This window comes from Pseudorasbora parva, chromosome 21 (genome assembly GCF_024679245.1).
Source record: "Pseudorasbora parva isolate DD20220531a chromosome 21, ASM2467924v1, whole genome shotgun sequence".
Lineage (NCBI taxonomy): Eukaryota > Metazoa > Chordata > Actinopteri > Cypriniformes > Gobionidae > Pseudorasbora > Pseudorasbora parva.
In genome coordinates this window covers 29,113,234-29,608,162 of record NC_090192.1, presented here as the reverse complement: position 1 = coordinate 29,608,162, position 494,929 = coordinate 29,113,234, and the positions used below count along the sequence as shown (strand labels likewise).

Sequence of the window (494,929 nt, the reverse complement as noted above, 5' to 3'; positions counted from 1 at the left end):
GGTTGGTGATATCATAAACCCTTTCTAGTCACTGCAGACTTCTGCCCATAATGGTAAGGGCCGTGGTGTTTCCGGACAACCTGTGCTTGGCACTTCAGCCAATAAAAATACAGGAAACTACATTTGGCCAGCTAACCAATCTAAGAGCATTGCGTTTTTCGGAAGGATGAGCTTAAGTATTAAGACATGTTATACTGCGCCCCATAAACACAACCAAGCCTAGAAAAAAACCACGGAACCACCCCTTTAAGAGAGTAAAATATCAACCTAGGAAGTGGTTAGGACGGTGCAAGCCTAGCCATGGTCACAAATATTTAGTGACTAAATATTTATATAGGTTAATATATAACAAATATTAATACACTTAATATGTAAAAAAATAAAATAATAATCTACTTGACTTTACTGCAAAAACATTGTTCCTTTAATTCAGCCAAGAGGACGCCATGACATATCGATCTTCTACTGGTCACACACAAGGGGGGGTAATCTAGCACTCGGAAAGCGGTCCACCCATAGGAGCGGCCATTGCTAACCAAGCCATCACATTGACTCCCATTCATTTTTGAGTCACTTTGACAGTGAATAACTTTACATCTGAGGCGTTTAAAGACTCCATTTGTCCATTGTTTATTTATGAAGAAACACGACAATGCATAAAAGGCTCCATTACCTTGTATCTTACACTATCGCCCCGCAGAAACTGTTTTTGTAAAAATAGGCTAACGATTGCCTCATAACCAACGCGACTCTGTCGCACAGTTGAGAAATTATAGACAGGAGGAGGCGCTTAGAAACAATCTTTTACTGTCTGTGAGGCAGTCGGGGGGAAGTGGAAACATAAAGTCCGATAAAGTCAAGGGAGAAGAATGGGGAGAAGCCGATAGTGAACCAAAAGCAACAGGAGAAAATATTTAAACAACGTGATTCAGATTTCACTTTCCACAACTATTAGAAGACCTACAGCTGTCAGACAGGTTGCTCACGTCACATCTACGTCGTCAAGCTCAGTCTGAGCCTGCGCAGTTCGCTCAGCCATCAGGAAGTGAGTGCCTCTGATTGGCCTCATTTTTCCGCCGTTGAAGTCAATGGGATAGCTCTGTCCATTTCTTTTACTGTCTATGGTCACACATTACGTTCACCAAGCTTGAACTTTGGAACACAGTGGAATGCAAAACTTTTCTCTTGAGCTTGCGATTCCGGTCTGATGCATTCACTTGCGTTTGAATGAAGTCAATGGAACGAAAAATGCAGTACAACTGCCCCTTTAAGGTGTTGATGGACTCGGTCTACTTCATCTGTGTTTCTCATCCTACTGAATCTGATCCAGTTTGACAAAAATTAGATTTTCTCAGCTTTTTGCTTAAAATGTTGCTTTTTATGAAACGTACCATCATCTTGATAAAAAAAAAGAATGCATTAAGCTAAAATAAAAATGTTTTAGTGGCTCAGTGGTTCATAGGTTGTCTACAAACCAGAAGTTTGGTGGTGCTATCAAGTGTCGAGGTGTCCATGAGCAAGACACCTAACCCCAGCTGCTCCAGACAAGCTGGATGGTGCCTTGCATGGCTGGCATCGCCGTCGGTGTATGAATGGATGAAAGTGAGGCAATATGTAAAGCGCTTTGGATGGCCATAGGTCTGTTGAAATACAATCCATTTATCATAATATATCTTATGTTAATATATATATATATATATATATATATATATATATATATATATATATATATATATATATATATATATATATATATATATATATATATATATATATATATATATATATATATTCATACAGCAAAATATTCTGGGGGCCATGGCATTTTTGTAAAAATTACCAAAATGTTTGAAGAAAAAAAAACATTGGCGGTGAAAGAATTAATAATAATGTTTTCATTACAAATAATCAGCATAAAAACAGAGTAAAGAAATAAATAATAATAAATTAAATTAAAATTTAAAAAAGTGTACTTTTTTAAGACCCCCAAAACACTGTTGTAGTGTAAATGAACGGCCAAAACATAAAAAGTTTTCAGTTTTTAGTGTAAACGGCCACTCAGGAACTGAGAAACCCAATATCAACTCACAGTCAGCTTATTTAAGATGGTGCAAATCAGGTTTCATCTTCACAATGTAGGCCTAGTACATCAGGGTTAATGTGGTATTTCTGTAAGGTTAATGAAAAGATTTGTCCTGTAGCACCGGCCCATGTGTTTCAAGTTGTCTCGATCTATGTTTCTGTTTTAATTACTACCCATTCGCTTGCTCTTTGTGTTGACGTGGACTACAGAGGCCTCTATTCATCTTGGCCGGCTATTGATAGACTTCCTTTGATTAGCGTTCAGCTGAGAGATGGAAAGGGGAGGAGGCGAACAGAAAATACACACAGAGCAGCCGTTTTTCAATCCAGCACTTTCTCTTTCTAACTCACTCACCCACTTTCATTCACTATTTCACTCTGTTACTTATTCATATCTGCTCAATTAATCATTCTCTCCCTCTCTCTCTCTTTTAATGTCCCATTTTTCTTCTTCAGTTTTGTAAAAATCAGTCTGTGCAAACAATTCAACTTTATGAATGTAGTCATCTATTGGCTTAAGAACTGTTACATTACTGTGTCGGGTTGCTCCAGTCTTAGACTTTTCTTTTACAATAGTTACATTAATTATGATGTTATCAATGAATTTGATTTATTTTGTGATTCCACAACTGCTCTACTTCTTATTAAAATTGTAAAAAGAGCAATTATGGAGATGTGATGAATGCTGTGCAATTCTCTCTAATTAAATCACTTTTTGCAACAGTACAACTCTGTCTGAAATGAAAAAGGCCATTTCAGGATGATATTTTCTTTGCCAATAAAATATCCACATTTTCAGGTCCAAGTCCAAATGCACAGATGTCTGTGTCTTAAAAACACACAAGTACACTGTTTTCCTGAATGGACTGAATAATTATGTATATGGCCACAGAGACAGCCCAACCTGCACTGTTTGCCTGCAGCAGTCATAAATAATAATATAGAGTGCAGGAACAATTTTGATCCAGTCATGCTCCACAAATCTGACCCATTTTTCAGCGCTGTAAAACCCCGAGGAACTAAATGTAGATGAACAATCCCAGGTCATGAGAGAGAAAAAAAAAAATCACCTGATCACTGACAGAAATGCATGTAGGGATAGGTGGATTAAAGGTTCATACAATACAAATAGTTTGGAAGCAAAATTCAGGAACAGTTTACCCAAAAATGAAAAATGTATCATCATTTACTCACCATCATGTTGTTCCAAATCTGTATGAGTTTCTATATTCTGAGTTTAAAATATTTTATAGAATACCAATACCAGACAGTTGATTGACCCCACTGACTTCCGTAATTTTTTCCAACTATGGAAGTCAATGGGTGCTGCAACTGTCTGGATATTGACATTATTTAAAATCTCTTTTGTGTTCAACAGAAGAAAGAAAATCACACAGGCTTGAAACAACTATGACAACATTTTCATTTTTGGGTGACCTATCCCTTTAACACTTTAGCACAGGGATTATGGGCCCTATCATACATTAGGCGCAAAGCACATGTTTTTTTTTTATTTATTTTTTTGCTAGTTTCAGCCCGACGCAGTTATAATTTACACATCCATTGCCCACGTTGTTTAAATAGCAAGTGCACTCATGCCCATCTGTTCACCCATGGGCATGCTGGTCTAAAAACGAGGTGTGTTCAGGCACATTGTTGGCAACGCGTGTTGCTATTTTGAGGCAACTGAAAACGATTGCACTATGCATGTATCAGAATTACCTATTTGGAGTAACGACAAATTAAATTGGCTAATCATTTGACCAATCATGGCAACACACATGTATTTAACTCAGGTCAGGTTGAGGGTGTCTATATTCTGCCATGTAAACAGCAATGGTGCCATGGGGCAAGTGCAACTGTCATTTAAAGGGAATGGGAGATAACACTCTGATTGGATTATTGCACATTATGCCCAAAACACACCATGACTCATTAAGGGAACACTCCACCGGTTTTAGAAATAGGCTTCTTTCCTACATTAAGATATGTGGGCAAATGCATTTATTGTTTAAGTTTGGCAGGGTCGCCGCTAGCTTAGCTTAGCATAATGAATGGAATTCCTATTACTACCAGGTACCAAGTAAAGTGATTAAAAAACAAAAAAAACAAAAAAAACCCCACCTAATTACTTCTTGTGGCCTGCTTTTGCACGACAAGTAAAAATAGCGATGCTGATTAAGACTAGGCGATTTCCTAGGCAGATATTGACTTGGGACTATATTATGGGGAAACACAGGCGAAGCACTGCTACTTGGGCGCAGAGATATCACGCAACACATTGTGATTGCTCAACAGCAGGAGGACGAGAGGATGAGAGCCGTGATTGCGCCCAAGTAGCAGTGCTTCTCCTGTGCTTTTTTCATGCTGGCAACATAGGATTCCATTCATTATGCTAAGATAAGATAGCGGCGACCCTGCCAAACTAAAACAATACATGCACTGAGACAAAAATGCATGTGCCCACATTTCTAAATTTAGGAAAGTTGAATAAGCCCTATTTCTAAAAACGGTGGAGTGTTCCTTTAAGAGTCTAGGTACAACCCTTTTTTCTAACCATTTTTTCATTGTTAAACTAGCAAAAGCGGATTCGGACATGCACCTGTGTTCGCCTAGATCATTCAAATTCGGCCCTGCAGAAGTGTAACCGACAAAAAGTTACATCCTAATGTCCATTTATGGATTTTATCTAAAGGTAAAGAACTTTTATCTATACATTTTATCAGTCCTTCATGCATTCCCTGAAAATCAAATCCATGGCCGCGGCTTTACTAGCATCACAAAATGATGCTCTGGTTGAGCTACATGACAAATTTATAAGAGCATGCAATTAATATTCCCTTGCTCTCTGGATATTTTAAAGAATAGTGTCTGGGTTGGTATCATAAAATAACAGTGTTATGCCTCATAATCATTAGAGAGCAGTATTTCCAACTGTATCTTAAATGCAAGAACAGCTTGACTCTGCAGCCCAGTCCTGAATACAAGTGTGTACACACGCAGCCTAAGGCAGGTCCATTTAATAGTATTTAAATTCATTTCAGCACTCTAAAAAGGCACAAAGGGCTATTAACACTTGTCTCCCAAGTTTTTAAAGATATGCATTAATGGAATTTTTATTATCCTGAAGGAAATACATCAGGAGAAATAAAGGAACATGAGCTGCAATATCTCAGCAAGTTCAACAAGCATGTTAACTGATGCAAATACCTGTTTTTGCACAGAAAAATAGAGGCTTTCAACAAATCAAATTCAACAAATGCATTGTTTACTTAAGCCTATCTCTGATAAGGCATACTATAAAATACAAGACATTAGCAAGCTATATATATATATTATATATTAACAACAATAGGAAAATTCTGTTTGTCATTTAAGGGCTACTGTAAACATGACGGCACAAAATGGCGATTTCACTGTAAAGGGACCCGTGGTGTGTGAAGATTGAAATGGCTCATTCTAAGGTAATAAAAACTTAACAGGTTCATTGTGTAAGGTCTTTACACACCACTGATTGTACTTCTGTCAATAGATCCTCATGTACCACACACTGCACCTTTAAATAAAGATTGTTTTACTGCACACTTATGCACCTGGCTCTGCACGCAGGCTGTCCTGGCTGGGCCATGTGCTATCCCATTCTGGGAAATTCAGGAGATGTGCAAAAAGCAAGGTGCGGTCCAAAGCCTCTCAGCAAATTTTTCATTATAGTGATAAAGTGCACAAGGCTCTGATGGCCTGAGCTCTTGCCAGGCCTAATACACTATGTAATAGACTGTGCAGCTTAAGATCCATTCACTCCTGCCATTCGGATATATATCCCAGGGAAAATTGCAGCAGCCCCAACACAATATTAGATTGCATTTGAGGCATGGAGGCATTCCCAAAGAGGACCTGGGTAATGTATATCTGGGGGCCCAATCAACAATACTGTCCCCAAATAGAGCAAGGTGGTCAGGTGAGACTGGACCAGAGATATAAAGTTATAAGGCAAAGGAAATTAAGAGTAGTCTATGGGCCAGATTTATTAAACAGGGCAAATTAGCGTGAAAGTGCAATTCCATGAAAGTGCAGATGCGAGTGGACAGCTCTGCACATGATCTACTGATGCAAATTAAAGAACACAGATGCAACCAGATAATTGAATAATGAACAATGCAATCTATCAGTTAGCATCTGGTTTAGGACGTGCTTTTTTTGGGCGGTAAATATTGGCGCAAACACCAGTAAACTGACGAGCGCAAACCGTTGTAAATCCCCTTGCGTGATACATTTAAATACTCTCCTCCCATATATTTTGTGCCTGAAAGTTAAACTCCTACAGATATGTATGCAATAAAGCAAGCTTCAAAAATAACAGTGTCCATGCCTTTTCAGCACTAATTTATCACTCCGCGTCTTTAGTAAATCTGGCCATAAATGCGAGGGAAATGATGCCTACTACTACTGTTGCTTATTTGCACGATACCAAAAGGAATTGCACCCAATTTACTTAATGAATTATGCAAATCGTTCAGCGTTCAGCCACGCCCATTTAGCGAAAATTGTAAATACCAAACCTTTTTACATTAAAGGGTTAGTTCTCACTACAGTGGCTGTACAATAATTTTACGAAGCGATGAGAATAGTTTTTGTGTGCAAAAAAATAAAAATAATGACTTTATCTGCCAAGTTATTGTCTTCCTTGTAGGTCTCTGACGTACACTCATCTGGAACTCACGCGATAGCGGCGCTCCTCCTCTTCTGGGTCATGTATCTGAACGGTGGAGCTGCGTCACATATTCTCGCGCATGCGTCAAGTTCACGTCAATAACTAGGTGGATAAAGTCGTTATTTACATTTTTGTGGGCACAATAACTATTTTCGTCATATTGTAACATTATTGTACAGCCACTGTAGTGAGATGGGCTTTGTATCGACGTCTTTAGTGCCTTTATGGGTCTTGTGAGTGGGAATGTACTGAATGCCAATGGAGGCCTTTCTGAAGCCATCAGCTTTTAACAAAAATATCTTCATTTGTGTTCCGAAGATGAACGAAGGTCTTACGGGTGTCCAATGACATGAGGGTGAGTAATTAATTCAATAATTTTCATTTTCATAATTTTCACCCTTTAAGGCCTTAGCATTGCCCATTCTCATATTATACACTGCTGACTGTAATATAAAGTGTTTCCTGTATGGACTTTTTATAAGGTAAGAAAGTAATCTTCACTGAAATTAATGTGTCTTTCGTCATTGTTCCCCTCGAGCATTTAAACTAGCCTGACGTGGTCATACTCAATTCTAGTCAGAATATGAGTCTGAAACTGCTCCATTGGGCTGTGATTATTGGGCGTGTTTCAACCAAACCAGGAAAGACATCAATTGGATAGACGAACAACCAATCAGAGCAGCGAAGCGACGCATTGTCAAATGTCAACAGAGTTCAACTGCACTGTGTTGCCAAGTCCACGTTTTGAAGGGTTCGGGTCCGCGGGTTGAAGTGAGTATTATCTGATATATAGACCCATGAGTGCGAATTTTAGCACCCCCCTCCACCCCCAATTTTAATTTCAATGAACTCTTAAATTTGAAATTTTTAGGCAACCAGGAAACTTTTTTTCTAAATAATTTTTTACAGTGTACAAACAAGTTCTCCATTTAGGATTCGAACAAATATAATCCAAGCCCCTTTGATGACGTGCATGATTACGTTACTGTTTATCATCTGTCCATCATCGTCTAAAGCCTACCCTGATGATTTCATTGGTCCGAACAATTTCTGTTTGGAGATAATTACTCCTCTATGGATTGAGGCCAGACCGAACTGCCGGACCTAAAATGTTTGTGGGCGGGGCTAAGTTCGGCTGGCATCCAGGCTACATTTAAACTACTGTTTATACAACACATAACATTGTATGACTGTCCAAAGCACATGAATATGAGGCATGCTATTGGTTGTCTGTTACTAAGCGACACTTAACATTGTACAAGTTAGGGTTTCATAACCTCAGATAAAAAGTGGTGCTGACCCCACTGAGGCAAGCCCTGAGCCTTTAATTTAACATTGTTACACCAGCTTTTAAATATCTCTACCTGGGGTTAAAGCAAGGTTTAGAATGATCATAACCCTTATGTGTGTAATCGGAAAGATAACTTTTAATTGATGACAACTGCATGTAATCAGTTATTTCTGGCAGCTTTATGCACTTTGTAGTCTGAAACAGTGAAGCATGACTGATATAAGCAGTTTAGTAAATAGCCACTAGAAATGAACTAAGGAGAAGTCAATCGTCCTCTTATAAATGGATAGTGTATTATGCCTAATTGTGCTGGAGGACCAAGAGCGTCTTGCTTGATATTCATTTATTCAGTAAAATAATGAGCCATTGCATTATGAACAGAATAGATTTATTACTTAAACGTGTAGCTGAGACCGGAGGATTAGTGTGGGCTTTCAATTAACGCAATGCAATGCGAAGTATCAGTTTTTGTCGATGTGAAAATCTCACTTGCTCTTACCCTGACAGACAAAAGATTAGACTGCGATAAATTAGTGTTTTACCCGACTTATGGTGGGTTAAACTATATGTTCTAAGCCTTCGGCAAAAAAAATAGTTAAAAAAAATCTGTATTGTTGAGCTTGCCAAAGGAAGGCTGGATTCTGACTGAGCTCATTTTGCATTTTTGGCTTTAAACTCTGACATCTCTCTTTTTAAAAGGAACTTGCTTTACTCATGTGTCTTTGAACACCAAGACAAATCATGCTGAGCCTTTTCCCAGCCACCAAGGGAGATAGCCACATAGTGAGTACTAATGGTGTAGCAATAAATGTATTTGATCTGTACTGTCAAAAGGGCTGAAATGCTGAGATTGAAACGGTAACCATTAAGAACAATAGCTGGGTGTTTCTTCAAGCATGGGCACTTTTGGCCTTGTGGACTCACTTAAGCTCACTTAAAGGGATAGTTCACCTCAAAATAAAAATTCTAGCATCATTTATTCGCCATCAAGTTAAACCTGTGTGGATTATTTCTTTCTTCTGCTAAAGACAAAAGAAGATATTTTGACGAATATGGGTAACCAAACAGTTGATGGACCTAATTGAAAAATCCATAAAGTTTCTTCAAAATATCTTCTACTGTGTCCAGAAGGGGGAAATAATGTTGTTGTTGCTGTTGTTTTTAAACAGAAGAAAAATGCATAAAGGTTTGAACAACTTGATGGTGAGTAGGCCTATACGACGAATTTAAATTTTGGGCTGAACTCCCTTTAACTTTTCACACTATAGCTGATATTAAATTGTCCAACACTGGTTGACTCTATTTCCATTTTTATGTGTTTATTATGTGGTGGAAATTGAATAATTAAATAATTATATACATGATAGAAAATGTAATAAAATGTGTCTCACTAATGCTAATTTCAGCCACCACGGTTTTTGCACTTTTTTTTACATTTCCATGAACAGATTAATTGGGGGGGGGGGGATACTTTACAATAAGCTTTCATTTGTTAACATTAGTTACGCCATTATTAACATGCATTTACAATTAACAATAATTCAACAGCATTTATTATCCTCTTAATCTCTCTAATCTGTTATAAATGTTAATCTGTGTCTGTTTAAATTATTTAATGCACTGTGATCTAACATGAACTTGAACGTTTTTACACCATTAACAAAGATTAATAAATGCTGCAAAAATGTATTGCTCACTGTAATGCATTAACAAAAGTAGACCTTATTTACCAAAATATTGTAAAACAAAAACAAAAAAATCTCAAGCTCGTTGCTGCACTGTTGTCACCTTGGCAATACACTAACATTAAAAACTTTATTATGTGTATGTGGGGGGAAAACGTCCGGGAAAATATGGGATTGTCATAATTTATGAAAAAATTATATAATTAATTTTCACTCAGCAATATCTTATATTTATTTTACACTTTGCTCAAATAATCTTTTTTTTTTTTAATATACATTTTGAAGTATGTTTTGCAATAATAAAGAATATTTTATTTTTATATTTAAACATGAAAAGTATCTAAAAGACATAAAAAAATTCCAAATGACGTAACCTTCATAAGAAAATAATCCAGAGACAAAACACCTATTATTTGAATAAATCCAGCTCCACTGAGACAAAATGGACCACACAACAACAAAAAAAGGAAAAATGTTTTATGGTGAGGTACATCATAAACAATTGCCATTTCAGGATGAAAGGCAAAATTAGTTTTAGCACCTGAACATCCCTCTAACCCAGTTACTCAGAAGGTGGAAATGAACTGTGTTGTTTGTGCTGGACCTCTGAACTACTATGCCAGTCACACACACAGACTGTCTAAACAGGCTGAAATGACCGTGTCACCTGACAGACAGACAGCAGACTGTAGATGTAGGGGACTATTATAATATTTATGAAGAATTTGAGGTGCCTGTCCTGCTTTAGCTCTGTGTCTCCTCTTGGCCATCTTTGTGCGGAGGACAATGTGTGGTGGACATGGCTGTGTCACACAGGAACTAATTAAATGTGAAAACATCAGTCGGCAATCAATTTTCGAATTTGACATAAGAGGACAGAGAACAAGACGGTGAAAGCACTGTGAATGACAGAGACAGACAAGAACTTAGAGTCCACTAGACTGCTAACCTCTAGCCTAACCTGAAGGAGACTGCAGTGAAAGAGATTAAAGTAAATGATGCCACATCAGTTTAGATGAACGAATGCCCCTCTGAGGCGAATTTATCTTAAAGGAATGTTCGCTCACAAATGATTTACCCATGTCCTTCAAATCCCATATGACTTTCCATCCTCCATGGACGACAAAAGGAGTTATTCATACTTGTTATCAAAGCTTTTGTTTTCTATACAATGAAAGTTTCCTCACACAAAACTTTCATATATCTTCAAATTCAGAGTACAAGTCATACATTGAAAACTATTTGGTGTAGGATTTACAATTTCTGAGTGAGAAAGTAAAAAAAAAAAAAAAAAAAACGGCAATGTGCATTGAATTAAACATAATTTTGTGGAATATGGTCACGTTAAAACATTTTATTATTTTAAAATGTATTATTGCAAATATATTCCAAATACGTTAATTTGAAAAAAGAGTAAAATAAATATTATTTAAATATAAGCTATTTACATATTGGCTTATATTGACCCTCTTTTTAAGCTTTTATGCTGCATTTTGAAACTTGATAGCACTTGGCCCCTTTTTATTTTCATTGCATAGTAGCTCAGACTACATTTGAAAGACATTTTATAATGACATGAGGGTGAGTACATTTTTTTTTTTTTTTTTTTTTTGTAAACTATCAATTTAAAAGAGAGTCTGTTGTAAGGTAGATGCATAAGACTGCCCATCGCAGAAGGTTTTGTCCACTGAGCTGAGATCATCCAGGCGGATTTGACATATGAAGTGCCAGCGTATGCAGACAGTATGAGTCCCTAAAGCACAGGCAAAAAATAGACCTGCTGTCTCTGTCAGTGATGTGATTGAGACTGCACAGATCAATGAGTGTGACATCAGCCAAGTGCCCAGTGCACCAATGAGAGAAAAGAAGGCCTGTCATATGTGGGACATGAGAAATCAATGAATCTCTGAACAGCCTTGTCATTCAGTGACAAGTTCAACTGCATCACGTGTCACAGTGGTTGATGTTCTGAGCAGCATCTGCAACCGGAACATGTGCTTTTTGTGAAGCGTACAAGAACATGGACATTAGAACAATACACTTAAGTAAGATATAATTACAAGTAAATATATAAATTTTTAAAAAATACAGTACCATTCAAAAGTTTGGGGGTGGCAATAATTTTTTTTTAACATTTGAAAGAAGTCTCTTATGCTCACCGCTTATTTGATCAAAAATACATAAAGCTGCAGTATGTCAATTTTTTGCAGCAATAAAAAAATTGTCAAAAAATGTTTGTGTTTTGGGCGTAATGTGCAATAAACCAAACAGAGTGTCATCTACCATTCCCTTTAAAGGTGCACTATGTAGGATTTTTGCTGTAAAATATCCAAAACCACCAGTTGGTATATATTTTGAGTTTGATTCTTAAAATATTCCAAATATTTCCAGCTATTTGTAACTTTTGAGAAAATTGCTATTTTAACTAAGGAGGACCTCTGAGGGAGTCGCCTGTCAATTGCGTCATTTCTGCGTTACCCTCGATTTCTGGTTTTATTTTGCCGAAACTTGGCAGCCGCCAAGTGAAAACATAGAGTAACGTCATAACATCATTTTAAACACACTGAAATGTATCTAATATGATAAACAGAGTTGCATTACCTCATACTCATACTCTTCCAGTCACGAGTATGAGTTGCATTACCTCATACTCGTGACTGGAAGAGCAGAAATGGCGTGGGCGATTGTGGCATAATAAAAGTCTCACTGCTCGCGAGCCGTGTGTTACATTCATCTTATTAACAATCTCTCCAGCGGCCTTGCTTAGCTCCACAACACTCTGTCCTACTTTGCTTCATACTAACGTTAATAACCGCATTCATGAACATGAGTTCTGCCCAAGTTTTATTCCCATTCTTTTCCACCGGCTGTGAGATGAAGACCATATGTCTCAAAAATCTGCACTCAAACTTGCCATCATCATATTATTTTACAGCGGTTGTCATTCAGCTTATTGGTGCATTACCACCACCTTCTGCTCCGAAGTTTGGATCAGATAATAGATATACAATCTACTTTTCCTTACCATAGTTCCCCATTAATATATTCCATTTACCCATTCTCTCACACCCATGCCCACATACCAAAAGTATGTGACTTGCTGTCATCAAGCTACGCCTTTGTTTTAAATAGGCAACCTCGGATGGAAAAGTTACATATTACACCTTTAAAATAACTTTTCACTTTAATATAAATTTTAATGTAATTTATTTCTGTGATGCAAAAGCTGAATTTTCAGCATTATTACTCCAGTTTTAGCATCACGTGACACTGCTGATCAAGAATACTTTGATGATTCTTTTTCAGTAAAAAAAAAAACAGTTCAAAAGAACCACATTTAAAATATTTAATAAAATATAAAACTTGTGTAACAATGTAAAAGTCTTTGCTTTCACTTTTGAAGAATTCAAAAGACTTTATTTTTATTAAAAAAAATTATTTAAAAGACGTTAAAAAAATATTTTACAATCACTATAATAATATTTACTTTAATGAAACGGCTTAATGACTTAGTCACACAATGTCTAGGGAAGTAGAGACTGGATCCAATTGCAGCAGATTTCAGGGCTTATTGCAACCTCAGGATACAAGGACACAGGCAGAACAACCACTTACGCAACAATAACGGACAACAAGACTGGACAAAACACAGAGCTTAAATACACATAGAACTAATCAAAGGAATGTGGCACAGCTGAGTCTGACACACACCTGAACAGAATTATCAATCAATTAACAGTTCAAAAACAAACCCTAAACAAGACAAAAGTTCAAACCGTGGTAATTTTATAATTTTTTAATACTTTAAAGGAAGTGTATGTAAGATTGTGGCCAAAACTGGTACTGCAATCACTTTCAAATGACTGTAGAGCTGTGTATCCCCTCTCCCCCTCCCTCTGACTCGAGGTTGCCCGATAGGCTTCAGGATCCATAGGAACGTTTGTAGCTACAGCTGTGGTAACTAGAGCAGATCTGGCCACCTAGATGCTGAAACACTACTGACTTCATGATTGGTCGATAGGGGGAGGGAGGAGCTTCAGGCCAAAACACATGTCAACATCAACATCAGTTGAGGACTGCAACAACAACTTTAAATGACAATATCCTGGCCGGACTACTGTTGTCGGTAATATAAGTATTTGAAATTAACATGATTTCTTAATGTCTAGTGACATTTCAGGGCCATTATATGATTCATTGAAATACATTTCTTACATACAGTTCCTTTAAAACTTTTTTGTCATTTAGGACGTTGCAGCTTTTGCCCTTATTTGTATGGAACAACATGAGGGTGAGTAAATGTTAACATTTACATTTTGTATTTACATTTTCCATAGTAAATGTCAACATATTATGAAGCATGTGAGCAGTCAGCGAGCACAAATTATTTAAATAAATTCATCAACAACCCGTAAAGCTTAATTTTCCCTAAGATCCCCATTCATACCCACTCATTGTATCTGTCTCCATCACTCATATGCCATCCCTGTCATTTAATATCATCATCAAGTCAAGTGGCACTCTGTATTCAGAACACGAGTGGCAAAAGCTCCACAGTGCCGTGAGCTGTCCGACCCCCCACTATTCCCCGTATCCATCTAAAGACTCTCAGTTCATTTTGCTCTACCATATCGAGCAACTCACTCTGGAGCTTCACCAGATGGGAGCCCAAGGGGGAGACAGTCCAAAAACACATCCCCTAATTCGCCCAACGTTGTTCCTTGGACATTTTATGATGTGTCATTAAAACAGATGAGCAGTCCACAGGGAACCTGATAGCAAACTGAATTAAAGAGCTTATGAAGAAGTGTGCTGCAAACATATCCTGTTTTTCATGTCCGATAGGGCCACTTACAGAACAGCCGCAGGTGCGAAATTAGCCATTTTTACAGATATTCATAAGACAGGCCTCACTTTGGCCCTTGCATAAATGCAGAATATACAGAAGACAACAGATGCAACACGGCTTCCAATCCAAGGTCATATGCAATCTATGATGAAGCTTGCATTTGTGATATCAGGGACATTACTATCAATTTGAACTAGTGAGAGGAGATCTTATACTGACTAAAGTCTTCACTATATTTCTAATGTATATAGAAATATATTGAAATTTCTCTTTCATATTTCATGTCTTTTCAACATCTGATGTTTTGATTTAGTGGTTTTTTTACATGTTACCAGACATCCATATTTTATGAGTTGCTCAGGATTGTTTTGCCTAGAGTCCCTTCGGATCAGGCCAGTGAACAGGGAACAGACTGTAATGGATAGGCAGGTGCAAATCTTCACCAGGAAGAAGGTTATTAAAGCTTATTTAATTTTGTGCACAGTCTCTTTAGTGCCACAGGATTGCATTTTCATATGTTAAATATTAATGCAGAAGTAAATGACAGTGTACTCTTTGATTGATATTGCTAACAGACCTGGATAGATGGATGGATGGATAGATGAATGGGTATGGGTATGGGCATCAAATGCCAATGCTGAATGTTATCTATGTTAGATATCTGCTTTATTAAATAATTAAGAAGCCCAATTAGAGAGGAATGTATTACTGTGAAAGTGGTTCAGTACATCCAGAAAGAAGAGCCAGGCTTTGGTTTGGTGGACTTCTCATCTGCCCTGATTGTGATTTTCAGTTTCTCCCTGTAAAGGGGTGTAAAAAGAGGGATAGAGAGAGTATTGGATTATAAAAAGGAAGAAAAGGCCAAAGAGAATGTCCTATTTAAAGTAAATGGAAATGAAGGAGGAGATGGGCAGAGCAGAGTGAGACTGATGAGAGAGAGAGAGAAAGCCCTGGACTCTGGAGAGTGTAAAGGAAAATGTTAGGTAAAACTGCATAAATCAGAAGATTTGCATGACTGGAAAAACTGTTTAAAACTGGTAGAAATGTTTACTATTAAATAAGCAACTCTTATTTAATATGGGGGGGGGGGTTAAAATCATAAAAGTGTCAAATTCATTATAAAAATTATAATACAACACATTATCATAGAATATAACAGCAATCCAACAATAGCCTATGCATCAGTGGGTCCCTGTTTCTATCTATACATTCTCAGAAAAAAACTGTACCTTTAGGGGTTACAACAGCTTGCCACTGGGGCAGTACCCCTAAAAAGAACATATTTGTACCTTTTTCACCCATAAAATGTGCATATTAATATCTTAGAGTAACAATATGTAGCTTAAGGTACTACTGTGAACCTTTTAGGGGTAAAAAATGTAAAAAGAAAAGTAAGAAGCCGTTATATCCCTGTACATTGGGTCCTTGGCCTTGGCCTGAAAACCAAGTATATGTATGTGCACTTTCTTCTTGTTTTTTACTTCTTCTTTTTTTAATATAAAGGGTTTAACTTCCACAAGTGGTACATAGGGACTGCTAACAGTGATAATAAAACTGACCATTTAAAGATCCAGTTTCACAAACATTGTGTCATGTATGATCGGGACTACAACCCCAAAATACTGCTTTTTAGGGTACCCGGGCACATATACCGAAAAGCGCAAGCTATCCATAGAAAAATAACTGCCTGCCTCATCACATCACAAATGAGGTTGTTCAAAGAAAAGATGTGAAACGTAGCCTGAGGTGTAGACAGTTGAAAATAATCCTGCCCCAGGCAGAGAGGCCCACTGACTGCGGGTGAGTCAGGAAAGCTGTGGTAGGTAGGCAGGCCTCTCGCACCTCTAATAAGGACAGGTGACAACCTGATAATCACCCTCCAATTAGGACGTTTCCATCCACCCGCCTGCGGGGGCCCAGGCATGGCTGTGTTTAGTGTTGTGACAGGCGAAAATGATAACTAATTGAGTCCCCTTCAGCCCTTGTGGTTATTAAACCTTGACGTTTTTTTTTTTTTTTTTACAGAAGTTATCTTGTCGCTTTGGGTTAATTTTGTGTTTGCTCTTTTCTTCCCCAAAATGAAAAGATAAATCTGAACCACTGAACTATACCATTTAAAACCACTCACACTGTTTAAAAAGAAAGTAAAGAAGTGTCCTTCTCTGGGAAAAAAAAGAAGCAAACCCTGGGAGTTCAGCGGAGCTGAAAATAGATAAAACCCAGAGATTCATTCAGCCATGCATCAAGCACATGACCTAATCTCTCCAAAGTCTCCCAAAAAAGGGAAAATATAATCATTCCTCAAAGGGGAAAGAAAGAGAGATGGGAGGGGAGGGGGGCATCTCAGACAGGACTCTGCCAAATGCTGGTCCCGGCCTGGACGCCTGTCTGGCAGATGGGACACACTGTTTGGGTGTCATGTGAAAGATGGCTTGCCAAATGCCGCTCCTCTCTTTTGCGCTCTGCCCTGCTGCTGACAGATTGAAAGCAAATAGGTGGGCGCAATAAACACTGCCACCTGAGAAACTGTGAGAGGTCTGCACTGCCCCAAGCCGGCCACGTCTGCTGGCTATGCCTCAGAACCAAATTAAAGACCAATTAAAGTAACATTACAGCGTAATGAGGCAACTTCCACAGGTTGGTGATGCACACTAAATATATGGAGGAATGAGACAGCATAATACACTGTAAAAAATGTCCGTAAAAATACAGTATAATATACTGTATTATCTTGAAGGAATTTTCCGTATTTGTGTTTTACAGGTGTTTTTCCGTATTTTTAATTGCGCATTGCATTGTGGGAGCAAGAACCTCAGTCGGCGGGAAACGCATGAGAAACAAATTTTTTTACATACACTAATCGCCATTACATGCACGGATCACCATCAAGTTTCAGTCAGATTTTGGAGTAGGATAAACCTCCCGCTTCTGTGGTAAACATTAAGAATTGTATTTTGTTTCTGTTCTTTTTCATACATTTGTCACAACCTGTTTTAAAGCGTTATTTTTGTATTTTAGGTGCTATCTGACTCGTCTGTCGGACCCTTCGTGTTAACCGACTTGTTCATTCTCAAATTTAGCTGATATTTGTGAAGATGCTCTCAATGTACTGTTTTATTTATTGAATTATCAACTTATATTTGTTGTTGGTGTCGTTTAAACGTTATGTAGTGTATTGAAATGTATTTCACCGGAGTGAGCATGTGGTTTACAGTTGTTAGCTTTACTAACATTACATTTTAAACGAAGTTAGGTGCTACAATATGAAGATGTAAAAGGGCGTGTGTCTCTCTTGAGTAGTTCAAAACTTGTTTACACATTAAATAGATATAAAACTATTCCAATGCTAAAAGAGGATTAATTCAGTAACGTTAGGCTATCACACGCCCCACTGTTATTTGTGCGCACAGACTCACATACAAAACGTTAACGTTACATACAGGGCTCGCGCGCGCACACCGAGGGAGAGGGGTGCGTTTCCGACAGCTCGCGTCCTCAGTGCACTTGAATGGACACATAAGTTATACGGTATGCATTATGTAAGTCAAAATACCCCTCTCGGCAAGTATTCTTGTAAACACATTTGGTTTTGCTCTCATCTGAAAGCGCGCACAGTTAGCAAATATTGAGTTATCTTTCAAGTCTTACGCCAACGGACAAACTCACACAAAAAGTATGTCAACATGTCCATCTTGATGAGTAGGCTATCCAAGCAGACATCTGTATGCTTTTTCAGAACTTTATACAGTCGAGAGACGACGCGTCCCTGTATTAGGTCTTAAAGGGTCTGTTAAATGTCTGGTCTATTGGATGTGTGTGCATGTAACGTTATAATACTTTTCTTGTTGTTATACCTGTATGCTGTTTGTGTAAGGTGATGGACAATTCAAGATTGCTGTGGATCAGGAAATTATTAATGATCACATCACCTCCCCCATCATGGCCCTGAGCTTCACTTTCTCTTTGTTTTATGTTTACATCAAATACCCAAAAGAGATGGCACACTCCCTGGAATTCATCCAAAGGTAAGCAACACATTGCATGTGAAATTACTTAAGATCATGTTGACAATAAGAGCATGTTGTTTTATTGCTATTTTTATAAACTGAAAATTATTATTTAATCTTGCTGTTTAATTTAATTTTTAAATGTTTAATTTTGTTAATATTATTATTTTATTGAGTGATGGGGAGTGGGTTTAAACAGTGACAAGTACATTTGCTATATGGCGTCTTCCTGTCACCTCCTATATTCTTATCAGTGTTTTGTTAGTTTAAACTTACGTCTTCATTAGGGCTGTAGCTATCGATTCTTTTAGTAATCGAGTATTCTACCGATTATTCCATCGGTTAATCGAGTAATCAGATAATAATTACTTTTTTTTTTTTAAATAAAGAGCAATACTAAATATAAGAAAATAAGACTTATATATTTAGGACCCAAAAATGAAATTGATGTTATTGACTCCTCACCCTAATGTCGTTCCACACCTGTAAGACCTCCATTCATCTTCAGACACAGTTTAAGATATTTTATATTTAGTACGAGAGCGTATGCAAGTGTATGCACACTATACTGTCCATGTCCAGAAATGTTTTTTTGGTCCAAAAATAACAAAAACTAAAATTTTATTCAGCATCAGTCTTCTCTTCTGCATTTGTTGGATCACGTGCCAAACTGCTGAAATCACGTGACATTGGCGATCCAAATCATTGATCGATTCACTGATTCATGGCCGTTTGAATCTTTATTTGAGGTTTAAAAAACAAATGCAGAAGAGAAGACTGATACTGAATAAAATCTTAGTTTTTGTTATTTTTTGACCAAAATGTATTTTCGATGCTTCAAGAGATTCTAATTAACCCACTGATGTCTCATATGGACTACTTTGATGATGTTTTTATTACCTTTTTGGACATGGACAGTATAGTGTGCATAGACTGCATTATGCTCTGGGACTAAATATAAAATATCTTAAACTGTGTTCCGAAGATGAACGGAGGTTTTACGGGTGTGGAGCGACATTAGGGTGAGTCATTAATGACATCAATTTCATTTTTGATTAACTAAGCCTATAAAATAAACAAATTAGTTGTTTTCTTTTTAGAAAAAAATACATTTTATTCCTGAAATTGCATACATTACTGTGAAACTAAAAAAATTTAATCCATTCAATTGCCGTATTATATTATATAAAAATCTTTTTCAAATTACTTTAAAAAGGTAAAAATAGTTCAATCTAAAACTAAACCTACAACGATAAACCAAAATAATAGTAATATAAATAACAATAATGCCTAAACAATGCATTTATGTATTTAGCTTCAGTTTAGGCATGACATAAGCCTTTACTGTCTTCTGAAGGATTTGTGGCTTTTGTAAGATGCAAAAAATATTGGACACTGGACAGGAAGAAAACTTGAAATAAGAACAAGTGTATAGATGCTCGGATCAGCTCTAATGTCACTGGATCAGCTGTTAAAAACAAACCATAGCCTAAACCCGCACCCGATCGTCACAACTTCAAATCCTCAGTTTAAGCGCAATGTTATCGTCATATAAGCTGCACTGAAGTAGGTTGCTTTAAAAAAAGTCTTCTTCAGTGAAATTACGTTTCTTAAATAACCTAAAATAGGGTTGACAATACATCACAGAGGAGTAACCACTGCAATGTGAGCAAAAGCGAGAGATGTGTTTGTATTTAATTCGGATAAAATACATCACACACAGGCCTACATATCCACATTTTGTGCTAATCATTCATAATTGTTACACAGCTTGTTTTATTACGTTAGTAGTAATAGAAATATGATTAAAGTGTGAAATTTAAATGACCAAATCAATGAAAGCAAGCAGCTTTGAGAGCATGAGCGCTACGCGTCTCACACGCACACGTAGCTGCAGTGCTCGTGCTTTCATTGATTTGTGTAATTTAAATATCACACTTTAATCATATTTATAGCTACTAACTTGATAAAACAAGCTGTGTTACAATGATGAATGATTAGCTCAAAATGTAGGTTTGTAGCCTGTGTGATGTACTTTATCTAAAATTAATACAAACACATCTCTCGCGTTTGCTTGCGCTCCAGCAGTTAGCCTACTCCTCCCATTATTGTCAACCCTGGCTTAGGTTAAGAAATGTAATTTCACCAAATAAGTTTTTTTTTATTATTTTTTTTTAAAGCAAACTACTTCAGTGTAGTTAATATGTGGCGATAACATCACGCTTATCATGGAGGATTTGAAGTTGAGACGATCGGTTGCAGGTGTAGGCTATGGTTTGTTTTTAACAGCTGATTCGGTGATGTTAGAGCTGATATGCGCATCACTTGTTCATTTCAAGTTAGCCTGTCCAATATTTTTTACTTCTTACAAAAGCCACAAAGCTTTCAAAAGACAGTAAAGGGTTATGTCAAGCCTGAGCTGAAGCTGAAACATGAAAGTTAAGTTGCACAATATAATGTTTAGGAATTATTGTTATTTATATTATTATTATGGTTTGGTTTATTGGTTGTAGGTTTAGTTTTAGATTGATGTTTACTTTTTTTAAGTGATTTGAAACCGATTTTTATATAATATAATACGGCAATTGTACGCATTAAAATTTAGTTTCACAGTTATTATGCAACTTTAGCAATAAAACTTACAAATTTGATGTTAATTTTAATATATCTGTCTTATTTTCTCTTATATTTAGCATTGCTCTTTAAAAAAGAAAAAGTAATTATCCGATTAATCGATCGATTAAGTGCTAGATTAATTGATTACAAAAAGAATCGATAACCGCAGCCCTACTAACATCATTAAATTTATGCATAATTTTTCATGTCAAATTTTATTAAATAATTTTGGTTATATGACACTATAGGGCTGATGCAAATTAAATTAAATTTACACTGCAAAATTAGAACCGCACAATTTTTGCTGTTAACACTGTATGTAATAATCTAAATAATTTGCGTGCTTTATTTATATCGGTATTGAAGTTAAACAGGAAACTTGTCCTTCAATAGTCCTTCACATTTTTTTTACTTATCCCAGATCTCTGTCAAGCCATGATTAAATAAGTATTTTCAACATAGTCTGCATGTTACTCAGTTTCAGTTTCATTTATTTCATTACTTGTGTAGCTAAAAAAAAAATGTGTGTTCCTTTCTTTAAGAGTTTTCCTGGGAATAAACCCTGAACAAGGATCAGAGGCTGAGATGAAGGGATCGAAACAACATCAACACATTCCTCCAAGATTTCTGAGGTTCCTGTATAAATCGAAAAACTTGAAAATCCATGGACAATTTTAGCTTTTTTTCCAAGCTCAATATGGAACTTAAACTGAGTAGTAATTCCTTGAAATAGGCACATGGAAAGAGGTAATGATCACACACAGATACATGGAGCCCTGCGTACCACTTAATTCCTTTTAAGGAAAATTGCCACAAACACTAGAACATTTTAAAGACGTCTAGCAGTTGTTAATGATATTGATGGGTTGGTGCTATGGTGGTGTAGTTGTTTTTTTATTTATTTTTTAATGGTTGTAAATCTCTAAATTTCGCTTGTTTTGAATTTTTACTTTCTTACCAATCTTTGGTGTCAGTATCCTACATTGTTATATTTGTCTTTTGCTCTTAAAGGGTTAGTTGACCCAAAAATGAAAATTCTGTCATTAATTACTTGCCCTAATATCGTTCGACACCAGTAAGACCTTCAGTAAGATCTTCAGAACACAGATGAAGGTATTCGCGTTGAAATCCGATGGCTCAGAAAGGCCTTCATTGACACCAATGTCATTTCCTCTCTCAAGACCCATAAAGGCACTAAAGACGTCATTACAAAGCCCATCTCACTACAGCGGCTCTACAATCATTTTATGATGCGATGAGTAGTTTTTGTGAACAAAAAAACAACAACTAAATAACGACTTGTATGGTGATGGGCCGATTTCAAAAGAAAGTTTCAAACGTTATGAATCAGCGTATCGAATCATGAATCGATTCACTGATTCATAACTGTTCGAATCTTTTTGTTTTGAAATCTGCCCATCACCATGCAAGTTGTTACTTAATTTTTGCCCACAAACTATTCTGGTCTCTTCATAAAATGATTGTAGAGCCACTGTAGTGAGATGGGCTTTGTAACGACGTCTTTAGTGCCTTTATGGGTCTTGAGAGAGGAAATGACATTGGTGTCAATGAAGGCCTGTCTGAGCCATCGGACTTCAACACAAATATCTTCATCTGTGTGTAAAGAGGAACAAAGGTCTTGCGGTGTTGAACGACATGAGGATAAGTAATTATTGACATAATTTTTGGGTGAACTAAAGCAAAAAAATAAAAAAAAATAAAACGTATTCTACAATATAAGCACTTTTTAAATGCTTATTAGTGTTTTTCTACATTGTTAAATGAATTGTATAGATTAAAAAGCTGCCTCTATTTTTGTATTCCAGGTTTTTTTTTTTTTTTTTTTAATTCATTTAAAATAAGTTTTGAGTAATGGGTAATGACAATATCCTTATAAAGTAAAGTTTCGCTTTTTTACAGTGCAAATCTGCTATATACATGTTCTTTTTTTAAATTGTATTTTGCTGTTTAAAGCAAAACAACTTCAAGCACTGAATTTAAAAGCTGCATCCATGTTTTTGCTTTTTTTTATGTTTAAATTTGTTTTTGACTTTGTCCGTTGGTCCTCAAATATTTTACTTTTTTTCTGTTTTGACAGTGCAGCACCACACTTAAAAGCTGCTGGGCTGCTTTTTTATTTTTTTTATTTTTAATTTTTTTGACTTTGTTTGATCCTCCACTAGTTTACTTATGGACTACAGCACTACTATTGAGTCTCGCTTTTACAGTTTTTCTCAATTGTTTACACACATTTTCTGAAAGCATGCCTCATCCCTAACGAAACAAAAATATATTGCAGTATATTGGAAAGTATCATGTAATACATTTAACAATATATTCACGTATATGGGATTTAATATTTATATTCTCTAACATATAGCAATATATGAAAGCGGCAATCATTTGTATATTTTGCAATATATTACAGGAATATATAATATATTGTATAATACCATCAATACATTATTCCATGTATTTACAATATATAATATATTTCAAGTAATATATTGGTAAATATATTTTCCTTTCGTAAGGGATATTCTCAAAACTCTACACACAAATCCAAAAAAACACAATGGGCAAAACCCATCAATTCTCCTGCAAAATGAAACTTTACATTCAAAACAATGTTATTTCTTCTCAAAATGGGATTTTGTTTTCAAATGACACACACAAACCATCATATGTATAGACATTTATAAGAACCAGCTGAACACTGATCTGCCCAATGTAAAACACTATGATGAATGTAAAACACTTCTCCATTCATCATAATGACTTAGGCCTTTTTTTGGTTCAGTGTTACACTTACTACAGACAGTACAAACATAAGTGTGTTGTAAAATATGTGAGAATATTGTTTTTATACTCAGAACACACAAATAAACGGTACAATTGTATTTGATTTTTCCTTTAAAAACAATGTACACAGTTTACATCCCATTCCCAACCAACACAAAGTTGCACATACACTACATACAAAACAACAGAAGAATTAGTTACAGTAAATAAATAAATAATAATAATTAAAATACCTATGCTGCATCCCCCTTTTGCAATTTGAGTGTAATGCAGGAACTGTGCTTGTAGTTTAGCAGAATTGGTTCAGGGGGTTGGTGAATGAGTTACATGTTGTGGTCATTGTGTCTCAAGTACCAGAATTTGTGTGTAAACAATTGAGAAAAACTGAAAGTGCAAAACAAATCTTCCTCCCCACCCACCCATTTGTTTAAAATGTATCAAATCTTTGAAGTGTTATTAAGTGTAACATTTTGACAGTGCAACACTTGTACACATTTGCATGTTTATGGTTGTCTTGCTGTCAAGTGTATTTTTTATTTCAGGTTAAGATTCATATCATTTGTACAACTAAATATATTCAATGCATTTAATAATGTTTAACAAAGATAAAAATAAACCATGTTTGGTGTCTGTATTTAGGTTTGTGCGGCATTTATTTGACCATGTTTAATGAATCAAAAAACTGCATTGCTAATAATGGATGCCATTTTAAAGTATTTTGGCCAATTTATAGTGATTTTATATACAAAACCAGTACAAAATTTCAGTTTTCAAAATTTTAATTATTAACGGAAGTGTATGTAAATGTTATGGAGATTGTCCTGTAAATCTACAGAATTTTCCGTTTTTTTAACTGACAGAAATGTCTGTAAAAGTACAGTAGCTGTACTGTAAATCTACGGAAATTTTCCGTTTTAGAGTTGAAGGAAATGTCCGTAACTATTACGGAAAATGTACCGGTAATTTTCTGCCAGTACATTCTCCGTTTTTTGACGGAATTTTTTTTTACAGTGTACATTTTGGTTAGAGTTTTTTCAACATATACATTATTCTTATATTTGATCACAAGCCTATTGTGAAGCATTATTAATATCTTATCAGTATTGAAGCCATTTTCCATCCTGACGGTACTGTTGTGGTGGAACACTATTAAAGTAATAGTCCATTTTGGTTATTTAATGAACACAAACAGATATTTTGAAGAATGTTGGTAAGCAAACAGTTTCAGTTCCCATTAAACATTGTATTTTATTCATACAATGGAGGTGAAGGGGAACCAAAACATTTAGGCTACCAACATTCTTCATAATATATTTCTTCTGTTCCACAAAAGAAAGAAAGACATACAGGTTTAGAGTGAAATGAGGGTGAGTAAACGCTGACAGGACTTTAAGTGGAGTGATTATACATGTACTGTCCCAAATGGCACACTTGATGTCTGGAACTGTAGTCTCACGGCTTTCATTTACACACATGGGTGAAGTCCACAAGACTGCAAGGTGACTCATTTTTCATTTCAGGTTTCAAATAGGAAATTGAGAGCCCACCCTTTTAGCCTGCAATTGTGAGACGCACAATTACCCAATATTCCATATTCCATTTTACATGCCGATCATCAGGCATAACATTATGACAGGTGAAGTAAATAACACTGATTATCTCTTCATCACGACACATGGCACCAAAGCAAGTGAATTTTTTTCCCTTTAAAGTTGATGTATTAGAAGCAGGACATATGAGGTCTGCATTAGTCAGTATCTATGAAAAATTGGTCTAAGGAAGGAACAGTGGTGAACCACGATAGGGTCATGGGCAGCAAAGGCTCACTGATGCACGTGAGGATCGAAGACTGGCCCGTTTGAGCCCTTTGGGCAAAGTTATGCTGGGAAACCTTGGGTCCTGCCATCCATGTGTTTTTTAAAGCCTCAGGTACTTTTGTAGGTGTTTAGAGTTAATTAGTTGATTCAGATGATTAGGTTAATAGCTCGTTTAGAGAACTTTTTCATGATATGCTAATTTTTTGAGATAGGAATTATGGGTTTTCATGAGCTGTATGCCAAAATTATCAGTATTAAAACAATAAAAGACCTGAAATATTTCATTTGGTGTGAAATGAATCATTTAGGGTTTAATTTTTATCATTACATTCAGGGTGGGAAATTTACTTTTTTGGCTACTAGCCACAGTGGCTGGTGGATGTCCAATTTTACCAGCCACTTATATTTTTTACCCAGCCACTTTTTACAGAATTCAAATTTAAAAGAAAGTGCATTAGCATAGTATGGGGTGAATTTGGGTTGATTGGGACATTTTTCCACAGTCATTTCAAATGGCAGAAACGGTCAGAATCATGAAATGAGTTACTCGACAAAGGTGCATTATTGTTACTAGCAACATCATTCTTTGACAAAAGCTGTCCAATCTGTTACAATGAATGTTTTAAGTAGTAACCAGTAAAAATATGTTTTACAATTCACCCGCCACTGTGGCTGGTCTACACAGCAAAGTCACCCGCCACTTTGAAAAAGTACCCGCCATTGGCTAGTGGCGGGTGCTAATTTCCCACCCTGATTACATTATGGAAAATAATGAACTTTTATCACAATATGCTAATATTTTGAGAAGGACCTGTATATATATATATATATATATATATATATATATATATATATATATATATATATATATATATATATATATATATATATATATATAAATAAGCATCAAATCAAGCTGTGGAACAATCATGATTTCATAGCCTCAAGTAACAAATAGATTTTCATAACTTGTACTTTTTTACTAAAATATAAATGCACTTTTGTTTGATACACAAATTTGGTGATGCATTGGGTTGCAAATTCATGTCCAATATAAAATCTGGGTCTTAAAGCAAAACCTGTTGAGAATCCCTATGTTAATTGAAGATCACAGAGTATATTGGAACTCAGTATATTAAACATTGTGTCAATTTTGTCAGTCTTAGGCTGTAAAACAATCATTAATGGCCAGATTTGCCCCATGGGCCACTACTTACAGTATATGCAGACAGGGTCACCTTCAGGGCAGATGGACAACAAGGAATGTTGTTAGCAGCACCAAATGTCCCAGTCCATTGCTCATTTTTACCAAAATGTTTAAAATGAAAAAGCTAGCAGCAGAAAACTGTTTGGGCAGAGGTCCAGACAGCCAAAACATATTGTACGTCTGGCATAAGGAACAGCCAGACAGACAGAGTGTGCATGTCTAGAATGAAGCCAGTTTTAACACCACAAAAGTGAAGTACTGCACTGAAGAACAGATACTCACTGATGAGAGAGAGGGATAAAGAGCAGACTACTTTCTCTGTGTCTCATCCTCTCCTCTCACACATAGGTGAGATTGAGCCTTTAACTCAAAAAAAAGCAGAGGAGATAAAAGTTTAAGCATCACACCAAAGTCACACTGTGCCGGTCGATATCACGCTTGCAGACCTAAGCCACCAGCTGACAATGGAGTGCATTTTATGCTGATAATCATAAGACCCAGGGATTTGAAATAAGCAGTCTGTCTCATTGCTCATATTCTCTCTGTGGTCCCACTAGGCACATGGTATACTGTCCTGACTAGAGAGAACATAGCAGCCACACTGTCAGAGAAGAACAAGTTTGACCCATATACCGATATTCAGCTGCCACATTACATCCTATGTAGAACTGTGCTATTTTCAAATGAACTTTTATAGTATGTATTGTTATTTTGAATTATCTTTTATTTTTCATTTTGTAATTTTTTTTTAATACTTCTGTTTAACTTTAATTGATTTTACTTCAGGATTTAGCCATTTTAGTTCAACTTCAACTTATTTTATTTCAGTTAGTAGCCAAAGCTAACATTTCACATTTTCAAACAAATTTTAACAGTTTAATCGCTTAAGGCCCAATATACTCACAGATAAATTATTTTTTGTTTTTTGTAAAGAGGTAAAAACAAAGTTTGAAGTTTGAATGATATAGACTGCTTTTGAGAGTGACGGTAAAATGCTGATCATAATGTGCTGCATGCTTTTTCTTCTCAATAACAAAATAAACACAAAAAAACTGAGAAAACAACAGCATTCCAGTAAAGTCACGTCACATTTATTTATATATCACTTTTTTACAGTAGATTGCTTAAAATGAATCAGCTTTACCATATTAATTAAACATGAAAAACACACTAACGACATATTACAATTATGACAAGATTAGAGTTATAACGATCACAAAAACACAAACCGTTCTCATAAACAACTATACTACACGAGCCAGCAGTCCAACTAACAACATATTACAATTATGACAAGATTAGAGTTATATGACCAGATTAGAGTTATAGTGATCACAAAACACAAGCAGTTCTCATGAACAACTCGATAGTACCCAAGCGCGATAGTCCAGCTAACCACATATTACAATTATGACCGGATTAGGATTGTATAAATCATGAAAAGAGGAAACAAACATATATTAGGAGTATAGTATCTTACTTGTCAGACACATTTTGTGAGCTGACGCTTGAAACAAACAGTGAGGAGATTTAGATGGTCCATACGGTGTGGAAATGAGCGGGTCTTTATCATCGCTGAAGTGAGCCACAATACGATCGCAAATGGACAAACAAGTGAACATGACACACAAGCACAATCAAGCAAAAGCCAGCATATATTAGTTCTCGGCTAATGTCCGTTATGTGTGTCTTCTTGTGTCTTGAATAATGACGTGCACTGAGCTTCTCTTCTCACCATCAATAGTATAGCCTGCATGCCCCTTACCTGCTGATTGGTAAGGGGCATGTATACCACCAGTTTGTTATTCCGCTACAAGTTTGTTATTCGCTTGGCCCGAGTCCTTTTTCTAAAACGGTTTTGAAATAACACTTACCCAACCATTAACTATAAAGTATTTTGACGTGAAAAAGGCGGAGCCTCTCCGCACACCTATTACGTAATCGCCACGGACCAATAGTAGTACGAAGGTGTTTAGCAGCCAGAGCAAACTTTTATGGAAAGTTTGATTTGGCAAGCTGTTTCGAACTTCAAAAATTGACTCCAAGCAAACTTTGTTTCACCTGATTTAATTCGGAATGACGTTACATCACTTCATTCTTCAATTTTGCTTGATATCAGGCCTTTACTTTAATGACCAAACACAAAACAAACAAATTTGATTTTAACTATTGCGATAAGCAGTGGGAAACTTTAGATCAGATTTCAACCGGATACATAAATAATCAGATGACTGTAACCATAGTTACACAAGTATGTTGATGATAACTGTCTAGCTTTATGACTGAGCCGTTCAAAATCACTGATTAATTCAGGAATGAAACAAGTGACTCAGTCAGTGAATCATTCACTCAACCAATTTATTAAAATATGCTGATTTATTTAGGAACATAACTAATATGCAACTGTTGATTCTGCTTTGAATTAGTTTGTTACCAGGTTTGTTGGCAGACCTAGGGTTGATAAGTAACTTATATGTAATATGTAAATTATTCAATAGCATCTTGTTCATTAAACTCTTGTGAAGAGTGGGTCATTTCAGAGGCAGAAATAAATGATTACTAAGGCATGTTTTCTTTAAAATAATGTCAATTGTTTGTAATAGGAACCAGGAACATAAAAATGTCTGGTTTTGATTTTATGATTTGATTTGATTTTTTTTTTTTTTTTTTTTTTGATTTGATTCTGTTTCTAATATGGCTGCATTGATATATTGAAATATGTTATAGTATGTAGCAGAAGCATTATATAGTTTAAGCTGGAAAAAAGACAAAGGCTTTGTTTTGAAGTCATAAATCTTTCAAGTTTACCACCAGACAAAAGAAGCATGTCACTAAGGTTAGACAAGCTCAACCTTAAATCCAGGGAGAAAGTAAAGCATCCTCAGACATCAAGCTATTTGCTAAAAAAAAAGAGAACAACCACAAAGGGACACTTAGGGACAAAAGGGACGCTATCTTCTCATTTCGGAAAGAGAAGGAAAGAAAACAACTCAGAATCCTGACCAAATATCTCTAAATTACACAGAAAGACCCTTCTGTGCTTATAACCCCTATGTGGGCTGATTGTCAAAACATAATTATCTATGCAGCTGTTTTGTCATTCCTCTGTTATTTTATTAAGGATTCTGTCCTCTGGTCCTGGTCATTGAGTTAATTAAAGAGAGACCTCACTGTATGGTCCTTCATAAGCCAGAGGCTGCTTATCAACCATGACGGACACACCAAGGACTTTAATCACAGAGCTGTTGGATCAACTCATCCTTGGAAGAAAAGACTTTAAAACAGCAAACTGGAACTTCTCTGTGGACATTCACTATTGCCCACCAAAGCAAGATTAAGAAACTTATTTTCAAAAAAAACCTGTTAACTTGCTTAAGTGATTTTGAGGCCATAACATGTTCATTTCTGCGAGACCTTGTTTTGACACAGATTTTTGAAAACTAAGCAAATTCCTTTAGTAAGAAAAGAAATCTGGCAGATATGTTTGCTTGCTATGTTCTCATTTGGTCAGCCCCTGACATGGATGAAGACAAATGTGACTGAAGCAAAGCACACCTCAGGAAACATGAGTTTGGCTTTCCAGCTAAGAATCAATATGCCAAAAGATAAGTGTAATACATTGCCTCTCAAATATTGGACACCTTTACTTTGATCCCAAAGGCCGACATGAAATGATTGATACTTTATAGTGTATCAGAGTGCTACATTTCACTCACACTCCCCAGTGTTTTGATGTGATTCTCGCACCCAAAGAAAACTATGCTTATGTTCTTATGTATGCTTTTAGACAACTGACTAAGTGAATGCAATGCCTTGCTTACTTCTTTACTAGACCAAAGCATATACATTAGTTAATTTTCAAAAAGCTGAAAGTCTGTTTATCATGTCACAATGTAACTGCATATCCTGCCACTATTGTTCACATAATTGTGATTTGCACCAAAGTATTTGACTATATCTCACGATGCCCCTTTATTTATTGCAATTGCAAATGTATGCTAATTGCTATAAATAATTTAAAACTATAAAAATGAAATTATTTTTTTTTCAACAAAGGTTGCATTAAAATGTAAAACACTGTTACATCATTTCAAGAGTTTTAAAATACATGAATATTTAAAATAATGCATATTTTGTTACCTTTTGGAGGTTGGGAGGGTTCAGTTTGACCAGGTGTTCACTATCCTGGTCAGAGATCATTTCACAGTGCATTAAGCATTTGGCTCATATTCGCAGTCTCAAACATACTCTCAACATCTTCAAAATCAAAATTTTGATTGCTGACATCTTCACCATATTCACATCAAGTGACTGTGACACTAATTTGGATGCGTTCAGGTTCAGTTCTAGCCTGACAAACCAGACCCACATCAAGATGTTTGGTCTGGAAACTCACTATTGACAGGGCTCAATCCGAGGGGCGGAATAAACGGTTGTCTTTCAAACTCCCTCTGCACGGCGTGCACGCAATTGGATAGCTATAACCAACCAGGGCTAGTAGAAAGATTGAACTTTCCGCGTATCCGGTAGGCAAAACTCAGAACCATCTTCCCTTCTTAAGAATGACTTCAGTGCCATTTTTTGTTCTTTTCTCAGAGAAAAGCTTAACTCCAAGTCTTCCAGATTCGCGGTCAAAGCTGATTCGAAAGACCAGCGTTAGCCAGTTTCTGTGTTTACTAGAAGAAGCGCAAGCGCAACTCGGCCGTCATTATGGTAAGCACCGCCCACCGACTCTATACACGATGTGATTGGCTCACCTCAGAAGTGATTTACAGCTCAGAAGTGTATTGAGAGATTAGATTTGGCGTCATCATTGTGTATCAGACATTGCCACCTTGTGGAATAAAGGTGAATTGCCATTATTCAGTCATCAAAGATTTAATTATTGTTGTGCAGAAAAAATATAGGCCTACTTATACTATGCAACACTATACAAAAAATAAATGAGAAACAGGCATTCTTTTATAATTGTATAATTTTTTTCTTGTTATGTTGTTTATAATTAATTGATTGAGGAATACTAGTTTGATGATGTCTAACTTCAAATAAATGAGGAGAAGGGTGGTAAATGATGTCCCGGGTCACCCGAGGTATGTGTTGATGGGTTAAAAACATTCTATTCATCAAACAATCCCAAAAAGTAGTATCATGGTTCTACAAAAATATTAAGTTGCACAATTGTTTATTTCACAACATTACTGTTTTACTGTATTTTTATTAAATAAATGAAGAATTGGTGAATCTTACTGAACCGGATCACTCACCAGAAGAGATCACGCAGTGAAGGCTGTTGGACATAGTGCCGTACTAGAGGTAAAAAATTAGATGAATACTGTTCGGTTTCTCACACAAACTGATCGTTTTGTGTCTTAAGACATCAATGTGTCGTCACGAGCCACAGGGTTTAATATGGATTTGTATATTCATGTTATGTTTATTCTCATAGTTCTCATACTCTCATTTGTTACTATTCACATACATTATATAACGGGCAGACTGCAACGGTTGAAGTTAAAAATCTTCATTTGTGTTCTACTGAAGAAACAAAGTTACCTATATCTTGGATGCCCTTGGGGTAAGCAGATAAACATCAAATTAATTTTTTTGGTTGAACTATCCCTTTAAAGAATCTCACTAAGTCCCAACCACAAACTTTTGAATGACATATACAGTTAGTTATTAGTATTTTTTCACAGTCAGCCATGATTTTTTTTTTATCCGCAAGCAAAAGTATCTAATAACAGGGGCCCTACCAAGACAAAATGAGCAATATTTAGCAGGTTATTGGATCTCATGTGAGTGTACATGATTCTAATCATTTTTAAAAGTACAATTGTAAAACAATTTAAGAAGGGTAAGGAGAGTTTACATGTAAAGTAACTTATGCAAGTTTACTTATTGTTATATAAAATTTGTTGTAACTTTTGTTAAAAATGAAAAGGGTGATAAAACATCATGTAAATGTAACAGAATTTGCCTGTTACAAATAATGTATTCCTTTCTACCCTCAGTAAAACTCCAGAGTTTACCTTTGTTTAAATGTTCATATCACTTGTGACGTAAAACAACATTTATAAGGCCTGTCACTAGTCATATTTTTCCACAAGCTGCTCTGTCATGCTCTGCTCTGTCAAGTAGCAGACATTTATATTATGATGTTGTGACAAGAGAACGTTGACATCCTTGGCATGTCTCATGACTACAGGGTTCAAGTAAAGCATTAACTTAATTTCCCAGCTCTGCCACAGGATCTAATTATCATCAGCATTGCTTTAGGCCATTGCTACAGTTTCTGGGGGCTTTCATAAAACTCCATCTCATTTCAGTCGACCCTCAATAAGCTGGCGCGGTGGGTAGATTGCACCCAAGTAAGAGCTGTTGTCAATGAGTCTATAATTAACGTGGGCTGAGGCAATGCAGCTGAATTAGCAGAGCTTATGATAGCCCAGAGTGTGAAAGGAGCACAGCAGAGCACAAAATCCATTTCACACATCGCTCATCCGCCCCTATAAGCAAAGGCATCACTTCTCCCCACCGCAGCCTCATGATTGCTCGTATGATGCTTTAGACCTCATGATATGAAGACAAATGGCATTGAACGTTCATGGATTCTTACACACATTAGTATTACAGGTTCATATGGAGGTTTCAATTGTTCAAAGATAGGTGATGATCTTGTTGAAAGTGCATTTGGTTAACAAAGGTCATTACGACTGGTGACACCCCCGACACTATGAATGGGCCTCCTTACAGCTTTATGAGCCATGCTATATTAGATTATGATTAAATTTGCATGTCTAGAGCAATTTTATTCTGCACAAAAGCCACATTTGAACTGAGTAACTTTCTAGAAGCCCTAAGAGGTCAAACATGATTTTTCTTTATTGTTTCATCGTGATTTCAACATAGTAAAACTGTTTTGAAAATTGTGACTTTTCACACAAGTGGGTGTCTATGACAATAAAATTATAGCCAGCTTTTCTAGTTTGGACATTTGGAAGTGGTCTGTCACTGACAGACATGGAGCCATTTCAGCGTGAGTGAGTCCCTGATCAAAATAAAAAACGAATTCACTCATCCATGATGCAGTAGTACATGCATTGCCCTTAGAAATGCTTTTTGTTACCTCCAGACCCAGACAACAGGGTTATGATCACTACAAAAAAGGCAAACTACAAAAAAACAGACACACAAGGCCCCTGTATAATTTTTTTAAAGGGGTCATGAACTTACTTTTATTATTATTATTATATGGTTGTCTGAGGTCAACTTAAGACATTTGCATTGTTTTTACATTCAAAACATCATAATGAATAAGTAATAAGCTATTTTCTACCCTGGTTTTGCCACTCTGAAGAATTGGAAGTAAATGAACACTGCCCACTGCCACAATGAGTTTCGGCTCCCCCATGAGTACACTTGAGGAATTGCTTTGAAAGTATGTGGGAAAGCCAGAATAATTCGCCAACAGGGAACGCGAAATGTCTTTATCAAACAAACACAATGATTTATCTCTTATTCACTCTCAATTAGTTGGAATGTTATTTTTTATTACTTTGCCCCCCAATTCTGTGGATATAACTGCAAACCGTGCATCACTAACACACACGCACACAAGCTTCACTGCAGATTCAGACAAATCGGCATGAACAAAACTTCCGCGATTGTATTTTTCAAATATCAAGTCAAGAGAGTGAACAACGCACATCAAGAAAGGAATGTTATTTCACTGTTTTAAATAGCCCATCGGAGCAGGCTGGTGATATACATTTTGGTAGCCCATCTGAAAAACACATACCCCAAGATGTTGGGTCCATAATCCCTGGTCCATACATGTCGGAGACTGATCCCGAATTGCAGCACAATGAACCAACATCCTCTCAAATAAAGGATTCTACAGACTGCGACAACGTGCTAAGTTATGTTTGGTTAGACAAATACACATAATCAATAGATAGATATCAAGTGATCTGTAACAATGCTATACTATCACAGTTTTTTTTTTTTTTTATGGACTCGCATAAGTGTGTTTCTTCATTCCTTCATGTAATTTCATACTGTCTGTAAATCCAGTCTCTTGTTTTCAAACAAATCTGTGGTGAAATAAAGGAACAAATGCATAATGTCTTCCCTACATGAGCTGGCTATTTATTAAAAATAAAGTTCATCCATGCATTTATAATACTGGAATCTAAATTAAGCTTATGTGAAGCCGGTTTAGCTCCAGGTAGGTTATTTATGTCAGGCACGAGTCAGTGGGCGGGCTACAGAATCAGGCATTGTTCTTATTTTGTTGATGCTGTTTTTCACCACAATCTGACGTCACAGCGTGGCACATTCTGAGATTGAACGTTTGTTGGGCCTGGTGTCAATAAAGCTTTTCTTTGACTTACAAGGAAGTTTTCAGCTCCGAAACTTTCAGGATATTCTTATATCATTCTTATATCAACTTTTATATATCAAAGGCTGAATGAAAAGTTGATTTTTCAATTTATGACCCCTTTAAGAAATGTATATTTTTATTCCGCAAGGATGCATTCAATTACTTAAATGTGACAGTGCTGTGTAAATGTAAAAGAATCAAGAGAGGGCTAAGTTACAAACACCTGATATAAATACTTGTGTATAATATCATCGTTTGTGGACAGAGCCCCACCTCATGGGAGCCCTGAAGATTTGCTATATACAACTTGTCATTTTTTTCTCAACTTGTCATTGCAACCTCCAGGGCATTTTATTTCACTGGAATCTTCCTACAGGCTTCCTTTTGGCAGCTGTGAATTCAATGATTTTTAAATGAGCCTTATTATAATTTTTAATGAATGCATAGATTCATTTTTAAATGAGTTCATGGGCATACATCAGAAAAATATCCCCAAAAGCATTGTAAGTGAGGTACCTTGCAAGCATCACTAATACTAATATGGGCAGTCCGCAGTATTACCAGCATCAACGTCAAACTCCTGAATGGAGGCTGCACTTCTGTTAAGGGAAAAGATGTGACAAGGCATATTTGTCAAAAGGAGTTTCTTCTTGTCTCTGATGATTAAGAGACACTAAGGATATACTTTTGTTTGAATCACACACAGCTCAGGCTGACAGGCCAGCACTCAGGTACCCATCACCTCCCATCACAGCAACTCTCACTGTCACGCATGGACAAAGTACACTGACAAATATAACAGAGCTACACAATGCAAATTCTGTGCTTTGACAAAACTTATAACTTAAAAACAGATGTTATACATGTCTATGAATGCGTTTAGAATGTAAAATTCATATATACTACTATATATACAGGTCTTAACTGTCATTGTCAGCATATGCACTCATGCCTATTTGTTCGCCCATTGTCTTGCTGGTCTGAAAACGAGGTGTGTGAATTGTTGCCGTGTTGTTATTTTAGGGCAACTGAAATCGACTGCACGACTGACCAACAGAAACCTGGTCTAAAGTCAATAGCACAGTCTTTTTGCACCTATATAGGCGGGTCCACAACGTGTGTAGACTGCTTGTTACACACACAGGGATACGCAGCAGCACACAAACAATTTCAAATATTACAAATAAAAAGATTCCTCTCTGGAGTGCATTCAGTCTTTCCACTCCACCATGTAAATAGAGAATCTGCCAGCACAACTGCCTTTTAAAGGGAGATTCTGATTGGTCAAGGCACCAATCCCCGAACCCGATGGTGGACACTGGAATTAAAGGAGGTCGACAAGCTGAAGAAGGAGTTCTATCGGGCCTGGCTGGTTTGTGGGACTCCTGAGGCAGCTGACGGCTACCGGCAGGCCAAGCGGGCTGTAGCCCGGGTAGTTGTGGAGGCAAAAAATCAGGCCTGGGAGGAGTTTGGTGAGGCCATGGAGAAAGACTATTGATTGGCCTCGAAGATATTCTGGTAAACCGTTCGACATCTAAGGAGGGGGAAGCAGTGCCCTACCAACAATGTTTACAAGTGGGGATGGGCAGCTGTTGACCTCAACTGGGGATATCGTCGGACGGTGGAAGGAATGCTTTGAGGATCTTCTCAATCCCACCGACATGTCTTCTATTGAGGAAGCAGTGGCTGAGGGCTTGGAGGTGGACTCTTCCATCACCCAAGCTGAAGTCATCCAGGCAGTTAAATAGCTCCTCGGTGGCAAGGCATCAGTGATGTATGAGATCTGCCCAGAGTACCTAAAGTCTCTGGAAGTTGTGGGGCTGTCTTGGCTGATGCCTCTGCAGCATTGCATGGCAATTGGGGACAGTACCTCTAGACTGGCAGACCGGGGTGGTGGTCCCTCTTTTCAAGAAATGGGACCACAGAATGTTTTCCGACTACAGGGGGAATCACACTTCTCAGCCTTCCCGGGGAAGTCTATGCCAGGGTACTGGAGAGGAGAATTTGGCCGATAGCGGAACCTCAGATTCAGGAGGAACAGTGTGATTTTCGTCCCGGTCGTGGAACACTGGAGCAGCTCTATACCCTCTCCAAGGTGCTGGAGGGTTCATGGGAGTTTCCCCAACAAACCCACCTGTGCTTTTGGGATTTGGAAAAGGCATTCAACTGTGTTTCTCGTGGCGTCCTGAGGAGGGTGCATTGGGAGTAGGAAGTGTCTAGGGAGAGGGAGGTCTAGGCATCTCTTCTTAGACTGTTGCTCCTACGACCCGGCCCTGGATAAGTAGAAGATGATGGATGGATGGACTCTGATTGGTGGCACATTATGACCAAAACACAACCATGACTCATTAAGAGACTAGGTACAATACTTTTAGACCATGCATCTGTGCTGGCCATTTTTTCCATTGTTAAACTAGCAAAAGTGCGTGTGCTTCAGACCATGATGTGCTTCAGATCATTGATATATATATATATATATATATAGTGTGTGTGTGGGTGTGGGTGTGGGTGTGGGTGTGGGTGTGGGTGTGTGTGTGTGTGTGTGTGTGTGTGTGTGTGACATATTCAAGATTTGACTCTTATGATGTTCTTCCATTGAGGAAAAATATGCTCTTTGGGTCATATTCATTTTTGTCACATGATAAGCAGGTTTTACTCAAACTAGTGGAGTTCATTCAGCTGTCATTTTTAGTTTTTCAATTCAAACTTTTCACCCAAATCGTAAAGCTGATCGTTTAATTTGTAATGAAATATGCTGTGTGTATTTCACTAATGGTCTCAGATAATTTGGACATCCATGTGTATAGCAAAAGCTGATTTTAATTATAATGTCCTCTCAAAAATCTGTTCTGGAGGGTTCTGAAAGCAGCAGTGAGGGCTTCAGGCAGTCATCCTCAGGCTGTCCAGCCTATACTAGAAATCCACTGACCTGGCAAGCGACAGGTATCAGCTGGACCTGATGATTTAATCAGGGATTAATCCAGAGATAATCTGTCTTCACATTTGTGTGAGGTTAAAGGTTGCATCCTGCTTGTAAACTATTTCTCAGGAGACCCAAACCCAAACATACTGACTTATATGCAATTATCGCGCTTTTATGGTTAACATATGCATACATGTGATGCTTTTTTACATTGATGATGTCGTCTTTTAAATAATTGATGTACAAGGTCATGAATGAACCACTAAACCCAAACGGTGTTCACTCTGAGCTTGTCATTAGTTCTGCTTGATATTCAGTCACTGTGCCACAGGTAGCAAACCCATCGAGGTCCTTTAATCCCCCAAGTTGCTGTGTTTAATTAGACTTTCTCTCATCATCTAGGGAATATCACAGTAAATCTCGACACTTTTTAGAGTCAACAGCAAAGCTCACAGTGGGATCATAATTACGGCTGTTGACTCACTACTGGGCCCCAGATGATGTGCATCATTAACAATCTGTGTTATGATGACACTACTCTGGCCTGTTTCTGAAGCTGATTTGATAATTGATTTTCTCTTTCTTCTTGCGATCAATCTCGTATCGCTGGGTAAAATGGTGTGTTGTCCATTAACAAATGATTATAAGCAAATGCAATTTCAATCCAATTTAATTTTTTAGCAGATGCTAAAAGCTGGGAGACAAAAGTGATAGCAGCATATTCCAGTTCAAAGGTCTCTTTGTAATGATACAGATCGTTTAACCTTCATCTGCTTTTTACCTTGTGATTAAAGCAGCCACAATCATTGTCACACCATCAAACAAATACACAGAAAGAGTTTACTTTTCGTTGCACTACTCTCCAGCTAACAGCAGAGACAGCAAGGTGACATCTGGTATCTTTGCACGCAGTCATGTTGACTGTGCTGGATGTCGACCAGTTCGGGGGGCTTTTGGCCACAACACTGAACAATTTTCTATTTTCAGCCCAGAATCACATTCATCAAAATCCCAAAAGCAGAACATCTTAGGGTTTCCAAACTTTTGATATCCATGATACAAGGGTCTGCTTTCCAGGTTGAGAGTCATCATTTTTTAATATTTTTGTGATGTTAATTAATATGTGACATAAAATATACATAATTATAATTATAAATGTATTAATAAATGTGTATATAATATCCATTATATTATTTTATTATATTGTATTATTATTTGGTTTACAGTATATCATGATATTCAACACTACATAGTTATAATAAAGCATATATATTATAATATAATAAATATATACATTTATATAATTTTTCTGAAATACTGATTTACTGAAAATACTGAAATATAATAATATATATATATATATATATATATATATATATATATATATATATAAAAGTTCATTCAAAATCTTTTTTGTAGATTCTTTTTTTAATAGAAAAGAAAATTACTTTGTAAAAATTTTCATTTTAAAAAGTTTCAGGGCGTCTGTGAGGTAAATATGTTTCTTCTTAAATAACTTTTATAAAGAAGAGGATTGTTCTTCTGACCATCCTAAATAAATCACCACACATTTGAAGGTTAAAGTGCACATGTCTTCACCGGGACAGGGGAAACATTTTGCAAAATTGCATATCTTTCGTTTGATGTTGCTTTGACTTTTTGATACGGATGTGTGTCTCTCTGTCTGTCCAGCAGGTTTTGAAGGTGGCATGGGTGTCTTGATTTACAGATAGTGTGTCTTAGCCCTAGAGAGGGTGATGGTCTCCATTCGTCTGTTTCCTTTTGAGTGTCAGCCCAATCAAGAATGGGATTGGCTGTCATGGCTGTCAGGCTGAAGGATGAGGTGAGATTGGGATGGGAGATCAAGTCAGACATGTGACTGATGGACTGACTGACTAAATGAGTGAAAGCCAGGTTAGATATATGAAACACAAGCGTCTGTGTCTTGAAAGGAGCCTCCAATCTTCAAAAACGCTCCTCTCTGGAGCTTTTGATACAGACGTCTATCGAAACACACACGGCGACAAGAGCTGTTTGTTTTATAGTGGAATTAAACCAGGTTCATTGTGCTTTCCAGAGGCATCTCATACATTCGGGTTTGAGCTTGACCTGAAGCAAATCCTCAGAAGAGAGCAGATGGTTCCTTTTCTGATGTGTGTGAGCGACTGCCCAGGGACCGCAGTCTGAGGTATCAACAACAACACACACACACACACAGTACTCATCTCATCCATATACCCACGCTCACAACCCTCCGCTCGAGTGGCTGACTGATGGATGCGAGATTCAGAACGACAGAAAGTCTCCGTGGGTTTTTCTTAAGCAAAACCAGTAGAGGACAAGGAGAAACAAAAATACAGAGGGAAAGAGAGAGACAGAGACTGCACTACCAGTGTGAGCAAAATTAGATTGGGTCTCAATAGTTGACAGATCCTGGGAGAGAAGCTAATCTAAGAAAACTGAGATGGTGTGGAAGCCCTGGAGATAACATGTCAGGTTTACGCAGAAAAACTCCTGCTGCACCTCACCTAAGGGTCACATTCAACACTCTGCGGCCCAGTCAGTCTAAGGTAAACAGCGCTTTAGAGCACTATAGAGATTGTTCGAATCATTAAAAGTAATCAAACACCCTTGTTTCCGACACAAAGTCAGCATTAAATGTATATTATGCTGTTAAATTTGAGACCGTGCTATGGATCACACAGATACTGTCTGTTTCAGAAACAACTTTCAGATGCAATGTAGAACACTGGGAAAAATTCATCCAAAAGTGTATAATACTTACTCACCCTCATGTCGTTCCAAACCCGTATGCTTATGGTTATACTGTGATTGAAGAATTTGTATGCAGTTAATTTCCATGCAATGACAGTTCATGGCGATCTGTCAAGCTCCTGAATGGACAAAAACACCATAAAAACACCATAAAAGTAGACTCGTGAGCGATATTTCAAGTCTACTGATGCCAAATGATAGCTTTGTGTGAGGAACAGCATGAAATCCAAGTCGTTATTTACTGAAAATCACAACATTGGCTCATTGGAGAAACCTACATAAATTCTATATGCATTTTTGCACAACTTCAAAAACATACCTATGGGTACAATTCACTGCAGTTTCCAGGTGAAATGAACTCTTACAACTTGTATTATTTTTTACACAAATTATGATAACGGGTAGATTATTGATTAATAGGCTTGACATTTTGGTTCCTTGCACAACACTGTGTTATGATTTTACCATAATGCATATGTATGGATTTTCTGATGTAGTAAATGTGCTATAAATAGCTAATTTGCTATAGTATTGCACTTGCAAATAAAGCTCAAATACCTGTAGAAGGCCCTAGCTTTAGTGTAGCTGGTAAGTCATTTTCAAATGTTTTTTTTCCAAACTGCCATGACATGTACAACAACCAATGCAATAACACTGCCAGATTTACCAAACATGATTTTAGTGCCAAGATTTTGAAGAACATATTTTTTCAAGGCCAAAAAATGGACAAATGGGGTCACTATTAACTGTTATTTTATGGTAAGAAGCTACAAAAAATATTAAACATTTTTTTAATGAGTATTTTGAGTATTTTTTGGCATTTATGAGTGTTGGGCCTTGTTCTTGGTTTGGCTGTTATATTACTGATTTCTTTTGTGTTTGTACCCTTTTGTCAATCGATTTGAATTTGGATTTTGAGCTACACATTTACATATTTTCAATAAACTTGTTATAAAAATGTATTCTTTGCCCCCAAGTCCAGCGTCCACCTTACAATAGTGCAAATACAAACAAACTTTAGTTAGCATGAATAAATGAAGCTAGCATCCACATTATATCCAACACTCTGACGTTTGAGAATAATGGCCACCTCTCGTCCTTTCGGCCCATTTTCATAAATGCACACAGCTCCAAGCCTCTTTTCCCCCAACGGCATGGCCATCAATCTTCACTGACATCCTATTAACTCACAACAGACACCAATACCCACAGATAGGTTTCGTTGGCTATGTCTATCCCATTTATTTATTTATTTTCCCATCGATCTGTCACAATGTGTAGGATGAAACGTTTAAATGTGGCTCAAAAATTGCCACAGCTGTGGAGGAATTAATACATCTGCTAACATGTTATTTCTTTTTTTCTCCCTCCTTCTGAAACCGAGTATATATTTTCACTTACGAATAGCACCTCTGCATGCGTCTGACATATGCTGTTGTTCGTGTCACTCGCAATTTTAAACCAAACCATGAAGTTGAAACTTAAAAACATGGATCGAACAGATACCATTGATCTCGGATATTATGATCGGACTTTGGAGTTTCCTCAGAGGGTAAACCATACATCAGAGATGGTAAACCATACATCAAAATGACAAATCAACTAAATAATAACACTGATCAAAGAGCTGTTCCATCGACATCAATGCTCAGATGAAAGACTCCTGCGATCCCTCCAGGGGAGCTGTAAAGCTGAAAAGCTCTGGATGTCAGTGTGCCCTGATGTCTGGTCGATGGGGAGCCAGGATGGCAGGAACAGGTATCAGACATGGATGTGGCGTTATCAGTTCAGCAGGCGCTGCTTCCTCAGATTGATCCATCTTAATGAGCTCATCACGCCCCTGCGGAGAGACGCCCTGATTACATCTGCACGCCACAAGGAAGGAGTGAGCCTGCAGAGTTACACACTGCCCATCAGGCATACATGCCCACGATTCACGTAACAGTTTCTTAAACCACACTGTTGCAACACAGATATGATGTCATTTTTAGAGAAGCAACATGATGAAAATAATACCCCAAAAATAAAATTTCTGTCCCCTTATGTCATTCTAAACACATTATTTTCCCCCCATTACACACACAAAATTATTATTTTTTTGTCCATAAAAAGTCCAGATGACTTGTCCGCTATATTAAGTCTTTTGAATTTTGCACAATTGTTTTGTAAAAGTCACTCCCCATATATATATGCTTTGTCTGCATATATATATGGGAAAAACCCTGTATTTTGGGTTAGTTCACCCAAAAATGAAATTTATGTCATTAATGTCGTTCCACACCCCTAAGACCTTCTTCGGAACACAGTTTAAGATATTTTATATTTAGTCCGAGAGCGTATGCAAGTGTATGCACACTGTACTGTCCAGAAAGGGAATAAAAACATCAAAGTAGTCCATATGTGACATCAGTTAGTTAGTTAGAATCTCTTGAAGCATCGAAAAGACATTTTGGTCCAAAAATAACAAAAACTATGACTTTATTCATCATTGTCTTCTCTTCCACCTTTGTTTTCAAACCTCAAATAAAGACTTAAACGGTTGTGAATCAGTGAATCGATCAATGATTCGGATCGCCAGTGTCACATGATTTCAGCGATCCAAATCATGAATCAATATGCTGATTCATAACAATTCGAATCTTTATTTGAGGTTTGAAAACAAACTTGGAAGAGAAGACAATGCTGAATAAAGCATTAGTTTAAAAACTAAAGCATATAAAGTGTTGTTTTTGTTATTTTTGGACCAAAATGTATTTTTGATGCTTCAAGAGATTCTAATGAACTAACTGATGTTAATAGTTTTGTTAACCCTTAAGTTAATACTTTGTAGCGCCACCTTTTGCTGCAATTACAGCTGTAAGTCGCTTGGGGTATGTCTCTATCAGTTTTGCACATCGAGAGACTGAAATTTTTGCCCATTCCTCCTTGCAGAACAGCTCGAGCTCAGTGAGGTTGGCTGGAGAGCGTTTGTGAACAGCAGTTTTCAGTTCTTTCCACAGATTCTCGTTTGGATTGAGGTCTGGACTTTGACTTGGCCATTCTAACACCTGGATATGTTTATTTTTGAACCATTCCATTGTAGATTTTGCTTTATGTTTTGGATCATTGTCTTGTTGGAAGACAAATCTCCAGCCAAGTCTCAGGTCTTTTGCAGACTCCATCAGGTTTTCTTCCATCTTCCCATCAATTTTAACCATCTTCCCTGTCCCTGCTGAAGAAAAGCAGGCCCAAACCATGATGCTGCCACCCCCATGTTTGACAGTGGGGATGGTGTGTTCAGGGTGATGAGCTGTGTTGCTTTTACGCCAAACATAACGTTTTGCATTGGTACCAAAAAGTTCAATTTTGGTTTCATCTGACCAGAGCACCTTTCTCCACATGTTTGGTGTGTCTCCCAGGTGGCTTGTGGCAAACTTTAAACAACACTTTTTAAGGATATCTTTAAGAAATTGCTTTCTTCTTGCCACTCTTCCATAAAGGCCAGATTTGTGCAGTATACGACTGATTGTTGTCCTATGGACAGAGTCTCCCACTTCAGCTGTAGATCTCTGCACTTCATCCAGAGTGATCATGGGCCTCTTGGCTGCATCTCTGATCAGTCTTCTCCTTGTATGAGCTGAAAGTTTAGAGGGACGGCCGGGTCTTGGTAGAATTGCAGTGGTCTGATACTCCTTCCATTTCAATATTATCGCTTGCACAGTGCTCCTTGGGATGTTTAAAGCTTGGGAAATATTTTTGTATCCAAATCCGGCTTTAAACTTCTTCACAACAGTATCTCGGACCAGCTTGGTGTGTTCCTTGTTCTTCATGATGCTCTCTGCGCTTTAAACGGACCTCTGAGACTATCACAGTGCAGGTGCATTTATACGGAGACTTGATTACACACAGGTGGATTCTATTTATCATCATTAGTCATTTAGGTCAACATTGGATCATTCAGAGATCCTCACTGAACTTCTGGAGAGAGTTTGCTGCACTGAAAGTAAAGGGGCCGAATAATTTTGCACGCCCAATTTGTTTCAGTTTTTGATTTGTTAAAAAAGTTTGAAATATCCAATATATTTCATTCCACTTCATGATTGTGTCCCACTTGTTGTTGATTCTTCACAAAAAATTACAGTTTTATATCTTTATGTTTGAAGCCTGAAATGTGGCAAAAGGTCGCAAAGTTCAAGGGGGCCGAATACTTTCGCAAGGCACTGTATATATATATATATATATATATATATATATATATATATATATATTAGAGTGCGGATCGGGCTGCATTTTTCTGTCCGAGCCCGACCCGCGTTGAAAAGCTGCAATTTCAACGTGTAAAAGCATCCAGAGTTATAGCCATGTTAATAACGTTTGTAAGAAACCAAACCATTTGTAAATCCGTCAAGATTTAAGCGAGATAAGAGTATTTATGTTCGTACCGATCACTCACCTTACATCAGATTCCACAGAGCCTGACAGAAAGCTTGACTGTGACAAGATGGCCGCCGGTGATGACGATGGTGACTCTGCCGTAAGACATCTAGCCTTTATTATGTATATCTTGGGTGGCTCTATCTGAAGCTGGGGGAGCTGGTGCTGACGCGACTGTGACAGCGACAACAGCCAATCACATTACTTTTCCGGTGTTGCATGAGCGCAGTTGGCTAGTGTCTGTGCTGGTATTTGCATAGGCGATCTGATTGCCACGACCAAGTCAGTGATGTGACGCAACAAAACCCACAATTAAATTCAGCAATGCATGATGTCACCCATTTAATAAATGAGAAGCGTTAATGCAGATGCCCGTTGTGAATGCAGTATTACAGCCAGAAGCCGCTTCATTGTTTCCTTCGCTCTCACTACCCTTGATAGTGGAGCAGCCAAGGGTTACATGGAGATTCCTCAGGTGGAGCATGCTATTGCAGTGCATTTATGCCCGCAAACTGCTGCCACCTGGTGGAATCGCCCATGCCTCACATCCAAGGCTTGGGCTCAGGGCGATGAAAGTCAATGCGTGAGCCCCAGCCAGACAATGTCCACCTTGGTTATCTATGGCTGAAACTGGCTGAGAAGAAGGAAGCTAGCAAAGTCTGCTTTCTTGACTCCCCCATTTACCAGGCCAACATTTTCATTGACACTGTTGAGGACTTTGCCCAGCAGTGCTTGACAGTAAAGAAGCAGATGGAGGCGATCAAACACATCATACCCTGGCGGGATGTTGCTGCCACCAGACCAGACCATCTGAGCCACCACTATACCATCTAAATGGTCAGCAAAAAACCATCCCTGAGACAGGTAACCAACCCAGAGATGGAGGGAGCTGCTCTTCAGAAGACGGTGAATGCATCGCTTCATCCCCCAGAGCAGGGCTGGGAGGAGAATCCTGTTGTGATAAAAGAGTTTATTTCTGTTCCCCCACTTTTTCAACAAAAGAGCAGCTTCCTCAATCCCCGGGTAATGCTATGCTTCCTCACACTCGTCCTCCTCTTCTTTCTCCACAGCACTGGAGTTTGCAGTTCGGGGATACAGTGCCTCCTCATGCATCTCCAGCCACTCCCTCACAGGAACCATGGAGCCTGGTAAGAGTTACATCACATCACTGCTTCTTCAGGATGCTACACCTGTTGGGCCCCAGCGCTCCAACTCGCTGCACCTCCGTGGGTGCGTCTATAGTTCTGCTAGTGCCGCTTGCAGTGTCTAAGGGCCTGACTAGGGCTTCCCACCCCATCTCGTTGGCTTATTTGTTCAATTAGACTCGCATATCGATTCAGTTCGCCCAGCGTACGGAGACCGTTCTGTGTACCCACCGTTCGGCATCCAGAGATTGCAGACAATAGAGCAGGCCCTTCCAGCTGAGATGAGGTCAGGGTTTAATGTTCAAGATGCTAATGCAGAAGCGGACCCTTACATACTTTTTGCATACTAGTGAGGGTTACAAGCAGGGATGTAGTGGAGGCTAAACGGACATAAACACTGTTTACGCACCTCCCAAAATTCGGAAATAGCGTTTACCCACCTCCAAAGTGCATTTATCCACCTCTAAATTGAGTTTATCCACCTCTAAATAGCCTACAGTTCCTAAGCCATTTTAAATTAAGCTAATGTCATTTTAGTTTCATATTGTTCATTTTCATTGGTTGTTTGTTGTACAGTTAGACAAAGTCTTCCATATTGCGCTGCAACTGTCAGTGAGAGTAGTGGGAAGTTCGGATCATTTTACTGCCTCGGATCTTTGAGTCTCGTTCAGCAAAATGAACCAATCTTTTCTCTTTCCGTCTCTATGGGACTGACAGGAAGAACAAAAGACTCGGATCTCACCTGTCGATTCAGAATCTGAACGTTTAGAACGCATATGTTGCATAATGCACATGCGTGGTCAACACAAAATGAACGAATCACTTCAAGACAACTCGGTAGTCCCGAGTCATATTAAAGATACGTTCAAAATGAACAAATCATTCATGAACGACACGCAACCAAGATTCAAAAATGGATATCCGGCAATTTTCAAAATGACATAATTATCCATTTGTAGTACATTTAATCAGCTTGTGACACTTTTCAATCACTTTTCAAGTGGACAACGAGGCACTCTGGACATTGTTGTGATATTAATTAATCACAGGCATCTGGTTTAATGTAGAGAGCATGTCGAAACCCTGTAAAAAAAAGCTGTAATGATGCAGTGTATTTTGTGTTCAAATAGAAAATGTAGTTGTTTTTTTGTTGTTTTTTTTAGTTTAGCAAAATTGTCTGTTAATGTCGGCAGCCATTAGGCTACACTTGTGGAAACTACAGTGCAACTTATATTGTCTTTCTTCTGTTAATTACAGAAACTGAGTTTTCTTTAAATTAAAATATGTGGCACCAAATTCATCCTTCTGTTGTTATTCTGCACCTGCCTCATTAGCAATTGGCAAAAACTGTAATCGACAACTATTTTGATAATCGATTAGTCGGCTTGAATAATTTTTTAAGACAAAGAGCTTGTTTTTTAAGACCAGCTTGTTTGATGTGAATATGTTCTAGTGTGTTCTCTCATATGTGCTCATATTAGCCACCTTGTAAAATTAGTACGAATTGCCGTGAGATCGGGCTGCATACACCGGTAGGCAGTGGCCCACTTTACCGTGACCACGATGCGGTCAAACAGAATTTATAGTTTACCCACCTCTTTTTTTACCATTACACCTCTGGTTACAAGTGAGATCCCACTATCAGTCTGTTGGCTTAACATATCTGTTCCATCCTTCAGGGAACAAGGGTTAGCCTACATCAGTAACCAAGTCGCTTAACAGCTTAAAAGATTTATGACATTTCTCACTAGCAAAGTAATAATGGTGCTGTTCTTGAAGCTGATAGACTTACAGTTTCACTATTAGTAGAAACACAGCTGCCAAACACCAGTGAGACACACACAGATTCAGCTAATTCACACATGCTTAATCTCTCTCACACACACACTCTATTTACTGAATTAATAACTGCATTAGTAGCTGTTTTTGCATTAGAAAAAAAATTCCATTCTATTCCATTCTACTTTTGCATTGTTTTTTTAAATGTAACACAAACAAGATGGTCGTCTTTAACTGCTGCGCTCCCTTTTGCAGCATCTTTTTGCAGCATTGTTGAAAATCTCAGAAGCAAAGAAGGAGACTTGGCTGTATCTTCTGCAGGATTTTTTATTGAGAACACGTGTTGTCGTTAGCTGCAGTCCATCAAGTCTACTAAGGCAGTGTACATTATACATTTTAGGGGGCAGGGGTGACAAAGCAAATGGGTGATGACATTAAACAAAGCCCGGAGTGTCACCAGGAAAGCGGAATAATTGACTCTGGGCTGTTGAATTATTGGACCTTCGTCAATTATACCTTACTTAAATTAAGTACATTTACATATTAAGTATATATATTTTTTAAAAATGTTTTATTAATAACATATATTGTATCAATGTAAAAGTCTTTACTGTCACATTCGATCTCCTGTAGCTGTCAATACAAAAAACAAATGTGAAAAATTGTTTGTATACAGGTTTGAAACATGAAAGTATTGCCACATAATTACATATTCCAACAGAGTCTGGCTGTCTTTAGTTGCTGTCACTTGTTGTTGTTCAGTGGATTGAAGGGTGTTTGAAGAGCGAGTGTGTCAGCACACAATAGAAAAATATTGAAAATATCTCTTTCATCGTGTTTGCTCTTTCATCCCATATAAATTTATATTTCTGTAAACTGCCCAGACAAACAATCACCCTCAATTCAGCATGTAGACAAAACAACCATAAATAAATGGAGAATGATATTTGTTAATAACAAAGTACAAGACTACTTACAAGTTACTTAGATTTTTATTTCTACCGGGTTTCAAATTAACTGTAAAAGCACTTCACAAATAAAGACTCAAGAGAGGATAACATTCACTGCTGGTGACTGAGTGGATCAAGTACATCATTATTAGTTAAACATTTTAAAGTCTACATCCTGCAATCTGACGAGTTCAGTTTAGAGCTTGACAGGTGCAATAGAGCTTGGGTGCACTGATAATTGCTCTCCAGTTGAGAGTGAAACTTTCCTTTAGCATCATTAATCAACTGAATACATTACAATCAAACCAGCATAATTAAGAAGCTAAATTAATTAGAGCAGAAATTGATGCACAAGTGCAAAATATTCCTTTTCCGCTTCCAGGGCCCCCCGTTTCAAAATTGTGCCGCCATTAATGAAGAAATGAGAGTCGTTAAACTTCATGACTATATTTGCCTCTGACCTGGTTTTAATGAACATGTTTATGAGGCTGTCATGGTGCTTGAACACTTTGTGGAGTGGCAGATATGGTTGGGACTATAATCTCATCCAGTCAAGTAAGGATATACAGAGCAGCATCTACTGAATTATTAAATCATGAGACAGGTTTTACAATCTGAATCCTGAGTCCGTCTCTTTCAAAACTGACACAAAAACTATATATATATATATATATATATATATATATATATATATATATATATATATATATATATACATATAAAACTATATGTAACTATATTATTATTTTTTATTTATAACTATATTTATATATTTAGTTTTTGTTTTTTGTGTAAAGCTTTGTACTATTTATGTATAAAATGGTAATTGTCAATGAAAAAATCCTTTGTCAAGGATTTACAGAACTTATATAATTTTTCTTACTTTATCTGCCCTAGACTTATTAGCATATTTTAAGATTTCATACCCTATATTGTCAAAAGTATTAGGACACTCTTCCAAATGTTACAATCACTTCAATGGCCACAGTTGTATAACCTCAAGCACCGAGGTATGCAGACTGCTTCTACAAACATTTGAGAAAAAATGGGTCGCTTTCAAGAGCTCAGTGAATTCAAGCGTGGTACTACTGTGATAGGTTGCCAAATTCCATTTATTTAATTTCTACACTACTCCACATATATAAATATTCCACAGTCAACTGTTAGTGGTATTATAATAAAGTGGAAGCAATTGGGAACAACAGTAACTCAGCCACGAAGTGGTAGGCAACGTAAAATCACAGAGCAGGGTCAGCACATGCTGTGGCGCATAGTGCGTTGTCACCAAATTTCTGCAGAGTGAATAACTACAGACTTCCAAACTTCATGTGGCTGCCAAGAGAATGGCACTTGCCTGACTGCATTGTGCCAATAAAGTTTGGTTAAGGGGGGATTATGGTGTGGGGTTGTTTTTCAGGGGTTGGGTTTGGCCCCTTATTTCTAGTGAAAGGAACTCTAAATGCTTCAGCATACCAAGACATTTTGGACAATTTCATGCTCCCAACTTTGTGGGAACAGTTTGGTGATGGCCCCTTCCTGTTCTGTGCACCAGTGCACAAAGCAAGGTCCACGAAGACATGCATGAGTGACTTTGGTGTGGAGAAACTTGACTGGCCTGCACAGAGTCCTGACCTCAACCCGATATAACACCTAATTCTAATAATTAGAGCGGATACTGCGAGCCAGGCCTTCTCGTCCAACATCAGTGCCTGACTTTACAAATGCGCTTCTAGAAGAATGGTCCAAAATTCCCATAGACACACTCCTAAACATTGTGGAAAGCCTTCCTAGAAGAGTTAAAGCTGTTATAGCTGCAAAGGGCCAACTTCATATTAAAGCCAGATTAAGATTGGGATGTCCTCAAAGTTCATGTGCATGTAAAGGCAGGTGCCCCAAAACTTTTGGCAATGTAGTGTTAGTTTCTTCATGATGCTTCAACAACAACAATGCCTAAATATGCCTCTTTAACAGGCAGCGCACTGCAATCATAAAAAATAAAAAAAGGTTCGAAAAGGGGTTTTCTGCAACAGTGGCATTAAAGAACCATTTTGGTTGCCTTTCAAGACAACAGTTCTTAAAATAACCCATTTTAAAAATCTAAAGAACTATTTTCCATCATAAGAACCTTTTGTGGAATGGAAAAGTTCCATGGATGTTAAAGTTTTTTCATGGATTCTAATTTTTAAGAGTATAGCTTTAAGAACACACTCACACCTATACTGCATAAATAAATTATTCAGTCAGTCCATCAAATGAGGAACAAAAGGGATTGGCATTGTCAAAAAGAATCAGCCTTACATCCTATGACCGTAAATGGCCTGCATACACTGTCCTCTGCCTCCCCTTTGATGTCCATCAGATGGCACTCATCAGGAGAAAAGGTTGCACCTCATATTCAGAAGCTGGTCCGTGTCAGGTTGTAGGTAATTGTTGTCCAAGACATGGACTGTCAGTTTTGTCAGTACTGCTCAGCTTCCTGGCGGAAAAGGGAAAAGGACTTACAACTTTCTTTTGGTTTGATTAAAGGGATAGTTCACCAAAATGTTAATTATGTCATTACTCTCTCACCCCATGCAGTTTAAAACATTGCCTCTCTTCCTTGGAACTGAAAAGGATATCTCAAGAAATAAGGATACACTAAAAACCAGATCTTTTTCACAAATGGATCATTTGACCAATTTATGTAAATTCCGATTCACTAAAAGGATCTGACTCAAAAGAAAAACTTGTTCACACTCGGCTAATTACAATGAACTGATTGATCCAGTTCACAAAAAGATAAAACTGATTCAAGGACCGGCAAAGATCATTTATACTAATCTTCTTCTTCTACTTCTTCCAGTGTGCGTGCAGTTGAGTTCTGTTGCCAACTGTGATTAGTCATTCATGAATGATTTGTTCTTTTTTAACTAATCTTAAAGGAAGTGTATGTAAGATTGTGGCCAAAACTGGTACTGCAATCACTATCCCTTCTCCCCCTCCCACTGACTCGAGGTTGCCAATTAGGCTGCAGTATCCACAAGAACATTTTTAGATCTGCAGCTGTGGTAACTAGAGCAGATCTGGCAACCCGGGTGCCAAAACACTACTGACTTTGTGATTGGTCGATAGGTGGAGGGTGGCGCTTCAGGCCAAAACACAACAGGTCAACATCAACATCAATTGAGGGCTGCAACAACAACTTTAAAATGACAATATCCTGGCCGGACTACTGTTGTCAGTGATATAAGTATTTGAAATGAACATGATTTCTTAAAGGGGTACTTCAGCGCTATAGGAGATGAATCTGTATTTAAACTGGGTCATCAATGTAGTAGAAATGTGAAATTATTTTTCAATTTAGTGCCTTCTAGACTGAGAAAAGACAAAAAAAATATTTTTGTCTCATGGGGATGAAAGACTACAATTCCCAGAATGCTTCGCTGCCCTGTGAGGCCATTCCCAAAGGCACCACTACTGGATTACAGAGAGAACAGACACTACAATTAAAAACTGAACGTGTCTGTTCAATATAATGAGTGAGTCACCGCGCGGGTGTCACAGCACTGAGCACTAACTGCAGGAGTCAGATAAATGATCTGAATGAGATCTCATGATGAGAGCTGAGGTAATCGCGACTACATTCGCGGCATACACTCACAACACGAGTTCAGTCTGGCGTGTTTCAGTTCATGCCTTTGCAAGCTTAACTTTCATAGAAATTAATTTGAGAAGTTAAAAGACTTACATTGCTCACCATAGCTCCATTTAAATGAGTGCCTGTAGCTGCCAGCTGAGCTCTGAGTGTGATCTCCCATCCCCCATGCGCGGGTTCAAAACATGTGGAAATAGCTCCCTCTGCTGGCTGTAGTCTTCAGCCTTTGGCCAAACATTCCTCCTATGATGCAAATATCGTCAATTTGCATCATAGGAGCAATTTTTCCAGAAATAAAATGCATAAATCGCTTGTCTCAGGGGGATATGAGGGGGGAAAGCACAATTATTTGAATATACTCCGGGGTTTCTATTGATACAAAGCCATATGATAATCGCTGAAGTAACCCTTTAATGTCTAGTGACATATCAGGGCCATTTTATGATTAATTGAAATATATTTCTTACATACAGTTCCTTTAATTATGACTCTTGTCTCATAGAGTGATTCTTTCATTTTGTGTTGACCTTGCTTGCATGCGCTACATATATAGATGATACATGCCATCGGTCTGTACAGGATCTTCTGCAATAATCTATTCAATTAAACTAATCAATTCTGTTTTCTGGACTGCATGCATTGCATAGGGAGCTGTCACGGCCAGGATGACGGAACTAACGTTCGAACCCGAAGACAGGTGTGGTGTAATCTTTCCGGGGAACAGACGTGATTAATGCTGCCTTCCGAATGTGCTCTCGGAATTACCTAGAGTTTTCTAGGTAAAAATTGCACATGAACGTCCTCACATTTTGAAACTTGAATGCAATGAGTTCGTAATCACGACATCAGAAATTATCAAATTTCTTATAGCACATGAAGGCAGCATAAATGTGAAGTGGCAAAAGAAAGAACAACTCGAATTCGGAGGTGAGTTTAACTAACAGACTGCAGCCTGAAGACCCAGCTCTAAGCAATTAATGAATAATTTCTTTCTTTAAGTTTGGCCTTGGCTGAATTAGCCTATCATTTATTTTTTATTCCAAATATGATCAATGTTTGAATGTGTAGGCCTATCTATATATGTGTTTGGGAATTTAACATATGCAAATTTTAATTATATTCTGCTGAAATTAACAAAATGACTGAAGGAGATTCAAAGATCTGTAAAATGATCCGTAAAATGATCTGAACTTCCCACTATTATGCGTCACTCAACATACGTCACTTACTCCGTTGCTCTGATTGGTTGTAGTAGGTCTATCCAATTGAGTGCAGAGGCATTTTCGCCCCATAATCACAGCCCGATGCACTGGTGTACACTGTAAACCCTAATGTTGTCTTTACTTAAACAAATCAAGTAAACTTGACTAAATATTACTAGTTTAGTCTAAAAACTCAGTCATATAAGTTAGTATAACTTATTAACCTACAAAATGCATAAACTTAAGATTTCAAGTTGTATGAACTCAAAATCATAAGTAATTAAAATAGCTCACTCTGGTCTTGCTTTGATGTGATTGGCCATGCAAGGAGTTCTGTCTAGCAACAAGAGAACGAATTCACTGATTGGAGGACATTTCCAAAAGGCGGTCCTTTTCGCCTCACCTGTTGCTTGTTGCTGATTCAAATTAAGATGGAGACTTTTTCATTGTGTGCAATCTTAAATTCGGTAAGTAAAAATTTGTAAGTTACTAAACCTAACAATAATACGTGAACTAACTTATAACCAGATTGACTGTATTTCTGTTTTAATGAAAATAATAGTTTTATTGGAAGTCACCATGATGGAGTTAAGTGTTTGCTTTAGTTGGGCTCTTGACAAATGATAATGTAATTTTAGTGTTTCTCTGGCTGCTTTGTGTTTGTGAGACACATATGTTAAGTAACAAAAAGTCAAGAGAAAATATCATCAAGTGGTGTTGTTTATTCATTGAGGATGATAATAACATCATCAAGCATAGGCAGAATTCCTGATCTTGTGCAGAGTCCAATGCTTTGGATGTCAAAGCAGTTATTAATAGTTTTGAAATATGAATAATACTAGAATCTTCACTATTGTGCTAATATAATTTTTTTTTTTTTTATGTGCACAAAATGTTTAAATCTATGGCATTAGTTAGACACATACACACATCACTAATCTGCGTATGAATCTCTACAATGGTGACAAAAATCTTTTTACAATGGTGAAAAAATCTGATAAACAGATCAACTCTGAACATAAAACAAGCTACAAAAACATCAGAACAAAACAGCAAAAGTAACAGCAAATAGTAAGAATTCAAAGAAAATTTGTCACAATTCAGACGCATAATTTATTCATGCTGCAATGCATGTTGGGACCAATGGGGAAGTTTTGATTGGTTGTACCCAGCATGCTGTACTGAACTGGTGTAGCAAGTTTGGTGAACTTAACAATTTAAGTACAGTGAATGTGAGCACCAAGTTAAGTAAACTTAAATATTCAAGTTTTAGGAGACTCCATTACTCAATTGAATTGAGGGAATCACTTTCCTCAAATCATTTGAGTATTCTCAACTTATTAGGGTTTACAGTGTAGCCAGTTTGGTGAACTTAACAATTTAAGTACAGTGAATGTGAGTAAAGTACAGTGAACAGTGACTGTAAACCCTAATAAGTTGAGAATACTCAAATGATTTGAGGAAAGTGATTCCCTCAATTCAATTGAGTAATGGAGTCTCCTAAAACTTGAATATTTAAGTTTACTTAACTTGGTGCTCACATTCACTGTACTTAAATTGTTAAGTTCACCAAACTGGCTACACCAGTTCAGTACAGCATGCTGGGTACAACCAATCAAAACTCCCCCATTGGTCCCAACATGCATTGCGGCATGAATAAATTATGCGTCTGAATTGTGACAAATTTTCTTTGAATTCTTACTATTTGCTGTTACTTTTGCTGTTTTGTTCTGATGTTTTTGTTGCTTGTTTTATGTTCAGAGTTGATCTGTTTATCAGAATTTTTTCACCATTGTAAAAAGATTTTTGTCACCATTGTAGATTCATACACAGATTAGTGATGTGTGTGTTTGTCTAACTAATGCCATAGTTTTAAACATTTTGTGCTCATAAAAAAAAAATTTATATTAGCACAATAGTGAAGATTCTAGTATTATTAATATTTCAAAACTATAAATTACTGCTTTGACATCCAAAGCATTGGATGTCAAGTTATCAGGGATTTTCAGCCTCAATTTCTGCCCAAACTTGAAAAAGGCTTCAATCAACTTCAGAGTGTGCATGGATTAACTCAAAACAGCAGAATCTTCATCACTGAAGCAATTTATTGAAGATAAAACAGCAATATCTTGATCTTCTTTTGCTTGTTTTCAGTGCTTATTTCAGACGTTTAGCTTAATAACCTACACAGAGAAACAAACCATATACAAATATGAGTTAAAATACACAGCAATGAGATACCTTAAGGATATTTAACTCATTTAAGCTACAAACAATGTCACGAGACCACTCACAAGGTATTTTACACAGATGTTCATCAAAACTAAATCAAATGAACTAAGTAGCACATGACATGTTAACATATTAAATGCTAAAACGCTAGCATTAGCAAACAAATTGTAAGACATACACAACCTTCTTTTTAAATAGTCTCTGTAGTCACTACAAAATGAGTGTTTATCCTACCAGTAATCTCTCAAAGTTGATGAACACATTGTGGCTTTTCCCAGCAGTCCTTGAATAAACTCTGTTTGTTGTTTACTCCAAACTTCCTTACCAACTTGGGTAAGAGAGGCACATCCACCTTGCAAACAAAGATCCCTCTACATGCTGGTAATCACAGACACACCTGGTTCTATGTGACATCACTGTTTCAAAGGCCAATCAGCTTCCTTGTTTCTTCCAGGTTGCACTGTGCTCACAACCAATAGCATCCATTTATTCTGATCTCACATTCAAACTCATTGTATCTGATAGACTTTCTTCATTTGACAATGATGATCATTTTGAAATTTCAAGTTTAACTTAACACCTCCCACTTGAGCTCCTGGTCAACTGACCCAAGGAGGTCACACACACTTTACTGTTCCTCAATGGGAATCAAAACCACCAAGCGTCTCACATCCCTATGAAGAATCGTAGCTGGGATCTTGTCAGAAAGCTTTTTTACTGGTTTGATATAATTGGTTGTTCCTGCTTGGTTTGGTTTAACAATCAAGGCAGCATAACTGGGAAATGCTCTGACCATTACATCTCTCACCGTTCCTTTCTTGTCTGCATTTACACTGATGACTCTGGCCAACTTGTACTGACCTCTTAGAGCATTCTGATCAGCCAACCATACAACATCTCCCACAGCAACATTCCGCTCTTTAGTATGCCACTTGTTTCGTACAAATAGATTAGGACCTGCCAGCTGACACCATCTTCTCCAGAACTTGTTGACTTCTTCCTGAATGATCCTTAGTCTTTTGTAGGGGTAACCTTCAAACTCAAAACTTCCTTGACGCCCTCTTTTTCCAGTATGTCCCAGAAGAAGAGAGTTTGGACTTACATATTCCACGCAGTCTTCCCGACTTTGTGTCCTTGCATCAATAGGTCTTTCATTGACCAAATTAGCTGCAGTATAAAGAAACGTTTGAAATTCCCCCCATGACATAATTCCCTTACACCCCAGATTCTGGAGGGCACGCTTAACCAGACGGACAGCTGCTTCTGCTGCTCCATTTCTGTGAGGGGAATCTGCAGGATGAATTTTCCAAGACCATTCAGTGCCGTACTTGCCGCCTTCAGTTTCTAACTTAACCCTGTCTTGTCGTTCTAAGAATTTGTGAAGATCTTCAAGAACAGATTTGCCTCCAATGAAATTTGATCCGGAGTCTGACCACAATTTCCTCGGATATCCCCTCAAAGCTGTAAACCTTTGGTATGCCAACAGAAATCCTTCAGTTGATTGGTCGCTGACAATATCAGTATGGATTGCTCTTGATGCCATGCAACAGAAGACGATTCCCCAAACTTTGAGTCCCACCCTCTTCTTTACCTCATCCTTCACTACATAAGGTCCAAACAAATCTAGGGTTGTGAACTCAAATGGGGCAGCTGGTTCAGTCCGCTCTGGTGGAAGGTCTCCCATAATCTGTTGGCATTGCTTCGCTCTTGCCTTTCTGCAGGTCACACAGCAGTCTACAGACCTCTTGGCTAGTCTGCGGCCTTTAACTACCCAAGCTTTTCTCCTCATTCTCAACAAAGTCCCAGCCACTCCTTCATGATTTACTTGATGAGCTTCCTGAGCCAGCAGCGTAGACACATATGCATTATACGGCAAGATTGGAACTGCAGTTTTGTCCTCACCGAAGCTTTGAATTCTACCTCCACAAAACAACAGTCCAGAATTTTTATCCTTGTACACTGCCAACCTACTGAGGGTAGTATCAGGAAAGACCACATTTTCTTGGGCTGCTAAAAAGAGATCTTCAAGAGCATCCTCCTGTTCACTTACGGTCAAGATGGCTTCCTTGAACCTTCTCTCCAGAGATTTTACCTCCCACTTTAATGAACCCCAGGTCTCAGTTCCTATCTTCAGCCATTTCTTGACAACTCGACGCACCCAAGCAGTAATTCTGACCAGTCTGGACAAGCTGCTGAATTTCTCAACATCAAGTAACTTACTTGCTACCAAGCCGTCAGATATCCTTCCTGATGAAACATCATGAAATGTCATCTGCCTTCCCTTCTGGTTAGGAGAGGTGCCTGAATCTCCAAGGAGGTCTTTTAACTTAATTGTCCCTCCATCCTCATTCACTCTTACTTGAAGTTTCTCAAGAAGGACTGTGTCTTGTTTTTTCTTAGCCAGACTTCTGGTCAGTACTGTGGAAAATGCTTTTCTTTGGAGTTTGTTAACACTTTCCCTTGCAGCGGTTGCAACCTCAGCAGCTGATTTTATTGGCCAATCTTCCACTGGACACTTCAAGAATACTGGCCCTTTCTGCCATGCAGAATCTTCTTTTAGGTCTTTGGGACTACCTCCCCTTGTGATAATATCAGCAATGTTTAAGTTACCTGGGATCCACCACCAGTCTTTAACAGGCGTAGTTCTCTGGATCTCTCCAATCCTATTTGCAAAGAAGGACTGGTAGCCATAGCTAGCCCGCTGAATAGCTCCTAACACTGTTTGGCTGTCCACCAGATGGAACCATTGGTCAATCTCCACTTGACAATATTTCTCAATGTATTTTCTAAGCCTGGCTGCAAAAACTGCACCACACACTTCAGCCTTGACTGCTTCCCCTTTTTGATCCAAAGGAGTTAATTTGGCCTTGGATTCAACTAGCCTCACCTCAATCCCTTGATCTGTTTCCCATCTGAAATATATAACAGCTCCATAGGTCTTATCGCTCCCATCTGAGAATGTTATTCCTAATGGCTTTTCTTTCCAGCCTACAGGTGTTAAGCCTCTGAGAAACTTTACCTTACCAAGCTGAACATATTCTTCAAACACTTTAATGGCTTCTTCTCTGAGGTTTTCTGACAGTGGTCTGTCCCATGTATCTTTGGTCAAATTTCCACGTCCCGCCTCCTGAAATGCCTTTCGAACAAGGATAGCCCCTTTTTGCTTAAGAGGTGTGACTAGCCCAATCGGATCATACAATCCAGCCACTTGACTCAGCAGCTCTCTTCTAGTCAGCGGATTAGGAGTATTGGCCCTGACTTCCTCTTCAAGAAGGTTTTGACCTACTCTCATTTTCTTTTTCCGCCTGGAAAAATTAATTGATGTCATGAGGTAAAGTTTATCCTCTTCTGCCAGATACCCAACTCCAAGGGCCTTGTTGTCTGTATCCTGCAGCTGGTTTGGAAGCTTCAGGATTTGGTTTTCTACTGTCGATTTTCCAGACTCACCGTCACCACGCTGCCACCTTTGTTTTGACCGAACCCAGCACTTCAAGAAAAACCCTCCAGATCTCAGGATCTCTTCAATACCTTTGGTTATTTCATCAAGCCTTTTCTGATCATTGTGGGAAGTTAGAATATCATCCACATAGCTATCCTCTTCGATAACTTTGCGCTCTTCATGCAGATGAGAGAACTTTGCCAGTTTTGCAGTTTCGCGCATGGCTAACTGGGCAATGCACCCTGCTGGTCGATCACCGATGTTAACTCTGGTGATTGCATACTCATCCACTTCCTCACTCTGATCATCTCTCCAAAGAAACCTGTGTAGATGCACTTCTCTTTCCTCCAGCCATACAGAGTTATACATCTTCCTAATATCACCCAGGGCAGCATAAACTCCTCTCCTAAACCTTAGAAGGACAGCTCTGATCGGATTAAGAACATCTGGGCCTTTTAAAAGAAGATCATTCATACTAACTCCTTTAAATTTCTGACTGCTGTTCCATACCAAGCGTACTGGAGTAGTAACTGAGTGAGGATTTGGTGCTATCAGGTGACTCACATACCACACAGGTCCATCCCAGCAATTAATTACATCCTCTGTGAGTTTAATCGCTGCTCCTCGCTCTACCATTTCATGAATTTGAGCTTCATAAGCGACCTGCCACTCTAGTTCCCTCTTGAGCTGCTTTTCTGTTCTCAGAAATGTTGCCACTACACCACTTCTATTGTTAGGAAGGGAAGCTGGATCTTCAGTCCAGGGATATTTTGCATGCCAATGAGGAGATTTGCTGTGAACATCATCTTCTACATAGGTAAGACATTCTTTTATAATCTCAAGTTCTCTTTCCTCTGCCAATGTCATCTCCTTACCACCGGGCTGGCAGTTTCCACAGCGACAGGCCCCACACATCGGTTCACAAGCTGCCCCAATGCTATCCCATTTCCACCATTCCAAGAAGTCATGGTTGCTAGTAGCTGCAATGTTTGTCTCAGCTCTGGTCTCTTGAAGCAGTTGGACTGACTTGGACATCACTTGCATTTCAAGTTCTCCCACCTTCTCTTCGTATTTTGCTGCGGCTGTTCTCATTGAGCGAGCAAAATGCGTTTTGGACTCATATGCAGCTACGTTTATTTCTTCAAATAAGTCTGGATGAGCTCCACCTACTGACTTTCCTAAAGGACTGTCCCATAAGACAAGATCCCCCACAACCTTCACTCTTTGTGGGGCTAATCGCCCTTCGCGGTGGCTAATAAGCAGTTCAATCTCCTTAGGTCTTACCAGCTCTTCAAGCTTGACTTCTGGGAAGAATCTCTGCAATTGCTTAGGTTTAATGACTTTGTGCACTTTCGCAATTTCATCCAAGCCATAACAGAGTAGCTCATGTGCCCTTTCTTTATCCTCATCGGTCTTAACTCTGACTCTAAGAAGGTATCGCTTGGTTTTCACCTTGATGGCCATTCCAGCAACTCCATGCACTATCAGAGTGACATCTTCGCTCCTTAACCTCAGCCTTTCTGCAGCCCTGTGGGTTATATAGTTGGTATCTGATGCAAGGTCTACTAAAGTTCCAATCTTCTGCCCCGCATTTGCTGTAACTTCCATGAGCATCATGATAACCGGTAGTTCTTGTACTCCGCTTTTCTTTAAAAGTCCGACCTGGGTTTTTCCAGTGCAAGACACTGTTGCGGCTTTGTTGGTGAAGGCACTCCTGCATCGCTCAGCCAGCTCTGGGGAAAGTTCCGCCAAAAACTCCTCTTGCTCTGCTGTTAGCACATTCACCTTCCTATAGTCATTTAGAGACCTTTTCTCACTGCCACTCGTGGATTCTCTTTTTGGACAGAGGAAATAATGATGATCAGGGGCATTTTCTTTTCTACAGTCTCTATTTTTACACAAAAATGTCTCTCTGCAGTCAGCATTACGCTCATGATGTCCAAGGCACTTCCTGCATGCTCCAATCTTTCTCAGAGCAGCTTTCTTTTCAGCTAACTTTAACTCCTTAAACTTTTTACAGAAGAAGATCTTGTCTTTATGACTTTCAGCTCCACACACAGAACACCCACCTTCAGAATCTTTCTTTGTGGTTTTTGTAGATGCATACCTTCTTTCAAACCTATTTTCAGATTTATCTTGCCTTTCTACCTTATCTGTGATTCTGAGCTGTTCGAGTTTCTCAAGGACTTCTTCCTGTTTCCTTAAAAACTTCAACAGGAGGTCAAAGTGATTCTCTGGAGTTACACCATTATCAGGGTCAATCATGAAGATAAGCCAGTCTCTTTTTACAAATTCAGGCAGCTTACTCTCAATAGACTTGGTTACAAGAGGGTTCTTGATTGCACCAGTGTTCCCAAGATCTGTCAGGTCAGATAGAGCTTTTTCAACAGTCTGGATCAGGTCTATCACTTTTCTGGGTTGATTGCCCTTTACAGCAGGAATTCGTTCAAGTTCTTCAATAATTTCCATGGCGATTGTTACTTTGTTGCCAAATCGATTTTCCAGCACTCTAAACACATCCTCAGCACTGCTATAACTTGACAGCCTCAGGTCCTTAGCCATTCTATCATCCAAGCTGTCCAGGAGCTGGATTTTCTTGACCTCTACTGATCCAGTTGGTTCTCCTTGTTTCTGCAAACTTTCCCAATCCTTCTTCCAACGGAAGAAATCTCTCTTGAAACCACTAAATTTAGGCAAACAAGTTGGTTTTATTCTCACAACTGGCATTATTGGCATAGTTTGGAGAGCTGTGCTTGAGCCTATAGGACTTGCAAATTGAGACCTTCTTTCAGCATTACGTGCAGTAATAAACTCACTGTTTCTTGAAATAAGTCTATTATGTTGTACTTTTAACTGCTTTACTCTGCTCTCAAAATCCTTTTTCTCTGATGTAGGAATCCATCGCTCCCAGCTGGATAGAGTTTTGACTGCTTTACTCACAAGCTTTTCCAAGTGAATTAGATGAACTTCATATCCTTCACAATTGACCCCAGCGACCGGTATTGAATCAGAATGGTCACAAGCTCTCTCAGCTTCATGGACTGCACCAGTTAATTCTTCTTGGCCATACCTCTGCCACAGGTTGATTTGGACAATTTTCCGCACCTCTTCAAGCTTTGTTTCACAATCACTAACAGTCTTCTCAATATCTGCTACCTGGTGCATTTCAAGCTCCACTTTCTCATCACTCTTTGCTTTAGCTTCCAGCTCTACCAGCAATCCCATCTTGTAGTCATCATTAGCATCATAAAGTGCTCTTGCAAAAGAAGAGAATTTCTGGAATTCCTTTCTGAGTTCTGATTCAATCATTTGGCTTGAGTCTCGACTGAGGAAATTGGCTTGCTTTGTAAGACACATCTTTGCAGTGGTTCTCTCTTTCTTAAGTTGGTCCACTGTTTTCCCCAAAGTCTCTTCTGCCATCTTACTTTCAAGTCAAATGATAGCTCTTAAACAGGTCAGTTAATTTACTGATTACTTGTGTTGACAAAGTTGATTCTTGTCCTTTGCACCATAAGAAGCCTTTTATCTTCAGTGGTTATTAAGTGTCAAGTTATCAGGGATTTTCAGCCTCAATTTCTACCCAAACTTGAAAAAGGCTTCAATCAACTTCAGAGTGTGCATGGATTAACTCAAAACAGCTGAATCTTCATCACTGAAGCAATTTATTGAAGATAAAACAGCAATATCTTGATCTTCTTTTGCTTGTTTTCAGTGCTTATTTCAGACGTTTAGCTTAATAACCTACACAGAGAAACAAACCATATACAAATATGAGTTAAAATACACAGCAATGAGATACCTTAAGGATATTTAACTCATTTAAGCTACAAACAATGTCACGAGACCACTCACAAGGTATTTTACACAGATGTTCATCAAAACTAAATCAAATGAACTAAGTAGCACATGACATGTTAACATATTAAATGCTTAAACGCTAGCATTAGCAAACAAATTGTAAGACATACACAACCTTCTTTTTAAATAGTCTCTGTAGTCACTACAAAATGAGTGTTTATCCTACCAGTAATCTCTCAAAGTTGATGAACACATTGTGGCTTTTCCCAGCAGTCCTTGAATAAACTCTGTTTGTTGTTTACTCCAAACTTCCTTACCAACTTGGGTAAGAGAGGCACATCCACCTTGCAAACAAAGATCCCTCTACATGCTGGTAATCACAGACACACCTGGTTCTATGTGACATCACTGTTTCAAAGGCCAATCAGCTTCCTTGTTTCTTCCAGGTTGCACTGTGCTCACAACCAATAGCATCCATTTATTCTGATCTCACATTCAAACTCATTGTATCTGATAGACTTTCTTCATTTGACAATGATGATCATTTTGAAATTTCAAGTTTAACTTAACATTGGACTCTGCACAAGATCAGGAATTCTGCCTATATATGATGATGTTATTATCGTCATCAATGAATAAACAACACCACTTGATGATATTTTCTCTTGGCTTTTTGTTACTTAACATATGTGTCTCACAAACACAAAGCAGGCAGAGAAACACTAATATTTCATTATTAAGGGTCAAGAGCCCAACTAAAGCAAACACTTATCTCCATCATGGTGACTTCCAACAAAACTATTATTTTCATTAAAACAGAAATAAAGTCAATCTGGTTATAAGTTAGTTGACATATTATTGTTAGGTTTAGTAACTTACAAATTTTTACTTACCGAATTTAAGATTGCACACAATGAAAAAGTCTCCATCTAAATTTGAATCAGCAACAACCAACAGATGAGGCGAAAAGGACCACCTTTTGGAAATGTCCTCCAATCAGTGAATTAGTTCTCTTGTTGCTAGACAGAACTCCTTGCATGGCCAATCACATCAAAGCAACACCAGAGTGAGCTATTTTAATTACTTATGATTTTGAGTTCATACAACTTGAAATCTTAAGTTTATGTATTTTGTTGGTTAATAAGTTATACTAACTTATATGTCTGAGTTTTTAGACTAAACTAGTAATATTTTGTCAAGTTTACTTGATTTGTTTAAGTAAACACAACATAGGGTTTACAGTGTGGAGCATTATCAGACTCATATTCTGGCTAGAATTAGGACGACGCCAGGCTACATAAACATATTTCAGTAACACTTTACAATAACGGTTGTATTAGCTAACATAATGCATTAGTTAACAATAACTAATGAACAATACCTCTGTTCAACATTAGTTAATCTTTGTTAACGTTAGTTGATATATATACAGCTGTTCATAGTTTGTTAATGTTAGTTCACAGTGCACTATCTAATGTTAACAAGATTTTAATAACGCATTAGTAAATGTTGAAATTAACATTAACAAAGATAACTAAAAGTGCAGTTCATTATTTGTTCAAGTTAACTAATGTTAAATAATGAACCTTATTGTAAAATGTTACCCATATTTCTTAAAAATAACAATTCATTCGCAAATGCTTCTTCAAAATACATTTACATGCCTCCATGCCTAATTTGAAATCTTTGCTGGGTTTCTCAGGACTGTATGGTTACGGCGATTATATTAAGCTTTATGACATTATCCTTTCACATTCATCAGAATCGGATTAATCTGATATGATTTTTAATAGACTGCATGCAAAAACCACTGATGCTCCACTGTGCGCATTCTCTCTCAAAAAAAAAGAAAAGAAAGAAGGAAGAGGCAAAAAAAAGGTAAGTTGTATTTAAGTCATGTTTAGATAGATATTTCATAATTTTATTGCATTCTTCTTAACTTATATACATATATAACGCATTTCTCTAAGACCCACTGAGCATAATTATTAAATAATTCAACAGCATTAACTGTGAAAAAAATGAAACTTTGGGGAGTTTAATCCTTGAAAAATGCAGAGTCACTGTTCTGTAACCACCCATCTAATAAGCTGTTCTCCTCATTGGTCTTTTGTTGTCTAGCCTCTGGGCTACAACGTCTCCTCCTGCAATTTTATCTTCAATTATGCAGAGAATTCAGCATCTCGGGGTCAAAATCATAATTATCTTTTACATATCTCATTAAATGGACTTCATTTCCCCGTAACTAAGCCTCAGTTAGAGATTAGTCCTCTATTGACAATCCCTTATGATGAACCATGCATGAATAATTCACAATTTTAGTCGGTTCACAAAAAGTTTTTTTCTTTAGTGTCAATATCGTATGCTTTTGGCTTTGTACATGAAATGCCGTATCATTACGAGAACGATACCTAAAAACCCCACTGTGTAAAAACATTGTCATCATTGTTTCTATCCAACTTGCCACAAATATTTCTGTTGTTCAGCTTGATTTTTCTTGATAAAATTCTTTTATTTCAGTTTTCCTCATCCTTAATTAAATAATCAGTCACCTCTGACTCAGTGAGAATTGTCATATGATATCCCTCCCAGTGAGAATGGCTGTGAATAACATGTCAAGGATGGAGCTGCATATGTTAAAGTTAAAACAACTCTGAAGTATTTTCACTGCACAGGTATGATGTATGATTAACTGGAATGCTTTGGAAGTGTAGGTGGAATATGACTCATTTCAGTTGGTATACATGAATTAAACTACAGCATGGATATATGAATAAACAGTTGTGGTCAGATTGTCCGCTCCACCTGCCCTTGGTGACAGAGACAGCTTTTTCTCATGAACTGCAATATTGTACACAGCGTGAGGCCATTTTCACAAGTGTGTTTTTCTCCCTGATGTGTGAGTCTTTATTACCTCTAATTACCTGTGTTTGTGGAGTGTGTCCTCTAAAAGACACGTCAAACAACCCAAAGACAAACTACGCCTGCCATATCATCCTGAGTGAGGCTATGGCCCACCATTGATATGGTGATCCTAGGTGAACAGTGTGATCACTAAGACCCCTCTCCCTCACCACCATCTGTCCTTTCTCTCAGAGGTCACCCAATCACACTCACTGTAAGTGGTTGGCATTGGAGACCATGTATAACGCAATCAGTGGCTAATCTCTTATGGTTATAGACTTAAAGCTGAAGTGTCTAATTTCTGTGCCAATAGTTTAACTAAAGAAACAGCTAAAATAATAATTCAAACAGGTTTCCTAAACATTCCCCTCATCCTCCATTGGTTGAACAAGCATATAGTCCCACCCACACACAGCATTGGTTGTTCCAAACAAACTGAGTCACAATGTAACACATTTTTTGAGGGGAATCGACAAATGGTTTACTTATATTTATATTACCATTTAAAATTTTGGGCCAGTATATATTTAAAAAAAACTTTTATGCAGCAAAGATGCATTAAATTGATCTAACGTAACATTTATAATTGAAAGAAATACAGCTCTGGGAAAAAATAAGAGCCCACTTAACACTGATTTTTTTTTTCCTCTTTGTCGCCATCTCTGTTCGAAAATTGCAATTGCAGTTATTCACGGAATTATCAACTTTACGTGAGTTGTGCAAGGGGGTAATCTAGCGCTCGGAAAGCGTTCCACCCCTAGGGGCTGCCATTGCTAACCAAGCCATCACCTGCTGTTAGCATCCCATTGACTCCCATTCATTTTTGAGTCACTTTGACAGTGAATAACTTTACATCTGAGACGTTTAAAGACTCCATTTGTCCATTGTTTATTTCTAAAGAAACACAACAATGCATAAAAGGCTCCATTACCTTGTATCTTACACTATCGCCCCGCAGAAGCTGTTTTTGTAAAAATAGGCTAACGATTGCGTCATAACCAACGCGACCCTGTCGCACAGTTGAGAAATTACCGTATAGACAGGAGGAGACGCTCGCAGGCAATCTTTTACTGTCTATGAGACAGTCGGGGGGACGTGGAGACATAAAGTCTGATAAAGTCAAGGGGGAAGAATGGGGAGAAGCCCATAGTGAGCCAAAAGCAACGGGAGAAAATATTTAAACAACGTGATTCAGATTTCACTTTCCACAACTATTAGAAGACCTACAGCTGTCCGACAGGAGGCTCACCTCACATCTACGTCGTCAAGCTCAGTCTGAGCCTGCGCAGTTCGCTCAGCCATCAGGAAGTGAGTGCCCCTAGGTTGACTTCATTATTTAGCCGTTGACGTCAATGGGGTCGCTGTGTCCATTTCTTTTACTGTCTATGGAGTTGTGCCTTAGCACAGCACGGAGGAATCCAATGTTTTGAGAAGAATGTGCAGCTGTCAGTCATCGCACCGGTGTGGATCATATACTGTCATGCAGAATCAGAGATTCGACTGTTTGACAGTATGAACGACATAATAATGCCATCTGATCTGAACATTAAGTATGTAGCTAACATCCACTTTTGTTCTGACCAACTAAGGGGAAAATAAGCATTGCAATAACTTTGAATATGCTTGAATTTCTGGCGGAAATCCACCAGTACCACTGGAATTAAAAACATTCAAGCAAATCGAGATACGGTAAGCAGACTGGTTATGGTACTGGCTCAAACATGTATTTGGTATCATTTTTAAACCAAAAACGTTATGGACAGCAGCTTTAAAATAAGTGCCTTTTCTTTTGAACTCTCAACAGCATTCTGGGGGGGGGGGGGGGTGTATGTTGATTTCCACACAAATATTAAGCAGTACAACAACATATGATAATAAGAAGTATAGGTAACACTTTATTTTAGGGTTCAGTTCTGGTTTTTAACTTGCTTATTACCATGTATATTAGGATATTGGCTGTTTATTACTTAGTATAAAGCATATTGATGCATTCTGCATGACCTTATTCTACATCCCTTAATCCTACCCAATACCTGAACTTAAATGCTACAAAAACTACCTTACTTATTTATTGAGGCAAAAGTCAGTATTAGTGAATAGTTAATGCGTGTTTCCCATGCTAAAGTGTTCCTGAAATCTTTCTTGACATCAAATAGCATATTAGAATTATTTATGAAGGATCATGTGACATTGAAGACAGACATAAATTACATTTTTAAAATATATTTTAAAAAGTTACTGTCAATTATAATAATATTTCACAATATTACTGTTTATATTTGATTAAATACATGCAGCTTTTTGAACATAAGAGACTTATTGAAAACATTTTTTAAAAAATCTACCCCAAACTGCTGAACGCTATAGTTCATATTTAGTGAAACATAGTGTAAATTTGGAGATAAAAGGTAAAACTATAACTTTGCCAATATTCACCTTTGCTGGTGAATGTTCCATAACTTTTCGTGAATGGACAGTGGTTATCATATTTGTGCTTGATGAATATGTGTCCAGCATATGTGGTCATTGAGATCACTGTGTGATCTGGGAACGCTCTATGGGATCAATGAGTGGCCAAGTTATGTCCACTATGTGTGTGTGTGTGTGTGTGTGTGTGTGTGTGTGTGTGTGTGTGTGTGTGTGTGTGTGTGTGTGTGTGTGTGTGTGTGTGTGTGTGTGCGTGTGTCTCGCAACAGGCTGTGAGAGTGTCACAGTCCCCTCAGTAATTCAGGGCTTCCAGCTGAGATCAGCTCTAATAAACCATCTGCCACGTCATCCTGCTGCATTCCCACTACGCCATCACAATGCCTCAATTCCTAAAAAAAAAATCTCCTAAATGCAGGATACTCAGCGATGCTAAAACATGTATCTCATCAGAGGTAACATGAGTGACGATATGAAAAATATCAGAAAATAAACATGCGGAGGTGGATCATTAAAGTTTAAAGAAGGACAGATACTCCTATAGTAAAATAAAGTGACCATGCAATCAAACGTCATGCTCAGTAATTAATATTTAAATAAGTAGCCTACATTCATATATCAAGGACAAATGCAGAGCAAAAGTGAATACTGTCTTTTTGAACTAACAATTCAAGCCCCATGTCCTCTATTTTAACACTCTGAACTGAATTAAAAACAGAAGTCAAGAGTGTGCATCAAATTCTGCTCCTGACATTCCACAGAAGCTGTTACTGGGCGGTACCTTTTTAAAGGGTACACTTTTGTTCCAATGCACTTTACTAGTATGTACCTTTATAAAGGGACAGTTTACCCAAAAATGAAAATTCTGTCATAATCATAAATCAAATCTGTCATTTACTCACCCTCAAGTTGTTCCAAACCTGTATGAGTTCCTTTCTTGGAACTAGAGGCTAGACAACAAAAGAAGATATTTTGAAGAATATAAGTAACCAAATAGTTGACAAGGCTCCATTAAACTCCCATATAATATGGGAAAAAAAATACAATGGAAGTCAATGAGGACATCATTTTTGGGTGACCTATCCCTTTACAGCCATCATTAAATAAAAATTGATCCTATTTAGATTGTTAGCACATATTAAAGGTCTTAGAGTGGACAATTATTCAGTGTAAGTTAATACACAGAAGAAAAAAAAAATTGTCACAGTAATTTTTAATCAAAATCTGAAAAGTAACTTCCGGTCTGGAAATGGCGTTCCTACTCCGATGAGCGGCTTAGGTCAGAAAATGCTTAACCACGCCCCTCCAACTGTTAGTCTGCTATGAGCGAGAGATGGAGAGGAGGAGCGCTGAGGTAAAACCCCGCCCTCTATTCAATATTCCGTTTCACTTGGAAATACGTTAGAGCACTGAGCTTTTGTACCTTTTTTCTGCATGGCTCAAAACCTTTTTGTACTGTATTTCCTAAAGTTGATGAAATTAAATTAAATAAACATGAACCACGATCTGATGTTGTAACAGCAGGGTCAGTAGAAATGTTTAATATATTAAGATTGCTAATATATTGTAAAGTGTTCTTAATTTATCTCAAAATGTATTATCTATTTCTGATGAACACCTTCCCCAGAAATTTAATTAAGTTCATAATAGCATACTGTATTAATGGAATAACACTGTTAATAAAATCTGACAGAAATCTAAGATTTAATGGCTTTTTTAATTACACAAAGAAACTAAAACTTTGTTTTGTCTGTTATTTTAATTGTGATGACAAACAGTTGAATGTGGAACATATTTAAATAAATGCACTATTTATGGAGCATTCAAAGCTTAGAAAATGTATAACACGTATCACAAATGTTGTACTCTAATGCGTTGAGCTTAATTTTATGTAGGGAAATAAACAAACTCATGCCATCGGAGTTATGGAAATTATTGCGACAAACATCAGATATGCAATAATAAAACACAAGTGTAATTATGCTCAGTTGTTCTCTGAGAAGGTTTGGAATAGTTCTAGGCTATTAAACTTTAATGGATTCATTTGCATTTGTATCAACACTGACAAAAAAATATTACATATTTCTCAAAGTTTAATTTGGCTTTTAAATTAATGTTGTGATATAAAATAACATTTTACAGCTTAAATGAATCTTAATAGGGGAACATATCAGCAGAGAAATCCTATAAATACTAGAAGCATTATATTTCCCTTGTAAATCATGCCTGATTTCTTTCTGTAGTTTTGCTATAGTGAAGCTCACACACTCAGTTCTGGTTTGTGACTGTCAGAGTATTTCCCATATGTATCTCATTAGAGGTAACATAAATGATGATATGAAACATCAGAGCATAAACTTGTGGCGGTGGATCAGCAGAGTTTAAAGAATGACAGATACTCCAATAGTAAAACTGACACAGCAATTCCTCAATTAAAGTGACCATGCAATCAAACGTCATGCTCAGTAAATAATATTTAAATAAGTACCTTCATATCTAAAGGAAAAATGCAGAGCAACTGTCTGTTTGAAACAACAAGTCAAGCCCCATGTCCTCTATTTTAAAGGGGTGATGAATTGAGAAATCAACTTTCCCTTGCGCTTTTGATATATAAAATGTCATGGTAATGTAAGAATATCCTCTAATTTTCAGAGCTGAAAACTTCCTTGTTAGTCAAAGAAAAGCTTTTATAGACACCAGGCCCAGAAATTGATCTTGTGCTTAATACTTACTTCATTGCGCGATGAAACACTGCCTCTACAGCACGTCTAATCCAGTGGCCTGATGTGCTAGCTGGTTAACAACAATAAACATGCTGAGGAAGATAGCAAGATATTGTGCTATTCCTGGTTGTGGAAGAACACAGCCGCTGCATAGGCTTCCTTCGGATCCTAATATTAGGAATGTGTGGGTGAACTTTATTTTTAATGAAGTTCCAGCTCACGTGGAGAAGACATGTTCACTTCATTTCACTGCGGAATCGTTTGGAAACAAATCTCGATGCTGGATTTAGATCCGACAGGAATGGTGCAACACACTAATGTGAGTAAAACGTGTTTTTATATATAATAGTACTGCATTGTTATAGATCATTTTTCTTATGTGTACGTGTCTAACAGAAACATACATTTAGCACGCTGGACTCAGACACGTATGGGCCATCGCTCGCAAACCCCGCCAGGCCGATGAATCTCATAATATTCCGTTTTTGATCTGTGTTGTCTCTCGAATTACTTCACATTTGAAGGGTGGCGGGCGCGCACATGTGTGTGTTTCCGCGAGGTTTCACACTTATATCGACCGATCTTTTAATATAAAAATAGTAGTCCAATCAATCGCGGGTTGATGAGAAATAAAACATTGTGTTTGTTTGATAAATACGTTTACGAGCCCTGTGATGGAGAGAATCATTCCGGTTGCCGCTTCTCCCTCACTCTCTCCTCCCTCATGTAAACTGACAGTGGAGCTGAAGCTCATTAATTATGCAAATATTATCCAATCCTAGCCGTGGGCGTTTACTTCCAAGTCTCCAGTGCGTCACGCCCATCAGAACCCAGCGTTTTGGAGAGAGCCTCAAAACAGTGTAAATAGCCTATTACTTATTAGTTATGATGTTTTTAAATGTAAAAACCACACGAACATCATTAGTTGACCTCAGACAACAGTATAAAAAAATTTAAAAGCCAGTTCATGACCCCTTTAACACTCTGAACTGACTAAAAAACAGAAGCCAAGAGCGTGCATCATATTATGCTGCTGAACATATTAGAAGAGAGATCAATTAACAGTAAAGCATTATATGATCACTTGTAAATCTTGCCTTATTTCTTGCTGTAGTTTTGTGAATGTTCTGGATTGTGACTGCCATAGAGTATTTCCCACAAAGAATAGAGTGGGCTGCTTTTGTAGAAGTGATAGATGTCACAAAAGCGCTGAACTGTCTCTAGTCCTTGCAATGGTTTTGCTTCCACCTTTGGACAGGATTTATACACACAAAGTTCAAAGCAGCCAATGGAACAGTGGTCCACGCCTGAAACTCAACCATGCTAAAGCAGGATGTGTTGAATGTATGCATCAGAATTGCATAAAAAGTCCAGAAATTACAACAGCAGCTTTTCATAAACATAATAACTTCCAAAAGGTAGCGGACCACATTTCACACCAATTTACCTTACATTTATTCCTTTATACGGTTTCAGGGCAAAAAATGAGTACTGCATTTTTTGCATGATGCAAATAGGAACAACAAGAAATGAGAAAATTACAATTCACATCAGAGTCTGAGAATGTTAACATTTGCATTCATCTCCTGATGGAGTAAACTGAGGGGATATTTCAAGTCAAGATTTTGCATACGGCAGCAACGAGGCTCATGAAGGACAGATGTGATAAATAGTAATTGTCGTATTATTAAGTGTAGGTCTTATTTTCTTATATGGTTAAGAAGTGTCTTGAAGTTCTCAAAGGCTAGTTGTCAGACTTTTTAATGCATATTTCTCGAGGAAATTTGAAAATTCAAGATTCAGAAATTCACTTTATGGACAGGGATAACTTTAAGGCTTAATTACAAAAAAAGTTTCTGAACATTTTACCTATGAAAAAACACTGAAAACACATTCACATTTGTAACACCGGAGCATAGTGTGGGGTAAGTTGTCACAACACAAGGTGTTACTTTTGCTGATTTGTCAGCTGAAATTAAATAGAAAACCAATTAAGAGAGAATTTAAAAAGCAATGTCTCATATCAAATTGTGTAAACATGAAATGTTTCATTAAACTGTTCTGGAAATAGTTTTGAGATCATTATGATTTAAAAATAAATTACTAATAATTTTATTGAGCAAAGATGTAATCATTTGATCAAGAGTGACAGTAAAGACATTTAATGTTATAATAATGTCCTTTAAAATGTTTCTTGGGCACCAAATCAGCATATTAAAATGATTTCTGAAGCATTATGTGACTGGAGGCTGGAAAGCAATTATTTTAAATGGGAATATTTCACAATATTATTTCATAATATTACCGTTTTTATTTTATCATATAAATGCAGTTGTGGTGAGAACGAGACTTCTTTCTCAAACATAATTTTTTTTTTTTACTATTTCAACAGTGTATCTATTGGTGAAACGATTTTCTGTCCTCCATACGCATGGCAGAATCACTCACTTCATTCAAAAGACAGGTAAAAAAAAACTAATCTCTTCTATGAGCACTTAATCTTATCATTAAAATAAAATCTATCTCTATCTCCTCTATCTTTCTCTTTTCCCTCCCTATTCTTGTTTTTGCTACTCTGAGTAATATCTAAATCTTTGTATTTAGGGCACTTTTTGGGTTTCTTTGCCTCTTCATGACAGATTGCTTCCTGTACTCCTCAGTTGTAAATCGCTTTGGATAAATGCATCTGCTAAATGCATACATGTAAATATATCTTAAATAAATAGTCAACTCTTGCCATAATGTAGGCTATGCATCATGATTCTGTTCATTACATCAGAAATGTATTGCAATTTTAATAGTCCGTATTTTGAGAGAGGTTTGAATTAGGAGGTTGAAACCAATATACAATACATTGAAAACAGACTTTTACTAAGATATGGCCCTTTCATGTATGACAACTGGCCCTGTTCTATGTGACAGCAATACAATAATACCTCCTGTATGTATGTTTCACCATATTTTTAGTTGACGTGACACCCTCCTTAGCAGGTAATGATAGAGTCTGTGGGAATCTGACATCTTTTGCCTGCTGTTATTGCCTATCACAGATGCTCCATGTATTATTGCTTATAAAGCCGTCACAATAAATGACACACCGTCAGCACATTTATGAAATTACAAGAGAGGACAGTCATCAATCATCACTCTCCATTTAAATATTCTGTTGATTTCTCCTGTGTATTTCCTGCAGGGTAACAGGGCACATCAGGAAGGATCATTAAGTTGGGAAATATTAATTACAAAAACAATCTCCTCTAGTTTGCTAGTTTTTTTTTTTTTTAAAGGAAAAAAGTATGTCAATAAAATAAATCTTTCCCATAGCTCTCCCTACTAAACCCGTCTGTCTACCTGTCAACTTGCTCTGTGTTTATTTGTATCTACAGGCACATCAACAGGATGGAGAGCGATGAGAGAGAGAGAGACCGCCTTGTCCGCTTGAGCGTCTATCTCCCAGGTGGCTCCCGCAGGACCCCACATACTTATGGCCTCTTCACTGTCACTTAATTCATTACCGCAGAGGAAGGCAGACTGAGGGGACTCTATTAGACTAATTTTAGAGAAGAGGAAAGATAGATGCTTTCCCAGTGAGCGAGCTGAATGAATCCCTTTTATTAGTATTGAGTGATGGCTCGTCACCGTCACGCCGTGGATGACTGGCATGAGGGCGATGACAGAAACACAGCGGCGAATGTGCCATTCGTCCTTAAAGAGTGTCACTTAAGACAGGGGTGAAGGGAAAAACACATGATGAGCTGGTCACTTTAAGAACAGACCTGCCCTGCTCACTCGGATACATGACAAACTGCCCTTTTCAAAATGAAGTTAGCCTCTAACACTACTCACCTTGGTGCCTTATTTGAGTACCATAAAAAGATCCAAATGGAAAAATTATAAATAAGCAGAATAAATAATTTTGTGAGTAGGACGAGGGTAAATATGTCAAGTCTGATTACACCAGGAGAGTTTGACACCTACTACCAGACCACTATAATGGTCTTTTTTTGAGCTGCCATAAAAGTACCACATAAAGTACATTATATTTCATACAAAGTCATAGGGTCTTGCTATACGCAAGAACAAATGATGTTTATAATATGGTAAAAACTTCTTCAGCTCACAATAATCACAAGTGCTGATTGCAAAAAAAAAAAAAAAAAAAAATTGTGCACAAACTTAATTGGGTCTCATTTGAATATGAGATCTAAAAACAATCATCTTCAATAATCAGCTTCAGAGAATGTGGAAAATAACACACTTTGTAAAAAAAAAAAAAAAAAGGCAGCAGAAAAATAACTCATCAAATAACTCTGTTTCATGGAAGAACAAAAGGCATAAGAGCAACATCAGGTAGGGAAAACAATGACAGAACTTTCTTTTTTTTGTGTATAGAGTCACAATTTGGTCAAAAAACTCAAAAGAGAGTCCAGAGAGCATGTATGATAAGCCGGAACTGTGGGATATACAGATATACATCTGTAATTTGAACAACATGAATAATTATTGCAATAATCACATTTAAATTCGAATGTCCCTGTGTCAAAATAAAATATGTATTTATTTCCCATGTTTGTTGATTGTTGTTTGTTGATTTCCCATGTTTTTTGATTATTTCCCATTTTGTTGACCAATTAAAAATGTAATAAAAAATCTGAAAATTTGATATCCTATCTCTGTGATTTTCTCAGGATGAGATGTTCGACAAACCAGAGAAAATCACAAAACAGAACAAAATGCCTTAAATAAGCTATATTTACTAATGCTACTTTTTTACCTCCAAAATAATGTCATTCATGGATAATAATGTCGTTAGGAACTGCATCTTTACAAGGACATCAAAATCAACATCAAAACATCAAAATCATTACAATTTCTGTGCACATGAATAATTTGTCCATTGACTTTTTTATATAAAAGCCTACTTTGTGGGGAACGCTATGTGGTCATTACTATATGAACGAACCCTATGACAGTTTCTATCATAAACACTATCGTTTCCATTGTTTCCCCAAACATATTTTAAATTTGTTTTTTTTAATTATAACGTATATTTATTTAATTACACATTACACGTAACTCTTCAGCGAAAAGCTGTGATCTTGCGCCCTCTCGTGTTTCAGAATAAAACTGTGCAACAGTTTCTGCGCACCCTGATGACGTTGCTCATATGCGCCGCTGTTTATGTGAGTTGACTTCATTGAAACTCGTAAGATTGTGATACGATTTTTATGATACGTCTATTATGGCTCGTTGAATATGTACGTAAATTAAGCAGATGGACATTATTTGAGCGACCATTCTGTATTCAAGTTTGAATCTGAGGTATGGCGGTGACAAAAATGCTAAACTGCTATATAGAATACTAAGTTATGTGCCTTAAAACACTTTATGTTACAGGCTGCTTATAATGAGGATAAATGAAGATACATTACTGGAGGGGGAGAAGGTTGTATTGGTACCTTACAATGCAGATCATGTTCCCAGGTATTAATGAGTGGATCCAGGATGTTATCCCATGTCTCAGTTCATTCTAACCTAATCTTACCCGTATTTTCAGGTATCATCAATGGATGTGCTCTCCAGAACTGCAGAAGCTGACCGCATCAGAGCCTCTGACACTGGAGCAGGAATATGACATGCAAAGTAGCTGGAGAGAAGATGATGACAGTGAGCTTCCACCTTACACATGCACATTTTTCCCGTTAGTGTCCTGTTGACATTCAAGTACATGGCCATTGTCCAGTATTACCGCTGATCTGTTTCCGTTTTTCGTTCATATGCGATTTTCCCCTCTCACAGAGTGCACCTTCATCATCTTGGATAAGCTGAAATGGGCAGATCCGAGTATACCGGAGCAGGAGTGCATGGTGGGAGATGTCAACATTTTCCTCACTGACCCCAGCGATCCTTCCCTGGCTGAACTGGAGATTATGATTGCAGGTAATATAGGTTGAAGTGATGTTAATGCATTCAGATTGACTGTGGTCTGTCAGTAACATTAAGCCGGTTTTAGTGCCCTGCTACAGAGGAAAAGGACTTGGCAAAGAAGTGACACGCATGATGATGTGCTATGGTAAGATGAAGCTGATGAAGATCTATTAGTAGTAGTAGTTGTCCTTAGTTACTACTCTAATTATGTACATTCTTTTTTGTTGATTTTCCTCAACAGGCATCCATAAACTTGGAATTCGAAAGTTTGAAGTCAAGATTGGTTTGGATAACAAAATTAGCATTGCCATGTTCAAGAAATTCCACTTTCGAGAGGTGAGAATGAATAGACTAGTTGTTTTAACTCCCAACTGATTTTTCTCTGTCTCTCACTGAAGAAATTCAGCTTTGCCATCACAGAAATAAATAACATTTTAAAATGTATTAATATATGTATATAGTGTTTAGGAAAAGGAAATGCACTGTTTAAGATTTTTGGACCTTAAAGGAATAATTCACCCAAAAATAAAAAAATTCTGTCATCTAGTCAGAAAATACATTTCTTTGTTCTGCTAAACACAACGGAAGATATTCAGAAGAATGTTTGTAACCAAGCAGATCTCATTTCCATTTCCATTTCCAGATCTCGGCAGCCATTGACGACAATACAATGGTAGTCAAAGCTGCCGAGATCTGCTTAGTTACAAACATTCTTCCAAATATCTTCCGTTGTGTTCAGCAGATCAAAGTTTTGGATGTGAGTAAATGACAGAATTTTCATTTTGGGGTGAACAATCCATTTAACTAATTCTCTAAAGTGTATATATGTTTTCTCTCTCTGCAGCTCTCCATCAGTGAAGTCTTTCAGGAGGTCACTCTTGGGGTCACTGTGAACGAGGCTTTACAGAAGCATGTGTTTGGAAACATGGACTTCATGCTGCAGAGGGAGTATGGGAAGGCCCGGGACAGTAGACAGGCAACATTCACACCATTATCTCTGTGAATAAACAGCCTTGAAATAGAAATACGGTTAAAGATTTGTAGAAGGCTCTATGTAAAGAAAAAAGCCCTATGGTGGATCTCAATATGAAATATTAATCACTCATTGTGTCAAAGAAAGCTGAAGTACCACTAGTAGGTGACATCTTTTAATGTTTATCGCATTCTTATACTGTGTGTGGCAAAATATTTCTGAATTTTTTAAATTCAGAATTACATGTGAAGACTCAAGTCAACACAACCAGACATTCAATACTGTATCATTGTAATTGTTATTATTGTATTGTGATTTTAACCTCTTATGGCATGGAAATCAAGAAACCATACTGTAAACAATCTCAAATCGAAACCTTTAAACTTGCATATTATTTGCATATGCATGTTGTTTAAAAAAATAATTGATGTAGAAAAAAAAGACAAATTATATTTATATTTTTGTTGCTTATAATATTATTGTAGTTTGTGAGTATATACAGGATACTCACAAAACCGTGTCTTGTCAGTTATTTGTGTTGTAGTAAATTTATGGCATTTATTATCCTTGCAACAAAATATACACTCATGAAAACAAGTTTGTGGTCCATTAATGTAAACAATAAATAATGATGCTGGTTATATGACCTAAATGATATGTTTTCATTAAAAGCTGATTCCAAAAGTATTCTTATGTCCTGGCAAGCTAGCACATTTAGTCTGTTTTAGATAAAAACTTGCCTAAGAGAGCTGGGTTTGATTTTGCTTTCACTACCTGTAGCACAGGCTGCAAACGGGTACGCTAATCAAAATTGATCTAATCTTTTATTATCAGATGTTGTGAAACAGTATTACATAAGACTCCAAATGTTGCACATTATTCATCAACTGTTTCTTGAAGTCCATCCTTAACTCCATTTATTCCTTTGCTGTTTGGCAGTTTAAAGACATACAAGCAGGATTTCCATTCACAGACTGGTCCATAGTTCTCACATGGATTATTACAGTTTTTAAAAAGATGCAGTAATGAAAAGGAAAAAAAAACAATTCCATAGGAATTTCTGCAGACAGGTCTGTGACTTAGTCCCATTGCGTTGCCTGAACGGCTCAGATCCGCAGCAAGATAGATCGTTATCAGAGACGTTCTTATGTTCTGAGATCAGACATTTTCTGAATGACCTGCTGCACAACCTCCAGGCCCTGTGCCCACCTCACAGTCTCCTCAAAATGAACATTGAGTGGAACACAGAACGCCTCCTTCCTCAGGTCAGTCAACTGGCAAACTGCTAATACACTTGATACTCCCACAGTTAGCAGGAGAATGAGTTTTAGGAGCAGAGAGAAGAACAGGGAGCAGATGGAGCGCTTGACTTTGGGCACAGACTCTGACGTTGTCTTTTTACCTGTAGTGAAGGTAGTGTAGAGCTTACAATCAAAGCATCAAACAAACATTATAACTTTTCTGTACATACACTACCATTCAAATAAATAACAATTTTTTTTTGAAATTATTATTGTTCAAATTGACAGTATATTGTTCATACTGTATTGACAGTAACAAAAAAAATCTATTTAAAACCAATTCTGACAAAATATTTTTCTATTTAAAGTCATTCATTCTGACAAATGTATTATGGTTTCCACAAAAATATTAAGATGCAACAGTTTGCAACATTAATAATAATAATAAGCATGTTTTCCACATTAATAACACATTTCCTGAGCACCAAATCAGCATATTAGAATGATTTCTGAAGGATCATGTGACTGAAGACCGGAGTAGCGATGCTGAAAATTCTGCTTTATTAATATATATTAATATAACTTGTAATTGTAATACTATTTACTGTTTACCAGCAGCCCTGGTGAGCATAAAATACTTGTTTTAAAAATCTTACTTTAAACTTTAGAAAAGTAGTGTATATTAAAAAAACAATAATAATGTGAACATACATTTTATGAACATGGAAGTGAGTATGTGATGTAAATTAATGGAGTTTCAGGTAATATAAGAAAAATTGTACCTTGATTTTGAGCAGCTTTCTTTTTCTTCTCTTCCTTCTTCTTTTTCTGTTGTTCTTGTGCAGCAAGAGCAGCCATCTGAGCTTGATACTCCTTTCTCTTCCTCTCTTTCTCTTCAGCTTTTTTCTTTTTCTGTGCTTCTCTTTCCCTGGCCTCCTTTTCCCTCTGCTTAGCTTCTTTTTTCTTTTCTTGTTCTGTAAGGGAACAAAACTAATTATAAACTTAATAGATCATTTTAATATATTATTAATCAAATGTATACAGATAAAATGTTTTGAACAAAAAAAGGGGGGAGGGAGAGGATAGGAGAGGTTATTGGTAACACTACAATAATGTTTCATTAGTTAACATTAACTAATAATGAACTGCACTTAAAACACATTTATTTAACTTTGTTAATGTTAATTTTAACATTTACTAATGCATTATTAGAATCTTATTAACATTAGTTAACTGTGAACTAACATGAACAAACCTTAACAGTTGTATTTTTTTAAGTAATGTTAAAGATTAACAAATACAGTAACAAATGTACTGCTCATGGTTATTTCATGTTAGTTAATACATTAATATTAGCTAATGAAATGCTTAATTGTAAAGTGTTACAAAGTTATTTTGATTAAAGATTATGAGCACATTCATTTAAAAAAAAATTATGTGCACGGATAAATCATTTATAAAAAAAAAAATGCTGTAATATTCCATTTAAAAAAAAAGAACAGTCAATTTTGATTTCATGGCAACTAATAGTATGCTCAAATTAGAATGATCATAAATAATTTGTAATGGAGGAACATATTAAAACTGAGAAGAAAAAAAACAGACATTTAAATTAGTGCTGTCAAATCGATTAATCGTATCTAAAATAAACATTTGTGTTTACATAATGTATTTGTTTGTGTACTGTGTATAATTATGTATGAATAAATACACATGCATGTATATATTTAAGAATGTTATATTTATATATAAAATCCACTGTGTGTGTGTGTGTGTGTGTGTGTGTGTGTGTGTGTGTGTGTGTGTGTGTGTGTGTGTGTGTGTGTGTGTGTGTTTCTCCATATATTTCTTATATATACATGAATGAGTGAATTATTCACAGTACACACACATATATTACACAAACACAAACTTTTATTTTGGATGTGATTAATCGATTTGACAGCACAATTTAAATATATAGAAGTACTATGTACCCTACCTCTCTCTTTTAACAATCGACGTTCTCGTTCCTTTTCTGCTTCTTCCTGCAGTACCTTCATGTGCTGGAGAACCTGGATATAGACAAAAATACAAACTTTGTGAATATAGTAGTAATGCATAATAATTTGTTAATTTGGAATTGTTGCAAATCTTTACAAGCTTATTTTATATTGTAAAACACTCATCTCTAACATTTTCACATCTGAGCACTTTACTCACCCTGGATGCACACTGTTTGCATTGCTTCTCATCCAAGCAATCGCCTGCAGCCTTGGCCAGTGTCAACTCCAAGGGGTTATCCTTTAGATCCAGCCATTTCAGACTCTACAACAACCAAATTCCCTCCATTACCAAATGATACTGATAAGTATAATATAAGACCTCAAAAGGCATTATCTATTACAGAAGTTTACGTTTGCAGCCATGACAGCCCAAACACACCTTGAGTTGTGAGAAGCCAACGGGAAGCTGTTTCAGTTTATTGTTGTATAAATCCAGGTGCTGGAGATTAATGAGTTGTCCAATTTCTTCTGGTAAGCAGACGAGCTGATTCTTGCTCAGATCAATTTTGATAAGGTGAGTCAAGCTACAGAATTCAGGCTGGTGAAGTAACAAAAACAGCACACATCATAAAACAAAAATAAAACCTTACAGAAAATCCAGTTGTTGTTGTTTTTATATTACTTTTTTACAGTTGTTACTTACAGTCAGGGTCGTTAGATTATTACAGGACAGATCCAAAAACGTTGCCTTCGGAAAGGCAGCCTGCACAGAAACCAATGATTTCAGTTTTCAATGTTTCCACACACTTTGCACACGGGTAGGCTAAATTAATACAATGAAGCTAAAGAGGGGGATTAAACCTTTCTAAAAAAATAATAATAATAATAAAAGATAAAGTTAGTACACTCAAGATAATTGTAAATTTAACTACTTACCAGCTCCTTGACTGGCACTTCTGTAAGGTTACTAAGACTCAAATCAAGCTCATTGCCATCAATTTTGTCCTTAATGTTTTCAACTTTGGCTTTAATCATGTTGATGTGCTGCTCCTTGCTGGACACTGAATAAAAATATATATGTATGATCAGTAACTTAATCAATGCCACTAACGCACTCACATGAAAGCAAGTTTTGACAGCTACATGGTAAGGGCAAAATAAGAGTTTTCATTGTTAAAGTTGAAGTAAAACAGCAGCGTTCTGATATTATGTCTTCTTGTAATGAATGAAAGTTGTTACCTTGTTACAGACGGTGAGAAACAGTCCAGACTCACTGCAGTTGTGTAGTTGAATTCAGTGAGTTCGCAAAGATTTCTCACTGCAATGGATGAAATTAAAATCCACGTCATTGCTCGCGCGTGCCAGGAGGCGCAGCCCAGCTGACTGCGTGTCTCTTTGGAGGAGCGCCCGCTGTGAGCGCCATCTAGCGTCTGGAGGTCATTGACTCGCGCGCTTGTTTGTAAACCCATTGACATATGATGTCTTATGTGTAAACCTACTTGGATTTTTAGAGAACGGAAAAGGATAGAGGAAAATAGCGGTCAAAATTTAGGAATAATGAAATGTTTTAATGTTTTTGAAATAAGTCTCTCGTGCTCACAAAGGCTACGCTTATCTTTTTTTAAAATAGCCTACAGTAAAAACAGTGGGCCAATATTGTGAAATATAATTATAATTTAAAATGTGTTTTTTTTATTGGACACTGGGCAATGACCTCAAGATGTTGTCAAAATGTATGTTATCTAAAGGATATCGATTTTAATATATCATTCATATTTTAATTCATTTTATTATATATATATATATATATATATATATATATATATATATATATATATATATATATATATATATATATATATATATATATATATATATATATATATATATATATATATTTTTTTTTTTTTTTTTTTTTTTTTTTTTTTTTTTTTTTTTTTCTAGTGTCTAGTCTGTTGCATTTACGTTTGCATTTTTATTATGACTTGACATCTTTTTGTCCTGTGACTGTATGTCAACTGCAAAATAATCAACTCAAATTTTGTTTTTGTTATGAACATTTACCATGTTAAACATAATTTTGGTTCTCTGTCAGAGAGAATGCATTCATTGATTTTGTGTCCGGTTTTGTTAAAATATTCTGGGGGTTCTGCAGGCTTTATTTCACATAATAAACACAGTTTACAAAGCCAAGCATATTGCAAGGTAGGCTACGGGAGATAAAAAAAAGTACCACAAGATAATTTGAAGTATATGCTGCAGCTAGAATAACAGTAGGCTACTTTTAACAGGAAGACAATATGTATGTAATATTATATGCCCAAGCTTAGAGTCTGAAATTACTCAACTTTCCACTCTCGAAATATGAAACCAAGAAAGAGAGAAATGGAGATGAGATAAACCACAAAGAAAAGCTTGTTAATGCATTTGACCACTCCTAACCAGTATTTCTGACCACTTTGGGCTTTTAAAATATGGGGAACAAAAGTCTGTTTGATAGTCTGAAGTTCTTCCAGGATCTGCTGCAATAAGTGCATGTCATTATTTTTTTCTCTGCTGTATATTTCCTTCAAAATCAGAGACTCTAGAGGCGCCTCCACTCCAGAATAACAGATGTGATCACTGCTGCCTCCTTTGCATTTATCTGAAAGAAAAACGCAATCCTATGGCTATGACAGTAACGTCAATACAGTATCCTGTGAAAAATTTGCATACCTGTTCGAGAGTTGAGATCTTCCGTTCTTTGAACCCACTTAGTGTCTTGTTCAGAGCTCATATTTATTAAGTATATCACCAAAATTGTCTCCAGAAGACTCAACAACATGAAGGAAAAGATAACAATGACATACGTAGCTGCACAAAACAAAAGAGGGAGTTATATGAAACTACAAAGACCATCAAAACGTAGCTCTGATATATGAAAAGACACTTCTGTATTAAGGAAGGTTTCCGAGAATTTCATTACCAATCAGAGGACATCTGTGAGACTTGGATGGCAGGATGTCATTTAGGATGAGCAAAAGTACAGAGATCCCCAGTAGCACAGTTACTTTGAAGCATAGTTTCTCCCCTCTATCTGGTATGAAAAAAGAAGCTAGGTCCAAAATGAGGAAAAACAATACAGGTAGCTGAAAATTGATCAAATGCATCAGGGGCATCCTTCTGACTGAAATCTAAAGCGGGAAGAGATGACATGAGGTGAAACATCTGAGGCTATAATCTCTGGAATGGAAGAAGAAATATGCTGAACTGTAGAAATTAGTATTGTACCGTGTACTTTATAAGATCAAATGTTTGTCCCTCATAACTCTCTTTATCCATCGAGACAGATATGTTCAAGAATTCCCATTCTCCTTGGGTTAATAAGCTTTCCCGAGCTACCTGTGTCGTCTTAGATGAATTGGAGGCAGGGACCAGCTTTATTTCTTGATCTGTTTCACATAAGAGTGACAAAGAATACTTGTAGGGATTTTTTGAAGATGGATTTGGGATACATTAGTTGGGACACTTTTTGCTATTGATATGACTGGAAAAATGTGTCCCAATCAACCCAACCTGAACTAACCCTATAAAGACCTGATTCACAGAAGCGTCATCTTTGATTTTTAATTGGAGTGAAAGCGAGGCTGTGAGGGATGAACATGGACACCTCTTCAGTGGGTTGTTCTGTAATTTAATTAATTTTTGTTATTTTTCTGCTGTCGAAAAACTGCAAAAATATCTTTCCAATAAATGTCAGTGACAAACTCCAGACAACATGAGCTGTGGAAAATTATAAATGCTCTAGGGGTTTTACACAGCTTTTTATAGTTGTTGCATTCCATGTGTGTTTTGGATTTTCTGTTTTCCCTTTATCTTGTGTTTTTCTTTCTGGTTTTGTAAAGCACTCTTAGGTTGTGATCACTGGACATCATGACTAGCATTTGACCAATCCGCTGACGTGCGGGCAGGTTAAATGCCCCCTTTTGCAATAAATGCGAGCATATCAGTGCTAAACCTCACTCAATTCCCACACTGATAAACAGAGACAAATGCGGTGTGTTGTAGCTAACGATTTTGTCTTTTGCATTTAGGATATATTAGCATTCAAAACTTACTGAAAAATGGATCATTTTGACCCATACGTTTTGATGGCTATTGCCATAAATATACCTGTGTGACTAATGACTGGTTTTGTGGTCCAGCATCACAATTTTCATTTTTGGGTGAAATATCCATTTAAATGTTGCACTATCATCCCTTTTACATCTTTAAGCACGTAACAATGCCATTGAAAACACGGAGAGTCTATCCCTCACAGCCCCACTATAATACCTGTCATGGCGCTGCTCTGAAAAAGGTCTACAGGAATGCACAAAAACTGCCAATAAGAAAGATTAATATAAAAACAGGGGAATTATGCACAATTAAATAGTAATACCAGTACGTATTGGTATTACTATTTAATTGTGCATGCTTATTTCCCCTGTTTTTATATTTAGAAGTTACTTTAAAACACTTATAGTTGGAACCTGTTAAATGTAATCTTCAGAAAATCTCCAAATTAATATCCATTTTTCATACTGTACATTATGTGTTGCCTAAATTAACATGTAACATTTAAGATTTTATTTATTAATGTTTTATTTTTATTTAGACAAGATCATATAGATTTTAATATTACTCATTTATCGATTATCTGCCAACAGGTAAATAATTATCAACTTATATGCCAGATTTTAATATTGTACATATTGTACATCCATATTTGTATTACTTTTTAAGTGTGCACTTACCTGAGTGATTAATTGAAGACACTGTTATGTGGCATGTTTGAGTATCGAAAGGAAATTTGTGCACATTCATTGTGCAGGTGCTGACAATTTTATGGTCGTCCTCCATTGTCACATTTCCATCATGAGTAATGTACAAAAATGGGTTCAGTGGTCCATCTTCCTTTTCTGCACTGAAACATGTCGATAAATTACATTTTCTTCATGGTAAGTAAAATGAGTTTGTCAAAGCAAATCTACCTGTATACATTATTCAGTTTAGATTTTCCAACACATATGTAAATAATACCTCTCAATGTTATATGATTAATAAACAAGGTACTTTAGTTGTATATACTCACGTCTCAAGAACATAGAGGTCTGGTTTCCAAAGCATCTCTTTTGGTAAAATCACTTTCTTAATGCCACAGAAATCATTAGGATCCCAAGATATTCGGTCATTGTTCCATCTCTAAGTCAGGAAAATATAATTAAATAAATATAGATAATGAATATCCTTTAAGCAGCTAAATTATTTTAACCAGTATATTTCCTCTTTTTCAACTATGCAATATAATCAAGGAATTAGAAGATATGCTTGACACTTGTTTAACACTTACCACAGACATCCATAAAAGGGGTACAAAGATTTGAGATTTTTCAATCTGCAAAAAAAATACTTAATAATAAAACACATAATAAATAAAATGTAAAAACTAAAAACTTGACATTTTACACAGAACATGTGTAGGTTCTTTGCAGTCATACCATTGAAAGGATGCCGTAGAGGTAAATATCAACATAGATTATGGTGGGGTATGTCCAGTCCAGTGCAGGACGGCAAGTTGTGAATTTCTCATTGCCTTTGGTAAGATTTAAATATTCCAGCACATCTTGCTTACTGCATACTCGTTTAAGGGACACACCATCTGCAAGCCAGTAAATATATCTGTTTTAGATGTAAATAAACCAACGTAGAAGCCCCATTAGTGGTGCTTATATTTAAAACTGGCCGCTGTGCACTAAAAAAAGAATTGAAGCTTTACTCACCTATTAGAAAAAGCATACAGGTAACACAGACAAGGAAAGAACTCATATCCAAAATTCAGTGTAAGACGATGGGTCCCAGTAACGGGTTCCAGTCACAGTCTGCGTTTATATAACAGTGCAAGATGAAAATGGATGGGATATTAAATATAATAATGGAGAACACCATTCCCCTGAGCACCATAAAACGTTTTGATGGGATAATGAAGGCAATTTTTCCTCACAAATGTGACATTTATTCTGCTGTTATTGGTTTGTGGTGGAGGAAATCTTTGATTGATTTTGTGCTGAGTGGATGATGGACACATACTAAGGATACCATCCAGGATACTATCCTGGAAGATGTGCTTTTATTTGACAATTTTGATCACAGAGTAATGTCAAAGAATTACTTGTTGGATGCATTGAATATTAGATTACACTAAGGACTCCATACATGTTTTTATTACATTAAATACATACATAGTGGCTGGAAATGGCTGAGATTTACTGGAATGCCTCTACTTCTAGAATATTTTTTTTACTTTAAATGGCCTTTCAGATGCATTTAAATATAAAGATTATATCTCTATAATCTATGATAATAACATAAAAACATATTTCATGTTTCCTCCAAACAATGTTTTCAAGGGATCAATGCAGGGACATGAATGGTCGGAGAACATTTATGCAAAAATGTGTTCATTCAACAGAATATCTGCTTAGAGATAATTCATCTGTGCAATTTAGGAAAAATTAATTGTTTAGCTGTTGCAAATTTATAGTGGTTTTGATGCACAATATTGTTTTTAATCATGTCTTATAAGAAATATTTAAACCTTTGAAAATGCAGATCCTGTTGTAAATAATAGTGCAAAAAATCACTTAATAATACAATCTTTTTTTTTTTTAAACAATAAAGTAAAAAATAATTGTATGCATATATAGTAGCCACGAACTAAGAATTGGTTTCCTCGTTTTACTAAATGGTGGCCATGGGATCCACATGTCATGCTCTGTAACCACACTTGAACAGTAAATTGCAAAAAAGAAAAAAGGAAAGGTATTTTCTTTTACAATGCTCCAAACAAAACTTTTATTCAAGAAAAAAGTTTATTTAGTTTTCAACATTTTGTAATCTTCATTCTACAAAAGTGAATTGATGCAACCCATTCCTCATGTAGGTTACTCCTCCTGGTGCAAAAAGAGGACAGAACAGAATCACAAAAGCAATACAGATAGCGAAACTGGAGAAAACTTCTTGAATACCTCCATGCTCGGAGCATGTTACACGACAGTGGTTTCTCTCTGCATGTAAATGTGACATTCTGCTGTAAAACATTCAATGCATGGTTATGTTTATCTCTATTGCCTCCAGACAACAACGTGCTATCATGCGGCTGTATTGCTTGGCTTGTGACTCAGTACCTGTTGCTTACACGTGTAAGCTCAGTGTGGAAGGGCTAAACGTATAGTGCAAATGTAAAGGTGGAGGATTTCTATTTTCTGACTGCAACTACCATGCGTTTACCACATGCACCGTATATCTGCTTTCAAGGGAGTATCTAATAGTGCATGTGTAATGTTTACAATCCCATTTTAAGAAATTTCACACCGTTCATATACTACAGTAAACAACACATTGAACAGACTCTTACGACAACAACGAGAACTAGGCTAACATAAAAAAAATACAAAATAAACATTTTCCACACAAAGGAAAAGCATTGTTGGTTCTCAAAGTACATTAGACATTTTGAGAGAGAGATAATCACTATTTGATTGTACTGTGAATCCTTTTTTCATTTCAGATAGTCCAGACAAGTGCTAATGAATCAAAGAAACTAGATTAGATTAAGGAATTGTAGGAACGATTGTAAAGGGATAGTTCACCTAAAAATATAAAAATCTTTTCATTTACTTACCCTCATGTCGTTTCAAACCTGTGACCTTTTTCTTCTGTGAAACATAAAAGAAGATCATTTGAAAATGATTTAATTGTCCATGAAAATGTACATCAGTAGGCCAATGTCGTTTTGAGAACATTAACTTCAGGAATTTTCACTTTTAGGTAAACTATCCCTTTAAGGATCTGAAAAGAGAGCCCAAAGGTTTCCATTAAGTAAAATAACCACTAACGTACCACTGGTGCAAGAAAGAGCAAGTTTAAACACTGAATTCGGTTTGGCAGAACTGTCAAAAAACTGAAAGTTGTTGATTGTTTTTCATGTTAGTGGCACACTTTTCAAAGTCTTTTCTTCATTCTCACTGTATAATGACTGCTAAGAAAACACTTTCAAGAATCTCTATAGGAAAGTGCAACACTTTTCAAAAAGAATACATAACAAAAATTACTTTTAAAGGAACTTCTATACTAAAGTACCTGAAATAGTAATCCATATGAGTCCAATGACACACATCTTAAGAGCTACTTCAGCTTTGCTTCAAGTCAAATTGACTAACTGTAGCATATGCTAGATTGTACCTTAGACATAAAACGAACATATTTGGTTAAACAAAACACAAAAAGCTTGAAAGTAGCTTTGTGACATTTAACATACCCTCAACAGTAGCAATCTGAGGACGTCACAGGCAAGTTTTCCCATGTGTAACGCAGGTTAGGCAGCTCAGTAGCTTTATGTCTTTGTAACATGCAGGGCTGTTCATAGAGCTCAAAGTGAGCTGCAGCAAACTGACAAGGGCAGAAACATGAGCAAATATGTGTTATTGCTCTGAAGTAAATCTTGTGAAGGACTGATTGAACTTATAATTGCAATTGGATGTAAATTCTAAAAATACATCTCTGGTTTCCATCGTTTTCTATATCTATCTTGGGTATTGTGGGCAGATCTCCAGGAGTACAAGTTGAAATATTCATACAAATGTTCAGTGACATTACTGAGGAAAATCCCAAGGGATGTTTATTCAAATCAGCAGGATTTGATTGTGTATTCAGGGGTGATAAAAGTGATTGCTGAAATTATAACAGTTTAAAAAGTACAGTCGCACAGCCTTGACATGAAATATGACTGCTCTCTAAGAGAAAAACATTGGTTGGATCAAAGGTTTGGTGTCTTTATCATGTCCTCATTTTCCAGTATTTCATCAGGAGAGCTTACTTGAGTCATCCATTCATTTGTACACATGAGTGGGTGGAGCGTTGGTGTAAACATGGTGCTTTACACAAGTATCAACACCAAAAAAGTGCTAAAAACATGACATCTATCACAAATGAGAAGGGAAACCACACAGTCAATCCTCCCTGGTTTGCATTTAGGATTTGATCCATGAGTAATTTGTGTGGGCATGAGTTTAGGCAGAGGTTGGAGGAAGAAAGAGGCAAATATCCCTCTCTGGATTGGAGTAGGTCTGTGCCTGGGTGGATTAAGGATTTCACACAGCCAGGGGTCCACGATGAGATTTGTTCTTGGTGTTCGCTGCCTCATTAGTGACTCCTTGCTCGTCCAGGTTGATGTTGCTGGTGGACGCATTGTGAGTCAAGGGATCCCACCCTTGACGATAGACATCAAGGTATAACAGACCTACATACAGGACAGAGAAAGTCCACATGAGAAGAAACAGATGAGAACAGGTTCAAATAAAGTAGACAAATAAAGAGGGCATGGAGGAAGTTGTGAAGGGTAAAATAATAATGGGATTGTGAAAAAGTGGTTTAGAAAGAAATGAAATATAGATAGAGGTACTAAAAGAACATCACTAGACCTTTTCCCCCAAATTGGAGCATCTCTTGGAGATCAATGTTAAAGTTTCTCCAGGAACAGACTACTTATGTTTCAAACTTTTTGCTATTTTCACAAGACGGTTGGTCAAAATGTCCATCATGCAAACCAAGACACTTTTATCCATTGTTCTCCAAGATTTCTATGAACTGAAATGTCTTGCATTGAATATTCACCATGCATCCTGTTTAAATGATGAAAAGGCTCTTTTAACCTAAAGAGGTCAAAAGGCAAATCCATAAAAAATCTCACTGATGATAAAAGTGAATGGCAAAAAGGCAGAAACTTCTTTGTGAATCCATGACCTCTGTGCATTGCCTTTTAACTTGCTCCATACCTATTCCTCAATGTGAACAGGACACGAGTCCTCATCTGTCCATTCCACAGACATCCAGGAAGATAGAGAGAAAGAGAGATGGGAGATGATGGAAGGAAAAACAGAGACAGAAAAGAGAGAGAACATAGCACATTTACAGCACATCAAAAGAATCAACCAGCCATTCACAGAAAATGAGAGTTGGATTGAGAGAGAATGCTTAGATCGATGCTTAGAGAAAATGAGAGAAACTGATGGTATCCAAGGTCTTTTTGAGGGAAAAAAACCTGCACTTTCACCGGAAACTTTTATGTTTAATCAGGAGGTTCAAGCCAAAAGTGATTTTTGTTTCAAGTCCTATAAGCAGGACTTTATTATGCCCACAAACAGTATATGGACACTTAAGTAGCACTTAAAAATGTATAGATTTCATTGCAATATATAAACTATCAAACCACATGACATTAGGGAGAGGGGAGTGAAATTCAAATGAGTAAATGTGTAAAAAGATAAAGAAATGTATACATTATATATTATATTATTACAAATAGATAAAATATAAATAAACTAACAAATAAAAGTTTCACTTTAATGAAAATCATAAAATAAATCCCAATTTATTCTATTGAAAAATTTGTCAACTTAATAGAAAATACCAGTAAATATCTTACTTACAAAATATTTTCCAGATAACGTTTACACACATTGATAAAATGATGTACAATATAAATGCCTCTTTTTACACAAAAATACACAGCTGCATATATATATATTTTATAAAGATGGTCATTTGCAAGGGATCATTATATAAATGCAATTAAGTGTGGCTTACGTGTCCTAATACTTTTCGGGCCAATTTTATATTTTGGACTATGTAGTAGTCACAGCAACTAAAAATATGATGGCGATGCTGATGATTAATAGTGTGTAAGAATCACATTTTACTATCACACATTTCATGTGAAAAGCTTTATTGGTGTCCTTCCAGAGAGAGTGCTTTCTCTGGATGACAGTAACCAAGAGTTGGGGATTCATATATGCTGGCAAAAGAGGGAGGATGAGCAGAAAAATGAAGTGATGAACATACAAATGAAAGGAGACGCAAAGCTACTTTGAGCTGGCAGACACTGAACATGAACTTGGCAATTAGTATGACCCAGAGAGATAGAAACAAGTCATACATGATATAAACGCACACATACACATAAACACACACGAAAGAAGGGGAATAAAGGGCATGGCCACCATACCAATTAATGCTACACAAAATTACAGCAGGGTCGAAGAAAGGGCGTGCATGAGCAAAGAAAGCCAATAGTGTTTTAGAGCCAGTTGCTGTTTTAAAAGGGACACCTTGAAACCGCCTCACCCAATCCCTTCCAATCAGAAAGTCCATGTTCGAGAGGTTGCCACTCACCAGTGAATCGGCCATCAGGAGGCTGCTCATTGTCCAGGCCTGTCATACAGTGGGTGTCAGACTGCCCCTGATTGTTATTGTCAAACTCTGGACAAGGCACCTTGCTCCTCCTGCGCCCACCTGCAAGCGAGGTCAGAGGTCAAACAAGAGCAGCCGAGGCAGGGCAGAGCAGCCGAGTGAGGAACAGAGGTGAGGGGTCAGAGCAATGGGGTGCAGGATGCTATTTGGCAGCCATTTAGAGATGGCCGTGGTTGATGGATGCACACATACTCATGTGGAAGCAGAGCGGATGCGATCGGCGCGTGCACGAGAACACAACTGACGAACACTGTGACACTTATTTCCTCAAATTAGTAAGCATTCAACACATTAAATAAGAAACAGATGAAAAATGTATATGCAAAAAGGGAATTAGTTACAATAAAAAGAAAACTCTAAAAGCAAAACCTCAATCCCTTATATGAATCTGTTTGAAATAATTTATAGCATTAGTACAAATGCACTCATAAACATTAAAATAAATAAAATAATATGTAGAATGCTGGATTCTAGATATGTCTTTAAAATTCAGATGGCAAATGTGCTTGTATGTGGGCTGATTAAACAAAACATAAAACTGAACTCCATTCGCCTTAAATGAGTCATGTGATATTTATATTTGTAGTGAGTGATCTTTGGCCCACCTGCAAACACAAGTTCATCAAGCAGGTGTGTGGGCAGAATTAAAGCTCTTGACTTGTGGTAGAAGTACCACCTACATTGCAGTGTTTTTTTCTGCTGTGTCATGATAAGTATAGCCAATAGCTGAGGTTACAATTACCATGTTCTTTGGTGGGAGATGCACAATCTTCCTCAGTCACATCATTTCCCTGAAGAAGAAAATTAGCGGTTGAAAAAATAACGAATATAAAACAAATAGTTGGGTTTTTAGATGTTTGGCTGTTTGAATGTTTCACCTCTGAATCCTGTTCTTCAAGAATGGCAGCCACAAAGTTATGCCCTTTTGCCTCATTGGGGATTTCCTGCGGACACATGTAAATATGGTCTCTGTAAGACACACAAAATTATTTGCACAAACATCTCTTGGCATAAAATGTGTACATTTTTGCATTTGTTTGTAATTTTAAAAAAAACGTTTAATAGAGTGTGGCAAGCAGGACGAACAAGAGGGACTGTGAGAACAACCCAGCCCCTCTCGGACAACTGCCGCAGATACGAGACCGGTGTGGCGCACAGCTCATTATCAATCACGCCACCGGCCTCGTGCCATTCTTACGGTCCCTCTGCCTTGTTTATTTATATAGCACATTTCATCCAAAATAGTGTTTTACATAAAAGGGGTTTAAAACAATCATTAAATAATAAATAGAAATTAATGCCTTTGTACTTTTAATTTTGAACCATTGAAATGCAGGTGCTCAACAAACTATAGAGGAGGTTCAAGAAAAAAACAAATCCAACTCTAGAGTGCAATGATTTTTTTTGAAAACATCATTGATTTTAAAGAAACAGTTAAATTTATGTTTGTAGAGTGAGTTTTGCACTACTTTCTATAGCTGTCCTTTTTCATTTGATTAATTTCCACCATTTTTCCAGGCCTGGAAATACCAATTTTAAAATTATCAGATATATTTAGATTTTTCATTAGCCTGGAAACCTGGATATTAACCACTAGGCCAGTGGTTTTCAAACCTCTTATGGAGGCACCCCAGCCCTGCACATTTTGTGTGTCTCCCTCATTTATCATACCTGATTCAACTCATCAGCTCATTAGTAGAGACTACAATAACTAAATTGGGTGTGTCTGATAATGGAGACATACAAAATGTGCAGGACTGGGGTGTATCCAGGACAGGTTTGAAAACTACTGCTTGGGTGGTAAAAACTATAATATCAGCATCAACTTAACATTTTTTATTTTTATCTAAAAAATAAAAATATAAAAGATTTGTCCTGCTTCCATGCCTTCTAACTGACTTACCTCACCCTCATGTTGGGAAGGGGCTCGGCTCTCTGCTGGGGTCTCAGCTGCCTCCTCTCCCTCGGCCCCAGCCATGTAGGATCCAGACATTGAAGAAAGTGTGTCGGTGCTAATCTGAGAGTGCTGGCTATGAGAGGACGCCATTGACATCACAGACTGGGCCAGGCTGCTGCTTACTGGGTCTAAAGAGGAAAGGAAGAGGAAGACAAACAAATGTAAATGAGTGAGCTCTGATCTCGTGTGTTTCAGTGAGTTACATTTAGTTCTCTAAAAAGCTGTACCCTCTGGGGAGGTGATTGTGGAGGAGAGAGGGGTGCCATTGCAGGAGGACTGATCTATGGCCCCCGAGGATGACAGAGTGAGGTTGTCGCTTTCAGGAGTCACTCCAGACTGCAGGACAATACAAATATAATAATAATCAGATTGATGTGATGACACTGTGTCATAAATATGGAGGTAAATGCTATAATACAGCAAGTTTTATATAATCTTTCATAACGATAGTTGTCAAATCGTGTCATAACTGAAAACTGGAGTAATGATGCTGAAATTTCAGCTTTGCCATCACAGGAATAATTTAAAATCTTTTAAAATAGTAAACCATTATTTAAAATCATATTCAAATAAGATATCAATATATCAAAAAAAATGTTTTACTGTATTATTGATTAAATAAATATAGCCCTGATGAGCATAAAAGACCTATACAAATATAAATATATAATATAAATATAACCATACAAATATAACAATTAAACAAAAGATGCATAAAATAATATGTATTAATTTTTTTTATATAAAGGTTTGAGATGCTTGTACCTCTTGCTGTTCTACATGCAGTTTTCTCCTGCATGTTTGCACTTCAGACTCACTGCATGACTTCTCATCCTCCTCCTCAGGCAGTACTGAAGAATTCTGGGAGAGGGATCTAGAGAGTTCCCAGAATACATGATTAGCAAGGACATACTTCTCTGCCTGGTTCTACAGCCCATAATTTAACCTTCAAGAAAATATGTATGTACCCAGCAACTGTTTTCTAGACATTAATTAAAGTTTTTACAGTAATACCAAAATGCTACTCAGTTCAACATTCACTTAGGGCTCACTCACTTAGAGCCACTCTTCTTGTGTTTCCCATTCTGTCCGGAGTTGACAGAGTGTTCTAGTGGAGAGAGGGAGCGCACGGGTGTGTGGTGGCTATCACTGCCATATGTGGGAGCAGATCCAGAAACATGGCCCCTGGTGAGGCCCTGAAGTGGAGGAGCAGATGGTGACGGGTTCAGGGGCCCATTTAAGGCCTCTAACAGGGACACAGCTTCATAGCCTGGTGGGATGTGCTCTGATGCCTGTAGTAAATATGCATGTGGCCATGAACAGCAGTACATTTGGCAGCATAACAACCTTTAGTATGAATAGACGGTGCATACAGATGTCTTGTATGTTTTTGCATTAAAGTGCCCAAATTATGCTTTTTTTAAATATTACCTTTCATGCAGTATGTAATATAGTTGCTTCTGGTTGCAACATGTCTGCAAAGTTTTAAAGATCACAGTGCACAAAAAATAAATTTATTGTCTCCTAATAGAAAGGATCAACAAATTTGCATATTGCTATGGTCCTCATTGGTTCCCAGTGAATGACATCTACTTTGTCAACATGTAGTTATAATGTAGACAAGATAAGGCTGCTTAAAGACTAAACTGGTAATAGTTTTCAGTCATACATCCTTGTGTATAGATACTTTTACCACACAATATAGATAGTCATCTTGCTCACTATTCTAGAATGATGGTCAACTACATGCGATTTTCGATGTGTTTAAAATACATATGCTTCAAATGATTATTATTTTATGTAAATATGTACTACTTTAACAACAAGACAAGACAATGCAACTATTGCGGGGAAAAACTAATAAAACACCTGCCACAGCAGAAATTCATCTCCCATCCACCATTTTTAATGGTTATGCCACACCCATCTCAGGAACTTGGGACATCAGAGGGCGTTCATGTGCAATTTTTACCTCGGAAACTCGTATTTACGATAATTCTGAGGAATTCTGAGGATTCTTGAGGAAGCCTCCAATCACAACAGACTGGGCCGTCTGACCGTATCAGAGCAGGCTGCTTGAAAGGAGGGGTTTAGAGAGATTGACTCCACAAGCAAACCGTTTTCAGAATATTTGAGAAATGAGGGGACGTGCAATGTATATTATGAGAAAATGTAAGTGTTTTTTGACCTTGGGTGCATGTAAAAATTCAAAACAAAATCAAATCCTTTAAAATAGCATAATAGAGGCACTTTAAAACGTGCACCTAATTTACATCAGAGATAGTCTGACTACTTAAACCACTGAGGTTAATACTCGTAAACAAAGTTTTATGTACTCGCCACAGCCATCTGTACTCGCATTTAGCTCTAGGAATTCTTTTTTTTGGACCCTTGATCGGCTATTTTCAGTTTTTGACATAATTGATTAGTCTAAAGAAAGCCAATTCAAATCCCTGGCTGCATTTATTCAGCTATAAATATATTTGAATATATGAATGTGTATGAACACTGTGAACCAAATGTAGTGTTACCGAGTGCTCCTCTGAATCTGACGTCTGTGAGGTGATGACAGGGTTGAATCCAGTGGGTGTGAGCGGGCTCAGTTTTTTCCTCATCGCTCGTATTTGAAGCAGGGCACGAAATGCTACAATTTTAAATAAATCAAATATTTTATCAGAACAACACAACACATAGACAAACATTTTAAATAAATGTATTTTGTAAAAATAGCATCAATTTGTATGATCACTGGCCTGTTTACACCAAGAATTACTATAATGTTAATAATACAGATAGTTTAAAAAACGTTCACTCCACAACTATAGCTGATCAATGATTAAAACATTGACAGCCTATTAGAATGCATCCTGCTTTAATGAGAGAATTTAAAGCAGGAGACAACATAACTGCAGTGCATGCTTATAATAAACAGATTGTTATCATGCATTGGTATGGATGCTGATATAGTTATCTTTATAGCTATTGTTCTTAGTGAAAACGGACCTCAAGTCCAGTATTTCATTTAATGAAATATCAACAAAAACATTCATGTATGAGACACTATAAACACAAATACCATCTAAGGAATATTATATTTTCATAAACAAAATAATTTGAATCAGAGAGTCCTTTTGAATGAGTCCGGTACAGGGGTTGGTGCTTACGTAGTCGACAGATGGGGCAACAGTTGGCCTGGTAACGCAGTGTGTCTGCACAGGCGTTGCACAGGCACAGGTGTCTGCAGGGCAGGATAAGTGTGTCCCGCACGTCTGACAAACACACCACACATTCAGCGCTGTTGTCGCTAATCTCATCTTCCGCCACCTGTAAATGTGAGTTCGTCATTTTTCACATTTTGATACTATTTAAAGGAACAGTCCTCTGTTTTTAGAAATAGGGATTATTCAACTACTTTACTACATTTAGATATGTGGGCAAATACAATTTTGCATCAGTGCATGCATTGTTTTAGTTCGTTGCTATCTTAGTTTAGCATAATGAATAGAATCATATGTTGCCAGCTAGCATGTCCCGAGTAAAAGTGATCACAAAAAAACCCCACCTTATTACTTATATTATATTACTATATTATGGGGAAGCACATGCGAAGCACTACTACTTGGGCGCAGAGATATCACGGCTCTCATCCTCACGTCCTCCGGCTGTTGAGCGATCGTAATGTGTTGCGTGTTTTATCTCTGAGCCCAGTTAGCAGTGCTTTGCCTGTGCTTCCCCATAATATAGTCCCAATTCAATATCTGCCAAGGAAATCGCCTAGTCTTAATCAGCATCTCTATTTGTACACATTGTGAATACGCAGGCCACAAAAGTATGTTTTGTTTTTTGTTTTGTTTTTCAGATCACTTTTACTCGGGACATGCTAGCTGGCAACATAGGATTCCATTCATTATGCTAAGCTAAGCTAGCGGAGAACCAAACAAAAAAAAAAGATTAAAAAATATCTAAATGTAGGAAAGAGGTAGAATAAGCCCTATTGCTAAAAACGGTGGAGTGTTCATTTAATGAAAGAAAGATGTTGTCAGTTTATATTGATGTGAATAATTTTATAAGAGTGGTAACAACATCACAGGGAAGAAAAACTACTGGAAAAAAATAAATAATTCCACTGTCCTTGAGTCTGTTTTTTGTGAAGAGGATGATAATGTACCTTTGATTCTTGACTGTTGTATTTGTTCTCTATGCCATAGATTTCCTGCAGCAGGTAACTAACACCATCCACCTAAGATAAAAGTGTGATAAGCTTAAGAGTTCTATTGAAAATTTGCCAATTAGCAACACCAAAAAAGGGTGTGTTGACCCGGATTTCATGGTTCTTTTTATTCTTCTAAGCTATAAAATGTCTAAAATTTTTACATAAATAGTAAGGGGGTCCTTACCACTTGTTTCTGTTTCAGAGGTTTCACACAATAACTTCCATCCATATGCTAGGAGAAAAAGACAGCAATATTATATAATCACTAGTCCTCACAGTACATTTATTTTTGTCAGACAAACTAAACTGGTTTTAATCACGTTTAAGTTATCTAATATGACCTGATTACTTTGATGATCATTTAAAGGGTTCGATCAGGTAAAAATAGTACAACTGCATGCTTTAACTGTGTTAAGTTAATTCAGCAAGGATGCATTATATTAAGTGACAATAAAGACTTATCAAACATTTCAAATCAATGCTGTTCTTTGGAACTTTTTTCATTCATCAAAAAATGCTGAAAAATGTATCATGGTTTCTACAAAAAATATTAAGCAGTTCAACTGTTAAAATAAAGCACCAAATCAGCATATTAAAATGATTTCTAAATAATCATGTGACACTGAAGACTGGAATAATAGCTATAAAAATTCACAGGAATAAATTACAGTTTATGTATTCAAATATAAAGCAGTTATTTTAAATTGTAATAATATCAAATACAAGCAGACTTGTTGATCTTTCCAACACATTAAACAATCTTAACCACCCCAAACTTTTTAATGGTAGTGTAAAATATACAACACTTTTAAAATAAAACATCTATAAAAACACAAAAAACATACCTTCTCAAAGGATGCAAGAAGAACATGGGAGTGTCCTAAGTGTTCTGCACAACAACAAACATGGTCCAATATATTTACATATATCTACATGATATGATTCATATATTATATTCAATTACATCCAACTCACCATCACCCTCATCCACTACTGCTTGTACAACCATGGGGTAGATGTCTTTATCCATGTCAAACAAAAGCTGTGTAATAATAAACCACAATACCAAAGTGCTGTAAGGGCATGCATTATGAATTGCTCAATGATTTCTTTCATTCTTTAATAAGATGGATTAGGACTAATTCAATCTGACCTATTTTACCGTTATCCAGAAAATGCACAAACACATAAGGACACAAAAGGACATAGCTAGCAGATGTGTTACCTCCTCATCTGCCCATTCTGATAAGTTGACGTAATGAGAGGGCAGACAGAACTGTTGGCATACTCCGCGTTTGAAATGCACTGTCTCTGACTGCAGAGAGCTGTCCTGCGGCAAGTATCTGTCGACAACACACAATGAACAGAGCAATAAAACCCAAGCTTTGATGTCATTTCCCAACTTGCTGCTCTTCGATCAACTGGTAAAGGCTGACCTTGTTTTATTAATAAATAAAAACAAAGTAATATTCAGAGTGTGTCTACTGCTTAACTTACATTGGCACACCGTTGTGAAACTCTTCAATGGCTTGATAGTATATAGTGATGGCAACTTGCGTGTCAGCGTCAAAGGTAAACTCAATGTTGTAGCAGCTGTGGCTTTTCCCAACTTCCTGTCCAGGAAGCTTCATGTCTTCACTACATCTGCAGTAAAAATACATACATAGTAGTTTAGTTTAGTTTAGTTTATTGTTTTATATAGCACATTTAAAACAACCAAGGTTGTCACCAAAGTGCTGTACAAGAGCATTAAAACAAAATCAAAACAGAATTACACATTAGATATAAACATTAAGGGTACATTGGAAAGCATAACACCATCAGTTAAAACATAAAGAATATAAATTAGTTTTCAAGGATGCTCTAAAAGTAGCAACAGAGGGGGAAGATCTGATACTAAGAGGAAGACAGTTCCAAAGTCGAAGAGCCGCTACAGAGAAAGCCCAGTCACCTTTAGTCTAACAACGAGAGCGAGGAATAGAAAGTAGAAGTTGATTCTAAGAGTGTAGGGATCTTGAGGCATTGTGCATAACAAGAAGATCACTAATGTACTGAGGTGCAAGCCCATGCAGGGCTTTAAAAACAAAAAAGCTAAATTTTAAAATCAATCCATGACCTAACCAGTAGCCAATGAAGAGAGGCTAGCACAGGAGTGATGTGCTGATGCTTTTTAGTGCCAGTTAGTAGTCTGGCTGCTGCTTTCTGAACCATTTGCAAACGATTTACAGCTGAATTAGGCAAACCCAGGTACAATGGGATGTCCTGTACTAGATGTCCAGTTAAAATTTTAGCAAAAATATTTCACAACAGTAATACACAGAAAGAAATAATATTTAATAAATGTAACATCAATTGTGTTTACAACTTACTATAAAATGTGTTAATATCTAAACTGTATCCTAAAGGCCAATCATCCTGCAACCAAAAAAGCACTCTGCGAATGAAGGTTCATGGCTGTAAACATAACTAATTAAAGCCTGCTTTCAATTTAAAAAAGGGGCAATCCCTTCAACATGTCCAATCCAAATGTTCTGTTTCAACAAATACGTAAATACAGGAAAGAAAACTGCACACATCACGTGATCGATGAAAATCTCACCGGACAAGTCGCAGAGTGTCTTTACGGATGTTGATGAGACTGCGGAGGGTCTTGACCGGCTCTTGAGGAGGGGGAGCATTGTAAGGGAACTACAATCACAATAACACAATAAACAATAAGCATTTGCCCAATTTGATTAACTCACATATATAAACATATGATCTCTTACAAAATTGAAAAATAACTTAACAAATCAAGATGAAGTAAACTGAACTACAAACAAGCTATTGTGTCAATGCATGTGTGTGTGCATTTCATCTGGAAAAATGTTTTGCACAGGCATGCCCACGTGGTATAGAGGTATCGCGCATGTGTACGTGTGTGGGTCAACACTGGGTGAGTCTGTTGCCTTCCCCCCTCCTGGGAATTCAGACTGAATGTGGCTCTCTGTATTACTTGCGGTAAGCCGTTGCTTAAATCCACAGCATCGCTAGCCTGTCTGCTTAGAGACGGGCCCAGCAGCTAATGCATATAGTGTAAATAAAAGACCCACAGCATACAGAAATACGTGTATGCATTCATGAAGCAAGCCAAAATAGAGCACACATACATATCAGGATAATGCTCTGGATAAAGCAAAGCAATATGAGTCATGAGGCAATCTGTTTTTGCTCATTACTGGAAATGAAATCACACAAGGTAAGATCAATGAATAGAACAGAGTCAGTGGTTACATGGACTCCTATTATCTGTCAAAAATAACTGCCTCTAATCTATATGTTACCAGGAATTGAAATGTAATCTTACCACTACTGGTCTGTTGCCTAGGAAGTTGAGGTCAGTGTTTTCTCCAAAGAGGTAGCCTTCAGGATGTGTTGAATCAAACTTCTCTCCTCCCATAATAAAATGGCTAGCAAAATAATTCCCTGCATGACAACAAACTAAATGTTACAGATATTGATAACTGAAATCATGTACATTTTCCACACACAATAACACATATAGTTAAATGTAGAGTGTTCCAAAGAGTAAATCATTTAATTTCAACTTGATGTGCCTCACCAATCCAGTCTCAGCACTGTAAAAATGTTTTATTTAAAACATAAAAGTGTTATTTATGGTAACATCGCATGGTAAAAAATTAACTGGTTTTACAAAAATCATTATTTGACTGAACTAACCTGACTACATTGTATTACACTAACACCAAGTCATTTTAGCTTTCAAATGAGGTAGAAAAAATTTGAAAGGAATTAAAGGAATGGCTCTTTAAGGTAACAGGTGCACATTCATTTTTTATAACAAAATGTAGACTACTAAATGATGTAGAAAATGATAAACAGATGCTAAAACCTCCATTCCCCCAGAGTGATGTCTGGACACACAAGACAACTGAAAGGTTTATAAATGAAGACAGATATAGTAGACTGGAGATCCAATAGATTAAAGAAAGGCAAGCTCAAGGGCAGACAGAGGATATAGGCAACCGCCTTGGGAAGAATACAAGGGTAGATAGATGAACAAGCTTGAAACTGGAGCAGAAGGTAATAAGAATCAAGCACAAGTCCCAGGCTGCTTGTATATTGTATCTGGTTACTTGGTTAACACGCCGACATTCATCTTCTCAAATATCTAAAGATTTGTAAAACAATCATTATAAAAATAGCTTGAGAAGTGCTGCATTTTTTAAGCATACAGGAAAAACATCTTAACTAAAAATGAACATAGTAAGTTAATGTATTAGGTTAGCAGAAACTATGTAAACCACATCACAATAAATTCCTTTTCCTTCAGTGCTGTGTTTCAGATTTGAGTCTAAAGCTGAGAATCATTAAGACATTTGCTCTAATTGTGGTGTATTTCAGTAGACACAGCACCACTGGGAATGACGAGCCTCATATCAATATAAAGGCAAGCATCTATGGGCCTAATGTGCTACTCAGATACAGACTTGCTGACCAACAGTGGGTGGTGGCCCTGTCCTCTTAGAGTTAAAATGGGCTCTCACATTTCTATTGCAAGAAAAATATTTAACTAAATTAAACAAGCAAATGTTATCTTAGCTGCTATTTTTATTATATGGGCCTATAATGTTCCAATATTTAGCCCATGAAAGAGTAGGCCTATAAATCTGAACAAGCTTGGGGTTCTCTATTGGGCTTGTAACAGTATACACACACACACACGCACGCACACACACACGCACGCACGCACGCACGCACACACGCACACAATTGTAATAAGAACCGTATTCCATTATAAGAATACGATATATTGATACAATACAGTCTAATATAATATGTGTTTAATATATAAAATGTATTCTTTTCTCACCGGATTTGGGTGGGTATCTGTAAACAGAACTGGATGGTATATCGACCTCCTCCACTCCGGCATTCTGACGGCTTGTCAAAGCTCCCATTTCAAATAGCCAAAATTAAAATAACGCTGAATGATTGCAATCCTACTTCTGCAGCGTCTTCAGTAGTCCGAACATCTCCTTCTTCACGCAAAAGCCCGTGATTTTGCCCTTCGTTTTTATATTTTTGGCCATGGACAGGATTAGTTGGTGCTCTTAATGCCCTGTAAGCTCCGTACAGAGTGCCTCGTTGTTTTGTCTGCAGACACAAGCTGCTTTTTGCGTACTGCAGACTGAAGCCCTACTATAAGGCTGTCTCTTTCTCCTTGGTCGGCATCCTTGGCCAAGTCAAAAAAAAACTGAGTGAGATGCTCTCTATATGATACAGTTTCTCGGTATGTTTATCACCACCATCCCTGTATCCTCTGTTCACCGAGCGCTTGAGAGATGGGATGCAGCAGATGCGTGTCAGTGATGTAGAAACAGAACAAGAGAGTAGAACGGCAGTGGGCACGAGCCAAACGTCTAAATGGGCGGGGCTTGAGGACCGGATGTTGAATATTTGCATATTAACAAATAAAAACATAACAAGAGAAATGTTCTTTCACCATAGCCAAGCATAGCTGGCATAACGTACGTTTCATTTAATATAAAACATAGCCTACATATTAATGACATTAATTTGTAGAAATGTAAATATGTATCTGCTATTTTAATAAATATCCCTCAGCATTTATCACTTGTGAAAGCATTAGAATATATTTTTAACCCAATTGTCGTATAAGATTCTTAGGCTATATTTTTATATATAGGCCTATATTTTTTTATTTTTATTATTCCATATATTAGGCTAACGCCTAATATATGGAATAATAAGAAGCCAACATAAAAGAGCCTGTAAAAGAGCCCATTCGAGCCTATTCGATAACTGAATGGGGAGTTTCTTACTATCAAAGTCGCGAAGTCTTGAATTTATTTACAGTGTCTCAAGTAGACACAAACCGTCTTGAGTTTGCAGCTCAATAGAGCCGACATGCGCCCCCTGTTGGAAGAACTCATTCAGTCTCAACAGAAAACCGTCACGGCTAGTAAGAATTGCTGCTCGATTATCAGTGCTGTATTACTGTCCTCAGAACCGCTATTGGCCTCCCCTGACGTCAGGCTTAAATCCAGACTTGAGTTTTGCGCAGTACAAACACATCCTTCCTGCCTCGCCAAACGTGACCTTCCTCGAATTTTGTAAGTGATACGCTGCAGTGCAGTAAGGGCAATATAGGGTAATTGGAGTTCAATTAATAGACCGTGTGTCACCGAGTCCTGTTTTACTTTAAATGTATTGTTTTCTATTGTTCACTGTAGCGTATAAAATACATTTTAGAGACAAGTCACGAAAAGCAAGATATTATCCTCCAAGGGAATTAAATATGACAAATACCAGATAATAGAGTGCCAAAAGCATGTAAAACACATATAATATTTAAAGGCACAATATGTAAGCCATTTGGATTAAGCCTATCCCAAAACCACTATAACAATGTTATATATTTTGTTGAGTGGTGTACTTACGTTAGGCCTACCCCAAATGTTTCCAATAATGTTTAAATCCAGAGAAATAAGCAATTTTAACCAGGATTTTTGCCTATCAGTGACATCATATCTCTCTCTATGGCTCTGGTCAATGCGTCACTTAAGCTCCGCCCACATCCCGCCTCTTTGCCCATTTTCTGTTTTCTGGAAGTACAATGACGCGCTAGCAATATGGCAATAACCAGCTCGCCCTGGTTATTTATCGGAATTCTATGGGTGATGTCACGTACACTACGTCCATATTATTTTTACAGTCTATGGTTTCCGTTTTACCATACATAATAACTTACTGCAGTGTTCAACAAGTGGCTCATAGTAGCCCCTGAGCGAACATTATATTATTATAACATAACCTTCAACACAACACAAAAATCGGATGATAAAAATGATTAAAAAATCATCTGGGGCATTAGCACTATCAAATCAAGGCGTCATCAAGCTTGACCTTTGTTTTGAATAAGTGACCTTATTGCCAAAAAAATGACATATTGTGGCTTTAATGTATAAAAATATAAAATGTAAAGTGTTTATTGTAAATGTATTGTTAAGATTTCTTTGTCTCATATAAATAATGATAATAATAAAAAACAAAGTCAGTATAATCAAAGACTTGGTAAAATCACATCTGTGACCAGAGAACAAAGCCCCATCTATCTATCTATCTATCTATCTATCTATCTATCTATCTATCTATCTATCTATCTATCTATCTATCTATCTATCTATCTATCTATCTATCTATCTATCTATATATATATATATATATATATATATATATAGATGGTAGACGTGCGCGCCATATTACCTTATATTTCTAATATTACTATTACGCCGTATATATTTTATACCTGTTTATTACTGTATATTACTGTCTATGTGTATATTACGGTCTATGATCACGTCACAGAAGGACGTAGGCCTACACAGTAAACGGATCAGGTCGTTTACATGGTAAAATATTTTGTTTGTTCAGTTCATGGAAAGGTTTATCCCACCGGACCCCTCTCATAGAAAATCTGTGTGTAACCAACTGAGCAATTCCCTTGGTAAATGGATCGCAATGTCCTGCAGAACAGTTTCCTGTATGTAGTACAGTGAAAAAACTGTAAATACATACATACATGCATACAACTGACTGTAGCTACATACATACATCATCTTCCTGAAGCAATTTTGAAGTTATTTCCTCAGCACCATTTGAACAGTGAAAATAATAATAAAAGTGTTTTTGAACTTTAATGCCACTAATACTAATAATTCATTGATTCATTTGAATTTAAATAGGCCTAATGAATATACTTTCACAGCAAAAATTATGTATGTGGTTAATGTAGATTAATTAATCACAGAGTAATTAATTATTGCCCTCACTACTTGTTAAGTATTTTTTAGAAAACCATGCCGTTTGTTTAATTTGGGCTTTGTTGTGGATTGAATAAGGTAAATGCACGTTTATGTCACACAAATTATCTTGTTTGTTACGTTTTGTGCCCATACATGCTAAATGTGCCCTGTTCCCAGACAAGATGCTTTTACGAGCAGGTAACGTGTAGTGTCACTCAGATGCCAGAAGTGGCAGTATTGTCTCGCTTTGTGAAGAAAATAAAAAGCCCAACTCTACCAAACACGGAAATCCGGTTACCGCCATTTTAGAGTGACATTATCCGAGCGGCGTGTTTCTTTCGACTCTCCCGAATGGTTCGTTATTTTTCCTCTAAATCTCGCTAGAAAACGAATATTTTTCGCATAACACTGCAGTAGAGTTAGTGATTCAAGATGAGCTACGGCAGACCTCCGCCCGACGTCGAGGGCATGACATCTTTAAAAGTCGACAACCTGACTTACCGCACGTCGCCTGAAACGCTGCGGCGGGTTTTCGAGAAGTACGGCCGGGTCGGGGACGTCTACATCCCGAGAGACCGGTACACGAAAGAAAGCCGTGGGTTCGCCTTCGTCCGTTTCCATGATAAGCGGGACGCGGAGGACGCAATGGACGCCATGGACGGCGCGCTTCTGGATGGGCGCGAGCTGCGCGTGCAAATGGCGCGATACGGGCGCCCGCCAGATTCGCACTACAGCCGCCGTGGAGCCCCGCCGAGGAGGTACGGTGGACATGGACGGAGAAGCCGCAGGTAACGTTAGGTCCTTCTTGTTTCGGTCTCATTTGAATACCCCTATTTGAACTATTTTAAGCTATAAATATGTTACTAACGTTATAAATTCGAAGTTTACATTTGAGGCCTTTAGGCCTCAAGGTACTAAAAAACAACACGTGGTATAATCCTTATTACTTATAAGTATTTGTTTTTAATGTTTTTTATTTTTCTTTAGTTTGAAGTGGTTCTCAATTTTAAACAAGTTATCTTGCTTTGTAACTATGGCGTAGTGGTAAACAATTGATTGACTCAATTGTGAACGAATGGTTCTTTTGTGCTGGGTCTTTTTTAGTAAATCGATTGTAGTCTTTAAAAGGCATTACTACTTTATTACAACACGCTGGTCCCTAAATACTCGACATAAATGGCCAGGGACCACGTGAATAACTCTTTTTATTATTATTTGTAACGGCCTTTTTTTTTAAACAACGATTCGAAAGAACCGATTCGTCGAAATAATGCGAACTCCCTAATAACATGGTAACTTACGCGTTTTCCCGTGTGGTAATTATCCTTCGCATTTTTTTAAGGCTGTACATACAAAAATATTTTTTTTTTAAAGTTGATTTAAATGTTTGTGCTAATGTTTCAGATTCGTTACTTTGGAGGGTTTTTGTTTTTTGTTGTTGCAGTGAATAAGCTCATAATACTTCTGTACTAACTTGTATATATGTTGTTGTTGTTGTTTTTAAAGCCGTAGTCCTCGGCGCAGGAGGCACAGCAGATCCAGGAGCAGGAGCCGGTCTCGTTCCCGTAGCAGATCTCGCTACAGCCGATCCAGGTCAAGGTCCTACTCCCGGTCCCGTTCCCGCTCCAAAACTCGCACACCACGCAGAAGCAAGTCCAAATCGGCTTCCAGATCCCGCTCAAGGTCCAAGTCCAAGTCTCACTCTAGGAGTCCTACTCCGAGATCGAATAAAGGATCCAAATCAAGATCCAGATCGAGAAGCAGACCCAAGTCTCCAGAGGATACTGGCGCCACCGTGGAATCTTGAAATGTAGGTGAGTCTAATCCTTTGTAATGGAAGTAGATTACTAATTTTATGGCTGGCAAGAGCTTTATTATATACATATAGTTTGTTCCTTTTTGTAAATATCCTAAATAGTTTTATTTTTATATATATATAATCCTAAATAGAAAAGCTTATGACCCTCTGTAACTCATGCCTGAAGTGGGGAAAGTAAAGGCATGCATTAATAATTTAAGATGGCTGCTTTAAAACATGAGATACAGTGTTTCGTCTCTCTATTTTCCTCTTTCTTCAAGTCCTTCAAGACATCAGCAGATGTAGTTGAATGGTAGATACATTATCTTAATGGAGGTATTGGGTTTTACCCAAGTTCAGTCTGATTGGTAGCTGTTTTTCACAGCTACTGTCTGGAATCTCAGAATCTGCATGACCTTTTAAGGGTTAATTTTTAACACCCTAAACCTCACATGGATATTTGATTTGGAGCTGTCGTGGGTACAGTACCGTAAGTATTTGTTTGTTTTGAAACGTGTACCAGCCAAAATCCATTGATTTTCATCTAAATGTGGAATTCTTTCCTCCAAGCTGCTGATTCCTGTTTGCAAAAGGAGTTTGGGGCAGTTTGAGAGCAGTTAGTGTGTGATCCGACCATTGGCTGCCTGCTGCTGATTGGCGGTTGCTATGGAGCAGGTCGGTCTCATTGAGTGTTGAGGTGGTGTTGAGGTACGTCTGCAGGACAATGGACTGAGACCTTTCCATCATCCTTGTCACAAACTCATGTCTATCGTGGCATAGGCAAAAGTGGGATGGATACGGGTGTGTTCTCGGAGCCAGTTTAAGCTGTCAGGCTGTTGGGAGGCTAATATTGGCCTAAGTAACTTATTTTGCCATCATTAATACTATTCTAACTGGAAGTAAATGATAGACCTCAGCTTGCCAACGCTTAAAGTGGCTTTGAGAAGTTCATATTTCACCCCCAGGTTTGTTGGCTCTTTTCCCTTGAGGTTTCTCGCAGAACAAATATCAGGTAAACAAGGTTTCTTGCAGAACAAAAAACAGGTCCATAGATTCATGTAAATATGGTTAGTTATTTGTGTGGAAAGAGTGCCTGTTTGTTCTGTGTAACTGACCAAAGTCGAGCATTGCGTAATATGCAATGGTTCGTTTTACGGTCGATTTTATTGTAGAACCTCCTCTGCTTTAATGCTATTTGAAACTAACTTGATTCTTCTTTTCTTCTAGATGATGTCAACTGGTTGACTCTTCGAGGATCGCATCAAACAGATGTCCGTCTGAGGATACTCAAATTATCCATATATCAGACCGAAAGGTTATTGTAATTTGGTCTAAATTTTTTAAAATGACTTGTTTCTTTTGCCCACAATTTTGTATCATACATTTGAATTCCATGTGATTTATTAAATGGTCTGTCTATATGCCTAAATGGGGCTACTAGTTGAAATCCTTTCTCTTTATTTTTGGTAGTTTTGTTTTTTCTTTTTACTTCATGTTATTGAAACTCCCAGGCTACAAAGTAAGTTCATTTTAATCTGGTTTTGTTCTTAATAAACATTCATGGACAATTTTGGATGTTGTGCATAATTCTTTGACCTTGAAGAACTGGGTACTGCTGACTGTAATTTGGCCCCATATGAAATCCTACTATGTACAACCATGACAATTGTTAACCAAGCAGATGTTATGGTTTAAATGGGAAATTTCACAACATGATTCTAATATTCTCTCTTGTGTATTTTCTATGCACTAGGCGCAGTTGCGTAGCAGTTGAGTTTTGCTGGTTAGCTGTTAAGGTGGCGTGTTGCGGTGCAGAGTGCTTGGCTGTTTCCAGTATTCTCCTGATTGCTCCTGTGTAACACCTTGATTTGATTGATTTTTCTTTAAATTTGGCTGCAGCGTTTTTCTTTTTGCAGAAAGATCCTGTGCTAGTCCTTTTGTGAGAGCCCATTTTAAGGCAGATTTCTAAGCTTATTTCACATCTCCGGAATAGTTCTATAATTTGTGACATGCTCAATTGGTCATATCTATGTGAATGGTAATAAAGGTTTTCTTTCTTTGAGCATGACTGCATTTTTGTGCATAGCTTATTCTTTTCTGATCTGTTAGTCTGTTTGGTGTAAATGAGCAACTGAAACCCTCCATAAATAAAAATAAATTGCGCTGATACAAGTATTGGTACTCCTGTGATCTTATTCCTGGATTCCGGTAAATTACATTCGGTAACTTAAAATCAGAAGTTTTATTCTACAGGGTAAATGGCAATGCCTCAATGTTTACTTGGATATGCTGTATAAACCAACTCTTTGGTTAAACAAGTCAAAATGAAATCCCTAATAAGTTCAAGCCATTTGACAATGTAAGCTTGAAGCAGAGGTGAGAAGTAGATCTTGTAAATATGACCTGGAAGAATGGGAGTATGTTATGGAAAGTGCAGAATATTTTAATATCCACCAAACAGACAAATCCAATAATTTGCATCGAACATATACAATACTGATATATCTAAAGTGTGAAACATTCAGGAAATTTACTTAATATGCTTTGGAATTTCCTGTATTGAAATACTTTTAGGACTATATAATTGGTACCACTTCAAAGATTATAGGTAACCAAATTGATAAAGATCCTAGAATTTGGATATTAGGGAATATTTGTTCATCTCATCATAAAGTATTTTCTACTGTTACCAGGAGCGGCTGAGGAAAGTGAACTGGAAGATGGTTTACTCCCCATTCAGATGACAATGGATCAATGAACTCATTTTGTACTGCACCCCTCAGAATATTATTTTTAATGTTAAGACTTTTGAAAACAATATGGGGGCCCATTTTGGAACATTTACCTTCTCACTGTAAATTAAATGCAGTTATCTGTTGCCTTTTTTGTATAAGAAAAATGAAGGTTATACTGTTATGTGTTCATGCATTATAAATCAATTTCTTATTTTTATTTTAATTAGCTAATAAAGTGAAATGAAAATTAACCCTTTTTAAATCTATATAGATTTTATAGACAGTTCATCTGTGTATATCTTTATTTCATTAAATAATTTGACCTACATTTTTAGTCCTATTATAATTAGAACAGACGCTTCCCCAATAATTTAGGCCCAGTCCCAAACGGCACCCTAAACCTGCAGTTTTTTCGCTTAATGGTGCTTCAGTGACGCTCACACCCTCTTGTAACCTAAAATGAACCTAAAATCTTGCAGATTAAAGACGTGCACACAGCAGCCACTGTAAGACTGCAAAATGCACATTGTGTGCCATTTGGAACATGGCTTAAACTCCACCCCTGGTCCCCTGCACATTCACACTCATCTTCCACTACTTTTGAGGGCAATGCCCACATTATAAAATCCAATAAACAACCGTTAAATGTATATATTTTAAAATATTTTACACAAATGCACGGCACAATGCAAGAGAGATCTGTCACTACTGTTTTAATCGGCAATTTAATATCAATATGTACATGAATCACAAAAGTGGCCTCATTGAATGGCTAATTGCCCCCAAAATCTTGTGACCGGAGGTCTGTTCTTCGTACCTCGCTCAATATATCTTAGATGATTTGACAGATCCCAGAATGTGATAACTGATCTCTGGCTAATTTGGTTCTTCAAAAGAATTTGCAGATAGGATTAAAATATCTGGATTAAGCTGCGTAAGATTACTGCGTGTTCCTCTTTCAGCTATTGGACCACTGCATGTCTCTTGAGTATCCATCCTAAGCTGATTGCATCTTTTGATTGATCCAGTCAATGAATTTGGTGACACGGGCATAGACACCTGGCTTGTTCTTCTTGCCACAGCTGTCACCCCAACTCACCACACCATAGACGTAATGAGTCCCATTCTTTTGACAAACTAGGGGTCCACCAGAATCACCCTATTAAAAAGTACAACAACAAAAGAGTTACTACACTCAAAAAAAACGACTTGTTGAAGTTACTTAAAAATTATGCATCAAGTGGTTGCACACAACTATATTGAGCAATTTTTACAAATAACAATTTAGTTATACGAACAAAAGAAATTCAAGTAAAGCTGACATTTCTTTGAGTAAATACAAACTATTTGAATTTGTCACTGTTACATAATATTTATGTGCCGTTTACTTAATAATGTTGTTAAATTTATAAAAGTTTATTACGTAAGGTGAACACATTTATCAATTTAATTTGCCTTTAAAACCTTTAAATAACAAAAAGCATATTTTAGAAATAAAATGCAAAAAATAATTCATTAGACAAAAATTAAAAAAAAAAAAAAAAAAAATGTAATTGAAAGCAGGAATTCCATCAAATTAATTTGTATAAAAGTGCCCAGAGTCTAAACACAGGCACCACTCTTCTGTAATGGTAACCACACAATTACAGAAACTTCTCAATGTCCAACATAACGGAACATTAAACATTAACATAAACTAATAACATCTTTCCCTTTACTGAAAAACACATAAAATAACACTTTAATCCACATTTTCTCTCCTAGCGCAGTCCCTTGCAAAGCATGCTGGGACCTACAGATCAGTTATGTCAGCACAAATATTTCATGTAGGTTTAACACAAATTAATTAAGTAAACTTCAGTTTTAAATATATTAGGCTGATTGAACACAAACTTAGCTCATTTCGACACCTTAATTAAAGGGTTAGTTCACCCAAAAATGAAATTGATGTCATTAATGACTCACCCCAATGTCGTTCCACACCCATAAGACCTCCGTTCATCCTCAGAACACAGTTTAAGATATTTTAGATTTAGTCCGAGGCCTTTCTGTCCTTTGAATGTAAGTATATGCCCACTCGCTGTCCACATCCAAAAAGTAATGAAAACATCATCAAAGTAGTCTATATGTGACATCAGTCGGTTAGTTAGACTCTTTTAAAGCGTCGACAATACATTTTGGTCCAAAAATAACAAAAAATACGACTTTATTCAGCATTGTCTTCTCTTCCGCGTTTGTTTTCAAACCTCAAATAAAGAATCAAACGGTCACGAATCAGCAGATTTGTGATTCATATCGTCAATGTCACGATTTCAGCAGTTTGACACGCGATCCGAATCTTGAATCATGACCGTTTGATTCTTTTTGAAGGAACACGGAAGAGAAGACAATGCTGAATAAAGTCGTATTTTTTGTTATTTTTGGACCAAATTGTATTGTCGACGCTTTAAAAGAGTCTAACTAACCGACTGATGTCACATATGGACTACTTTGATAATGTTTTCATTACCTTCTGGATGTGGACAGCAAGTGTGCATACACTTACATTCAAAGGACAGAAAGGCCTCGGACTAAATCTAAAATATCTCAAACTGTGTTCCGAGGATGAACGGATGTCTTACGGGTGTGGAACGACATTGGGGTGAGTCATTAATGAAAGAAATATCATTTTTGGGTGAACTAACCCTTTAATTAAAGTAAACATAATTTAAATGTGTCTTATCTGTGAAGGGCCTGAATCATTTTTTTGAGTGAACATATTGTGCCATGAGTTTTGCATTAATTTAAAATGATCAGACTTTGTGTTTGATTTCACTAAAAGACTAGAAACAAACTTGGGGCTGGAACACACCTGGCAAGTGTCAATCTTTCCTTGTAAATATCCAGCACAAATCATGGAATCATCCAATATGTTATTAAAGACATTACGAGACATACAACGTTTCTGAGAGATCAGGAGAACTTTGGCATCTAGCAGGTGAGGAGAGACAGTTTCCCCTAGAAGAAAGGGTAATAGGTGAGAGACATTGTAATAGTCTCAGTAGTCTTGCTATAGTGAATGTTGACACACCTTTCTCAGTGGTTCCATAGCCTGATATGGTGCACTGTGTTTCATCAGGGAACGATTCAGTGGGGAGACATGCTGCCTTAACAGTCCTGGTCTCATTGGCGCACCGCCCATTTATTGCTTTTAGTTTCAGCAGGGCTGACAGATAAACAAAAACACTGTCAAGTGGACATAATTGGTAAGAAAAAAAGATTCAGTTAGTAGCTTACTATAGTAATTTCTCACTAGAAATGACAGCTAAATGTATACACCGATCAGGCATAACCTTATGACTGTTGTGTTATGTTGGTCCAACTTTTGCAGCCAAAACAACCCTGACCCATTGAGGCATGGACTCCACTAGACCCCTGAAGGCGTGCTGTGGTGCACCATGATGTTAGCAGCAGATCTTTAAGTCCTGTAAGTTGCGAAGTGGAGCCTCAAAATCATCATTTGGGAAAGCAACATGCAGCAAACATCTTCGCAAATTCGTAATAAGAATAATTTATAAACCTGTTGTTGAAATCATCATTTGGGAAAGCAACATGTAGCAAACATCTTCGCAAATTCGTAATAAGAATAATTTATAAACCTGTTGTTGAAACACTAAAGTCTTGCATGTTTCCGCCAAAATAAAAGCTCTGTTTAATATTTTTAAAGAAGACTCTTTTGCTCACCAATGCTGCATTTTGTTGATCAGAAATACAGTAAAAATAGGTAACATTATATTGTGAAATATTATTGCAATTTAAAATATCTGTTTTCTATAAGAATATTGAGTAAATTTTAATGTATTCCTGTGATCAAAGCTTATTTTTTTTTGCATCATTACTCTAGTCTTCAGTGTCACATGATCCTTCAGAAATCATTCTAATAAGCTGATTTGATATTCAACAAACATGTCTGATTATTATCAATGTTGAAAATTGATTATTTTAAAGCTTTCTATTCAAGATTATTTTTCTATTAAACAACACAGCTACAACGAATACAATTTATAACGAGTGTGCAAATTAACTGAAGAATTGATGGCACCGAGCGTCAATCGTATTGGTGGCCCCGATGCGCCCCCAAATAAAATTCTCCTTAGGGCCCCATAAAAGGCTTGAGACGGCACTGCAGCAGAACATTGCCCAAAGCATCACACTGCCTCCGCCAGCTTGCCTTTTTCCAATAGTGCATCCTGGTGCCATGTGTTCCCCAGGTAAGCGACGCACAGGCATCCGTGCAGCCACATGATGACGTGTCCACTGTTTGTGCTTTCGGCAGTGAACAGAGGTCAGCATGGGCACCCTAACGGGTCTGTGGCTACGCACTGTATTCTGACACCTTTCTATCAGGAAATTTGAGCTACAGTAGCTTGTCTGATTGATAAGTCAGACCAGCCTTCATTCCCCACGTGCATCATTGAGCCTTGGCCGCCATGACCCTGTCGCCGGTTCACCACTGTTCCTTCCTTGGACCACTGCAGACCCGGAACACCCCACAAGAGCTGCAGTGTTGGAGATGCACTGACCCAGTCATCTAGCCATTACAATTTGACCCTTGTCAAACTTGCTCAAATTGCCAATTTTTCCTGTTTCTAACACACATATCCCACCCAAACAGGTGCCATGATGAAGAGATAATCAGTGTTTTTCACTTTACCTGTTATGCTTGATCGGTGTATGAAACAAACTCGAATACACAGGATTTTTCGAATGAAAGGTGGTTGGTTTTCTTTTATCATAACTGGTAAAGATAGTTATACAGATAGATAGAGAGACATATTTACTTAAAGAGTGAATCACTGACCTATATCATTATACAGGACTCCACCAGTATCTGTATAGTTCTCATGAACAATGATTTTCTCCACTTCCAGAAACTGTTTTGCAGGGTCATTTTTCTTCAGGTTCACACCACCAATCTCCAACCTTACCTCATTGCTCTCATCACTACCACCATCATGCAAACCATGCAAACACAGTTTATCAAAGTGATATTTGTTGCATATGAACTTTAAAAGACTAAAATAATGTGAAAAATTATCCTTAACAGTCACTATAAATAATATTCAAGGAATATACTTTACCATATCTATAATTAGTAACTTAAAGACACCATAAAAGCAAAATTAGGGGGATTGTTATTTGTGACTGAACATTGCATAGAACTAATGCAACAACAACAACAACATAAGATGCCAAACTTACATACAATGAGCAGCCGTTAGGACCCAGCAAGTGTCAATAAGGGTTCCTCCACAGTCGTGGCTGAAGGGTATATTAGAGTCCTTGGGCCGGACCTGAAATGAGACCTGCCATGGATGTGCATCAGGCAAGGACTTACTCCCACCAAATATCCTTGGGGATATCATACTAGTCTGAATCTTGCCACAGTCAGAAAATTCTAGTTTTGCAGCGGTTGTGGAGGGTTTTACTGGTTCTGTGAGAGTTTGATAAATGGTTAGCAGGTAGAATAATTAATCTGTTTGCATTTATATAAGAGAGAGAACATAGAAAGAAAATCTGTGCCTGGTTCAGAACACGGCTTGACGTTACAGTAATCCCACACAAGTTTCCCCTTCTCTTTCACAAAGCACCAGGGTTCCCGTTCTCCATCCGGATTTCTTAAGTGACAAAGATAATGCTTAAGACAATATGATATCAAAATTCATTTGGAGATTTTCTAGGTAAGAATTTGGACCTGCAGTAATTGTGGTCTCCAATGCCATCATTGCCTTCAAAGTACTCTGAGGAAATACTATAGTAGTTCCAGGGTAAACATTCTATTCCTTCCACTGTCTCACTGACAAAACCTCTGTATGATGCCCCATTCCCTTCATAGCAATCATCTGGACCTAAATACACAATGACATATAACATCTGGCATTACTACACCTACACTGAATAAATCTAAGGGAAAAAAATAAGGGAAAATCAGTAACATCATATTAAGAAATTTGACATTTAAGTAAGCAGAACTGTATACTGTATACACAGTGAGCTAATTCATACATTAAACTTCAAATTCTCATGTAATCTCAATTTATATATTTTTAGCGGAAACTTGGCTAGCTTTAACCAGAGCAGGACAGTACATTTACTTAAGTACAGTACTTAAGTACAATTTTGAGGGATCTTTACTTTACCCGATTATCATTTTTGGAGAGTACTCATGACTTTACTCAAGTACATTTGAGAGGCAAATATTGTACTCTTTACTCTGCTACATTTCTATCCATAACCGTAAGTACCCGTTACTACTTCTAAAAAAGAAACCCTCAATTAGTTGTTTCCTCCTCAAACGTGATTGGATCGTGAAAAGGTTTGTCAGGGTGTTGCCATTGTGCTATTGCCTTTTGGCAATATTGCCTATTAGCAAGTGAGAAATGTTAAATAAAGCAACATGGTAAAAAGATGAAACTGACTTGATTTTACTTTCAATTCCTTTTACATTCTCCAAGGTATTAACATTAACATTTTTCATAACTCCAAGGTATTGTGAGTGGGAATGTACTGAATGCCAATGGAGGCCTTTCTGAAGCCTTTCTCAGCCATCAGCTTTCAACAAAAATATCTTCATGTGTGTTCCGAAGATGAACGAAGGTGTTACGGGTGTATACCCGTACGACATGAGGGTGAGTAATTAATGAAATAATTTTCATTTTTGGGTGAACTAACTTATGTAGACATCTGACTGTAGTACTTTTACTTAACTTTTACTTGTACTTGAGTAAAATTTAGCAAGGGGTATCTGTACTTTTACTCAAGTAATGAAGCTGTGTACCCTGCCTGCCTCTGGCTTTAACTATCTAATTCAGAAAATGCTTACTTGCAAATTGGCAACACAATGCTTTGATAGCATTTTTATAGCCATTGTTGAAACAGTATGGCAATATAGAACATTTATGTAGATTTGGCATAAAATATCCACCTTATTTTTCAATGCAGAAGTAAGCTATTTTCTGTGAATTTGCGAGACTTGCACAAATAAGCAAATCATTAGAAGGACAACAAAGTCCAGTGACCGTTAAAACGGTTTGTGCTACACACCAGTGTGTTTATGATTATGATAATACCAGTTTGTATTATCCAATATCCAATATACCAATATAAAACCGTGTAATGAACAGTTTTGTCAAATTACTTGTAGCGAATGACACTGGGATCGAGACACATTCAGGTTACAAATGGCCACACCTGCTTTTGCTTTAAAAAGTAAGGTGAATAAAATCAAATAAAAATATATTGCAACAGTCTTACCAACTTGGCAGAAGCGGCCACTGTAACCTTCAGGACATCTGCATTTAAAACTGGCTCTCGTGCGGCCTTTAAAGCACTCTCCTCCATTCAGGCATGGACTTGGGTTACACGCAGAGGCTAATATTGCAAACATAAGCAATTCATTAAAAAAAGACAGAAAAATTGTTTATAATTTCAGGAGGACAAGTAGCAATTCATTACATTCAGACTTCATAAAACTAGGTTAGGGAATTCATTCATAAAAAAGTGCAAAACTTTTATTTTTACTGCTGAAAGAAACACTTTGAAAATAATTTGTTTTATTTCAAAAATTGAAGACACCTTTCAAAAAACTCTCACCTTTCTTGCAGTTAGCGCCCAGATAGGGCGGCCGGCACTTGCATTCATAAAACGGGGCTTCTCGAGTTCTGACACAATCACCATTACCACAATTCACTCTCTTACACACGCTCCTCACTGGAAGATCCCAACATAAAGACTCAAGAATAATACACATTCTACTGTTTATTATTATTATTATTATTATTATTATTATTATTATTATTATTATTATCGAGTACAGTATATGAAGAGCTCACCATTCTGACAATGCTTGCCAAAGAAAGGCTTTGGACAGATGCATTTGAAACTATCCTTCTCTAGCTCACATACTCCATTGTTCTGGCAAGGATTTGGATCACAGACTTCTAGAGAACATGGACATGATCAGCGTACATGTTTGTGAGAACCAAATTGAACCCCTTTTAATACTTTTACATTGTCAATGTATGCATGTTTCTTGCCTGGTTCATCAAAGAAGGAATAAATCCAATCATTGTCATTCATTTCAGCTGATAGTTCCTTTAGGTCAGGTAAAGAGTAATATGTTTCTGTCACAGGGGCGAGAGAGAAATAATAATGATGTGATTATGCTAACCTTGGGAAATACATAAATGGAGACATTATATTTCTCACCATCAAGTTCAGAAGTTATCCTGTAATCGTCACCCATAAGACACTGAAACAGTTTACGTGTATTCAGTCAGATAGCAGTGTAATATCACCAACATTAAACACAAGTTTAAATATTTCAAAGCATTTTCATATGATTACATACCGGTGCTGCTTGAACTGGTAAAGCGAGGCCAGACAGGCCAATCAGAAGCAGAATCACTGGAAACATGATTCCAGGAGTAGATGCAAAATCCATTAACGCAAAGTCACAGGTCTTTTATATGGGCAGTAAATATGTTTACCCGTGTGTGGGATCCCTGGGTCCCTTTGAGTCTAGCAATCATTACCTAAAAGATTGATTTCCTGTGGTATGGCCAGTGAACCACAAATATATGTTTCATTTAAACTGATGCCAAAGCTATATGCCAAAGCCCCCTCCTCCCCCCCCCCCACACACACACATACACACACACCCCACACACGCATTTTATCTGCTGATTTTGGTGGTAAATTTGCAGTCTAACAGAATACAATCAAAGGAAATTCATTAAAAATCAAACTGTATTGTTCAGCCAGCAATTCAATAAAATAATAATAATGTTACACTTTAATTTAACTACATGTACTTTATGGTTTATGGTTAGTTGCATGTAATTATGCATAATTATAGCTATTACTATACAGTAACTACATATAACAATGACACTGTAAAATAAAGTGTTACCAATCATTAATACAGCCTACCAATATCAAAAAATTACTTCACTTCATTCATGGCTTAATTAATTCTCCAGTCTTTGCCTCAAAACCATTAAAACATCTTGGAAAGATTTGTATGTAGTATTTGTACATTGAACATAAACATTTATTGAGTACACATATCATGCAAACAAGATATGCTTCTATTTGTTGGAACTATATGAAGCATAGTTCTTGTTTGCATGACATGTGGACTCAATAAATGTTTATCTTGAGCAAAATAAACAAGCTGACATTCGGTGCTCTCTGTATCTTTCATTTAGAATACGTATGTCATTTACGTCTTTTAGTTTGTCAAGAGATTTAAAGCACCGTTTTGAAGAGTGCACATGTGTGTACGGGCTCTATGGCCAAACAAAGATTCGAACGGTTATGAATCAGCGTATTGATTCATGATTCGGATCGCCAATGTCACATGATTTCAGCAGTTTGAGCAATCCGAATCATGAATCAATACGCTGATTCATGACCATCTGAATCTTTGTTTAAGGATTGAAAACAAACCCAGAAGAGAAGACAATGTTGAATAAAGTCGTAGTATTTTTTTAAATTTTTGAACCAAAATGTATTTTCGATGCTTCAAGAGATTCTACTAACCCACAGAAGTCACTTTGATGATGCTTTTATTACCTTTCTGGGCCTTCTGGACATGGACAGTATAGTGTGCATTCGTTTTCTATGGAGAGACAGAAAGCTCTCGGACTAAATATAAAATATCTTAAAGTGTGTTCCGAAGATGAACGGAGGTCTTACTTGTCTTGGAACGACATTAGGGCGAGTCATTAATGACATAAATTTCATTTTTTGGGTGAATTAACTCTCTTGATGCCTTTGGGAAACGCACCCCAGGTCAGTTTCCCGGCAGAGTTTAAAGACTGACGGACAATGTCTTTGTGTAGACAACAACTGACTGCAGTGAAAGAAGAATTTCAATTGTGATATTGAATTATAGGATCTATAATTAGCTTTTAAAAGATGTAATCAATGAATATACAAACCCAAAATAAATGTGATCTGGAAAATGTAAATCATGTAGAATACGTCTTTTACACCTGTATCATTGCTTCTATATTTAATCACACGCGTTGGGTTGTTTTATGTGGAATTATACATAAATGGTGACGTACGGGGCACTACACTTTTTGACATTCTCAGTTTGTGTAAATCCACTCGGTTCTGAATATTTACAGGATTTCCCCCACATTCATTTCACACGTCTAGTACAATAATGTGGTTTGTTTGTGGTTTTGCTTTATTAATACAGCGTATACCTTTTTCTTTATTTAACCCGAAAGAATGGAAGTGAAATGTGACAACATGCCCCATAGATCGGGTACATTGTAACGTGAGGGGCACGATGTAACATGACCAAATGTAAGCTTAAAATGTTGATATAATGATCTGATATAATCAAAAATATCCAAGACAAACGAAAATATTTTTGCAATAAAATACAATTATTACATTTTTCAACTGAAATAAGGAATTCTTTTAAAATAATTTTTTTAATAATTTTTTGAGTTTGACAACACACTGCAAAATAGCTATAGCTATTACATAATAATAATTAATAATTTCTGAGCATTGACTGTCAGTCTTTATTCAGCTTTTTTTCATGGTTTCTAAATAGAATTCATAAAAGTATAAAATATAATTGCATATTTCTAATAGCAGTCACATGCAGTTACAATTCAACCCACCTGCTCAGCTGGGATTTACACCCCGGCTCGTGTCTTCATTTTCTATTATCTATTATCCTTGTTTCTATTTTTAATTTGTACACATGGTATTCTAATTTCTTATGCATATGTTATAACTATTTTAATTCATTTCAGTTGTGTATTGCTATTATGTATGAAATCTGCCTTCTACTGTTAGATCAGCATTAAAGAACGATCTCAACTGTTAAATAACAGATATTAGATTAAAATAATCTCAGATTTGTCAAATTTTAAATAAACAAAATAGATGAAAAATTAACTTAAATGAATTTTTACATTTTCAAATAACATCACTAGTATAATTTGAGGCTCCTTACACACGCACGCGCGCACATGTCGTGTTTCCATGTTTTATGGGGACTTTCCATAGGCGTAATGGATTTCATACTGTACATTCCTATCCCCTTACACTGCCCCTAAACCTACCCATCACAGGAAACATTCTGCATTTTTACTTTCTCAAAAAAACTCCTTCTGTATGATTTATAAGATGCTTTCCTCATGGGGACCAAAAAATGTCCCCACAAGGACAAGGATTTTGGATATTGCCATCTTTGTGGGGACATTTTGTCCCCATAACGTAGGGATTACTAAGACCCTCAAACCGTTGTTTTTCAACTGATTTTTATTTAAAAGAGGAGAAATGGATCCGTTGATACTGGAGTGCAGAAGTTTATTCTCAGTATATACAGCATGAGAGATGATAAATATTCAGAGATCATCTGCTGGTGCATCACATCAAATGAGCTCACTCACAACTGCTCAAAACATGTCAGTATTAACTTCTAAATGCATTCAAGTGCAAGTGGCAAAGTTAATGCTATCAAAAAGTAAAAAGGTAAATAAAAAAACACTGTACCATAAAAAAAGTGTCTCTTGCATTTCATTCATATTTTATGGTCACCAGTGGTAATATTGTTATCATCTGGGAGCCACAATAGGGAGTAAATCAAAACACTTCACATAAATGGTTTTGTTTGCATTCATTAATATCAAACAGAATCGTTTCTCTCTCTTCTAGGTGCACTATGATTGTCAGATGAAGGGAGGCAACTTCTCATAACACACCATACACTCAAACAAATCTATTTCTTACTGGCACACACGCACTCACTTGCTCGTTTTTTGTTGAATACTATCATCAATATCATGCCAGTCCAGAAATATAAATCCATCATTCTCCTTCCAGTGTGAATCACATCACACATGCCACATACAAATCCTCCACTCCACTCCACTCCTACACATCAAATGAGATCTGTGCTCTCTACGGAGCAATTAAGCGCTAACACTATAATGGAATAGTGTTCTGAGAGCATGCCAGGCCACTGAATCCGACATCAATCTGCTTCTCAGAAGAAAAAAATTAACTCCATTATTTTAAATTCCACATGCACCATGCTCTATGAGCACTAGGAGGTGCTAAGGAGTTACATTCATTTGTGGATCACATTGACTGAAATCAATACGGAGGGTATTTTTCCCCATCAGTAGCAATGGCCAGTTCACCACGTCAGTGCATCTCCTCTATAGTTAAGGCACAATAATGTCCTTTTGTAGTGATTTCCCCTTTAATGCGGTGGCCTGTAGCGGCCTGGGGCAGTTGGGAGATTTCCCTTGTACAAACAAGCAACTCATGTGTACTCAGATTTGCGAATGTAGTTGGATGGGACGTAACCCCTGCGTCCTCCTGCCTCCCCCAGCCACCACTCCTGGTTGCCATTCATGTCCTGGAACTCCAGGATTCGGACCCGCTGATTGGCTGAAATGCTGAGCTCATTTGCACACCGTGCACTGAAGGAGTAAAGAGCGTAATATATCTGGGGGGGAAATGAAGTAGGAAAATAAATATGATGGAAAAGACATGTAAAAACCTGTTTAATCATTTTACTATAAATTCATTTTTTTATTTCACTTTGGTATTTTTATATTTGTATGATTAGTTAATTATTTTTTATAATGCATATACAAAACAGCCATCAAATATATCTTTAGAAGTCAACATGAAATCCAAATTGAACCTCTTAATATGAGGAACCACAGATGTAAAGTAATGCAGTTTAATTATACATTTAATTATATTAATTACATTTAATAATTTAAAATCATTATTTAAAATATTACTATAGAGTAAAATTATTAATTTGCACACAACATTTTGGAAGATCAAATGGTGTAATGAAGTAGTAATTATTTTCAATGAACAATTTAACGAAGATTACATTTATATTATATATATATATATATATATATATATATATATATATATATATATATATATATATATATATATATATATATATATATATATATATATATATATATAAAATTAAAGATTTAAGTAATAGTTTTTGTGGGTAATGCAGTTTAATACTGTAAACATTACATTATAAACACATTTTATTTTGTAATTATTTAATATTTACAAAATGTAAAGATGAAAATGAAATAACTAACTATTAACTACAACTTTTGTCTGGCTAATCCAAGCATGATGGCAATGAATGGCAGCCCAAAAATTTGAAGCCCAAAAAAGTTCATCCATTCATTAAAGAAATAATACACACAGCTCCGGGGGGTTAATAAAGGCCTTCTGAAGCGAATCGACTGGGTTTTGTAAGAAAAGCTTCCATATTTAACACATTATAAAGTAAAATATCTAGCTTCTGGCTGACCACCTTCCGTATTCAACTAAAACGGAAAAAACTTAACTGCCGTGACAATGTAGAATACCCGGTATGGTGATGCAGAATAAGGCATTAATATGTGCTTCATAAGCATAAATAAATAGCCAGTATCCTAGTAATATGCACACTAATAAGCAACTAGTTAATAGTGAGAAATGGACCCTAAAATAAAGTGTCACCATAATTTAATTTATTCAACTTGTATATTGTCGATCAACAAGTTATATTCTCATTTAATATCTTGTTTTTTCACTCTGAAATATTTTATGGAAGTAAAATGAATTGTTGTAAATGTAATTTTATGTTTACTTGAAAGTAATTCTGGTGTGATTAAGTTAAGACATACCTGGTGTCCATCAATCTCAGGTTCAGGCTCTGGATCAACATACTCCTCAGGAGGGTACTGTGGCCTTTTCTGCTGTACCGATGAGTCTCCATTTTGTCGTTGCTGTGAGCCGCGCGAGTCGTGATACCTCGAAGATGATTCATACCTGGAGTTCTTAATGGAGGAACAATCTGTCTCAGGGAAGTCTGGAGGGTCTCTGTTATTGGTGGGAGTGGTTTGATCGGAGTCTAAAGAATCTCTGTGATTGGTGGGATTTCGGTATGAAGGTTCTGAGTGATCCCTGTTATTTCGACAGGCTGTCTCTGACGGTTCTTTGAGATTGGGCGAGTTTCTGAAGGTGGGGTCAAGGGAATCCCTCTGATTGGCAGGGGAGTAGTTGGTTGAAGAAGCCTCTCTGTTTTTCCTTGGGGTGGTCTCCAGATTAGGGCGAGTGTATGCTGATGAGAAGCTGACAGTCGATGTCTCCTGGTTGAAAGTCAGAGTGCTGTTACTATTCTGCCGTGAGAACATGGGAGAAGAGCCACCGTAGCCCGACTCGTTTGATGATTGGCTCTCAATGGAAACATCCGAGTGACTCCTGCGTGGATTGTAGGGCTTTAAGAAGGAGCTATATACAAAGCCCTTCGTAACTAAAGAAAAACAGAAAAAGAGGGTGTTCAAGCCAACTGCCTTTTAGGAAATGCAGACATGTGAATCATACACTGATAATTCAATACAAACCTCCATTGTCTATTAGCCAGCGGTTCTGGCTGCCCATTGGGTCTTGCTGCTTGATGACACCCACCATGTCTCCCTCCAGTACGGACACATCCAGGTCCTGTGCCGCATTAAAATTTCTTTCAGCCTGGTAGAGTTTCTCTGGCCCGTATCTTGCCAGAAGTGCTGCTCGGTGCTCATCCGTCTGTATTACACAATTTGGCTGCAATTTCAGACAGAAAAAGAGGAAAAAATAAAAAGAGTGGAGAGTGAATAGACAGAATACTGCCTGAATATTGTCTTTCTTCATGACGTTTGGCTGTGATGCTGAAAAATGTTTTTAAGTTAAACAATATGTTTAAACCAGCTTAAGTTGTTTTTTTTGTCTGATTTTTTTTGTGTATTAGACTGCGAAGCGTCGAAAACACCTCAAAAACGGGCCAACCAGTCAAGTCTGATCAGCTTACCACTGTGGTTAAAGCTGTTTTTAATCATGAATTTTTAAGATGAACTCTTTCCCATCTTCTGAAAGAGTAGAGAATCTCTGGATCAAACTGCACAAAAAAAAGGAGCAGAAATAAGACGAGAAAAAAATCTTTTTTTTAAATTAAATTGACCCACATTCAAGTGTTTATAAAAAAGAATGCATGAAGCAGGAAATGTGTTTTCTGTTTTAAAAGCAGAGGCTCGGTTCTTACTTCAGATATATTGCATGTTCAGATACTCATGCAACAGAATATTCTGGAGCCCAGAATTTTGTGAAAATTATCAAAAATGCTGGAGGTGGCTGCATGGCAACATTTTTATAAAAACTAAAAGGAGAAAGAGTTAAAGGAAGATATTTAAAAAAGTTATTGGAACAGTTATTGTAGTATTATATATATTTTATTATGATGTTTTATAATTAATATTATTAAAATAATTCTGAATTATTTTGTAATTATATATATATATTATATTTTATATTATAGTTTTCAATTTCATGTTAAGTTGTAGTAATTGTTTGCTTTTTTGGTTTTTATAATGTTTTATTATTATTGTAGTAAATGTATATATATATATATATATATATATATATATATATATATATATATATATATATATATATATATATATATATATATATATATTTATATATATATATATAATTCTATTATTTACTATTTCAGTTTATGAAATGTAGTACTTCAACAGTTTTTTTTAATCAACTAATTATTTCAAGTTTAATTTACATCTAAGTAGTGTTAAGTTTAAATGTTCCATTTAATATTATTAATATGATTCTATTTTAGCTTTATTTTAATTACTGACATTTTTTAATTTTATATAAAACAACCCGTCTTTTTTAATAGGGAAAACTTACAGGGCCTTGCTTCTTGGAGCTCTGCTTCTCCAGAGTCTTCTTCTCAAAAGGTTTGCGTATAGTAGTGGGAAGATTATCGGGAAAGAAACTGAAGCTCTGAAGTAAATCCAACACTCGTGTGTGCTCTTCTTGGAACAAGGATACCAGATTTCCTTCTGTACCACCCAAACCAGATAGCTGCAAGGATGTAAACACATAATAATAGGTTTAAAAAAATGAAAAAAGGACGAATACATCACAGGACCATCAAATATGAATGATGTAGATTATGTAGATATTGATGAAACAATGTCCTCACCTGCAGCAGTGGTGTGAGTTCCCCTAGCGTGAGTGAAACGAAATCTCTCTGGGCTTGAGCGAAGCCCCTCACACAGCTGGTGAACAGATCTTCGGCTGCACGGTGAAACTTGGGCAGCTCATCCAGCAGCTGGGCGTTCAGAGCTTCATAGTTATTCCTCGCTGCCTGTAGCTCCTCCTGCACACGTTTGTCCTTCAGCCTCTCTGCACGCTCCTTACAGTTGTCGTAGTCCAGCAGCTTGTCTCTACGTTTCTGGATCAGCTTGTGGGGACCGGCGAACATATTGAGCAGCTGGGTGAGGGGAGTGATGACTAGGACTTCTGTCCTCTCCTTCTGCTCAACGACAGACAGACATACATGCATTCAATTTAGAAAGAGTCAAGATGTGGTTCATAACAATATCATGACATATGTGCTTCATTCAAATCAGTGATTATGGGGGGAAACAAATATTTGAACTAAAAGAAATTTAGATCACAAAAAATAGTTTTTTTTAAATAGTGTTTCACAATTAAAGGTAACCGTTACTCACAAACTCTGTAAACTGTGTGTCGCTGATGCATCGATGCGCTCTTTGGAAACGTTCAGGATCCATTTGCTGTTGCCGCTCTGTGTAGACGTCACAGAAACTGATGGCTGCCAGCACCTTTACTGAGGCTGACTCCTATTGGATTTTAAAATTGTGAAGTGATCAATCACCACACAAAACAAACACTGACTAAGTGAATGGAAACATAAGGGCAGTTTTAAGTTTATACCCTTATATGCTGCAGATAAAGGGAGATATTCCTGATGAAGGATTTGATGAGTCTCTCCTGAAGTCTGAATCTTTTCTCTGCATCATCAAAAGCTTCATCTTTGATCTAAGAAATGCAGTTTTGTTAGCACCAATTATCAACTGAATCTCTCAGTCCAGTAATGGAGTCATAATAACAATGCCAATGTACCTGAGATGAGATCCCAGTCAAGTGCTTTAAATGGCTGCTCACTCTGTTTGACTTCTTGATGATGGAGTGCATACTCAGCTTTGAGATCTTGTCAATGAGCCTGTCTTCATCGACTTTGCGGTACTTCACCACTATAAACAACAGATGGTGCTGTTGAGTTATGGATCCCACTCAGAGCGCACACACAGCCAGATAACAGATATTCTGTCCCATAGACAGAATGATAGAGTGATGAACAAATAGAACAATAGATAGATAGAATGATAGACCTAGTTAGAATAGATAGAATGAGAGAGAAAATGATAGACAGACAGACAGACAGACAGACAGACAGACAGACAGACAGACAGACAGACAGACAGACAGACAGACAGACAGACAGACAGACAGACAGACAGACAGATAGATAGATAGATAGATAGATAGATAGATAGATAGATAGATAGATAGATAGATAGATAGATAGATAGATAGATAGATAGATAGATAGATAGATAGATAGATAGATAGATAGATAGATAGATAGATAGATAGATAGATAGATAGATAGATAGATAGATAGATAGATAGATAGATAGATAGATAGATAGATAGATATACCAAGATCTTTTCTTCTTTTGTATTCATTGATATTGACATTGATCTCTTTAATGGACATCACTGCCTCGGCGAGCTGCTTCCTGTCGTGATGTGACTCAGGAGTGGTGTTGAGCAGCTCCATCAGGAGCAGCGGGTAGCGCATCACTCTCTGCACTGGCTTTATCAAGAAGGAACCCAAATTAATGTAGTTTGTCTTTCCCCTGTGACAGAACAAAAGGGTGAGAGAGGGAGATAAAGTGAAAAAGAGTGATTTATATGCTCATCTAGGTAACAATCTTTATCCTCCTCTGACAAACACTGGGGTCACTGAACACACACATTGTTTTCATCCATCAATGATCCATGGCTCACTGTCAACCACTTTAAAAAGGGTTACAGTAGACACAGTAGGCTACTAAGACATTCTAACAAAGAGCACACTTTCTGACTGATGGGATGAAAACAGAGGAGATCCAAATCCAGAGACGAAGCATGATTTGGATCTTAGGAAAAATCATTTGGAGTTAACATCATGAAGCAATTACAATAAATGACACCACTGTAAGGTTGGTTTATTATTTAAAGTACCACACCATAAGCTCATAGGTTGTTAATAACCGTTTCACATGCCACCAAAAAGCATTAAATCAATTGCAAGAGAGAAAAAAAAAAAAAAAGCTTTAAAATATATATATTTTAAAATATTTTCCCACTGGGGTCATATTCTGACTCAAGAGTATTTTTTTGCACAACTTGCATCTAATTTGTAAAGCTAAATAAAGTGAAAAACAAATTCAGATTAATCGCAACCATCTTCTGAACTATTCCAATTTTTTAAATATACAACCAATCAGTGTAGTCAGATTTAAATATTCATGACTAAAATAAAAGAGCCGGTTCTTGAATCAAAAGCATACCACATGATCAGTGTAGTCTGATTCACTGACTCTTATAGGGTTAGTTCACCCAAAAATGAAAATTCTGCTATTAATTACTCACCCTCATGTCGTTCCAAGTTTGAACCACTGTCATCACATGGAATATTTTAACAATATTTTTACTACCTTTCTGGCCCCTGAAAGTGGTAATTAAACTGCTGTCTATGGAGGGGTCAGAGAACTTGCTGATTTCATCAAAAATATCTCCCAAAATATGTTCAGAAAATGAAGGTCTTACGGATTTGGAACGACAATGAGCTCGAGTATGACAATTTTCATTTTTGGCTGAACTAACCCTTTAAGAACTGGCTATTTTAATAGTTTTAATTAAAAATAGTTTTAATTTTTTAAAAAGATCAGTCAGGAAACACTCCCCTGCACAATTTACAGCCTAAGCAGAGGCAGCTTTCTATATGTAAGAATATGTAAGCACAATGGGTATTATATACTCAAAGGAATCGGAATCAAGCCCTAATCATTTGTGCACATTTAAGTCAGAATGTGACTCAGAATTGACAAGGAAATGACCACAAAGCACACACACAGAGCATACAAGGCACCCTGGTCACGCAAGAGCACAAGGAGAAAAGGGTTATGCAGGTTAATAAATGTTCAGCATGCAGTCAGGCACTTCACATGCAGTTTGCATTAAACTTACCACTCACGGTATATCCCTCTGTCAGGGGAGAGGAAGAAGGAGAGAGAGGAGAGAAAGGGAACAAAACACAGTGTTTTAAACCACCTCTATCTCTTATTAGAAATAAGCTAATGAGCTTAACACAATGATCTTGTTTCACACAGCGTATTTCTATAATTAAAGTAATTTTTGCCATTATGCTGCAATGAACATGAATACAGCGGGCACAAGGGCAAAACGAACAAGACGGAAAAACTATTTTTGCACTCGATTAATAAGCTGCCTGTTGCCTGGGCAACTCATGCCATGGGTGACCCGCTTCAGGCGAACAGTAACCCTGTGTGGGGCCTCCACTGGCCCCTTTCTGATCTCCCACTGAGAACCAAAATCAAATGTCAGTCAGAGTCTAGTGCACTCAAGTGTGGAAGCTAAAAGTAATAAGGCTCCAGACATTTTTAAGGACCTTTTTAGAGGATTTCTTTATCTTTTTTATGGCTAGGTTCATTACAGTAACATCCTGCCACAGAATCAAAATGCTAGCAATTTCTCCAGTGGATTCAGATTAAATTTGGAATAAAGCTAAGCTGTAGTCTTGGCAAAGTGCACACACATTTCGCAAATGCCTTGATACTTGGGAAAAACAACTCAATGTTCCCACTCCCTTCTACAACATTTCTGGGACTGAATCTGGTGAATATTTCCTTGTATTCTCTGTTTGATCTGGGCAAATAGCAAGAGGAAACTTAACGCTGTACTAACAGGAAGTGACCTAGCTTAAAAAACTCAGAGGCAAGACACATTGTGTTTAAGTTTAAATAAAGCCTTTTAAATATATAAAGCTAAAGAAACAGGCTGGTAGCGATTGATGAAACAGTGAAACCTACAAAGTGGTGAAACTAGGTGAGGCGCATTCCTCTCCCGCCATGCATTACTAATCCACAATAACAAAGATCTGAAAACTGAGAGACATAAAGCTTATGTGTCATGCAAAATAGACTACCATTCAAAAGTGTGGGGTCGGTCTCTTATGCACACCAAGCCTGCATTTATTCGATCAAAAATACAATAAAAAGAGTAATATTATGTAATATTATCACCATTTATCTATTTCAATATATTTTAAATTGAAATGTATTCCTATGATAGCAAAGCTGAATTTTCATGTCAATTTAATACATCTTTGCTGAAAATGTAAAGATCCAAAACTTTTGAAAAATAGTGTACTTGCACCAAGTACTCATGCAGCATCTGAATTCAAAGAACTTGGAGAATGTTTCCTGTCGTGGAATTCCACAGATACTTCTAGTCATCCTATGTCTAACCAGATGAGTGCATTCCAAGTAGAAGTGAATAAAAATGGACTGGTTCCACAAGATCCTAAGACACTGAGACGTATCTCGATGACAGTAACCCAGCACACCTTGAAGCATTGTCTTGATGCTGTATTACTATGCAATTCTGTCAACACCACATGGCCGACAATCCCAGATACCATTAAAAATGACAGATCACGTGTAACGTTAATAACACACGATTAGTGTCCTACACAACTTTTTATCATACAGCTACACACTGTTAAAAATCTTGACTAGCATTAACATGCTCAACCGGATCTTGACATGCGTTGGTAGCGGTAACCACACCATGCAATGAGCTGAAGGTATCCGATTCATGAAGAACAATGACTATCCTTTGGTTAAAAATTACCTGAGCTTCTCTAGACATTCCAAAACATGCTTCTGGATGTTCTCGTCCTTCTCATAGGTCTCCAGTAAAGAGATGGCGTCGTCATGATTTTGGCAATAGATCTTGTAAACCTCCTCCAATTCCCCTTTGTAGTCCAGGAACACTTGACCTTAAAGAACAAACATGAATATGGTAAATAGCAATATGGAGACTGATCGCAAACTATAATGTGAGTTCAGGGATTTTTTTTTTGCTCTAACCTGTTGAGTCAGTGTCATGGAGGGTCTTGTAGAGTCGACGGGAAAGGTCAATAACAGAGTTGATGTTTCCAAAGAGACCATCAAAGTCAATATTCTGGACCTACAAGACGTGGACATTTAAATTTGAATGGTTCTCATTACAAAAAAATACACCATTCATGCTCGTTGAGTGCTGTCATTTTTACAGACCTGCTTCTTCTGCAAAGGCTGAATGATCTCCTTCACACACATCTGAAGATCCTTGATATAGTCATGTTCTGTCTGCAGAAGCTCCTCTATGACCTTTAATCTTTTCTCCAGCATCCTTTGTTCGGGGTCTTCTGCCGTGGCCGCTGATCCCGGCGATGATTCCAGAGACTTTGGCTGGGAGGCAAGCAGTGTCATCTCTGATAAGAGAGAGAGAGAAAGACAGAGAGAGAAAGAGAAAGAGAGAGAGAGCCCTTGTCAACCACAAATCAATTCTGGTCAAAAACTATGAATTTTTTAAAGCTTTGTTTTGATAGAACAGTGTGAAACAACTGTAGCAGAATGTATAAAACAACTTTATGGCTGCTGAAATCAAAATTATGACTACTGGGCAAAAATTATGTCAAATTATTATTATTAATTATTATTTAGCCTTTCAGTTTTAAAATGTCCACTACACTACAGTATGATAGATTGAACAACTGAATGATAGACTGAACGACAGAAGGTTAAGTAGAACGACAGAACAACAAATAGAACAACAGAACGAAAGAAAGATACATAGAATGATAGAACAATAGATATTGATAGAGTAAAGAAAGAAAGAAAGACAAACAGATAGTTAGTTTTGCCAGTACAGACACAATAAAAGATTTCTCACCGCTCTGAATGAATTACACTCATTTATAAAACAGGAGGGAAGAAAATGGGACACATTAATTGAGCTGAAAAATAGGAAAGAGAAGGCAGTTTGCCCTGCGTGTTGCCGCTGGCCGTCCAGAGGATGTCATGGCTTGGAGTAAAGTTTGACTGCTCTTTGATCTTTTCGGTCAGATCTGGCGGTCAAATGGGACTGGGGCATGAGAGTGTGGGAGGGAAATCTGTCTCATGCATCAGTGCCTTCCCACAATGCTGCCCGAGATGTTGCTTTATGGGGATACAAAGGACTGTCAAATCACGCAGTGAGACATGAACCCTCTCAGGAGGCGGCGGGGGGGGTCTGAGGTGGGGCATGGGACTATGCATAAAAATGGGACAGCTAAGATGACATCAAGTTTCAAACGGAGGGATGAAAAAGATTATGTATGAATACGATAGTGTATATAATCATGATACCCGCATGTGTGAGAGAGAGTTTATGTCTCGCTTTACAGTCAAAATGTTACTAGAGAGATTCATTTAGCTTGTCTTTGGCTTAGGACTTCTTAGCCATCCGATGTGGTGACTCATTCTGACATCACCCTACAATAAATCTTTAATGTTGCTGATTTGGTAAAGGCTGATAAGAGATTTGAGCGGAACCCAAATGGTCCTGTAATTCCATTACACATTTGATCTCTGAAATGTCACAGCATAATAACTGTCCATAAATTTAATCTTTAAAGCCTATATTCTGACCACATACCCCAATAATCATATTAGTAGTTGACACAATATGCACATTCAGTGATTGGTTTTTACATTTGGTCCCTACAATAATTAACAGAATTGACATTAGTTAGCAAGCAGCAGGTATCCTTGGATGCAACCTGTTGTTTTTGCTAAACTACAAAACTATGATGAGACAACCAAATTTGACTGAATGAGTCAAAGTGTCTATGATGCTACTGAAAAATAAACTATAAAAATACTTTAAATTATTATAATATTAAAGTATAATGTTATTAATGTTAATTTCTGCCCTGAGTTTTTATTCCCTTCAGCTGACAGGACAAAAACTGCAGCCTTAATTAAAGCGCATGATGGGTCATCCACGATACAACCAGGGGCTAATTTTTTAATTAAATAAACTATTAATAACTACTTCTAATAATGGTATCTATCTATAGAACTAGGCCTCTGTATGGTCAAACTTGTTGACAACAAGCATGCACTGTTCTATCCCTACAACATCGTACAACTAAATGAACAATAAATGAGGTCATTTACAATTATTTTCCAAGTCTTTGTACAAGAAAGAGTTTGTCTATACAGCATCATTCATCCATGTACTAATTGTTCTACTTTACATATACACACATATTACCGCTACAATGCAACATGTTCACATCTACTTAATAGGCTTATTCATTGTTCTGAACAAAATAATCTTCAAAGAGCAAATTCTCTCACAATATGTTCATTCAGATGGAGCTTAAAAATGTGAGCTCAGACAGTCTAAAACAACACATATTGATCAAGGACTTATTTTTCAATTTGTGGATACATGGCAGTTATTTCACTACAAGAGCAGGCAAGAAAAAGTATTCATGTGAAAATCATTCTGAAACAAAAATATCTTTTCTGAAACTAAACCTCAGAAAACCGTTTATGAAATGTTAAGTTGCGGTACAGTAGTTACTCAATTTATGCAGAAACCTTTTCATCTTCGTGATTCATGGTTTCCTATAAATTCAGTTCAGTACAGCACGTGTGATGAGGTGAGCTAGAACTATTGTTTAATTTCAAGACTGTGAGCCAGAGCTCATAGACTTCTGTATGTGTGCCATGGTCTGCTGAATGGCAGAGGGTAATCTCGATCCAGCACACACATACACAATGGCTTCTCTTTCTGTTTCTGTGAAGATAATTGATCGTGACATTATGTTTGGTTTGCTTCCAGGGTCGTGCTACAGCCAGTGCAATCCATGTGTTGCTCACACAGTTCCCACAAATGCAGACCCAGTGATGGCAAAAAAAAAAAAGGGAGGCTTGTTTAAAATTGAACTCTGAATAAAAATACTGTATCCTAAACAATTCTCAACATAAATTGCAAAGGAAATTTACTTATGACAAAAATGTGACAAAATTATTATTGATATAAATTAGTGCTGGGGAACCCATCCACAAGACAAAATCCACAAGAACTGCGACAACATCTCCAATACGCTTGAAGAAACCCTCCTGCAAAGCTACAGTACTGCAAACAGTTTTAGATACTTGTGAGAATGCTTTCAAAAATAATGTCCAAGAGATTTTGTTTATCAATTAACTCCTAATATAACTAAATCAAATTAGTGTTTGGTGTTATCACCCGTTGCGTTTTAAAGAGCTTTTGTTCTGGTACACTTGCTCAGTTTTTCAGGGAGCTTTGCAGGAGGATTTCTTCAAGCGTCTTGGAGATGTTGTAGCAGTTCTTGTGGATTTTGTCTCAGTTTTTTCAGGTTCTTCATGTAATCACAGACGGACTCGATGATGGTGAGATTAGATCTCCGTGTGGATCAAACAGACTCCTTCTGCATACGAAAATCTCACTGGAATGGATTATTACAATTAATGGCAAAATACATGTTTGAAAATGTAAACTGATAGTACCTACTGACACACTGTTGCAAAATATATAAATGACAGGCAGAATTTTTTTGTGTGGGGTGAAAATAATGTGACTTAGACTTTTGCACAGTACTGTATTTATAAAATAAAAGAAATTTGCAAAGCAAAAGCTGAATCTTCACATAATATATTATTTTAAATCATCAATGTTCACGCTCCATAAACAACTAGTGTTGAATCTTAAAACGGCCTCAGTACAATCATGGAAAACCAAACTAAACATGATACACACGCACAAAGCCAAGATGCATAAACTAGTTTACAAAGCCACACAACACTTACTCTTACAAACACCTTTGCCCCATGAACCTGACAGTGATTTGCCAATCATACTGAACATTTAAATCTATAAAGCGAAGACTTTTTTATCATCATGCGTTTCTGTGCCAACAACACAGCAGCATTCAAAGAAAGGACAGGCCCTCTACGACGTCACCCACCTGTTCCCGCAAACTCCTCATCTTCAATGCCACACACAAACACACACCAGAGGTCACAGGCGGTGAATTCCTCTAAAGCGGAGTGGAATTGCTCCGTCCCACTGTATCAACAGGGACAACTCTCTCTGGAAGACACAAACTCCATTCTGTCCCTGCATTACCATCTGAATGCATGGGAACCTGCACCATTACACACAACTGAGCGAGCACAGAGACAGTTACTCGCACACCAAAGCCTGGAGCTGGATTTTGATGCTGTTAAAAAAAAAACTGCACTGACACTTCATTTAGGGAGGTCTACTCCACATTTTTGGAGTGACCGGCTATTTGGGGCATGGCCCCACCTCACTGAGCCTGAATTCCATCAAGATCTTGAGGATCTCTCAATGCCAAGGCCTCTTTGCCTTTCAGCACTCTTAATCTGTTTCTGTTTAAAGTGGGAGTCTTTGTTCAGGTGTAGCAGGGAAGCAGGTGGGCACCCTTTTATTTGATCTGTATCGAGCTGAACTTCAAAAATGATCAGTCGATATTTATTTACTTGTTTATAGACTTATTAATTTATAATTAATTATACAAATACTGTATATTATATAGAATTATGTACCATGTAGATATTTTATCCATACATATGATATTTATAATATTGTTGGTACAGACTTCCAAATGGGAGAGCAAACATATTGTGGATATATGTCAAAAATCTGAAAATATATGCATATAAAGTGGCCTGTCAGATATATTATTCTACAAGGTCAAACAATTAGGTCATTTTCAGGAACAAATGTGGTACAGAGAAAGCAAACTGTTTTATTACTCTAAAAATGAATTGATAACATTTTTATTTGTGTGAAACTCAAGGGTGTTTTATGGTCTGAATGTGCAGAGATGTTTTTGTCCCTTTCTAGTCTAAGGTCACATTATCAGGACTGTGTGTTCAACATAAAGTTCACATAAGACCGCCCAGTTACCATGGACACCTTTCACAACTGACATGAGAGTAAGTGTGGGAGCGAGACGCATAGTATGTGAGTGAAAGCTGCATGTTGTCGCAAGCCACAAATATCCGGTCCCTTTGACAGATTTACGGCACTAGTCAGAATTGAGGACGAAGTAAACATGTTTTGGAAAATTAAAGTATGTCGTCCTCAAATCTTACAAGGCTTACAAGTACTGGTAAAATTCTGCATATGTGATATTAATGAAAATTATTTTGAATATATTGCATAAGAACAAACAGTATTTGAGTTACACCACAGCAATCTGCGTCACTGAACACGCTTTTTGTTTTGTTGTTCAAAAGGCTGCAGGTTCACATTCCAGTTCTCTGTGTCGTTGTCAGCGTCTGATTTGTGTGGGATGTGACACACCCGTAATAAACGTGAGTAAGCATTCCATTAACCCCTCCACATCCTCTCAGACTTATGCTTGTGTCAAAACATCCTAACCTTACTTGGAAAAGTAAATAAAGACTGGCATTGTTTGATAATAAGAGCAAATGAAATTTCGTGGCCTTGCTAGTATCATATCTAATGTCTCTACAAAATAATGAACAGGAATGTAAAGTGGCATTCTACTGAAGAGATTTAGACTCCTTCTGAAGCAATCCTTTATTGCAGTGAAATCGATACTCGAGTTCAATAAAACCATGTTCTCCACTGGTGGCTTTAAATGCTTCTATACTACCATTTTATTTCTGTCGATTATTAAAGCTACACTGTGTGATATTTTCCCCCATCTAGCGGTGAAAAAGTATATGATAATAGCTTCTGTTCCTCTCAATTCTGATTTCGTTTTAACTCCTACGGTGGTTGATTTAGTCCAAGATTAACATGGCAATCCCCCTCTTCACATTCGGCACGGTGCCATCGAGCGTTAAAACGCGAAAGGCGAAGCTTGAATTTAAGGGTTTGTCCCTCTTTGGTTAATGTACTTTCAAGATGGAGGGGCAACATGGCGACCAGCATTCAAACCCCTCACCCGTATGTATTTTCAATGGCATATTATAAACTTACCAGAATACTTTATAACTTGAAAGAAGTATATACATTAATGAGCACATATATTTTTGAAAGAACTAAGTGTTTTTAGCTAAGAATAAACTAAAAAAGTTACACATTGTAGCTTTAAATAAATCTGATCAAAGCACTTCTCTAAGGGGGTGGAGATTGTGCATGTCTATGCGGTGCCATTAGTAAATGAACATTGTCATGATGCCAATGCCATGTAATGAATCACTCTTGAGTCACAGAAAATGTATGGCTTAGGTGACAGGCTCAAAAACTGAGCACACATGAGCAAAGATGGGGTTGGAATCACATACTTCTGGGTGTTCTTGTGCTAGACGAACAACTGCCATTGAGATGAACTAGAGCATTAATGAACCCCTTCTTGAGTGAGCCTAACAGCTGAAACTGGACGTATTTTCATCTTGTGAAACCATTGCACCTGGCAGTTCGGCTACTCTAAAGTATTGTCTTCTCTTTCACAGTTCAATTAAAAACACCTGCACAACGTGTCTAGACCTATAACTTCATCAATATCTCACCATATTAACCAATGTAATATTGGTGTTATGCTTGAAAAACAGGTTCACTATACCACCTCTTTTCCAAAGAACTCCTTACTCGCAGAATGTGTTAAAATCACGATCATGTCTCAATGTGCATATTGGCATAGTCCAAGTCATTAAGTCGTATATAATCCCCTTAACAGGCTGAGATTAGCATTACAGAGATATTGCGTAATTGAATGCATCCTAACACTCCGGGTCTTTTATCAGGGGGCCTACTGGGACAAAGCTCAATGTTTATGCCCAAAATGAAGACGTGATATCTGACTCCACCCGAGAGGATTTCCCTCTTCACAAAGAAGAGCTTTGCTACTATCATAGATCCTCATGCCCACTGTCACTGACACATCTGTGCTGTTCCAGATAAGAAGAGTCTGTGTCTTAAGGCGTAGCCTCTATTTTCATTTATACTTTTGCGTCGACATACAGTTACACATGTAGAGGGAGCATGGGAGGGGTTCTGGCTGACCAATCACAGTGCTTGTGGTCCGCGTAGAATTGACGCATTGTTACATTTTTGGAGAGGTGCACGTCAGGGTATGTTGTAGGCTACGCGTGCAACACAGCCTACGATGTAGCTTCGCCGTACACTCGACGCAGAAGTATAAATTAAGCTTTATTTCTGATAAACTAATAAAATAAGCACTTTCAATACTTTTACAGTACTTAGAAAAATTACTATAAACACATGGGTAAATATTCAGTCTTGATTATACATTTCAGTAAGTCAAGGGCAAAGGCAGCAGTGTGGTAATGAGCAGTAATGTAGCATCTGTTTTTCAGGATATGTGTGAGAGCTCCTGACCTATATTAACTAGCTAATTCCCTCCTCAGTCTGTGACTTGAGGCTTTTGTCTGCCAAGCTGGCCCTTGACTTAATGTTGTACAAACGTTGTGTGAGGGTTGGTTGAAGGTTTCCACCTAATCCCCTTCCAGCCCACTGGCATGGGCAACTGCACTGGGATTACAAAGGCCAGCAACAGGCGACTCAAAAAATAAAGGCATACCAACATACACTGCTGATAATGTACAAATAACTTTGTTTGTTTGTGTATTAGATCCTTATACTGGTAAAATGTTAATACCAAATGACCTCTAAAATTCATAGTAAGTTTTTGTAACAGTAAGTAAGTATTTTTTTTTTAATGAATAACTGTAATAATGATAAATGATTATTAAAGATATTAAAGATAATATTATAATTATACTTTTTAGAGAAATAATTAGTAAGTGAAGTGTAGTACATTTTGTAACTTTCCAAACTCTGCTAATAAGAATGACGCTTTCTAGGAATAGCTGTTGGACAGCAACATTTACAAAATAAGAAAAAAAAGTGAATATGAGCCAAGTAGGAGTAGGAGTACAATTCAGTCAAGTTGGAAAAAGATAACCTCATATTATGAGTCAGGCAGGGTCAGCCTGGGCCTCTTTCTCATAGTGGCCCAAACTCAATAGAAAGAGGCGTTTGAAGGCTATATGTATTGGGGGAGGGATCTGGTACCAAGCACATCCTAGTCCCAGAGATTTCCCCTGGAGTCTCTTTTCCTCCTCCTCCTCCTCCTCCCCATCGAGGTGCTCACTGGTGAACTAGGTTATAGAGGATTACCCTGGGCTGAACTGACCACCTGCTCTGTGTCAGACATGAAACAAACCAGACGAATCTCCCACTGAGACACCCACTGCAAGCACCCATCACCAACAACTGACAACAATAACAAACAATGGCACCTCAAGCTAAAAATCTAATTACACTGATAAGGCTGCTATAACTGAGCAACATATATTCATGACTATCAGTGAAACCTGAAGGAGTAGACACATTTAAACCCCATGTGCCCCATGAATATCAGTGCATTAATTCCATGAACAAGTTATTTTGCCTTGTTACCTGTTTATAATGTAATACTTTCAAGTCAGTAGTTAAAGAAACGTTTAACATCATCTGTTTGTGGATACCACTTGGTTTGTGATTTAGTTTTTTTTAAACTATGGACATGCTAAACTGAACATGACTAGCAAAAAAGGTAATTATTAACAATTCTTTCGGAAAAAATGATGCTTGAAAAGTTAAATATGAAAAATAAACATAAATAATACAGATAAATGGAGCGAAACTGTCCAAATGTGTTTTGTTTTGAGGCCAATGTAAAGCTCATGGCAAAAGGGAATGTAAAATCTGATGCTTACATTTTGGTGCTTTATTTTATCTTTGTCTGAAGTCACAGTGTCAATAAACACTAGTGGTTGTCAAACAAAAGAAAAGAAGTCTGGAGAGAGGAGGGAGGGTGAGAGAGCTAGAGAGACGGAGAGAACGAGCGGGTGAAGAGACTGACAACAAAAACTCTGAAAAGTAATCAAACCCGTTGGACAAGTTCCCCCCTCCCTTTAAGTTTCCAAGTTCACCTCTGAGAGAAAAAAAAACGTGAAACTCTGCTCCACACTGACAGCTTCAATAGGCAGTCTCATAGACTTGCATACCTATGCATTAAGATGGTGACAACACAGTCAGCACTTTTGGCATTTCCTGAATCGATTTGGAAATGTCCTAAAGCAGAGCTCTAGGACAAGGTCAAAAGATAGATAGATATAAACATGGGCTCCATGTGGACACCCACAGCCACCTAAAGGTGTGGTTTACCCCAACTCTGACCTCACAGATTTATTGTCGTGTTACTGATGTACTTTACCTTGTTTCTTTTTCCTGTTGGTGGCAAATTCTGACTTCCTGAGAGAGCTGGGTGCTGTCTTTCTATAGAAGCTGTTCCTGTCCAGAGAACCCACATAAATGGGTTTCCGTGTCTGGCCATGACCTTCCACATTCAGTTTTTCTGAGCCCCGGTGATCGCTGTACCGGTCTTTGTGGTCGTAAGTGAGTTGAACAGGATCTTCATATGACTTTCTCTCCTTCAATGTCTGCTTGTGATAAACATCCTTTTCCCATTCCTTGCAGCGCCGTCCACTGCTGTGGTCAGTACTGTAACCGTCTTGTTTCTGTTCTACTGAATTTGACCTTATATCTCTGTAACGCTCCCTGCTTTTCTGGTCATTCTGATCGCTCTCACAACCCTTGTCTTCATAGCAGTCTTTAACACCACTATCATAACGTTCATCTTTCCAGAAGATTCGATCTTCCTTTACTCTGCAATCATGTTGATCTCCCTCTCTGTATTGATAAGAGTCTCTTTCCCTAGGTTCATAGCGATCTCTCTGCTCCGACTTGCAATTTTCTCTGTAATCATACCGGTCTCTTGGTTTGAGGTCATAGTGGTTATCTTTTTTATGTTCGTACAACTCCTTGTTATTTAGTTTAGGGAGTTCTCTTTCTACTGTCCTTTCTCTACGGTCACAGTAGTCATCTTTCCTAAAGTCACTGTGGATCTTCTCTTTTTCTTTGTAGTCACAGTAATCTCCTTTCCTTTGCGCATACCCTTCATAGTCTCTTCGATCAAGTGAACCCCTTTCTCTATGCTGGTAGCTTCTACGGCCTTCCTCACGGTGACTACGGTCATAGCGGTCCCCCTTTCTGTCATCACCCTGGTCTTTCTCTCTACGATCATAGCGCTCATAATGGTAATTGTCTCTGGAGTCATAGTGGTCTGCTTCTCTATATCTGTACCGGTCATTTTCCCTGGTGTTGTAGTGTTCTTTATTATTACTGTCATAGTGCTTGTCTCTGCGGTTATAACGGTCATACTTATCCAGCTCTTTATGGTCATAGTAATCCCGGCCTCTGCGGTCCCCATCTCTGTATTTATCTAGCTCCTTATCATAGTAGTCCCGGTTTTCGCGGTCTAAACTGTACGCATACCGATCTCTGCGACTATAAGGCTCTCGACCCTCATAGTACTCATCTGATTCCCAAGAGTGGTACCGAGTCACATGATCAGGACGTTCCTTACTCCTTGGGCTCTGTGCAAAGTCTCTGTGTTCAGTGTAATCCAGTTCTTCTTGATGCTGATAGAAACAGTGATTGCCGGCCCATTCCTGTGGCATCCTTGGCTCCTGGTACACTGCTTCTGGTGACTGATAGAAGAATTGTTGGGGAGGTACTTCTTGGTAGGGAATCTTGTCCGAGTCCTCGTATTCCCAGCATTGATGACGGTACCCATTGGCTTGTCCGAGGTAGGCCTGCTGCTCCCAGTGTCCCGGTACAGGTCTGAAGTCCTGTGGGCACATAATTGGCTGCTGCTGAAGTTGTTGCTGCTGCTGTTGAAAATGCAGCATTTGCATGCATCTCTCCTTCTCCCAACCTTCACTCACCAACTCTTCCACGCTCTTACCTCTCTTGGGAGGAGTCCTGTTGAAGTCCCAGGGCACTGGGGCAAATGGCACAAGGTGTCCTAGGGCCACTTGTCCCTTCATAATGGCTGTGAGAGTCCACAAAAAGGGTAAGCTCTATTAGCTTCCCCAGATTTCACATTCCAGGTCCAGATGTAGAGTAATCCACCTGTCCGGCATGCTCAAACTCTCGTTCTAACTCTCTTTCTCTGACGGCTGACTGAACAGGACTGTCTGGTTCAGACCTGAGAAACTCAGTCTCTCTCTCACTCTGATTCTCTCTCCGCCTACCCAGCCAATAGGAGGAAGAGAGGGAAGGAGGTGGGGGAGGGAAGAAGCAACAACATAGACTAGGAAAAGGGGAGGCATTAAGGGTTAATCATTGAACGTAGTCACATGAATGGATTAGAGGGAGGCTGTGATTGGCTGGAGTCTCTGTTTGCATGAAAACACAGGCTGGACTTCACAAAAGAGGAGGGAGCATTATCCTCTTTCATTCCACAAACTTCTTTGAGATGTTTTTAAACTTGGCATTACTCACGAACAAAGCTGTATCTGCCTCTTGAAGACTATTTTATGGTGTTGTTAAACTAAAGTTTTATTGAAGCTGTACTATTTCACAATTCTGCTTTTTTCAAAGTCTAGTAGGTACATAAGCATACTAAAACAACATGACACACTGAATGCTCTTTCAAAAGTAGAATCAAAACGTTATCTGTTCTAACTTGCTCATCATTCATGTCTCAGAGGAGCAAGGTTCCCATGAATTTCATAATCATCTACTTTCATGTTTCAACAAGATGAAAGATGGACACAGGCTGATTATTCCAGAGAGCACTGTGCGCTGCAGTGCCTGCATACCTCACAATGAGCCATTGTTAAAGGCTGCCCCTGGTTTCACAGGCTAGGGCATCTTTTCATGTGAAGAAAAAAAAATGCTATTCATGCGCATCAGTATAGTATATCACTCCCCCTCTACAAAAAAAAGACAAAACAGTACACAGTACTCTAATTTCCTAATGCACACAGAACTGAGAATGTGCCACTGAACACAAACCCTAGTAATGTGAAAACATGGTAAATGAAGAACAAGAAAGTGGCTTTGGACTAAGGTGTTTTGCTTTTGCTACAAGTATTTATTGGATTAAAATACACAAGCTAAAACTGAAAAGAAAGTGAGAATACGAGATTTTGCAGGCTTGATTGCTTGTTCTCTCTGTTCTTTATTAACCTTGGTATTTTCATAATCAGTGGTTAAGATCTCACATTTCTTTACATGGGGCAGACCGAAACTGTGTGAATGTTTTTTTCACTCTAGGGACATCTGAAGCGACATTCCTCTTGTTTAATGGAGTTGTTATACTTTGTTTACACAAGTACAACCCTTTGAAACAGCACTGAACTTACTTTCAAACATGGTGCACCTGGTGTCTTACGTCAAAAAAAAACAGCTTTAAATACATTTATATCTCAAATCTGCCTAGCAAACTGTTAAATATTGTGGGTTAATTTATTAAATAAAAAAGAACCAATCAGAAGACACAAAGTGTGGTCCTTAGGGACCTTAGGCTCATAATGACCTGGGACAGAGGGGGATATTAATAAAAAAACATGGACAAGTTTGTGGCTTGTTTCATACATTTTGATTGGTCCAAATCTATCAGAGAATACAACAGGACCCAAAAAAGTAATTACAGCAGCGAAGCATTCAGATGGATCCTTGTGACAGAGGTGAGGACACAGGTCTTGCATGCCACTCCTTTCATCTCTGTTATAGCCCTCCATCCAATCTCTCACAGCCTTTCCAGCAGGCGATGGGATCATGCAGCTCCTTAAAGAGCCTTCTGTAAACCTGAATAGGCTTTCATGCATGAGACAGGGACAGAAAAGCTGGGAGCTGGAGATTAGATCCAGTACACAAATGAGCTCTTGATGCTTTTTATGAGCACCCAAACAGATCCCAATTAGAACAAGGGCTGTGGACGGGGAAAAAGAGCTAGGACATTCACTTACAGATACACATATAAATGGGCCTGCCAGAACCAAAATCGCAACTCTGTCTCCCTTTCAACAACGTGACTATGGAAAGAACTGTTCCCAGAAAGACAATGATACATGAGAAATATGAGAACCTGTGGGTCTGATAAGAAAAAAAGTTTGATCCAAAACAGTCTTTGATCCAAAACTTACTTACTTTCTCTCTTTCTTTCTCTCTCTCTCTCTCTCTCTCTCTCTCTCTCTTTCTTTCTTTCTCTCTTTCTTTCTTAATAACTTCTAATCAAATCTCACTCCAAATTTTTAGGCTGGTGTTTTGTTCCATTCCAGAAGAGATGGTGAAATAAAATCTCCTTCCTCCTGTAAAAACTGCTTTTCAGTAAGCAAGGCTCCATAGCTGATCGGCTCTTGACTGACTCCCTGCACTGTAACAATAAATAACCATTGTTTCTACCCTCCCTTTTGAGAAACACACCCTGTTATGATAAATGTGGATACGCACACGCACAACTACTTAAATGGAGAAAGAAAAACTTGTAAGGAAATGAAGCTACCAATTATTACAACACACAATGACTCAATGCTATACTCATAAGAATTATACACCAAAATAATTACATTGGGATAAACTAATTATCAAACTAAATAGTACAGTAAACACACACAAACACACTATTTAAATAGACAAACAATTATTTTGATTAGTTAGGGAAAATATTCAAACCAGCAAAGAGAAAGAGGCAAGAAGAAGAATTCTCAGATCAACCGCAGTTTTTCCAAGACATATAGGCGTTACAGAAAACAAGTGGTATTCACCAAGACTTGGGCAGTGCTCCAAACCAAAGGCATGCTTCACTCACTGTGCCTGATAATCACTTCTGCAGAGCCATGAAGCTCAAGTTGCTTTAAAATTGACCATCAAATCCAAAACCTGATCCAATTTTTTAAAGGAATTCCTTAAACTTGAAAATAAATGGCTGTGCCTAGCAAGCAGGTCACACTTATCAAACAAGATGTTTACACACAGCTGTGTGCAAACAGAATATGTGACACACATAATTGTGTCACGTGCTGTTAACACAAATACACAAAGAAAATGCAATGCTTTGGCTATGATACAGAGACTAATTACTAAAGCTTCCGCCATCATATGAAAAGGAACATTAATTCCTTTTAAAACTTTTTAATACCACACACTAAGATATACACACAACCACCACCATCTCAGCTCAAGTCTTACCTGGTGCATGTGTGGTTCTGGTTCTAAAAACATGGCCAAAAATGGTTGTGAGACGCAGCACAGGCTGTACCAGAGAGCTCCAGAGCCTGGCTCTGAAACTACTGGTGCCCATTATCTCCAAAGCACCCTAACCACTATAATATGTCCACTACTTCACCAAAAAAACAGGAGCAGAACCGAGATGGTGATTGTGAGGGTAAATGGACATGTACAGAGATATGTAGAGATAGAGAGCAAGAGAAAGAGAGAGAAACAAGGGTGCAAAGAGCTCAGCACTCTCTGTATTTCATATGTATGTGGGAAAAATGTAGCCAACAGGACCAGCATTCCACACATAGGTAATATATTGGTGTTAATGCAATTATAAGGTGATACATTTAAATTATAACTACATACAAGATCTGGCTCATAGAGCTCACAAATTGTTCTACTGTACGGGGTATCATGTCCACAATTTCTCACATCAGACTTGGGCATTTTTTGTAAAATACATAATAGTCCCAGTGCCACTGTCTATGGATTTCCTCAAAATTTTGAGAGTTTCTATCCTATACGAAAATGAGGTCTGCCTATCATTGGCTCAGCCCTATTGCCTGGCCGTGTTGAACTCCCTCGTTATGTGTTAAGGTCAAGCAGAGAGAGACCATCTATGAAAAATGGCTGAATATAACATAACAGTGTTGAGAGAGGGTTAGAAAGACAGAGGCTTAAAAATTCCTTTTTCAGATCGTAATATAGTTGACAACAAGATGTTGGCAAACCAGCCAATGCTTATTGATATAGATGGATTTCGTAGGAAATAAATTATGTTGACACAGTGTGGGGAATTTTAACATAAATGAACATAAGTTGTGTGTATGAACACACCCAGTATGGTGAACTTTGTCTCACATGATGGTTTCAAAAGGCAAATCGAAAGCTTTTATCAGGAACACCTTTAACATGTAAGATGTAACTTGACCTTAAAAGTAGATAGTGGATGATTATTGTGGATACGGATATTTTAAATATGATTCTGAGTACTGGCATAAGCAAGAATGCTGCTAGGGAAATCTACATATTGAAATCAATCTAATGCATAGCTGAACACACTGATCAGCTGACAGGTTGTTTTCAAGAATTGTTATGAGCTGCTTTTCTCTTTTGTCAGAGTGTGTAACCAGCATAAAACAAATAAGAGTGGCTTATGTGGATTGTGGAAACACTAATTGTCAAAGAAGTCTAAGAACTCACTGACACGGTCTTACTACATGCCAGGGCCGTAACCATCATAGGCATTGAGGGAGACAAGTCCCCACCAATAATAGGAAATAGCCAATTTGACCTCCTCATTTTTTATTTTATTCATTACGCACCAGTCTGTTTGTTGTTAGGATGGTAGACAGTTTAAAAATTAACATTCTACAGTACTCAGTCAGTTTCAAAATGATAGCCAATCAGATCAAAGAAGGTGGGGCTTAATTTTCACTGAAGACGCTTTCAGTTTTTCCCAGTAAAAGTGTGTGTGTGGTAAGCCATAAGTAGCTAAACATTTAATATTTAACAACAGTTTTACGATAGATATGTTAAACGACCCACAGTAACATACAGTGATGCAAAATACTAACTTTGAATTGAAAATATAATTTAAATGATGTAATTCATAACTGTATGCGACGAGACAAAAAAAAAAGAACTTTTTGACCTATTAGACATACAAACAAGAGAGACTGCATTCATATATTTAAATAACATATTATTTGCAATGGTTAAAATGGATTACTTCATAGTTAAATATATAGGCTATAATTTGACCTATAACTTATTTAACTGTTGTTATTTCTTTGTTATTCCTATAAATATTTTAATATTTTATTAGCTATTTAAATTTAATTTAATAAAAAGACCCGCCCACCCCATGCCTCCCTTAAAAATAAATAAATAAAACTTTGGTCCCACCAATGTTCAAGACATGTTTACGGCCTTGTTTCATGCTACTACATACATTTTAGGGTTTTACAGAAATAGCCTAATAATCAGTCCAGCCTATTTCTTTTTCTAGTAATAAATGCCAGCACTTGGTGCATCATTGTGCCATAGTGTCAACAGGAAACAATAATGTACACAGGTACAATGTACATAACAGTCATTCATTCACAAGAGAAAAACATAGCATTTTCATAATAAAAAATATATAATTATGATTGTTATTAGTACTATTATTATTTTACTGTATGTTTCTCATTTGTTTGTCACTAACTAATAATTGTTTTAGTTCCTATTATTATTATTATTGTCAAGAAGCAGCAAAAAACCGTATAAGTTAGTGAGAAACATGCAGCACTATGGACTGCATTTATATAGCGCTTTCAACAGACCCTATGGCCATCCGAAGCGCTTTACATTTTTGCCTCACATTCACCCAATTATACACCGACGGCGATGTCAGCCATGTAAGGCACCATCCAGCTCGTCGGGAGCAGCTGGTGTTGGGTGTCTTGCTCATGGACATGATTTGTAGACAATATAATAATATATATTATATAATATATAATTAATATAATAATAATAATATTACACTTCAACAACTATTATTAAATCCTGCAAGTGTCCTACTTTTTTTTTAATGAATTAATGTTTTGAATGAATATCATAATATCTGTATTGGTTTTAAAAACACAATGTACTGATGTAAGAGTAAAGAGAGAAATTAAAGACTACCTTGCAGCTGCTGCTGTTCCAGGGTCAGTGTCTCCATGGTGTAGGTGCAGAATTCCAGATTCTCCAAAGCCTGCTGTCTTGAAGTCTCATCCTGCTCATCTTCAAGCATGGCCTGCAGCTCCTGGGCTGTGTGAGAATACATATCAATTTCTCTTTCCACCTCCTCCAACCTCAGGAGTAACCTGTATTTCTCCTGCTCCCTCTCTCTTTCTCTCTCCATCTCTTTCTCTGTCTCCAGAGCATCCTCTGCCTCTTCCACTTCTTCAACAGTCTCTTCTTCTTCTGGCGAGTTATAGAATTGATTGGAAGTGGATGGAGGAGGGCAGGGTGTCACAGCATTGGTGCGTGGGCACGGAGGAGGTGGGCGTGGTGCCGGACGTGCGGGTTTGTAAGGCTGTGGAGCAATACGACCATTAATCTGAGGACAATGCGAGTTTGTAGGTGCTGGTGGCCTAAGGATCCGTGGTCGTGGAGGAGGTGGGCGTAGTGATTTCCGTCTCTCCAAAGAGGAGGAGGCGGAGCCAGAGGGAGAGGTAGAGGCAGGCAACAGACGTTCCATCGAAGAGTGGGAGGAGCCACGGATTATGTCATTCTCATTGCTGTAGTCCATAATGGAGAAGTGACGGGAAACTTTGTTGCCCCATCCTCCACTAACTTCCTCCCATCGGCTTTGTTCCGTGGCTCCGTTGTCATGACCCGGCAAGCTCCTTTCGAACTCTATAAGTTGCTGAGAAAGCTTGGCTTCAAGATCCCCAGCTGACACAGCCAAAATTCCCATCGTCTGAGATGTCGGTAACCCATTTGAACCATGTCCTTGAGACCATGTCCTTTGATCATTGCGGTCACTGGACATTAAGTCTGCATCATTGACACTTGCGTGTCGTGTTAGCTTTTTCTGCCTGTTCTTCTCACCAGAGGTTTTACTGCTGAATGGGTTTCTGCTGTCATGAGAGGCATAGCTACCATTGTTTCTTGTCCAGGTGGAACAAGGTGAGGTTCTGGAAGGAGGATTAAGACTCTGGTTTCTTGTAATGGGTGCTGGGGGAGGTTCTCGTAAGCTGGTGTGAGAACCGTTGCTGTATTGCCGGTTGTTAAGAGCGTGAAGACTTGGCCTGGGAGGCAGCTGGGGTCTACCCAGATTGGGGCTGCCCATTCTGGTGCTTTGAACTCCTCTATGAGCTGAGCTACTCGATCTGGGGGGTTGTGTGTGAGGGGGTGGGGGTCTTTCTTGATTTTTTACTTGTGAATGCACGTGTGATTGACTTTGAGTCATTCCTCTCTCTTGAGAACTTCGATCGGAGTGCATGTAGCCCACATGGTCGTCCTTTCTTTCCTCCTCCCGTCGCTCAAAGTAATCCAGGTCCCACACTGTGTGGTCTTCCTGGGTAGTCCAATCTTGCCCATATTCTGGAACCGAGCGATCTTGTTGAACTGAGGTATAATCAGGAGTGTAACATTCTTCTTCTCTTTCAGGTACACTAATCTCACTAATTAAAGTCTCAGTTTGAGGGACAATTTGCAGTTGCCCTTCCATCTTTACAAATCGATGGGGAAAAACTCCTCTTCTGCCACGTATTTGCCCCTCCAACCATCCATCCTCCAGTGTGGCGAGGATACGAATTCTATCACCAACATCAAAGTCCAGCTCGCCTGGCTCAAGGGCCCGGAATTCATAAAGCGCGATACCATATACAGCTCCCTCTTCTTCTTCTTCCTCCTCTTCTTCTTCATCTTGCTGTATCTCCATTTCTGGATTTTCCTCATCATGCTCTTCCTCCTCTCTCTTCTCTTCTTCTTCCATGCTGTAAGCTGGATGCTGTTCCAGGGTCTGAGGTTCAGGCTCCTCCAGAGGTGAGCGCAAGTGTCCAAGCACCTCCACAAAGCCCTCAGGGAAAACTCCTGTCCTGCCGGCCAGCTCTCCCTGGAACCATCCAGGTTCTGGCAGGCCTATGATGGTGATGACATCACCCTCGCGAAAGTCTAGCTCCTCGTCCAGCTGGGCGTGAAGGCTCATGAGGGCACGGGCCTGGCCTAGCGCATGTGGAGGGAGCTCAGAGGCCTGGGCGGCTGCACTGCGCTCTGACAGCTGCCTGGAACGACCAGAAAGCTCCAGCTCTTCAACGCAAGACATGGGGAAGAGCCCACGTGAGCCCCATGCATTATGCCCTCGCATCCACACAGGATCCACACCGCCTTCAGAAGCAACAACATCACCTACAGCAGGAGGGAGCGAGAATAGAATATTAAGCATCTAAATAAATAAATAACAGAGATATCAAAGTGATTACCTGAACAAGAATAATGTATATAAATAAAATTCCCATTATATCTGAAACCTCCATCTTGATGAGAATGCAGCATTTCTGCTGATACTTAGGGATGTACTGTAATATTTCTTGCATGGATTCTAAATGAATCTTTCATTTATTTTTTCAGTAAACACAAAAACAAAAAAAACAAGGCAAATTCCCTTGATGAGATAAGTCTATTTCATTTTGAACAGCGAGAGGATTACACTTTCTTCCTAAGCGGTCTGCCGGAAGCTAGATATTTTACTTTATAAAGTTTTGAAAATGGATATTTTTCATACAGAAACTTCAGAACGCCTTTATTACTTTTATAATGGATGGATGCGCTTTTTTAATCTTCAAATTTTGAGCTGCCATTCACTGCAATGTCAAAGTTGGGAAGAGCAAGGATATTTTTTAATTCCGATTGTATTCGTGCAAAAGAAAAATGTCATGTACACCTAGGATGGCTTGAGGGTGAGGGTAATTTTCATTTTTGGGTGAACTATCCCTTTAATAGTAAATGAAAATGTAACTTTAGCTGTCTTATTGTATTTAGATTTAGATTTGCAGTCAAGGCAAAAGACAAACTTTATTTCCTTAAGCTGTCCTTAATAGCATGAGGTCAGAGGTGAGTTTCACTCAGTTCTAAAGTCAGTTTGCATGTCAGTAAAGTCACTGGTGTGGTCAGTTTCAGTTTGCAAATACACACACAGACATCAGCAGGAGCCAGAATGTCCATTGGAGTCACAGGGGTCACATTCCACACAGACAGGCTCCGCCTCCCATTGTGTTTAGCTCATAAATTAGAACAGCGTATATATATGATCCCCACTGACATGATAGGGGGAAACTAAATTCATTCAGTTGTGTTTTTCAAATCAAAATAAAGGAAGTGTGCACTAGACGCATCACAGTTTCCAAATTAGATCAGTGAAAACTACTACAAACATCTAAAGCAATATACATTAACAGTGTATTATGAAAAACACCACACAAAAATTGTCCAAAGCAAGTGATAAAAAGAAGAACAAAACATTAGAGAACTGATTGAAATAACAGAGGTACATAAATATTTTTTTTATACAAGTATCTTTTTCTCTACACACAACTATAAACACACAACTAGTGACATCTAGTGTTGAACTCAGACCAGCACTTTTTGAAAATGGCATTTTCAATTGAACGAATAGTGCTCAAAATATGGAAACTCTGATGATATAAGCTTAAAAATAGATACATCAGGAATAAAGAAGATTTATGATTCAGAGCCTCCATTTTCTATTCACAATAGCTAAAACAGCAAACAGAGCAAATAAACCTCTAAATCTCCAACGGCTGGTATGTTCAGTGGCTACTCTAGAGGTGAAGCACAATCTAGGGCTCTGCTATCTACTATAAAAAAGAAAATGTACCTCTCATATATGACATTATGCCACTGAGTAAGCAGGACTTATGCTGAAGGAAAGAGAACATATAAGCACAAAGGGATTTAACTGAGACAGCTACCTAAAATTTGAATGGCAATAAATCCATGTATGGAGTAAAGCAATATTTGGTTCCAAGATGACAATGATGTCTAAAAAATTAAAATAAAAATCACCCTCAAGTTATTCTAAACCTGTCTGCTTATCTTTCTTCTGTAAACCAAATGAGAGCTTTTTGTGAGAGAATGCTATAGTGTTTTGTTTGAAGATTCATCATTGTGACTCCATTATGTCTTTGAATTTTTTTTATGATTAAAGAAAGTCATACAGGTTAGGAACGACATGAGGGGGAGAAAACGATGCCTTAAAATGTGCATTATGGGACAACTCCGGTGAAAAATGAACCATGGGATAATTAAAACATGATTTACTGAGCTTTTGCGTAAACGATGAATGATTCGGATCGCCAATGTCACGTGATTTCAGCAGTTTGGATCTCGTGTCAAACTGCCAAACTACTGAAATCTGAAAACTGAAAGCTGAAAACTGAAAAGCTGAAAACTGAAAACTTCCAGCTCAGCTGGAAGACGCATTATTTACCTCAGACGTGCGGTGTGCATGTAGTGACATAATGTCAGAATCACATGTAATAAAACATCTAACTTTATCAGAATGGATATAAACAAATAAGATGTCTTTTAGTACTCACTATCAAGCTAGAATACCGATACTGGTAAAGTTTCAAATATATTTTTGTTTGATTCGGTAACGAGCTAGTTATATTTATAAAGCAAAGAAAACGGGTAGCATGATATTTTTTTTCCCAATAACATCAGTTATACTGTGATGAAGATGAATTTCATGTAAGATTCATACCATATACTGTGTTTTGCATGTAACAGTTTCCATGATGAAAGCATTATTGATTAGTAATAGCTAAAGCAAACTTAGTTATAAAAAAAGTTCCTGGATGTGGTGTACTAGCTTTTACACATGCATTTTGTTATCTAAAGTTAAATTTTGCAAAAATCAACACGACAGCGATTAACTTGAGCTAAGCATATTGAGTATTTATCATCACTACTAATGGCTAAGTGTATAACATTGTAACTTTATGCTAAGTAATGTTATGTTATGCTATATTAGGCAGCTTCAAGTGCTAGTGATACATTCTTTACAAAAACATAAACCAAAAAAATGTATAATCAAAATGAAAGATTACCTGTCCAGCAGAAATACGTTACAGCTGCAAGGAGTCGTTTTTCAGCCCCTTGAGGTCCCTCAGTTCTCACCATCGTTGAAAAGCCACGGCGATTTACTCACGTTTGATTTCTTTGTTTATCCAAAAACTTTTTGTGCATTGCCTTTTCTTGTAGGCTACTGTCTTCCCTTTTTTGCATTGTTTGCCTTCGCTGACTGCAAAACCCTGCACTGTGAATTTTGAATGCTCTTTCTCTGCCATTATTTTGCCTAGGTTTCTTGCCTCTTGAACTGCTCAAATCAAACGATTGCGCGCATCCTGTAGCGAAAGTGGTGGTAGCCATGGTAGCGAGAGAGAGTGACAGTCGCCCAAGCCAATCACTTGTTTCGTCCCGAACGAAGATAATGAGCGGTGTTTATTGCAGATTAAAAAGTCTAGTCACTCGATTTTTATACTCTCCTTTTCAGAGTACTTACATTTTAATTATGTATTGATATTGAAGTATTGATGTCATACACATGTATTATGTCATACATGTATTGACATAACAAGTTTAAACAAATTTGGACAAAACTGTTTTAGATCATTCCTACCTACCCTACCTTTGCTTACCCCTAGGTTAATTTTTCACCGGAGTTGTCCTTTAAGCAACAGCATAATTTGTAATTTTTTAACGTTTTCACTTCGTAGTGATATATTACACACATTCCTTATATTCAGAATGGCATCAAATGAAATCTATTTGAATATTACCCTCTTTGAACTGTTAACTTCATTAAACTTGAATCAAATGCATGTTTAATAACTAGGAGAAAAATGTATGTACCTCTCTTTAGTGGTAAGTTTCCAGCTTCCCCAGAGTTGAAGTCATTGATGCACACATACAGATTCTCTCCTGTCTTGGTGCTTGGGATTATAACAGGTTCCACAAAAGTGCTTGGAAACTGGCCTGAGGGCAGAGAGAATAAAAATATATCAACACTGATGTAAAAGGCAGACTACATGCATGTGGATTTCTTTAACGTGATTTTACCTGTGACTCCATCTTTGATTCCGAGCAGCCAAAATTCATCAACAACACTGAGCACTTCAATGACATCTCCAGTAAAAAGAGGGAGTTCTTCAGAGACGCTGGGGAGGAACTCAAACACAGCACGCACCACCGATCCAGCCTCCATGATCACTCATCACCTGACCATCACAAACAGAGAACAGAGAAGAATCAAACTAAAGTGTGAGCTAAGTTACATTTTAAAATATATTAAAATAGAAAAAATATATTTTCAATTGTCAGAATATTTTACAATGATACGGTTTTTAACCGTTTTTTTTTTTTTTAAATCAAATAAATGCACCCTTAGGTGACTTAGGGGACTTTTCTTAAAAAACAAGGAGTACATCGTGGATAATGCGCCCTGTTCCTTTACAATCCCTAACTCTTTTGCACATCTGCTCATTTTATAGCATCTCCATGCACACACAAACAGAACTAACCGACAACAAAAATTTGGCAAAAGTAATAGTTCTGATAAATGGCTCAAACCTCTTTCACATTGGCACTGAGCTATTCTTATTGTTAAAAGGTTAGTTCACCCAAAAATGAAAATTCTGTCATTAATTACTTACCCTCATGTTGTTCGACACCCTTGAGACCTCCGTTCATCTTCGGAACACAAATGAAGATATTTTTGTTGAAATCCGATGGCTCAGACAGGCCTTCATTGACACCAAAGTAATTTCCTCTCAAGACTCATAAAAGGCACTAAAGACGTTGTTAAAAGCCCATCTCACTACAGTGGTTCTACAATAATTTTATGAAGCTACAAGAATAGTTTTTGTTCGCAAAAAAAACTAAACAACGACTTATATAGTGATGGGCCAATTTCAAAACAAAGCTTCAAACTGTTATGAATTAGCGTATTGATTCATGATTCGGATCGCGTGTCAAACTGAATCATGAATCGATACACTGATTCATAATGGTTCAAATCTTTGTTTTGAAATCGTCCCATCACTATAAAAGTCATTAATTAGTTATTTTTCCGCAAAAAAACGATTAAATAAAATTATTCATAAAATTATTGTACAGCCACGGTAGTAAGATGGACTTTTAATGACGTCTTTAGTGCCTTTTATGGGTCTTGAGAGAAGAAATTACATTAGTGTCAATGAAAGCCTTTTTGAGCCATCGGATTTCAACGAAAATCTTTTGTGTTCTGAAGATGAACGGAGATCTTATAGGTGTCGAACGACATGAGGGTAAGTAATTAATGACAGAATTTTTGGATGAACTAACCCTTTAAGCCCTGATGAGATTGACTAAATAAATGTATAATTTAGCCGCTGAAGAAACAGAGAGACTGATTTCACCTCTCTGGACGACATCTATTCAACAAGCTCAAATGTGTTTATACGCCCTCTAAATCACATTAAGTCCTCCACATGAGAGCAATAATGGGGTGGAGGCCTTGAGCTGAAGACTGTGCAGTCCAAAGTTAATAGACAATGATGAGTCATGCATGAACTTAAGTATACACGTTTGTGACTATAAAACAATATGAACTTGCCTGAGCATTTGACATTTATTTAAAAGATTGCATGGTTCTGCCGGAATGGGAAACTAGTGACAGTCCTCCTCCACAACAAACAAACAGAGATTGATCTAGCCCACTAATGAAGCCAATCCCAACTGAATGGAGAATTAAGTACCACTGTGAGAGTGTGAATAAGAGAGAAACAGAATGATAAATAGAGGAAATGAGAGCTGAAACGCACATGTTTAAGAAGCTCAAAGAGCTCTCTGTCTGCGGTGTGTGTGAGAGAGAGTGTCTCTCTCTCGGGACCTCTCGAGTGTCGGGTTCAGGGGCAACAGGTGACCCAACCGGGAGGTGACAAGGGTCACACCAAGAGTTGTGTACTTGCCAGGTGAAAGACCATGCCTGAAAGTGACATTTTGTCCTTATGTTTCACATAGATGTGTTTGATTTAGGCTGGTGTGACGAAAAATAGAAGGGCTTTAGGTCTATTAGTTTAATCTGTTTACTTTAGCCATCTTTGTTGCATTATATATCTGCCAACGGTGGTTCAAAAATGGGAAAAATTTGCATGCAACTCAAGAAGTATTAAAGATAACTTAATATCCTTTTATATGTTGGTTTTTAACAAACATTTATTTTGGTATTATCATTTTAAAGGTCCCATATGGTAGATATGAGATATGGAAACCTTAATGCGGATTACATGAGTTAATTGGTCAGCTAAGTGTACAAATTTTCAGGGGCCAAAAACCAAATGTGAGTCTCTTTACATCGAGCAGATGTATTTTCTTCTTTCATAGAGTATCTGAAGAACAACTAAAATGAATAAAACGAGAAATGTATTTTTTCTGTCAACACAGAGCTTCCTTGCCTTTCACTCAAAAAGTATTAAAGATCTGGTTCTTCATTTTCAATGTCCTTTATGGTTCAATCCCAGATATATGGGGATCTCAGTGCGGCTCCATGTTCAATTGGTTGAATTTTACCAATTTTCAATGGTCAAAAACCAAATGTGGTTTGCTTTACACACAGCTGAGCTGATACTTATTCTTCATTTAAGCATTTCTTTCAAGAGAAAAAAAAGAAAAAGATTTTTAGCTGTGGACCTCTGGTCGAGTTTGACACGGAATGAGTAACCCTAGTGGACCTCTGGTCGAGTTTGACACGGAATGACCCTAGTGTTAACCCACACCACTCCTCATCCCATGTGGTGGAGAAGAGTATTTGTGATGTTTTGAGTCATACAAGTTAGTACAAATCCACTCAGAAACATCTGCAAGGAATTTTGGGTGTTTAAAAAAAACAAAAACAAAAAAACCTTTTTATACAGGCAGCAACACAGACACCTTTTGCTCCTGCACTCTGTCAGGTCCACAGTAATGTGCCAATTGCTGAGCCAGTGAAGACAGCATGCAACAAGTAGTGATGCAATATAATATATATATATATATATATAGCAGATATTACAGAATTACAGATTTTTTAAAAATATTTTAATTGATTGACATTGGAGATGAATCATCTGATATTGGATATTTAATTGCGCAATTGCTCAGTTCCTCTATTGAGGCTAACTAGTGCAAAATTTTAAGTTATTTCAAAAACATGTTAAAGTCATGTGATCCTAATACAATTCTATATTATTTATAGTTCTACACGTTACATATATTAAAAAAATCGGACGATACTATGGATATATTGTTCATCATCCCTAGATAATAGTAGTAAATTAAAAAATGTTAAACAAATTCTTAGTTCTCTAAAGCTCATGAAACTTTAAAAGGTGCCTTCATACTATAATACTGCCTGTTAAGACACTGATGGAATGGAAGAGTGGCAGCTGCTTTTGATTTTGGACACAGCCAATGTGCGTGTCAGTTACTGAAAGAATGCACTGAAGTAATTCATGAATCTGAGGAAGAATCAAAGCTTTAAACCTCACGAGAGAAAAAAAAAAAACTTAAATAGACCCTTAACATCACTGAGTGTGTACAAATAACCATATAAAATCACCCAAGACCTGTTGGATCACACATACATGCATTCTTTCTCTAGAAGATTCAAATTACTTGTTGCTTTCACAAGAGAAAATAAGTGAAACCAGAACAGTAATAGGGCGAAATGATTTTAGGCATTTTGCGCTTCAGAGTCAACGCTCTGCAATTCCGATCAGCAAATGGGGAAACCCTCTGAAACAATGGAAAATTAGAGACTGGTTGACTAAGATATGGAGTCCAGTCATTACCACATTCTTTGTACACTACTTCAATAAGCGGACTAAATAAGTTGCAATCAATGAAAGAAAAACCAGCATGAACATGTTCAGACACGAGAGCCAAGCCACTGGAAACCGTTTGTGAGGGTGGGGGGTAATCGGGAGATCCCAGTGCAAGATTTTATTTTTTTCCAGCTGATGAGTCAGTTGAGATGAAAAATGCGATCAGATGGAGGCAGGAAGTGAAGCTAACATGTGTCCTATGAAGTCAATATTTTCCAGGTTTCGGACACAACCATTATGTTTGAACACCAGGCAGAGAACTGGCAGGCCCTAAACTATTATGAACAATTTTTCCTGCATATTTTTACTTTTTTAATACAGTATACATATTTTGATCAAATATAATTTCAAATATTACAATTGCAGAATAAAATTGGGTATTTGTATATTAAGGCATTCATTCTAGTAAATTACTTACTTGGAAGAGCAGTGTAAATATAGAAGGAATGTGTTGCTTCTTGTTTTATTTCAGTTTGTCTGACTCAGTTCCTCTGTACCATAAGGGTGATGTCTGTACAGATGAGTGGACATGTGATAAGCATCAATGACCCTTTATTTAACACACTTAGTAAATTGTAAACTTGACATGTTACGCCGCTTGCTCAACTAACAGGCAGACAAGAATGCTCCCAAATATCTAAAGAAAATAGGCAGAAATGAGGGAGATTGCCTGTGTTTTTTTAAATAACTAAATTTTTAAGATCTTATGTGGCGATAACTAGTGATAACCCAGGCAGGTTGAAGCAGAACTTAGGAACCCAAAATCATCTTCAAACGTATCTGTAGCTTAACAGGCAAATTCTGTATACAAAGACATTATGCTAACAGAGCATTTAAAGGAATAATTTGTAAGATTTTTGGATTAAAAAAAAACAAAAACCACTAGAATAATGTTATATGTTTTGTTTATTTGTGTACGTGCATTATCCCAAATTTTTCCAAGAATGTTTAAATCCACAGAGAAATAAGCAATTTTAACACGGACACAGTCGCCTATCACTGACATCATACCCATGTTACCCTTGATTTCCGAAACAATGGAAACATCAAAGTGCCTAATATCGATTTAGCTCACTGTAGTGTGCTACAAGTGTCTCAAAGTAGCTGCCAAGCGAATGCACAGAGTAGCATTATAACAACTTTCAACACACTCAAATGTATCTTCTATGTAATATGATAAAACAGCACCGTTTTCACCCCACACACGCATACCCGAAAAAGTGGAAGTTCTCATCTGCAGCATAATAAAATCTCTGTGAATTCAAGGCGTCATCAAGGCGCCTTTGTTTTGAATAAGCGACCTCTAGTGGCGAAAAATTACATTGTGGCTTTAAAGGTGCACTATGTAGTATTTTTGCAGTAAAATATCCAAAAACCACTAGGCCAGTGTTATATATTTTGTTCAGTTGAGTACTTACAATATCCCAAATGTTTCCAACTATTTGTAAATTGTGAGAAAATTAATATTTTAACTAAGGACCGGGACGTTTCAGCATAGCGTTTGAGGGAGTCGGCTGTCAATCGCATCATATCTGCGTTTCCCTCGGTTTTATTCTGCAGAAGTGCTTTACTCTTAGCAGTGTGAACATGTCACAGCAGCGCCGAGCGAACACACAGAGTAACGTCATAACATCATTTTAAACACACTTAAATTTATGTAATATGATAAACAGAGCTGCTTTACCTTATAATCATGACCAGAAAAAGCAGAAGTACGCGCGCCCGGAGACTGTGTCCCGTCCCGTCATAATAAAAGTCCCGGTACTCGCGAGCCGTGTGTTTGTATAACAATCGCTCCAGCGGCCATGCTCAGCTCCACAACACTTGGTCCTGCTCTGCTTTACACTACAGTAACGTTAATAACCGCATACATGAACATGATTTCTGCCCGAGTCCTATTTTCCACCAGCTTTGAGGTGAAGATCACATGTCCCAAGATACTGCGCTCACACTTGGCATCATCAAACTACGCCTTTGTTTAGAATAGGCTCCCTCCAGTGGACGGAAAGTTGCATAGTGCACCTTTAATGAAAAAGAGAACATCTATAACTTGTAGGGATGAAACGGTATGGAAATTTTACATCACGATAATAGTGACCCAAATGATCACGGTTATCAATATTATCCAGGTGGATCTTACGAAAATGCTTATTAACAGTATGAGTGTTCAATGTCGTGGAATGTATACGCCAAAACTCATTTTGGCATGCATATGCTACGCTGTTTTTCGCGTGCATATGATACGCACTTTATGGCGTATTATACATACGGACCACTCATCCCACCACCCTAATCCTACCCAAGAGCGTATCATATATACGCCATAAAGTGCGTATCACACCTCAGATTTGGTTCTTTCAGAAGACTGGAAAATCTCCCGGTGCTGTTACTGCCTTCTGTCATTTCTTCTCATTCAGAAAACAGTATGTGCTGCTCGTGCCTGCACCAGACTGGACAGGATTTACCACCAGTTTTCAAAATCGTGATAATCACAGACGGTAATTGATAATTAAATTTTAAACTATATTCTGGTACATTCTGGAGTGTTCTGGAGTGATGGCGCCGCTGTGTATGGCTTGCCGTCCTCTTCTGTTGAGTTTATCGTTGTTTATTTTATCCATATTATTTGCAATTCAAAATGTGTCGTCGCTGCTGGTTTATGATCGCCTGACACTGTTAAAGATCCGGGACTCCGTGAACAATTTGCCCGTTCACGGCGTCAATGAATCAAAGTCGCCGCCACCTCTCCTAGCATCTATCCCGGCCTATCTACGGTGGTCTATCTTTCCGTTACCACGGAATAAACGCTACAAGAGACGCGGAAAGAGAGGAGGAGTCCTCGTTTACTTCAAAGCTTACCTGGCTTCCTCCGGTGAACATGATCCTCGCCGTTCACGGAACAGATTACCATCGAATCACGGCATGTTTTACTACTGCCGCTCTCTGGATTACTCCCACCGCTGGCTCACGCCTGCTATCCCCGATGTCAGCGGCTCGCTTCCGCGTTGCCGGCCTGTCAGGCTTCAGAGACGGGGCTGTGTGCTGGAGCACCTCCGCCCGCTCAACCGCGCTGCGCTGCAGTCTGAGAGCTGCACAGCAGTACGTTTGGCTCTCCTAAACACCCGATCACTCACAAATAAGACTTTTATTCTGAACGACTTCATCTCCACAAACGATCTGGATTTTCTTCTGCTGACTGAGACCTGGCTGAAACCAGGTGACAACAGTGCTTTCACTGAGCTCCTCCCTCCTGGCTATTTCTTCCTCAGCACACCGCGAGCATCTGGCCGCGGTGGTGGTCTGGCCTCTGTATTCAAGCACACATATAACTGTCGCATAATTCCATCAAATAACTTCAGTAGTTTTGAGCTGCAACTATTTCTTATTGAGTTAGGGTCTCCTGTTCTATGTGCAGTTGTCTATCGTCCACCACAATTTAATAAGGCTTTTATTCAAGAATTTTCTGAGCTCCTAGCTGAGCTCATGCCGAATTATGACGATCTATTGATTTGTGGTGATTTTAACATTCATGTCTGCTGCCCATCTAACCCAATGGCAAGGGAGTTTCTAAGCCTTCTTGACTCTATTAATTTAATACAATCAGTTAATGGTCCCACACATCACTTAGGACACACTCTTGACCTCATTATCTCCCATGGTCTCCCTGTGTCCCTCAGTAGGATATGCCATACTTCCATCTCAGACCACTTTCCTATTTTATTTGATTTTGTAACCCCTCTCAGAACCAGGTCTATTACTCCTGCCTGTCGCCGCCGTGTCATTACTCCATCCACGGCTGGGCAATTTACAGCTGCTTTCATGAACACTAGCTTATATACCCAGGTTGATCTGGCCTCTCCGCTATGTCCGGATGACCTGATTTCCATTTTTTATTCTTCCTGTTCAGAGATTTTGGATTCTATTGCACCTTTTAGGCGTAAACCCGCCAGCACTGCACCGGAACCCTGGCTAAATGACACCACCCGCACCTTTAGGCGCTGCTGCAGACAGGCCGAACGCAGGTGGAGGAAAGATAGATTGCATGTGTCACTGGATATACTAAAAGACAGTTTGGCAAGCTACCAAAAGGCTGTTAAAGAGGCCAAACGCCAATATCTGTCGAACATTATTTCCACCAGCTGCAATCGTCCAAGGACTTTATTTAACACAATACAGTCTGTTATTAATCCACCTTGCAATGTCTTGAGCAAGGTGTCAGAATCCATCTGTGAAAACTTTTTGAATTATTTTGTTGAGAAAGTATCCTCTGTTAGGCAGAATATGAACAGTACTTTTTACACCAATGCTGTCCCTCCTGTTGTCTCACCTGCAGTGTTTGAACGATTTGAACCGGTGTCTTTATCACGCCTTTCTGGGGTGGTACAGGGGTTGTCGCCCACCAACTGCCCCCTCGATATTGTTCCAACCAAGGTGCTCAAACAGGTCTTTGATACTGTTGGACCGTGCGTCCTCTCGCTCATTAACAGCTGCCTCAGCTCAGGGACTGTCCCAACTGTCTTCAAGCACGCAGTGGTCAGACCACTTTTAAAAAAACCCAACCTGGATCCCGACATTTTGTCTAATTTTAGACCTGTCTCACATTTACCATTTTTATCAAAGGTCCTAGAAAAAGTTGTGCTATCACAGTTACAGCCTTTTTTAGAAAATAACTCAATTTTAGAAAAGTTTCAGTCTGGTTTTAGGTCACGACATAGCACTGAGTCTGCGCTGCTGAAAGTCCACAACGACATCCTTCTATCCCTTGATGCTAAAAGATCTGTGCTGTTGGTGATGCTGGATCTAACAGCAGCTTTCGACACTGTGGACCATTCAGTACTTATCGCCCGCCTTGCTCAACAGGTCGGCCTCACGGGTTCAGTCCTGCAGTGGTTTCGCTCCTACTTGAACAACAGGAGCTTTTCAGTTATGATCAATGAATTTTCGTCATCCACTGCTCCTCTGTCCTCTGGAGTGCCACAAGGATCCATTCTTGGCCCTGTTCTATTTTCACTGTACATGTTGCCTCTTGGTTCCATTATTGCCAAGCACAATCTGTCTTTCCACCTATATGCAGACGACCTCCAGGTCTATATGCCTGTGCTTCCAAATGATGGTTCAGCTCTAGACTCCTTGCATAGTTGCCTATCTGAGATTAAACTATGGCTTTCACGAAACTTTCTTCATCTGAATGAGAGTAAAACGGAATACATTATTTTTGGTTCCCCTATTTTACACCACGATTTATCATCAAGCACAACCCCTCAAGTTAGTGAGGCAATAAAGAATCTGGGGGTGATCTTTGACAGAGATCTGAATTTTAACAAACAAATTAACTCTGTAGTAAAAGCAAGCTTTTTCCAGCTGCGACTTTTAGCCAAAGTAAAGCCTTTTCTGTGCCGCAGTGATCTGGAAAAGGCAATTCATGCTTTTATCAGCTCACGCATTGATTACTGTAACGCACTCTACATTGGCATCACACAGTCTTCACTCCATCGTCTCCAACTGGTACAGAATGCAGCTGCTCGTCTTCTAACCGGTACATCTAGACACAGCCATATTAGTCCAGTTCTCTGTTCTCTCCACTGGCTCCCGGTTAGGTACCGTGTTGATTTTAAAATTTTAATGTTTGCCTTTAAAGCTCTTAATGGCCTTGCGCCACCTTATTTATCAGAGATTTTAAGTGTCCACCGTCCAAACAGAGCCCTCCGGTCGGCTGACCAGATGAGGCTAGTTGTTCCGAGGTCCCGGTGCAAGCAGTGGGGCGATCGTTCATTTGCTTTTGCTGCTCCTAAACTTTGGAACACTCTACCAGTAGACCTGCGTGTTCTTACAGACCTGGCCCTATTCAAGTCCAGGTTAAAAACGCATTTATTTAAACTGGCTTTTAACACACAGTAGCACTGTGGCACTTTGAATTTTATTTTTGAATTTTATTTTTGTATTTTGTGTAACTGTTCCTTTGGTTATTGCTTCATGTATTAATATATTATTTATTGTAGATATTTTTCTGTTCTAAATGTAAAGCACCTTGGTCCTCCTTTTGGTTGTTGGAAGGTGCTATACAAATAAAGTTTGATTGATTGATTGATTGATATTACTAACCGTCAGTACATTTTATTGCGGTTATCATTTCATCCCTAGTAACTTGCATTTAACAGTTACAATTTGAGTAACTTAAATTATGAAATATTTTCACTTACAGTTCCTTATGCTCAGGACAACAGCAAAAAAATTCTTACAGATGTATCTGTAGTGATATGCATTTTCCTGTGATCAAAAGACAAGATTGAAAGACACTCTCCTTCATGTCCAAATGTCACACAAATCATTCAGCAATACAGAAACAAGCAGACATATGGTCCTGCTGGGAGTTGAGCAGGTGACTAAGACAGATTAGTACTCTAGCAAAGATCACACGTTGACCTGGCAGGAGAAGGAAGAAGACTTGCTGGTACTCTCCTTAAAAACAGGTGCAAAACACAGGCTTACATTGAAACACAAAGACTGTTCAAACTTTAAATGGACCCTTTAAATTGTACAATAAAAAAAAATGCATTTGTTGTTTGTAACGTCCAACAAAGATCTGTTCAACAGAAATCAGCTGAATCCAATAATGCTTACTCAATGATTGCATGTTTAACTTAGCAACAGGCTGAACACTTTAAATGCGTTATTTTCTAAAATACTAAAATAACAACCAGTCAGTCAGACAAAAATGATCTGTTATTATGTGCATGCTCTTCCTACCTCACCTTAGATCTTTCAGGCCTGATTTATTCAAATTCTATTTTGTCTTATAAAATAAAACATACAAAATAAAAATAAATAGTTTTAAATGCTACAAGTGGATTAATGCATCACAACATAATGTACAGCATACAAATGGACATTCATTATTATTATTATTAATTTATTATTATTATTATTATATTTAAGAGTGTTATTACATTATTAGTTTTTTATATTCATTTTAAATGTTAGATGACAGCAAATGTCTAAATTTAAAATCTAAATGTAAAATTGGGGGAAATTAGCATGCACAACTAAATATACAACACTGACTCTCTGATGCAATAAATAAATAACTGATACCGTACCAATAAATAGTCCAACAGCAATCTAAACGCCCTGGTGAATTAAATTGTTTCCATGGCACAATCAAATGTACTCAGCTGTTTCCATCCAACTTGAGTGTAAAATTTGGAATATCACATAAAATATTTGCAGATAAAGCACCGTTTCCAAAACACGGATTTTCCAGAATGACCCAAACATTTCAGATGCTGTGCAACAAGATCGGTCCGCTGGTTAGTCCAGTTATGCCGTCCCATCGCGCAGTCCCATTACTTTTTTGATGTGCATCAAGGAATTTGCTCTGTAAATGTTTTCATCGTAATTTATGCGCATGTTCTTTTATCGGATAAAATCTTTCCTCTTCAATTAAGCCCATTCATTTTTAGCCACATCTTTAGCACATTCATTTATGCACATCTTGCAGTTTACATCTAGCCTTTTTATTTAATGTGATATCCCAAAATGTGCATAGGTGGATGGAAGCATAGATAGTGCTAGAGAAAGTTCACTTTAATTTTAAGGTCATTGAGAGCATGAAAAAAAAAAATATATATGAGCAAATCTCAAGCTAATAAATAAGGATGAATGAACAAAGCAAACTAGTGAAAAAGAGAGGCTCTCTCTCTTTGTCTGTATTTGTGTGTGAATAAGACTTGGCACTGGAGTGATAGTGGTGGTAAATTGACAGACAGCTTTGTAAACACTCACTCTACAGTCTTTCAAAGGGGTCACACACACACACACGCAAACAGCTGGCATTTAGACAAAGCAGCAACTGTGCATCAGACGAAAGAGCATTGAGAATGAATGTGATACAACATCACTAGCTGCGTTTATGGTCCCTTATAATCTGATTGTAATCGCACAGTCGGAATAAAAAAAGTCACATGTAAGCACGTCAATAAGAATGAATTTGCCAAATCTGATTAAAATTGTATTAAAATTTCATTCGGATTGGGTGTTTAAAAAAGCGTGGTTCAAACTTTTTCAAATCGAATCATGTACACACTTAATCGGATAAAAACCCGAAAGTAAAGATTACTGTGCATATGCAATGACGCAGAAATGGTTGTTCTTGAGTAAAGTGTCACAAATGGCTGACGTGTCATTCTAAAATTATCCTTCCACTCATTGTCTTTGAGTGGAGCCAGACAACATCCCACCGGTCCTCGTTTCAGACTCTCATCCACAGATGCCTGGTTGTAGGCACGGGAAAATAGATAGACCTATAAAGCAGCAGGGCATAGGGCTTTACAGTTCATGTGCTCGTCTTTCAATTAGGACCCAAAATAAATCAGGAAATATTAAGTCTGGGTATTGTCCAAAATATTTCGATCCGGTGGCAATTTCGATACCATATGCAACCGACAAGCTACTGAAGAGCACAAGCTAACATAAAGTGGTAGTCAACGTTATGGGAATTGCATTCAGTTTAAGTAGTGAAATGACACTTATCTGTCAAGTATTTCCAAGAGAATTTGATTGTCCCATCTCCTTTCACCCTCGCTGGCCTGCACTCACACTTGCACATAATGTACCGAGCCGCACACTTGCGTCATTCATGATGCAATTTTTTGTTTTGAAGAAGAACAGAAGAAAAACGCTTTTACTAATAGACCGCCTAATAGATTTATCATTTATGCCGCTCAGCGATTTTCACTTGACTGCACAGCACGTATCAGAAGATTATTATTACGGAGGCAACTGACATTGATGGAGGAATTTACAGCTTTACTCGCAAACTACAATTCATGTTAATCAATAAGGTGAGGACCAGGACCGTTATAAACCTAAATATATACTTGATTTCATCGAAAAGTGTATCCAAGTAGTAATAATTTGGTGTTTGCTGTCATAACGATGAAAGTAGCGCACAGTTCCGTGCTCTGGCGCGGTTAGCGCTCGCACTCGAGCCCAGCCGAACCTCGCTCTGGCCCACCTCTTCCAAGCAGGCCAGGGCCGGCCGTTCCAGGGCATGGAACGGAGTGCTCACACTTATCAAACGAACCGGGCTTTGCACAGTTCAGACCGCCTAGTGTGAGTACACCGCCGCCTTTGGTTGCAATATTCTAATCGCATATGTTGCAATTTGCTGACTCTGCATCCACTTTTATAAAGTGTAGCCACACTTTAGACCTCTTTGGCATTGTAAAACGATGCAGTAGAACACATGAGAAAAAACAAACACCTTACATGCAAGTACGCTAGAGGCTCACAAAAACACAGCCGCTTGGCTTTTTGAACCAAAATTTGTCACAATAACAAATTTAGCTGGACGATAAATTGGCCAAGAAATAATTGCAATAAACCATAATAGTCGTTCTGAGACCATTTTCATCTAAAATAATGATAATGGCATAAAAATGCAGGTAAATTTTTTCAAAGATCAATAAACTTTTATTTCTAAAGACTATTTAAAGGGTTAGTTCACCCAAAAATGTAATTGATGTAATTAATGACTCACCCTAATGTCGTTCCACACCCGTAAGATTCATCATCGGAACACAGTTTAAGATATTTTATATTTAGTCCGAGAGCATAATGCAGTCAATGCCCACTTTACTGTCCATTTCCAGAAAGGGAATAAAAACATCTTTAAAGTAGTCCATATGTGACATCAGTTAGTTCATTAGAATCTCTGGAAGCATTGAAAATACATCTTGGTCCAAAAATAACAAAAACTACGATTCAGCATTGTCTTCTCCTACATGTGCCTCCGAAAAGAATCAAACGGTTCATGAATCAGTGACTCGATCAATGATTCGGGTCGCCAATGTCACGTGATTTCATGAAATCACGTGACATTGGCAACCCGAATCATTGATCGATTTCAATATCGTGATAACACCGTATACCGTGATAAAAGCTCCAGCAATTAATCGCAACATGACAAATTGTTATCGCCACATGCCTACTTAAGAACCACTTTTCCTGGCCCGGAATCCCAAACTTTTGTCAGTCGAACTACTTTTAACTAAAATATTTACAATAAACTACTAATAATTTAAGAAGACATTCGTTCACGGTTCTCTGATAATGGTCACATGACATGCAGTTGAATCTATTTTTGTGTTTTATTTTTATTATTTTTATTTCATGTACTTATTTTAATGTTACATTTTTATAATTTAATTAATTATTAGCTTTCAATGGACTCTTAAACTCCCTGCAGTTCCCTCCTGAACCCAGTCCTGGAAATCAAGCATTAGAATAACATGAATAACAGTGAATAATCCCATGGAAACTAGAAAAGTGTCTTATGGTAAATTAGGGAAGAACTTTAATTTCATTTTGCCACACAGAATTTCCACTTTCCAAATGATGTACTGGAAACCTGTGACACAAAGACAGGGTAACTCCAGTTAAAACCCACCCACACATCTGGCTTCGCCCTGCCGTACAGGAATAAACATTTTAAGTGTATATAAATCAACCTGATAAAGCACTTACATCGCCTCTCTGTCTTTATGCTTTCTATAGCATTTGCTGTTATAAGTAGCTGTGATCCAACCCTGGAGGGAGTCTAAGTGAAAACATCCTTCCCCTGGCTACACGTCAACAGTCTTCCTCATCCTTTTTAGATCCAAGACACTCCCCTAAAAACTATAACAATTCCTTTCCTCTTTTTAGATTCTCTTGCAGTGCCGCCTCTCTGGAACCCGATCTGCTGACCGTCTGCTTTTATTTATTGAACAGGTCAGATTTCATGCCAACAATGGGGTGTGTGTGTGTGTGTGGGGGGGGGGGGGGGGGGGTTGCGGAAGGTGGGTCGCTCACTACCCCTCTCTACTATTGCACACAACACATGCAGCCCTGGAAGCTTCTATATTGTGGCATTCTTTTTATCAAACTGTTGGGTGTTTACGGCACTGGCATTGTAAGCCCCCAGGCACGTGAGAACTGCGGCCATTTAAATGCATTCATTTTAAAACAGCCATTGCATGAGGATCATTCTAGATGAGCTTAAATTAATGTGGCTCACTCTCATCACAGGAGCGGAGAAAATACAGTATATTTGAAACTGATCATGGTTCTGGGTAGACATGTGCCGATTTTCGATAATGCGATTTATCACGATAATGAATATGCACGATATTGTTATCGTGGGCACTTTAAAATATCGTAAATAATAATTTATTAACATTTTATAATTTTTTTATAATGCACTCAATAATACTTTGCCCATAAACAGTAATAAATGCTCAACAACGCTGTATTCTGCCTCAAAGGGACACGCGCTCAGATATGGACTGGACTGCATTTATATAGCGCTTTTATCCAAAGCGCTTTATATTTTGCCTCACATTCACCCATTCATACACCGACGGCGGTGTCAGCCATGTAAGGCACCATCCAGCTCGTCGGGAGCAGCTGGGGTTAGGTGTCTTGCTCATGGACACTTCGACACTTGGTCAGGTGGAACCGGGGATTGAACCACCAACCTTCTGGTTTGTAGACAACCTACATGAACCACTGAGCCACTGCCGCCCCAGTTATATTATAGTAATGTTTTATTTTACAGAGAAAAGAATTTGATTTTGACATTTCAAATGTGAATAATGTATAGCCCACTCAGACATAAGACAGTTCTTCAGTGATGATGCTTCTGCTTAAACTGCAGCCCACAGTATCCACAAGTGCCAACTTTGGTATCCTTGTCCAAGTTGATGTAAACTTTGGGGTGTCCGAGAGCCCCTCCGCCTCCATCACAGGACACCACTCTTGACTCTATGTTTGACACTGGTTCTTCTGCAACCAAGTTGATTGCAAAGTTCTCATTCACCTCTTTTTTCCTACCAATGAATCTAGCTCTTCTCACATCATTTTCGTCATAGACCTGTCCTGTGTGAGTAACTTTTTCACCATAATTAGAAACCGGTACACTGTATTGCTGGACTGGAACTACAGATAACCTAATTCCATTGAGCAAAGCCTTTGCATTTTTACCGAAGGACAAGATCCTTGGAAGGGTGGCTGCCATGTTTGCCTGTAATCACTACTATATATATTTTTGGTGCTTTGTATTATTGTATTTAAACATTCAGTTATTTTTGTTATTACAAAAATAGTTCTTAAAGCTGTTATGCTATGGCAACACTTTTTTTTTGCAACTTATTTGAATACCGCGATAATATCGTATACCGTGATAAAACTTCATCAATTAATCGCAACATGAAAAATTGATATCGGCACATGCCTAGTTCTGGGTATTAATAATCTCGCTCAATGACAACAAGAAGCAATAAGGCTCGTTCAGCTCCAATAAAAAAGGACATCTATTACAGGATGTGGGCTGTGGTCAAACTGCCAGTCAGTCCATTTCTAAGAAATTAATTAAATTAAAAAGAAAGCTAAAAATGCTTTCAAGACAACATTACATGATCAAGAACCACTTCAAGCGGGCCTTCAAGAGAGATAACGATGCAAATATTTTAATGAATCTTAAAATGCCTTCTCAGTAGAATTGCAATCATTAGTTGATAAAAAATTAAAGGTGCACTATGTAGTATTTTTGCATTCAAATATCCAAAACCACTAGGCCAGTGTTATATATTTTGTTATTTTGTTCAGTTGAGTACTTACAATATCCCAAATGTTTCCAACTATTTGTAAATTGTGAGAAAATTGCTATTTTAACCAAGGAGCCGCGATGTCTGTCAATTGCGTCATATCTGCGTTACCCTTGGTTTTTGGTTTTATTTGGCAGAAGCGCTTTACTCTTAGCAGTGTGAACAAGTGTCCAGAGGTGGACAGTAACTAAGTACTCTTTACCTGAGTACTGTACTTAGGTACACTTTTTGAGTATCTGTACTTGAGTATAATTTTTTCTGGAAACTTATGACTTTAACTTCACTACATTTAAAAAGACAACTATCGTATTTTTTACTCCACTACATTTCTATCTAGGTCCTCAAAGTTGAAAGTCGTTTCTGTAGCAGCTTTGAAAGTCAGTGGATGATTTTTTTTCTTCTTTAAAAGGTGTTTGGGTTTTTGCAGACAGCCTATCAGGAATCACTCTTGTAGGGTCACGTGAAGTTCAACGATTTCCCACCATTTAACACTGATCAGTTTATAGCAAAATGGAAGATAACATGTCAAAATGTTAATTTTGGCATGTATTCACATAAACAAAGTTGATTATGTCTTAAGTGAAACAGAGCTACGTTACCTCCTACTCGTGACCGGAAAAGCGGAAATAGCACCGGTGCCCCGCGACTGTGTACAATCATAATAAAAGTCCTGCTGCTCGCGAGGCATGTGTTGTTCATCTCATTAAAGGATAACTCCGGTGAAAAATTAACCTAGGGGTAATTAACACATGGTTACCGAGTAGATCGTTCTCTGGGATGTGTTTTCATGAAAATCGAAATAGCAAGAGTTTTATCTCTAAAAACAGTTTAGCTTATAACACTTGTCTATGGGGCACAGAGTAAGTGAAATTAAATCGCTAGTTAGGCTAATACCACTAACAAGGCTCAAAATAACCCCACACCAACACGGTAGTATAATGAAGGTACCTATATGCAAACCGAAGCATTGAGAACTTTGTAAGTGTACAAACAGTTTAATAAGAAGACACTTTCTAAAGACAGTCACATGTATACAGACAGCAGCCATCCTGAAAAACGTGATGAGTCGAGCCACGAACGCTGTGCTAAGTGAACTGATTGATAGGAATTAAGTTTGTGAAATCGAATTACATTTCATTACATTACATCATCTTATTAAACTGTACACTTACTAAGTTCTCAATGCTTCAGTTTGCATATAGGGACACTCATTATACTACAGTGTTAGTATGAGGCAATTCTGAGCATTTTTTGTGAATTTAACTAGCGATTTATTTTTTACTTATTCTGTGCCCCATATACAAGTGTTATAAGCTAATCTGTTTTTAGAGATAAAACTCTTTACATTCGATTTTCATGAAAACGCATCCCAGAGAACGATCTATTCTGTAACTATCTGTTAATTACCCCAGGTTCATTTTTCACCGCAGTTTTCACCCCAACTCCACAACACTCGATCCTGCTCTGCTTCATACTAAAGTAATGTTAATAACCACATCCATGAACATGATTTCTGCCCAAGTTTTCCACTGGCTGTGAGGTGAAGACCACATGCCCCAAGAATGCTTTGCTCAAACTTGTCGTCATCAAACTACGCCTTTATTTTGAATAACGGATCTAGCGGATGGAAATGTTGCATAGTGCACCTTTAAAGCTACACTATGTAGTTTTCGCAGATAGAGGTCACCTATTGAAAACAAAGGTGTAGCTTGATGACATCAAGATTGAGCACGGAATCTTGGGAGTTGTAGTCCTCACACTTACAGCCGGTGGAAAAAAATCAGGATTGGACGCGGGCTGAAATCATGTTCATGGATGAAATTATACATTACTGTAGTGAGATAACTTACAATAACTTAAAATGTATTTTAATATTAGGGCTGCACGTTTTCAAGTCTTTCATTAACCGTTAACCGAGGCCCTTAGCGGTTAATACTCGGTTACGTGTGCGTCAGGGTTATTATTTTTAGTTTATTAATTTGATGACTGCTATCTCCATAGTGAACGCGCCTATAGAGAGAAATGCACATCATGGATTACACAATCAGAGAGTAGCCTATTTCTTTTCGTTTTAAATTGTTAAAAGACATTTCAAGCTTTCTTAAGATATATTTAATGTCTGTGAGGCCTACGCTGAGTTTCGTTAAATTAGGATGAGATGCGCTCCAGTTCACGAGCAACGCAAGTGGCCGCGAGGGCGCCTGCATGATTAGGGCATGTAGTAAAATATGCAGCCGAGAATGATTCACACAGACTCAGCGTTTGGCTCGCACGGCTGAGCCTCTCCCGGCAGAGAGTTCAAGCATCTGTGGACTCGTTCCTTCAGCTCTGGCCATCTTGCTTTCAGTCCGCGATTAGCTTTTTTTGTTTTCTTCATTACAGTTAAAGTAACGTCTGCTTCTCTCTAGTCGCTCACAAGTTTCTCACTTCAAACCTTCTTTCTTCTGCTCCGTTATGCCCAGTGCGTGCGGCTCCCGCTCTGTTTCTGCCCTAATGCGACTTAGAGAAGTCCAGTACGACTTATGTTATTTTCCTCTTCATGACGCATTTTTTGACTGATGCGACTTATACTCCGGAGCAACTTATAGCCTGAAAAATGCGGTAAACACTGCATTGCAATACTTGCATTTTGCCCCGTCACTCTCAGTTTTAAAGTGCTCCCACGCTGTACTTTTCTTTACCCGCTTCATGTTAGAAAGCTGCTCATGACTTCTTCTTGTGGATATTACAAATGTCTGGGAGAGCTCTGGCGGTCTCTAGTGGTGCAAAAATATATTACAACTAAATTCAAAGCACGTCATTGACGCCACTTAACCAAGCATAATGTTTCATTCGGTTATGCAATTTTTAACGGTTAATCGGTTAACCATGGACACCCCTATTTAATATATCAATATAACTCATTAATTTTATTATTGATATGTTAAATAATAAAAGATAAATTACATAAATTAAAAAAATTACAACAAAGAACCACATTTTTTATACGTATTATGTGATTATTTTGGATTTGGAGCAACCCAAAGCATTTCCAAACGCTCTGTGTGAAATACAGACTGAACGGTGGCTCAAAACAGCCAACCACTTCATGAACACAGGATATGCAAACTACACATTTCAGTAGGATAAAGAAAATCAGTGTCACTAAAAAGTTGGATGATGTTTGTAATGAAGGTAAAGACGATTGCAGTGACATACTAGGCACACGCAGCAAACACAAGCAAACAAACACTGTACGTGCGCTTTCGGCTCACTGAGTAAAGTTTTCTTTGGATGACGATTGTAACGAAGGTAAAGACAATTACAGTGTATGTGCGCTCTCGGCTCACTGATCACTATGAAATAATGACGCAGCTCCGCCGTGCGAATGCATGACCCGGAAGGGGAGGAGCGCCGCTATCACGTGAGTTCCAGGTGAGTTCACGGAAGACAATAACTTGGCGGATAAAGTCATTATTTTCATTTTTTTACGCACAAAAACTATTCTCGTTGCTTCTTAAAACTATTGCACAGCCACTGTAGTGAGATGGACTTTGTATCGACATCTTTAGTGCCTTTATGGGTCTTGTGAGTGGGATTGTACTGAATGCCAATGGAGGCCTTTCTGAAGCCTTTCTCAGCCATCAGCTTTCAACAAAAATATCTTCGTTTGTGTTACGAAGATGAACGAAGATGTTACGGGTGTCCAACAACATAAGGGTGAGTAATTAATGAAATAATTTTCATTTTTGGGTGAACAACCCTGTAAACTGTCTTTGGAGCTTCCATGGTCGAGAAATCGTGGGTAACATGGGTATGATGTCATTGCAACACAGTCCTGGTTTTAAAATGTGTATGGATTTAAATATTCTTGGAAACATTTGGAATAATGTAAGTACACAAGTCAACAAAATATATAACCTTGTTCTAGTGGTTTTTGGATATTTGAATCCAAAAAATCTTACATATTATACCTTTAAGCAAAAAGTTAAGATTGATGCCTCTCTATTGCCATACTAGAAAGAAGAAAACTTTTTTCCATTATACAGACAGCACCATGATCTGATCCAAAAAATATGCAGCAAACAAAGTGATGGTGAAATCAGACGGTATCCTGTGCTACCCTCCTATATTAAATCTTGGCAAGATTACCCCTGTTTTGCGAACTACACAAAATTCATCCATTTGTTCGGCTTGACATGCTTTCAGCAGGTATTAATTATAAGACACAATACAAGATAAGAGCTTGTTTCAAGGCAAAGATGAAAGAAAATGATTTCAACTTCTCGGTTCTTTATGATTTGGTTTCCTTTATAAAGTATAATAACTACATGTAACATATCAATGACACTGTTACCGTTCTTTTCCATTAAATTACAATGAACAGGGCCTGAAGCTTTCTAGCTTCAAAAAGGACATAAAAGCACCATGATGAAAGTATTCCTACAATCACTTTGTGTAAGAAACAGACTGAAATTGAAATCATGAAAAGTGTACAATTTATAAAGTCAGTTGAACTCGATAGCTGCTTTAATATAATCAGGCTAAACCGTTCAAAGAACGTTAAGGAGCGTTAAGCGTTCCGTTTGGGCCGATAGACTACACCATTGTCCATCGCCGATGGCCGACAGACGTCACAATGTTGAGCCGGCATCATGATCCCCCCAAAAAATACTGAAGTTGATCCCGATCACAATACAAATTACATGCAAAACAGTTCAATGAACACAATTTAAACACTAAAGATTTTATTTTGCAAAAAAGGCAAAGGAATTATAGGCTAAAAGATGCATTTGTTGATGCAATGGAAAAGTTTTCATTTGGACTGCAGGACAGAATGGTAGCACTATTTTACTGTTTCTAGGTGAAGTGAACCGAGTGTCAAAACAGCAATGCAGATTACAGGGTCATTTGTTTTTTCAGCGCTATCATCCAGTAGTTTTATCTAAAGCCAAACATGTTTCATTCAAGCCCTTTTTCAGCTCAGTGCACATTCTCTCTTTCTCCAGACGTGTGCCACATTAAAGAAGCTTAACACTCAAAACGGAACCCCCCGATGTCATCGTCCATCACGATGTTTCACTGCAGACATCGTCTGATGCCAATTTGGTAGACATCACCCAACCCTAATTTATAGTTCCATTTCCATATTTATAGTCCTTCGAAGCTTGAAAATGCATGTTTCCATTCAAAGTAACTGCATGGAAAGAGCAACCGACAGACTTAATTCTCACTTTTCTAGAAGAAAGTCATACAGGACTGAAATTACATAACGGTGAACAAATAATGACAGCAGATTCATTTTTGGGAGGACTATCACTTTAAAGCAGTTGTTTTCATATCTCTACTGTATTCTTTTTCTAACTATTTATTTGTGTTTCTTATTATTTGATTCTCCGTAATTTAGGACAGCTGAGCTAAAGCGGTCTTATAGTTACATTTTCAGCACTTCCTCATTCCATTGCCTTCTATGGGTGCCGTGTTTCTAGGCTGACTTCATAAAATTACAAGGGTGAGAGCAGGGAGCAGGGAGGTGTGTCTTTGGCAGGTCCAAGTGGAGTTTTATGGGGAATCCAGGGCTCACAAGAGAGCTTGCATGGGGAACTTTTCCTGTACAAACATAGTGTCTTGAGGAGCACAACCCAGCTGGACTAGGTTGTCATGGAGATCAAGAGGTTTGCAGGCCTGTGTGAGAGCACTTTCTGAAATGTCACATTTTCCCAGACACTTCCCCCCACAAACACAACCTTGAGAAGCTGTTCTTTCTTTACGGGCTATCCAGAAAACAATCTCCAACAGAGCATCTAATGAGGCTCCTGGACTACAGCCCACCACTGAGGCTTAAAGTAGCTCAATGATTTCCAAAGAAGATTTTTTCTCTCTCCACAGAACATTCAAGAAATCCAAGAGAAAACAATCAAACAATTATCACTGAGTCTTTTGAGAAAATGTGAAACACCTCAAATGCCAGCAGGTCGGAAGTCCTTTTTGACAGCAATAGTTCCTGTTAATGTTTTAAAGTTCAGAGAAACATGTCTGCATTAGTAAAATAAGGATTTGAAAAACGTTATTTTTAAATTGCACAGTCATTAAATTATTCACTTTAAAATGGAAATTACTCCATGATTTACTCACCCTTAAGCTGTATATGACTTTCTTCTTTCTGATGAACACAATCGGGAGTTATATTAATAAATATCCTGATGTTCCAAGCTTTATAATAATGTCAGTGAATGGGGTCCATTGAGATTGAAGCTAAAAAAAGTGCATCTATCCCTCATAAAACGTAATCCACATGGCTCCGGGGGGTTAATAAAGGCCTTCTAAGGCGAATCAGTGGGTTTTTGTAAGAAAAATATCCATATTTAAAACGTTATAAAATAAAATATCTCGCTTCCGGCAGACCGCCTTCCAAGAAACTTTGAACTGCGAGAGGAGTTACACTTTCTGCGCAAGTTGAACCAACAGCCGTATCACCCTGTAGCCCAAGACTGGTTTCCCACTGAAGCTAAGCAGGGCTGAGCCTGGTCAGTACCTGGATGGGAGACCAACTGGGAAAAGCAGGTAGCTGCTGGTAGAGGTGTTAGTGAGGCCAGCAGGGGGCGCTCACCTTGTGGTTTGTGTGGGTCCTAACACCCCAGTATAGTGATGGGGACACTGTACTGTCAAAGAGCACCGTCCTTTGGATGAGATGTTAAACTGAGGTCCTGACTCTCTGTGGTCGTTAAAAATCCCAGGATGTCCTTCGATAAAGAGTAGGGGTGTAACCCCGGCATCCTGGCCAAATTTGCCCATTGGCCCCTGTCCATCATGGCCTCCTAATCATCCCCCTCTCCTGATTGGCTTCCTCACTCGGTCTCCTCTCCACCAATCAGCTGGTGTGTGGTGGGCGTTCTGGCGCAATATGGCTGCCGTCGCATCATCCAGGTGGATGCTGCACATTGGTGAAAAGCGCTATATAAATGTAACAAATTATTATTAATGAGGAAGGTGGTATGAGCTCCAAACTCAATGGACCCGCCACAGCCATTGTACCCGCCACACTACAAAAGAGCGATTACAATTTTTAAACTCATTGTCTTGAAATCCAAATAGAGAGGAGAGGACTGAAATACTTTCCAATGGACAGAGACTATCCAAATGTCAAATCCATCTCAGATTCATTTAAATTGTTCTTTGCTTGTATCACCTCTGTTGGGGCATTGCAAGTAGCACCTATGTAGCAGAGTCACATGACTTGGCTCTAACATTACCTCCTTTGTGTACCCTCCCGACAAGCTCAATCCTTCTTTGAGTCAAAGAGAGGAGGCCACTTGCAATACGAGCAACACAATGTCCCAAGAAAACAGTTGGTGTTCTAGACAAATGGCAGCCATCAGTTGTTGCGCGATTAGTATCAACTGAATCTTAATGGTGCACATGACATAAAACAAACTGATATCTGATATCACTGACAGTACATGGGCAGAGAAATGCATAGTAAGCTTACTGTTGAGTCAGAATCTGAGGAGACCACAATGCTCACTCACACAGACAATGCTAAAACGCTATTTCCAGATGATTTAAGACGTAATTTTTCCAAAGCTGTGTGAATGTCAGTTGTGGCTGGAAAAGAATGCCAGGAATGTTCCCAACTTTCTTCTCTCTGGCAGTGGTGTGGAGTTAAGTTTCTACACGTTATGAACATAGCTCGGACTCTACAACAAATGGAGGCAGGTCAATAGCCTGTGAAATATCACAAACACAATGCTGAAAGGCAGGTAATATTTTGCAGGACAGCTTTAGAAGATACAAACATGGCTATCATGCTGCCAGCACGTTTAATACCAACATATGGCTCAAATGACAGGTATGGACAGGGAATACTACATTAATAATTTAAAAAACCTTCCGAGTGTAACAAGGAACCTAGTTCTATGTTGGCTTTCTACAAGAAGACCCGCTAATGCTAGCGTGGTCTTACCAGACTCTTGTACATTTAATTTGTACATAAAGTCTGGCCACTCTCCATTGACAAGGGTTTATTTCCGCGAAGGTGGGCACTCTGTTGAAGTTTAAAACTATTGGATCTGCCCTGAGCCACTCTGGATCTGCCATAACCAATTGCTAACATTTGGTCGTGTCATGCCTGTTTCACACATGGAAATCCGAAAACATAAATGTGCACTTGTGCAGGCCACTTCAGTGAAAAAACCATAGGATAAAACTTAAAACTCGTACATTCAGATTGTGATTTATTCACGGCACGTACGGTGGAGGGGAGAGTTTTGTGATCGGGAACGCTCCGCTCACGTGGTCCGTAACATGATTGTATGCTGTAAGTAAAATGTCATATGCTTGGTATGATAATAAATGCTGCTATAAATAACAGACCAATTCAAATGTTTTATTTTAATTTGTTTGAGCGGTGATGAAATATAATGCTCTTGTAATACTTGCCAGCATTATAAAGAAATACAAGTCTAGAAATGCATCCAAATAACAGCAAAGCAACCGTATGGTGTTCTGCAGTGGTCAGAAATGATTATAAACAGTACATTTTGAAGTGATATACTCTTAAAAACTCAGAGATGTGGATTCAGACAGCTATTACATCACCTTGCGTTTGTCAAAAGCAGTAGGTAACTCAGCCAGGTTTTTACATGGGTGGTGAGAGACAGACGGCAATAAAACAACTGACCAGTCCCTGTAACTTAAATGATGGCAATACCTTCCGACCCCACGAGAAACAGTTACCGTCCGAATAGCTTCAGCAACTCCTTCATCACTAACGGAGTGAGCTGGAAAAATCGAACTTTTCCCAAATTCATCCTGTTGGGGAGGATGGCCACAACATCATGGCCACCAACAAACCCCAGCAAATATTGTTATTGCTCCGGCTTTAACTGGATTTTCTGGATATTCGGCAGCGGTGCCACAATGGAATGAATGGTTTCGTTCACATCTTTCTCCGCCGCCATTACTGAACTACAACTCAAACTTGCGCATGACATCAACATCATCATTCACACTCCATCAGCCACTCACTCTCTTTGCTGATTGGACCGGTAAAAATTTGTTCAGAGAAAACCTAAGAATACGCCGCAGTCCCAGACGTAGTACTGAAGGAAAATGAAAATTAAGCGGAAGTACGTAGGAAGGCAGAGCCAGGCTACGCTAATGCAGCAATTCAAGAATGTATTCAAATGAGCACTGAAGAAAAACAATTGCGATAAGAACAGCTTTGTAGTTGACTGGGATTAAAACTGATATATTCATACATTGATTCTTAAAATACGGGACCACACATGATCAGCAGCTTTCAATAGCAACATTTGCACTTTAAAGTTTATATAATATATATTAAATTATTTTAAAAAAGTTTAAACAATTTACACTTAATTTTAAGTCATAAATAACTAGCAATATTTGAAAAATGGCTACTGTATTGGATGCCTGTGCAATATGAAAAATATGTTTGCTGTGTCAACCCTCGTGATTCGTGATGATGAACACTTATTTGTCAGTGCAATAAATAATTTGTACTATTTTTGTATCTGATGGCGTTGACCCATACTGAAATATAAATAAATAATAGATAGATAAATGGAGGAAGCAGAAAAGATTAACTCAAAATAATTACTTTGTCAATACATACATTTTTTCATTAGTTTATAGTCAGTACAAAACAGTCAGTGCATATTTTTCATCAGAATATCAGCATCTAGGCCTAATACTGAGAGCTCCACAGAAAGGAAGGCCTAAACCGGTTTCACAGAAAACAGCGCTGTGTCTGTGAGGTCTGAACGACAAACAACTCAACAATGTTTGATTACATATGATTACAAAACAGACAAGAGCATAACCTTTGGGTAAATACAGCACCGTTATATGAGCGAACACCTATACGTTTATCCTGCGCTAATGACTAACACACATAGTTTGTTTTGGGTGAATGAATAGTGTCCCAAAGCCTGCTATTGCTCCCTCAGCAAGAGAGACAACTGACCACAGTTGCCATCTGACAGGTGACAAGAATCAAACCTATGCAGCAGACATTTGGTTTAATAAAATCAATGCTGTTTTTGTTCAGTCTGATTGATATAACGGATATTAATGGTTTACCATAGTTGCCACCACATTTGAATGAATGATTCATGATTCAAAGGTAGCACACTTAACGCTGCTTTTAAAAACCCATTCTTGCCTAAGCTGGTTAGCTGGTCTCTCAGTCAACAGATTGGTGTTTACTGATTTCAGCATTTTTAAGATGGTCAGGAAAATGGTTTTCAACCAAAGAAACCAGTTTAACTCCAGCATGGCCAGGCTGTGAGACCATCTTACATCAGCAAAACAGCCTAAAGGCAGGGTCGTTTCAGGGAGGCCCTTCAGAGCGTCTCCAAAGCCTTCGAAACACATGAACAGCAGAGAGCAAACAAAAGCGTCATGAGAGACGGCTTTAAACTACTTCATGTCTCAAAGAACATAACATTACAATAATAATGAACATAAACAACTTAAAGAGCATTGACCTGTCCTGTACCACCTGACTGCTGTGGATTAATTTCAGCGTTGATAGTATTGCCATTGAAATGCATAAATTCGGTCACAAACCGGTCAGGTTTTTCATACCGGTCAATATTTTTCATATTACACAATATAAGGCGTACACACAGCTATTCGCTGATGACGTGTCATGTCTGCGAAACAGGAAGCGCAGAGGTACGAAAAAAATACGTTGACAGATATATAGGACATTGTTAGCCTGGATGCCAGCCGAACTTAGCCACGCCCACAAAATTTTTAGGTCGGGCAGTTCGGTCTGGCATTGCTCCATAGAGGAGTAATTATCCCCGAACAGAAACTGTTCGGACCAATGAAATCATCAGGGCGGGCTTTAGACAATGATGGACAGATGATCAACAGTAACATAATCATGCACGTCATCAAAGGGGCTTGGGTTATATTTTTTCAAATCCTGAACGGAGAGCTTGTTTGTATCTGCATTCACCTTCACAATTTCTCTCAGAAATGATGATCATGTTGGGTAAGTACTCTGTGTATCATTAAATTCTTTTATTTTTTTTACAACACTGGCAAAGATCGTGTATTCCAGCCTGATACCAGCACACATGCAGACAGGGTTGCCAAGTTTTTACCTCAAAACCCATCAACTACTAGCCCTAAACAATAGCTTCTAGGGGGATTCTCTGGGGGAAAAATGGCGTTTGGGGGGTAAAATGTGTGTTATTTTGGCAAGGATGCCTGCTAAAATTCACACTCATGGGTCTATATATCACATAATAGTCGCTTCAACCCGCGGACATTGAAAACAACCCGCGGGGGAAAAAACGCGGACTTGGCAACACAGTTGAAGTTGAACTGTGTTCTTAAACACACAAAAATGTTGACATTTGACAATGCCGCGCTTCGCTGCTCTGATTGGTTGTAGGTCTGTCCAACTGTTGTCTTTCCTGGTTCGGTTGAAACACGCCCCATAATCACAGCCCAATTCAGCAGTTTCAGACTCATATTCTGACTAGAATTGAGTATGACCACGTCCGGCTAGGACATTGTATCATTGCATTCGGACCTTATGCAATTATTGGACGATACAGGCCAAAAGTTTGGAAACATTACTATTTGTAATGTTTTTGAAAGAAGTTTTTTCTGCTCACCAAGCCTGCATTTATTGGATCAAAAATACAGCAAAAAATATAATATTGTGATATATTTTTACAATTTAAAATCATTGGTTTTCAATTTTTTATACTTTAAATGCTCATTTATTGCTGTGATGCAAAGCTGAATTCTCAGGATCTTTTCAGGAAACTTCTTTCAAAAACATTACAAACAGTAATGTGTCCAAACTTTTGGCCTGTACTGTATGTATGTATGCATGCATATATATATATATATATATATATATATATATATATATATATATATATATATATATATATATATATATATATATATATATATATATATGCATACACACACTTAGACCAATTAACTTAGTGATTGCTATCAGGATGTATAGACTTTCAAGCAGCAAAACAAAAAACAAAGATCACCTACCCTGCCTTTAAGCAGCTCAAACTTGTTTTGGTCAGTGAACGACTCTTAACGAATCAGTTGAGTGAAGATTCAATAAGTGATTCGTTTATAAAGACATACAAAGAGTCTCATTGACAACTTAACGGTGTAACTTGTTGAAAGAGCCAAAGAACAGATCATTTTCAAAAGATTCAAAGTCACTAAAAGTAATCAAAATCCCAAACACTAGCGGCTAGTCGTGTTTTCTAACGAAACTTAACGTTACATGTTAGTCGAGGCTAGGCAAATATAACACCGAATTATCAGAGGACTATGCAAATGTAACCAAAAAAATACCGGTTTAACAGATTCAAAAATAAGACTCAATGATTCAGTCACTCGCAGTTTAACTTCAGTTCTAGGGATCTGGATGTAACCGGTGCTACTATTAAAATAGTAAAATAATGTAAAAATGAAGATCCCACTCACCTTGGTTATCTCAAGTGCCCTCAGTGCGGTTAAACAGCTTTACTGAAAAGACTAAACTAAAAACCGAGAGCAAGGGAACTTTCACTATCCAATGGATGCTCCTGTGGGTTTTCCTTCTGCCATTAATGTTGTATCGTTCAACGTTGTTAAGAAAACAAACATCGGATGAGGGCAACAGGCTTTTCTCCCGCCTGTCATTAACGTTACTCGGCTAACACGGTGCAGTTGATCCGATCTCGATGGTCATCTACGCCACCACGGGATCAGCTGTCATCCCAATAGAAGACCCAGCGGGCTGATCCTCAACTCCCTCCATGCTGACATCAACATCAACACACCACCCTCTGCTGACACAAACCTCGGCGCGAGCGCAGGGCTGCCTTCAACATGCCTGAAGAAAATTCCTACTAAATCTGTACAACAAGGCATTACGTGTCAGTTGCCTTTTTAATATAAGTAATATAATTTAGACAATTAGATTAGTATCTAATTTGAAACAAATGGATAGCATTAAAGACGTTTTATTTAACTTGTTTGTAGTGACGCTAAAGCGGTCTGTTATCTTAGCTTAGTTACTATCGATTTTATATATATATATATATATATATGTGCACTTTAACAGGCCTATTTAAATTATGTAGGTTACAAATAATAATAATAATAATAATAATAATAATAATAATAATAATAATAATAATAATGTATGTAGGTATGGGGGTTTCTTCAAGGGCACCTTTGGCCTTGTAGACTTTTATAAAATAAATATAGGCTATATATATTCTTTTTTCCCTTTTCTCTCATGATTAGTCAAACATTTTAAATAATAATTATACAAATTAAAAAAGTAAATCCTTTGTTATGCAAAGTCTAGTTTAATTACTATAGCAATGTATGTCCTAAATACACAGTTAAATAATGTTTTCACACTTTTTGCATAGTTTACAGCTGACACACTTTAAAAATGAAAGCAGGCATTATGTAAGAAATTAAATTGGGGGGGGGGTGCTAATATCTGGGGATATGGGTACAATATTAAAATTATAATCAAAAAGCATTTAAAAAATAAGTAGGCCTAATGTTAAATCGGATAACAAAGGGATTTTTAATGAAAATAAAATCAACACTTGCGTGGAACATAAACGTGGTAAAACTACTCTAATATTGTATAATGTTCAGATGTGAAGGTACAACAGTCTGGTTTTGGTTTCAGGACTCTCTAATAATAACACTGCATTTGCTGATATTAGTGGAAATGACAGAGCTATATTGCTTTATGTAGACTCATCTGTGTCAATATTATTGCCACAAAGGGAACATAATGTTTTAAGCATTGTCAGAGGTAAGATTATTTTTGCTGTGTCTGCATTAACCACAACTTCCTGATTTAAGGAAACAATGACAGGAAGCTGCCTGTTAGGCCCCTGTATGTAAGTACAGAAATGTTACGTCAAATCTTAACCTCTTTACACGTATTATTCTGTGCATGTTCCTGTCATCTCCATGGACTCTGATCACTTGACTTGGGTTCCCTTTAAGCTGAAGCCAAGTGTGTGCTGAATAACCTCAGTAGTTGTGTGTGGATTTCATTGTCACAATCAGCTCTGTTGTAAGCTGCTCTGATACAACATGCCCACGGCATTTATGAGAAAATGCCAGATCTGTCATATCCTGGAAGCATGAAAAAGCATGAAAAGCTTCTGTTGTCCTCTCCAACTGTGACATTTTCATTGAGAATGACCATGTGAGCTTGATGCTCTTTGTTGCTATTCATTCTTGTTGATCTATTCATGATCTTTGTGTCATTGAAGCACTCTCCTACAATGAAATCCTGTCACTTCATTTTGCGGCCATTCGGACAGTTTATTCATGTATTGTAAATGCTAGACTGTGGATCTTCTGATTGGAAGCAGATCCTTAATAGTTGGTATGAATCATCATTTTTTCATGGCACATTTTTTACACAAAATGTCCTTCATTTTCATTCTCATTGATGGCACAGCTCTCCAAACATTATTCTTTTTGTTTATGAGAAATGAAGTATTGCTCATATTTTCCAGCTGCATAGCCTTCTCGTTCTTTCCTGGACAACACAACATCCACAACATTACTGGAGTACATTTTCCTTTTTCCTGTTATTCAGAGGGCATTGTTATTCTTTTTGTGTATGGTAACCAAGAATATCAAAGGAATGCATACAAATCTTTAAATGTTGTTGTTAAACATTCTTTTTATTCTTTTTATTCTTTTGTTCTCACAAATCTTTTTATTGGAACATTCGCCTTGGAATTACAAACATGGAATTATAATTTACAATAAATATTCAGTCAATTTGTCTTTTAATGTTTTTGTACCATTCAAGAATAATACATTTCCTGGCATTAAAATACTAAATGATAGTTTATGTACTTTTTAAGCTTTTTAAATTTTTTGAAGAGCCCAACAAATAGTTTAACAAGCACGTTTCTTTGATTTGTTGATGACGGAAGTTGGAGTTGGACATGTCAAATGGAATTTTAGTCTCACCTAATGTATGTAAAGGTATGCTGCTCTTACATTTTTGTTATTTTAATTGCTTTCTTAGAGAAATAGCAGTCGTCTGACCATACCACTACAGCACTGACCCCTAGTGTTACTTTCGGTTCGATAAACATGAGTGTGCTGCCATCTAAGCTTAATACCAAAGATAGACAGTTCACTTATACTTGAGTGGAGGTGGATGTATTAATTACAAACACAAATGATAGCTGATTTGAAAATGCTGCAAGCTTCTCAACAAGAGCTTGCATGATCAAGAGGAGTGTAGACTTGCTTTTTTTTAATTTTTTTAATTTAATTTTTAATAGACATAAATAATAAGATTTCATTGCATTGAGAATATGATTTTTAGAGGTTTGGGCAATGCAGTCAGGACTGCTCCAGGGGGGAAAAGGAATTCAAACATACACTATATTGCCAAAAGTATTGCGACAGTCCTCCAAATCATTGAATTAAGGTGTTCCAATCACTTCCATGGCCACAGGTGTACAAAATCAAGCACCTAGGCATGCAGACTGCATATAGAAAAATTTGTGAAAGAATGGGTCACTCTCAGGAGCTCAATGAATTCAAGTGTGGTATTGTGATACAGGTTGGCACCTGTGCAATGAGTCCATTCATAAAATGTCATCACTACTAAATATTCCAAGGTCAACTGTTAGTGGTATTATAACAAAGTGGAACAATTGGAACAGTAACTCAGCCACAAATTGGTAGGCCATGTCAAATCACAGAGCGGGGTCAGCACATGCTGAGATGTACAGTGCACAGTTGCAAAGTGCAATGCAATGTGTCAGGCTCTATAAGTGGAGACTTGTTCTTTGGAGTGACGACTTATCTGTCTGCCAATCTGATAGACGAGTTTGGGTTTGGCGGCTGCCAGGAAAATAATACTTGCCATACGGCATTGTGCCAAGTGTAAGGTTTGGTGGAAGGGGGATTGTGGTGTGATGTTTTTCAGGGGTTGGGCTTGGCCCCTTAGTTCCAGTAAAAGGAACTCTTAATACTTCAGCATATATGTATCTGAACCACTTTACATGATATTCAGTTTAAATTAGAGTTTAGGATGTCCACAGATCATCTCAGTAAATCTTTGCATTTGTAGTTTGCATACAAATGCCAAACTAACATATGCCTGGCTGGTTTAATCAAACAGCACATATTTACATGTAAAGATCATTATAAGAAAATGTTTATCCATAAAATAGTTGAAGTGTGTATACAGTACCTTTATGAAAATTTCAATACATTTTTACAAATATTCACACAAGATGGTATTTTAAACATGTTATTCTTAAATACAACAATAATTGCCCAAAGAATAGATAATTTTAAATGATAACATTTTATTTAATTATTATTATCCACATAGGAGATAATTCATCTTAAACTGATTGACCTCATCATATTCAGGCAAAATTTCCAGTAACATTCCATCTAAATATCTTCATTAATCTATGACTAATTTCTCATAAAAAGAGAAATATTTGTTTGCATTACCTACTTCTTCTTGTTCTTTTAATCAAAGCCATTATATAACATACATATATATTTAAAGGAACACGCCGACTTTTGGGGACTTTAGCTTATTCACTGTATCCCCCAGAGATAAGATCCATACATAAGATCTTAGATAAGTCCATACATACCATAACTCTGTCTGACGCACACACCTCTAGCCTAGCTTAGCACAAAGACTGGAGGTAAATGGCTCCATCTAGTCAACTGCTCAATAAGTGAAAAAAATAATGGCAACATTTTCCTATTTACATGTTGTGATGTGTATAGTTACATTGTATACTAAGACCGACGGATCATGAAAAGTTGCAATTTTCTAGACTAATATGGCAAGGGATTATACTGTCATTCCTACATAATAATCAAGAAACTTTTCTGCCGTATCATGGATGCAGCAGTTGCAATGATATTATGCAGCGCTTGAAATTAGGCTAACTTGCGTTAACATACCCAACGTGACAACCTGCTTGTACAGAGAGCGTGAGGGGACTATTTCAGGCACCGAGAAATATCATTACGCCTGCTGCCCATGGTACCCAAAGTTATTATTATGCAGGAATGAGAGTATAGTTTCTAGCCATATCGGTGTAGAAAATAGCAACTTTTAATTTTCAGTCGGTCTCAATACACAGTGTAACTATACACATCACAACATGTAAATAGGTAAATATTGGCATTATTTTGTCACTTATTGAGCAGTTTGCCTCCATTCTTGTGCTAAGCTACACTCTAAAAAATGCTGGGTTAAAAACAACCCATGTTGGGTTGGAAATGGACAAACCCAGAAATTGGGTTGTTTGAACCCTAGTAAATGGACCCATTTAAACAACCCAATTTCTGGGTTTGTCCATTTTCAAACCAACTTGGGTTGTTTTTAACCCAGCAATTTTTAGAGTGTAGGGAAGCAGTGGGTGCATTAGACAGAGTTATGGCACGCACAGAGATGAGAATTGTATGTATGGACTTATCTAACTCTGGGAGATACGGTGAATAAGCTAGAGTCCCAAAAAGCGTGTTTCTTTAAGCTCCGCAAGACCATGAGAGCAAAAAATGGATTTCTCACACTTTTATGCATCTATACAAACAACAAATTATGATGTAGGAATGTGAGATTTGTCACAGTGAGAGTCCATGTTTCCCTTTATTGTTCTTCAGTTTTAAAAGTCAAGACAAATGTTTTGTCTGTGTTGAGAGAAGAGTCCTTGCTCTTTATCTTGGGCCAAGGTTGGTGGGAGGAATCTTAGCCGTCGATGGGCCCTTCTTGTTGGGATAAGCTTTCGCGTTCAAGTTTGTCCCTTTTGGTTGAACTTTCAAATAGAAATGCAACTAGGAAGAAGAACAAATAAAATAGGCTATGTTAGTTTGTTATTGTAAAAAGAATAGAGTACTAATTGTGCATTTCTGATGTGTTTTTTTTATCACCTGTACAGCTTCAGCCGGTCCCACTGTCACCGTGCTGGTAAAGGGTTGGTAACCTAATGCAGAAGCCGTCACTGTGTAGGTACCCGGCATGAGCAGACGGAAGTAGTCTCCACTCGTCCCTGAGACAGCATCAGACACATGAATGAAGTATTAAAGCATGTACGTACTACAAAATCGGCTTTTAATGTAGAACAACACTCACCGCTGGTTATATCGTGGTTTACGCCTGCCACCGAGATCACCGCATTACTAATTGGGTTGTTGTTCTCATCATAAACCATGCCTTTTATCCCATGGTGCACCTGGAAGACAGAAGAGCCATGATACACCAACCCTCGTGTTGTATTCCGGTCAATTTGACCCAGAGAGGACTTTTTTTTCCCTGAATGCGGATTTGACTAAAACTTGCTGACTTTGCTTACACAGGGTAACTTGACAATTTTCCCCAAATTCTTGGATTTTGGGGGAGAGGGTGTACCTATGGTGTTCCCAGACAAAAATGTCTGGCCTAGAATAAATTAGCTTGTTATGCTAATGTTATTTCCAAATATTGGATTCAATCTATTTTCATCAGCTTGCTTTATTAGCACAGGTTTTTTTCTTTTTCTTTTTGGAACTGATTGGTTGTAGGCCTCATCGATCTGAGCTTATGCACCTCAGTTTTATTTTTTAGGTGAATAAGCTTGAGTGCATGCCTATGAAAGTGCATATGCTCAGATCAGTGAAGCCTATGATCAATCAGTTTAAAAAAGAAAGAAATTCAAAACTATTTAATTCAATATTTGGTGAAAAAAAATTCATAATGAGAGAATTATAAACAAGTTAAAAGGCTGGTCATTTTTAACTGGGAACCCCAAATTAGGTCAAGATTTTCAGAACAGCACAAGGGTTAAGCTTTCGTTACGGTCAGGCACTGCACTCAAAGTGGTAAAGCGATACCATCCATTACTTTAAATGCGCTAGCAAGCAGTGTAGTGTTACTTGAACTCACAACGAGACCCCTGAAGGTTCATATCAATTTCCCATTATAAGTATCTGGGGACAGGTGCATTACCTGCTAGTGCCATGGTGAACCAATTTGTCTTTCTTACCTGTCCGCTAGAATACTGGCCCCCTTTTTACTGGTTTAATTTTAAATACAGCACTATCCAATTTCAGTTATACATGTTCTGACTGCAGAGTTGAAGTTTGAACTTCTACTTGTTTCATTACAAGCAGACAGAGCTGAAACTAAACCAGTAAAACAATCAAATGCGAGTAGGGGAGTTCCTCACCTGCTCGATGTAGGACACCAGAGCCTCTCTGTTGGCCATCCACTCACTGGCGAGAGCCATAGCCGGAGGAAACTTATCACAGCTGAGCTCCAGAGTGATCTCAAAGCAGTTTGTGTGGAGGTAGTTGAAATCCTGCATCCCTTCAGAGATATTGAGAAATAATTCTTCTTAATCACACATAAAAATGTAGTACGTACAGCAAAGTGTTAGCCAGATGCCCCACATATTCAAAATGTTCAACCTTTTTGTTCAACCATTTTGTTAGAAAAAAATAAATGCATGGAGCTCCTAAATGAATTTGCAAGAAAAAGGAAAAATATAAGAAACACTTCCATGTGTAGACAAAATTAAATCAAATAAAAAATAGGAATGTGTGAATTGTTTTCCTTATGCACACTTTTTTGGGGGGCAAAATATTTTTAGAGAAATATATGACCAAAACATTACATTATAATTATAACTAAACAACAAAAACAGCCTATAAATCTATTTGAAAATCAATTTTGCCCCTTAAAGTAGTTAATCTCACTGGTGAAATTACACTGCTGCTGGCACTAGTGAAAAGCTCTAAACTATAACTCAATCAGTGTTCTAGTTTAGTTCCCTTAAAGATAAAAGAGCTTGTAATTCCCAAATTTCAGCTAAATTACAAGACATTTAAATGAGACAAAACCACAAGCCTTGTTGAAGTAAGTGAATGAGAACCATGGTATGTAAGATATAACCCACCCTTAGAAAGAGAGTACCAGCTGGCACCATTTGTGATTCCTTCATCAAAGTAATCGCCGCAGTTCCAGCCCTTATGCATCCAGCTGTGGGCATAGGAGTATGTCTTTGCCAACTACACACACACACACATACACACATCTGTAAATACTCACAGGGAATTGGGAAAAACAACAGCCAACTCTTCAATAGGTGAAGTATGTGATTTCTGAGCAACTATTCTACTAAACAAAATAACACTTGGTTTGCTAGACTGATTTCCAAGACTGGTCAGGCTGATCTTGTGGCTGGTTTTGGGCTCTTGCCCAAGGCTGAGAGACCATCTTCCAGGGTTGCTAGTTGCGTAAACAAAGCCACCATGCTAAGACTGTGTCAAGTCCCCCTGTAGTCAATAATTGTATCCCTTAAAACTCATCTTTGGAGGGTATTTTTATAGACAGAATTGCAAATATATTGATGGATTTCAGAAAGGGTTCTCAAACACTCCATCTGCCATTAGTCAAACTAACAGATATTCCGGCCCCCAAACGCACACCACTGGTTGAGTTGGTGTTGCCTCTGTAATGGTTTGATAGTGGGGAAATAAACTTAAAAATGGCTTACTTACAATTATTTGTGGACATTAAGCTTTCTCTAAAGTAGAAAATCACACAAATCACTTTAAAATTAAAAAAACAACAACATACCTTTCGGAATATTTTATCATCAGGGGTGGCCGAGTATGTTGTTTTGCCTCTTATCCGGGGCTCACGAGACTTATCGAAGGGGTAATTGGCGACTACAGCTCCACCGTGGAGGTTAGCCGACAGAATAAAGTTATAATTCTGCATCCATTTTATCACTGCTAAAGTCTCCGGCTCAACCTGCAAGAACCGAGAAAAAAAAAAACATTCGGATTTGAAAACTTGCATGCTGTGTGCATTATTTCAGCCTTTGTTTGAGGTTTTTGTGCCATGACACTCCAGCAGCGGTCTTGCAGCCTTTTTGAAATATTTCTTTAGTGCTGTTATCTGAGAGATCTGACATGTGGTACTAGAGGTGAAGGGATAATAAACCTCCACCTGACCCTTTTGCATTAAGTAAAATCAGTCTGGCCGGCTCCTTAGAGATGAGCTATTGATCCCGTCCGTGCTCTGTTTTGAGGAGGCTGTATTTATTATGCATGGATCTGTATATATAAACAGCCAAGTGTCCCTTTGGCCCCAGCTGTCATTGAAGAGTCAGGTTTCGTGCTGTGAACTCACACAGATGTTTTTCACCCTACTTAGGACTGTGTAGTGCGAAACCCACACTAGGGTCAGAAGGTCACCAGCGGGGTTTGATGTGAGAGTGACAGCTTTTGACTCACAGAGAAAAGATCAGAACGTGTCATACGCCTCCGACTCTAATTCTTCTCTTGTGATCCTGAGGGACGTCTGGCTGCCAGTGAACATACTCACTTCTCCAAAGCTGGAGTTCTCATTTTAGACTGAGGAAAATACAAAGTTGTTCCTGGAAAGAGCTGTTTAAATGGGTTGTATTATTCTAGGGAAGTCTTCCAAAAGTCTTCCAAAGTTCTTTTATTTTATTACAATCAAGAAGAAACGTATACTATTTCGGTCAGTTTGTGACACTGTAAACTGCTAAAGGTCAGATGTTCCTTCTTCCATTGAAGCACAAGATGTTCTTTGTAACATTCTCAAATCATGATGGATAGCATGGATCCTCCCAGATGAGATCGACTTTATGATACTCCAGCAGGTTGTGAAAGACTAACCAAAATATCCAGAGCTCATGATGAAGACTAACAGCAGTACAAACTAAAAAAGTCCATTTACACATGCCAAGGCTTTCTATTTTGTGAAAGGTGGGCCTGTTGGCGGTTGATAGAGAGCAGACCGGCAGAACGAGAGCTGGGTGGGTTACTGACAGACTAATGGAGAGCTTAAGTGTGCTGTCCAACTGTAAAAACAAAAGCGTTTTTCTTTGCAATGCAGGAAACTGGCACTATCCTGTATTTTACTTGAGATTGGAACAGGGATTTACCTATGTGATGTCTATGTATATTGTTAGTACATTAAAAAGATCACCCTATGAAAACACATACACCTAGAGATAGATAATGTTTTATGCCCATGACAGACCAGCAGAACAGATCCACAGATACCTGAATGTGGGATTCATTTCAAGGCATTCACAGAGTAATTCACCACTTATAAAATGTTTGTATAATTGTTAAATATTTGGATAATTTGAGATTTTGTTTTTACAGTGTATTCAACAGATTCCTCCAAAATCAGTCAATCATATGTTAATTTTACAACACCAGTGCCGGCTCCTCTTAATGATTCAAGCTCCTTAACGACTCTATTAATGATTGTTTTAGTACCTTTAAGGAAAAAAAAGCAATTCCATTGACAAATGATGCAATGATTTCCATAATAAATACATTTAAAAGTTCTGTTTAAACTGACCTTTTGATCATTTGGTTAATTAGACTAAACTGGTCATACTGCGTGTTTTTGCTTCACTAAGAAGTACTGGCTCATAAGAGTCATGCGATTTCAAAATGGTTGCACACTATGTTTTTGACTCACTGAAAATGTATCATCTCTTCTGGTATTTTATTAAAATGGAACCAGTTTTGAATTAGAACCTTGAGTTGCTAAATGTGTAAAAAGTGTCTAAATGAATAAATCTCAAAATATACACACTACCGTTCAAAGGTTTGGATAATTGTTTTAATAATTGTTCTATAATGCTCACCAAGGCTGCATTTATTTGATAAAATATACAGTCAAAAAGTAATATTGTGTAATATTATTGCAATTTAAAATAACTATTTTTATTTTTATATATTTTAAAATGTTGTTTATTCATGTGATGGCAAATCTCAATTTTCAGCGTCATTACTCCAGTCTTCAGTGTCACATGATCCTTCAGAAATCATTCTAATATTCTGATTTGGAGCTCAAGCAATACTTCTTATTATTATCAATCAGGGCTTGATATTATCAGTTGTATATAATGCAGTCACTTCTACTAGCTATTTTGGTATGTTGAATTTTATATACATTTTACTTTTTTAGTTGTAGTCTTTAAAAAAAATCATCTGATAATAATAAACAAAGTGCATGTAGTGTTGTCAAAAAATTACATTTTTTTAATAACCTAATTACTGAAATTTCTGAAATGCTTCCAATACTCATTTTACTCATTCACGCAGAGCAGATACACAATACCTATGAGCTCACTCTCATATCTTTTTGACAGCGAGTTGACACACAAACCCGCCTCACACGTTTCATTTGCTCCGGATGAATATTGTTGCTGTTACAGGGCTGGAATTTCGGAGTGGGATTGCAAGTATTGTGCATCATTTTACTCATTCACCTAAAGTGTGTGCACAAAAAGCTGCCTCTCAGTACTACATTTAGTTATTTTTCGCTGCTTATTGCACTTAATTAAATAGTCTAAAGCCGTGTTTTCACTGCAGGAATTTTCCATAGGAACTAGGGACTTTGGGGTGGTATTTGGTGCGTTTCGACAGCAGGATTCCTTTAGACCCACTCTGAAAGTCCCTGCTCGCAAGGTAGTACTTTTGCAAAGATTTGGTGGGTGGGACTTGAGCGATGACCATGCTGATTGGTTGAGTTCACGCAGCATTTTGATTGGTTGACTCCACGCATCATATTACTTTAACCACCATTTTCTCCATTTTTAAGTCTGTTGGATAAAGTTTTTCCCTAAGGCATGGATGTCAAAATTGTGGCCAGTGAAGATGCTGAGTGGCTAGTAACTTTGGAAAACCACTTTTCACAGTGGCTGGTGAGCAAAACGTTAATGTCAAGCCCTGTTATAAATGTTGAAAACAGCTGTGATGCTCAACATTTTTGTGGAAACCGGGATACATTTTTTTCAGGATTCTTTGATAAAAAATAAAGTTCAAAAGAACAGCATACATAGGAAAATCGTTTGTAACATTACAAATGTCTTTACTGTCACTTTAACACATCCTTCTTATATTGTCTATCTCAACATCTTTCAGCACATCCAAACGGCTACACAAACTAATTGCTTGACTGGTCTCTCCCTCTCATTTCATTTTGAACAGGCACTGTCTGCTCTCATATAGCAGTGTGTGTGACACTGATTGATGATCACCTGTAATTCCCAGTTGTCTGGCAGTGGTAGGTGGTGGTTTTGACCGTTGTGTTTCTCGTAGTAGTACATAAGAGCATTCAGGTCCGGGAAATTGCGGTTCAGGTCTACCTCCTTTGCGTTTCCACGTCCCACTAAGTAGCCGTTGAATTCTGGACCCTGTACATCAGAAAAAGAGCACATTATTTTTATATCCTTTAAGTAACGTTTCGGGAAGGATATCACCTTTTAACTTTCTCAGTATGTCAGTTGTGAAATGTATACCTCAAGTAGTTTATTGTGCTTGTGCGTGTTGTGTAAGCGAGTTAGAGCATGTAAATAGATCCCGTCTGATGCGGAGTTCTTGTCTGGTCCAAGGAGACGCTTGATAACTGGGTGTGTGTGGCCACATTCAGCCACCATTTACTGCTGGACATATAATTAGTCTCAAAGATCAAGAACGAGTCTATATTACTGTAATTTTGCATTCTAGATGCGTGAATATTGTAGGTGTATGGATGCTCTGTTCCAGAAAAAAATACTGTGCATTTTGTTATTTTTTTGTGAGTTCTGGTGTAATTAGTCTCAAAAGAAAGCCGCCAATGCACTCTGGGATATGGCTGATTCCTTCATAACAAACTAGGGGCCACTAGAGACTTACAACACTCCCACACCACAGCTGCCACACTGAATAAATAAGTGTGCACATATGCATGCTCACATTCACACCACGAGCTGTTGGTCATGGATTTTTCAAGCTGTGGTGTTTTAGTATTCTTATTTTACAATGTGGATTAGCTTCTCAGGGCTGTATACCTGCCTGGCAGCCACCTCATATCCATCCGGGTTCATCGAAGGAAGGATATGGATCCGTGTGTCGTGGATGAGGTGCGTGATTCGCTCGTTTCCTGCCCGGTATTCCTCGCACAGGAACTGGGCTAAGTAGATGAGCAGCTCCCTGCCGAGCACTTCGTTCCCGTGCATGTTCCCAACGTACTTGAACTCCGGCTCCACTGAAAAACACAAGTCAGGTGACCGCCAGTCAGGAAGTCATGAGGTCATAGGGTCACATCCGTGAATAGCATGCAAGCAGCTCTATGCATGCATATGTAGCAATTCAGAAGAAGCAACTGCATGAATTAAGATCTAAAGGTACTGCAAGGATTGCCTACAAAATGTTTAAAGAGATTTTGTGATCATTTACTCACCCTCATGTTGATCCTTTCTTTTGTGGAACACAACAGGAGAAATTTTGTTTTTTAATACAATGAAAGTGAATGGAGATATGGGCTCCAAAAAGCACCATAAAAGAAGTTCATACGTAACTCTTCTGAAGCCATATAATATCTTTTTAAGAAGAACACACCATATTTATTCACAGAAAATGATGGGTGAGTAAATGACAACATGAACATGAACTATCTCTTTAAATCAAATTATACAATGCTGTCAAATAAGCGGACACTGTAAATGCTCATATCAAATATGAATGAATTAAAATTCATAATTTTCCTCCTACAAAAGCTTTTTGAGCGTTTAACAGCGCAGCGGGCCACTCTCATCGAAATTCCTGTCTCACAGCCAGTTGTCAGCTCATTATTCACAATTATCTCCTCTAACAAGTACCAGCAGATTTCCGTTTGTTCTTTTTTGATGCGGAAGTGAGTGACAGCAAGATTGCAAATCTAATTAGCCACTGTGTACAGGCAGACTCATCAGGCACAGTCTTCCTATTAATCACCAAATAATTAAATTAACTCTGCTGTGCCACTGCTCAAAGAATCACTAAATGGGTGGCCTTGACATTAATGCATGAAGCACAGACATTGTTTGAAATCTAAAGGGTCAGGTCACAACAAATTTGCCCACTCTGCTGGACCGGTTCCTGTTTTTGTACTCCGTGTGGAACATGTATAGGCTACATCCTGCAATTCTCTCAGAGGTTTTACCTTTGTATGCATATTGCAAAGAGTAGCAGATTTTTATACTGTAAAAAAATCTTACTCAGTATTTTCTTGAAAAGAAAAATTACTTAAGATGTCTTTGTCAAAAAAAAACATAACTTCATGCTTTAAATGAGAATAAATATCTGCAATGGGGTCAGAATATTATATATTTTTTGCTTTGAATTAAGTACATTTTTCTGACCTCATTGGCAGATTTGTTTCTTGTTTTAAGTATAAACTCACTTCTTAAGAAACCCTAGTGCAAGTTATTTTGCTTCTCAAGCAAATGCATCTTGATCTAAGAATTAAAAGTTTATATATTTGTACTGAAAAACAATAAAAAATACTAATCAAGAAAATAATTTTGACAGTGTACATCTGATGGCAAAGATTCATTTGTTTTTCTAAGCTGATTTATTAACTTCTTTCGTTGACAGATCTTAACTACTTCTAGTAGCGGATCTGAAAGCATTTTTGAATTTGAGTGAACAAAAGGAACAAGGTCTACAGACTGAAACAAAGAGGAACATTTTACTGCTCAGCAGCTGCTCTTTCATATTTCATAAGATACATTGGAGTTCTGCAATATATTTTACTGAAGTGTCAGATCTTCCTCCTGAAATTCCTTGCAAATTGAGACAACTGTTGGCGTACAAAGCATAGACTAGTTAATTTGTTTCTTTCTTTGATAAGTAACGGGATTTCTGACTTTTGATACCAAACTTTGGTTATCTTGGCCAATCAGTTTATAAGATGGTTCTCTAGAGGAGACATGAAAGATTAATAAGGTCTTGTTCTCAATAGAATCATCTGAGAAGCGAAAGTGTCCATTTGCTCTCCCGTTTATAGGAGAAACAAATGACCTATAAAAGATTCTGATTTTTCTTTCCAATGGGAATGTTCTTGTTTTAGATCAGTAGGACCGGTTTTCTACATAGCATGCCATATCTCCAGGCACACACTCCCCCTTTAAACCCAATACTGTCCATTCTTAAATGCAATTTACTGAGTGTTTGAGGAGCCATAAGATAAATCAAGTTGACAGTCAACATTGGCTGGCCAGATAAACTCATGAATAGCCAGCCAAAGCTTCATTTCGACTGTTAAGTGCTCTTCTCAGAAAACAGCCCAAATTATGCAATCAAACCCAAATTATTGCTTTACCAATCAGCTCTGGCAGCCCTAGAGCGTCAGTAGGAACAACGTGCAAGAGTTTGCTTGAGCTATATGGGTGAGGAATTTAATGCCTTGGTACAAGAGTAAAGAAAAGACTCACATGCTTCATGGATGCCAGCATTATCACTGAACTCCAGGACATATAGGTGCCGTCCCTCCACGCTGCGACCAATGCTGTAGACGCGAGTGATGTAGGGGCATTGGCTTTGGACAGCAAAAAGAGCCCTCACCATCTCCTCATAACCGTGGTGCTGGAAGTCAGACGCCTCGGTCAGCGAAGCCTCGAGCCCCAGAAGCAGCGCCCCAATCCAGATCAGAGAGCCGCCTGACAGCATGGTCCCAGACTGCTCCGCAAACAGAGCGCCACTTCTTTTCCTCACTCTTTCTCAATCCTGCTCTCCCCGTTTGCCTCCTCCCTCTGGACCTCCTCTCACTCCTGCTTAGAAGAGCAAGCAAGGACGGCCCCTCTTCTCTCTCTCTCTCTCTCTCTCTCCTGATTCCCTCACCCATACCATTTGTGTGTGTTTATTCAATTGGCATTGTTGGAGAAGTGAGAGTTGACATCACATATGACACCTCAACTTTGGCTTTACGCTCCTCACACACTAAACCTCCCCCCTCTTGTGTTTTTCTGGCAGTGCGAGTCAAACATTTCATTCCTGACCTGCAGTTAGTCTCTGACTAGCTTTTAAAAGCATGATTGCTGATGATTTAACTAAAGGGGAATAAAAGCAACAGGAAAGGGGCGAAAATGGAGGCTTTATGTTGGGGGAAAGGGATGCGATTAGCATTTACTCACCCAGTTTCGCACCAACACTAGCTCATTCATTAACTCAGAGCAAACACACCCGGACCCTGAGAGGTTAGAGCTTCTAGGCATTCTGGGAAAACAGACCATGGGAGACCAAAGGTTTCAAATGAGTGCTGTGGAACTGGCCCCCTGAGGCCCTCCTCCCATCACCTCTACTATAAACCCAAGGAACTGCTGTCCGTCACACTCACCTCACTATAACCTGAAAGAGTAGGCTACAGCAGTTGTTGTTTTGTTACTGAATTTATATTCATTTTCAATGTAACACCTTTTGCTTTTACCGAACAAGCAGGCTGTTTACTCAATTGTCCATGTGTTTGTGTCATTATCGACTAGTACCTGTTGCTAGACTTGCCATTTGGCTTTAAGTCTGCATGAAATTTTAGTTCTGATAGTCCCCCCAAAAAATAAATGTATATCCAATTTAAACAGCTTCTAGAGAAAAAACACACAAAAAAAGTATGATGGGACTTGATTTTGTTCATCAGGAATTGATTGGATTGTTTTTGATTTGCTATTGTTGTGATCTCATGTGAGTGACACATTGTCCCACCTTCAACATGAAGAGATGTTGCTCCGAGAGGAAGGGTAAGTTAAAGGGTTCGTTCAAAAGGAAAATTCTGTCATTAGTTACTCAGCTACATGTTGTTCAAAACCTGCAAGACCTTTGTTCGTTTTCGGAACACTAATTTTTGATGAAATCCGAGAGATTTCTGAACCACCCATAGGCAGCAATGTCATTGGAACTTTCAAGGCCCAGAAAGGTAGTAAAGAAATCGGTAAAATAGTCCATGTGACTCCAGTGGTGGTTCAAACTTAATTTTATGAAGCGACGAGAATACTTTTGTAAAAAGGTATACGGGTTTGGAATGACATGAGAGTAATTAAAGCTACACTGTGTAACTTTTTTTGTTTATTCTTAGCTAAAAACACTTAGTTCTTTCAAAAATATATGTGCTCATTAATGTATATTTACTTATTTCAAGTAATAAAGTATTCTCGTAAGTTTATAATATGCCATTGAAAATACATACGGGTGAGGGGTTCGAATGCCGGTCGCCATGTTGCCTCTCCATCTTGAAAGTACATTAGCCAAAGAGGGACATACCCATGAATTCAAGCTTCACCTTTTGCGTTTTAACACTCGATGGCACCGTGCCGAATGTGAAAAGGGGGATTGCCATGTTAATCTTGGACTAAATCGGCCACCTTAGGAGTTAAAATGAAATCGGAATTGAGAGGAACAGAAACTATTATTCACTGCATGGTCGTATACCTTTACACCGCTAGATGGGGGAAAATATCACACAGTAGCTTTAATGACAGACTTTTTATTTTTGGGGGGCCTAACCCTTTAAAAGTCACCATTAAAGTTTAGAACAGTGCATTAGAAACTATTTGTCATATAATTATTTTTTAAATGCATTTCCCCTGCATCTCGACGACATCCCTTCTTTTCTCTTTCACTGATAAAAACAACTTGTAGGATTTACTTGATAAAATCATTGTAACAATTTGCACTCAATTTTAATTTTCTTAGTAAATTTTACTGCTGCGATATCAAGTACAACTTACTTGCCAGTATCAAGTAACACATACTTAACTATAAATGTAACATTTGCAAATGTTACTTAATTATATTTAACTTAGCAGGTTGTATTTATTAAAAGTAGTTAAGTAAATAATTTTAAAAGGAACACCACTTTTGTGAAAATATCAAGTAAATTTTATAAATCTGTAATATTTACTGTTATGAAGTAAAATTAGATTTTATAATGTCTGTCCATTTCACATTACTTAGTTTAATGAATTTATATTACTAACTATTATTATGTAAATGTTGCTTTTTAAAGTGTTACCAAATAAATGTAATAATTTTCTCTGCATCAAATACTTTTATCACAAATAAATATAAATTTGAACAGTTTATGTCAACATAATCAGTAATCTTCACATCAACTGATTAGTAGTTTAGGTACAGTCAGTATAATTTACAATAACTGTAGAATTAACCATGTATGGTTCAACTAAATGACAAGCACATGCATAGTCCAGCTGAAACAGAATGGTCACTTTTCCTTCATGCTCATTCACACATCGACCGGATACTCTCGATGTGTTCAGCGGCATCACCGCGACTGTCCTCCTGCATACAGTTTATAATAAAGAAAGAAAGAACAATTCTATTGAGAAACAAATACAAAATAGATTCATTATCAGCGCAGAACGAACATGCGTGCTAAAAATTACTAAACCTAACTCACAAACTTAAATCCAAACATAAACAAAAGGCTTGGCTTGGCATGAATCTAAACATAAACCTTTAACCTTCACCAACAAACAGGTACACTGTAAAAAAAAATATTTAGAAAAAAAAGTTACCTGGTTGCCTTAAAATGTTGAGTTCATTGAAATTAGAATTTTGAGTTAATACAATGAACATTTTTTGAGATTCAACAACCTTTATTCAAATATTATTAAAAGATTTTGTAAGCATATCGGGTAATTGTGTGTTTTATTTCTGATGACGCAGTGAAACATGCCAAATTCTGCTATTTTCATGATATCATATTTTTTATGTGGTTCAGATACAAAAATATTTTGAGTTTCTATTTATTAAACAAATTTCCTTCATTATATCAACTCAAATTTTAAATTTCAATAAACTCAAAATTTTAAGGCAACCAGGTTACTTACTTTTTTAAGTTAAACAAAAAAAACGACCAAACTTTTTTACAGTGTATATATATTAATTCACAATAACAGAAAAAGATACATGGCAAACATGAGGGCATAAATACACAAAGATTGAGGACTAGACAAGACACACCTGTGAACAATGATCAACCAATAAACCAATACATCAGAACACAAGACAAGGGAGCGCATGGCAGGATCACATGACAAACCAGGAAGTGCATGACAGGACATGACAGTGAACATGAAAACCTAAAAAATGAAACATAAACCAATACCAAAACACCCTTTGACATTCTTTGGTGATTAGCTATGATAAATTAATTACTGTGAAATTTTCAGTGGATATAAAACGACTAGACACTTTAAAATAAGACTAACAACACACAGGCAGCCAGCACTTAATCAGTGCCAGCTATCATTCAATTATTTTGAAGTTAACCAGACTGGTGGACAAAGTACACAACTCTATTACTTGAGTAAAAGTACTACTGGTCAAATATTACTCCGTTACAAGTGAAAGTTGTAAAAACAGATTTTTACTCAAGTAAAAGTACACAAGTATTTGTTTTAAAAAGTACTTAAGTATAAAAGTAAATTTCCTTTTTTATGCCAATGCATTATTTTATTATTGTTGTATAAATGCACACTGTCATGATGGTCTAAGCCATTCAGTGATGCTCCATCTGACATACTACCATACGACTAACTAAAAACTAATTTAAATACTTGTGTATAAGTTACAAAGCTCTTTACAAAGCTGCTGTCACTTTAAAGCCGAATGCACGAATCCAATAGACTGATACACATCTGATATTCTCTCAACTTTACTCTTCTCTTTCTCCCAGACGTTTATATTTTTATAAGACGTGCACCAAGTGTATGCCAGCTAAACTAATCATGACTTTGTTTTTTTTAAAGTGAAACATACTTTCAAAGTATGGCTATGGGGGCAGACACTTGTGCCTAAGAACAGTTTTCTTCCATTTTGCTATGAACTGATCAGTGTTCAAAAAAAGTTGAGGAAATGTATATGACTATAAGAGTGATTCCTGATAGACTGTTACAGAAACGACTTTTGACCTAGATAGAAATGTAGTGGAGTAAAAAGTACGATATTTGTCTTTCAAATGTAGTGAAGTAAAAGTCATAAGTTTCCAGAAAAAAATAATACTCCAGTAAAGTACAGATACTCAAAAAGTGTACTTAAGTACAGTACTCACATTTAATCCCCTCTATTTTTGACTAACCACCTGTCTCAACTACATAGAAGTGGATAATGCCGGCGCTTTAGCTAACGTTGTTGTGATTAAAACTCACATTCAGCTAATTTTGAACCGTAACATGCAATAATCAAACCATCAGAATGAACACATAGTTGTTTTCACAAATCTAAAATAGAAATGTCAAAACTTACAGAGAATAAGCCAGCATGTAAAAGCGACATCCCAAACCGACTGTCTCTACCACCACAGAACAAGCGGGATCTTTTTGAAAAAAACAAACGCACTTTGCTTTTCAGATTAAAATGTACTTAGTATTTTTAGGTGAATGTGCTGTGACTATAAAACAAATAGTTTTTGTAAATATATTGTAAAATTTTCACTATTCTTATCTAATTTATTACATTAATAAATTTTATATAAGATATATAGTTCCAATTTAATCTTGAATTTACAATGTATAAATTACATTAATTAATGTAATAGATTTTTACAATACCACAAAGTAATTTCTTTCAGTGTACACAATCGTAAGATTTCACAACAATAGCAAGCATTGCAAAAGCACGGAAATAAGTCATATAAAATATAAAAACAAGAAATGAAATGCATGAATAATAACAATAAAAAGATGAAATAAAATCAATCAAAATCTTCAAATTATGTAAATCCAGTAATATGAATAAATGATAAATCAACTATATAAATGAATAATGATGATTATAAATTATTATGAAGTAAAATATTTAAAAAATATATTTAAAATAATGAAGAAAATAAAACACCAATGAACAGTTTGTTTGCTTTCTTTAGTAAAACATGTTGTTATTGAAAACTCTTAGATCCATAGTCTCATAGTGACATCCAGAGGATAATAGTCATAATAGCACATGACATAGTTAAAGAAATGCCTGCAAATGAACAAAAGAAGCAACAATTTAGGTACATGGACGTGGGGAATTATTTTATGATAAATGCAAACAAGAAGTAAGTGTTAAGTATTGCACACTTACTTATAGACAGGGTTAAGACTGAATCTCTGGGTTCTAAAAGAAAAACGAACAATCATTATATTTTAGTGTGTACTCATGAAATTTTTTTCTATAAACATGACCATAGAAACTTAGATTAAACAAACTTACCAGATGTGTACTCTCCATTACAACTGATAGCTAAAAACAAAACAAAATAGTGATTAAGTAATCCATCCCAAAATATAACTACTTCACGATAAAGTATACCATAATTAAATTAACAATGACTTTTTTGAACTCACATCCCTGGTCGCGGGCACAGTTTTTTTCTTCTTCTGTTGTTAAAAAATAAAAAAAGATTAAAGAAACAAGATAGTCAGATCACATGTAAATGAAAAATGTATAATTTGTATTTTCAGTGCTGAAAAAGGTGCATTTTATTACCAACTGTATAAAGTGAATCGTTCACACAGGTCAGTTCAACGTCTGCTTGCCATTTTAAGCACGTGATCCCACTACGTCTGTAGTCAATATGACATAAAGGTGACGATCGATCGGATGTACAAACTGGGTCACGTTCGCCCATCTTCCTGAAGCAGGATAACTTTTCTGCTGTCGGCATCATTACAACAAAAAAGTTGCACTTTTCTAAAAAAAAGAAAGAAAAAAAACAGATTTGGAAAGTAATGTACAATTTGAAAGCAAATTAAAAAGGTATAATTTAAAATCATAGTCACACTATAAAATGTTGGCCATTTCATAAGACTTAATTTGCTGTAACTCACTGTTTATTACCCACAATGCACTGTGATGTCCATAATGTAATGCAGAGATGGCTTTCAAGTGGGAAACAATCAGCTACTCGTTAAACTTTTTTTGTCATAGTCAGAAATTTGGGTCCCACCCAGTGTCTTTAAGTACAATTTAATGACATTGAAATTAATTATTTGATACAGAGCATTTAATAAGCACATCATTTTTTTTTTTTTACATTGCACTTTATTTATAAAATAAAAACATTGACAACCAATCAGAATCCATCCTGCTGTAACAAACTTGAACATTTAAAGTGACAAAAAGCACCCGTTTAGAATAAACAGAAGGACAGTCCGCTGGGGAGCCTGCCTAGAAATTAAAGAGTACGTAAAATAAATTTACCGTTTTGAAGTGCATTACAGCAAAGATAAAGACAAAAAATCAGCTTCTGCAAACAGATATAAAACACAATTTATATTCATACACCACTCAAATCATTGTGATATTATAAAAACACTAAACTAAACTCCTCAGTGCTATCAGTCTGCTTGTATGTTGGATGCTGTATCTGTGAAAGTAATTTATGAGGCATTTGGAAAGAAATTAAACTTTTATTCGTCAAAAAAAAAAAAAAAGCATTCAATGGATCAAAAGTGAATATAAAGACTTGAGCATAAGAGACTTCTTTAAAAAAAAACAATAAAAAAACGTACATATATTTTAACGATACATGGGGTAAAATTGTTGGTCAAATTGGGAATGAAGCCTCTTGTATGTTTTCAGAAATAAATGTAAAAAAAAAAATGTTTACACATTAAATATTTAAAATGGTACATGAATATTTCACTTGGATTAATTAGCCAAATACTATCCTGAGTATGTTTTACTAGGGGAGAGTGGGGTAAAGTGAGACATTTCTTTACATTTTGCTCCCATCCAAGTGAGCTAAAATTATATATAAGTAAAATTGACACATTTTTTATTAATTCAGGATGTTTCTTAGTTATGGGAAGTATCAGAATGTATTCAGGAAGGTCAATGAAAATATGATTGTAAAAAAAAAAAAAAAAAAAAGCAATCTTGTGTCTCACTTTACCCCAGCTTAGTGGTAACAACACATTATGTAAAACTTTGAATCCTGAAAGCTACCTTGATGACAACCACACATGCCAGAACTAATGTTGGACTAGTAACAGAATCATGGAGATTGGTCAATTAAGCTTTTTTTTTTAAAAAAACACTTGAAAGTAACTCTGAACAATGTCAAATACAACATAATATAATTAAAAATGTTGTATTTAACATTCAAATGACAGGTAGAACCAGTTAGATCAGAACTCATGTAGTCTGGGGGTCAGAACACAAGACCCTTAGAGCCAGCTAGTGTCTGGGGGTCTAAACTTAACTAAACTTAACCCCACAGCCTTTGTCTAACTTTGTAACCCATACATCAACATTACCCCACTCTCCCCTAAATATACTACGAACAGACTACTTAAATTTAAAGTGCATTTACATTTAATAGTATCTTTTACACCCAATATGATATTAATGTGAATGGAGAAATATTTCCTATAGAATTCCTATATTCTCCTACTCATCTTTTATTTATAATTTCACTTTAGAGCATCCATTATTTGGTTTCTAGAAAAATATGCTAATGTGTTTAGCATTATTAACATCAAAGAACTGCATGGTGGGCAAGTCAGGGCATGCCACATGGCTGCGAAACGATGTCTAATGCAATTCATTCCAATTAATTTAAGCTGTATATATATATATTTATTTTATACAGTATATATTTCAAAACAACAATCAAAGACTCAGCACTCCCAAAACCCAAATATTTCTTCTGAAATTACTTTATGGCCAAGAACACATTGTATTGTCAAAAAATGTTTATATATATATATATATATATATATATATATATATATATATATATATATATATATATATATATATATATATATATATATATATATATATATGAAAGATCGTAAATAAAGGCTACCATATTTAATCAAACAAACCACAGGATTTCGATTAATCAAATCAGGTGCAAAGCAGGTGAATCAACATCAGTCAATGATGTTGATAACTTTAAAAATGCATATGACCACAATTTCCATGTTTAAATGTGTTAAAGCTTCACTCACAAGAACTACCTTCAACCTAAGGTTAAGCCTATAATATGACAACTCAACTCAATTATAAGCTGTAATTAACTTAATCAAATAATAAGTGGTAATAAACAAAGCATGAAAAAGAAAGAAAGATCTAGGCAACACTTACCATCCCGAAGGAGAACATTTTAGAAATGATTGAAACTATCATCATTAAAGGAAAGTATACGCCCATATTTGTGTGTGTGTGTGTGTGTGTGTGTGTGTGTGTGTGTGTGTGTGTGTGTGTGTGTGTGTGTGTGTGTGTGTGTGTGTGTGTGTGTGTGTGTGTGTGTGTGTGTGTGTGTGTCAGTCAGGGTTGCTCTCACGTATCTGGCGTATTACGATGGAATTGCCTTTGTCTCAATAAAACTGAACTTTATAAAACTGAACGAAACTTTATAAAACTGAACGAAACCTTTTCCGAAACTATGAATTATTTTGAATTATTTTATGGGGGTGAATTATTTTATAACTCATTCGTTTACGCTATATAAAGCCGTAAAGTTCTGCATAATTACGAGCGTGGTTGAAAATCTGTTTTATATTTTTAGGTTCAAGGGGAGAAAGTGGATTAACGGGTGGAATATTCGAATTCCACGCGTGGGCGGAAATGCACTTTCCTTTCCGCTGATTGGTCAAAGATGCACAGTAAATATTTTGTCGACCAATCAGCGGGGGCGTTTCATTTTCACCCACACGTGGAAATCAAATATTAAAGCCATTTATTAAGCTAAAGCCTCTGAAGCTAAAAATATAAAAAGCTAGCCGAATTCTTGTTTTTTTTTTCTTTTTATAATTTTTTTTTATCAAAACGAAGAACTAATAAATGAGCCGTTTTCTAATTTTTGTACTTTCAATATTAGGCGAAATCGAAAAATAAACGGAACAGCCCATCATCTCCAAAGCGGTCTTCCTTTCCGTTGCTCTTAGGTTGTCACTTCCTTGTTGATGCTCATCAAAAAGCTTAAATGTGATCTGCAGATAGGAAATAAATGACATTTTAATCAGTGCCCTTATTCTTTCACTGAGCTGTGGAACATAACAGATGCATCAGAACGGAAAGACCTTATTGAAAAATCAACTTAAATAAATTTAAGCTGGTCTCCCCAGCCTGTTTAAACCAAGGGGGTAATCTAGCGCTCGGAAAGCGTTCCACCCATAGGGGCTGCCATTGCTAACCAAGCCATCACCTGCTGTTAGCATCCCATTGACTCCCATTCATTTTTGAGTCACTTTGACAGTGAATAACTTTACATCTGAGACGTTTAAAGACTCCATTTGTCCATTGTTTATTTCTAAAGAAACACGACAATGTATAAAAGGCTCCATTACCTTGTATCTTACACTATCGCCCCGCAGAAGCTGTTTTTGTAAAAATAGGCTAACGATTGCGTCATAACCAACGCGACCCTGTCGCACAGTTGAGAAATTACCGTATAGACCTGAGGAGACACTCCCAGGCAATCTTTTACTGTCTATGAGGCAGTCGGGGGGACGTGGAGACATGTCCTGGAGACTAGTCTGATAAAGTCAAGGGGGAAGAATGGGGAGAAGCCCATAGTGAGCCAAAAGCAACGGGAGAAAATATTTAAACAACGTGATTCAGATTTCGCTTTCCACATCTACTAGAAGACTCACAGCTGTCAGACAGGAGGCTCACGTCACATCTACGTCCTCAAGCTCAGTCTGAGCCTGCGCAGTTCGCTCAGCCATCAGGAAGTGAGTGCCCCTAGGTTGACTTCATTATTTCGCCGTAGACGTCAATGGGGTCGCTGTGTCCATTTCTTTTACTGTCTATGGTTTAAACAGGCCTATTGGCTGGTTTAGGACACTTTCAGCTAGTCATGAGAACCAATTGTGAGCAGTTAGAGTTCAAGTAGGTTTATTTCAGCAGGGTAGGCTAGTTTGTTGTTTACTGATTTTATTCATTTGACCATTTTATGGAAATTATTTGTGTACACTACCATCAAAAAAGGTAAACAGCAGTGTCACATGATCCTGCAGAAATCATTATATGCTGATTTGCTTTTCAGAAACATTTCTTATTATTATCAAATTTAAAACAGCTGTCTAGCTTGACATTTTTAGTGTAAACTGTGATAACTTTTTCAGTAGAAAATTAAAAAAAGAACCGCATTATTTGAAATAAAAATATTTTATTATAAATGTATACTGTCACGTTCAATCATTTCAATGCATCATTGCTAAAAGTATTAATTTCTTTTTTTTTAAAATCTTACTGACCCTACTGAACTATATTGTATGTAATGATACAACATCCTGGTCTTGCCTTTCCAGTGAGAAATTGGCAGAAGTAAAGGACCATCCACAGATACACCCTCCACCAGCTCAGTTAAATGCAGGATGTCTTCAGGGTCATCTACAAACATTTCTTCTGGCTCATCAACACTCATCTCTAAGCCAAAAGGGCCCTTGGAAACATCACTATCTGCACATGCTGCACAAATAAAGACATGAATAAATGCTCCTTTAAATCTGTTAGACATTCATCTTGAAGTCACAAACAGAATCAGCTTTTACTTAAAGGTTAAAAGATGAATGATTTGAGAAGCAAAATTGCATTAGAAACTTGAATTGTATTGCTCCGTTACTTTAAGATTTAAATATAATTTGGGATTAAGATAAAAGGCCACTGTGATGACCTGATCTGACACTGTGAGTTTCCGGCTGACTTTCAAACGTGATAGAAGGCTTTGTTTTGGCAGGAGAGGTATATAAGTGCATCTGGAAAGTCTTCACAGTACTTCACTTTTTCCACATTTTGTTGTTACAGCCTTATTCCAAAATGGATTTAATTCATTATTTTCCTCAAAATTCTACAAACAATGCCCCATAATGATAACATAAAATAATTTTGTAAGTTTTAAATCTTTGCAAATGTATTTTCTGAAAATGACATACCGAAAGAAAAAAACCCTCTGCAGCTCTCAAAGGTGCACTTTGTAGTATTTTTGCAGTAAAATATCCAACAACCACTAGGCCATGTTATATACGCATTTTGTTCAGTTGAGTTCTTACAATATCCCAAAAGTTTCCAACTATTTGTACATTTTGAGTAAATTGCTATTTTAACCAAGGAGCCGGGACATCTGAGGTAGTCAATTTGGTCATATCTGCTTTACCCTCAGTTTCCGGATTTATTCTGCAGAAGTGCTTTACTCTTAGCAGTGTCTCAGCAGCCGCCGAGCGAATGCACAGAGTAACGTCATAACATCATTTTCAACACAAATGTATCTAATATGATAAACAGAGCTACGTTACCTCATACTCATGACCGGAAAAGCGGATATAACGTCGGAGCCTGGCGACATATGTCCCGTTAACAATCGCTCCAGCAGCCTTGCTCAGCTCCACCACACTCCTTCATGCTCTGCTTCATACAACAGTTAGTTAATAACCGCATACATAAACATGATTTTTGCCAGAGTCCTATTCTGATTCTTTTCCACCGGCTGTGAGGTGAAAACCTTATGTCCCAAGATGCTGCACTCAAACTTGGCGTCATCGAACTATCCCTTTGTTTTGAAAAGGAAATGAAGGTGAGACCAAAAAGCTGTCAAAGGACACCAGAAACAAAACTGAATGTGCAATAGGCAAGCAGCTTGGTATGAAGAAATCAACCGCGGGAGCAATTATTAGAAAATGGAAGACATTCAAGACCGTGACAATCACCCTCAATCTGGGGGTCTACGTAAAATCTCACCCTGTGGAGTCAAAAATCCCAGAACCACATGGGGGACCTAGTGAATGACCTGCAGAGAGCTGGGACCAAAGTAACAAAGGCTACCATTAGTAACACATTAGACCATTATTCCTGAGTGCCAGACATGTCCCCCTGCTTAAGCCAGTACATGTCCGGGCCTGTCTGAAGTTTGCTAGAGAACATTTGGATGATCCAGAAGAGGATTGTGAGAATGTCATATGGTCAGATGAAACCACCAGATTAAACCCACCTGAACCAGCTAATCAAGGTCTTACTCATACTAGATACCTCCAACAGGTGTGTTTAGGCAAGCAAGAGCTAAACTCTGCAGGACAGCGGCCCTCCAGGACCAAGTTTGGAGAGCCCTGATGTAAAGTAAAGAATGAATGGGGTCATGTGTCATGAAATTTTGAGTAAAAACCTCTTTCCATCAGCAAGGGCATTGAAGATGAAACATGGCTGGGTCTTTCAGCATGACAATGATCCCAAACACAACGCCCTGGCAACGAAGGAGTGGCTTCATAAGAAGCATTTCAAGGTCCTGGAGTGGCCTAGATCTCAACCCCATAGAAAATATTTGGAGGGAGTTCTGAAAATCTGTTTTGCCCAGCGACAGCCCCAAAACATCACTGCTCTAGAGGAGATCTGCATGGAGGAATGAGTCAAACTACCAGCAACAGTGTGTAAAAACCTTGTGGCGAAAACATTTGACCTTTGTCATTGCCAACAAAGGGTATATAACAAAGTATTGAGATTCATTTTTGTTATTGACCAAATACTTATTTTCCACCATAATTTGCAAATAAATTCTTTAAAAATCAGACAATGTGATTTTCTGGATTTTTTTTCTCATTCCGTCTCTCATAGTTGAAGTGTACCTATGATGAAAATGACAGGCCTCGCTCTTATCTTTTTAAGTGGGAGAACTTGCACAATTGCTGGCTGACTAAATACTTTTTTGCCCCACTGTACATGCAACATTTCAGTTTTAAATGTTAGCTAGATTATGTTCATTACATGTCTACCGATTAGTGTTTATGCTAAAATATAATAAAATAATGGTTTCTGTTTTTAAAAACATATATCGCATGTTGTTATTATGTGCAGTGAGTTGGTAATGTGATTTGAGTTCTGCACTTCAGAACTTCCATTAAGGGAGCATAGTGACCATCGATGCACCCTGGGTTTTGCGGTGCATTGTGGGACTTTTTAGGAAGTAAACGTTTCAGTGCACTGGAAGGATTCTGTGATTTAGACATCCCTTAAAATGGCCGACTTCCTGATCAGTGCCCTGACTACTGAACTAGGGAGCTGATTGAGACGCACCCACAGATTTTGACTTGTTGCGTCAGAACCAAAACCAGCAATAAACATTTTTACAGACTTTTGATTGGCCAACATGACTTTACGGGTTATATTGCCACCGGTTTGGCATGCTCTTGACAGTGCTTCATAGTGTGTTTTGCGTTTTCATGGGGAGACAATTTTTTTTTTTTTTAACAGAGAAGCTAAAAACTCTGTTTATAAAAATACAGTGTACATGTGGACTAAGCCTAAAATGCATGGGAGATCGTCAGATTACTGATTACCGATATGTCATTGAAAATGCATGGGTCTGATTGATTAACTCAAAACGGTCAAATAAACAAAGAAGAATTATTATTTTTTTACCATATTTTTTTAGTTGTTTTGGATTAAAAAGTGGGATGCTAAGAGTGGACTCTTACATTAAAATGTATGCTGGTGTTTCTTGGCTTTGTCTGATCTGATCTGCATGATAGGAGATGAAAGATGAGTACTGCATTTTTTTGTTCATGTTTACATTGTCGGTCCTTCAGCATTTAATTTAACCCTTTTCTCTCTGGTGTAATTATTGCAAGAACCAGTTCAGAAAAAGAATCGTGTGTTTTAGCTTTTACATGATGCATAGTTTGTGATAGTTGATTGAATATTTTTAATAAAATGTTTGTCATGCCCAAAAGTAGGTGTGCCAAGCTTGTAGCATCATACTCACAAAGAGGCTGTAATTTGTGCCAAAGGTGCTTCAACAAAGTATTGAGCAAAGGCTGTGAATACTTATGCACAAAAAATTTTTTTCAAACAAATGTATTTTACATTGTCATTACAGGGTAGAATTTGAGAAAAAGAATGATTTTAATCCATTTTGAAATAAGGCTGTAAGATAACATGTGGAAAAAGTGAAGTGCTGTGAATACTTTTCGGATGCACTCTACAGCAGTGGTTACTGTGGAAGACAGTTACTGTGCTCCTCCTGAGGTTAGGCGATTCTTATCATATTTATATTCTCCCATGTAACTCAATTAGTTGATGAAAACAAATTTCTAGAAACAAATTTCCATGGTAAATTAAATATTAAGCTAATATTAATATTTGGATTTAACATGTAGACTATTGTACAAAATAAGCATATCATAATTTTGCTTCTCACATCAGATATACAAATGGCTCTGCCCCCAAACCACTTCCATATTATTTAGTCCGGCCCCTGAAACAAACTCTAATTCCTAGTGGTGTTGCTAATAATGGGGAAGTTATCAGCTCATTCTTTACCTTTGACATTTGTACATTCAGTGGTGCCAGTGGTTCGCCTGTGGTCTAAGGGGAATTTCATGGGTGGAAGCTCATCATCACTGTCCTCCATGTCCAGATCAGCTCCATCTGTGATGTACATCTCTCTGTGTGTCCCTCCATCTAAACAGAGACAGGACTCACATTAAAAACCAGTAAAAACATTGTCTAGTTATGTATGATATTCAAATAAAGAAAGGAATAATAATAAAGTCAACAATTGAAAGTACTATTTACATGCATTCACAATAATCATTACTTTTTCAGCATTTATTAATATTGTTTAATGTTAATTTTTACATATACTATTTTGAACATTAAAAGTGACATTAGGGTGATTAAAACACCCTCCGTGTCAGAGTCTTGATTACCCTGTCAGAGTTTATTTCGCGATAGACAGGCTGAATTATCTAGTTTATTACAGCTGTCCAATTAAATATGTGGAAATTAAATATTGATGTTACAATAATAAGAACAACAATAATAGGAACAAATAATATTATTTTAAAATTTACATTTACACAAAAAGTTAAATATTGTTATTTCCTGATATCTAATGCATTACATTTCATAGCAGAAGAAGGTGCAAGTAGTGAGCCAAAGGGATTCTGGGAAGTGTAGTGTTGAGGGTGACTGAGCTGGTGACTGTGACAGTGATACACTACCATTCAAAGGTTTGAATTAAGTTTATATATATATATATATATATATATATATATATATATATATATATATATATATATATATATATATATATATATATATATATATATATACATACGTGAGTGTGTGTGTGTGTGTGTGTGTGTGTGTGTGTGTGTGTGTGTGTGTGTTCAGCAAGGAGGCATTACATTGATCAAAAGTGTGGGTAAAAACATTTATAATGTTACAAAAAAATAAAATTTCTAATAAATGCTTTTCTTTTAAACTTTTAATTCATCTAAGCAGCTAAAATTGTTTTCAACTTTTATAATAATAAGAACCATTATTAATAATTGATAATAATTGAGCACCAAACCAGCATATTAGAAAGTAATGCATTAGAGCATAAACGTAAGCATAATGCATTGGAGAAAAACATTGATAAAAACAAAAACAAAAAAGCACATGGTTTCTTGCACACCAAATCAGCATATTAGAATGATTACTCAAGGATCATGTGACTAGAGTAATTATGCTGAAATCAGCGTTGCCATCACAAGAATACTTTCATGTCAAGTGTTTGTTTGTTTTTGTTTTTACAATATTACTGTATTTACTGCATAAGAGACTTTCAAAATTATTAAAACTACCTTCTTACACAGCTCTGTGTTTCTTTTAAACTGACCTTTTTTCCCCTTGAGCCGCATGACCAAGGGCTTTGTGTTCAGATGCAGCCGGTGGCTGTTGCTTATGTGCTGGAGCAGGTTTATGGCATGGAGGACAGAAGAACTATAGAACACAATCTTTTTCTGACGTAAGCCATCAGCGCGAATGTCAAACTTTCTACCCTGTAGTGCAACCAAAACCACTCATTTAACTGCAAAACAGAGGTACATACTGAAAGCATAAACAGAACAACAAGTGGTTTCTCAAAGGATGTTGTATGTTACAAGTGATTTTTGACTGGTTGAATTTGTTAACAGCATAACAACGGAAACCTAAGGACCACCTGAAAGGTAATGGAATGAATGTTTGACCATGCCAAGTCAAATAGAAACTGTTGCTTTCCATTCAGCATCTGGAGAGTAAAAACAAGACACACCACTGGCAAGTGCATTACATTTTTAATTCATAGGTATTCAATTCATACCTTTCAAAGTAACTTTCAGTAATTGAAATGAATTTTAAAAAAATGCAATACTTTAGTTCCATTCTAAACTAGATAATATAATTACAAACAAGATACACATCTGTAAGGGGGACGTGCATGCTATAAGGAATCGTTAACCCTACAGAAAATACTAGATTAGACATTGCATTTCTATCATGTTCTATAATTGCAGGTTTGTATAATATTCTGAGTTTGAAAATATTCTATTTTTTTTAAAGTAATGCATTACTTTACTTACTGTAACCCGTGTTACTTATAATGCAATATCACCAACACTGAATGTAACTGGCTTTGACTTCATAGTTACCTCAGAGATCTGCAGTCCTCTGGAAGCCAAGCCTATGAGGACAGAACCTTGTGCTTTGTTCTTTTCCTGTGACAGCACGGACAGAAAGGAGGAAAGAAAAAGTGAGTGTGTCTGAAACTCACAGATACAGAGAATCTTTAGTGAAACATGCTACAATTCGGTCAGACATGTTTGAATCGGGGTTGAACAAATTCAGAACTGAAGAACTGGCTGCTTTTCAGTAGTGATGAAGTAGCACAAGTATTGTGCGCACAAAAATCAAAATAACGGCTTTAACCACCAAGTTATTGACGTGAACTCGACGAATGCGCGAGAATATGACGCAGATTCGCCATTCAGATACGGAGCGAGAGGAGCGAAGAGGAGGAGCGCAGCTATCGCGTGAGTTCCAGGTGAGTTCACGTCCGAGACCTACACGGAAAACAATAACTTGGCGGATAAAGTCATTATTTTGATTTTTTGACACAAAAACTATTTTCATCGCATTGTAAAATTATTGTACAGCCACTGTAGTGAGATGGACTTTGTAGCGACGTCTTTAGTACCTTTATGGGTCTTGTGAGTGGAAATGTACTGAATGCCAATGGAGGCCTTTCTGAAGCCTTTCTCAGCCATCAGTTTCAACAAAAATACATCAATGAGCACCTATTTTTGAAAGAACTAAGTGTTTTTAGCTAGGAATAAACTAAAAAAGTTACACAGTGTAGCTTTAAAGTATATTTGGGGCACAATGATCAGGCATAATAATTTTAATCACACAAAAAAATAATATGAAGGTTTAAATAACTAACAAAATAATAAACGAATAAATAAAACATTAACAAAAGATAAAACATCTCAGAGAGGCACGCATTAACATGGCCAGATTTGTATAACCTCAAGCTCCTAGGGCATGCAGACTGCTTCTACAAACATTTGTGAAAAAATGGATCGCTCTCAGGAGCTCAGTGAATTCAAGTTGTACTACTGTGATAACTTGCCACCTGTGCAATAAGTCCTCACTACTAATTTCCTCATTACTAAATATTCCATGGTCAACAGCAATTCAGCCACGAAGTGGTAGGCCGCGTACAAACAAAGAGCTGGGTCAGCCCATACTGAGGCACACAGAAGTCGCCAACTTTGTGCAGAGTGAATAGCTACAGACCTCTAAAATTTGTGTGGCCTTCAGATTAGCCTCGAAGAACAGACAGCCTCATAATGGAATGGGTTTCCATGGCCAAGCAGCTGCATCCAAGCCTTGCATCACCAAGTGCAATTCAAAGCATCGGATGCAGTGGTGTAAAGCAGGCCACCACTGGACTCTAGAGGGGTGGAGACGTGTTCTCTGGAGTGGCCAAATTAAAGGGGGGTTATGGTGTGGGCTTGGCCCCTCAGTTCCAGGGAAAGGAACTCAATGCTTTAGCATAGCAAGACATTTTGGACAATTTCATGCTACTTAAATTGTGGGAACAGTTTGAGGGTTGCCCCTTCCTGTTTCAACATGACAGTGCACCAGTGCACAAAGCAAGGTCCATTAAGACATGGATGAGCAAATTTGCTGTGCATGAACTTGACTGGCCTGACCAGAGTCCTGACCTCAACCTGATAGAACACCTTTGGGATGAATTATTGCAGAGACTGCGAGCCAGGCCTTCTCGTCCAAAATCAGTGCCTGAACTTACAAATGTACTTTTAGAGGAATGGTCAGAAATAAACACACTCCTAAACCTTGTGGAAAACCTTCCCAGAAGAGCTGAAACTGTTATAGCTGCAAAGAGTGGGCCAACACCATATTAGAATTTAAAATAGAATATATTTATAGTTCATGTGCATGTGAAGACAGGCATCCAAAAACTATATTTATATTTAGTATATTTGGTATATTTCTGTAGACAAACCGGCATTTTCTATTGCCATTTGTATTACAGAATAAAAGCTTTGTGACCAACAAGAGATCCTTAAAAAAAATCTTTACAAATGAACACAACCTTTTATGAATCTTGAACGTTGCATGACCTTAATGTCACCACCATTAAGCTATCAACAACTCTGTTTTATTTTATTAGTTTGAGAACATGTTTATTAACACGCGGCAGTAAGTAGAGTAGTTTATCTGCGTGTTGATCTTTAAGATCCCAGATAACATTTGTATTGACATTTAGACACTTTTTTAAGTTTACAAGTAAAAGCTTAAAAAAAATAAACATTAAAAATAAAAATCACAAGGAGATTTACTATATATTTTGTCATACCAAAGATAAACTTTGTATTTCTATTTAAATTTATGTGAGCTAATTACATAAATTATTTTGAGCGAATCAGATTAATACTATTTCCTTATATTCAATTTGCAATTCTGCATTCTGTTTGCATACCTCAAATTCAAATTCAGGAATTTAGTTCAAACTTAAAAAGCAGTATCAGTTCAGCTCTGAGTGGCGCACAACTCTAGTTTGACTGAATACCAGAGTTGTAGTAAGTTCAGACAAGAATTTTAAGTCCAAGACCCTATTTTATGACTAGTCAAGACTGAGTGCACTTAAAAATATGGCCTTGGACTTGAGTCCCGTCTTTTCTGGCCTCGATTATTACAACACTTCTGAACCTGTGTTATTACAACGCTTCTGAAGATTGGACTTGTGTTAAAAAAGTCACTAACTTTGAACAATCTATAGATGGTGAGGGGCACATCACTCAAGGTATGCGCTTCTTGCATGAAATGTAAGGCAGCCTCGCTGGATGCCATTCCCTTAAGCTCCCTATGCAGGGTTGGGGTGTGCTCCAGGATATAAGGATTCCCACGCTTCTGTATAATCTGTCAGTGTCACAATGAAAACATCATTAGTTTTAACAAAGTTTTTTGTGCAATAAAAATAAGTGAACAAAGCCTTAACAAAAAAATCCAGCAAATTTTAAAAGAAGGAAAAAGCCACCCTCACCCAAAAAGGGAAAAACCCCAGTGGGCTGAAGTATGCAAAGTTTCGTTCTTCGTAGTCTCCCAGGTCAGCTTGCAGGGCGTATGCAGCCAGCTGGAAGTATAATCCTTCTTGCTCAAAGCACTCAGATCTCAAAACTTTCCCTTTCAGCTCGGCATAATACAGCTGGCGGGCTTCACTCGTTCTTTGATAATGAAGCAGACAGTTTAAAACAGACACTTTACAAAAACATTTTACAACTTAAATGATAAACAATACAAATATTTCACCAATACATTTATTCAGATCTCGGATAGACCTTTACTAAAGTGGCTCAGAATACTTGATTCTACTGGTCGATCACAGGATTCTGTGATCAAATGTATTTGTATAATGATAACAGACTCAACCCATTTCTTTAATATAATCAAATAAACTCAACTAGTTAATAGTGGTTAATGCGTATCATGAACAAAGCAATAAACAAACATTTTTACAGCATTTATTAATCCACAAACCCAATTCCAAAAAAGTAAAAACAGATTATAAAAACAGATTGCAATGATGTGGAAGTTTCAAAAATGTTATTCAGAATACAACATAGATGACATATAAAATGTTTAAACTAAGAAAATGTATAATTTGAATAGCCTGGAAATCTAGACGCACCCTAGCGGCAGCAAATCTAATCTGCCCCGAGTGTAGTCTAGCAACTTTCAACAGACTTCTGAGCTGAAAAACCAAACTCTGGTCAGGCCAATCACCTCGTCTATAGACTCGGTGGGCGGACTTAACATAATGACAGCAGAGTTGGGTGCTTGTAAACAAAGAAGCTGGCGAACAGCAGTTTTTCGAATCGACTTTGGCCGCGACTCTGGAAGACTTGTAGTTAAGCTTTTTTTTGAAAAAAGAATGGCACTGAAGTCATTCTCAAGAAAGGGAAGATTTGTTATGAGTTTTGCCAACCAGATAAGGTGAAAGTTTAATCTATCAACTAGCTCCGCATCATGTTGCTCTGGTTGGTTGTAGCGCTATCCAATTGCGTGCAGAGGGAGTTTGAAAGACAACTGTTTATCCCGCCCCTCGGATTGAGCCCTGTCAATGGTGAGTTCCCAGAGCCAACATCTTGATGTGGTTCTGGCTTGTCAGGCTATAATTTTGAGGGAAATTTTCAACACATCTCAAAAGATTTGTGACAAGCCCCTGTTTACGACTGTGTGGCATCCCCTCTTCTTTTTATAACAGTCTGCAAACGTCTGGGGACAGAGGAGACAAGTTGCTCAAGGTTAGGAACAGGAATGTTGTCCCATTCTTGTCTTATACAGGCTTCTAGTTGCTCAACTGTCTTAGGTCTTCTTTGTCGCATCTTCCTCTTTATGATGCACCAAATGTTTTCTATGGGTGAAAGACCTGGACTGCAGGCTGGCCATTTCAGTACCCGGATCCTTATTCTATGCAGCCATGATGTTGTAATTGATGTAGTATGTGGTCTGGCATTGTCATGTTCTTTCTTCCCTGAAAGAGAAGACATCTGGATGGGAGCATATGTCGTTCTAGAACTTGGATATACCTTTAAGCATTGATGGTGCCTTTCCAGATGTGTAAGCTGCCCATGCCACACACACTCATGCAACCCCATACCATCAGAGATGCAGCGCTGATAACAACTTGGGCTGTCCTTGTCCTCTTTAGTCCAGATTACATGGCGTCCTAGTTTTCCAACAAAGAACTTAAAATTTTGATTCGTTTGACCACAAAACAGTTTTCCACTTTGCCAAAGTTGAATTTAAATGAGCCTTGGCCCAGAGAAAACACCTGTGCTTCTGGATCATGTTAAGATAGGACTTCTTTTTTGACCTATAGAGTTTTAGCTGGCAATGCCGAATGGCACGGATTGTGTTCACTGGGAATCCAGTATAGTTTTCCAGCCTTGACCCTTACGCACAGAGATTGTTCCAGATTCTCTGAATTTTTGGATGATATTATGCACTTTAGATAATGATAACTTCAAACTCTTTGCAATTTTTCTCTGAGAAACTTCTTTCTGATATTGCGTCACTATTTTTTGCCGCAGCATTGGAGGAGCTGGTGATCCTCTGCCCATTTTGACTTCTGAGAGACACTGCCACTCTGAGAGGCTGTTTTTATGCCAAATCATGTTGCCAATTGATAGCCTAGAAATCTAGACGCACCCTAGCAGCAGCAAATTTAATTTGCCCGCAAGTGTCGTCTAGGAACTCTCAATACACGTCTGAGCTGTATTCCTCAGAATCTGGACGGTCCAACAACATCATGTATAGAGTCAGCAGGCGGGGCCATAATGACAACGGCCGAGTTGCGTTTGCGTGCTTCTAGTAAACACAGAAACTGGCGAACGGCGGCGGTCTTTCGAACCAGCTTTGACCGCGATCCTGGAAGACTTGGAGTTAAGCTTTTCTCTGAGAAAAGAACAAAGAATGGCACTGAAGTCATTCTTAAAAAGGGAAGATGTGTTCGGAGTTTAGCCGACCGGATACGGCGAATGTTTAATCTATCAGCGAGCTCTGTTTCACCTTCGTTGCTCTGGTTGGTGTAGCACTATCCTATCGCGTGCAGAGGGAGTTTAAAAGACAAGCGTTTATCCCGCTCCTCGGATTGTGCCCTGTCTATGGTGAGTTTCCAGACCAAACATCTTGATGTGGGTCTGGCTTGTCAGGCTAGCCAATTGACCTAATAAGTTGCAAATTGGTCCTGCTGGTGGTTGAGGAGATTCCCCCTTCTATGTAAAGCCACTCAAAGTGCAACTAGTAAGAAGGCGATTATAAGGAAATGGCTCAAGGAAGATCCTTCATATGCATATGAATGACAAGAAATTGTGTGCAATATGGTAATAATTTTGACCTTTTCATTGTTTCAAAATTCTGAATTTCATTATACTGGGTGATGTCATTGAAAAAGATGGAAATAATTGCATCAGTTACCTAAGATTCCCCCTAAGGTTTTACAGAAAAGTGAAACCAGCATTTCCACTAGATGTGGAACGAAACTGGGCAGCTATGAGCTTAAGATGAGGGTAAATGAGTAAATAGTTGTGAGATATATGGAGAGATTGAAATGTTTCTGAAGTTGAAGAACCTCGACCCTTGCAGCCTCTGTACCCTTTCATACAGGTATGTTGAATTACTAACTGTGAGGTTTGATGTTTGATGTATAAAAATGTTCGGTTAATGTTTTGAGAACATTATTAAAGAACTTTGAACAAATGTTAGGCTATATCAATGTTGGTTGATAACTTTGAGAGAATCTCAACTATGTGCTAAGAATGTTCCCTGTTAGATGGGATTAAAAATAAAATAGATTTTTCTTAATATTATTTCATTTGTCACACTTTACAAATAACAGACTATAATAAAAAGTCAAATAAGCTAGAGTGATGCATGACACTGACACAAAGTTGAAATTGTTCCAATGATGAGAAAAGGACCGTAAAGGAAAACAAACAAATCCAACATAAATGCTTAAAGAAAGTACTTACATAATCAGTTGAGTATTTTCTACAAAGTACTGCACTTTCAGAGAGAGAGCTACTTCCTCCTATGAAAGCAAATACATGAATAAATCAAACCGAACAAGTCAGGCTACGTTTACACGTGGGCGGCTATTTTCATAAACGGACATTTCAACCTCTCCGGTTAAAAAATAACATTGTGCACACGACGTACCCGTGTATATATTCCGTCAAGAGCATACCAAACCTGTAGGTGGCGGTGTAACGACTAGCTCACGTGAGCCAATCAGAATCCCGGCGGCGCTGGCGGTGACACGGACTGATTCTACGGCTGCGTCCGAAAACCTAGGCAGCTGACTCGTTGCCTCGCTGACTTATCAGACTTGTAAGGCAGCATTTTGTGCACAAAGGCACCTTACGAAACTAATTTCTGACAGACTTCTAAGATACGAACTCTGGTGCATTTACTGATATCAAGGGTGAAATATTTATTGGTAATACAAATATTTTAGGTAAAGGTATAGTCTCAAATAACTATAACATACTTAATAATATTGTTTATCCTCCAGCTCTCTTTTTCTGATGATCTGTGTTCGGTGAGGTGAATTGGCGTAAAGCCTAGCGAACAGTGGATAAATTATATATTAATAACAAAGTAAAAGAAGTCTCTTTTAAAATAATGTATAGAATCTATACAGTAAAACATTCTGGAACGCTTTAAATTTCTGTAATGGTGAAAAGTAAAAAAATATATAATTTATTTTCCATTGCATATATACAAAAATATTTTGGACTGATGTGGAGCGTTTAATTAAGAAAAAATGTAACATTGATTTGCAGCTGAGTGGATTTGACATATTAATATACTTAAATGATTATAGGATTGAGAAAGATAAGGCATACTTCATACAATTATTAATATTAATAAAATGGTCGGACTCCAAACCTAACTTTTCTTGTTTTAAAAATGAATTAAGATTTTTTTTTTTTTTAAATCTCCACTGTGACCGGAGTATTTTTTTTAAAAATCTCCACTATAGCCGGAGTTTTTAGAAAGACTCGTTTTCAGCGGAGAGCGTGTGGGAAGGGAAAGGGAAATCTCTCTGTTTTTCAAAATAGCCATGTACGTGTAAATCAAATAAAAGATACTAACACTAACATCTGCCAAAATCTTAAAGGGGGGGTGAAACACTCAGAGAAACATCTCATGTCAATCTTGAGTACCTATAGAGTAGTATTGCATCCTTCATATCTCCGAAAAGTCTTTAGTTTTATTATATTTATAAAAGAAATATAGGCTGTACCGAGTCTTTGGAGGCGTATCGTGTGGGCGGAGCTAAAGAATGACGAGCACACCCAAAGCGGTGACAGCTAATACGTGATCCAAAATCAGGCTGAAATAAATGGAACAGGAGAAACAGCAACAGCAGGACGTCCGTCTCTGTGGTATGTACTGTGTTTAGTGGCCTGTCAACATTTGTGTGTGTTTACTCACAGTTTATGAGGACATGATTCGGTTTATGGACTATTGTATGCGACTAAACCATAGCAGTAGCAAGCAAAACAGTTTTGCACGTCAGACTAGTGTTACGTTATACAGAGAACAGCAATGGAGTAACGTTAGCGCATTTGAATGACGAAGCACGCGATCGTGTCGTTTACTGATGTTTACTCACGCGACGATAGCCAACAGCATAGACATTTGAAGCAGTTTTACTCACTGCCTGCTTCCAAATCAGAACCGAACCTTTATCACTGGGACCGCTCCGTCAAAAACACACTTCTTTGGTATGATTTGGTGAAGTCCTGTGACAGCAGTTACCGTGGAAATCCACTTTGCGACGCGACTAAACCGATGTTGTGAAGCTTCCTGTCATTTCTGCGTTCAAATCGGTTCAAATACAGCGCTGCCTTCCCAGAATGCTGTGCTGAAGCGTTGAAGTCGTTTAATGTCACCCATAGGAATAAAGTGGAGCAGGAGCGCAGCACGTCATAAGTGTTCACGGACGACTGGATCTGCACCTGAGAGAGTGTTTATGGGCGTGCATTTCCTCTCTCGCCTCTAGTCACGCGCGCGCGCGCACCCTACCGGGAGAAGAGCCCGTACGGCCCATACAAGGACCTTCCGCTCTATTAACGTCAGGCCGAGCCATACTCGAAAAAAACTCTCCGAAACTTGTGAGAAACCGGAAGGAGTATTTTTGACACAGAAATACTCCATCAAACGTCCAACATTAGTTTTTGAAACTTTGTCTATGTTTAGGATGGGAATCCAAGTCTTTAACAGTGTAAAAAGCTCAGTATGCATGAAACAGCATTTCACGCCCCCTTTAAATCTAAAAAAATGATCTAGAAGCTATTACTCATCAGTAGTGATGTAACCAAAAAAATTCCCATCATCATCAATTAATTCCCTTGCATTCTGTAACTGTTACATATCTGACTGTTTCTGTTGTGTTTTGCATCACGTTCCTTTGTCTCCGTTTTCCTGTCACCTGTTTGTCACCAGGGTTACCCTCATTAGTCAAGTTCTACTCAGCTGTATTTAGTTAATCTTCATTTATCACCTGTCCCGTAAGGCTGCATGCCTTGTAAGGCTGTCTCATTTCAAAAAAGTGAGTAGGACACTCCAAATGAGACTTTCGAATGCACCCTTCTTTTACAGGAATTTGCAGCTTGTGTTTGTAGTTCCTTTTGTTCACTCACTCCTTGTCTGGACGCCGTTATGTAAGCTGTTATACATTGTGTTTATACCTGTATGTATTTTGAACCTTTAGTCAGTAAACTTAGTTTGAGTAATGTATTCGCCTGTCCTTGCCTTCCTGCCTGAGCCTACTTGTAACAGTACAGTAACACTCGAGAATGATTTTAACTGACAGAAGAAAACCTTACTGATTCCAAATAGCAAAGGGAGTTAAAATTACACACGTACACACACACACACACACACACACACACACACACACACACACACACACACACACACACACACACACACACACACACACACACACACACACACAAAATGTGGGGACATTCCATAGGCGTAATGGTTTTATACTGTACAAATTATATTTTCAATCCCCTTACACTGCCCTATAACCTACCCATCACAGGAAACATTCAGCATTTTTACTTTCTAAAAAAACCTCATCCTGTATGATTTATAAGCCTTTTGAAAAGTGGGGACATTACCAATGTCCTCATATTTCACCCTCTCCTTGTAATACCTATGTCATACCCATGTTATTATACACATTTGTGACCTCATATTTCACAAAAAAAGTACACACACACACACACACACACACACACGCACACACGCACACACACACACACACACACACACACACACACACACACACACACAAATATATCATTAAACACATCTGCAGATGGCCTCCAAATAGCCTAACACTTAAACCACAACAGAAAATGTTACATCTTTGCATTATATAATATAAAATTGAAAGCCAAGTGGCATTTATTTGAACCCCTTCAGCGTCACAGCAGCCATTAGGCCTACATTTTTAAAACCGCAATATCCTATACTAAACCCAAACTAATCTCGATAAAACTATATAATTTGAAAGCTTACAATCTCTAGTTTTCATATTTTGATGATTTACAAAATGTATTAAAGAAGAGCTGTAATTTATCAATTTGCAAACAAATATTTTCATACAAGGAGTGTGCAGACCATAGTTAAAGTTAAAGTTATCTTAAAGTTAAAGCTCCAAACTTCTCCCGAAGTTCCCGAAAAATGTCCGTTAGTGCATGCCTCAGTGTCTTCTTCACTCAGAGAAGACTACCTCAGCTGTTTATCTGTATACCATTAATCACGTTAGACCGTTTTTATAGCATCAAATAACTAACTAAAACCAAACTTATTTAAAGAACGAACACTAGAACATCAGCGTGATAAAAACAGACAGCTAAAATGATAGAAACTATCTTTGGAAAAAATTAATTTAAAGTGCAATTCATGGCTTTATGAACTATACTGTTTCCAGTCACCCAGGCCGGGGGGCGATCGAGATGCTTAGTTTTTATTATTTTGAATACATTTATCTTGAAATGCGATAAAGGATTGGTAGAAATCTCACTTGGATTTCATGCCAAGATTTCAAAAGATAAAATGCATTCAATTTTAGGAGAAAAAAAGTTATGAACATTTTTTAAATATGGAGAAAAAAATGAAAGATTTTCCACTTGTGCTGTGGAAGCGAGCAATAACGCACATTCATGTTATTTTTATGTTTAATAGAGGTTGACTTAAAATCAAATACTACCAAACTGCCCAGACTAGGCCTACTTCTGAATAGGATGTCTACTTCATGAATTGTAGAAAATTATGGAATGGTTCAGATCACTCAAACCATATATGGAAACGGAGGCACCTTTATATGGTGAGTAATGATGAAGCTTGGATGTCACCTAGTGAAAAAGTTTGGTACTGCATACAAACAAAATCTTACTGAAAGCCCATTTTTTGAGATATAAATCTAAAATTTGGAACACAACGTTCAAATTTTTGCTTTGATTGTATTGCATTTTTTTTAAGTACAAGAAGTTTTGTTAAATATATATTTGATATAAAATATGAATAATTAGTTTTACATTGTACATTTTCATAAACTCAAATCTCTCATATCCTTCACTTTTTTAATTTAACTTCTACAATTATATACAAAGCATCTTCTTTAAAACAAGACCAATCTTAAGTGTATATTCCAAAGCATTCTTGAATTACATTAAACCCTAAACGAATTTTCTGAATTATGAGTGTCGAGCATCATAGAAGTTAACGTTACCATAGGAGAAACCTTTTTGATCTATATTCAACTTCCAGGATTAAATAAATTTTCGTATCAACATCATGTTTTCTAAGGCTATGACTCATCTGTCTCATAATTATTCATTAGTTTGCGTGTCTGCAGTCAATAGTTTTTCATCTTTGTCGCCATCTATATTCGAAATCTGCAATTGCAGTTATTCACAGAATTATCAACTTCACGAGAATTGTGCCTCGGCACCGCACCTGCTCGGCTCAGCGCGCGCGGTGTAGATACTGTGATTCCAAATGACAGATTCTATTTTTTTAAAGTATAACCAACATAAGAATTTTCACCGGAAAATATTATCTGAACAAGTAAGTAGCTAACATGCACTTTTGTTCTGACCAACTAAAGAAAAAAAAAAAACATTGCAATAAATAAATAAATAAATAAATCTAACGATTGCTTCTTTATGTGTAGGCCTTCAGGTGTGACAACGCAAAGATTTGCTCAAATTTCTCACGGAAATCCACCAGTACCACTGGAATTAAAAACCATATGACAAGCTTACCGTTGTAAATCGAGCTAAGGTAACCAGATCGTTTTGAACACACACACACACACACACACACACACACACACACACACACACACACACACACACACACACACACATGTCGTGTTTTCATGTTTTATGGGGACATTCCATAGGCGTAATGGATTTCATACTGTACAAACTGTACATCCTATCCCCTTACACTGCCCCTGCCCCTAAACCTACCCATCACAGGAAACATTCTGCATTTTTACTTTCTCAAAAAAACTCCTTCTGTGTGATTTATAAGATGTTTTCCTCATGGGGACCTAAAAATGTCCCCACAACGACAAGGATTTCGGATATTGCCATCTTTGTGGGGACATTTTGTCCCCATAACGTAGGGATTACCAGGCCACACACACACACACACACACACACACACACACACACACACACACACACACACACACACACACACACACACACACACACACACACGTTTTGGCTGGTTATGTACTTGCTCAAATTTATTTTGGATAATGTTTAACCCAAAAAAGTTATGAGCTTCATCTATAAGTTCGAAAAGTGAATTTTCATGTCTATGTTAAAAAAGGGGGGTGATGCTTAAATACAATACATTTTAAAAAAGAAGTTTAATTTTATAGTATTTAAAAAATAATACTTTCGTTCAAGAATGCGTTAAATTTATCAAAAGTAAAAGTAGGACTTTCACTCTGGACTTTTACACAAGATTTCTATTTCAAATACATGTTTTAAACTTAGCACATTAAATTAATATTAATCTTTGATAATAATATTATTTTGAACACAAAAACAGCATATTAGAATGCTAAGGATCATGTGACACTGAAGACTGCATTAAAGGATTAATTTGTGCTTGATTTTACCTTTGATGCATTCTTTTTCCAGGACTTTGGCAGGTACACGGACAATTTTTGCTCCAGATCTAGGAAAAGCGGTTGATGATCTGGTGAAATGGAAGGAGCACTATAAGCCTATATGGTTTAGACAAACAGAACTGTCACTCCCTTCATTCTTGTTTTTTGGTCTAGCTCAGCAATTAGTCAAATAATTGAAACAAAAAAGGCTCAGTTAGCAGTTTCACAAAAACAAACAAACAGAAGGAAACAGAGCACAGACCCTTTACAAAACTCAGACCAAAGAGATGAAGATCTGAGATGCCGAGCAGCTCAGACAGCTGGTTGAACACGTCTTGACCTCTGGCCTTAAGCTGGAATACAGACATGCTAAACAATATAATTACACTGTAAAACATTTTTGAAAATTTTCTAGTGACTGATCACATCTACATTTTTCAGTTGGCCAAATTGAATTTCTGTGAATTGTTGCAATTTAATTAACAGAAATTCAATTTGGCCAACTAAATTTTTTAGATGTGATCACACTTGAACATTTTCAATTGAAGACTGAATATCTTTTTTGCATATAAACTCCCCAAAAACATGTCATGTTTTCATTATTCACAGGTAGTTTAAGATTGACTTTTGATTTTATTTTTATATATATATATAAGGGAATTTTTATATTTTAAAAGCTATTACAATAATAATAATAAAAACTTTTTTGGTGAGTTTATAGAGTAATAAATTTCTCAATGTAAAAATGATTATATTATGAGCTCAAGACTGTATTACGTTTGAGAAAATGACCACATTATTAACATTTTGTTACAATAATAATGTAGTATTTTTTACGAGTCGCTACAGACTCTGTCATAACATCGCCTTCACAAAGACACAAATGCAAAAATATAACATTCTAACAAATACAAAAGTGGCGGTCACTCCTAAATCTGCCCTCCATGTCAATATCACTGATAATAACGTATAAAAACATCTTCACACACTTACCCCAACAGTCAGATTTAGTTTAGTGTTATTAGGCAGAATAACACTGAGACTTCTGCTTTGGTTCTTCATCATTGCGGATGTGCTCTCTATGAGGTCCTCTTCTTTAGTGGTCTTCTTGAATTGTTGTCGTGGGCAGAGTTCTCCTCCACCTCTCCTTAATGCCCTCCCTTTTAAAAGTGCATTTTATTTTATTTGATTACACACACACACGCACGCACACACACACTTTTGTTAAATGTGGGGACATTCCATTGGCGTAATGGTTTTTATACTGTACAAAACATATTTTTTATCCTCCTACACAGTCCCTACCCATCACAGAAAACATTCAGCATTTTTACTTTCATAAAAAAGAAGAATATATATATATATATATTTCAGTATGTTTTAAAAGTCTTTTGAAAAGTGAGGACATGGGTAATGTCTTCATATTACACCATTTCCTTGTAATACCTATGTCATACAATTTTTTGTCCTGTATTTCACAAAAACAGACACACACACACACACACACACACGTTTTAGAGGGTTTCTATGGGTTTACTAGATGGTCAGCTTGATAGCTAGACCACTTTAAACCAGCATAGTTTAGGCTGGCTTAAAACTTTTTGAAAACGCTTGAAAACAAACATCAGGGGTTTTCAATCTTTTAGATGCCACGGACCCCAAGTATGAGCATCTTTGTGTGAGGGTCCATCATCCTAAAATGTATAAGGCATCAGTCTTTTATAAACACAATCAATTTATATCCTACACAAAACAATTAATATAAATATTAAATTTGTTTAATGTACATTATTATATATTTTTTTCTACTCAATGTAGTATTGTATTGTTATATGCATTATTTAATTAGTCACATTTTTATTTATATTAATATTTATTTTATTGTAATCTAATTTGACTTAGTTAATAGATAAACTATTTTTGTATTTTAAATCACAATTTATTCAGATTATATTTTTTGCTTTACTCATAAATTTTAATCAATTTTTTTAGACATCTTCTAGGACCCTCATTCACTTCTGCTTGAAAACCCCTGCACTAGATAGATAGTGCACACGCTCTGAACGCGTCTTTCCACACTCAACTGTGCCCGAGACGGAGCGGAATGTGGAACATGACGTAGTCGTAAGCTGTCCCCGGGCCTTCAGATGGATGTGGAATTTATGAAAGATGTTGTGCGATCACATTTTTAGTTATGGTCAAGTCCAAATCCTTGTGCATTAAATCATCCAAAGTAACTTTGCTCAGACTTAGAAAATTAAATCCACTATTTGTTAACATTCATTTATTTCATAGTGCATAACAGTGCATGAAAATGCTTCACAGAAAAAAATGAGTATGACCTCACTTAATGTTCCCCATTCAACATTATGCACTAACACGGATTCTCAAACCTTTTATTTTATTTTATTTTCTTTTGTGTTTTGTTTTTATTTTAAAATTATTTATTTTAATTTCACATTTTTATGATTGAATTATTAGCTTTTTTATTAACTCATAAACCCCAGTTTGTGGGAAGTGGGAAGTGGGAAGGCTTGCACTAAATGACACATCACACAGAAAACATGCCAAATTACAAAAAAGCATAAAGGCATTCTGTCTGCAGATTTACAGCGTTTTGATAAGAATTGTCAGTGGTTAACCAAAAGACAACCAGAGTTTGATTTAGTAAACTCGCATCCCACAAGACGACGACAACAACAACAACAAAAAAACGTAATTATATACAAAGCTGAATTAAAAACGTTGAGGAAAACAAATACATTTTTCAATATCAGAACATTAAATGTGACTGGGACTGGTTTAAAATAACACCTCAAAACTATATTGTTCACAGCACAAATGGGATCTCTCGATCAATTGCTGAGCAATTACAAACAATCTGCTTGGGTTGAGAGAACATGACGGCGTTAATGGACAGGGGACGAATGACAAACGTCTTATTGCTCTCTGGGAGAGGTGAATGCATGTGGATTTTTATAGTCAAGTCAATTTCAAAAATACAATCAGCAATCTTCAGTGCTAACTGAACACATTCACAGTATAGAGAAGACTGTAGAGAAGAGTTAGGAATCACACATTTCATCTATTACTCTGCCTTCCTTGACTCAAAAACAGCTATATTCAGATGTAGCATACTAGTTTTAGGCCTACTATTGCTGCGCTATATAGTATGCATAGAATTGCCGGATGACCTTTTGAGCACTATATAGGAGAGCTTATGGTGTGAAGTACTGCATCTCATCTCGTTTTAAATTAATGGTAATTAATATCAGTTGTGATTTACAATTAAACATTTTAAATATTTTTTTTAATCATGCAATATGTTTAAGGTCATTTTTTAAATGTGGAATAAAGTCAAATGGTTCAAATAATAGGTAGTATGCAGTATACTGCACAGTATTTAGTAAGAAGTGAGCTATTATTCCATTCAGAAGAGCAGTAGTATTGCCAGTTTAACCTGAATGTTTGAGGCCATATTGACAGAGAAACTACATGCATGAAACTGACACAAAATATGCCCCGTGTATCAAAAAAATGTCAATATCGCTTCAAACCCATTGTATATTAAGCAGTTTGAGCTTCTATATTTTATATCATCAAGGTTTTCACACCTTTTGACCAATTTCCCTGACTTTAACTTTTCCTGTAGTTCAGGATTACTGGATAACGAGTTTTACATGTTAGTTACAGCAGAGCATTTATATTTCATTGAATTATTTTATATGCACTGAAGAAGATTTCACAACTTTCCTAGGCCTGGAACTCACAGCCTTGAAATACTTTTTTACTTCCAGATTTTTCCATGACCATGGGAACCCCGTGTCTTATTTCAAAGTCTCCCCGTAGCCTACGCAATGCGTGTATGTCTGCCAACTACATTCTTGCACAGTAAAAAACAGGTCCATCGCGTAGCAACATCTACAGGCTGACGCACAGAGTTCTCTTCAACGACCTGTCAGAACAAGCATGCGGTCAAATCTGGGATAATGCAAAACACATGACAAACGAAGTTGGAAATGATAAACCAGAAGAGGATAAAGACGGAATGACAACTGTAATTTTAGGACCGTACAGGGGCATCCTCAACTATTTACCTTTCGATTAATTCCACAACAAACAAAATATTGCACTTTTTGAGTAAGTTGTTATTAAGGCGACTTGCCTTTATCTGCATTCTGGTAATTTTGTGCTTTGAGACAGATTTGTGGCATAAATACAGTTTAATTCACATACTACAGACATATTGCACACATGCACATGCTACAGTAGACTTGCTGCTGAGGATCTTAATGCTTAAATAAAATATACCAGTAACTCAGGCGGGAATAAAAATGCTTGGCAGCAATAGAGCCTCCTCCGAAATATTACAAATTAGACCTTGTGATGATCAGCCAAGTAGAAGCATTCAAGCGCCGTTTCCCGTTTATGGCCTCATGATCCTCCAGGCCTGCTAAAACCATTACATGTATCTACTGTTTGGTGTATTACGCAATATAATGGCTGTAACTATCCTTCACGGAAATCCAAACGCACACGTGACATGAGTAAATATGACCTAACCGACACGATTTTATTCACATTTCTCTAGAACTAAGTTCGCTGCACGGTTTGCAGATTGAATCACTGTTTTCCTTTTGCGTGGCCGCTATCAACAGATAATCTGCATAGTCTTTCTGTTCTTGGTCACAAGAGGAAGTGCAAAGAATATCAATTTCTTTACATGCTCTGACAGAACTAGTGGTTAAAGAAAATTAAATGCCCTTTTTGAAAGATTTCCATACACTAGCCGTCATCCCAGTGATGAACGTTTGCTAAAACTGAAAGTGACCTCATAAAGAGTGACATTTATACTGATCTGAGTTCAACTTAAACCAAACTGTCTCACTCCATATACTCATTCAGGGTTATAAAGACCCCTGATTTAGCTCAAAACCAAGGGCTTTCACTGGCAGAACTGGTACAGTATTGTGTGTGGAAGCTTCTAGTAAACGAGAGGGCAGACGGAACTACTTGTGTATTGAGGACTGCATAAGTTGAGGATTTTATAGTGAAGGGAAGACTAACTTAAGTCTAGTATGAGGCGTTTGGTGAAGGCACTTCCAGGTAAAGCTTTCCTTAGAGTAGCACCTTTGACAGTCATGATTAGCCAGTAAAAAGCCCTTGAGTAGGGTGGAGAGCCGCGCAGCTGCGTTGACGTTACAGCAGACTGAAACCCAGAATATACTGCAGGAGTTTGTTCCTGTTGGCCTGAGGTAAGAAAGCGCTGCTCAGCTCCAGACTGCACACACCACCCTCTCGTCGTTCTTTAAGTACCTGTGAATTACAAATGGCAAACATTTCACTACTTGCACAGGAAGTACTTCAGACAAGAAAAAAAAAAGAAAAGAAAATTCATTTAGACAATGGATTCTCTGATTTTCTTTCTTTGACCATTTTCATGTTATGGATGACAAATGGCTCATCTTAGAACTATATATTGTTTTGTTTTAAAATTCAACTAAAAATAAAACACCAAAAATAAAGTTGATCATTTGAAATGCTCAATGTGTTATTTTAGCATTACTTATATACTATTATAGTATTTAATATTTTGAATTAGCTTCTTTTTACATTTTCAGTGTTAACTTTAAAGTTTTAGTAATTGTGGTACGCGTTTGGCATTTTTTAATCAGTTTTTGTATTTAGCTTAAATTTGATTTTATTCATTTATAATTTTTATTGAATATTTATATATCATTTAATAATATATATTTTTCAGCTTTATTTGAATGAAAAAAAAACTATTTGTAATAATAACAAATATAATATTTCATAACTCTATATTAAACATTGAAAAACAAAAAATGAGGGGTGGACAATGATTTTTGGTTCAATTTTCACTTGGCAGTTTTGTTAAATATTGAAAAACAAAGAAAAATATGGGGGGGGGCATTGAAGGTGTAGGTGAACATTGTTTTGCAAAACAGGCCTACAGACACACCATTTCAAATATAAAGAATTGCTTTTAAAACGTTTAAAAATAAATTGTTACATTTAAATTAAATATCTTTGCAAGGGTAACACATTAAAGGGTTAAAAATCTAAAGGTTTCTAAAAATAAAAAAATACAATAAAAATTTTCATCCGTGGAACACAAAAGATGTACAAGTTGTCACGTTATTCTTCAAAAAGTAAGTCATATGATAGCTTTTGTAATGAACAGACTGAGAGTTATTCACAGATATCCCACCATTCAAATCCATTAATTAGGCAAGCAATAAGAGCGTCAGCGTGGCACATTGAGTCCAATTATAATATTCTGCATGTCAGTGGTATATATCTGTGAATAAGCAGTAAATGCAAGAGGACGGCTTTCTCACCCCCAGCTCTTTGAATGTTTTCACTGTATTCTTTACGAGGCAGTGTGTGGCGCTCTCTCCTAAAAATATACAAACAAAAAAACAAATACATTCCCATCAATATTAAGACATTCATTTATAGAGCACACTTCATACAACATTGTAACTCAAAGAGCTTTAAAAGATCAGATTTGAACTATGATGCAAGAAAAGAATAAATTATGAGAATTTTTTTTAAAATAGCATTCATCAAAATGATAACGATGGATAAAGATTGGCAGGGAAAGGTTTAAGAGGAATTAAATGTCTAGAGTTTACTCGGCAGCTCATATAGAGCACATTCAAACGGAAAGTACCAGTGGCTTACCATAGGCAGCCACTCCTCTCTCGGTACGCGTTAGCAGATATTTGAAAAGCAGATAGGTGTATTCTCTCTCTGGCATGGGCGAACTCAGGCTGTGTACAAAGATGGCAGCACAACTGTAGGCCTCCAGCACTGGAGTGAGAATCCTCTGCAGAAAAGTATAAAACTCCTGGTGCTCAGCCAATGGGCTCACCTAAAATAAAATAACACAACAGCACACTTGGGTTTAACAATATGCCATGGAAATATTTCTTCTGAGATGTTTAATGAGGGGATTTTAAAAACAGAACGTAGCGCTTTTAAAATCCCCTCATTGTTCTACAGGGAAAATTATTAAAAAAAAAAAAATTAAAAAAAACCTGACCACTTTAATATAGACAACTTTCATAAATTGTTATACTTTTGTATCTTCAGTGTATCTCCTTTGCCTTTAAGCAACTCTCCCAGATTACAAATGTATTATTATTATTATGAATAATAATAATAATACTAATAAAGTAATGCATTTATTCAGGACATGAACATGAGACTACTAACACTAGAAGTCCCAGAGAGCAGCCATTTGGCTTTTCTACCTATAAAACCCGCAGGACAGCCGATGGGCTGGAAGGCTTTAGGCTAATGTCCTTAATCAGCTGTGAACAGTTGCTTTTGTTATGTAAACAATGTGGGGTCATGCTGAGCCACTTCAGGGAAACTTGAATTTTAGGGAGCCATCTTAGGGAGAAATCAACACACGTTTTTTTTTTCCTTTGTTGCTGAGATTTATTGATAAAAATAGTACCAAATAAAATAAAGAAACCAACCAAAGAAACCAATAAAGAAACCAACCATTTCATACAACACGATTTTACCATCCAGCTAGGTTCATCATTGATTACCCCTTCAAAGTCGGTCAGAAAGCTTGGAGTAATCTTTGATGACCAGCTGTCCTTCAAAGACCACATCTCATAGACAGCTCGGTCATGCAGGTTTGCATTGCACAACATCAGGAAAATCAGACCGTTCCTTACAGAGCATGCAACACAGCTTCTCGTCCAAGCCCTGGTCATTTCTAGACTTGACTATTGCAATGCGCTTCTGGCTGGACTTCCATCTTGTGCAATCAAACCGCTGCAAATGATCCAGAACGCTGCAGCACGTCTTGTCTTCAATGAGCCCAAAAGGGCTCATGTCACACCTCTATTCATCTCTCTGCATTGGCTACCACTCGCTGCCCGGATCAAATTCAAAGCCCTGACTCTTGCTTATGAATCTTCCACAAGCTCAGCACCCGCATACTTCGACTCACTCCTACGAGTCTACACACCCACCAGAAGCCGTCGCTCAGCTAATGAGAGGAGGCTTATGGTACCATCACAGAGAGGCATGAAATCCCTCTCTAGAACTTTTTCTTTCATTGTTCCTGGTTGGTGGAACGATCTTCCGTCCTCCATACGCACGACAGAATCACTCGCTTCATTCAAAAGACAGGTAAAAACTCATCTCTTCCATGAGCACTTAATCTTGCATAAAAAAATAAATAAAAAAACCCTTCCTTCTATTTCTCTTTTCTTATTCCCTTCTCTGGTTTTTGCTACTCTGAGCGATATACAAATCTTGGTATTTAGGGCACGTTTTGTGTTTTCTGCCTCTTCTTGACGGATCGCTTCCTGTACTCCTGAGTTGTAAGTCGCTTTGGATAAAAGCGTCTGCTAAATGCATAAATGTAAATGTAAACCATTTGTACACATATTTACAAATAATATTAAAAAGTGAGTATGTTCCAGCAATCACTCACAATCCTGCACTGCCATGGTATCTCCCGTGCATTTACCACATGTGTATCTGTAGCAGTGAACACATCGCGCAGTGGCATGATTGTTCTTGCATTGGTGTTTGACCTGACACATGGCTCTTTTTCCAGGGCTAGGTCTGGAGGGTTGTGTCCAAAGCAATTGTTCTTTTCTTGCCTTTCTTCGCACACATATGAGAGTTAGCCAACTCTCTTGCAAGCTCCACCAGGAAGTCCACCCATCTTTCCGCCCTTCCGGTGCATGCTTGATACAGCACATGTGCATTCAGTGCTGCCATGTCAATCATGTTATAGAACACGGCAACTGGTCTGCGCCGTGTCCCTGTGCGGACAGTGTACTCCCACACAATCTGGTCCATCACATCCACGCACACTTTGTGGTGTTGTAAAGGGTGAGAGTGTTTGGCTTCCTTTTGGTGGTATCATCAGTCTAAAACATGCTGTGCATGCTGCTGTTTGGCGCATACTAGGGCTGGGATAAACGATTATTTTTTAAACGATTAATCTAGCGATTATTTTTTCGATGCATCGATTAATCTAACGATTAATTTTTCCTGTCCGATTCGGTTACGATTCGATTCGATTACCGATTATCTCCCATTAATTGCCTAATAGCAATTTATACATGTTGATTTAATTATCTGAATGAAAAAAACTAATTCCTTAACATTGCAATATATGTTTATTGCTCTTAAAATTCCAAAGTAAAAGACTATACAAGAACAATGCATTCAATAAAATCATAACAAAATACACACACACACACACACCCTATTTTGAAGTTACTGCACTCTGCTTTTGTATTGTCTGCAAAAAATGTGGAGTCATGCCAAGGCAAAAGGTAACTTCCATATTATCAATATTTGGTTGCTGATCACCATTTACAAAATCAATATAGTAACACCTGTATAAAATGTAATGATCATGGCATTTATTTTGGATGATTTACAATTAATTATAGCCATCTTCTTATTACCATCATGTGCTTTGGTTGCATTCTGATGCCATTATTAAGGACACAATACATCTTGTAAAGAGTATCTTCATTGCTGTGCAGCAAAACTTACAGGTTGATAGTTGACACTGAATTATATGAACAAGATAAGATTATTTCTAATGAGTAAACATTTGCATATATAATGCAAAGATATAAAAAATAGAACAAATAACAAATCATGTAAAAATGCATGTGATTGGAATAAGATAAATAGCAAACAGTGCCGCTGGTAAATCAAGGGTTAAGTTTGGCTATCACACTCTAATGACAGTGCTGACTGGATCGGATTGCCCATTCATACGCTAAACAGAGAAATTATTTATAGCAATATGTTTTTAATGTTTTTATCTAGCAAAAAAATGATACAATAGGCTACATAGCTTAATTACTTTTACATCTTTGAATGAAAATCGCCTATAGCCTAAAAGGACAACTTTTAGATTGATGTGAACGACAAGTAGGAATAATTCTCAGAATGCTTGTGGATTAAACATCCCCGATGACATTCATTGCCATGGATTTTATCGGGTTTACAAGAAAAGCAAGGATATATGGATATAATTGCGAACTGTTACTACTGATTGTATGCGTGAGCGCACGCTGTCACGGCATTCGAGTGCACACACTCGTGCAGTGGGCAGCCCCAGACTGCCTGACAGCGCGCTGATTAAATTCATTCTGCATTATGAAAACATGTATGACAGTAGGCTACACAGGCTACACCGTAACTTAAACGCGGCAGATTTTAATAGACAGTAAAACAAAGGCGGGACACCATAACTGGATGTCGGTACCGTAACTTAATTTAAACATCTGTCTTCCTGTGTGCAGAAATTTGTTTATGTAGCCGTGACAACAAAACGCGTGCATGCGCACCTGTGTATAAGAGCGCTTGCTCCGTGCGCGCCGCGCGCCAACCCGCAAGCCTTGCACTTCTGAAAGTCTGAGGAGCCACTCGTGTTGCTACCATAGATATACATAATAAATAATATACTTAATTACATAATATACTTTATTATGTATATCTATGGTTGCTACTACTCTCCGGCGCCACCATCTTTATTTTGGGTCTGACGAATCGACGCGCATATTTTGCGTCGACGTATTTTTTGCGTCGACGTCATCGATGACATCGACGCGTTGTCCCAGCCCTAGCGCATACGCCGTCATACGCCGTCAGCGTAAAATTAGAAACACATAAACATAGAACCACAAAAGACCTTCAAGATACCTGAGTGGTGAATTCATTGCGATCTGTGTGTCTAGCGGATTGAGGGGTTTCCCGGCAAATCTTGTTGACTGTGCCGAGGATGGTGGTTTTCCGGCTAAGAAGTTTATGCGCAAGTGACAGCGATGTGAAGAAATTGCCCGTGGTAACATTTCTGCCCATGCCCATGTGAGACATGGTCAAGCAAGTTCTCTGCTTTTAGGAGCCCTCCCTCCCCCACACATACAAACAAGCCACCAGCAACCATTCACACACACACCCCCAACCCCCCTGCAGATTGCTCAGGTAATGACCATATTTACACATGAATTGATGCTAATGATAGCCAAAAGACTAGCCAGTTAGCATCCACTTGGCTAAAGGAGGGTTACAAATCTCTGGGACTTCTAGTGCTAAACCCTTGACTTTGTGTGATTTTTATTGTCTGACGAAGAGCCTGTGTGATCGAAACGTAACCTGTGTGTGAATCTACTAGTCAATTTTTTGCATATTTGTGAAGCTGTGGTGTGTCGACTTTTTTCTGTTTTTTATAATTTAGCTTTTGTCGAGCACCCAACTTTGAGCATATTTTTGCCGGTGATGTGAATGCTTTGGTCCTGATTTTATTCTTTATTTATTTAAATGGAATTAAGAAGTTGATAACATGTTTTTTTTTTAGCAAACTTATGATGTTTTTTTTTTTTTGAGTGATGTTACTCTAGTCAAACAATTAACTTCCATCTCCCTCTTCTTATTCTGGGTGTTATGTTAGTTCTAACAATGTTTAAAGGGGTACTTCAGCGCTGGGAAGATGAATCTGTATTTAAACTGGGTCATTAATGTAGTAGAAATGTGAAATTATTTTTTAATTTGGTGCTTTCTAGCAAGAAAATACAGAAAATAAAGTGTCGTCTCATGGGGATGAAGGACAACAATTCCCAGAATGCTTTGCTGCCCTACGAGGCCACTCCCAAAGCCACAGCAACCGAACCACTGGATCACTTTCCATTTTCATAAAATCAGTTCAGTTAGAGAGCAGACACTACAATTAAAACCTGAACATGTCTGTTCAATATAATGAGGGAGTCGCCGCGCGAGTGTCACAGAACAAATGCTGCAGGAGTCAGATTACATTCATCATGATGAAGGAGCTGAATGAGCTATCGTGATGAGAGCTGAAGTAAACGCGTCTGCACTCGCTACATACATTTACAGTAGCCAAGAAATCTAGACGCACCCTAGCGGCAGCAAATTTAATCTGCCCGCAAGTGTCGTCTAGGAACTCTCAATACCCTTCTGAGCTGTATTCCTCACAATCTGGACGGGCCAATCACATTGTGTATTAGAGTCGGCGGGCGGGGCCATAATGACGACGGCCGAGTTGCGTTTGCGCTGCTTCTGTTGTCTAGTAAACACAGAAACTGGCGAACGGCGGCCGTCTTTCGAATCAGCTTTGACTGCGATTCTGGAAGACTTGGAGTTAAGCTTTTCTCTGAGAAAAGAACAAAGAACGGCACTGAAGTCATTCTTAAAAAGGGAAGATGTGTTCGGAGTTTAGCCGACCGGATACGGTGAACGTTTAATCTATCAACAAGCTCTGTTTCACCTTCGTTGCTCTGGTTGGTGTAGCGCTATCCGATCGCGTGCAGAGGGAGTTTGAAAGACAACCGTTTATCCCGCCCCTCGGATTGAGCCCTGTCTATGGTGAGTTTCCAGACCAAACATCTTGATGTGGGTCTGGCTTGTCAGGCTACATTTACAGCGCGTGTTCAGTCTGGCGTGTTTTCAGTTCATGCCTTTGAAAGCTTAACTTTCATAGGAATTAATTTGAGAAGTTGAAACACTCACTTTGCTCCAATGCTCCGTTTACATGAATGCCTGCGGCTGCCTGAGCTAAGTGCTGTGAGTGCGATCCCACCCCCCATGTGCGGGTTGAAAACATGTGGAAATAGCTCCTTCTACTGGCTGTAGTCTTTAGCCTACTGATACAAAGCCATATGCTAATGGGTGAAATAACCCTTTAAGCCCCTGCAGTATTATATGGACCTTTAGGTAACGGTCTCTCTGTTCATCTCCAAAGTCACTGTCTTCATCTTCTTCATCACTTCGCCAAGAAAGAGCCTCTGGAAACTTCTTGGGCCAGGGCTCCTCAGATGGACTCAACTCCTCCTGGTCCTCCTGAACACAAAGAAGAATTTCTGTCAATTTTTTTTTGTTAATTAAATATTGACTCACAAATATAATTAATAGTATGAACTAATATTATTATTATTATTTGATGTGTTGTAATTCCCAAAAAAGAAAACCAGGCTGGTACCTGTACTTTCACTGAATCAGTTAATAATGAATCGGTTATTAGAATGAGCCAATGACAAAAAAAATAAAAATAAAAATGTTTCAGATAAAGTTCAGCAATGCTGATACTCAAAGAATTTACTGCAAGCTCAAAGTATCATTCAAACATTATATGGTCTGTGATTTTTCCCACATTACATACTGTAGCTTTAAATCCAAAAAAAAGAAAAGAAAAAAACATTAATACAACAAGACAAATAAAAGTTGACAAAGCTCACCTCAGCTACAGTGAGCACACCATACTGAATTAACCTGGTGATAGCATCATGGAAGACCTGGTACAAAGTCTGACAAGGCTTTAGGAGGTAAAGACAACATAAATACAATGAATAATCTGGGTATTTCTTTATCAAATTGAAACATGAACCAATTATATACACACACACTTTTTTTAAAACTGAATTTTACTTAAATGGTCATTTTTAATGTTGATTTATGTAAAAGTTTCAAGTCAGCATTTGAAAGTTTTTCTTGAAACTATATCCACATTCAACCACTAGATGGGGGTGCTACCTAAGTAACAGTGATGTGAGCGCATACCAGTGCTACTGCCACCTCATTGGACAGAAAGTGGGAGAGGCCTGCAGCTCTGCGGATCAGTCTCTCCTGACTGAGCAGCGTGGATGATGAATTCTGCTCATTCACTGAAGTTGCAGACTGCTCTTTCAGCAGGGCCAGCGCGCTGCAAGCTAGAATGCACACAAACACTTTAGAGTTCCAAAATACAAATATAAATCATGTGCTACGTCTATAGCCACATCCTTAACCATCATCAGTCTTTGTAAAATTTGTTATGCATCTTAAATGTGTGCACATAGATTTATATTAGGGTCGTCATAATACCAAAACCTCAGTAGCTGTCACTGTATTTGCAGACTGAATCAAAAACAGAGCCTAGAGTGGCATTTTAATTACGACTTCAGATCCTTTACCTATAATGGCATCTGCAATGAAGACATGGAAAAGGCCGTTGCTGTAGAAATTGAGCTCAAAGAGCGCGGGCACAGTGTAGCTGGGGGAGATGATGAACTCTGTGTTTCTGTTGGTGCTGGTGACGTTCACACAGTTTCCCAGAAGGCTGAGTGCATGCATGACCACGTCCTCAGAGTTCCCAGAAAAACCCAGGTCGAAGTCCCGTGACAAGATCTCTTCTTTCATATTGAAGAAATCCTCCACCAGTTTGGACAGCAGTACACCCTGCCCAATGCAACCGTTTGTTATAATGGTTATGAGCCAATAAAACTGGACAAAGAAGGAAGGGCTGCCATTTTGCATGCTGAGAAGCGAGGACAGCACTTACCTGTCTGTGTCGATACAGGAGGAGACAGGCCACAATGTGAGTGGACATGATCGCTGATGACTTGCAGGCGGCTATGGGAAACATAAACGGGAGTGATCAGATTGATTGATACTGAAACAAACTGCAAGAGATGCCAATCAATCAGATACCGAGCCTTGAGGGAGAAGGAGAAGTGACATTTTTGTATGTAGAGACATAACTATGATTAGCCATTTGTAGACTTTCCAGAAGTCTAAACACTGTGGCTCCTCAGAAATTACATACTTGTTTTCACCTTTAAATGCTCTGATGAAGGGACATGAAATGACTATTTAAATTCATAACAGCATGCTCTAAAACCTCCATGACATTGTCTGTGTGCCGAAAAACATTCGAAAGTCTCTGAAAGATGCTGTATCAGGAAAAACAGTGTGACTTTAGAGCAGAAAACTGGGTTCATTACAGTGTCTATATTAAACATTCAAAAGCAAGCTGCAATTCCACCTCAGAGTGCCGATCCTCTGGCGTCCTGTCCTCAAAAAAAAAAAAAAAAAAACACCAACAGGGGGCGTTCAAACACAGAGGAATGTGATTGGCCAAGAACAACATGCCACCATGGTGAGGACTGACCAGCAGTAACCTACAAAAACTGTCAGGTGCTGTATTTATAACATGTCCAGGACCATTTTTTTTACCCAAAAATCAAAATAATAAATATAATTTGATATATGCATTAAGAAAAATCTAAGAAAATGTTATTTAAAAACATATGTAAATAATGATGAGATAAATGTAATATTTTAGCACATTTTTTATAATGGCAAAGCATTATAAACCTGACATCTTCACATATTTATATATATTAATTTTATGTTTAATTACATCATTACAGTAAAGCAAATATCAGAATATAGCAGGAAACAACCTCAAAACTAAACTAGAATTTTGGGGGAAATGAGCAAAGATTTTCATAAATACAATGCAGCAATGCCAATATTCATGTCCTAAAATAGAACATTTTCTTACATTGATCTCGTGAAATATGAACCCCATGTTCTTGAAATGCTATGTAAGATTCACTCACTAGCTGTTTGGTGAGATGTTGGTATTTTTTGCCAATCAGGATATTAGATATTAGAAAGAGACTTTTTGTAGCGTTTTGTTCTGAACAATGAGCCCATGTTTTCCGATTTTAAATGTCAGTGGTTCTGTAGGCCATGATATAGAAGCAAGTTTTCCAGGCAGCTGATAGATGAACAGTACTGCTATTTTTCATTATATATCTGCTGATCCCACATAACCATCAATTGCCCAATCCGCCACCCTCAATGCTTGAAAAAAATCACCCACTGCCCAAGAAACTGTTTATGCATCATGGTCTTTAGATTGCCCTTACTGAAGAGAACGTGCTTTGCCAGGTTATTGATGACCTGCCTCCTCCAGGGTTCATCTGACAAGTCTCTAGAAATCAGATGATCCTCATCTTCTCCATTAAAAACAGCCTGATCAGGCCTGCACAGAAAAACATAATCCCATTAGCCACACACATCTTTCTACATACCAATGAACAGCAGTCCACATGATTATGTTGGTGGCTGGCAGTCTAAAGGCCATACTGTGCAGCGATGATGGTGGGGAGAAGGATCTGCTCCAGCGTGAGAGAGGCCTGGAGATGCCGACTGCGCTGCGTGTCCAGGTACTCCTAAAGAAGCACGATCCAGACATTAGGGGAGAGATCTGCTATGTATTCAGCCAAACAGAGATGAGCTGCTCTAACCTTAAGGGAGAAGGGCTGAGTGAAATCCACGCGCACACAGCCGTAGTTTTTACGGAGCATCCTGAACACGCCGCAGGCCACACCCCACAGACTCTCATTCTTCTTAGGTTTGCCCTGAAGCAAGGGGAACAGTGAGAACATTAAGCAAATAGCTGAATATACATCCACGACAATAACATTTTGCAGTGAGCACAGAAACATATATGTGTGTATGCATGTATGAAAATTATTCCTTTTTTTATTTTTAAATCATTTGTAAATCAAACATACAGTAGCTGGTATTTAAGGGCCCACTGAAGTGCCTTGAAACACGCAGGATTATCCAATGTGTAGACGTAATTTCCAATTTTTTTAAACAGTCTAATCTATCAATTTTTTCCCCTAATCTCGTGCATATGATCTGCTCCATACTATCGGGTCTCTGGATCGGAGCAGGCGATGTGCGCACTGCGGTAATTTGAAATCAGACTTCTTCATTCACCCTGATGTCTGAATAGTGCCTTACTCCCTATATAATGCATATGTAGAAAATAGTACATTTGTGAAAAAATTAACGATTTTAGCCACAGATTCAGCCTCTATTTATAATGTAGAAACGAGTGCTTTAGATTCTAGAGAGCATTTGATTGAGAAAAACTGATAAGAAGCTGGAGTGCAGGGTGATGTCATCAAAGTCATTTATCCATATTGGCAAAAATGAGAGACTGTATAATGCTTATATATCTTCTAAATGTGAATTTTGCCATTGTTTTAGAGCACTAGCTTATTAGATAATGGTAAGATTAACAGATTCATACTAAAAGCCAAAAAAATTCAATTTTAATCTCATGGGGACTTTAATTCTGTAAAACAAGGAGAAGATGCTGGTTATGGTTCAAAGGATCGTGTAACATTAGAAGTGTATTTCTTAACTTAAAAGTCGAATTTCACCAGTGATCCCTACCAGTTGCTCGCTGTTGTAGTTTCCCTCAATAATGCGGTCATATGAGATACCAACAGGCACAATCAGAACATCAGGGATGCTGCTGGTACAGAGTGTGTCAACCACGATGGAGAGCATGCCGGCACGTGCTGGAGACGGCTTCCCACTGCGAGAGCGCGTGCCCTCTAAATACACCTCCAGAAACTGCTGCTGCCGCAACAATTCTTCTGTGTACTGAAAATGAGCGGGAAAAAGAAGAATGATCCATACAACAAAAAATGCAGATGCGTAAAATATCTCCAAAGACTATAACAATCTCTAAGATCTATGACCCTTCCTTTCCAAATTCCCTGTAATTAAAGCAGCCCATTGTGGTAATGTGCTGCACAACAGGAGACAGCATGAATAATGCAGAAGTAATCCATCAGCATCCTGTGACAGTCACCTCAAATCACAAGCCTCTCCACAGTCGCTGCAATGATAGTCACCATGTCATTTTAACTAAAGCACTAGAGCAGACCATTTTACAGCAGCCCTGGTGTCCCATCGCTTACAAGATAATATCCAACAGATTTTGACAAAGAAGAACCGCACGCAGCTGCTTTTTTCAAAATAGACAGACAGAGACACTGAGGAATTTTCTCTTAGCAAGTACTGGAGACTTCAGTAAATAAGTGCTGGGTTGTATATCAAGTGTATTTTATATCAGTAGTATAGTTTTGTTTTCATCAAAACTTACAATTAAAACATTTGGGTAACGGGTCAGAAAGATGTCTCTTATGCTCACCGTGGTTGCATTAATTTGGTCAAAATACAGTAAATTCAGTAATATTGTAAAATAATATTTACTTTAAAATAACCATTTACCATTTTAATGTTTTTCAGTATCATTACTTCAGTCTTCAGTGTCACATGATCCTTCAGATATCAGTCTAATTTGCTGATTTGGTGCAAATTTCGAATAATTATGACGTATGCAAATTTAGACCCAAATGTGGGTCGCAGAGCTGAAGTCGTTAACATTATCAATTATGAAAACAGCTGTACTGCATCATATTTCTGTGGAAACCATGATACATTAGATTTTTTTCTGGATGAATAGAAAATGTATTAATTTAATTAATTAAAATAGTACACTTAAAATTAAAAGTTATTTAAAATAGTGCACTTCCCCCCCCCCCCCCCCCAAAAAAAAAAAAAACTACTGACTACAACGTACATGCATCTAGTAATAACAGAACAGGAAGGGTTCTCAGCAGCGTTTGATTTCACTCAAGGTTTTTCCCTTCTTTAAAATCTTCGGTGCTTTCCTTGTGACCTTTGGCTTTTCAATTCTCCCCAAATTTGCTTTGAAACTATTTGAATCATGTCTCAACACCAACACACAGATAAGATGATCTGACATTTCTGGAAACTTACTGCATGTAACAGTGATCTGTATAACACATCCTTCTTCCCGTCTAAAGTTTCATCCAGTTTGCGACGAATGAAGAATCCTCCAAGTTTGCGTATTAGTGTGCTGAGGGAGTACAATCCATAAACACGTCATATGCACATATCAGTTTAACTGTCTACTGTTGAAAAACTTAAAAACAAAAACAAGATTATGACTTTGTACCTTAAAATGGGGATGCTGAGATTGTTGCCAGCAGCAATGTGAGGGGCTTTGATGTTGTGACAGAAGAGGATGAAGGTGATGAGCAGGTAGTCTATGTGGGACTTGTGAACAGGAAGAAAGACGAGGGGAGCGTTGTACTAGAAGACAGAGTAAAATGTTGGTTATACTTCAAAATAATGATTATAAATCTCCATTTTGATCACACATTAGATTACATTAAATATACATCAAAAGGAGGTGGATAGATTTACTGTTTGTTAATGAATTGTATGTCTTATTGTAATAAGTGGGTTTGTCAACTGATGGTTTTATCTGTGGCTGTTTTAGGAGTTGCAACTGTAACTGTGTGGTAGTGCAGATAAGAAGAAATGCCCGTGCTGAGCGGGAATCGGTTGTGCAGATGTCTGACCTCAGATGATGCTTTCTTCACCATCTCCAGCTGACCTTTATGAATCTGAATGCTCCAGAAGAATCCATTAAACAGTTTTAACAACACCCATCCTGTTAATCTAAAAGAGACAGGGGAAAGAGAGAACATCTAGGATTTATTCCCATCCAATGACTGAATTAAAAACCCAAAATGTTATTTCTCTTAGTGCTCCCATAAAAATCTAAAATCTATACTATTAAAATATAATATAAAATGATATACACAACAATTTAAATGTTTGGGGAGTACGATTTTTTTATTCAGCAAAGACACATTGAATTGATCAAATGAGAGAAAAGTCTTAATTTTGTAACAAAACATATATATTCTAAATATATTCTATTCGGCATATTCTAATTATATTCTATCTTTCTATTTATTAAATAATCCTGAAATAATTTATTAGGATTTCCACATAAATATAAAGCAGCAACTGTTTTTAAAATTGATAATATTAATTTGAATAATACTAATAATAACTTAAGCAACAAATCAGCATATAAACATGATTTCTGAAGGGATACTGAAGTAATGGCTGCTAAAAGATTCAGCCCTGCCATCAACAGGAATAAATTACATTTTAAAATATATTAAAATAGAAAACAAGTTTAAAAATTTGACATATTACTGTTGTTAGTAATTTTTTGATCAAATAAATGCAGCCTTAGATAAGACACTAAGAGACTTTCACCTTACATCCCCCCAAATGTTGAATGACATTATAACATTAATAAAATTGTTATTAAAGTACATTTGTATTTAGCATCGTCACTCATTGAGCATTATGTGAAAGTTGCACCTGATAAAGGCAGGTGAGATGTTGGCAACCATTTTCTGCAGGAATCCTCTGGCCTTCCGTTTAATTTTACTGACAGCTTTGGGATCCACTCCAGACTCTGCATCCGCATCCCCACCCTCGGACGCTACCTCCGCGATAGCACATTCCAGCCTACAGTAATAACACTTACAGTGAATCTGGATGCTAAGATGCAGTTCTGCTGCTTAGAAACAGCCATTTTCATTACACTTGCTCCTCACTTTTAATAAACACATGGTACCTGCTGTTGTTAAGCACGTTTTCCACCACATTGCGGGCAAACATATCCTTCCGGACGTCTCTCTCCAAGACAAACAGCACATAACTCAGCCTCCGTGCAAGCCAGCCTCTGTGCCTGCATTATACAAATACACAACAGTACTATAAGAAAATCCATCATGTTGTTCCTTCTGTAGAACATGAAAATACATCTTTTAAAGAATCAAACAGTAGGTGAATTGAACTCAAGAACTGGATTAATATTATTAGAAAATGAATCATTCTTTGCAGCTGGTTCTTTTCACTGAACCAGCTGATTTAGAAATCGGTCTTGTGTTTTGGTTGACTCTGTGATTCTGTTTTAGCAGTTCTCTTTGACACTTTTTTTGTGTCATTTTGGAGCCATTTGGAAGAACCATTCATTTATTTTCAAAAACTGCATAAAGAAAATATTAAATTATTGCTGCAGTATTACGGACTGTTCATTTCCTCTCCTGATTGGCAGTACCAGATCAGACCACCTTTACCCTTGTCATGTGATCTAGGTACATGATATCCCTGACAAACAGTGTTAATAATTTATTTCATGACTTTCCACTCCACACAGAAACCTACAACCTTCCAATTGATGCTTGAATGTAAACACAGAGAGGGTGATTTGCTGGAAACCTTCATCTGTCCGACTATGGTATTAATGACGTAACACAATCTAAACATGTTAATGAATTACGCTAAACAGAAAGGTGTATAACTAAGCAATGTGCAGTGAGGATTCCAATGACAATGGAAGAAAGTGGTCATGTATTCAGAACCATCAGGCCCATGGCAAACAGAAATTGATGTTTACCTTGTGTGCGTTTCATTAATGTAAATCACATTACGGAGCCCTAGAGAAGGGATGCTGGGATTGAACAGCCTCTCCTGCAACACATAAAAGTAGTAAGTCAATATGCAAAACATAAATGTGCATTCGGTCAATATGCCAAAAGCTTCAACAAGCTAACCTGGCTCTGGGGTGTGCACGAGTGACAGCATCTTCCAACAAATGGTCTCTTTCTGTTCAACAGACCCTCCTTCCACGTGGTGGTCACAGAACGAAGGACAGACGGGCTGGAGCTCCTGTCCTACATGAGAAATACAGTGTTAATGGTACATACAATTATACATAAAATCAGTGGTACACCTACAAGTTATTCTTAGTAAATGGTCATGTTTTTTAACAGGTTTAATTTGTTTACATTAGGTATGAACTAACAACAAGGATTATTTTATAGCATTTATTTTAGATTAATGTTAAAAGGGATGTCTTATGCTATTTCATGCATTTTGACTTATTAACACTTTTGGATGGCCAATGTTTCAAAAAAACGAGTTGAGGTATGAAGTATTTCTGAGCCAAATAGACTCCTTCAGGGCTTGTATAAGTATCATAACGTTTTTTCAGAGTATGGCCCAGGTCATAAAGGACAGAATTCCTTGTATAGGCACTTCATTCGGAATAGCGCGCACACACACACATCAACCAGAGCGAGAGCAAGAACATGCCAATCGCATCAACATGCTTCATTCGGGTTACGGAAGTCATCGGCAGGGCTGGACAGGACCTGCTCGAGAAATATATGTCATTTTGTTTTTAGACCAGGAAAGAAACATTTTGGTGACAAATGTTTTATAAATCAGGCCCAGTTTGACACTGGAATTGCAGATAATTTAAAACTGAAAGATGGAGCGGCCCCAGCGATGAAAGATCCCAGTCATGAGTCGAAACTACAGGCGGTGAGTATCAAGTTATCCAGGGATAATGTGATGATGTATTGTGTGTGCTTGTCATTCTTTAGCTCCGCCCATGGCACGCCTCCAGGACTGTTTTCGGAAAGAAGCAGTACAGCTGTATCTATCTTTTATAAATCTCATAAAAGGATAGACTCTCCGGAGATATACTCTAATACTACTCTATAGGTACTCAAGATTAACATGAAACTGGCAGAAACTATGCATGTTATGTCCCCTTTAATTTATAAATATACCACTGTTCATTGTTGATTCATGTTAGTTCATACTACATTAACTAATGCCTATTACAACATGGAAATATGAGACATTAACATTAACCTAGATCAATAAATACTGCAAAATATTTTTCATTGTTGTAAATGTATAACTAATATTAACAAACACAACCTTTACCTATGACCTATTATACTAGGTAAATAGTGATTAAGCCAAGATATTTATCCACACATTTAAGTATTAGATAATCATCCATCATTAATACAGAAAAATAAAACTTTAAACCAGATCGGTCAGCGTCCATCTAATAAAAACAGCTACATTTAACACATATGCTAATAATCCTCTGGTGTTAAAGCAGCCAAATAGTTAATAAGCAAAATAAAAATGTGGTATTGCCAGTTAAAACTATACCAGTTGATATACAGGTGGAATGACTGATGTAAAATAGATTTTTAGTGGTGTATGTTGTGTCAAAATTACAGCCACAATAGTTGTTAGTGGTTTCCAGAGTGTTGTAACGTGGTTGTAAGTGTGTTCTGGGTGGTCTCAAATCCCACCTTTACTGTTTAAGTCTATGAGATTTTTTTGGGCTTGAATATTGGCCATTAGGTTATAATCGCAAAATAAAACAACTTCTCAACGGGTGACATTATTTGAGGTATCATTTATGTCAGTAGCGCAAACAGCGCAGGACAAGGTTTAGAAATGTAGTTACTGTTCAAGATAACTGAGATTTAAGACTTAAGGTTTTGGGCTCAAGGGTATGTTTAAATCCCTGAAAAACTTTAAATCCAAAAACACTAACTATATTTCCTTCTACCTATTTTTATTTGAACTTTAGGATACTGAAAAAAAACCTAGATGGAAATACCAAGATGTGCATAAATACTAAAAATTGAGTGCAAAAATCCCATTTATCAAATAAATCCCTCGGTGCGCAACAAAAATCTCAAGCGACTTTGCCTCAAATGAGGATGTGTATGGATAACTGGACAAACCAGCGGCCGAAACACCAGGCATCGCCTCTCAATGTAAGATAACATGACATACATTGCTTATTATTGCTTTTCATCTGTAGTAAGTAATTTATGATGTACAAAAAAAGAGCCACAGTGGCTTCCCCGATTGCAGCAACTTCCATTTTTTCCATATTTTGCACCAATTTCCCATGAAGTTATGATTTGCTTGATGTGTTTAGAAATGAATGAAAACAGTGCATGCCTTTATTCACAAAAGTCTTAAGCGATATTCCAATTATGTGCCTAAGTCAAATTTGCAACTTTGGAAGGAAACACACTAGTGATGCTTGCCTTAGTATGCGCTAGTTTTCTCTCTTTGCTTACCTGGTCCTCACAGGGATGCTTCAGACAGCCACTTCCTGCGTCAGGATTATTGGCCAGTAGAATGTTATCTGGACCGCCCAGAACCATACGGACATCCATCCCCCCTCTTCAAACCAAACATCAACAACAAAACTGTGGGAGGAAAAGAAAAACAGAGAATGAGAGCAAGTCCATTGCCGCCCTCTGTGCTGTAGGTCAAAGCACGGAAGAGCTCTGATTACAGCTTTTCACAAAAGGTTACTGCAGCCGGCAAATATTCCACAGAAAGCCAGAACGCGAAACCATTGTGCCATCTATTCTGCACGGCACCTCCAGCTCAGCAGCAGCTGAATGACAGGAATGTCGAATGATGCGTTTCAACCAATCACAGCAAAGAAATAAAAGCTCACCAAACCCGCTGAGGTGGCTTCAGGTGAACTGATCATTTTGACAAAAATTTCGGGAAGACCGGCAACAAAACAAGTTTGATCGGAGACAAATGCATTGTGGTTCAGGCTACATGCTTCACCGCCTTGGGTTAAAGAAAACTGACAGTGCTGACAACAGCTCAAAGCACACGAGACACCTCAGCTGAAATAACCTCACGGTTGCCAAACCGAGCGCATGTGCGACGAGGACACAGCCACTTCTATTTCCTCTGCATCTCTATCATAACGTCCTGGGTGACACACTGCTACATGCACTGCTAACCAGTAGATGAAAGTCCCGTGTCATGTTAAAGGGCTAGGGCCTCTTGACTGCGGAAAAAAGGGTAATGGGGGGGGGGGGGGGGGCAGCTTTTATATAGCAGCTGTCCAGGTCAGAGGTAGACTGCAAGGGTGGTAGTCACAACAAAACCGAATGGAGCTAGAGCTCTTGCAAAGCGATATATTTATGGAAGACGTGCTGTGGAAAAAAAGCTTGTGCCAACTTACGGGTGCAGAATGTACCCTCTAAAAACCACATGAGATATCTGCACATGTTTAGTGCATCAAAAAACATCTCCCTTCCAACAAATTTGAACCTTACATAATGTTAATCTTTCTAATCAACATTTGGCTGCGGCAGGAGGGAACATTTTTGATAATCGTCAAAAAATGGCATGATCTACAAAGGTGCTGAGTTTCACTTCCTCCACTGCCAAACACAGTTTAAAGTTGTCTCTATTATTGTGGGTTCTTCTTATTTCCTCTGTGACTGCACTTCTTCAAAAACACCCCATCAGCAGCTCACAAGGGCATTACAGGAGCTGCAGCGGGACCGTTTAGTCCATTGGTCGAATACACAGAGGCTGTGGCATGTTTTTCTTGGTTCTCTTGTGCATCATGCGCAAAGAAACGGATTAAGGATTTTTTTCATTTTGATTATTGTTGTAATGCAATGTGTTACAATATCAATGGCTGCAATAGCAATGCTGTTCATGCTTATCATGAATATGCAGATCTCACTGAGGCATCAGATAAAATATGCAACTAGATTTTCACATTTCATTAAACGTCATAAAACTAGCAGTTGCAATACATGGGTGTTGTACGTGTTTGATTTCTAGATGTTTTGCTAACTGGCCCAAATCCATAAGTCAGTAAGTAAATTATTTTAATGTTATAGCTAATAACCAATAAATGGCTAATATTACATTTGAAGGAGCACTAGGTAACTTTTTTAACCTTCATAAGATATTTTCAAGACTCTTGTGATGATACATCGACTTACAATAGGTTGACACATCTGCCATAGCCTGATGGGGTCTCTATCGTTTTTAATCGTACTTTTAAACTTCGGGTTTCGGGTAGTAACCCGGGAACAAAAAGAACTACAAAATTCGACTGCTTTACAGCATATACGTCACTTCCACCACTTCCTTACATTCGGACGTGCGGGCCCAACTATTGTTTGTTTGTCGGATGTTATAGTCATGTCAGAAGAAGCACAGAAAAATAAGAAAGCAAAGGTTTTGTTGGAGGAAAGCAATAAGAGGAAACAAAAAAATTATCAGATTAAAGGGAGGATGAGGATCAACATTGGGCCAGCGTTTACTCGTTGGCGTGAGCTGAAGGAGGCGTGCCCGACCGATGCTGACTTGGCTATCATGCTTGCTATGGTTATTAACTACCACTCAAACATTGAATTGAAGTATCATAGATTCTGTAAAACGGTAACCAATAGACTATAGGCTACTATAATAACACTGGCTTGTAAACATGAGCATCGCAATCATTTGGCGTTTGAAAAAAATAAAACCCAAGGAAATAATATTCATATGACATGCTAAAACATATGCCACTGACTGTACCTGGGATGAAGACATTTCACACGCGACGCAAGCAGAACTCCTGCATGTGAACTGTGTTCAGGGTAACTGTTAGTGATGCGCAGGTCGGCCAACCCGCGGGTCCCGCTTTTATGAAATTATTTGGCCCGCCCCGCACCACTGTATATATTTTTCCAACCCGCCCCGCACCCGCGACCATTAAACAGACATAGGGGGGTCCGCGGGTTATGAGACCAACCGCTCATGACTAGTTCAGGGCTATCATGGTTGTCATGTCAACAAATGCACGCGCGCATCCCCTGATGTAGGATGACAGAGTTAACGACAGTAGTAGAGGACAATATTTTTTCCCAACTGTAGGGGGACCCCGAGGGCAAAAGTTACCTAGTGCTGCTTTAATAAATAACTTTAAAATAAAACTTTATAGATTTTAGATTTGCTAAAGATAACTTATAACAGCTTCACTAAATTATTAGTGTTTTTAAGAATTCATTTTGAGTGAGCGTTAGATGACGGAAAAGTAATTAGCATGCAATGTCCAATATAGATTTTCACCAATAAACTTAACATCAATCAATAACCGATAAAAAACATGTATATATTGTGCATCTCTTGTCATAATTGTCCCTTAAAATATATCCCCCTCTAAAACCTGCGAATGAACCACAAAATTGGTTACTAAAGCCATGTTTCCACCGCAGGAACTTTACCCAGGAACCAGGAACTTTGGGGTGGTACTCGGTGTGTTTAGACCGCAGGAACCAGGGTCTAAATGAAGTTCCGGGTAAATATTTCCCCCTCCAAACGGCCCTGCTCGCGAGGTAGTACTTTTTTAAAGTTCAGGAACTTTCATGGGCGGGACTTGGGCGCTGAACATGCTGATTGGTTGAGCTCACGCAGCATTTTATTTCAACCGGCATTTTTAAAAGTCTTTTGTGAGGTTCGTTCTGCGTTCAGTAAATATCAGTCTTGCTCTCTGTCTGATGGCGCGCGCTCATCTCAGCCATCTCACGTTCAATGTCCGTAATAGCTGATAATATACATTGTCATTTTAAATCTAGCTTTACAAGCTTTCTGAATATGCTGCTCTTTTCTGTCATTGTTAATTACCTCTTTAGTAAACCTATACATAACCAACAAAAGCAGCACAGCTTGAATCTCTTCCATACTCGTTATTATTTTTTTAATTTTTAGTCTATTTTTCACCATGTAAACGACCTGACCGATTACTTTTAAGTGTGCGTTACATGACGTGACAGAGCGCGCCGCGCTCATGTTGACAAGAGAGGAAAGCTCATTTTTCTGAGGGCTAAACTTTTTATTTCGTAAGTTATGAATATAATGTTGGAATAATGACACAGCATATATTGCCCCAGGCAGTTTTTACTTTAACTGCGCCTGACAGAAGATTTTTTTTATTTTTTTTTCTGAGATGATTATTACACTTTACAACAGATAAATAGCTACTGTATTAGTCCTGGTGGCCGTTAAGAGTTGCTATGGCTACAGTCAACACACTCCAGCTGGTGGAGAAAGCAGCGTTGACATTTTTGATGAGGCAGACAAACTGCATGTGACAAAATGATTGCGATTGAAAGTCATCATATGTAAACACCAGATCGGTTTAGATGACGTACAGTAAACAGTCCACTAAATCTTTCAATCTGTACAAAAAATGTCATAATTTTTTGTTCCATTTTTGCGGTCGCACAAAAATGATTACTGTCCGTCACTGACTTGGAGGAGCAGTCGCGCGCAGTCCTACATCACTGGACTAATTTGCCTAATCTTCATGGAACTTTAGATCACGGTGGAAACGCAGACAGTTGCAGGTCTGGGGGGGGGAGAAAAGTTCCTTTAAAAAAGTTCCTGGTACAAATTGTTCCTGGTAATTTTGGTGGAAACGGGGCTTAAGTCCTTGAAAACTAAGCAAGTGCTAAAAAGGCAAATCATATAATATACTTTAATCACATTTTGCCCACAGTTCTTGGCGAACTGTAATGTAATTAAGATCACTCAATCACATGCTCTCATTAGGGTGAAAGTGGGTCAGCAGAAGAGTGGGTCTTTGAATAAATGAATGGAGCAAACCAAGCTGACACGAGGAAAGGGGGGGGAAAGATGGGGTAATCTCTTCCACAAAGAATAACAACCCCAAGCAAGACGCAGAGCACATGCTGAACGGGCCTGGGGAGAAAGAGAGAGAGGTGTACAGCGAGCCACATCGCAGCTGCTAAACGAGAGTTCATTGAACTCTGGAAGCCCTGCCTGCATTGTCTGAGGTGATCTACACCAATAGGCGGCCAGAACACTGATGAGAAAAGAAGAAGAGAAGACCGGCTTTTCTGTGAGAGTTTGGCTGGATGTCAAAGCTTGCAGAAAGGAGACCTGCTCAGAGAGACCAAGTGAAAAATAGCCCTGGATTGGATGTGAATCTTAAAAAGTTGCTGAATAGGCCTTGTCTGAAACAAATCCTGTATGAGCTACATTTTTAAAGCAGTCTTTTCTGGCTTCACAACAACTAAGGTCGTCTACTATGTGCTAAATTCTATCCACTTTCAATATGGACTTTTCTTATGGAGTAATAAATGGGGATCTGACTGTCAACAAACACACATGTCAATGGTGCTGTAAGGCAGAGTAGCTGCCACTAGCTTTTAAACATAATCGAATGTGATGAGTAAATCCACCAACAATGCGGGCCAGTGGGTTAATCCGTCTCGCAATCTGTTCATCTGAACTGTAAAACAAGGCGATAACAACATACTCAATGAAAAACCTATATTATTCAGAAGCTTATTCATTTGTCAATCAGTAGTAAAAAAGACAGGTCACAGAGTTTAACAACACGCAGGAAGGATCAGCTATTACAGAATAATGAATACCATGATAACTTGGTTATTATAGTTAGACCTGTTATTATAAGTTTAAAAGGAAAAATAAGTCTTGCTTATGTTTATTGAACATGGCATTGCATATACCTAATATTTAAATTTACTATGAAAAGGAAGTAGAAACAGATGTTTTCTTCTGCATTGTGACATATATTCAAGTACAGGGTATATACAGCAATCCTTAAGTTAAATTTACTACTTTTTAATACCTTTTTTACTACCTTCAGAACATTTTTTAAAACCATCACGACACTGAATTGCAAGTGTTAATCAGCGACCTTTCTATTATTTACACAGATTTTGACATGTATAACAAACAAAAAAGAACAGATTTAGAATCGACAGCAGGAGGAAATCTGTTAAGTTATCATTCAGACACAGTAAGATAGATCTCAACATTCACAAAGGTTGGTGAAGGAGAAGCGTTACCGCATACACATTTGATTTCAATTAATAATTGGTAATTCAGCAATTAAATTATTTAGTGTTTTTTTCCCAACAACAAAACCTGAGCCAAATATTACATTTCTATAACTGTGATAAATTGTTGAATTAAACAAAATACTAAAAACTAGTCAATCGATTAAAAACTTTAACTAGATTAATCACACATTTTTTCTGTGATTAATCGCAATAAAAAAAAGTTTTTGTACGTTTTTAATATAATAATTTCACAGTTAATCAAATTAATGTAGAAACAACATAAAGACAGTATATTTTAAATACTTGTTTAAATGGTATCTTTTTATGAATGAAGGCCAGTATTACTGATATCAATACAGTTACTGATTTTTTTTTTTACATTCATTATTAGGCTTCAAAAATATAACAGTTTTTAATTTAAGTAAACCTAAAAAAAAATGCTAACATAAATCCAGAATAAATGTCATGTTTATTCCTGCCCTTCCTGTCTTAACAGTAAGGAAATATACAGAAATGTAATACAGTTATCAAAGTTATATGTAATCTGCACTGCATAAACTATAAATTAAATAGTTAATCCTTATTAAAGCTACAAAAGTTATTTAGTCAAGCGCAGCGAGTCATTTTCTCTGTTCCCTTTGTTCTTTAACTTTACTGACAGGAAGCTTTATTGGCTGCGGTCCCTTTAAGAGCAGACAGACACGCGGATCTCACTTTTTATACAGTCTATAGGTGTTTCTCAATGTCAAGGATGCTTCCTTGGAAGGACTGATCCTTCCAAGTCACTTCCTTCAGAGGCTAGGCGAGGCTCCTCATTAGGATTCGAAGAACACGCAAATGGAACAGGCTAGCAAGTGCACGTCATTGCGTCATTACGTCAGTGAAAAGGTCCGTTGGCCATCAATAACATTATGTGTAACGTTATTTGTATATATTTTTATATCAATACAGTAGTAATTTGTACTGGCATTTAAACGTTAAACTTTACGTATATTTACTACGGTTATAACAAATGTTTGGTAACGTAAATAAAAGCATTGTGGCAATCAGCGAGGTGAGGGTCCGTGAGAGCGGGCTGATGGAGTGATAATGAGCGGCAGCTGATCGCCGCCACACCGGTCTCGGCTCACGGCAAAGTGATTGGAGTATAAATGGTGGAGCGTGGAAGACGAGAGAGGACTAGGCCTGGAGTTTATGTTATGGTTTGTTTATGTTTTATTATGTGTGTGCGGGCAGTCGCCCGTGAGGGTTTTCCCCGTGTTACTTTCGTTTTGTTTATTATTTATAATAAAGTTGTTGAACGTTCGCCGGTTCCCGCCTCCTTCCTTCCCATCTACAAACTCCGATACAAGCATATTTGCCCCGTTCACGCTCCGACTCCGGGAACGTCAGAAGATAGCGAAGCTGCGCGCATAGGATTGTGGGTGATTTGAGAACGCGAAGTGCGCGAAGGCTACTCATATGCATCCTTTTCTGTATATGACATATTTTTCGAACGAAGGACTCAGTCCTTGGTTGAAATTCGAGGATCCTCGACATTGGAACAGTCCTTCGTCGGATGTCGATGACGTGGCATCCTTAGAATTCTGGCTTCCGAGGATCCTTCCTTGACATTGAGAAACGCCTTATGTCTATGTATCGCGCCTCATTCTCTCACAACTCTTTGTTCATTTTAGACTTTATATAAATCATTTAAGATTGCTCTTATGAGGATAGTCGTTGAAGATATGCCTTGAAGCAAGTCTAAAATAAAACGTAAGCCAGCCACTTCTGTTGAGCGCGCTAGCGCTGTGCTCTGAGATGATGCCGAACGACCACTGAATATGACGTCAGCATCAAACATACGGTTGAGACGGAGACGAAAGATCTTTGATTATGTGCCCAGATCTGCTAAAGCCCATATTTAAACGAACTAACGCGAACGCAGATAGAATTTCAATATAATAGGACACCTGATAGTCTGAAAAAATAATACCTAATTTGGAAAAAATAATACCTCTGAGGCCAAATTTAACACTTTTAATGGCCTTAAATTTGACAATTTTGATTTATCACTTTTTAATACTTTTTAAAACCCCGCGGACACCCTGAAGTATAACGGATTAACGAAAAAGTACAAATGTAGGCCAGAGACTTGGTTCAATGCGTTGGTTGTTGATTGTGTTGGGTGTTACATTCAAAAATAGAGGCAGATGAACGTGAACTTGAAGGGGTGGAGTTTAAGCGGACTAAATGATTGGAGAAGTCCTGTATACGTCAACAGAGTTGGCATATTTACCAATGGATCCACTTATGACTTTTTAAAAGTTATGACTGAAAAAAAAAAAAAATTATATATATATATATATATATATATATATATATATATATATATAGACAAATTAAAGCATTTATATTTATAAATTGTGCACAATAATATCTATAACATGTTTTTAGAAAACAACTATGAAATTATTTCATGCAGTCCTTAAATTAAAATAAATGTCTACAATAGATTAACCCTCAAGTCAAAACAATGAATTAAATTTAAAAACAAAAGATAATATGGTAAAACTTTACAATAAGGTTTCATTAGTTAACATTAGACTAAGAATGAACATCATTCATCTTAAAGAGTTCATTTCAAAATTTACAAATACATTACTAAAATCAAATGTTGTATTTTAACAGTAGTTAATGCTAACATAAACATACAATGAACAGTTGTATTTTTATTAACTAATGTTAACAAAGATTAATAAATACATTAACAAATATTGATCATTGTTAGTTGATGTTAGTTAAAAGTTTAATGTTAACAAATGAGACATTAATGTAAAGTGTTACCGATAACATCATATTTGAAAATAGGCAAAGCATAAGCTTCATAATATAACTTACTTAAATAAATGTAATTTATTAAACAATAGCCATACTTATGTTACTTAGCATTTTGTGTTATATAATTATGTTTCCTAAATCCTTCTTTTGAGAGGGACTTTACATAGCACATTTCATCTGAATGCACCATGGGGGAAATAAATTATATTTATAGTCTTGTACCAGCACATAAAAAAAGTAATCATATAAAAGACTGGGAAGACCACATGTCAATATAAAGGTCGTGTGTCAATATGCAAGACCTTGGAGTCCTGTGACATTAGAGGGACAATGACATGTTGTTGTGACATAACATTGACAGATAAGTTTAATAAACTATTATCAACCTAAAGAGGGTTTTTGACCTAAATTACAAATCAACATTTGGTTTGAGTTTCATTAGTCTCAGTGAAAAACTTTGGGTTTTTATAAAATCATTTTTCAGTTTTATATATTTTATTGATTTAATTTTAAAGAAATAAAAAATAATAATAATATTTTTTATCACATAATTCGATAATAAACATAACATGGCAAACCCGATTAAATAGAGAAAAAGACAAAACTGCTTAAAGGGTTAGTTCACACTCATGTCGTTCCAAACTCGTAAGACCTTCGTTCATCTTTGAAACACAAATTAAGATTATTTAATGAAATTGGCGAGCTCTATGTCTATGGAGGGGTCAGCAGTTTAATTGCCACTTTAAGGCCCAGAAAGGTAATAAAGATAATGTTAAAATCACCCATGTGACTACAGTGATTCAACCTTAATTTTACGAAGCGTCGAGAATGTTTTTGTTTCACACAAAAAGTAAACAAAAATAATGACTTTATTCAACAATTTCTTCTCATCTGTGTGTCAGTCTCCTACACTATTGACTTATCGCTAACAGTTGTAAGCATGTGTGTAGGAACCATTATGTGTGGGTGGGACAAGACCCACCCACTTTTTAAGACCAATAATATTGGACCCACTCACTTTTATTGTCTCTAATTCAGCACATGTCTGTTTACCTACCCTTAACCGAGAAACACTTATTATTAAACACATGTTAACCACTTTAAATGGACTGCATTTATATAGCGCTTTTATCCAAAGCGCTTTACATTTTTGCCTCACATTCACCCATTCATACACCGACGGCGATGTCAGCCATGTAAGGCGCCATCCAGCTCGTCGGGAGCAGCTGGGGTTGGGTGTCTTGCTCATGGACACTTCGACACTTGGTCAAGTGGAACCGGGGATCGAACCACCAACCTTCTGGTTTGTAGCCAACCTACATGAACCACTGAGCCACTGCCGGCCACTTTATTTCCCCTTTTCTAATATTTTCTCAATTTTTATTGAAAATAAATGCCTTTCCGATCTGATATATGATGGAAAAGGTAGTAGAGCGAATGTGGCAAAAGGTGGATTCAAACCTCCAATCGATTTGCGTCAAATTTGATGACATGCGTCTTACCCCTATAGCCAGTAGCCACGATTAATAACTCAGTGAATTATGTAATTTAGTCTGGCCCAATCAATCGTTTATTAAATGGCATTTTTTCAATCTTGACACGGAGCATAATAAACATGCAACTTGTTCATTATCATTACCTGTGAAACTGTTGATTTCTATGGCAGTTAAATTAATAGTCTTTTTATGACTATTATTGGTATTGACTGGTTTGAGGTCTTTTATTGGTATAGGCAATATGGCCTCAAAAGCACCTTAATGGAGGAAATCACATCTACAAAATAAAACATTTTCAGGGGGAGAACCCCCAGACCAACCACTACTGGGACCCACCTACTTTTTATTTGCTTCCGCTCATGGTTGTGAGCACCACAAGGCATGCATGTGCCAAAGTAAACATTGTAGGAGAAGAAACTGTTGAGGTTCCTAAAGTCGTTAAAATAAACTCGTTATTTTTGTTTGGTTTTTGTGAACAAAAAGTATTCTTGTCGCTTTTATAAAATTAGGATTGAAGTCACAGGGACTACTTTAACAATGTTTTTACTACAATTAAATTGCTGTCAACGGATGGCTTTAGAGAACTTAGAGATTTCATCAAAAATATCTTAATCTGTGTTAGGCCTACTAAAATAAGTTCACGAAGGTCTTACGGGGTTGGAAGGACATGAGGAATAATCATTTTGGGTGGACTACTCCTTTAATATACAATTTTGTTTGGCCCCTGAGGTTGACCATTAACATCTTCTGAAGGTTAAAGCATCTTTAACGGACCGTGTGCTTTGATATGTACTTAATATGTGCGTTTTAGGGCCTGTTTTGTGCCCCTTTCGCACCTTGAACGCCGTTTGAACGCACGCACCTCCGCTGTGTTCAAGACTCGCGCTACTGTAGCTGCATGCTAGTCTGACTGCCTTTGAGTATTTTTTTTCTTTATGTCAACTCAACCACGTTGAGCTCGAGAAAACCGACAATAATAGTCTTATCCCATGAGCGTATGCTGCACAGTCAGGGCGTTTCGTCCTGAAAGCAGTGCACCGCATATCCACCGCAACTGTAACCGGTGTGTTTTAATTAAAGCGACGGCGTTGGGGCTTTTATGTGAATGTTTTTATTTATTTAAGATAACGTTACACGATGCTCGTCATTGCGTTTGCGACCAACCCCAACTCATCATCATCATATAGTTTCATCTGGATTTAAAGGCATGCGGTTTTGCCGGTTCGCTGCATTGCTTTACTCAGTGAGCAACCCCCTTCCCTTATGCTAGCTTGCTAACTAACCCCTGCGCCCACTCTTATTGTGCATTTAAACTGAGCGAAACCCGGAGACAAAGCGTGGTATGCAAAGAGGAAAGTTTTACCTCAAGAATATGCCTTTGAAGCGCCATCACTGTTGAAATTGCCCTCTTTAGCGTACTGTGAACCTGCTCTCGTCCTTGAAACAGCCCACCAAACAACCGGCACAGCACTACACTTGCCAGACACTGAGCAGAGGGGAAAGATGCATGACAGCTGAGGTAATTTCGCCTGCCCTACGCTGTCATAGCAGCGGTGTAATTCTTGATAGAGCCACTAAGGGTCGTAGTTAGAGTGTGTGAAAAGTTGAGACCAAGCTAACAATGTTGAGATACTTTTTTTATTTTTTTAAAGTCACCATGAAATCAACATTGACAAATCTTGTTTTTATGGAATTCTGTCTATGGAGGGGTTATAAACTCTCGGATTTTATCAAAATATCTTGATTTGTGTTTCAAAAATGAACAAGACTTTACGGTTTTGGAATGAGGACGAGTATTACAGATTTTTAATTATTGGCTGAACTATCCCTTTAACACAAGACACTGATGTAAAATATATTAGTATTACTCCACTGATTTTATTTTTATTTTTTTAAAGCCGTTATGTGTCTTGAAAAATGTGGTTTCTAACAAGTGGCTATAGCTGTTGTGAAGATTAAAGGGTTAATTCACCCAAAAATGAAAATTCTCTCATTAATTACTTACCCTCATGTCGTTTGATACCCGTAAGACCTCCGTTCATCTTCGGAAAACAAGTGAAGATATTTTTTGTTGAAATCAGATGGCTCAGAAAGGCCTTCATTGACACTAATGTCATTTCCTCTCTCAAGACCCATAAAAGGCACTAAAGACGTCGTTACAAAGCCCATCTCACTACAGTGATTCTACAATAATTTTATGAAGCAACGAGAATAGTTTTTGTGCGCAAACAAACTAAATAACGACATATAGTGATGGGCTGATTTCAGAACAAAGTTTTGAACGGTTATGAATCAGCGTATTGACATAAACAGGTAAGGTCAGTCCACTTTTACAGCCTTGTTAAAGCTTGGGACATACTCTGCAAGAAATTCGTTCGTTTTCTCAAGGTGGCAAGAACAAAGTGAGCAGAACTTTTTTCATGCGCGTGTCCAATAACTATTGTGTGATTGGTCAGAAATTTAAAGTGGGTGGGGTTAATGCGATGAAAAGGTGATATTCGGCACTGTCCTGGTCCTGGCCAGAAAGAACTTTGTACTTGTTCTTGCCAGCTTGTGGAGTATGTACCAAGCTTTATACTTATAAGCGTGCTCTTATAAACTATTCTAACTCAAACTTTCTAGGATAATGTTTTTTAGGTAAAAACTGAAAGAGTTCTAAGTGATAGTGACGTTGAATGTGTGGGACCGTGGTGTGGTTCGTTTATACAGTGCATCCGGAAAGTATTCACAGCCCTTCACTTTTTTTACATTTTGTTATGTTGCAGCCTTATTCTAGCCTAGAAATCTAGACGCACCCTAGCGGCAGCAAATCTAATCTACCGCGAGTGTCGTCTAGCAACTCTCAATACACTTCTGAGCTGTAAAAACCAAACTCTGGTCGGGCCAATCACATTGTGTATTCGGTGGGCGGGGCTTAACATAATGATGGCCAAGTTGCGCTTGCGTGCTGCTAGTAAACACAGAAGCTGTCAAACGGCGGCCTTTCGAATCAGCTTTGACTGAGACTCTGGAAGACTTGGAGTTAAGCCTTTCTCTGAGAAAAGAACAAAGAACGGCACTGAAGTCATTCTTAAAAAGGGAGTTTTGCTGACCGGATACGGCGAAAATTTAATCTGTAAACTAGCTCTGCTTCACCTTCGTTGCTCTGGTTGGTTGTAGCGCTATCCTATCGCGTGCAGAGGGAGTTTTTAAAAGACAACCGTTCATCCCGCCCCTCGGATTGAGCCCTGTCAGTGGTGAGTTTCCAGACCAAATATCTTGCTGTGGGTCTGGCTTGTCAGGCTAGCCTTATTCCAAATTGGATTCAAATCATTATTTTTCTTAACATTCAACAAACAATACCTCATAATGACAATATGAAATAAGTTTGTTTGAAATGTTTGCAATTTTTTTTTATTTTTTAAATCACGTTTGTACGTATTCACAGCCTTTGCCGTGACCATAAATTGAGCTCAGGTGCATCATGTTTCCACTGATCATCCTTGAGATGTTTCAGGTAGGCAAACTAGCCTATCAGAAACAGGATGCACCTGTCAATCATTTTCACCATCACACACATTCGCTAAGATGTCTTTAGAAGGCGGGGTTTAGAGTGAGGGCGTGAGTTTGAGCCTTTAAAGCAGTGGCATGTATGATATTAATGAAAACAAAAGATGATCACAGCAATCAAAATTATATGTTGTGTCTCAGGAGGGCATGATCTATATTTATTTAGACAATCATTTGATAAAAGCTATTTGCTTAGATATACAAATTAAAACAATATTACACAACTTTATGCATTTCATATATTTGCTTTCTAGTGTGAAGGATTACAATATGATCACATCTTCTAGTAGATGATCGCTGCATGTTAAATGAAACATTGTATGTGCTTGATCTTATGATAAGGAATAAGCTCCATGGTAGAACTTCTAAAGAAAACTATTTGCATGAAATTCACCTTACTAATCTAAATGCAGTGTTGATGTCTCCAAGCAGTCTTTTTAAGTCTTGTCCAGACATCCTGCTGGGTTTTAATTATATTCACAAAGGAACAAGAACATTTGCATATATATTCTGGACACGTTCCTCTTTAATTATTGTGTATACCAACATTTATCCATATGTCATAGTCTTTGGAAAGGAGGGAGGTTTTGGATTTCAAGGACATAAACTTCTTGTCACTGGACAAGTAATAAATATATTGTGTGGATTTCTCTCTTACAAATACGTAAGAATTTCCTTCCATTAAAAGTCCATAGACAAAAAATATGTAAGATTTTTGGATTAAAATATCCAAAAACCAATAGAACAATGTTATATATTTTGTTGACTTGTGTACTTACATTATCCCAAATGTTTCCACAAAAGTTTAAATCCAGATAAATAAGCAATTTTATTCAGCTATCAGTGACATCATACCTGCGTTACCCTTGATTTCTTGTTTTATTTAGTAGAAACCATAAAAACACCAAAGATGCTTTAATATTAGCCTCTTTGAAGCCCCTGTTTGACCTCTGACTAGAGATCACGTTAATTTATTTAAGTGCACACTACTAAACAGCGGCGTAGCACCAAATTTTGGGCCCTTGTCCTCGTACCAAATACCATATAGTGATACCAATGGGTGGGGTATTGCATCACTTTGCCCCAGCTGAAAAGACAGAACGTGCAAGAAACCTTCACCCATCAATTGTAAGCCTTCATTGAGACAATAGACAATTTTGGCATTTACTCCCCCTCTTAAGTATGAGTTTCTTTGTTCTGTTGAGCACAAAGAAGATATTTTAAAGAATGTTGGTAACCAGTTTCTGGTCCCCATTTACTTGCATAGTATTTTTTTCATACAGCAACTTTTTGGTTACTAACATTCTTTAAAATGTAATATTTTGTGTTTAACTCAACAAAGAAACTCATACAGGGTTTGAACAACTTGAGGGTAAGTAAATAATGAAAGAATTTTCATTTTGGGGTGATCTATCGCTTTAAAGTCATCTTAAAACCTTGGAAGTTTGGGTTTGGGAAGTTTGGGTTTGGGAAGTTTGGGTTTGGGAAGTTTTGGGTGCCACCTAGTGGGCCTCCTGGTTGAGAACATCTGTTCTAGGTGGTAATATATTTGCCAAAAAATAGAGGCCAAACTTAGGCCAAACTATATATTCTGGTAGAAATGATTAGAGTAAAAAAATAAATAAATAAATAAGATTCTTCAAAGTGTTAAGCATCCAAGTTTAATAGTTTAAACTCTAACCTTATGAGCAAACACTTTTTGTTTTTGGTTACAGTTTTTTTTTATTTGTTTTTTTAAGTGAAATAGTTCTTGGGACAGCAAGTGGATTAACGTGCCTCTTCCAATGGAGCTCAAGTAATTTGCATTGCTCTAAATGGCATGATAAAAGGTAGCCAAGAATCAGTGCTTTTCTGGTGATCATCTGTTTGAAGCCTCAGAAAGAATGAAAGATAGCACAAATATTTAACATGGCTTCTGGTCTGGCATGAACACCCAATATTACGTAACACAATGAAGTCTCGGGACACCTGAACAGCTTGAACACCTGGAAGGCTCTTCATAGTCAGCTGTAATGCTAGCTGTCCCATGGGCTCTGGGACTCAGAGTTGATTTGCATCTGCCATAGTTTTCTCTCAGGCATTGCACTCTAATGTATCCCAATGGTCGCTTTCATTCTCATGGTAATGAGCACAAGTGAAAGTAGCCTTTGCTGTGCTATAATTTTATCACGTGGGATATCTGTTCCTCTTCTATCTTTACCCGATCGTTTTACATTAGCACTTGTAATTAGCTCATTTTGGCTCTGTTTTGTTCTTATAAAAACAGTTATTGAACAGTTATTGATACAGTTATTGAAGAGACACACTCTCTGTATCTCTCTGTGTAATATCATGTTTTTTCTAAATTAGTTGTTTATGATCAAGGCCTAATATGCTCTTTTACAACACTGCACAATTATATTTGCCTGAAACAATCCCTAGGAGAAAATTAATAACCGTATGTAAATAATTAGTAAAAGATATATTCACTATTATTCTATATAATTCTTAATGTTTTACACAGTATTATTTTCATATTAACATTCTAAAACATCCTTAAAACAAGAAAAATGTCATGACAAATGGTGACTTGTGTGTTGATTTGAGTTTTGTCATTATTTTGGTCATTGTATTACATAATATAAGTTATATAAATATTAAAATATTGCTTGCATTAAAATATTACCTAATCTGCATTAAAGGATAATGAACCATAATTTTGCTCGTTATAATTGAAAATAAGTGCCTCACGGGGTTTGAAACACATCTGTCTGCCACACAGAGATTACATTTTTAATTGTGTTAAACCGATTGAAATCAGTGCGACCAAACTGAACTGGCTGACCCTGTATTCATGATTCATACACATGAAGAAAGGCTAAACGGGGATACTCTCCTGTCCTAAAATTGAAGGAGACACACTGTCTGAGGATAAATGCTGCTTCTCTAAGGACCCTGCTTTCCTTAGAGGCTGAAATACAATCTCTGTGAATGGCACATCGTTTGACTATCAGATTTTCTGTGCTTGTCTTCAGGCTTCTTACCTTATCTGGAGGTCATCTTGATCTATATGGGCCCCATCCATACATTCTTTTTCGTATGTTTGATCACGGAAATCTTAAAGGCCCTTTGTGCGCTTGTTCCCCAGTGTGATGTTTTTGGGAATGTGACAGTACCAGTTCATATAGGTGATGACTTGGGTGGTATATCCCCGATCTAAGTGCCGTGTCTGACTTGTTTGGTTCCGGATAAAGCTTGTTTCCTGACTTAAGTTTCATTGTAACTTCCTGAAAAGGGTTGAGGGCTGTCCATACCACAACCACAATGCTTCATTGACATTTTACTATTCAGTATCGGGTGTAACTTGTTACTATAGTAATAATAAAAAGTAAAGTATGGGATTACTTGTATTTTTTCTGTAATTGAATTACAGTTATTTCTGATGTAATTGAACTAATGTGTATAGACTGCAGAACAATTATATATAATACAATAGTGAAATTAGCACCAAAATTTCCAGTCGAACTTGAAAAATGCATGTTTTTATGTATCTTATCACATTTGTTATACTTTGGTCAGTTAATAAGAACAATTTATGTAGTTTTATATGATTTATTTGATTAAATTAAAAGAGCTGTTTAATGTATATCCTTGAATCAGTTAACTAGTCGAGGTTGGGTTAGAATTTAGTAATAACAAGCAATTAAATACTTTTAGGAGAGAGTAATTTGTACAGTAATCTAATTACACTATTTAAGATCTAATTAATAACTAGTAATTCATTACTTTTTAGAGTAACATATAACATTGCTTCTATTTTGCACTCTACGAAAGTGGAAATGTTCCATTCTTGACATTTGGAACTTTCTTAGAATCTTAATGATTCCTTTAATGAGCCTTTCCCCCCAAGATAAAGAGCAGCTGAAGATGCACAGCTGTAGTACTTTTGGATCTGTTTTGGCTTAGCTCAATGAGACTGACCTTAATGACACTGTGCTTCTTTAAGAGGCAGTCTGGCACGACTGGGACGAATTAGGTAACTACTGATGGCAATCCACTAATCAGCATGGCTGCCTGGCAGAGACTGAGCCGTATTACATAACCTAGAGTGAGTCTAAATTGGAAGACAATTTTCAAACTCCCTATGAAGATGCCCATTTCTATTAGATTTTAAAGTAGAAGCCAAAAACTGCAGGCGGGAATGAGACCATGACACCAAGTTCCTATCAGAAACACATGTGAAGGGCTGAAACATTATTGGGAGACCTTTTTTTATGTGAAAATAAAATATATACACAAACGACCATGTTTTTAATTAAAAGCTGAGAAAATGGTCTTCCCCTTGAGATGTTGGTCATTTAAAAGTCAATGTCTGGCCAGCACAGAGAGCTTTTTGTGCTCTACTTCACAATGCTATCACCAAAAGGCCTCACCAGACTGGCTGACCAAAGAAGCAAGGGGGGTTACTGCCTACCTGTGGACCTATAAAGCAGCTCTTGTGCTGTCTTCAATGAACTCTGCTTTTAGGATTTATAATTTACATGCAGAAGAACCACACAGGAACCATGCAAACCTTCTGCTAGACACCCGAGCCAACACTTCTTCTGGATTCTGCATTGGTAAGGTATGAACATGATTTATAATTCAAATATAATGGTGCTTTTGCATTGAAATAATCTGTCAGTTATGTACAATTCAGGTCATGAGTGATATTTTAGGTAAATGTAAATTCTCAATGTTCAGCGTTAGGAAATGGCAGCTGTTGGTGTTCTCTTGATTCTCCTCCCCATGACGTGGGCCTGTGCACCTCAGAAAGCTGGTAAATGTGAAATAAGCATCATATTTTAAACATTTCCTCTCAGTGTGGATCAAAGGGCCGTATATTTGTTGTTGGCATGATTTAATCGGCTAGATAATCCTGACAGACCAATTTGTCGTCTGTTTCAGATTACGTGATGGTGTCATGTTTTCCCAATGCCATCATTGCAAATGTGCCAGAATGTCCATATGGATGGGAGATTGGCCAGCTGTCCCTGGGCGGCGTGTGCTACAATGGAATTAACACTCCAGGCTTCTATCGTTTTACCATCCCAGACCTCACTCCAAAGAATCACTCATACTGTGGCACCCTGTCTGAGGTAAGACATTTGATTGGTTTAATATATCCTGACTATTTAATAAAAAATTAAATGCTTAAAGTAAAATGTATCTACTTTCCTTTCAGTATGTAGGAGGCAAAGACCCACGGTACATATTCTACAACTCAATTGTATCCAACGACTCCTCACTCACTGTCCGGAACCAGCCTGTCAACTACACGTTCAGTTGCACTTATAAAGCGGCTTATCTGGTCAACAATGCCGTGTTTAGCCAAAGGTAGACCCTGTTATGCTGACGTCAAGTCCAGTAGGTGTAGATTTCATGCAACCTGTGCATTCTGACCGTTGACTTGCAGCGTCTTTACTAAACCCTCTGCTTCTTCCAGAGTGGCAACAGTTTATGTCAACAACGGGAGTTTAGGTTCTTTTAAGTCTCAGTTGTCTATGAACGTCTTCACAGTGAGTACCTCAGCTGTTCTCAAAAGTGATGAAGAAAGTACAAAAGGAAAATGTCCTCTCTATTTGTGACATTTTGTATAAAGGTCACATTTTATGGTCTGTTTAGCACACTACCATCTATACATAAAAAAGTTTTTTTTTTTCTTCCAGTAATTGTGTTAAAAAATAAATGGCCCCACAATATACATAGTGGAGTCATTTATATTTTTAACAAAAATACATACATACATATATATATATATATATATATATATATATATATATATATATATATATATATATATATATATATATATATATATATATATATTAATAAAATAAAAAATTACTAAACTATATATATATTCCAAATATGTTAACTGTATATAACATAACTTTGATTTTACAGTTAACTGAACTTTTTTGTGAATTTCATGGTTTGTAGAACTCAAAGTTCCTCTACGCAAAAGATGCACCGTATGTGATTGACACATCTGAGATCGGATCAGAGGTGTTCATTGGCATTGAAGCAAAAGGACTGAGTAACAGGTGAGTTGCTCAAAAGAAAGAAGTCTAGATTTGATCAAATACACAGATTCACATAGTAGTCAGTTAAAACGACTCACTCTTTAATGTTTATAGATTCAAAGTAGTAATAACAAATTGCTGGGCAACACCCACTCCATATTCAACAGACAGGAAAAGGTGGACTTTAATTCAGAACAGGTAAGGTTTTATTGTCAATTCAAACACATTAGGTAGAATGCGTGTCAGTGTGAATCAATACTGCTCACTGGGTAATAAATATATATATGCTCCTGGTTCACAGTTGCTCCTTAGACAACACAGTCAGCATATTTGAAAATGCCAAAGACAGTCGGTCCATGTTCAAGTTCAATTCGTTCCGCTTCCAGCGACTAGAGAAAGTGTCCACCGTGTGGCTCCACTGTGAGGTCCAAGTATGTGACGGGGAGAAGCTGTTCTGTCAGCCAGTGAGTATCAGTGGCAATTTAATGTTATTGTAGTTTTAAATAGATTACCGGCTCCACTAAGATTCTTCTTAACTATCCAAGACTCCATGTACATCAAGAAGTACTGAATTTGAACCTGATCCAAACGGAGGGATCTTGACAATGGAGTTTCAAGTCAGAGGTATTTAAAAAAAAATCTTCTGCATGATTCAAGTTTGATATTCAAGAACATTTGTTTTAAAACCACATAACTGTCTGTTTACAGCACAACACTCCTCAAGTTATGTCCATCTTGCAGGTAAGTTTGTACAATGAATGCAGTGCAGACGCATTAATGATTTTCATATCTTGATATTTTGTTTTAAAGTACACCACAGTTTTACACCTAAACTCACTTTTTATGATTGACTCTCACGATTTCCCTTTTTTTTTACCTTGATGTTTCACAGGTCCATTTCTGTGTGTGACGTCTATATTTCTACTGACTGAATTTTTAGGATACTTCAGCTTGTAATGTGGGTCACTTAAATGCAATGAAACATGCCTTTGCACTTATACAATTACTTAAATATAGACACGCATGCATGCATACACGCACCCACACACCATTCGTGTCTCAGGGAGTGTATTGACACATTCCTTTAAATGTTCACTCGCTTTTTTTTTAAAACAGTTTTTACTTGTTTTTTCCTTACATGAATATTGGTAGAACAAGAAAACAATATCTGAAGGCGGTACTATCAATTGGTAATCTTTAATGTAACAGACATTGAAACATTCTTGTTTTTTATCTTGCATTGTATGTGAAAAAATATTTTTGAAATATTTTTAGTAATTAAAATTAAGATGTTGAAAAAGATGTTGTCTTGACCTTTTCTTTATTGATAACTTTTTTTTTCTTTCAAAAATACATTTTTAAAAAAAGTTTTGAAAAGTTTAAACAATATTTGTTGTTATGTCCTAATATCCAAGAGTATATAAAATTACAGTCAAATTAGATATCGGGTACAGTAAGTGTGTGCATTTCTGTCATTTTAGCCAAGGCTGGGGTCCGCTGGATTGCTCTTCTGTCTTTAAAATCTCCATCGTTTGCTGAGGTTGTTTTAGTTTTCTCCTGTTTAGACATGACAGTGCAAGACTGTCCATATACAGTGTGTCAGGTCTCCATTTAGCACTTCCTTACAATTAGCACATTGTTTCATGACCAAACAACTTAAATTGTAAATAAAAATAACCATAAGTGGATTGATTGATACTTACATCTGTTCCTGATTTAGGACTTGAATCACAGTCCTGGCCAGTGGGTGGAAACCTGAATCCAGATTTGCCTGTCAACCAGAAGGTTTTCTGTGTTCCCTTTCCCTATAGAAAACACAGCAGAGATATTATAAGATGCACAGATATGGCATGACAGTAGAATTTTTTTGTATTGTTCACAACCCTATATCATGTAGATATAAATGGAAAACATATTGCAGATTTGAGTGCGATCTGAGAATTTTTGGACTATATAAAGAGTCATTATACAAACCTTTATTTCAATATCACCCCTCTCCTCCAGTTCAAAACTTCCATTCTTGAGTAGAATATCAGCAGTGCTCTGAGAGATGTGGATTCTCAGTGCTGAAAAGGAGATGAGCGAGATTTAACCTCTAAATAAAATCCACTTAGAAAGATTTTTTTTACAGTCAAATATAAATGAAGACTAATAGCATAGGTTAAATATAGTCTAAACCCAGATAACGGAACATTCTTGGAACTTTGACTAATGTTCTGGCAAGGTTCTCTCAAAGTTATGAACAAATGTTCTTTGAGGAACGTTAATAGAACGTTTCATTCAAAGTTATCTAGTCTTTAATAACGTTCTCAACTTAAACATAAAAACATTATTTATATATCATGCATGGAAGGTTTTTAAGCTAAATGTAAACAAGTGATAAGAAACGGCATAAGAATGAGAGTTTTGAGTGAGATGGTTAGATGTTCTGCAGGCATCTCAGCTTTGTTGTCTCCATTAATAAAATCTAAGCTTTGGCATCTGGAGCTCCATGACTCGAGCGATTTCTTGCAAAGAGGAAGCATACTTTTATCCACAACAGTTCTTAAAACTTTTAAAGAAAAATCCTTACGAAGACTGTTGCTCTCCATCCTAGAAGCCGTGTTTACTGTATCTCCAAATAAACAGTACCGAGGCATTGTATTACCCACAACTCCAGCAACCACTGGGCCTGTATATGCAAGGGACAGACAATTCTTTAAGTATAATTTCTTGTATATCTCTTACAACATGTATAGCTCACAATACACTTATAGTACAGTATACTTGCATACCAGAATTGATTCCAATACGTAGGGCCAGTTTCTCATTAGGCAGATGCCTAATTTTAAACCTTTTGAGGGCAAAGAGGAAGTGGAGTGCCATAGTAGAGATCTCCTCTGCATGAAGATTACCGTTACTGATAGGCAGCCCACTAGCCACCATATATGCATCACCTATGGTCTCTACCTACAAAAACAAATTGAATTGAATTGACATAAATACATGTTTATTCATTTAGAATGAATCAATAGCATTCATTCAGTCCTTTATCCATTTATCAGAGGTGGAAAGTAACGAATTACATTTACTCGCGTTACTGTAGCTAATTGAGTCATTTTTCTGTGTAGGCTACCGTACTTCTACTTTTTTAAGTAGTTTTAAAAATATGTAATTTTACTTTTACTTAAGTACATTTTGATTAAAGTATTGTACTTCGCTACATTTTAAATCACATTCGTTACTGAGTAAAAATAAATAATTAATGCAAAGAGGGGAGGGGGAAAAAAATGCGTTCCGGAAACGACTAACGTTATATTGAATACGGGGCGCGGGAGACGAGACCACGAGACGAACAAGACAGACGTCAGTGACGCAGACCCAGGTGAAAGCAAAACGCCGTCGTGACCCCTGTATGTAAATACTTTGGATATAGAAAAAGATAACGTGGTGTTGTCCTGGAGGATATCAAATTTGCCCAAAATGTGGATGCAAATGAAGAAACACATAGAACATTTTCGGGAAAACATGGCTATGTGCAGATAAATAAGGTATGTTTATAACTTAAAGGGGGGGGTGAAATGCTGTTTCATGCATACTGAGCTTTTTACACCTTTAAAGACTTGGATTCCCATCCTAAACATAGACAAAGTTTCAAAAACTAATGTTGGACGTTTGATGGAGTATTTCTGTGTTAAAAATACTCCTTCCGGTTTCTCACAAGTTTCGGCGAGTTTTTTTCGAGTATGGGTCTAATTGACGTTAAATAGAGCGGAAGGTCCTTGTATGGGCTGTACGGGCTCTTCTCCCGGAAGGGTGCGCGCGCGCGTAACTAGAGGGAGAGAGAGGAAATGCACGCTGTAAACAGTCTCTCAGGTGCAGATCCAGTCCTCCGTGAACACTTATGTCGCGCCCCGGGAAGGCAGCGCTGCATTTGAACCGATTTGAACGCAGAAATGACGGGAAGCTTCAAGGCATCGCTTCAGTCGCGTCGCAAAGTGGATTTCCACGGTCACTGCTGTCACAGGACTTCACCAAATCATACCAAAGAAGTGTGTTTTTGACAGAGCGGTCCTGCTTTGGAAGATGCCGGTGAGTAAATCAACTTCAAATGTCTCTGCTATTGGCTACCGTCGCATGAGTAAACATCAGTAAACGATACGATCGCGTGCTTCGTCATTCAAATGCACTAACGGTTACTCCATTGTTGTTCTGTATAACGTTACACTAGTCTGACGTGCAAAACCGTTCTGCTTGCTACTTCTAAGGTCTAGTCGCATACAATAGTCCATAAACCGAATCATGTCCTCATACACTGCGAGTAAAGACACAGAAATGTGGAGAGGCCATTAAATACAGTAACTTACATACCACAGAGACGGACGTCCTGATGTTGCCGTTTCTCCTGTTCAGTTTATTTCAGCCTCAGATTTGATTGTGGATCATTATCTGTATTAGCTGAGATAGATGGTTTTCTCCACGCTTGAGGACGTCACCGCTTTGCGCGCTTGTGATTCTTTAGCTCCGCCCACACGATACGCCTCCAGGCGCTCGGTTTTTTCCGGAAAGACTCGGTACAGCCCATATTTCTTTTATAAATATGATAAAACTAAAGACTTTTCGGAGATATGAAGGATGCAATACTACTCTATAGGTACTCAAGATTGACATGAGATTGACTGAAACTGAGTGTTTCACCCCCCCTTTAAGGCCGATTGATTTCTGTGACGCAGAGGAAATCCCGGAATCCAGTCATGAACGTTAACTTTACATTATAACGTAGAATTCACATTATACACGCAAACTGATGAACGAAAAACTCGAAAGTAGAGCTGTAGGCCTAGAATAAATCAAATCGCGACATGGTCTATGAATATTAAAGCACAAAACATTGCAATATGAATATATGAACTACTTGTTCTGTCTCTGTGAATAAGCTGCTTCGTCTACTACATATGGACTCTATTATTCATAAACATTTTAACCAATTAATGATACAAATAAGTTGTTAATCTAATTGATAATCATTTATTGAATTTAGTTTATTAGGCATGTTTTATTGACATTTTAATAAACAGAACAAACAAATGGTTTTAAGTTTGTTATAATAAAGATTTGTTCACCCCCCCCCCCCCCCCCCCCCCCCAAAAAAAGACCAATAATCTTCATTCATTTAACATCATTTTAACTAGTGATAATAACCATAATTTAATAATAGGTACGGTTTATTTAATAAATAATTGTTTAATATCGTGATGTTTTATGAGATGGATGTCATATTGTGAAAATCTCATTCTATCCCAACCCTACAGGGGAGAGTCCCCCACCCCCACTGTTAAAAAAGTAACTTTTACTCTGAGTAGGCTACATTTTAAATTAGCTACTTTTTACTTTTACTTGAGTGCATTTTTAGACCAGTAATTTTACTTGTACTTAAGTAAAATTTCATCGAAGTAACAGTACTTTTACTTGAGTAGAATATTTTGTTACTCTTTCCAGCTCTGCCATTTATGTCACATTATGCTACAAATCTGGCTATTCAAACAGTATATTTGAAACTCATGCAAATGATAAATAATGAGGAGCAAATGAAGACTTCAGATGCAAAAGCCTCTAAGTCCGTCTGGTGTTTTTTTTTTAAATTAGCATTTTTGTCAGGCTTCAATCAATGTATAGGTTTCTACACAATACCATTACTTTTAAATGGGCTGAGGCTAAGATTTAGTGGGTTTGAAGTGAAATTTTGATTAATGTACTATGTACAAGCATTTACTCAGTATTGTTATCTCATTTTTGACCGGAATGGCTTTTAGAGCCTTTTGCATTGGAAGTCTTCAAATATCTAGCCCAGACAGAATTCTTCATCCTTGTAGGACATGAACAGGTTGCTGCATACCAAGGTGAGTTTGCTTCATTTACCTTGTATACATCATATAGCTTGATGATCTCATCAAAAAGACTGTAGAGGTCATTGAGGAGGGTGACCACCTCCAGAGCTGAGCTAATGGAGCACATGGTGGTGAAACCCACAATGTCAGAGAAAAAGATGGTGACCATGTCATAACCTCTAGGCTCCACTGAATTCCCAGCCATTAGCTGATCAGCAATATACCTGTAAAAACACACTGCCGTCACTGAGTACAAGTATTACACAAGACATGTCCATGAGTTTTTATCAACACAGAGATTCAAGGTTAAATGTATATGAATGTATGAGTGAAAGCGTATAAAGGGGACATGGTGATGAATAATAAGAAGGATATTCTGTGTTGTGATAAAGGAGATATCAATAATATAACACAACCATGTAAAAGTGCAGTTAGATACAAGAGAAGTAGTTCTGTGAAATTACTGTTAAAGTAATGTAATGTTGCTGTAATTTAACACAAATCTTTTAACAGTGTACGATTACATACACAACTATTATGATTAGAGCTCTCAAATTAGTGCAATTAATCACGATTAATTTATTTGACAGCATTAATTATAATTCAATTTTAAAATGTTTTCATGTCTACCCAAATAAAATATATAAAACCATCTTGTATGTAATGCTTTGGTGGCAATTGTTGCTAGCTGATGGAAAAGTATTGAAAAACACATTAACAAAATGTCACAATCCCAGTGATGCTATAACAGTTTGTTTACCTTGGCAGCATGCTAGATAGAAGCTTATCAGCTCTGCTTTTCTCTGCTGTGAGCTGATTGGTTCTCTCCTCCACTACTTCTTCCAGATGATTGGCATATTTCTCGAGTTTGCTCACCATGTTGTCCAGGATATTGGTATGGCTGGAAATGGATAAAACAGCTTAGAATAAATAAAACTAAATACATTTAGGAGTGTCAGGAACATTGGGCAGACAGCTACATTAGACGTTCACCTTTCAGGACATGCCTCACGCAGTTGTCTCCTGATACTGGTGAATGGGGGTCTGTGGTCTGGGTTCTCACTCCAGCAGGCTTTTAACAAGGGGATGAGACGTTCATCACACATGTCAGCAGACAAGGTTGGTCTAAGGGGCTCCTCGCTCATAGGGGTCCTTAGAAGTTTGATAATCTCTAATGAATGTAATAACACACAAACTTAATCCCATTGGCTAAGAAAAACTATGTTAATCCTGTAATTATATTAAATAATAATCAGAAAAATCTAATATTTATTGAAATTCAGTTGACTGAACCTTCAAAATTTAATTTTGAATACATTTTTTGTTAATCTCTTATATACTGTATGAGAGTATTGAGATCATACTTGAGAAGAAAAAAACACCTACATTTTATTCAGAGCAAAAATATGCAATTGAATAATAAATAATTGAAAATAAGCTTATAATATAAATCAATGAGATCTTTATAACAGTATAGCAGACTACTTGGATAAAATGTATATGAATATCATTTGTCACTACCACCCAATATTAATTCTTAGTAAGATGATATTTTAAATACTTAAGTTGTTTTTTATTGTGGGGTGGAAACATAATACAATGTAATACAATGATGTTTGAGATATATACAAATACGTGTGATTTAAAAAGCCAGATATCATATTTTATCCATTTTAACATGGCAATCAAATAAACCTAATCTTCTTCAGTCCAGTAGGTGTTCATCTTAAAATATATAACCAATATAAATTATTCTTACATTTAATTTCTTAAAACCCTGTAGTGGTTTCACATGCAGGAAAAATACATGCAACCTTTATAGGGTTAAGAAATACAACACAAGGATTACCTTTTGGTTCCAGGTGAACGTCATGGTATGGGCCCACCTCTGAACTGTACATCAGCTCTCGCATGATTATGGCAAAGCTAAAGACATCTCCTTTCTGGCTGCCGCTAAAAGGGTAGTATACTTCTCTCAAAAACTCAGGAGCAGTCCAGTACATCTCTTCATACTTTGGATTTTCCAGTGGGACCAGTCTTTGTCTGGTGCCATATTTGAACTCCCACAGGCCAAAGCCAGAGAGTTTGATCTGCAACCTGCTGTCCACCAAGCACGTACTGGGCTTCAGATTTCCATGAGACTTCAGACTGCTCTTGTGTATGTACTCCATGCCCTGTAAAGAACATACCACAATCTCATAGTGGTAAAAAAGCAGACTAGTCTTGTTCCAAATCACAACTCAAATCATAAACTAGAAATCTAAAAACATATAATCTAAAAAAATATACTGCAATTAAGGACATTACATTGAAACAACATACTCACATTAACAATGTCATAGGCAAATGACAATTTGAACATCCAGTCCAACTCAATTTCACTATTCCAAAGAACATCCTGATGTTTCAGAAGCAGAATAACAGATATACCATGAGTCTGGTGATGTGGACAAGTTATATACATTTCAAACTTAATTCTAATTTGTCCTGTAAACTGGTAATAAACAATGATATTTTAATAATAAATGTTAAAAAATATATTTTTCTTTACAGATTCTTTAGTGACTTTTGACTGTATTTTAGAGGCAGCATAAATACAGTACAATATCTAGTCCCGCTTATTTTAATTTTTTATTTTAATTATCCGTTATGATCAATGATAATGAGCTACTGCCCACCCTACCCCTCTCGTCCTTGGGGTGTGTAGATGAAGTACTGCCTTGGCAAATACTGGCCCTGTCCCAAAAGGCACACTTCATGTGCACTTTGCGTCTTGTTAGGTCACAAGACCGTAGGATGTCCTATTCTTCATTTAAGCTTAAAGGAGGGTGCTCGTGAGCGCCCTCTTTGTGGCTGATATGCGCCCTCGATGGGCACTTCAGCTGAGCTCGCATGTTCGGGAGCTATGCAGAGGACGTCTACCTGGCAGTCAAAGCGCCATTACGTTGTGAAAGTGCGGACTCAGAGGAAGACCGTGAGGGTTTAGGGTGCCATTTGGGACAGGGCCAGTGTACTACTGGCTGAGGGTGTAAATATGGCTTGATTAAAATGGCTTTATTATTGAGAGGCTTTTTTGAGGAGTGACTGGATTTTTATCATTATGGGGATGTGCACAGGGGGGTTGCTCAGGTTGCCCGGGCAACTGCCCATATGCCCTTCTCGGCTCAAGTTGCCCTTCCGAGGTGAAAAAAAATAAAATAAAAAAATAGTACAATGGATGCAGAATTTCACGTAAGCCTAGATATGAAAAAAAACAACAACAAAAAAAAAACACGGCGCATAATAAACATGCAACTTGTTTATTAGCATTACCTGTGAAACTGTTAATATATACCTGTAAAATTAATATTGTCTTTTTTATTAAACTATTACAATGACAATAATGTTAAAATGTGTGCCTTGAATGCAATGTAAGTCGCTTTGGATAAAAGCGTCTGCCAAACGCATAAATGTAAATGTACTATATATAAATAAAAGACCCCCTGCAAAAAATAAATCTGCAAAAAATAGCCCCACATATATTTTTCCTGACCAAAACATAAATACCACTAGTGGGCATTAAAATAAAAATGTGAATGGCAATAACAATAATATGTAATTGGACAGATGATGAGGCTTTTTTTTTGGTTGGGGTGTTTGGCAGTGCCATTTTTTTTTAGGTCAGAGCAACGGCCCCTCAAAAATCCTGTGCAGGATTTTGTCCCTGGTAGGGTGGTTATGTTCAACACACTGCAATAACACCCACACTGATCACACACACAAAGTGATCTGTTTGGGAGTTGTATTAAACTGGTAGAGTTTTATGTTTTCAAATGGCAAACAAGTATCCGATCTGAGTATTTTAGTATGTTCCGTTGTCATGAACAATCGGATTCTTGGTCAGTTGGGGAAATCTCCCACACTGGCAGAGGAATAGACCTGCAAGAGCCGGTTCCTTTATATTTTCTTTTAATGGAACAGTTCCCAATCCTACTATATACACACCTTCAAGCTTCCTTTCTTGCAGTACTGCATGACGATACAGACATTTGGCGGATCAATACACACACCAAAGAACTGTACCAGGTTCTCGTGTTTCATTTCTTTCAGCTACAGCAGGAAAAACAAGTATTAGAGTCTTAGCAATTGGCCTGTGACCAGTTGGGATAAAACGGAATCTCTAAAAATATCTGAAATTTTACCGTATTGAATTCTGCGATGACCGATGGTTTCTTGACATCAGTGAGGATTTGGTTTTTCAAATACTTTATGCCCACCTCGTTTCCCTGCACCATAAGCAAAAAGAGTGTGTAAGCTGAAATATTTTGGTTTTTGCAATTATGTTTTAATGTGTAATTCAGAATTTGTACCTGAAAGAGTCCAATAGTAGTGTATATGGCTTCTTTAGCACTACAGCTGTTTGAGAGCACAGACTGAGAGCCACCACTTCCACATTTGCTTGGTGTTGTACTTACAGACAGTGATTGTGTTCCCTGTAAAACCCATAATCAGTCATTAATAATATGAGGGTATTTGTGTAGTATACAGGACATTTGCATGTGATGGACATTTTTGGGCACTTTTACTAACTTAACACCAGCTTATTAGCTGGTTAGTTGGTTTATGCCACATTCAGTAATTACATCGAACATTAATTGTTAGAAATGCTATTGGTTTGATGGAGGCAATATTAGCCTATTATTGTTAAGAATAAAAAATAAAATAAAAACATTTCCATGAAATGAAATAAACTGAATTATAAAAATGAATAGTAAACTGAAATATTTTTTTATTGTAAAAACATATTCAACATAATTTAATTAATATTTAAACTAATACATTGCTTTTGACCATCCAAAAGGATTAAGGCAGCAGCTATTTGCACTAAGTGAACAGAGCATATTTTCTTAACGATAAGTGAAAATAAAATAACAGCCACAAAATTACAAACACAAATAATAGCTGGTGAATCAGATTTTCCCTTTACTAAAGCTAATTTTACAGCAACTGCTTATATTGGTTCTGTGAAACACAGCAAAACCAGTTACTCGCATATCGAGCAGAAACAAAGCCACCTCAGGGCCCTATTTTAACGATCTGAGCGAATAGTCTAATGCGCATGGCGCAGGTGCACTTAGGTTGTGTCTGAATCCACTTTTGCTAGTTTAGTGATGGAAAGAAATGCTCCAAAAATGGTCAAAAAGGGACCATCCCATTCCCTTTTAAAATCCAGTTTAAACATTGAGGCGCTGTGAAAGTGATTACTGCGTCAGGCTGAAACTAGCAAAACACTTGCTTAACACTTGCGCCGGGTGTATAATAGGGCCCTCAGTGTCCATTTTTAGGCCTTACCACTATCACTCAATCTTTTTCTAATTATGTTCATCTGACCATTTCCTCTGGTAATATCTCAGCCATCTCTCGTTCTACAGTCTTTCTATAAATGTCCCACTTACTCTCTCCTCCCCCATTTGGAGCATACATGTACACATTGCTGATTGGCTATGAGAGTGCCGTGATCAGTCTGATTAACATTTCACAGAAATTGCTTAATGCACCATTAAAATAAAACAAAAAACTTAAATATTGTAAAGAGTAAAAAAAGAGTAACCAAAACCAACTAAATTGAAAGGAAAAGTCATCTTACTTTGGGTTCTCTAAGGATAGTTATGTCACTGTAGTCGATAAGCCACCAGTTGGACTCTTCCAGACGGGATTGTAGACGGATCTTCTGTAGAGTCAGCAAAGTGATCAAAGCCACTGCTGCCACTCCTAGCACAGGCAAAGCCACCAGCAGGACCAGAAGAGATACTTCTGGAATCGAGTGACAAGACATGGTCATTTCAAAGACATAAAAAGACTACGTATGACCATAGAAATATAGCAAATATAGCACCTAGCACCAATGTCCATTTACCATTTTCTAACCATTCACAGAGCTCATTATTGAAACCACAGGCTGGATTATCTTGTGGAGGTTTTCCATTTTGCCATACTATGTTAGAAAACATCGATGTGGGTCTGTAAAACATTTTCCATACGTTACATTCCTTACATTCAGATTCAGTGTTGTATTACTATCATATGGAATATTTGGTCTTACTTGATCAGTTTTGTCTGGCTGTCAAAGTCCAAAACAGAGACAAATTGTATTATATTTTCTGTTTGTTGCAGGTCATATACTGAATAGTCAAGGTTCCTCTCTCCATATTCATCAAAATGAACCAGACCTGAAGCCCCTATTGAAAAAAAGGTTTATTTTAGTTATTTACAATTAATATAGGAACAACTAAGAGGTTGTAAAAACTTGTATGTGTGACAGCTTTACCATAAAACCTAATAGTGGTCCTTTCCCTGAGGTTCTGGAGAATCTCTCGTCCATGACGGATGTCTTTACTATTTTTAAAGGCTTCCTTAAGGCCCATGGCATAAAGGAGAACTGCGTCATGTAAATAGGCAGCGTAAGAGCTTACCTAAAACATCAAATGCAGAATATAAAATGAATTAAATTGTGACTAAATTATGGGTGACAAAATAAAAATGATTAAATATTCATAAAATATTCTCACCTCTTTTTCTGAGGACAGGTTGCTGTAAAAAGGAGCCTCTTTCAATCTCTCATAAGCCTGCTCGAAAAAGTCGTAGTAGTCATACCCATCATAGGATTTCTGAGCGAGTACAAACACCATGTCAAAAGCCTCCAGCATTGTTTTATTTCTGCCCAAAGCAGACTTCCACAGGTTGTCCTAATGGGGAAAAAGGTGAGAGGTCTCTATGTAGGTAAAATAACTTACAATCTGATTCAGATTCAGATTAACAGTTACTTTCATATGACTGTCATATAAATTAATACGTAAACAAAAACATATCAAATAGACAAATATTTTACTCCAGAAAAAACGTATTCATTTTATAAATTTAATTTCAGCATCAATACATACTGTACCTTGTCTACTATATTTTTTTTCATGTGAATGAATGGTAAAGGGTGAGTTCACTCAAAAATGAAAATTCTCTTATTAATTAGGCTACTTACCCTAATGTCGTTCGACACCCGTAAGACCTCTGTTCATCTTCGGAACACAAATTTTTGTTGAAATCCGATGGCTCAGACTTATATAATGACTTATAGTGATGGGCCGATTTTAAAACGGTTTCGAACAGTTATGAATCAGCGTATTGATTCATGATTTGTGTAATGCTGATTCATACCGTTTAAAGCTTTGTTTTGAAATCGGCCCATCACTATATAAGTCGTTATTTAGTTTTTTTTTGCACACAAAAACTATTCTCGTCTCTTCATAAAATTATTGTAGTGAGATGGGCTTTGTAACGACGTCTTTAGTGCCTTTTATGGGTCTTGAGAGGGAAATGACATTGGTGTCAATGAAGGCCTTTCTGAGCCATCGGATTTCAACAAAAATATCTTAATTTGTGTTCTGAGGATGAAAGGTCTTACGGGTGTCGAACGACATTAGGGTAAGTTAAAGGGTTACTTCAGCGTTTAGCATATGGCTTTCTATCAGTAGAAACCCTGGGGTATGTTCGAATGATTGTGCTTCCAATCTGAGCTCTGTAACTAGCCTCGCGATAACTGCCATCTGCAGTAGCCTAGTACTGTAGGTGGCAGTTGTCGCAAGGTTAGTGTGTAAGGTCAGATGACGAGTGACAACGCGGGAAAAAAACAACAAAACAGAGACGAATGATGGACGTAACGAGTTGGAAGGCACTCCTGCCAAACAATACTGTGATCAATGGGACAGCAAATTTAATTTTATGTAGAGGAGCAGGTGGGGGAGAGTCACGCGTTCTGTACGTTTTTTTAAACTGAGACTTTAGCATCTCACATCCGCATCATGTGCGACAGCGGAAGATCTTTTAAAGTGACAATAACCATTTATAATGACAATGTAAATATGCTAAATATGCTCTGCTCTTTACTAAATAACTTCAGTACCTTTAATAAGGATTAATCTATACATAATTCATATATTATATATAGATTATATATATAATTCATATATTCGATCACAGGTACAAATTAAATGTATTATTATTTTGGGTTTATGTGAGGATTTATGTCCCCCCCGATCTTTCCCGGATTTTGATACCCAAATGTCGACAGGTATGCAAAGTGAGTGTTTTAACTTCTCAAATTAATTCTTATTAAAAGTTAAGCTTCCAAAGGCATGAACTGAAAATGCGCCAGACTGAACACGCGCTGAGAACTACTGCTGCGAGCGCGGACTTATTTACCTCAGCTCTCATGAGAGCTCTTACCTCAGCTCATTCACGATGAGTGTAATCTGACTCCTGCTGCGTTTGTGACACTCAGCGGCTAAATCACAATATATTGAACACACACCTTCAGTTTTTATAGTGTCTGTTCTCTAACTGAACTGATTTTATGAAGATGAACGCGGTGTTGAGAAAGTGATCCAGTGATTCAGTAGCGGTGTCTTTGGGAGTGGCCTCGTAGGGCAGCGAAGCATTCTGGGAATTATTGTTTTTCATCCCCATGAGACAAAAATACATTTCTGTCTTTTCTCAGTCTAGAAAGCACCAAATTCAAAAATAATTTCACATTTCTACTACATTAATGACCCAATTTTAAATGCAGATTCATCTTCCCAGCACTGAAGTACCCCTTTAATGAGAGAATTTTTATTTTTGGGTGAACTAACCCTTTAAAGGTGCAAATAAGGTGTAAATTTTAGTGGTGAGGGGGAGAATTGCAACCGTTCACCCCTCCCTTTCGAAGCGCATTGAGAAGCTATGGTGGCTGACACAGATGTACTACTGTAGAAACATGACGGCGCAAAATGGGGACTTAAAGGTGCACTATGCAACTTTTCGTCCACTGGAGGGCGCCTATTCTAAACGGCTCACGAGTTCCGGGACTTTTATTATGACGGGACGGGACACAGTGGCCGGGCACACACACTTACGCTTTTTCCTGTCAGGTAAAAACAGCTATTTTTATCATATCAGACTCATTTAAGGGGCCAAGGGCTTCGGCCATCCGTCAACTCTCGAGTTTGTCACACCACAGAAAAATTTGTTATTAACAACCCAGACAAATTTGAATGATAAAACACTGCCAAAAAAACGCTGGAAGTGTGTCGGCTGCCTGCTGAAACCACGCCAAGTCGCCAACTCGAGCAAGAAGTCCTCGTTGCAGCCTGTAAAACGATGACGTACTGGATCAGATCCAACACGTACTGGAGGTGCATGCGTGGTGGTTTCATTCACAATTCGATGACGTCGAATGCACAGGAGAATTTTGCTCGATAGATAAATACTCAAACCGCTCGCGCAAAAATAATGATTAATAACATGTTTACGCCATCAGGACACACGTTTCCCTCGAATGTGTAGGCTACTGGTATTTTAAGTTCTTTACAGATCGTGTTGCATTGTACCTTGAGGATTAAAATTATAGAGACAATTACTTGACTCATTTTTTCCTTCCACTCATCAGCAAGTATGATCAGAATATATTACAATTTTAACTGTTTTGCATGCATGTACAGCGAAACAAGGATAATTTAAGCATCACATTTATGAAAAGATGATTTATTCATCAATAATTACTTAATACTATTTGTCAGTACAAGACATCATCTATATACAATATTGATCATACATTAAAACTAGCGCATACGCATTATAAATTAACCCAGAGATCGGTAGGCTATGACATCGCCATAACGATCCACCATCCAGTACGTATTGGATCTGATCCAGTGCGTCATCGAGTCACCTTAGTACTACACAGTTCACAGTATTTCTAACGTGTTTCAGCAATACATTTATAACAAAATTTAGAATTGCAGAGAGACTAGAATCCTTAGTTTACAGTGACTTTAATTTAGTGATTCATCTGCGTAACACTAGAGGGAGCCTGAGTACGCGTACCACACTTGAGAACCACTGCAATGGTGCATTGTAATTGTTTACATTCCAATGTTAAATGTGTTTAGCCTTTTAAAATACCCCTTTTCTCCATGATTTAAGCATTATTGTACATTATTCTGTGAATAACTCACTTACTCACCACTTTGCCACTGACCTCAAACTGCTGAACGAGAAGGAAAACATACTCTCCATTCATCAGGCCTTGTTTCTGAGCTTCTAACATCAGAGATGTGGAGTCTTCAGCATTGGCAAGTACAACCACCACTATAATGAACAGAATCGCAGTAACATTTTATAACCTTATAGAAAAATATTTAAGTCTTAAAGCCTTAATTTCAGTGCAGCAATGCTATGTAGAAGCTGTACATTGTAATCACACAACAGATCATATTTGAAATCAAATGGATGACCAGTCCTGCTCAATAGTGAATAAGGCTTGTGAACAGTGCACATTTGTTCAAGGACTTTGATATTATAACAGTTAAATTGCAGGTCAAGTTCACTCATCTTATGCCAAATTATAACTTCAAGGGCATCAAGCCACAAGGGCATAAGGGCAAGATTCATTTGTGACACGTTTTGGCTGTTAAACTCCACCCAGATATTGTAAGAGCTGAAAGATAAGGGCTACTATTGACTTACCTCTTGCAACCTTAGAGATTATTTGCAGGTTTCTCTGTGCAAGTTCTGGGTCACTGGTATCAAACTTGATGCCAGCTGTCACTGTTACTTTGGTCCTGAGTTGCTTTTCCACAGACTTCCAAAGAGCGTCAACACTGTCCCATGTGTTTGTATCAGAACAACCTCCGATCATCCCAACATGCTTCCATCCAAAAAATTCCAGTGTTTTAAGCAGGATTTCTCCAAACCTTTTAAGGGGAGGTACAATTTTTATATAGGTATCATACACCTGAAGGTTATCCATTTTTGGTGTCTGGCCAACAAAGCCGAACATGGGAATGTTCCATGTGGATGCTATAAGCCCTGTGACCTAGAGGACAAAAACGTAAAGCAAAAATGTTATATTAAATGTAACTCTCTTTACATCCTGATTGCAATCAATACTAGAAATGGTCTAAATATATATAAAAAAAACAACAACATATATTTTCTGTGGAAGTCTCAGGGACAAATAAAGTTCGTCCAATCATTGCACTCGGTCCGGATGCAATGTATGTAGGCTATTTCCATACCTCTTCGCACCCTGCTTGCGCAGACATCACACGTCATCAGTGCGTTTCATGACTCGTGCTTCATCAGCTATGCAGAGTTGTAGACAGTCACTGAGCGCAGCAGCCACCTTTTACAGTTCCTCCTGAACCAAAACATCCAGCTTATGCTGCATTCTTGCCATGCCGTAATCGTAATTACAAGATGGCAACCCGTGACGTTCTACCCGGAGCTGTTCACATCATAGATATATACATATACATATCTATGGTTCACATCCTCAGACTCGGATTTATGCGATTCTATAAATGGTGAAATGAACCTGCAGCAGTCAAGTCAAAGCTCTGTAAGTTGTTTATGTTCATTAATATTTTTATGTTTTTGAGACATGAGATACACGTCTCTCGTGACATTTTGTAGACTCAGATTTGTTTTGGAGAGCGCTCTGAAGGAAGGGTGGGATCTTATGGTCTCAAAGCTAGCTTGCTATTGCTAGCATTAAAGGGTTAAGTTTGCCTAAAAATGAAAATTCTGTAATTATTAACTCACCCGCATGTCGTTCCAAAACCGTAAGACCTTCGTTCATCTTCGGAACACAAATTAAGATATTTTTGATGAAATCCAAGAGCTCTCTGAACCCTCCCTATACAGCAATTTAATTACCACGTTCAAGGCCCGGAAAGGTAGTAAAGACATTGTTAAAATAGTCCATGTGACGACGGTGGTTTAACCTTAATGTTATGAAGAGATAAGAATACTTTTTGTGTGCAAAACAAACAAAAATAACGAATTTATTCAACAATTTCTTTCCGTTTGTGTCAGTCTCCTACGCAGTTTACTTGTAAATACAGAGCTAAGCTCAATGGCAGAATGGTGGCTTGCCATTGGCCAGCTCTTGCATCAGCATCAAATGGTGAACAGCATTGGCCAATGGTGAGTCGTTGTTCTACCGTAGAGCTTGAAATGTTTATATATTTTGTATTTGTACTGGGCAGGCCTACAATTATATGCATATTATATAATTTTATATAATTTAAAGGGATTGGGATTTTTTGGGGAAATTTAGGCTTTTTTAAGGAATTTTAAAAGTCTGGTCAAATATTCAGTTCAATTCTGTGTATGTTTCAAAGCATCTTTACAGACATTTATCAGACATTTATTGTAGAACATTTTTAATGTAGAAATAATTTTTGTGGTGAAATGTTTTTTTTTTTGGAGAAACTTTGGCAAACTATGTGTTGAAAATACCTTTGCATAATTTTTAAATGAATGAGAACGAGAGAACACAACAGTTTTTTGAGCCAAAGCAAAATGTTTCGGAAGAACGCAAGACTAGCGAACGCAAAAGCATTTCCCCCCCTCTCATCTCATTCCATCACCATGTCCCCTAAAGTTCCGTAGTTTTGTAATATGCTTGTAATATGTAACTCTATAATTAAGTGGACTTAATTATATTACTATAGTAATGCTTTATCGACGTATCCTGTCTCAAATTGATCACAGTGGAAAGAGCGCAAGCAGTGATTTTGCCAAGAGATGTTCCTTGAACAACATTCCTGTCCAAAAGTGTAGTCCCTATCAGGTCCCTAAACCTATACCTATAATTTATCCCTAAATTCAGAGGGAAATTATAGGTAAATTTCACTGATGTAGAAGCTAATCCAGGAACATGTTGTACTTGTGAAATCTCCTTCTCGGGGGAATGTGACTGTTCATGAAAGTATTTGGCGATACTGAAGGTGAAAACCAACAAATCTACTATTATCTTTTGAAAACATAAACATTTGTATAAAAAAAATACATTTGGAGGGTATGGGGGGTCTCAAACCTGATAAAAAACTTAATTAATAATAACTAATAATAGTAATAATAATAATAATCACTTTTTAAAAATAATAATTAACAATTATTACAATTACACTTTCTGTCATTTACCTGTATCAAATGCCAAAATAATTAAGACACTTACTTCAGCCTCCTCAGGACAGGGTGGCCCAAATAGCGCTGATATATTTTTTTCCATTACTTGCTTGATGAAAGCTTGAAGTGACATTTTTGCGTTACAGTCTGTGTCCATGTATACGAAGTCAAAGGTGAAATTTCCACTGAGAGAGGGATTTGCGTTGATCTTGTCAATGGCTATCTGCATGGCAGACCCCAACCTAAGCGCGCTGAAAGGGTAGGAAATGTTCCGAGGAGCTTGGAGCCCAACCGTGAGCTTATACTGGGTTGCTTTGTTGCAAATAACAGAGTTTGTAAGAGCTGAAAAAGAAACAAAAATCAGCACCCACCATTGTGTGGTTGCACTTACGTCTGACATCCTACCTGCATAAAACTCAAATTGATCGGCTTTCAGACATACAGGGAGATTTAAACGGATTCTGTCTTCCCTGGGGAAATTAATTCTAATCAAGGGTTTCTCTGGAGAAAGAGCACTTATCACTTATAGTACAAGTTCTCAGAAAACTTTCACTAGTATGCCTGCCATTAAAGCAAAAGGTAATGATATATACCCCTTACCTCCTTATTGCCTTTAAAAATGCTGTTAACAATGATATATATATATAATCATTGTTAATAGCATTTTTAAAGGCAATAAGGAGGTAAGGGGTCATTGCATCGTACATTTTCCTTTTTGAGTGTGTATATCACTTCAACTTTGACCTAAATTAGACTTTAAGTCGACAAGACTCAAATTCGCAGAGGCCTTGGCGGCTTTCATTTATTTAATTTAATTGTCTATTATCAGAAGTTCAGAACAGATTACAAAATCTGCTCACATCTTATCTGTCATTACAGTCGAATGTCAAAGTTCAGCTGGGACGTTCTTCCTAAACTCCGGTGATAATGATGCTGAGGCAAATGAGGTAAGAAAACAGAGTGTGTGCATAAGGTCATGTTGTGTCATGCTTCACCAGCTGAAAGGTGTTAATAGGAGGTGTGGCATGGGTAGACTCTTGCTAACAAGGGTTTAAGGGTCCCAGTGGCCTCCCTGATGGTCACTTTAACCTGCAAAGTTGTAAATGATGAGTTGAATCAGCAAAATGTAACTGCTAACTACCAGAGAGAGCTTTTTACTCCACTGAAATCTGGTAAACGGAACATGGATCTTAGCAACAATATGTATCTGAAGTTTGCACCTTTTACACTCCATGCAATTCAATGTCACACTGACCAGTGAAGGCAAATGTCAAAGTCCCCCTTTCATACTAGCACTGTGTAGTTTCATATTTGCATGTCTTTCTCATCATGCAGACATTAAAGAATAGACGTGTGAATCTTGTGCAACACACATTTCTTTAACAGGATTTCATTGTATGGCCATGATTCTGTTTTTGTTCAGTCATTTGTATTATCAGGGAACAGATAGCAGCAATTGGTTCAAAGGTCACTCATGTACTTGTTTTATTGGACCTGAGACCATGCCTTTCTTCTCAGTCTTCTTGTGGCTAGCAAACCTGCGCAAGGGACTCTCTCTCAGGACTTTTTCTTCCAGTTCCATCACCTGGCTGACACACCGGACTCCTGGAGGTTACCCAGGTACAAGCCTGAGCTTTCTTCTTTATTTGTTGAATTTCATATCCATATACCAATACATGTAAACATAATATTACCCTAAACACATGTTTTTTTATGTGGTGATATAACTGCATGACAAAATGATTTTGAACTAGTAGGGGTGTTTTTCATTTTGCATATACGTAGGTTTTGTAAACGTAGAGGAAGATGCATTTAACCTGGGTGGTCTGAGTCAGTGTTCTGATGAATAAAAGGATGTTTAACATTGGTGTGAGTTTGCGGGCCATGCTCAAAAACTGAAAGCATATTGTACGATTGTTGCAATCTCAGAGTATACGCTTAATGAGAAGGATTTATATATCTATAAAAGAACATTTTCTTTGTACCTTTTACAAAGGGTAGTTGATGCTCTTGAGACTGGAAAAGGTTATATAACATTGCTAGACTTTGGCCTCCATAAATGCATGGCTGGGCAGATAATATACTTAATCCAATAGCATTATTATAATATCATTGTGTGTAATGCTGGAGTCCATGTAGGATACTGGAGGAACAGCAACTGTAGGATGTTAAGAAGGAATTTTACAATATAGTTTTCTTTAACAGCCAGACACATTAGTATTTTTCTCAATTGGATTGTACTGTGCTCTTCAACCTTTGAACAAACTGATTTGTCTTCATCAATATCTTCTCAGCACAGCATCAAAGCAGTGCTAATGGTATTACAGGGACCTTGAATTTCCTCTAAATTCAGCTGCTGTAAATATGACCACATATAAGTAAATTATCTTAATAAATTAACGTAACAATGTATGTTATATATAAAACAGCCTTTCCATATTATTTCAGATATTTTATTTTCAATACTGTTTTATTTTTTTCAGCTGCTCCAACAGATCCTGTACATCATGCAGTTCTTGTTAGAGTTCCTTTTCACCCCGCTGTCCACTTCAGGACTGGTTTTTCTGTTCAGCCTTGCAGCTGTAGCCCTGGTCCATCTCAACACCAGGCCGAAACCACTGCTGCCACCCATAGACCTCAACTGGCAAACTGTGGGCGTAGCGGTGAGTGCATTCATTTGTCAGTTGAACGTTCATATGCACTTTATATTATAAAACGAAAATTTGTCTTTTTAAAACATCTCGCAAATGCTTTAGTCTGAGTGTAACTATACCAGTTTAGTTTTGCAAAAAAACCTGCACATGTAAAAGTGGTTAACGCATTAGTGTTGAGGTGTGATTTGGTGGAGCCGGGTGATTGAGAACCAGGACGACGCCGTGGGCTTTGAGGACTAAGGTGGAGATTGAGAACCAGGGCGACAGTTTAAGCTCATAGGACTAAGTTAGTGTAGGAGGATTGGAGGACCAAGGTTGAACCAGAGGCTCAGAAGACTGAGGTGGAGCTGGTGGGAGTGAGAGACAAGGTGAAGCTAGGGAGGATGGAAGAATGTGGTGGAGGGCCCAGTCACAACCAAAGACCTGAAAGTCGTTGGTGAAGCCAGGGGGTCAACAGATCAATGTGGAGCCAGAGGGACGAGGGACCCCCGTAGTCCATGGTGGAGCAGGAGGGTGTGATGCGCCACAGTGGTGCAGACGGGTCAAAGGGCCAAGGCAGAGTTATGGGCTTGGAAGACCGTAGTGGAGCCGGAGGGTCATAAGGATTAAGCTGTGCCTAAGCTGGGCCTGTTTTATTATGTTTTATTAAATTATGCCCTTGCCGTCTTCATGTAAATAACAAACATTTGTGAATTTACTAGATGGAATTTACACCATCTACTGGCCTAGCATTTAGTCATTTCGCGCAAATTTGCGTGAACGGGGATCATTTTGACAATGTTGTTGTCTGTTTTTAGTGCATCATTGTTGTGTAAACTTATCTAAATGTCTTCTATAATAGCACTTCAATGGTTTAATGTCTGGCCATTTTTATTTACAGAATGGTGCTAGAAAAACAGCACTTTTGAAAGACGACAACTTGATCTCGTATTTGTATGAGGATGCCAAAACTCTATATGAGGTTTTTCAAAGAGGACTACGTGTCTCCGGTGAGGGGTCATGAGGTCAAAATGTACAGCATCACAGAATATTGATATTCTTTAGAAATGAAATCAAGTCATGATAGTTATACATGTGGTAGTTCACATCCCTGGTGCATCTAATCTGATATCCACTAACTTTAACATGATCTGTGTTCTGTTAACATCGTCTGTGTGACATTTCATCTTTACCATGCAGGGAATGGACCGTGCTTGGGGTACAGAAAGAAGGGGCAACCTTATCAGTGGCTTAAATACAAACAGGTATTTGTACCAGCCACAAACAGAATCTATTTGCCTACAATTAACGAGGGAGGACAACTGACAGCTTTGTTTAAATCCTTGCCTCTGATTGTCTCAGGTTTCAGAAAGAGCTGAATTCTTGGGGTCTGGACTTCTCCACCGCGGCCAAAAGCCATCACAAGAATCCTTTATTGGCATCTTTGCTCAGAACCGGCCAGAGGTGACATAAGTCTAAATATCAATTTTGCATATCATACTGCAAAATATCAGTATTATCTTATTTTCACTTTATCTAATCCTCTTAAAACAAGATGAATATAAGATAAGGCTTGTTTATTTTGATTTATGCAAGAAACATATGTGGTAAAATAATAGCCAGTAAAACAAGGTTATACACTGTATTTCCTAATGCACTAGTGACGCTCCAGTGTACTGTACATATACTAACCTCTCTCCCCTATTTTCAGTGGATTATCTCAGAGCTGGCCTGCTATACCTATTCCATGGTGGCAGTGCCTCTTTACGACACCTTGGGACCTGAGGCTCTTGTGTTCATCATTAATAGAGGTACTTAAGCCTGCTTGCTTGCATGCTTCATTAGAGGTGTTGGTCAAAGCAGCTTTAGGGATCACACCTGCTGAACCGCTGACTTATAATCCTTCAGAAGAATATTTTTTTAGTGAACTTAATGACCTTGCTTTTTCCTACCAGTTTCTTCAGGTTCAAACTGCTTTGCTTACCTTCAAATAATGATATAACTGGATTTCTATTTCTCTAATTCATAAGTTTAATATGAAGAGACAAATGTAAGCCATTTGTAGGGTGATTTCTTTGATATTCTGTGGCTGTGTGGAGGAGAGTGATCACCATGGTTAGATTAATTTGATGAAAAATAAAATCAGTAATTGTTACGAGTTATGTTTAGTTATGGTCAGTTTCATGTGTGTGTTTTTTTTTTACACAACAATAGCAGTTTGGGGGCCTGAAAATGCAAACTTTTGAAAACGTGGTTTTAAAGTGCACGTTATTGAAAATAATACAGTTAACCTCTCCATGTAAACTACAAAAATGTAAATTTGTGAAAACGGTGACCTCATGTGCGTATTACGTGTTCAGTCTATAGCCTTGTTGTGATTTTTATTTTCTCAAACCAGTTCAGACTTTTAAGATTTTATGGTCATGTCAATTACAGTACTGATTGCCTGCACCACACACTGATACCTAAACTTACCTGTCACTGTAACCTTAACCAGTGAAATACAGGATTTCTGGTGAAGTGGTTTCGAGGTAAAAATCGTGCATAGCCACGTAGTGTTTTTTTTACAAATTGACATTGCCAACTACTGGCCTGGCATGCATAATACAGTGTTTTTAGTCATTTTTGCTGGTCCATGTGACAACGTTGTCGTATGTACGTGAAAAACGTTTCAGTTTTTAGAACATCATTAGTCCTATTTGCACAGGATTAATATTACCTGGGGACCTCGTGTAATTTAGAAATTACAGAGCAGCAGCAGGAATCAGATTTCATTTATCACGAGAGTGAGGAGCTGACAATATGCCGGCGGAAAGTTTGGTTTCAAAGCTAAATGTAAAAGGAATTTAAGGCCAATTTAAGGAAACTTGTCATTGTACTGTTTTGTTGTTTTTGAAATTATATATGACCCGCCAAATCCTGGCTAAATCACAGAGATGCTGATTCACATGAGACTAATATTATCACAGGACCTCTGTGTTCAGTGAAATATGGTAGGTCATATGCGGGGGAATTTTTACAAATGACAGACATGGTTGATTCGCATGGGATTAAGATCACAGACAACCTTCCCAATTATTACAAATGACTAGAGGTCACTAGGTAACACTAATCCCATGTGAATAGGGCTGTTGTCGGTTAAACGTACCCTTAGTTTGGGTTTGTTCTGTTACTGTTTTCCTGTGTTCCTGGTCTAAATTAGTTTCTATGGTTACTGATTAAGATCCACACCTGTTTCATGTTCTGTTGATTGAATGTTGAATTTAAGGCCCCATCCACACGGAGACGCATTTAGCTGTATACGTATACATTTTGTATCATATCAGCGTTTCTTCCACACGGATCTGCCGTTTTGGAAGCATGAATCCGATATTTTCTGAAACCGGGTCCCAGAGCATATAAATCTGAAAATGACAATCTTGCGTTTTCGTGTGTACAGCCAATCCGTATATTTTGCGAAACGGTGGTCATCACTGCTATACCCCCTTCTAGCCACAACTCTTCTCCGTTTTTAGTGTATTTCTGTGGCAGAATTACAGTGCCACACATTGGCCTGGCATGTATACTACATCGTTTTGAGTCAGTTTCAATGATCTCGTGTGTACGCAGATATTTCTTCACACAAGAAAAACAAAAAGATTGGAAAAGAGCTTGGGAAAGCTCTGGCTTCGTGTGGACGGGGCCTTAAGACCCTTAGTTATCCCATCTCTTTGTTATGTGTCATCTATTTTATGTGATTGTATTTTCTATGATTTTGATTCCTCGTATTCTCCTAAAATTATAAATTATCACTTCTGATCAAATGAATGCATTTTTGATGAACAAAAGTATTAATTTCTTTATAAAAAATTAATGTGTGCCTTATCTGATTGGACCTCTTTAAGTCCTCATTTTCTCTCTGCAGCAAACATATCCACAGTGATATGTGATAAGCAAGATAAAGCAGAAACGCTGCTAGAAAACTGTGAAAAAAACCTCACAGCCGTGTTGAAAACCATCATCCTCATGGACCCCTATGATGCCGCATTGATTGATAGAGGCTCAAAGAGTGGTGTGGACATCCTGTCTCTGAAAGATGTAGAGGTACACTGCCAGCACTCTCTGATGAGTGTAAATAATAAAACAATAAAACTAAATATTAAAGGCTCTGATATCTTTTAGTGTCTTAGAACACAATATATGTTTAAAAAAACATATGCTTTCTTAGGCCTTGGGAAAGAACAACCATCACAGACCTGTTGTAAGTAATGGGTTAGTTATGAACTTAGCTAATATTATTTATTAATATATTTGTTAAACTCAGTGTGCTTTGATTTTTTTTTTTCAGCCACCAAAGCCAGAAGACCTAAGTATTATTTGCTTCACCAGTGGAACCACAGGTAAGTTTGATACAGTCTCTTTTATTCTGCTTCATGACCACAAAAAACACAACACGCCACATTTATAACTGTGAAGCTAGTGTTGTTCCACCACTAGTAAATATTGTGTATGAGCTTTAATTCTGTATTCTTTGCTTCAGGGGATCCAAAGGGAGCCATGCTGACCCATGAAAATGTGGTAGCAGATGCAGCCGGCGTGGTTACGACCTTTGAGGTGCTGTATACAGTGATGGCTACATGATATTTAGTCTCTATGGGAGTGTAGATTTTTAATGTTGGATGCCAAACCCATGTTTCTTTAGAGCGTTTTTGTTCCCGTTCCATCTGACGTGTCCATCTCATTTTTGCCGCTGGCGCACATGTTTGAAAGAGTTGTACAGGTAAGCCGTTCTTTCATATCTGGCTCTCACCATCATCTTTGTTGAAACATTGTTGAAGAACTTTAAAAATTTCAGTGTCATGTACTAGAATATTTTAGATGGATTTCTTTTGCAGAAGAAGAACACTGAAGTCATGCTTGCTTGTTCTTATTTATGTGTATCAGACAGTGCTTTACAGTGTAGGGGGAAGAGTTGGTTTTTTCCAAGGTGATATCAGACTTCTAACCGATGACATGAAAGCCCTGCAGCCCACTGTATTCCCAGTGGTTCCACGTCTTCTAAATCGTGTTTATGACAAGGTTGGAAACTGCACATACAGTCACTGTTGAGGCCGTTACCAAATATGCATGGCCTGGTTTATTGTTTTATAGATAGGGCCCTATCCATGCACTCAATGCACTCATATGTAATGATTAAGATTTAGACAGGTTACATTATACCAGTAGATAGTGACAAGTGATGTTATCATTGAAAACACTGATTAATTCAGGAATTATGAGACTCACTCTTAAAGTTATTTTCTTTATGAGTGAGTCATTGAATTACTCGTTTAACCAATATATTCAATAAATAATGATTTATTCAGGGATAAAAAACCAGAATGCTGTGTTGCTCAGAAATGCTTGTCATTTGATTCTGCTTTGAATTTTTACAACTTTTTCGGTTGACAGAGCAGAAATAGACAAAGTAATTGAAAATATTTTGTCTAAGTTATTTAATATTAACTTCTCGTTGATTATAATTGAAGGTAAATTAGGAAACACATTAGTATTGAGACACACACATGATTACCTTGCAGTACAGATTAGGTGCTAATAAAAGAAGTGTGTGGACACAGCAGTAATATAAACCAGCCAATCAACAACATGTTCTGCAGCTTATCATTTATGGCATTGTCTAAACTCACACTTACATTAAAGAGATATATTATCCTGTCACACAGTTTGAGGTTTCATTCACATCCGAAGCCCAAACATGGTTTAACACTTAAGGGTTTGGGGTATATGCTTTTTAATAAATTGCTCTAAAAGCCTTTCATTGTCCACTTTCTGCTGCCCTCTCAGATTCAGAGTGGGGCGAAGACTCCATTTAAGAAATGGCTCCTGAACTTTGCCATTGAGAGGAAATGTGCAGAGGTCAAGCAGGGCATTATCAGGAACGATAGCATTTGGGACAAACTCATCTTTCACAAAGTGCAGGTATTCCCAAAAGACTATTTGTGAGGGTTTTTGAATGTATTGGGAAAAAAATGGTGCTTCTGTGAGGAATGGCTCTGAAAACTTTTGACTTGTTTTCTGCAGGAGTCTCTGGGGGGTCGTATGAGGGTGATGGTGACGGGGGCTGCTCCCATTTCTCCAGCTGTTCTTACTTTTCTTCGTGCAAGCCTCGGGTGCCAGGTAAGAAAGGAAGAAATGGGAGTATGACACTGAAAATCAATAAATGATATGGCATTATGAATGTTTTAGCTTAAGTGTATGATTCAGTGGTGCTTTACCTTACTTAAAAACATGGGCACTGTCAAAGAAGGGTGTGCATGTGGGTGTGTATTGATCTGGTGTCACAGTGACCCAGTTCTGACCTTCTTATACCTGGCCTGCTTCCAGATATTTGAGGCATACGGCCAGACAGAATGCACTGCGGCCTGCTCTTTCACCGTACCAGGAGATTGGAATACTGGTGGGTTCCTGTGTCTGAAAATGTTTTTTTTTTTTTTTTTTTGCATTAAACAACACCTAGCACTGATTTTGATTTCATTCGATTGATTTTAGGGCATGTTGGAGTTCCTATTCCATGTAATATTGTCAAACTTGTTGACGTTGAGGAAATGAATTACTTCACATCCAACGGTGAAGGAGAGGTAATAGAACACCACTTTATAAACCATAAACCTATATGTAATTAAAACCTTGTAAAAAATACTTTGGTATTTTGTTTCAGGTTTGCGTCAAAGGCAAGAATGTGTTCCGCGGATATCTCAATGACCCAGAAAAGACAGAAGAGGCTTTGGACAAAGATGGATGGCTGCATACTGGCGATGTTGGGAAATGGCTGCCGGTGAGATTCCTTTTTATCTTTATATGACCATATTTATCTTTATTTTACTTTTTAGGCCTCTGTTTCTTAAAGGGGACATGGAATTTATATATATACAATGGAGATCAAAATTAGAGAACAACATACAATTTCCTGAATTTCAAGGTCACTGCTTAGTCTTTTTTTGAAATTATCCTAACAGGAGCAGAAGGGCAGTTTTTAAGCATATTTCACAAGTTAAATATATTCTGAAGTACAGTATATACAACTTAAATAAGACAATTGAAAAATAATGCTGGTCAAAATTAGAGAACACTTTCAGATACCTTCAAGCTTTGGGTGTTAATCTGGCACTTGGTGCTAATTTCCGTAATAATCTGGCAAACCCTATTTAACTTGAAGCAAACTTTCCAATTTTCACTGACTTTGCAAGATGGCAAGCCACTCTAAGTTTACTGAAACCATACGACACCAAAAGGTACGCAAGACCAATGCACGAGAGAACAGGACAATGCAGAGACTTTCAATTTGGAATCGGTTCAACACTGCAGCTGGAATTACTCGCCAGTTCAGAGCTGAACACAGTAAGGATCTGTCTCGTCATAGAGTGTCTTGTCATTTAAGAGAATTCAGACTAAATGCTCACTATGCAGTGACCAAGCCTCTCATCAGCAGAAAGAATCAAAAGGCTAGACAGCAAGTTGTTTGAACAGAGGAGAACTGGTCCAACTGGTATTTGTGTCTGATGGGAAACATTATATTTGGCATCAAACAGGGGAAAGATTGAACCCAAAGTGCCCAAAGAAGTCAGTGAAAGATGGAGGAAGTGGCATGGTTTTGGGGATGTTTCTGCAGCAGGAGTTGGGCCTATTATACAGCTACATGGCAGAACCTCAGAACCTGTTTATCAGAACCTCTTTCGGCAACATGTGGTTCCTTAAACGCGATCATCTCCCAATCAGCCCGCAATTTTTATGCAAGACAATGCCCACTATCACACTGCAAAACGGATAAAGCAGTTCCTTAAAAGTGAGAACATTGAAATAATGAAATGGCCAGCCCAGAGTCTGATCTAAACCCCATTGAAAATCCATGTAAAGTCATTGCTGACAAAGTTAGGGCTAAGAAACCCACTACAGTTACCGAACTGTGGAAGAGACTGGAAGAAGAGTGGACCAAGATCACGGCGGAGCAGTGTGAGTATCTAGTGATGTCCTGTGGCTGCAGATGTGCTGAGTTGTAATGTTTTTTTATACTGCATTGGTTATTGTTGTCTAATTTTGATCACAGTGCTTTTGACAAAATAAAGGTTTTTGTTGAATTACCTTGGTATTTTGTAAAACATGCTAGCAGAACAATGGTATACCCACAGCTAATCGTCCTTCAAACTTCAAGCAATGAATATCAACAATATTTCTGAAAAAAATCTAATGTTTCTAAATGGTTCTCTAATTTTGATCTCCACTGTGTGTGTTTTGGGTGAGCCAACCATTTAAAGTGATTGTTCACCCAAAAATTAAAATTTGATGTTTATCTGCTTACCCCCAGGGGATCCAAGATGTAGGTGAGTTTGTTTCTTCAGTAGAACACAAATGAAGATTTTTAACTCCAACCATTGCACTGTGCCAGTCATATGATGCATAAATGGGGTGATTTTCTATGAGAGTCACTATGAGAGTAAAAAAACACATAGACATACGAATCCATATAAATCACAGCGGCTCGTGATGACACATTGATGTCTTAAGACACGAAACGATCATTTTCTGCGAGATACCCAACAGTATTTATATAATTTTTTCCCTCAAATACAAAACTATGTACATCAGCCATCCCTGCGCAATCACTGCATGCAAGTGAGATCAAATTAAACGATATGGCGTAAAGATACGCACAAGAGTTCACTTCCACCACTTGTATCCCATTGGGATATGCAGTATCTTGTACATTTGACCTCACTTGCAGGTGTTGTATTTGAGGTTAAAAATTATATAAATACTGTTGGGTTTCTCACACAAACCGATCGTTTCGTGTCTTAAGACATTAATGTATTGTCACGAGCCAATGTGTTTAATATGGATTTGTATGTATATGTGTTTTTTACTCTCATTGTGGCTCTCAAAGAAAACACCCCAGTGACATGCATTATATGAGTAACGGCTGGAGTTAAAAATCTTCATTTGTGTTCTACTGAAGAAACAAACACCCCTACATCTTGGATGCCCTGGGGGTAAGCAGATAAACATCAAATTTAAATTTTTTAGTTAACTATCCCTTTAAGCAATGCAACTGTTTTCAACATTGATAATATAAAAAAACATGTTTTTGTGTAACAAATCACCATATTAGAATGTGTTAGAAATAGAGTAAAAAGATGTATTTTTGGTGTTCAATTTACCAGAGTGGAGTGTTGAAGATAATTGATAGGAAGAAGAATATCTTCAAACTGGCCCAAGGCGAATACATTGCACCGGAAAAAATTGAAAACGTTTACATTCGAAGTGCCCCGGTCGCCCAAGTGTTTGTACATGGTGACAGTTTACAGGTAACAGTATCAATTCCTTGCTTTTTCTGAGGATACAAATAGCTGGTCTTACATTTTTGAGTATTATGTAGCCTAATATTTATTTAATGTGTCCAGTCCTCTTTGGTGGCCATAGTGGTGCCAGACCCTGAAATATTGCCAGATTTTGCAAAAAAACTGGGAGTGAAAGGTTCACTAGAAGAGCTATGTAAAAACCAGGTATGCTTTCTCAAGTTACACACTTTACCTTCCAAAATATATACACAAGCCTTACGAAAGATTCAGTCTAAAGGATTTCTGCTAGTTTACTTGTGTAACACTTCCAAAATAGATAGTGCTCAATGCTCGTCATCTTTTTCTAGGAAATCAAGAAAGCAATCATCTCTGACCTCAACAAGCTGGGACGTGAAGCTGGCCTGAAATCATTTGAACAAGTAAGCACTTTTATGATTCATTAGGCTATTATTAGCAACAATCAATGTTAAGACAATACTATATATAGGCCATATGCAGTACATGTATATCAGGTATGTGGATATAGCATAAAATCATCCTAGAAAAGACCTTTTTAGGTATATTTTATGCATTTTCCCATTACACTACAAGAAAACCAAATGGCTCATATAGGGTTGTTCTCTTCTCTTCAAGGTAAAAGACCTGTACCTGCATCCTGATATGTTCACTATAGAAAACGGTCTTCTCACTCCAACACTGAAAGCCAAACGGGCAGACCTCATAAAATTCTTTAAAGTTCAGATTGAGAGTCTTTATGCTAACATGCACTAACAAAGCTTGAGATATCCTGCGGAGTAACCAGGGTTCGCATATTTATGAGTGCTGTTTGCGTAAAGTTTTTATATTTGCTTAAAGATGAAAATGTTTTGTTAGCATTGCACATTATCAACCTTCTGTACATTTATAAATATGTGCCCAAGATACTTTCATTGTCAGTCAAAAAGAAATGCATGCTTTGTCTGGATATATTATTATAAAACAAATGTACAAACAAGATTTAATGAATACCAAAGACTGTTAATTTATTTTTTCCCCTATGAAGAAAATGTAAAAACATTAATATACGTCATTGAAAGAAATTGTATATTTACATATAGGTAATTTGTGGAGTAGAAACTAATGTTGTTGTTGCTTTCCATTAAAAATATGAAGGAAATAAATGTAAGAAATTATTTTACAGATCATGGTTGTTTATTTGTCTCTTAAAACTTCAGTGAGGTTGACATACAAAAAAAGCCATCAAAAATAAAATAAAGTTAGTTCAACTATATAAACATTTTGCGTGACAAACACCTTGTTACAACTGGAAAAAAGGCTTTGCATAATCAGTGTGGACATCAATGTACAAGAGAGAGCAAGCGAAAGAGAAAGGCAAGAGAAATAGGTTTCAAGTAAACATCTTAATAACACCCTTTAAAGACTATGCTGCCATACGCTCCAATCCCATTTAAAAAACCAAAATATTCCCAGAAAATTTGTCTGGCAGCTGTTCTTTGGAAATGAAATGTTAAGTTACACATGTTAATAACTTTGGGGTGTCAAAATCAATTTGCTTCAACACTTAGCGCTGGTGCCATTGAACAGCTTTACAAAAGAATCAAAGATATTTGCATCTCAGCAGGGTTTCAGGCCCTAATATTAGCGAGCTGTGAAATGTACAAATCTGTATCACTGCTCTTTCTTTTCTTCGCTTGACGAATTATTCGCAGAGTCGTAGTGACACTTCTCGACACATCGGCGTGGAAACCATCCTCTTATACGAACTCCAGCTATAGGGAGAGAGACAATTTCACACATCAAACTTATGAATCAATTTTAATTACTGATCATGTAACAACATTTTGGAAACATTTTAAAACTTTACCGTTAGCCTGTTCCTCATTCAAAAGTTTGTCTCCATACATCCACCACCTGTTGATTAACAACAGCACATTTATCAATATATATACCGTTCAAAAGTTTGGGGTCTGTAATATTTTAAAAATTGTTTTTGTAAAAAATAAGGTTTCATGTATGAACATGAACAAACAATGAAAAATACTTCTAAAGCATTTATTAATCTTAGTTCAAGCTAATCCCAACATTTACTAATAAATTAGTAAGTAATTTCTGTTAATAGTATTTAATGGAGTTTACATGAACTAATAATGAACAGCATTTTTATTAACTAACACTAACAAAGATGAATAAAAACTGACAAATTTAAGTAAAGTGTTACCAAAGTCTCTCATACTCACCAAGGTTGCATTTATTTGATTAACAAAAATATATTTTTTTCAATTTACAATACAGTACATTTTAAAGTGTCATTTATTCGTGTGATGGCAAAGCTGAATTGTTAGAACCATTAATCCAGTCTTCAGTGTCACATGACCTGTCAGAAATCATTCTAATAGGCTGATTTGATGCTCAAGAAACATTTCTAAAATTATCAAAGTTGAAAACAGTCATGCTGCTCAGTAGGGCTGTAACGATACACCAAACCCACGATTCGGTTCGTATCACGATTTTTGACCCACGGTACGATACAAACCTTGATATGGGGGGGACAAAACAGTTTTATTCTGTACAGTATTCTGTAGCCTATTTTGCCGTCAGTACCATATATCTGTATGGTCAATAGGCTACTGCCGACGTTATCTTTGCGGTACCAATAGGCAATATATATTTAACATGAAGTATAGGGCCTCCTGTACATCAATACCAACAGAAGCACCGCGTCAGACACGCTTCTGGTGTGCAAAGAAAGAGAAAACGCCACGCAGCCGCCCCGCGGATGACAGCAACAGAAACGCCACGCTCACACAACGTTGCCAGCCGGTTGGGGAAGCTTCTTGAAACACTTACGGCAAATTGTGTGGGTCTTGTCAACTACACGATTGCCATCCTTGTTCTCCACCAGGTAGCTGAAATGTTGCCATACTGCTGACTTAAAAGTTGGACCTGGACAGGAAGGATAATTCTGGGAGTTGGAAGGGGTGTGTCGCGATTCTGCCTCCTCACATCGCGATACAGGTTCGTGGACCTGCGTATTGCGATTTCGATTTCATATCGCATATCGTTACAGCCCTACTGCTCAGTATTTTTGTGAAAACCATGATTTTTCAGAATGAATAAATTACAAAATAACAGCATTATCGGTAATCTTTTTTAATATTAAAAATGTTTTACTGTGACTTTTGATTAATTTAATGCAGCCATGCAATAAAATTATATTTATATTATATTAACATTAAAATCTACCTAAAAATATATATTATAACATGCTGGTCTAATAGCATGTGAGATAAACATTACAAATAATATATATATATATATATATATATATATATATATATATATATATATATATATATATATATATATATTAACCATCCCCGCTAGAAGTTATGGACCTTTAAAATAACTAAAAATGATGACTCACTTTGTTCCTCTTGTAGCAAAGATGGTCTCCCCCTTCGTGAGTTTGATTCTGGGTTCCTCTGTACAAGGTGTCCTAAAGAAGGTGTTAAGTCCTTTTCCCAAAGGGCAACAAGCCCCATTGTAGTCCTCCACCACTCTGTACTCCACCTGCGAATCAGACGCTTATTATTGTGTCAGTCCTTTAGTAAACGCTGCCCTCTTGTGTTTGAAAGTGATTATGGCAATACTCACACTCCTCTGACGTTTATCGTGTTTTTGCTTCAGCTGCTCAATCTAAATAAAGTAGAAACAGAAATATAATTACCAACTGAACTATATAGCTGTATTTGACTGTTTTGTAATACCTAAAGAATTATCAATTATGTTGAGCACATACGGTTAGAGTGTACTGGTTACACTTCTCATGCACAGGCCATTCGATTCCATCTCCCATGGGGGTACCAGACCATGTGAACACCTGCTTGAAGTTCTCCCATCGGCTGCCCAGGTCATAGGGGAAGATAAAGTCTTCACCTGTTTGGTAGTATTGGATTCTGTCTTTGGCCTGGGAACACAGAGATTCTTGCTTTAGTGAAATAAACCCACAGGACCTACTGAATTCAGAGATGGTGACACTATGGACTATACCTTCCGTAAGGTATAGTCATAAAGAACCAATTAATTCATTTAAATGTTCCTACATGCGCATTTGAGAAGTCAAGATGAAAGATTTGAATTATTTTGTAATTAATATTACCTTAAGCATCATTCCGCGTGAAAGACTACATGGAATATTATTTTTATATATTATTATTATTATTAATATTATTATTTATTATATTATTATTTTAAAAATAATTTGTCACAATGCAGGACAATTTAAGTGAACTGAAATAAACGATAAAAGGAGACTAAAATGGTGGCAAAAAATGAAATAAAATAAAAGTTAAAGGATCAAATATATATATTCCCCAAACATAAAGAAATACAGCATATATTTTCCATTTTAAGTAAATTTCAGAATTATTTAAACAAACAAACTCTTGAGGGGAAAAAAGTTGGACAAACACCAAAACATCTTGCCAATCTCTCTTATGTAGTCCCGTGATTATTATTTATTTTTTTAATAAAGAGTTTAAATATGTTTAAATATTTTATCACCTGGATGTTTTAGAAAATCATGAATTTACAATTATTTAATCTACACTACCATTCAAAAGTGTGGTGTGTAAGATTTTCTTTTTTTCCCTTCTAATAAATTAATTCAGCAAAGATGCAGTCAAGACTTTTACATTGTTACAAAAATATTTTAAATGCTGTTCTTTTGAACTTTGTAGTCATTAAAGAATCCTGAAAAAAATTATAATTTCCATAAAAATATTAACAGTTTTCAACATTAATAATTTTTAAAAATCTTGAGCACCAAATCAGCATATTAGAATGATTTCTGAAGGATCATGTGACTAGAGTAATGGCTCCCAAAATGTCTGACCAGTAGTAGTAACCAAACACTAGTGTATATTAATTTCCATCTTTCTAGATTCTGAGCAATAAAAGATTTTCAGCACCTCCTTATGTCACTAAGTAGATGATGACACTAAGCAAGTGTTACTGTGCATTGGATTAGGGGAGGGTTATTGGATTAGTTCACCTAATTTAGCAGATAAGCATACGGCAGACAAGCTTACTTTCTCCTCAATCCATGCTTCTATTGAGGTTTTGTTTCGAAGAATCACCTTCATCTAAAAGAAAAGAGAAAATTGCTGATCAAAAAGAACCTGTGCGTGAAACATCCTTACAAGGAAACCATATATTAAATAGACCTTCTTCACTTTGTGGGAAAGAAAATAACAATGTGAGGACAGGAAGAGCGGCCGATTTAAATCCTTACAAATCATGTCTTACCTGAATAAAAAACAGCATCCCAACAGCAATAGTGGTACCCAGCGCCAGTCCCAGTGCAAAAAGAGTGGCTGCAAATGCTGCAATGCTGAAAGGCATGATGGGATGGTGGACGTGCCGAACAGCGCTCATGTCAATCTTAACTGAGCTCCAACCAAATGAGATCTAAATCCAAGAAAATGGACCAGAACTTCAACACAACAATCACTCGTAAAAAAAACAAAAAAAAAACTAGTGCTGTCAAATCAATTAAATTGCGAAAAGTTTGTGTTTACATAATATATATGTGTACTGTGTATAAGTATTATGTATATTTAAATACACACTCACTCATGTATATATTTAAGAAATATTTGCATGTATATATATATATACACACACACACACACACACACACACATATAAATAAACATTATATTTTTCTTAAATATATACATGCTAATGTGTGTATATATATATATATATATATATATATATATATATATATATGTATAGGATATATATATATATATATATATGTATAGGATATATATATATATATATATATATATATATATATATCCTATACATATATATATATATAGGATAAATATATATATATATATATATATATGTATGTATGTATGTATATATATATATATATATATATATATATATATATATATATATATATATATATATATATATATATATATATATGTTTATATATATGTTTATATATATATATATAAACATATATTACTTAAACAAACGTTATTTTGGATGTGAATAGCAGCATTCAAACAGCATTCGACAACCGTTCACACCAAGGACGATCACTGTAACAACAACAGTAAAGATATAGCTCTAAAAATGTTCTAGATATAAAAGAACAGCAGAGTCCATACCAAAACTATAACAACAATAGCACACAGGAACAATATCATCGGAATCGCTTTTAGAAAAAAAAAAATCTAGATGATGAAGCGTAAAAACATTGACAGCCAATCAGAATGCATCCTGCTTTATTGAGCTAGAGCTTTTAATGTGACAGGCGATTTAACTGCAGCGCATGCTTAGAATAGAAATATATCGTCTTATCACTGGTGTGTATAGTTTTTGTTCTTGGTGTGAATGGGCCATCAGTCATAAAATGAGTGAACATTCTTCGGTTAGCCTAGGTAATATTTGTATTTATTTTTTTCCTGCCACAGCAATTAATGAATTGTTAATATAATTAATTACAACAAAAAATAAGAACAAGACTTACCCGATCATAAAGTTGAGTGTATGTAGTCATGATAAATATTAGTGCGGCATGTATACAGCCCAGTGGAGCGAGCAGGAGGAAGCTGGTGAAGTAAGCATGATTTAAGTGACCACAGCAGTTGTTGATCCAGGGACAGTGATGATCCATCTTCATCACACACCTAAGGGAAGGAGCCATTTCTGTATTAAATATGATATTTTGACATATAAAGCTGAAATGTTATTTGGTCGTCAATGCACAACATAAACGAGTCCTTCAATTGATAGTTCACTCAAAAATGAAATTTCACTCACATAAACAATCATTTACTCACCCTTAATGATGTTACAAATCTGTGTGACTATTGTCGACACATTATTGGACCCAATTGACTTTCATTGTATGGCCCAAACAACAACAACACAGACATTTTCCGTGCAAGAAATTCATGCAAGTGTGGAACAAAAAGTGACAGAACTTTAAGTTTATGTGAACTATCCCTTTAAAGCTGAAGTGTATAATTTATATATATAAAAAAGAAAATGATAACTATTAATTGTTTTAAAACAGGTTAGTCAAATATCTACCATTGTTTCGACAAACTATAAGTCCCGCCTCAAACTCACACCATCGACTGAGCCATTGGTTTAATATATACAGTATATATATTAAAAATGACACACTTCAACTTTAAAATGCATTCATATATATATATTAAAAAAAGTCAGTTTTTTAGACAAATCTACCTGTTACACTTGCGACAGTGATGTGACCTTGGGGATTTATAGCCTTGGCACAATTTACAGAACTGCAAGTACATTATATCTTGTTGATTCTCCTGTTAGAAAACACAAACAACAACACAAGTCATATTAGACATGCTGATTTCAGAAACCTTCAGAAAAAAGACCATAGCATGCAAGCACATGCTTTAAAATCATACACTATTGTTAAAAAGTTTGGGGTCAGTAATTAAACAATACCAAACAAAAAAATAACATTTAATTCAGAATGCATTTAGTAGCACAACCATTTTTAATATTGATATTTCCTTAGGGAACAGTTCATATAGGAAACAGTTATTTTAAATTGTATTTTAAACCTTCTGAAAACAACTTACCGGTTTCCACCCCAGAGGAATGTAACCAGGGCCGACAAACATGGCATTAAAGTAGTTGTAAAGAATGAGGACAGTCCAGTTAATGAGCATGATGAAGTTGATGCTACCTCCAGTGGTGTCCAATGGCCAGTACCAGATTATGGAGTCCAGTATGGCCATGGAGGAGCACATGCCAATGACCGTCAGAGCGATGATCGGACCCCAGTGGAAAAGCCTCTTGACCTCATGGAGGTTCTCAAACACAATTATAGCAGACAGAATATTCATTTTGTTGGATTTAATGTCTTTAAGGTCGTCTATGTAACAGCTGTGAAGTCGTCAGGCGTGTTGTCTCGGTTTACAGCAGTAATTTAAAGAGGTCAACGGGCATCTTTTCTGTCTCCTCCGCAACAACCGGTGATCGGCTACGTCACCAGTCACAGGGGCTAGCCGTTTCCTAGAGTTCAAGGCTCTGTCAGCGTGTTGCATCCTTCCGTACTATCCCCTGATCTCCCTATCCTTGAGCTAAAGGCAAGTCATCCATCTAAAAGAGAAGGCAAGCAAAGAAATTAATTATGGAGGAAGATTCACCTTACACTAAATGTACCATTAAAATCATAGTTTAAACCAACATATAGTTAACTTTGTATCATATAATAAATTAATATAGGATCTAATTCAATTTCCATCCATCCATCCATGTTTTTTTGTTGTTGTTTTTTTTAACAAAAATAAAACTAAATGTAGTTCCCAGAATAATTCTGTAAAAAAAATACAATAAAAATGCAATCCTGTTTACAGAACCTGTGATTTAAAAATAATTAAACAGTAAAACCAACAGCACAATTTTTTTTTTTGCTAAATTAGCAAGTCCAAAAATTTATTAATACTTTACACATACTGATTCACCATAATATACCAAGAAGTAGCTTTTCAAAAGCCGAGGTAAATACTAATATAAGGTTCAGTGTTATACACAAAAAACAACAAAACACCATCTATCTATCTATCTATCTATCTATCTATCTATCTATCTATCTATCTATCTATCTATCTATCTATCTATCTATCTATCTATCTATCTATCTATCTATCTATCCGTCTTAATGATATTCTATAACTTAAAAACATTTTTATGACAACACTGTTCTTATTTTGTCCCTGAATATTCATTATTTTGAAACTTCCGTACTTGTCATTGTATCTGCTGTTTTATTCAAATAGAATGTGAAAATGTATATTATTCAAATAGAAAATAAAAATACTTTCATGGTAGGCTAAAGGCTATGCCATTTGTGTAAAAGACAAGTCACAAAAGAGACAAAAAACAAACAGTAATTACCCATTTGTGTTCTACCTCACTTTCTCTATGCCAAAATACTAAAGCCCAGTTTGTTTAATAATGTTGTCATATTTAGCAGGGCAAGACAGAAATCAGGAAAGCAAATGGTTAATGTCACGTCAGTTATTGTGCTTCAGTTGCTACACACCTTGTGTTCACATGTCACACCCAAAGCTTTGTTTCTATACTTATGTATTACATCATCAAGTTTAAACGTACTTCCTCTCATCATTCACAATAGATTGTGGCAAAACAAGCAACCAAATAAAAGAAAAAGACCAGATAAAACTCAGAAACTCCATCAAGTTGCTGTCAGACTGCGTGAACTGAATCGGTGCAGCTCGATTACTCAACATCCTGTTCAAAGTCTGATTCCAGAGTCCACTCACTTGAATTCAATATATTGCAGTAAAATATAGTGTAAGTGTAGACAATGTTTAGTGTTTAAGGTTAATGTTGAAGTGTTTAGTGACAATGACAAATACAGATATCAGACCTTAATTAATGACACACACTTTGAAAAAAAGCCATGGTTACTAATACAAGTGTACATGATGTGTGGTATCTTTCATTATGACGGCATCAATATGTATTTTTGAACAGATTGTTTTGAAAATGAAAAATGAATCGTGACACATACGTTAACGTTACCTCGACATTTCCTCGTGCGATCAGTGTCCAAGAAAAACCGATTCACGCTGAATACGAATAAGCGGCACTGCTATTTAACGCCTGTAACGGTGTTAGAGGCTAAATCCTTTTTAAAATAAAAAAAAACATAATTCATCGAGGAAGATAATACAGTTACACGAGCGATTCACACCACAACGGAACCATTTAGTTACAGGAAGAGGTCGTGCACAAATGTCCGTGACACCACCCGGAAGTGACGCAGACGTCAATAAGAAGCAGACACAAGCAACAGTGTGTAACGCAGCTCAGTTCATCCATCTTTTAAGCTTTTAAAACGAAAATACAACATGTCTTCGGATTTTGAAGCTTACGAGCTGGACTTCAGCACCCTTACCGCGGAAATAACCAACAAAATTGGAAGAATACCCAAACTTGCCGGTGGTAAGTAGCTGTTAAATTAGCTAATAGCAAGACATTCATGTCAATCAGGATGACATAAACAACTCATTTAATGATTCATTCTTACTGCTGTTCTGTCAGGTTTGTATTTTATTTAGAAACGTCCCATATCAATTGTCAATGAGCTATGGTTTCATGAGGGTCATGGTGTCACATATCTAGTGTGTCAGATGAATCTTCAGGGATGCCTAAATATTCAGGATTTGGGTGACAGATCTCAGATGTCATGTTGTGTTTGTTTGTTGGAGTTAAATAGTAGAGATCCTACCCTAGATCTTCAAGCATTATAAAGTACACAATATACACTTGGACACAGATGCAAGTTCCTACTTTCACACCCTGGTTGTGTTGTGACATCATTGTGATTGAGACTGACAGCCGTCACTTTGTTGGCTTAGAAATTATTTTGTATTTTGCAATAGACTAAACACAAAATGCCATTATTACCTTGCTTTTGTGATGAACGTCACACAACAACAACAAGTTTTGTCAGACCTCAAAACTTGGAAACAGTTTTTCAGGCTTAATATTGAGAGATGCAGCCCCCAATGAAGGTTTATGAAGGCCTAATAAACCAGGATTAGGCCTAAATTCAATTATGGATTTTAGGTAGATGTTATAAACCTGCCTTAGAAAAACACATAACTGGTGTGCATCTTGAAACAAAACAATAGAATTGGCATATTTTAAGATATGTCAGTGCAAGTAGATTTCAGTTAAAATAGCCCAAACATGCATTTTAGGTAATCAAGCTGAAAATATTACTTTGCATTAAAATAGAAAACTGTTATTAACATTTTATAATATTTAAAAAATGTTTGACTCTATTTAAAAATAAATAAATAATGCAAAGCAGACCATTAGAGACAAAGACATTATTCCAAAATGATTCCAACTTGTTTATTTGTTTTTGTTTTTCTGTAAAACCCAGTTATGATCAAACAATTATTGGTAGGTCCCCCTGCACTGCCTGTAGTACCATCATGGAGCCCCTAGAGGTCGCGGGCCCCTGTTGAATGCCCCTTTACTAGGTCAGCATATACAGCAGATGCTGGGTGTCCAATCTTGCTCCTAGAAGGCCACTGTCCTGTAGAGCAGGACTATTCAAATCTTACCCTGGAGGGCCAATGCAGTGCAGAGTTTAGCTCCAACCTTAATCAAGCACACCTGAACATGCTAATCAATGTCTCCAGGATCATTAGAAAATCACAGGTCGGTGTGTTTGATCAGGGTTGGAGCTAAACTCTGCAGTGCATTGGCCCTCCAGGGTAAGATTTGAATAGCCCTGCTGTAGAGTTTAGCTTCAACCCCAATGAAATGCATCTGAACCAGCTAATCAAGCTCTTACTAGACATGCTAGAAACTTCCAGGCAAGTGTGTTGAGGCAAGTTGGAGAACTCTGTGGGACAGTGGCCCTCCAGGACGGAGTTTGGACAACGCAGCTGTATAAGATCACAGATGTTTAACAGTTACACAGACTAAATCAACTTTATGTCAATATTTATGTACTATATGCACTGTTTCAACACACGCACACACACACACACACACGCACACACACACACACACACACGCACACACACAGACACACACACACACTCATTATATATATATATATATATATATCTTTTTTTTTTTTTTAAAAGACAAAATCATGGTACTCTGCGTATATATGTGGGAATATTAATACTTACAAATTTAATGTTTTACTGATGAAGGCTCTGATAGTGATCGCAACTGAATAGCAACTTTTGTATTTTTAGAACGATTATAGCCAAATATCTATTGCTATTAACCCAAAATGAACACTAAACATTGGCTTTACTATAAAGTAGCCAAATCAAACACAGAACCATGTTTAGCATGCCTGTAGATATATAAGCATATAGATAAACAATACATAAAAGCTCTAATCAAAGAATAATTTACACTAATTCCAAGCAAGTTCGCTGTTGCGATTTAAAAAAAAAAGTTTGTAACGTAAGGTGTTTGTCGGATAACGTTAAGTATGAATGAGCATTTAACAAACTGGTTTGCAGAGCCAGTCATTTGTTTACTTCCTTGCTACAACGTACAATTAATAATACAAACTATTACAAGAAAACACATAGACGAAAAATAAATCCTACTTACAAGTTGTGGCCCGTGAACAGCTTCTGTTTTTAAGACTGGGACTGCTTCATCTTTCAGGACAAGCCGTTGTGCAAAGCCTACATTTAACTTGCGACGATTGTGGAAGCTTTCCTTTGTAAAATGTGCGGCACAAAGAGCGAGATTTGGGTAATAATTATGAGGGGCCGAGTTAAAAATAAATTGTAACCATTGATCCCTAACTCCCCTGTCCCAAGGAAGGCTGAACAAAGCGGAACTGCAATCCGGGGGAAAATAACAGCGTTTTGTCGGCATTGTGGCAACAACACTTCAGCCCCCTATCCCACAACAATAAAAAATGGCCTTGCCTCCCTTATTTAACATTCTCGGAGTTGGAGGAGAGGGTTAGTGATGTCAAGCTACCCTGGAGGAATGTCTGTAATAGTCCCTACCAGACGTTTGCTGTAGTCCTTAGAAATGTATTTCTTTAAAAGCAAATATCTCCCTTTGTTTTAAACTTTGAATGTGTAACTTTGCAGTTGTTTAGGCTCAAACAGCAACATTACACACTAGCTAAAGTTAGAAAAGTGAAATTGTGTTTTACCACCCCTTAAATTTACATCAAAACAAGCCAACACAAACACACCCCAACACAAAGCCTTAAAAAAAACCTTATTAAAACAACACGTTTTTAGCATGACTCTCCAAATTAGTCCAATTTATCGATGACTTGAGTGCCAATGTTCCTACCTAACGTTAGCTGTTGCCAGTACTTAATTTTACAGAGAGGGAAAAACAGTCCTCGTCGAATATGATGTCAGAATTAAATTAACAACAAGAGAGAAGGTATTCTTTAATGAATTAATCTTATTATAATGGTCGGGTGGAATAAACCATGGTTATCAATCAGATTCAACTAATACACATATAATCCAAAATCAAATCCGGAGGCTGAAATAAAATGAACAGGAGAAGCAAATAATTAAAAAATTTTCGGTGAACTAACCCTTTAATTACTTCAGTTTATATATCAAGGATTACCAGTTTCACGATGAACCACGGTAAAATGTAAAATCGTTTAAAATTTAATTATCATTAAAACCGTCAGTGATTATCATGGTTTGAAAAGTCGCGGTAAATCCTATCCAGTCTGGTGCAGAAGCGCGCACCACGTGACGTAACGCGGTTTTCTGAGTGAGAAGAAATGGCAGTGACAGCACCGGGAGATTTTTCCAGCCTTCTAAAATCTGAGGTGTGGCCATATGTTGGCTTTAACAAAAGTGCTGAGGGAAAATTAATCGAAGATGCTCTGGTCACCCTGTCTGCAGCAGAACATTCCAGAAGAAAGTCGCTGTTATGGGGCAAGTGGACTTTTGACCTCAATACGTTACCAAATCTACGTCTGGGAAATAATAACGTTAAGCTTGAGCCAGAGATGAACGAAGACGTTCAGACACGACTAAGGTGACATGTAAAGAATAATAATCAGGGCCTGACATCAACACCCGCCGTTTGTTTGGTATATTTCGGCTCTGGCGTGTAACTTACGTTAAGGTTAAAACAGTCACTCACACTAGTCACTGTTGCTAGTAACCTATTTATTATAGGCTTCTCAAAAGCCATCTGTTATGATCGCGTTGCGCATTATAACCTATCACACGTGTTTTTATACTGAGTTTATGAATGCAGTGTCTAGGCTAATAATCAGATGCGTTCAGATAAACTGGAGTTTTGTTCAGAGCGCGCTCTCACTCACTGTAATCTGCACTCAAATCTCAAAGCAGAGATGAACGTGCGGCTACGCAGGAGATTCAGCATGCGCTTGAATGTTTTTGTTCTTGCCTATTTCAGCAGCGAAAATAGTTTCAAAGAATCACCGCAGAACCTAGAGCGCATCTGATATGACTGGCATAAAGTTGGCTTGACAATCGATATTCGCAAATTTAGGGACCGTCTCTAAAGTTACATACAACATTGGTATAAGTTACTTCCCAAAATTAAACGACCCTCCACAATAGCTAATGCTTTAATGTAATGGTAATGCTACTAACTCAGTTAGTCTACATATGGCAATTTATCTGTTCAATGAAATTCATTACTCACTTGATGAGTAATAAAAATGCCATCATCACTTTTACATTTGAAAATACAAAATTTTTCACCATTTCCAAAAAGCCATGCCAATGTTGATTCTTGTTTTGTTACGATGTTACTTTTTTTTTTTTTTGCATTCAGACGACTGTTCACTGTCTTTTAAGACGGGGGATTCCCCAGAGATTTAGCATGCTCAATGTCAACCTTTCTCACTCATTGTGACAACTAACCTGACAACTAACCTGTCCCACTCTCACATAGGTCGAAGTAGCCAGAGCAACTTTTCTCTATTTATCGATGACGAGTCACGCACGGGCGAGTGACGTGTGTACAATTTCTTGCAAAAACATCCTGAGTCTAAAATATAAACACATAAAATAGGCTTACCATTAGTGTATCACGGTAATACAGAATCACGTTTTGTGTTGGACTGATAATGTATTGACTGTTTGAAATCAGAGATGTCTGATATTACCAAGAGAGATGTCAATATTTGCTTTGGTTCATTGTATCCAGTCTTTCTGTATACCTGCACTCTTCAGGGCAACAAAAGTGTGGTATTGCTAGATATCATCTATTCTCTGGAAATATTCCTCAGGATGCTTTTGATGTGGATAGAACTTTTTGTTTTGCTCACATTGTGAACTTCAGTTCAGTTTCAGTTCAGAATTTCACAAGATCTTGTTCTGACTTTGCTGGATTGAAAAAAGTCAGTGCAATGAAAGGTTACTTTAATACCCTCCGGTGACTTAATGTAAATGATTGCTTTCAGTCACTGTTAAACCTCAGAGGTCTGTCTCATAATAACCTGATGCAGTATCTCAGTGCTTCTATTGTACATGAACAAAAGGTGTGAAGGATTAATCACCTCATACAGCAGCGCTCAGTTCAGTTAGCGCTGTCAAACAATTGTGGACGCGATTGCATTTTCTTTGCATTATTTAAGCATATTGAAAAGAATGAGAATGTGTAATGTGGTGAATTGTTGAAGCTTAAATTGCTTCTTCAGAGCTTGGCAGAAACAAACATTGTGTCATCAGACCAGCCCACCACCAGCTGCTAAATGTATTTAAATAAGTCCACTGAATATGAACAAAGCCATAAACAATGCATGCTCATTAGTGATCGCCAAACCTTCCTCACTGTTGCCAAAGGAGTTCGGCTCTTGAATTCAAATCTCAATTATGCCCATAAAAAATGCTTTTTCTCTTTCCTAGGTACACAAATTTGTTTTGCGACCAACAATGGCAGCCATCAACAAAGTGGCTTATGCTGTCGTTCTCATGGCATTGTACAGTGTCACATGTGTAGAAACATTGATAAAGACCAGTGGACAGATATAATGCCCTTGGCCATTTTTTCCCTCGTTCATGCCGACCGCATTTATTCACTTGAGAATCTCCAAGATTTTTTGTTTTGTTGAACAGCGCAAAACTTGTAGTTGAATTGAAACATGAATTGAAATATAATGCAAGGCCTTGCTCCATTAAACATAAATGCGTGTTTTTTTGTTTGTTTGTTTGTTTTTTTTAGCACAAAGAGAATGAGCTGTCAATCACGCAATGAATAATTGAGCAAAGATGCAAAGATGCATCTACAGGTCGAACTTTTCTCAGTGCATCACTTTGCCCAAAGAGCACCTGACCTTGTGGTTTTGTCCCATGAACCTGCAATAGTGAGATATATATTTCAACCGGCCCTATGCCAGGGGTGAATAGAGGCCCCAGTGTTTGCTCACCTTGTAGAGAATCGCCCCTGGCTGTTTACACTGTGTGGGCTGTGAGGTTGCACACAGATTTTAAAAATGGATTGATGACCACCAAACGACATTGGAAAGCCAAAGGGCAAAACAGAAGTTCACTTTAGTTTCCAGCTTATTGACAGATTTCCGGTTTGACATCGCTTGATGTTTTTTCTTCATGATTAGTGCTATCGCTTGATGTGGTTTGATGTGTTTCTCTGGTCTTGTTTGATCAGTAGATGTTGGGATGTTCTTTCACAGGGTTATTTATTTATAGCGTTCTTCTGTCATTACAAAATTCACATTATGAAAGGATAGTTTTGGTTATGGATGCTAACTGGTCAAGACAGCTGTACTAAAATGCATGATGTACTAACAGGGACTATATCTTCATGCAAACATTGTAGGGGCTGGGCGATAAAGCGATAACGATAATTATCACGATATAATTTTCTATGCGTATACGTAATGCTGCGCATGCGTATTGGGTGCGTATTGGGGCTTCTGGGTGCTGCTCGCGCTGCTGTTTACAGTCAGTGGCTGACAGGCTTGGGGGAGCGAGAAAAATGAGCGATAGTGACAAAAACTCAGAGCTCACGACCAGCTCGGAGGACACAGATATCGTTGAGAAGTTAGTTCGCTCAACTTCAGTGGTTTGGAGATATTTTTGGCGATCCATCCGACATAAAACAGCGACGTACGTGGACTGCATGCTTATCATAGGTTCACGTTCACCACACGGAATTATTTAATTATTAAATGATCGTGCTTTTTCGAAGTTCTTCCATATAACATTGAGTCTAACACAGCGGTAAATCTACATTAACTACATTCACACACAGGCTTATTACCTTGTTAGTTGCGGTGGGTGACTTACAACAAGCTAACGCTAACTGTACCAAACTATAATCACTAAAACATCGCACTCGTACATGATCGCTATCATAATTGTTTGTCTTTGGTGATGTATTAATGACTCAGCATCGCCTGTATCAAAAGAGAAATAATGTCATACGACTTTCCACAAATACTGAACTTTGCTCTCTCCCTCCTCTCGCGACCAGCCCAGTGTGTGTGTGTGTGTGTGTGTGTGTGTGTCGGTGAGAGAGAGAGATGCACAGTGGACCATTTTTTTTTGCCCGTTTGCGTTTTTAGTGTTTTAGTACTTACACAATAAGTAATGATATTATTGATATACAGTGTAGAGTAAAAAAATGCTGACCACAATTAAGATTTTAATTAATAAATCTACCTTAGTTTTAATAAATTGTTTACCTGTTTGGGAAGTGTTTGTCATGTTTTGACAATAAAGGATAGTTTAAAACCACAGTTAACCGTCTGTTTTCTACACATTTCACTCTGGAGCAAAAATATAATTATATATATTTTTTATTTTTATACTTATTTTACATTTATTGTGATATTTATCGATATTGACTGATATGGAAAATTATATCGTGATAATTTTTTTGGGCCATATCGCCCAGCCCTAATTGTCATAATGAATAATATAATTGTGATTTTCTTTAAAAAGTTGAAAGTTAATTTTGGTGACTTTTATTGTATTCTTGGATGAATAGAAATGATTTTAATTAATTTGAAATTTTAACCTCATTAATATAATTTTTTTATATTTTATTATTATATTTCATCACTGTTTTCAGTCAAATTCTATCTTATATTCTACCTTTATATAAATATTCTACCTGTTGCTTTTAGCATAAAAACGGTTCATATTCGTTTTTAGTGTGTTTAGTTTATAATGTATTTTTAAATAATCTAAACTAATAATTATACATTTTAATTGCTCTGAAATTGAAATATTTGAGTAAGGCAATTCATACATTTAACTCAAAAATATCATGTAATCTCAATTTTTTTTTATTAGCTTTAACTTGCTAATTCAACAAATGCCACCTTTCTAATTGCTTACACAATGATTTTGTAGCATTAGCATAGCTTGACACTTTTCTGCATGAGGACAGAAATGTAATACAACATATAACTAAGCTCATGTGCCACATGATGGTAAGCCTAAAAAAACTAGAGGAGTTAAACTAGAAGAGTCTATACTTGCCATTTACTGTCCCTTTTAAGTGTCATTGCAAAGCATGCTGGGAAATAGAAATCCCAGCCCGTTTTCAGTTAAATTGTTGTTAGTCTAGTTCATAAAACAGATGAAAACAATGAAACTATTCAGATTACTTAAAATGTGTTTTGACGACTCAAAAGTAATTTCTAAATATGCATAAAAGTTAATTTGTTTGAACTAATTTGTAGGGATGGGACGAAATATCGTCTGACAAAATATCGCGATACAAAACGTGACGAAACGCATTGAGGTCGAAAAAAATGGATCGCGAAATAAAGATAGATGGCACTGCTGCATGATTTGCGTAGTATACAAGTATATAATTTAGTGTATTATATGTGTGTGTGTGTGTGTGTGTTTGTGTGTGTGTGTGTGGGGGGCAGACATAACAAAACGCAGCGCGCATTTTCTGTTTGATCTGAGGCATATAGCCCGTAACGTTAGTTGGAAAAGTGAGAACAGTCAGACAAAGGATGTAGCAGCAAACATTAATAGGGAAAGAAAATGGTTGACATTAGCATTAATATTCTAAACCAAAAATGCAGTTATTGCGTACATAAACTACCATATTTTCTGTTTAACTTTTATTAGACTCCAGAAAGAAAAGGGCGTTTTTTCTGAGCACATTCCCTGCAGTCTGAGCGCGATGCACTGCAGCTCACTCGCTCATGTCTGAAGTAAATCATTAACACCATCACCCCGCTTACAGTACACATGTTTTATTGAACTAAATACATTACAATCGGCTAAAACGAATGCACAGGTTACTTTCCTGAACAAGCGCGCTCCCGAGTCGTCCGTGTTCTTCCAACTGTCCACGTGAATAGCGGCAGTTCGGCGCGCCGCACACGCAAATACCGGCAGTTCAATAGGGAATGCGGATCTCTTAAAGGGGCCGCACTATATTCCTACTCGTGTAATATGGACCTCCTCCAGGTATGGTGTGGTTCTGGTTCGCTCACTGGTACACATTAACAATTTTTCATACAAACTGTGCCCTGCTCTGAATTAAACTGCCAGTGTAAAAACTAAGTGAGAAATCACTACTTACTCATTATTTGTAAGTTTAGGCTTAAGAGACATGAACAATTTCTTAGATAAACATATCTTTGACCTTTGATGTCTCTAGTCGTCATGCTGTATTGATTATTATTGAATAAGTATGGTTTCACTAATAATAAATGTACATTTGCATAAAGCATGCATATTTGTCCATACCTATGTTGATTAGAGTATTAAAAACGTAATTTAAACTTAATTTAAGACACATTTACAATTGCTAAAAAGGTGCAATTAAATTGCGATTAATCGCGAGTTAACTCATGACAATCATGCAGTTAATTGCGATTCAATATTTTAATCGATTGACATCCCTACAGTGCCCTCCACAATTATTGGCACCCCTGTTTAAGATGTGGTCGCGGACTTCTAAAAATTCTACTTTTTTTTAAACAACATAGAACCAAAATGCAAAAAAAGGAGAAAAATCCTACCTTTCGTTTAAGTACATTACTTATGTGGTAAAAAAAAAAAAAAATCACAGATTTGGAAAGAAAAAAATATATTTTGATATCGTATCGTAATCCTGGCATATCGAGGGGCATTGTATCATGAGTTTAAGTGTATCGTCCCATCCCTACTAATTTGTTTAATTTGAGTTGGCGCTACTCAAACCTATGAATTTGTCCTGGAGGGCTGCTGTCCTGCAGAGTTCAGCTCCAACTCAAATTTTAACACACCTGTACCAGTGAATTAAGGGGTTACTAGGCATTAGGGATGTCAATTTTCACAAATTCCCATGATCGATTGTCGTTTAAATTAACGATCAATTAATCGATTAATCGTTAACCATAATCCTGAAATATGCGTCTAGAGCAGTGGCTTATAGCCGACAGCATGATAGTAGGCCTTAGTGCAATGCTGCTCAAAACGCCATGTTCTTCACCAAATGAATGAGAAGGATTTTTATCTAAACAAAGGGCTATGGGATTGTAAAATTAGTCGATGTTATTTATAATTTAATTAAATTAGGCTACTTATTTAATAACCAAATATAACATGTAATACAACACGAACGCCGCCTCAGATCTGTTATTCAGAATTTGTGGACGCACTTGCAAGAGCAACGTGCTGAAACGTCACCTAAACCCAGTTAATTCAAAAGGATTTATTAAAATATTGTTTTTATTAATGTTATGTAATGTCACAGTCCCAATCATAGTTATTATTAGTCGTGCGTTGCTGTTTGAACTGCGCGAGCTGAAGCGGATGCGCTGAATCAACACTGGTTACACTGAAACTTTGCTAGCACGTTATTTAACTCAACAAAAAGCTTCCTATATGAGATTAATCAGATTTATATAAAGTTAACAAAATATTACAAATTATATATCTTCACAAAATGATGCGAATGGACAAGTGAACTTGAATTGAGTTGCTGATATTCATCTTCAGAATGGGAGACGCGTGGTGCTCACGCGCTCTAGGAACAACGCTCTGAACACGGCACCTAAACCCAATGACTTTACAACCATTTATTAAAATAGTGTTCTCATTTCTGTTATATAATATGACAGTCCCAATCATAGTTATTATGCATTGCTCTGCATGTGCTAAAGCCGAAACACTGAATGAAAAACGGTAGCCATCACTGACTGAAGCCATTTGTTAGTGCGTTTTATTTCGCTTGAAAGAAACGCATCCTATATGATTGATCACATATATAACGTCACAAAATAAATGTAATATTACAAATTACTTCAGCACAATCTGATGCGAATGCACAAGTGAACTAAGTTACATGCGCGAGTCAGAATGCGTGACTCATGTTGTGCATGCGCTCTTCCTGGATCAACGCAATGAAACACACGGCAAATAAACCCAAATAATTAACAATCACAATGTTTTATTAGGCTACAATAGTGTTCTCATTAATGTGGTGTAATATGAAAGTCCCAATTATAGTCATTATTAGTGCTGTTGGAGCTGCACGCTGAAGCTGATCACAGCCACGCTTTTACTACCGCTCACCTCTAACGTTAATTATTAACCAAATGCATCCTCATGAGATAAATCAGCTAAAGATAGGCCTGCACAAAATAAACACAATATTACAACTTACATTTGCACAAAACAAAAGGCTGCGAATGCACATGCAAACTTGCAGTAATGATGAAGGTGTAACTCCAGCTGTAAAATGGTTCCAAATAGAACTCGGGCACGCTCGCATCATTTTTCCTCCCGTTTCCTCACGCACGCGCATGACCCTGCTTAATCGATGATCGATAAGTCTTATCGATCAAATGTCTTATCGACAATTAATCGATCATCGATTAATCGTTGACATCCCTACTAGGCATTCTAGAAACTTCCAGGCTGGTGTGTTGCGGCAAGTTGGAGCTAAACTAAGCAGGACAGTGGCCCTCCATGACTAACTTTAGACACAGCTGGTTTACAGTGTAGATTTATAATATTGCTGTAATTGATTTTCTCATTGATGACTTGATTTATTTATTTTTTTCGTCACACATTTCCTGTGATTTCATCCTAACAACACCGGAACACCCGTAAGATCACAGTCTCTCTTATTTTTTGAAAAAGCTTCATGAACTTGCTTGGACAGTTAGATAGGATGTATGTATTTTATTTTCCAAATGAACATTAGGTAGGTGATGTAGGTGCAAATTACGAAAGGGAAATTCGGTCATGCTCTATACTTTGGCCTGGCACGTACCAGTGGATGAAAACCAATACAACCTCATTGTAGTCATTCTGAGTGGGTGGCAGAGCGGCAGAGTTTGGTGGAGCTGACATCTCTCTCCTTTTTTGAGTTGCCAAGAGGCGTCTCTGCGCTCCTTCACGAACTAACAAAGGCGTTTACACATGGAAAAATAAGACACATCAAATATGGATCTTTGTGCGTTGAGAATGTGTAAATATATCTTCAAATGCAGGCTTGTTTTTATTTGCTCCCTTGTTGTTGCGGGGGAGTCGGGCTGTTGTCATGAAGCACAGCTCCTCCATCCACTGATCAATATGTTTTCCTCTTTTTCTCTTTCAGAGGAGAAGACACAGCTGGTTCTAAATGTCGACAAACAGCTTGAAGAAGTCAGAGAGTTGGTGGGTCTTTGATCAGTAATTTTCACTCACTCGTTTTCTAAATAATGAATTTGGAAAAATTTCCCCCCCTGCATAAACAACACCTGCAATGTCGCCGGTGACATGAGACACTCTTCATCTGGCTGAAGGCTGCTCGGTGCTAACGGTGTGATCACATCCACATAATGCTCTTTTAAGTGACACCGCGCGACACATTTCACGCCATTATTGGGGGAAGGCGCCGTGGCAGGTGCCGAAAGGAGGGTGTATGTGTTGCATGTAAATTGTCCCATCATGTCATGTTGATTGGACAGTGTAAATCAGCGGGGCCCTTTTGTGCACGCCGGTTTGCTCACATGTGACACGGACACATGTCGTAGTTGTCAGAGCTCAACTGCACCATAGGTTTTAATGAAGCAGCACCTCCTAACATGACTTGATTTGCCGGGTGCCTGAATCGATGCCTCTGCGCTACCTGCGGTTGACAGGAAACTGACGAGACAGTTTAATTGTTTTTGTATCAAAATGATATGTGAAATTGTTTGCTTGCTTACACTGAATTGAATTGGTGTTTCTAGCTCGAGCAGATGGACCTGGAGGTTCGAGAGATCCCGATTCAGAGCCGCGGCATGTACAACAGCCGTCTGAAGAGCTACAAGCAAGAGATCGAAAAACTTGAGAAAGATTTTGTGAGTATTAAAAACGTCTTTAAACAAAAAAGCCATCATGCTTTTTGCATGAATACTTTCAATGGCCATGTTCTTCTTTACATAAGCACACAAACATACACGTGGTATAAAACCTAGCTCTTCAACTTTAAAACCACCGAAGGTTATGGATATTTCCACTGTGGTTAATTCAGAGTGTAGTTTTTGCAACTACCACTTGAGTCAAGGAGAGCGGGGCTGTATTTTTCTCCTGATGTCCTTGTTTAGTTATTCATAACTCTACCTGCCCATGAAGAATCTGCCCCACACATCAAACCTTAATGAGGTGCTTTTACTCTGAAGCCAAATTTTTCTTTGTTTTACATCATCATGTTTGTCTTTCTTAGACCTATACTATGAAGATAGCCTTGCTGCTGACATGGCGTTAAAAATAAATACATTAATTAATAAATAAACACACTCACTATAATAGTCTATAAATACATGTCTTTTTGGTTTTCTCTGAGGTGGTCACATTTACTTTATACTGTTAGGAGCGGATAAACTGAACACACTGAACAAACTTTGTTTGGAATATGAGGTGCTGGCCTTGCCTTTGTCCTTATGCAAGAGTTTCTAGACTAGGTTAATATGATACATTCCCTGTCAGTAATAATATTAATATATACTTAGGTTGGATTTTATTTTAAGGTGATGTTGTTACAGTGTAATTACACAAATAAGTGTATACATTTATATTTAATTCTAAATGATTATCTTCATGTGGAAGGATAACAATGATTGTGCTATTTTTTTAAATTGAGACTATATACAGTCAAACCAGAAATTATTCAGACACCAGGTATCATTTTTTACTAGTGAGTAGAGGACACTATAGTTCCTTCATGTAAGTGGGGATAGCAAAATAAGTGAGGATGGAAATATAGAGTTGATATGAAATTTCAGACACCTGTATGGTGTAAGATCACTTTCAAAAAGATCTATGCACAACTTTAAGCATTCGTATTACGCACATTTGTGCGTAAATTAACTTAGGCACGCAAAATTATGTTTTCATACACGTGAGTCGATAAAATTACATTTGTGTTTTATGTGAGTGTGGCTCTAGAAGCGATGACTGTAAAGCTTCACGAGTACAACTCTGATTTCTACAACTATGAATTCTTCACTATGAACACAAATTCAAGTTTGTGGGTATGAGTAAAAAAACAGTTGAAATGACACTGCCGTCCCAGGGCAGGTAATCGAACCTCGATTCCATCTAACGCACATTCATCAAAGGTTAATGATGGCTATTAACAATAGACCTGAGGCTGCTAGCCTAGGCTCAGCATCACGGTTAAAATTTGTTACAAATTGTGGAGTTCTTATTTTTATAACAACATAGGATAGCCTACAGTTTAGCAAAATGACAGAACCAAGAGTGCTGTTTTCCTGAATACCATCATGACTTAGCCTAGATATCTAGACGCACCCTAGTGCCAGCAAATCTAATCTGCCCACGAGTGTCGTCAACTCTCAATACCCTTCTGAGCTGTAATCCCCAAACTCTTGCCGGGCCAATCACATCGCGTATAGAGTCGGTGGGCGGGGCCATATGATGATGGCCGAGTTGCGTTTGCATGCTTCTATTAAACACAGAAACTGGTGAACGGCAGTCTTTCGAATCAGCTTTGACCACAACTCTGGAAGACTTGGAGTTAAGCTTTTCTCTGAGAAAAGAACAAAGAACGGCACTGAAGTCATTCTTAAAAAGGGAAGATGTGTTTGGAGTTTTGCCGAACAGATACGGTGAATGTTTAATCTATCAACAAGCTCTGTTTCACCTTCGTTGCTCTGGTTGGTTGTAGCGCTATCCTATCGCGTGCAGAGGGAGTTTGAAAGACAAGCGTTTATCCCGCCCCTCGGATTGAGCCCTGTCAATGTTGAGTTTCCAGACCAAACATCTTGATGTGGGTCTGGCTTGTCAGGCTAATCATGACTGAAAATGACATTGATTTCATATGACAGTTCCATAAAAAATGTATCAATATTAAAGGTGCACTATGTAGTATTTTTGCAGTAAAATATCCAAAAACCACTAGGCCGGTGTTATATATTTTGTTCAGTTGAGTACCTACAATATCCCAAATGTTTTAAACTATTTGTAAATTGTGAGAAAATTGCTATTTTAACTAAGGACCGGGACGTTTCAGCATAGCGTCTGTGGAAGTCGCCTGTCAATTGCATCATATCTGTGCTACCCTCGGTTTCGGGTTTTATTTGGCAGGTTTTATTTATTTAACATTTATAACCGCATGTATGAACGTAATTTCTGCCCGAGTCCTATTTTCCACCGGCTGTGAGGTGAAGATCACAAGTCCCAAGATGCTGCGCTCAAACTTTGTGTCATCAAACTCCGCATTTGTTTTCAATATGCGCCCTCCAGTGGACGGAAAGTTACATAGTGCACCTTTTAAGTCACTTACATTTTAGATGCAATACTAACTGTTTTTGTTAGAATTCAGCAGCAAAAAATAGTTCCAAACAAAGATCACTGCAGTGCAGAACCATAATGCATCTCACAGCAACAGTGTGTGTCACTGAACAATTCACTGTTTGAATGAATCGGTTGGATCAAAGATTCAATGACCTATTCGTAAAATGACTGAAATGAATCTTCCCTTTGAATGAATCATTTAAATGACTCAATGACTTACTCATTATGCAAGACGGTCACCTGCTGCCACCTACTGGAGGTTTAGTTTCATCTATCTAACATTTATTAATTGTATATTTAAACATACGGTATTTAAAACAATTTTATAACATTATTTAATGTAGTTGTATTTTTTTGTGTGTAAATTTAATTTGATTGGTAACAGCCCTACAGTGCCTTATTCTAATTCTAAGATTAAAATAAAAATCATTTCTAGATTAAATAAAAATCAAATTAACGTTTACTTATACGTTTTGCCTATATTTAATAAGATTATGGGAAAATGCTCCTTATAAAAGGTAAAAATATCACATATGCAGATTTAAAAGAGCCACACACGTATAAAACAAATGTAATTTTTGAGTTAAGTGTATGAAAACACAATTTTGAGTGCCTGAAGGGGGTCACACACTGGACGCGGAGCTCGGCGCCGCGCAGCTTCTCAGGTATCGCACACCGGATGCGCACATTTTAAAAGGCTACGTTTATTATACATTTCCCCAAAATATGTTTAGACTTTATTCAAGCTGTTGAACTCAGAATGTAAAACAAATGTGTCTTGTAGCAAAGGTTGAAATCAGTATACCTTAACGATAATATACTTTTAATATAAAGCCTTGAAATGGCGCTCTGTGGCGCGGCAGGATTTAGAACAACTTCCTGAGTCGCCGCGGACAGGCGCGGAATGCCGCCACCGGTGTGCGTACACTCATTGAAAACAATGTGTTCGAATTTTAAAGACGTGGCGCGCCGCCGAGCTCCGCGTCCGGTGTGCGACCCCCTTAAGTTAATTTACGCACAAATGTTTAAAAATACGAATGCTTAAAGTTGTGCATACATCTTTTTGAAAGTGATCTTACACCATAGACCTGACCATGTGTTTTTTTCTATAATTGCTTAATAGGACCTTTTACACCACAGACTGAACAAAATTAAGCATTGCTTGGTCATTGGTTGACCTAAATTGGTATTATCTAATTGTGTACTTAAATTTAACAGCTGACAGCTGATTGGTTGATAGTAATCCATTACATACCTTTCTATCAGATGTTTGTCAGTGCTGGTGTGCCCACCTGCTCTCCAGTGTTACGCAATGTCATCTACAGAAGTATGTGTAGACTAACTGATTCGGCGAATAGAATAATCTTAACACTGACGAACATTGATGTGCATATCGCAAAATGCATATCGCAACGGCACGCAATATCTGAATGATTTTAATAGGTTACTTCAACATTGTGAAAAGTGTACTGGGCACGATTGTTACTTATGACTCCTTGCAGTCTTGCGCTGTCTGCTATCTGACACACACAGCGAAACATGCGCACATGCATGCATTATGTCTTCGTGATAGATTGCTATTACAGTAAACCTGCCACTGTTTTTCAAACAACAGAAGAACAAGAGAAAATCACTCTCTTGTAGCCACACCTTTGTAGCTGTATCAGTGTATATTTAATTCATATGAAGACTACTGTTTTAATTTTTTATTTTGAATAACAAAGATTAATATATTTTAAAAAAATTGTCCACCCCTAGTCTTTGTTTACTTTTGTTTATGTTCAGTTCATGTTAAGTTTTAGGTTGCTATAACTACATATTACCAAGTCAAGCAAATAGTTTTTGGTACTTGAATATTTGTATACATTTTTTTCGTTTGTTTACATTGATGTTAAAATTATAATGTCAGATTTGTGATATACATTTTTGCTAAAATCACTTTCAGATGTTGTAGCAATGCTTTCTTTTCCCAGAAAGAATGCGAAACATAAATAATATCATTCTCAGTTTTTAAATACTTTTTAAAAATATAATTTAAATAGATTTTACACACTAATAGCAATATCGTATCGCATATCGAATATCACATTATTTAAGAAGATATCGCATATCGCATTTTTCTTCAAAATCGCACAGCCCTAGCTTGTTTGTAAATGTGTGATTATTGTGGATTTTTTTGTGTTTTTTTGTTGTTTTTGTATCGGTATTACTGTATTGGTTTTATGTTTGTGTTTTTTGGAACGTGTGTGTCCTAAATAAAAGTTTTGATTGATTTATTGCTATCAAAGTTATTTGACATAATCAAGATGTGTTTTTTCTGACAGTTTAACAGTTTAACTGTGATAATGTGAGAATGTTGAAGGTGTCTGAATACATTTTTGGTTTGACTGTTTATATTTTATATTTAAATTTGTTGGAGTATCACATTGATATTAAACTGTTTTACAGCATTTCAGTACCTCCATAGCCTTGTTCTCTTTGCAATCCACTCCATTCGCTAATGCCACCATATGAAGTCTCAGCACGCAGCAAATTCACTTCATCATTTCTTTCAAACTCAGCACCTGCACCTAACTCAAGGTGCTCTTGATATCAATTACCAGATGGCTACGGCATCCACAACGATTCCAGAAAGGCTGACATAAATGAGGAGAGTTTTGAAAAGGATCTTTTGCCAGTGATCTGATGTTGTGCCGCTGTGCTGATAGCTCAGATCACAGTGGAGATCTCTCGTCTCCGATGGGCCTCACGTTCCTCACCGTGGGCATTTAATTGGCCGATGATTAATCTTTAGCTTCTCCCTCTTGACTGTTGCCGTGCTTAATTATCATGCAATTAACACCCGCTGTGAAAGGGTTTAGTGCATTGCATTCCTTTCCCTTTCACCTCTTTTTTTTTTTTTTTTTTAGATATATTTCTATGCAAACTAATCATGGATACACAAGCTGTTGGTTGCTCTTAACATTTAAACCGTCATTTATTTAAAACAGGTTTTGTGCTTTCCATTCTCAGTAGTTTGGGAAACTAGTAGATCAAATGTTTTGTAGATAATTTAAGAAACGAACATTAATTATGTTCGATAGTAATTATAATGAAATAGAGAATGTTACATTTAATATGAACTCCTGGTTTAGTCTCTGAAAAGTATATAAATGGGATAGTAATTGTCCTGATTGAAAGCCATTTTTCTCTTTGGTTCTTTGAGTTTATGTGCATTTGAAGAACAGATCCCCCTGAAGCCGCCGGTGATAGCAAACCCCAGAAACTTGTCCTAAAGCTGGGAGATTCAGCTGGCTCCTCAGAAGTGCCAAATGCTTTAGCGTGGATGGCTTATCCTCTCTGCCACGCAACGTGAGCACACGCACACTTCTAAGAGGTGTCAGGGAGAGGGCCATCGCTTCTTTCTCTAAAAAAGCAGAGGCTTTGTTGTGCTTCCACGGGAAATCAAGGCCTTGTCTTGCCCTTCCCCTCCTCTGGCCTCCCTGGAGCTTCTCTCTCTTTACCCCCGCTCGCACTCACCCGTTCACCCCACGGTTTGAAGTCTTCGCTCCATCCCACTCGCCAGACTAAGCCTCCTGTTTGGCGGCAGACGGGGACCGGCCGACCTCTTAACCCTGCCATTTTTCAAGAGAAAGTAGGCAGATATCAGAAGGACATCCCGAAGGTATGCTCGCTTCATGATGGCTTCATTTTGATAATGGGGGTGCAGGGTCTTAAAGCCGAGAATCCCCACAGAGGCCTAATATTAGCAAAAAGGCGAGTGCTGAAGATACGCTCACAAAACAATAAGTTAAAGCTTATTTGTGTTAGGCCAAAAGTCAGTCAGGGTAGAAAAAGCCAATCTAAATGTCAGTGCCTCTTAGCGATGATTTTGATTGGTCAAAGAAGTAATGGAGGCGTAATTTAATAAAACCAAATGGGAATAAATTGCAAGTGGAAAAATTGGTTTTCTATGCCTTAATATTATAAGGCCTATAAGATCCACATTGCTTTTTTGTTGTTGTTTTATTTGTATAAAATTATTGAATATTTTATTTTTAAAACGTTTTATTCCTTCTCTACATTGATTCCCCCAGTTTTATTCAACCAAGTTTTTAAAGAAAATATTGAATAAGGAAATTATGGGTGATGGGCTTACATAACATTCTTGTTTATACAAAGATATATTTTAATGTATTAAAATGTTTATTTGCCTCATTGATCAATACAGAGAAGATAAACTTGCTAAACTGCATTATCAGGCTCAATTCCAAAATCAGGCACATTTCCTTCTATGAACGACAGATGGCGACATTGTTCAAGGTATCAGGAAGAAATCATTGCTCATCACTGCTTTTAGGCAATTGCTAATCAAAGCCATTTTCTTAGATAAAGGTAGACCATCAGGTTCTTTTTGACTTGTTTCTTTTGAGGAATTCTGAGATTAAACAGTGAATGTCCTGGGTGATGGAGGGTTCTTGTTTGCTCATTTAGAGGGCAAGTAGAACTTTAAGGTAGACCGGCTGGGGTCTGGGTGAATGCTTTAGTACAGGTCTCTCCCACCTTTCAAACCTCAAAGACTCCAGCTCAAGTGTTCAGCTTTACTCTCAGCACTACAGTGTTTTATTCTTTATGAACCGTGTTCTTGTAATGATCTGACTTCTGAGACGAATAGGTTTTTTAGCAGCTGGTGTCACATTTGCATAAGCATTCATCAATGTGCAGTTATTTGAGATAGTTAAAAAAACGCAAATGATTATTATTCTTGTGAGTTTTCGTAACCTAATTTGATTACATTAATGGAGTTTTATAATAATAAGGTTGTGCCAACGTCTGTATATCATTATAACATTTTGTTTTATTTTATGCAATGCTTTTTACAGGCATATTTTCTAGATATAAAAATATTTTTAAATGATTTAGATTTTTGTTTGATGATTGAACTTTCAAGCAATTTGTTGTTTGGCTTGTTAAACCCATGATTTTTTTTAATGGATAGTTCAGTATAAATGGAATAGGCCTACAGTCAAACCAAAATGTATTCAGACACCTTCAACATTTTCTCACATTATCAAAGTTTATTTTCTACACAGTTTAGAAAATGGTAATAAAATATGACAAAAACAAGTTAAACTGTCAGAAAAAATTCATCTTTATAATGTCAGATAACTTTGATAGAACGGTATGCAATGGATTACAATCAACCAATCAGCTGCCAGCTGTTAAATTTAAGTACACAATTAGATAATACCAATTTAGGTCAACCAATGACCAAGCAATGCTTAATTTTGTTCAGTCTTTGGTGTAAAAGATCGCATTAGCGATTAAAGAAAAAAATGTAAGCAAAACATGGTCAAGTCAAACTGTTATCAGATTTTTATTTATCATATATTTGTCTTTTTATAAATTATTGTCAATTATTATACATTTTACTGGCAGTCCACTGCATAAAGAATTGGTGTGTATAATACGTCAGTTTACTTTATTTTGGTATCCTCACTTACATAAATGAACTATAGTGTCCTGTCCTACACTCACAAGTAAAAAAATTATATCTGGTGTCTGAATAATGATTGGTTTGATGTAATTTATTTATTTTTTTGTTTGGATAATCATCTGACATAATTATGAGATGTTTGAGAGATTATCTTGTTTTAAATTCCATTTCCTAGTTAATATAGAACATTTGTCCTCATGTTTTTGCTTTATATTTATTTAATCATTTTACAAGTATTTTGCAGAGGTTTCTCTCTGGCTGATCATAATAGTACTCTGTAAAGTTTAGGGATTAGATACTATGACCAGTTACAAAAACATGAACATATGAGTTTAATCAGGTTTATTGAAGGCATTAAGCGTATAGTCTGACAATGTGAAATTTCTAGTTTTGCAATGGGAAATATGCCCTAGTCAGTAAAAATTTCAGGTAGTGGGCAGCTTTATTTATTTATTTATTTATTTTAAATTGTCTCACAAGGGTAAATGGACGTCTTCTAATGATTTGTGACATTTAGCAAAAAAGTATTTTAGCCATTTGTCAGCTGACAATTGTAAATGATAAAATAACTGGTCAAGGTTCAGGTCACAGATTCTGCAAAACTTTGTTGGAGTTTGTTAAATCCCTTCAGGGGTTTGTCGGATAAGTAAACCGAAAACAGGTTTGTCAATCATCTTGATGAAATCCACTGACTTCAATAAAACGTTGCTTCACTTCCCCAAGTTAACTTTTAATCGCCAAGCTCTTCTCATCTGTAGACTTGTTGCAGCCTTTAGTGTGCTATATCAAGTTTTACACACGCATGCTTTCCAAATAAGCCTTTTGCATCTCTCAGACTGAAGATCAAAACTGAAAACTTGTTTCTTAGAGTTCTTGTTATACCAACCAAGTCATCTATTACAGCAGCTTCCACAAAAGAGAAGCATGACAGACATACTTGACCCGGATGTTCGACACTTTTAATCGCCTTAAATTAGAGCCGAATATGTTGTCTGATTGTTTCCTGGCACTAAGAAGGTAATGCAGATTAGCATAGTTGTGTCATTTGAGTTTTGCGAGCCTCCTATGATGGCCAAGTCCAAACACACTCTCTGATTACAAACCTTCTGTGTTTATTATGGAAATCTCACGGATTGATGGGATTCTTTTTCTGAGATGGTACCGATTTAAGAAGGGACTAAATCAATCTTTTGATAGTGTCTTTTATTATGGAGTTGTTTTACGCGGTCCCGTCTTGCGGATTGGTTGGTTCTCTGAGATGGGATTGTGTGGCTTTGCAGAGATCAGCGCTGTGGCGCGTGCTCTAATCGCAGTGATGGGACTGTGATGAGGTGAAGGACTGTGTCACTCGAAGGAGAAAATCAAGCCTCCATGGCTGGGAATGAAGAGCCCATGTACTTAATAAGAAGTGGAGGTTTTCTCTCAAGATAGAAAATAGATCCGGCCTGAGAGTATTTGAGAGCCTATTTTTACAGCATAATATTTGGACATATTAGATTATTTATGAATTCATATTATTTTAATTATATATTAATAAATATATATTTAGGACGTCCATGACTGAATTCAGGATAACATAAAACCAGTATTGTATATAAAATGAATATTTATTTCTAAATAACAATTTTTTTTAAATACATTTTATGGATAATATTTAGCTACAGAGCTTCATAAAAGTATTGATTATGTGTTGATAATTTAGCTGTTTTTGATTGTATATTGTTTATTTTAACTGAGTTAATGATTAATCTCCTATTTGTCTTCATAGTTACTGTGACACAGATAAGGTAGTTTTTCAGTTCAAGACAAACAATTCTGTATGTCTGTTTGAGAGTGGCTGGAAATTCAGACACAGCGCCGCTGTCTCCTCTCTCGGCCCGTTCCCATCGCTCCTGTAAAGTGAAAGTGACATGTGACACCCCCGGAAAATGATGAACTGACATGAGGGACGAAAAGGGGTGACAAAAATGTTTTGATTTGCCAGGCCAGCTTAAGTATGAAAAATCATGAAGTATTTATGAAATGTATTATGAATCATTGGCTTGGGTTTTTCCTCCGTCTTTTAAAATGCACGTCCCAGAGAGAGAGAGAGAGAGAGAGAGAGAGAGAGAGAGAGAGAGAGAGAGAGGAGAGAGAGAGAGAGAGAGAGAGAGAGAGAGAGAGAGAGAGAGAGAGAGAGAGAGAGAGAGAGAGAGAGAGAGAGAGAGAGAGAGAGAGAGAGAGAGAGAGAGAGAGAGAGAGAGAGAGAGAGAGAGAGAGAGAGAGAGAGAGAGAGAGAGAGAGAAAACTTTGACATCTCAGACTCCATAGACATCAACTCGTCCTTCCCTTTAATGGAGTGATATTTACAGTGCATATGAAATCTGTAAAATATTGCTAGGTTTTTCTTTGTAACGAGGATGAGAGAGTTCTGTTGGGTTTTCAGGGAGCATTTTGGATGGAATTATGGTGGTTGAAAATGATGGTGAAAGCCTGGGGTGGAAATTAGCTTTTTGTCATTTGATTAAAATGAGGCAAATCTGAAATGTCTCATCATACATTTTTTAAAACATAGAGCTTGAGAGAGTATAGCAAACAATTTTTTTTCTGTGTGCTTATTCCTTGCATTTACATGTTACATTTACATTCGATTTTTGTCCAAGCTTATACTTTTGATATTCACATTTTAGATGAATTTCTTTCTATAATGTATCCAAAATTGTCATTGTTTATGATAATATCTTTATTCCAAGAAAACAGAGGAGAAATACTCACCTCTATCCTACATAATGGCGGGGAAAATTAGTTCTGCTGAAAGGTTTATTTTTATTTCTCAATCTCATTTGTAGATTTCATTTAAAATAATGGTTAAAATATGTATTTTATTATAATATTATTCAGCGTTATTTTAAGTTGATTCTATTTTAAAGGGTATTTATTTGAAATGCATTGAGCAATTATATCAGCTAGATATATTTTTGCTCTATTACCTAATTATAATATTATCACTTTGTTAAATGAGTCAGTTATATAATTATATTTAAATATGTTTAGCAATTACCACACTCGCGCAATAAAAATAATGTGTAAATGCGTTTAGAGATCATCTCCTTTCTGACAGAGAGATATACAGAAAGGATTAGCCGAGGCCACGGGATAAATATCTTGTCTTGAACTTCCGTCTTGAGCTCTATTGTAATGAATGGCTGCAGTTGATTTCACAGGACTGCACTTCATTATGACTGTGGATGAGGCCTTTGTTTAAATCTCCATTTGAATTTGGTGCACATAGGGCAGTGACAAATATACATACATGTATAGAATTAATGATGTGGTTAAGCTGCTGTGTGTGTTTGGGTATTTTTATGCTAATGACTTGAGCATTCATCCCAGACAATAGTCGCGTTGCGAGGAGAAGAGGAGAGACCGCGCGAGACGTTATTCAACGTGTAGCCATTCATTCCCGTGTGTATTCACACACAATAATACCATATAAGCTCAACTTTCTTTATGACTGGTTGCATCGGAGTGTTCTTAGAAGAAACACTCACAACAGACATCAGATGCTAAATATGGCATGAACTTGGGTCAGAATAAAAAAAAAAAAAACATCACTTTTTTCCAGAAGGAGAGAGTTAGACGAGGAAAGAAAGATGGACCGGGGGAGGTGAAGAAAGACAAGAAAAAAACAGAAGTTATTTTCTGTGCAGGGTTCAGTGAACCATATGTAGGTAGCCACAGGCTAATGGGCGATTGGTCCCTGGCTCGCCAGGTATCTTGTGCCTCAGAAATCCCTCCTCCATTTCCTCTAATCTCACCTTTTCTCTGGTGCTGACCCAGGGAGGCCCGTTTCATTCCCCACTGCACGCCAGAGGAGAGTGCTGTGATGGGAGCCGGCCCGGCCCTGCCAGCTCTGGCAGTCTCCCTCCCCACCGGCTCTTCTCTATTGATTTCTCCACTCTTGCCTAGCCGGGGTCTGCTCTACGAGTGCCCGCATCGGCCCTGCTCCCAACCCAGCATTAATGTGAGAAAAAGCTCGGCTGCCAGAGAAACGGGCTTTGATTTTTCATTAGAACTGCTTCCATATTTTAATATTGGGTTTAATCGGCGCTTATGCCTTAAAGAAATAACCATTCACAGCGACTCCCCGGCCTTCAAGAAGTATATGCTGTTTCTTCAATCAAAGCAGCTTGAATTTGCTCTTTTGTTGGGAGTTCACTTGCAATCGTTTTTTCCCTCGCTCTCTGTATGTGGGCAGAGTCGTTAGGTTTATTGACTGCACTTAGTGTTTCGAACATGACATTGACAGAAATATCCACGGCTTATTTTATCATTATTTATATTATTATTTAGGAACTTTTTCTGACAGTTTTTTGGCATAATTTTTTATTTATTTATTAAAAATTATATTTATTTATCATATTTTTTTTAGTATTTAGTTTTATTTTAAACAACACAAATGAGAGTTGTATAGTTTTTTGAATTAGTAATTGTATGTGTATTTAAGTACACTAATTTGTTATATAACATTTTACGAATATTAAACATTTAAATTTAAAATAAATAATAATAATAATTTATAATAATAATCATAATATATCAAATAAATGTTACCATATTATCAAATTATTTATACAAATATTAATTATTCATATTATAATTATTATGTATAATAAATATAATTGATCCTAAAATACATTAGAATTATAATTTATTTTATATAATTATTTTATTCTATTTAATTTATAAATTATAATTATACTATCAATTATAGTTATTTCCTTTTTCTAAATTAAGCAACATTTCGCTCTATGTTAGTTTCACAATAGCATATTCATGTGATTTTTATTTTGTTAAAAATGTTACATTTTATAATGATTCATTTTATATTTATAATTAAGCTATATTATAAATTATAATAATACATATTATTTAAAAGTAAGATTTCTTTTAAATTTGAAGTTCAAAGAGCAATATTTCACTCTGCATTAGTATATCACATACCATATTCATGTGATCGTAATCTCCGTGGCCTCCATTTGTTCCTGTTTTTTTTTTTCATGGTTAGTTTTTTTTGTATCATTCACAATGCTCAGTGAATTAAAGGCACACACCAGTAACCAGTGTGCTAATGAGAGACACCATGCTGATATCAGTCCATGTGTTGTGCACAGCTCCTGCAAATTTTTTTTTTTAACCACAAGCGGCTAACGTAAATGTCACACTGACGCACGCAAAACCAAACGCATCTGTCCATCTATCACTCGTTCGACACATTTGATGTTACCAAAGACTAAAAAATAAATCACAGAGGCATAAAGACCCTCCTGCGACCGTCATTACTTTGTGCCTTTATCTGATATTGTATCAAGTGCACAAAAAAGACTGCTCTCTTAATTGTACAATGTGTGTACAATTGTGCATGTGTGAATAGTATTCTTTCTGCTTGCGGATGGTGTTAGACCCCTGCTAGGATGAGATGCATTATTTAAGACTGTTGTGATACTAGAGCCTGCTTGAAAAGGTCTTTGCTTTCTTCAACCACTAGCACTTTACTCTAGACCAGATGCACTCGTAAAAACACATGGCGCTTTGACCGCTCTTGCTGAACACAGCTTAACCACACAAAACACATGATGCATGTGCACAATGCCTTAATAATGGTCACATTAAATATTTCTATATATTAAATGCCAATCGTTGTTAGTCAGTCTTTTTCTTATCTGCTTTATAGAATAGATTTTTTCTGTTACACAAATCAGCAGTATGAGGTGAATATTTTTCACCCCCCCCCCCCCCCCACACACACACAAACTTGAATCGTCAATTCCCCTTAAACATTTTCAGCAGATTATTAGCTGCAGAAAGAAAAGGTTAAATGGCAATTTGAGGCAGCCACATTGTGTTTGACTAAAGTCCCATTAACTCGAAATCAGAACTGGCCAGACATTTTCCCACTGGTGAGAAATACTTAATGAAACACACTTTATAAATTAAATATCATTAATTACTCTTCACGGTTTGCCACCAGCCGTGTGGTTTCCGAGTGGAAAAGTGGAAGAAAAAGCTTTGGCAGTGTCACTTCAGGGCCTCTCATTAAACTCTGCCCCTGGGTATTTTTATGCCTTTTAATGCCTATCTAATGAACTGTTTACTTTTGCTGCAGTTCAGGTTTCATTATTATTTGCGTCCTTGTGATGCCGTTTGCTGTCAGTGTGCAGTGTGGTGAAAAAATAATGCAATAATAATGATGAACAATAGCAGATAGCAGTTGATTTATAATAAGATATTTGAGGGTAATTATTTCTAAAAGATGTTTCATTACCTTACTTTTTCTTGCCCTTAGAACAAAAGGTTACGATTGTTTATTCTTTTTAATTAATCATAATATTTACTACAGAATCCAATTTTTTTGGGATGGTGTAAATAAGATATTTTCTATTTATGTAATAATACATTTAAGTTTAATCTGCTGCAGTTTTGTTCGTATTATTCTCATTTTACAGACAATATATGATAATGTTTATAGCTGATATAAATATTTAGCATGCAGGATGCATATGCAATTGTTTTTTTTGCATTGTGCATCATGTCAACAGACTTTTAACACGCGTTTTTGACAGGACACAAAAACCCTCGTCTCTGGTTTGATGAGACATGTCTGTTCTAAAAGGCAGTCAGACCACTTTGCATAAAGTTAAGACGGATCTTTGTACTTTTTCCCTATGCTTCCGGGAATAGAAGCAAATTCTTCACCCAAGATTAAAACAAGTGACAAGAGATAGACCTTTCAAGCAGATTTAAAAAAGATTTTGCCTTTTTTTCTGTAGCAATAAGGTATCTTCATTCTTCCGATTACAAAGCCTTCTCTCTGTTTTTTTTTTTTTTAATGTTTTAGTGCAGGTTTTATATTTGAGTGCTCCAGCTGAACCATGCAATATGTATGAACTGTAAAATCCATTGATTATTTCTTCTTTTTTATTTTTTAAAAAGCAAGAACTTAATTTTTTAAAACTTTCATATCATTCCAATCCATTTTAGGTCATTGTGGGTCATGATTAAATATGCAATACCCCAGTGATCTAAATAAATAGCTCCACTTTATTAATGCATGGCATATAGGAGATAAGTAAGTAGGAAAATAAATAATTCTAATAACCTATAACTCGGCTCAGATCCAATGCAAAGTACCAATCAAAGTATTTCCTAGGGTTAAGCAGTCAATATTGCCCAGCTGCTGTGCTATAGCAGCAGATGAAGGGAGAATAATCAGTGTGAGGCTTGTTTTACTGCAGGGGGAGTTGCAAAATGGTGTAAACGGGCTGGGAGAGGCGTCTCGCTTTGTTTCTATGACTAGTTTTCCCCTTCGAAGACTTAAGGCTGCATTTGCCATTCTTTTTGTGCGAGAAGCACTCAAAGGTTACATCGTGAAAGTGGTTGATGCTCTCAGCTACAACAAACAGCGATTTAGAAGAAGAAGAATGAAACAAAAATAGGGTTTGAAGACGATAGTGTGTGCATTCAAATGAAGGCATCTCCAAGGCTTCCGTTTTCAATTATGAACATGCCGACATTCCCCAAAGTTCCTCTGCTGTTCTTTAAGATGAAACTCGACTAAGATGGAACATGTGGGTGTGTTGTTTTGTTTTTCCTCGTCAGAAGATGCGCTTTGTTTGTGGTGCTCGTTTGTGAAATAATGTGCAAACAAATGCAAACGATTGCTGATCGGTTAAATCAGAAGTGACACACGAGAAATGACACGTATATATTTTGAAACCAAATGATCTGTCAGTTTCCCTTCCCTCGCTTCCTTTTTAGAAATCGAAATTCCTTCATTTTTGCTTTATATTGACTACTAATGTTTGATCAAAATATTACTGTGAGTGCTACATTCATTTTCAAAAATTAAGAGTGGTGCAAATTCATTGCACATTTTCCCTGATTAGACCCTGATAAAACTCACTAAACAAACTCCACTTTTAGAAGCAAAAGATCTGTCGGCTTCACTTCCCTCGCTTCCTTACTAGAAAGTTTTTTCACTTCTGCTTTATATTATCTACGTGTGTTTATTAAAAATGTTCATTCGGTTTGGAAAATTTAGCATGGTGCAAATTCATCATTTTCAAAAGTGCAAATGTTCAGAAATTGTTGAGTCCGATAAAACTCACTAAACTTTTTTTTCCCATATATTTTCATGTCATATCCTCTAGGATTTGACCGCATCCTCTGCAAGAAATTGTGACACAGCATTGCATCACAAAATGCAGTTCTTGGATAGCAGTTATTTTGCTGTTTAGTTTCCCTGTGGCTCGCCTGCACCTTTCCCTTCTCTCATCCTCCCGAAGAGTGCCAGCCTGCAGGAAGAGCGAACAGAGGGAAGCAAAGGGCTCTTGGTAAACGCCATCTCAGTGTGTTTTTTTTCCCCCTTCGCACCACCAGTGTGTGTTTAGTTTGGAGGGTATTTGAAGAGGTCGGGTGTGTTTGTAAACATGCCATACTCTGCTTCTGCGCTTGCTGAATCGGAGGTGGCACGCTCTGAAGTGTTGAGTGTGTATGTGTGTGTGTGTGTTTTCTTTTTTGGACACGGCATTCTTTCTCCCAACTGCGTAGCGGAGGAGAGACGGGGGAACGAGCCCAAATCTGATGGCACGCCAATCGCGTCGACCTGGGTGATGAATTATTCTCTGTCTAGCTCCCTGGCTTGGTATTATCACAGGGTCTGCCAGAGAACAGGACTGACAGCAGTGACAGCCCCCAGAACACATTTCCCTCTGACAACTGATACTTTCCTAATACGCTCCCTGCCTCTGACTTGTACTACGGTCCGCTATTCTACACTTTTTATTTATTTAAGTGAAAGGGGGGCTTTTGCTATTGTATCCGAGGGCTCTGGTTCACTCAAGCCACAGTGTCTACAAGAACTAGATTATACACACACAAACACACACACACACACACACACACACACACACACACACACACACACACACACACACACACACACACACTCTTCCGCTCTCTTCTCAACATGCACACACTCGCTCCAGTATATCACCTGGTGTAAGTATTTTTGTTTCATTTGTTGATCCAACAGGGGGCTCTCGTGCTTTAGAAATGTGTGATTTTTTTTGTTCATGTCAAATGAACTAAAGCTTGTTTTTTTCTGTCTTTCTCCCCTTACCCCTCTTCTTTTTCCTTCTCTGTCTCTTCACTTTCTCTCTTTCCTCTCTCTCAACCTCTTTCCATTGCAGAAAAGGTCACGTATTGCCTACAGTGATGAGGTGCGGAACGAGCTCCTGGGGGATGATGCGAGCTCCTCGGAGAGTCAGGTATGGTGTTAATCAGGGGCTGTGCTTTCCCAGTGTGGGTGGCTGCTCGGGGTGAGGACGGGTCAGGGCCATGAGGGGCAGAGAGAGGCAGGCATTGGCACCCAGTCATGCAGAAGCAACACTGTTTAATGCAAAGCTGCCCAATGCTGAATGGGCTTTAGGCACCAACCAGCGTCTGGGCAGCACCAGATTGGGGTAAATTCCCACTTTCTCCCAGCTGTTCACCATCCGCCCAAGTCCTTATTCTTCTTCTAAAAAAAAAAAATCCTTAAACAGAGGGTGTGGAAAAACTATGTAAATAAAAACGGAATGATGGTTGGTATTATTTCACACAAGTGTTAGAATATTAGCAGAAAGTTAGTTGTTAGAATGTACATATATATATTTTATATATAAATATATATATATATATATATATATATATATATATATATATATATATATATATATATATATATATACATAATAAGTGGTCTTAATTTTTTCCTGAGCACTCGTATAATGTGTGTGTGTGTGTATATATATATATATATATATATATATATATATATATATATATATATATATATATATATATATATATATATATATATATATATATATATATATATATATATACATATATATAATATACATATACATATATATATATATATATATATATATATATATATATATATATATATATATATACACACATTATACTTTACATATACATTAAAGTGTGTATTTAACATTTAGGATACAATTTTATCACCTACACAGTTTTTTAAAAAAAAGGACCCCACAATAAGATACTTTGAATAATTACTGCATTTAATTATCCTGCTATATTTATCGAATGTGCCACATGTCAACACAGACCCCAATCCACAAACATACAGACACTCATCATCCGTAACTGCTAAAGTTGTTTTTTTTGTCTTTCCCCACTTATTAGCATTTCACAGATGACCTTTGCTCCACACATCTTACAAACATATGTAGCGTTAGCCGTGATGGGTAATTGATATGCATATTCTCACCAAATTAGTGGGACACAAAAAATGAGTGTGACACTTCATACGAAGTTAATAGTAGAAGTGTCCCTCAAGCTGTCAAACCCACAGCTAGACATTGATGGTTTTATCAAATTCTTGCCAAAGAAAAGAACATTATAACTCGCCTTTTCTTTTCTTTTTTTATTAACTCCCTTCTTGCTTTCATAAAATCAGTTTATGACAAATCATATTACTTGAGTTGTTATTCAAACTGCATTCAATGACAGCTTCTTTTATCAAAAATAATTATGAATTGTCATGGAAGGCACAATAGCTTATTTGATATGGATTTTTAAGATGCAGGCTTTCATACTTTATTCACTTTAGTGGCGTTTGAACAATAGGACAATAGTTTAAAAGGATTATATTTCAGTTCCTGAAGTTGTTTATTCCTTTTCATATTAGCGATTCTCTTAACACTTAAAGATAATTTGCCTAATAACAAGACATTAGAGACAATAACAAGAGATATGGTTTATGTTAGATTGCAGCCATTGATCTAGTAAATGGATGAAGTGCTTTTGGATGTTGTTATATTTATTACCTTAAACACAGTCAAGCTCCCCACTCTGTGTCACCTACACTATCCAAATCCTCTTTTCACACAAAGACTCAAACAATAAGCACAAGAGGGCATGAAGGATGAACTATGTGTATATATAAATATTTCAATTTATTTGTAATTGTTGTACAAACAAATATATGTGTGTTTGTGCATATGTTCTTATATATTATTAATCATATAATATTATACATTACACATTTATTTGTATTATTTTGTATCATTAAAAAAAACTTCCAATAGAGTAATATGTATAAATGTTTTATCCCATTTACCATGGAATAGGAAAATATGATCTCATATTAATTTATATTCTGTATCAGTTTTACACATGCATTTTAAATATGCATAAACATTTCCTTAACGGTAGAAGAAGAACCAGTTTTCTTCCTGATCAAACCTCAGGTGTTGAATTAACTTAATTTCCTTTTTTTTTTTTACTGAATTAAACTCTGTATGCTAACACACGACTTGCTGTGAGTGGAGTGGTCGGAACTTCAGGGTTTTTTATCGAGCGAGGCAGGACCGATAGAGCGGAGGGGAAGAGATGTAGGGACGGGGGGGGGGGGGGGGGGGGGGTTGGGTTACTGGGGTGAGTCGGTCAATTTAATTCCTGACGATCTAAAAGAGGTCAGGCTCATTTCATATAGCCCTGGCTGAGCAGATCATTACCAGTCACAAATCTGTTCGTTACATGGCGAGGATTTATAGCTAAGTAAATAGGGAGCCGTCATAAGTTCTGAAAATAGCGTGTTGGCCCGGCGATAATAGCTAAAGGACGGTTTAATAGAGTTCGGCATTTATTCGTTATCTGTATGCGGACAGAGACCGAATTGGCGCTATCGCTCTTTTTTTTAATAATGTGGTGGTCTACCGTTGCACTTTTTTCTTCAACATCCCTCCCCCTACCCTTTCCAGCCGAAACACACACATTTTTACCACACACGTACTTGTGAGAGCGCACACACATTTTTTCGCACGCGAATACTCTGCGGAATAGTTTCGATTTCAGACACAGCAGAAGGCATGGCCACGAGAGATTGGGCAGGTTTGAGCCGGCGTGGACCAGATTTTACAGGCTACAAAGGAAGCAGATTACCACTTGTATCGAGTTCTGTATTGGAAAAAAAAAATCTTTGTTTGAAAATCCGCTGATTATCATAACAGAAAAATTGCAGCAGTGCAGTTTCGAATAACAACCACATGAGAAAAAAAACGAAGGAATGAACTCATGATAGCATAATTAAACAATTTCGGGAAAAAAAAAATCTGCTTTTCTTCGACGACAATATGCTTGCGAGTTCAGGTAAAGCAACAGACTGGTTGTCTGGTTTGGTTTAAAGAGGAAAAAAACGTGGGAGAAAAGAACAACAGCAAGCTTAAAATCTTCCTGATTCTTTTGGTAAATCCTCGGCGAGGGCTCGCAAGCGTCCAAGCAGCACAAATATGATAGAACAAGGTTTGTTTGGTGTTCATTGAGACAGTCTGCAGGGTTGAGTTTAGCTCGGGTGAGCTCACAGCGAACCTAAATAGCTACTTCTATAGTGTATTCACAAACTTTGGCCTTTTGAATAATGCAGGCGACGTAAGGAAGCTACCTAAAAAATCGGCAGCTCGGAGCTGCAATTTGACACTGCATTTCTTGTTTCTGGTTGAATATTCTTTGTGGTTCTGCCCTTTATTCTTTTGGCACACCCCAAATATTTATATATATATATATATATATATTTACAATTTTTTTTTTGTTTTGTTTTTTTGCTTACACTTATTTTTAAAGTAAGGTAATATCATTAATTTTTCTTTTATTTATAAAGCACTTTTAAACCAATTAACAATGTACAATTAACATACAAGCAAAAAACAATGCAGGTTAACTGTTTTTAATTTATAGGGTACAATTTATAGTTAAATTATTTTTTGCACCATGTTTTTAAGTCATCATTCTTTTTTTTAATTAAATAAAATAATAAAAAATGATTTATTTTATTTTAGTTGTTTTTTGTTATTATTTTTTTTGCAAAAGTTGCTTTGTTAGATCAGAAGCATCTCATCCCATATTTACTGACATGCTTCAAATTGAGCTGCAACCATAGCTTTGCTGCAACCGACATGCAGCGGCCACCTCCACAGTTTAACATCAACGCTTATAGATTCAGCCTTTTGAGTCAGGTATTAAGTTTATAATTTATGAAGTTCTGTCTCTTTTCTGATATGATAGCGAATGATTTAAAAATAGCGAAATTCAAAATGACCAGTGCACACAAAAAGAGATGAGAGGCCTTTAATAATGGCCCAGAGCTTCCCCTTAGATCTGCTAACCTTTAATCTCTGGCAAGAAATGGAGATTAAAAAATCACCTGCAACGGCTGACAAATTAAGAAACTTGTCCTTCCCCTCCTCTTCTGAATATGTTGTGCGCTGCTGATAAGCAACTCACCTTTTGCAGAGAATGCTTGTGTTAAATAAAGAGGCTATAATGAAAACCTGATTTAAATGCTTAATATACTTAAGTTTAATTTATGTTAGCCTCTTTCAGAGACCGTTAAAGGGCCACTAAGTGCACGGCAAGACATGCATTCTCTCTTTTGCTAGTTTTAATATGCGATTCCCTTTTATCAAAAATGAATAACCCATGAATGGGATTTCTTCTTTTGTTCAATGATAGGTTATTGGCATAAATGAGATGCAACCGCTTGGCTTTATGTTTATGTATACATTCATCCCTTCTGGGCCTAATGCATAATACACTTGACATTGATAGAGAGTCAGAAGTGATGGGCACATCCCGTAATAATAAAAAGAGAGCATTGCTTAGTGTCACTTTCTGTTTCTCAGCCCACAAGTAGGAATCCTGCAGAGTTGTTGTTAAAGAACCCAAATCCTCAAAGCTTCCATCCTTACTGTACGCAATCTGTATTATCCTACTGTACCGGCTGAAACACTAGTATTTTTTCCCCCCTTATGCCATATCAAGTGCTGTGATGTGACTGTTTCTTTCCCCCTCTTCCTTGATGATGATAGTTTAGACGTCGTGAGTTGAGAAATCCATTCCCAGTCTCTTTGTTTAATGTGACAGCACGAGAACTTGATCTTTGTTTGTTCAAAAAAGTCGGCATGAGTCTCGTGTTTAGCTTCTTTTAATGTGTTTGTCTGTGATTTCTAAATGCTAAACATGCAAACAGATAAATCGTCAAGGTTAATTCTGTACCCAGCCGCATGACTGATCTGCTTCCTGCCATGTCTCGGCTTTTTATCTATCTCTCTCACTCTCTTTCTCCCTCCCTCTCTTTTTCTCCCTCCCTCTATTTTGTGCCTTCATGTGGCAGCTGATAAAGTTACGTGAAGAGGTAAGTGCTGCTCTTCCTTCCCGTTTTGGTCCTCTCTTTTTCCCGTGGATTCTCCAATCATTTCCCCCTCTTCGTCAGAATAAAAAAAAAGACCTAATCTGATTTTAAAGTCTCTTTTGATTGAGCTGAAAATGAGGCTTATTTTTTTACATGCTGCTCTATGAGGAACTGAATCAAAGCTGTTTCACACCAAACCTTAAAAGATTTAATCAGCTTGTCAAAACATTCACCCAATATAAAAATGCAATGTGAATTCTGTTGCAATAAAAGGGAGGGGAGATCTGGATAAGCGTTTATTCTCTTTTATTGATGGATAGTCAACTATTTTTTCAACACTAGTTGATTTGTGAGGTTGACTAGTTTAAGATTTTTTGTAAACTTTGATATTTTTAGTAGCAGTGTTTTCATTAGAATTCTGTGTTTTAGCTGTTAAGCAGTTTGCATGGTAATTTTTGTATCTTATTTTGCTGTTACTGATGATGTTTTGAGCACTTTACATCATAAAAACTGATTTTTTTTTAAATGTCAAGTTAAAAAATATTTGTTCTTTACACTGTTTTTGAACACAAAGGTGATGCATCTATGTTAAATTCTAAGTTTTTTTTCTTAAGTCATAAAAATGAAACGCTAAAAATACGTTATTTAAAAGAAATTGATACTTTTATTCAGCAAAGATGCGTTCAATTGAACAAAAGTGATTTATAATGCTACAAAATATTTAATCAAACATTAACAAAATCAAAGATAAACAAAAATGAAACCGCACAAGAGATTTCAATGTTGACAATAATAAAAAAAAATGATTGAGCACCAAATTAAGATCACCATGAAAAACTAAAGAATATTGACATTGTAGGAATAAATAACATTTTAAAATAGAAAACGGCTCATTTAAATTGTGCTGATAAATTACAGTACTACTGGTTCTACTGTATTTTTGATTAAATAATTTTTTTTAGTAAGCATAAGATAATTCGGTAACACTTTGTATTATAGTGTCCGTGTTACACATAACATGTACACGTTACACATGTAACGAATCCTAACCCTACAGCAAGTACATTTACTTAATTAATATTTCTCAGTACTTAAATATATAATTGCACTGTAACAATGATAAAATAAAGTATAACCGTGACTTCTTTCAAAAACATTAAAATATTACTGACCCCAAACTTTAGAATGATACGCTATGAGCTAATTTCTCCTATTTGTGCTTAGATCATCTTTGTAATATGTTTTATAGAGCATCTTAAGACAGATTAGTCAACCAATCATTAATCAATGTATCACTATCGAAAATGAGTAATTTGTTCACTTACAGCAGGTATACCAAACCTTATTTATCTGTTTAACTCCTCTTTTAACGTCTAAACTTTGTGTCATTTACAACATGAACTATATTTCAGTCTTTTTTGGCTTTTGCTGGTATTTCATTAGCACACGTGGCTCTAAATATAACAGAATTGTGAATTTGCAGCCAACTGCGGAGTTCTCTTTGTGCAATGTTAGGAAGCAGCCCAAAGACGTTTCCCCCACTCAGCGGATGAGAATACAATAGCCTGCCTTTTAGTTTGAGATAAGGGGGCAATTTGTAATATCTTTTTGTATTTGTAGCATTCATCCGACTTGGAAGTGAGCATGTATGTGGATTACGGCAAAAAGGATGTCGTCTCAATTGTGTGTGTGTGTGTGTGTGTGTGTGTGTGTGTGTGTGTGTGTGTGTGCACGTGCATTTGGTTGCTGGTATCTTCATCTCCTGTCTAGGGTTGTGTGTGTGTTTTGTTGTTTGGACTTGGGATTCCCCTATTCATAGACACATGCAGACACACACAGACTGCAATATCTGAAGATCTCCATTCATAAAGGAAGCCCCCTCTCAGTGGAGGACTGGATAGCTGTGCATCATGATTCTGCCTGCCTTTGTAAAGATGTTGTTTAGTAAATGATTGCTTATCTTTGAAGATAACACTATTTACAATGCAAATTTCTGATCCTTTCTATCTTGAAGAAATGGCAAAGATGCATTAAATATTTATGGATGGGAAAAACCTTATCTTCTCTTCTGTCATCTTATGAAAATAAAATGACACTTGCATCATTTTACTAATTCATTACTACTGTAAGCATGTGTCATCCTGTTATGTACTGTAAAAAATAACAACAGAAATTCAAGTATAATGATCTAAAGTAGCTGATCGTTTTCTTTATGCTTCCCCATCTCAAGCTACACCAGAAAAATTCAAGTAAACAATACAGAGCAGGCAGTGTCATGCTAGAAAATCCTCTTAGCTCACATAAGAGAAGAAATTCAGCAGTGCCTCTGGTTTGGAGGATCTTTGTAGACTCCTGTGTTTGTATGAACAGTATATTGTTTAGATTTCTTCACTTTCTTTTGCTGAATAATCCCATTTGTAGAGCCACACCACCATCCTGCATTTATAATTTACAGCCCCTCACAGTTCTCCATTCTTTGCTACCTTGACTTGTGTGTTTCTCCCTTTTTTTGTTATTGTTTTCCCCACGTGACCAAACAAAATGGGAGTATAGTATTTTTTCAGCCTTGGGTCTGAAGATAACTTTAGTGGGTTAAACCGACCTTGTTTTCCTCCCAAATTGTGTAGCTTTTAAATCACTTTTTTTTCTTTCCGTTCACCATTTTACTGAATTTGAATCAAAGCCTGTGCAGCTTATACACACTTAGCCTGCTTTTTAAAACTGTATTTTTCCTCAGCTGGAAAACATGTTTAAATATTTAGCACCCTTATTCACAGCTGTTTGACACTTGTAATTCCTTTTCTTACAAGTCCCAAACAAACGGCGGAGAAGATCACATAGTCAGTCTGAATCATAGCTGTCATCATTATTCACTTTGACTCTACACCCCCCCCCTCCCCATTTGAAATAATAAGGAATCATCAAAACTTTTGAAAATTGCGATTGTAAGCGCTCGTGTTTGATATTGAAAAAAGGGGAGAGAAGGGAAGACAATTCTTTTGAGTCGCATTCGCATTGTTCCTGGGTTCCACGTTAATAACTTACAACTGAAGTATGGTTCTTCACGAAAGGTAAAAAAAAAATGGCGAACAAAGAAAAAAGCAAAAAAAAATTGGCAAAAAATCCTTCGTTTATAGTATCTAAGAACGTCTTTGTTGAAAAAGTAGGTGTCAGATAAAAAGGCATACATGCTTTGGCACAAATGAGAAGGGGCGCGCACAGAGGCGGTCGCAGACGCACCAATATTTATCATGCCCTCTTTAAAAGAAGCTTCTGTTGAACTCCATAAGACCAAAAAAGAGAGACAATTTTGACAGTCATGCCACTCTAATAGTGAATAAATGAAGAAAAAAAGAGATTTTCTTTTATTCAGGCCAGTTTGGTCTAAGAGAGTATATGCATCCAGGGCTTAATTTTTTTTTTAAATATCTGAACTGATATGCTGGTATCTAACGTGCTTTGTTACTCATAAAGAGCTCCTTGCGGATACATTTGAATCCACACGTCGGACCTTTATCAAAAACAAATTGGCAGTAGTGAGGTAATTCGTTTTGAAAGGTGATTCTTTCACATTTTCTGGAAGTCGTTGCTGTCACTGCACCTACGTGGCCACCTTCGTTGTTACCTCGGTGTGTGTCACCCTTATTCCCCCGCACCCCGCACACTCGCACAATAGACATCAACAGCCCCCCCACCCCTCAGAAAATAGACCGACTGAGGGAGTGAGAATGAGCGAGGGAGAGAAATTCAAGAAAAAGCTTTGAAGTGGCTTTCCTGCGCGCAAGTCTGCTGGTCGTCTCCCCGAGACGTGTCACCTTTGCCGAGAGGGAATAGGAAATCACGTTTCGAATGGTAATGATAACATACTAATCACTTGAGCTCTTTGAAGATGGGGGAGCGAGCTACTCTGTCAGTATCCCCGGCTGCCTTGTGCTTCCAGGCACATGGGCACATCCCTGGTCTAGGTGTATTAGTTTAAGCGGTGCATGTCAATACGTCCCCTCCATCTCAGCTGATCCAGAGGGGCTCATTAGGCAGAGATGGCTCCCTTTTCCCCATACGCACTCCCACCCCCGTTCTTCTCTCTCTCTCTCTCTCTCTCTCTCTCTCTCTCTCTCTCTCTCTCTCTCTCTCTCTCTCTCTCTCTCTCTCTCTCTCTTTCTTTCTCTCTCTCTCTCTCTCTCTCTCTCTCTCTCTCTCTCTCTCTCTCTCTCTCTCTCTCCCACTAACACCCCATCCCTTAAACTATTAAAAAGTATTTCAGCTATTTTAAATGACATCTGTCAACTGAGAGGAGGAGAAGAAAAAAAAGTTCAGACAGTTTTTTCTCTCTCTCCCTTCTGTGATTGTCAAACTTTGAAAAGTGGAATGTCGTCTATTTTTCATTTTTATTTCCTTGGAGTGATTAGCCGCTACATATTTTGACAGCTTAACTAGAACTGGAAACTGGTTTCTCTCTTTTTTTCCCCTTTGCCTTTATTCTTTCTGTGCATGTATATAGGAATAAAGGTTAACATCCTTTTTGAAATATAGTTACCTCTCTCTGTTATGTATTTAAAAATGGAAATGCAGTGTTCTAATGCAATGTTCACAGTCATAAATGATATGGCTTATCAGAAAATGGGTGGTGGATGATTCTTAGCCCTGTTTTCGGTATCTACAGTGGGGTTCAAACATTTGAGACTTCAAAGTTTTAAGAAAGTTGATTGTGCCAAATTTTAAACAAAGTATTGGTATGATGTGAAATGAATGAGACATTGCAGATCCTGAACAATTTCTAAGTCAGTAATGAATTGAGTATATATTTGTGACACTGAACTGATGTTCTTCTATTGAAACACAAGATGCTCTTTGGATCATTCTCAAATTATGCTGGATCACATGATCAGGTTTTAAGAAAAAAGGAAACAATGAATTAATGAAAAACCAAGTGAACTTTTTGACCCCACTGTAGGTTATTTTTTAGCACTTGTATATTTATATATGTATGAGATTTCTTTCTACATAAAATATTATTTCGAGTTCTGTATAGTGTGTGTGCACATGCATATACTACAGTTCAAAAGTTTAGGTCAGTAAGATTTTTTTTTGACAGTATTTGATTTTTTTATGACTTCTATTCAGCAGGGATGCGTCAAATTGGTCAAAAGTGACAGTAAAGTCATTTATAATGTTAAAAAGATTTCTATTTCAAATAAATGCTTCTTTGGAAATGTATATTCATCAAAGAATACTGTAAAAAATGTATCACACTTTCAAAAAAAAAACAGTTTTCAACTGTGTTAATACTTTAAATCTGCATATTAGAGTGATTTCTGAAATGACACTGAAGACTGGAAGAATAATTGCTGAAAATTCAGCTTTGCTATTTTAAAGTACACTTAAAAATATATAATTTGTATATTATAATAGAAAACAGTTATTTTACATTTATTCTATTTTACTGTATTTGATGTGTGATTTTATTTTATGTTATCAAAAGACGAGTCTTCATTTGACGTACATGTAAATGCTGTTGACAATGTGCGACAATATTATTTGCGTCTGTCTGTCTGTCTCCTGGCCATGGTATCTATTTTCATCTTACATTTATCGACTTCTGACTGTACATCTGCAACTCAAAGCAGGGCGTGCTAAGTTTTCCTTGAAAAAGTCTACATGCATCATTGGTTTGCATTATTTAGAGTAACCTCTAAAACATCCACACTGCACTGTAGAGAAACTATCATGATATCATGAATTTATAAGACTAACAGTTACTGTGTAATCTGAAGCAGCATTTGAAAATATATTGCAGCTCAATTAGCCATCCCTCCCATGCTAATCTTTGCCCTGGTTCTAAATGTGAGCTAATGAGATCTGGCAACACCTTCAGAACAAAGCCACTGCAAAAAGGAAGTCTCAATTAAAAAGAAAGGAAAGGTGTTAGATTGGAGCTCCATCCTTTTTTGCTTTAGAATTTGCACGAAGATCAGTCCAATTTGTTATGAAAACTCAACTCGTAATTAGACGCTCTTGAATCAATGTATAAGTTAAATTAAAACTTAAGTGGTCTATACCCTTTTGTCTTAGTGTGCCTATTATTATGTTGAAAATGTCTCTGTAAATAATGTCCCAGTCTTCTCAATCACTCTCATTGTTTTCTTTCTGTCTGTGGTTTGTTTTCAGAGAGCACATCTGTTGGATAACACAGAGAGGCTGGAAAGGTCATCTCGGAGGCTGGAAGCTGGCTACCAGATAGCAGTAGAAACCGGTAGGCATTCTGGGTAGGGGGGTGAGCGACAGCAAATTGTCTCGCTCGTATGCACGCTAAAAAGAGAGAGAGTTGGAGAAAAAAAACGCCTTGACGACTGGTGACATTTTCAGGAGCACATCAAAGAGAAGCAAGGGAGAGAAAGGTGTAGAGCAGCAGCCGCAGTGCTGTTAGGCTCACACAAAACACACCGCCTTATTTCCATTCACCTACGTGTGTGTGTGTGTGTGTGTGTGTGTGTGTGTGTGTGTGTGTGTGTGTGTGTGTGTGTGTGTGTGTGTGTGTGTGTGTGTGTGTGTGTGTGTGTGTGTGTGTGTGTGTGTGTGTGTGTGTGTGTGTGTGTGTAAAAGAGAGAGATAGAGTTTTTAATATGGGTACCAAATGATGGCGTGTCGACTAGAATAAACAACAACAGCCTGCCTCCACCGTCCTGCAATTCTTCAAGCTAAATAAAGACAGAGATCTTTTAATAAATATATTAATAAATAATAGATTTTCTAAATAAAGCACCCTCAACGTCACCCGATTCACACCTGTCTGAAGATTAGTTTTCATCTTTAAATACAAGAAAATGAACTAATTTAGATCTGAAATAGATTAAATCAGCAGGCATCTTTTTTTTTTTTTTTAGCCTGACTGTCAACGTGTTGTTGAAGCAGAGTGTATTCCTCAGAGACGTATCAAAGCTCGTTCTTCAAGAAGCTGCTGGCTTTCTTTGGCTTCTGCCTTAGTTTTGAAAAGTTTGTTAATTTACACTATAATGGTAGGGTGGCTTGTGTGCCACATCGACACAGTTAATAATTCAAATCAAGAAAGGGTTGCACAGACCATTGCCGTTTGATGTCTCGCAAGAACGACTCACAAATTCATAAATGCAATCTGCATCCTCTGCTGAAAAATTTAGTTTCATTTATTTTGGATCCTCTCAAGCCTGTGCTTGGTATTTTCTTTCCTTCCCTGCATATTTTTCTCTCTCTCTCTCTCTCTCTCTCTATATATATATATATATATATATATATATATATATATATATATATATATGTATATGTGTGTGTGTTTGTTTATATTTATGTGTATATATATATATATATATATATATATATATATATATATATATATATATATATATATATATATATATATATATATTTGCGTGTGTGTGTGTGTATATATATATATATATATATATATATATATATATATTTGTGTGTGTGTGTATATATATATTTATTGAATATCGAATTACATCGAAAGAAGGCCTTTTGTTTTTCTGCTATTCAGACATTTTTTTTTCTTACTTATGTCTGCCCAATTGAATTGGCTGCTTTTCTAGTAGGTACCAAAGCAATATACCATACACTTCAACGGTGGGATCAGACCCCCTGTGAGAGAAGTTTTTCCCCCATAAAGGACCGCTTCTGCCTCTGAGACCCATCACAATGCCACACTGCTCAGTGTGGGAGCCGCAAGCGCAGAACAATGTCTGTTTACTCAGCCCTTCTCTAACCGCGTTAAAGCGCAACTCGGCCTGTGCGTCTCACTCCTGTGATCGTAATCCCTGACCCCCGTACCCCACCGACCACCCCAACACTTGCGTACACACACACACACCTGCATCTTAAAAGCGTAGCGGCAGGTAGTCCTAAACTGAAGTGGCCCAAGATTGACAAACCTTATACTTTTGGGATTTGGGCATAGCAACTGTGCGGCAAATGCACAGAGTCAGGGTAAACATGGACCCGCTTTGGTGGCTGTTGAGGAGCTACAGGGATAGATGCGCTTTGTTTGGGTTGCAGCGATGACCCTCGCTCGCCGTGTCACACTGAGGCAGATCAGCCAGTTTATAAACCGTGTGTTAAAATTCACTCGAGCGGCAAACCACACCTGCTACAGCGCTAGCTATCGAGCGCCTTCAGGTTTCTGCTGTCCTGGAACAAAAAAATAAATCTATATATATTTTTAAATATTATAGAAAATAAATTGAATTAATATGTAACTACTAATAAAAAAGGAAATTTGATATAATATTTTAAGATTTTTTGTTTTTATTTATTTAAAAATATATATTTTTTGCTTTTATTATAAAACTTTAAATGTGCTTTAAATGTAAATATATTTTCATATTATATTGTATTATTTTTCTATATTATTAAGTATAAAATAAATATAAATATAATGTATTGAAATGTTCCACACAATACATATGTTTGCATTTATATGCTAGCTCATATATGCATGTACATGTTTAAAGTCATAAATAATATCATAATTAGTTAAAAATAATATTAGTATGTTTTCAAATGGTGTATAAATTGCAAATTACTTTATTATTTACTCCACAGTTACGATCAAATTTACTTTAATAATCATTTCACTACTACTGCTTCCTACCAATATAGTGCAATATTGCTTGAGATTTAATTGTTTCATCATTTAATTTGTAATGTCTGTTCTTTTGTAATTCATATTTTCAAGTTTCACTAGCAGAGTATATTTAGGATTGAAACATGTCAAACTTGCTTTTCATATTTATTTTTTATCAATGTTGATTTGTCCAATTTTTCTTATACTGAATTCTTAGAATTTTTTCCTGGGATTTTAGTAAAATGCTTCCTATCTCACAAATTGTGTTAAAAAAAAAAGAAGGAAAAAAAGTAATTTGAATCTGATGTTTTGACCGTGCCAGTGAGGATATTGTGTTTGTGTGATTTTTAAGGGTGATTTAGTGCGTGATGTGTTCAGTCCAGCAACAGCAGCATGTCAGGAGCACTCCAGGCCCTCTGAGAGATATTGAGAGTGCTCTCTGGACATGCAGAGCTTTTTACCAAACTGTTTGTCTCATAAATAAAGTATGGGTCTTCATTAGGAGAGGGCACCCACTTTAAAGCTGCCTGAACTAGAGGCACGCCGGCCTGAAGAGAGCCTGGAGTACAGTAGGAGGGAGCAAAGCAGCCAATTTAAAGGCATTTAAATCAGAGATGTCCCAGAGCCAACAAGCATTAAAAAAAAACTAATCAAAGAAGTGCCCGGCTGTTTATAAAAGCCAATGAAGTGGGCAAAAGAGTTTTTGCATGATGGAAAATAAAATACTCAGGTTGTTTGCAGTCACATTTAGGATTGTTGAAGGAATAGGATAATTCAATTGTTGAATTTCGGAATAGGATCCCCCCCCAAGAAAACAATTTAATCGTGGACAGTTTATGGAATGACCTCAAAATCTATTAATTAATCAAAATGAATTTTGGCGGAGTGTCCGATATAAACAAACAAGCCGAGAGAAACAATGTCCGCAAGGAGCAGAGCGGTGGCCCTCGAATACGCAGCAGCCGCAGCCGCAGCGGCGGATCGATGGGGCAAAATGAAACCAGCTCATTAGGGATTGATTTCAGCAGTGTTTAGATAAGCAGAGTGGGTCGGGGCCTGGCCCCTGGGGCCCTCACCAGGGCCCAAAGTTCACGCAGAGCCAGGTAGAGAGCATCTCTGCAGGCCATCATCTTTATTAGCACCCAGATAAGCTGATTAGGCCTTGTCAATCAAAGGTGCCAATGACTCAATCGAGAGGCCCTTCTTTTCTTTCTCTCTCTCCTTCCTTTTTTCTCTCTTTTTCTTTTTTGTGATAAATCATTGAAGCGACCAACAAAGCAGTAGCCATGGCGGCTAAGCTAAGCAGCCCTGCAGTTGTCACCAAGACAGACGCAAAGACCCTGTGATGATGTGACGACTGTATTAAAGAGTACATCAATTTGTTTGAGAGCGGTTTGATTTTTTTTTTCTTTTTTTTCCGCCATGGTATTAAAAGACGTGCGGGGGGGAGTTGTCATTGTCACCGAAGGCTTTACGGAGAAGCCAAGCGCTCCCCCCGATAGAAATAAATAACGAAATAAATGATCGAATGAAGAAATAAATAAATATGTTTTGTAAACATGAAGAAACGCTGCTCCTTTTGAGCGTGAGCATGGCTTTAAGACATGCTGTGTCAGTCCATGGGTGTCAGAGTGTCCCAGTAACAGACACGCGATTGTCTCCGTTTCTCCGTTACACTCTGTCTAGCTCCTTTTCTTTCTCCTCCATGTTATCATCGTTCTTTCATTTTCTTTCCTTCATCCCTCTCCTCCGGACTTTCTGGTTGTTTTCTGCCATTTTATGAAACTGATAACTTTGAATAATGGAAAAAAAAATTCTTTGTGTTGCCATGGCCTTTTCTTCTCAAGGACTTCATTTAGACCTTTTTTGTTAGTTGTTATTATTAAGTTTCAATAATAATAATAATAATAATAATAATAACGATACCATAATAATTAAAACAGCAACACATTTAAAATGCCTAAAATAATGAAAAAGGTCAATGTGGAATTGAATGCATTATTTATAATTTTTATAAATGTTATTTTAAATAATATTTTAAATAATCTCCAAAAAGTATATATTATTTAGTTCTATAATATAAAATGATGTAATAGCAATGGCAGTAAATATATATTTTTTAATGTTTAATATTGTACTGAAAAAGTTCTGATATTGTTAAATAATGTTGAAAAATCTTTTCAACTAAAATAATATATTTAGGTGTTTTATATAAATGTGTATAATAATATTAATAATAACAACAACAGCAATACAATAATTTAGAGCTGTTTTATGCTGGGTAAATTTAGTTAAATGAATGAAAAATGTCAAAATGAACTAGAATGTGTTCAAAAATGTACTGAATATGTACTGTTAAATTATATTTTGAATAACCTTTAAATAAAATATTTAATAATATATTTAGAATATTTAGTTATATTATTGATTCAATAATAATAATGATAATAAATGAATTTAAGCTTTTTTATTCTGAATACATTTTTAGTAAGGTATCAGTGTTTATATCGAACTGTATTTAATTTGTTGTACCAGTAATATCTCCTCTGTAAGTAATTGTTTCATTGCCTTTCATTATTTATTTCAGCGTGGCTGTTCCAGTTGATTTCCGTCATTGTATATTCGTGTTTAAAGTTTCAGCACATCGCTACTGTTCTCTCTTTAATGAGGACAATTTGGTGAAGTGGATTTCCTCGAGGTATAGCATACCAAATAACTTGGGTTTTTGTAGTTTGCTGAAATCTGAATGCCGTATTGTGTTTCAAAAAGAATATGCCGTTATTTGATAATTGTTTGATTCATGGAGCAGAGCCACAAGAGTTAAATATTTCAATAGCAGAGTTTGCAGATATGCAGAAAGGAGAACTTAGCTAGAGTGGATTTTCTAAAGACAATGGTGGGTTTTTGTGTTGTAATGAGGGCATTTCCTCATCGAAAATGTATGATTTTTTTGGGCTACAACTTAGGCCTGTACTTTAGAAGTTTGAACTTATGTTAGAGCTTATTAGATATGAATGCACAATGTAAACCTCTCGTTAAACATTGATTCAAAGAAATATGTATATCAGTGATGGGGTGTGTGAGTGCAATATAAGGTTTTCGACTCTGTAAATCTACCTACGGGTGAGCTGTTTATCGCAAAACCCCCCGGCGGATGAAAGGCGATGTAATAATGATTTTTTTTCTCTCCTAATCGGGCCTTGTCAGCGAGGCGTCTTATCGTGGAGAGGAAAATGACACCGATACTATCGAAGAGCCCAGAGTCCAAGTTTGTGTCGCTCCCCCCCAATCATGCCGGACCCGGCCTCGCCGTATCTAGCGCCGCCACAAACGGCAAGCGGCGCTTTTTTCATCTGGACTTCAAAAACGGTCCCCGTCATTAAAATTGCACCCGCGTTCGGCTGCAGGGATCAGCCGCTCCGGAGCGAAAATGGGATGTGGGAGAGGAGGCTCGCTAAATGTGCTAATTCTGTCCTCACATGTTTACGGCTTAATTTTAATCGGTTTGAGCGAGGGAGGAGGGAGGGAGGGGTTGTTGGGGTGGGGGCTGAAAAAAAAAAGCCTCACATTGCAATAAATCGCCATTATCTTTGACACCGAAGGACTCAGCTGTTCCAAGGATTTTGGGGTCTGTTAGCAACAGTATTATATGGAGACACACAAAAGTGTTTACGCTTCAATTGCGGTGGCTGAGGTGCACTCACTGATTTCAGCACGTCTAGACAAAGGGCCGAACTTTCACAATGACAAAGCCAGGCTCTTAATGCAAGAGCTGAACCAACAAACTTGACTAGCCAGTGTGTTAGTGTTCGCATCTATCTGTCTCCAGGATTGCCGATAGAGAGTGCAGGTGTCGACTTGTTGATATATTCTTTTACGATATTTGCTCATGTTAAGTGCGATCATTGACTGTTGAGTCGCCTAAAGCATTTTCAGAGGGTTTTTTTTCCACTGGGGTGATGGGAAGCAGATCCATTTTTCTAGATAAACTATTGAGTGACAGAACGAGAGGCAAGATTCCCACTTGCATCTTATGAATAAGCCTCTCCAGCAAAGCTTGCCACCAGCTAGATGCATCAAAATCTACAGTATCCTCTGGATTGAGTTCAAACTAAAGTACGAGTTCAAGTTTCATTTGTGTAACTTAAACCGTGTATAAATGTGTAAAAAGGAATAATATGTAAAGAGGCATTTATAGGTCATAACATCTTTTGGTAACACTTTACAGTATGTGTTATGCATATTACTTAATTCTATAATATTTAAAAAATGTATATTTTAATAAAATTGTTGTTATTATTATGATATGAGGTACTTGTACTTCATATTATTGCTGTATTTACTATTTGCTGCTGAAACGGACCGAGCACTGTAATGTAAAATGTGACCAGTCTTATTTTATTAATGTCTTATCATTTTTTCTTTGTAATATTAATGCTACAAAATGTATTCAGAGTAACTTGTCAGAAAGGTAGAGAGCGAGAGACAAAAAATACATTTTAATTTCAGATCATATGTGTCTATTTATATCAGACGCACACAAACAGTCTTTCGTTGACCTTTGGTTGATGGGGAGAGAGGGAAAGAGGGCACTCGAGCTGGATGGCGTTAAATAAAACTGTTTTGGAAGGAAATGGAAGACAAAAGCGAATACCCAGGACCCCCATGGGCGCTTCCTCATCGGCCGCTTTAAAGAGCTGGCACATCTGAGGCGCCGCAATATCAAAAAGCAGAGAGAAAAAGTGAAATGAAGTAAAAGGAAAAGTGGAGAGGGGGGAAGAGAGAGTGGCAGTACCTTGTCACTGCGGAATGAGGATTATAAACGGTAATTGTGTGATGGGAGTGACACGCTGATGACAGCAGATTGATGGCAGTTGAAAAGCAAGCGTAATTCACTAAGGAGTCGCAGAGAGTTGGGTGGCTGAGATTAAGAGAGGAAACTAGTCAGACTGAGCTCTGAAAACACAGGCGGAGTGGGTACAGAAGGGCAGTGTTTAAGGCTTCACTTGTGCTTCCAGTTTAGTTTTTTTCTCACTTTATTCAGTGCATCGGACCAGAAACAGACAAACTCAGAGTACACCGCATTATTAATAAACTGTTTGTTGTTTTTCTGGATATTTCTTGTAACCCTGATACATGTTGACAATGCTAAACATTTGTATTTTAGCCATTACAGTAAAAATATCAAACTTTTTTTTAGATGCAGGTATACATTGTAATTAAATATAAATAAAAAAACTGGTTTGCTTTTACTGAGCAAGTGGGTTAAGATTTGAAAGTCAAAAAGTTATATTTTGTAAATTATTTTGTTTTCGATATATTATTTAATATATTATTATATAAAAAATATATATATATATAATTATAATTTAACTTGTATAAATATGTATGTAATGTATAATTACATTTATTAGATATAATTTATATTAATTTATTACAATAACAATTTAGTAATTTATTACAGTTATTATTTTTGATCAGTGGAAACAATAGAAAAAGTCATGTATACTGTTGTGGTAATTCAGTCTTCATAGCAACAGTCTGACCTATCATTTTTATTTTAAATATTAAGTATTATTTTATTACATTTATTGTCATAATCATTTTATTTTACAGCAGTGGGGAAACACCTTTTTTGTTTTTTTGACCCCATTTAGGTCAGACACCTTTTTTATATTGAACAAAAGTGTATTTTTGTGTCACTTTAGATGCCATTCAATCTTAAAACAGTAAGTCTTACTTTTCTATTTACAAGTTAATAGCTGTTAATAACAAAACTGGCTTCATCATCATAAGTTTGAACAGCTGCTGGACCTGCTTTGTTATGGATAGTTAACCCAGCAAAGATAATCTTATTTGTTTTCAGATTAAATATGGCTCAATGTGTGACGCTTAGCGCATCTCAACGCTGACCACCTCACAGTTTGCAGTACGTTTTAAAAAAAAGCCCATCATTAGCGCTGTCCGTCTGTCCCTCTGCGGCTGCTTGTGTCACACCGTCCCTCAAAGTGGCTTCCTCCTCGGCGGGCCGCGCCCTGGGCCGGTGCGGCCGCGGGCTCAGGACGCCCACTGAACATGAAACGCATCGCCCGATCTGTCAGCTGGGGGCTCCATCTGTCAGTCAGTGGGACAGCTTCACTTTTGTCTGGGGAGGGAGCCGGGCAGATACAACGGGGGGGCTGCCGCGTACCCCATTTTGCGTTGTGGAGGACATCCTGCTGCCATCGTCCTGACATATTTAATAATAGTTTGCAAGACTGTTATTGAAGCAGACTCTTTTTAAGGGGCAATATCGCTGCCACCTAGGGTGTTCAATGTATTTAATTGCTGTACTCACCGTCTGATTATTTCACTTTGTAAGTTTTATAACAGTTATTTTTCTTTTTTTAATATATAGTTCAATATTGTACATCAAAGCTTTTTTTTCTTCTGTGACTGTTGTCTTGTGCAGTTTGACTGCCACGTAAATTAATCTGCCTTTTGATAAATATGATAATATGCATGAGTGTAGGCTGCAGTCTATGGTTTGGCAGATAGGCTGCGCCCTTGAGCCACCGTAAAAAGGATGAGCTCAAAGAATTGTCTCCACACAGGGGGACAAGAGGCCTCCACCACTCAGCTCTCTCTGCTCCAGTCTTTGGATGTTTCTGCTGGTGCTGAAAGTTCCTGAAAAGATAAGCTTTGCTCACAACTCTAGGAGCTCATTTGAGTTTTATTTATTTAGCACAGTGTTTGTGTGTGTGTGTGTGTGTGTGTGTGTGTTTGAGAAAGAGAGCAAGCGAGAACGAGTGTGTTTGTGTGCAGTGCTGAATCCCTGCTGAGAGCATCAGTATTTTCAGATCTGTGTGTAGGGGCGATACTGAACATCAGCAGCATGATATTTCAGCTATTATTATTCACCCCTTAAAAAGACCTGACTGGATTTGTCACATCACCTATGATGTCAATTTGAATTTAATAAGAGGCTGATACTCTTTGGAAAGTTTCTCAATCATTTGTAAATCTAAACCTTTTTTTCTTTCTTTTTTTGTCACTGTGTACATATTTGATACTGAATTATTTAGAATAGGATACACCATAGTCAAGGTTAATTTACTTTGAGTGTTTGCCTGTGAGCAAATGATTTGTAGTCTCAGTACTGGGCTTAAGTGGATTGATGCCTTGACTTCAAGTCATAATCAAGGGAAAACATTTTTCTTGTGTTAGAATCTTTTAGTAAGAGGGGCCATTTAATATAGATCATTAAAGTATTGCGTTAACCTCTAAATCCGAATTAATTTTTTTTTTATAAATAGTTGCTCTAAATGTAAGTATGGTTTATTATTGTAGGAATGAATTTCATAGTAGCAAAATTACATCTTAACATAAAAAATTACACTTTAAAATTAACTCTTAAAAAGACTTCTTAACATTTTTGCATTATCTTAATCACTTTATGAAACTCTTTTTATCTTTAAATTAGAGATGGATGTATTTGTATACACCCTTTTGATAATATATATATATATATATATATATATATATATATATATATATATATATATATATATATATATTTCTCAATTGGATATATATATATATATATGTTGTATAAATATATTATACAATCTATATATTTATATTGTGTAATGGTTTCTTTAACAGGATCCATTTTCAGTCTTTAAAATAAATTAATAATGCAATTATTATAAAGCAAGTGCAAATATCTCTTACTAGTGATTCTTGCACAGATTTTGTACAGAATGCTTCTTATAAGGCAAGACACGTAGGCGAATAGGGGAAAAAAACGTTGATTGATTACATAAAAATTAATACAAAATAATACATTTTTTATTCAAATAAAAATTATATTACACCTTTTCTGAAATGCTATATTTAAAGGTAAATATAATTGTAAATATAATTTTAAATTGTAAATATAAATGTAAATATAATTTTATGTATATCAGACATTATCTAATTAAATATTCACTCATTTTTTTACAGGCAGAAACAAAAACATTTCTGCCATGATTTTGAGGAACAAATAAATTAAGTTTATATATTTATATATAGTTATATATATATATATATATATATATATATATATATATATATATATATATATATATATATATATAATTCATTTTTATATATATATGTCATGTTAAGGTTGATTTCACGGTATAGATTTTTGTCCAGTGTTCAGCTAACTTGTTTTCATCAACGAACCCATAAGGCTTAGTTGCCATGCATAACCACATTGACCATGGTGAGGTGATTTCTGAAAAATCTCACACGAAACACCCAATGCCATCTGCTGCTGCATACTCATTTCGATTACACATGAAACAACGCAATCCCAAGTCCTCAGCCTGCCAGAGATTGCCAGCTTCTTTTCATGATCAACTCAGATAAAAATAGTCAGGAAAGAAGTCTTGAAACTGCCAAATGACAGACAAATTAAGTATTGCGTGTATGTGTTGTATCATAAAATCATTTAAGAATATTCCCAAGATTCTAGACTAAATGCAATTAGTGCAAAATTTTTGGCTAAATTCTGTTGTTATATGAGAAGACGGAAAGAGAATCGTAGAGATAATGTGATTTATTTGGAGAGGTTTAACATTCTGGGCCACCTGGATTTATTTGGGCCAAACACCGCTCTATCCGTCTGGGCCCTGCCTGTCCTGGAGGACTACAGTGAACAGAAGCTACCTCTTCAGAACTCACACCTGATCACCACGTTTATGTCCATCTCTCTTCCTCTCTCCCAGTCTGTCTCAATCTCGCTCAACCTCCTTTAACTTCCTCCCTCCCAGCGGTCCTGCCCTGTCCTACTTAACTCCAGCCCATCCTGCCCTTTGATTTGTGCTACTTAGCCAGCCACAGATCATCTGCACTCTTCACACACTGTTTCTGTCATATCCTCTTATGTTTACGGGGATATGTTTCACAAACAGATATTTCGTTAAAGGTCAGCACATGCAATTCCTCCCCACCCCCCCACCCCCCATTATTATTATAATTATAATTGAGAGACTGTGTCTAGGATGTTGCTTTCTTATAACATTGTTTGATTAAAAAGATGTATTTAAAGGATGCCACATGAAAAGATGGTGCATTGGTACATAAGCATACCATCTGTTACTTTTACTTTTGTAAACTGCAATGGCATAGTAAAGCATATTTTTGTTTTACAAGTTTGATAGGAACAATGCAATATTCTGCTGCTTCTCAAGTATGTGAAAGGTATCAAACACCTTGTCTTTTATCTGGAAATTACCCCAGGCCCTTAGCTGTTAGTGATCCAAATTAAGAGTATCATACAGGGACCCATTGCTCTGTTGATTACTTCGGTAGCCTAACAGCTCTGTAATGGTTCAGTTCATGCTGATCTTGTTACTGGGAGCGAGTTTCGTTGCTCAATTTACTAAGCACCCGTAGCCTTTCTTTATTTCATGTAAAATCACAGAAAGCTCTCATTTGAAGTCCTTGTAGTTACTTTGTGAACCTGTATGAAGCTTGTGGAATCTTATAGGGAGCAATCTAAAGGTCGCATCTTAGAAAGCCATCATGTGGAGCCATTAGAATATTGTGGAGTCATTTAGGTTAGTCATTAAAGTTAATATTAAATGGATTTAAAATATGGAGTATTATACCTTTTGAAACTAATTTGGAGTAATCTGTATAGGTAGTCTTCTTATATAGAGTTGTGAAGCTTGTGGAGTCATCTTAGGGAGTCCTTTTGATGAGTGAACTTCACCCTTAAAAATAAAGGTGCCAGGAAAAAACAAAAATGGTTTTCACAGTGATGCCATAGAAGAACAATTTTTGGTTCCCCAAAGAACCGTTTTGGGAAAGGTTGTTTAAAGAACCATTTATTTCTAACCATTTTATAGTCTTAAGATCCTTTTTTGCACTACAAAGAACCTTTTGTGCAATGGAAAGGTTATTTGGATATTAAAGGTTCTTCATGGAACCATACACCCTGCCAAAGAACCATTTACGAACCTTTATTTTTAAGAGTGTTTGTGAATTGTCTTATGGAATCATTGTGCGGAGTCACTTAAAGCTTGTGGAGGCATCTTAGGAAGTCATTTTAATCAACTTGGTGAGACACCTTGTATTGAGTCATTTTTAAAAGTAATTTGCAAAACGTCTCAAGTCATCTTGGTGAGTCATCTTTTATAGGAGCCATTTGAAGCTCGTATAGAGTCATCTTAGGAAAACGATGATGTTTGCACAATCTTATAAATCATTTGAATCTGATGGAATCTTTTGAAGCTTCTAATGCAGTCATTATATATGTATGTAATGTGTAAAAAACATTTCTGCCTTACTACTGATTAGATTCTAGATTATTAAAAATGGAAAATAGTTAAGTAATTGTTTCCATCTCTTTGTGCAACGGTCCGAGAACAACATTGGTTTGTTCCTGGGTGTGAAAATAACCGTGGCTTTTTACGAGAGGGGCTAACTAATTTCTCCATCAAGCTAATACAGCATTAGTGTGGTTTTAAGATGGCTGCTGTGGTAATTAGTGAATTGCTTTGAGTGGGCCAGGCTGGGCTGAGAGTAGGTAAGAGATGAAAAAAGAGGGCAGAAAGGCTGTCTGTTTCATACTCTGATGGAGGTTATATTTTCTGTGACAACTGGACCACAGTAATCAAAATGTGTTAATAATCCCTTCAAAGGGATGGCGCGGCATCAGTGGGGCCTGAATCCCCTTGTTAGCAGCAGAGCTGGAAGCTCCACCCTCCCCAACCTGAATCAGCCTCAATTACAAACACTGCCGCACATGAGAGAACACTGCTATTGTCAACACATGCAGACATACATGATAACACGTTCATTTGCATACTCTTACATGAGCATACATGCAAACACACAATGATTCTTTTCAACTTTATTGTCAATATGAAATCCAAATTGATGTATTGTTGTATATGGGTAAATGCTTCTTTTCTGTTCTGATCAAATTCTTATTTTTAAAAGAAGAATCTGGAAGAACCCATGAATCCAGAAGAGAAAGACTCACTAGTCAGAAAATTACATTAGGATGAAAGAACTCACCAGAGATGACCCAATCCCAGGAGGCTTTGTGAATGACGTAATTGAGCCAGTCTCTCAAAACATTTTCAGGATTCTTTGAATTTCTTTGGTAATATAAATATCTTTACTTAACTTTTAAACAATTGAATACATCCTTGCTTAATAAAAGTATTTACATATCAGGACATTATATTTAAAACCATCTGGTCCTGGGTAAATACAACTTTTGATGAACAACAACACATGAACACAAAAACAGGCTAAAATGGAGAAGTTATGGGTGACAAATAAAGTACACCCTCAAAGGGTTAGTTCACCCAAAAATTCTCTCATTAATTACTTACCCTAATGTTGTCAAAACCCGTGAGACCTCCGCTCATCTTCGGAACACAAATGTTAAATAGTGAATATACAATTAGTGAGATGGGCTTTGTAACAACGTCTTTAGTGCCTTTTATGGGTCTTGAGAGAGGAAATTACATTGGTGTCAAAAAGGCCTTTCTGAGCCATTGGATTTCAACAAAAAATATCTTAATTTGTGTTCCGAAGATGAACGGAGGTCTTACAGGTGTCGAACAACATTAGGGTAAGTAATTAATGACATCATTTTTGGTTAAACTAACCCTTTAATTCTTTCCAAGTGAAAAACATTCCTAGGAGTGGACGTCCCAGCAAATTCACTCCAAGGTCAGACCATGCAATGCTCAGAGAAATTACCAAAAAAACCAAGAGCTACTCCTCAGACTCTGCAGGCCCCAGTTAACATGTTAAAAGTTAAATTTTATGACAGGACAATTAGAAAAAGACGGCACAAGGTTGGCATGTTTGGAAGGGTTGCCAGGAGAAAGCTTCTCTCTAAAAATAAATAAAAAACATGGTAGCATGGCTTAGACATCTGAACAAACCTCAAGACTTCTGGAACAATGTCCTTTGGACAGATGAGACCAAAGTGGAGATGTTTGGCCATAATGCACAGCACCACGTTTGGCAAAAATTGAACACAGCATATCACACAAGCACCTCATACAATCAAGCACAACATTTTAGAGTCAAATGCAAGGTCATCTGTCCAACAGCTTGGCCACAATTGGGTCATGTAACAAGACAATGATCCCATGCACACTGTTCAAGCCTATAGTAGCTGTATATGATTTTAAATGTATTGTTATTTTTTGGTCATTCACAGTACAGTAGTTCTTTACAACCATCTGCAAACTCATTCAGTTTATAGATTTTTCACTTTTCACATCAATTCCCAATGGTTACAATCGAGTCTCGTTTTACATACTTGTTGAATGTTGTTTCACTTAGAAATATGTCACATTATGGAGATAAAAAGAAAAGACTGTACATGGAAATTGTTATACACATCTACAACTGACCAGGTAAAAGCTTACATCCTGCCTGCCCTGTTGATACCATATTATGTTGATCCAACCGCCCACAGATGATCCCAATGGCCAAAGGTTCGCCTCTCAGCTCCAGTGATCATTGCATTTTGTTCCTCCCACCAGCAGAAGCCTCTTATTTGCCCTTTGGGTCTTCTTGATCAGGCGTGATAGTCTTGGCATATTTACTTTATCACTCCACAGTGAGCTCTATTTAAACGTAGACCAAGCCAGGCTCAAAGATGAGAAACACGCTCAGTAAACATCAGGACAGATTTGAGAGTGTGTAAGACTGACCTGTGGACATAATACTTTAATCTCATCAAACAGAGCCTTTTCCTAACATGTTGCCCATTCCCCCCTCAAAGTCTTGAATCGGGAGACTGTGTAGAAGAGTTTGCGAGAGAAGGCCCAAATGGAGAATGTTTTAGTCATAGAGCTCAACAGTAGTCAGGTAATAAGCGTCACTCACTAAACCCTGTGAACGCAGCTTTCTCTCTCTCTTTCTTCCCCCCTCTCTCTCTCTCTTTCTCTCTCACTCTCCCTCTCCCTCTGTCAGACTTGCCATTATGCAGCCCATTAGCTGAAAGGCTAGGTAGAGACCTAAGGTGGCCCTGAGGGTTGAAAACCGAGTAGAATCTTCCAGTCACATCACATCCAGCACGATGCAAACACCTGTCTATCTGCTCACACGCTTTGCAAATCAACCCCAACGCAGCAGCCTCCTCTGATTGATGAGTGTCTTTGTTGTGCTTGAAGTTGTGAGGTGCTTTTTTAAAGCTAATTAAAACAGAGCGCTGTTTTCCAAGTTGAGCGCCTGCCATTGTAAGTTTAGTTAAGGAGAGTTAGAGGCTGGAGGTGAGCCTGTTAAATATACATGGGTGCAGGTGAAAGGCCACTTCTGATCTGACCTTAGAGCAGCTCTGCAGTTCTCCCCAGGGACCTCTGTGCCTGCTGCAAAGGGCAGGACTGGAGATACTCAATAATGTAAAAGACGTGTTCAATTAAGACCTGTCCTCTACGCCACCATGTTCTTCGGTGAAACAACCTATTTTTCTTCCATAACATGACATTTCTGGTGAAACAGAATAATGTAAGGCAGGCTTTGATTTCATCACCATATTGGTTATATATATATAGACTATTTCAATCAAATCTTTAATAAATAATCTTTAGCATAAAAAAAATAAATAATTTTTTTTTCATTCTGTATATTACAAGTATAAATTGATGCCTAAATTTACTTGTTGCATTTTAAGTTTTTTTCTTTTTAATTGATTTAGACATGTATTTTTGCAAATTATTCGCCATTATTAAGAGATTATATGTAATAGAGTAACTTAAACTCACCTGTAGCATTTAAAACATTTGATACGTTTTATTTTTAATTTTATTTATTTAGAAAAATGTAGCTTTATAATACATATTTTTTAATATTTTGTTTTAATTTTAAATTTATTTGGACAAAATAGTATAGATTTTGAATTTGTAAATAACTTTACCCAAAAATTGTAATATCAGTACATTCCTAATTCCACCTATTTTGATTTTGTGGACATTATTTGGGTACAACTTTGGTGACTTGGTGACAGATGAAAGGAAAGTTTTTGATCGAACATTACATGAATAACATGCAAAAAAAAATAAAAATTAGGTTGATTTTGATTTTACAGTAGCCATGTAAAGTTTTAGGAGTTTAGTGCTATTTTATGTTCGTGAGCACGTCCAGGCTCATACGAAGCAGGTTGTACGTGTTTGTATATTTACCGTGCATCCATGCAGCGTGCCATGCAAGGCTAATGCCTCACTCTGTCCCTCTGAAAGTTGGCTTCAAGCACTGGAGGACTCATTGACTTTCTAATGATCACTGGTCAGCTTGTGCGAGTGCCAGGGGTTTAGCCCATCCGCACTACTCAGATATTGACTGAACACTCGGCTCCCTCTTTTACTTCGGCCTGCCGGCTCTGTGTCAAAATCCATTACTGCAGCCTCTATGCTGCGCACAGACAAGAAAAGAGAGAGACGGATAATTTTTAGTTTTTCTCCTCTTATCCTCCTTGTTGGCCTTTCCTCTGGATCCACCTCCTCTGCTTTGTCAGAGAGTGAGGGTAACCCCTGGCAGAAGATCATCCAGTAACGCAGTAGCGGATGACATATCGATCGCGTTCCCGTTTGGGCAGAGCAGAGCGCTAGGCCCTCCTCTGTTCCCGGTCCCACACATTTCCACTAGGATGGCTCTCGCTAGCTCCCTGACCCCGCCGTGCTCTATTGTCGATGTAGATTTCCTTTTCATGCAATTCCGCCTTTTTTCATTTTCATGATTCCCACATAGTAGCGTGAGAGTCTACAGTTGATGTCTCCGAAGACGTTCGTAGTAGACTTTTATGAAAATTATTTACTTCCTGCCAGACCATTGCATCATGTTCCGGGTGCAAATTCAAGGGTGTTTGAGCTTAACCTCATGATATGGTGTAGAGGAAACACGCCTCTGGGAGGTGCTAGGCCTCGCTGTTATACTCCAGGGAGGCTAAAGCTAAGCTAGCGGTCTCCAGAGAGGGCTGTCGAGGAGGCGCAGATGCGAGGTGTGCTTGTGACAAGTGTCAATGTGATTTCCTCCATCTTTCTCGGCTCTGAATGACATGACTAATTTTTTTTGTTATTTATTTCAATAATGGGCCAAGAGATGGAAAGGAATAACAAAATGACAACCAACTTAAAAGCACCCGAGGGCACATGCCAACACGTCACTACAGTGACACTTTCCTCCGCCTCTCATGACGGCTTCTGTCTCGACAGGTACCACACACACACACACACACACACACACACACAGACACATACGCAGTGTTGCCCAAACCCTCAGGCCCTTGAGATGGCAGGGGTGGCATGATTGTGTTTCTATGTTATCTGTGATCTCTGCTTACTAGACAAGCAGGACCCAAAGCTAAACCCAATCAGTGCCTGTTGAGGTGTGTGTGTGTGTGTGGTTGTGTGGTTGTGTGTGTATGTGTGTGTGTGTGTGTGTGGTTGTGTGTGTGTGTGTGTGGTTGTGTGTGTGTGGTTGTGTGTTTCACAATGAGAGAGTTTGCCAAGGACACGGTGCACAGCCAGGAGCTGCAACGGTGTGATGGTAACTTTTGGACAGGATTTTGGACAATGCTTGGTAATGTCAAAATCTGAGGCAACAGATCCTCATCTGTTAATTAAAAGCCATGATTAACAGAGGGAGTATCATTTCCTGTTCTTGATGTTATTTTCCTTATATAAGTATATTATATGCATATACATTTTACATTGGAATGAAGAAATTATGTATAATTATGCACAAATTCATTTGTAGAATTTAGTTTTTAATGTTATTTATTTTTTACTTTTTAATTTAAAAAAAATTAATGGACAAACTTGCACATAATTAATTAAATAATTAATAGTATTCTAATAATATAATCCATTTTTATAATTTTGTTTTAATATATTTGGATAAAATAGTATGGCATTTAAATATTTTTTTAAAATATTTTTTTATTTTATTTATTTGGACAAAGTTGTATACAATTTTAATATCAGCCATTTACAGTTATCGACCATTAAACGGACGTTGAAATTTGTCTTTTCTTCTCTATTTTAATGAAAGATTATAAGGGGACTTAAGTCAAAATAATAATAGTTACATTCACGGATAAAGAATTTATAATAAATACGGCAATACTTCATAAAAAAATTTAAAATTGTATTCTTGACTTTAAGCAAACTTGATGACATTAGTCAATAAGGTTATAGAGGTGGAGCAAATTATTACATTTCAATGAAACTTTACAGACATTTTTTTTTTTTTTTTCATTGGAATAACATCCACCATTGATGTTATTGATATCGTCAGAAGTAGTATCGTTATTCTACTTGCATGTTATATATTTTGGAAGGAAGAGATGAATATACATTCCCAAAATGTCAGTACCCCAAAGCTAGACATTAATGCCAAAACTCAAAAAAGTCTTTGTTTAGTATTCTCAAAGGTGGATCAGGGGCCAGATGGGTAACGCATTGTGACAGAGGTGATGTCTAAATTAATCATTCATGCTCTCTCACATGGCTGTGTGCTAAAATATTAATGGTGGAATAAATTTGATTCGGGGCCTGTGATTAGAGGGGTGCCCAGCACCGGCATGTTTATTTATGCCCTGGAGAGCAGCTGCAAGGGTCACACTCATCTTTCTACCGTACATATACCTCAGTCCAACGCATATATATACATCTGGCTTTGTACATACGTGTGTGTGTGTAAAGTAAGAGGCTCTGATATGTATTATATATTATCGAGCTTATTATCATGGAGATGCTTGTTATAAATAATGTCAAAGGTGGGGTTTCATTGGTAGGGGTCTGTGTGTGAATGTCTGTTTGCCAGTTTTTGGTATATCTTTAGTCCTCCCACCGCTGGGTGGGGACATTTTAAGGTTGAAGATGAAGACGTCTGTGCGGGTCTTCTATCATTTTTAAAATGCATTTTGAGCAAGTGACAACCTCCCCCAGTTTCTCTTGAAGCCAATACGGAAGTGACTTAGACAGGCTCCAGAGGGGAGCAGAATCTCATGGAGCCCTTTTGAACTTTACAGCAGAAAAAAACATGTTTACAGCCTGGTACAAATTGTGGTTTTGGTCTATATACCTGTAACCTTCATAACTGTGAGGGGGGTGAATTTTTGTACAAATCATTTACATTATATAAAGCACCCCTTTACAATGCAAGTAAATCACTCGCATTTGCTGGTAAATCTTCACTTGGGGTGACTAAACAATACCTATCATTAGCCATTGGCTAATACATTCTCAGATTTTACTTGCCAGTGTGTGTGTTAGAGGCTAAGATAGATTTCCACTCCCTAGAGAAACAGTTTCGCTCTTCGTCGAGCGTTCTGTCTATGTCAGTTAAGCTCAATGGATGCACAGCGTACCTGTATTTGACGTACCGTAAATTCTAGGGTGAAGACGCACAACTCATCGCTTTGAGAGAGTGCTGTGTTTCTCTCGCAAGCACGTGCGCAAAGAGAGAAAGACGACGCAGAATTAATGCGTTACATGTAAACCATATTCTTTTATTTTCCTGTCTAAACAATTTTTTTTGGGAATTATTCAGCTTTTAAGATAAAGCAGAAAGGTTTTTCTGGTAGTGGGCTAGACTAATGCGCAAACGGCAATCTCATTAGCTGTTGCTCATCTATTAACTTCACTGTTCAAATCAGTTGAACGCTGTCAACGTGATTAATATTCATGAACCCAGCATCTCATCAATCCTGCGTGGTCTATATTAGTAGTAGTATTATTTTTTTTTTAATAATTACTATTATCTATTAGAATTAATTAATTATGGGACTTTAATGCGTTAAAGGCACAATATGTAATGTTTCAGCATTAAAAATATAAAAGATCACTATATCTATGTTATATATTTTTTAAAGTTGTGTGTTTACATTATCCCGACAGTTCTAATTAACTTCTAAATCCAGAGAAATTAATATTTTAATTCGAAGACACGGACCGTGTCTTTATTTCCGTTATGTCGCCAGTCTTTCACGTCATATCCACGTTTGCGTCTTGCTTCCTGCGGAACTCGGCGGAACCATAGATATCTATGGGCGGAACCGCCAAACTCAAAGAGGAGCACTGACAGACAGTATAAGGGGAACCCCCGTATAAAAAAGTCTGTATGATAATGGATCATGACTACTCTTTGCCTGTACGTTTTGTCAGCTCAACAAAGCGCAAACGTAAGGGTGAAAAAAATGACCCGAGAAGATTTTGGGACAGTAGAAGAAGCAAGAGACGTGTAAACCTTGGAGAAGCCTTTGAAAGATGGCGAAATCTTCGTGACAAGCTCGGACTGCAGAGAGATGCTGATCTCGCTTGCGTTTTAATAAACAGGTCATTTAAGTAACCATTCAGCTAACATAATAATCATATAATCATAACATGCTGTATGTTTGCATATTGCATAGCGATCTTGACCACATTGAGACGCGTTTAGCTGAATACGTAATGTTATACATTTTGTATCGGCTTTTCAAACAGGCGGATTCTCTGTTTTTGGAGACTGAAAGAGCTATTTTTTTAAAAACTGATTCAAAAGTATTTCTATCCGTATATTTGGTGACACGATGATGTCATGTGTAAAACGCAGATGGACGAGCTATTATTGGTTTTATATGTAGCTGGAGAAAGTAACGTTAGCTTCATAAGGTAATATGCCACTATCTTTGTCAATTAATATAAGGTGATCGTCACTTTTATCATATGTTAATACTAGCTACATATAATATTGATTTAATAATGATCTACTTATTCATATATCTCCGAGTTCCAAAATAAATGTTTATTAGAATGATTGATGAATGTGGGGAGCGACACAGCGCGTGTTCCAATGAACAACGTATTGCAGGTGCTGGTTCTCTCATTTACTGTTTTATGTTGGTAATGATAAACTAAATTGAAATGTATTTCCGTATTGAACAGTTGATATACAGAATGTTCGACAATCGCGGATGCCATGTCAATATATCTATAATTTGAGTAACTCAAATTATGATGCGCGGTTAATATGTCAACATAGCCTACCAACTTATAGGTATGTTGGCACAGCGACCGCCCGCTCAACATACTGTCTCGCACATTATCTAACGTTACTGATAAGTTTGTTAAGTAACGGTAGCTTGCTGCTATTTCATTAGATTGACATTACATAAAGTGAAAAGCCGTAACTAAACTTAACAATAATAGAGATGTAATATAACAATCAATTACCTTGTCAGTGAACATGTTTTCTGCTGGAGATGCCAGATTCGCTGGTTGACAGTGGCAATAATGACAACAACTCCCATGAGCCCACGCACTTTCCCGACGTCACCAAAGTACGTCAGTTGTTATTATTTTGAATGAGTGACCCCTAGTGGCCAAAAGTTGCATACTGCACGTTTAATTAATTAGGCAAAAAAATAAATAACAATTTTAAACACACTTATTTTTGCCCTTCGCAACGTTTTTCAATGAATGAGTTTCGACGGACCGATTAATTAGATTCATTTTTTGAATCAAGTCTCGGCCCTAATATTTATATAATTTATATAATATAAATATTATACATGCATGTGTACACATTTATATACACAAAGTTTATTTTGGATGTGTTTAATCACGATTAACCGTTTTGACAGCACTAATGTAAATAAAATAGTATATCAGTCTGGCGAGTAAACAAAAAAATGTACTGGCTAATGGCGATTCTATTGGCAAGGTGTGCATAGAGGTTACCTTAAAGTTTTGCATAATTAAGGGCATGGCTACTTTGAGTGACAGGTGGATAGCTGTTTGTCTGCTGTCTGTTAGTCATCACGTCACCTCAGCTCCACCTACGTCTTTATCCGTTTTCTGTTTTTTTCCGGGAGTGACGCTCTGCCAAGATGGCAACGGCCAGCTCGACCCTACTTTACGCTTCCAAACTGCTCTTCAGAATCCTATGGGTGACATCACATCACGCATGATTTTGAGTGTATTCCTGGCCAAAAAACAACTTTATTTTATTGTAAGATATATTTATGTATGCATTGAAAATATTATTTTCTTTAATGTACATTGACTACTTTATACATGTTCCTGCTCTTAAAGAGAATCAATCAGTGTTGATTTCTTGTTGACTTTTAATAGTTCTGAGCTAAGATTAGTTAGTTAAATTGAGCAACACAGTTCTTGTAGATTTTGGTACTTCATTTCATTGAGTGCAATCTATTTAAAATATACAGGTCCTTCTCAAAAAATTAGCATATTGTGATAAAGTTCATTATTTTCCATAATGTAATGCTAAAAATTAAAATTTCATATATTTTAGATTCATTGCACACCAACTGAAATATTTCAGGTCTTTTATTGTTTTAATACTGATGATTTTGGCATACAGCTCATGAAAACCCAAAATTCCAATCTCACAAATTTAATCATATTTCATCCGACCAATAAAAGAAAAGTGTTTTTAATACAAAAAAAGTCAACCTTCAAATAATTATGTTCAGTTATGCACTCAATACTTGGTCAGGAATCCTTTTGCAGAAATGACTGCTTCAATGTGGCATGGCATGGAGGCGATCAGCCTGTGGCACTGCTGAGGTGTTCTGGAGGCCCAGGATGCTTCGATAGCGGCCTTAAGCTCATCCAGAGTGTTGGGTCTTGCGTCTCTCAACTTTCTCTTCACAATATCCCACAGATTCTCTATGGGTTTCAGGTCAGGAGAGTTGGCCGGCCAATTGAGCACAGTAATACCATGGTCAGAAAACCATTTACCAGTGGTTTTGGCACTGTGAGCAGGTGCCAGGTCGTGCTGAAAAACGAAATCTTCATCTCCATAAAGCTTTTCAGCAGATGGAAGCATGAAGTGCTCCAAAATCTCCTGATAGCTAGCTGCATTGACCCTGCCCTTGATAAAACACAGTGGACGAACACCAGCAGCTGACATGGCACCCCAGACCATCACTGACTGTGGGTACTTGACACTGGACTTCAGGTATTTTGGCATTTCCTTCTCCCCAGTCTTCCTCCAGGCTCTGGCACATTGATTTCTTAATGAGATGCAAAATTAGCTTTCATCCGAAAAAAAGTACTTTGGACCACTGAGCAACAGTCCAGTGCTGCTTCTCTGTAGCCCAAAAGTGGCTTGACCTGGGGAATGCGGCACCTGTAGCCCATTTCCTGCACACGCCTGTGCACGGTGGCTCTGGATGTTTCTACTCCAGACTCAGTCCACTGCTTCCGCAGGTCCCCCAAGGTCTGGAATCGGTCCTTCTCCACAATCTTCCTCAGGGTCCGGTCACCTCTTCTCGTTGTGCAGCGTTTTTTGCCACACTTTTTCCTTCTCACAGACTTCCCCCTGAGGTGCCTTGATACAGCACTCTGGGAACAGCCTATTCGTTCAGAAATTTCTTTCGGTGTCTTACCCTCTCGCTTGAGGGTGTCAATGATGGCCTTCTGGACAGGGTCGGGTCGGCAGTCTTACCCATGATTGCGGTTTTGAGTAATGAACCAGGCTGGTAGTTTTTAAAACATTTTTTCGTGGAAAATGTTGTTATTGAGAAGACTTAAATTGTTGTGTAAATGTTTTTCTCAATATGAGGCCAACAATTGTTATTTATTTTCTTAATAATTATTATGCATTTTTTGTTAGCTTCAAACAATAGTATACTATGTCATGCTACTGCTTAACATGTTATGTCACCTGTGCCCTTTTTTTAATGTGTATCTAGTGTGATTGAGTGTTTTGAGTCGTTTTGTCAGAGTGTACAGTATTTCAGAGTATGTTTATGAAAAGTCTGGTGTGGTTTTGCTTTTTTGAGGGGGGGGGGGGGGGGTGAATGATGTGTGAATGACGTGTGTAGTGTTTGTGACCTAGAGGCTCTTTCTGTAATGGAGTGATGGAACATGACAGTCTTACTGATAACAATCAGGTGTTTATGTACAGAACCAGCCGGTCAGGGCAGTCTCTCTCTCTCTCTCTCTCTCTCTCTCTCTCTCTCTCTCTCTCTCTCTCTCTCTCTCTCTCTCTCTCTCTCTCTCTCTCTCTCTCTCTCTCTCTCTCTCTCTCTCTCTCTCTCTCTCTCTCTCTCTCTCTCTCTAATAACTTTTTGTTTTGTTTTATTTTGTAGTTTTTTTAATTTATTTTTTATTTTAGCAATTTTTATTTTACAATGGCGAATCTCACATTGGATAATTGCAACAAATAGATATAGGACACGTTTGAATCCTTTGCACGGGGAAGAGTGTCCTTTTTGTGGGGTTTCAGAAACAGTGTCTCATATTTTTATTGGTTGTTCAAGACTAAATGACATACTTGGCGTGTTGGGAGAATTGAGTTATAGATTTGGTTTTCCTTTACAGATGGTCTTTTTGTGTTTGGACCTAAATATAGTGCCTCAAACAGTAAGAAAATAGGTATTGGTAAGGTATTGGTTTGGTAAGGCTAAAATGGCAATTTGGCTGACAAGGAAGAATAAAATGCTTCTCAGTGGAGAAATTGATCCCTTACATATGCTCAAAGCTCTGGTAAAAAGTAGGTTAATTTTGGAGTATACTTTTTATGAATTAATAGATAATACTGACTGTTTTTTCGCTTTTTGGGGTACTGAAGGTATCTTATGTCAACCAAGTGAAGAGAGTGGTTACGTTGTATTGTTATAAATGAAAAAATGTTTTGTGCTTATATAGCCTAGCTTTTATTATGTATATGTAGTTTTTTTTGTGTGTGTTCTTTTTTTTTGGGGGGGGGGGGGTTGGGGGGGTTTGTAAGGTAATTGTTTTATAATGTTTGTAATTAAAAGAGGTTTAAAAGTAAACGTCTCTCTCCCTCTCTCTCTCTCTCTCTCTCTCTCTCTCTCTCTCTCTCTCTCTCTCTAATAACTTTTTGTTTTGTTTTATTTTGTAGTTTTTTAAATTTATTTTTTATTTTAGCATTTTATTTTTATCAATTTATTTTTTCACACCACCATATGCTTTTCCTGCTTTTAAACCTGAATACTGTGACAACAATACAGTCTTTCCATGCAATAGACCAAATTTAACTTACTACTTACTACTTCGATCACTTGTTTGAGTGTGATATTTTCCTTTTCTTCCCAGTCTAATACAACTTATCAGTCACTCAAATATATATCGCTCATAGGAGACACTTTTGGACTCTGTCACCCAGTGTTCCTGAGAGCAAACGATTCGTTGCGAATGCATGTCCATAGTTACTTTTTCATGCACCATCAAACAGTATCTGCCTACAGGACGCCAATCCTATGTCTAGACACGTATGCGTAGTTAAAGGATAGATGTGCTGGTGATTGTGATGAAGGGGCTATGCAGAATGCCATAGGCTGTGTTTTCTTGAGTGGCAAGTTGCTAGGCAGACACAAGCATGGGCTGGACAGACAGGTCATTTTTCGGTGTCGGGAACTACTATTACTTCTGTCACATACACATACACTCCCACACCTTATTCATTAAGCCAGTTTTAGCATATGCCTCCCGTGTGTCGGTGTAGTGTGGCAATTTAGATCTTTTCTTTTTTTCTTCCCCTCGTTTTCTCCACCCCTTCGCCGTCTTTCTCTCTCAGGCTTGTCGTAATGATAGCTGGAGGCCTGATAGTGGGGTCTGTCATTCTGTTTGACAGAGGGATGGTGAGGAAGTGTAATCTGTGTCATCTCCGCTAACTTGATTTTTTTTTAGCTCTGGTGCCGCACTACGTCGGATAATCTTATGTCTGAATGGCATTGTTTTTATCCTGGGTTTCCACCAAATCCTTTCCTGTTAGATTATAAAGGTGCCAACAGTAAGGATGCACTCAGCCAATGTACGCAAGTTTTGGGCCAGTTGACAGAACTTCACTATTGGAATAGGAGTCCCTTGCTCGATTATGTACATATGCCATAATGCCTGGCAAACTTTTCGGTCTTCTTTTTCCAGCTAATGTGTTTATAAATATAATTATAATTAAATTAATCAATGAAATTTAATATATAATATAATAAGATCTCATATAAAATTAAATACATAGGGGGCTCACTTAGGGTGGAACAGTGTCCTGGCCTGGCAGGCCCCCCAACCCCAGGAGAAGTGCCCACCCCTGTCAAGAGACGCCAGTGGGGCTAACGAGGGTGAGGACGTGCTGCTTAAAAATTCCTCCACATCAGGGATTCCACACAGAGATTGTTTACAGCCTCTATGTATGCCTGCTAGTCTCTGGGGTGGTCTGTGTGGCCAAAAAAAAAAAAAAAAAATTCAGCCCGTTTGTCCTCCTTTTGGTGCATATATATTTGGTATCTATATTTTGTATTATTTTATTTCTCTCTATATATTTTATTTCATTTTTTTCAGGTGGCGTATTATTAAAATATTAAAATTTGTAGCTAAAGATAAAGGTTTGGTTGGTGCTTTCTGTATCTCATTCCTTACCTGTTTTTGATCCGTTTTCCCACTTCCCCCACTCCTGTCCCACATTGTCATGCCACAGAGGCCAACATGTTTGGTGCTTGCTATTAGGGAGAGGTATTTTAATCTGAGCTATTTGTAAATGACAGCACAGGGGGCTCTGACAGGTGCTAATCGTTGACAGGAAAAGTATCTGAGGAATGTGCCAGACCTCTTCTTGGCTTCGGTCCAGGGCTACCTGCGAGGGACCCGTCCCATCTTGCCTTGTGTCCCTCCCCCCCTTTTTTTTCAATGGGCCCAGTCTTTCACAGTTTTTCGTCATCCCATTCTTCCCTGGTTAAAGTGTAGATACAGTATAACAGGGCAGATTGCCTAGTTCATTATAATGGGAGTGTTCCAGTGATATGCCACATTTCTAACTTTAAGTGTAAAAGTTACAGTTTTTTTTTTAAATTATTATTATTATTCAAAGCTTGATTTTACAGATGAATTATAGTGATTTTTGTACTGGAAATTGACATACTGTAAGAAGCGGCACAATGGGCACGTACTGTGCGGGTGGCCGGCATATTTGGTGGGAATGCTAGGTGGCTGGCACCTCTTTAACTCTTTCCCCGCCAAACACGGAATTTTTAGTTATTTGTGAGAACGCTTCCCGGGCAAAATCTGAATTTTCCGGGTTTCCCTGTTTTCACTGTCAGACGCTAGTGGGCGCTATTACGCGTCTTCTGAATAAGAACTGAATCGCCTGATCAAAACCCACATGAGTAAGACGCAGTTAAAAAAACGATCGCATGTAATCATATGCATATGTAAAATTGTGTGATCATTATCATTAAACAGCATATGAATCAAAACTATCTAATGTTACTGAATAAAATGTGCACCCAGGACATGCTACAGGACTGTGCAAGCATTAGGGGTGTTGATGGACTCTACTACAGATCTACTGCATCTGTGTTTGATAATCTTACTGAATCTGATCTGGATACAGTCTTTAACAAAAATGTGATTTTCTTAGTTTTTTGGTCAAAATGATGTTTTTTTTTAAAGGAGTGATAAATTGAGAAATCAACTTTCCCTTGAGCTTTTGGTATATAAAAGTTCATGGTAATATAAGAATATCCTGTAAGTTTCAGAGCTGAAAACTTCTTTGTTAGTCAAAGAAAAGCTTTTATAGACACCAGGTTCAGTCAATGGTCCTGTGCTTCATACTTGCGTCACTGCGCAAAGAAACACAGCCTCTACAGAATGTGTAATTCAGTATCCCCTCCCACCGACTCTTTGAGCTGTTCGGTCAATCACAAGCCAGCAGCATTAACAATGTGGAAGAAGATAGCAAGCAAGATATTGTGGAAGAACACAGTTGCTGCATAAGTTTTCTTCGGATCATAATATTAGGAATGTGTGGTTAAACTTTATTTTTAATGAAGTTCTAGCTCACGTGGGGAAGACAGTGATGTTCTGTTCACTTCATTTCACTGCGTAATCGTTTATAAACAAATCTCCGGTCGATGCTGGATTTGGATCCGACAGGAATTGTGCTGTGAAGCACACAGGAAATGTGTTTTTATATGTAATAGTATTGCATTGTTATAGATCGTTTTGCTTATGTGTAAGTGTCTAACAGAAACATACATTTAGCATGCTGGACTCAGACATGTATGGGTCATCGCTCACAAAGCCCGGCAGGCCGATGAATCTCATTCTATTCCATTCTTGTTCTGCTATTCTCTCTCTCTCTCTCTCGAGTTGACATCTGAAGGGGGGCGCACGCGCCAAACGTGTATGTGCGCGCGGTTTGCGCTTATATCTTCTGATCTTTCGGTCTATGTTTTATATAAAAATAGTAGTCCAATCAATCGCGGGTTGATGAGAATTAAAACATTGTGTTTGTTTGATAAATACGTTTGCGAGCCCTGTGATCAAGAGAATCATTCTGGTTGCCGCTTCTCCCTCAATCTCTCCTCTCCCTGGTGAATTGACAGGGGAGCTTAAGCTCATTAAATATGCAAATCTTATCCAATCCTATCCGTCTCCAGTGCGTCACGCCCACCAAAACCCAGCGTTTTTGAGAGAGCCTCAAAACCAGTGTAGAAAATAGCCTATTACTTATTAGTTATGTTTTTGAATGTAAAAACTACACAAACATCATTAGCTGACCTCGGACAACAGTATATATATATAAAAAAAAAAAAAAGCCAGTTCATGACGCCTTTAATGAAACTTACCCATTTTCAAGTGTTGATAAAAAAAGCTAGAATAAAACATTTTTTGTTTAAAAGGTGAGGATCAGCTCTTTATTTTGATATATTGCATGCTCAGATATTCAACAAGTAAAATAATATATGGGCTATAAAATGTTTGTGAAAATTGTCAAAAACCCTGGTGGTGGCTGGCAACGTTTTTTTTTTATTTATTTTTTTTAATGCTGGCAGGGAAAGAGTTAATATATTGAGCAGCACAACTGTTTTCAGCATTGATAAGAATTTGATATTAGAATTATATCAAATTTCTATTATAATTTCTATTTCTATTAGGATTTCTGATTATGTGACATTGAAGACTGGAGAAATGGCTGCTGATAATTCAGCTGTGCCATAGCAGTAATAAATTATATTATATATTAAAATACAAAATCAAGTTGTAAAAATATTTCACTGTTGCTGTTTATTCTGTATTTTTTAATCAAATAATCTGCACCTGGGTAAAAATAAGAGACTCCCCTTAAAAACATTTAAAAAATCTTACAGACCCCAAACTTCTATGGTAGTGTAGAAGCTACAGCGGTTATTATTTTTTAATATTAATATTATTTTAGCAGGTCATTTTGTACATTGACTGCAGGTCAATGCAATTTCTGCGTCCTTGATATACAATATTGATAATACCTTATGAAAGAGCAATCTGCATTTGCTGTATCTTGTTTTGCATTTCAAAATACAGATTTTTGCAGTTCAAATTTCAGTCATTACAGATTATGATGGGATTGTAAGTAGTGTGGCAGGCAGCATTTGGTTTTTCCAGTTCTTCAGGTGTCTGTATTACAGTAAACCCATCACTCCATTGAGAGCAAAGACTAGACCTTTTAATAGGCATTTGGTGTGGATCTGCAAGTGGCCTGAACACTGTAATAACTATATGCATCAACCAGGCTAAATTACACCAGAGAGAGAGAGAGTGTGTGTATGTTTCCAGGTAGAGTGTGTTCTCTGGACTTTGGCCTGTGGCATTGCTGTGCTTGCTGACGCCAAGAGCGGATGCAGCTCTGGGAGGTGTTCCGGCACTTCCTCCTCCTCAAAGCTCTCAGCATGTCCCGACAGGGCTCATTAAAGCCGACTTCAGCTTCATTTAATCCATTTTTTATATCGCAAAAAAAAAAATCCACCATGATCTTAAATCTTTGCTAATTTAAGCTTTGGAGGAAGACGGACGATGATGCTGTGAACCTTGATGTTTTGAACGACATCTGAGATTTACATTGGAATTAGTTGTAGTGTATCAATGTCCGTGCGAGGCGGATCTTCCCAAATGGGCTTTCTTGTCTTCTGGACCCAGAATCGGTCTTCCTCTTCGTTCCTGGTGGGAGAATTATTAGTTTTTGCTTAATTTAGCATGGAGAAAAACACGACTCTCACCATTCCCTTTTAATTATACATCTCAGTAGTTCCACTTTGGGAAAGTTTCATTTGTACCATGGTCTTGGTGTGCAGTTTCTCGGACCACTTTCTAATCCCTGTGGTTCTCTTAAGATCAAATATATCTATGCTAACCAACACAGTAGAATCGCACAGAGCTTTCAGAATGTAATCGTATCTATTTCAGATCGGTAACGGCTGCATGAATGTTTCACAAACAGGCAGGAAGTACACCATCCCTTCGGTGCTGAGAGATGTTTTTGTTCCCTTCTCTTATCAAACCTACTCTCTTTTGCTTTTTTTATTGACTGTATATAATGTGCAGTGGTCAAATATGACACTTCTCACCTCGGGTGTGCATTATTTTCAGCAACCTGTCATCAACTACTATTATATTATATTATATTATATTATATTATATTATATTATATTATATTATATTATATTATATTATATTATATATGAATTGTTATATCTATTTTTTTTACCACGTAGACCACCCGAGACTAGCAGGCATAGGGCCGTAGACAATCTCTGTGTGGAATCCCTGATGTGGAGGAATTTTTAAACAGCACGTCCTCACCCTCGTTAGCCCCACTGGCGTCTCTTGACAGGGGTGGGCACTTCTCCTGGGGTTGGGGTACTATGCCAGCCCAGGCCAGGACACTGTTCCACCCTAAGTGAGCCCTCTGTCAGTGGCCCCAGACACGGTCACCGCAAAGCAGGGAGTAGGGGCCTGTCACGCGTCAGCACCAATTACAATCAGCTGTTACACACCACAGCTAATGCAGCCACCCCAGGTAACACACACACACACACACACACACACGTCCTTTACCGTCACACTACTGTGCTCTAGCGCACACAAATGCAAACAGAACAATCAAATTGCTCTTTTTGCCTGTAGTGGTAATGTATTAATGGGCCAGAAATAAACACACACGCATAGGTTTTGTAAGGCTGATGCCAAGCTGTCTGGACCAAGAAAGGTCCATTCTCTGAGAAAACAAAGGACATTTCTGGAAATTAGCATTTGAACGCTCTCTGCAACATTAGCATCCTCATCCTCCAGACATTTGGCATTATGTATTTTTCTGAGACCAGGTATGCGACTTTTGCTATAGATTCCTGAGCATTTGATATTTTGTATTGATTATCTTTGAATTGGTTATGAAATCTGAATTGGCCATGATAATATTTACCTGACTATTCATAAATTGTTACATTTGATACATTTATTCTGACTGACTTTGAAATTATTAACTAGATTATGCTGTACCCATTGTTACGGGCTGCAAATCAGTTTCAGTTTAATAATGGACTAAAGTCCAGTTTTGAGTGGCACATAGGGGACGCCAACTGAGATTTTAGAGCTCTGGCTAACACTTGGCACTGGTTCAAGTGTACTGAGACTGTAAAGCGAATTTCCGTTTGGGACAACAAAATGTAGATTGACCAACCTAAATAGGGTGAAGCTACCTCTGATTAATGTGATGCAGCTAAGTGTACATGGAAAACCATGACATGACCAAACCAAAGCTCCTGTCAGAGAAAGTTGGTACCTTTACTTTGGCACACTCAAAAGACAGAACGTGCAGGTATCCTCCTTTCACTCTATTGGAAAACATCGTTGGGCCATTTGGATGGGCATTACAGTTTTGCTTCCTGAATGAAAAGTGCATTAGACTGATATGCCTTTACAGTAAGCAACACTTTTTCAGTCCACTAGAAAACACGTGCTTACAGACTTTACCAGATAGGAAGGCCGTTCTATATGCCTGAAGCCAAACGCTTTCTTTTTGACTTCAACACACTCAGCAGATAGTTATATGTGGTGGAAAAAGTCTCTTTTGAGTTTTCTTAACTCCCTTTAGCTCTCTCCATTTCCCTGAGCTGGGACTAATACAAAGAGACCTGTTTACATTAACCTTGAGAAGCGTTCTTTCTGTGAGTGAAAGTAGATGGAACGTGCTCTCTTGTTGCTTTATATGATATGTTTTTGTGCTGGGCCAAAGCAATTACATGAGAGAACTGGTTTCCAGGACAAAAGAACCTTTACCTTGGTACAGTACAATCACTTCAATTCCCAATAAAATAAAAAAAGATAAATTAAAAAATAAAAGCTGAAAAGGTGGAAAGTGAGAAGGATATATAAAAAGAGCCGTAATATGAATATGATACGTGAAAGAATGTGTACGGTTTAATTTAAAGCGAAAGCCAAAACCCTGAAGTCAGGTTTTTTCATTGTAATGTGGTCAACCAATTCATTTTTGTCTGAATCCCTAGTCATATCTCCATCCAGCGGAGGAACAATGTGTGGTTTTGGTAGGCAGAGGCTGGATACAGTCATGTCTTTGTTAGGCGATGTTCGGGGCAGCTTGTGGTTCTGGTACTGAATTCTGTTTGTGAGGCTGTTGTCAGTCCATAAACAGCAGCGTATCACTGACAGCAGGGCCCCTGTCTTACATGACCACACAGCTGTTGTCTTGCAGATCTGTGTGTGTGTGTGTGTGTGTGTGTGTGCGCTTGCGTGTGTGTGCTTGCGTGTGTGTGTGTCCAGCAAGTGACTGTGTGCATGTTCTTTTTCCTCTCATTTTTCTAAATCAAAGGGATAGTTTACCCACATATTAACGTATTAACGTTCTGTCATCAATTACTCAACCCCATGTCGTTCCAAAGCCACATCACAAAAACTACCAGTAAAGTCACCATGAAATCAAAATTGACCCTATTTACTTTGTTAGCACATATTAAAGGTCTTAAAGTGGACAATTATTCAATGCAAGTTAATACACAGAAGAAAAAAAAATGTTGCGGTAAGTAACTTCCGGTCTGGAAATGGCGTTCCTACTCCGATGATGCCAGCTTGATGGCTTGGGTTTAAAAATGCTTAACCACGCCCCTCCAACTGTTAGTCTGCTATGAGCGAGAGATGTCGAGGAGGAGCGCTGAGGTAAATTCCTGCCCTTTATTTAATTTTCCGTTTCACTTGGAAATACGTCACAGCACTGAAAAAAAACTTGCTTGCTACTTCAAACTATAAAACGAAAGACTTCAGAGATATGAAGGATGCAATAGTGCTCTATAGGTACTCAATATTAACATGAGACTGGCAGAAACTTATGTACCCTTTTAAAATCCCTGGTTTGGACTATTTTTATGTCGTACTTGTTCTTTGTGGAGCTTGACAGTGTATATCCCCATTTACTTTCATTGTATGGTAAAAGGAAGCTAGCGCATTCTTCACATCCCCTCAATTTGCATTCCTTAGATGAAAAAGTCATGCAGATTTTGTATGGCATGAGAATAAATAAATGATAACGGTTTACATTTGTGTGAGAACTGTACCATTAAAGCTTCAGGTTTAATAACTTTTGTAGAAGTATGTAGAATATGCATGGTAAAGACCTACAAACTGACTTCTGCGTGAATCAGAATCTTTAATATAGCTGTAGCAGTCTCTTTGTGTGTATGTGTGCGTCCTGGCTGGCCCTCCAAGTGTCACACCTGTACTGTAGCTTTGAGATGTGATGTCTGCGGGAAGTCCTGATGAAACCACGTCTTCTCTTCCCATCACTAACGCTGGGGTCACATTTCATCATGCTGACTAGAGTGTGTGTGTGTGTGTGTGTGTGGCAACAGGCTGCTGTGAGTGGAACCAAACTCATCACTTCTTCCTGCCCACTGATCCACGCAACATAAAGGAAAGGTGGGCTCTGTTAGATGGCATGTATTATTCATGTAAGTGGTAAAGGTATATGCGGTTTGTTATTACTCACATTGCGCTTTCGTGCTTTGGTGGAGTTGGCCCCGCAGTCGCATCCCAGACACCCGTGGGGAACCACTCCTGAATAAAACCACCGACCACCACTGACCAACTTCAAAAAACACAAGCAAATTATTTTGTTCAACTGCGACCATGACAATGTGTAACTCTCTGTAATAGATTAAAAGTACGTGTGTGAGAAAAAGATGAAGACGGAAGACAAAAGCGAGGAGGCAGACAGAGGGATTTGAAAAGGACAGCGACAGAGTTGACAATTGAGTTATAATATCCTGTCCTTTATGAATAATTAATTTGATGGCACAGCACTCTTACAACTTAGATTAAATTAGTTCTGCCATGTCTAAAAAGTTAGATATGCTTCATTAGTGGATGAGATGGCAGGGAGGTTACATGGCTGTTGCAGTTAATTTAGGAATGCTGAGGTGAATTATTATGATTATTTTTTTTACATTTTTAAACACCTCCCTGCCACTGATTACATGGCATTTTATTCGGCAGGGGTGATATTCACTCCAATACATTCTCTTGCATTTAACAATGTTTAAAACCATGCAGCTCCCTCAGCTGTACTGCACTGCATTGCAACACTATGAATTGTTTCAGCGTAATGCTTCTCTTATGAAGACAGTCAAGGTTGTTGGCATCCATAGAAATGTAACATTGTCTATGGTTTGTAGTTGGGTGTTTCTTAAACTCTACTTTTAAGATTGTTTTATTTATCCTTTTATATATTTTTATATATATATATATATATATATATATATTTTTTTTTTTTTTTTTTTTTTTTTTTTTACTGTATATGAAGATCATATTAAAACAGACTTAGAAACTTTTTACCATGCTTTCAACATTTATCATTCAATTATTTATTGTTTCACCTTTGTCCCAGACCCTGACTTTAAATCTTCATCTGTGAAAATCTGAAAGCTCCTAAACATCCTAAACACGTTTCTATTGTTTTTCCCAGCCCTGTTCTATCAGTGTGTCTTAACATGCATTGTAGTATCCTCTTTTTAATTTTATCTTGACTATTTGCAGCAGTGCATACCATTTGTGATTGGATGATTGTTTCATTCAGAAAACATTGTCTAGACACAGGAGTCAAGGAATCGATTTATACCACATGTCAGATGATGCCATTTCATTTTGACAAGCTTTTCTGGCTTTCATGATTGTTTTTTTTATTCTTACTGCGCAGTGATGCTCATTGTATGTTGTAAGTTGTAAATATTTTTAGAAGAACAGGAACAAAAAAAAGGAATGTTATGAAGGACAAAGTGTTTTAAGATTATAACTTGGTGCTTTGACTTTGGATTCAAACCTGTTCCAACCATATCCACTAAGGTTAAAACATACCACAAAATATACTTTTTGTGTAGTCCTGCATGTCCTCTGTGCTGATGTTTTGTTGTGTATTTTCACTCTGGCATCTGACAATAATCTCTCTTCATCAGGCTAGCCGTGGCCATTGTTAAATGAGGCGCATGATGCGTCTCTTTTGTGCACTCCCGCTATGCCTCATCTCCTCCTTATAATAGCGTTTTTATTTGCCTTTCTCTAGAGATGGGAAGTGTGTTGGTATTAACCTAAAGAAACAGACAAACTGGTGTTGTTTGGCCTGATAAAGCGGTAGTGTTCTGGGAAGCTGACACCCCGCCTGTCGGATTGGGAAAAAATGCAGAGAAACTTTGTATAAATAAAAATAAATAAATAAAAACAATAGAAAGATTTTTGGATGCCTATCGCCACCAAAACCAGGTAAAGACCATGATATTTTAAGATAGAAAAGAGGAGTCTGCATGTGTTAGCATCTACCAGACACCGGAAGGATCAGGGGTGTGAAATTGCTTTTATGCAAACGTTCAATGAACAATAAGCTAATAAGCTAATACTTCAGAGAATAGCGTTTCCATGAAAGGGTGTATATGGTATGCTACAATGCTTCGGATAGGTGGTATGTGTCAAAGTAGCATCCATATGGAATGCATGACCCAAGGTTTCCAAGCAGAATATTGCCCAAAGCATTACACTGCCTCCACCGGCTTACCTTCTTCCCTTAGTGCATCCTGGTGCCATGTGTTCTCCAAGTAAATGATGGACATGCAACCGGCCATCCACGTGATGTAAAAGAAAACGTCATTCATCAGACCAGGCCCCCTTCTTCCATTGCTCCGTGGTCCAGTTCTGATGCTCATGTGTCCACTGTTGCCACTTTCGTCAATGGACAGGGTTTTGCAGCTATCCGAGCTAGTCCATTTAGTTGGCAGCGGCACAGGCAATAACGTCAGCTACACGTTTGCTCTGGTTAAATAGTGTTTGTATTGCGTAGAATTTTAATAATTTCGACAGGTTTCTTAATCACACCAAAAGCAATCTATATAAGTCTGATCTATATACGTTGTGACGCACACATAAAGCCACCTCTCAAACAGTTTGTGAGTCGCAAGTACCAAAATGAGTGGCTTACTGTGTTTAAAAGTTCAGATACACACAACATTGTCAAAATGCCATCTTAGTGAGTATACAGTTAAACACAAATTCAGTTTTGGAATGTAATTAGTTGAGAAAGATGTGTAACGTTGTGTAACAGTATATTGGATCTGTGCATTAGGGCTGTCACTTTTTATTCGATATTTGAATATGCATTCGAACATGACGTGAAATATCCATAATCGAACTATAAATAAACTATCCGGTTTTTAAAGTGCCATGTAGCAATTTTTTACAGTTGCGTTTACATGGAGCACTGTAATCGGTTTAAAAGTCCAATTTGAATGAGAATGCTCCATATAAACACCTCAATCGTAATCAAAATGCCCAAACTGAATGAAATTGCAATCGTTTTGAGATGGGTGGGATAAACCTTTTCATGAATCGATCAAACGAAACATTTCACCATGTAAACGACCTGACCGGATTACTTTTGAGTGTGCGTCCTTATATGACGTACACAGCACGCTTTCACCACTGAAGAGCATGCGCCGCGCTCACATTCACCAAGCATGTTGACAAGAGAGGAAAGTACATTTTTCTGAGGGATAAACTTTTTATTTCGTAAGAATTTATGAAGATAATTTTGGCATATTGACACTGTCCCTAAACCTAGCAAACAATCAACTACTTAAACTGCGCCTGAAATTAGAAGAATTTTTTTTCTGAAATGATTAATACAGTTTACAACAAGTAAATAGCTTTTATAAAACTGTTTAAGTCCTGGTGGCCGTTGAGAGTTGCTATGGCATCCGTAAACAAATTCCAGCTGCTGGAGAGGACGGCGTTGACATCTGATGCGGTAGACAAACTAAAAGCTGTGATGATTGCATATAGTGGCACTTCATATCTTAATTTACACTGAAGTTGATAACCTGCTGTTTCAAACATTAAGTTAACAATTTATTTTCCCATACAGGCTGTGGCCTGAGTCCTGTTTATGACTGTCAGACTGTTAATGCATTTGTGATTGAATCTCCGTTACGGCGGTGTCTGTTTTTTTTTTTTTTTTTTTCATGGCTTCGTAGATATTCGAATATATTCGAATACATTGGTTGAAATCCGTTCGAATTAAAACATTTTTTTAAATGACAGCCCTACTGTGCATAAACTCTTAAAGTGACAGACCTTCTGCTGTCTGTCATGTTAATCAAAGAACAAAAGACATGGAAAATCAGTTCTGTTACTTTAATTGTAAGCATTAATCTGTATTACATTTTTTACAATAAAGACTACCCAGTGTTATTTTACATTTGAATTAATATCTGGAGTATTTCTTACATAAATACTATTGGACTCATCTAAAAACTTAGAAAGTGTTTGCCTTATATCTCTCTTTGTTGTATTCCATTTATTTGTGCTGTTGTTTGGCTTTTAAAATATTATTTTATTTAATAAGTGTTTTTTTTTACTTTTTTATGAAAATTTAGCATTATAGAAAATTGTATTTTTGTTTGTTTATGCTGTCAATTATAGTTCTTAGAAAGATCATTCTCAGCTCGATAGAATGCATGTAGTGACATCCCCAGGATTGGTCTGTAGCTTGGCTTCTCCGAGTGACACACATTAATAATATAATTAATAAATATTAATATCAAATCCATAAGGCGGTAGCTATTTACATTTCATATTGTCTGTAAACTGTTGTGTGACCAAGGCAATGACTGACGCATTTGTATCACATTCCAAAGAGCACATATCACATTCTCACCCTAATGTCGTTCCACACCCGTAAGACCTCCGTTCATCTTCTGAACACAGTTTAAGATATTTTATATTTAGTCCGAGAGCGTATGCAAGTTTATGCACACCATATATGTCCAGAAAGGTAATAAAAACATCATCAAAGTAGTCCATATGTGACATTAGTTAGTTAATTAGAATCTCTTGAAGCATCAAATATACATTTTGGTCCAAAAATAACAAAAACTATGACTTTATTCAGCATTGTCTTCTCTTCCAGGTTTGCTTTCAATCCTCAAACAAAGATTTGAACGATTATGAATCAGTGTATTGATTCATGATTTGGCGTGTCAAACTGCCAAACTTCTGAAATCATGCGACACTGGCGATCCCAATCGTGAATCAATACAGTGATTCATAACTGTTTGAATCTTTGTTTGAGGATTGAAAGCAAACCCGAAAGAGAAGTCAATGAGGAATAAATGCGTAGTTTTTGTTATTTTTGGAACAGAATGTATTTTCGATGCTTCAAGAGATTCTAATTAAAGGGGTACTTCAGTGCTGGGAAGATGAATCTGTATTTAAACTGGGTCATTAATGTAGTAGAAATGTGAAGTTACCTTTGAATTTGGTGCTTTCTAGACTGAGAAAAGACAGAAAATGTATTTTTGTCTCATGGGGATGAAAGACAATAATTCCCAGAATGCTTCACTGCCCTACGAGGCCACTCCCAAAGCCACTGCTACTGAATCACTGTGACTGGATCACTTCCACTTTCCCACCCACGTTCATCTTCATAAAATCAGTTCAGTTAGAGAACTGACACTACAATTAAAAACTGAACGTGTCTGTTCAATATGTGATTTAGCCGCTGAGGGAGTGTCACAGCACAAATGCTGCAGGAGTCAGATAACATACATTCGTGATGAGCTGAATGAGCTCTCATGATGAAAGCTGAGGTAAATGAGACAGCACTCGCGGCATAGATTCACAACGCGTGTTCAGTCTGGCGTGTTTTCAGTTCATGCCTTTGGAAGCTTAACTTTCATAGGAATTAATTTGAGAAGTTGAAACACTCACTTTGCTCCACCGGCCGCACCGTTTGCATGAATGCCTGCAGCAGCGAGCTGAGTGCTGTGACTGCGATCTCCCATCCCATGTGCAAGTTGAAAACGTGTGGAAATGGCTCCCTCTATTGGCTGTAGTCTTCAGCCTCTGGCCAAAAATTCCTCAGATGACACAAATTGGTGATATTTGCGTCACAGAGGAATTTTTCCAGAAATAAAATGCATAAATCTCTCGTCTAACCATTTGAGCAAAGAGAACGGTTTGGCCAAACGGTAGAAAAGTGGTAATAGATTTTGTGACTAACTTGCTAAACACTCTAGCCATGAAAAAAAAAAAAAAATGTCACTGAAAGACACGAAAGTTATTGAATTTATGGTAATTATGGTTAGAGTAAAAATAAATCATAAATCGTCATTTCTACTCTTAAAGTGCTTAAACTTGTGTTAATGTTATTACAGAAGTTTCCAAAGTGTTTAACAAAAGTGACACTGCTTAAAAACATCCATTTACATCAAGTGAATTACGTCTTGATCTCCCCAGGTTCCCATAAATCTTTGCTCATCTAATTTTTAAAAGGTTCTCTGTTTGAAGTGGCTTTTTCCCCCAAAAGTGGGTCCATTTCAACTGCAGCTTTATATAAGCTGATCGGTAAACATGTTTAACCAGTGCAGTTTTTGTGTGTTATGAGACAACTCAACTGTTTGGCTCATGAGTATTAATGAACTCAAAGCTGGAGTGGGAGAATCCCTAAGTGTTGGTAACTGTCAGATTCTGTCAGCGCTATGAATCCTAACAGCACAAAGTAGCGTGCTGGCGCGTGCTTCCGATTCAAACTCATGTTTGATGTCTTGCTTTCACGCCCTCCATTTCTGCTTAAGCCAAATTACTGCAGACAGTCCTAATTCTCCTGAGAATTTTTGTTTGTTTTGTGAGAATACATATTTTACATATCATTGGCACGTCGCTGATGTATTTAGCAGCATATAAGTGAAGAGAGAGCTATTTTTTATTGACAGATTTTTGCTTGGGTTTTGGCTGAATCAGGGCTGTCTTTGTAAGAAACCTGACATGGCTTTGTGAAGTTGTTCTAAATAATGAAGCACGAACTGAGGACCCCGAATCCTTGGAGAACTCTGCTGTCCCACAGAGATCAGACTGTCACAGGCATAATCGTCATCATCTCTCCTCTGCTTTTTGTTTTATAGGTCAGAAAAGGGACCTTTTTGTGTTTGAACACTAGTAGAAAGACCAACCGCGTAATACAAATCTCTATAACATAACAACGTTAAGTGATTGAAAGGAAAGTTCACCTAAAAATACAATTCTGTCTTCATTTACAAACATGCATGACTTTTTTATGTTTTATTTGTTATTTGTGAAACACAAAAGATCCTGTTTTTTTGTCTATACAATGAAAGTCAGTGAGGTCCAATACTGATTTGACTCATCTTAGGTGATCTGCATAAAAAAGAAATACCAGTACGTAAGTTTGGAAAGACTTTAGTAAATGTTGATTTTTTTTTCTTCCGTTTTTGGGTGAACTATCTTTTTTTGCTGCTGCTTACCATGAAAAACAAGCGAGTGCTTTGTGGCAACTTACATTTCTTACAGAGCAGGTAATAAGAATACTGGACCAAAATCAATTGCGCCAAGTCAGTGAAATGTCAGTTCAATTTTGGCTGCACCAATCGAAGCCCACCTGACCACCTTTAGGTTGAAAGAGCATTGTTCTTTCACTTTAGGCACAGGAAGGGGTTGTTCTGTTTATACCATTCAGAGATTAGTGCTTTAATATGAAGCTGTACTATCAGATAACAAGGCCTGGCATTATTCAGTCTCACCGTTCCCATTGTTTTGAGTGGATTACTGTGAAAAGGACGGAAGCGTTTAAACAAAACTCAATGGATCGGTGGATTAATTTAAAAAAGAGAGAGCAAGTCAAAACTAAAATCAGTAGGTGTTTAAATGTGCTAAAGTCTTGAGCGCTATTCGGGGGCGGCTGTCAAAACATGCAAATGAGGGTGACGGCACATTGTTTTGACAAATATAATTAAGGTGTTTCAATTTGGAGTCCTGCGATACACAGGACTGCAGGGCTCCCCAAGCGCTCTGCTAATTGTGAAGATTGCTTTTAAGATCTGAATGCTCGTTGGGTTTTTGTTTTCTTTTTTCCTATTGGATAATGAACTGTTAGGAAGTGTTAGATCTTGGCATCGTTTCGACTGAGGTTTTTGTCAGAGATAGGCAGGGATGAACACCCTGAGGTGTTGTGTTTTACAGATAATTAAAAGGCAAAATTTGTGTTTGGCTGTTTGATCTGCCTGTCAACTTTCTGATTAGAGGCGTTACAGGCTTTAATCAACAGTAATGGGATCATTAACGTTCCTAAACTGCTTAAAAGAACTTTAGGATTTTCTTCCATTCCGACACATTGGAGCTTGTGAGTCTGGCAGGGTGTGAAGTTTGCTGGTTTTCAGTAAATGATGTGCAGCATGTGATTAGGAGGAAGTGAGGTGATTATAAGAGCAGGCCTCCCACTGCAGCAGCCACGCCAGCTTGCGTTTATCTGTTTCTCACTTCTTACACTGTCTCTTTTATTTGTTGCTCTTTTACACTCTTACAGCACATATTTCCTATTCCCATCCCATATTTTGTATTTGATAACACCCTTTTCATCTGAATCCATGACATTGTCAGCCAAAAAATGCGTATTGTCACAGTAGAGTATTCTGATGTGATCCGTGTTTATTATGACATATGAAGACGAATGCATGTTTTCTTGCTTGCTTTGAGCAGCAGTGACTGAATACAAAGAGTAATCTTTTGGCCTGGCCCTCTTTGCTCTGAAAGAGATGGAAAAAATGCAGAAAATAAAGTGGCAGCACATACATCAATATTAATATAGTCAACTGACAGTGTACCACTGTTTATTAATTTCGCTCGGTCACGTTCGGTGCACATTTCAGCTCAGCTGGGGCCTAATCTGCACGAAGAAATCATTTCCTGCTCTGAAAGAATGAAGTAAGCGAGTGAATGAGGTCCATTTGATGGGTGCGGATTGACCGGTTCGGGCACGGTAGATGTATGGCTCTCCAGTGGCCCATGGAAACTCTGCCTGTTTAATTGAGGAACCTGAAAGCAGTGGGCAGCCGGCACTTTTTGTAAGTGAGGCAATCAAGACCTGCCCCAGACTCTATTAGTTTTCATTTGGATGCTTCAGTAATGCCAGTTGATTAAATTAAAGCAATTTGCTGCAAGAAAAACGAACCACTTTTCCCACCCACCGTGTCAGCAACAGCGTTTGGGTTATACTGTAAGTTCTGTTGTTTGTGTTGTGTTAAATAAGACTCGACTTGTTTGACAACAGTAGAGTTTAATAGAAATGGTTCTCCTTTTTCTCTTAGTTTGATGGCAATTTATAGGTAATTCTTCAATTAAGAGTACTTTTGACAACTTAAAATCTTGAAAATTCCACTAATACATGTTAAAGAAACACTCAACCGTTTTTTTAGAAATTGGGCTTGTTAAACTTCTTTCCTACATTTAGATATGTAGGCAAATTTATTTTTGTCTCAGTGCATGCATTGTTTTAGTTTGGCAGGGTAGCCGCTAGCTTAGCTTAGCATCAATTGGCATGATTCCACAATGAGAAAAGTAAAAGTTAATTGTGAGAAACAGGAGGGGGGAATCTAACAAGAAAATTAAGTTGCATAGCCATTGCGAAATAAGAGATAAGAAAACTGTACATGACCTGCACCCTGCCGGAGACAAATTCAGATGCAGCATCTGCGATCTCGGTTTTTTTTTTTTGCTTTGGTCAATAATAAGCTTCCTTTGCAAGAACAAAATAAATTCTGATGCAAAAATACTTTTAAAAAGTAAGCTTAATTTTACATATAAATACCGGAAAAAATTTGAGTTTGATAATTCTGGCAAATTCAGCTTTTATCTATTCCGATAGAGGGGTGTATTGCTATTGATGTTTCTATCATGTGTTTCAAACCTTTGTTTGTTTTTGAGTTCATAGGGCTATTCTGCTATTGAACCCATTCTCCAGTATCCCTTGTCCTCCGGTCCTTCCAGAGGCACTGATAGAGTCTTCCCTTTCAAAGCTCGATCTAGGCAGAATGGTAGTAGGTGGGGAAATCGGTGTTGATTTTCCCTGTCTTCCCCCCAGCTTAAACAAATGGTTCTATTAGCACACGATTTCCCTCTGGCATGGTCAATTCATACCCATTAAACCTGTGTCTTATCAGCCAGAAGAAGCCCTAACATCTCCACACAACAATCGGCAGTGATCAGACCTTTAGAAAAGTGTGTGCGATGTGCTGTGTGTGAGAGAGAGACTGAGAGAGAGAGAGAAGAGAATGATTAATAGGGAAAGTTGAGTGGCCGGCTAATAAAGATTTGTCTTAATCAGAAGTGATTTGTCAGAGCAGAAGCGCGGCAGGGTCAGGGCTGAGCCAATGAATAAAACAGAGCCCAGCGGAGTGAAAAAAGGCCAGTGAAATGGGGCCTGATTACCCAGCGCTTGCTCTTTCACAGACAGGCCTTTGCCCTTACCTTATTTCTCTCCATCTCTCTCATCAACCAATATATTCTCTTGATATCCATATCATTCTGTCCATCATCTGTCTATCTAGGCTGTTGATCATGGTTTTAAACAAGACTAGGCCCAAGTTTAACTGTGCCTCAGTTGAGGTGTAAAAAATGCTCAGTTTGTATTTACAATGTTCCGTAAAACACCAAAAATGTGACCTGTCACAGAAACCAGGGACACAAGGCAGCACTACTTTTGAGCAAAATGAGAAAGAAGCGTTTTTTTTTGTGTGCAGAATCTGTTAGTTGAAATCACGAAGAAGCCTCTCCATATTTGAGAAAATAGTATTGGTATATTTAAAAGCATACATTTTAAGGTTGAAATCGGCTTGTTTTTTTGGGGAGATTCTAGCTTGCAGTAGGGTCGTGTCATTGTTAGTGTGTATTTGCATACTGGGTAAGCCTGCTTGTTATTGCCCCGCCCTCCAAGGGAAGCGTGGCTACTTATGCCACGATGAAAGCGGCATAATAAGACTGAATAATGTCCCTAATCTACAACTGAGCGAAGATGAAGAAGAGGAAGAATGTATCAGACTGGCATAGACGAGTTGGCCCATAAGAGATCAGAGGCTATCGATAGTAACATTTGCTAAGGATAAAGACAGAGAAATGGGGAAAATCCCATTTTCTTAGATTTTTTCACTACACGAGGAGAAAAGAGAACTCTCTGCATGGGAGAGGGTCCTGTAGCCAGAAACTTTCTCCAGACAATATGTAGAAAATATGGCTGGATTCTTAAGCTGTGGAAAAAGAGTGACAGGACATGCAAATTATTGGACATTATTGGCCTAAATCCACTTGAGTTAGTTTGGACTGCTCTCGTAGCCGCGTTTCCATTACAGATTTCCACAAACTATTGCGAAATGACATTGTGCGTCTAAAACTTTTTTCCCCTCTGATAAGTCATTCCAAAAAGTATGCAACGTATGTTGGTAAGTTTGTGTATATCCCACACTCTTAGAAGAAAAGGTTCTATATAGAACCTTAAAAGGTTCTATCAGCGCTACATATTTGGAACCCCGAAAAGCTTCTATATAGAACCGTTTTTAAGTGCCAAAAGGGGTCTTTCTTGTCATTATAAAACCTTTTTAGCATAAAAGGTTCTTTGGAGTTTACAGGGGCTATGGCTTATCTAATTGAGATATAAATGAGCCCTATTGTTACTCCCAGCAGGTGAGAACAGGTGAGAACAGCAAAACTTTAGAGGCTGTTTTCTCCAGTTTAAACTTTGTTAAATGCCTACATTCAAATGGCCACAACTTCTCCAAATATTATCAGATTTCCATGTGTTACACAAAAGGCCCCAGAACCGACTTGTGTCCCACTTTCCGTGACTGGTCACAAATACATAATAGAAGCATTCATGTTATATTGTATAATCAAACATCATGGTTTTAAACAAAACTAGGCCCAAGTTTAACTGTACCTCTGTTGGTGCATATATATATATATATATATATATATATATATATATATATATATATATATATATATATATATATATATATATATATATATATATATATGAAAAAATACATATATATTTGTGCACTATATTTCATGCATTCCGAATGCATAAAGACTGAATGTTTTGTTTACAATTGCTCAACTTATTTATGATCTGGTCTTTTAAGCTAGGTATTTTTAATTGTTCACAATATATAATTATTAAGATAAAATGTAATAATATGCTTCACAATTAGAACTGAATAGACTTCTACTTATCTCAGTTTGTAACAGGATTAGTGAAGATATCGTTCTTTTGTGCTGTTTTTTGTCAGTGAACTTTTTGTTTTAGCAATTGTCGAAAATTCTTCAAAGTATTTTTTATTGATTTTATTGATTTGTTTGGATTGGTAAATAATGACAGAATTTTCATTTAGAAATTACGTTTCTTCATTCTACAACGGAGAGGAGGCTCGAGTTTGGTGTGGTCAGCAGCTGAATACTGTAAACAGATAACAAGAATAATATAAGTGCCATCAGCACTTTGCTCCTAGACAGGGGAATAACTTAAAGAGAAGAGAAAGGAAAGGAAAGGAACTGTGTTTCTGCATTGCTCTTTGTGTGTGTGTGTGTGTGTGTGTGTGTGTGTGTGTGTGTGTGTGTGTGGGACAGTCGGTGTTGGACCTGCCTTTACTCTTCCCTTGGGCGCTTTTGCTCTCATTTGGCTGTGTCTGTGGATTGTGTCCAGATAGAAGTGTGTGTGGTAACCTTCAAAAAGTGGCTGCAACTCTGTAATAAAAAGCAGTCCGGAGCCTGGGAGTGAGCCTGTGTCAGGGCATGTACCCTTTCAGCTCTGGGGACAGACAGAGGGCTTCAGACAACTCAGAGAGGACTCACACTCAAACAGCTGCTGTAAAATTGATGATGTGCCCAATTATACGTGTCTGCTGAGGGGAGGTGGATGGACGGATATGAGGACGAGGGAACGAAGAGGTGGAAAACGCTTCTTCCCCGGTGTGTTCTGCCTCCATCTTACTGCCAACGGCTGGCAGGAAGAGGGGATGAAAACGAGTGACATTCGGACCTCCGAGATGTCCTGAGTGATTTGATGTTCCTGCAGGCCAAGCTCAAAGGCAGACAGCCACGGTCAGTCACAGAAGAGAAAGACAGACAGACCGGAAGATGAAAGAAACTTTGACTGCACTAACACAATGTTTTCGGCGGTGTGGGGTAAAGGGAAAGTATTGAAGTAGAAGCAATGCACTCAGAATTAAAAGAAATAAGACAAGAAGATGATACAAAGAAATTAATAACAGCTAATAGAGTTACTGGTTGTTAAACACTTAATGTCAAGGTATTTTGGAGAAATCTCGTGGAATCGCAATAGGCTGGGAATCAGTACAGATTCGCGTCTGACTTATTTAATTTATAATGTTAATTTTGCTTACATATATACATTATTTGCCTTATCTAGTATTGTAAACCAGATCATACCGGGATTCACCGGTCACGCTTTGACACTAAAAAGATCTGGTGAAGTGACATTCCTTTAGGAAATCCAACTTCACAGTGTATGTTTTTGATTCACTAAAATAACAGCGAGACAGATTTACATTTTATGTTTGTTTCTGCATGCAGCACACAATGCAATAGATGCTTCTTGCATTTATTTAACTGAATTCTTTTTATTGGATTACATGCAATACATAATGCAAATTCACAGTCATATGATTTTGTCTTTTTTCTTTTGTCGTGGCTGCTGAAAAGTGGTGCTGAAAACACTCCACTGGACTAGTTAACTTGGTACATTACAGAATTATGAATTAAAGCAATTAAAGTAATAAATTATGCTATGTTGAGATGGTAAAAGATCGATTTGGATTTAAAAAATCTATATAAAAAAAGTATTAATGATTATTGTGCTTAATCTAAAATGGTAGATTTTTATGCAGCCCCCCAATACTTCAAAATACAATAAAACATTTTACAAATAATATAGTGCGGTGCATCAAAATATTATTTGGATTGGATCGCAATCAGAACTGTGCATGCTCTCTATTTAAGTTCCAGTTTGTGAAACTTTTGCCACTTTGACATTTAAAGGATGTTATAGATTGATCTCAGGTCAATTCACTACATACAACATATATACAATTTTAACACATTGAATTTATTATTTGTGTTTATTAAAAGCAGATGCTAGCTTGACTTCAATGTCCAAAATAATGTTGCATTCATAAATCTGTAATGATCATCATTTGCATCTGTATTCTTGCATGTTTTGCTTGGCATTGGTCCAGTTCTGTCTCATAGATCGAATTGCATAGAGAAAAGCCATTTTTCACTTCATCATTAATCTGTGGGAAATTCAATTATGACCACATAAATCTTATATAATATTGTGAGAAAGAATAATAATAATTTGTAATGTGATAGTATCGGCACAGCCCTGCTTTAATGCAAAACAGTTAGAGCAGAGATCTTGTCCACAAGTGGTGGTCAGCAATCAGTTAAATAGTCTGCATTAAAACCAGCCCATCGGTAATGATTGCGCTGTTATAGATTTTAGTAATATCCTTGTTAAATGGGCCTTGGGGATCTGGATCTTTAACTAGAGCAGGCCTGTGGAAAAGCTTGGCGTCAGGGTCATTTAAATTGTTAATAGGGCCTTAAACGGGGGAAGAATATTTTATATCATTATGAGCACGAAACCGTGATAGTAAGCATGGATCTACTTATTTATTTATTTATTTAGTTTTTTTTTTCTCAATCTCAAACGCCTGTTTTTCACAGCTACACCCTCAATTTACAGAATGTCAGCGTCCTCATTAAAGCGTGTGATAATTAATTAGCACCTCATTAAGTAGACATGTATCCAAAGTGATGCTTGCAAAAGAATAAATGACCATAATTCATGCTACGCTTCATGTGTATAGTTTGATTGCACATAATGATGACCTGTCCTGCAATGTAAATGTAATGTATCTTGACATCAATATTTTGTGTGTTGTATATAACAATTAAAACACCTTTTAATGCCACTGTTAAAGGGATAGTTCACCCAAAAATGAAAAGTCTGTCATTGTTTCTCTCATTTTGGTCTAAACCTGTATAGCTTTCTTTCTTCTAACACAAAAATATTTTTTGAAAAGAAAAAAAGTGTTTGTGGTGTTGTTTTACATACATTGAAAGCCATTGTTTTTTGACTCCACTAACTTATATGTTTAGGGTTTTTTTTTGGACAAAAACAATTTCTTCTGAATATTTTCTTTTCTGTTCTCGAGAAGCCGTACAGGTTTTGAACAACATAAAATAATTTTCATTTTTGGGCATACTATTCCACTACAATGTCTAATGAGAAGTCAGCAAAAATGTCTACAATGTCAAGTGAGAAGTTTTTCACAAAAAAAAATTCTTCGTAGAAAAGGAAGGAAGGGAAATCATGTTGTTTTCCCTTTCTCGCAGAGTGTTTGTTTTTCTCCAGCCAAACTCTCCTCTCGAACCTCTGCCACATTCTTGTCCAAGTCTCAAATATACGAATGGAGAAGAAAGACAGATAGATCCGATTATTAGTGAAACATATAAACGGAGACAAACCGATATATCAAAAGAGGAAGAGAGCCGTGGAATTGTGGGTTTGTAAAGTTTCTCTCACCCGTGGGATGTGGTGTGCATACAGCAAATCGTCCAACAGTGTGTGTTTTTGTGTATGTGTGTGTGCTTTTGGAGCTCGTTCTTAATGGCAACATCAATTTGTGGTCCCACAACTAAGAGAAATATTTATCTTTGCGCTCATGCACAGGGGAAACAGAAACCGGAGTCCATAATGTGTTTTACAGTGTGTTGGCCACAGGAATATTACATTATACTGAGTTTGGTTTAACAGCTTTTATTCTGTGTTTTCAGTGGCAAGGGAAGACACCATGGAACGAAATTAGTCCACCAGCCCTTCAGTTTCTTTATTTTACGGAAATTCTTTTATGTACCTGCTCTTTTTCCTGCTCATTTTGAATTCATTTGCATTCACTTCACTTTCATTAGGCTGAATCTTAAAGGGGTAGTTCACCCAAAAATCTAATTTATGTCATTAGTGACTCACCCTAATGTCGTTTCACACCCGTAAGACCTCCGTTCATCTTCGGAACACAGTTTAAGATATTTATATTTAGTCCGAGAGCTTATGCAAGTTTATGCACACTATACTGTCCATGTCCAGAAAGCTCATAAAAACATCATCAAAGTAGTCCATATGTGACATTAGTTAGTTAGTTAGAATCTCTTGAAGCATCGAAAATACATTTTGGTCCAAAAATAACAAAAACTATGACTTTATTCAGCATTGTCTTCTCTTTCTTGTTTGTGTTCAATACTCAAATAAAGATTCAAACGGTTGTGAATCAGTGAATCGATCAATGATTCGGATTGCCAATGTCACGTGATTTCAGCGGTTTGGCAGTTTGGCACGCGATCCGAATGATTGATCGATCCAAAATGTATTTTCGATGCTTCAAGAGATTCTAATTAACCAAATGATGTCCCATATGGACTACTTTGATTATGTTTTTATGAGCTTTCTGGACATGGACAGTAAAGTGTGGATATACTTTCATATGCTTTCTGACTAAATATAAAATATCTTGCACTGTGGTCCGAAAATGAACGAAGGTCTTACGGGTGTGGAACGACATTAGGGTGAGTCATTAATGACATAAATTTCATTTTTGGTTGAACTATCCCTTTACATTTCTGAGAAATATATTTTATTTATTGAGAAATATGACAAAGTTTTCTATTGTACCTATTGTCCATAGCAACTGCATTTTCCCCCTCCTGTTTATTTATATCTTGTTGAGCTTAGATTATAGCGTGCTGACAGGATTGTTTCATTTGCGCTCAGACCCCTTCATGTCATCGGTCTCATCTATCATCTGAAGTGATATATGAGCAAGCATGTCTGAGCGCATGTGTATTGCATTGTTGCCATTGTGGCCGTGTCACATTCATTTGTTTAAAGGCCCCTTTTGCAGTGGACAGAGACAGATAGCAGTGCTTAATTTTCTTTACACAAGATTTCCACTCACGGGTGGGCGGCAGTGTGTCTTGGGCTCGACGACCGTCCATGGTTATGATGGTTATTAATATCTCTATTCGCTCTTTTAATCTGGCCTATCTGTCACATGTGCTGTGACTGCTCCATCTAATCTGAGTATCCTTCAATCTGTCCTCAGTCTGATTGGAAATTAATGAAGGAAAGAGACGTCTGCGTAAAGTGTCTTGTGTCGGTCTTTCTCATTCTCTGATATTTTGTGCTAGTGCAGATGTAGCCCGTTCCTCTGTTCCTCGAGCGTCACGCTGATTCTTTGAGAGCTGCACCTGTGTAGAGTAATCCAGTCATGAGTGCGTTGTTTACTCACAATTGTTTGGTGCATTTGAAAGCGTAGCTTTGATCCATGCAAAGATTTTTCACTTCACTTTTTTTTTTTACTCTCTTCCTCTCCAGGCTGCTAATGTGGTTTCTACTTATAGTGAAAAGGGTTTTGCAAGAGGAAGGGAGGGTGGAGTTTTTTTTTTGTTCATTGGTTTTTTGACCCTTGGGATATGAATATGACAGTGACCATAGACAGGCTTGTCAGACACCATGTACGAGATGTTTATCTAAGTGCGAGTGTATAAATGGCTGTACGTCCGTGACAGATGAAATGTGTTTGTAAGCAAGCAGCTGAATATTGCATGTGCTGTTTGTGCTCGGTGTGATGCGGCATGCTGGGATATGCAAAATATTTAAGACAGCATATTGGTGAGAAGGAGATGTATGAGATCCCTAGACATCAGAAATCAGGGTTGTAACTAGACTTTTACATGAGCCAGGGTGTTGCCAGTAGGGGTGGGGGAAAAATATTATTCTTAGATGTTGCAATACGGACGTGAACGATTCTGAATCAATTCACAATTGTCAATAAATAGATTTTCTAAATGTTGATAATGTAATGTTGACGGAACGAGAGAGGTGCTACTCTGAAGTGGCACCCTCTGAATGAACTCTTTACCTGCCAGTGTTTTTTTTTTTTTAAAGTTGCCAGCCACTGCCAGGAATATATCAAATAGTTTGTTGTATGAATATCTGAACATGCAATGTATTAAAATAAAGAACAGACTCTCTGCTTTTAAACAACAACAACAAAACGTTTTATTCTTGCTTCATGCATTATTTTTTATCAATACTTAAATATGGGTTTCATAAAAATTTTCATTAAAAAAAATCACGTTTTTATCAAAGATCAGATTCAGAACGGTTATCAAACACAGATGGAGTAAATCGAGTCCATCATCACCCCTAATGCTTGCACAGTCCTATAACTTGTCCTGGGTCGCCATTTCATTCAGTAACATTAGATAGTTTTGATTTATATGCATGTTGAGGATCACGTTATTTTACATTTGCATTAGAGATGCACCGATTGATCGGCCAGGGATCGGAAGATTTTCTGCAGATGGCAGATTTTCTGCATGATCGGTCCTGATCGGTGATCGGCCGATCAGTTAAGCCTAGTTCACACTGCCCGATTTTTGCCCCGATTTTGAGTCGGCGACAGGTTTTGTGAAATCGCCGACAAATGCCCGAGATCACAGGCAAATCGGTGCTCGTGCACGCGAGTGACAATCACGCAGTATGAATGATCAAAGACGCGATCAGAGAGAATCGCCGACGAGTCGCCGACGCCGGTGAGATATTTGGCATGCTAAATATCTGGACCTGTCGGCGATTCAAACTCCTGCTGTGTGAAGTGCGTTCTGACTGAAAATTACACCGACAGCCAATGAGAGAGTGAGATACAGGGCCGCAGGAGGTTCAGGGAGGAGTTATAAAGCAGAATTTCAGTATTTTAATAGATATATTTACAATTCTGTCAAACAGAAACAAACGCCAAACATTTGCACATCCAGCCACAGCAGCAGCACATTAAATAATTATTTATTTACCTCAAACTGTCTTTGCAGAACAAAATCCTGGCTCCCTCTGTCTCTCCAACAATTTCTTCCGCCATTATCTTTTTTCTTTTTCTCCACAAATCAGCGCACATACAATTTGAAGCAAACTTTGTGCAGTTTATCATTTTTAATAACAATTCCAAGTCTCGCGCGAGAACTCCGGTCGGACGCACGTGTGATCTCGCGTTGTTTACTTGTCACATCGCACGTGTGTTTGGGAAACGTAGTTTGAGCACCGGAGAGAGAGAGTTGTCGGCGATTGTTCCTCTTGTTCAGTCATGCAGTGTGAACTCCTCTGTCGTCAAACCATCGTGCAGTGTGAACACAGCAGTGACTGAATAATAACCCAGATAGTCATGCAGTGTGAATAGAGCAGTGACCCGACGAGTTTGAAAATCGTGCAGTCTGAACTAGGCTTTACACGTGTCTCTGATTTTGAGCCGATTTGTCTACATGTGGCTGTGAGCGCGAGCGTGTCGTTGACGTCACAGCCACGCACGTGCTCACACCCGCATGCATGCAACAGCATGCAAAAATGTCATTGGCATGGAAGTTTTTTACTGTGAGCGAAAAAGACACTAATTATGCCATTTGTGAAACTTGACAAACTTAATTAGACAGTTAACTCCATCAGAACATGCCCAGTTTGAAGAATGTAGTAAAGGTAAAACGGCTAAAGTTACGCCTGTTTCACACCGCAAGCGTGAGCAGCGCGTGAGCAGCGCGTGAGCAGCACTTCAGCGTAACTACACCGCGACTGCAGCTGCAGACGCGCAAGAGTATTCACACTGGAAGCGTTGGTGCAGCGTCACAGCAGCGGCTCCCACAATGATAGAGCCTATAGCTGTCTGAGTATTAAATACTAAACTAAAATAAATTATTATATTTTCTGGCTAGTTTACTTTACTTTTTATAATACTTTCACCCAAACTGAATAATTAAAACAAGTTTAAATGGGTAAATCTTCTACAGATGATTTTTATTCTTCGTTTTCTTTTTCTGCATTTTGAGCGCTTTTGTGGTATTATATTTATTTTGTCCATCAAAAGTGTGCTTTCACTTTACACCGTGACTGCAGCTGCAGACCGAGAGCCTTTACCTGTCTGAATATTAAATACTAAACTAAACGAAAGTTTGTTTCATTTTCTGGCTAGTTTACTTTATTTTTTATAATCATAACCATACTTTCACCCAAACTGAATTATCAAAACAAGTTTAAATTGCTAAAATCTTCCACAGATATTTTTTATTCTTCGTTTTCTTCTCTGACATACTCCAGTTATTGTTCAAATACACTACACGTGCTTCCTGCGTGCATTTTAGGCACTTTTTGTGTGAAATCACATTTATTTTGTCCTTTAAAAGTGTGCTTTCACTTTAATTGAGCGTCAGAAGCGTCAGCAGCGCAGCAAAAATAGGCTCGCAGCCGAAACCCCCGCTTCACTGCTGCTCACGCGACGCTCCTGCTTGACGCTCACGCGCTGCTCCTGCTCCCGGTGTGAATGCACTCATTGATTAACATGGGCGCCGAAAAAAATACGCGCTGCTCACGCGCCGCTCACGCTTGCGGTGTGAAACGGCCGTTAGCCAGAGCTCAGAGCCATCCACAGGTCAGCAGCCTCTCCTATATTTCCTTGGTATAAGCAGCGAAAACACCAAAGCATTTACGAAGAAAATTATGGAATTCATGGCACTGAACACATAAACCGTGACTGAGTGTGAATTTGCCGTTTCATTTGAGAAAACTGTCGTCATATGAACTCCAAGGTCTACACGGCAACCCGTCAAAATAAAAGTTCGCTTTGAAAAAAAAGATATTAAGAGAATGTATTAGGATAGATTACCTTAGCTGCATCTCTAATAATAATACCTCACTACCAATAATAATCATGCCTAGATGGTTGATTATTTTTCTTTTTTTTATAAACATTTTTTTCTTTTAAACAGCATAGCCTTTAAATGTTTATGTATTATTTACTTATAATGATTATCTTCATAAATAATAAGCTTTATATTTTTAAATGGTTAAATTAAAAAAACATTTAGCTGTGGTACTGAAATTGGTACAGAGTACCGTAAATATGTTATGGAATTGGTACCGACTACTGGAATTTTGGTACTGTGACATCCTAGCTGGCAAAATGTATTACCCAATTACTGAACTATTATTTGGAGGAGTATTGTACACTTCAGTTTTGTTCATTCATAGGATTTTTTGACTTTTGTAAGACAAGTAAAAAAGAGAAAAAGGTTAATGTATAATCTTTTGTTTCATAAAGCAACTGATTTTCAATTATTCATTCCTGGCACATAACACTTATTTTTTGAGAGTTGTTTAAGTGAGAGAAGATCCTATCGTAATGTTTACTAATTTATTTTATAATAAAAAAATTGCTTTGAAGAAAAAGTGGATTTTTGTTTGTATATGCTGTCAATTATAGTTCTTAGAAAGAAAATCGGAATCCGTAAAAATTGGTATTGGCTGATCTCACTAACAAAAAAATGGAAATCGGAATAGGCCGAGAAAATTGCAATCGGTGCATCTCTAATATGCATCTACTTATATACGATCGCTTGTTTTATTGCGTCTCCTTCATGCGTGTTTTGTTCAGGAGATTCTGTGAAACAGTGAAAACACAGAAACCTGAAAAAATTCTGTTTGGCAGGGAAGCGTTTTCTCACAAATAACGGAAAATTCTGTGTTTGGCAGAGAAAGTTAAAAGCTAGCATATGGAAGCTCTTTGGCTTCTATGAAGTTGAAGGGGAAAATTACCTTGACAAGAGCCACGCTATATGCCGAACTTAACTACAATATTTTTGAAACAAGCATGAAAACCATATTACACATTTCCAACACTCTGTTGTACAGGTAGTTGCTGCCAACCAGAGGACTACAAACTCTTTCGCAAATTTTATGGTCAAGGATTTGCGTCTGCAGATATTAATTTAGTGTTCAAATATGTAATGTATAAGAGCAGCTGTATGTTACAAGTTATTCAGAATAAGTCCACAAGCATTACTTTTGTGGGAGAGCTGCTGGTACACAATTCTATATATTTGTATAAAAGCTGTGGTTTTGATACATTATATTAAGGATTTATTTCTCATTGCACATAACTGGATGGTGTTGGTTATTACTTTATGTTAGTGATTCAGAATATGCTGAAGTCTGTATTAATTTACTACAAGTATGCAGATTACAGACACTTTTCCTGTTAGTTCTTTGCAATGTTGAGACATATTCTGGCAAATATAACCTTCCTGTTGACTTGTAAAATCACTTCCATTTGTGCTATATATAATGGGTCATTACAAATACTTTGCTTTAAAAGTACTAAGTACGAAAAAAAAATGTATAGAGAAAAAAAATCCATCGATAATAGTTTTATTGTCGCATCGCAGCCCTCTGGATCGGAATCGAATCGTGAGGTGCCTAGAGATTCCCACCCTTAGTTACTATGGTTTTTGACTGCTCCCCCCCAAAAGAGCCCATTTGAAGTTTCTGAAATCCTAATATGTCCTTCCTTCATTGTAAGTCTTTAATTGGAGGCAAAGTCACCTTTTTTCAAAGGCAATACACTACAGGCAAAACCATTGTTTTTCAGGCACTGATCAATTTTGAGATTTTGGAATATTTTCAGACTATTAACCCAGCACTGAGAAAGGTCGCATTTGACCGAAACATTTCCTACTTTTTCATTAAAGCACTGGTTTTATCTGGGAATTTTGTGGTTAGCCTTCATCGTTAGAATTTGCAGTCTTTTTTTAAGTCCCTGTACAAGGGACTTGCAACTTTTTAAAGGCAATTCTGAGATTTGTTTCTAAACACATAAATGTTAGGATTTATTGCTGAAACGCGTTACAAAGACTGACCTGTGTAGTACTGAATTGTGGAGTTAGACAGCTAAAGTTTTTCACCAGTGCTGTGTCCAGGATTTTTTAGACGTGGCTAAGATGATGGCTTGATGATGCACTGGAGCCACTGTGCAGATGGCCCCTCCCCAAACACGATCATAATCGCCCACTCGATCACGAGTTGCTGTCAGTAGACTCAGTACCTCAGAACACAGTACTCAGCCTACAGCCTACAACTTACAAAACAGCTAACAAAACAAAAACAATGATATCAAGAAGAGGTGGATACATTTTGTGAGCAGCTACCTTTATGGAGAGCTTGGGATCACCACCAACACCTGCCTCTGCAGTGACTTACACCGGATAGTTTTACAAACTTTCATCGGAGACTGCTGGGATTCACTGATAATCCGTTGAAGAATGGGGCCGAACCAATTATCTCCCGTGCCGATGTTGTGTCAAATTTCAACCCCCTGCCAAATTATTATCCCCCTTGTTGAAGTCACTACCTGATTCCCTAATCCTAACCCCTTGCCCACAACTAACCCTAAATCTACCAACACTAGGTGGGTAATAATTTGGCGAGGGTCGGAATTCGGCACAACACCAGCCTTCATCCTCCCGTCCCGTGACATCTGGTGCTGTCATGAACTGTACATCAGTGTTGTCTTGTGTGCTTATGGCAGCTTTCCCGCAAGTGGCCGTGCTTTCGCCGCAGACAGCGGACATACCCTCAGCGCTTGAGAGCAGAGAATGCTGCTTATTTTTTCAAGATTTTGATAAGCTATTTCATTTACTTAACAGTTTTTTTCATGATTCAAATTTGGCTGGGTGGTTAATAACACATTTGTCTGTGGTGGGACAAACTCAGAACACATATTTAATTTGGACTTTACAGGGGCTTTAAGTGTTTACCCGACTACTAATTGTTTTTATTATACTTTATCTATTTGCTCTATCTGTATATTTAATTTGCAATACATATATTTAAAAGGCATTTAAAAAAACTAAAAGAAAGGTATTTTTTATCATGCACTGAGAAATCTGTACAACAAACTTTTTCAAACTATATTCTCAAAGTTTTTACAGATTTGTTTTGTTCATTTTACATTCACCTGTCTTAAAGTACTGTGATTAAAGGGGGGGTGAAACACTCAGTTTCAGTCAATCTCATGTCAATCTTGAGTACCTATAGAGTAGTATTGCATCCTTCATATCTCCGAAAAGTCTTTAGTTTTTTTTTATTATATTTATAAAAGAAATATGGGCTGTACCGAGTCTTTCAGGAAAAAAACGAGCGCCTTGAGGCGTATCGTGTGGGCGGAGCTAAAGAATGACGAGTGCGCAAAGCGGTGACGTCCTCAAGCGTGGAGAAACCCATGGCTATCGATCTCAGCTAATAGATATATGATCCAGAATCATTCGGAGGCTGAAATAAATTGAACAGGAGAAACAGCAACAGCAGGACGTCCGTCTCTGTAGTATATACTGTATTTAGTGACCTGTCAACATTTGTGTGTCTTTACTCGCAGTTTATGAGGACATGATTCGGTTTATGGACTATTGTATGCGACTAAACCTTAGCAGTAGCAAGCAAAACAGTTTTGCACGTCAGACTAGTGTAATGTTATACATAGAACAACAATGGAGTAACCTTTAGCGCATTTGAATGACGAAGCACCAGATCGTGTGGTTTACTGATGTTTACTCACGCGACGATAGCCAACAGCACAGACATTTGAAGCAGTTTTACTCACCGGCTGCTTCCAAAGCAGGACCGAACCTTTATCGCTGAGACCGCTCCGTCAAAAACACACTTCTTTGGTATGATTTGGTGAAGTCCTGACAGCAGTGACTGTAGAGATCCACTTTGCGACACGACTGAAGCGATGTTGTGAAGCTTCCCGTCATTTCTGCGTTCAAATCGGTTCGAATGCAGCGCTGCCTTCCCGGAATACTGTGCTGAAGCATTGAAGTCGCTCGACGTCACCCATAGGAATAAAGTGGAGCGCGGAGTGTTTATGGGCGTGCATTTCCTCTCTCGCCCATACGGCCCGTACAAGGACCTTCCGCTCTATTAACGTCAAGCCGAGCCGTACTCGAAAAAAACTCTCAGAAACTTGTGAGAAAACGGAAGAAGTATTTTTGACACAGAAATACTCCATCAAACGTCCAACATTAGTTTTTGAAACTTTGTCTATGTTAAGGATGGGAATCCAAGTCTTTAACAGTGTAAAAAGCTCAGTGTGCATGAAACAGCATTTCACCTCCTCTTTAATTACCCGGGGAAAGTATGGCTATCTATTAGTCAAACATTTTTACACTATTTACCTGCAGTATTCTTACTATGTATAAATTACAGTTCACCCAGAAGTTACTTAGTTTCCAACTAAGCAGCCTTCTGTCCTGTTAGCTGCTAACTTGTACCTGTTACGAAATCTGCGTGGGGAAATCTTTCACTCCCACTCAAAATTCCTGGTTGTGTGGAATCCTATTGGAATCACTGGATGACCTAAAAAAATTAAAAGATCAGGAATAAATGAAACTGCATCTCAAGATGGCCTAAACAACATTTTGTGGTTTTTATTTCACACTGTTCCTCCTCTTATCTTCTACAGAGCAAGTGGGACAGGAGATCCTTTCCAACCTGAACAGCGACCGTGAGAAGATCCAGAGATCCCGCGATCGAGTGAGTTAACACACTCAAACAACTCCTGAAACGGTCCTCGGGAGGGTACACTCAAACAGAACAAACACACACACACACTTTTCTCACAAAGCAATTACACAGGCTTATAAAAACTTGACTTGATCAGATCTTGACTCTTTGGGATGACACAAAGTGCCCTAGATCAGACACTTGACAAGAAGACGGGAGCACACTCAAGTACAAGCAGTTAACACCAGCTCGAACCACTCTCACATTTGCATTGCGGGCCTGCTGGAATGATTGATTGAATGTACAGAGTACAGAATGTTTGACACAGAGCACAGCACCAATAAGAAGCCTTTGTAATTGTCCTGTCTCATGTGGTGAGGTCACACATGATGCAAGACTGTCTAAACGAGCATAGATGGACAACAAACACCTCCGGACAGAACAAGGGTTTGTTCTGCGTTCTTCCGCCTGCTGTAATTCTGAAAGTCTTTCCGCAGCTACACGTGTGACTGTTCTACATCTCAGACTGGTGGAGATACTTTTCCTGAAGTAGATTTTTATAGTGGTAAAAAATATTTGGACACTTTTAAGCCACATTTAAAAATGCATTCACTTCACTGGATTAATATACATGAATTTCACTTTTCTGTACTATTTTTTGTAGCTATTTCAGTCAATTGGTGTAAAGCTGATTTTTAGTGGATGTAGATACAGATTCCCTAAAAGAACTGTATTGCTATAGTTGTTATAATTTATGACCTGATGGCCTGGTTTCACAGACAGGGTTTAGATTAAGCCAGGATTATACCTTAGTTTAATCAGGATATTTAAGTAGCTTAAATAAAATAAAAAAAATAAAAAACGGTGTACATCTTGAGACAAAACAATGGCACTGACATATTTAAGATATGCAACTGCAAGTTGCTTTCAGTTAAAATGACTCAAACATGCATTTTAGTCTGGAACTTTTTTAGTTGCAAAATGTCTGCTTGTGCTGTCTTAGAGAAAAAAAGCCACTTTGATATTTTGCATTTTATTCAATGACATTCATTTTTTTTTAAAGGGATGTGCCGATATAAATATTTTGACCATTACCGATAACCAGAATTTTTTTATATTTTAAAGCCGATAACCAATATATGGGCCGATAAATCTAAATACAAATTTTAATAAACTTTGTGAACCTGATTACAAAAACAAAAGGCCCTCCATTAAAAACCAAAATTTGAATTTTGCGAAAAGGTTCAATATTAAAGAAACCTTGTGCCACACTCTAATCAGCTAATTAAATCAAAACACCTGCAAAGGCCTTTAAATGGTCTCTCAGTCTAGTTCTGTAGGCTACACAATCATGGGGAAGACTGCTGACTTGACAGTTGTCCAAAAGACGACCATTGAAACCTTGCACAAGGAGGCCAAGACACAAAAGGTCATTGCAAAAGAGGCTGGCTGTTCACAGAGCTCTGTGTCCAAGCACATTAATAGAGAGGCAAAGGGAAGGAAAAGAAGTGGTAGATTTTTTTTATTTTTTACAAGCAATAGGGATAACCACACCCTGGAGAGGATTGTGAAACAAAATCCATTCATAAATGTGGGGGAGATTCACAAAGAGTGGACTGCAGCTGGAGTCAGTGCTTCAAGAACCAAAACAAAGACATATGCAAGACATGGGTTTTAGCTGTCGCATTCCTTGTGTCAAGCCACTCTTGAACAGACAGTGTCAGAAGCGGCTCGCCTGGGATGAAGACAAAAAGGACTGCTGAGTGGTCCAAAGTTGTTCTCTGATGAAAGTACATTTTGCATTTCCGATGGAAATCAGGGTCCCAGAGTCTGGAGGAAGAGAGGAGAGGCACACAATCCAAGTTGCTTAAAGGGAGTTCACCAAAAAATGAAAGTGAAAAAAGTACTATGATAGTCAATGGTTGCTCTAGCTGCTTTTTTTTACAAACATTTTTCCAAATACTTTTTTTTTTTGTGTTCAGCCTAACAAAGAAACTCATACAGGTTTGGAAAAACATGAGGGTGAGTAAATAATGACAGCATTTTCATTTTTGGGTGAACTATCCCTTTAAGGTCTAGTGTAAAGTTTCCACAGTCAGTGATGGTTTGGGGTGCCATGTCATCTGCTGGTGTTGGTCCACTGTGTTTTCTGAGGTCCAAGGTCAAAGTAGCTGTATACCAGGAAGTTTTTGAGCACTTCATGCTTTCTGCTGCTGACCAACTTTATAGAGATGCAGATGTCATTTTCTAACAGAACTTGGCACCTGCACACACTAGTGCAAAAGCAGCTAGTACCTGATTTAAGGACCTGATTTAAGGATTAATGGTATCCCTGTTCTTAATTGGCCAGCAAACTTGCTTGACTTTAACCCCATAGAAAATCTATGGGGTATTGTGAAGAGAAGGATGTGATATGCCAGCCGCATTGCTGCAGTAATTCAGGCAAAAGGTGCCCTAAATAAGTACTGAGTGCTGTACGTGCTCATAGTTTTCATGTTCATACTTTTCAGCTGGCCAAGATTATTAAAAATCCTTTCTTTGTATTGGTCTCAAGTAATATTCTAATTTTCTAATATACTGAATTTGGGATTTTCCTTGTCAGTTATAATCATCAAAATGAAAGAAATAAACATTTAAAATATATCAGTCTGTGTGTAGTGAATGAATGAATATAATATAATTAATATAATATAATATAATATACAAGTTTTACTTTTTTAATGGAATTAGTGATATTAACGTTTTAATGATATTCTAATTATATGACCAGAACCTGTATATGCAGAATATCTGTAAATGCAATATATCCGACATTTCTCGATTTCATTTGTTTTTCAATATAAGTTTAATTAGATTTAATATACATAATTTACACACACACACACACACACACACACACACACACACACACACACACACACACACACACACACACACACACACACACTATATATATATATATATATATATATATATATGTATATATAGTGGAAAAATCTTTATTTTTACTTGGCCATATCGATAACCGTCAGGGCAATATAGACATAAGTATGCAGCACCTAGATTGAAAGGTGATGATATAGAGGACTGTTGTGAGCTTTTTTGAGTGTCACTCCTCCTACCAGGTATCAAATGTCTCTCCATACATACTCATCCCTTTTTTACTCCCCCCCCTCCTCACTTAAACCTTTATTTTTTACTTTATCCTCTGCATGAATAATCGTTTTTACCTTTCCATATCTCAGTCCATCCCTCCTTTTTTATTTGTCCCTGCCGTGTCCACAGTCATAGTCTTACATCTCTCTCTTTTTCTCTCTCACACTCTCTTTCTTTCCTGAAGACTGGTATAGAGAGCTCAGTCAGGGGCCTCTCTGATGGCTTTTTATGAAGGATGCTTAAAGATCACAACATGGCAGTTGGGCAGGCAGCTCATTTCAAAGGAAATAAAACATTTCCTTTCAAAGGTCTGCTGTCTATGGAGAATAGCTCTCCATCCCTGGAGCCCCGACTGGCCCTCACACTTTAAAGACATTTTGCCGGGCAGGAAAAATGGAGAGGAGAAAAGAAAAGAAAGCATGATAAGAAGACATTAGATGGAAAGAGCAATAAACTGCTTTTTGAGAGAAGGAAACAGCAGATGAAAGAGTTTTTGGAGTGTCTCTTAACAATCTGTTCACTCAGTCTCTTTCAAACAAACACACAAACACTAAGAGAGACCTAGTGCCTTGCAAGCAGCTTTATTACTATTGCTCATCCTCAGTGAACAAGCCTCTAACCCTAACCCTAACACATAACTTATCCCACACCTACTTGTTGAGTTCTGCTATTACGGTTCCAAACAATCACACTTAACATTAAAATGAGTGGAACAATCCCATAGACTAAGGGACATTTTAACTTGTATTTCGGTTTCTTTGTTCTGAAACCGAGATTATGTAATTGTTACAGCATTGCATTATGTCCTGCAATTTGATTCGTGTTCACAATCCAACATTGTTAATAAAAGTCACATGGGAGAAAAAAATCCTCCTCATTAGTCAGGATGTTTATATATTCTAGGGTTTAGCTCAAAGTGACATTTTCCGATTCTCTAGATGGTTGGACGTCCAAGTTGGATGGGTGTTGCATGGTGAGTGTTAAAATGAGAGAATCCAGACTTCAGGTCCTTTTCAAAAAATGTTTTTTTTTTTTTTTGTTTCCGAAAAAGACACTTTGAATTGTTACAGTGTAGCATGCATTTTGTCCTGAAATTTGATTTATATAATCTACTGTAGCATTTCAAAATGGACCCAAAATTGTCACTTGGGAACAAACTGCCACCTCATTGGTCAGAATGTTTGTGCCATTTGTATTCCAGATTGTAGTTCTAGATGGCATTTTCAAATGGTATGGTAGGGTTTCTTTGTATGGTAAACTTTAAAATAAATAATAAATGTTGACTTCTGGTTGTTTTCAGTTTTTGTAGTCCATTTTCTTTGCTCCGAGACTTAAATTAGATGTTGCATTTCCCCCCTGGTTTGGTTGGCTTTTCACAAGACATTTTAAAACAGACCAAAATTTGTTATTCATTTGAGCAGGAATCATAAAAGTAATCACACAGGTCACAAAGATTACACAAAGATTAAGATTAAGTGTCTTGATTTTCATAATGAATTACATTGACCGAATTTCATGAAAGGTAAATAGTGTTTTAAAATGTCTTGTTGTATAGGTAATATTCCTGTGTCTGTTTATTCTACGATAGTTTTTTGTGGCATTTTTCTTTATATAGGTTTAGGCATGCGTGACTGTGAGTCTTTTAACTCTATTCAATGAAGTTCAGGCATTGAATCAAGCTACTGGGAATCATCTTACCAAGACCATTTACTAGTCTGTAATCAGACTCTGCTCTAGATCTGCTGTACTGGTAATCTCTTTTGTTGTGGGTCTTGTTTTGGGTTCCTAATTCACGGAGAGCTCCACCATGTGTTTTGGTATTGGCACAAGTTTGACCTGAGAGAGAAACAGAGAGGGATTTTGGGAAAAGCCGAGGAAGCTCTCATGGGACAGATCCATCCTTGAGAGAGACATCAGGCAGCTCTTGGGCTGTTGGTGGTGCCAGAACCCAAACCCGCCTTAAACCACATCTGTCCCTGAGCCTGCTCGCTAACGTACACACACACACATACACATGTCCCCGCTGACTGTGAGGACAGAGAAGGAGTCATGGTCATGTATCTGACGGCTGCCAGTGCTCTGGCTTTACTTCCATAGCAATGTCAGCATTCCTAAACACACACGCACACACTCCAGATGGATGGCTTTTACGTATGTATGCATCCTGCTACATGAGCCATATATTGAATATAAAACATATATGTCATGATTAATTTCAATTAGTTTCACTTAAGTTTATCTTCAGTTTTTTGTTTCCTTGGTTCTAGTTTTTGTGCCAGTCACTCGTTACCATGGATATTTATTTTTTTATCACAGCTGATCATTGAGTATTTAAATTCCTCATTTCTTTCTGTCTTGGTCTGGTATTGTTGGTGTTGAGTGGTTTGCTTTTGTTAACAAACCTTGTTACTATTTTAAACTCTTAACCTGCCTTCATCTTCTTCATCTTTGAACTTGAACGTGACAGTAGTTGAACATGACACATTTAAAAGAGAAAGAAAGTATAGCAACAAACTGTAAATAATGTACTGAATGAATGAAAGTTAATTTGATAGTTTCTCTCACTAAAGTCTATAGACATTCCAAAGCACTATTTGGACGGTAATTGTTTCTCATGGGGTCATAAGATATTTTGAACATTTACAGGGGCTAGTCTGTAATTATATTGCCATCCAAAATCCAGAATGTCAGTGTTTTTCTCCCACCACTCGCTTAAAAATCCCTTGACAAATTACCTACTGGTTTTTGACTAACACCATGGTCGTATGAATCCACATCAATGAGTTATCAATTAAAAATGAATTATTTAAAGGGATAGTCCCTCCCACCCTCTCATTTCTGTCAATGGGGTACGTGGGGTTGTGAGGGAGGATTTGTCAGGCGTGACTTTTTACTGCTCTGACTCGAAGTACTCTCAAAAGTGCTATTCCGCCATACATTGTAGTTCCATTTTAACCCGCTAAGAAAAGCGGCATGTTTTAATTGGCGTCACCATACTAGGTCGTTCAACTATTTGTGTAACTGTACTTAAATGGGGGAAGTGTGGAGATGTTTGGTCTCTTCTAACTTGATTTCTGTTTGCTACCTAATGAATGAACTGGACTAAACATAATGCTATCAGAATGTCACCGCACGTCAGAGCCAGAATAGATTTTTTCTAGACTAAGTTTTTTTCCGTCAAATAAAAATAGCAGGCCTACCTAAATCCACAGCTTGTCTGTTTTTTTTGTTTGGTTTGTTTTTTAAAGCTACACTGTGTGATATTTCCCCCCATCTAGCGGTGTTAACGGTTAAACAGTCAATATAACCACTGCCTTCCACCGTACAGTTCCTCGTTGCTGTAGTTTTAGATTCATTTTAAAGATGTAGCCTACACTTTTTAAACAAGAATTATATTTAATTTCGTCACTGTTCAAAGGAGAAAAACAGGTACTAAAGACGCCATTACAAAGTCCATCTCACTACAGTGGTTCTATAGTGATGTCCGATTTCAAAACACGTCTTCCTGAAGCTTTGTATCTTAATGATTCAGCATATCGATTCATGTTTCGGATCACATGTCAAACTGCTGAAATCATGTGACTTTAGCGATCCAAACCACTGATTCATAACGGTTCAAAGCTTTACATAGCAGTGTTTTGGCCATCACTACATAAGTCGTTATTTAATTGTTTTTTTTGCACATAAAAACTATTCTCAATGCTTCATAAAATTATTGTGGAGCCACTGTAGTGAGATGGGCTTTGTAACGACGTCTTTAGTGCCTTTTTTAGGTCTTGAGAGAGGAAATTACATTGTGGCCAATGGAGGCATTTCTGAGCCATCGGTTTTCAACAAAAATATCTTCATTTGTGTTCCGAAGATACAAAGGTCTTATGGGTGTCGAACGACATGAGGGTATTTAATGACATCATTTTAATTTTTGGGTGAACTAACCCTTTAAATTAAACGGACAATCATGCGAAGCGAGTAGTATGTTCCTAGAATCACACAACTCGCTCCTCCACTGTAAATAAATAGCCATCTGAATGCACAAGGTTTATCACTGAGGTGTCATGCAAATACTTTTTTTTAAATGTCCACATTAGAAACAATTTCCATCCGAATAAGGCTCAAGCCTCTTTTTATATCGCAAACATGACCTCTCTAAAGTGGACATTCTCTCTTTTTCTTTCTCTTCTTCTCCCAGCTGAGAGAGACGGACGCTAACTTGGGCAAGAGCTCGCGGATCCTGACCGGCATGCTGAGAAGGTAAGAGTAAGGTAGGGACAGTTTCTGATACCTTTCTGTGGATGTGTTTGACAGTGGCTCTATACCATCCACTGCATGAACACACTTATTGTTATGCACTGTGGTTGCATAGCATCAATCTAAACGGGCTTTTGAGTAATTAGTAATTCAATAAAATCCAATTACCCCAAACACTCCGCTCACTAGATTTCGTATTTAAACATAAAACATGAACCTCCATGGAATCAGCGTCTCTTGTTTTTTTACATTTCAAATCATTATAATGAGAGAAATTTCTGTATTTAAATGAAATACATGTCGAATTGTGAATTTAAATATGCAGGGTTCTCATAGAAAACTTTTTAAAATATTGCAAGTTCTGGCATCTACATGCACATTCCATGTGAGCATAGTCATGCAGTTGGGTTTTTTCAGCATTCATCTGCCCTAAAGCAGATCTAGTGGTCCTCCCACTATTTTGTCTCTATGTAGTATTGGCTTTAAACGGCAGAACTCATCATTCATATCAGCAGGCTGATGAGATATTGGCTTTTTTCCTTGTGTGGTAGATGTGAGATAACTGAAGCAATCCACAGCTTCTCTCTCTCTTTCTCGCTCTCTCTCTCTTCCACTTACTGTTGTTTTCTCCATCAGCCTCATATCTCTCTCCTTCACATACACGCTCAATTCAGTTGAACGTCTGTCACATCTCCGTTTTATAAAGTGCCTTTGCGCCCTTTCCTGAACCGTGACGGCAAGGTTTTGTTTCTTTTTTCTTTTTTTGATTAAGAGTAATATGTAAATGACACCAGCTAAATTTAAAACCCTGGGTCCAGGAAGGAAGTGCCAATTGAAATAGATGCTTCAGTGGTTGTAGACAATCAGGACGTGTGCGGCGAGCGAGAGGGAGAGGAGGAGGAGGGACAGAGAGAGAGAAAGATGCCGGGGATACAGACTGTAACCAATATTTCTGCATATGTCTCCATTTTGTCAAGTCTCATTAGAGGGGCCGCGGCCGCCCGGTGTCACAGAAGCTGTCCAGAAATCATTCATCATCCTCCTTTCCTTCCCACCTCCCTCTGTTTCTCTCTTATTCCATCCCGCCCCGCCACTAAGTAAATAACACGCACTTATTTCAATATTATCATATTAATGTTAAAGTTCAGCTGTCACCTAATGGGAAGACTAAATCAGACGTAGCATTTAAGCAATGTAGTGCTGCAGTGAGGCCGCCTCAAATCAGGATTTATGAGCTTTTTGCATGCGTGCCGTCTCCCTTCAGCCCTATGCCTTTCTGCATGAAGGCCCACCGCACCCCCAGTTCTTCCTGTCTGCCTAGAAAAGCTCTCTCTCTCTCTCTCTCTCTCTCTCTCTCTCTCTCTCTCTCTCTCTCTGTCTCTCTCTCTCTCTCTTACTCCCTCGCTCTCTCTCTCTTTTTCTCTCTTTCTTTTACTCTCACTTTTTCTCTGTATCGCTTGGAAAAGGAGCAAATAAAGTCTTCCCACATATTATATTTGCCTTGCATCTCAAAGCCATTTTTAACAAAATAGCAGCAAAGACAATTAATAGATGTTTTGGTTTACTGTTTGGTTTGGTTTACAGTTTTTTTTTTTTTTTTTTTTTTTTCCTGATCTGCTTTTCATCGTTATGAATTTTCCTGGCTTTCATTTAATTCCATGCTTGCTTAGCCTTTGGACATTTGATTAATAGCACAATATATTAAATATTACTACTACAGCTACGACATATTACTTTTTTTAAACCTGTGTGTGTGTGTGTGTGTGTGTGTGTGTATTGATCATGAAAATATATTAATTCATTTAGACAAATTATGAACATAATCTAAAAAATAATAATAATAAAAATGTAACATTTCCAATGCTTTTTTTCTTTTCTTTTTATTTGGGTTATCCATCAAGAACATTAACAACTATAAGGTTACTGGTTAAGAAAAAAGCTTTTGATAAGCAAGAACAAGTTAATTATGTAATAACACAATACTGTCCTACATTTTTAATTAGTCATTGAGGAAGGGGATAGAATGTTTTTGCAATGTCACTTTTGGATTTGTATTTTTCTTAAATGACTGTACAGTGTGATTGAATTCAATTCTTGCGCCAGGCAGAGATGTAAGGGTAATTTAAATGAAAGCGAGGTGAACTTGACTCCCTGGGGTGCTGCGTTACTTGATTATCTACGTTGGCCTTTGTACACACACTCACTTACTCCAGGTTGTGTTTTTCATGGTGAGGTTCACAGGCTCTCAGCAGTAAGTTGAGGACAGAGCATTAGCCCGCTGTGATAAATATTGTTGTAAGATGGAGACAGAGAGACCCGCGCCGCACCAGATGTTTACCCTGAGTGGAGAGCACTGTGTGGGTGAGGACGACTCCAAATATGTGTACTCTGTGATACTTCCGCTCCGAGGATGCTCCTGTTTTCATCCCAACTTTCCAGAGTTCAAAAAAAATCTGTTTATAATACACTGGTATCAAATAAGAGTTGCGTATCCCTAAAGGTTCCCTGAAGAGGGATTTAACAGTGACACAACTGTGATAGTCTGGTAATTCAGCCCTTAATCAAAGTAAACTCGCGTCATGATGGGCAAAGCAGTTTTACTCTCCCGGTCCTCTCGCTCTTTCTCTCCCTGAGCAGACTACTGAGCTGGGCCGTCTCGTGCTCCAGCTCGCTCTAAATTATTAATAGACAGCTTCAGAAACTCCTGAGGGTTTTAATTATATTGTCATGGTCATTCTCATCTCATTAACTTTTAATGGCGATGCCTGCTTAAAGAAATCATAATATTATTAAAGAATAATCATACCAATTAAAACATTTGCCTTGATGACGGATTGTTTAATACACAAAGTTACTGGATTCAGTCGAGCCTTCAAAGCAGCTTGGGAGGAGGGCTGAAGCATGCGTGAGCAATGTGACCTTGCACGAGAAGTTTTTATATTTGCAAAACTTACATTTGGTTGTGTATATATTAACAAGACTTGAAACTGAGAACAGATCCCTTCTGTTCCTGATGGTTTCTGTATTGATTTTTTTTAGAGAGATAGTCCACACACAAAAAAGAACATTCTGTCATCATTTACTCAGCCATATTTTGTTCCAAACCTGACTTTCTTTTGATGTATTAAAAAATATAGCCTTTTTGTTTGAAATTTGGACACCGTGTCCTTTAAAATATTTCCTTTTGTGCTCAACAGAAGAAAGAATAATATGCAGGTTTAGAATGGCATGAGGGTAAGTAAATTGTGAGGGAATATTAACTTTTAGGTGAACTTTCCTTTATAGGTCTGTTAAGATGATTTGACTAAACAACAGTGGCCCTTTATACCTGGCATTAACATGAATTTCTAATGCATTTTTGTTCTTTAACCAAAACTTATACCTCAGTTACAATGCCGTCTCCAGTGTGATCAGATTCCATTACACCTACTCATGCAAAATGCAATTTACATATTACATTAGAAATTGTGATGATTTCTTGCATTCCATTTTTCTTCAGCAAAGCAGAGAAAAAGTTTTAATGCACTCTTTTTAGGGAGAGAAATTAGAGAAACAACATTTCATAGTGTAATCCAGTGAAATAATTTGTTGATTAAATTGGATGAACAAGTTACAAGAGCTTAGCGTCTGTTTTCTTTTGTCATGATCTGATCACAGTGAATCTTCAACCTTTCTTCTATTTGTAGAAACAAACATGTTTGTAACAAACAGTTTTTACTTCCATTGTATTAAAAACAATATCATCTTGTATGTTCCACAGAAGAAATAAAGTTTTAATTCGTGAAACAACATGCGGTTGAGTACATGACGGCAGAATTTTCACTTTTGGGGGAACTATACCTTTAAAACGCATGCTAAGGGCAGCCATAAAGAGAGCCATTGTTTTGTTTTAGAATCTTAATTTTTTGTAAAGACAGAGCATTTCACCTCAAAATGGCTGCGATGGCATCCTTATGGCTTCAGAACTGGAGTATGGGCCTCCTGCTGATGCGGTCAGAGAGCGAGAAAGCAAGAGAAAGGGGGTAGTGTTGGGATCAGTGCCCAGCGCAGAGCTACTGCTCAGCCTTCCCGGCCTTCCACGGAGACCAGGGGCCTGATACCGCATGCAGGTGGTCGAGTCAGTCGCCAGGCAGATCAAAAAGTCAAACCCCTGGGTGGACCTCCCTTTGAAATGGGAATGGGGCAGACATATCAGACAGAAAACATAACCAAGCCCCGCACCGCAGAACAGCTCCATATTCATGGCCGAGCTTAGAGGAGCCAGGCCTCGATCTTCTGAAGGAGCCCACGGTACAGCTGGACACTGATTAAGACATCAGGTTCTCCACGTCTCTGGACGGGAACGAGCCCGCTTACTTTGGGTGTTGTGCGTTAATGCGCAAACAACAGGAGTGCCTCGCGTGATCCCCCCCCCCCCCACCCCCACACACGCACCTTTATAAAATATTCATATTCAGAACGCATTACTTGTGAAGCAGAGTAGCTCCGACTTTGTACATCCCGAACAGCTGTAACACTTCTCTGTCACTAAGCGCTCTGATCCCAGCAGCGATTAGATCAGTAGACGTGGTATTGTGAGAGGTGAGCCACACTGTCACCTCTCTCTCTTCCTTGATTTTCCTCTCCGTCTCCCTTTGTTTCGCCGTTTCGAGAGTCGTCATCGGCACGGCGTGATAGCAGACGAAGAGAAGGGGAGGGAGGGTGGCGGGAGAGCGAAAAAAGAAGAAGAAAAAACCCGAATGTGGCTGTATTCTGGTGTTTGCCAGTCCCATTAAACAGACATTTGCAAACAATGTCAAGAGGGAGGAGATCAAAGCGCAAACCCCAGAAAAGCGGGAGCTCTGATGTCCTGAAGATCTCCAAATTTAGACTTCCACCGTATTGGCTCCCAGTTCCTCTCCCAGCTTGGAATATTAACGACGTGCTATGTAGGTCATATAATTAATGTGATTCAGGAGCACCAGTGGGCTGTTGAGGGATGCAAATAGAAAGAGTCATGGGGGCCCTCTTGAAGTCTTGTTATGAAGTTGAACAAAAAGATTTGATATTATTTTTAATTGGAGCTGAAAGATATAACAAATTATAGTTCAGTGTGTGTTTTCCCTCTTCTTGCTCGCCTTTTATTCTTTTATTTATTTGGCTTCTCCCTCGTTCTGCAAAGCGAGGGGAAAAGCCTCGTTAAGATGCTGGAGCCGAGAGAGCAGGGTGGAGAAGTGACGGGGGCACGGCTCTCTTTCTCCCACACACTCTCTCCCATCCTCGCAAACAAACTCCTACACGCACTTCGCCGTATAGTTTTGTGCGAGTACGAAATTCTTTGACATCAAGGTCTGCTGTCAAAATCATAATGAACGACTGATATAGGTTGAAGGAAGAACAAAGATTGTTCAGAAGCGAAGTCGTAATTTCGCTCTGTCTAAATTTACCAACTCTTCAGGTGAGGTATTACTCTACAAACTAACCTTTATAATAATCCTGATATTTTCTTCTATAATCTTAAAGTCACGTGTTGAGAATCAAAAGGTGCTTAGTGCATCGGTTTTGCCGTTTTTTTTATTCTGTGATCAGTCATTTTCCCCTCCCCATTGAGTTTTTTTCAGTGCCATGAGATCTTGAACGAGCCAAAGTTCAAAATTTGGAGCAATTTCCATTAGCCCCTCCTCGTGGGCGCTCTTTTCCCAGCATTTCTCTGATTTCCGTTCTGAGCAGCTGTGGCGAACTCCATGTTCTACATTTGTCATCTACCAGAGTTGTGAATGTTGCCTTTGGAGATCTTGCTTCACCACCATAAATGTTGGTTTGGCTGATGCCATGAGAATGCTACCTGTCATAGTATTTGGTGGTACAGTCATGTGGGGTTGTCTTGGTTGCTAGACCTCTTAATTCCAGTAAAGATGGTAATGCAGCTGCATGCAATGACATTCAAGAGAATTATGTGCTTCCAGTTTTTTGGCAACAGTTCGGGGAGATCCCGTTTCTGCTCCACATGACCATGCCCCTGTGCGCAAATTGATGTCCGTAAAGAATTTATTTACTGAGTCTGGTGTGGAAGAACTTGACTAGCCTGCACAAAGACCAGATTTGAACCCCACTGAAAATGTTTTGAATGAATTAAAACTCCTGACCTCAATGCTCTTCTTTTCCCCCTCTTCATTTGGTTATAGAAAAGGTTAGCAAAACCACAATCACTTACAGTACGTTTGTATCCTTTATAATTTGCTTGTTCAGTGCCCCAGCTGAATTAAAGTGAAGTGGCATTGATGAGTGTGTGTATGCGTATCATGGAGCGTGGTGACGCGCATCTGCAAGATTTACTACTATAACTGAGTATCTTGTTTCTCTCCTGGTCACAGCTCTCGCTCAGGCCTTTTAGACGCTGGGGTGTTTTGTACCCTTCAGGAATGCTGTGTGTCAGGTTTATTTTGGACAGCAGATACTCTGAGCATCTTGTGTGTCACAACATTTCAGTTCAGATGTCTGGAGCTAACACAGTCTTAGCCAGTTTTAGTCAAATGGCACTGTACTCGGATGCAATGAAGTGCACACTGGATAACTGCAAACAGCTTTTTGGATCAATGTCCTTTAAAAAATATAATTATAAATGATTTTGTGTTTGTGTGTGTGTGCGTGCGTGCGTGTGTTTGTGTCTATATATCACTAAAACTGACTAAGACTGTTAGCTCCAGACACCTGAACCTCATCTCAAAAGTACAGTAATTATGGTAATATTATCACAACTGTTTTGATATATATATTTTTTAAAATGTAATGTATCCAGCAGCTGTTACTCCAGTATTTTGGTAAGATTGATCATTCTAAGGTAATATTCTGATTTGATGCTTAAGAAACATTTATCATCTAATATTGTTTTTACTGTTTTGGAGAAAACTGTGGTACATTTATTTGGAGTAGAAATAATTTGTAACATACATTTTATAGTAGTTTTTTCACAGATTAAGAACTAGTCTAAAATATTTGATTTAAAATACCATTCTACTGGAGTATTTATCAAACTTGTCATTGCATCAGTCGACCACTAATTGCCCTTACTGGTCACAATGTCAGTATCATGTGTCAGATTTATGTTTCCGTTTAAGACAAGTTTCATGGGAAGAGACTCTCTCTGCATGTTGTTTGTGTTATATTCGATAATGATTACTGATGGCTCCATAGTGTGTGTGTGTATTTGTGCTTATAACGTCAATGTGTAAAGCTGTAAAGTTTCATGAGCATCTAAATGAAGAGTGTGTGAATGTGTGAGTGTGTATGTGCAGCAGGCTGCCGGGAAGTTGACAGGCCTCTGGATAAACCCCTGTGGCACACACACACACCTCAGCCTCATTACCCACTGCTGAGAGCATCATGGGTAACAGTGACACTTAAACTGTGTCTCTCCCACTCCTATTAGTGTGTGCTGATTGCCTGCTTTGGAAAGCGCACACATGTTTGGGCTGCAAACAAACTCAGGACTGACATGTTATGTGATGAGATTTTACATTAGGGCTACATCGTTCTGAAAGAGAGAAATACATCTTTTCCATTATACTACAGGTAGCAGCATCTATTTAGCATCCATTATAGGGTAGGACATGATATAGGACAGAAATCAATCTTTTCTGGCCGAAGGACCCCTCACCCAGACTTTTGTATTGTCTAAATATTATTACAATTAATATAATATATTAAATGTTCTTAATGCAATTGCATACATTAAATGTACAGTGGTGCCCAGAATTATTAGAACATCTGACAGATCTGAAACATGATTCCATTTCATAATGTTAATGAAACATCCAGATGGTTGCAGTGAGCACAACAAATGTCAGATGAAGTGAGTTGGGCTTTTTTTTATCCACTTTTAACTATTTGGTATGTCCACCTTTTGCAGCCATTACAGCAGTACATATCTCTCTGGCAATATATTTCAGAGAACTTAAACATTAATGTTATCTCATCCCTTCTGCAACTGAAGCCAAAGGCTTTCCTTTAAATGGACAATAGATCTGTCCAGTTTGTGTGACACTGACAGTGAAATAGGCCTAGCTTGTTTTTTTTGTAAGAAATATTTCTTCTATGGTCAATAGAGCATAATCCTGACTGTAGATATTTTGTTAGTTTTATGGGTACTGTAATGGTCAAGTCAACAAAAACAACTGAAACCTCTTAAATATGCCAAGTGTTCTAATCATTTTGGCAACTACTGTATATTGATATTTTAATATGTATATGCATTACATTTTAAAATGTTAACATAAGTGATTAAATCGTGTTTCTTTTAACTATACATTGTAAAAACTGTTGTATTAAAAGTCATGTTAAAGTTACTACAATATAAAAATGTATATAATATAAAAAATATATATAATTTTATAACTGTATGTACATAATATATTAGTTCATAGACCCCCAGACATGAAAACCATGGGTTTATTAAGTAATAGTTCCATAATGGTTATGATCATTTTTTGTATGATGCTGTGGTGACTGAATGCTTTAGAACAATTGGTATTTTACCCTTGAAAAGATCCTGCCTTTTACATCTTTACGTCAGTCGATCTTTTCCACTTTTCCAATTATTAAACACTGTGGGGTCACTGTGTATGACATTGGAGTGACGGGCTTCTCCTCCTCTGTCGTTTCCGAACTCGTAAAGGTATCGCTCGTCAGGGTGTTAGCTGCGCTGTTCTGAGATCAGTGACTACGTCCCCCTTGAAGTGGCTGCAGTGTCATTCCAAGGGCAGTGTGGCGTTTGATCTGGTGTCAGGCGGCTGTCGCTGCACAGGGCCCTGTGATTGTCCTGCGGGGAAGGAGACAGACATCACCAACCTACCTTCAATGAAAACTTCCTCTGGAACTTTTTGATTGACAGTGGCATTCGTCATGACGAACAACTTTTTTGCCCTCTGTTGTGTTTTCTGTTCTAATACATAGTAAGAGTGTGCATATTTTCTGTCTGGTCTAGTGAAACTGAAACACTATGTGTGTGTGCTTTTCTCTATTGAGCTCACAGCAGACCCTTTCATTGTTTTTGAGGGAATTTAAGCATCCATCAAATATTTTTGAACAGTTAAAAAGCTGTTTGGCATTAATATACACATGCATAAAAATGCTGGGTTAAAACAACCCAAGTTGGGTTGAAAATGGACAAACCCAGAAATTGGGTTGTTTGAACCCAGTGATTGGACCCATTCAAGCAACCCAGTTTCTGGGCTTGTCCATTTTCAACCCAACTTTGGTTGTTTTAACCCAGCATTTTTTAGAGTCTGGTGTGTCATGCCATTTGCCTGGATCTCCGGATTTTCATGCCTATTGATGACATTCAATATATATCTCTATGTATTCCTTTAAAATGTCAAAAGGCCCATCATTGCAGCTATTGTAGTCAAATAGATTTTAAATGTGTAACACAACTAAAACAGTCACAATTTTGTAAAAAGAAATGTCTAATATATTTTTCTTTCTTGTGTTCAATTAGTTTGATATTTTTTAGATGTATTAAAAAATATTGTATTTAAAATAATTATACAGTTGTGTATATCACTTTAAATATTATTGGAAAAAAAAAATATATATATATATGGATGTATGTGTGTGTGCATATATGTATGTATGTGTAATATATATATATATATATATATATATATATATATATATATATATATATATATATATATAAATAAAACACACATACAATTTGATGGTTTAAATTGATTCGTGGAAAAGTCTTTGGTAAATTTTCTACTAATCAGACACACTATTTTAACAACAAATATAAATCTTAATAATATTCACAATGTTGCTTATGAATTCTGGTAAATTGGGCAACTTTTGTCATCTCCTTAGGATGAGTCAAATAAAAGGGCACCATTTCCTGAATTGACCCTATTATCTGGTCTCATATTTGTTGGTTATTTTGTCATAATTTTTTTTGAACAGGCACCATCTCCCGTTTTGCATCCCGTCTCACTCCCCTGGCACCACAGCATCCTGTGTGTGTATTGTTTTTGAAATGAACAGTAGGAAGATGTCAAGACAAAGATGAACAAGCTGGGCTAGTGACTCTTGAGTCTCCATGAGAAAACCGCATAGCAGCTACGTATGCATATACTTCATTTCATCTCTGCATAAGCTTTCAGACTTCTCTTTGTTTTTTTCGTTCACTCCCTCCCCCGACTTCCCTTACTGCTCCAATTAATGTGCTTGTGTTTAAATTAATAAGTGAATTGATAAAAATCTCAGTGTCAGTGGGTGACAGGTTTTGTGTGTGAATGTTTGTATGCGTGTGTTTTGTTTTGGAGAGAGCGAGAGAGCTCACGCTGAAGGCCCTGAGGCATGTAAGGACTTTATGGCTCACCTCATACGCTCATTAAGGCTGTTGTTCGGCTTTTGTTGCATAATTACCTAATGGCAGCTTTAAAAAAAGGCTTCACTGTCTTTGACTGACAGCATATTGCTCTCACGAGTTATCTTTGTCTCCAAAACCTTTCTTTTTTGTCTTCGTCAGAACTAACGCAAGGATGCTTTCAACATCTCGACGAGGCAGTGTGTTGACGGTGACTTGGAGTGTGTTTTTACAGCTGTACCAACTGTAATACTGATGTTCAGTTTGAATGACTTCTGAAGTTTGACGTCCCCTTAGTTATTTTGTACTGGCAGAAAAGTGCACTTGGGTCAGATGGTCTGTGGTAACAGTTTTCTTTTATTCTGCCCTGTGCTGATTTGTTGAAATACCTGAACTCAGGCATGTTTGACAATTTGATTTGGATGCTGATACAATCAGTTGTTTTCAGGACATTTCTAAAGCATTCTGACCTTTTCTCTGCACTTGAAAAGGAAGATCGTTGATGCTAAAGGAAGGCCGGGTGCATTCTAGGTAATGTGATGGTGCCAGATCTAGGTCATAGTTCCTCCTGGACTCATGAATGATACAACCTCTCTAAATGTCTCATTCATTGGAAGTTTTTTACCCTGCAAATTGTTCATGCATGACCACTGAAAAATGTCCTCCTAATACTATTGGATTATGAGGAAGTGGTCCACACAGACAAAAAAGCTTTATAGCACAGGCTGATTCACAGGAACTACAACGTTTTATTTGGTTTGTTTGCAGCGCACTTGGAAACATAACTTCTTTTTAAAAGTCATTTTTTTATATTCTCTTGCAGCCTTATAGGAAATATAATGCTAACATGATGACAATGTTCAAACACATTTTTTTGTGCAAAGTAACATAACTGACTTTTCCTTAATGGGCAGTTAATATTTATTTTGATATAAATATATAATTTTTGGGGGGTGTTTTCAAGGTGGACTGTACCTCTGTATGCGGGCTCAATCATAAAACGGTTTGGAAACTTTATCTTTGTTAAGCTTGATACACAGTAAGAATAACGCCTAAAGCCCCGTTTCCACCACAGGAACTTTACCCAGGAACTAGGAACTTTGGGTGGTACTTCGTGTGTTTAGACCGCAGGAACCAGGGTAAAATTGAAGTTCCGGGTAAATATTTCCCCCTCCAAACGGCCCTGCTCGCGAGGTAGTACTTTTTCAAAGTTCAGGAACTTTCGAGGGCGGGACTTGGGCGCTGAACATGCTGATTGGTTGAGCTCACGCAGTTCAACCGGCATTTTTAAAAGTCTTTTGCGAGGTTCGTTCTGCGTTCAGTAAATATCAGTCTTGCTCTCTGTCTGGTGGCGCGCGGTCGTCTCAGCCATCTCACGTTCAATGTCCGTAATAGCTGATAATAATATACATTGTCATTTTAAATCTAGCTTTACAAGCTTTCTGAATATGCTGCAGCTGCATGCTGCTGAATCTGCATATTAGTGCTCTTTTCTGTCGTTGTTAATTACCTCTTTAGTAAACCTATACATAACCAGCAAAAGCAGCAAAGCTTGAATCTCTTCCATACTCGTTATTCATTTTTTTTCACCATGTAAACGACCTGACCGATTACTTTTAAGTGTGTGTCCTTACATGACGTGACGGCGCGCGCCGCGCTCATGTTGACAAGAGAGGAAAGTACATTTTTCTGAGGGGTAAACTTTTTATTTCGTAAGTTATGAAGATAATGTTGGAGTAATGACACAGCGTATATTGCCCCGGGCAGTTTTTACTTTAACTGCGCCTGACAGAATTTTTTTTTTTCTGAGATGATTATTACACTTTACAACAAATAGCTATAAATAATACTGTATTAGTCCTGGTGGCCGTTAAGAGTTGCTATGGCTTCAGTTAACACACTCCAGCTGCTGGAGAAAACAGCGTTGACATTTTTGGTGCGGCAGACAAACTGCATGTGACAAAATGATTGCGATTGAAAGTCATCACATGTAAACACCAGATCGGTTTAGATAACGTCTCATGTAAACAGTTCACTAAATCTTTCAATCGGTACACTTAAAAATGATTACATGTCCTTCACTGATTTGGAGGAGCAGTCGCGCGCAGTCCTACATCACCGGACTAATTTGCCTAATCTTCTCGGAACTTTATCGCGGTCGAAACGCAGACAGCTGCAGGTCTGGGGGGGAGAAAAGTTCCTGTAAAAAAGTTCCTGGTACAAATTGTTCCGGGTAATTTTGGTGGAAACGGGGCTTAAGTTGCTCAATTTAACTTTTACACTTGTATGAAAGTCCCATCTTTTTGCTTTCTGCTTGTCTCAATGTGCTCTGAATGTGTACAGATCCTGAGTCAGTTGTAATTACAGGCGCCATATGCTGGCACAGGCTAATGACAGGTCTGTGGTCTGTTTGCTTTTGTTTGTTTGGAGTGCAGTGCTCCACAGTAGGGTATCTTCCCAGCTGGCAATGCGTGCTGGCCCTTGGCTGTACGTCTGGGTTGGAGAGGCGGCCGGTCCTGGTGCTACACCAGGCCTTATGCCAGCTGGAGCTCCTCAATCCACCGCTCTTCTCCTTTCTCCACTTTGTCAGCGGAGCTTGCTCGCTCGTTCTCAAGCTGGCAGCCTCCCCCGGCAACACCCACGTTTGTTTGCACCTCTAGGGTCAACAGCACCCTGTCGCTACCTGTCTTTCTGGATCGCACCTCTCTCCCAAAGCGGCGCCAACTCCCAAATTGAAAAATCTCTTTTGCAAGATGCTCCACAGGGATTTACTAAGTGCTTCTGTCTTTAATCCAGGTTATTTTGTGATTGGGTATTATTGACTTGATTTACTCAAGCTTGACTATAATGCAATATATGAACCCTATTTACTTTCTTAAAACGTGTTCCTTGCACGATACATTAGTGGAAATGTGTAATACTGTAACACAGTAAGAGTCAATTTTTTAGTTTATGCATTAGCTATCATATGAACTAACAATGAGTAACACATTTACATCATTTATTAACCTAGGTTCATGTTCCTTTGTAGATATTTTATTCAATATATTAATTTAATATTGGGAATTAACAATGAACCAAAGTAAATGGCAAATGTAAATATAATTCAATAATTTATATTTGACAAATGTATTTACAAATAATTTGTTCATAAACATGCATCTATATTAATAAATGTTGTTAAAATTGTTGAATGAACCATGAACCCTGATACATTAACTAATGTTAAAAACATTGAACTGTATTGTAAAGTGTTTTCACAAGCGTTCATAATCTTAGAATTATAATGACTTGCTGTTTTTCTGAAACAGTATTGTTATTTAAAAACTAATAACTATATTTTTGTTTTCATTCTTTGAACTAAAGCTGAAATAAAATATAAATATTAAATAAATAATGTAAACTTAAATCTTGTATAACAATTGGCAATGTTGCCTTGACAATGAACTGAAATCAATTTTGAATTGAAAGACTAAAATTACTAAAACCGAAATGGAAAAACTAAGCACATAAAATTATTACAACTAATAATGAAAAAAAGAAGAATGGTGTTCTTGTATGGAACATCCTCATTTCAAGATTCAGTCAGTTCTCAGTGGTTAAAATTCTGCATGTTAAATTATGGAAACAAACTGGGTTTGAAAAGAGACATTGACATTTTGTGGAGCAAAAATGTAAGTTTTGTATTGACTTGGACAATGACAGAAATACATTTTTCTAATTTTCTCTGCATATAGTGTGAGAATGAGTGTGAAAGTTGTAAGCTTCATTTGAGTTTTCACTTGTATAACGGTTGTAATGACTAGAGTAAGAGCTGGATTGGACACTGACATTTTGTTGACAGTAAGTGAGGTCATACAAACATTCTGTTCCATCCTCTCTTAGATCCAGAGGCTAAGTGTAATTATGTTGACATGGCCAGTGACACGCACGCTCACACATTCTCGAAGGAATGGGCTTCATTCACAAGAGCTCTGTAATTAAATATCCTACCCAATTCAGGTGCCAGCATCACTCTCCCTCTCTCTCTCTCTCTCTTTCAAATCATCCGTGGCCTTAGAGCTGTGTGTGTGTATGTGCGCGCGCACGTACGCGCACACGACTGGATATACTTGTGATTGCCAAAATGTCCTTACCTATAGTGAAACATTATGACAACCGACTAGTGAGGACATTTTACTGATACTTAGTCAAAAAGGCATATCAATTGGTCAAAACTTTTTTTGTTGTTGTTCAGCTTAGCATTTATGTGATGGTTAGTTTTAGGGGTATGGGTTGAGTTAGGCGATAGAAAATATCATTAACCTGATAATCTGAATAACCTAACATCACTAGAAGACACTACAGTTTATACAGTATAAAAAGTATTACTTTTATGGAGAGTCCCCACAAAGATAGCAAACCGTGTGTGTGTGTTGTTATGGGGTACATTATGGGCTGAGTTGAAATTTTTGTTTGTTCACATGCATATTATCCATCCAGAAGTTCTCTAGTGACCCGGTCAGTCCGTTTGTGTATTTCACTGTTTGTTTGGTTACGATGATGCTTCCTGTCTGCTCGCCAGTGCTCAGGAAGAGTCAGCAGTGATGGCGCCAGGGCTAACGTTGTCAAGACTTTATGAGGAGGTTGTCAGGACTTCAGCCCCATTGGCCTGGCAGGCTCATGTCACTTTCCCAGCCTATTTGCTGATGGGGTTCAAATCCCAAACCTCAGCTGACCTGAGTACATACCTGCTCATCACACACATGTGAGCGCGCACTTTCCGGAGACATTTTTGCGATGTTGCCAGACTGTTTGCTTGCTTGAATGGCAGACACACAGAGGTTCTGTGCCTGCATTTTAAGCCAACCTCGCTGGCAGATTTAAGCTTTATTTAATAAGATGTGGATGCGTAAAGTCCTGTCTAAAAACTGCCCTGTGGTCAAGCATTTTAAGCTTCACATAAACCATCTTAAACACTGCTTTCCTTTCACAAATCTTTCATTATAGCTTTTGGTAGCGCATGAAGCAGAGCAAATGCAAAGCATCCAGAGAACAAAGAGTGTAATGTGAGTATCTAAAGCCTGAGACATTTTGTCCTGCCTTAACGTTCTGTCACATCAGTCAAATCAGAATAGATCCTATTTACTTTCTAACTACATGTTCCTCCATCCATCCATGGGGTCAGTCCCTCTGTCCATCCATCCATCCATCCATCCATCCATCCACTGTATCGTTCTGTTATCTATTGTTTTATCTAATCTGTCTGCCTGTTGTTCTGTCTTGTATTCTGACTTAAATTATTCATGTTTTCTTTCTATCGTTATGTCTATCCTTAAGGCCTGTACTATTTCTCTTTAAATATTAATCTTAAAGTCCCCCTTTTATGCTTTTTTAGATATTACCTTTCATGTTGTGTTTATCAAAGTTTCAAAGATCACTGTACACAATACATGTAGTTATTGTCTCCCAAAAGAAAGAACCGATCTGCCTGAAACAAGTCATCAGTAATTCTTGGACCTACCAGTAATTCTTGGACCTTCACGGACCTGCATAGGTTTGTTACAGATTTGCCTAATTCCATCCTATGGTCTTCACTGGCTGACTGTGACCTGCCCTTAAACACTGTAGTTGTAGATGAGGCTTGGTTCGTGTTGTCGAAATGGCGGTTTTCTGCACTGCAAAAGCAAATCTGCACGCGCTTCCAAAGGATGAGGATTTGGGCTCCAATTGATATGGTTAAACCAATACTAACGTTACTGTTTATATCACTGTGTATATAAACACTGAGGATACCTCCAGAGCTGAAATTCAGATATAGTATTATATAGAATTTATGCTCTTTTTAAAACTAATTTGTTTGATTAAAAAGTCTTAACATGAGTATTTGTGTATAATATGTTTGTAATATTGTAGTCTTCAGGCATCATGCACTTCTTGGGCATACTGTGTTCCTTCGGCTTATTTTGCTTTCACTGTGTGCTTTTCTTATAGTGCTTGAGTGTGTGAATTGTTTTTTTTCCTTCACACTAGATGCCCTAGCCTTGGACTCCTATCCAGAGGGTGAGAGCAGCACACATTGTCTCCTGCCAGTAAATCAATCGATGGATGGAGTGTTAGCATGCTCCTTTCACCTCCCTTCACTCTGGCCACCTCACTGTAGTTCTAACACTGCAAGTGCTGACCCATCTTATCAGCGCCAATCACCGCCTCTGTTTATTCATTTATTCACTCTATGCAATTTTGCCCTCCTGTTTTCCCGCAATGGTATATTGTAACAGGAACCCTCAAGGTTCCTATTCACATCATTCCTTCGCTCTCGAGTCGTTTTCTTTCTTGTCGTTGTGTCTTCCGTTGTTTTGTTTAGTTGTAGCTTCTTTGTGAGGTTTATCTTTCTGGGGCCAGGGTCTCTCCTCACTTGAATAGCCTCGCTCTAGCTGTGCCTGGATGATGAGCAGGCCAGGGCTATGTCGCTGAGTTGTGCTGTATTGTGGGTCCTCTGAACGGGGTCTTTGTGATGACCCTTCCTCACAGACCAGTACAAAGACAGCAGTGAGGACTGGTCCACTGCAAGCCCGCGACAGTGAGAGACTCCCAGACCAGGACATAATGACCAAAGATGCGTGTGCCATTGTTTTGCATCTTCAGTCCATCCTGAGAGTAATGCTCTGATATACAAATATGCATCACTCCTTTTGTTTTGTTTTTTGGACTTTTGTTGTGAGGTCATCTATAGTGCTGTGATAATGAGGAAATTACACAGAAGTGAAAACTGTGGTAGTGAAGTGAATCCTAAGGGTCTTTTTTATGGCCTTCCTTTCAAAGAAATGGATGACACAACCCATATGGAGATTAACCTTTATGCTCATAAGTCATTCAGCATTTAATCTGTGGTCATTATCCTTCAACAGTTTTCAAACTCCTTTTTTTATACTTAAATCTTTTTTCCTTATTTCTTCTGACTATTCTGCTCTGGTCTGCACACAAAATTTACACTGGGGCTTTCCAATGCCACCTCACTCTGGACTGTTATATTTTGTTGGCCCCTAGCAATATTATTGCTTACATGAGGCTGCAGGCTGTGGTAACAAATGTGTGTTCTGCTAAAGGGCCAAAAGACCAGACTGAAAGTTTGATACCCATGGTCAAACCCTCAGCCTCGCACTTTCACGCTACTCTTTTACAACTGTTTTTTGTATTATTATTATTTAATTTAGGAAATGTTTTTATTAAAAGCTATAATTCAAATAAGAAACATCAAAAGCAATTTGTCATGCACACATATTTTTCTGTATAGTTTTTAGTTGTTTATTTTTTAACCAGTGTTTTCGGTTCATTTTTTGCTATTCTAATCTTAGGCGACTGGAACAGAAAGAGGTTAAGGCCTGGGACACACTGCAAGCGTGCCGTGAGTGTCTCTGCTGCGTGGCATGTCCGTTTTTATTTCGGCTCCCATGTTAACCGGTTAGAGCTTGCATACTGCCTGCGTCACATAGAAAAACGTGTGAATGCTTCAAATAGAAGAGACGCCTATTTTTCACGCGACACTCTAGCGTGTTGGAAGCGTTTCTAGGCAAAATAGCATAGGAAAAGATGTTTATATGCCATTTTGACACAAATACATATTAATAAATGACATTTTCATGTTTGAAAGTCTGTAGGTTAACATAAATGCAGATATAGGCCTACTTGTAATAATAAAAAACAACATAGTTATCGATTTTGAAATATTAAACCTGTCAATACAGAACAAAATATTCTGTAGCCTATTTTGCCGTCAATACCATATATATGTATGGTCAATAGGCTACTGCCGACATTGTCTTTGCTGTATCAATAGGCAATATATTTATGTTTAACATGAATTATAGGGCTTCCCTGTACATAAATAGCAGCAGCAGCGCCACGTCAGACACGCTTCTGGTGTGCAAAGACAGAGAAAATGCCAGGCAGACGCCCCGCGGCTGACATGTAGCAGAGACGCCACACTCACATCATGCTTGCAGTGTGTCTCCGGCCGGAGAATTTTTTTTTATTGCAATACTCTTTCTTTATTTTACTTAAAAGACTTGAAAACCCTTGCTTAAACTTAAAACTTTACTTTAAAAAAAAGCCTTGTACACATTCCTAGTGTATTGTGTGTCTATATATATATATATATATATATATATATATATATATATATATATATATATATATATATATATATATATAATATAAATATACTGTATTTCCTCAAATAAAAGCCTGTAGTCAATTAAACGCCGGGCCTCTGATAGTGGCCGGGGGCGTGGTCAGCACGAACAAATAAAGGCCGGGGGAAATGAGTGAAATGAGTGGATAATCTCCTAAATGCAGTTAATTTAATGCGAAACCATCCTGATGCCACGCGTGCCAATGCGAGTCATGCCAGTGCGACACACACTAATCCTGGTATCTTCTATAGTTAACCTAAAAACTTTACAGGGATTGCTTTGTAAATTAAATTGAGAATATAACGGATGCATGTGCCATTTTAAATAGGCTACTGTAGTCTATGAGAGATGCGACGTCTGTGAAAATGCCGTGTCAGGCAGGCTACAGATATTGATCTTCACAATGCGTGCGCCTCAGTCTGCTCCGTCAGTAGTCAGGGCACTGATCAGGGAGTGAAGCCCATTGACTTACCAGTATGTCCTGATCAGTGCCCTGACTTTTGAACTAGGGAGCTGATTAAGACGCACCTAATATTAAAGGGTGTCGCACCCAAGCCTCGAATCTCAGCTCCGTGCAGCCCCGTGTCAAGCCTTATTTATACTTTCGCCTGTCTCCACTGCGCGAGCCTCCGCTGACTGCGCACGCTCCTCCCCAAATGGACGAGGCGTTTATACTTGACGCGCTCGCTGTTGTGCTATTCTTTGAAACGACAGAGGGCGATTCTGAGTAATTGTTCTATAAACCAACGCGTCGAGAAGATGTGGGCTAACGTGCACAGGTGATGATATTTCTTTTAGTACATTTCACCAAAAACCATCCTACTAAAGAATTGTGTAAAACTCAGTAAACCTTGGGTTGATATTATTACTTGTGACATGAGCACTAAATTAACGATCTCTTAAATATTTCCTAATTTCACTAAACTTTAATGTCGTGATTTATTTATTTATTTGCTTAAACCTGGATCTTTATTTAAAATGGCTTATTTCTGCTTTTGTAGGCTCATTCAGTAAATATAAGAACCTAATTTGTGCAAACTGGGGGCCGGATTGATGAGACGTTATACTCGGCTAGATTCGCCAAGAACTCGTTCATCTTCGGATGCGGAGCTGCGCGCGGAATTACAAAAAATGCATATTATTTTGTTGTATGGTGAGATTTTTGCAAATGTTTCTTAAAAAAATCAATGATATTTGTCCACTGGAACGATCACTTTAAATTGAAAACGGTTTACATAAAGCAATTATATTTCAAACTGATGGAATTAAAAATACAGGCCTGCCTCTAATAAAAGCCTGCTTCAAATAAAAGCAAATTAAATTAATTAAATGAAAATAAATTAATAAATGTAGCCTAAAATTAAAACTGCATTGTCTTCAATATACAACATTGATTAAAAGTAGAGGTGGGCATAGATTAATTTTTTTTTAATCTAGATTAATTTTGAAATTTATCTAGATTAATCTAGATTAAAAGGGCTCATCTGAATTCTGCCGAAGGCTTTCAGAATGTATGTGCTACCCTCTCACCTACATTACGCTAGTGGTGTAACGGTACAGATTGCTCACGGTTTGTATCGCGGTTTTAGGTTCACGGTTTCGGTACGGTTCTGTATTTACTATGTTCAGGGAAAAAAGGACAACTGTCAAATAAAAATAACGAAAATAAGAACAAATAACTTAAATACAAGCAGCACACAAATAAATACTTTTGAGAAAAGATACTAATAAAATAAACAATGCTTTTCAGGTTTACCTAACATTAGTTTTTAGGTAAAGAAATTGAATAAAGTAATCAAATGTAAAATAATTGCATATTTCACTGTTTAAATTAAAGATTAATCCTTATTAAACTTACACAAGCTATTCAATCAAGAGCAGTGAGTGATGTCCTTATCTTTTGTTTGACTTTAAACAGAGAGCAGTGAAGGCTACTGCTCCTTCAAGACCCAATTCAAGGGTATGTGTTGTCGGTCTCGACTGTATACAGTTCACTTATGGCATATACAGACTATGTCTGCTTGGATACTCATCAAAATGGACATTTTGACATACTTTCTGTGTGAGTTTGTCCGTTCAAGTGCAAGACTTGAAAGATAATTCAATATTTGCGCACTGTGAGACGCTTTGGGATGAGTGCAGAGAGACAGATCTTCTCACAGTGGTCGTGAGTTCGCATTCACCTTTTCTGGCGAATATACCTGGGTGATGACAGTGAAAATGACTGGTCATTTTCGGACATATGGCAGCACTGGCATGCATTGAACAGTTTAAAAAAAAAAAGATTGTTTTGCCGACGTTTATCTTTTATTATCGCTGTTTGTAATGTATCACTGAGAAGCCAGCACGTGTATCCATCGACAGAAACATACATCAAGCATTATTTTCAAGTTACAACTCATATTAAATATGTGTCATCAGATGTGATGAACCGCAGTACAAGTGCACCTTTTGCACGGCACCCCTGCTCACATCAGACGGCACCCTGGTTGGGAAACGCTGGTATAGACCAAGCTCCCAACCCAACTTTGAGAATAGATTAAAGCTGTTTTTTTTTTTAAATCGCAGCATGTTAACGCCGATAATGGCCCACCACTAATTAAAAAATACTGTATTAAAGGTCTTTTTTTTCTTTATTAACATAATTTTAAAGGTGAACTGTCCATTTAAGGACAAGCATTCATTAGACTGCGCTGCTGTCAATTAAAGACCTGCTCGCATCTCATATACAGACACACAGATTTTACTTTCACTTTAGACATAACCAACTGTGTTTATATGTTAACCTTGTGTGTATTTGACAGTATTAGCGCAGTCAGACTACTTAGTCCAGTAATCACGTGTGTTTGACAGGCTTTTAGTGCGCAAGCTCAACGCAAAACTGTGCATAAGCACTCAAATGAAATGTTTAACCGGCAAGGCTTTAAAACGCGGTTAAACACCCCCTTACTTTAGTGCATATGATTGGATATTTGCTCATATCAGCACGTAGCCTTACAGGCGCACTCTAAAAGAGCCAAAATAAACTGAGAGAAATATTTAAAACGAGAAATGGAAATAATTAATTAAATGCAAAACCGACAAAAACGCAATTCACGAGTGCATATTGAACCTTGAATGCCATACCGAATGGTTCGATATTATATTATTATTGTATTATTATATATTATATGAGTATTGTGGCTTCCCAGGCCACAATATTACATATATATATATATATATATATATATATATATATATATATATATATATATATATATATATATATATATATATATCCCATTTAATATAAAAGGTCTGCACTCTAAAAATATATTATAAACAGGAGATTAATAAAATAGAAACATTTTGAAAAAAGTATATATATATATACAAACGCACACTATACATTTTATTATTGTATATACATTTTTTAGTTACTGTCTTTCATTTAATGTATATATATATATATATATATATATATATATATATATATATATATATATATATATATATATATATATATATATATATATATATATATATATATACCAGACATACACAAACACACACTATATAATTTATAATTATATTTTTAAAGGACATTGATCCTGGCCAAAAAGCTGTTTGCAGTCATGCAGTGTGCACTCCATTGCATCAGAGACTGTATTATTAAAGGGTTAGTTCACCCAAAAATGAAAATTTGATGTTTATCTGCTGACCCCCCAATGCATCCAACATGTTGTTTCTTCAGTAGAACGCAAATGAAGATTTTTAACTCCAACTGTTGCTGTGTGTATGTCATACAATAATGTGAATGGGTAACGTTCTATGAGAGCAAAAAAAAAAAATGTTTAGACAGCATGCACAAAGTGGCTCATGATGACACATTGATATCTTTAGACACAAAACTATCAGTTTGTGTGAGAAATCGAGCTGTATTTATATATTTTTTTACCTCAAATACAACACTATATCCAACAGCCTGGAACGTGCTTCACTTCCGGTAAGGTCAATAACACGTGCTGGATAGACATGCTTCACTTTGGTAAGGTCAATATCCACGCTCGTGTATCCCATATCCAGAGCGTGGATATTGACCTTACCGTAAGTGACGCGCATATATCCAGCGTGTGTGTTATTGACCTTACCGGAAGTGACGCGCATATATCCAGCGTGTGTGTTATTGACCTTACCGGAAGTGAAGCGCGTTCCAGGCTGTTGGATATAGTGTTGTATTTGAGGTAAAAAATTATTTAAATACAGCTCGATATCAATATTATTATTTTTTATAGTTGTATTTGTTATATAACCCACACACAGCAATGGTTGGAGTTAAAAATCTTCATTTGTGTTCTACTGAAGAAACAAAGACTCAGTAAGCAGATAATTATAACATTTTCATTTTTGGGTGAACTGTCCCTTTAATACACTGGATATTTATTGCACCATATTTTATTGAAATTCCTGAATTTAGCGGCCTTGTAGCCCTTATTATGTAAAGTGCTTGGATTGTTCAGCCTCATCTTTCTAGCACTGTTTGTTGTGTTGGTGGTCAGGACTGGGTGCTTTTTAAGCCAGCAGGAAGGAGTGACTGTATTGAGCCGAACTTGCATCTGGGTCTGAGTACTTCCTCTCCAACCTGCTGAATAAAATGTTTTCTCTTTTTTCCCCTTCTGCTAACGGTAAACACTATGATCCAGAAACAAATCAATGGCGCTTTCCTTTGAAGTGCCTAAACGCATTACGACGGCTGAGTTTTAATTGGCCAAGAGAGCCGCAGATCAATATGTGGTGTAATTGGCTGACACAGGAAGGGTGTGAGACTTTATTATCATTAATATTTAGACATGATCTGGGAGGACCTGGGTAAGGTTAAATGTACATCAGCGGAAAGCGTCTTTGATCTGGCTGATAAGTAGATCGATTTGGAAGCTAAGAGGTCAGGTTGGATGATGGGCACCCATTTTTATCAGTGCATGGAGATTTTGACTTGTCAAAATCCAGCTAAACCGGTACAGGGAAGAGAAACGGCATGAGTCTCACAACCAATGTCATCAGTGTCACTCAAAACCTTAACTATTGTAAGTCTTGTAAGGTATCCATGGCTATAGCTGCGTGCTGCTCATCTAATGCTACTTAGCCACTGTGTCTATCATCGAGTCTCCACTGAGTAAGTGCTTGTAAACGCACACCAGCCTGGAGAGGGTTTATTGAATACAAGTAACTCAATGACCCGGCCGAGTTTTCTCTCACCTGAACTTGGCTGGGTTTTTGTGTGGCTCTTTTGTGTGGGCCGTGTAAGTGGATCTATGGGAGGAGATACCAGGGTGCTCTGGGCTGGAGTTGAGGTGGCGGGGCCATCGGTAGCCGTCATCCGATCTCCCATTCGTTGAGTCGAAAATGGCCACCAGCCGGGCTCTCCCCGTCTCGCACCCCACACCCTGCCCCGGGGGCTGATGTGGGCCTAGACGCATGTTCCTGTGTCTGTGCGCATCCTTGTGTATTATTTCCACAGGTTTGATTCCTTAATCATTGTACTTAGTAGGACAAAAATCAGTGGCAGGTTAAACAATGGCCACCATCTCAGTTTTCACGAGCTGTGAGCTGTGAGCTATTGCCTAACACAACTAGAAGGCCGAGGTATCATGGAACTGACATACATTTAGGATTTTATTAGTGTGTAACTGTTTGGATGGTGTTAGTTTTCCAAATGACACTTGAGTTAGGGTTTATAGAGTATGGCTGTGATTTTTATGTACTGATTCAGATGGGGTTGGGATCTACTTTGGACTATGGTGGGAGTGTCTTTTGACTAGATTATGGCATTACGGAAAGTCATGTGTATCACACAATCCATAAACAATACACATTGATGCTAGAATTTTGACAGATGCTGATAAGCCAATAATTTCCATGTTATGTTCCATGTACAGTATATTTAAATTCAATTCTATTTCATCTAAATAAATGTGAGTTATCTGGAAAACAATTTAGTCTTCTTTTTTTGTTAGGAAAGAAAAAACAGATTGAATTCAGGCAGGATCAAATTCACAGAGTATATCTGTAATTAAAAAAACTTTACCTGACATCCTCAATGAAAACCAGACGTAAGAATAGGGCTTATGTCAAACAAGGTCATTATACACACACAGTGCCATAAATAGAAGAGAGCCATTATTCAATAGATCTAGAGCCCTCAGCTGTGGCATTGGTGAGCACTTACGCAGTGAGCATTTGTGCAGTGGATCTTAGTTATTTGTTTCATCATCTTAAATCTAAACTGCTCTTTAAAAGCAGCTTGTTCTAGTACCTTGACCGAAATGAATGATCGACATTATCACCAAAATTTTTAAGAAAACCAGAATGAAAAGAGTAAGCAGAAAGAAACATACTGCAGATCATAGTCAGAATTCATGGATATTAGACTGTTTTCAGTGTTCTCACAATGTCCTGCTCAGTCAAATCCAGGTGATCTATAACCCTGTAATTCACTGAAAGGAAGTAAGAAAAATGGCATCTTCAGCTTCACTTCCATATCCTTTCCCACTGGAGGTTTTGTACATAAAAGCTTAATGAATGGACCTAAACGAAGCGCATGTCGGCTCGTGTTTTATCTCTCTTTGTGGCGGCCTGACATGAGGCGGCCCTGTCTTTGAAACTACCTCTGACACTGTCAGAGCTGACTCTCTCAGACTGACAGAGAAAGAGAGAGAGGCTGATCAGGCCTGTCTCTTTCGCTCTTTCCTGAAAAGCCTGTCAGCGCACTGTTTGATCGTAGCCCGGAAACAAGCCATCTATAGGAGCCAAGATTAACCCAGGGCATTAATCATACGTACAAATGAAGCGCAGGTGAGAAGTCTACGTCACCCTCTGGAAGGCATACATTAATACAAAACAACTTCTCAACCAGAACGCTTCGTTTTCCGAGAATGATTCATTTAAAGCTTTAACCTCTGCCCTTAGTATCCATGCTGGCGAAAATAAAATCCGAAGGAACAGTTTCAGCAGAAGACTTTCGAGGTAGGTTAATTCAAATTGGACACAAACTCTCCTCCCATCGGCCGTTTGTTTCATACTTTCAGTTTGAATTCTCAGAAAAGGATCCGATGTCTTGATTAGGTGGCCGGCACCATTGTTAGTAGACGGCCGATTTACAATAAATCCACTGTTATTTAATTCCCTGCTCCTTGCAGAAGCTTAGGCAGTCTTAACAAATTCATTGTTAACCGTCTGTATGTGGGCGATGTCTGTGTGTGAACAAGAGCAAGAGGTCATACAAAGACCTTTCTGTCATTATGGCAATGTTTTGTCATGAGGAATAAAATGGGTTTTCGAACAAGACATGGTCTTGTGTACCTCTGCATTATTTGTTTAAATTGCGTAGTTACCTGACTGAATTGCGTAGCTGTATCTGTTCTGTAATTTATCACTAGCATTGGAATCGGCTCTGTCTGCGTGTGCTATTTTATATACTTGAGTGTATAACGTGGGTCTTTAGCAGCCGTAATGGAAAATAAGGAGAAGATGAAGGGCATCTTAAAGTGTTCGCATGGCCACGGCTCCATCTGTTCGCTCACTTTTAATTGTTGTAGAAGTGAAGACAGGAAAAGGGGGCGTGATTGTTCTCATCCTCTCCGCAGAGGTAGTTCCGTAACATTAAAGAAACAGCTGAGGAACCGTCCAGATTATCGGCATGTAAATAATCTTATTTGGTTCCGGTCTCTGCTAATGAATGTCATTTACTTTTAAAAACCAGGACTAATTAACGCCCAGCGACCTCTTCTTCCTCCCTAAAGGGAATAAGTCTCAATTAGGCAGAGGATGATGGCTAATATTTTCGTGGAAAATCTGAATGTGACTGTATGCGTACATATGCTTCGCTGACATGGAAAATAACCTTGCAATTAATTATGTCCCTAATTTAATGTAGGATTCAGAAAAGTGTGTTTTATTGAATGCTTAAAGATTCTCAGGGCTTTACTTCTTAAGGACTTGCTGTTAGAAACTCATGATGGTTGGTCTCGTCTCGAGAGCGAGAGGCGTAAAAAAATGGTCTGCTTTTTCAAAATAAAGCCAGGAAAACAAACAAGAGCCTCAAATTAGATTTCCCAAAACATAACATTCTCTCTTATTAAATGCCCACTGTGGCCAAGGGCCTAAATAGAGAGACTCTGACTGTGCTCTGCCTTTTCTCACTGAGCCATGCTCTCCTCCATGGCCTTTTTAACTATAGTCTTTAACTAAACCAGCAGCCTGCCACACAGGCAAAAATATGCAGCTCCAACTCCATTTGTAAGGCTTTTTTTTTTTTTTACTTTCTTTTTTTTTTTTGTCACTTTTTTTTCTTCAAATGCCATTCCATATGAATTTCTCCCTTCTTTTGATGAGAAGCCTGCCTGCCCTCCCATCAAAATTACTTCTAACTCTGCCGCTTGCGTGGGATGGCATTAAGGTACTTAACCCAAATGAAAGATCAGATAAGGATGAGGGTGATTTTGGCAGACGTTGAGGTGTATTACCCCCTTCTGAGCTCCCAAGGTTAACCACTATTCTCTCTCTGTTTGGTCAGTAACAGAATTTGTCATGATCTGGGAAGTCATGTTGTTATTCTGTGATCTGCGAACAAATGCTGCCTTAATGGTAAATTAATTACCATATAGTATATACCATATGGCATATAGTATACACCATATAGACAGTATTGTTTGCATTTAATTATTTTAATAAATTAATTAATTAATTTTAAAAAATAAGCTCTGAGATGCATCAAACTTTTCACATTTTTACTTGAAGGAAAAAAAACCTAAAGTTATATTATTTAATTTGTATGTTTTATTAAGAGTGTTAATAAGCATTTTATGAGAGTGGGCAGTGACTGCTGAGCTCACAATTTCTGTTGCACTGGATACTAGCCTGACAAGCCAGACCCAGAACAAGATGTTGTGTCTGGGAACTCACCATTGGCAGGGCTCAATCTAAACAGTAGTCTTTCAGATTACCTCTGCATGCGATAGGATAGCACTACAACCAACCCGAGCAACAAAGACGCCGATGAAGCGGAGCTAGTTGATAGATTTAACTTTTGCTGTATACAGTCGGCAAAACTCAGAACATATCTTCCTTTCTTAACAGGTTAGTTCACCCAAAAATAAAAATTGATGTCATTAATGACTCACCCTAATGTCGTTCCACACCCGTAAGACCTCCGTCATCATCGGAACACAGTTTAAGATATTTTATATTTAGTCCGAGAGCATAATGCAGTCTATGCCCACTTTACTGTCCATGTATAGAAAGCTAATAAAAACATGATCAAAGTAGTCCATATGGGACATCAGCTGGTTAATTAGAATCTCTTGAAGCATCGAAAATACATTTTGGTCCAAAAATATCAAAAACTACGACTTAATTCAGTATTGTCTTCTCTTCCGTGTTACTTCAAAAAGAATCAAACGGTTAATGAATCAGTGTATCGATCAAAGATTCAGGTCGCCAATGTCACATGATTTCAGCAGTTTAGCAGTTTGACACGATCCGAACTGCTGAAATCATGTGACATTGGCGACATTAGGCTAACTGGATACAACAGCTAATCTGATTGATGGATCTCTATTCAAGATTATAGGCTGTGTAGTTCTTTAAGTGCTTAACATATAGCAATTAAACACTTAAATATAAAGAAGACTTCTACTGCATTTTTAAGAAAAACTATTCAGGAACCTTGTTTTGTGTTCTATAATCTTTATAATGATCATACTATTTAGCATGTAACTCAATATTTGGGATTATGCGTGTTTGTCTGTGCGTGCGTGTGTGTGTACTTGCAAGAGTTTAAATGGCATTGCTTAGGGGCAGCACTACACTCATAAATGTCAAGCCAGAAAGCTGACAACTGATAACTGTGAGAAACAGTCTGGCCACCGACAGAAATAGAGTGAATGATAAATATAAAGAGAAAGAATGACAGAAAAAAATTGTGAGAGATGTAGATAAGAGAAAAAGGGCCTGTTTCCCGCTCTACATGTTTTATGACAGAACTTGATGTCTCCTGTCTTACTCTAGTATATAAGGCCTGTGTGTGTTTGTGTTCATGTTTTTTTTTTATTATTCCCTGTGGGGACTTCAACCTGAATGCACACTGAGTCATAGGGACTTATGAGGTCCCCTAAATTGAGGTCCCCATGAGGAAACAAGCTTATAAAACAGTGTAAGAGGATAGAAAATAGAGTTTGTACAGTAAAAAAAAAAATTACAGCTATGGAGAGTCCTTATGAAGATAGGAAACCAAACATGTGTTTGTGTGTTTTTCCTCCAGCCGCTGTACATGTAATGCAAGGTAAACTATGAACAGACAGTGTGGGGGAGATTGACACCATCAGTCTCCAAAAAGAGCTCACGCCTTCATCTAATCCCTGTCTAGTTTTGTTCCTGTCTCATCTGGTTCATCGGGTTTTCAGACAAATTTCTATCATTTTCTGTTTCATGTTCTTCAGCCTGTTTACACCTGGTCACTTCATGTGTTTTTACTGATTGGATAGCTATTTGATTTTTTAAAGGGTTATTCACCCAAAATTGATGTCATTAATGACTCACCCTAATGTCGTTCCACACCCGTAAGACCTCTGTTCATCTTCGGAACACAGTTTAAGATATTTTATATTTAGTCCGAGAGCGTATCCAAGTGTATGCACACTTTACTGTCCATAAAGGGAATAAAAACATCATCAAAGTAGTCCATATGTGACATTAGTTGGTTAATTAGAATCTCTATAAGCATCGAAAATACATTTTTGTCAAAAAATAACAAACTATGCCTGTATTCCAATGCCGAGCATTGTCTTCTCTTCCGAGTTTGTTTTCAGTCCTCAAATAAAGATTAGAACAGTCATGAATCAGCGTATTGATTCATGATTCGAATCGCCAATGTCACATGAATTCATCATTTTGGCGGTTTGACACGAGATCCGAAACATGAATCAATATGCTGATTCATAACCGTTCTAATCCAGGGATGTGATTTTTCCGGATTAATCCGGAATTCCGGATTTTCCGACCTGAAAATGTGACCTACGTAAATCATGCAGATCTGTGAAAAAAAAAAATGGCGGGGGCGGGGGGGGGGGGGGGGGGGGGGGAGATTGGTGGGTTGACCGTCATCTCACAGCCGTCACCATGGTAACCCGGGTCGAAACCACGATCGCGGGATGGGCAACAAGGACTGTATCGTGACAAGAACATCGCCGGATCGGATGATCTGGGTATACTATTGCTTGTGTCTATATATAACCTATAAGTTACTAATTTGACTTTGTTGTCGATTGATTAGATGATCGATTTTAATTGATTTTCCACTATGGCAGGATGTTTAAGCTGCATTTAACATTAACTTGACAGCTAACATTACTTGTATTTGCTAGCACTAGCTATATATGCAAACAGCGGGCTTTTCGGCGCCCCCCGCTTTTTTCACGTCAGTTTGGGTGACAAAGTCATCTGAAGCCATTCCATAGCTTAACCCTTAAATGCATGACTGTTTCGCAAAACATTCTTACATATTGGGGACCCGGTTCTATATTTAACATGGATAACGTTAGACCTCTACCTGTCGCGATAATATATAAAACTCCTGATGTTAGAGTGATGTAACAGCTACAGAAGAATAAAATAAAACCTATTTCGTTACCTTTTGGAGCTTGGAAGGGTTCAGTTTGAGCAGATGTTTAATACCATCATCATATTTCCTCGTCAGAGCTCGTTTACCAGTATATTCAGCATCTGCCTCATATTCGCGATCTCCAGCATATTCTCCAACTCATTTTCAACGTCTTCAAAATCAATATTTTGTTCACTAACAGCTTCTTGAGCACATCCATCATCAAGAGACAGTGACACTAACATATGATTGTGTTTAGTACTTGCTCTCTGCAGTAAATCACTGAGTCATTTCAAGTTTTACAGATTATAATTATTGTTTCGTTTTCTGTCAGAGGTAACTATGAGTGAAACGTCACTTCATCATTGTGTATCAGACATCGCCACCTTGTGGAATAAAGGTGAATTGCACCCCCATTTCGTCATTATAGATTAATTTATCATGCCAGGCGCAAATTCCAAAAGAAACGTGTAGAGGCTCTAAAAAAGCTTTCTACAAAGGCTAAAGAGTCATACAAAAATTGAGGCCTTCTTTTGACATGAAAATGTGCATGATGCACATTTAGCTATTAAAATTGGGTAAAAATGCATCCACCAAATAATTAGTTATTTTTCATACTGTACAAAAAAGTTATTACAATAAAATGTATTTTTTTGTTCAAATAAGTTGTTATGGGTCCTGCTTTACTGTCCGTATTGATCCGCCACCAGTTTGTTCGGCGCGGCGCGGCGGGGGTGGTCTATATTATAAAATATGGTATATTTTCCTGCTTTTTTGTCCTTAGCCAATCACATGCCTGCTAATCTTTATTTGAGGATTTGTGGAACGACATTAGGGTCATTAATAACATACAACATACAATGACATACATTTCATTTTTGGGTGAACTAACCTTTTGAAATGGTTCCATTTACACTTGGCCACCTAAATGTGCCTCCGCAAAATGTATATAAATCTGATCTTCAATTCCCACGCTATATGCATATTTAATGGAGCTTGCGTCAATGAAAGCATCAAATATTAGATGCATTTTAATTTCAGGTAATTTATCATTATATACTTTTGCATTCCAAGTTCAAAGTCCACAATAGGAGAAAGATTGGCAGTAGTTTCAATACTTTTAATACAGATGATTGTGATTTGAATGTCTGCGACTTGCTTTCAGTTTCATTGTGGCAATTTGTGCATTGGCTTGTTGAAGAGATATTCAGCTACTCATCTGCGGCAATTCATGTTGCAGTAGCAATGTCATATCTGTCTATAACATTTCATAAAGCTTAATTTTGGGAGTAATTTTTAAGATAATAGATGTTTTAGAATTATTATTAAATATTTTTAACACTTAGAATAATTATTTTTTATTATTATTAAAATGTGTGTGTGTATATATATATATACCGTATATATATACCGTATATATACACCGTAAATATATATATATATATATATATATATATATATATATATATATATATATATATATATATATATATATATACATATATACATATGTATATATTTGTACGCCCGTACTTCTGTACCACTCTAGCTTACTCTTGAAACTTGCCGTACTGCCAATATCGTAGGCTCTTGCTTGCTAATAAATTGCTTGCAGTGTTTCTCACTTTTAAAAAAAGTGCCAGCTAAATGATTATATGTAAATCAAAAGTTATATGCTTGGTACTTCATGATTGTTTGTGGGCAAGTAATGTTGTCAGTTGCATCATTGTTTGGCTTTACAGTTCTGAGAAAGATTCACAATTCTCCTGCTCAAGCACTGACACCGGCACAAGCACCATCACCATTTGGGTGGAAAGAGGGTAACAGTGGGTGCCCTCTGACCTCTGGGTTCAGGCTGCTAGGTGGGTTTCACACCTTGCTTTAGGAAGCTCTTTGGACTTTAAAAGCTTTTTTTTAGGGATCCAGAGAGTGTGTGTTCATTCCATGGTGTGTGTGTTGTAGCTGGCAGACAGTAGGTGTCAGGGCATGGGGAGGCAAGGGCAGAGGTACACTATTAAATAAATAAGTGGTGCTGGGGCAGGCAGGTCCTCTGGCTAGAGGCCAGTCAGGTAATTTTCCCCTCAGTGAAGTGAGGATGGGCATTTTCGAGAGAGAGGGAGAAAGAAAGAGCAAGGGCCTGCCGGCAGCCGGCCTGTCTGTCTGTGCATTCTGCTTCTCGCCGCATACCAGGGGCACCATTTCCCGCCTGGAGACAGACAAGCTCGAGGATCTGATTGGCCGACCGCCAGAGTGCGCTCACAAAGGCTCCTTTGACTGCAGGTCAGTTGGTTAACCAAGCAGTGGAGAGGGAAAGAAACCCCTCTTAGCCAGTCTGCATCCCTCTTTTTCATTTCTTTTTCTTCTCTTTCAGACCCTCTCACTAAATGGGGCATCTGTGCATTTGGCAGAGAGCAGCAAGGTAGTATTTGTACCTGTTGGTTACTCAGGCATTTTTTCTTGAGTGTTAGAGGGAGAGTGCACGGTCTTAGCCCTGTGGGTTTGGAATTCTTTGGCTGCTTGAGAGAAAACAGCAGTTGAGCCATGGTTCGAACAGAGGTGAAGGGTCACAGATGAACTTGACCATGTTTGGACAAAGAGAGTAATTTGAAAGCATGGCCAGTATTCACAGTATTTGAGTTAGTGTTTTATTCGCTACAAATGAAATAGATTATAGGCACTCCATCCATCCAATCATCCATCCATCGAACGATTTGGTTAATCCACATGTTAAAGCGATGCTGTCTTCAGGAAAAGAGGGAGCATGGCAGGAAACAGCTGATCCACTGTATCAGTCACATCACATCTGACAAACATGCCTGCTGATGTGGAAAGCTACCAGTCTCTCTCTCTCTCTCTCTCTCTCTCTCTCTCTCTCTCTCTCTCTCTCTCTCTCTCTCTCTCTCTCTCTCTCTCTCTCTCTCTCTCTCTCTCTCTCTCTCTCTCTCTCTCTCTCTCTCTCTCTCTCTCTCTCTCTCTCATATAACATATAACAACATACATGTACATATACATACATTAAATAATTTTTTTTTTTTAAATAATAATAATAAAATAAATTAATAATAGTAATAAGTTAAACAATCAGTAAACATTTAGAATTAAACATCTAGGAACAATTTTAAATTGTGTGTGTGTGTGTGTGTGTGTGTGTGTGTGTGTGTGTGTGTGTGTGTGTGTGTGTGTGTGTGTGTGTGTGTGTGTGTGAGAGTGAGTGTGAACGCATCACTGATTGGTCAACTCCTCCCTCTTTTTGTGACAGGCATTACATCTACAGGCACCTCTCTCTCTCTCTCTCTCTCTCTCTCTCTCTCTCTTTCTCTCTCGCGCTCTCTCGCTCTTGCTCTCTCTCCCTCTCCTTCTCTCTCTCCCTCTCCTTCTCTCTCTCCCTCTCTCTCCGTTACTCTCTTATGCAAGCTCTGCCTCTCTCTCTCCCATGTGTAAAAGGCACTTTGCATATGTGTGATGCTTTAAATGCTGCATTGTTAGCAGCCATTGCTTAGCCCCAATGTGACCTGAGAGCCGTGGGTGTGTTTGATCACGGGGCACAAGTTGTAATGCAACTAAACAGTATTCTATAAGCCATCAGAACAGAGGGGATCCACAGAGCCCACAGCTGCCAAGGAATAATTGCAATATAGGATGGTCAGTGAACCCCTGGAGAAAAAAGATGATGACCTCGCTGTTGTGTGTGGATCGGTTTGCCTTCAGCATCACAATTATTTGCGTGCTGTATGTTCCAGAGGAATACGTCCAAGCCTTTCTCTGATCCTGTGCCATTTCTAGCATTGAGTTGGAGGTGTTCATTATGCAGCCCATATGCCCCACCCACTATGGTCCAACATGACCTCCTGAAATTCCCTGATCCGCATTTTGGATTAATTTAAATTGATTTGGGGAAGGAAAGAGCTCATAAGCTGCCATGTTTTTCAGGTGCTCCATGTACATTATTTTGTATGTTTTTTTAATTATTGTTTTACTTTTCTTCTATTACTTAATTTTTTTTGTATTATATTTTGTTGGTTTTAATTTTTTAAATTTATTTATTTTATTTTACCACATATAAAGTCTATGAATAATACATACAGAATTAAAAGTGGCTGAACTAGTTTACCTGATATAGCCTTTACTTAAGAACAGTTCAGTCACAGCGCAAGTCACAATCTAGGGGAATGCTACATGTTTTTGTATTGGTATTGGTATTAGGTGTGTGCATGTGTGTTCTTCTCCTCCTCAGTCTGCCTAAGATTCTACAGGGAGTATATGTGTGCAGAGAGGAAAGTGCCCATGTAAGCTAAAAGATCTTGGACAGCAGGGCACTGAGAAAACGACAGAAAAAAAGAGAGAGAAAAGGAAAAACAACAACTGCACAAACAAGGCTGAAGTTGGTGTTTGTTTCAGAGAGAAGGTGCTGAAAAGGGGGACTGTCTGTCACAGCCTTCCATTCCCTTTCTCTCTCTCTAACTCCAAAGCATTGAGATTCAGACCTCTCTGCTCTTCTTCTTTTCTTCCCCTCGCTATGTGGATACACTCACACACTCAGAACCAGCAGTGGAGGAGGGAAAAAAACCCTAGTGCTTGACTTTGGTATAAATTATTGATTTTCATTCCCTTATAAATTTTCCATAGTGTCCCACAGTCTGTGTATGATATGCTGGCTGTATGTTTATGGAAAGAGAGCCATTCTATCACAGAGTGGACTTGCTTAAGCTGAGGGAAAAAAAGGAAAAAACAGACAGGCAGACAGAGAGCGGGGACCACAAACATTGACAAGCGGGTTCATCTTTGCTTTTTTGCGCAAACATGATTGAATATGCTTCTCGTTTACATAAGAAGTACAGTTTCAGTCTCAAGCGCATCCATATTTTTCACAGATATGGATTTCCTCCTTGACGCTAGTTTGCGGTGCAGTCCCTCGGCAGCACGAGCGCCCCCTGACCTGTAACCTGTCGGGTCACAGGAACTGGAAGACTAGGCGCACTTTGACAGCACAGCGCGCACGCCGCCCACCTCTCCCTCTTCCGCTCAGGAGTTTTATAGCAGAACAGCAATCCTCGTCAATTAATTCACACAGCTGTCAGTGAGCTTAGAGGACTCTCTCAACCCCTCCTGTGTTTTCTTCTGTCTCTCTCTCTTTCTACCTCTTTTCCTCTTTCGTGGCATAGATTTTCTGGAGTTTTCCTCAGCCTGACCCTTGGAGGCTGCAGGGCCTGATTAGTCAGATTTAGTGCTGAAGTCTATTGATCGGAGCCTCCAGGGCAATAACCAAATGGAGCCGGTGCAACAAGTCAATAGCGCTGTTATTGCACCAAACCGATGGCCTGCGCTTCAATCAGTACTGCAGGGGGAAAGCGGCAAGTCATCATGAGTGAATTAGTGTCACTCAGAAACCCCCTCTCATCGAGCTCTCTGTCCATCCCCAGGCATTCTTTCCTCAGTTTCCTCTCCCTCTCTCTCTCTGCCTCGCGCTTTCTCCGGTAGCTTGCTCCAGTCCAGGGACGAGATTCTTCTACACGTTTTGTAAGAGGAAGAGAAGGGTCTGCAATTTTAATGGAACTGCATGGATTATTTAAAGTGACTAAACCCCCTGTTGTAGTGTCAAGTGGAAAGATGTCGGATGACACTGTGGTTTCTGCTGCAGGAGCATGTGAGGATGATTCTCCGCTGCATGAGCTGGTGTTGAACCGGTGTAGAAATGGACAGTTTATTTTAAAGCAGACTGGGTTTAAAGAACAGTCATTCTCACCACTGGACATTTGAATTCCAGTATCACTATTTAAGTTTATATTATGTGTTGGGAAGTCGTAATTATGTTTTCAGGTGTGCTCAAATCAATTTAGGCGAAGCAAAATGATGATGCATTTTTTTTACTCTTCTTCTACAAAAGTTTTGACATATTTAGGTTTTCATTCAATTCATGAAGGGGATGGAAACTGAATAGTTAAAGAGGTGATGAATTGAGAAATCAACTTTCCCTTGAGCTTTGATATTTGAGAATATCCTGTAAACTTTGGGAATATCCTGTAAGTTTTGGAGTTGAAAACTTCCTTGTTAGCCAAAGAAAAGCTTTAATTGACACCAGTCCCAGCAAACTAGAGATCTCAGAATATGTCGACCATTGACATCATAGAATGCAGAAACGCCGCCTCAAAAAAAAAAAAAACATTTGCCAGCTTCTGTAGCCCCGCCCAGACTCGTGAAGCTAAACGGGTCGCGTTACCGAGCAATAAACATGCTGAAGAGTGTAATATATTGCGCTGTGCCTGGTTGTGGAAGAACACAGACCCTGCATAAGCTTCCTTCGGATTCTGATATAAGAAGGGAGTGGTTGAACTTTATTTTTAAGGAATTTCCAGCTCATGTGTGTAAGACATTGCACATTTGTTTGCTTCATTTCACTGCAGAATCGCTTGTAAACAAGACACAGGTCGAGAGACATATTGAGATTAAAAACAGAATGCCGTGCCCTATATTGAATCCGACAGGAATGGTGCAACACACTAATGTGAGTAAAACATGTTTTTTATATGTGATAGTATTACATTGTTACAGATCATATTGATTATGTGTATGTTTCTAACAGAACATACCTTAGCACGCTGACAAAGGCTGGAGAATCCTTTATTTGTTGGTTCATTGCGATTCGGGATCAGACTCGGACATGTATGGGCCAGGGCTCGCAAAGCCCAACGTTCTGGGGCTATGTGTTTTCCAGACAGGCTACCAAAACCCAAGCCCGTTGGCAGGCCAGTGAATCTTAAATTGTGAAATAGCAGCATTGTTGACTCTCTTGACTTGATATTTGAAGGGTGTGTGCGCACGTGTGTATGTGCAGTTTGCACTGATATCCACTGATCGGGCGGGACAAGTAATTAAAAAAAAATTCCAATCAATCGCGGGTGGATGAGAGATAAATCATTGTGTTTGTTTGATAAAGATGTTATGAGAGCCTTGTGAGAGAGTCATTCCGGTTGCCGCTTTCAAAACAATCCCTCACGTGAACTGGCAGGGGAGCAGAAACTTATTAAATATGCAGATTTTACCCAATTCTATCTGTGGGCGTTTATTTCCAAGTCTACAGCCATGTAGACTTGGAAATGTAATGGCATTTTATGTAACTGACTTTAAGAAGCTTTTCTTGAAGAAAAAACACAGGTGACTTACTTCTGCAACTTATGGATAGTTGCTTTGGCAAGTAACCAACCACCTAGTAGCAACCCGTAGTAACATTCTAATATCCACCCACTACTTCATAGCAACACTATGGCAACCTATATATCATTATGGCACCACTGTCATTTTCTTGAGAAAATGTAAACATGTTATGTATTTTTAATGTTTAGATCCTTCGCAATCTCCAAATGTCAAACCTCCCTCCATCTGTCTTTTGGGTGTCTTTGGTTTTATTTATTTATTTATTTAGTCGACCTTGCAGCGGCATAAGTCATGGGCTTTACTTTTCCTATTAATGTTATTTTTCCCATCTTTCCATTAGTGCAACCTCATCCTCATGCAGCTAGAATCACCTGAGGATAGAAGTGGAACACAACAACAGCTTCAAGGCTGAAGTTTGTGTTTATTTGAGAGAGAAGGTGCTGGAAAGGTCTGCGCTTCACTCTCCCTTGCTCTCCCTGTTTTTAACAGATAGTTCATTAACCACGCTTGTGTCGTCACTCCAGGTGCCTTTGCTTGGAAATCTGGTGTCATATGATTAGTTTTTCTGAGATGCATCTTGGACACTTGATGCTCCTCTATGTGACTCCCCTGACACAGCATGGCAAGGACGGCTGAAGCATTGAGCTGATTAAGTGCTGTTTTCTGAGAGCTTTTATCCTGTGGATGGGAATTTGAAAGGCTCCCTCTCAAAAGCATAACCTTCTCTGTATCCCCCCAACCTATCCTGATTGTATCCTTGTCTTTTCAAGTCTCACTCCATCTTTGGCCACACATGATGGTTTCTCGGCTCTGCTCTGAAGACCGTGGTTATGTCTTTTACATGGTACAGATTTCCTGTTAGTGTGAATTCACACCACTGGCCTTTGTCAGGTTTCCTATTGAAACTGATGCACAGAATCAAATCAGTAAAAATTTGAGATCAAGGCTGCAGCAGCTAGCAAGAGGGAGGTTTTTTTGTGCGTACGTTTGTGTCATAATATATTTTCAGAAATGTCTCGTTGTAAATTAGATTTTTCCGTTTCCAGACTGCTCTAAACAGTGTTTTAATTTTTTCTTTTTTTAATAGTTTATTCAGATTTTTTTCATGGATAACAAATAATAGGCCCATGTAATTATGTTTGTGTGGATGACACTCAGCTGTTTGATCAACAGCACTCTATACTCGTATCATTCACATAAAACAGATTCTTTATTTTTTGAACAGCATAAAAAACTACTTTACTCTCACTTTATGGGCAATCTTGCACGTGCAGTGATCAGTATTAAGGATTTAGCTTTGAGGGGGGAGGGGGGGTTTCAGTCAATCTCATGTCAAACTTGAGTACCTGTAGAGTAGTATTGCATCCTTCATATCTATGAAAAGTCTTTAAGTTCTATTATATTTACAAAAGAAAGATAGGTTTTCCAAGTCTTTCTGGAAAAAAACGAGCGGATTGAGGCGTATCGTGTGGGCGGAGCTAAAGAATCACAAGTGCGCGCAGCTTTTGCGTTGAGAGCGTCTGAAAGCTGTGACATCCCCAAGCGTGGAAAAGAAAACATTACCCTAATAAACCATAGCTATCAATCAGATTCAACCATACATACATGATCCAGAATCTGACCCAGAGGATGCAATTAAACAGAAGCAGCAGCAACAGCAGGACATCTCTGAGGTACTGTAACTATTTAGCAGCTTGTCGACATTTGCGTATGTTTACTCCTGGTTTATGAGGACATGATTTGGTTTATGGACTATTGCATGCGACTGAACGGTAGCAGTAGTGGTTTCGCATGTCAGACAAGTGTTTACATAGAAAACAATGGAATAGTAGCGCATTTTTAATGAAGAAGTGCGCTTTGTGTTTTACAATAAACAAAAAGTCACCTCCCTGTATAGTGGTCAGTTAAACACACCATACATTGCATGCTCCATTGATAAATTAACTATGCACAATCTTGTTGTTTACTGATGTTTACTTACGCAAAGATATTCAACTAAGTTACACAAAGACATTTGAAGCAGTTTTACTCACCTCCTGCTTCCAAAGCACTTCTTTGGTGACCTTGTTGATTTTGTGAAGTCTGGCAATGAGTGCAGCGTTTATGGGCATGCATTTGTTCTCTCGCTCTGGTCGCATGCGCACCCTTCTGGGAGAAGAGCCCGTACAAGGAAATTCCGCCCCATTTACGTCACGCAGACCCGTACTCAAAAAATCTGAAACTTGTAAGAAACCTGAAGGAGTATTTTTGACACAGAAATACTCCATCGAATGGCCGACTTAGTTTTTGAAACTTTGTCCATGTTTAAGATGCGAATCCAAGTCTTTAACAGTGTAAAAAGCTCAGTATGCCTGACACAGCATTTCATCCCCCTTTAAAGATTAAATTCCTTCTTGCTTAATTAAAATGTATAATTTATTCATACATTTGTATAATATGTATGATACTATATGTAGTTATTATACATATAAATATTATTATACATTATTATATAATGTATAATAATAATAATTCATAATAATTCATTTTTACATTTATAAAGAGCTTTTATACACTCAAAGCGCTTTACATATAGAAGAGGGGAATCTCCTCTACCACCACCAATGTCCAGCATCACCTGGATGATGCGACGGCAGACATTGCGCCAGAACACTCACCACACACCAGCTGACTGGTGGAGTGGAGATGTAGTAATGTAGCCATTCAGGATATATGGGGAGGATTAGGAGGCCATGATGGACAGAAGCACTTTTTTTTGTGTTATACATTTTTTATATATATATAAAAAAAAAAATATTATTAAGCTGCAATCACAAAAGTGAACTTTCTGATTAAACAGCTTTCTGTTTGTTAACATCAGCATGACCGACTTGAACATGTTGCAAAATCTTTCGAAATTCCATATTGTTTGGATAACTATTAATATGACTAGATTTCCCAAAGCATAACATGCATATACATGATCAGAAAATATAAAATATACACTATATTGCCAAAAGTTTTGGGACGCCTGCCTTTAATTATACACAAACTTTGATGACATCCTATGACTGTTCCCAAAAAAGGTGGGAGTATGAAATTGTCCAAACTCTCTTGGTTTGCTGAAGCATTAAAAGTTATTTTCAGTGGAACTAAGGGGTCAAGCCCAACCCCTGAAAAACAACCCACACCATAACCCTAATAAAAAACGTTTTATTAGCAAATAATGGAGAACTGATGAAAACGCACTCAAGCTCAAAAATTAAGATAGCCCTCTGGCCCAGGGCTACTAAGAGTGACGAATCATGCTTCTGTCTGACAATCCCATGGACGAGTCTTGGTTTGGCTGTTGCCAGTACTTGTCTGACTACATTGTGCCAAGTGTAATGTTTGGTGGAGGGGGGCTCCACCAAACTTTACACTTGGCACAATGTAGTTAGACAATTACAGTGCACGCACGGGGAGGGACTCTCTTCTCGCTATCTCTATCAATCAGTTAACATGCACTCTATCACGGGCAGTAGTAATTTGTCACTCATAAATTATAATTGATAAAATAATGTCAAAAATGTATTTAATTTTTCAATGCAGGAAAAACCCTGAACGCGGTGCTGTCTGTGAGCAGGGCGGAGTAATGTAGCCCTCAATCCCGCTGCAGTGTTTCTGAAAGCTGCCGTCTCTCCACCCCACGCACAGAGGGAAATTCTCGGACTCCGATACAGGCATAATAAAACGGAACTTACAACATTGGGGCTAATATGTTAAAGGGATACTCCACCGCTTTTTCATATTAAGCGCAAAAAGTTGAACGACCTAGTATGGTATGACAAAATAAAACGTGGTGGTTTTCTAAGTGGGTTAAAATGGAACTATAATGTATGGCGGAATAGCACTTTTGAGAGTACTTCGACTCAGCGCAGTAAAAGGTCACGCCTGAAAAATCCTCCCTCATATCTCCCCCTACAGGGGGTCTTATTTTGTGTCACCATACTAGGTCATTCAACTATTCGTGTAACTGTATTTAAATGGGGAAAACGTGGAGGTGTTTGGTCGCTTCTAACTAGATCTCTGTTTGGTACCTAATGAATGAGCTTAGTGGACTAAGCTAAATGCTATCAGAATGTCACCATGCGTCAGAGCAATTAAGTGCACGCACTGAGACGAGAGGTATATATCAGCTTGTCTTATTTAAAGGAATAACACAGTTTAATATAAAAATGTGATGGAGTATCCCTTTAACAAGCAAGCTGCTGATAGTTTTCGACTACAGTCCTTTAAGTTAATGGTAAGTAAACAAACCTTAAGCCAGATGTAGCCTTATGCCAGTTCCCGACGGTACTATGCTATTAGTTTTTTCTTTCACTAAGTGAAGCAACACTTAATATTTGCTTGTAATAAATTGTAAATATATGGCCATAGGACTTTGAACTATCAGAATTCAAGCCTTACCTTTCTCTCCCAGGACTGTTGTCTTCAAAATGTTTTTGCTTGGGGTCCTTCCGTTCCACTGCACCAATAACATGGTTGCCCGCGGAAGTGCCTGACTTTAAATCGGCGCTACTGAGCACAGATACTGATATATTAAAAAAATGACAAATATCCGCCCGATATATATCAGCCAACCGATATATCGGTCAACCTCTAATGTGTACCACTGGTCTTGTAGAGCGTAACACGGGGTGAATGGATGTACTAGAGGGAGTGGAGATTATTACTTTGGCTTCTGGCTAAACTAAACATGTCAGCATGATGTTATGTAAAGTTGCTTGTTATTGAAAGGAAAGAGCTTGTCTCTAAACTTTTCTACAGTACATCTTGGAGTGCTGTATGGAATTTGCCTTGAGTAATGCCAGAAAATGTCTGTTTTGGTCCTAAAATGTTATTCAATTGTGCAGCCTTATATTTTCCTTCTAGAAATTTGCTCTATTGGTCTGTCTCTTCATAACTAGATTTTGTTTGTTAGTGTAACGCAACACTGAGATGTTACAAACTATGGCCTGAGGTCAGACCCACCCAGCACAGAGCATCGAAATCTTCAGCCTTTCTTTCGTTTCCTTTTTCCTCTGCTCTCCGTGAAAGTCAGCAGCCAACACAGACCACTGATTTATGAGTTCTAATGAGATTTCAATACTGAACAAACAATAAAAATTTATGAGCATCATAGTTTTGGAGGCCCATGGTTCCATGGCTAGTGTTACACCCTTTCAACAAGCCTAGTAATACAATCCCCAGCTGCTTCCCTCGAGGAACGCAGCCACCTTTTGTGTCGGAAATCTTAGCAGCGCGCCCAAATTGTGTGAAAGTAATTTATCTCGCTTTTATAAATGCTGTTGTATTCACAGTCAACCTGGAGCACTGCTGAGGGATCGTTTTACTCTGTGAGTAAGTCTCAATATCCTGCTCGGCCTGGTAGGTCAGAGCATAGGGAGTTAAAGGAGGACTTCAGGAGTTAAAGACAGTGCTGCTTTACCTGGGCGTCTTTACCTTATGTTTCTGTAAGCGCCTCTAAAAAGACTGTAATTTTTCTAACTAGTCACTAAAATGTAAGAGTAATGTGCAGTTAGGCTTTCAAAGATTGAAAGACTTCAACAGCAGGAAGCAGTGATATGTCTCCGAGTACAGATAAAATCTATAGCCTGTTGAAACCTTGTTTGCTTGTGGTTTGGTCCATTGAACTTCACCCGTGGCGTGTCCTGTGCTGAGTTCACAGAAAGGTTGGAACCTAGCAGCCTAAAGTAAAAACCTCCCAGTTTTGTGCAATGCTTATAAAGTATATCTGTCACAGCCTCAAATTCCTTGTTATTTCAAATAGGCACACCAACCTGTGCACCGGTTCTGGGAGAACATTGAGCATAAGGGATGTGGCAGCCAAGCAAGGGTTTCTGTTTTCTCTGAAGTTTCCTGCATCGGGTGCTGGGAAATCAGGATTAGTAGTGGTACGCTGACTGCTGCCTCGGCACATTTACCCATGACATAGACTCAGACATAATATTTACTGCCTTATTATTGGCTGTGGCGAAGCACAGGCATGCCCCCCATGAGAAAGTTCCTGAGATATACACTAATCCGCCACCTCGTTATGACATCAACACCCTCCTTCTAACCAGAGATAGAGAAAAGAAAAAAGGGGAAAGGCAAAGATAAGTGCGGAATGATGAAATTGAGAGATTCGAGAGTTTTATAGAATAAGAAAAAGTGGTGAGATAAAGTTTAAAAAGCCAGAATGAAAGCGCTGAAGAAGTTGGAAGAAGAAAGAAATTCAGGTCCAAAACCTAGTGAGCTGCCTACCTAGACTTCTTAGGCAGACACTACATAGGCAAGTACATAACATAAAGTCTTGACTTTCAGTTTCAGTGGAGTTTGACATTAGCATGTTGGTAAGTATTCAATACAGTATTGTTATAATCATAAGCAAAAGATCATAGACTTATGTCATATATATATATACTGTAAACTATATATACAGTGTTTACAGTAAAACTAATATTATGAAATATATACAATGTCGGAATTCACCTAAAATACCTTAAAATACTGTTTATGTAGGCAGCTCACTACATTTTGGAACAGAAATAGAGTGCTACTAAGTTGGCAAAGTGCCAGTTAGAAGAATGATCCCGGGCTACCAGAAAATTAGAGGGAGCAGGGAATCTCGCTTGGACACTCCACGACAGCAGGCTACAGCTGCTGGAATCTTTTGCGGGCAAAAGAGGTTCCAGGAAGTAGAGCCAACAAAGCGTTTCTCTGTTTCTTTGTCTCAACCTTTTTAAATAGTACCTGATTCTGAACTCATCTTCTTTTTTACTCCCTCTCTCCTAGTCTCGCTCTCCATCCCTCCCTCTTTCCTCCTGTAGGGGTCTAAAATCCCAGTCTAGGTTTTTTTAGTCAGATTGTTAGCTGTGTAATAAAAAATACATGAGTGTGTGGCGTCGAAGTGTTCGTTATGTGTGTGTGTGTGTGTGTGTGTGTGTAAAGACAGCTTCCAGAAACATGGGCTGCTCCAAATGTGCAGGAGCTCGTTTGTCTTTCAGAGTTGGAGCGCTACGAGTTGAACGGGGCCGTGTGATTTGCCAGTCTCAGCCTGTGTGTATGTGTACAATATTCATGCCCGTGTGTTGGTGCTCTCTCTTCAGCAATTCCCTTTATAACCTTTTACACTCGTCTTAGTTTGTTGATCCATGTTAAGAAGCAGACTTATCTATGAGTGGGTTGCACAGGCGGCGTGTCATTCCGATGATAGACACGACGACAGCGAGAAAGAGATATGGAGTGAAATCATTAGGAGGCATTCACAGTCGCAGCACTGGCAACATCTCAAAATTCGTCTGTGCTAAGCAGAGTTCAGTGATTGTCTACCTGAATCTACGGTGTGTGATAGGACAGTCAGACCTCACTGATTGGAGGGGGCTCGTTCCTGAGTCCAGCTCCAGAGGATAAGAGTACTGTAGCGAGCTCTACCACCCCATAATCACGCTAATAAAACCCTATTTAACGGCTCTATTATACACTTCAGCCCTGTTAAAGTAGCCATGGTGTGTGTGGGTGTGTATATGTGTTTCAGAATGATCTGGAGGGCAAACTACTGTTTTTCTTTTGGGAATTACACAGTGCTGGGGACTTTTTAAGTCAATTACATGCAATTAAATTCAGTTTTTTTCCCCTGGCATTCTTGTATGCATGTGTGAGTATGTGTTTAATTAAGCCTTGTAAAGTCCCTCCTGTTTGCCCTCTTCCCATGTACTGAACATGACGTTTTTTAATGGTTAAATGTCTTTAAGGGTTTTTAGTTGCCGATGCAGATGTTTGGAGAACAGTGGTGACCAGTATGTTTTTTTAAACAATGTAAAACACATTTTAGCTTTATTAATGAAAAATGTTGTGCTTAGATACCAGCTCTGCACTCTCATCTTTCTCTCAACCAACTTCAACCTGGGATGCTTTTAAATCCTGTTGAAGGTGTATATTTAAAAAATACTAATCAAGCACAAATATACAGTGTCTCTCTCTCTCTCTCTATCTCTGTGTGTGTGTGTGTGTGTGTGTGTGTGTGTGTGTGTGTGTGTGTGTGTGTGTGTGTGTGTGTGTGTGTGTGTGTGTGTGTGTGTGTGTGTGTGTGTGTGTACCGATCAGGCATATTATTATGACCACTGTCCTAATATTGTGTTGTTGTGCTGTGGTACTGTGGTATCTGGCATCAAGATGTTAGCAGCAGATCCTTTAAGTCCTGTAAGTTGTGAGGTGGGGCCTCCATGGATCGCACCCACAGATGCTTGATTGGATTGAGATCTGGGGAATTTAGAGGCCAAATCAACACCTCAAACTCATTGTGCTCCTCAAACCATTCCTTAATCATTCTTGCTTTGTGGTAGGGTGCATTATAAGAGCCCATAGCCACCAAGGAATACCGTTTAAACTGCATCAATAAAACTTGGCCCCTATGACACTGTCGCCAGTTCACCACTGTTTCTTCCTTGGACCACTTTGGATTGATACTGAGCCTGACCACTGCAGACCAGGAACACCCCACACAAACTGCAGATGCTCTGACCCAGTCGTCTAGCCATCACAATTTGACCCTTGTCAAACTCACTTAAACCCTTAAGCTTCTCCATTTTTCCTGCTTCTAACACATCAACTTTAAGAACAAAATGTTCACTTGCTGCCTTATATATCCCACCCAATAACAGGTGCCAAGATGAAGAGATAATCAGTGCTATTCACTTCACCTGTCAGTGGTAATAATTTTATGCCTGATCAGTATAAATGTATAATATATATAAATCAAATAACAATAATATTCTGAAATTCTGAATTATCTATTATTACAATTTAAAAGAACTGGTTTGTAATTTTATATATGTTAAATGATATAATATAACATGTAACAAATATAATTTATTTCATAAAGAGATTTTCTCCACTTTTTAATTTCTTTTATTTCAATTAAATATTAGATTTGTATTATTTATATATTAAAATATGATTTGTTTTACTTATACATGCATTGAAACTTATATCTATACACTATTTACTAAACAAAATATATAAATTGTAAAACAGGGCAGGCTAAAATTGACCAGATGGCTAGTACAGTTATCAGCCAATGTCTCAATGTTGAAATTTTGTTTTCTAAATGTCAACATTTTGGCAACTGTATCATTGGCATAAATCTCAAAATCACCCTTTAGTCCATTTCTTACTGACAGCTGCTAGTTCCATCACAGTTGCTAATGTTGACTCTCTGCGTCACTCTGAAAGAGACTACAAAGAACGCTATTGCCTGTCTTTATTACATCTAAAGCTCTGAGCTATTGACAGGTAAGGTGGTTTAAAGGCCGCTTTGACATGTACAGTACAGTAAGGCAGCTGAGAAGCCCTGCTAAAACATTTATCTTTGTTAGAGTGTGATCACACACTCCAACACAGAATCAGTTCCACAGGCCTTCCTCACCGTACCGACACCCATAGAGCATCATGTCCATCAGTCAGACCATTAGTGAACACATTGATCCTGCTGACTCTCCTCCCACTTTCACTCCTTTTATTTCTATCTTTCGCCAGCGCAGTACAACACATGGTGTGGTTAAAAATTGAAAGAAAAAAGAAAATGCAGACCACTCACACAATCAGTGATTCTTTTTATTTGCTTCAAACGAAAATGCACGTAGAAATGTGTACGTCACAATTTTACTTATATGATTATTGACAAGAATATGAAGTATTTCTATTTAATAATACATTTCACTATTTTAATTGTTTCTGAATCCTAAAACATACTGCTTATTAAGTGGTTTAAATGACAAAAATGCAGGTTTTAGACTGTGTTTGCTTTTGGTGTGTGTTATGAGAGTTTGCTGGGGGATGTTTGGGTATTGCGAAAGGGTTTGTGTGTTTATGAGTGTATGTGTGTGTGGTGGTGTTTGAATGGGGTAAACTTCTGTCACCCACCTCCCCCTGCACACCCAGGCGTAGAGGTGTACCACTGCCCTCATTAGGGCTACTAATAAGGGGAACTGAGAGTGTACGAGAGAGGGAAAAAAAATAGTGGGAAAGAAGGGGAAAAAGGTTTTTAAATTTTAATAACGCGGGTACGATTTTGTAAATCTTTCCTGACAGAAAACTCCTCATTATTTTCATCTGTCTCTGTCTCCTCTACCTCCTCCACTGATAAATGGGCTTTTCGTAGCTTGAACTCTCTCTCTCTCTCTCTCTCTCTCTCTCTCTCTCTCTCTCTCTCTCTCTCTCTCTCTCTCTCTCTCTCTCTCTCTCTCTCTCTCTCTCACACACTCACACACACAGGCTTTCGTTCTTTGGTGTTGTGCTTCTGAGGTTAGACTTATGTTTTTAACCCAATTGACTCAGTTTAATTTTGTCTGCTGGTTTTGGAAGGAGTTATTTTGGCAGTGTCTGCTTAGATAGAGTGTTTGGCTTGAGTGCTTCATACTGAGAAAGTCACAGTGTGCTTAAGACAGAGGTTCTCAACTGAAGGGTCTTAAATTGAAAGGGGACGAGTTCCAGGCACCCCCATACAAACAAAAACATAATTAGGAGGTTTGATGTAGTTAATGGGACAGACAATGTGGATCGTTGTCTTCAAATGATCTAAAGTTATGTGCTTCTGTTCAAAAGTTTGTAGTCAGTATGATTTGTTAAAAGAAAATATGTTTTATTCATATTCATTTATAAGTATGCTTTAAATATTTCTTAAGCACCAAATTGGCATATTAGAATGATTTCTAAAGGACCATGTGAGACTGAATACTGGAGTAATGGCTCCTGAAAATGCAGCTTTAGCGTGACATAAAAAATACACTTTGAAATATAATAAAAAAGAAAATTGCTGTTTTTACTGTATTTTTATCTTGGTAAGCATAAGACTTCTTTTATAAACATTGAACATGTTGTAATGACCCCAAAACATTTAAATGTTTGTGTACTTTAATTTATGATTGTCAATACTTAAATTACTATAGGTATAGTGTTTACATTTTGTAGGTAATATTATGTAGCAGTTAGTGTGTGAAGTGAGTTTAATCAAGTCACTAAAATTAAATGTGATCTACCAGAGTTACAGTTTGACTTGGTTCATTAAAAAAACATAAATAAATTTATTCCAGCATCGGAATTGAACTGCGTAGACTTTAGTCTTATCTCTGGCCCAACTAGACATGATACATTTCTATCGATACACGAGATCATGCTAACAATTTAACAAGTGCGAGTTCTTGAAGTGTTAAATATTTAATATTAGTTGAGCATGGTTGTGTGTCAGTGAAGATTTATTTGTTAAGATATTTACTTTATATGCTACATTGAAGCAAACTTTATTTATTTGATTTTACATGTGCGTTTTTGAACCCCTGGTTCTTTTTCAGACCTAAGCTAGACAGAGACAGAAAAGGTAAACGTGTAAAAGAAGGTTTACCCTGAGCTATGAGCTGTGACAACATGAACAGGTCTCCTCCAGCCCTCTGTCATGTGTTTGACAGAGAGGATGGATGCGGTTTGATGGGTCCTGCTCTGTTCTGTCCAGACATGGTTCAGCATGGGATAGAACCTCCATCAGACAGGCAACAGTTATAACCTTTTGTCTGCTCTCTCTGTCTCTGTCTTCGCTTTAATGTGATTCAACCCAGGTGAGACTGGAGGTAGAGGAACCATAGATTAACTACAGTTACAGAAGTAACCAAACCCCTTTTCCAGATCTCTATCTATCTATCTATCTATCTATCTATCTATCTATCTATCTATCTATCTATCTATCTATCTATCTATCTATCTATCTATCTATCTATCTATCTATCTATCTATCTATCTATCTATCTATCTATCTATCTATCTATCAGAAAATAAGTATTTGAACACCCTGCTATTTTGCAAGTTCTCCCACTTAGAAATCATGGAGGGGTCTGAAGTTGTCACCGTAGGTGCATGTCCACTGTGAGAGACATAATCTAAAAAAAAATCCAGAAATCACAATATAAGATTTTTAACTATGTATTTGTATGATACAGCTGCAAATAAGTATTTGAACACCTGAGAAAATCAAGAGAAAGTTGCCCTGTCCCATGTGCAGAAAAACACCCCCAAAGCATGATGCTATCACCCCCATGCTTGGTGCATGGTGTTCTTAAGATGTTACTCATCATTCTTCTTCCTTTTAGTGGAATTATGACCAAAAAGTTATATTTTGGTCTCATCAGACCACATGACTTTCTCCCATGACTCCTCTGGATCATCCAAATGGTCATTGGCAAACTTAAGATGGGCCTGGACATGTGTTGGTTTAAACAGGGGAACCTTCCGTGCCATGCATGATTTCAAACCATGACGTCTTAGAGTATTACCAACAGTAACCTTGGAAACTGTGGTCATAGCTCTTTTAAGGTCATTGACCAGCTCCTCCCGTGTAGTTCTGGGCTGATTTCTCGCCTTTCTTAGGATCATTGAGACCCCACGAGGTGAGATCTTGCATGGAGCCCCAGTCCGAAGGAGATTGACAGTCATGTTTAGCTTCTTCCATTTTCTAATGATTGCTCCAAAAGTGGACCTTTTTTCACCAAGCTGCTTGGCAAATTCCCTGTAGCCTTTTCCAGCCTTGTGGAGGTATACAATTTTTTCTCTAGTGTCTTTCGACAGCTCTTTGGTCTTGGCCATGTTAGTAGTTGCATTCTTACTTATAGTATGGGGTGGACAGGTGTCTTTATGCAGCCAACAACCTCAAACAGGTGAATCTAATTTAGGATAATAAATGGAGTGGAGGTGGACATTTTAAAAGCAGACTAACAGGTCTTTGAGGCTCAGAATTCTAGCTGATAGACAGGTGTTCAAATACTTATTTGCAGATGTATCATAAAAAAAAAATAGTAAAAAAATCATTGTGATTTCTGGATTTCTTTTTAAGGATTATGTCTCTCACAGTGGACATGCACCTACGATGACAATTTCAGACCCCTCTGTGATTTCCAAGTGGGAGAACTTGCAAAATAGCAGGTTGTTCAAATACTTATTTCCCTCACTGTATCTATCATCTTTTAATTAATTATTCTGTATATTTGAATAATATCCCCAACTTTCCCAAACTCTGACCTTTTCCATGATCGCTATGGCAACATAGAGAACAAGCTTCCGGTTTACGTGAGTCTGTAGTGCTATCAGCTAAACGCTTGGTTCCGGTAAACGGGTCCGTTTATGTTGCATGTTTTATGGAAGCAGGTTCAAGCAGGTTTCGGAGGCGTGAGACCCAGGTGATCTCAGCGCTCATCAACCCCCACAAGAGCAGCCTTAACTTGGCTAGTCCTTCTGACGACTGCCGCTGCCTGGCAGAAGCCCCTCCCATGATGCAAATTCGCATCTATTGTGTAGCGAATGTCACACGCGAATGAAGCGATTGGATTAAAAATGTTCATGCGTCCAACTTCGCGCAAATAACGCGATTTATTTGCGTCCGGTGTGACGCATGTTATGTGTGCCAAACCGGAACTGAGATACCGTCAACAGGAAGTATTGAGTGTCATGGCGACGCCCAATAGGACTTGCAGGAAAGTTGTGGCTATCAAGGCTCACTGTTACAATTAAATTACTTTGAATGTCAAAAATGTGTTCTCAAAACTAAGATGAAGGCCTGTAAAAGACAGCAATGTGGCATGTTTGTTTGTGGACAGATTATTTAATAACAGTTAGTTATATCATCATTTGGCTCTCAAGTATGCAGAGTGGTTCTGAGAGAGGTGGAAACGGGGTACAAATAGTGTTTGGGTTTTTCTGCTCTTTGAGATCCATTGGTGGTTATTTTTAGTTGAAGTTGAAAGGGACTGCCACAGGGAAAGATTTTAAAGTTTACAGACAAAAGTTCCCCTCCATCAGTGAGTATTTGAGCTCTCATACATGACAAGATGAATTACTTCCCCAAACATGTTCCTCAAATTACAATGGATCTCAGTGAATAGATTTGTGCACTTTCCAGTGTCTTTTTCAGAGTGTTTTTAGGTCTGGTGTTATTGAAGTGAAGGAAGCGTGGCTGCTCTCTGTGATGACTGGGCCACTCACTCACTCGCTCTGTCTCTGTGTCTGGATGCGGGGCTGCCCGGGGCCTCTCCGCCCACCCTCAAGGGCCTGTCAGAGCAGCCTTACCAAAGGCAGATTAATCTACATTACTGCTAACAGCTCAGCCTGGCCCCTGAACCACTCACACCAACTCTCTCTCTCTCGCTCTCTCTCTCTCACACACACACACACACACACACACACACACACACACACACACACACACAGCGTATTTAATCTTTTGCACTTCAGTCAAAAATCTACAGCTGAGGTTTTCAGAAAATTAAGGTTAGTAGAAATTGATTTATGAGTTCAGTCCATGAATTTGAGAGGTTGTGCTTTAAAGTACCAAGATTAAATGACAATTCTGCCCAAACGCTTTTTACTAGGATAGAACAGCTTTATTATAACATATTAATGTTAATTAGTTTGTTAATGGTAATAAATAGTATAAACAGTTCTTCTGTAGACTATTCTACAGTTTCCAAGGACAATATGTTTTTAATACAGTAAATAATGTTGTTGTGAGATTTCAAGACATCTGTAGGCAGTCAGCTGCACTACCAGTCAAAAGTTTGGAGTGTGTAAAATGTTTTTGGAAGAAGTATTTAATGCTCACCAAGGTAATTGTTTAATCAAAATAACTTTATATAATATTTTAAATTATTTCTTACTGTTATCATTGTTGAAAACAGTTTAATTTACATTTTTAAAGTTGAAAACCGTTTCATATTTTTGTAGAAACCATGACACATTTTTTCTGGATTCTTTGAGGAATAGAACAGCGTTTATTTGAAATAGAAATATTTTCTAACATTACAAATGTCTTTGTAAAGTGTCCTTGCTTTATGAAATCATTCATTTCTTTCTTTTTTTTTTTTTTACTTTACTGACCAGAAACTTTTAAACTGTAGTGTAAACTATATAAATGGAATATACATAAGGGTCACATGATCTTGACATAAACTACCTCCTGTAGACAGAGCACAGAATCAGCCCTACCATCCTGTAACACGCATTCTTTATACAGACTTAAGAAATCGCATTCATCGCTCTCGCATGGCTATTTCCTGTTCCTTTAGGCACTAGCACATCTCTGAACATCATGAAACAGTCTGTCCTTTTGCTTGTGTGCGTGTGTGTGTTTGTTTAGGATAGGTTTAGAGTTAGGTGATAGAATATACAGTTTGTACAGTATAAAAAAAAAACATGATGTCTATGAAAAGTCCCCAAAAAGATACCAAAACGTGTGAATGAGTGTGTGTCTGTGCGTAACCAGTGTAAATAATGAATGTTACTTAAAGAGACATGTGGGAGATCTGGCCTTGCTAAACATGCTCTGATTAATGTCTTCCGTCAAGCATGTACTCCCAATTATGAATTATGGCAGCCCAGTATCCAATCAGAACTCACCTTTCATCAGTGCAGTGAAAAAAAGCCTCTGATGGTTTATCTTCACAAAATAAACATTTCGGAGCATAGACATATGAAAACTAGTCAGTTTTGTGCAGCTGCATTGAGGTCTGTATTGTAATAACATTTTACTTTCTTTACTGTATGTCTCTTTATCGGTGAGGTGTGTGTGTGTGTGTGTGTGTGTGTGTGTGTGTGTGTGTGTGTGTGTGTGTGCGCGCGCGTGTGTGCGCGCGTGTGTGTGTGTGTGTTTGGATGGGGAAGAGTGCTTCTCGGCTGCAGTGGTGATGAATGGGTATGTGCGAGTTATTCATCTCCTGCTTATAAGAGTGGACAGTGGTCCTGCTCTCTCCACATGTCAGCACATGGGATAATTCTGTCATTTATCAGGAATGACACAGGAGACAGAAACTCGCCCCAAGAGATCATCCCAGGGTCTCACCCCTACAACTCCTGCTCTCACCCTTACTCTACTCGTCCACACACCCACATTGTGCCACTGACTTTGTCACTTTTCAAACACTTTTTCTGGTTCTTTTTCTTAGATCTGACGAGACAAATGCACTTTTCTGCATTTTCTGTTTTGGGGGAAAATTCTGCTATATGATTTGATATGGATAGTAAAGTGTGTAAAATTAAGCTGAGATTATTACTCTTTTATGGGTAGCTGATGATAATGATATACACTGAACAAAATTATAAATGTAACTGTTTTTGCAAAAGGTCTATTTGTCTGAAATATTGTTCTAAGGGTGCGTTCACACTTGTAGTTCGGTTCGTTTAGTTAGTTTGGTCCGGACCAAAAAACAAAAACAAACATAATAGTCCTGGTCCGCTTAGCGTTCACACGGGCATTTTTAACAGCGAACCTAAAGTTACCGATTATTAACTAACCCTAACCCTAACCCTACATTATTTTTTTTACCAGAGAACTCATGAAGTGCTCATGAAATGTTCAAAACAACGCTGTGTGCTGGATTAAATGCGATCATTTTATGCGTGTAACACATATGGCATTATTTTTTTACCAGAGAACTCATGAAGAGCTCATGAAATGTTCAAAACAACGCTGTGTGCCGGATTAAACGCGATCATTTTATGCGTGTACATATGGCATTATTTTTACCCGCTGAGAACTCATGAAGAGCTCATAAAATGTTCAAAACAGCAGCAGTATTTCCTCCGTTGTGCAAAAGAGACGGCCGTACTGTCGTCTGCACCTGCTAATAATGGGCAACACAGGAACTTTGATGAGAAGAGCCAGGTATGCTTTTTGTGTGTTTTTTCTAGCATTTTCGAAACATGCTCGTCAGACCAAATATTGATGAGGCTCTTCCTCGTTGCTCTACGTTTGCCCTCTAACGTTAAAGTTACTCATTTTGGATACACCGATCTTTCCGCGTCGTCAAATCAGCTGCATTATGCGTCGCACCTTGTGACATTACGTCCGGTTTTTGGTCCGTTTACATGTCTTTGGTCCGTGTTGCGTTCATATATCAATCGAACCGCACCAGAGTTCGTTTGGAAGCGGACCGAGACCCATCTTTTTAGCGGTCTCGGTCCGCTTGTTTGGTGCGCACCAGGGTTCGGATGGCAGTGTTCACACATGTTCAAATGAACCGCACTAACCGAGCAACCGCACCAGGGTTCGTTTTAATCGAACCAAACATGACAAGTGTGAACGCACCCTAAATCTGTGTTAGTGAGCACTTCTCCTCACAGAGATCCATCCACCACCTCACAGGTGTGGCATATCAAGATGTTGATTAGACAGCTTGATTATTGCACAGGTGTGCTTTAGGCTGGCCACAATAAAAAGAAACTCTAAAATGTGTATTACATTTTCTTTCAATTTCATCAAGAATTCCTGAAAAAAATCTACATTTCCACAAAATTATTATGCAGCACAACTGTTTCCAGCATCGAAAATAATAAGACATGTTTCTTGAGCAGCAAATCAGCATAATGGAATGATTTGTGATACTGCACAAAAATGATGCTGAAAATTAATATTTAGCATCACAGGAATAATTACAGTTTAAAGTATAATCAAAATAGAAAACCATTATTTTAATTTGTAATAATCTTTCACAATGTTGATGTTTTTATATAATTTGTGCATATCCTAAATTTGAGATCTAAGGAGAAATAATTGTGCACAATTAGATTTTCAGTATTTTCTAATGCTGTTAATTCTGGGGGGATAAATCAGTTATGTCAGCTAAAAACTGATATATGATATGTGTTCCTGACTTATTGTAAATTATAGTTTAGAAGTAAATAAATATACTTTTGATGAGTAGAACTTTTTGAATGACTGAGTGAATCTGTGGAGTCTTGCAGGCACAGATTGCCTTTTGGTTTGGTCATGTGATAATAGGAAAGTGAGTTTTATGGAGAATTCCATCAGTAAATATGTGAAATTTATTAGCTGGAGGAATGCCACAAGCCACACTTTTTACTTTTTAGAGAATAATAAATGCTCTAAGCGTGTCTGCAGACAGATGAAGAGGAGAAAGGCAAAGTTGTCATGCCGTGTGACATGTTTTGCACTACAATATGTGTGTTTTTTTAAAAATACGATCTGACTGAAGTACAATCTGTTTATCGAGCTCAGTCGGAAAAATAAATTTGTACTCGGGGCATGTACTCGGTCATATATTATTTTGTGTGAAGATTTGAAATCGTAGTTTTTACTATCATCTCAATTAATGTTCCTTTCTCTTGTCTTCTCTTTCTCTCCATCTCTCCCTCTCCTCACCCACAGGATCATTCAGAATCGTGTCCTGGTCTTCATCCTGGGCGCCATCATCCTCCTCACCATCGTCTTGGCCATCTATTTCAATTTTCGAGGGCACTGATCTCCACTGACTGGCCCTATGCGTGCATGTGTGAGTGTGTACGAGCGTGTGTGTAAGATTAATAGTGACAAAAGCGTTGGGCTGGAGTAATTAGGACAAATTGTTCACATGAATCATTCCTGGTGGGCAGTGACAGGGGGCCTCTCCTCGCTGCTCTCGAGCGGAGCGGGACCGTGCCTACCCTCTCTCCCCTTATATTTATGCTGCGTCCATTACTTTTAAAACTTACCGACCCATAGAGAAACCTGGCACGAACGTGTGGACACGAGGACCATGATGAGAACATCAGATGAATGAAGCACAGGAAGGCTAACATCAACCTATGTCATAACCTGCTGTTTAATGTTTAGTTTTGGGGGATTTTGTAGGCGGGAAAAGGGCATGAGAGTCAAAAGGTAGTGGAAAATCCTATCCATCAGATATATGCGTGTGTGTGCGTGTGTGTGTATGTGTGTGAGCCATACACAAGGCAAGGCCCCCGGTGCAGTACCATTTAGCACACGGTGCAAAATCACACACTACACACAGCCCAAAGGTCACATGCCCGTCTCTCAGTCCCCCTTCATCCAGGATTAGTAGCTTCTCACGCTGTTCCTCTAAGGTCAGCAAAGACCTCGCATGTGTTTAGTTAAACCAGCAGGACTGCTTTGAACAAGAAAATATCCATGTCCACTCTTACCTTTACTAATCAAATCTGACAGCATGATAGTAGCTGTAGTCAGTCGTACTAATAAGAAATGTATTTCCTGTATTTATTTGTCATTTAAGATGAATTGTACTGTATTTTTCGCTGTATCTTTCTTTCAATTTATCTGGAATTTGTTTTAGCTATTAGTGTTTGACATTAAAATACATCATTTGTCTCTACTGTGTAATATTTTTGTAAATGTGCTTAATTATTCCTATAGGGGGACCAACTAGCAAGCATCAGTATGGAAATATGCAAAATATGGGAGTCAGCTCCAGGCTTACACCTGCTGTTTGGGTATTAGTGTAGAAGAAAGAAGGTAAAGATGACCATGTGCTTAATAGTTCATTTCAGTTAGTTCATAGTCAGTCTTTTATGTGAGGATTCCTTTGTGTATTTTTATATATTTATGCGTGTATTATCATATACTCCGTCTCCGTCCCAAAACGCAGAGAGTAATGACTGCATAGGCAGCTGATGTCCAAAGCAGCATCACTAGCTGAAATCAAACCTCATAAATTACTAATTTGAAACCCTTTACATAGTCAGCAACCATGAACAGACAAAAAAAAAATGACATAGTCGAATACATGTTGCAAATGAGTCAAATAACCCATTTTGGTACATCGATTATATTTGTGATCAACATTATTTTGTCTGCCATCTAAGATCAGTTTATTTAAAAGACTTAGCTGTTTGGGTGTTGCTATGCTAATTACAAAATAAGCATTAAAACAAATGATCAGTGTTAGGGTGTCGATCAATTATTTACATATAAAAACAAGAGTTTCTAAGCTGTTGACAATATGTTAAACAGACAATTAATGGTTGTGAATCAATTATTTTATAACCAACATCTCACGTTGTTTGTCGTCTTGGATCGATTTTGATTTCAAGTCACCATGAAATCAAAATATACAATTGTTGTTGTTTTTATAGAATATTGCTATATTAGAAATTATTTATCCATGCACATTATTGTTGCAATCTTTAATCAAAATAACCTCCCCTGCAACTTGCAGCGACATCTCTTCTCTGATGGCCGAGGGCGGGACCATTAAAACGAACCAGTCAATTCCTGATTAACAAAATCAATTCCTGTCCTACATTTTTTCTTGTTCAAGAAGCGTTTAGGGACAATAGGGAACAAAAGACTATCGCAACTTCCATTTCTTGCCGACTTAGCTTTTAGCATGTGTTAAGCATAAAGTCAAATAAACAATTTTAGTGAATCAATTTATCATTTATCAATTGATCAATATTTCATTTTGTTTGTCATTTTATACTTTTTTTCCTGTTAGCATGTTGCTAAGCTAATGACAATGCGAATTATTCCATTTTTGTGAAGCGATTATATTCATATCAACATTTCACTTCATTTGCCATCTTGGTTCACACAAAAATCAGTGTGAACAGTTTGTAATTATGTTAAATTACAGCTGTTTTTGGTATTGAATCAGTTATATAATGACATTTTTTCTTAGTTCATCTTCCATCTTAGTTATATTTTTGTCAGAGCTGTTACAGTGCATTCTGCTATTTTTAAATTTGACCAAGTCTTTTAAGGCATATTAATAGGCATGTGATGCTGCCTACGCAGGCGACTCACTAGGTTTTAACACGCGCCACAGCTCTTCCCATCACCTTACGCTCAAGAGCCCTGCCACACGTGACGCATGCGCGCACACCTCAGCCAATCGAGGTGCCTGACGGACAGACAGATGGACCGTCAGACAGACAGGCAGACGGCATTTGATATTCTGTTTCAGGCCGGGTGGATTGTCTTATTTTGGAAGCAGCCTGGTGGGGGGTTTTCTCTGCCTCTACTTCACAGCTATGGCTTCAAAGCGCCAAATTAATGGCCAACAAAATAGTGCGGCTCCGCGTGTCCCATGTGGGGCCAACCTATTGAGAGTTATCATTAAGTTGAGGAAGGAAGAGAAAGAGCGAGGGGGAGCTGAATCCCGCCAGTTTAACAAACCTCATCAGATAATGACCTCTGTGATTGGGTTTTGCATCAAACGGCGAAGAGAAAGAGAGTGTGAGTTTAAGTACGATAGCAATGAGATTTGTCTGTCCTTGTTTTCCTCACACGTGTGAGCAGAGCCACGCGTTTGTTTCCCACACCTGCGAGTGTGTATGCGAGACATCAGTCGGCTGTGTATGTAATGAATTGGATGTGTGTTGGTGCCTTTTGCTGGCTCTGTGTGTGTGTATGTGTGTGCATGTGTGTGTGTGTGTGTGTGTGTGTGCCTTATCTGTCTCTCGCTCTCTCTCTTTCTCTCTACTTGGGCCTGTCAGATCCTCTCAGCAGCGTGTGGCTGGTGGAAAAGCAGCATGGCTGCGGCTCTATTTGAAGTTGTAATGGTGTCAAAAAGTCAGAGCTGACTGACAGCCGTCAGTCCCACTGGGGCTCATTAAATCATAACAACTTGACAAGGAAATAATTGAGCGCTGACGATAAGTTGGGGCCCATTTAGATGTTTTTATTTTCTTTCATTATTAGTTGTGGCTATTATGTTCATTAAGAAATTGCATTAAACAACCATCAGGGGGGCTAATGATTTGTTTATATCCCCTTTTTTATTATTTAAACATTAGGTGTGTCACGTGACGCCTTCAGCTGGCTGGCGGTATCATCTGCCTCATCTATTTTTTTCCTGTTGTTTTTTTTCCTCTTCCTTTCTTTTCATGCTTCTTTTTCACCCTCAATGCCTCCCTGTCTCCTTCCCTCCTTTCTCTCTCTTTCTCTCTCTCTCTCTCTCTCTCTCTCTCTCTCTCTCAGCAGCGGGTGCCTTTGGAATATGAAATAGATTATTCATTACCCTCTCCTCTGTAGCTGATTTGGTTTGCGTGTAGTGTCTTCTATGTGAGGAGGATGAAAACTTGTCAAAAATCGGTTATATCTTATTCCGAGGGGCAACAATAGTGGCAGTTACAGACAGACTTTAATATTTCATTATGCCTGACGTTAACCCTGCTAAGTGACTTCGGCTAGAAGGCCTTTAGTGAGAAAGAGACTCTGATTAGCTCCTATCACAGAACAGGCTACGAAGAGGCAGGCAAGACCCATGCGGTCATGGCAGAGATGGGCGCTTGCTCTTGATTTACTGACATCTTGCTAGTTAGATGCAGGTGCATTATACAGTGTATATATTCATCTTTTATATATATATATATATATATATATATATATATATAAAAGATGAATATATACATATATATATATGCATCTAACCTGTAAGCTCCCCTATTTTTATTTATATCTAAATAATTAATTTAATTAACATGGTATTGTGATTTTTAAAAGGCTGTGAATCTGAATAAATTGTAAAAATAAAATAATTTATTTGCCATTTTTTGAACCATATTTCAGTAATTTCTTTCTTTTCTTAAATGAATTTAACTATTGAAACACCCAGAACGGTCTTGCCAGAAGAACCTTGTCTACCAATATGGTAAACGGCAACAATTGCTGGGTAAAAATTTTCAGAAACCGTTTTAAGGTGGACTTAGTGAAAGGTCAGTTAACTTGAATTTTAGTGTCTTTGGATTGACACTATAATTGATGTCACATTAGCAGAGGCAGCCTGCAGAAATGATCAGCAGTGTTTGCTGACTATACTTTTTTCTGAGGTTGCTGGAGAGCATGATAGGAGGTCCATGTTTAAACTGAATCTCTCTCTATTTTTACTCGTTCACACATCCAGGGATAATATTTCACCCTATAGATAATACAGATGGCTGTGTGTTACTATAGGGAGATATGTGGCCTCTCTTGTTAAGCACAGTGGGATAATAGGCTTCCTTTTTATTATTAATTTAATTTATTATCTGGGTAACTGTGTGCAATTGTACAAACGTGTTGCACAAATGGACACAACAATATCCTCATTCTCCTGTGAATAATGAATGCAGTTGATGTGACATGACATCCATCAATTATGTTTTCTTCTGGTGTGTCCCATTATGTGAGTGAATACCCATCAGTTGGAACCAAGGATCTGATAATGTGTTTGCACTGTGGACTATTGTGTGTCAGTGGGAGTGACTTTACATGTGGCTGTTTGCTCCAGGCCAGAGGCCTAACAATGATCAGGACCCTCTGACTACTTGTGTGAATAATCTTATATTTGTTCAAATGGTGATTACTTTTATGAATAGTTTTTATGTAGAAATACTAAACGCTTGTCTAGTTTTAACACTGTCATTAAAGCAGTACTGCATTCCACACGTGCAGCGTGTTCTTACTCTGGGTTGAACATGTCGGGGTGAATACTTTTCTTCACATTTTGTCTTTTGAGCCCAGTTCACAGGCTGATTGCCTTAAAGAGTCCTTGTGAAACAGAAGAATAGAGTATTAGCACAGTACATTTTACTTTTTAAACGGAGTCAAACCTCCAGCAGTGTGCCTCTCCCTTTGTCTCCTCTGTGCTACTGTAGTGTAAGCATGTGTGTGAAGGCAGAAGTTACACCCTGAACAAAGAAGCAGGCTTGACCTATATCACATAATCTCCGCTGTCCTCCACCCTGCACTTCTGCTACATTGACCTACTCTCGCTTATAAGGTTCTTATATGAGAAGTTTCTACACACATATCCTGGAAAATAAACAGATATATTTTAATTTTTACCCATGCTATTGACTAGCAAACCAGCAACCAGCATCCCATTGTGATCTGAGCATGCAAAACATGGCTTATGCTGGTTACCATCAATGCTGGATTTTTCAGCAGGGTAGTCACTCGGCTAGATAGGCGGTGTTTATCTACACAGTATAGGCATATTGTTGTGGATGGACAGACAGACAGACGTATAGGTAGACAAACTATTAATATATAGTATGTTAGAACTGTACATTTTATGTCAACCTTTAAATGTCTGTCAGTAAACTGACAGAGAGAGCGAGAGAGAGAGAGAGAGAGAGAGATTCATATTTATATGTTAAAATCGCTATGCTGACAATATAGTCACAAAGATATAAACAGCATATGTATTTATTTTGATAGTCCCATATCAGTATGCATACCGGTATATTGCAATAGATTTAAAAATCACATAATAGTATATTCAAATGGGGGTAGAGATAGAGAGATATTCTAATGTATATATAGTGTCGAAATTGCTATATAGTACAGTATATGCATATATTGCAATGAATATTCAAATTACATATAGTATATTGAAATGGGTGGTTATATAGATTGTAAACAGTGCCTAAACCTATAAAGATATAGTACAGATAGATAGATAGATAGATAGATAGATAGATAGATAGATAGATAGATAGATAGATAGATAGATAGATAGATAGATAGATAGATAGATGGATGGATGGATGGATGGATGGATGGATGGATGGATGGATGGATGATAGACAGACAGACAGACAGACAGATAGATAGATAGATAGATAGATAGATAGATAGATAGATAGATAGATAGATAGATAGATAGATAGATAGATGGATGGATGGATGGATGGATGGATGGATGGATGAATGGATGATAGACAGACAGATACATACATACATACATACATACATAGACTGATAGATAGATAGACTGGTAGATCGATTGCTTGACTGGATGGAGTTATGTTGTGTTTTGTAAACTTTATTTTAAGTAGATGTTTCGACTGGACTATGAAAGTCCTATGCAGGAAGTGGAGAAGGAGATCAGTTATTATGTGATGGATGCTTGGCCTGACTGTTGGGTTTCATGGCATGACTTGCTTTGCATATGGTGTCTTACCAGACAAGATTCTAAATTTCCAACTGGGAGGCATCAGTGGAAAATCACTGTCTTCAAAAGGCAGCCTGCCATTCATGTTCCCCATAGCAGGAGATCTGAGCGAGCGGTGATACCCTGCGACATCTCTCTGGAAAACGAGAGTCAATCAGCTTTGATGGAGCACATCCTCTATGACAGGCTACTGAAGAGCACACTAATGAACTGGGGGGGGCATCGCTTAGCACATCCGTATGTAGATGGCCCGGACTGAAGGGGGGAGCACTGGATTCTGTGGATGAAGCTTGTGTGTGATGGTACTCCATAAACACCAGGGTGGGAAGAAGCGTGTGTGTGTGTGTATGTTTCATTGTCTTGATGCGACGCCTGGAAAAGGGCACGGTGGTGGGCCCCCCCATGTCTGTCTCTCAGTCCCCCTCGGCGATACCTCCTCCTTAGCTGGGGGAATAGATTAAACATTCATGAGCGTGCATCCAATGGCAGGGCTGGTCTGGCGTTTTTCTCCCAGGGCAGGAAATGGAGGCAGATTCATGCATGGGGGTCCCTGCAGGTTGGCATACAGGGTCAATTGAATGGATGGTTCAAAGGTTACAAAATCTGTATGATGTCCCTCTCCTCTTCCATGCTCACCTGCCCCTGCTTCTGAAGAGGAAAAATGACCAGAGAGAATGGCTGTTTCAGAAACGAGAAGGTTAAAAAAAAAGGCTCTTAACGGCTTGACTCTGCACCCAATTAGAAACTGTTGTTGTGTGGCACGTAAACACATCATATCCTGACGTGTAAACACACACTCGCCCGCCTGTCTCACCAGCTAGTTTATTTTTAAAGATGTTCTGAGAAAGATGTATGGTATTGGCAACAAATTTCACAACTTTTGTTCGTTTCAAGGATTCTGGATGGCCCAGGTGAATTGAGAGAAGTATTGATTTTCTTTTTTCCATGCAGTGACTCTGGGATTACCGATTTTCTCATTTATTTTTAAAGACAGCTCATGTGTGTTTTTTTCCCCTTTTCCTCTTTTCTTTTTCCTTTCTGCTCTTCTTTTTTTCCCAAACAGCAAATGTACCCATTCCTCGCTGTATCAAAATCCTTCTTGACCCTGAAAATTGTAATTCTGTTATAGATCACAGCTGCTGAATATTAGCTTTTACAAAAAAAAAAAGTGATAAATAAAATATGGTCAAATCGCTGGATCCCCAAAGGCCAGGGCAGACATTCAAATCAGCGTAGGGGGCAGGAGGAATGGACGAGAGAGAGGGAAATGATCTAGAACACCTGCCCAGAACACACAATGTGAAACTGAGCAGACACACTCGCTTTTTAGGAAAAGAAATAGCAGAAGGTAGATAAATGATCATTTGGAAAGTCGATTTTGCTCTTAACGGGGGAAAACCAGTAATTAGTCTAAAAATAATTCTGTGGTTAAATGTTGGACTTTGTCAGATCTTCCAGAATCCCAAAAGTTGGCTTCAGCTAAATGCACAAAATCCTTTTAAAGTAGATGAATGGCTTGACTCTAATTAAGTCTTTTGAAAAATCTAACAATTCGCGGAGGAGAAAAAAAAAGTGCATCCTACTATGAACAGACAGGCTTTTAGCAAGACTATCCTTCAGTATTTGTTGTCAAAGGAAGCCTGACAAAAGTCCTCCCGTATGGTGACCTTTCTGATTCATGCTGATAAGATTTTACTGTATAGCCCAATAGCAGAATTAGTGGTTAATATATATATATATATATATATATATATATATATATATATATATATATATATATATATATATATATATATATATATATATATATATATATATATATATATATAAACATGATTGTGAGATGAAATTTCATTATAGGCTTTATAAGAATAAAGTCTTAAAATTATGAGATTGAAGTTATAATAGTTTAATAGTTATAATTTTGTAATAAGATCAAAATGCAGGATTGAAGTTCGATCTTAATCCCCTGGTTTCTTTAAGCCTAATCCCAGACTAAAATGCTTTTTTATAGGGGTGTAATGGTGCACAAAACTTGACAGTTTTATACTTACCTTAGTTTGGAAGTCAAAGTACGGTTCAATACAGCAGGGGGAGAAAACTAAGCATTAAATAGCTTTTTTTTAAATTATAATAATCATCACTCAAATGCATTGTTTGTAAACTTCACATAAGGCAGTTTTTGCATTCTAATTCAGTTTTGACTTTTAAAACTAATTAGAGAAAAAATATGTTTTTACTACAATTTGTTGTTGAAATATAATTATTTAGGCCTGCATTGGCTGTTATTTTCATTTCTTTAAAAATGCATTAAATCATTTAGACATTAAGTAAAATATAATGAATATATAGGCTAATATAGTGCATACAGGTCCTTCTCAAATGTGATAAAAGTTCATTATTTTAGAACATTAAAGTTCATTAAGTTCATTATATGTGATAAAAGTTCATTATTTTCCATAATGTAATGATAAAAATGTAACTTTCATATATTTTAGATTAATTGCACACCAACTGAAATATTTCAGGTCTTTTATTGTTTTAATATTGATGATTTTGGCATACAGCTCATGAAAACCCAAAATTCCTATCTCAAAAAATTAGCAGATTTCATCTGACCAATAAAAGAAAATGTATTGTGTGTTTTTAATACAAAAAAAGTCAACCTTCAAATAATTATGTTCAGTTATGCACTCAATACTTGGTCAGGAATCCTTTTGCAGAAATGACTGCTTCAATGCGGCGTGGCATGGAGGCGATCAGCCTGTGGCACTGCTGAGGTGTTATAGAGGTCCAGGATGCTTCGATAGCGGCCTTAAGCTCATCCAGAGTGTTGGGTCTTGCGTCTCTCAACTTTCTCTTCACAATATCCCACAGATTCTCTATGGGGTTCAGGTCAGGAGAGTTGGATGGCCAATTGAGCACAGTAATACCATGGTCAGATGGAAGCATGAAGTGCTCCAAAATCTCCTGATAGCTAGCTGTATTGACCCTGCCCTTGATAAAACACAGTGGACCAACACCAGCAGCTGACATGGCACCCCAGACCATCACTGACTGTGGGTACTTGACACTGGACTTCAGGCATTTTGGCATTTCCTTCTTCCCAGTCTTCCTCCTGACTCTGGCACTTTGATTTCCGAATGACATGCAAAATTTGCTTTCATCCGAAAAAAGTACTTTGGACCACTGAGCAACAGTCCAGTGCTGCTTCTCTGTAGCCTAAAAGTGGCTTGACCTGGGGAATGCGGCACCTGTAGCCCATTTCCTGCACACGCCTGTGCACGGTGGCTCTGGATGTTTCTACTCCAGAACTCAGTCCACTGCTTCCGCAGGTCCCCCAAGGTCTGGAATCGGTCCTTCTCCACAATCTTCCTCTGGGTGCTGTCACCTCTTCTCGTTGTGCAGCGTTTTTTGCCACACTTTTTTCTTCCCACAGACTTCCCCCTGAGGTGCCTTGATACAGCACTCTAGGAACAGCCTATTCGTTCAGAAATTTCTTTCTGTGTCTTGAATCTAAAATATATGAAAGTTAAATTTTTACCATTACATTATGGAAAATAATGAACTTTTATCACACATGCTAATTTTTTGAGAAGGACCTGTATATTTAGCGAAAGAGTTCATTCCTCTGGCGAACTAACAAGCTGTGGACACTAAATGACTTGCTACGTGAAATATTGTTTAAAAGCTGTTTTATTGATGTCTTTCCGCAGTTGAAACACTGATCAAGCAATTACACAAGATATGTTTATGTTAATATCAATTGTTTATGATGTCACCAACCCAGGAAGAAGCTTGTTGTAGTCCAAACCGGTCGTTTTTGTAGTCAATAAACTGCCATAACTTTAAAAGACAATATCTCCATTTTCATTGAACTTTCAGCGCTGTAACTTTGCAGATACTGTTTATGCTTAACCAGCAACATTACACACTAACTAAAGTTAAAAAAGTTAGATTGCATGCAACCATCCCTTTAAATGCCTACTAAGCCCTAATCCTGGCTTAATCTAAACCCTGTCTGTGAAACCAGGCCATTAAATAGGCCTATTTATTAACTATGATAAAATAATACTAAAGTAAACAGCAGTATTAAGTTTTAGAGAAGTTTATTCAAATTTTTGTTTTATCATCCACAGTATAAACTGGTTTCTGGTGCTCGTTCTCTTTTCAAGCCCCCATCCAAAAGCTTACAGAAGCCACCCACTTAAGAAACAGCTTTCAAGGCTGTCTCAGTGACCTGAGTGATTGTTGTTTTATTCCTGTGTGCTTTTAGGTGAGTGTTTTATGCTCAATCGCCCTCTCTAACACAAACCCAGAATTTACTGGCACCTCTCACAGGCATGACTGACAGAACACAGCCAATATTCACAGTTGGCAGCAACTCTCCAAAAGAATCATGCTGCTCTGGCTTACGTTTTATTTATAGCACATACCTGGTAATGAATATCTAGCCTCTGTGAACTACCTGTAATTGTTTGCTAAATATGTGATGTTGCTGTAATTTTCAAGATAAAGTTTTATCATTATTATTATTATTATTATTATTATTATTATTATTGTCTAAGTGGTTGGTTCAGTCTCCATGTGGCCAATAAAGAGCAAGAAATCCTAGGCAGGAAGCTAAACCTCCAATCATACCGTACAAATAAGAGCAGGAAGGAGGTGAAACAATTTGACACATTTAGAGATTTCATTCCAAGCCCAATTATCACATATTTACACCTTTAAACACCATATTGAAAAGAGAACATGGCTTTACCTCCAGTGATTAGCTCTCTGCCTTGCCTCGAAAAGTTTAGCATTCAATCTTATTGATATCTTCATCCTTGACAATGGTAAACCAAAGCGACGTTTACATTTGTATCAAGGTGAATGTAAGTCTTCCACTTGAGGAAGCATGTGACAAGGATGGTGAGTTATTTCTTACAAGCATCTTTTGAATGTTGTGATAAATTTCACATGCATGGTTGAAGGACATAGCTCTTGAGAAATGTCTTTCGTTTCCAGTCGGAATTATAAGGGTCATTTTCTGTGAAGTGTGTGCTTTTATGCAAGTAAAACATTCTTTGTCAAATGACAATATAGGAGAAGAAGAGAAATAAATGAAATTGAAAAGAATGGAGAACTGTTTAAGCAGCAAGAATTGTAGCTTTTACCACAAACAAAGCGTTCAACTTTTTTACTTGTTTCATTTCTACAAACAACTTTGATTGTAAGTGTTCCAAGTTTCAGGTTAAGCAAGTTTATCCATCCTTTGTGCTCTTGGGTATCTGGCCATCGGTCTGATGAAGAGCTTCCTTATGTGGTCAGAGCTGAGAATCAAATGCATTGATTTATTTGTGTAAGTTGTAAGTAAAATGTCTGTATCAGGTAAGTTCTTTTGCACTATATTTGTTTCTTATGGATGGAATGGACTTGTTATAGAGCTATATGAGTGAACCTAGAGCAAATAAACTCTAACTTTGCGTGCGTGCGTGTGTGTGTGTGTGTGTGTGTGTGTGTGTGTGTGTGTGTGTAAATGAGAATATCAGAACAAAATACATTGGTAACACTTTTGTTTATGGTCCGTTTCTCATCATGAACTAGTAGATTATTTGCATGGATATTAGAATATTGACTGTTTATTAGTACTTATAAGGCACATAGCCTAATTCTGTATAATATTCCACGTCCCTTAATCCTAACCAATACATAAAGTTACTGCATAACTACATTAACTATTAATATGCGGTAGCTAGGAGTTTATTGAGGGAAAATTCAAAGTTAATAGTTGTAGTGAGAATTGGACCTAATCTAAAGTGAGATTTATTACATTTGTATATTTACATTTAGCTAGAGCCGTGTGAATGACTAAATATGCACCCGTTTCAACATTCTACAGTAGTTTTATGTTTGTTATTATTATTATTTTAAATATTGTCTATTTTTATGTATAGTTAATATTTATTTAAGTAACACTTTATTTCAATAGTCCACATTCTACTAACTATACGCTACTTTGCAGCCATATTTGACCTAACGCCGACCTAACAGTTTACTAATACTCTGTTATTAGTTAACATGCCGTTGCAAAGGTGCTTATAGTTAGTCTAAAGTGGACCATTGAAATAAAGTGTAACCTTTATTTCTAGAAATATAAAACCAGAGTTTGGGCTTTAAACTACTACTCAAGAGGCTGTCAATGTTTTGCTGTTTTTTTGCTTTTATAAATTCATACTTTTATTCAACAAGGATGCATTAAATTGATCAAAGGTCAGTATAAAGTAATCTTTCTATACATCAAAGAATCCTGAAAATGACAATTAAGCAACATAACTATTTTGAACTGAATAATAGTCAGAAAACTTTGAATCTGCTTATAGAATGATTTTTGAAGGACCCCATGATACTGAAGATTGAAATGATGATGTGAGTGATGCATAAATTACATTTTAAAATATATTAAAATAGAAAACCATTATTTTAAAATAGTTTTTAAACTATTTATTAATTGAAATTTGTAAATCTTAAAAACAAGGCTTCAATTTTTTTTGTGATGACATTAATAAATTATGTCTCCTCCTTCTCCCTTAAATTTTTTTTAATATTTATTCTCTGATTCACTTGCAAATCCATATACAATTGAATACTAACAATTAACAAATATTTTTTGCATTTTCAGGGACCTGTGCCATTAATAATTTATATACAAATCTCTGTCCAGGTTCACGCACAGCCTGCTGAAATCGGTCTGGCCGCGATGTGACTTTAAAAGTGTTCCTGTACCAGCAAAAGAAGGATGCTGGGAATGGGAGGTCAGAGGTTCAGCCGTCAAAGAGGTTCACTAGTGATGGATGGCAGTCTGAGCTGCGCACAGCACATCTACTGTAGCTTTAACCGCCGAAAAGGCCTGCACACAACACAAATAAATAAATAAACACGCACATCAAAGGAATTTTCAAAAAGAAAAACAAAGCCAGAGCACGTTCGCAAACTCACACTTACGCACACACACGTACACACCCGTGCCAGGAAAAAAAAAGCTAGCAGTCAAAGGCCTGAAAATGCACACATAGTTAACTGCCTGATAATGGCAGGCTTGAGGAAATTGAGACAAAAACAACAGAGAATGGCGAGAAGTATACAGTACGTGATATTCTGGATTCAGTTTGAAATGCTGTGAAGAGATGTTCGCTGAGACTGATTGATGCCATTCTCTCTTGAAGGATAGTGGACGTTTTTGCATCCTCGTCCAAAAATTGTCTTTCATTGCTGGGGTCGTGACTCGGGACACAAGGGAATAAAAAAGTCCAATCACAATTTGAACGTCATCATAGCGACTGGTAAATTTGGTTTATGGAGTAACATTCTTTTGAAGGCTTTCTATAGAAGATCATTTCTGTTTAGAGTAAAAAAAAGTTTCCATAATTTGTCTGTTTCAGTGTTTGCATTGATAATACAGGTATACGTCATATATATCCATTTCACAGATTATCCCTCATGAAATCATGCTGGGGGAAAAAACATCCACAGATGATCAGTCTCAACCTTTATCATATGTCACTTTTAGTGATAATGTTTCGGTGAGTAGTGCATTATGGGATTACTATTGTCTCTTAGGAATAAACGGAAAAATGGCGTCATCCTAACAACAAACAGAGCAGCGTCAAGTATATCAAATGTTGGGGGGGGGGGTCTATAAACATGCGAACACACCTCTCAAAAAGCTTGTGTGTTTTATTAAATGTATCAATTATGACTTTTTTTGTTGCTCCTCTGAAGTGCTCATCGCTGCATCCCGGAAAAAAAACTCTTTTTGTTTCCCGGCGGACCATTAAAGATCGTCGTGCACACAAGGTCCCTGAAAAACCTCTAGAAGTCAGCCAATTAGAATCAGACTTTCACAGATTATCCCTCGTGAAATCATGCTGGGGAAGAAAAAAAACCATCCACATATTCTGTCTCGACCTGATCATATGTCACACACACTTTTAGTGATAATGTTTCAGTGAGGAGTGCATTATGGGATTAATGTAGTCTCTTAGGAATAAACTGTGGTTCTGTGAGCTTCCAGTGATCTTTCTAAAGCAACTGCAAAGCATATGATTCCCTTATGGCTTGTAAATGGTGCTTCTGCATGTATTTATTTTCCTTGACCACAGAGATTCAAGGCCTGCTTAACAATCTTGTGTAGACCAGCACAGCAGCATGTTAGATTTTAGCATGTTAAACTAGCATAGACGGAAAGTTCACATATAAATCCAGACGCCAAACGTGTTAGCCGATAGATTGCGGACTATGTGCATCAGTTTGGATTAAAAGTGTTTCGAGTTTGTGTGTGACCAGGTTGAGATGTGGTCTTCAGCAGATGTGGCCTGCAGGACAGGATGAAATATTGAGTGTGCTCAGCGCCATGGAGCAAAGGTCCAACGTCCCTTCAACAACCGCTTTGTGCTGAATCTCCAATGGATCAGTCGGTCAGTGCTTTATTTTTCATTTTGCTTGCATTTTCTTTTCTCAACTTCTCTCTCTCTTAATCAGGGCAGTCCAGGCCACACTTCTGTGACCTGGAGTCAGTTTAGTACAGTTGAAAGAACACATCAGGTTGTGCCGTTCTCTCTGCGGGGCTGATATTATGGTACCTTTTACCTGTTAGGAGCTAGTGAGGCATCTTGCCCCTCTATAAATGAACTTCAGAGGGACGTGACTGACAGAAACACACAGTGAGCTCACCTATTTGACTGGCGGCTCTCTCAGGCCCTTACCTCTCTTTTTTTCCACTCACTGACTCTGGAGCTCTTTTTGGTCTTAATGGCGCAGTAATGGTTTAAGCAGACCTGCCTACACCACACTCACATATTCACCGGCTGAATACAAACACACCAACACCTGGCTTGTTAAACCGGCCCTGGACTTGAAAGGTGGAAATCTAACATGCTTTTTCTCCGTTTAATGAGTTATTAAATGAACACTTCACTGTATTGATGTGGATTTGAGGGTATGTTTGTGGGAAAGGGAAAGACAAAGAAATGGGGCTCATATGAATACTGAAGAAGGCTGAAGTGAAAAGCACTGTTCAAGGTTTTTTTGTTTAGTTACTTTTTATATTTATTGATTTTTGTCAGGAGCACTTGAATGACTAGAATGGCATTTTATTTTGGTCGATGGATTAAAAAAAAACATCTTTAACTATTCATATCTGTGTTTTAGTGCGCTGTTATAGAAAGTAACCTACTAGCAAAGTGTTTCAGTGTACTGGTGTTTTTTTATGAAGCAGTCAATCATTGCATTATTGACAATGATTGGATTATCATCATAAACAATTATACTCTTTCTAGATTTTTTTTTTAAATGATTACTTTCACTGGAACTAAGGGGGCAAGCCCAACCCCTGAAGAAAAAAAAAGAAAAAAACATAATCCCCCTTCCACCAAACTTTATACTTGGCACAATGCAGCCAAGCAAGTATTGTTCTCCTGGCAACAATTAAACCCTGACTTGTACAATGGATTGCCGGACAGAGAAGCGTGATTCGTCACTCCAGAGAACACGTCTCCACTGCTCTAGAGTCTGATGGCATGTCCTCTGCACCAATGCATCTGACACTTTGCATTGTATGGATGGAGCTGCTCGGCCATGGAAACCCATTCCCTTGAACTTTGTGAAGGCCACAGAAAGTTTGGACTTCTGTTGCTATTGACTCTGCAACAAGTTAGCGACTTCTGCACACTGTGCTCCTCAGCATGCACTGACCCATCTGTGTGATTTTAAGTGGCCTACCACTATGTTGGCTGAGTTGCTTTGGATAGTAAGTGTGCATTGAATGGCACTACAGAATCTCGTCAGAAGTAGTAGGTCATCCGGCGACTGTTTTTCAAATACTATATATCCGGACATGCCGGTACTATTCTCTTAGCGTACTGTTTTTCGCAATAGAGAAGTATTCGAACGTCAGACACAGCCTAGGTCCCTGAAAAACCTCTAGAAGTCAGCCAATCAAAATTAGACTTTCACCTTAGCACAAGTCTTCTAACGAAATGTGGGCAGTCCATAGTTTTGACATCTGAGGGTGAGAATAGGCAGTAACAAACCTCAGTACTCAAGGGGTGATGAAGTTTTATTCTGATATCTTTGACATTAAGCTGGCTATTTTGTTATTTAGGTCAATTCATAGTATAAACACATAACATTAAACTGTTTAAGCACCGCCATATCAGTAATTTGCCTGATTCACCTGACCATAAAACTACACTTTATGCCAGTCCTGTCAATTCTGCCAGCTTTCAGGTTTAACATTGTAGAAAAGTGAAGTAAGAGAGCGTTCCACTCGTTTCTTGTGTTTCTCTGGCTTTTAATGGTAATGAGAGTCAGAGGGAGTCTTTCTCAGCTCTAATAACCTGTATGATGACACTTTATCTGTAGTTTGTGCATATAATCACTAAACTAAAGGGGGCGACCCCAGGGGCAGAGGTTCACTGCCTGACATTTGACATCTTCATAATTAACTGGGAAGGTCTGATCTCTTCCTTCAAATGACGTGCATATCTACTCCATTTAATATGCTTATAAGCACTATGTATTATTCAAACATGCAAATGAGGGCTGGTCAGAAAACAGACTTTTTGACACAGGTTTCACAGTTGTCGGCGGTAGTTACCCCAGCCTGATAATGAACGCTAGTCCATCTGGAATTATCCAACCACATAATGACTGAGGCTGTTTAACCCTTTTATAAAAGTCAAAACTGTCAATGAACTGGCTCTTCTATCTTTTCCCCCCTATTATAATATAAGATTAATAAAATATGTAGACAGTGGCAGTGTTTTGAATTTTTCAGTGTTTTACACTTTTGTTTACTTATGTACAATAAATATTTAGGTACTTTGTTTGCTTGCTTTAGAGCCACCAAGGAGTGATGAAAAAAAAATATAGCACGAAAAAATTATTTTAATGCTTTTGTGTTTGCTTATAACTTTAGCATTCTCTCACAAAAGTATTGCTTTGCTCCAAGAGACATTGCGTTCACTTGAAGAACATTTGCGTTCTGTCGCAAAACATTTGTTTTCTTATAGGTGTTGTGTTCTTCTAAAACATTTTGCGTTTGCATTTTTTTTTTTTTTTTTTTTTACCTGTCTCGAAATTTTTCCATCAAAATGCTCTCAGGCTTTCTCAGTTGCTCTTTTATTTTTTTATTTTTTTTGAGTGAACACAAAGTTTCTTGGGGGGGGCATGATATATTTGTTAAAGTGCAGAAGCATTGAAATAATTTTTCCTCCCATCTCTTTTTTTTTTTATACCATCACTATGTCTCTTCAGGGGCTTGGTAGGTTGCCAATTGACGTCCAATAAAAAGTCTGGGTACTGAAGCGAAACCAGTTGAGAACCACTGCGCTAGAGGTGTGTTTATTTTGGATATAAAATAGCATACATTTCTGCATGTGTCCCCTTACATTTTTATTTTTTTTAAATGAACACAGTCACTGTCCTCAGAGTGACTCCTCATTTAGGAGTCCGAGCATGGAGATGGTCAACCACTTCTATGGTCTGAAGTGTTTGGAGGAGCCTGCAGTTGTTTTTTCTAAAGCCGAGCTTTTTAAAGATGTGGTTTTGAGTCGGGCCAGAAAGAAAGACTCTTTAATGTGCTTTTTTTGGGTTGCGTTAGTGTAAAGCACAGGCTGCTGGCTCGGCTTTGGCTTCACTGAGCCGGTAACCAGTACATGAGCCTCTTGTCCTCACCTCAGCCTTCTGAAAGCTGTCTGTCTCCTGCTCACACTCTAGAGGTGAAAAAGACATGGAGGGTTAGAACACAGGCACACGCTCTATTGCCTCTGCCAAAAGGGTCTTTCTGGGACAAATTATTATATATGAAATATAATGTCTTAAATCATTTATCCTTTCACTAACATTATTCAACTCATTTCATTCAAACTAAATCATTTGTTGGTAATTGGTCCTTATTGGGAAAGAGCATTACACTTCTACACATGTAAAATTATGTAAGATGTAAAAATATATGTACAAATATTAATTTCAATAAACAAATACAGTATACATATACATACGTGTGTGTGTGCATATATATATATATATATATATATATATATATATATATATATATATATATATGCACTGTGTATCTGTGTATGTGTATATATGAACACAAAATATTAGTGTTTATATAATTTATGGTTTGTACAGTAAAACCAACTTTATGCCTATAGTGAGTATGTTCTATATTCAAGAATGTGTGCGTATTTTTAATGATGTCTAATAATACCTGCATTAATTATTACATTTTAATAGGGGTGTAAGAATATATTGTGTGACAATATATCGCAATACAAAAATACAACATGTATCGTGGATATAATAAATGTATTTGTGAGTGTGAGAAAAAGAAAGTTTACAGAATTTTAGTGTAAGTAATTATGAATACAGTGATTAGTTGTATTCTTGTGTCCCCATTGTCCTGTGCGTTGTGTTACCAGCACCAAGTCCACCCCCAGTGTAATACCAAGTTTAGCATTTTAATCAACAAATTTTTTTTAACCTTTTACCAAATGTCTTGGAGTATTGCAATAATATCGTATTGTGAC

The 494,929-nt window shown here is 37.6% G+C and overlaps 16 protein-coding genes and 1 long non-coding RNA gene across 39 annotated transcripts; 6 read left to right on the top strand and 11 right to left on the bottom strand.

Annotated features, from left to right (window-relative positions):
- Positions 1 to 17,322: 17,322 nt before the first annotated feature.
- On the top strand, positions 17,323 to 22,357 carry LOC137056307 (uncharacterized). The gene is made up of 3 exons (XR_010900294.1): positions 17,323 to 17,551; positions 18,493 to 18,643; positions 21,784 to 22,357. It is a non-coding gene; the product is annotated as an uncharacterized lncRNA (long non-coding RNA).
- Positions 22,358 to 76,922: 54,565 nt separating this feature from the next.
- On the top strand, positions 76,923 to 79,344 carry nat9 (N-acetyltransferase 9). Of its 2 annotated transcripts, none has more exons than XM_067429927.1 (7): positions 76,923 to 76,974; positions 77,189 to 77,275; positions 77,349 to 77,458; positions 77,591 to 77,731; positions 77,805 to 77,864; positions 77,961 to 78,055; positions 78,564 to 79,344. In XM_067429927.1, coding segments are annotated over exons 1-7 (654 nt in total). In that variant the 5' UTR covers positions 76,923 to 76,972; the 3' UTR covers positions 78,723 to 79,344. The 2 variants fall into 2 exon arrangements, with proteins under 2 accessions (XP_067286028.1, XP_067286029.1); XM_067429928.1 differs by having other exon boundaries at positions 76,947 to 77,113.
- A 145-nt stretch (positions 79,345 to 79,489) lies between these two features.
- Positions 79,490 to 83,316, bottom strand: lrrc59 (leucine rich repeat containing 59). The gene is made up of 8 exons (XM_067429926.1): positions 83,158 to 83,316; positions 82,855 to 82,979; positions 82,622 to 82,681; positions 82,358 to 82,516; positions 82,136 to 82,240; positions 81,915 to 81,987; positions 80,716 to 80,907; positions 79,490 to 80,094 (listed from the first exon to the last, which is right to left on the bottom strand). Exons 2-8 carry the CDS (start codon positions 82,951 to 82,953, stop codon positions 79,838 to 79,840), a joined length of 945 nt encoding a protein of 314 aa, XP_067286027.1. The 5' UTR covers positions 82,954 to 82,979; positions 83,158 to 83,316; the 3' UTR covers positions 79,490 to 79,837.
- Positions 83,317 to 84,064: 748 nt separating this feature from the next.
- Positions 84,065 to 87,825, bottom strand: LOC137056234 (5-hydroxytryptamine receptor 3A-like). Its single transcript, XM_067430253.1, has 9 exons — positions 87,720 to 87,825; positions 87,438 to 87,598; positions 87,290 to 87,334; positions 87,032 to 87,141; positions 86,694 to 86,863; positions 85,189 to 85,349; positions 84,884 to 85,091; positions 84,634 to 84,771; positions 84,065 to 84,562 (listed from the first exon to the last, which is right to left on the bottom strand). The coding sequence occupies exons 1-9, from the start codon at positions 87,763 to 87,765 to the stop codon at positions 84,258 to 84,260; spliced, it is 1,344 nt and encodes a 447-aa protein (XP_067286354.1). The 5' UTR covers positions 87,766 to 87,825; the 3' UTR covers positions 84,065 to 84,257.
- A 2,769-nt stretch (positions 87,826 to 90,594) lies between these two features.
- Positions 90,595 to 105,022, bottom strand: rnf157 (ring finger protein 157). Of its 4 annotated transcripts, XM_067429496.1 has the most exons (20): positions 104,290 to 105,022; positions 102,763 to 102,881; positions 102,016 to 102,104; positions 100,914 to 101,060; positions 100,642 to 100,759; positions 100,392 to 100,458; positions 100,262 to 100,305; positions 99,601 to 99,648; positions 99,372 to 99,443; positions 98,368 to 98,527; positions 97,735 to 97,847; positions 96,260 to 96,495; positions 95,969 to 96,077; positions 95,431 to 95,539; positions 95,150 to 95,331; positions 94,125 to 94,190; positions 93,989 to 94,037; positions 93,169 to 93,288; positions 91,773 to 91,807; positions 91,104 to 91,237 (listed from the first exon to the last, which is right to left on the bottom strand). In XM_067429496.1, the coding sequence occupies exons 1-19, from the start codon at positions 104,375 to 104,377 to the stop codon at positions 91,773 to 91,775; spliced, it is 1,971 nt and encodes a 656-aa protein (XP_067285597.1). In that variant the 5' UTR covers positions 104,378 to 105,022; the 3' UTR covers positions 91,104 to 91,237. The 4 variants fall into 4 exon arrangements, 3 of the variants coding, with proteins under 3 accessions (XP_067285596.1, XP_067285597.1, XP_067285598.1); XM_067429495.1 differs by lacking the exon at positions 91,773 to 91,807 and having other exon boundaries at positions 90,595 to 91,237; positions 104,290 to 105,002; XM_067429497.1 differs by lacking the exon at positions 93,169 to 93,288.
- Positions 105,023 to 107,525: 2,503 nt separating this feature from the next.
- Positions 107,526 to 111,218, top strand: srsf2a (serine and arginine rich splicing factor 2a). Of its 9 annotated transcripts, XR_010900045.1 has the most exons (5): positions 107,526 to 108,033; positions 108,752 to 109,059; positions 109,614 to 109,751; positions 110,271 to 110,358; positions 110,797 to 111,218. XR_010900045.1 is itself a non-coding variant. In XM_067429503.1 (3 exons), the coding sequence occupies exons 1-2, from the start codon at positions 107,678 to 107,680 to the stop codon at positions 109,050 to 109,052; spliced, it is 657 nt and encodes a 218-aa protein (XP_067285604.1). In that variant the 5' UTR covers positions 107,526 to 107,677; the 3' UTR covers positions 109,053 to 109,055; positions 110,271 to 111,218. The 9 variants fall into 9 exon arrangements, 4 of the variants coding, with proteins under 4 accessions (XP_067285604.1, XP_067285602.1, XP_067285603.1 ...); XR_010900044.1 differs by lacking the exon at positions 109,614 to 109,751 and having other exon boundaries at positions 108,752 to 109,055; XR_010900043.1 differs by lacking the exon at positions 109,614 to 109,751.
- A 1,258-nt stretch (positions 111,219 to 112,476) lies between these two features.
- On the bottom strand, positions 112,477 to 120,324 carry habp2 (hyaluronan binding protein 2). Of its 2 annotated transcripts, XM_067429498.1 has the most exons (13): positions 120,168 to 120,319; positions 120,026 to 120,068; positions 119,854 to 119,940; positions 119,650 to 119,757; positions 119,411 to 119,527; positions 119,072 to 119,188; positions 117,513 to 117,666; positions 117,341 to 117,435; positions 117,020 to 117,251; positions 116,619 to 116,761; positions 114,849 to 114,983; positions 114,630 to 114,775; positions 112,477 to 112,937 (listed from the first exon to the last, which is right to left on the bottom strand). In XM_067429498.1, exons 1-13 carry the CDS (start codon positions 120,258 to 120,260, stop codon positions 112,776 to 112,778), a joined length of 1,632 nt encoding a protein of 543 aa, XP_067285599.1. In that variant the 5' UTR covers positions 120,261 to 120,319; the 3' UTR covers positions 112,477 to 112,775. The 2 variants fall into 2 exon arrangements, with proteins under 2 accessions (XP_067285599.1, XP_067285600.1); XM_067429499.1 differs by lacking the exon at positions 114,630 to 114,775 and having other exon boundaries at positions 112,800 to 112,937; positions 120,168 to 120,324.
- Positions 120,325 to 123,140: 2,816 nt separating this feature from the next.
- Positions 123,141 to 184,861, bottom strand: dnmbp (dynamin binding protein). 4 transcript variants are annotated; one of them, XM_067430689.1, is made up of 17 exons: positions 184,503 to 184,861; positions 155,591 to 155,748; positions 155,384 to 155,506; positions 149,642 to 151,855; positions 133,111 to 133,307; positions 132,922 to 133,021; positions 132,683 to 132,830; positions 130,997 to 131,014; positions 129,422 to 129,621; positions 128,822 to 128,952; positions 128,633 to 128,737; positions 128,407 to 128,538; positions 127,875 to 128,207; positions 127,577 to 127,753; positions 126,238 to 126,436; positions 125,518 to 126,146; positions 123,141 to 124,304 (listed from the first exon to the last, which is right to left on the bottom strand). In XM_067430689.1, exons 2-17 carry the CDS (start codon positions 155,733 to 155,735, stop codon positions 124,119 to 124,121), a joined length of 5,037 nt encoding a protein of 1,678 aa, XP_067286790.1. In that variant the 5' UTR covers positions 155,736 to 155,748; positions 184,503 to 184,861; the 3' UTR covers positions 123,141 to 124,118. The 4 variants fall into 4 exon arrangements, with proteins under 4 accessions (XP_067286790.1, XP_067286791.1, XP_067286793.1 ...); XM_067430690.1 differs by lacking the exon at positions 130,997 to 131,014; XM_067430692.1 differs by lacking the exons at positions 149,642 to 151,855; positions 155,384 to 155,506; positions 155,591 to 155,748; positions 184,503 to 184,861 and adding exons at positions 142,116 to 143,592; positions 143,709 to 143,941.
- LOC137055813 (NADH dehydrogenase [ubiquinone] iron-sulfur protein 6, mitochondrial-like) lies at positions 170,938 to 171,440 on the bottom strand. The gene has a single exon (XM_067429711.1). It carries the CDS (start codon positions 171,425 to 171,427, stop codon positions 171,038 to 171,040), a length of 390 nt encoding a protein of 129 aa, XP_067285812.1. The 5' UTR covers positions 171,428 to 171,440; the 3' UTR covers positions 170,938 to 171,037.
- Positions 184,862 to 188,363: 3,502 nt separating the features above from the next.
- cpn1 (carboxypeptidase N, polypeptide 1) lies at positions 188,364 to 199,640 on the bottom strand. Its single transcript, XM_067429554.1, has 9 exons — positions 199,319 to 199,640; positions 196,913 to 197,109; positions 196,121 to 196,276; positions 192,664 to 192,840; positions 191,981 to 192,092; positions 191,252 to 191,391; positions 190,180 to 190,279; positions 189,978 to 190,096; positions 188,364 to 189,881 (listed from the first exon to the last, which is right to left on the bottom strand). The coding sequence occupies exons 1-9, from the start codon at positions 199,551 to 199,553 to the stop codon at positions 189,765 to 189,767; spliced, it is 1,353 nt and encodes a 450-aa protein (XP_067285655.1). The 5' UTR covers positions 199,554 to 199,640; the 3' UTR covers positions 188,364 to 189,764.
- Positions 199,641 to 208,868: 9,228 nt separating this feature from the next.
- LOC137055705 (FERM domain-containing protein 6) lies at positions 208,869 to 229,968 on the bottom strand. Its single transcript, XM_067429585.1, has 13 exons — positions 229,873 to 229,968; positions 229,142 to 229,232; positions 228,889 to 228,968; positions 222,692 to 222,750; positions 219,202 to 219,382; positions 218,922 to 219,077; positions 216,281 to 216,346; positions 215,812 to 215,880; positions 215,519 to 215,650; positions 215,461 to 215,479; positions 214,143 to 214,283; positions 210,138 to 210,305; positions 208,869 to 208,876 (listed from the first exon to the last, which is right to left on the bottom strand). Exons 1-13 carry the CDS (start codon positions 229,942 to 229,944, stop codon positions 208,869 to 208,871), a joined length of 1,242 nt encoding a protein of 413 aa, XP_067285686.1. The 5' UTR covers positions 229,945 to 229,968.
- Positions 229,969 to 231,148: 1,180 nt separating this feature from the next.
- gpam (glycerol-3-phosphate acyltransferase, mitochondrial) lies at positions 231,149 to 263,780 on the bottom strand. Its single transcript, XM_067429113.1, has 21 exons — positions 263,604 to 263,780; positions 252,357 to 252,488; positions 250,005 to 250,124; positions 249,848 to 249,921; positions 249,023 to 249,136; positions 248,764 to 248,913; positions 247,944 to 248,043; positions 247,535 to 247,671; positions 247,336 to 247,435; positions 245,938 to 246,150; positions 244,995 to 245,108; positions 244,834 to 244,919; positions 244,614 to 244,729; positions 243,239 to 243,309; positions 242,871 to 243,135; positions 242,479 to 242,627; positions 242,157 to 242,234; positions 241,630 to 241,761; positions 235,588 to 235,777; positions 235,242 to 235,300; positions 231,149 to 234,195 (listed from the first exon to the last, which is right to left on the bottom strand). Exons 2-21 carry the CDS (start codon positions 252,453 to 252,455, stop codon positions 234,079 to 234,081), a joined length of 2,484 nt encoding a protein of 827 aa, XP_067285214.1. The 5' UTR covers positions 252,456 to 252,488; positions 263,604 to 263,780; the 3' UTR covers positions 231,149 to 234,078.
- Positions 263,781 to 270,060: 6,280 nt separating this feature from the next.
- Positions 270,061 to 273,026, top strand: tectb (tectorin beta). 2 transcript variants are annotated; one of them, XM_067429985.1, is made up of 11 exons: positions 270,061 to 270,392; positions 270,512 to 270,587; positions 270,716 to 270,906; positions 270,993 to 271,144; positions 271,224 to 271,326; positions 271,751 to 271,854; positions 271,948 to 272,031; positions 272,135 to 272,297; positions 272,379 to 272,457; positions 272,542 to 272,574; positions 272,726 to 273,026. In XM_067429985.1, the coding sequence occupies exons 2-11, from the start codon at positions 270,521 to 270,523 to the stop codon at positions 272,788 to 272,790; spliced, it is 1,041 nt and encodes a 346-aa protein (XP_067286086.1). In that variant the 5' UTR covers positions 270,061 to 270,392; positions 270,512 to 270,520; the 3' UTR covers positions 272,791 to 273,026. The 2 variants fall into 2 exon arrangements, with proteins under 2 accessions (XP_067286086.1, XP_067286087.1); XM_067429986.1 differs by having other exon boundaries at positions 270,062 to 270,392; positions 271,254 to 271,326.
- A 244-nt stretch (positions 273,027 to 273,270) lies between these two features.
- gucy2g (guanylate cyclase 2g) lies at positions 273,271 to 288,883 on the bottom strand. The gene is made up of 21 exons (XM_067430520.1): positions 288,791 to 288,883; positions 288,240 to 288,588; positions 287,737 to 287,861; positions 284,249 to 284,425; positions 284,008 to 284,152; positions 283,783 to 283,918; positions 283,597 to 283,700; positions 283,327 to 283,493; positions 282,050 to 282,172; positions 281,882 to 281,965; positions 281,685 to 281,789; positions 280,027 to 280,098; positions 279,550 to 279,874; positions 278,694 to 278,871; positions 278,461 to 278,601; positions 277,732 to 277,924; positions 274,608 to 274,782; positions 274,406 to 274,504; positions 273,808 to 273,899; positions 273,537 to 273,638; positions 273,271 to 273,414 (listed from the first exon to the last, which is right to left on the bottom strand). Exons 1-21 carry the CDS (start codon positions 288,815 to 288,817, stop codon positions 273,271 to 273,273), a joined length of 3,063 nt encoding a protein of 1,020 aa, XP_067286621.1. The 5' UTR covers positions 288,818 to 288,883.
- On the top strand, positions 275,158 to 303,688 carry acsl5 (acyl-CoA synthetase long chain family member 5). Of its 2 annotated transcripts, none has more exons than XM_067430522.1 (23): positions 275,158 to 275,197; positions 291,567 to 291,634; positions 292,206 to 292,307; positions 293,171 to 293,350; positions 294,222 to 294,330; positions 294,521 to 294,585; positions 294,683 to 294,784; positions 295,032 to 295,131; positions 297,225 to 297,403; positions 297,528 to 297,560; positions 297,648 to 297,699; positions 297,840 to 297,913; positions 298,002 to 298,079; positions 298,244 to 298,378; positions 299,144 to 299,278; positions 299,381 to 299,476; positions 299,684 to 299,756; positions 299,849 to 299,937; positions 300,018 to 300,134; positions 302,515 to 302,658; positions 302,755 to 302,856; positions 303,000 to 303,071; positions 303,286 to 303,688. In XM_067430522.1, the coding sequence occupies exons 4-23, from the start codon at positions 293,195 to 293,197 to the stop codon at positions 303,421 to 303,423; spliced, it is 2,049 nt and encodes a 682-aa protein (XP_067286623.1). In that variant the 5' UTR covers positions 275,158 to 275,197; positions 291,567 to 291,634; positions 292,206 to 292,307; positions 293,171 to 293,194; the 3' UTR covers positions 303,424 to 303,688. The 2 variants fall into 2 exon arrangements, with proteins under 2 accessions (XP_067286623.1, XP_067286622.1); XM_067430521.1 differs by having other exon boundaries at positions 275,163 to 275,363.
- A 133-nt stretch (positions 303,689 to 303,821) lies between these two features.
- On the bottom strand, positions 303,822 to 312,460 carry zdhhc6 (zinc finger DHHC-type palmitoyltransferase 6). 2 transcript variants are annotated; one of them, XM_067430523.1, is made up of 11 exons: positions 312,266 to 312,460; positions 310,305 to 310,827; positions 309,931 to 310,022; positions 309,206 to 309,365; positions 307,960 to 308,121; positions 307,743 to 307,796; positions 306,452 to 306,619; positions 306,307 to 306,348; positions 306,077 to 306,222; positions 304,517 to 304,563; positions 303,822 to 304,421 (listed from the first exon to the last, which is right to left on the bottom strand). In XM_067430523.1, exons 2-11 carry the CDS (start codon positions 310,569 to 310,571, stop codon positions 304,321 to 304,323), a joined length of 1,239 nt encoding a protein of 412 aa, XP_067286624.1. In that variant the 5' UTR covers positions 310,572 to 310,827; positions 312,266 to 312,460; the 3' UTR covers positions 303,822 to 304,320. The 2 variants fall into 2 exon arrangements, with proteins under 2 accessions (XP_067286624.1, XP_067286625.1); XM_067430524.1 differs by having other exon boundaries at positions 312,277 to 312,460.
- Positions 312,461 to 312,477: 17 nt separating this feature from the next.
- vti1a (vesicle transport through interaction with t-SNAREs 1A) lies at positions 312,478 to 476,786 on the top strand. Of its 4 annotated transcripts, none has more exons than XM_067430527.1 (9): positions 312,495 to 312,699; positions 324,796 to 324,854; positions 325,412 to 325,522; positions 342,687 to 342,764; positions 347,693 to 347,713; positions 353,879 to 353,963; positions 412,873 to 412,943; positions 420,259 to 420,331; positions 475,826 to 476,786. In XM_067430527.1, exons 1-8 carry the CDS (start codon positions 312,606 to 312,608, stop codon positions 420,322 to 420,324), a joined length of 585 nt encoding a protein of 194 aa, XP_067286628.1. In that variant the 5' UTR covers positions 312,495 to 312,605; the 3' UTR covers positions 420,325 to 420,331; positions 475,826 to 476,786. The 4 variants fall into 4 exon arrangements, with proteins under 4 accessions (XP_067286629.1, XP_067286628.1, XP_067286627.1 ...); XM_067430525.1 differs by having other exon boundaries at positions 312,498 to 312,699; positions 420,259 to 420,320; XM_067430528.1 differs by lacking the exon at positions 347,693 to 347,713 and having other exon boundaries at positions 312,478 to 312,699.
- The last annotated feature ends 18,143 nt before the right edge of the window (positions 476,787 to 494,929 follow it).

Bases quoted from the DNA above. Each gene is read 5' to 3' on its own strand.
- acsl5 (XM_067430522.1), top strand. From the start codon at position 293,195: ATGCAGTTCTTGTTAGAGTTCCTTTTCACCCCGCTGTCCACTTCAGGA. The intron at 294,785-295,031 runs GTGACATAAGTC...CCCTATTTTCAG, and splicing joins TTGCTCAGAACCGGCCAGAG to TGGATTATCTCAGAGCTGGC. The intron at 299,279-299,380 runs GTATTCCCAAAA...TGTTTTCTGCAG, and splicing joins TCATCTTTCACAAAGTGCAG to GAGTCTCTGGGGGGTCGTAT.
- cpn1 (XM_067429554.1), bottom strand. From the start codon at position 199,553: ATGCTGTCAGGCGGCTCTCTGATCTGGATTGGGGCGCTGCTTCTGGGG. The intron at 192,093-192,663 runs GTATGTTGTTGT...GTGTGTGTGTAG, and splicing joins ATGATAAAATATTCCGAAAG to TTGGCAAAGACATACTCCTA. The intron at 189,882-189,977 runs GTGATAAAAAAA...TCTTCTTCCTAG, and splicing joins GACCGGCTGAAGCTGTACAG to TTGCATTTCTATTTGAAAGT.
- LOC137055813 (XM_067429711.1), bottom strand. From the start codon at position 171,427: ATGGCAGCCACCCTTCCAAGGATCTTGTCCTTCGGTAAAAATGCAAAG.
- nat9 (XM_067429927.1), top strand. The intron at 77,276-77,348 runs GTATTAATGAGT...CCGTATTTTCAG, and splicing joins AATGCAGATCATGTTCCCAG to GTATCATCAATGGATGTGCT. The intron at 78,056-78,563 runs GTGAGAATGAAT...CTCTCTCTGCAG, and splicing joins AGAAATTCCACTTTCGAGAG to CTCTCCATCAGTGAAGTCTT.
- habp2 (XM_067429498.1), bottom strand. From the start codon at position 120,260: ATGGATTTTGCATCTACTCCTGGAATCATGTTTCCAGTGATTCTGCTT. The intron at 117,252-117,340 runs GCACAGATTTTC...AAACTCTCACAG, and splicing joins CAAGCCGTGTTCTGAACCAG to AACCAGTAAAACCCTCCACA. The intron at 116,762-117,019 runs GTAAGTTTGGCA...TGATGGTGGTAG, and splicing joins CTAACGGCTGCTCATTGTAT to TGATGAGAGCAATGAGGTAA.
- gpam (XM_067429113.1), bottom strand. From the start codon at position 252,455: ATGGATGTCCGTATGGTTCTGGGCGGTCCAGATAACATTCTACTGGCC. The intron at 249,922-250,004 runs GTTAGCTTGTTG...TATGTGTTGCAG, and splicing joins CGTGCACACCCCAGAGCCAG to GAGAGGCTGTTCAATCCCAG. The intron at 242,235-242,478 runs GTATGCGCTCAC...TACCTCCTAAAG, and splicing joins ATGAGGTGGCAGTAGCACTG to CCTTGTCAGACTTTGTACCA.
- tectb (XM_067429985.1), top strand. From the start codon at position 270,521: ATGGCAGCTGTTGGTGTTCTCTTGATTCTCCTCCCCATGACGTGGGCC. The intron at 270,588-270,715 runs GTAAATGTGAAA...CGTCTGTTTCAG, and splicing joins CTGTGCACCTCAGAAAGCTG to ATTACGTGATGGTGTCATGT. The intron at 272,575-272,725 runs GTAAGTTTGTAC...GATGTTTCACAG, and splicing joins AAGTTATGTCCATCTTGCAG to GTCCATTTCTGTGTGTGACG.
- rnf157 (XM_067429495.1), bottom strand. From the start codon at position 104,377: ATGGGAGCTTTGACAAGCCGTCAGAATGCCGGAGTGGAGGAGGTCGAT. The intron at 102,105-102,762 runs GTAAGATTACAT...TTGTGATTGTAG, and splicing joins TAGGCAACAGACCAGTAGTG to TTCCCTTACAATGCTCCCCC. The intron at 95,332-95,430 runs GTACAGCTTTTT...TTTCCTCTTTAG, and splicing joins CACAATCACCTCCCCAGAGG to ACCCAGTAAGCAGCAGCCTG.
- LOC137056234 (XM_067430253.1), bottom strand. From the start codon at position 87,765: ATGAGTTCTTTCCTTGTCTGTGTTACCTGTATGCTTTTTCTAATAG. The intron at 86,864-87,031 runs GTGAGTATATAC...GACATGTTTCAG, and splicing joins GACCTCTATGTTCTTGAGAC to TGCAGAAAAGGAAGATGGAC. The intron at 84,563-84,633 runs GTATGCAAATTT...TTTTTCTTTCAG, and splicing joins AGATCTCAACTCTCGAACAG to ATAAATGCAAAGGAGGCAGC.
- gucy2g (XM_067430520.1), bottom strand. From the start codon at position 288,817: ATGTCTGCGCAAGCAGGGTGCGAAGAG. The intron at 287,862-288,239 runs GTAAGTCAATAG...TGTTCATTATAG, and splicing joins AATCTCTAAGGTTGCAAGAG to TGGTGGTTGTACTTGCCAAT. The intron at 277,925-278,460 runs GTAAACAAACTG...GTGTTTTTACAG, and splicing joins CTATCTAGCATGCTGCCAAG to GTATATTGCTGATCAGCTAA.
- srsf2a (XM_067429503.1), top strand. From the start codon at position 107,678: ATGAGCTACGGCAGACCTCCGCCCGACGTCGAGGGCATGACATCTTTA. The intron at 108,034-108,751 runs GTAACGTTAGGT...TTGTTTTTAAAG, and splicing joins CATGGACGGAGAAGCCGCAG to CCGTAGTCCTCGGCGCAGGA.
- lrrc59 (XM_067429926.1), bottom strand. From the start codon at position 82,953: ATGATTAAAGCCAAAGTTGAAAACATTAAGGACAAAATTGATGGCAAT. The intron at 82,517-82,621 runs GTAAGTAACAAC...TTACTTCACCAG, and splicing joins ATAATCTAACGACCCTGACT to CCTGAATTCTGTAGCTTGAC. The intron at 82,241-82,357 runs GTGTGTTTGGGC...TGGTTGTTGTAG, and splicing joins TTGGCTTCTCACAACTCAAG to AGTCTGAAATGGCTGGATCT.
- vti1a (XM_067430525.1), top strand. From the start codon at position 312,606: ATGTCTTCGGATTTTGAAGCTTACGAGCTGGACTTCAGCACCCTTACC. The intron at 325,523-342,686 runs GTGAGTATTAAA...TTTCCATTGCAG, and splicing joins AAAAACTTGAGAAAGATTTT to AAAAGGTCACGTATTGCCTA. The intron at 342,765-347,692 runs GTATGGTGTTAA...TTCATGTGGCAG, and splicing joins CGAGCTCCTCGGAGAGTCAG to CTGATAAAGTTACGTGAAGA.
- LOC137055705 (XM_067429585.1), bottom strand. From the start codon at position 229,944: ATGATGAAGAACCAAAGCAGAAGTCTCAGTGTTATTCTGCCTAATAAC. The intron at 219,383-222,691 runs GTAAGTACTTTC...TCATTATCAAAG, and splicing joins GAAAATACTCAACTGATTAT to AACGAGTGAAGCCCGCCAGC. The intron at 216,347-218,921 runs GTTAGTGACTTT...GTGCTGTCACAG, and splicing joins CCATCTATAGATTGTTCAAA to GAAAAGAACAAAGCACAAGG.
- dnmbp (XM_067430689.1), bottom strand. From the start codon at position 155,735: ATGGAGGCTGGATCGGTGGTGCGTGCTGTGTTTGAGTTCCTCCCCAGC. The intron at 128,953-129,421 runs GTATATCTATCT...TGTTGTTTATAG, and splicing joins CAAAAGAAGAAAAGATCTTG to TGGTGAAGTACCGCAAAGTC. The intron at 128,738-128,821 runs GTACATTGGCAT...TGCATTTCTTAG, and splicing joins TGACTGGGATCTCATCTCAG to ATCAAAGATGAAGCTTTTGA.
- zdhhc6 (XM_067430523.1), bottom strand. From the start codon at position 310,571: ATGAATATTCTGTCTGCTATAATTGTGTTTGAGAACCTCCATGAGGTC. The intron at 306,349-306,451 runs GTATGTGCTCAA...TACTTTATTTAG, and splicing joins GTAACCAGTACACTCTAACC to ATTGAGCAGCTGAAGCAAAA. The intron at 306,223-306,306 runs GTGAGTATTGCC...TCTGATTCGCAG, and splicing joins ACGATAAACGTCAGAGGAGT to GTGGAGTACAGAGTGGTGGA.